Source organism: Anomaloglossus baeobatrachus, chromosome 3 (genome assembly GCF_048569485.1).
Source record: "Anomaloglossus baeobatrachus isolate aAnoBae1 chromosome 3, aAnoBae1.hap1, whole genome shotgun sequence".
NCBI classification, from domain to species: Eukaryota; Metazoa; Chordata; class Amphibia; order Anura; family Aromobatidae; genus Anomaloglossus; species Anomaloglossus baeobatrachus.
The window spans coordinates 475,088,381-475,665,096 of NC_134355.1; positions in this window are offsets into that span (position 1 = coordinate 475,088,381).

Sequence of the window (576,716 nt, forward strand, 5' to 3'; positions counted from 1 at the left end):
GGAATTGGCATCTGCACATGTTGCAGCGTGTGTGGCAGCACCGCAGAGCCCTGCTGAAATACGGTATGACGTATTCCCTGGGCTAACTTGATCCAGAGGTGGTGCAGATCACGCTGCTGGAGTGGTATCAGATCAAGGACCTATGCACCCTTCTACACAGTTTACAAATGTCGACGAAGATGTTTAGCACTGGTGATGCCATTCTCAGCGTGACAATTCTGGTCATCTACAAGATGGAGCACACTGTAAGCATTATTCGGAGTCAGGTATTGGTCCAAGAGGAAGGTGAGGAAGTACAGGGGGAGTCATATGCAGAAGGGATAATAAGATCTACAAGGTCCATACGGTGAGCGGCACCTAGGCGGCAGTTATGGTGGGGGATAGGGATTAACAAGGGCGCATAGTATCAGCAAAAATTGTTGAGGAAGGTGCAGGAGCCCATGAAGAAATGGAGGACGAACTTGCGATGGGCATGGAAGACTCAGCAGATGAGTGAGAGCTTGCTCACATTTCGGTTGTGTGAGGTTGGGGGGAGAGGGCAGAGGAAGGAGGCATGATTCTCAACCCTCTGCCACCAACACACCAAGGACTTGGTCCTCCTGGATGCACAAGACACATGAGCGCCTTCTTGCTGCACTATCTACAACATGACCCTCAGATTGTACGAATTCGAAGTAATGCTAACTACTGGGTTGCCACACTGTTAGATCCCCGGTACAAGACCAAAATTTGGCGAAATAATTCCTGCCATAGAAAGGGCCGCACGTATACAGGAGTATCTGCAGAAGGTGGTACGGATTCTTAGATCTGCTTTTCCAGTAAACACCAGTGCTACACAGAGTGAATCTCAACGCTTTGTCATGGATAGGAGGAAATTGTCTTTTACTTGTCCACATCTGAGGGACCGAGAGCTGGCTGCTGTGCTGAGATGGCATTGAGTACGGTGTCCCTGCAGAGTTGCACTTTTGGTAATATACCAAATTCTGGTGGAAAGGGGAACAGGTGTGTTGGAAAGGGGAAAAAAGTTTTTGTCCGTGGGTTTGTTGGTTATGCAAAAGTAACATTTGATGAAGAAACACCATCTGTTACGGTGAGACTGGCAGATTTGGATAAGGTTTTATATACTATGTTACCGCTATATAACGAAAATTAATAAGAAAAGAAAGAGAAAGGTATATATCCCCATCAGCAGTCAATGTCCACCGTGCTCCCAGATAGAAAAGGAGAGGTTGGCAACTGGAAGGTTAGGTGGAGGATACAGATCTGTGTGGCTATGAAACTAATAGTTGCCTGAACCGAGTTAGACGCCACTCGGATCTTGAGACTGGGAGCCCTGTTAGCGTCACAGGGTCCACACGCCCACCCAGCCCAGGAACTCCCTGTTAACATCACAGGGGCCATTCAGTACGCTGACCGTGTGCATTGGGGCCACACCTGTGGACAGCAGGCGCATCAGCAGCAGCAGGCCTGTTAATGCCACTGGGCTGCACAAGCAGGACTTGTAGGACAGGAGCTGGTCTTAACCGTTCTGCGTTACCAACTGTGGTGGCGGCCTGCATCGACGCCCTATCCCTGCCTACCTCTGGCCTAAAGCCGCAATGGGTTCAACACATGGAGGTGTGCTCTTTCGGAGCATAATAGAAGACTGCGCACCTCCTTATTGGCTCCAGCCCGTTTTATAACCTGGGTCCGCCCCAAACCAGGGTGGACCACAATGCACCTCCTGGAAACAAAAGCAGAGTGACACGTCATGAGTGGCATAACTAGCGTCCTATTTGGAACCGCAACTTCAATAATTACCTCATGGCTGCCACGACCCAAACACCTCACCAGTCATCGTCTGACCATCAATAATGAGGTGACAAGTCATAGGGGCGGGCCTCTGCAAGCCATTTTGGAGTGGCCTGGCCACATAGTCAGGACACCTGATGCCCTGTGGTCTATATACCAAATGAGTTGAAAAAGGACAAATTCTGGTGGAAAGGGGAACAGGTGTGTTGGAAAGGGGAAAAAAGTTTTTGTCCGTGGGTTTGTTGGTTATGCAAAAGTAACATTTGATGAAGAAACACCATCTGTTACGGTGAGACTGGCAGATTTGGATAAGGTTTTATATACTATGTTACCGCTATATAACGAAAATTAATAAGAAAAGAAAGAGAAAGGTATATATCCCCATCAGCAGTCAATGTCCACCGTGCTCCCAGATAGAAAAGGAGAGGTTGGCAACTGGAAGGTTAGGTGGAGGATACAGATCTGTGTGGCTATGAAACTAATAGTTGCCTGAACCGAGTTAGACGCCACTCGGATCTTGAGACTGGGAGCCCTGTTAGCGTCACAGGGTCCACACGCCCACCCAGCCCAGGAACTCCCTGTTAACATCACAGGGGCCATTCAGTACGCTGACCGTGTGCATTGGGGCCACACCTGTGGACAGCAGGCGCATCAGCAGCAGCAGGCCTGTTAATGCCACTGGGCTGCACAAGCAGGACTTGTAGGACAGGAGCTGGTCTTAACCGTTCTGCGTTACCAACTGTGGTGGCGGCCTGCATCGACGCCCTATCCCTGCCTACCTCTGGCCTAAAGCCGCAATGGGTTCAACACATGGAGGTGTGCTCTTTCGGAGCATAATAGAAGACTGCGCACCTCCTTGTTGGCTCCAGCCCGTTTTATAACCTGGGTCCGCCCCAAACCAGGGTGGACCACAATGCACCTCCTGGAAACAAAAGCAGAGTGACACGTCATGAGTGGCATAACTAGCGTCCTATTTGGAACCGCAACTTCAATAATTACCTCATGGCTGCCACGACCCAAACACCTCACCAGTCATCGTCTGACCATCAATAATGAGGTGACAAGTCATAGGGGCGGGCCTCTGCAAGCCATTTTGGAGTGGCCTGGCCACATAGTCAGGACACCTGATGCCCTGTGGTCTATAAGGGCCCCCCACATCAGGGGCAGGGCCAAAGAGTTCATTAACGGACCTAGTCTCTGATGCAGTAAGTGCCTGAGCATGGTCAGTTGCATGAAATAGAGTCTCTGAAAAAAGACTATCAGCTTTAGCATGGTGTCTAGGCACAAAACAGGACTTGTACAAAGAGGCTTTTCGCACTAAGTGTGGGAGCATGCGCTGTATCCCGAAATGAAGACTTAGCCTCAGGAATGGCACAGTCAGGCTGAGCATACTCACTAAGCGAAACACTGTAGTTAGGCTGCAGCTGGGGTAAATCTGCACACGCATGCGCACTAGCTGCCTCTCCACACTTACACGTGGAGGAGAAATTGCTCTTCGGGTGTGGACTTGGAGATACTGTCTATGAACAGAAGGAAAAGCTAAAGGAAGCCTCATTTTCTATCCCTCCGAATTATCAAATGCAGCAATGAATTCCCTGAGTTTGCTATAACATTAGCGTAGCAAAATGTGCATGAGGGTGTCCTGCACAGGTGCTAGAAATAGCTTGGCACCAGTGGGACAATAATGAAATACAACAGCCAGTTCTATGATGCCACTAAATGGCAGTATTTTTTGCTATCATTATAGCTTATTAAAAACAGAGCAGGAGGGTGTCATGCAGAGGTGCTGTAAATAGCTTGGCACCAGTGGGACAATAATGAAATACAACATCCAGTTTTATGATGCCACTAAATGGCAGGATTTTTTGCTATCATTATAGCTTATTAAAAACAGAGCAGGAGGGTGTCCTGCACAGGTGCTAGAAATAGCTTGGCACCAGTGGGACAATAATGAAATACAACAGCCAGTTCTATGATGCCTCTAAATGGCAGTATTTTTTGCTATCATTATAGCTTATTAAAAACAGAGCAGGAGGGTGTCATGCAGAGGTGCTAGAAATAGCTTGGCACCAGTGGAACAATAATGAAATACAACAGCCAGTTCTTGTATGCCACTAATTTTACTCAGTGTTTGGTATTATAATGGCTTAGTAACAATGAGTTTGAGTGTGCAATGCAGGCAGACGTGCTGCAAATATCTTTGCACTAGTGGGACAATAAAGAAGTCCAACAGCCACGTTTAGGATGCCACTAAGTTCACTCAGTGTTTGCTAGTATAATGGCTTAGTAACAATGAGTTTGAGTGTGCAATGCAGGCAGACGTGCTGCAAATATCTTTGAACTAGTGGGACAATACAGAAGTCCAACAGCCACGTTTAGGATGCCACTAAGTTCACTCAGTGTTTGCTAGTATAATGGTTTAGTAACAATGAGTTTGAGTGTGCAAAGGGCAGGAGGGTACAGTGCCAGGGTTGTGGGTCTCTGGGTAGAGGAAAGGAAGCCTGCCTTTCTATCCCTCTTAATGGGGAAATGCAGTGAGGAAATCCCTGACCTTAGCTACAGAGACGCTGTCATCTTGTGTAGCTGTTAAACTCTGTTTTCACGGACCTGTCACCTATGGCTCTGACCCTGCCGGTATTAGCCCTTAAAAGGACTGATAGAAAGTGCTATCCTTATGCTGTACAGCGCTGTGTATAGAGCGTACACAGCAGTATCGGAGCTAGGCGCTGCGCCAGCGCTGACTGACACCAAGGACGCAGTAGGCAGATAATGGCGTGCTGGAGGAAAATGTCCGTTTTTATAATGCTGGGACATGTGACATGAACATCCTATCACACATGCCGTTGCTTCTCTGGCTAAAAGTCCACTTAGCTGTGTGTGTGTGTCTGGGATTGGCTGACATGCTGGCCCGCCCCACTACACGCGCGCGCTTAGGGAAGGAAGACAAGGAAAAAAAAAAAAATTATCCATACAGCAGTGATCTGAATGCGCTGTTCCCGCACACTATACACTGAAATTTCATAATAGTGTGAGTCACAGAGTGACTTACACTATTACAGCGGAAAGCCAGCTCGTAATTAGCTGGTCTTTTTGCTGCTAGAACCGTTCTCGAACGTATCTAGAACTATCGAGCTTTAGCAAAAAGCTCGAGTTCTAGTTCTATCTAGGACAGCCCCCAAAATCACTCGAGCCGCGAACTGGAGAACCTCGAACCGCGCTCAACTCTAATCTTAAGATTAGCAAAGGATTTTGGGTCACACTGTACTGCCCAGTGTCAGAAAACTGGGTTTGTGTCCTGGGCCATGGGTTTTCCAGCAGGACAAAGACGCTAAACATATTTTAAAAAAAAAAAACAGAAATGGATGGAAATAAAGCGCTGGAGAGTTCTGAAGTGTATTCTCACAGAAAATGATAAGTTGGAGAAACCAAACAGAAAATAAATTACAGAAAAAGAAATTTACTCCTAAAATACAAAATTTATTGAGGTACAAAGTGAAAAGGTAAGGAATAAAAATAAAAAACAAAAAACTCCCAATAACACTAAGTGTGGAGAGAACGCCCGCTATCCAAAAAAGGAAGGGGTATGATGAAGAAAACCAGCTGGTTGAAAGTGAACCAGTGGGTGATCTATCCGAATAAGAATACCACAACACTGATTAACTTATGCTAATATCTTTATGACCAAATTAGACACAAGTTACCACTACCAGTGGGTGATTGTCTGATAGTGGTAACTTGTGTCTAATTTGGTCATAAAGATATTAGCATAAGTTAAACAGTGTTGTGGTATCTTTATTCGGATAGATCACCCACTGGTTCACTTTCAACCAGCTGGTTTTCTTCATCATACCCCCTTTCTTTTTTTGGATAGTGGGCGTTCTCTCCACACTTAGTGTTATTGGGAGTTTTTTGTTTTTTATTTATATTTAGAGTTATGAAGTGTCTATCAAAGAGTCTGAATTAAAATACTATTGAACACCTGTGGAGAGATCTTAAAGTGGTTGTCCACTATTAGGAAACCCCTTGTGATTCCACATCTTTCCCCCAGGTAAAATAAAAAAAGCCTATGCTCAGCTGCTGGCATGAATCAAGTGGTGTCCAAGCTCGCTTTCCGAGAGCCCACATCCTGTTGTAACGTCACATGAACCCCGCATCCAATCAGTGCCAGCTTCTGTCTCCCCGTTTTTGGTCAAATTAATTAATTACCAGGAAATAAATATTGGCGCTGCGGCTCACTTTCTTTTTATTGCTCCTGTGTCTGAAGGTGGGGAAACAGAATCTGGCGCTGAATAGAAGTGGCACTCGTGTGGGATCACAACATTACATTAGCCCCAGGAGCGGGAGCACTGACACCGGTGGAACCTAGTCAGTCGTGGCCATGAGCATTAGATCATTGATAAGGGCATGGAAAGTTGATATCAAATCCTGGGACGATGTAATAAATTAAAACAAAGTTTTAAAAGATTGTAAAAATCTAAAAGAAAATAAATCACAAAATAAAGAACAAAAAAGGAAAAACAAAAAGGAAAACTATTATTTCAATAAATACATATATTTATATAAAATCATGACTCAGATGGAGACCCTGATGGAAGAATCCCTATAATGAGGCTGATGGAATTACCTTGAACTCAGTCTCTCATTATAGTGAATGTATCCCTCAGGGGTGTTATCTGATTCACATCTTTCAGAAATTTAGATGGAAACCACAAAGTAAGTGTAAGCTCAATGTAGAGCAGAGAATAAATATGATGCAAAATGTACCCAGTTAAAGCTATAACTCAGTCCACAAAAAAACAAGTCACCACTCTGGTCCGTCATTTGTAAACAAAAAAACAGGGTTTCCACATTACTGATAGCACAAAGGCTCTGAAAGTTCTATGACTCCACTAAAAAAAAAAAAATCAGCAAAATTTGTGCTCCCGAATTCAAATGCCCCTCTTCATTTTGAGGCCCACAGTGCACCTAAACCGAACAGTTGAAACCAGAAGTTTACATAATCTAAAAAGACACATAGACATGTTTTTCTCACTATCTGACATTAAATCAGAATAAACCTTTCTTGTTTTAGGTCAATTAGAATTACCAAACTTATTTATACTTGCCAGAATTTTGAGAGAGAGAATGTTTTAAGGCATTTTTATTATTTTCTACAAAATCAAAATGTACATACATTTCATTAGTATTTGGTACCCTTGACGTTAAACAAAATGACTTGGGTCAAACGTTTTGGATATCCTTCCACAAGCTTCTCACAATAGTTACTAGGAATTTGGGCACATTTCTCTTGACAGAACTAGTGTAATTGAGCCATGTTTGTAGGTTGCCTTGCTTGCACCTGCCTTTTCAGCTTTGCCCATATATGTTCAATAGGATCGCGATCAGGGCTTTTTGATGTTCACTCCAAAACATTCACTTTGTTATCCTTAAGCCACTTTGTAACCAGTTTGGCAGTATGCTTCAGGTCATTGTCCATTTGGAAGACCCATTTCTGTCCAAGCTTTAAGTTCCCGGCTGATGTCTTAAGCTGTTGCTTCAGTATTGCCAAATAATCTTCTCTCATGTTTTGAGTTTGTAACTTTGACAGGTTTATGAAGCCTAAATAAATCAGCTAAAGTTTAAACAAAAAAATGTTATTGTGATTACTTTGAAATACAGCAAAGCAAGCTGAACTTCCATGATTAGTGCTAAAAGTGTGGGGATTCCCAGGGAGCACACGTGAAGTCTGGAAACGTGATCGGACAGTGTCACAAACCGCCCGTTCGGTGAAATGTCAATCTGTGATGAAACCGCATCTCGCAGCCCCATTCTGACATCTCTAATCTATTTTGTGAAGTGCACCAGTCCCTCCTGCAGCAAAACAACCCCACAACAGGATGCTGCCACCCCCGTGTTTCGCAATTAGGAAGGTGGTCTAAGGCTTCAAAGCATCTTCCTTTTTTTCTCCAAACATAACGATGGTCCTTATGGCCAAACGGTTCAATTTTAGTTTTGTCAGACCACAGGGTATGTCTCTAATAATTAAGGTCTTTGTTTCTTTGTTCATTTACAAACAGTAATCTGGCTTTTTTGTATGTTTCTTTTAGAGTAATGACTTCTTTTTGGTAGAATGGAATATCAGCCCATGTTGTTACTTTACCCATTTCACTGTGGATAATGACACAATCTTACCAGCTTACACCAGCATCTTCACATGGTCTTTTTCTTTTGTTCTTGGGTTGATATGCACATATCTGACCAAATCACATTCATCTCTAGTACACAGAACTCGTCTCCTTCCTGAGCAGTAAAATCACTGGACATTCCCATCTTCTTTGTGGAAAAAAGGCAACATAAAATGTATTGTCCATTTTCTCCTGAGTACGCAGATATCTCATATGTGGTGGAAATCAAATGTTTGGACACACGGCAGTGCTCGGAAGGCAAGGAGCGCCATTTGAATTTTTGAACGCAAAATTAGCTGCACTAATTAGCGGACGCCATGTCGGGTTTGAAGACTCCCTGAGGTGCCTAAACAATGGAGCTCCCCCACAAGTGACCCCATTTTGGAAACTAGAGCCCTCAAATATTTTTTCTAGATGTTTGATGAGCACTTTGAACACCTGGGGGCTTCACAGAAGTTTATAACGTTGAGCCGTGAAAAGAAAAAAAAAAATTTTTACCACAAAACTGTTGCTTCAACTAGGTAGCTTTTTTTTCACAAGGGTATCAGGAAAAAATGCAACATAAAATGTATTGTCCATTTTCTCCTGAGTACGCAGATACCTCATATGTGGTGGAAATCAAATGTTTGGACACACGGCAGTGCTCGGAAGGCAAGGAGCTCCATTTGAATGCTAAATTAGCTGCACTCATTAGCGGACGCCATGTCAGGTTTGAAGACCCCCTGAGGTGCCTAAACAATGGAGCTCCCCCACAAGTGACCCCATTTTGGAAACTAGAGCCCTCAAATAATTTTTCTAGATGTTTGGTGAGCACTTTGAACACCTGGGGGCTTCACAGAAGTTTATAACGTTGAGCCGTGAAAAGAAAAAAAATTGTTTTTACCACAAAACTGTTGCTTCAACTAGGTAGCTTTTTTTTCACAAGGGTATCTGGCAAAAAATGCACCATAAAACGTATTGTCCATTTTCTCCTGAGTACGCAGATACCTCACATGTGTTGGAAAGTAATTGTTGGGCGCATGGCGGGGCTCAGAAGAGAAGGGCACCATTTGACAGCAAAATTGATTGGAATCATTAGCGGACGCCATGTCACGTTTTTAGACCCCCCCATGGTGCCTAAACAGTGGAGCTCCCCCACAAATTACCCCATTTTGGAACTAGACCCCTCAAGGAATTTATCTAGATGTTTAGTGAGCCCCTTGTACCCCCAGGGGCTCCACTGAAAGTAGATAACGTTGAACCGTGAAAATTATTTATTTTTTTTAATTTTTTTTTTTAAATTTTTGCAGCAACAAGGTAGCTTTTTTTTTTTTCTTTTTACAACGGTATCAGGAAAAAATGCACCATAAAACGTATTGTGCAATTTTTCCCGAGTACGCAGATACCTCACATGTGGTGGAAATCAATTGTTTGGGCGCATGGCGGGGCTCAGAAGACAAGGAACGCCATTTGACTTTTCAAACGCACAGACGCAGTGCACTGATCGGCCGCTGCAGGAGGCACGGTCGGATGAGATACAAAAAGCGCTGGGGATACGGGAAAAAAAAAAAAGTCACGCCAAAAATTGAGCAGGGATGTTGATCCGCGCTCAGCGGGACGCACGGACAGATGCGATACTTTTTTTTCCGTATCCCCGACGCTTTTTGTATTGCATCAGTCCGTGCGTCCCGCCGAGCGCTGATCAGGGATGCACATAACGGATCGGCATCCCTGCTCAATTTTTGGCGTGACTTTTTCTTCCGTATCCCCGATGCTTTTTGTCACGCCAAAAATTGAGCAGGGATGCCGATCCGTTATGTGCATCCCTGATCAGCGCTCGGCGGGACACACGGACAGATGCGATACAAAAAGCGTCGGGAATACGGGAAAAAAAGTTCCACCGAAAACTGACCAAGAATGCAGATACGTTATCTGCATCCCTGATCAGCGCTCGGCGGGACGCACGGACGCATGAGGTGTAAAAATAGAAAGGGGATAGAGGAAAAAAAAGAAAAAAAAAAAAAAGTTATACTCACAGTACCCAGAGGATTAGCAGGAGGAACAGAAGGCAAGGAACAGCTTTACAGCAGCAGCCAGCAGGCAGGAAGTTGGACAGCTCAGCAGAAGACCCAGGAAGAAGGACCCAGCGATGGAGGCAGATGTGATCGGCCGGTGAAGACAGGTAAGAGGACGTCGGGGGGACAGCAGAGGGGGACGGGGACAGCAGAGGGGGATGGGGACAGCAGAGGGGGACAGCAGAGGGGGAGGGGGAAAGCAGAGGGGGAGAGCAGAGGAGGGAGATACCGGAGGAGCTGCAGAATAGAGATCACGGGGGAGGCCGGCAGATTGGGATGTCGGGTGGCAGACTGGGATGTCTGGGGGCAGATCGGGATGTCTGGGGGCAGATCGGGATGTCTGGGGGCAGATCGGGATGTGGGGGGGCAGATCGGGATGTCGGGGGGGCAGATCGGGATGTCGGGGGGCAGATCGCAGGGGGGCACGGGCAGGGGCCATTACGGGAGCGCGCAGGAGCAAATCACAAGAGCGTGCAGGGGCTGCAAGGAGATCAGGGGAGGAGGGATACCGGAGGAGCTGCAGAATAGAGATGGCGGGGGGCAGATCGGGATGTCGGGGGGGAAGATCGGGATGTCGGGGGGGCAGATCGCAGGGGGGCACGGGCAGGGGCCATTACGGGAGCGCGCAGGAGCAATCACAAGAGCGCGCAGGGGCTGCAAGGAGAGCAAAGGAGGAGGGAGATACCGGAGGAGCTGCAGAATAGAGATGGCGGGGGGCAGATCGGGATGTCGGGGGGGCAGATCGGGATGTCGGGGGGGCAGATCGGGATGTCGGGGGGGCAGATCGCAGGGGGGCACGAGCAGGGGCCATTACGGAAGCGCGCAGGGGCTGCAAGGTGAGCACAATACTCACCGCTCCTGCTCCGTGACGTGACAGCAGCGGCAGCAGCAGCGGTGGCGTGGTACCACTAGTACCAGCCAGTGCTGCACGCTGCAGACATGTTGGGGGAGGGTCCCCAGACTAGCACAGGCCTGGGGAGGGCGGCCACCGGCAGATCAGACCGCTCCACTGCACACTGATTGGAGCGATTGCGCGTCATAGCACGATCGCTCCAATCAGTGCTGCAGGGGGGTCCACGGTGTCTGCTTGCTTCCAGCCAATGATTGGAGCTGCTGCAGCCCCAGTCCTAGCTGGATTTTACAGGATCACACCATTTTTGGCATTTTTTTTTGCCGAAAACAGCGTGATCAATGTGATTGGTGGTTCCGATTTGAACAGCCAATCACATCGATCGCCTATGGGGGGTGGCGATGCCATCCCCCCTGGGGTCAAGCAAAGGTCCCCTGCTGTAAGAAACAGCAGGGGACATCATTTGAAAGCCGTTGCTATGGCCACGGCAATCAAATGAAGTTTAGGCAGTAAAATTACGTCCCTGGTCGTTAAGTCACGTTAAAATAGGACGTAATTTTACTGCCCGCGGTCGTGAAGGGGTTAAAAACCTAGTATTCTTAGTGTATGTAAAATTTTGACTTTTCAGAAAGTTATAAAAATGCCTTAAAACATTCTCTCTCTCATTATTCTGGCATTTGGCAAATATAAATAATTTTGGTTCCTAATTGACCTAAAACAGGAAAGGTTTATTCTGATTTCATGTCACATAGGGGGAAAAACATGCATATATCTTTTTAGATAGTGTATGTAAACGTGTGGTTTCAACTGCATATAGCATCCACAGGTTTGGCATTTCTGTAGTGAGGAAGGCGACTTAATTTACAAAGTGCATGTTTCCAGAAGCACAAGATGGGCTCAATGTGTGAGCACTTCAACATACTCGGCACTTTGGTTCTACTTTTCTGGCACCTCAGGGGCTAATGTGACATGGCATTCTCACCTCAAGCCATTCCAGCAAAATTTGAAATCATACACGGGGCTCCTTCATTTCTGAGCTTTGTACTGGGCTTCAAAAGTCATTGTCAACCACATAAGAGGTAAACACATACACAGGAGAATTTGCGCAACACATTTAATTATTAATTTTCTCCCATTCTCCATTTTGAAAAATAAAACTTGTTGCGAAAGCATCATTTTAGTGAAATGGTAATTTTAATTTACTCAGCCCAATGTTAAACAATTCTGTGAATCACCTGAGGGTTAAAAAATGTCACTAATTCCCTATATGAATTCATTGAAGGGTGTAGTTTCCAAAACTGTTAATTTAACATATCGGGGGCTCTTCAAATATGACATGGCATTCGCAATCTATATCAGCCAAAATAGCGCTCTTTCCCTTCTCAGCCATGCCTTGCACCCAAACAGTAGTTTAACTCCATATATGTGGTATTGGGGTACTCAAAAGAAATTGCACAACAAACTTTACAGTGCATTTTTTTACTATTACTCTTGTGAAATTAAAAAACGTGGGATGATTCAACATTTTTGAAGGAAAATGTATTTTATTATATTCACAGATCAACGTTATAAAATTCTAAGACGCACAAGGGGATTCAAAGTGCTCACCACACTTCTGGATAATTTCCTTAAGGAATCTAGTTTTCCAAATGGGATAACTTGTGGAGGGTTTCAACTGTTTAGGCACATTAGGGACTCTGCAAATGTAACATGGCATCTGCTATCAATTTTGCATTCGAAAAGTCAAATGGTGCTCCTTCCCTTACAAGCCCTGCTGTGCTACCAGATAGTTTTCTATAACATATTAGGTATCACTGTATGCTGGGAAAAAAAACCAACACAATTTGCAGAGCCTTTTCTCCTGTTACCCTTGTGAAAATAAAAAATGGGGGGCAACAGCAACATTTTTGTGAAAAAAAATATTATTTCACAGCTCTATATTATAAAATTCTGTCAAGCACATGGAGTTCAAGGTGTTCACTATACATCTAGATAAATTCCTTGAGAGGTTTGATTTCCAAAAAGGGTAACTTGTGGGGAATTTCTACTGTTTAGACACATCAGGGACTCTGTAAAATGGCATCCAATATCTATATCTATATCCTTCTATAACATTTCTATGGGAAAAATTTACATTTTAATTTTTTCCTTCCACATTTCTTTAATTCCTGTGAAGCACCTAAAGGGTTAATAAACTTCTTGAATATGGTTTTGAGCACTTTGCCGGGGCCATTTTTAAAATGGTAAATTGCATAAGGAGTCAAATGCCGATTTGCCAAAGTAAAGAACAATACAGAGGACTCTTTCAGAAACTTTTTTCTACGCAAAATATTTCTCATAATTTCTTATGCGATTTACTTGGTTGCACGAGGGGCTGCAGCAGCTAGTTTGACATGTGCGTCTAGTGGTTTTGACACTCACAGCCCCTCAAGAGGAGCGAAACCAGTGTTTTTCTTCCATAAAAACCCTCGGATAAGATCCTACTGGCGCTCCTCTTGTCTTCCGGTTTATTTATAAGATTTTAAATGGGGTCTCTTTTGGGTATATTCTGTCACATAGACCCCTCAAAGTCACTTCAAATGTGATATGGTCAATACAAAAATTGGTTTTCAAAATTTTCTTGGAAAATGATAAATTGCTAATAAACTTTTAATACTTCTAACTTTATATAAAAAAAGAATTTAAAAAAATAATGCTATTGTAAATTAGACATGTGGGAATTGTTATTTCTTAACTATTTTGCATGACATAACTCTGGTTTAAGGGCATACAAAATAAAATTTAAAAAAATTGCTACATTTTCAAAATTTATGCCCCATTTTTTTCACAAATAATTGAAAAAAAAAGTATCGTTCTATGTTTACCACTAACATGAAGTACAATATATCACAAAAAAAACATTCTCAGAATAACAGGGATTCATTGAAGCGTTAGCAGAGTCAGTACCACATGAACACTGACGGACTCACGGACACTGGTTAGAATTGTAAGTATTGGCCTGGTCAGGAAGGTGAAAACAGGCTAGTATGGGAAAGGGGCTAAAATTGCTTCAAATATGAGACATCTAGCACAGTTTGCGAAAGAAGAGGGAGCCAAAATTCCAACTGAGAGGTGTAAGAAGCTTGATGATGGTTATAGTAACTGATTGACTGCATTTATTTATTCCAAAAGGTGTGCAGCCAAATATAAGCTGAGGGCGACAACAGTTTTGTCTGGCCAGTCTTTTGAGTTTTGTATGAAATTATGTGCATCTTGCCTTTTTTTCTCTTTTTTTTGTGTTGTTCCAATACACACAAAGGAAATAAACGTGTATAACAAAACAGTGTAATTGCAATAATTTGCTGGGAGAAAAACTTCATTTTCTGAAACAATTTTAAGGGTGGAAACACTTTCTGCCATGACTTTAGATGTTTAGTAAGCATTATATTTGCAAAATAAAAATTCTGGAGTGCTTCTTTTACCTTTTCTCGACACATGATTTACTATTACTTCATATGTCATATGTACTCCATATGCTGAGCCTGCATTATTCCCAGCAGATGACTCTTAGGGTACCGTCACACTTTAGCGACGCAGCAGCGATCCCACCAGCGATCTGACCTGATCAGGATCGCTCCTGCATCGCTACATGGTTGCTGGTGAGCTGTCAAACAGGTGTGGCGCCCCTGAGGCTTCCGTCGCCACAGGACATTGCACCCCATCCAGCGGTGTGATGCCCCATTCTGGGTGAGGAAAGGAGTGAACACCAGTCCCCTGGTAAATCTACACAACACCCATTGTTAGGTACATACTGGGACCAGGGACAGTGGCAGTAACCCTCCCATGTTGCATGCTGGGAGGGGCCGTAAGACCCATCCCTGCTCCTATAGGGTACAGCTTAGCAACTGGGGAGGTGGGAGGAGCCACCAGAGAGCAGACAGAGAAAGGAAGGTCAAGTTAGTTTCAGTTTACCTCAGAGAGTGAGAGAGTGAGGAGACAGCATGTAGCTGTGAAAGAGAAAGGAGCTCTGCGAGCTCAGAGTGTCCGCACAGAGAAAGCAACAGAAGAAAGAGAGAGTGGGGAGGAGGAGGAGGTCTGCAGGAGGCAGACGAGAAGGAGAGAAGGAAAGAGAGCTCCAAGTCAGTCAGGAGCTGAGAAGAAGAAAGAGACGCTTCCTGGTGAAGATCCTGGGACTCAGAGGGTCCAGGTGACACCAAGCAGAGAAAAGAAGGGATTCCAGGGCCACGGATAGCTGTAGAGCTGTGGTGGCCTGCTCCACAGGAACATCGGTGGAGGGATCAAGCTGCAACAGGGGACGGTCCCTAGAAACCGGAGGAGTGCAAAATCATCTCCAAACAGTAAAAACCGAGGCCCAGGGAAAGTTGTAAACTCCCCGGGCCACAGCCCACAGCAGAACCTCTAGAAAAGGGAGAATCATCCGACAGGTGACTCCCCATCCTGGAGGCTGTAGTGGAGGCCGAGCAGGTTCATCCTAAAAGAGCTAGGCTTAGGAAGACAGCTGAAGACAGAGACACCTTAGAGAGAAGGGTACCGGTTTTTACTCCAAGAATCACCCAGAAACGACGGAGGTCCCTGACAGTGGGTTCCAGTCGTCTGAGGGCACCAATGTGCGCATACCAGGACGTGTGAGTAAAGAACTTGAAACTGCACCCTTGGAGTTGCCTCTGTTATTTTATCTGCTTAGCCTTCCATTACACCATAGACTCTCACAAGCACCAACAGTGCCCCGGGGCATTGCTCCACCTGTGGGGAGCAGTACCATCATTGCTGCCATATCCTCACCCCGGAGGCCTTACACAGCAGCGGCGGCTTAATAGCCGCATACCATAGGTGGCGTCACGAACACAAACTTTATTCAAACCCCAAGTCACCAGCCATATTTAAACTGACACCCACCAGGGCCACGGAGTCGGGCCCCGCCACCACTGACTACCCCCGGACTAGTCCGGCCCGGCACCGGGTGTCCCATAGCCCTGGGGTGGGCGAGTCACAGGCAGATCTCACCAGCGACCAGTGACCAGCCCCCAGCCAGCAGCGACGTGCAAGCGACGCTGCGCTTGCACGGAGCAGGCATCTGGAAGCTGCGGACACTGGTAACTAAGGTAAACATCGGGTATGGTTACCCGATGTTTACCTTAGTTACCAGCGCACACCGCTTAGCTTAGCGTGTGCAGGGAGCAGAAGCCGGCACTGGCAGCGTGAGAGCTGCGGAGGCTGGTAACGAAGGTAAATATCGGGTAACCACCTTGGTTACCCGATGTTTACCTTGGTTACAGCTTACCGCAGGCTGTCAGATGCCGGCTCCTGCTCCCTGCACATTCAGGATTGTTGCTCTCTCGCTGTCACACACAGCGATGTGTGCTTATCAGCGGGAGAGCGACAATAAAAAAACGAACCAGGGCTGTGTGTAACAAGCAGCGATCTCACAGCAGGGGCCAGATCGCTGCTCAGTGTCACACACAGCGAGATCGCTAATGAGGTCACTTCTGCGTCACAAAAACCGTGACTCCACAGCGATCTCAGTAGTGATCTCGCTGTGTGTGAAGTACCCCTTACTGAGGAAATTATCTTCAACAGGCAGATGACTCTAACCATGAGTCCAACAAGATCTATCATCTGACACCAATAGTAGTGAGTGGAGCCAAACTATGCCCCCACTGGTGTTAACTTCTCAAATCCTGTGGTCAGTCTCTTAGAGCAACAATTTCAGTGCTTGTCCAAGGGGGTGAATCGTTTCATACGACCAAGTGCCTCAATCATGGGAAGTCAATGGGTTGCCATGATAGCCAAGGGTCAGCGTTATGAAGGTACTCCTTTGAAAACCAGCCAGTGTCTAGAACATGTGATTTTGACACTTTACCGCAATACTGTGGTAATAGTAACCATAGTTTGAATTTTATTTAATGGTATAGCTGCTGACAGAAAGACAAGCATGGCAAGAAGAGGGGGGAGGACAACTTGAGGCTTGCTCTGATTGCTACCCAACTTGACTTTGCCACATGAGGTGATGTCCCTTCATAAGCTTTTTTCTTCTTACAGAGCCTGCAGAGTTTCAAAGAATCGTCAGGTAGCAATGTGTAAAAGAACTTACACAAACGAGAAGTCCACATATATGTCTCACCACCACTGTGACTAGAACTTTCAGGTGCTTCAGAACCTCTTTCAACAAGCACATACAGAATCATCTGCTCCGAAGCTGGCGATTTTGGAAGAGGTGCAAGATTAAGCGGCACTGTCTAGGAAATAGATCTGGAGTGACAGAGGCATCAGATATTCAATCACTCTTCAGCCTCATTAACATTTCAACTCTAAGGGCTCATGCGCACATTGCATACTTACATGCATTTACGCTGCGTATTGCACTGCAGCGTAAATGCATGCGTCCTGCTTCCCCTGCACAATCTATGAAGATCGTGCATGAAACGTGCGCACGTTTCTTTTATGAATGCAGCGATTTGGGTGCTAAAATTTTGACCCAAATCCATATGTTCATAAAATGAGCATGTCAATTATTCTGTGCGCTATGGATGCAGCTCCCACTCTGTCTATGGTGGGGGCAGCAGCCATAGTGCATGAAATCGGCTTTTATTGTTCATTCAATATGCATCCATTACGCAGTGTTTCCGCAGCGATTTGACGCACACATGTGCTGTAAAATTGCTGCAGAATATTCAGCAGTTATGTGCGCATGAGCCCTAATGCTGATTTCTCAGTAACAGAGGAATAGACAGGCCATGTAAAGGTACAAGAGTGGCATGCATATAAATAGTTTGAGAGATGATATCATGCTGACAGATTCCCTTTATGTGAGCAGAAAATGCTAGATTGCAAAATTGCTACATGTAGATTCACAACTGGAAAGAAACATGCAGCAACTGCTGGCAGTCTATGGCCTTACGGTGTACAGTATCTAAAGAGGTTTAATTAAAAAAGGTATTTTTCAGCTGGCATTCATAGGTGATGAGCAGGAGACGAGCTTGGAAAGTGCAGGCATAAAGTCCCTTAAGTGGACTAGCAAAATTAACAAAAAAAATGTAAAAAAAAAAGTTTTAAAAAGTTTGAAAAAATTAAAACTCACCCCCTTTTTGCCCCTTTGAAAACTAAACAACTAAAAAAATACACATTTGGTATCACCGAGTTCAGAAATGCCCGATCTGTCAAAATATCAATTAATCTGATCGGTAAAGGGCGCAGTGAGAAATAAAATAAAAAAGCCAGAATTATGTTTCATATCTACCAAATAATTATGTTTTATTTCTTCAAATAATGGAATGATTAAAAACGTCAGCTCAAGATGCAAAAAAAAATGCTGGTAAAAGATCGTTAGAAATACTTTTTCTAAAGATCTTTTTATCTATGCTAGTGTATACAGGGACGGTTAGTTAGGATTTGGCAATATGCACCCAGAACTGCTCGTGGTTCTGGGTGCATATTCCACCTGACAGTTTCACTTTAAAAATATACTGATACGAGATGAGCAGATTTTTTGACATTCAAATTCAAAGACTTTGCCGAATTTTCCCAAAAAAGTTGATTCCCAAATTTCAATACTGGAAAGGTTGTAATTGCTCAGAATATACAAATGAGGGAGAGGAGAGAGAGAATGTTGTTGACCATAAGAGCTTACACTCTATATGAGAAAGGAGAACCATGTAAACCATAAGAGATTGCACTCTACAGGAGAGACAAAATTACCCTCTGGAGATAGAAAATAATTCTACCAGGTACTGACGACTACTGGAGAAGGTAGGAAAATCCATGAGATGTCATAGCTACTGTCACGTCTATAAGGAGAGACTCAGGGTTAGCATTCTCATCCACCATGTGAGACCAGGGACACTTAGTTGCTTTTTCCTTTGGGCATTTAAGGGTTAATCCCTTCCCTGGTGAAGCAGCAGACTTGCTCAACTGTCTTTAGGTTAGCACTTCCAGGCTGTATTTAATCCCTCTGCCTCCTGGAGAGGTTGCTGGTTATTCTATTCAGTTAGGAGCTAGCCAGGGAGCAGAGAGGATGTGTTCTTACTGCTGCTGCTATAATCTGTGATTGTTGTGAGTTATTCTATTACCCCCTTTACTTTGTACCCTTACCCGTACACCTTTGGTTATCCCGTGGTGCAGGTTTTTGATGTGTATGAGTTTTGTTTTAACCCTGTTTTTCATTGCTTGTTGGTGAGTTCTTGTAATCTCTGTCCCAGTCTGTCCTCTGGGTGGTAGGGACATAGTCATCAAGGCCAGGACAGGAGAGGGCCATGTTTGAGGCTTAACCCTGACTACCTTTCAGTCTACAGTTGGGATAAGGGACAGCACAGGAACCTTTGTCTTAGGGTCAGCCAAGGAGCCACTGTACTCTCTTTATCTCCACAGTACAAAAGGAGCCCCTGTACCATCCTTATCTCCCGGTTACAGCTGCAGGGCATTATGCAGAGGCCCGTGCAGCATTGGAAAATGATGTTTGCCTGCTAGCTAATGCTTCAGCAGTATAGGAAATGGTGAGACACATGTTTTCATTTTGCGATCCACAATTAGAATTTCAAAAATGTTCAAATTTGTGTGAAAACAGGAGATTTAAGAAATTTGACTCAAACTCCGTGGATCGATCGTCTCATCTCCAATAATGATAAGTTATTTTTTTTAAGTGTGTGATAACTGTGAGCCCAAGAGATGAAAACAAATAATGTAAGTGATGGAAGTTTATATACTGTACTGCAGATGTAGAATATGTTGGAACTATTAACCCCTTAACGACCGCGGGCCGTAAAATTACGTCCTAAATGACATAATGTTACTGCCCGCGGTCCTCCGGCGGCAGCATGCCGCGATCGGCACACATCTCAGCTGATTTTCACAGCTGAGATGTGTGCCTGCTAGGCACGAGCAGAATCGTTATCTGCTCGTGCCGATTAACCCCTTATATGGCGCTGTCAATACATGACAGCGCCATTATAAGCGCGATTGCGGTAATATTTTCCTTACCGCCCGATACCGGAAGTCACGTGACGCAATCACGTGACTCCCGATAGTTGTCATGGTAGCACAGGGTCATGTGATGACTCCTGTACTACACCTGACTTGGTTTCACTTTCGCTGTGCCCGGGGCACAGCAAAAGAGAAAGACAGCGTATCTGCTGTTTACAGCCTTGCAGCTGTGATCAGCAGATACTGCAGAGCGATCGGAATGCTGATCGCAATAGCCCCCTAGGGGGACTAGTAAAATAAAAAAAAAAAGTTAAAAAATAAGTTTTAAAAAATTAAAAAAAAACAAAAAAACCTAAAAGTTCAAATCACCCCCCATTCGTCCCATTGAAAATTAAAGGGTTAAAAAAATAAAAAATATACACACATTTGGTATCGCCGCGTTCAGAAACGTCCGATCTATCAAAATATAAAATCAATTAATCTGATCAGTAAACGGCGTAGCGGCAAAAAAATTCCAAACGCCAAAACGACGTTTTTTTGTCGCCACAACTTTTGCGCAAAATGTAATAAGAGGCGATCAAAACGTAGCATCTGCGCAAAAATGGTACCGTTAAAAACGTCAGCTCGAGACGCAAAAAATAAGCTGTCATTGAGCCTAAGATCCCGAAAAATGAGAACGCTACGGGTCACGGAATATGGCGTAAAACGTGCGCCACTTTTTTCGGACAAACTTCCGATTTTTTTTTAACCCCTTATATAAAAGTAAACCTATACATGTTTGGTGTCTACGAACTCGCACTGACCTGAGGCATCACACCCACACATCAGTTTTACCATATAGTGAACACAGTGAATAAAATATCTCAAAAACCATAGTGCTATCGCACTTTTTTTGCAATTTTTCAGCATTTGGAATTTTTTTGCCATTTTCTAGTACACAATATGGTAAAACTGATGGTTTCATTTAAAAATACAGCTCGTTCCGCAAAAAATGAGCCCTCACATGACCATATTGACTGAAAAATAAAAAAGTTACGTCTCTCAGAAAAAGAATGGCGAAAAAAAAAAACGGAAAGCGAAAAATCGGCCGGTCGTGAAGGGGTTAAAGTAATACGTGTGACTATCTGGCATGGATAGCCTTTTATTTCATATAGAGTACTGTCACATTTTTACATAGTTACACTGCTATTTAGCTGAAAAAGAAACAGGTCCATAAAGCTCAATCTTTCTCTATGTGCTATGAACAGTACATTTTTTCTGCTAGTGCTGACTCAATCCAAAGTAATATGAAACCTACTGACTGTATTTCAGTAATATTACCGCAGTCAGAAAATGTGGAGAAAGAATCATTACTAGGAATTACAATTTTTTTTAAGTCAACACTGTGACATCTGAGCATTTTCTTAGTGTTCCCTACAATAATGCAGCATTAACCACTTTAGTTAATTGAACACAGCAAGGTATACAGTAAAGCGGGCTTTACACGCTATGATATATCATACGATATGTCGTCAGGGTCACGTTGTAAGTGACGCACATCCATTATCATTTGACATATCGTAGCGTGTGACAGCTACATGCGAGTGTGAACGAGCAAAAATACACACCTTATCGTTGTTCGTTGACACGTCGCTCATTTTCAAAATATCGAACGTCATTCTGCGCGCTGGTTGTTCGTCGTTCCCGAGGCAGCACACATCGCTCCGTGTGACACCCCAGGACCGATGAACTGCAGCTTACCTGCGTCCCGCCGGCAATGCGGAAGGAAGGAGGTGGGCGGGATGTTTACGTCCCCCTCATCTCCGCCTCTCCGCTTCTATTGGCCGGCCACTGTGTGACGTCGCTGTGATGCCGGACATCCCTCCCCCTTCAGGAAGTGGATGTTCGCCACCCACAGTGAGGTCGTTTGGAAGGTAAGTGTGTGTGACGAGGGGTTACAACCTTGTGTGACACGGGCAACAAATTGCCCGTGCCGCACAAACGATGGGGGCAGTGCGATCGCAAATGTGATCGCACGATTAATTGCAGCATGTAAAGCAGGCTTAAGAGCTGGGGGACTTTAAAAAGAAAGTAATTTTGTAATTTTACCATTTGAGGAGCTTGAGTCCTCTTAAAACCAGAGTAAGAGAAAACATTCAACTTTTGTGAATTACTCTATGTTTTAGTTTGTCAGTTTAGGAAAGTGGAAATCAGCCATACATGAGAAATGGTGTCTTCAGGGAGGCCTTAAAAGAAAGGACAGGAAAAGTCTGTAAGACTGTAAAATCCACAGAGGAAAAACTGAAGGGTAGACAGCAGAAAGAAACATTGGTAAAACCACATAAAGGTGCAGCTAGGATAAGAGTGTTATAGACAACTAAATGTGTCATTTTGCTATGTAAATTTCTGAAACACTCATTTCTCTTTTCCTCATGTCCATACATGATTCAGTAGAAAATAATTGTTTAAAAAAACTAATAATCCTCAATAGTTGATTTTACACACACCATTCACTGGCAGGGCTGTATATAGATTTTTGCAGTATGGCAATTCAAGATATGAGTTGTACAAACAATAAAACAAAATTAGGGTACAATAGTTTCACACTGTCTTCAGCATTGACTTACGGCTTTAATCCCTGAAAATTGTACTTCAATTCAGACTTGTCCTAACATGGCCATTGTAAATAATGAGACTTATTCTGGAGGTCTGTTGGGGTCCCAGCAGTATGACCCACAAAGATATGTAAGGCTATCTTACAAGCTTGGGCCAAACCCTTTAAAGGGTCCTAATGTTTATTGCATGGTGAGTAAATCGGAAACAAACTACAGTGACAAGCAAAAGGGTAACAATGTTTTGAACTTTTAAATTTCAGGCTCCATAGCTCACCATCCACTACATCTTTGATCTTGAGACTATCTTCATTTCATATCTCCATTATATCTATATGGACATTTGATCGCATCTTCTTTTTGTTCGCCTTCATTTTATAGACAATCATCTTGGCTATCTCATACAAAAATTTGATTTGCAACTATTTAGCATATGATTAGTTATGTAGATTCTTGTCATGTTACTGTATTATTACTGTTTTGCTCCTGGTGTTTGAATTTTTTATTTTTTTTTTTTCTACCTGTATACTGTGAATTATAACTTGTTGTCACGTTTCCTAATATCTCAGTTTTATTAGGTTGATCCCCAAGAAAAAAAATCAGTGGTTCGTATTGAGGAGCAGCCATGAATAAGAATTCTCAAGGATAGAGAAGTAGCAGCATGCAGTGAAATGATAATGGTTTCTCGGCCAAGAAAATTGCCAAACTGCATCATGTGAGTGTCATCACAGTTAGAAGAATACAAAATGAAGTCCATCCACCCATTCAAAAGCCAAGAGGTGGACATCCAGGCAAAATATTGGAATCAACAAGTTGGCTTACCACAAGGTCTATCAGTTCTGTTGGAACAGTGCAGGTGGTTTGTATGTTTTGTAATACTCAGATTATACAGGTGTACATGCAAGTAACTTGCAATGTACAATACACAGGTCTGGAATGGTGGCCAAAAAAATAAAAAAGGAAGTCTCGACTTCAATATCATCATAAGAAGCGTTGGCTTGAGTTTGCAAAGAAGTACAAAAAGTAGACAGTAGAAGATTGGAAACAGGGAATTTGGAGCAATGAAATGAAAGTCAATAGACTAGGCTTTGATGGGTTAAAATGAGTCTGGAAGAAACAAGGGAAAAGGGGGCTAACGGATCGAGAAATTGAAGGAATTATCAAGTTTGGTGGAGAAAGCCTGATGATATAGCTTTGTTTCACAGCCAAAGGCGTTGGATGCTAGATAATAATAATAATAGCAATAAATCTTTATTTCTATAGTGCTAAAATATTTTGCAGCGCTTTACAATTCAGGAGGTTCATATACAAACAAGTAACAGTTATAGAAAATACAATAATTAGAGAAAAAAAAAGAAGACAACCCTGAGCTTACAATCTACAATGACAGAAATGGGGGATAGATAAAGGCTGCCTGAACCAGTAAGCCAAAACTTTGAGATGCTTTTGAGTGCGGTGGAGTTTGATGGGGAGTTATGTTCTGAGAAATTGAGGTGGGACTATAAGGTTAGTTTGGCTAGGGAGTGTGATGGGCCACCCTACAAAGATGTGTTTTTAGGGAACGCCTGAAGCTGAGTAAGTTGTGATTCGTCCTAGCTTCTTCAGGTAGAGTATAACAAAGGATTGGTGCAGCTTGGGAGAAGTCTTCGATTCGGGAGTGGGAGGTTTGGATTAGTGTGGATGTTAGTCGAACGTCGTTTGCAGAGCGTAGAGAACGGGTAGGGTGAGAGACCAAGATGGGGTGGAGATGTAGGGGGTTGCTGCACTGTGGAGAGCTTAGTGCATGAGAAAAAGCAAATTTAATTGGATTCTGTGATATTTGGGCAGCCAGTGCAATGACTGGCAAAGACTGGAAGCATCCGAGTAATGGTAAGCCAGGTAAGTGAATCAAGATTGATGGTATTCTCAATGCTGAGCTATATGTGAGTATACTACAAGACGTTACTTTGTGCGCATCAAGATTTGGGAAAAAAGGTTCAATGATAATGAAGTAAAGGTGCTGAATTGTCCCCCACAGAACCCATTCAAACAATTGTGTTTAGAGTTTAAGAAAAAGCTATATACGTACCCATGCACAAACCTGCAGACAAGGGTGGTGCAATAGTGGTGCAAATGATGAACAAATCAGACTACATGAAGGAAGCAGACAACTGATGGACACACGCCACTATAAAAAAAATTGTGGTCTGACCCTACACAGGACTAATAGAAATAACTAAACAAGTTGGTCTCTTGTCTGTCTGACAAATCCTTAAAAGCTGATGAACATGCTTGCCGAAATTCACAAATGTGGAAATCCAGGCAGACCCATCATTTCATGTATGGGCACCCTCACTGAACAAGTTTCTGGATAGGTAGAGGGTATTCTAAAACCCCTGGTAAAGGATACACCCAGTTACATTCAAAACACAACTTATCTATATGTGTTTAGAGCATCATGAAGACTAAGGAACAACATGCAGGTACATGATACTGTTGTGGAGAAGTTTAAAACCGGATTTGGTTACAAAAAGATTTCCAAAACTTCAAACATCCCAAGAAGCACTGTGCAAGCGATCATATTGAAATGGAAGCAGTATCATACCCCTGCTAACCTAACAAGACTCGGCCGTCCCTCAAAACTTTCATCTCAAACAAGGAGAAGACTAATCAGAGATGCAGCCAAGAGGCCCATGATCACTCTGGATGAACTGCTGAGATATACAGCTGTGGTGGGAGAGTCTGTCCGTAGGACAACAATCAATCGTACACTGCACAAATCTGGCTTTTATGGAAGAGTGGCAAGAAGAAAGCCATTTCTCAAAGATATCCATAAAAAGTGTCATTTAAAGTTTACCACAAGCCACCTGGGAGACACACCAAACATGTGGAAGAAGGTGTTTTGGTCAGATGAAACCAAAATCTAACTTTTTGAGCACAATGCCAAACGATATGTTTGGCGTAAAAGCAACACAGCTCATTACTAGAGATGAGCGAACCGGTCCCGGTTCGGCTCGAGGTCGGTTCGCCGAACGGAGGTCCCGTTCGAGTTCGGCTCGTCGATCGTTCGACGAACCGAACTCGAACTGCATAGGAAACAATGGCAGGCAATCACAAACACATAAAAACACCTAGAAAACACCCTCAAAGGTGTCCAAAAGGTGACAAACAACTCACAACACAACACAAACACATGGGAAAGTGACAAGGACATATACTCATGCGAAAACAAAACAGCTGGACAAGGAAAAAGAGGAGGACACACAGATATAGGCATGGCACGCCCTTCTAAAATCATGTAAAACACCGCAAGGTGACTCCAAGCGTAGTCTCCCTTTTTTTCCAAAAATTGGGTCCCACACACACCCACCCATTCAGTGGCAGCACTTGTGCCCTAGTTGTACACTTCACAGCTAGATTTGCATCAAGCACATTCAAAAATACGCCATACTTAACCGTCCCCAGGATGACTCCGAGGTAGGTAGCAAAGTCTTTGCTCAACCATGACTTGTTCATCTTGGCTCCTTTTAAAAAACACAGCAAGCAAGGGTTACTCCAAGCGGAGTCTCCCTTTTTTTCCAAAAATTGTGCCCCACACACACCCACCCATTCAGTGGCAGCACTTGTGCCCTAGTTGTGCACTTCACAGCTAGATTTGCATCAAGCACATTCAAAAATACGGCCTAATTAACCGTCCCCAGGATGACACCAGGGTAGGTAGCAAAGTCTTTCCTGATCCCAGCTCTGTTCATCTTGGCTTCTTTTAAAAACACAGCAAGCAAGGGTTACTCAAAGCGGAGTCTCCCTTTTTTTCCAAAAATTGTGCCCCACACACACCCACCCATTCAGTGGCAGCACTTGTGCCCTAGTTGTACACTTCACAGCTAGATTTGCATCAAGCACATTCAAAAATACGCCATTCTTATCCGTCCCCAGGATGACACCGGGGTAGGTAGCAAAGTCTTTCCTGACCCCAGCTCTGTTCATCTTGGATCATTTTTAAAAAACACAGCAAGCAAGGGTTACTCCAAGCGGAGTCTCCCTTTTTTCCAAAAATTGGGCCCCACACACACCCACCCCTTCAGTGGCAGCAGTTGTGCCCCAGTTGTACACTTCACAGCTAGATTTGCATCAAGCACATTAAAAAATACGCCATTCTTATCCGTCCCCAGGATGACACCGGGGTAGGTAGCAAAGTCTTTCCTGACCCCAGCTCTGTTCATCTTGGATCATTTTTAAAAAACACAGCAAGCAAGGGTTACTCCAAGCGGAGTCTCCCTTTTTTCCAAAAATTGGGCCCCACACACACCCACCCCTTCAGTGGCAGCAGTTGTGCCCCAGTTGTACAATTCACAGCTAGATTTGCATCAAGCACATTCAAAAATACGCCATTCTTATCCGTCCCCAGGATGACACCGGGGTAGGTAGCAAAGTCTTTCCTGACCCCAGCTCTGTTCATCTTGGATCATTTTTAAAAAACACAGCAAGCAAGGGTTACTCCAAGCGGAGTCTCCCTTTTTTCCAAAAATTGGGCCCCACACACACCCACCCCTTCAGTGCCAGCAGTTGTGCCCCAGTTGTACACTTCACAGCTAGATTTGCATCAAGCACATTCAAAAATACGCCATTCTTATCCGTCCCCAGGATGACACCGGGGTAGGTAGCAAAGTCTTTCCTGACCCCAGCTCTGTTCATCTTGGATCATTTTTAAAAAACACAGCAAGCAAGGGTTACTCCAAGCGGAGTCTCCCTTTTTTCCAAAAATTGGGCCCCACACACACCCACCCCTTCAGTGGCAGCAGTTGTGCCCCAGTTGTACAATTCACAGCTAGATTTGCATCAAGCACATTCAAAAATACGCCATTCTTATCCGTCCCCAGGATGACACCGGGGTAGGTAGCAAAGTCTTTCCTGACCCCAGCTCTGTTCATCTTGGATCATTTTTAAAAAACACAGCAAGCAAGGGTTACTCCAAGCGGAGTCTCCCTTTTTTCCAAAAATTGGGCCCCACACACACCAACCCCTTCAGTGGCAGCAGTTGTGCCCCAGTTGTACAATTCACAGCTAGATTTGCATCAAGCACATTCAAAAATACGCCATTCTTATCCGTCCCCAGGATGACACCGGGGTAGGTAGCAAAGTCTTTCCTGACCCCAGCTCTGTTCATCTTGGATCATTTTTAAAAAACACAGCAAGCAAGGGTTACTCCAAGCGGAGTCTCCCTTTTTTCCAAAAATTGGGCCCCATACACACCCACCTTTTCAGTGGCAGCAGTTGTGCCCCAGTTGTACAATTCACAGCTAGATTTGTATCAAGCACATTCAAAAATACGCCATAATTAACCGTCCCCAGAATGACACCAGGGTAGGTAGCAAAGTCTTTCCTGATCCCAGCTCTGTTCATCTTGGCTTCTTTTAAAAACAATGTAAGCAAGGGTTACTCCAAGCGGAGTCTCCCTTTTTCCAAAAATTGGGCCACACAGACACCCCATCAGTGGCAGCACTTGTGCCCTAGTTGCAAACATGATGTTTTGCTTTGCATCAAGCACATTCAAAAATACGGCCTAATTAACCGTCCCCAGGATGACACCAGGGTAGGTAGCAAAGTCTTTCCTGATCCCAGCTCTGTTCATCTTGGTTTCTTTTAAAAACAATGTAAGCAAGGGTTACTCCAAGCGGAGTCTCCCTTTTTCCAAAAATTGGGCCACACAGACACCCCATCAGTGGCAGCACTTGTGCCCTAGTTGCAAACATGATGTTTTGATTTGCATCAAGCACATTCAAAAATACGGCCTAATTAACCGTCCCCAGGATGATACCAGGGTAGGTAGCAAAGTCTTTCCTGATCCCAGCTCTGTTCATCTTAGCTTCTTTTAAAAACACAGCAAGCAAGGGTTACTCCAAGCGGAGTCTCCCTTTTTTCCAAAAATTGGGCCCCACACACACCCACCCCTTCAGTGGCAGCAGTTGTGCCCCAGTTGTACACTTCACAGCTAGATTTGCATCAAGCACATTCAAAAATACGCCATTCTTATCCGTCCCCAGGATGACACCGGGGTAGGTAGCAAAGTCTTTCCTGACCCCAGCTCTGTTCATCTTGGATCATTTTTAAAAAACACAGCAAGCAAGGGTTACTCCAAGCGGAGTCTCCCTTTTTTCCAAAAATTGGGCCCCACACACACCCACCCCTTCAGTGGCAGCAGTTGTGCCCCAGTTGTACAATTCACAGCTAGATTTGCATCAAGCACATTCAAAAATACGCCATTCTTATCCGTCCCCAGGATGACACCGGGGTAGGTAGCAAAGTCTTTCCTGACCCCAGCTCTGTTCATCTTGGATCATTTTAAAAAAACACAGCAAGCAAGGGTTACTCCAAGCGGAGTCTCCCTTTTTTCCAAAAATTGGGCCCCACACACACCCACCCCTTCAGTGGCAGCAGTTGTACACTTCACAGCTAGATTTGCATCAAGCACATTAAAAAATACGCCATTCTTATCCGTCCCCAGGATGACACCGGGGTAGGTAGCAAAGTCTTTCCTGACCCCAGCTCTGTTCATCTTGGATCATTTTTAAAAAACACAGCAAGCAAGGGTTACTCCAAGCGGAGTCTCCCTTTTTTCCAAAAATTGGGCCCCACACACACCCACCCCTTCAGTGGCAGCAGTTGTGCCCCAGTTGTACAATTCACAGCTAGATTTGCATCAAGCACATTCAAAAATACGCCATTCTTATCCGTCCCCAGGATGACACCGGGGTAGGTAGCAAAGTCTTTCCTGACCCCAGCTCTGTTCATCTTGGATCATTTTTAAAAAACACAGCAAGCAAGGGTTACTCCAAGCGGAGTCTCCCTTTTTTCCAAAAATTGGGCCCCACACACACCCACCCCTTCAGTGGCAGCAGTTGTGCCCCAGTTGTACAATTCACAGCTAGATTTGCATCAAGCACATTCAAAAATACGCCATTCTTATCCGTCCCCAGGATGACACCGGGGTAGGTAGCAAAGTCTTTCCTGACCCCAGCTCTGTTCATCTTGGATCATTTTTAAAAAACACAGCAAGCAAGGGTTACTCCAAGCGGAGTCTCCCTTTTTTCCAAAAATTGGGCCCCATACACACCCACCCCTTCAGTGGCAGCAGTTGTGCCCCAGTTGTACAATTCACAGCTAGATTTGCATCAAGCACATTCAAAAATACGCCATTCTTATCCGTCCCCAGGATGACACCGGGGTAGGTAGCAAAGTCTTTCCTGACCCCAGCTCTGTTCATCTTGGATCATTTTTAAAAAACACAGCAAGCAAGGGTTACTCCAAGCGGAGTCTCCCTTTTTTCCAAAAATTGGGCCCCACACACACCCACCCCTTCAGTGGCAGCAGTTGTGCCCCAGTTGTACAATTCACAGCTAGATTTGCATCAAGCACATTCAAAAATACGCCATTCTTATCCGTCCCCAGGATGACACCGGGGTAGGTAGCAAAGTCTTTCCTGACCCCAGCTCTGTTCATCTTGGATCATTTTTAAAAAACACAGCAAGCAAGGGTTACTCCAAGCGGAGTCTCCCTTTTTTCCAAAAATTGGGCCCCACACACACCCACCCCTTCAGTGGCAGCAGTTGTGCCCCAGTTGTACAATTCACAGCTAGATTTGCATCAAGCACATTCAAAAATACGCCATTCTTATCCGTCCCCAGGATGACACCGGGGTAGGTAGCAAAGTCTTTCCTGACCCCAGCTCTGTTCATCTTGGATCATTTTTAAAAAACACAGCAAGCAAGGGTTACTCCAAGCGGAGTCTCCCTTTTTTCCAAAAATTGGGCCCCATACACACCCACCCCTTCAGTGGCAGCAGTTGTGCCCCAGTTGTACAATTCACAGCTAGATTTGTATCAAGCACATTCAAAAATACGCCATAATTAACCGTCCCCAGAATGACACCAGGGTAGGTAGCAAAGTCTTTCCTGATCCCAGCTCTGTTCATCTTGGCTTCTTTTAAAAACAATATTCAAATTGTCTCTCCAGTAAAGGAGACAGACTCTAGCACAGCGCCACCTATTGGAAGTAGCGATCCTAAAAGTCACAAGTGGATTTTTGACAATCCTTTGCAATATGACTCAGGATATATAAGCCAGATCAGAATCCCAATTTGCAGACACGGTGTTTCGGGGTGCTTGCCCCTCGTCAGTGCAAAGTATGGGGGTGTCTGATCTGGCTCATGAGAAAGCTATGTGGGGACCACGGGGGAACACTATTCTCCTTAAGGAGACTTTGCAAGCCAGTCTGGCTGCCAGGTAAGGGGACTTATAGCTGCAATGCCCCTCTGGGAAATAGGGAAATATTCAAATTGTCTCTCCAGTAAAGGAGACAGACTCTAGCACAGCGCCACCTATTGGAAGTAGCGATCCTAAAAGTCACAAGTGGATTTTTGACAATCCTTTGCAATATGACTCAGGATATATAAGCCAGATCAGAATCCCAATTTGCAGACACGGTGTTTCGGGGTGCTTGCCCCTCGTCAGTGCAAAGTATGGGGGTGTCTGATCTGGCTCATGAGAAAGCTATGTGGGGACCACGGGGGAACACTATTCTCCTTAAGGAGACTTTGCAAGCCAGTCTGGCTGCCAGGTAAGGGGACTTATAGCTGCAATGCCCCTCTGGGAAATAGGGAAATATTCAAATTGTCTCTCCAGTAAAGGAGACAGACTCTAGCACAGCGCCACCTATTGGAAGTAGCGATCCTAAAAGTCACAAGTGGATTTTTGACAATCCTTTGCAATATGACTCAGGATATATAAGCCAGATCAGAATCCCAATTTGCAGACACGGTGTTTCGGGGTGCTTGCCCCTCGTCAGTGCAAAGTATGGGGGTGTCTGATCTGGCTCATGAGAAAGCTATGTGGGGACCACGGGGGAACACTATTCTCCTTAAGGAGACTTTGCAAGCCAGTCTGGCTGCCAGGTAAGGGGACTTATAGCTGCAATGCCCCTCTGGGAAATAGGGAAATATTCAAATTGTCTCTCCAGTAAAGGAGACAGACTCTAGCACAGCGCCACCTATTGGAAGTAGCGATCCTAAAAGTCACAAGTGGATTTTTGACAATCCTTTGCAATATGACTCAGGATATATAAGCCAGATCAGAATCCCAATTTGCAGACACGGTGTTTCGGGGTGCTTGCCCCTCGTCAGTGCAAAGTATGGGGGTGTCTGATCTGGCTCATGAGAAAGCTATGTGGGGACCACGGGGGAACACTATTCTCCTTAAGGAGACTTTGCAAGCCAGTCTGGCTGCCAGGTAAGGGGACTTATAGCTGCAATGCCCCTCTGGGAAATAGGGAAATATTCAAATTGTCTCTCCAGTAAAGGAGACAGACTCTAGCACAGCGCCACCTATTGGAAGTAGCGATCCTAAAAGTCACAAGTGGATTTTTGACAATCCTTTGCAATATGACTCAGGATATATAAGCCAGATCAGAATCCCAATTTGCAGACACGGTGTTTCGGGGTGCTTGCCCCTCGTCAGTGCAAAGTATGGGGGTGTCTGATCTGGCTCATGAGAAAGCTATGTGGGGACCACGGGGGAACACTATTCTCCTTAAGGAAACTTTGCAAGCCAGTCTGGCTGCCAGGTAAGGGGACTTATAGCTGCAATGCCCCTCTGGGAAATAGGGAAATATTCAAATTGTCTCTCCAGTAAAGGAGACAGACTCTAGCACAGCGCCACCTATTGGAAGTAGCGATCCTAAAAGTCACAAGTGGATTTTTGACAATCCTTTGCAATATGACTCAGGATATATAAGCCAGATCAGAATCCCAATTTGCAGACACGGTGTTTCGGGGTGCTTGCCCCTCGTCAGTGCAAAGTATGGGGGTGTCTGATCTGGCTCATGAGAAAGCTATGTGGGGACCACGGGGGAACACTATTCTCCTTAAGGAGACTTTGCAAGCCAGTCTGGCTGCCAGGTAAGGGGACTTATAGCTGCAATGCCCCTCTGGGAAATATTCAAATTGTCTCTCCAGTAAAGGAGACAGACTCTAGCACAGCGCCACCTATTGGAAGTAGCGATCCTAAAAGTCACAAGTGGATTTTTGACAATCCTTTGCAATATGACTCAGGATATATAAGCCAGATCAGAATCCCAATTTGCAGACACGGTGTTTCGGGGTGCTTGCCCCTCGTCAGTGCAAAGTATGGGGGTGTCTGATCTGGCTCATGAGAAAGCTATGTGGGGACCACGGGGGAACACTATTCTCCTTAAGGAGACTTTGCAAGCCAGTCTGGCTGCCAGGTAAGGGGACTTATAGCTGCAATGCCCCTCTGGGAAATAGGGAAATATTCAAATTGTCTCTCCAGTAAAGGAGACAGACTCTAGCACAGCGCCACCTATTGGAAGTAGCGATCCTAAAAGTCACAAGTGGATTTTTGACAATCCTTTGCAATATGACTCAGGATATATAAGCCAGATCAGAATCCCAATTTGCAGACACGGTGTTTCGGGGTGCTTGCCCCTCGTCAGTGCAAAGTATGGGGGTGTCTGATCTGGCTCATGAGAAAGCTATGTGGGGACCACGGGGGAACACTATTCTCCTTAAGGAGACTTTGCAAGCCAGTCTGGCTGCCAGGTAAGGGGACTTATAGCTGCAATGCCCCTCTGGGAAATAGGGAAATATTCAAATTGTCTCTCCAGTAAAGGAGACAGACTCTAGCACAGCGCCACCTATTGGAAGTAGCGATCCTAAAAGTCACAAGTGGATTTTTGACAATCCTTTGCAATATGACTCAGGATATATAAGCCAGATCAGAATCCCAATTTGCAGACACGGTGTTTCGGGGTGCTTGCCCCTCGTCAGTGCAAAGTATGGGGGTGTCTGATCTGGCTCATGAGAAAGCTATGTGGGGACCACGGGGGAACACTATTCTCCTTAAGGAGACTTTGCAAGCCAGTCTGGCTGCCAGGTAAGGGGACTTATAGCTGCAATGCCCCTCTGGGAAATAGGGAAATATTCAAATTGTCTCTCCAGTAAAGGAGACAGACTCTAGCACAGCGCCACCTATTGGAAGTAGCGATCCTAAAAGTCACAAGTGGATTTTTGACAATCCTTTGCAATATGACTCAGGATATATAAGCCAGATCAGAATCCCAATTTGCAGACACGGTGTTTCGGGGTGCTTGCCCCTCGTCAGTGCAAAGTATGGGGGTGTCTGATCTGGCTCATGAGAAAGCTATGTGGGGACCACGGGGGAACACTATTCTCCTTAAGGAGACTTTGCAAGCCAGTCTGGCTGCCAGGTAAGGGGACTTATAGCTGCAATGCCCCTCTGGGAAATAGGGAAATATTCAAATTGTCTCTCCAGTAAAGGAGACAGACTCTAGCACAGCGCCACCTATTGGAAGTAGCGATCCTAAAAGTCACAAGTGGATTTTTGACAATCCTTTGCAATATGACTCAGGATATATAAGCCAGATCAGAATCCCAATTTGCAGACACGGTGTTTCGGGGTGCTTGCCCCTCGTCAGTGCAAAGTATGGGGGTGTCTGATCTGGCTCATGAGAAAGCTATGTGGGGACCACGGGGGAACACTATTCTCCTTAAGGAGACTTTGCAAGCCAGTCTGGCTGCCAGGTAAGGGGACTTATAGCTGCAATGCCCCTCTGGGAAATAGGGAAATATTCAAATTGTCTCTCCAGTAAAGGAGACAGACTCTAGCACAGCGCCACCTATTGGAAGTAGCGATCCTAAAAGTCACAAGTGGATTTTTGACAATCCTTTGCAATATGACTCAGGATATATAAGCCAGATCAGAATCCCAATTTGCAGACACGGTGTTTCGGGGTGCTTGCCCCTCGTCAGTGCAAAGTATGGGGGTGTCTGATCTGGCTCATGAGAAAGCTATGTGGGGACCACGGGGGAACACTATTCTCCTTAAGGAGACTTTGCAAGCCAGTCTGGCTGCCAGGTAAGGGGACTTATAGCTGCAATGCCCCTCTGGGAAATAGGGAAATATTCAAATTGTCTCTCCAGTAAAGGAGACAGACTCTAGCACAGCGCCACCTATTGGAAGTAGCGATCCTAAAAGTCACAAGTGGATTTTTGACAATCCTTTGCAATATGACTCAGGATATATAAGCCAGATCAGAATCCCAATTTGCAGACACGGTGTTTCGGGGTGCTTGCCCCTCGTCAGTGCAAAGTATGGGGGTGTCTGATCTGGCTCATGAGAAAGCTATGTGGGGACCACGGGGGAACACTATTCTCCTTAAGAAGACTTTGCAAGCCAGTCTGGCTGCCAGGTAAGGGGACTTATAGCTGCAATGCCCCTCTGGGAAATAGGGAAATATTCAAATTGTCTCTCCAGTAAAGGAGACAGACTCTAGCACAGCGCCACCTATTGGAAGTAGCGATCCTAAAAGTCACAAGTGGATTTTTGACAATCCTTTGCAATATGACTCAGGATATATAAGCCAGATCAGAATCCCAATTTGCAGACACGGTGTTTCGGGGTGCTTGCCCCTCGTCAGTGCAAAGTATGGGGGTGTCTGATCTGGCTCATGAGAAAGCTATGTGGGGACCACGGGGGAACACTATTCTCCTTAAGGAGACTTTGCAAGCCAGTCTGGCTGCCAGGTAAGGGGACTTATAGCTGCAATGCCCCTCTGGGAAATATTCAAATTGTCTCTCCAGTAAAGGAGACAGACTCTAGCACAGCGCCACCTATTGGAAGTAGCGATCCTAAAAGTCACAAGTGGATTTTTGACAATCCTTTGCAATATGACTCAGGATATATAAGCCAGATCAGAATCCCAATTTGCAGACACGGTGTTTCGGGGTGCTTGCCCCTCGTCAGTGCAAAGTATGGGGGTGTCTGATCTGGCTCATGAGAAAGCTATGTGGGGACCACGGGGGAACACTATTCTCCTTAAGGAGACTTTGCAAGCCAGTCTGGCTGCCAGGTAAGGGGACTTATAGCTGCAATGCCCCTCTGGGAAATAGGGAAATATTCAAATTGTCTCTCCAGTAAAGGAGACAGACTCTAGCACAGCGCCACCTATTGGAAGTAGCGATCCTAAAAGTCACAAGTGGATTTTTGACAATCCTTTGCAATATGACTCAGGATATATAAGCCAGATCAGAATCCCAATTTGCAGACACGGTGTTTCGGGGTGCTTGCCCCTCGTCAGTGCAAAGTATGGGGGTGTCTGATCTGGCTCATGAGAAAGCTATGTGGGGACCACGGGGGAACACTATTCTCCTTAAGGAGACTTTGCAAGCCAGTCTGGCTGCCAGGTAAGGGGACTTATAGCTGCAATGCCCCTCTGGGAAATAGGGAAATATTCAAATTGTCTCTCCAGTAAAGGAGACAGACTCTAGCACAGCGCCACCTATTGGAAGTAGCGATCCTAAAAGTCACAAGTGGATTTTTGACAATCCTTTGCAATATGACTCAGGATATATAAGCCAGATCAGAATCCCAATTTGCAGACACGGTGTTTCGGGGTGCTTGCCCCTCGTCAGTGCAAAGTATGGGGGTGTCTGATCTGGCTCATGAGAAAGCTATGTGGGGACCACGGGGGAACACTATTCTCCTTAAGGAGACTTTGCAAGCCAGTCTGGCTGCCAGGTAAGGGGACTTATAGCTGCAATGCCCCTCTGGGAAATAGGGAAATATTCAAATTGTCTCTCCAGTAAAGGAGACAGACTCTAGCACAGCGCCACCTATTGGAAGTAGCGATCCTAAAAGTCACAAGTGGATTTTTGACAATCCTTTGCAATATTACTCAGGATATATAAGCCAGATCAGAATCCCAATTTGCAGACACGGTGTTTCGGGGTGCTTGCCCCTCGTCAGTGCAAAGTATGGGGGTGTCTGATCTGGCTCATGAGAAAGCTATGTGGGGACCACGGGGGAACACTATTCTCCTTAAGGAGACTTTGCAAGCCAGTCTGGCTGCCAGGTAAGGGGACTTATAGCTGCAATGCCCCTCTGGGAAATAGGGAAATATTCAAATTGTCTCTCCAGTAAAGGAGACAGACTCTAGCACAGCGCCACCTATTGGAAGTAGCGATCCTAAAAGTCACAAGTGGATTTTTGACAATCCTTTGCAATATGACTCAGGATATATAAGCCAGATCAGAATCCCAATTTGCAGACACGGTGTTTCGGGGTGCTTGCCCCTCGTCAGTGCAAAGTATGGGGGTGTCTGATCTGGCTCATGAGAAAGCTATGTGGGGACCACGGGGGAACACTATTCTCCTTAAGGAGACTTTGCAAGCCAGTCTGGCTGCCAGGTAAGGGGACTTATAGCTGCAATGCCCCTCTGGGAAATAGGGAAATATTCAAATTGTCTCTCCAGTAAAGGAGACAGACTCTAGCACAGCGCCACCTATTGGAAGTAGCGATCCTAAAAGTCACAAGTGGATTTTTGACAATCCTTTGCAATATGACTCAGGATATATAAGCCAGATCAGAATCCCAATTTGCAGACACGGTGTTTCGGGGTGCTTGCCCCTCGTCAGTGCAAAGTATGGGGGTGTCTGATCTGGCTCATGAGAAAGCTATGTGGGGACCACGGGGGAACACTATTCTCCTTAAGGAGACTTTGCAAGCCAGTCTGGCTGCCAGGTAAGGGGACTTATAGCTGCAATGCCCCTCTGGGAAATAGGGAAATATTCAAATTGTCTCTCCAGTAAAGGAGACAGACTCTAGCACAGCGCCACCTATTGGAAGTAGCGATCCTAAAAGTCACAAGTGGATTTTTGACAATCCTTTGCAATATGACTCAGGATATATAAGCCAGATCAGAATCCCAATTTGCAGACACGGTGTTTCGGGGTGCTTGCCCCTCGTCAGTGCAAAGTATGGGGGTGTCTGATCTGGCTCATGAGAAAGCTATGTGGGGACCACGGGGGAACACTATTCTCCTTAAGGAGACTTTGCAAGCCAGTCTGGCTGCCAGGTAAGGGGACTTATAGCTGCAATGCCCCTCTGGGAAATAGGGAAATATTCAAATTGTCTCTCCAGTAAAGGAGACAGACTCTAGCACAGCGCCACCTATTGGAAGTAGCGATCCTAAAAGTCACAAGAGGATTTTTGACAATCCTTTGCAATATGACTCAGGATATATAAGCCAGATCAGAATCCCAATTTGCAGACACGGTGTTTCGGGGTGCTTGCCCCTCGTCAGTGCAAAGTATGGGGGTGTCTGATCTGGCTCATGAGAAAGCTATGTGGGGACCACGGGGGAACACTATTCTCCTTAAGGAGACTTTGCAAGCCAGTCTGGCTGCCAGGTAAGGGGACTTATAGCTGCAATGCCCCTCTGGGAAATAGGGAAATATTCAAATTGTCTCTCCAGCTTGCAAAGTCTCCTTAAGGAGAATAGTGTTCCCCCGTGGTCCCCACATAGCTTTCTCATGAGCCAGATCAGACACCCCCATACTTTGCACTGACGAGGGGCAAGCACCCCGAAACACCGTGTCTGCAAATTGGGATTCTGATCTGGCTTATATATCCTGAGTCATATTGCAAAGGATTGTCAAAAATCCACTTGTGACTTTTAGGATCGCTACTTCCAATAGGTGGCGCTGTGCTAGAGTCTGTCTCCTTTACTGGAGAGACAATTTGAATATTTCCCAGAGGGGCATTGCAGCTATAAGTCCCCTTACCTGGCAGCCAGACTGGCTTGCAAAGTCTCCTTAAGGAGAATAGTGTTCCCCCGTGGTCCCCACATAGCTTTCTCATGAGCCAGATCAGACACCCCCATACTTTGCACTGACGAGGGGCAAGCACCCCGAAACACCGTGTCTGCAAATTGGGATTCTGATCTGGCTTATATATCCTGAGTCATATTGCAAAGGATTGTCAAAAATCCACTTGTGACTTTTAGGATCGCTACTTCCAATAGGTGGCGCTGTGCTAGAGTCTGTCTCCTTTACTGGAGAGACAATTTGAATATTTCCCTATTTCCCAGAGGGGCATTGCAGCTATAAGTCCCCTTACCTGGCAGCCAGACTGGCTTGCAAAGTCTCCTTAAGGAGAATAGTGTTCCCCCGTGGTCCCCACATAGCTTTCTCATGAGCCAGATCAGACACCCCCATACTTTGCACTGACGAGGGGCAAGCACCCCGAAACACCGTGTCTGCAAATTGGGATTCTGATCTGGCTTATATATCCTGAGTCATATTGCAAAGGATTGTCAAAAATCCACTTGTGACTTTTAGGATCGCTACTTCCAATAGGTGGCGCTGTGCTAGAGTCTGTCTCCTTTACTGGAGAGACAATTTGAATATTTCCCTATTTCCCAGAGGGGCATTGCAGCTATAAGTCCCCTTACCTGGCAGCCAGACTGGCTTGCAAAGTCTCCTTAAGGAGAATAGTGTTCCCCCGTGGTCCCCACATAGCTTTCTCATGAGCCAGATCAGACACCCCCATACTTTGCACTGACGAGGGGCAAGCACCCCGAAACACCGTGTCTGCAAATTGGGATTCTGATCTGGCTTATATATCCTGAGTCATATTGCAAAGGATTGTCAAAAATCCACTTGTGACTTTTAGGATCGCTACTTCCAATAGGTGGCGCTGTGCTAGAGTCTGTCTCCTTTACTGGAGAGACAATTTGAATATTTCCCTATTTCCCAGAGGGGCATTGCAGCTATAAGTCCCCTTACCTGGCAGCCAGACTGGCTTGCAAAGTCTCCTTAAGGAGAATAGTGTTCCCCCGTGGTCCCCACATAGCTTTCTCATGAGCCAGATCAGACACCCCCATACTTTGCACTGACGAGGGGCAAGCACCCCGAAACACCGTGTCTGCAAATTGGGATTCTGATCTGGCTTATATATCCTGAGTCATATTGCAAAGGATTGTCAAAAATCCACTTGTGACTTTTAGGATCGCTACTTCCAATAGGTGGCGCTGTGCTAGAGTCTGTCTCCTTTACTGGAGAGACAATTTGAATATTTCCCTATTTCCCAGAGGGGCATTGCAGCTATAAGTCCCCTTACCTGGCAGCCAGACTGGCTTGCAAAGTCTCCTTAAGGAGAATAGTGTTCCCCCGTGGTCCCCACATAGCTTTAAAAACAATGTAAGCAAGGGTTACTCCAAGCGGAGTCTCCCTTTTTTCCAAAAATTGGGCCACACAGACACCCCATCAGTGGCAGCACTTGTGCCCTAGTTGCAAACATGATGTTTTGCTTTGCATCAAGCACATTCAAAAATACGGCCTAATTAACCGTCCCCAGGATGACACCAGGGTAGGTAGCAAAGTCTTTCCTGATCCCAGCTCTGTTCATCTTGGTTTCTTTTAAAAACAATGTAAGCAAGGGTTACTCCAAGCGGAGTCTCCCTTTTTTCCAAAAATTGGGCCCCACACACACCCACCCCTTCAGTGGCAGCAGTTGTGCCCCAGTTGTACACTTCACAGCTAGATTTGCATCAAGCACATTCAAAAATACGCCATTCTTATCCGTCCCCAGGATGACACCGGGGTAGGTAGCAAAGTCTTTCCTGATCCCAGCTCTGTTCATCTTGGCTTCTTTTAAAAACAATGTAAGCAAGGGTTACTCCAAGCGGAGTCTCCCTTTTTTCCAAAAATTGGGCCCCACACACACCCACCCATTCAGTGGCAGCACTTGTGCCCTAGTTGTGCACTTCACAGCTAGATTTGCATCAAGCACATTCCAAATCCACAAGCATTTATTCTCCCCAGGATGACACAGGGGTAGTAAATTCCTTCTGGATCCATGACTTGTTCATTTTGATGAACGTCAGTCTGTCCACATTGTCACTGGACAGACGCGTGCGCTTATCTGTCAGCACACACCCAGCAGCACTGAAGACACGTTCAGAGACAACGCTGGCAGCTGGACACGACAAAATCTCCAAGGCGTAACTGGATAGCTCTGGCCATTTTTCTAGATTTGAAGCCCAAACGGAGCAAGGCTCCATTTGCAAAGTCATGGCATCGATGTTCATTTGGAGATACTCCTGTATCATCCTCTCCAGCCGTTGACTATGTGTCAGACTTGTTGTCTCTGGTGGCCTTGCAAAGGAGGGTCTAAAAAAATTATGAAAAGATTCCATAAAATTGCTGTTACCAGCACCAGATACGGTCCTACTGGTACGGGTAGACTGTTGAAGATGACGAGACCGTCCCATGTTTGTTAAGTTACAACTGGGAGATTCACTCCCTGCACCTGCACGGTTGTTTGGTGGAAAAGCCGATCTAAGATCGAGTAACAGCTTCTGCTGATACTCCTGCATACGTGCGTCCCTTTCTATGGCTGGAATTATGTCACAAAATTTGGACTTGTACCGGGGATCTAATAGTGTGGCAAGCCAGTAGTCATCATCACTTCTAATTTTGACAATACGAGGGTCATGTTGGAGATAGTGCAACAAGAAGGCACTCATGTGTCTTGCGCAGCCATGCGGACGAAGTCCACGCTGTGTTTGTGGCATAGAGGTGCTAACCGTTCTTTCTTCCTCTGACATCTCCCTCAACCTCTTTCAACTGAAATTTGACCAAGGTCTTCCTCATCTGCTGAGTCTTCCATGTCCATGGACAATTCGTCCTCCATTTCTTCATGTTCTCCTGCACCTTCCTCAACATCTCGCCTGCTACCATGCGCCCTTGTTGATCCCTGTCCCCCATGGTCCCATGCCTGGCGCCTTGGTGATGATGAACGTCTGGACCTTGGTGATGTTGTTGTGTCTTGCGCATATGAATCCTCCTGTAGTTCATCCCCTTCCTGTTGTCCCACCCCCTGACTCCGAATAGTGTTTAGCGTGTGCTCCAGCATGTAAATGACTGGAATCGTCATGCTGATAATGGCAATGTCAGCGCTAAACATATTCGTCGCCATATCGAAACTGTGCAGAAGGGTGCATAGGTCCTTGATCTGAGACCACTCCATCAGGGTGATCTGCCCCACCTCTGCATCTCGTTGGCCCAGGCTATACGTCATGACGTATTGCACCAGGGCTCGGCGGTGCTGCCACAGTCGCTGTAACATGTGGAGAGTTGAATTCCAGCGTGTCGCCACATCGCATTTCAGGCGATGAACCAGCAGGCCGAAAGACTTCTGGAGCGATGCAAGTCGCTCAGCTGCGGCGCTTGAATGGCGGAAGTGAGCAGACAGTTTTCGTGCCCTGTTCAGAAGGCGATCTAGGCCGGGATAGTGTGTTAAAAATTGCTGGACGACAAGGTTCAACACGTGAGCCATACAAGGTACGTGTGTCACCTTGCCCAGGCGAAGGGCCGCACCCAGGTTTGCAGCATTGTCGCACACGGCCTTACCAGGCTGCAGGTTGAGTGGAAACAACCATTTATTAAACTCGGACCGCAGAGCTGACCACAACTCCTCAGCTGTGTGACTCTTATTCCCAAGACATGTCAAGCTAAAGACCGCCTGATGCCGTTGCACTCTGCTGCCAGCATAGTAATGAGGGGTGAGTGATTCCTTCTGCGCAGTGAGAACGCTGGTGGCCTGACCAGGCAGGCTTGGGGCGGAAGTGGAGGAGCCAGATGAGGTGGAGGATGCAGAAGCAGTGGCGGAACTTGGACAGACAGAGGATTGACACACAAGTCGTGGGGACGGCAAGACTTGTGCAGCAGACCCTTCACCATCTATCACCATAGTTACCCAGTGCCCAGTCAGCGACATGTAACGTCCCTGTCCATGCTTACTGGTCCAAGTATCGGTGGTGAAATGCACCCATTCACACACAGAGTTTCTCAAGGAAGCGGTGATGTTGTGTGCGACATGCTGGTGTAGCGCGGGCACACCTTTCTTAGAGAAGTAGTGGCGACTAAGCATCTGGTACTGGGGCACAGCGACAGACATAAGGTCTCTAAAATCCTGTGTGTCCACTAGGCGGAAAGGCAGCATTTCGGTAGCCAACAGCTTACAGAGGGATAGAGTCAACCTCTTAGCTTTGTCATGGGTCGCAGGAAGTGGCCTTTTATTTGACCACATCTGAGGGACAGAGATCTGGCTGCTGTGTGTAGACGGTGTTGAGTAGGGTGTCCCTGGAAAAATGCAGGTTTGTAAGGAAAGTACAGGCGGAGACATGATGTTGCCTTCATCCAACGTTGGTGCTATCGATGTCTGAGAGAGCTGTACACACTCACTTGTTTCCCCTTCCAAACCAACTGACGACCTACCAAGCAAACTGCCTGTTGCGGTTACAGTGGTGGAAGTTGTGGGTGGAAAAACAGGTGTGACAGCTGTCCCCACAGTCCTAGAAGATGACGAGCGCGCGGATGCACTGGAAAGGGGAGGCGGTGGATGGTTCGCTCCGCTAGGCCGCATTGCAGCACGGTGAGCTTCCCACCGGGCCATATGATATTTATTTATGTGACGATTCATGGAAGAAGTTGTCAAACTGCTGAGGTTTTGACCTCTACTAAGAGAACCATGACAAATTTTACAGATCACATAATTTGGGCGATCTTTTTCTATGTCAAAAAAGGACCAGGCTAGGCAAGGCTTAGAGGCCATGCGAACTGTTGATCCACCCCGAATAATGCTCAGAGGCAGAGTGGTGGCTGAGGATGCAGTTGTAGACGTGCTACCAGTACTCCGACTGTGTCCAGGAAGGCGCAACAGGAAGTCATCAGTTGCATCCTCCTCCACCACCTCTGTTGACCTCCTCGAGTGCCTGACTGTGGGTTGACAGTAGGTGGGATCTAGAACTTCATCATCAATTGTTGTGTTTGCACTCCCCTCCCCCTCAGACCGAGCCTCTTCTTGCCCTGACCGAATATTTAAGTTGTCATCCCAATCGGGTATCTGCGTCTCATCTTCATCAGTATGTTCCTCATTGTCTATAACCACAGGTGTTACAGTTTGTGACAAAGGGTCAACATTATGCAAACTTGGTCCTCACGGCTTGAATTAGAGTCACAAAGGTTCTGGGCATCACTGCAGACCATTTCCTGTTCTGTACTCACTGTAGCTTGGGAGCAGACCTCTGATTCCCAGGCTATAGTGTGACTGAACAGCTCTGCAGACTCAGCCATCTCAGTTCCACCATACTGTGCAGGGCTGATGGAGACTTCAGAGCTGGGAGAAAGCAAGTTTGATTGGGATGACAACTCAGAGGACTGGTGTTTTTTGGATGCGGTACTTGAAGTGGCTGAGAGGGCACTTGTTGGACCACTTGAGATCCATTCAAGCATTTTCCTTTTTTGGCCATCATCTACCTTTGTTCCTGTTGTTCGTGTCCGTAAAAAAGGGAGCACATCGGATTGTCCACGGTAAGTAGTAGACATCTTACTTTTGCTGGTAGATGGTCTATCTTCAGCAGATGATAATGGAGCTTTGCCACCTTCCCCACGGACAAAACCTTTTTTGCATTTTCTACCACGCCTCTTCCCCTTTCCACCAGCATCTGTCATTTTGCCACTAATGTTGATTGCGACAAGATTGTGCACTGAAAATGTGGTAGTAAAAATTGAGAGGTGGTGTAGATTGCAGTGGTGGTCTAGCTTTATTAACAGCAGAATATTAAAGAATAAATATCCCTGACAATGCAACTACGGCCCTTAAACTGGAAGCAAAAATTGCTAGTATAATGGCTTAGTTATAATGAGTTGGAGTGTGCAATGCAGGTAGAGGTGCTGCAAATGTCTTTGCACTAGTGTGACTAGACAAAAGTCCAATAGCCACGTTTAGGATGCCACTAGGTACACTGAGTGTTTGCTAGTATAATGGCTTAGTTATAATGAGTTGGAGTGTGCAATGCAGGTAGAGGTGCTGCAAATGTCTTTGCACTAGTGTGACTAGACAAAAGTCCAATAGCCACGTTTAGGATGCCACTAGGTACACTGAGTGTTTGCTAGTATAATGGCTTAGTTATAATGAGTTGCAGTGTGCAAAGCAGGTAGAGGTGCTGCAAATGTCTTTGCACTAGTGGGACTATAGCAAAGTCCAATAGCCACGTTTAGGATGCCACTAGGTACACTGAGTGTTTGCTAGTATAATGGCTTAGTTATAATGAGTTGGAGTGTGCAATGCAGGTAGAGGTGCTGCAAATGTCTTTGCACTAGTGGGACTATAGCAAAGTCCAATAGCCACGTTTAGGATGCCACTAGGTACACTGAGTGTTTGCTAGTATAATGGCTTAGTTATAATGAGTTGGAGTGTGCAATGCAGGTAGAGGTGCTGCAAATGTCTTTGCACTAGTGTGACTAGACAAAAGTCCAATAGCCACGTTTAGGATGCCACTAGGTACACTGAGTGTTTGCTAGTATAATGGCTTAGTTATAATGAGTTGGAGTGTGCAATGCAGGCAGAGGTGCTGCAAATGTCTTTCCACTAGTGGGACTATAGCAAAGTCCAATAGCCACGTTTAGGATGCCACTAGGTACACTGAGTGTTTGCTAGTATAATGGCTTAGTTATAATGAGTTGGAGTGTGCAATGCAGGTAGAGGTGCTGCAAATGTCTTTGCACTAGTGGGACTATAGCAAAGTCCAATAGCCACATTTAGGATGCCACTAGGTACACTGAGTGTTTGCTAGTATAATGGCTTAGTTATAATGAGTTGGAGTGTGCAATGCAGGTAGAGGTGCTGCAAATGTCTTTGCACTAGTGTGACTAGACAAAAGTTCAATAGCCACGTTTAGGATGCCACTAGGTACACTGAGTGTTTGCTAGTATAATGGCTTAGTTATAATGAGTTGGAGTGTGCAATGCAGGCAGAGGTGCTGCAAATGTCTTTGCACTAGTGGGACTATAGCAAAGTCCAATAGCCACGTTTAGGATGCCACTAGGTACACTGAGTGTTTGCTAGTATAATGGCTTAGTTATAATGAGTTGGAGTGTGCAATGCAGGTAGAGGTGCTGCAAATGTCTTTGCACTAGTGTGACTAGACAAAAGTCCAATAGCCACGTTTAGGATGCCACTAGGTACACTGAGTGTTTGCTAGTATAATGGCTTAGTTATAATGAGTTGGAGTGTGCAATGCAGGTAGAGGTGCTGCAAATGTCTTTGCACTAGTGTGACTAGACAAAAGTCCAATAGCCACGTTTAGGATGCCACTAGGTACACTGAGTGTTTGCTAGTATAATGGCTTAGTTATAATGAGTTGGAGTGTGCAATGCAGGTAGAGGTGCTGCAAATGTCTTTGCACTAGTGGGACTATAGCAAAGTCCAATAGCCACGTTTAGGATGCCACTAGGTACACTGAGTGTTTGCTAGTATAATGGCTTAGTTATAATGAGTTGGAGTGTGCAATGCAGGTAGAGGTGCTGCAAATGTCTTTGCACTAGTGGGACTATAGCAAAGTCCAATAGCCACGTTTAGGATGCCACTAGGTACACTGAGTGTTTGCTAGTATAATGGCTTAGTTATAATGAGTTGGAGTGTGCAATGCAGGTAGAGGTGCTGCAAATGTCTTTGCACTAGTGTGACTAGACAAAAGTCCAATAGCCACGTTTAGGATGCCACTAGGTACACTGAGTGTTTGCTAGTATAATGGCTTAGTTATAATGAGTTGGAGTGTGCAATGCAGGCAGAGGTGCTGCAAATGTCTTTGCACTAGTGGGACTATAGCAAAGTCCAATAGCCACGTTTAGGATGCCACTAGGTACACTGAGTGTTTGCTAGTATAATGGCTTAGTTATAATGAGTTGGAGTGTGCAATGCAGGTAGAGGTGCTGCAAATGTCTTTGCACTAGTGGGACTATAGCAAAGTCCAATAGCCACATTTAGGATGCCACTAGGTACACTGAGTGTTTGCTAGTATAATGGCTTAGTGATAATGAGTTGGAGTGTGCAATGCAGGTAGAGGTGCTGCAAATGTCTTTGCACTAGTGTGACTAGACAAAAGTCCAATAGCCACGTTTAGGATGCCACTAGGTACACTGAGTGTTTGCTAGTATAATGGCTTAGTTATAATGAGTTGGAGTGTGCAATGCAGGCAGAGGTGCTGCAAATGTCTTTGCACTAGTGGGACTATAGCAAAGTCCAATAGCCACGTTTAGGATGCCACTAGGTACACTGAGTGTTTGCTAGTATAATGGCTTAGTTATAATGAGTTGGAGTGTGCAATGCAGGTAGAGGTGCTGCAAATGTCTTTGCACTAGTGGGACTATAGCAAAGTCCAATAGCCACGTTTAGGATGCCACTAGGTACACTGAGTGTTTGCTAGTATAATGGCTTAGTTATAATGAGTTGGAGTGTGCAATGCAGGCAGAGGTGCTGCAAATGTCTTTGCACCAGTGGGACTATAGCAAAGTCCAATAGCCACGTTTAGGATGCCACTAGGTACACTGAGTGTTTGCTAGTATAATGGCTTAGTTATAATGAATTTGAGTGTGCAATGCAGGTAGAGGTGCTGCAAATGTCTTTGCACTAGTGGGACTATAGCAAAGTCCAATAGCCACGTTTAGGATGCCACTAGGTACACTGAGTGTTTGCTAGTATAATGGCTTAGTTATAATGAGTTGGAGTGTGCAATGCAGGTAGAGGTGCTGCAAATGTCTTTGCACTAGTGGGACTATAGCAAAGTCCAATAGCCACGTTTAGGATGCCACTAGGTACACTGAGTGTTTGCTAGTATAATGGCTTAGTTATAATGAGTTGAAGTGTGCAATGCAGGTAGAGGTGCTGCAAATGTCTTTGCACTAGTGGGACTATAGCAAAGTCCAATAGCCACGTTTAGGATGCCACTAGGTACACTGAGTGTTTGCTAGTATAATGGCTTAGTTATAATGAGTTGGAGTGTGCAATGCAGGTAGAGGTGCTGCAAATGTCTTTGCACTAGTGTGACTACACAAAAGTCCAATAGCCACGTTTAGGATGCCACTAGGTATACTGAGTGTTTGCTAGTATAATGGCTTAGTTATAATGAGTTGGAGTGTGCAATGCAGGTAGAGGTGCTGCAAATGTCTTTGCACTAGTGTGACTAGACAAAAGTCCAATAACCACGTTTAGGATGCCACTAGGTACACTGAGTGTTTGCTAGTATAATGGCTTAGTTATAATGAGTTGGAGTGTGCAATGCAGGCAGACGTGCTGCAAATATCTTTCCACTAGTGTGACTACACAAAAGTCCAATAGCCACGTTTAGGATGCCACTAGGTACACTGACTGTTTGCTAGTATAATGGCTTAGTTAAAAAGAGTTTGAGTGTGCAATGCAGGCAGACGTGCTGCAAATATCTTTCCACTAGTGTGACTACACAAAAGTCCAATAGCCACGTTTAGGATGCCACTAGGTACACTGACTGTTTGCTAGTATATTGGCTTAGTTAAAAAGAGTTTGAGTGTGCAATGCAGGCAGACGTGCTGCAAATATCTTTGCACTACTGGGACTAGACAAAAGTCCAATAGCCACGTTTAGGATGCCACTAGGTACACTGAGTGTTTGCTAGTATAATGGCTTAGTTATAAGGAGTTGGAGTGTGCAGAGGACAGGAGGGTACAGTGCCAGGATTGTGGGGCTCTGGGTAGAGGAAAGGAAGCCTGCCTTTCTTTTCCCTCCTAATGGGGAAATGCAGCGACGAAATCCCTGACCTTAGCTACACAGACGCTGTCGCTGTTTTCAGGACCTGTCACCTATGGCTCTGACCCTGCCGGTACGAGCCCTTAAAAGGACTGATGGAAAGTGCTATCCCTATGCTGTCCAGCGCGATGTATGGAGCGCAGACAGCTGTATCAGCGATAGGACTCAGGACGGAGCTGCGCCAGTGATGTCTGACACCAAAGACGCAGAAGAGATAATGGCGTCCTGGAGGAAAATGTCCGGTTTTATAATGCAGGGACATGTGACATGGACATCCTATCACACATGCCGTTGCTTCTCTGGCTAAAAGTCCACTTAGCTGTGTGTGTGTCTGGGATTGGCTGACATGCTGTCCCTCCCCACAAGACGCGCGCGCTTAGGGAAGGAAGACAAGGAAAAAAAAAAAAAATGGCGATCGCCATTATACAAACAGCAGTGATCTGAAGGCGCTGTTCACGCACACTATACACTGAAATGTCATAATAGTGTGAGTCACAGAGTGACTTACACTATTACAGCGGAAAGCCAGCTAGGAATTAGCTGTTTTTTTGCTGCTAGAACCGTTCTCGAACGTTTCTAGAACTATCGAGCTTTTGCAAAAAGCTCGAGTTCTAGTTCGATCTAGAACAGGCCCCAAAATCACTCGAGCCTAGAACTGGAGAACCTCGAACCGCGAACCGCGCTCAACTCTACTCATTACCCCAAACACACCATCACCACTGTTAAATATGGGGGTGGCAGCATCATGGTTTGGGCCTGCTTTTCTTCAGCAGGGACAGGGAAGATGGTTAAAATTGATGGGAAGATGGAAGGAGCCGAATATAGGACCATTCTTGAAAAAAACCTGTTGGAGTCTGCAAAAGATCTGAGACTGGGACGGAAATTTGTCTTCCAACAAAACTATGATCCAAAACATAAAGCAAAATCTACAATGGAATGGTTCACAAATAAATGTATCCAGGTGTTAGAATGGCCAAGTCAAAGTCCACAACGGTATCCATTCTGTATCTGTGGAAAGAGCTGAAAACTGCTGTTCACAAACGCTCTCCATCCAACCTCACTCAGCTCGAGCTGTTTACAAAGGAAGAATAGGCAAGAATTTCAGTCTCTCGATGTGCAAAACTGATAGACACACATCCCAAGCAACTTGCAGCTGTAAGCGCAGCAAAAGGTGGCACTACAAAGTATTAACGTAAAGGGGACGAATAATATTGCACGCCCCAATTTTCAGTTTTTATTTCTTAAAAAAGTTTAAAATAAGCAATAAATTTCATTCAACTTCACAATTGTGTCCCACTTGTTGATTCTTCACCATAAAATTTTAATTTTTATCTTTATATTTGAAGCCTGAAATTTGGGAAAAGGTTGAAAAAATCAATAGGGCTGTATACTTTCGCAAGGCACTGTATATATGTGATAAGGTATAAGGTGTAATGTTATGTAGTATATAATGTAGGATGCTTAGTAAGGCTGCTTTCACACTTCCGTCTTTTTCCATCAGTCACAATCCATTTTGTGAGTGATGTGACGGATGCGTTGGAGATTGTGGTACAACTAATGGGATGGATCTGTTAAAAAAACAGATTTGTTGTAACAGTTTGTACCTGGCAAAGAGAATCCAGCTGTGGCCGCGGGTAACCTGAGTGATATCACGGCTGACAGCGCAACTTACTTCAGTTGCTGCGTGGAGCTCTCAGAGAGCGGCAGTGTTCACGGCAGCTCCTGTCAGCTTCTGATGAAGCAGAGCTGAAAGCATCGTGGGACCTCGTGTAGATTACGTCAGACCTGGAGGGGTATTTGGGGAATAATAAAGTGGTGAAAGAGGGTGTTTTTTGTCTTTTATTTCAAATAAAAGATTTTTTGGTGTTTGTGTTTATTTACTTTCACTACAGTTTAGTGATGGGGGGATGTCTTATAGACACCTGCCATCACTAAGCTAGGACTTAGTGGCAGCTATGGGCTACCATTAACTCCTTATTACCCCGATTGCTACCACATCAGGTCAATCGGGATTAGCCGGGTAGAGTCCCGGGACTGTCGCATCTAATGGATGCAGCATTTCCGGCGGCTGTTGGCTGATATTTTTAGGCTGGGGGGCTCCCCATCCTGAGATTACCAGCCCTCAGCCGAGTGGCTTTACCTTGGCTGGTATCAAAATTTGGGGGGACTGCACAACGTTTATTTATTTTACTGCAAGATATAGACTCGCCCACTGGCGGCTGTAATTGGTTGCAGTAAGACAGCTGTCACTCAGCGTGGGGGCTCATCTGACTGCAACCAATCATAGGCGCTGGTGGGTGGGGGAAGCAGTGAATACGAGATGGAATAATGAGCGGCCGGCATTTTCAAAAGCAGGAGAAGCCTCCGGAGCAGTGTGACAGCTGTGCAGCACCGCGCCGGTGATCAGTGAGTATGAGACAGGGGGTGAGAGGCAGAGACCAACCGACCGACAGACTGACAGAGAGAGAGACCGACTTAGACAGAGAGAGAGAGAGACCAACAGAGAGAGAGAGACCAACATCAACAGAGAGAGAGAGACCAACAGACAGACAGAGACTGACAGAGAGAGAGAAATTTTCTAACCAGAAAGGAATTTACACATCGGAGCATGTTCTGTTGCTAAAAGACGGAACCGTCACTGGAATCCATCATTTGACGGATTGGACGGATTTAGGCGCTAATAGGCTTCCATTATAACCAATGACGGTCACCAACGGAATCCTGCGCACTGCATTTTTTTGACGCTACAAAAAACATTACATTCTGAGTTGCTTCCGCCCAGCGGTCAGTCATTCCATGATTGATCAGTCGCATAGCGGATGCAACGCAGGGCAATCAGTCACAATGCATCGATAAAACAAGTCTATTATATGTTATAATATATATTATATTAATAATAATAATTATAATAATATTATATTATATATCTATAATTATTTTGCAATTTTCAGTTGTTTCTCTAAGCGACGGATTGTGGCTGATGGAAAAAGATGGAAGTGTGAAAGCAGCCTAAGGTAATATTAGTATTATAGAGGTGTGTGGCCCCCACGCCAACAGCCGGGCTGCTCGGATCCGAATCCACAGTGTGGCTCGAGGGATCCTCCGACCCGGGGGTCGCGCGGACACTTCAAATAAAGGGGGACGTATATTTACGGGGAATGTCGTGAACACTTGGTGACGCCACCCACGGTGTGTGGTGAGAAGTAGCACCACCGCAGCTGTTGAGGAGCACCCGGGGGTGATGGGATAGCAGCTGGATATTAAGACCTCTGTGGGTAGGGATGGATGCCTCGGGGACCAGTGTCTCTGTGCTGAGGATGGTGGTTGCCCGGCCAGACCGGGGGATGCTGGTGTACTCACAGTCAAATGAATCACACAAGTCCAACGGTAAACCAAAGTGCCAGTGGCCGGTTGCCGCAGCTGGTTGTATTCTTATCCCTACCCGGGGTGATGGTTTGTGTCACTTTCCTCTGCACTGTTTTTAGTTCTCTTTGGACTTCTCGGTATTGAACATGGTAGTCCGCTCCCAGAATTACGGGTGGGAGCCTTGCCCACAGACGCTGACCTGTGGGATCTAAAGGGGCCCTGGCGGATGCCCGAGGTGGGCTGCTGCTCTGCTCTTTTGGGACTTTGGGTGGGACAGGACCTATAATCCTGTCCTCAACTGGTAAATTAACAAAGCCGGTGGCTCCAGTCCTTGCTTCAGGGTCCAGGTACCCCCTCTGTGCATGGTTTCTGGGTCGGTTCTCAGGTGTCGGTACCGGCGGGCTCCTACCCTGTCCCGGTCCACCTCGGATCTCCGTCAGCCGTCTTCCCGTCTCCTGACAGACACGGACTACAGTCTGCCACCTAGCCAGTATGCCAGGGCTCCAACCCCGACGCCTTTTCTCTCTGGCTTCCACTCCAACTCTCTTTTCTTTCTCCTCTCCTCCACTCACTACGAACTCCAACTCGAACTGAACTTAAACTCCTACTTTTCCCACCCTGGGTTCCCTAGACCCCTAGGTGGGCATTTTCCTTCCGCCTGGTCCCGCCCACTGGTGTGCCTTTCCTACCCTGGGGGGTGACTAAGGTTTTGTCGGCTCGGTGTAACCCTGTGAGGGATGGTGTTATGTGGGGGCCTATTTTGTGTGTGACCCCCTGGTGGTGCCAGGGCGTCACATGTCTGCAAAGTTTAACTGAAAAGTTAAATCTGCCTGGTGACAGACAGGTGACAGTTGGGATTTTAGGATTAGCCAATAGGAGAGGAGCTTCTGCTGAGGGAGAGAAATGGTTGCTGTGGGAATGTCAGTTAGGGCCCAGCATGTGACAGGAGCAGACCTTAGGTCTGAGGAGCAGCAGAGCCGCATGACATGGGTGTCATGAAGAGAGGAAGACCATTACACAGGCTAGCATGACTGAGGAAAAGAGAAGGAGATTACAGTGACACAGAAGGGCATAGTGGAGCTGGATCAGAGCACTGACCGAAGGAACTTGTTACGGGGGGCTGTCTGATAACCTAAAGGAGTATCAGACAGTCAGGGTCCACCGTGCAAAGACTCTGCTGCAGACTATGGCAGAGTGCAATACCTCTGTTAACTCACAGAAGGATATAATAAGTAAGTAAAGCAATTCCTCCCTTACTTGGAGGGTGTGTGGAATGATCTCTGTTAATAATCACAGAGACAAAGGCAATGTGTGCGAAATGGCACCTACCTAGGTCCGCTCTTCTAGTGGTGCAAAAGAGACGAACAGCAGCGTAAGCCGCACAAAGCTCCTACCTGCTACCTGCGTTCGCTCCACTAGTGTGCGAGGACACGAACCACTAGATATGGCACCTGCCTAGGTCCGCTCTTCTAGTGGTGCAAAAGAGACGAACAGCAGCGTAAGCCGCACAAAGCTCCTACCTCTGTTCGCTCCCCTAGTGTGCGAGGATATGAACAACTGCCAGACGCAGTATAAGGAACGTTACCCTAGCGGCAACGTCCACCTACGAGTCGAACCACAAGGCCCAGCCAGACCATGTGCCTCAGGCACCTGCCTATGTCCGCTCCCCTAAGAGGTAAGGATACGGACAGCAGCCGAAGCTGTAAGGTATAAGAACGCTACCCTGCCGGTAGCGCTCACCTAGCATAGACAGAGGAATGCCTAGAGGAACGCGCACAGAGCGTCTACTCTTATGCATGAACCAAGAGGACTGAGTGCCATGCGGCGTGTGTCAGGGTCTTATATAGACTCTGTGCCTCATCCAAGATGGAGGACACCAGAGCCAATCCGCTGCCAGAACGACAGGAGTGACGTCATGCTGGCCTATCACCGAGCAAGGCATCACAAGCACATGACCAGCGACCAATCGGCATAGAAGGTGTCAGAGACATGTGACCTCGTGTCAGCGATGATGTCACCCGCACATGTGCAATGGCTCCAAGATAGGACTTAGTCTCCGGCGCTCGCACATGTGCAGTAGCAAGAAATCTGGACTTAGTCTCCAGCGCTCGCACATGTGCAGTAGCAAGAAATCTGGACTTAGTCTCCAGCGCTCGCACATGTGCAGTAGTAAGAAATCTGGACTTAGTCTCCAGTGCTCGCAGCAACCGTAACAGTACCTCCCCCTCAAGGGCCCCCCTCCCGGCGACGCAGGTAATCGGCAACTAAGTCGGGAGCATGGACAGCCTCCTCAGGCTCCCAAGAGCGATGTTCCGGGCCGTAACCCTCCCAATCTATCAAGAAGAACCTGCGCCCTCTAACCATCTTAGAACCAACTATGGCTCGAACCTCATAGCTAGAGCGAGAGGAATCAGAGGCAGGAGAGTGCACTTCACGAGCGTGAGGTAAAATAGCCGGCTTTAGCAGTGAGACATGGAATTTGTCATGAATCTTAAGATGGACGGGTAACTTCAATTGGTAGACTACAGGATTTACCTGTCGAAGAACCTCATAAGGACCCAGGAAGCGAGGAGCAAATTTGACAGAGCTCACTCTAAGTCTCACGTGTTTTGCAGAGAGCCACACAAAGTCCCCTGGAGAAAAGACAGGAGCCGGGCGACGAAACCGATCGGACACCGTCTTCATACGGTCCTTAGCTGCTTGGATCGACTCTTGAGTCCGATCCCAAACCTCTCTGGCATTAGTTGCCCAGTCGGCCACAAGAGGAGGAGGTGCAGCAGCGGGAAACGGTACCGGTACCCTAGGGTGTTGCCCATTATTGAGTACGAACGGTGTCTGCCCAGTGGCCTCAGCCAGCGAATTGTTAAGGGCAAATTCTGCCCAGGGTAGGAGGGAGGACCAGTTATCGTGGTTCTCAGCAACAAAGTGTCGAAGGTATATAATCATAGATTGATTGGTACGCTCAACCAAACCTTTGGTCTCCGGATGGTATGCCGAAGAGAGATTCAACTCAATTTGCAGAAGGCTACAAAGATCTCGCCAGAAACGGGAAGTAAATTGCGGGCCTCTATCACAAATGATACGATCTGGCATCCCGTGAAGCCTAAAGACATGCTTGAGGAATAGTTTGGCTAGTACCCTGGAAGATGGGATTCTCGACAACGGTACGAGATGAACCATCCGGGAGAAATGGTCCGTAATGACCCACACAAATCTATGTCCCTGTGAACATGGAAGATCACCCACAAAGTCCATGCCTACCACCTCCCATGGTCTATCTGGCACTGGTAAAGGATGCAAGAGTCCAGCCGGTCTCTGCCGTAATGGACGGTTGCGAGCACACGAGTAGCAGGAACCGACATATCTCTTGACGTGGCTGGCTAAGTGTGGCCACCAATACCACCTCTCCAGTAACTCTCGTGTCCGCCTAATACCAAAATGCCCACCCACCTTTGAGGTGTGGGCCCATGACAGTATATCATTCTGTCGATCAGGCGGAACAAAGGTCTTGCCCGGTGGGATTTGGTCTAACGTCACAGGGGAGAGCGTATGAAAAACCCTGGAGGGAAGGATAAGACGAGGTTCGTCAATCTCCTCCTGGGTAGAAAGCATAGAGCGAGACAGGGCGTCTGCCTTGTTATTCTTACTCCCAGACAGATAGTTGATGGAGAAGTGAAAGCGGGAGAAAAACAAGGACCAGCGGGCTTGGCGAGGATTCAGACGCTGAGCGGTTTGTAAGTACGTCAGATTCTTATGGTCTGTATAGACCTGGAAAGGATGTTTCGCTTCTTCCAGCAAGTGACGCCACTCCTCCAAGGCTAATCTCAAGGCGAGCAGTTCCCTATCCCCAATGGTATAGTTTCTCTCTGCTGGTGAAAAGGTTTTCGCAAAGAAGAAACACGGCCTTTTTCTACCTGCACCGTTCTTTTGATACAAGACCGCACCAGCACCCACTGAAGAGGCATCAACCTCTAAGAGGAAGGGCTTACTCTCATCGGGTCTTTGAAGAACGGGAGCAGTTGAAAAGTGTCTTTTTACTGCCTCAAAAGCCTGAGATGTCTCAGTAGACCAGGCTTTGGGATTAGCACCTTTCTTAGTTAAGGCCACCAAAGGGGCCACCAAAGTAGAAAAATGGGGTATGAACTGCCTGTAATAATTTATGAATCCTAAGAAGCGTTGCACCGCCTTCAAGGAATGAGGTTCGGACCATTGCAGGACAGCAGAGAGCTTCGCAGGATCCATAGCCAGGCCCTCTTGTGAGATAATGTAACCCAAAAAAGGCAATGAGGACTGCTCGAATACACATTTCTCGAGTTCAGCAAACAATGAGTGCTCCCTTAAACGGGAAAGGACACGAACGACATCCTGACGATGAGTCTCCAGATCAGGAGAAAAAATCAGGATGTCGTCCAGATACACCACTACTGAGGATAACAGTAAATCCCTGAACACATCGTTTACGAAGTCCTGAAATACTGCGGGTGCATTACATAACCCAAAAGGCATGACGAGGTATTCATAGTGACCGTCTCGGGTGTTAAAAGCGGTCTTCCATTCGTCACCCTTTCGAATTCGTACCAAGTTATACGCACCCCGCAGATCCAACTTCGTAAAAACTTGAGCTCCTCTCAATCTGTCAAAGAGCTCCGAAATTAAAGGTAATGGGTATTTGTTCTTTATTGTGATTGCGTTGAGACCCCTGTAATCTATGCAGGGACGCAAATCACCCTCTTTCTTCCGAACAAAGAAAAACCCAGCTCCCGCGGGAGAGACAGACTTACGAATGAACCCCTTCTCTAAACTCTCTCTTATATAGGTCGACATGGCCTCCGACTCAGGTATCGACAGGGGGTAAACCCTGCCTTTAGGTGGAACCGAACCTGGGATAAGGTCTATGGCACAGTCATACGGCCTATGGGGTGGAAGAACCTCAGCACCCTGTTTGGAGAACACGTCAGCGAAATCCAGATAGGGTGTAGGTATGGGAGAGAGATCAGTAGATGCAACCGCAATGACCTTAGGTGGTAAGGGAAGACATCGGGACTGACATTTCGAACCCCAACTAATAATGCTGTCAGACTCCCAGTCAATGTGAGGAGCATGAGTCCGAAGCCATGGGAGACCCAGAAGGATGTCGTCTATACCCTCAGGCAAAACAAGAAAAGAAATCTCCTCTATGTGACCCTGAGACAGGGAAAGGCGCAAGGGAACTGTCCTCAATGTAATGGAGTCAGACAACATAGTTCCATTAACAACACGGACAGGAATAGGCGCCTCTAACATGATAGAGGGAATATTGTGTCCCTTTACAAATCCTGAGGACACAAAAGTCCCGTCAGCTCCGGAATCCACAAAAGCCATAATAGGCCATGTATTCTCAGATAACGAGAGCTGACCTGGGATACAACACTTAGAGGGTGCAGAAGACGTCTCTAGTAACCCCCCTCTAATGGTTACTAGGCCAGGGAGTTTCCCTGACGACTAGGACACTTGTTGGCATAGTGCCCAGCCTGACGACATACGTAACATATAGGAGGACCAGACTTGCGTAGTCTGGAAGACGTATGACCTAACTCCATAGGAGTGGGAGATGTTTCAGATGCTGAGGAAGATGGTAGTGGACCCTCAACAACTGGAATAGCCCGATGCTTAGGGCGTGAGGAAGAGACCTCGAGTCTACGTTCCTTATGGCGTACATCGATCCTCGTTGCTACTGTGATCAAGTCCTCCAGAGAAGCAGGGACCTCACGAGTAGCAAGAGCATCCTTGACATAGCCTGCCAACCCTCTCCAGAAGATAGGAATCAACACCTTCTCTGGCCAATCTAGTTCTGCCACCAGAGTTCTAAAAGCAATGGCATAAGAACTAGTGGATAACGAACCCTGAGATAGATCTAACAGTCTCAGGGCCGCATCATGGGTAACCTGCGGACCCATGAATACCGCCTTAAGAGCATCAAGAAAGTCTTGATGTCTCAGAGTAACCACATCAGAGCGCTCCCATAAGGGAGTCGCCCATTCTAAGGCTTTGTCCTGAAGTAAGGAGATGATAAAGCCTACTCTGGACCTCTCCGTAGAGAAGCGAGAAGAGTTGACCTCTAGGTGTATCTGACACTGACTAATGAAACCACGACATGATCTGGCATCGCCAGAATATCTGTTTGGCAGAGCAAGTCGAGGATCATGTGCAGATGTCACCATGGTCTGAGGTTTATCCTCTATACTCTTGAGCCGTGACTCAAGTACTTGTATGTAACGGTGTAACTGCTGATATTCTGCCATAACTGCCAGACCCTTGGCTCAGTCCTAATGTTACGGGGGGCTGTCTGATAACCTAAAGGAGTATCAGACAGTCAGGGTCCACCGTGCAAAGACTCTGCTGCAGACTATGGCAGAGTGCAATACCTCTGTTAACTCACAGAAGGATATAATAAGTAAGTAAAGCAATTCCTCCCTTACTTGGAGAGTGTGTGGAATGATCTCTGTTAATAATCACAGAGACAAAGGCAATGTGTGCGAAATGGCACCTACCTAGGTCCGCTCTTCTAGTGGTGCAAAAGAGACGAACAGCAGCGTAAGCCGCACAAAGCTCCTACCTGCGTTCGCTCCACTAGTGTGCGAGGACACGAACCACTAGATATGGCACCTGCCTAGGTCCGCTCTTCTAGTGGTGCAAAAGAGACGAACAGCAGCGTAAGCCGCACAAAGCTCCTACCTCTGTTCGCTCCCCTAGTGTGCGAGGATACGAACAACTGCCAGACGCAGTATAAGGAACGTTACCCTAGCGGCAACGTCCACCTACGAGTCGAACCACAAGGCCCAGCCAGACCATGTGCCTCAGGCACCTGCCTATGTCCGCTCCCCTAAGAGGTAAGGATACGGACAGCAGCCGAAGCTGTAAGGTATAAGAACGCTACCCTGCCGGTAGCGCTCACCTAGCATAGACAGAGGAATGCCTAGAGGAACGCGCACAGAGCGTCTACTCTTATGCATGAACCAAGAGGACTGAGCGCCATGCGGCGTGTGTCAGGGTCTTATATAGACTCTGTGCCTCATCCAAGATGGAGGACACCAGAGCCAATCCGCTGCCAGAACGACAGGAGTGACGTCATGCTGGCCTTTCACCGAGCAAGGCATCACAAGCACATGACCAGCGACCAATCGGCAAAGAAGGTGTCAGAGACATGTGACCTCGTGTCAGCGATGATGTCACCCGCACATGTGCAATGGCTCCAAGATAGGACTTAGTCTCCGGCGCTCGCACATGTGCAGTAGCAAGAAATCTGGACTTAGTCTCCAGCGCTCGCACATGTGCAGTAGCAAGAAATCTGGACTTAGTCTCCAGCGCTCGCACATGTGCAGTAGTAAGAAATCTGGACTTAGTCTCCAGTGCTCGCAGCAACCGTAACAGAACTAGTGACAGAGAGAGACAGGTCCTGGTGCAAGAAAGAGCAGGACAAGGAACAAAATGAGTGTCTTAAGCGAGTGTCCCTGAGGCATCTTATAGCTCAGTCCAGCCATATTTGCAATATCCCTCTAGGAGGGAAAAGAGGTGGAACTGCTTGAGGAGGAGAATGACTTCCAAGGACTGATATAGTACTAGGTGGGTAGTGTTGGGAAGAAAATGACTTACGGAGGTTGGAACAATTAAAGTGAAGAATTTGCTTAATGATCCTCTGTGATATTGAAATATGCATCCTGGTACGATACATGAAAATGGAGGTCCTAGTTGGGTGTGTGGTGTTTCACTCCAGAGGCTATATGCATTGGCAGGCCGCATGTTAACCGTTGTTTTGGCCGGCCAGGACTAGATGGTGCTTAGTTCATTGAGGGAGACCACAAGTTCATAAAAAACGTAGTTTTACTGAACATTAACTTGGTAACAACAACGTACATAAGATGGTGGAGACAAATCTTTTTGCACATTTCAATATCACAGAGGATCATGAAGCACACATTCTTCACTTTAGTTGTTCCAACCTCCGTAAGTCCTTTTCTTGCCAACACTACCTGCCTAGTACTACATCACAGTCCTTGGAAGACATTTTCCTCCTCAAGCAGTTCCACGTCTTCTCCCTCTTAAGAGATATTTTGCGAATATGGCTGGACTGAGCTATAAGCTACTGAAGACGCCTCAGAGACACTCACTTAAGACACTCACTTTTTTCCTTGTCCTGCTCGTTCTTTCACCAGGACCCGTCTCTCTCTGTCACTAGTTACTTCGGTCAGTGCGCTGACTCGGCTCCACTAGATCACTCCGTGCCATGGTAACCTCCTTCTCTTTCTCAGTTGTTCCCTCTTTTCCTTTGTCACACTAGTCTAGGTAATGGTCTCCCTCTCTTCATGACACCCATGTCATGCGGCTCTGCTGCTCCTCAGACCTAAGGTCTGTTCCTGTCACAGGCTGGGCTCTAACTGACGTTTCCACAGCAACAGTTTCTCTCCATCAGTAGTAGCTCCTCCCCTATTGGCTAATCCTAGAATCACAACGGTCACCTGTCTGTCACAGGGCAGATTTAACTTTTCACCTGCATACCTATAACACTAACAATACCTTATTATTAAGCATCCTACATTATATACTACCTAACGTTACCTACTACATTACACCTTATACCTTATCACATACACATACATATATATATATTTTTTATATATATATATATATATATATATATATATATATATGAACATATTTGATGTCTTTAGAGGTAGGAACTCGACCACCATCTTACACCACCAGAATATCAAGAAATCATCTCATACAATACAAAACTAAAGAAGAAAACAAACAGGTCCCTCTTGTGATCACCTACAATCCAACTCTAGAGGTGTTTAAGCCTGCTTTACACGTTGCAATTTCGCATACAATATCGTATGCGATTTGCAACGCCCCCATCGTATGTGTGGCATGTTCAATTTGTTGAATGTGCCGCACAAACGATTAACCCCCGTCACACATACTTACCTTCCATACGACCTCGATGTGGGTGGCGAACGTCCACTTCCTGGAGTGGGAGGGACGTTTGGTGTCACATCGACGTCACGCGGCAGCCGGCGAATAGAAGTGGAGGGGCGGAGCTGAGCAGAACGTAAACATCCTGCCCACCTCCTTCCTTCCGCATTGTGGGCCGGGAGCCGCAGGACGCAGGTGGGATCTGTTCAACGTTCCCGGGGTGTCACACACTGCGATGTGCGCTACCCCGGGTACGATGAACAATCTGACGTTCAATTCGTCAGGAATAAACGACGTGCATGCGATGAACGGTTTTTCATTCAATCGCAATTGCACGTCGCTGTCACATGCTACAACATACCTTACATTGCCGGATGTGCATCACTTACGATGTGACCCCGCCGACACATCGTAAGATATCTTGTAGCGTGTAAAGCGGGCTTAAGAGGAGCTGCATGGAAACTACAACCATTACTGCAAATGATGCCCGATTAAAATCTATTTTTCCAGACCCCCCACTTCTGTATTTTAGGCAGGCCCCAAATCTAAGACGCATCATTGTCAGAAGCTCCCTGTCCTCTCCTACAACAACAGGAACATATCCCTGCAACCAGAAAAAATGTAAAACCTGCTCATTTATATTGACAACAGACAAGATAAAGATTCACAGATCACATCAGGACTAGAAGATCCCAGGAACCTTTAGATGCATCACAACTAATGTGGTGTACTTAACCCCTTCAGCCCCCGGGCACTTTCTGTTTTTGCGTTTTTGTTTTTTGCTCCCCTTCTTCCGAGAGCCGTAACTTTTTTATTTTCCGTCAATCTTGCCATATGAGGGCTTGTTTTTTGTGGGACCAGTTGTACTTTTAAAAGAAACCATAAGTTTTACCATATAGTGCACTGGAAAAGGGCAACAAAATTCCAAGTGCGGAAAAATTGCAAAAAAAGAGTTAATGTACAATAGTTTTTGGGATATTTTATTCACCGTGTTCACTATATGGTAAAACTGATGTATGGGTATGATGTCTCAGGTCAGTGTGAGTTTGTAGACACCAAACATGTATAGGTTTACTTGTATCTAAAGGGTTAAAAAAAAATCACAAGTTTGTCCAATAAAAGTGGCGCACGTTTTACACCATTTTCTGAAACCCATAGCGTTCTCATTTTTCGGGATCTATGGCTCAGTGATGGCTTATTTTTTGCATCTCGAGCTGCCGTTTCTAATGATACCATTTTTGCGCAGATGCTACGTTTTGATTGCCTGTTATTGAATTTTGTGCAAAACTTGCGGCGACCAAAAACTTAATTTTGGCGTTTAGAATTTTTTTGCCGCTGTGCCGTTTACGGATCAGATTAATTTATTTTATATTTTGATAGAGCGGGCATTTCTGAATGTGGCGATTCCAAATATTTGTATATTTTTTTATTTTTTTAACCCTTTAATTTTCAATTGGTCGAAAGAGGGGCGATTTGAAGTTTTAGGTTTTGTTGTTTTTTTTAAACTTTTTTTTTTTTATTTTACTAGTCCCCCTAGGGGGCTTTAGCGATCAGCAATCCGATCGCTCTTCACTATCTGCAGATCTCAGCTACAGAGCTGAGAACTGCAGATACGGTGCTTTACTTTCAATGCCGGCTGTGTTCCGGCATTGAAAGGAAGTGAGTCATGTTAGCTACAGGCGTCATCACATGACCATGTGCTACCATGGCAACCACCGAAAGTCACGTGATCACGAACGTGAGTTCCGGTGGGGGCGGCGGTAAGTAAAAATCATAGCCGCGCGCATATACATCTCACTGCCAGACTTTGGCAGTGAGATGTAAGGGGTTAAATGTTCCGGGTGGAATGCGATTCCACTCGGAACATGCAGGCACACATGTCAGCTGTTAAAAACAGCTGATATGTGCGCGGATCGCCGCAACCTGCCAGCAGCAGGGGGCGGGGCTTAACCTCACATGCTCCATGACGGATAGATCCGTCAAAGGTCGTGAAGGGGTTAATTATATGTACCAGATGTCCAACTGGGGGTCTATATGTAGGGGAGACAGGACAACAGCTCAGGAAAAGGATGATTTCTCATCGCCACACAATTAGAGAAAAAAGGATAGATCTACCTGTGGTCAAACATTTTTGTAACCTATACCACAGTATCATTGACATGAAATTGCTGGTATTGAAAGGAAATTTCAAATCCAAAAGAGGCAGGAGAGTCTTGGAATACAATCTTACAATAACCTTTAACACATTCAATGCCGGAAAAAATGTGTCTCATGGATTTATGTCTATTTTTCAACAATTAAGAAATGTGCTCCTCAGAGCATATGGGGGCATGACTAGTGATGAGCGAGTACTAAAAAGCTCGGGTGCTCGAGGCTCGGGCCGAGCATCCCAAGATACTCGTGTACTCGGCCCGAGCCCCGAGCCCAATGTTATCCTATGGGAGACCCGAGTATTTTTCTGAAATGACCCCCGGCAGCATGTAGAAACCCTAAAAGTGTCTCAAAAGTCTCAGAAGAGTGCTCAAATGACATGGCAACAGCATGGGGAAGACCCCTTGAAGCATTTATCACTCAAAAGTCACAGCTGTGAACAATTTTGTCCGAGTTTTACGCCATTTTTACGGACTCACCAGAAAACCTTCCAAAATGACACCAAAATGAATTTTCATGGCGGAAATGTTAAGGGCACATACCCAATAGTGAGATAGAGCTGGTGTATGTTACTTTTTGAGATTAATACATGAAAGATTTTACGTAAAACATTGTGTGGCACTCCAATGTACAAAACGCACGTTTTGTGCTTTTTATTAGCGATGTCGGTCATTTTTTTTTTCATTCTATCTCCCGTCGGTGGTCTCGCTCTGTCTGTCTCTCTCTGTCTTGTCTGTCCCCCTCTCACAGTCTGTCGGTCATTCTCCCTCCTCTCTCTTACTTACCGTTCCCCGATCACTGCCGCGGCGCTGCACTGCTGTTCACTAAACTCCGGCGGCTTTTCCTCTTTTGAAAAAGCCGGCCGCTCATTAAACAATCTCGTATTCCCTGCTTTTCGGCGCCTATGATTGGTTGCAGTGAGACACGCCCCCACGCTGAGTGACAGGTGTCTCACTGCACCCAAACAGCAGTCGGTGGGTGTGTGTATACTGTGCAGTGAAATAAATAATTAAATAATTAAAAAAAACGGTGTGCGGTCCCCCCAATTTTAATACCAGCCAGATAAAGCCATACGGCTGAAGGCTGGCATTCTCAGGATGGGGAGCTCCACGTTATGGGGAGCCCCCCAGCCTAACAATATCAGTCAGCAGCTGCCCAGAATTTCCGCATACATTATATGCGACAGTTCTGGGACTGTACCCGGCTCTTCCCAATTTGCCCTGGTGCGTTGGCAAATCGGGGTAATAAGGAGTTATTGGCAGCCCATAGCTGCCACTAAATCCTAGATTAATCATGTCAGGCGTCTCCCCGAGGTTCCTTCCATGATTAATCTGTAAATTACAGTTAAAAAACACACACACCCGAAAAATCCTTTATTAGAAATAAAAAACACTAACAAAGTCCCTCATCACCAATTTATTAACCCCGACAAACCCTCCATGTCCGGCGTACTCCACAGTCCTCCAGCGTCGCATCCAGCTGTGCTGCATGAAGGTGACAGGAGCTGCAGAAGAAACCGCTGCTCCTGTCAGCTTCACACAGCAACTGAAGACAGCTGCGCGATCAGCTGAGCTGTCACTGAGGTTACCTGGATCCAGCGGTGGATGCAGCGGTGGCCGCGGGTAACCTCAGTGACAGCTCAGCTGATCGCACTACTCACCGCCGCTCCGGTCAGCTCCACACAGCAACTGAGGTGAGTATCGCGATCAGCTGAGCTGTCACTGAGGTTAATCGCGGCCACCGCTGGATCCAGCGGTGGCCGTGAGTTTATTCTGCAGCTCCTGTCACCTGCATGCAGCAGAGCTGGACGCGACGCTGGAGGTCCGTGGATTACGCCGGACATGGAGGGTTTGTCGGGGTTAATAAATTGGTATTGAAGGACTTTGTTATTGTTTTTTATTTCTAATAAAGGATTTTTCGGGTGTGTGTGTTTTTTAACTGTAATTTACAGATTAATCATGGAAGGTATCTCGGGGAGACGCCTGACATGATTAATCTAGGATTTAGTGGCAGCTATGGGCTGCCATTAACTCCTTATTACCCCGATTTGCCAACACACTAGGGTAAATCGGGAAGAGCCGGGTACAGTCCCAGAACTGTCGCATATAATGTATGCGGCAATTCTGGGTGGCTGCTGACTGATATTGTTAGGCTGGGGGGCGCTCCCCATAACGTGGGGCTCCCCATCCTGAGAATACCAGCCTTCAGCTGTATGGCTTTATCTGGCTGGTATTAAAATTGGGTGGCACCGCACGCTGGTTTTTTTTAATTATTTATTTATTTTACTGCACAGTATAGACACGCCCACCGGCTGCTGTGATTGGGTGCAGTGAGACACCTGTCACTCAGCGTGGGGGCGTGTCTCACTGCAACCAATCATAGGCGCCTGTGGGCGGGGAAAGCAGGGAATATGAGATGGCTGTGTGCAGAGCACAGCGCGCCCGCCAGTATAAAGGCTCGGTCACGCTGTGCAGGCCGGCCAATCACTGCAATTCCACAACTAACAGGGCTGTGGCATTGCAGTGGTCTGCCAGCCAATCCCTGCATGAGGGCTGGCTCTCAAAAGAGCGCCAACATGCAGGGATGAAGACCACGAGTACAGCACGAGTATCGCGAAATTACTCGGTACCCGCCGAGTAGCCCGAGTACAGTGATACTCGTGCGAGTACCGAGTAGTAACAAGCATACTCGCTCATCACTAGGCATGACAACTCTGGACCAGATCTCAATCAGATGACAATAAAACTTTCACACTCCTTATCTATGATCTGCACCAATATTTATTGACTCACATCACTTGTCTTATTTACTGCACTATTTTATGTCCTGTTGTGTATAAATATGTGACTCTTCAGATTTTGTTATACCATTTCTGATGAAGAGACCTGAGTAGCTGCTATTTATTATCATCTTTTCCGTTAACCATTAAAAGGTATCAACCACTGAGAACTCTCAGTTCTTTTAAACTATTTTTTCTATCTACTCGCTAATATGGCGCCACTGAGCATGTCAGGGTGCCACAGGGAACTGCACCCACTCCCAAGGCATGCAGGGCCTACCCTCCCTTGGTTCCTGGTTCCACGCTATGGTATTGCTAACAACCGCATTCAAATCCCAATCCACACGCACACCAGTACAGGACAGACAAGCCAGTGGGTAGGTCTAGCAGGAGAGTGCCTCCCACCTTGAGGGTCAGGCAGACTGGTGGGAGGTGACAAGTGAGTCGGCTCCAGGGGAGCAAAGGGAGAGGAAGTGTAGTAGAAACTCTTAAAGGGAGAGGGAACCAGGGGTTGGAGCCAGGGGCGGGCTGGCCCGGGGGGCAGGCAGGCAATTGCCCCCTGGACCACCCTCCCAACTGCTATACAGGGCCGGCTGACTGCTGCATAATGTCATTATAACACACACATGGCCGCGCACAGGGAACTGTGCGCGGCCGTGTCTCCTGTACTGTGGTGCCGCGGAGCCAGCACTGACACTTCTACAGGTTCAGACAGTGTCAGCCAACAGCATTATAGTACAGGAGACACGGCCGCGCACAGTGCGCGGCCATGTGTGTTATAATGATGTCATGTCATTGCCGCTATCAGGGCATTACTGCCCTTGCTGATGTATGGGGCACAGAAGCAAGGAGGGAGAACGGGCCGCTCACAGAAAGCTTCCCACCCCCCTCCTGCTCTAGGTGATCATTGTAGAGCACGGGAGGAAGCTACCCGGGAGATGAACGGAGGCTGTTGGAGCTCAGCAGGAGAAGCGAGTAAATCCAGAACCTTTCAGGTCATGTGCCTGATCACATGACTGGTGAAGTGACAGGTCCTGTCGTTCAGCTGCTGCTGCCTCCGTGCAGCTCCCAGTGTCTCCTCCCCTGCGCTGCATCTATCAGGAACTGCAAGATTTGGTAATGTATAGTGTGTGTGTGTGTGTGTGTGTGTGTGTATGTGTGTGTGTGTGTGTGTGCCTGTTGTGAGGCTGTGTGTGTATATGTGCAGTATTTAACAGATTTGTGTTTGTGCATGTAGTAGAGCTGTGAATGTAGATGTAGATGCATGCAGTAGGACAATGTGTTTGTATATGTGCATGTAGTAGAGCTGTGTGTGTTTATATTTGAATGAAGCAGAGCCATGTGCGCCTGTGGGCATGAAGAAGAGCCGTGTGCACCTGCGGGCATGGAGCAGAGCCGTGTGCGCCTGTGGGCATGGAGCAGAGCCGTGTGCGCCTGTGGGCATGGAGCAGAGCCGTGTGTGCCTGTGGGGATGAAGCAAAGCCGTGTGCGCCTGTGGGCATGGAGCAGAGCCATGGGTGCCTGTGGGCATGGAGCAAAGCCGTGTGCGCCTGTGGGCATGGAGCAGAGCCGTGTGCGTCTGTGGGGATGGACCAGAGACGCATGTGCCTGTGGGCATGGAATAAAGCCGTGTGCGCCTGTGGGCATGGAGCAGAGCCGTGTGCGCCTGTGAGCATGTGGCAGAGCCGTGTGCGCCTGTGGGCATGGAGCAGAGCCGTGTGCGCCTGTGGGCATGGAGCAGAGCCGTGGGCGTCTTTGGGCATGGAGCAGAGCCGTGTGCATCTGTGGGCATGGAGCAGAGCCGTGTGCGCCTGTGGGCATGGAGCAGAGCCGCGTGCGCCTGTGGACATGGAGCAGAACCGTGTGCATCTGTTGGCCTGTCTGTCTCTCAGCTCATACACAGCACCATACTGTATATATGGGAGCACACTACAGCCCGTATTACATCTGTATATACTATATGTATATAGTGTGGATGTGTGTACAGTATAGGGCTGTGTATACACTATATGCATCCCCTAGCCTCTATATTATATACAGTGAGTACGGAAAGTATTCAGACCCCTTTACATTTTTCCCTCTTTGTTTCATTGCAGCCATTTGGTAAATTCAAAAAAGTTCTTTTTTTTCTCATTAATGTACACTCTGCACCCCATCTTGATAGAAAAAAACCCCAGAAATTTAGAAAGTTTTGCAAATTTATTAAACAAGAATTATCCTCTTCTTGGGCTGATGTTGACCCTGTTGGATTTTTTAACATGACTTAAAAATAAAATTTATATTTCTTTATTTAAACAATTTTTGGACTGGATTGCTGGAATTTTCCTGGATTTCTGTACCCATTGTATATGCTACCAGCAGCCTCTATATTATATATACACACGGCCAGCAGCCTGCATCCTCCATTTATTAATATATTTTATGTATATATATATATATATATATATATATATATATATATATACATATACACTATATATATCTCCTCTTTATATATATATATATATATATATATATATATATCTATATATATCTATATATATATATATATATATATATATATATATATAAATCTGCATATAGCTGATTATTCCGTTTGGGGCTTGTCATTTTAATAACCCAAAAACACGATGCATGCAGCTTTTTTCAGACTGTCAAAATGATGACTGTGCTGCATAGCTGAGCCAAACAGCTGTTAATCTTTGATTTGTGAGGACAGTTTGCAATGGAGTATTGCAAAGAATGGAGGTGGTACTATGGAAGGTTTGAGGGGTGAAAGCGGAGCTGGTGTGGAGCCTGGGCGGAGTCTCAAGGGGCCTGAAAATGTTGCCAGTATGGGGCCCTGATATTCCTGGTGGCAGCCCTACGTCATGCAGCGCGCGCTGCCTCCCCACCGAAGAGGAGCCTCACACAAGTCTGTGGGCAACACAGGAGGCAGGAGAAGTGTTGTCCTCAGTCATCAAAAGTAAAAGCCCCACAGTATGTGTGCATGTCTGAGACTATAGGATTGTGTATGTCTATTTATGTATGTGTATGTTTATATGTTTGTTATTGTCTTCAAATATGTATAAGAAAGCCATGGATCCCCCCTTGGGGAGGAGGGGCGACATGACCAAGGGGGAGTTAGGGAGTGATGGGGTTAATAGGGACAGTTTGGTAGGCAGGCCTAATATGGCACTAAGGTGTGGTTTTAGCTTGGGAGGAAGAGGAGGGAAAGGGTTAGTCTGGGAGAGGAGGGGGTTACCTCCTCTTCTTCTTCCGGATGCCAAGAGATCAGCAGCACGAGGACCACCATGGCAGATCTGCAGGAACTCCAGCACCTGATACAAGCAGCATTTGCAGCGCACGGGCCCCTGGCAGTGCAGACCCACATCAGGGCTGCCGGGGTTAACCCGTCGGCGCTTGCCCCTCGCTCCCCCAGCCGCAGTGGGCGCCAGTCGTGGCCCCCCCGCAGCTATTCCCCGGGTGCGGGGGGGGCAAGGAGGACATGCCAGAGCCCCTCCAGGGACCCTCCGCAGCGGGCCGAGCAGCAGCGGAGTCTGACACCTGCTCCCAGCAGCAGCGGGAGGAATCTGCATTCCAGCCGCAGTCGTCGGGTAATGGGAGTGGCCAGCGCGGGGCCTACTTCCGGTCCCGGCCTCCGGGCTGGATTTACGGTGGCAGCAGCGGCTCCAGGTTGGGAGCGCGCTCGGCGAGGGAAGGAGGCTAACAGTTCCCCCTGCAGTCGGCGGGGGGACCGAGGGGCTGCAAGCGGCGGTAGGTCCAGCACCAGGGGGTGGTCTGTGGTGCCTGACCCTGGCGCGGCAGTGAGCAGGAGTGACGGCGTGAGCCCTGCGGCGATCGCCCAGTCACTCAGGACCACTGTGCAGCCCCCGGACGTGGCGGTCTCCCGTGGGAGCGGGAAGACCCGGCAGCAGGAGGCCTGCAGCGGCCCAGGAGGGCCAGAGGCGGCGATGGCTGGGATCCAGAGCCGGGCGTCTGTCTGTCCGCATCCAGGGTCCCCTGGCAGTCGGCGAGGGGGCGGGCGCAGGCGCAAGAGGTCGAGGCCCGGGGTGCCAGCGCGGGGGCCAGGATGGACTCCTGGGCTGTCGCCCCGGGGCAAGAGACGGAGCGGTGACGGCTTTGGCCACGCGGTGGCCTGATCTGGCGGCCGTGGTGGGGGGGGTGCCGCGGCGGCACCCCCCAGATGTTGGATGGAAGAAGAGGTCAGCGGCGAGGACGAGGAGGTCGTGCTATCAGATGAGTCGGATGGACGGCAGACGGAGGACAGCGAGGCGGCGGTCTCGGGGGACGCTGAGCCGCGGTTGGGTGAGACGGCCGCGGAGTCGGCAGGGGCTGCGCTAGCGGGGTGTTTCGGGGGAGGGGGGGCGGCTGTGGACATGGCAGCGCCCGGCGGAGCAGCAGCGTGGAGCCAGTTGTTGGGGCTGTTGCAGGGGTTGGCGGCGGTTGCCGGGGCTGCGGGGGGGGGCGCAGGCGCCGGCGGCGGCATGGGTGGGGACGACAGGTCGGGTGGCGGCGGCGGTGGGAGGGGGGGACGGAGCGGGCACGGCGGAAGGGGGGGTGAAGGGGTGAGTGTGGCGGAGGGGGCAAAGGAAAAAGAAAAGGAGAAGGAGGATGAGGTGGTGCGCCTAGATGATAGGGCTAAAAGCGAAGTTTATGTTTGTTTTGAGGGTCAGCTGGGGGCTCATTTAAAGGAGGAGGTGCGGGAAAAATTTGGACAGGGGAATATGGGGAGATTTTTTCTCTTCTTCCCCTGGAAAAATTTAATCTGGATAGGGTTAAGCCGAGCGACTCCAAAAAGAAGAAGGACGAGGAGGAAAAGCGCCGTTATAGGCTTATTCCTCGGATTTTGCAAACTGGTTGCAGGCGTTTGCAATTTTGGCGAGCGTGGTCGGGGAAAAGGAGCCAGAGCATTGTTTGGCCTTTTTCGTTTACATGGATGCGATAGGGGAGGCTTATCGGGTTTATGACGGGCTGGCGTGGCTACGTTACGACGAGCAATTCCGGCAGCGGAAGGCGTTGCGGCCGGATATGCGATGGGACCATAAGGATATTTCCTTATGGATGCGACTAATGTTGGCACCGACTTAGCCCTTTCTGGGGGGGGCGGGTCCCCGGCATGTCAGAAAAAAGATTTCCGTTGGCAATATAATGAAGGGCAGTGCAGGTTTGGAGCGGTTTGCCGCTTTAAGCATGAATTCTCAGGTTGTGGGGGAGGACATAGCCTGTCCAAGTGTTTTAAAAAGGGGAAAGGAAAGGCGGGTGATGGGGTTGGAAAAGGGATGACGCCGGTGAAGGTAGAAGCGATGGCCCCCTTTTTAAATAGGTATCCAGACGGCGTGGCAGCGGCGATGTTATGGTTTGGTTTTTCTGACGGTTTCCATATCCCGTCGGCTGTTAGTCCATCGCCCCCGCCGTACCGTAATTTACGTTCTGCTTGGGATCATGCGGACGTGGTGGATGAGAAGCTGAGAACGGAGGTGGTTTTGGGCAGAATGGGCGGTCCTTATGACGCCCCGCCGTGTTCGAAGTTGGTGGTTTCGCCGTTGGAGGTTGTGCCGAAGAAAGAGTTGAACATCATTTGTTTTACCCGGAGGGGTTATCGGTGAATGATGGCATTGCACCGGAGTTATCAGTGGTATATTATGTGTCGTTCGACAAGGCGTTGGACCTGGTCAGGGCAGCGGGTCGGGGTGCGTTGATGGCAAAGGCGGATGTGGAAGCGGCGTTTCGGTTGTTACCGGTTCAGCCAGATAGTCAGCATGTATTAGGTTGCTGGTGGGATGGCAGTTATGTTGATCGCTGTTTTCCAATGGGTTGTTCAATTTCGTGTTCATATTTTGAGGCGTTTAGTTCGTTTGTAGAGTGGGTGGTTCGGGATGTGTCTGGACTTACGTCCATTATTCACTATTTGGACGATTTTCTTTATGTTGGGCCAGCGGGTTCAATGGTTTGTGCGGGGTTGTTATTTGCATTGCAGAAAGTTCGTGGGCAGCTTCGGAATTCCCTTGGCTCCCGATAAGACGGAAGGCCCGGCGCCGGTGATGCGTTTTTTGGGGATTGAGATTGATTCCATTGCCATAGAATGTAGGTTGCCGGAGGAGAAGGTTCATGATTTGAGGGCCGCGGTGGCAGGGGTGAAAGCGGCAAAGAAGGTGCGGCTTAAGGTGGTGCAGTCCTTTCTTGGGAAATTGAATTTCGCTTGCAGGATTATGCCGATGGGGAAAGTTTTTGCGAGGCGTTTGGCAACGGCGACGGCAGGTGTGCGGTCGCCGACACATTTCGTGCGAATCACGAAGGCGATCAAGGACGATCTTTTGGTGTAGGATCAATTTTTGCAGTGTTTCAATTGCCGGGCCCTGGTGATGGAGAAGGTGGCGTCTAACGGGGCGTTACAGCTGTTCACCGATGCGGCTGGGTCGGCAGGGTTTGGGGACGTATTTCGAGGTCACTGGTGTGTGGGTCGGTGGCCACAGGCGTGGCAGGAGAGCGGTTTGGTCAGGAATTTGGCTCTGTTGGAGCTATTTCCTATCGTGGTAGCAGTGGAGCTGTGGGGGTCGCATTTTGCCGGGAGGAAGGTATGCTTCCATTGCGATAACCAGGCAGTGGTGTTTGCTATTAACAACTTGTCTGCTAAGTCAGAGCCAGTGGTGGTGTATTTGCGGAATTTAGTGTTGAGATGTCTGCAGCTGAATGTACAGGTAGTGGCAAGGCACGTTCCGGGAGTTGACAACGGGGTAGCTGACGCTTTCTCTCGCTTTCAGTTCAGCAGGTTTCGGGCGCTACTGCCTTGGACGGACGAAGTCGGAGTGGAGTGTCCCATGGATTTGTGGAATCTGGTGAGGCGGTGATCTCAGAATTGATTCGGAATTCGGTGACTGAGGTGACTTGGTGCCGATATGCTAAGGTGTGGGCTGAATGGGAGGAGTTGTTGGGTCGGATGTGGATTACTTGGTGGCATTACTGGCGTTGGTGAGTGTGGATTTCTCGGCCGGGCGATCGGCGTCGGCCGTGGCACATCGGGTGGCGGCAGTGGCGTTTTGGTTAAAAATGAGAGGGGAGCGCGATGTTTCGCAGGATTTTCGGGTTTGACAGGCCTTGCGGGGTTTTCGCCGCGGTGTGCGGGAGAGGGACAAGAGGTGTCCCGTATCGTTTGGTTTGTTGAGGCGGTTGGGGGGCGGCCTGAGTGGCATTTGTGAGTCGGTTTACGAGACTGTTTTGTTTACAACGGCTTTCGGTCTTGCTTTTTATGGGGCTTTCCGGATCGGTGAGTTGGTAAGCCCGTCCAGGGTGTCAGGCGGCGGGTTGCTGCTTGAGGATGTGCGAGTGGGCGGTGGTCAGGTGGAGTGCCGGATTAGTCGGTCAAAGACAGATCAGCTGGGCCGTGGTAGGTTGGTGGTGTTATACGCGGTCCCGGGGGAGGAGTTGTGCCCAGTACATTTGGTGGAGAGATTCATGGCCGTAAGGGGGTGTTTACCGGGCCCGTTTTTGCGGCACGTGGATGGGTCTTTTTTTATCAAGGTTTCAGTTTGTAGCGGTTCTGCGGCGAAGTTTGCGGAACGTGGGGGAGCGCCCGGAGGATTTCGGGTCGCATTCCTTCCGGATAGGGGCGGCTACGGAGGCCGCTCGTTGGGGGCTTGGAGATGAGGTGGTAAAGCGTATTGGTAGATGGGAATCTTCTTGTTTTCGACGGTACGTGAGACCGCAGCTGTTGTAGTATTATGGTAACTTTGGTCTAGGTACAGGTGGTCTGGCGGTTCGAAAGTGGTTTATATATATAAAAAAAAAAAAATAGGGTAACGTACGGTGTTAGAGGACGGAGATAGAATGGGATTTCTGAGATGCGTTGATGGTTGTGATGTTATTGGCTTTAATTTTTGTTGTTTTTCGTTTTATCTTTCTTTTTCTTTGTTGTAGGGATGTGCCTAATCTGGATTCTGGGGCATTCCTTCGTGTTTTGGGGTGCTCGGCGGGCGGAGGTTCGCCCGAATGGTCGGCAGCTAGGTCTGGATCGTGGGCAGGCGACTGTTCGGTGGATCGGTGTTCGGGGCATGGAGTGGGGCAGGGTGGTCCCAGAATTTAGTCGTCATTGTAAGGTTGACCGGCCTCCGGATGTGCTGGTATTACATTGTGGGAGGTGATGATCTGGTTGTCCGGGCATCGCGGGATCTGATCCGGGACATAAAGATCGACTTGCTGCGGTTGTGGAAGCAGTACCCGGGTTTGATCGTCGTGTGGTCAGACATAGTGTAGTCAGACATAGTGACTAGGTTGTCCTGAAGGGGGGCTCGGTCGGTGGAGAAGGTCAATAAGGCCAGGGCCCAGGTGAATCGGGTGGTTGCCAGGTTTGTGACCAGGAACGGTGGGATTGTGGTGAGGCACAGGGAGTTGGAGCCAGCAGATTGGCAGTTTCGGAGGGGTGACGGAGTGCACCTCAACGACATTGGACTAGATTTATGGGCATTGGGCCTGCAGGATGGTGTTGAGCGAGCTTTTGGTGTGTGGTGGGTCCAGGCCACGTAAGGTGTCACGTGGTCTGTCCTGTGGCGGGGGGGTAGGTCTGGTCCAGAGGTTGGAAGTGACTGGTAACTGGACCGGGAGTCATTGTCTTGGTATGGTGGCTCTCGGTTCCGGGATGCGGCAGACACGGGGTTCTGCCAAAGTGTGGGGGTGTCAATCCGTGGGTGATTGGCACCTCGTCTCTGGGTCGGTGTGTTGCGGCCAGGGACAAGGGGAGTAGTAGTTATGGACTGGGCCTGCCCCCGGGAGGGTCATGTAAATGGCATTGTCTATTGTTATCTGTATGTTGTTGTTCTGGGTCGCCCGTTGGATGGCGTACCTAAGGTGTTTAGTTTGTAAACAATAGGCAATAAAGGCTGCTGTGGCCTTTTTGAACCAAGTCGCATGCAGTCCGTGTGTTTATTTATAGGATAACAGTTTTGGTAATATAGACATCACGACCGGAGAATACTCCCTCAGCTGGTCATGCTTAATCTAAATAAATCTGTGTACGTGTCTGTACTGTATGTTTGTATGTGCGTGTTTGTGGGGTTCTATGTATGTGTGTATGATGTGTGTATGTAAGGGTACGTGACCATGATCAGGGTTCACAGCATTTTGGATGCAGAGTGTTTTCGCTTCATACTAAACACTGTGTTGTACAGTACAAGCTCAGTGGATGGATTTCCATAAATCCCATGCCCACTGCATGTACTGGCTGCAGCGAAAACTGACCTGTGGCGTGGATCCCCGAGTCAATTTATTGCTGCCGAGACGTGAGTGTTTTCCTCAGGGAGAACAGAGAGAAAGACTGCAGCGGCCTGAACCTTGACTGTGGGCACAAGAAGCTGCAGTCCCTTTGGAGAGCACTCGCGGCCCCACAGGAGATGATACGCTGCCTGCAGGACACAGCATATCTGGACCGTGGGCACATATGTATGATCTGTGTGCCATCAGTTTGCTGTATGTTTAATATTGAAGATATAAGAGAAGCAACAAGTAGTTAGCTGGGTTATGGTACTGTATCTATGTAGTAAGCATGGTTTTGCTCCCATCTCTATATAGTAAGCTCAGTTATGGTGCCATATTTAAGTAGTAAACTTAGTTCTGGTACTATGTGTATGCAGTAAGATTGTTCAGTTCCCGTATGTATGTAGAATAGTGATGAGCGAGTACTAAAAAGCTCGGGTGCTCGAGGCTCGGGCCGAGCATCCCAAGATACTCGTGTACTCGGCCCGAGCAACGAGCCCAATGTTATCCTATGGGAGACCCGAGTATTTTTGTGAAATGACCCCCCGGCAGCATGTAGAAACCCTAAAAATGTCACAAAAGTCTCAGAAGAGTGCTCAAATGACATGGCAACAGCATGGGGAAGACCCCTTGAAGCATTTATCACTCAAAAGTCACAGCTGTGAACAATTTTGTCCGCGTTTTACGCCATTTTTACGGACTCACCAGAAAACCTTGCAAAATGATTCCAAAATGATTTTTCATGGCGGAAATGTTAAGGGCACATACCCAATAGTGAGATAGAGCTGGTGTATGTTACTTTTTGAGATTAATACATGAAAGATTTTACATAAACATTGTGTGGCACTCCGATGTCCAAAACGCACGTTTTGTGCTTTTTACAAGCGATGTCGGTCATTTTTTTTTTCATTCTATCTCCCGTCGGTCGGTCTCGCTCTGTCGGTCTCTCTCTGTCTTGTCTGTCCCCCTCTCACAGTCTGTCGGTCATTCTCCCCCCTCTCTCTTACTCACCGTTCGCCGATCACTGCTGCGGCACTGCACGGCATTCACACTGCTCCTGCGGCTTTTCTTCTTTTGAAAAAGCCGGCCGCTCATTAATCAATCTCGTATTCTCTGCTTTCCTGCTTTTCGGCGCTTATGATTGGTTGCAGTGAGACACGCCCCCACTCTGAGTGACAGGTGTCACACTGCACCCAATCACAGCAGCCGGTGTGTGTGTGTATACTGTGCAGTGAAATAAATAATTAAATAATTAAAAAAAACGGCGTGCGGTCCCCCCCAATTTTAATACCAGCCAGATAAAGCCATACGGCTGAAGGCTGGTATTCTCAGGATGGGGAGCGCCACGTTATGGGGAGCCCCCCACCCTAACAATATCAGTCAACAGCCGCCCAGAATTGCCGCATACATTATATGCGACAGTTCTGGGGCTGTACCCGGCTCTTCCCGATTTACCCTGGTGCGTTGGCAAATCGGGGTAATAAGGAGTTATTGGCAGCCCATAGCTGCCAATAAGTCCTAGATTAATCATGTCAGGCGTCTATGAGACACCCTCCATGATTAATCTGTAAATTACAGTTAAAAAACACACACACACGAAAAATCCTTTATTAGAAATAAAAAACAATAACAAAGTCCCTCATTACCAATTTATTAACCCCGACAAACCCTCCATGTCCGGTGTAATCCACGGTCCTCCAGCGTCGCGTCCAGCTCTGCTGCATGGAAGTGACAGGAGCTGCAGAATACACCGCCGCTCCGGTCACCTCCACGCAGCTAATGAGGTGAGTATAGCGATCAGCTGAGCTGTCACTGAGGTTACCTGGATGCAGCGGTGGCCGCGGGTAACCTCAGTGACAGCAGCTGATCGCGCTACTCACTGCCGCTCCGGTCAGCTCCATGCACCAACTGAGGTGAGAAGCGCGATCAGCTGCTGTCACTGAGGTTAATCGCGGCCACCGCTGGATCCAGCGGTGGCCGGGAGTTACCTGACTGACAGCAGCTGATCGCGCTTCTCACCTCAGTTGCTGTGTGAAGCTGACCGGAGCGGCAGTGAGTAGCGTGATCAGCTGCTGTCACTGAGGTTACCCGCGGCCACCGCTGGATCCAGGTAACCTCAGTGACAGCTCAGCTGATCGCTATACTCACCTCATTAGCTGCGTGGAGGTGACCGGAGCAGCGGTGTATTCTGCAGCTCCTGTCACTTCCATGCAGCAGAGCTGGACGCGACGCTGGAGGACCGTGGATTACACCGGACATGGAGGGTTTTGTTGTGGGTAATAAATTGGTGATGAGGGACTTTGTTATTGTTTTTTATTTCTAATAAAGGATTTTTCGGGTGTGTGTGTTTATTTACTGTAATTTACAGATTAATCATGGAGGGTGTCTCATAGACGCCTGACATGATTAATCTAGGACTTATTGGCAGCTATGGGCTGCCAATAACTCCTTATTACCCCGATTTGCCAACGCACCAGGGTAAATCGGGAAGAGCCGGGTACAGTCCCAGAACTGTCGCATATAATGTATGCGGCAATTCTGGGCGGCTGCTGACTGTTATTGTTAGGGTGGGGGGCTCCCCATAACGTGGCGCTCCCCATCCTGAGAATACCAGCCTTCAGCCGTATGGCTTTATCTGGCTGGTATTAAAATTGGGGTGACCGCACGCCGGTTTTTTTAATTATTTATTTATTTATTTTACTGCACAGTATAGACACGCCCACCGGCTGCTGTGATTGGGTGCAGTGTGACACCTGTCACTCAGCGTGGGGGCGTGTCTCACTGCAACCAATCATAGGCGCCTGTGGGCGTGGAAAGCAGGGAATATGAGATGGCTGTGTACAGAGCACAGCGCGCCGGCCGGTATAAAGGCTCGGTCACGCTGTGCAGGCCGGCCAATCACTGCAATTCCACAACTAACAGGGCTGTGGCATTGCAGTGGTCTGCCAGCCAATCCCTGCATGAGGGCTGGCTCTCAAAAGAGCGCCAACATGCAGAAATGAAGACCACGAGTAAAGCACGAGTATCGCGAAATTACTCGGTACCCGCCGAGTAGCCCGAGTACAGTGATACTCGTGCGAGTACCGAGTAGTAACAAGCATACTCGCTCATCACTAATGTAGAAGGCTTGGTTCTGTTGCTGTTTCTATGTAGAAGACTGAGTAAGTACGATTGTCTTGCTGTATTGATACACTAAGCTCGGTTCTGTTCCCATATCTCTGTAGTAAGCGCAGTTCTGCTCCCTTATCTCTGTAGTAAGCTCGGTTCTGCTCCCATATCTCTGTAGTAAGCTCAGTTCTTCTCCCATATATCTGTAGTATGCTCGGTTCTGCTCCCATATCTCTGTAGTAAGCTCAGTTCTTCTCCCATATCTCTATAGTAAGCTCGGTTCTGCGTCCTTATTTCTGTAGTAAGCTCGGTTCTGCCCCCATATCTCTGCAGTAACCTTGGCTCTGCTCCCATATCTCGGTTCTGCTCCAATAAGCTCGCTTCAGTTCCCATATCTACTGTATGTAGTCATCTTGGTTCTGTTGCAGTATCTATGTACGCAGTAAGCTAGGCTCTGTTCCCATACATATGCACCAGCCTGTTCATAAAGCCTGCTACCACTGCTGCTTTAAAGCAGCGGCCAGAGATGAACAGTCCAATGGTGGACTGCTGCAACTTGAGGGCCACTGCTTTGTGATTGCCCCTCAGGCTAAATTGGGCCAGCCAGCCCCTGGTTGGAGCCCCCAGGAAAAGTGAAGTAGTAGCCCTCATAGTGTGAGAGGCTGAGGAGCCGAAGCTCCCGAGAGGTCAGATTAAATTGGGATTTAGCAAAAGCAATACTATTGGGAGCAGATACCTAGACGTGCTCTCCTTCCCAAGCAGCAGTGGTGCACTGGGACTTTTGGTTCACCTGCAGCATGTGCGTGTAATGACTTTACAAAACATCATCCAGCACCACGATAAACAGCCTGAGTGAGTACACAGTCATCCCCTGCTTCCAGCAAGCCTGCGCTCCCCTGCACCCCATCAGCCAGAATCCCGGGGCCTTACCTACCCGTGGAGGGAAAACGTCATCTAGCTGCCCCCATTCCATCCATCATCCCATTGGCAGCGCCGGTACTCTCCGTTACCGCACACCACGGGTGGCATCACAAACTATATTTCCCCTGTAAATAACCCCCTTTTACATTTAAGAGTGGCCCTAAGCCCCCGGGTCTGGAGACCCTCAAGCCACGAGTAATCCCCCCTGGATCCGAGCAGTTCGACCGCTGCTGGGGCGGCACACTAACACTGTACAAAGATATATTTTATCTGTATCATTTTGTCCATGTTAAGTTTTAGAAATTGAGCAGAGAAAAAGTATGAAATAGCAGACAGACATTGTGGGATTCTAGTTAGTAACAAGGTGATATCAGGTCCAGAGAGGTATATCTGCATATCATCAGTGTAGCGATGATATTGAAAGCCGTGGAACTCTATGAGTTGTCCAAACACATAATTGGAAATGAAGAGGGGTCCAAGAACGGAACCTTGGGGGACACCAACACATAGGGGACGAGAAGAGGAAGTTGGTGTGAGTGGGAGACACTAAAAGTTCAATCAGTTAGGTATGAGGAGATCCATGATAGGGCCAAATCTGTGATGCCCAGATATGAGAGAATCTATAATAGGATTGGTCCACTATGTCGAAGGCAGATGACAGGTCCAGGAAGAGGGGTAAAGAGTAGTGTTGCAAGGCTTTGGCAGTTAGTAGGTCATTGGTGACTTTAGTTAAGGCAGTTTTAGTGTAATGATGCGTCGGAAGTCAGACTGTAGCCATCAAAGAGGGAGCAGGAGGAGAGGTGGGAGGAAAGCTCAAGATGCACATGCTGTTCTAGTCTTGAAGCATAGGGGAGAAGTGATATGGGGAAATAGTAAAACACAGAAGATGGATTATGGGAGGGTTTTTGAGGATGGGTGTGATTGCGACATGTTAAAGGCATGAAGGAAATATACCAGTTGCTAGTGATAGGTTATAGAGATGGGTTAAGGTCGGGGCAAAGACTGAGTTGAAGTTAGGTATGAGGTGGGACAGGAGCAGGTCAAGTGCACAGGAGGTGAGATGTGATCTTGAGAGTAGAGCGCAAATATGATCTTCTGTCAAATTGGAAAAATTGGATTTGGAGGAAGAGGGCTGAGTAGTCATGAGGAGGGGCTGTGGGGACAGTGGGTGAAAGCTTAGGCTGGGTTCACACATAGCGACAGCGACAACAACGTCGCTGTTACGTCACCATTTTCTGTGACGCAACAGCGACCTTGTACAGTTAGGTCCAGAAATATTTGGACAGTGACACAAGTTTTGTTATTTTAGCTGTTTACAAAAACATGTTCAGAAATACAATTTTATATATATAATATGGGCTGAAAGTGCACACTCCCAGCTGCAATATGAGAGTTTTCACATCCAAATCGGAGAAAGGGTTTAGGAATCATAGCTCTGTAATGCATAGCCTCCTCTTTTTAAAGGGACCAAAAGTAATTGGACAAGGGACTCTAAGGGCTGCAATTAACTCTGAAGGCATCTCCCTCGTTAACCTGTAATCAATGAAGTAGTTAAAAGGTCTGGGGTTGATTACAGGTGTGTGGTTTTGCATTTGGAAGCTGTTGCTGTGACCAGACAACATGCGGTCTAAGGAACTCTCAATTGAGGTGAAGCAAAACATCCTGAGGCTGAAAAAATCCATCAGAGAGATAGCAGACATGCTTGGAGTAGCAAAATCAACAGTCGGGTACATTCTGAGAAAAAAGGAATTGACTGGTGAGCTTGGGAACTCAAAAAGGCCTGGGCGTCCACGGATGACAACAGTGGTGGATGATCGCCGCATACTTTCTTTGGTGAAGAAGAACCCGTTCACAACATCAACTGAAGTCCAGAACACTCTCAGTGAAGTAGGTGTATCTGTCTCTAAGTCAACAGTAAAGAGAAGACTCCATGAAAGTAAATACAAAGGGTTCACATCTAGATGCAAACCATTCATCAATTCCAAAAATAGACAGGCCAGAGTTAAATTTGCTGAAAAACACCTCATGAAGCCAGCTCAGTTCTGGAAAAGTATTCTATGGACAGATGAGACAAAGATCAACCTGTACCAGAATGATGGGAAGAAAAAAGTTTGGAGAAGAAAGGGAACGGCACATGATTCAAGGCACACCACATCCTCTGTAAAACATGGTGGAGGCAACGTGATGGCATGTGCATGCATGGCTTTCAATGGCACTGGGTCACTTGTGTTTATTGATGACATAACAGCAGACAAGAGTAGCCGGATGAATTCTGAAGTGTACCGGGATATACTTTCAGCCCGGATTCAGCCAAATGCCGCAAAGTTGATCGGACGGCGCTTCATAGTACAGATGGACAATGACCCCAAGCATACAGCCAAAGCTACCCATGAGTTCATGAGTGCAAAAAAGTGGAACATTCTGCAATGGCCAAGTCAATCACCAGATCTTAACCCAATTGAGCATGCATTTCACTTGCTCAAATCCAGACTTAAGACGGAAAGACCCCCAAACAAGCAAGACCTGAAGGCTGCGGCTGTAAAGGCCTGGCAAAGCATTAAGAAGGAGGAAACCCAGCGTTTGGTGATGTCCATGGGTTCCAGACTTAAGGCAGTGATTGCCTCCAAAGGATTCGCAACAAAATATTGAAAATAAAAATATTTTCTTTGGGTTTGGTTTATTTGTCCAATTACTTTTGACCTCCTAAAATGTGGAATGTTTGTAAAGAAATGTGTACAATTCCTACAATTTCTATCAGATATTTTTGTTCAAACCTTCAAATTAAACGTTACAATCTGCACTTGAATTATGTTGTAGAGGTTTCATTTCAAATCCAATGTGGTGGCATGCAGAGCCCAACTCGCGAAAATTGTGTCACTGTCCAAATATTTCTGGACCCAACTGTATGTCGCTGTTATGATCACTGCTTAGCTGTCAAACACAGCGACGCAGCAGCGATCATAACATCGCTACATGTGCAGAGAGCAGGGAGCTGCGCACACTGCTTAGCGCTGGCTCCCTGCTCTCCTAGCTACAGTACACATCGGGTTAATTAACCCGATGTGTACTGCAGCTACATGTGCAGAGAGCAGGGAGCCGCGCTCCCTGCTTAGCGCTGGCTCCCTGCTCTCCTAGCTACAGTACTCATCGGGTTAATTAACCCGATGTGTACTGCAGCTACATGTGCAGAGAGCAGGAGCCGGCAGCACAGGCAGCGTGAGAGCTGCGGAGACTGGTAACGATAGTAAATATCGGGTAACCACCTTGGTTACTCGATGTTTACCCTGGTTACAGCTTACCACGGCTGCCAGATGCTGGCTCCTGCTCCCTGCTCGCTTCATTTCGTCGCTCTCTCGCTGTCACACGCAGCGATCTGTGCGTCACAGCGGGAGAGCAACTATAAAAAAACGAACCAGGGCTGTGTGTAATGAGCAGCGATCTCACAGCAGGGGCCAGATCGCTGCTCAGTGTCACACACAGCGAGATCGCTAATGAGGTCACTGTTGCGTCACAAAAACCGTGACTCAGCAGCGATCTCAGTAGCGATCTCGCTGTGTGTGAAGCACCCCTTACTCTGATGTTGTCAATCTTCTGCTTGAAGAAAGAGGCAAATAATGACAATGGTCTGCATAACTGATCATATGCTAAATAGTTGGAAATAAAATGTATGTATGGGAAAGACAAGACTATTTTCTAGAAAATTAAGGTAGCTTTATGCTCAAAGCTGTAGTAAATGATGAGATATGAAGCCTGAAAGTCAATCAGAGTCCAATTGCAATGAATGGCTCAGTCAGGGGTATGTCTTAAGCCCATTTTTCTAATAGAAACCCAAAAGGAAGCTATGAAAGCACTGCTGAACAGTGTGAATCCAGCTTTAAACACACTGTACATGTATCTTTTAAAACAACTGTGAAATTGATCAATGATAGAGAAATAACATTAGAAGAGCAAATTTAGCTCAAAAGTGCCCAATCAATTACAAGCATGATAAATGTTCTGGATCTTATCACTAAACTTGCCCCAGGCCTTTCCTTTGGTTTTGGCTGACAGGTAAAGCAATTTATTTTTAGAATTTGTTTACTATTTACTCAACATACTACAAACATTAAAATACCTTCAAGAGTTTATTCCAACTATGTAACTTAGTCTCTAACCACAAGATAGGGCATAATAAAAAGATCATAGAGGGCCCAACCATTGGGACCCTCATCAACTTCGAAAAGTAGGCTGTGCACAGCCACGTCTGATTGGACTGGAAGCGGACCTCTTCTATATTGTCATTTATAGAGTTTTCAGAAATAGCTGATTAAAGTGCTCATTATAGTGCACATGCCAATGTCCTCGCACTCTCCTGTCCCCCTCCTCCAGCGAGAACGTTGGTTCCCTCACCTGTCCAGGTGTCCTGCGGCGGTGCTCCCGTCTTCGTCCCATGATGCAGCCTCACGGAGCATCTGTATTTCTGACAGGCTCTAGGCCACTGCTCGTAAGGCTCACCCAAGGCCACAAACCCCTTTCTTAAGGGGCCAGAATCCTCCTAACCCGGATGTGCCTTCCAGGTTAGCTGGGATGCTGCAGGTATTTAAGGCAACTCTGCCCTTTGAGAGTTGCCAGGCCAATGAGTTCGACTTAAGCAGGCTTTACATGCTACAATATATCTAACAATGTGTCGGCGGGGTCATGTCGTAAGTGACGCACATCCGGCATTGTTAGTGATATTGTAATGTGTGAAACCTACGTGCGATTGAACGAATAAACATTGATCACATACACATCGTTCAAAACCTAATAATTGAACGTCGTGTTGTTCATTGTTCCCGAGGCAGCACACATCGCAGTGTGTGACACCCTGGGAATGATGAGCTGCAGCTTACCTGAGTCCCGCGGCTCCCGCCGGCTATGCGGAAGGAAGGAGGTGGGCGGGATGTTTACGTCCCCCTCATCTCCGCCTCTCCGCTTCTATTGGCCGGCTGCCGAGTGACGTCGCTGTGACGCCGAACGTCCCTCCCACTCCAGGAAGTGGATGTTCGCCGCCCACATCGAGGTCGTATGGTAGGTAAGTACGTGTCACGGCAATTAATCGTTTGTGCGACACGGTCAACAAATTGAACGTGCCGCACATATCATGGGGGCGTGTCGTGTCGCAGGCGGAGGGGCCGCGCTCGCTACGCTCGGGTCCGGGGCTGCTGCTGCTGCTCGGTGGCTCGAGCGGTGGGCCGGACCCGGGGACTCGAGCCGCGCTCCTCGCCCACGAATGAAAAGGGGGATGGTTTGTTTAGGGAGATTGTTCGTGACACCACCCACGGTTCGTGGTGATAATGGGCACCACTGCTGCTGATGAACGGGGATCCCGGGAGCGATGGTAGGGAGCAGCTAGGATGTTGGTTCCCCCTCCGTGGGTAGGAGGGGTTGGTGATCCCGGGGCCCGGATGTGGGACGGGGAGGCTGGATGGCTGGGGTGCAGGGTTGCAGGGGCAGCGCGGAGTCTCTGGTAAACCAAACGGCTGGATGGACGGGTCCCGCAGCCAGCTGCAGTGTTTTGCTCTCCCCGGACAGGGTGATGGTGGCTGTCTTTCCCTGCACTTTGTTAGAATGTTCTGACTCCTGTGGTTGCCCACCGGTAGTCCGCTCCCCGGCGTATATGTACCGGAGGAGCCCGTATTGCCCGCAGGCGCTGGCCCTTGGATCTCTAGCCTATGGCGGTGGCTTTCTATTCTCACAGTGTGGACTGTTGCTTTCTGTCGGGTCTTGGTTGCTAGGAAACCCCTGGGGTTCCGGTCACACTCGGATTTGACCATTGTCGGCGGCTCCTAGTCTGGTCGGGGTCCAATAGCCCTGCCATGTTGTGCTTAGCTTCACTCCGCTCCGTGGTTCGGTACTGGCGGGCCACCGCCCGACCCTGGTCCTATGGTTCCGCAGAGATCCACTAACTCCTGCAGACGGCCACCACCGTCTGCCGACCTTGCTGTATGTGTCTGGGCTCCTACCCAGACACCGACAGTTTCTACTCCTCACACTTTAACCTTCAAACTCAATCTGTCACTTTTCCCGCCTCCAGACCTGTGAACTCCTCGGTGCGTGGGGCCAACCACCTGGCTCCGCTCCACCTGGTGTGGACATCAGGCCCTGGAGGGAGGCAACAAGGGTTTTGTTATGACTGGTGTTAAATATCCAGGGGAGGGGTTGTGTGGTGTTATGTCTGTGACTACCTGGCTAGTCCAGGGCGTCACTTTCCCCCTTGGTGAAATGCAGACCGTCTGCGGGCTGCCCGTCCATCACCGGTTTTATTTTTCTGAAAAATATAAACATAAACAACTGTACGCATATTTCAAATCTTCCCTTACAGGAGGCATGGTGCTTCAACATTACAAACATATTAATAAAACATTTTTATTAATAACAGACGGGTTCATGTACTTCCGCTCCCCCACCCAAACAACCTACACCTTGATGCTGCCCCTAAGAAACGGGCAGCACCCCTTTACCCCAGTCCTGGTCCAGGTTACCCGAGCGAGAACGGGTTTGGTGTCTCGCACCCGGCTGTCATTTCAGGGGACCCCACGCCCAGGGGGGACCCCTGACCCCCCGGAGGATGGTCACTGGTCCTGGTGGTGACCGGACCCCAGCCTACTCTGCTGCAGGTCCTCCCTCCAATCTGCCTCTCTGGAGGCGGCAACGGAATACAGCCCACAACTTATTTACAAGGCCACAAGTTCGTGGTTGGCCTGCAAGTTCTTGGCCTTGTTCATGAGTAGTTTCTCATGTGGGCTGTTTCGAAGTAAACTTACTGATGGTCCCAACGGGGAAAACCTTCTCCTTCCACGGATGGTAACCAGGTAAGTCTTCAGATTATTGATTAGTATTCATTCATTCAACTGAAACAAAGTGCTGCGGGCCCCAACGGGGACAACTGTAGTGCAACGGTGGACCGCTGCCTTTATTGCTCATTCCCGTACTCCTCGCCCGGCTCCAGGCGAAGAAATACAGGCTCCATCCCTTCCAGCACATGACATGCGCGACGGGGAAGGGCGGCTCGGCATCCATTGTTTCCGCTCCGAGGGATGTAGGTGGCCTCCATATCATACAAGCCGAAGACTCCTTCTTCCTCTGAGACAGGCTCTGTGTCAGCCCCTGAGCCGCTGTCATCTGACTCCATGGGGCTGATGGCGGGATCTGGCAGGACAGACACGGTTTCCAGCTGAGCCCAGACCTGTGGCTCCTCAGCGGCAGGCAATTCGTTGTCGGTCAGTGCACGGGGGGTCGCCATCAGTTCTTCTGAGTTAACCGCTCGGCATTTGGTTGGCCGGCGTCCTCTCGGGCCTCCGGGCCCTGGCGGGGCATCAGCGCGGACTCCGCCGTCCCCATCGGGGACGGTGGGCTGAGCGGGGCAGTAAGGGCGGCCAGTATGGGCGGTGGAACGGGCCCTGTAGGGGCCAGGGGTAGATCGGGTCCTTCAGCCGCAGCGGCCGGTCCCTCGGGGACATAAGGGCGGGGATCACTCACCAGCTCCTCCAGCATGGCCTCTATTTCATGCGCCCGCACAACCGCAGCCAGCTCCTCCATTTCAGCGGTCCAGCGATCCAGCAGGTCCCGCACCTGGGCCCGGTTACGACAGCACAGCAGCATCACTTGGGCTTTCAGCCACGCCGCCGTCCCGGGCGCAGGCTCCGGAGACTCAGGCCTCTCAGGTGGGGCAGACATGTTGCGAACTGCTTCCAGGAACCGGATGTATAGCAGAGTCCTGGCGTCCCTGCTCTTTATACCCTCGATTACATGAGGCAGGCCTTCACCCGCCCCCCCTTGGTTCTTTCTAGCACTTGCTCTTTTGGGGCGGGGCTTCACTTTTGCGCCTTCCCTACTCGGGGAAGACGCTCGAGCGGGAAATTTTCGCACCAAAAATTTTGGCTGGACGCCGCCTGCAGGGACTACAAGGCACACTTCTACCGGTAGGTAGATTGGTTCTAATCCTGTTCGTGATGCCAAGTTGTCGCGGGCGGAGGGGCCGCGCTCGCTACGCTCGGGTCCGGGGCTGCTGCTGCTGCTTGATGGCTTGAGTGGTGGGCCGGACCCGGGGACACGAGCCGCGCTCCTCGCCCACGAGTGAAAAGGGGGGTGGTTTGTTTAGGGAGATTGTTCGTGACACCACCCACGGTTCGTGGTGATAATGGGCACCACCACTACTGATGACGGGGATCCCGGGAGCGATGGTAGGGAGCAGCTAGGATGTTGGTTCCCCCTTTGTGGGTAGGGGGGGTGGTGATCCCAGGGCCCGAATGTGGAACGGGGAGGCTGGATGGCTGGGGTGCAGGGTTGAAGGGGCAGCGCAGTGTGGTGCCAGATGCCACTGTTGTACTCACTCAGAAACAGATGCACAGAGTCTCTGGTAAACCAAACGGCTGGATGGACGGGTCCCGCAGCCGGCTGCTGTGTTTTGCTCTCCCCGGACAGGTGATGGTGGCTGTCTTTCCCTGCACCTTGTTAGAATGTTTTGACTCCTGTGGTTGCCCACCGGTAGTCCGCTCCCTGGCGTATATGTACCGGAGGAGCCCGTGTTGCCCGCAGGTGCTGGCCCTTGGATCTCTAGCCTATGGTGGTGGCTTTCTATCCTCACGGTGTGGACTGTTGCCTTCTGTTGGGTCTTGGTTGTTATGAAATCCCTGGGGTTCCGGTTACACTCGAATTTGACCGTTGTCAGCGGCTCCTAGCCTGGTCAGAGTCCAATGGCCCTGCCATGTTGTGCTTAGCTTCACTCTGCTCCCTGGTTCGGTACCGGCGGGCCACCGCCAGACCCCGGTCCTACGGTTCCGCAGAGATCCACTAACTCCTGCAGACGGCCACCACCGTCTGCCGACCTTGCTGTATGTGTCTGGGCTCCTACCCAGACACCGACAGTTTCTACTCCTCACACTTTCACCTCCAAACTCAATCTGTCACTTTTCCCGCCTCCAGACCTGTGAACTCCTCGGTGGGTGGGGCCAACCGCCTGGCTCCGCCCCACCTGGTGTGGACATCAGGCCCTGGAGGGAGGCAACAAGGGTTTTGTTAGACTGGTGTTAACTATCCAGGGGAAGGGGTGTGTGTGGTGTTATGTCTGTGACTACCTGGCTAGTCCAGGGCGTCACAGTCACATCGCATACGATATCGTATGCTTAATTGTAAGGTGTAAAGCAGGCTTTAGACTCATTGCTGTAGTCAGGTTCACTAGCACAGTACTGATTCCGTTTAAACATAGCACTAGTTCAGCTGCTGATATCTGTTCGCATTACAGAGTGCTGCTGCTGTTGTATCCCTACCTGCTGCTGCTGCTACATGCCACCACACCAACCTTTTATCACGATACCTGCTGCCTTGCAGTATCGTCACCAGTTGCTGCCGTCCATCCATCCACCCATCCATCCATCTCGGAGGGAATTTCTACACCAGCTAGTGGCGTAACCCTATAAGAGAGACTGTCACTGGGGCCAGCCGACGCAACACCAGTCCTCCCGAGTGGCACCCAGACCAATACCTGCAGCGCAACACCTCCACCATCAGGAGCTCTGGAGAAGACCAGGGGCAGGTCCGCAGTCAAGCCCTTCTGGGTTTTCTGTGTGTTCTGGCCCAGTGTGTTCACTAACATCTCAGCTCGCGCGGCGAAAATAACACTCATCTATCTCCAACCATGCCATAAGCAATCAAGTAGCATCCTTGAGGTGAGGCCTTTTGTTGTTGTATTCCATATCACATAGGCTTCTTTAAAAGGACTTAAAAACACAAAGTGCCACTGGAAAAAAATATTTATATAAAAAAGCCACATACAATTCATGATGTATTCGAGAAGGAAACCTAGCGTGGTAACCTCTGCACTTTTGATGTGATCCATATTGATCTTAAGTGCATCTTGACAACTGGCCGCAGTGGCATACACATTGAAAATATTTATTTTCCATCCTCAGACAAGGAGCAGTAATAGTCATAACAGGATTCCGATCATGTGAGGCAAGCAAGGTGAAAATATTACTGATTCATCCATTCAGAACAGATTTTTTTCAGTAAACCCAGAGAATAAATACATTTATAACAAGACAAATCGCTGTTTGTATTCAGCACCACTTCTCTGCAGTGGATATAAAGTCTCCTGTCAGTCATATCTGCTGCTACTTTGGTAATTCATTGGAGTCTTAGAAATACTGTACAATTCATAGACAGGGTCACCATTAGAACTATACACCTTGTAATATACAGTATTCTGGTGCCCATCTAATGCGGGCGTCACACGAGACGATCTATCGTGTGATATGTCGTCGGGGTCACGGTTTTCGTGACGCACATCCGGCATCGTTTACGACGTCATCCCGTGTGACACCTACGAGCGACGCAGAACGTTCGCAAATCGTGTATCGTTGACACGTCGCTCATTTTTAAAAAATCATTTATTTTTCTTTGCGCCAGTTGTTTATCGTACTCGGGGAAGCACACATCGCTCCGTGTGACACCCCGGGAACGATGAACACAGCTTAACTGCATCCCGCGGCTCCCGCCGGCTATGCGGAAAGGAGGTGGGCGGGATGTTTATGCCCCACTCATCTCCGCCGCTCTGCTTCTATTGGCCGGCCGATGTGATGCTGAACGTCCCACCCCCTTCAGGAAGTGGATGTTCGCCGCCCACAGCGACGTCGCTCAGCAGGTAAGTACATGTGACGGCGGTTTAACGACTTTGTGCGCCACGGGCAACTAATTGCCCATGACGCACAAACGATAGGGGCGGGTACGTTCGCTCATGCGATCGCACGATAGATCGTATAGTGTGACGCCCGCATAAACCATGCAGAGGTCAGTTAGATATAGAGGCAAATTATTAAGTCATTCAGGATCGGGCAAATTTTCCTTTTTATTCCCTCCTCTTCTTCCAAAATCCATAAGTTTTTTTATTCTTCTGATGGTGTACCACCCTGCGGCCTCGGCTGCGGCCGCCGAGCCGATCGGATCCGTGCTCGCGTTCTACGAGGTCACGTCGCTCTGCAAGGGGGTTGGCGTTACACACAAGGGATGCGGGTATTTGGTTTTGGGATGATTGTTCGTGACGCCACCCACGGGTTGTGGTGATGGTGGACACCACCGCTGCGGTGAAGGTAGGGGACTCCCGGGAGCGGTGTAGTGGCGCAGCTAGATGTTGACCCCTCCGTGGATAGGGGATGTTGGTCCCGGGGCCTGGTTGGGCTGTGGGCAGGGGTGCAGGGCGCAGTGTTGCGGTGCAGCGCGGTGCGGTGCCTGATGGCACTGTTGTACTCACGATTAAAACATACAAAGTCACTGGTAAACCAAATGGAGGAATGAACAGGGCCCGCAGCCGGCTGCAGCTTCCTAGTTGTAAAAGAACAACCACTTCCAGATTTTCATTATTTTAAACTTGTCTTGCAGACTCAAAAAAACGTTTCTATAGACCAGATTAGCCTGTGCAGCATGTGGGATTATAAACAACAAACAGCACTGATAGATTGGATGTTATGCTAATATAAATAAACAGTTGTATTCTTGCATGTGCCTGTAATGTCTTAATAATGCTATGTGATTGCCAACCTGCATCCACAATTCATAAAGTATATATTTATTATCTGATATCATATATATGTACGCCTTAGTGGATAAATGATAATGGATGCACGTTGTTAAAGAACACTTGTTTAATACAGGCTGTAAATGTATCTTTAATACTATGTATCATTATACATCATTAATGTACTTGGGTTCACAACAAGGTGTTAATCATTATAGATCCTGGTGGTGCTGTGCGCGTGTCCGGCGCTCTCCCCTGCCTTCCGTGTATGCTGCTGTTGTCTGGCGGCGTTGCATGCGTTCTGTGCACACTATTTTTTGCAACATCAGGAGAGGAACGGTGGCCCACGGGGGTATGGGACATCACTGCACATGCGCCAATTAGTGCATCACTATTGGCTACAATGTTGAAGGTGGGCTATATGAATGCTGGCTGATCAACCAGCGCATGTGCCATTCCCTGATGAAGCTGTCAATGCGAAATGTGCATTGGAGGCAAATGAGGTCACATCCAAAGGCTGCATGATTAATATGGGTAAATATCGACCTATTCCATAAGATTAAACATGCTGTGGCCTAGGAAACTGGGCTTAATATGGACTGCTGATCCACAAGCCCTCATGTGATGAGCTCTATTGTACTTTTAGTAAGGCTGTTATAGTGGAGCACTTACATGTGTGAGATCTTTTGTATAAGAGTTTTCCCTGTGAATGATGACAGTCAAGCAAGGAGTAACCCTTTACTTTCCATTCATATTTAAATGGCAGTAAGGCTAAGTTCACATTTCCGCTAAAATCTATCAGTCACAATCCGCTGCTCTTGTAAACAACGGAATCCGTTTAGCGGATTCCGTTGTGTCCCATAGACTTGCATTAGTGGCGGATTGCGACTGATGACCCTGCGTTGCGTCCGCTGCGTCGCGGTCCGTCGTTTTTGACTGACCGCTGGGCGGGGAGCAACGCAAAATGTAACGTTTTTCTGGCCGCTGAAAACAACGCACCGCGCAGGAATCCGTCGCCATCCGCCAAGCTTGTAATGCATGTCTATGGTGCAGGATTCCGTCGTAATCAGTCTTACGACGGAATCCAGCGCTGGATTCCGTCATGCTCTACTGAGCATGCCCAGGAAGTTGCTAAATTTAGAAAGGTATATAAAGAAGCTGTTATCAACAATCAGACAATGCTACCTGACCAACAAACCAGCCAGAGCAGACCCAGAGCACATGCAGAGAAGACCTTCCAGAGACCAGCTAGATCCAAGGAGGAACAGCCATTGCCAGGGTGAGGTGTATTTCTGTGATCTGTTGTCCCCCTTTTTTTTGTATCTTTTTTTTTTTTTTATTTGTCATGGGGTTTTTTTCATTTTATTATTTTATTTGAGTTTTATTTTGTATTTTTTTTTTAGTATATTCCTTTTTTTTTTTTTGTTAGAGGTTTTATTCCATTTTTATTTTTCTGTTCTATATTTTTTGACTTTTTTGTATGTTTAATTAGTATATTTATTTTGTATTTTTTTTGTGGTTCCATTTTTTATTTATTTTTTTTTCTTCGTTCTGTATTTATTTGTACTGTTAAATTTTTCAATAAAGAGTTTATGCTCTTTTTTTTTTTTTTTTTTGGTTTAGAAAAATCGAAAAAAAGTAAAAAAAAAATTAAAAATAAAAATATTCCCAATCTGGTCATTTTGCCTATTTTTGCGCCTGTTTAGTGTTTTTATATGGTTTAAAATTTTGGTTATCATCGATATTTTTGGGGTTGTATTCCGCAATGGTCACACGAAAACATTAATGTACTTTGTTGTATAGGGATCTATGTTTTTACGGTTAAACGTGTGTGTGTGTGTGTGTGTGTAATTTTAATGGTGTTTTATTAGGTTTTAAAAATAGAATTGCAGAGGGAGGTAAAATTTTGGAAAAAAAATTGTGCTATGAGGGTATAGATTTCTTTAGTTTATGGGATTATTTTACCTTGGTGGATTGGGTTATTAATGGTATTATTGTGGGTGGGGATATTGATGTATTATCATATATATATATATATATATATATATATATATATATATATATATATATGTATTTGCAACACTGTCCCCATTGGGGCTCACAATCTATAGTAGAACGGAACGGAATCCTGTGAAAAACACATCAGTTGCATCAGTTGACATCTAAAAAACAACGGATCCGTTGCTGACGGACCTGACGGATTGAAAACAACTGAAGTGTGAACTTAGCCTAAGCAGTATGGATTAAAACTAATTTACAGAGGATACTATTGCTGTCTGCCAAACACACAGGTGCACATTCACCTACAGACTAGTCTGAGGAAAGCAAAACAAAATGGTGGATTAACCCTTGTGTGTGTGTGTGTGTGTGTGTGTGTGTGTGTGTGTGTGTGTGTGTGTGTAGGAGACAGCTTGCTGATTGTTAACACATGTTTGTGCATATATATATCCCCAGAACAGACTGAATAAACTAGAAAAAAAATGGTGGATTAACCCTTGCATGTGCAAGAGAGATTTAGAAAAATTAGACACACTGGTCAATATTTATTTTCTGCACATCTAATGTTTAAATAGCCCTAGACTTAAAATTTATATAGTTGAAAGCACGGCTTATGTTGAAAATGGCATGAGATTTATGATTTTCCCATAATTTGCAAGTTTTTTCTGCAGCATGGTGTGTGACCCTGTTATTCCCGGGTCATGACCTTTTGCTTGAGACCGTACCTGTGCTTTTAATGTTTGGAAAATATTCCTTCTATTTTAATAATAATAAAAACTTTTTTGATACATTTTTCAAAAAAATATGCGATTGCATTTGAGACTCGTTTTTTTCTTCTTGGTCTATATAAGCTTCCTAGTCCGGTTGGCAATGTCCGCCTTTCTCCTGCACCTGTGTTTGTAGTGTGACCACTGTGCATGGACACTGGTAGTCCGCTCCCCGGCGTGTATGTGTCGTAGGAGCCCCTGTTGCCCGCAGACGCTGGCCCTTGGATCTCTGGCCTCTGGCGGTGGCTACTATCCGGACGGGTTGGGCTGTTGCCTTCAAACGGGACTTTGGTGGGAATGAACCCCTGAGGTCCAGACCACAATCAGTTAATTCGACTATTGTGGTGGCATATAGCCTAGTTCGGAGTCTGAGTACCCTGTCTGGTGCTCCAGTATCCAGTTAGCTCCCCGGTTCGGTTCCGGCGGGCCACTACCCTGTCCCGGTCCCTTACTGTTCCACTGGTCATGTTCCCGGTCTCCTGCAGGCGGCCACTGCCGTCTGCCTGCCTGACTGTTTGAAACCGTCCGTCTGAACTGACTGTCTGAACTCAACTGTCTTCCTGCCTCAGGCCAGCAGACTCCTCAGGGGCGTGTCTTTCCGCATGACTCTGCCCACCTGGTGTGCCTGTCTAACACTGAGGGAGGCAATCAGGTCTTTGTGGTTGACTGGTGGTACCTTTCTAGTGTGGGGGTGTATGTGGTGAGTGTTGTGACCTGTGACCCCTGGGGTCCAGGGCGTCACAATGGCAAAGCATTATGATTGCTTCTTTTGTAGAGGACAAGGTATAGGTATGACCAACACTATTTATTTTTATCATAAAATGTACTGAAAAACTGGAAAAGAATATATAGGGGATGAAATAGTGACAAAAATGTAATTCTGCCATTTTTTTTGGGGGGGGGTTATTGAGCGTCTATTGTAAAGTAATACGAGGGGCTGCTGATAAGTCTTTAGCTTTACCCAGAAAGAAATAAGATTTATCCACATACTCTCCACTGATGTCATCACACGTCTTACATTGGTATTCCAAATTCTGTAAGCCTAGGAAAAAGAAGGATTTTGGTTGTGCCTCAAACCAGGTATCCGTAGTAGCCATGGCATTAGACATGGTGTGACATTTGGTACCCTTGAGGTGTTTCTTCAGGTTTAGAAACAGATGATAGTTCGATGGAGATAGATCTGGTGAATAAGCTAGGTGGTCAACCAGCTGGAAGCCCAACTCTGCCATTTTTGCCATGGTCACTTGTGCAGTGTGAGCGGAGGCATTGTCTTGCAGGAACAAGATTCCTTTGAACAGCTTGAGATGCCTTTTGGTCTTCAGAGCTGCCTTCAATTGGTCCAAAAGCTCAATGTAATACGAGCTGATAAGTTTTTGGCTTTGTGATCTTTGTTTGTTGCTATGGTAGCGAATGTTACATCCCATGAAAGCCTTATGTGTCTAATTTACACTACAGTTCAAAAGTTTAGGGTGACTTAGATATGTCCTTATTTTTGAAAGAAAAGCATATTTTTTATCAATGAAGCTAATATTAAATTAAACAGTAATACACTCTATACATTGTTAATGTGGTAAATGACTATTCTGGCTGCAAATGTCTGGATTTTAATGCAATATCTACATAGGTGTATAGAGGCACATTTCCAAAAACCACCACTCCAGTGTTCTAATGGTACATTGTGTTTGCTAACTGTTTTAGAAGGCTAATGGATGTTTAGACATACCTTCATAACCCTTGTGCAAGTATGTTAGCAGAGCTTAAATAGTTTTGCTGATTAGAAAAGCTATAAAACTGACCTTCCTTTGAGCTAGTTGAGAATCTGGAGCATTACATTTGTCGGTTCCATTAAACTCTCAAAATGGCCAGAAAAAGAGAACTTTCATGTGAAACTCGACAGTCTATTCTTGTTCTTAGAAATGAAGGATATTCCATGCGAGAAATTGCCAAGAAACTGAAGATTTCCTACAGAGAAGAGCACAAACAGGCTCTAACCAGAGTAGAAAAAGAAGTGGGAGGCCCCGTTGAACAAATGAGCAACAAGACAAGTACATTAGAGTCTCTAGTTTGAGAAATTGATACCTCACAGGACCTCAACTGGCAGTTTCTTTAAATGGTACCCGCAAAACGCCAGTGTCAACGTCTACAGTGAAGAGGCAACTCCAGGAGGCTGGCCTTCAGGGCAGAGTGCCAAAGAAAAAGCCATATCTGAGACTGGCTAATAAAAGCAAAATATTCATATGTGCAAAAGAACACAGACATTGGACAGAGGAAGATTGGGAAAAAGTTTTATGAACAGACAAATCGAAGTTTGAGGTGTTTGGATCACACAGAAGAACATTTGTGAGACGCAGAACTACTGAAAATATGCTGGAAGAGTGCCTGACGCCATCTGTCAAGCATGGTAGAGGTTATGTGATGGTATTGGGTTGCTTTGGTGCTGGTAAAGTGTAAATTTGTACATTGTACAAATGTAAAAATTTGTACAATGTAAAAGGGATTTTGAATAAGGAAGGTTATCGCTCCATTTTGCAACGCCATGCCATACCCTGTGGACAGCGCTTGACTGGAACCAATTTCATCCTACAACAGGACAATGACCCAAAGCACACCTCCAAATTATGCATGAATTATTTAGGGAAGTAGCAGGCAGATGGTATTCTGCGATGAGCACCTTGACCGTATGGTAAGCAAAAAGTGCCTATCAAGCCAATCCAACTTGTGGGAGGGGCTTCTGGAATCATGGGGTGAAATATCTCCAGATTACCGCAGCAAATTAACAGCTAGAATGCCAAAGGTCTCCAAAGCTGTTATTGCTACAAAGGGAGCATTATTTGATGAAAGCAAAGTTTGAAGGAGAAAAGTATTATTTCAAGTAAAAATCAATATTTCTAACCTAGTCAATGTCTGGACTATACTTTCTCTTCATTGTGCAACTCATTTGATAAATAAAAGTATGATTTTTCATGGAGAAGACAAAATTGTCTGGGTGACCCCAAACTTTTGAACTGTAGTGTTTGTTGCTTATAGCAACCATTTTCTACGCAAGCAGGAAAACAAAATGGCTGATTCTAATGCGATATTCACAGCAACTGAGAGCAGAGGAGTGATAAAATTCATGTTTCTGCAAGGAAAGTCCGCAAAGGATATTCATGGGAATATGTCGCAGACATTGGAAATCAATGCCCTTCATAGTCCAGAGTGAAGAACTGGGTTGCCAAATTTAAAATGGGCCACTTCAACACCAATGACGAGGAACATCCTGGATGACCGAGAGTGGTTGTCGTTCCGGAGATCATCGATGCTGTGCACAACCTCATACTGGAGAATTGAATTTTAGCTAAAGCAATAGCAGATATCATAGGAATTTCCCATGAATGGGTTTGTGTCATTATCCATGAACATTTGGACATGAGGAAGCTATCTGCAAAGTGGGTCCCCAAATGTTTGTCAACAGATCAGAGAAGCATGCGAGTGAAAACTTCCCGGTCCATTTGTCAGCGTTTCCGGACGATAAGAACTTCTTGGATCGACAGGTCACTATTTATTTTTATGACCCTGAAAACAAGGAGCAGTCTAAATAGTGGATGCACAATGGTTCTCGTCGTTCAAAGAAGTTCAGGGTGCAAAAATCTGCCACTATGGTGATGGCATCTGTGTTCTGGGATAAGGAGGGCGTGCTGCTAGAGGGCTACCTTCAAAATGGTTCCACAATCAATGCAAGGTATTACATTGATCTTTTGGACCAATTCAAGGCAACTCTGAAGGCCAAAAGGCGTGTCAATCAGTCCAAAGGAATCTTGTTCCTGCAAGACAATGCCTCTACTCACACTGCACAAGCGACCATGGCAAAACTGGCACAGCTGAGCTTCCAGCTGGTTTACCACCCATCTTATTCACCAGATCTAGCTCCCTCCGACTATCATCTGTTTCCAAACCTAAAGAAACACCTCAAGGGTACCAAATTGCACAGCATTTCTGATGCCATGGATGCCTGGTTTGAGGCACAACTGAAATCCTTCTTTTTGATAGGGTTACAGAACTTGGAATACCGATGTAAGAAGTGTGTTGCCATCAGTGGAGAGTATTTGGAGTAAATGTAAAGTTTTATCATCCTATCTCGTTTCTTTCTGAGTAAAGCCAAAGACTTATCAGCAGCCCCTCATACCTCTCTCACAGATTTGATAGTGAAATGACTAGATGAGTACTTGCTTACTGATAAGAACAGTGAAACCTCCATGGGATTAAGTACACAGGAAAACAAATACATTTTGCAGGCAGAAATAATTAGTAACCTGTTGAACAGTATAAAATGTTATTGGGTCATATTGACCCAAACAGTACAAGTGTAACAATCAGCGTGTAGCAAAAAGTAAACATTAAAAAAACCCACTCATAGTAAGAACCTTTCAAATGAGGAAAAGTCAATTAATCACAAGTTTCAGATCCACATAATAAATAATCTGCATTGTCTCAAATTTAATTTCGGGTCATATGCACCCAAACAGAACAGCAGGGTTAAACCATTTTGTGGTCCAGGTGATGTTTTGATTGATTTTTGAAAATTTTTAAGGAGATGTCTGGATCAGACATTTCGGGACACTTCAATACCAGCTGTATATTTTTTATTTTTGTAATGTGGATGATGGGTGTGATTCGGTAATTTATATTTTTAAATTTTATTTTTATTTGTTAAAAAAAATTAAGTAGTGAAAATCAACATCAGCTTCCTATGAAGCTCAACGTGTGCCTGCACTTCAAAAGAGAACAAGTACAGAAGCCTTCATCAGGCCCACAGCTGCTATGGTAATCCATCAGCATCCCGCCATTGTGTTGGTAATAGGTATGAGTGGACCCGTGGATGTTCACGTTCGCCGGGTTTGGACAGACTTTAGTTAAAAGTTTGGTTTGAGACCTGAACTTGATCCTGGAACCATGAACCCCATACAAGTCAATTGTATACTGTAAAATGGTCATGGTAAGGACTAGAGGATTGCAGATTGAAGCATAATGGGGGTAAGAGCAAAACAATTGCTTGGATTTACTTTGGCTGGTTATCAACCAAGTAACCTTACTACATATTTGTATGGAGTAACAAGATATGACAAATTCATATATTCTAACTATATAATAATTATCATTTTAAAACAGCTGGGGAAGTGTTGAAGATGTTGCCCCATGAATAAACATACATTTTAATAATAAGATCTTGGTATAAAAAGAAGTTCAGCATTTGAAAGTGTGGCGCCCCTGGGCTGCAGGCGCCACAGGGTACTGCACCTCCATTAAGGCGTGGTACTTATCCCGAGTCTAAGGAAGGTTGGTACCGGTTCCACCAACATCCACATACAGTTACAGTGGGTTGCCCTCCCCAATGGAGACTGGCCAGGGTCGGGTCACAGAAGGGGGTCACTACAGTGGTTGGGTTTACAGGACACCACTTCACCAAGGGCTCCCCAATCCACTGGAACCGGGACTCCGGGTCAGGGAAAGGCAACCACCAGGGGGAGTCAGGAGCACACAGAGTGGGAAGAGCAGGTTGACCTAGTGAGAGTAATGAACCAGCCGGTGGCAGCAGCGGGGGGCAACAGCTTGGAACACACAACACAACTACAACAAAAGGAGGGAGAACAGTTACAGACACAGAGCAGAGCGGATGTGCCGCGAGGCAGCTCTGTGGGCCAAGGCGTTGTTCAACATGGTCGCTGGGGAGAAGCAAGCGGCTGCTTCCACAGGACCAGCGCTGTTGGGGTACAGAACCCTAGGGCAGGCATACTTCATGTTGTCTACCAACTCTGCAAGGGTTGCGGGGAATAGCTAGAAAAGTCACCGGACCTGTCCCACCATTCCGGGAGCTAAATAGCATACAGGATCTGGGGCTGAGGTCTTTGACCAGCCCCACATCGAAACCGCGCTATCAGAATACAGGATGGGACACTTTAATGACACCAGGATCCCCAAGTGCTTCACGCCACAGGGATCCAATACTTCAAAGGAGGAAGGGTCCATAGGCTGACACACACCGGACTCGACCTTCCACGGATTCGAGATCGGCTGGAGCCCATCATGGTGGAGACTGGTACTCTGGGGCAGCGCCTGAACTAACAGTGAGTAAAAGATCTGGAACTGCAGCCCTTGTCTCTGCCTCTCCTTTGCTGGCGCCCAGCGCTACGACGCCAACAGGGACTACCACCACTCCCGTCCGTCCTCCATCATCTTCCCTGGGGTAACCCCACTCCGCCTGCCAGTAACCCCGGCTGCAATATTCACCATCAGCCCCGGAGATCAGCACCCGCAGCTGTGGCCCATCCCTGGCCGCATACCACAGGTGGCGTCACTATTATAAAAAGACTTTCCTAACCGTCACTACCCCCCCCCTCCCCCCATCATCCATCCTTCCTCCCATCCACCGCCTTCCCTCCCTCCTTTACGTCTAGGGGTCATGAAACTGGGCCAGGCCAGCCCGTGACGATGCAGAGGATCTGCACCCCCAGCCCGGCGACGTGTCGGGTGAAAACCCCTCGAACCCAGGGTGTTACAGAAGGGTTAAAAAAGTTCCTGTGCCGAGATAATCTTATAAATGTTCTCTTGCTATGTATTGTACGAGTATGTACTCATATAATGGCTGTGTGTGAATATGCAGGAACATGGTTGACATGTACCATAGCTTCTGCCAAGGGAGGAAACAAAAGAGATTATACAGACAGGACATCATGGGTTGCAGCTGATTCTTTCTGTTCAGTAAATTATTTTTTTTCTGAGGTAAAGCATTTTTGCTGTTTTATTTGCTGACCATGTTCCTACATGGTCAGACAAAACCATTATACAGTACAGGGGCACATTAACAAGATTATATCAGCAACAAGAATAATTTCTTTTAACACATCCAAATGTTGAATGATTTTTATTCCAAGATCTATTCATTAAGATGTACATTGTTCATTAGAAAACCCCATTAAACTTAAGGCTACTTTACACACTGCGATATCGGGCGCGATCTCGTCGTATGTGCGGCACACCCTGTTCGTTAGTGCGATGTGTGTTCATCGCTGTGGGTCCATGTTTTAGTCGTGTGCTTACGGTCACATGTCGCAATCTCTTTTATATTCACCTTCAAAGCTATCTCGTTTCCCGATGTAATGAGGAACATAATCATCGTTGTGTAGCGGTCTCACCGCATGGATTTCCAATTGTCATGGCGATATGGGCGTTGGTTCACCACACAAAGTGCATCTTGATGTATTAGAATTGTAAACTCGCTACGCCCCTTCTTGACTCGACTCATTTGTTTAATCAGTGCTATAGATTTTCATTGGATGTTGGTAGTATAAATGTGCGCAGATGCGTGTTCATTCTTCCAGCTTTTGTCTACCCATTAGCGTTTGTCCTCGCACAAGGGAATTTTGAAAAAAACTGTCATCTGGACTTGCGAATCTTTGCTGCAAGGTATGTGTTATAGTATTTACTCTATTTTTTTTTTTTTTCAATTTATTCTTAATAACTTTAAAAAACTTTTTTTTTTAAATCAGTGTTTGTACTGATTTATCTCCAATTTAATGTTTTTCAGATGTGTACAAATAAGGAGGAATTCCTACGTGAATTCATAGAGGTGTACCAGACGCAAACACCCTTATGGAAAATTAAATCCCCCGAGTACAGCAATAGGCAACTTAAAAAGGATGCGTACCTTAAAATGATAGTAATATATGACAAATACCATCCTAATCAAAAAGGGACTGAGGATCTCGTGAAAAGAAAAATACAGGCACAGTTTATAAAAAAGAACTGAACAAAATAGAGGAATCCAAACGTTCTGGTGCTGGCACTGGTGATGTCTACGTCCCAACGCTCTGGTATTTTGATTTATTGAATTTCACAAGGGACCAGGAGCTTCACAGGCCATCAACCAGTAGCCTCAATATTGGTGGTGATATTCCCCCAGATGCTAACAATGAAGTGATTATATCAGAGGTATAATTTTTATTATTGTCTTAATTTGTCACAAAAATTTTGTGTTGGTTTTAATTATAATGAAATGAACATTTGTATACTTTTCCATATATGTAAAAGTATTCAAATGTTTTACGAAATAAAAATTTTGAAATGCCAATTTAATTAAATTATGTTCTTTTTGTATTGCAGGAGCCAACAACAAGTCAACAATCATCATCTGAACACCTAATGGAAACTCCTGCTAGCCAAATAACCAATGTGGATTTGCTTGAGGCTGGCCCATCAAATGTGTTATACCCACAAAGTTGGCAAAGGAAAAAAAAAACAATCCCAGCAAACACTACTACAGCTGTAACCAAACTGATGGGAGTGGCACAAAACATCCTAGACCAGCACAACAGACCACCCCTTTCTGGTCTTGCTATTTTCGTGGATGATGAACTGCGTGAACTGACCCCAGAACAGAAATACATTGCCCAATGTTTAATCCAGGATGTCTTACGTTTGGCAAGAGCTAAAAAACTAACAGAGTCATCCTATGTTGCCATTGGCGAGGTGTCTCATCCTGTTGATCCTGTTGATCCTGTTGATCCTGTTGAGCCTGTAGATGCTGTTGATGCCCCGGAAAATCCTCAAGCTGCCGCAGAGGCATCAATACAACCACTTCCAAAGGGTGGTGTGCGTGGCCGTAGGTCACGCATGAGTTTGCTTAACAAACGCAAAAAGAAGTAGTTTCTAATGTAAAAAAATGGTTTTTTTTTGTTTTTTTTTAATTATTATTGAATTCCTTCTGTTGCATGATATTTAGTGCATATTTGTGACGATAAACAAATTTGTTACTATACCAATTTCCCTTGAGAATAAACATGGCATATGAAATAATGTGTGGTTTGAATAAATTACGCTACAATATTTTTTATTTTTTTTACATTTTTTATTTTTTAATTACATTCTTTTCTTAACTTGTATAAAATGTTGGTTATTTATATATTTTTGGGTTAACTATTAATTTAAAAACATTTCTACATACATGTAAAACATAGAAACATCACAAGAAAACATTATTTATTTATGACGTTGATTAATATATTTCAGGATTAGGGCATCATGGGCCGCAGAGGCTTCTTTCAGTCTGTTCGCAGACAGATAAATATCATATAGTGTTATTATATCTGAAAAGAATCAAAAACAAAATTAATTATTGTTTCAAACTTTTAGCGTTTGTTTTTTTTAAAACAAATATCAATTGTTTTCGAATCAAATAAAAAAACCACTTGAAGTGATCATTCCATTTTTCCATTGACCATAATGTTGTAAATTCATTAAACTTACCATTACTGACAACTTCTTCTTCAAGTTCATCTCCGGATGATGCGCTCATGTCCCAACCTGATCCTTTCCCACCTAATTTTAACATAAGTTTATATTGTTAGAGTTTAATCCATTTAGAAAATGATTTACAACTGTACTAAATTATTCAAACCACATCAGTACCATTGTCCTCCATATTCTCTTCAGACATTACATCTGCATCAGCATGTCCTGATGATGGTGAAATTACATCATAATCAAGGCTGTCTGCTTCCTCATTTAAAATGGGTAGGCTATTTTCATGGTTGGAATCCATGCTTGGAGACAGCTGCTGGACAACATTATCTTCATTATTGTTTGAGGGCTGGCTTGACTCATTAGTGAATGAATTTACATCTGTTAACATAAAATTTAAAAAAATAAATTTAAAAAAATAACCTCATATGATGTGATTATTTAATATTAAAAATAACACCACACCTTAAATTAATTTAAACACAACACCTCTAATGTTTTGATATTATAATTCAAAACAATTAACTTATGTAAGTATGAAAAATATCTTACCAGCTATCACTACCAGGTTACTTCGAATTTCTTCTATTCTCTCCTTATCCCTGTACTTTAAATCAGCCCATTTCTTCAGTACCTGCGTTGATGTGCGTCTGATATCAAATTTACGGTACAGGCCCCTGCATATTTTTTTAACCACACTTCTTTTATGTCCCATAGGACGTGGATATGTCTTTGCACATATATAGTCCAGTGCATCCATCCTTTTCACCAAGTATTGTACCTCCCCTTGGCCCCAGACCTTAGCACGTTTGTTTGGTGACATTTTCCCTTTCAGTTTCGCTTTAGATCAGCAGGTATGCAGTGTGGCGTGTCACATGGTCCTTTAGACGTTTGGACATCATGACGTTTCTTTATTTACATGTTAAAAAACTCAACAGTGTATTTCGCCGTAGTGTACAGTTATAATACATATGTGCGCATTTTTGTATGAGCAAATGCGTAATTTTTTCACCCTTTTTTGTTTAATTTAGAAAAAACATTTTTATGTGATTTATATTTTATTAACGGAAATGTGGCCTATATTTATGAAAACATAATGGTTTATGTCATGTAAAAATAAAACATAGTAATTAATTTAAATTATCATACGAGATAAATGATTGACAGAATGCTTGTAATGCTTAATTATATTTATATTTTATTCTTTTAGTTTTTAAATGAATATGTTTTTCAGAAGAAAGATTTAGTTTACAATCATACATAAAATTTTAATGAAAAACAATTTTTATAAAAAAAACAAATGACAATATTCCCAATTTAGGATTATTTAACAAATAAAACAAGTATAAAATTTATACCACAATAAACGTTTTTCCCTTCAAAATCAGGTACTTTACACACTTAAGGCAATTTTTATAAAACTAATAACATTTTAAAAAATTATACTGACATTATTTTAACACAAACATGCAATCTCATGTTTCATGATAACCTAAACTCATTAATTAATTAGAAACATGCTGCCATGACACAGCCCCTGGGCCATTAAAAAAATTGCAATAATTGGTTCTATTTTCCATTGCATCCATCATACTACGTGACAGGGGTGGCTGTGGCAATAGATTATCCAGTGGGTTAACTTGCTGACGCCATGCCCCAAGCTCAACAACACCATTACTTTGATTTTCTACATCAACAAAGCCAGGTGGAACATATTCAAGCCCATCTCTTTTTCTGAGAAAATTATGCAAATAACAGCATGCAAGCACAACATTGTCAATGGATTCAAGTTTTAAGTTGATTGGCATGGAAAAGATACGAAATCTACTGCTTAAGATGCCAAAAGCATTCTCGACAACTCTTCTAGCTCTGCATAGACGATAATTAAAAATGCGTCTTTCTAAATTCAAGCCTGTAAGTGGATATGGCCGTAACAAATGACGTTGTAATGGAAAGGCCTCGTCCGCCAAAAAAACAAAATTTAAATTTCCAATGGTATTTTGGTTTGTGGGTAATTGTAGTTGATTTTGTTTTAGCCGTAATGCAAACTCCGTATGTTCAAATACCCCACCATCCGAAACTCGCCCATTCATGCCGATATCAATGTACTGAAAATCATAAGTGGCGTTGACAACCGCCATAAGGATAATGCTGTGGTAGCCCTTGTAGTTGTAATAATATGAGCCAGAATTATGTGGCTGCATTATCCTTATGTGCTTCCCGTCAATTGCGCCACCACAATTAGGGAATTGCCATAATAGGTTGAATGTATTTGAAATATTTTCCCAATCACTTGGACAATTTGGCAAATGCATGTAGTCATGTAAAGCATGTGCTATTGCCAAACATGTCTCTGGAATTAATGAGCTAAGTAGAGAGCGTGACACTGCTGATGAATACTGTAGGTCAGTCAAACTGCGTCCTGTAGCCAAGAATCGAAGAGTCACCCCCAAACGCTCGTCTACAGGTACTGCCTGACGCATTACTGCATTATTGCGCATGATATAAGGGCGGACTTTCTCTAAAAGGTATGAGAAAGAGCTTTCAGACATGCGTAAGTAGTTTCGAAAGTCATGTGGGTTATGCTCTTGTAGGTCTCTTACAAGGTGCATGTGTGTATAGCATTGTCTCTCTAGTAGCCATTTGCGTGCCCAAATTCGTCTTTTTCTTGTTCTGCATCGCATGTTATGATCCTCGGCAAGGGCAAGTGCTCCTCCGGCTACAAGCATGGCAGCTATGACGGCATTTTCATGCTCACTACGCATATTTAGCCTGTATAACAGAGAATAATATTGTAATTTTTTATTTATTTTTTTTTTCCAAAACATTATATTTATTGTTTTGTCAAACAATAAATAACTTTTAGAAATATGAATCTTATTCTTATTGGTCACACTAATGTTTGACGGCTTTTAAAAAAACAAATTTGGATGGCTGCAATCTTGATTAAGATAAATTAATGGTTCATATTATATATATAACTGTAATGTAAAAAAAAACACGAATATATTCATAATATAGCCTTTTTACAAACTAATAATAAACCCAATTCTAAACAACAAACATATTTAAATTTTAAAATACAAAGGAACAAAAAAACCACAAACAAAGGAAGAAAAAAAAAAAAAAAAAAAATTTAACAAAAAAAAAATAATAACTCACATGCGAAGTTTATCTCACGGATGAATGATGACTAACTATACGCCGGACACGGAGCCAGCAGGACACGTCCAAAACCTAGGAAATGAACCCACCAAATGGAACAACGCTAAAAGGATGTTTGCGTATTACATATATTAAGGTCCAATCATGGAGCAGATGCGGTAGCAAATAGGAAACAAGTAGGCGTATTGAACATTTAAACCACCATACACGCCCGTATCGATGATGACGCATGAGGCAACAATTTTTAAAGTCACTTTAGTAGTGTCACACGTAACGAAAATTATGTTGAAAGGAACGAGCAACGATAGTTACAAAGAAAAAACAACGATTTTTGGGAATAAGGACCCGTGTCGCCGATTAGCGATAAATCACGCTTTTGCGACGATTTTACATCGCTGAACGCTGTTACACAAAGCAATCTCGCTAACGATTACGGAAGTGCGTCACCAAAACTGTGACCCCAACGACAACGCTCGGGCGATATCGCAGTGTGTAAAGCCCGCTTTAGAGTGTCTGTGTTGAGTAATGAGTCATCTGGAGCCTAGAAGTTCTAGAGGATAGTAAGATCGTAGAATAACTGATAGGCGCCATTATATAATTTTAATCTGATCAATGTTGTTTAATATAATTTTAATAGAATCAGCAAAGAAAATTAAAATTAAGATATTAATAAGTATAGATGTGAACAATCACCCATTGTTAAAGGTAACCTGTCACCTACTCACCTGCAGGTGGTCCAGTTTGATGGGCGACACTGGTCTTGACCTAACAACTCCTCTATCCTTGCGACCGCCATCCTCCTTCTTGCTCTTCCTCATGTGCTCTTCTCTGCCCTGCTGAAGGCCGATCAAAGTATTGCAGTGCGCATGCAGGGGCGATTTTTTTTTTTTTTTCCCCTCATCTGCACGTTGCGCTACTTGCTCTGCCCGCAGCAGGGCATAGAGAAGAGTGTGCATGCAGGAAAGCAATAGAAGACACTGTGTGGCTAAGATAGTATGCGTCATCCACAAGGAGCAAGAAGGAGGAAATCGATAGCAAGGATAGAGGAGGCGCTGGACTGAGACCAGTGAAGCCCATTAGATTGGACCATCCCACAGGTTAGTAGGAGACAGGTTCCCTTTAAATGTTCAGCTGAGCTCAGGCCGAAATGCAGCTGTCAGTCACTTTTTATAGAATCATGTTTTTTTCTTTACAGATTAAAGTTTTTCTCCATGTACTGGAATTGGTCCGGTATATACTGTATATAAAGAACCGAACATTATTTATTCATTTAGAATGCTAGAGTACTTACAGTACTTTCTAGTAATGGTGTCATTAAACTTGTAGACCTTATCAATTTCCTTCTGATTTCAATTATATTTCTGTTAGCTTGTTAACTTCAGGCCATAGGAAATCATCTGACATTCTCACCACTTTTATTCCTTTCTAATCTCCTATCACTGTATCAAGTCTTGAAGCGAAATGGAATAATTTTCAGATGATCCTGAGCCACAATGATTTGGAAACAAAATTATCTAGTTATAGTTCAAATCGCACATTGCAGCGATCCAAAAAATCTGTACTGCACAATGTAGTACATTACCAACCCAGCATGCCGCTAAAGATAATACAATATATACGTCTATTAAACTACCAGCTGTGTGCTCACACTGACAAATCAGAAATTTCCATCACATTGATCTTGGCGCGGTAGCTTCTTTACTTATTGAACCATACAACGCACGTGCTATTTTGATTAGCTGTAGGGGAAATTCAGACTCATATAGAATCTTTCACAATGATGAGTGGTGTTAAACTATTGAATGGCCTAGCACTGCTGATGAAATTAATCAATATGACTTTCTGGTCTTTTATTGTTCATTGGAGGATAAAGATCTGTTTCACAGAAAATCTATTAGAAAAACTCAGCCAGTGGTTTCAGTTCTAGATCAGCAACCTCTGTAGTGTCCCTGCATGATTATGTATGTCATGTTGTGGAATGAATAATGCATGCCGACATATCATTAGTTGATTCTTCACTTCACACGTTACTTTTAATTTATGTTACATACATTAATAAACATTGTATCTCAGTAAGGAAGCGTGCATGTAAGCATTCAATCTGAAAAAATCTATTGATATTAAAATTTTCGAGCTTCGACAAATTTTTCAAAAAAGTTTTATATTCAGAAAATATGTGTATAGCCCTCTGAGGTCTCCAAGGATTGTATCCAACCACTTTCAATGTCTAATGAAAACGCAACCTTAGAACTGTCAAAGTGACCTCCGTGTAAAATCAGATGGTACCCTTATAATACCCAACAGCCAATTTAATAATTCACAGCACTAGCAGATTTATCATGTTTTTTTAGGTAAAAAATATCTGTTTTAGTCATTTGTGATTAAGTAGATTGTTCTGTGCAAGATTCAAACTGATGTAAACTATTAGTGGTCACCGAACAGCTCAAAAAAGGAAACAGACATACTATATACTGGCCAATCCAAATATTAGGTACCAGGCGAGCCCTCTTTTCACCCTTCAACTAATGTATAGAGATATAATGTATAGACATATGAACTTACACAGAGACCCTGGTCTAAAGATTATGGACTAGCAAATAACTGGTGGTGCAGGCCGGCAGGAAGAAAGGTTCAGGTAGTTAGGGAAGATAGAACCACGAGGTACAGTTACCAATGAAAACATCAGGCAAGAGAACGGCTACTAAATGGTCCATGGTAGGAATCAGGAATATCCACTAGAAACACAGAATCTAAGACACTAAGGAATTCTCCAGAGCTAATCTAACTGTAACTGGCAGTGGATAGCAGGATTTCCCTAGCTTACATAGCTTGCAGCTGTCCCGATTCCTCTGTGCAGAGCATCTTGTAGACTTGAAGTTGCTCTGCTGCGTTTTCCTGGATTACATACGTAGCAGTGACATGATTCCTCTGTGCAGAGCATCTTGCCATTGGAGATGCTCTGCTGCACTTTCCTGACTTACTGAGCTAGCAGCTTAATTGACAGTGCAGGATTCCACATTGATGCTGATTACACAGCTGTTCCACCTTCCTGGTAATTGCTCAAGCTTCTTTACTAAACATGCTTGCCCAGAGCCTTGCCAGTTGTATTCTCTGGTTCTGCAGTTGTGCTGTTGGCTTGTGTCTCTGCTAGTGTTCTGATCTTTGTTTTCTGACCCTGGACTGTTATTTGATTCCTCTCTGCCCACTCCCTGTTCCTGTCATGGCCGCCTGCCTTTTGACCTCAGACTATTACCTGACCACGTTTCTGCTTTCTCCCTGACTTTATTTCGTGCTTTCCTGGATTTCTGACCCCCGGATATTGACCTGACTATGCCCCTGCTTTCATACATGTCCTCCCGTTACCATATCCCGGCTTTCCTGACTACTCTTCCATCCATGCTTCCCATAAATAGTGGCTAGCATCACATTACAACTGGCCTGACTTTTTTTTTTCTCCACCCATGGATCCAGTATGTACTCTGTGCGATCAGGTGGGGAACCTGACTCATGTAGTCTAGGATCTAGGCATGGAGCAGCAGAAGTTGGAGTCTTCTCAGACTCAGTTGCAGGGGCAATTTTCTAGTAGGGTGGGTACTTCCCAGAACCCCTCACTACCGACTGACATACAATTGAGGTCTTTTGAACCCATGGTGGCGCTCCCTGATAAGTTTTTAGAGGAGAAAGACAAGTTCAAAGTCTTCAGGGAGAGTTGCAAATTATGTTTTATGCTATGACCCTGATCGTCAGGGAATGAGTCCCAGTAGGTGGGAATAGTTATGTCCCTTTTAAGAGGGAGTCCTCAGACATGGGTTTTTCTCTATCTCTGATTGTAGTTTACTGATTTAGCAAACAAGCACACTTTGTTCCATTATGAAGGTTACCTAATGCCAAGACACTTTTCAGGTTATTCATCAGTCATGTGGTAAGATTACATCGTATTCCCTGAATATTGTGTCTGATAGGGGGTGCAAGTTTTGGAGGGCGTTCTGTAAAAGGTTGGGCATTGACTTGTCATTTTCATCTGCCTGAAATCAATGGGCAGACCAAAAGGACAAATCATCATTAGAACAAATGTTGAGGTGTTTTGTTGCATCTCAGCAGGAGGACTGGTGTTTGTTCTTACCACTTGCAGAGTTTGCCTTCAACAGTCGGCTCAATTAGTCTACTGGAACCTCGCCTTTCGTCTGTAATTATGGTTTTCATCCCCATTTTGGGGAATTTTCTAGGATGAGTTCTGGGTATCCTGGAGTGGACATAGCTGTACAAAAACTTGGAGATGTCTGGATCTGGTACACATTAATATTGGGGTGGCCCAATTTCATCATAAACTAAAGGCTGATAGGAAACGGTCTTCGGTTCCTGTCTTTAAGGTGGGAGATAAGGTGTAGCTATCTTCAAAGAATAGTAAGCTTAAGGTACCCTCGGCAACGTTGGGTCCTAAGTTTATTGGACCATATGATATCTTGGACATGGTCAATCCAGTTATCTTTAGACTGAGACTGCCTCAGTCTTTGCATATCCCGAATGTGTTTCATAAGTCCCTGTTGAAAAAATGTGTTCCCTCAGCCTTGTCTCCCTCATCCCTGCCTTCTCCTGTTGCCATTGATGGAGGTTAGGAGTTTGAGGTACAGAGTATCATTGACTCTCATAGGGTCATAGGGTCTCTTCAATAATTGATTCATATAAAGGTATAGGGATCCAAAGATAAATCCTAAAGAGGGTTCCGGCTCATTCGGTGAGAGCTAGTGGTTTGGTCAGGGCTTTCCATCGGTCCAGTGCCCCCCCCCCCTTGAAGAGGAGGTACTGTCATGAATCCTCTGTGCAGAGCATGTTGCAGACTTGAAGATGGTCTGCTGTGGTTTCCTGGATTACAGACCTGGCAGTGATGCAATTGCTCTGAGCAGAGCATTTTGCCTTTGGAGATGCTCTGCTGTGCTTTCCCCAGTTACTGAGCTAGCAGTTTGATTGACAGCGCAGGATTCCATGTTGGTGCTAATTACTCCAGTGTTCCAGCTTCCTGGTAATTGCTTAGGTTTCTTCACTGAGCATGCTCCCCCAGAATCTAGCCAGTTGTATTGTACATAGTTTTACCCGCATGTCGGCTAATCTGATCCTGTTAATCCCTGCCATCGCAGCTCTGGAAATGCGATCACGGGCCAGCAATGGGTTGCCATGGCAGCGTGGGGTCAGATGACCCCAGTTGCTGCCATTATGTGCTTCCTGTGATTGCCAGTAGATCACCAATGAAGCATCGCTGTGATGACCAGAAGCAATCTGATAGTACAGTCCCTAACGGAACTAGTAAAATCAAGAAAAAATATAAAAAAAGTTTTTAAAAATATGAAAAAAATAAAAGTTGAAATCACCCCCCTTTTGCACCATTTAACAATAATAATAAAAAAATACACATATTTGATATCTCAGAGATCAGAAATGCCCGATCAATCAAAATATAACATCAATTGATCTGAGCGGTAAATGCCGCAGCGAGAAAAAAAATCAAGAAAATGGAATTACTTTTTTTGATTGCCACAACATTGTATTAAAATACTGAAGATTGTATAAAGAAAGTGACATTCACTTCGGTAAAATCATACCTTCATAAAGACAGTTCCAGACTAACTGACATTGCAGGGGAGGGAGACAGGGGTGGCAGGTGCTGCGGTGTTCCCTGATGAAGAAACACTCAAACGTGAGTCAGAGTGGGCACGTGTGGTGGTTACCATATTTTTCACATCTATTCTAGTGAGTAGCATCTGTCTTATTTTGTAATGTACTTACTGTGCTAGGTCTGTGATTGATTATATGCACATCACTTCTTTATCTTTGTTGCATCTGCACTCTATATAAAAACTAAATAATGTACCTACTGCATCTGCATTTTGTATGCTGAATTTTATAATCATGGCTATATATGGCCAGTTTCACATTTGCGTCGTTTTGACGGAAACGGAATCCAGCACAGATGCAGAACAGTTCATTTATTTACAGTGGAAGTGCGACACCATGTGGACACATGCAGTTGTGTATGAAGCACACAACCGCTTTCGTGTCGCGCTTACACTGTAAATGAATGGAACTGTACTGCCTCTGTGCTTGATTCCGTTTCCGTCAAAACTGCGCAAATGTGAAACCGGCCTATCAAATTAATATATACTGTATATATAATTTTTGCATATTGACTTTTTATCTATTTAGTACTTGTCTACCTGAAAAATATTTTGTTGCATTTGCACGTTTTATATATATATTACTTTAGATTTAACACAATATTTAAATTTGCAAATGTATTATAGTATTCTTTCTTTATATATTTGATATTAGGTATCTATGTATGATCACTTAGAGGGATACTCTATAAATGTGTTAAACTGATATATACATGTAACTCAGTATTTATTATCAACATGGTAAATAAAACAAACTAAGAATTGTGGAATTGCATTTTTTTGCAATTTCACCACACTTGGAATTTTTATCCCGTTTTCAAGTACATTATGGGGCAGAATGAAAGGTTTAATGCAAAAAAGAAACCCTTATATGGCTATATTGATGGAAAAATTTGTAAAGTTATGGTTCTTGGAAGATGGGGAGAAAAAAACAAAAATAAAAAAGCAATAATCGCCGGGGGTTGAAGGGGTTAAATTACTGGATTTAAGGGCACTATCTTTTGTATTTTTAAAAACAATTATTTTCCTTCTCTTCACAAAAAGGATGCACAATGAATGCAAAAACTCAGTAAAGTCACTTCTGACAAGCAAACACACCGTCATACTCTGATTTCAGATTTTTTCTTAAAAATTACTGTCAGAAGTTACTGTAATGTCTTGCTTCTGCTTTTTAATACATTAAGAATTTAGAAAAAATATATGATTGTAATTTAAATGCAACAGAACAAATGCCATCTACACTGTATCACTGATCAAGCACACTAAAGGCTACTTTACACACTGCGATATCGGTCCCGATATCGCTAGTGTGGGTACCCGCCCCCATCTGTTGCGCGACACGGGCAAATCGCTGCCCGTGCCGCACAACATCGCCCAGAGCCGTTACACATACTTACCTGTCCGGCGACGTCGCTGTGACCGGCGAACCGCCTCCTTTCTAAGGGGGCGGTCCGTGCGGCGTCACAGCGATGTCACTGAAGCGTCACTGAACCGCCGCCCAATAGCAGCGGAGGGGCGGAGATGAGCGGGACGTAACATCCCGCCCACCTCCTTCCTTTTGCATAGCAGCCGAGAGGCAGGTAAGGGGAGCTTCCTCGTTCCTGCGGCGTCACACGGAGCGATGTGTGCTGCCGCAGGAACGAGGAACAACTTCGTTACTGCTGCAGTAACGATTTTTAAGAATGGACCCCCATGTCACCGATGCAACGATGCAAAATCGCTTATCGGTGTCACACGCAACGGCATCGCTAATGCAGCCGGATGTGCGTCACAAATTCCATGACCCCAACGACTCCGCATTAGCAATGTCGCAGCGTGTAAAGCCCCCTTAAGTCTAGATGGCTCTCGTATCTTTCTTTCCCCATCAATTGAATCTTAGGGGCACTTTGCACACTACGACATCGCAGGTGTGATTTCGGTGTGGTCATGTCGAAACTGACGCACTTCCGGCGTCGCTCTCGACATCGTAGTGTATAAATCCTAGATGATACGATTAACGAGCGCAAAATCGTCGTAATCGTATCATCGGTGTAGTGTCGGGGAATTTCATAATTACTCTGCTGCGATGGTACAATGTTGTTCCTCGCTCCTGTGGCAGCACACATCGCTGTGTGTGAAGCCGTTGGAGCGAGGAGCATCACCTTACTTGCTACCCGCAGCTCACGCCGGCTATGCTGAAGGAAGGAGGTGGGCAGGATGTTTAAGTACCGCTCTGCTCCGCCCCTCCGCTGCTATTTGCCGCCTGCCATGTGACGTCGCAGTGACACCGCACGACCCGCCCCCTTAATAAGGAGGCGGTTCGCCGGCTAGAGCGACGTCGCAGGGCAGGTAAGTGCGTGTGAAGCTGCCGTAGAGATAATGTTCGGTACAGCAGCGATCACAAGATATCGCAGCTGCGACGGGGACGGGGAATATTGCACTCGGCATCGCAAGCATCGGCTTGCGATGTCGTAGTGTGCAAAGTGCCCCTTAGTATCATTCACAGACTGCTACTCTCATCTTCTTTACTGCTGCAGTTATTCAAATATTTATTTATATATTATTTGTCCTGTGTTGGGGCTTTGTTTTCCTGTCTATCTTGCGTATCTGTTAAACGCTGACATACCCTCACTACCCTGAATCACCCTAAAATGGCTGCTGCTTTCCCTGCTTAGACTTTTAGACAATCTATGATAGACCCTCCATGATTGGCTGTGTGTTAATATGTGATTTGATTACCATAAGGTATTGCTGGAAAGTCCACGCTGTTGCGCTTGACATCATATCAGCCAGTCATCCAATATCAGCCATCTACTGCAAAGTGTGAAAAGCCTGCATGTTTTTTGGGTATATTTCGCCTGAATTCAATCACAAATTGCTTCAATTCTATGAGACCAGCAAATTTCATAAATTTCAACTCAAATTCAATTTGCATTAAATCGACTCAACGAGCCCTGGTAAGCACAGTTACGGGAAGAGAAACAAACCATTCAGTAGATGATTGCTTTTTCACTTCCATTTTTGTGATTATTTTTTATCATCTCCTCAGAAATTTATTTTTGTACACATGCTCCAAATGATGTTTTTGTCATTTTCAATGGTTCCAGGAAATTCTCAACTGGCCACAAAAAATGTTCCCTTTTGTGATGTTAATACTTATCTTTTCCAATATGTTCTGTCCTATTTGCTTGGCACTGTTATTTCTGATAGCATAAAACCTATTTACTATCTACTTTGGATTTTAGCTCATATTAACATTTTTTCAATATAACTGGTAAAACCTCTGTTGTTAAAATTAGCATATGAGGAGAATGTGTCCAGCTGTAATTGCATAACATTTTGTTTGGTTGTTTTTTTTCCCTCTATTTCTCTAGTTGAAAATTATTTATTTGGGAAAAATGTTTTTTAGGCCTCTTTAGACAATGGACTTAGAAGTCCATGAATTTATACCGTATTTGCATATATGTTGAAACAGTTTCCCATAGTTGTGCACATAGACTCAGACTATAATAGTCAAAATATGACAAATGGGTGTCTCAGAGCCCCAACTGTGTTCACAGGTATAGTAATCACTGAGTATTAATACAAGATATATTCCAAATGACATACAATTTTATAAAGGCAGACATTGGCAGATGTACCATATTTTTCGGATTATAAGACGCACTTTTCCTCCCAAAAATTTGGGCGGAAAATGAGTGTTGCATCTTATAATCTGAATATAGCTTAGCAGGGTGGTGGAGAGAGGTCGCAGGAAGCCATGGGAATGCTGCGGTGGCTGTGCAGGGGCTGCGGTGACTGGGCTGGTGCTACGACAGCTGTGTGGGGTCAATGGCGGCTGTGTGAGGTCTGCGGCAGCTGTGCAGGGTCTGCAGCGGTTTGGCTGGTACAGCGACGACTGTGCAGTGTCTGCGGCAGCTGGACTGGTCCTGTGGTGGCTGGTGCAAGGTCTGCGGTGGCTGGTCTGGGTTCGCCGGCGGCTGGCCTGACGCTGCAGTGTGGGCGGTGAGAACTTCAAATAATAGCACCCTGAATCACCACGTGCGTAGGTGGAGCTCTCGGCTCAAGATTTCATCTGCAAGTGCACCGCCTCTGGGCCATTTACTTCCCAGCAGTGGACTTAAGAAAAATAGTGACCAGAGGTTGCACTTGTGCACATGAGATCTAGGCTTCCATTGAGCCAAGAGCTCAATCTGTGCTGACTCCGGATGCCATTTTTTTGAAGCCCTCAAGCCCGCCACCACTGCAGCCCAAGCACCAGCACAGCTGCCCCAGCCATCGTTGTAGCCCCAGCACAGCTGCCCCAGCCTCCGCTGTCACAGCCCGAACACCAGCATAGCTACACCAGCACACCCGACAATTTCTGGGACACCCACCACCCCTGCTTCACCTTTTTTGCTCTGAATTTGGGGTGCGTCTTATAATCCGGCGCATATTATAAACCGCCCACAAAATATAGTATGTAAATTCATAGACATGTTTGTGGATCCAGCCTTAAACATGGACAAGCTTTCCTATGAATGCTCTTTTCCTGATAGTCAGACTGTATAAAAATGCTGTTAACCTAAAAATGGACATTTTGAGGGAGTTCCTCAATGTTACCAGGGTCAAGGTTTATATGTCCCAATTTTATGTGATGCCCCTAGACTATCGGGTCGTCACAGGGTATTGTACAATCTGCCCTCCCGTGCAATATCCACCTCCTCCTTGGTTTAGGGTCCCCAACTATATGGTGTTGCCTACAACAGCTAATAAAATCCTAGCTACACTCTGCACCACACCCACCAGACACACCAGTGGACGGCCTGAGTGGAATAGGGTCGCCCACTCGGGGGGTTGGATAAGGGGAGGTCAGGAGTGTCAGGAGAGCGAGTGAAGTGTTGGAAGTGAAGGAGAAAGGAGGTCAGGAGCCGAGCTCCTTGGTAGCAGACGGTGGTCTGGGCCTAGTAGGAGCTGGACCCCCAGTCGCAGGGGATCATGACAAGGAGCACGGAACTGTCGAGGAGGACAGCCGGCGGCCATATACCATCAACCGGGCTGGGACCAGGGCATGACAGGGTACGTGGACCCTAGGTCAGGGAGTAACTTCAGGCAACCTGACAATTTACCCGACGAGAACGGAGCCTTCAAGATCCGCTCTCCAACTGCTCCAAAATCGGGGTACTAGCGCAACGAGGGGGATAGCACTTTCCACAAAAACGGTCAAGGAAATCCCAAGCGTGAACCCTGAGAGCAAGCTCCCACAGTTAGCCACACTGGGGAGCGGGACCCGACTAGTTCTATACTACCGGGGCCAACAAAGAAGTGAACTCAGTGCCAGGAGGAAGGTCACAGATTACCAGGCAGCACCATCGGGGACGGGACCCAAACTAGCTCCCTTCAGCGGCAGCGGTGTCCAGAACTTTGGTTTATCCAGTTGTTAGTGTCAGCTTTTTGGACTGAGTGAGTATGCAAGTGACCCCCTGTGCTCCCCACGGCACTTCCCTAACACCATCACCGAGTCCCAGGGCATTCCCCTACCCGTGGAGGGTTCTAACATCCGGCTGCCCCACTCAATCGCCCCCGGGATTTCCCAACTGCAGCGGTGCTTCTCCCACATTACCACGCACCTCAGGTGGCATCACAAACTCTAAACACAATCCCTTGTAAATACCCCCTTCATTTGAGTGGCCGCACGGCCCCCGCGGCTGCTGACATGGGGGCGGCACATTTACACCATAAAAGTTGCTATATATTCTATGCTTTAATACTGACACAGCAGTTTGGGATCATCATCTTGTCATCCTACTGGTTGCTTATTCCTAAAGGTGCATAAAAAGTGTCCAATGTCCTGAATATAGTGACACTGTTCATTACAAATGTATATACTGATTGGACTCAAGGCATGCTGATGTGATAAGTGTCTTAGAAGCGCCCATTATAGTGTGACGCCCTGGCCGGGCCAGGTAGTCACAAATAGGACCCCGCATTACACCCTTCCCCCAAAGGTAACACACAGCCAACCTTAAAACCCTAGTCACCCCCCTAAGGGCTTGATAGACACACCAGGGGGGCGGAAGCAGGCAGTTGGAAGATGCCCACCTAGGAGTTTTAGATAGCTCGGGGCGGGAAAAAAGTCAGTTTGTGTTTAGAGTTAAAGTTGGAGAGAAGTGTGGGCTGGAGCTGTGTCCAGCTCCAGCAGAGGCGAATACCCCAAATTGGACAGGTACCAGGGTAGGAGCCCTGGTGCCTTTGGCTAGGAGGCAGACGGCGGTCTCCGTCTGCAGTAGCCAGGAAAACGGCTCGGTGGAACAGAGATGGACCAGGATTGGGTAGTGGCCCGCCGGTACCGACCCAGGGAACCGACTCGGAAACCGGAGCACAAAGTAGGGTACTCAGATCCTGAAGCTAGGCCCAGAAGCGACTGGAACTAGTTAATTAACTGATTGCGGCCAGGACTAGATGTCTTGTCCCACCCAAAGTCCCGATTGAAGGCAACAGCCCACCGAGGGGGATAACAGGCCAGCGCCACGGCTCAGAGATCCCACGGGCCAGCGTCTGTGGGCAATAGGCTACTTAGGCGACAACTAGCCGGGAGCGGACTCCTGAAGTTGCAAGCACAGGCAGTCCAGCGTTTTAAAAAGTGCAGGAGAAATACAGAGACCACCAGCCGGGTGGGGGACCAGAACGCAGCCGGCTGCAGGCACCGACCACCATCACCTTGGTTTACCAGAGACTCGTGTATTTTTCTAATAGTGAGTACATCAGCACCCTGCGGTTGCCCATCTCCCTGCACCACCAAACCCCAACGGGTCCTGGGGCCACTATCCCTGCCCACGGAGGGGTTAACAACTTTCTGCACAACATCTCCCCCGGGTGCCCCGTAAGTGCAGCGGTGGTGTCCAATATCACCACATACCGTGGGTGGCGTCACGAACTCCGTACGGCTCAGCCCGTACATATACATCCTACACCCACCATCCCATCACTCCCCTTTTCATTTGAAGTGACCGCGAGACCCCGGGTCCGGAGACCCTCGAGCCACCCACAGAAGGACTGGATCAGAGCAGCTCGGCTGCTGAGAGCGGGACGGTACAATAGCTTTTATTGGTTATTGTAGATTTTGTTCATGATGTAAGTGAGCATATTTGGTTGAGAAAGCGGTGAGCCATGGAGACAGAAAAGGAGTGAGGAAATGGTGACCAGATTAGTGAGAAGAGATACAAAAAAAAATAAAAGGGGGAGTAATTGTATGATCTTGTGCATTCAGAACCTAAGGTTTATTGATGTTTTAGACAGATGACTTCCCCCTTCCTATACTATGTCCTGACCATGGCGATTGGCCTGTTTACACAACCACCAATCTACTAAAATACAGCTGATCCATTTTTCCATTTTTTTTTTTTTTTTGTTTTCCTCCCCTTCTTCCGACAGCCGTAACTTTTATATTTTCCTTAAATTCTGCTATATAAGGTCTTATTTTGTGCAGGATGAGATGTATTGTTGAATTAAACCATTAGTTTTACCATATAGTGTACTGGAAAACGGCAAAAAAAATCCAAGTGCGAAAAAATTGAAAAAAAAGTGTGAGTGCCTGATTGTTTTGTGGATATTTTATTCACTGTTTTCTATATATGGTAAAACTAATGTGTCAGTGTGGTGCCTTAGGTTGGTATGAGTTCATAGACACCAAACATGTATAGGTTTACTTTTATCTAAAAGGTTAAAAAAATTCACAAATTTGTACAAAATATGCAAACTTTTTGCGCTATTTACCACGATCTGTAGCATTCTCATTTTTCGGGATCTATGGCTCAGTGATGGCTTATTTTTTGCGCCTCGAGTTGACATTTTTAATGGTACCATTTTGTGCAGATGCTACAATTTGGTCGCCTGTTATCGCATCTTGCGCAAAATATGTGGTGACCAAAAAACTTAATTTTGGCGTTTAGATTTTTTTTGCCGCTACACCGTTTCTTGATGAGATTAATTGATTTTATATTTTGATAGATCGGGCATTTCTGAACGTGGCAATACCAAATATGTGTATATTTTTTATTTGTTTAACGTTTTAATTTTCAATGGGGTGAATAAGGGGTGATTTGAATTTTTTTTTTAATTTTTTGAAACTTTTTTAGCTCTTTTTTATTTTACTAGTCCCCCTAGGGTCCTATAAGTATCAGCAGTCTTATCGCTCCTTCTTTTCTGTTGATTACAGCTACACAGCTGAGACTAGCAGAAAAGCAGCTCTCCTCTCACACTCGACGGTTTGATGGGTGTAAGAAGAAATGACTCATGATAGCTACAGCAATCATCACATGACCCTGTGCTACCATGACAATCATCACATCCACGTGATCACATCACGTAACTTCCGATGGCGCCAGGTAAGTGAATGCTTACCGCAGCTGTGATTGTACACCGCGCTGTCACATTTTGACAGCGCGGTGCAAGGGGATAACAGGCGTGTGTGGGTCCTGGACCCACCTGGATGTCAGCTGTTTAAACCACTGTCTGTCCCTGATGAAGCCTATTGGTGATACGCGTGTATGTTTTTAATTATATTTTAATTGTTTGTGCAATTCAATAAAATCCTATTTATTAATATGACAATTGGGTGTGCTTCCCGTTATATGCAGTACTTTTTTCTCTCTTTTGGTCAGCTGTTTAAATCAGCTGACATGTGTAGCGATCGGTGACTGCTTCCCATGGCAGCTGGCAGGGATTAACCTGAAGAGGTTAACAGCTCTTATCTAGTGATGGGTGGAACTGGACTTCAAAAGTCCAGATCTGGAAAGTTTCAAAAGTATCCAGATGCCAGTCTCAGGCCGGAGGTCTTGGGGAACTCCGGCTAATTATTTGGGTCCGGTAACTTGGAAAATAAAAAAATAAAGGCAAAATTAAAATAAAGCAAGCACACTATACTTACCATGTCTATAGCGTGGCTGTAACTGCTTTCAGGCTGTGCACTCTTCTTCCGGGGCTGCTCATTATGCTCATCCATATTCACTGCTTCCACAGCCCACTAGCAATCCTGGTGTCTGAGATTGGTTGCAGTCAGATGCATCCCCAGCATGTGTGACAGCATCTGACTGCTTGCAATCACAGACCCTGTCTACATGTCACTATCATGGTATAAAACAAACACGTTGGCACCCCCGTATTATGTTACCCAGCACAGATAAAGCATACAGTTACATGTTGCTGCCTCCAGCCATGTGCTTATTTTTGCTGAAATAAGAGAAACTATATGAGGCTTTTTATAAAATATTTTAAAAAAACAGCATGCGGATCCCTCAATTTTAATATCCAGCCAAGATAAAGCCCAACTGCTGGGCACTGGTATTCTCGGGCTGGGGAGACTCATGTTTATTGTGCCTTCCCAGTCTAAAAAATAGCAGCCTGCAGCCACCTAGGATTGTTGCATCCATTAGATGTGACAATCTCGGACCTTTATCTGGCTCTTCCTGATCGCCCTCGGGGTAATAAGGGGTTAATGACAGCTCACAGCCCTAGGTCTATGAGAAACCCCATTAATAATCTGTAAGTAAAAATAAATAAATACAAACATAGAAAAAATCCTTTATTTGAAATAAAATACAAAAATCACCCTCTTTCACCAATTTATTAACTCCTAAAACACCCAGGTCTGATGTAATCCACACGAGGTCCCCATGACGATTCCAGCTCTGCTACAGCTGAAGTGACAGCGGGCGGCCATAGAACAATGAACGCCCACTATGAGCTTGAGGCAGAAAATGAGTGGCGTGAAGAGCAGTGACGTCACTCAGGTTACTTGCAGTCCCAGCTGGAGGTTCCCACGATCCTTCACCTGTGACCTCAGGTAACCTGACCTCAGGTGACCTCAATAAAGTCAGTGACCTCACCTCATGTTCACTTTCAGAGTTCAAAGACCTTCATCTCCTGGCAGAGAATCACAAGGGTTTTTCCAAGAGATGCAGATTTGGTGCTGAAATTTGTGATGAGCACTTAGTCAGCCCCTCTAAGCTCTAAAGAAGACACAGGGAGTCCACACAGGGGAAAGCATATAACATATTTCCAGGAAGATTCAGGGAGAAATTTAGCAATGAACCACAAAGTTTCTTCAGATGGATACAAGTCAACTGCTTACATCTACAACCTGTGTAGGTTTCTAAGTCTATCATGAGTAAAGAGCAACGTGAAATGAGAATATTAAAAGACACAAGGGTAGAGCTGATAATTAACATATGAAAGGGGAGGAAATCAGCAGAGTGCTAAAGAGAAAGGGAAATACCCCAAGCAGAGAAACAAGGAAAGTTAGAGAGCAGCTTGTGTAGCCAAACACTATGACCTTCTACAGACGGACACCAAAGGACTGTCTGTCAAACGTGACTCACATGTAGGTTCCCAAATGAGGTCACTTGTGGCAGTTTCTGCTGTTTTTGAATGTCATGGGCTCTTTAAATGTGACATGATGTTCGCAATCTTTTCCAGCCAAAATTGCACTTATAATTTTCTGAGTTGATCTGTGTACCCAAACAATAATTTCCCGCCACATATAGGATATTGGTGTACTCAAGAAAAATTTAACAAGAAGTTGTATTGTGCATTTTTTTCATGTTACCTTTCTAGAAAAAAATTGGGGGCTAAAACAAAATTTTTGTTTGAAAAATGTTTTGTTTTTTTTTTATTTTCTCATCTCAATGCTATAAAATTCAATGAAGCACTTGAGGGTTCAACATGCTCACAACACATCTAGATAAATTTCTCGAGTGGTCTAGTTTCCAAAATTGGGTCACTTGTTGGGGATTTCTACTGTTTAGGCACATCAGGGTCACTGAAAATGCGACATGGCATCCTTTGACAATTACAGACAATTTTGTGTTACAAAAGTCAAATAATGCTCCTTCTCTTCAAAGCCCTGCCATGTAGTTTTCTTTTGAAACACCTAAAGGGTTAATACACCTTTTGAATGTGGTTTTGAGCAGTGTGAGAGGTGCATTTTTTTAGAATAGTGTCCTTTTTGGGTATTTGCTGTCACATAAGCCCCTCAAAATCACATCAACTGTGATGTCTAAAAAATTGTTTAGTAACTTTTGTTGGAAAAATTAGAAATTGCTGATAATCATTTAACCCTTGTAACTCCTAACAAAAAAAAATGTTTAAAAAATGACGCTGATGTGAAGTCAAAGTGGTAAATGTTATTTATTAACTATTTTTGTAACATAACTCTGGTTTAAGGGCATAAAAAATAAAAGTTTGGAAAATCCCAAATTTTAAAAATAAAAATGAAATATCGTCCTAAGTTTACCTCTAACATGGAGTGCAATATACCACAAAAAAGGAGCAAAGTCACTGGGATCCGTTGAAATGTTATTATGGGATTAAAAGGGTGGTTCACCCATATTTTTTTATTTTTCTAGATCGATATTATATTGAGAAACAATGTTTCTCTCAAATACCTTATGTTGGCAATAGTGCCTGTGAGAGGCGCTATTGCAGACCGCTGTTCCCCGCTCCGTGACCCCCGGGCTCTGTGACCTCGGGGATCCGGTGACGGTACGTCAAGTTCCGGACACGTCACATCCCTGCATCCGGCACCAGTCTTCCTGACTCACTGAGCTGTGGGCGGTGTTTCACCACTTGTTACAGCTCAGCATGTCTCCTGTTTGCAGCGCTTTGCTATGAGGGAGGAGGGAGGAGGGAGCTGATAAGCTGTGACGAGCAGTGAAACACCACCCACTGCCCATCACTCACGGACACTGCGACCGGCCGCGATGTCAGGAGCTTGACGTGACATCACCGGACCCCAAGGTCATGGAGCCCGGGGGTAATGGAGCGGGGAACAGTGGTCTGCAATAGTGCCTCTCACAGGCATTATTGCCAACATAAGATATTTGAGAGAAACATTGTTTCTCAATATAATATCGATCTAGAAATAAAAATTATGAGTGAACCACCCTTTTTCAGAGCAATGCATACAACTATAGAATTAGGTGTTTCACAAGAAAACTTTCAACTAATTCTATAGTTGTATGCATTGCTCTGACTCCGAAGCATCAGCCTGCAAACACAGACAATCCATTTCCTTTCAGTTTCACTTCTGCACGTATAAGTTCCTTTTTCTTCCTTCTGAGCATGCACGGGCTTCACTACGCTGTTTATGCTCATCTTCTTATTCTCCATGTGCCATACGTATGCAATGTTGCGTACGCATGCGCAGTACTATTACCTAACTTCTTATCTTCACGCAGGCGCTGTCACACACTGCCACGTTGCCTATACTGACGTGTATATCACTTCACACATACATTGTGCTATTGATTCAAACAAACCCACATGTTAATCCCTACATACTTTATATACCCCCCTTCCTTGACAAATGATCAGGCTATACCATATCACCAGCCACAGCGCTGCTGCGGCGGCTAAACCCAGGACCTTCATCCTCAAGGTATTTATTGAAATTCAGCCTCTGTCTATTTGTCTATGGATTTTAAGCACAGTTTTTCATTGATTTCAACTATCCTTTATACCATCAGGCTTTCTTTAACAACGCTTTAAGTCATTCAACTACCATATCCCAGGCACCCATCTTTAAGGTAACCTAGCCGATGTACTTTACTATTATTGATTATTGATTTTTTTAATTAGTCCTTATTTTTGCTTGATCTGTACTACCAATGTTCAAGTTGAGATTTTATATATATATATATATATATATATATATATATATATATATATATATATATATATATACAGTACAGACCAAAATTTCATTCACAGAGTTTTCTTTATTTACATGGCTCTAAAAATTGTAGATTCACATTGAAGGCATCAAAATTATGAATTAAAACATGTGGAATGAAATACTTGAAGTGTGAAACAACTGAAAATATGTCTTATATTCTAGGTTCTTCAAATTAGCCACCTTTTGCTTTGATTACTGCTTTGCACACTCTTGGCATTCGGCAGGGCCTACGGACCCCGACCAGGCTTGGAGTCGCCGTAAAACCGGTCAAATCCGTTAGCGAAGGGAACCTCCGGGTTTTCCCAGCAGTCAAGACCCGATTGAAGGCAACCGCTCAAACCGTGAAGGGAAATACCGTCACCGCCAAGGCTACAGTTCCCAGGGCCAGAGCCTGCGGGCAAAAGGGGCTCCCTCAGCCTCCATCCAAGCTGGGGAGCGGGTTACCGGTGGGAAGCCACCAGAACCGAGAACATAACACAGGTGCAGGGAAAGGCAGTCACCGCCAACCTACCGGGAGAAGAACCACCGCAGCCATCTGTGGGACCTGTCCATCCAGCCGTTTGTTTTACCGGAGACTTTGCATTCATCATTGGCTGAGTGAGTACCACCGTGCCGTGCGGCACCGCGCTGCCCCCGCGACCCTGCACCTCATCAGGCCCCGTAACCCGCCTGCCATTCCTCCCTCACCGGGCCCCTGGACAACCAACCCCCCTACCCACGGAGGGGAAAAACAACATCCAAGCTGCTCCCTGTCATCGCTCCCGGGATCCCCGTCCAGAGCAGCGGTGCTGTCACCACCTCACCACAACCGTGGGTGGCGTCACGGACAATAAATCCTCAAAACCATTCCCCTTTTCACTCACAGGCGAGGAGCGCCGCTTGAGTCCCCGGATCCGGCCCACCGCTCGAGCCACCGAGCAGCAAGCGAAGCAGCAGCAGCGCCGGACCCGAGCGTGGTGAGCGCAGCGTCTCCTCCCCGCCCGTGACAACTTGGCGTCACGAACAGGATCTTACCGCTCTGCCGTCTGGTAGAGGTGCGCCTTGTGGCCGCCGGAGGTGTACGGCCGAAAATTTTGAGAAGCCGCCATTTTGGGCGCGAAAAACCCCCGCTCGAGCGTCTCCTCGAGCAGTGGAAACCCCGCCCCTGTAGAGGAGAAGCCGGAAAAAGACTAAGGGGGACGGATGGCGTCTGGCCGCATGTAGCTCGCGGCTATAAAAGCAGGGACGCCAGGACCCTGTGGCCATCTTTTGGTTCCTGGAAGAGGCTGCTGCAGCGATGCATCAACCGTCCCGCAGCACCGTAGCCCCCGCGCCCGGGACCGCGGCGTGGGTGGAGGTCTGGACCGCTCAGCTACAACAACGGCTGCAGATCCGTGTGCAGCTCCTCTTGGAGGAGTGGGAAGCCGACATGGTGGAGGTGGTGGCGGCCATACGGAGACGCGAGGTGGAGGGAGTTCTGGAAGAGCGGGTAAGTGGCCCACGCCCCTGTTCCCCTAGCGGGTCGGTCATCGCGGCCGAGGGGCCCGGTCTACACCCGCTCGCCCTGCTACCTCCCCCGCTGCCCGTGTTGGCTGCTACTGTCCCGTCACTAGGCCCGCTACCACCACAATCGATAGCGGTACCCTGCCAATCCGCCCCGGCGGACCGGTCTGCAGCAGAAACCCGTGACCCCCCTGAACCACTTCCATGGAAGAAGCCGAAGGCTGAACCCGTCAGCAACAATCCACCGGAGGTACCTGTGACTGTGCCTGGCCCCGTACCGCCTCCGGCAGCCCATCTCATGCAGAGGGAGGCGGAGGCTCAGCGGGAGAGGACCCCTGTACCCGTTCCCCAGGCCTCGGCTGAGGCCGCGCCGGGTCGCCACTGTAAAGCAGCACCCCAGGCCATGACACCGCGAGACCTGCCGCCCAGAACACTGGCAGTGGGCAGTGTGAAGGAGGTCTCGCAGTGCCCGATCCGCGCACAGGGGCCCACTGTAGCCCCTTACTGGGACAGGGAACAGACCCCGCTGGGCCAGGAGATCGCGGAGAGGGAGAGGAGGAAGGCAGATCTGGTCGCCCGCACGATTAGAGAGAAAGAGAGCCTCCACAGGCCACCTTCCGCGTACGGGGCCCGATCTATGAGGGGCAGGTGAGGAGGTTTGACGTCCGTCGGGGGTACGGATTTATATATGAGCCGGGCATGAAGGCCGAAGTCTTTATAGCCCGACGGGACGTCAATGCCCACCTGCCGGAGGACCACCCGGGCTGCAACTTGATGCCGGGGGATTTGGTCTAGTACACCAGGCATTGCGGGGAGAGGGGTTGGTTTGCTCTGGACGCTAAACTGAGGGGCAGTCAAGAGGCCCGAGTACCAGCCCAACCCCCTCATCCGGCCGACACCGTGGATTTGAAGTGAGTCAGCGGTCCACCGTTGCCGGCAGTTGTCCCTGTTGGGACCATCAGTACCGAGATAAAAGTTTGAATGATAAGACTGAATCAACCAAAGAAGTTTATCTGATTGGAACCGTGATTGAACCGGCCGTTGCCGGCAACTAGTCCCCGTAGGGACTTTCTGCAACCGTTGCGTAAGGAACGGATTACGAACAAGCCCGAGAACTTGCAGGGCAGCCACGAACTTGTGGAATGTAGATAATTGTTGACTTAAACCATTACCGCCTCCGGAGAGGCAAATTTGGAGGATGGGCCTGGAGGAAAGGGATGGCCCAGGCCCGCCACTACCATAACCGGTGGCGATCCGCCGGGGGTTCAGGGGTCCCCATGGACGCGGGTCCCCTGAAAGAGACCGTACCCGCTCGGGCAACTTGGTTCTGGACTGGGGTCAAGGGGTGCTGCCCACTTCTTAGGGGCAGCATCAGGGCCAGGTTGTTTGGGTGGGAGAAGAGCGGAAGCCGTACCGTTGTAAAATGTTTGTGATCTTTACATGTTTTTACCGTTTTCTATCTTTGCAGTTAACAAAAATAAAACCGGTGATGGACGGGCAGCCTGTGGACGGTCTGTATTTTACTAAGGGGGAATGTGGCGCCCTGGACAAGCCAGGACGTCACAGGTACTGCAACAACACACCCCACACCCTGGCTAGGCACATCAAGGTCAGACAAAAAACCTTGTTGCCTCCCTCCAGGGGCTGATGTCCACACCAGGGGGTGGAGCCAGGCAGTTGGCCCCACCCACCGAGGAGTTCACAGTCCTGGAGGCGGGAAAAGGAAGGAGTTGAAGTGGAGAGTTTGAGGAGCTGAGGCGTGAAGTGGTAGCGGAGCAGACTGATGGTGTCCGGGTGCGTGGCCCGGGCACATACAGCAAGGTTGGCAGACGGTGGTAACTGTCTGCAGGAGGGGCTGATTGACGTGAACCATAAGGACCGGGGATGGGCGATGGCCCGCCAGTACCAGATCGGGGAGCGAAGAGAAGCCATCACCATTCGGCAGGGCCTACGGACCCTGACCAGGCTTGGAGTCGCCGTAAAACCGGTCAAATCCGTTAGCGAAGGGAACCTCTGGGGTTTCCCAGCAGTCAAGACCCGATTGAAGGCAACCGCTCAAACCGTGAAGGGAAATACAGTCACCGTCAAGGCTACAGTTCCCAGGGTTAGAGCCTGCGGGCAAAAGGGGCTCCCTCAGCCGCCATCCAAGCTGGGGAGCGGGTTACCGGTGGGAAGCCACCAGAACCGAGAACATAACACAGGTGCAGGGAAATGCAATCACCGACAACCTACCGGGAGAAGAACCACCGCAGCCGTCTGTGGGACCCGTCCATCCAGCCATTTGTTTTACCGGAGACTTTGCATTCATCATTGGTTGAGTGAGTACCACCGTGCCGTGCGGCACCGCGCTGCCCCCGCGACCCTGCACCTCACCAGGCCCCGTAACCCGCCTGCCATTCCTCCCTCACTGGGCCCCGGGACAACCAACCCCCCTACCCACGGAGGGGAAAAACAACATCCAAGCTGCTCCCTGTCATCGCTCCCGGGATCCCCGTCCAGAGCAGCGGTGGTGTCACAACCTCACCACAACCGTGGGTGGCGTCATGGACAATAAATCCCCAAAACCATTCCCCTTTTCACTCACGGGCGAGGAGCGCCACTCGAGTCCCCGGATCCGGCCCACCGCTCGAGCCACCAAGCAGCAAGCGAAGCAGCAGCAGCGCCGGACCCGAGTGTGGTGAGCGCAGCGTCCCCTCCCAACCCGTGACATAAACACGGAACGGAACCATAGGAAAACCTAGGTGAACGTGTGTACGTATCTCCGGTAAGTGAGAAAACTGCCAAACACGTACCGGAGGCACGTACGTGTGAAGGGGGCCTTAGACAAATCCTTTAAAGTTATTAAAGGTACAACACTTTACTAGTTCTCCCTTAAGATTGCCCTGCAAACTTCTTTAGAGGATTACGAGTATAAGTCATTTTCATGGTGTGTAAACACAAGTGAGCATTAACCAGCGGAATACAGTGTGCGTCTTGGATCTGATAAGACTGCAGGACACTTTTTCCTGTTGGGACAGGTGATTAAAAGACATGTTATGGGAAAGTCAATTAATCTTAATCGTCGCCTCCACTTCACTTACTTCAGTTATATTTCTAGCCATAGCCCACAAGTGGGAAAGTCTAATAACCTGTGCAAGGATGAATTGTGTGCATTGAACATATGGAGTATGCTGATAACAAATATGGACCTAAAAATGCAAATCTCCATGTTATTCCTGAGAGTTTTTATGCTGATTTATGTCATTAACCCTTAACATGATATTTGCTGTTGCCAATAAATAATGTTGTATTTTTTCTTTATTATTTTTTTGTAATAGGTCAAATGTTTGTGACCCAAAGATTTTGTCTAGTCATATGGGACAGTAACACGTATCACGAGCCTCCATTTTGAGTAATTATCTATCCCTTACTAACGTGCTGGAAATCTGCTACAGATGCTTAATGCTACATAAGAATGAACTCTACTCCTACATGCCTTTGGGAATCGTTTAATCCAATTATCATCTATAAACATTACTTTCAATTATATCCTGGTCAGCTTCATTTATATTGATGGTTTCTGCGATGTTATTTCTTATAAAACTCAGTGGCATGTTAATTTTGGAATGAAATAAGTATGTTTGTGTATATTGTATATATTTCCTTCAAAGACTATTTTCCTATGATGTAGATTTGGCACATATTGTAGAGTGTCAGGCTATAGCAAGATTCAGGGACTGGATATAGCATCTTTGATGCTCTTCAGGTGTATGCAAAAATTCCAATACTTTCTCTTTTAAACAATGCCAGAACTAAATTAGGTTTGAGAGAAGTTAATTTTCCAATCATCAGAACACTGGAAATATTGGGTTTATAATACATCTACACTGACAAGCAAAAGGGTAACAATGTTTTGAACTTTTGATTTCAGGCTCCATATCTCTTCATCCACTACCACTACAGGTTTGAGTGTGAGACAACCTTCATTTTATATACAATCATCTTGGCTATCTCATAAATAAATTTGACTTGAAACTATTTAGTATATGCTTAATTATGCAGATTATTTTCACTGCATTGTTGTTATTTTGCTCCTAAAAATTTAAATTAAAATGTTGTATTATGTTATTATTTTGTTAATCCACCTTTTGTTTTTCATTACTGTATGACTCTTTCTGGGCATGCTCTAGATTTAAGCATGTCACAGGTTCCTTTTAGACATTCCCAATTTTGGTGTATACTTGTCACGGTAGTCTCCTTATTTTTGGAAACTAGTGGCAGCTTGAGAATTGGAGACCATTATCTCTACCTGGGACTCTACATTTAAATGGTGTTTCATGTCCTTTGGTACTGAAGAAGTTTAAAGGGAACCAATCACCAGGATTTTCGCATATAACCTGAAGTCAGTGCTATACTGGCACTATCAGGCTGATTCTCTACATACTATACCTTTAATGGTCAACTTGGATGTTTAGATTTTTAAATCCAAGAAAGTGAAGTTTGTAAAATGAGCAGCTTCTTGAGTGACAGTTGCACTGCAGCAGATGATATATTCATAGTTATCCCCCCCCCCCCCTGTTAAAATTAGCAGAAGCATTATACAAATGACTCACTTTGCCTAGCAGGACCTGTGGTGAGGTCATACCCATGTGACCAGAATGGCCGGGGCCTCAGCCACCAAAGCTGGATACCAGGTCATATGGGTATGACCTCACACAGGTCCTGCTAGACAAAGTGAGTCATTTGTATAATGCTTATGCTAATTCTAACAGAGGGAGGGGATAACTATGAATACAGTTAGGTCCAGAAATATTTGGACAGTGACACAATTTTCGTGAGTTGGGCTCTGCATGCCACCACATTGGATTTGAAATTAAATCTCTACAACAGAATTCAAGTGCAGATTGTAACGTTTAATTTGAAGGTTTGAACAGAAATATCTGATAGAAATTGTAAGAATTGTACACATTTCTTTACAAACACTCCACATTTTAGGAGGTCAAAAGTAATTGGACAAATAAACCAAACCCAAACAAAATATTTTTATTTTCAATATTTTGTTGTGAATCCTTTGGAGGCAATCACTGCCTTAAGTCTGGAACCCATGGACATCACCAAACGCTGGGTTTCCTCCTTCTTAATGCTTTGCCAGGCCTTTACAGCCGCAGCCTTCAGATCTTGCTTGTTTGTGGGTCTTTCCGTCTTAAGTCTGGATTTGAGCAAGTGAAATGCATGCTCAATTGGGTTAAGATCTGGTGATTGACTTGGCCATTCCAGAATGATCCACTTTTTTGCACTCATGAACTCCTGGGTAGCTTTGGCTGTATGCTTGGGGTCATTGTCCATCTGTACTATGAAGCGCCGTCCGATCAACTTTGCGGCATTTGGCTGAATCTGGGCTGCAAGTATATCCCGGTACACTTCAGAATTCATCCGGCTACTCTTGTCTGCTGTTATGTCATCAATAAACACAAGTGACCCAGTGCCATTGAAAGCCATGCATGCCCATGCCATCACGTTGCCTCCACCATGTTTTACAGAGGATGTGGTGTGCCTTGGATCATGTGCCGTTCCCTTTCTTCTCCAAACTTTTTTCTTCCCATCATTCTGGTACAGGTTGATCTTTGTCTCATCTGTCCATAGAATACTTTTCCAGAACTGAGCTGGCTTCATGAGGTGTTTTTCAGCAAATTTAACTCTGGCCTGTCTATTTTTGGAATTGATGAATGGTTTGCATCTAGATGTGAACCCTTTGTATTTACTTTCATGGAGTCTTCTCTTTACTGTTGACTTACAGACAGATACACCTACTTCACTGAGAGTGTTCTGGACTTCAGTTGATGTTGTGAACGGGTTCTTCTTCACCAAAGAAAGTATGAGGTGATCATCCACCACTGTTGTCATCCGTGGACGCCCAGGCCTTTTTGAGTTCCCAAGCTCACCAGTCAATTCCTTTTTTCTCAGAATGTACCCAACTGTTGATTTTGCTACTCCAAGCATGTCTGCTATCTCTCTGATGGATTTTTTCTTTTCTTTTCAGCCTCAGGATCTTCTGCTTCACCTAAATTGAGAGTTCCTTAGACCGCATGTTGTCTGGTCACAGCAACAGCTTCCAAATGCAAAACCACACACCTGTAATCAACCCCAGACCTTTTAACTACTTCATTGATTACAGGTTAACGAGGGAGACGCCTTCAAAGTTAATTGCAGCCCTTAGAGTCCCTTGTCCAATTACTTTTGGTCCCTTGAAAAAGAGGAGGCTATGCATTACAGAGCTATGATTCCTAAACCCTTTCTCCGATTTGGATGTGAAAACTCTCATATTGCAGCTGGGAGTGTGCACTTTCAGCCCATATTATATATATAATTGTATTTCTGAACATGTTTTTGTAAACAGCTAAAATAACAAAACTTGTGTCACTGTCCAAATATTTCTGGACCTAACTGTATATCATCTGCTCCAGTGCAACTGTCACTGAAGAAGCTGCTCATTTTGCAATCCTCACTTTCTTGGATTTCAAAACCTAAACATCTGAGCTGACCACTAATGGTATGTAGATAATCAGCTTGGTAGTGCCAGTACTCCACTGGTTTTAGGTTATATACGAAAATCCTGGTGATTGGTTCCCTTTAATGTCAGTTTTTCTGCCAGCATCTCTCCTGCAGTTAAGGTCAGCTGCACCTGCTTTGTAGACACACCCCATTGTGCTTAAATAGCTAGGTCTCCCAGCAAGCTTTGTTGACTATACAAAGCCTTTTGTATTAAAGCTGCCTTGATGGAAGGAAGATGCTGTGGATTTTCCAGAAGTCGTATCCTATCCATTTGGTTGTTTACCCCCTGTTTGTCTCTCTTACCCTCTTGTCTCTTTATTGCAGCGGTGGGTTTAGTTAACCTCAGCCGCCTCTGAATAGTCAGGGCCTCTATAGGGTTTCTCAGGGTTTCAGGGCGCTGCTCGGTGACCCTTGTGGGGACTGTATAGGGACTGGCTAGGAGAGTAGGGACAGCTCAGGTGAGGTTAGGTGTCCATCTACTCTCTCATTAGTCCTAGGGCCCGCCATTGTTATTGTGTCCCTGGTGCTCTCCCTTGTCTGTGGTGTTTTTAGGTGTATTTTTTGTTGTGTGTCTGACCTGGTCAGAACGCATTCGCAACGTGCATTGTGTGACAATACAGTTGACTCATTTGGGTATGTATACAGCTTTTTCTTCAACTCTACCCACAGATTCAATTGGATTGTGGTCTGGATACTGTGGGGGGGTCAATCCATAATCTCTACTTAATTGTCACTGAACTATTTATTCACCAATCTCAACTTATGCTTCAAGTTGTTGTCCTCCTGGAATTCTATTCTGCCCTTTTCATAGCCATAATACTAGAGTCTACCAAGTATCACATCTTGTGGGATACTCACATATAGTTCAGCATTGAGACCACCATCGATCCTGGTCAAGTATTCTTTGGCTGTGAAACAACTCCATATCATTAGTCTTCCTCCACCAAACTTGACAGTTTCTTCAATTTCTCCATATGTTAGTACCTTTCTCCCTTGTTTCTTCTACACCCAGTGCACTAATCAGAGTTTTATCTATTGCCTTTTACCTTATCGCTTCAAATCACCCATTTTCAATCTTCTACTGTCCACTTTGTGTTATTTTTTTAAAACTTATGACAATATTGAAGTCGAGACTTCTTCACCTCTTTCAGGGTGACCAATCTGGACTTGTGAAATTTGCATCGCACGGTGCTTACATGGACCTCTGTGGTATCACTATTATGAAGCAGGAAAGCAATCTTCACTGCAGTGTTTATCATGTCAGAACTGATAGACCTTGTGATGAGCTGACTTATTGACTCCAATATTTTGTCTGGATGTCCACCTCATGGCTTTTGAAAGTATAGATAGACTTTATTTTGGATTTTTTCCAACTGTCATGGCACTTACATGATGCAATTTATCAATTTTCTTGGCCGAGACTCCACTATCAATGGGCTGGATGATGATGTTTCTCTTTTCTTTTGAAATCTTCATGGTTGATTCTCGATTCAAACCAGTGACCTTTCATTTGGGAATCAACCTAATAACACACTAAGCTATTAGTAAATGTTACAACAGGTTGTAATTTGTAGTATACAGATAGAAAAAGATTTTCCCACCACCAGGAGCAAAACAGTAACAAAGCAGTGACATGACAAGAATCTCCATAACTAATCATATGCTAAATAGTTGCAAGTCAAATTTATGTATGAGATAGCCAAGATAATTGTCTATAAAATGAAGGTAGTCTCACGCTCAAAGATGTAGCGAATGGTGAGATATGGAACCTGAAAATCAAAAGTTTAAAACATTGTTACTAAGTGTATATGTATTATATTTGTACCAACTTTTAAAGTAAACCTGTCAGGTGCAATATGCACCCAGAACCACAAGCAGTTCTGGGTACATATTGTTAATCCCTGCCTAATCATCCCTGTATATACTAGCATAGAAAAAGAGATCTTTAGAAACAGTATTTCTAAAGATTCTTTATAATATGCTAATGAGGCCTGGGAGTAGTCATGAGGGCATTATATCCCCCGACTAGCCGCCCTCTTAGCATGTTAGTACACCCATAGGGGTGTGCTAACATGCTATTCAATGCAGCATCACCAGTGGTGACACACATACCTGCATTCGCTGTGAATGCTGAGCTGAATGTCATGCGCACTAGACCTGTCTGATGCTGGGACACGTATACCCGGCTTCATACTGTGCATGACCGGAAATTCCCGGCATTCAGATGAGTGGACACAGGTACACGTGTCACCACTGGTGACGCTGCATTGAATAGCATGTTAGTATGTCCCTGTAGGCATTCTAACATACTAAGAGGGCGGCTAGTCGAGGGATATTACACCCTCACGCCTAGTTGCTGGCCTCATTAGCATATTATAAAGAATCTTTAGAAATACTTTTTCTAAAGATCTCTTTATGTGTGCTAGTGTATACAGGAACAGCTAGGCAGGGATTAGCAATATGCACCGAGAACTGCTCATGGTTCTGGGTGCATATTGCATCTGACAGGTTCCCTTTAAAAGCTCTGGAAAATTAATGTAGAAAACATCTAATAAAAACAAAACATTGTTAACTTACCATAAATTTCCAACTGCCCTTTTAAAATCTTGGTTACCAGCAAGATATCATACATCTGAGTCATAAATCCAATTTGCAGGCAGGCTATTTGTTTTATGACTATGAGATAAATGTTTGGAGTATATCTCAGCAATGCACCTATTAGAGTTATAGTGAGATAAGTTCTATAGAGTCTAAGAGTAATAACATCTTGATAATAACATACTGAGAGCCTGAGGACACCCCAGCCAGAAAAGCACTAGAATGTGTAATTGCTTAATCCCTCATATTGTGCAACATTACAGTGAAAGGAAATATCCTTTCAAATGCTTAGTTGAATTATGAAATTTTTATTATGTCGATAGGCAACTTGATAATGTAAAGATGGGGTGCTGTCTAGTGATGAGCGAGCATGCTTGTAACTACTCGGTACTCGCACGAGTATCACTGTACTCGGGCTGCTCGGCGGGTACCGAGTAATTTTGCAATACTCGTGCTTTACTCGTGGTCTTCATCCCTGCATGTTGGCGCTCTTTTGAGAGCCAGCCCTCATGCAGGGATTGGCTGGCAGACCACTGCAATGCCACAGCCCTGTTAGTTGTGGAATTGCAGTGATTGGCCGGCCTGCACAGCGTGACCGAGCCTTTATACCGGCCGGCGCGCTGTGCTCTGTACACAGCCATCTCATATTCCCTGCTTTCCACGCCCACAGGCGCCTATGATTGGTTGCAGTGAGACACGCCCCCACGCTGAGTGACAGGTGTCACACTGCACCCAATCACAGCAGCCGGTGGGCGTGTCTATACTGTGCAGTAAAATAAATAAATAAATAATTAAAAAAACGGCGTGCGGTTCCCCCCAATTTTAATACCAGCCAGATAAAGCCATACAGCTGAAGGCTGGTATTCTCAGGATGGGGAGCCCCACGTTATGGGGAGCCCCCCACCCTAACAATATCAGTCAGCAGCTGGCCAGAATTGCCGCATACATTATATGCGACAATTCTGGGGCTGTACCCGGCTCTTCCCGATTTACCCTGGTGCGTTGGCAAATCGGGGTAATAAGGAGTTATTGGAAGCCCATAGCTGCCAATAAGTCCTAGATTAATCATGTCATGCGTCTATGAGACACCCTCCATGATTAATCTGTAAGTTACAGTAAATAAACACACACACCAGAAAAAATCCTTTATTAGAAATAAAAAACACACACATATACCCTGGTTCACCACTTTAATCAGCCCAAAAAAGCCCTCCTTGTCCGGCGTAATCCAGGATGATCCAGCGTCGCATCCAGCGCTGCTGCATGGAGGTGACCGGAGCTGCAGCAGACACCGCCGCTCCGGTCACCTCCACACAGCAAATGAACACAGCCGCGCGATCAGCTGCTGTCACTGAGGTTACCCGCTGTCACCGCTGCATCCACCGGTGGCCGCGGGTAACCTCAGTGACAGCAGCTGATCGCGCGGCTGTGTTCATTTGCTGTGTGGAGGTAACCGGAGCGGCTGTGTGTGCTGCGGCTCCGGTCACCTCCATGCAGCAGCGCTGGATGCGACGCTGGATCATCCTGGATTACGCCGGACATGGAGGGCTTTTTCGGGCTGATTAAAGTGGTGAACCAGGGTATATGTGTGTGTTTTTATTTCTAATAAAGGATTTTTTCTGGTGTGTGTGTGTTTATTTACTGTAACTTACAGATTAATCATGGAGGGTGTCTCATAGACGCCTGACATGATTAATCTAGGACTTATTGGCAGCTATGGGCTGCCAATAACTCCTTATTACCCCGATTTGCCAACGCACCAGGGCAAATCGGGAAGAACCGGGTACAGTCCCAGAACTGTCGCATATAATGTATGCGGCAATTCTGGGCGGCTGTTGGCTGATATTGTTAGGGTGGGGGGCTCCCCATAACGTGGAGCTCCCCATCCTGAGAATACCAGCCTTCAGCCGTATGGCTTTATCTGGCTGGTTTTAAAAATGGGGGGAACCGCACGCCGTTTTTTTTAATTATTTATTAATTTTAATTATTAATTTTAATTATTTATTAAATAATTAAAAAAAACGGCGTGCGGTTCCCCCCATTTTTAAAACCAGCCAGATAAAGCCATACGGCTGAAGGCTGGTATTCTCAGGATGGGGAGCTCCACGTTATGGGGAGCCCCCCACCCTAACAATATCAGCCAACAGCTGCCCAGAATTGCCGCATACATTATATGCGACAGTTCTGGGACTGTACCCGGCTCTTCCCGATTTACCCTGGTGCGTTGGCAAATCGGGGTAATAAGGAGTTAATGGCAGCCCATAGCTGCCACTAAATCCTAGATTAATCATGTCAGGCGTCTCCCCGAGATTCCTTCCATGATTAATCTGTAAATTACAGTTAAAAAACACACACATCCGAAAAATCCTTTATTAGAAATAAAAAACACTAACAAAGTCCCTCATTACCAATTTATTAACCCCGACAAACCCTCCATGTCCGGCGTACTCCACGGACTCCGGCGTCGCGTCCAGCTCTGCTGCATGGAAGTGACAGGAGCTGCAGAAGACACCGCCGCTCCGGTCACCTCCACGCAGCTAATGAAGACAGCCGTGCGATCAGCTGAGCTGTCACTGAGGTTACCCGCTGTCACTGGATCCAGTGACGGCGGGTAACCTCAGTGACAGCTCAGCTGATCGCGCTACTCACCTCATTTGCTGCGTGGAAGTGACCGGAGCGGCGGTGTCTTCTGCAGCTCCGGTCACCTCTATGCAGCAGCGCAGGATGCGACGCTGGAACATCCTGGATGACGCCGGACATGGAGGGCTTTTTGGGGCTGATTAAAGTGGTGAACCAGGGAATGTGTGTGTGTTTTTTATTTCTAATAAAGGATTTTTCGGGTGTGTGTGTTTATTTACTGTAACTTACAGATTAATCATGGAGGGTGTCTCATAGACGCCTGACATGATTAATCTAGGATTTAGTGGCAGCTATGGGCTGCCATTAACTCCTTATTACCCCGATTTGCCAAAGCACCAGGGCAAATCGGGAAGAGCCGGGTACAGCCCCAGAACTGTCGCATATAATGTATGCGGCAATTCTGGGCGGCTGCTGACTGATATTGTTAGGCTGGGGGGCTCCCCATAACGTGGAGCTCCCCATCCTGAGAATACCAGCCTTCAGCCGTATGGCTTTATCTGGCTGGCATTAAAATGGGGGGGACCGCACGCCGTTTTTTTTTAATTATTTATTAATTTATTTTACTGCACAGTATAGACACGCCCACCGGCTGCTGTGATTGGGTGCAGTGTGACACCTGTCACTCAGCGTGGGGGCGTGTCTCACTGCAACCAATCATAGGCACCGGTGGGCGGGGAAAGCAGGGAATAGGAGATTGTTTAATGAGCGGCCGGCTTTTTCAAAATAGTAAAAGCCGCCGGTCACCTCCACGCAGCTAATGAAGGGAATAGCGCGATCAGCTGCTGTCAGTCAGGTAACTCCCGGCCACCGCTGGATCCAGCGGTGCCGCGATTAACCTCAGTGACAGCAGCTGATCGCTCTACTCACCTCAGTTGGTGCATGGAGCTGACTGGAGCGGCGGTGAGTAGCGCGATCAGCTGAGCTGTCACTGAGGTTACCCGCGGCCACCGCTGCATCCACCGCTGGATCCAGGTAACCTCAGTGACAGCTCAGCTGATCGCTATACTCATCTCATTAGCTGCGTGGAGGTGACCGGAGCGGCGGTGTCTTCTGCAGCTCCTGTCACTTCCATGCAGCAGAGCTGGACGCGACGCTGGAGGACTGTGGAGTACGCCGGACATGGAGGGTTTGTCGGGGTTAATAAATTGGTAATGAGGGACTTTGTTAGTGTTTTTTATTTCTAATAAAGGATTTTTCGGGTGTGTGTGTTTTTTAACTGTAATTTACAGATTAATCATGGAAGGAATCTCGGGGAGACGCCTGACATGATTAATCTAGGATTTAGTGGCAGCTATGGGCTGCCATTAACTCCTTATTACCCCGATTTGCCAACGCACCAGGGTAAATCGGGAAGAGCCGGGTACAGCCCCAGAACTGTCGCATCTAATGTATGCGGCAATTCTGGGCGGCTGCTGACTGATATTGTTAGGGTGGGGGGCTCCCCATAACGTGGAGCTCCCCATCCTGAGAATACCAGCCTTCAGCCGTATGGCTTTATCTGGCTGGTATTAAAATTGGGGGGACCGCATGCCGTTTTTTTTAATTATTTAATTATTTATTTCACTGCACAGTATACACACACCGGCTGCTGTGATTGGGTGCAGTGAGACAGCTGTCACTCAGTGTGGGAGCGTGTCTCACTGCAACCAATCATAGGCGCCGAAAAGCAGGACAGCAGGGAATAGGAGATTGATTAATGAGCGGCCGGCTTTTTCAAAAGAGGAAAAGCCACCGGAGTTTGAACAGCTGTGCAGCGCCGCGGCAGTGATCGGGGAACGGTAAGTAAGAGAGAGGGGGGGGAACTGACCGACAGACTGTGAGAGGGGGACAGACAAGACAGAGAGAGACAGACCGACGGACTGAGGGAGATAGAATAAAAAAAAAAAAATGACCGACATCGCTAGTAAAAAGCACAAAACGTGCGTTTTGGACATCGGAGTGCCACACAAGGTTTTCATGTAAAATCTTTCATGTATTAATCTCAAAAAGTAACATACACCAGCTCTATCTCACTATTGGGTATGTGCCCTTAACATTTCCGCCATGAAAATTCATTTTGGTGTCATTTTGGAAGGTTTTCTGGTGAGTCCGTAAAAATGGCGTAAAACTCGGACAAAATTGTTCACATCTGTGACTTTTGAGTGATAAATGCTTCAAGGGGTCTTCCCCATGCTGATGCCATGTCATTTGAGCACTCTTCTGAGACTTTTGTGACATTTTTAGGGTTTCTCCATGCTGCCGGGGGGTCATTTCACAAAAATACTCGGGTCTCCCATAGGATAACATTGGGCTCGGTGCTCGGGCCGAGTACACGAGTATCTTGGGAGGCTCGGCCCGAGCTTCGAGCACCCGAGCTTTTTAGTACTCGCTCATCACTAGTGCTGTCCAATCATCATTATATATTGTTGTCTACTATGAGAAACAATACAGTGTGTATATACGCTAAGCAATCTTTTTATATTTAGCTAGATTTGCTTTAAAAGGGCCATATTCTCTCCATAGCTGTTGGACAAGGACTCAGCGTCAGCCAGACACAACCGTAAATACTTTATCTTCCATTAGAACAGTGTTCCCCAACTCCAGTACTCAGGAGCCACCAACAGATCATTTTCTCAGGATTTCCTTAGTATTGCCAAGGTGATTGAATTATTACCTGCGCAGCTAATTAAATTATCACATGTGCAATACTAAGGAAGTACTAAAACCATGCACTATTAGTGGCTCCTGAGGAGTTGAGTTGGGCAACACTGCTTTAGAATAAATAGATTTGGAGTGGCAAAAGTCGCAGCCCAGTTCTTCTTTTTGCAATTATATGATGTCAGCGATATCATCAGAACACCTACATGAACATTTTGTTTGCATTGCTAGGTATTAGGGTACATGTGGGCTGGCATGTAATGTAAACTCAAAGGGCTTATATTGACAGACTTAATGCAAAAGGTGTCAGCAAGTCAGATCTGAAGCAGAAAGTTAAGAACAATGGCTGAGTCATACATCAGAGATGAAGTCAAGGGATACTTGGAGTCAGGTCCAGAGTCAGGGACAGACCTAAGTTTGAGGAGTAAACTAAAACTGTAGGGTAAAATTAAGGTCAAAGTTAAATCACCAATCTTAAATATAAAAAAAAAAGAGAATATCTCTGCATAATGTTTTAATCAGATGATAAAAAGCTAAAGGTTAGTGTGCTCAACTAATGGAATTGTGCAGAGTAGGCAGGGATAAGGGTTTGAGAACAATCGGTATACAGTCTACAGAACAGCAAATCCTCTGTGTCCATCATACCAATAGGAAAAATAATCTTTAATGATACTTATGGCTTCCAAATATTCTCCACCAATGCCTGTTCTACCTGCATCTTTGTTTATCTCTACTAAAATGAAATCAGAGTCAAATTCAAGAAATCAGTCAGGTAAAGAACCTCAATTTAATAATAATTTAATATTATTATTATTATTATTATTATTATTATTATTAATGCATCAGAAGCAGAGCAATGCATTAACTGGATAGTGACAGGGAGAAATAGGGAGATTTCATTAAACTGGCTTTGACGTCCATTGGATGCCTAATCTACCCTATCTGTCTACTATCTGGCCAGTATGACCTTTATTAATATCGTTACTATTCATGCTGGGTGGTGTTCATATCACTAAGAATGAAGGCAGAACATTCCTCTCTATGGTAGATGATGGCAAAACATGCTAGACAGTGAGCACACCATTTCCTTCCCACCATCATCTCCATTCACAAACCAATATGGCTATATGACCAATAAGAGTTCTTTCTTGCAATCGAACTAGATGAGAAGCTCTGGAATAGAATTGAATGGTTCCATGGAGGTTCAGTTCGCTGGCAGCAAACGAGTCGAGCCTTCACTGGTTCGAGATTGACCCAAACCATTGATTGGCAGTTTGAGTCTCCACCCACATACAGCCAGCGTTAAGCAGATCACTTCCAGGAGAGGTTGGGTGGGCTTTTTAAAAAAAAGATTTTGGGTTGCACGCTATATCTAATCGTGCTGATGATACTCCCCATTGCGAGCCATTCAAACACTGCCACTGCACGAGGCTCGCACAGGGCTGAGCATCAAGCATACCTGAGCACAGAGTTGCTCACGCGAGTGAAGTTCGCATGTAAAACATCTGAACTCTGAACCCAAACCTTGAATTTTTTTAAGTTGGTGGTCGGTTCGACAAGCAAGGTTCGCTCATCTCTACTCTGGAATATTAATGGTTGCCGAAACAAATCTGTAGAGAAACATTCATATTTTGCATTAAGGTATTTGCTTTCAAAGTTTTAAGATTCTTACAAGTGCCAAGTTAAAGAAATTGGGAAGTCTCATCTTTGTGTGTTCACCTGCCCTAAAATTGTTTTTTGTAAAGCAGAATAGATTTAAAAGTATGAGGTAAATGATGTATAGCTATAAATCTAATAGAGCACAATCTACTGTACTTTCTGGGTAAATTATTTCACTAGTTGACTGGCTCAAACATTGTTTGTGACAGGCATAGATGTACATTACATCAAGATGTATGCTGATGGAACATTGCCACTGTCAGATTGCAATGTGCTAGATATAAAGGAAACTTGTGATAGTGTAGCCACATTAGATAGGATAACAAAAATGCATTGAGCTTGTTGTCACAGATCATAAAGTCTAAATAATGTTACCTCTATGGAATACTGTATCAATTTAGAAATACAGTGTGTTGTGAAAGTATTCAGCCCCTTTGGCTTTTTACCTATTATGTTACATTACAACCTGAGTTTTAATAATTTTGTAATCTGATTTGTGTGTGATGCATCAGCTTGGAATAATCTAAGTTGGGGAAGTGACGTGAGAAAAATATTGGCAAAAATTTAATTTATGGGATGCAATAAATAAAAACTGCCATGTGCATATGTATTAACCCCTTTTGCTATGAAGCCCCTAAACATTTCTGGTGCAAATACCTTCATAAATCACTTGTTTAGTGAAAGGAAGTACACCTATGTGCAATCTAAGTGTCCCATGGTCTGTCTGTATATTCACATCTTTTCTGAAAGGCCCCAAAGGCTGCAACAGTGTAAAGCAATACACCACTACCCAAACAACTCCGTGAGGGCAAAAGAAAACTCCAAAAAAGTCAGACAAAGTTGTTGAGAAGTAGAATTCAGGGTTGGATTTTAAAAATAATATCCCAATCTCTGATGATCTCGGGAGCACCATCAAAACCACTATCATCAAATGGAAAGAACAAGGTACCACAACAAACGTGCCAAGAGAGGGCCACTTACTAAAACTTTCAGTCCAGGTCAGGAGATTATTCAGAGAGTCAGCACAGAGACCAAAGGAGCTGAATAGTTCCCAAGCAGAGACATAAATAAAGCTGACCTTTATGGAAGAGTGATAAGAAAAAAAGCCTTTACTTAAAGCCAAAAATGGGAAGTCTAATTTTTCATTTTGCCACAAGATATATGGGAGACTCTCCAAATGTATGGAAGAAGGTGATGTGGTCAGATGTGGTCAGATGAGACCAAAATTTCTTTTTGCCCCTAAGCTAAACACTATGTCTGGCACCAAACCATTGTAGTTGGCACAGGGCAGTCAGCAGTAGTCGCGTGTTCAAGGATCAACAGGCCACAACAAAGCCACTTGTTAACCCCATGCCTCCCCGTCGCCTCACCACTTAAAGAATAACTTCTGCATAGTCCACTCTTCACTGCATTCTCGCTCTGAGACAACAAATGGCGCAACACAGTATTCTCTATAAACAATGGAACTTCACTCCTTTTCTTTTCATTGTTTACAGCATCTATCCTCATCACTCTACGTCTCATCTTCACAGCATCTACAGCATTTACAGCATCATTTTCCATCTTCACTACAGGAGCACCATTCGTGGTCTTATATGGGTTCCCTCCAGACTCCATCTCACAATGTAGTTTAGCGGTTGACCGCTTTCTTGGCACCTGGGCTCCATAAGACACTGCTATGCCCCTCATTCCCCTGTCTGACATCACGTTAGCATGGACAGAATCAAATAGTCTCTTAGGCCGCTCCATCCCACCCACAGGGATTGCTTGCGCATTGGAAGAGCCACATATGCGTTACGAATCAGCGCCGCCATAGCCTCAAGCAGCCTGCTGCGGTTCCAGTTGCGCCCAGGCGCTGGCCGCCGTTTTTGGCTGTGCCTTAGGTTGTCTAGCTCGCTGCTTCCTCCTCTATGTCTAAGTGTGGAGAGGCAGCTAGTGCGCATGTGTGTGCCAATTTACCCCAGCCAGAGCCAAAGGGGTACTTTGCACACTACGACATCGCAAGCCAATTGTAGCAATGTCGAGCGCGATAGTCTCCGCCCCCGTCGCACATGCGATCTCTTGTGATAGCTGCCGTAGTGAACATTATCGCTACGGCTGCTTCACACGCACTTACCTATCCTGCGACGTCGCTCTGGCCGGCAAACCGCCTCCTTCCTAAGGGGGCGGGTCATGTGGCGTCACAGCAACGTCACATGGCAGGCCGCCAATAGAAGCAGAGGGGCGGAGATGAGTGGGACGTAAACATCCCGCCCACCTCCTTCCTTCCTCATTGCAGGCGGGACGCAAGTAAGGAGATGTTCCTCGCTCCTGCGGCTTCATACACAGCGATGTGTGCTGCCGCAGGAACGAGGAACAAAATCGTACCTGTCGCTGCAGCAACATTATGGAAATGCCCGATACTACACTGATCATACAATTTTGACACTTTTGCGCTCATTAATCGTAGTAAAAACGATTCACATACTCCGATGTCGACAACGATGCCGGATGTGCATCACTTTCGATTTGACCCCATCGACATCGCAGATGTGATGTCGTAGTGTGCAAAGTACCCCTAAGTCCAGTGTTTCGCCTAATGAGCATGCTCAGCCTGATTGTGCAATTTCTGATGCTAAGTCCTCAGTTTGGGCTACTGAGTATGCTCCTACACTTAGTGCGAAAAGTCTCTTTGCACAGGTACTTGGACTTCGTGTCGTATCTAATTACTGTGTTGTGCCCACTGAGCATGCTCATGCGTCTGATTTCTGAGATTTGTTGAGGCTACTGAGCATGCTCAGGCACTTGATGCATCAGAGGTTAGGGCCAGCAAGGACCTTACTGGGCATGTCCGTGAGGTGGCAGGCCCTGATAGGCCGGCACGCATCAGGTGTCCTGATGATGTGGCCACTCCGGACTGGCTCACGGAGGCCTGCCCCTATAACACAGCACCTCACCATTTGTTGTCAGAAGATGACTGGTGAGGTGTTTGAGGCATGGCAGCCATGAAGTCATCAGTAGTAGGTAATTGGATTATCGGTCTGGCGAGCGCTGACAATGCACAGGTTCCGTTAAGATTAAAGTTGTTTTATTGTTAAAATATTTCAGAATGCTCCTGTTATTCAGATAATACAACGCGTTTCAGCAATACATCAATGCTTTCCTCAGGTACCTGAGGAGAGCATTGATGTATTGCTGAAACGCGTTGTATTATCTGAATAACAGGAGCATTCTGAAATATTTTAACAATAAAACAACTTTAATCTTAACGGAACCTGTGCATTGTCAGCGCTCGCCAGACCGATAATCCAATTACCTACTACATGCACACTCCCTTCTGAGGGATTCGGTCAGAGCTGCAGCAAGACATAGGCACTCCATTTCGAAGTGAAACCCTCAGCTGGAGAACGGTGGATCGCTGTAACACTCCACAACCCAGAGTGCCGGGGATTTCAGGAGGAACCAGCGGTCCTGAATCCGGACATCTCCAACAAAGATCACGATCTAACAGGATCGCTACCAAGGCTTCAAACCCCCAATCCATATTAGATCGGAGGATCTATACAACCAACACCGGGGTTGTGCGAGGGCGCACAACCTCACCAGGTGAGCAAACTCTTATTCCTCTAAATTTAATCTTAGACCCGCGGGTACTTCTCATAGGCGCTAATTTCTCTTTTTTAATGAAGTCATCAGTGACATGGTGGTCCCGGTTAGGCCACTGGTGATGTCACTGAAGGCACTCCACTATTGGCTCCTGGAGGTGCCATTGTGGTCCACCCTGGGTTTGGGACGAATCATAGGTAATAAAAGGGTCTGAAAACAACATGGAGGTGCACAGTCTTCTCACAAGCTAGTTGATAGCACACCTGCTTGTGTAAAGCCCATTGCGGCACTCACCCAGTAGGATTGGAAGCAGTAGGGCAGAGCTTAATAAGGGTTAGGCGCCGGTGCAGGATACTCATATCTAAGCACACCTGTACCTTGGTACGGTGAGGGATGGACTCTGTCCTACCAGTCCTGCTGGTTTAGCCCAGTTGTGTTAACTGGGCTGCTGCACCACCTGCCCTCGGTGTGCCCCCTACGCACATAAGCAGCGTACCCCAGGACCTCTGTGGGGTTAACAGGGTGTTCCTGGGCTGATGTGTGGATCCTGTGATGCCAACAGGGTTCACAGTCTCCTGATCCGAGTGGCATTTAACTCATTTCAGTCTTCTATTAGTTTCAGAGCCACCCAGCTCTGTATCCTCCGCCTAACCTTTGGGTTACCAGCAGCTCTTTTGTCATCTGGAGCACAGTGGACCCCGACTGGTGATTGGGATATATACCACCTTATGCTAATCTGCCAGTCCCACTGTAACAGTATGACAGCACTCCTCTGCTCGTGCTTAGGCCAGCACCAAGACATACCCTACTCCTGACTGTGCAACTGACTTTCAGTCTCACGGGGGGCTTGTTAAAGTATTTGCTTCCAGAACAACGGATACCTCCCCGACTGAGCAGACTATACCCCGCTTCTGGAGATGCAGTTAGATAATCCTCTACGTGAAGGATCCCACATGTCAGTGATCCAGGGGTGACCCTTAGGGTCCAAAAATTAAAACGATAGATTTGGGCTTCCTTTCAATATCTCCTCCTGGGGACTCTCCTACCATTCTTCTTTTCTACTGTGCTTTTATAGCTACTCTCCTCCTTTTCCTTACCCTTAGTCTGCCTACCCATGTGCCATATAAATCAAATAGAAAACCGGTTTTAAATGCCGCGCTAAAAACCACAGATGCTGTAGATAAAGAGATTTACTTTATTTCACAATTTTACGCGTTTCAGAGACATCTCCGTCTCCTTCCTCAGGAAAAGAAATAATATTACAAACAACAGGCCACAGGACCTATATATAGGAATACAAGTAGCCACATATGCATCTGGGAAGTGAACAGCCCATATGACTCAGAGCCAATGACTCAGCGCCACATGGAGAAGAGAGAAAAAAAAAAAAGGGACCACAGTGAATCATCAAGAATGAACAAAGAGAAATTCCTCCATAAAAAACATGAATATTATAAGGGGAGAAACAATGAATCAGTGGATAAATAATAAAAAATATGAAATAAAAATAAAAACTATTTTTTGAGTGATATTTAATAAAGAAAAATGGGGAGACAAGAGAAAATGGAAAGCACAAAGCAGATGGTGTGCGAACCCAGAAAGGTGTAAGTGATAACACTGACGCCAAAACCCCTACAGTAAGCGGGAGTTTGGTTACCGTGAATATGTACTCAGAGAAAGTGAACATAAAGGAATGTGTAAAACAGGTAGTGAAATTTAAATACATCAGGGATGTCTTTTGCTAGAAATAAGTATCTTTTATGTGTCCTTGAACATGTAAAAAGGCATATTTTAATGTAAAAGGGCGAGATTAAAAAACATGTGCACCCATTGTACATAAGAATGAGATACATTTTTTAGATCTCACTATATTCCATCAAGATCATAAAATCCTCACAAAAACTTTCTTTAAGAGGGTGGACGCTAATACTTATATCCACAACCAGAGTGAACATTATGTTAAGTGGTTGCACAACATCCCCATAAATCAGTATAAGCGTATTAGGAGGAACTGCTCCCTGGATACTGATTTTAGAGAACAGGTTGGGATAGTGAGGGATCGTTTCATAGAGAAGGATTATCCTAAGTCGTTGATGAAGAAAGCCTATCATGAAACAGTTAAATTGAAACAAACAGATTTGTTGAAGCCTAAAAAAGCTTCACCCCCTTTGGATACTGATGGAAAAAACGACTTTTCTATCAATTTTATCACCACATATAGTAGTGATAACAATACCATCAGGAATATTTTCTCTAGACATTGGGGGATATTATTAAGTGACCCCGTGCTTAAGGGTATGTTACCTAGTCGCCCTGGGGTTACCTTCAGGAGGGCACTGTGACGACATGGACTCTCATGGGTTAAAGTTTCTTAAAATCCAGCCAGACAGCATGATAGATTGTCTATAGACGGGGGAGAAGTCCCTCATTGTTTTTACAAGACTCTTGTTGACTCAATGTAATTGTGTTGGCCACTGAAAGCCAGGCGTATTGTTCTCCAGACATTTCCAGTAACCATTGTATTGTAGTTGTGTATTGATAATGTAATTACCTTAGTAGCCATTGTCTAGTCGGTGACTTGCCGACTCCATGTAGATATACTGAGTCTTTCTATGCACATCATTTAAATGAACATTACCATGCAGCTTGAAATTCATCCAATGGGAGAAGCAATCTTGTCCAACCAATCGATGAGGACGCAGTGTATCCTAAGGGAAGGTTATGGCTATAAAAGGGACTTCTTTAAGCCACCAGGGTTGTTGAAGGTTTATGGATGCTGATGGATCCAGTCTAAGCTCTTTGGAGCTGACTAGAGGATCAGGATATCTTATGGCTTCAATCTAGGGACTCCGGATCCGGTTGGAGACCATATCCACAGCCTAGGGATTTTGACTCCGGCTGCCAGGATTTTAACATCAAACCAGGACTACCTAAGGAGGACACTCAGGTTGGGACAGTTCAGTCACCTGTTACAGACTTTGCAGACCTCAGACAGCTTGGAACCTGTGAGGCATGGACATTCTAAATCCCTGGTGAGCCAGCGGAAGGGTGAGACTCTGTTGCCTGTTACATTTGTGAGTTTTGCTGGTTATGTGTTATGTGCCGTTAATTGTTTGGGGATCCAATAAACTCTAATTATTGTGGTTCCCTCACCCTGTGTTGACTGAGTATTGTTACGCCCATGGTTAAGGAGGCCAGCGTTCAGTTGGGATGAGCCCTGAGCCACGCTGTCTTTCTAAAGGCGGCGGGTTTTAGTGGACGAGAGCACACACTGAGCCCTGTGTCTCCACAATTGGTGGCAGCAGTGGGATACTACTCAGCCTGGTTTACCCAGGGGAGCTGCAGTGGACTGGTGTTTTCGGACACTGTCCAGGGCTCAACAACCAGGGAGGCACATAAGCATACCCAGCAGGCCATAGGGGAGGCATTCAGGTTTCGGACGCTGCCATGTCCAACCCCACCAGCTCAGCCATGGGACAAGGACAAGAGAGGAGTTACGACCGCTGCAGTAAATGGATGCTACAGGATCTGCGCCAGAGGCGAAAGATTATCTACTAGAATGCTAAGACTCGGTCAGCCTTGATCCAGAAATTAGTCCGTTGGGATGCCCAGAATGATGCAGACGATGAGGATCCCGCCGATATTGACCCAGAGGATTTAAACTATGTGCCACATCATGGATCTAGTGACAATTGGGAATCAACTTTGTCCAAAATGGCCCAAGCCACAGCGTTGTTGGATGCATTGGGGCCTAGATCCTCAAGAGAAGAGAGGGCTTATGTTCTGGAATATGTTTATGGGATTCCAGCTGCAGTACTGCTAACACCAGCTGGTCGAGAAGGATGGTCCCGCTACCCAGCAGAAGCTGCGCCAAAACAAAGGACTACAAACAGGGCCTGTGACTCGCCCAATCTATGGCGCTGTTATACATGTGGGCGCAATGGACATATAGATAAAGATTGTCTCCAAAACCGAGGCCGCATGCTTGGAGCCCGTCTGCCACTCCAACCAGTCAACATATGCCGAGATGAACCAACGAGACCTGAGGAATGCTACTTCCAAGAAACACCAATAGCTGAGCAAGTGGTTTATCCAGTCCACACCCTACGGCAGGTCGGACACCGTACACCAGCCAACCTCCATCCCCACATCCAGACGGTCAAGGTCGGTGATATACAGGTTCAGGGACTTCGAGACATTGGCTCTTCCATCACTCTGGTAAGCCCAGTTATTGTTTCTCCAGAAGACCCTGTACCAGATTCCCAATTATCTATCTCCCTGGCTGAGGGCCAGCGCTCAGACGTCCCTCTGGCATGTGTGCAGTTGGACCTAAAAACCGACCAGGGAGAGGTCGAGGTGGAGCTTGTGGATAGCCTCCCCACACCTGGTATTTTGGGGACCATCCAGGAAGTGATCGATGTGGGGATTGTGAACAGCCTCCCCATACCTGACATTGTGGAGACTGACCAGAGCAAGGCTGATGTGGAGCTTATGGACACCGTCCCCACACCAGTTATTTCGGGAAAGGACCAGGGAGAGGTTGATGTGAGACTTGTGAACAGCCTCCCCACACCTGTCATTGTGGAGACTGACCAGAGCAAGGCTTATGTGGAGCTTATGGACACCGTCCCCACACCAGTTATTTCGGGAAAGGACCAGGGAGAGGTTGATGTGAGACTTGTGAACAGCCTCCCCACACCTGTCATTGTGGAGACTGACCAGAGCAAGGCTGATGTGGAGCTTATGGACACCATCCCCACACCAGTTACTTTGGGGTCTGACCAGGAAGAGGTCCATATGGAGTTTATGGACAGCCTCCCCACACCTGTTGTTTCGGGGACTAGCCAGGATGAAGTTGAAGTGGGGTTCATAGATGGCCCCACCAAGCCTGTTGTTTTGGATACCACTCAGAGGGAAGTGAAAGTGGGGCTTGTGAATTACCTGCTCACACCAGTCATTTTGGAGAATGACCTAGGACAAGGACTATCCAGTCAGTTTGAAGCAGCCATCACCCACCTCCAAGCCAAGCAGGACCCTGATGTGGATCTTTCTAACATCTTTCCCAGTGATGGTTTGCATTCCCGGTCTCCATCATCCACTTCTGAGCCAAGAACCGTGAGTAAGCCTAACCACACTGTGGCTATTGACTGGGGGAGGATTGATAGTGGGAGATTTGTGCAGGCCCAACTCATGGACCCCACCTTAGTGCTTGTCCACAATATGGCTGGTCAACTTGGGGGAGGTAATCAGGGGGAGGTGTATAGATGCAAGCCTCTGTTGCTGACCTCACCATTAAAAAGGACAATGCCGTCAAGAGGAGACGGATGATCGGAAGCCTATCATGTCTGGCTAATATTAAGAAGGGGGAGGAATGTGACGACATGGACTCTCATGGGTTAAAGTTTCTTAAAATCCAGCCAGACAGCATGATAGATTGTCTATAGATGGGGGAGAAGTCCCTCATTGTTTTTACAAGACTCTTGTTGACTCAATGTAATTGTGTTGGACACTGAAAGCCAGACGTATTGTTCTCCAGACATTTCCAGTAACCATTGTATTGTAGTTGTGTATTGATAATATAATTACCTTAGTAGCCATTGTCTAGTCGGTGACTTGCCGACTCCATGTAGATATACTGAGTCTTTCTATGCACATCATTTAAATGAACATTATCCATGCAGCTTGAAATTCATCCAATGGGAGAAGCAAGCTTGTCCAACCAATCGATGAGGACGCAGTGTATCCTAAGGGAAGGTTATGGGTATAAAAGGGACTTCTTTAAGCCACCAGGGTTGTTGAAGGTTTATGGATGCTGATGGATCCAGTCTAAGCTCTTTGGAGCTGACTAGAGGATCAGGATATCTTATGGCTTCAATCTAGGGACTCCGGATCCGGTTGGAGACCATATCCACAGCCTAGGGATTTCGACTCCGGCTGCCAGGATTTTAACATCAAACCAGGACTACCTAAGGAGCACACTCAGGTTGAGACAGTTCAGTCACCTGTTACAGACTTTGCAGACCTCAGACAGCTTGGAACCTGTGGGGCATGGACATTCTAAATTCCTGGTGAGCCAGCGGAAGGGTGAGACTCTGTTGCCTGTTTTATTTGTGTGTTTTGCTGGTTATGTGTTATGTGCCGTTAATTGTTTGGGGATCCAATAAAGTCTAATTATTGTGGTTCCCTCACCCTGTGTTGACTGAGTAGTGTTACGCCCATGGTTAAGGAGGCCGGCGTTCAGTTGGGATGAGCCCTGAGCCACGCTGTCTTTCTAAAGGTGGCGGGTTTTAGTGGACGAGAGCACCCACTGAGCCCCGTGTCTCCACAGGCACCAACTTTAAAAAATATTGTAGCCCCCAGTAGATTGAGGGCACTCCTTGCTAAGAAAAATAACATAAGTGATGCCACTGGCTCTTACAAATGTGGTTCTAAAAACTGTTTGTGCTGCAAGAGCATTTGTCACAAAAGGACCACTTTTTGCTCCCATGGGGGCTTGGAGAATTTCCCCATCAAAAGCCGGCTCACGTGCCAGTCAGATTTTGTGATTTATTTAGTGGACTGTGTGTGTGGTAAGCAATATATAGGGAGGACCAGCCAATCTCTTCACAACAGGTTGAATTCACACAGGCACAATGTAAAAATAGGTTATATGCTACACGGTCTCTCAAAACATTGTGCTTTGAAGCATAATAAAGAAATGGTTTTTAACATTACACCTATAGAACAGGTAGCCCCCGATGCCCCTAATAGAATGGAAACCCTGAGCAGAAAGGAAACTTTCTGGATCCACAAATTAAATACGTTGAAACCTCTGGGTCTAAATGAGGTCACTGATTTGTTTTATTGATTTGGCTTTTATCCCCTGTTGCCCTCAGTATACCAGTTCTAATTGTTTTTAGTTCTGAAAAATGGTGTTTGACCACTGCAAAATGTTTTATACATCTATGAATGTTTTTATATTTAAATTTTTCTATGAATATGTTTGCATATACTTTTATATATATTTTTTTGTGTTGTTACATTTATATTAATACTGACACTTTTTGTCATTTATACAATTTTTAATTTTTTATATGTTCTTCAAATTATGGTAGCCCTGTATATTTTCATGGGTTAGTGTTTTTAATAAGTTTCTACTATATGTTTCTATCGCGTTTTTTCCATCCATCCCCTGGTTTCCTCCAGCTCCCGTTTATTGTTCACACATACGTACTACCTTCACATTAATACAGATAACAGTTAATTTTTTGCGTTACAGCACTCTATTTCCACCTCTTGTAACTCTTGTGACTATAAGAAAGTAATTCTATTTCTCCGTTTGCTTAACGCAGGCACACTAAGTTTATTTCCCACGGGTATGAACTCCTGCTTCCTCTCAGTGTCTTGAACTCACATCACCCCATCACGCACGCACTCTAGTACCCTTTTCTCTTTCCAGGGGATCGCTCCTTCTCCCCACCCATCTAACGCATTTTTTCCCTGTCAATAGAACCACTCCATAGTAGTGTGTATCATTTGCGCTAATAAATTGTCAACTATTAATCCAGTGATTCTATACCACCAAGGACACCATTTAGTAATATTTATTTATTCATTCATTTTAAAGAAAGAAAGGGGAAAAGAAAAAAAGAAAGGGGAAAAAAAAAAGAGGAGAAGGGGAAGAAAAAAAAAACAATTTTTTTGGGATTGTTTTCTTTATTGTTTTTTTTTGTTTTTTTATTTTTATTTTTTTTTATTTTTGTTTTTTAATCTCGCCCTTTTACATTAAAATATGTCTTTTTACATGTTCAAGGACACATAAAAGATATTTATTTTAAAGGTTCACAGTTGTAGACATGTTCATTACATGAACTGATGCAAACTCTCCAAAAAACAATGAAATTCCAAGTTGTGAGGTAGCAAAACATGAAAAATACCACTACTTTTGCAAGGTACTGTATCTATGCTATGAATTATAGTGACATTTTTCGACGAATAATATATTCCAATGAATTCAAAAAAAGAAAAACTGTGTAATGAAACAAAAACATTGTGTTTTAGCTTTATGAATTAATTCTCTTATAGGTTAAGTTTCCTATAGACTCCACCGAATAGCCAACTATATTTCCAGTTTTCAGAATCATTTAAAATTATTCCATCCGTTCAGATATATGTTATGCCCATTTTCTTTAGTATTATATTAACCCCATAGCGACGGCCTAACGTCTCAAGACGTCGGAAAAACAGGGTACTTATTCTGTTCCGACGTCTTGAGACGTCAGGCCGGAAAAAGCTTGTAGCGCCCCCCAGTGACGAAAAATCTCGGGGGTTTCAGCTACCGGAGGTAGCTGAGACCCCCAAGATTATGAATCGGGGTGTTTTTTTTGGACCCCGTTAATGCGATCGCCGGTATACACCGTATACCGGCGACAACATTAAAAAAAAATAAATGGCCGGTAAAATTGATTTATTTCTCATCTGACATGATCAAACATGTCAGATGAGAAATAAATATGAGCCCTTAGTGCCCCCAAAGCCCCCGGTACCGGAGAGTCCCCCCACCACCCCTACCCCCCCTCCGGAAAATCCAAGATGGCGCCGACGCGTGCTGAAAACTCCCGCCGCCGCCGGCTCTGCATTCATTTCCCTCCGATCTGAAATGATCAAACATTTCAGATCGGAGGGAAATGTCCTCCCCCTGACCCCTCCTCCGGTACACCGGAGATCTCTGGTCCCCGGAGCCCCTCCGGTCTCCAGAGCCGCCTCCCCCCTACCCCCTCCGGAGCGTGATGGCGGCCGCATTCATGCTGCTCTTTCTGCCGCATGTGACACGTCACATGCGGCAGAAAGTTGTCCCCAGGTCACCCCCCGCCACCCCAGGTCACCCCCCCAGCCCCCGGTTATACGTTACCTGGCTGCTGCTGCTCCGGCCCCGCGATCACGCCGCCTCCTTCTTGAAAGCTGGCGGCGCATGCGCAGACAGCGGCTGTCAGCTGGATCCCTGCAAGCAGGGATGCTGACGTCGCTACTGCACAGGCTGCTCCACCGTGGACCGGGGGAGGGTGAGTGCGGTAATCTGCAGCCACACTCCTCACATGGAGAGACTGCTGTTCTAGAAAATGGGGGGTACGTTCTGTGAGCGTGCCCCTCATATTCTAGAATGAGGTTACTGCAGGTCACTCTGCCCTAGGTTGGACCGGGGCAGTGTGAGTGCAGTATTCTCAGATTACTGCACCCACACTGCTCATGGAGAGCTTGCTCTTCCAGAAAATGGGGGATACGTTCCCTGAACGTGCCCCCCATATTGTAGAAGATCCAGAGTCGGCGTGGGACCTCCAAAATGGATTACAGCGACCGAAATTTATTTATTTTCAATAAATTGGTAAAAGAGGAATGTTTCGGGGAGTTTTTTTTCAAATAATTTTTTTTTTGTCTTTATTTTTTTCTATTACTTGACTGGGTTAGTAATGTCGGGTATCTGTTCAGATGCCGTGACATCACTAACCCCAGGACTTGATGCCAGGTGACATTACAGCTGGTATCAACCCCATATATTACCCCGTCTGCCACCGCACCAGGGCGCGGGATGAGCTGGAGCGAAGCGCCAGGATTGGCGCATCTAATGGATGCGCCACTTCTGGGGCGGCTGCGGCCTGCTATTTTTAGGCTGGGAAGAGTCCAATAACCATGGCTCTTCCCACCCTGAGAATACCAGACCCCAGCTGTCTGCTTCACCTTGGCTGGTGATCTAATTTGGGGGGGACCCCACGTTTTTTTTTTTTTTTAAAAAAACGCCTGGGGAGCCCTCCAAATTGATCACCAGCCAAGGTGAAGCTGTCAGCTGTGGTTTGCAGGCTACAGCTGTCTGCTTTACCCTAGCTGGCTATCAAAAATAGGGGGGACCCCACGTCGTTTATTTTAATTATTAATTTTTTGGGGGGCTAAATACAAGGCTAGGCACCCTTTAGTGCCACATGAAAGGCACTAAAGGGCGCCAGCTTAGAATATGCAGGGGGTGGGACGTTATATTTGTTTGACATCTATCCATTCATCTATTGTAGCATTTTAGGCTGTGCGCCCACAATCGGGATTTGCAGCGTTTTGGGCGCAGAGTGTTTTCCCTGCATCCATAACGCTGCGTTGTGCAGTAGAAGCACAGTGGAAGGATTTTTAGAAATCCCGTGCCCACTGTGCTTCTCTTCTCCGCAGCATAAACTGACCTGTGGCGTGGCTTCCCGAGCCTCAGCATGTCAATTTATGCTGCGGAGATGAGTGTTCTCTGCAGGTAGCATAGAGCTCCACAGCGGCCTGAACCCAAATCATGGGCATGGGCAGCTGCGCTCTCCCGTGGACAACACTCACATCTCTGCAGGAAGGCTGACACTGTGTACTAGACGCTGTGTCGCTGGATCATGGCCACATAGCCTAAAAGTGAGACATTTGTTACATTTGTTGCTACAGCAACATTTTTGTGAAGTACCTGTGGATTCAAAATGCTTACTATACTCCTGAATAAAATCCAGTTTCCAAAATGGAGTCACTTGTGGGGGGTTTCTAATGTATAGGTACCCAAGGGGCCCTGCAAATGTGACATGGTGCCCGCAATTTATCTCAACTTTTCCAGAATTCAAATGGTACCCCTTCCATTCCAAGCCCTCCCATTTATCCAAACAGAGGTTTTTGGCCACATGTGGGGTATCCCTGTGCTCATAAGACATTGGATAACAACCTGTTGGGTCCACGGTTTGTTGTTGTCTCTTGAAAAAGTGAGAAATTTGATGCTGAAGCAACATTTTTGTGAAAAAAATGAAAATTTTCAATATGGCAACCTAAGCTTATCAAATTCTGTGAAGTATTCGTGGATTCAAACTGCTCACTATACACCTAGATAAAAGCCTTGAGGTGTCTTGTTTCCAGAATGGAGTCACTTGTGGGGGACAGCCACTGTTTAGGCACCTCAGGGGCTCTCCAAATGCAACCTGGCGTCCGCTATTGATTCCAGCCAATTTTGCAGTCAAATGGCACTCCTTCCCTTCCGAGCCCTGCTGTGCACCCAAACAGTTGATTTCCACCACATATAAGGTATCGCCAAACTCAGGAGAAATTGCACAATAAATGTTATGCTTAATTTTTTCCTTTTACTCTTGTAAAAAAAAAGCTACCTGGTTGAAATAACAATTTTGTGGTAAAATTTTTTTTTTTTTTTTTCATGGCTCAATATTATAAAATTCTGTGAAGCACCTGGGGGTTCAGGGTACTCACCAAACATCTAGATAAATTCCTTGAGGGGCCTAGTTTCCAAAATGGGGTCACTTGTGCGGGGTTTCTGCTGTTTAGGTACCTTAGGGGACCTCCAAATGTGACATGGTGCCCGCAATCTTTTTCAGCCAAATTTCCTTTCCAAAATTCAAATATTGCTCCTTTCGTTCCAAGCCCTCCCATTTTTCCAAACAAAGGTTTCAGACCACATGTGAGGTATCACCGCACTCATAAAAAAGTGGTTAACAAACCTTGAGGTCAAATTTTTGGAATTACCTCTTGAAAAAGTGAGAAAAGTGATGCTAAAGCAACATTTTTGAGAAAATTATTAAAATTTTCAATATGACAACGTAACGTTAACAAAATCTGTGAAGTACCTGTGGATCTATAATGCTCACTATACCCCTAGATAGAAGCCTTGAGGGGTCTAGTTTCCAAAATGGTGTCATTTGTGAGGGATTTCTTCTGTTTAGGTACCTTAGCGGACCTGTAAATGCAACATGGTGCCCGCAATCTATTTCAGCCAAATTTGCTTTCCAAAATTCAAATATTGCTCCTTCTGTTCCGAGCCCTCCCATTTGTCCAAACAGAGGTTTCTGACCACATGTGGGGTATCGGCGTGCTCATAAGAAAGTGGGGAACAAGTTTTGGGGTCCATTTTGTTGTGTTATTTCTTCTAAAAGTGAATAAATTTGGGTTAGAGCAACATTTTTAGGTAAAATTTAATTTTTCCTTTTTTTCATTCCACATTGCTTTTGTTCATGTGAAGCACCTGAAGGGTTAATAAACTTCTTGAATGTGGTTTTGAGTACTTTGGGGGGTGCAGTTTTTAGAATGGTGTCACTTTTGGGCATTTTCTGTCATCTAGGCCTCTCAAAGTCACTTCAAATGTGATGTGGTCCCTAAAAAAATGGTTTTGTAAATTTTGATGTAAAAATGAGAAATCGCTGATAAACTTTGAACCCCTCTAACTTCCTAACGAAAAAAAATTTTGTTTCCAAAATTGTGCTGATGTAAAGTTAATAAGTGGGAAATGTTATTTATTAACTATTTTGTGTCACAGAAATCTCTGGTTTAACGGTATAAAAATTCAAAAGTTGAAAATTGCAAAATTTTCAAAATTTTTGCCAATATTCAATTTTTTTCATAAATAAACGCAAAAAATATTGTCCTAAATTTGGTACTAACATGAAGTCCAATATGTGACGAAAAAACAATCTCAGAATCACCGGGATCCGTTGAAGCGTTCTAGAGTTATAACCTCATGAAGTGACACTGGTCAGAATTGCAAAATTTGGTCTGGTCATTAAGGTGAAAATTAGCTCCGTCACTAAAGGGTTAAGGAGGGGGTGACAAAATGCAAAAGATAACCTATCATTAAAAAAATCTTACATTTTCAGCAAAAAATATCCCGATGAATAATAGACAGTTAAATATTTTTATTTTAAATTTTTGGTATCAGCATCTCATAGATCTCAGTCTCCAATCATTCATCAAAAGGGAATGAAAATTGTGCCTTGATCATATAATGATCCCACATGTACTATATCCAACTGCTCTGATGTCAACAAATGATCAGGAATAATTTCAGAAAACTGCATATTATTGAAACCAGGCTTTATGTCTAAACATATAAAAATGATGCTTTATTTTTTGTAACTAAAGTGTCTGTTTGTCTGTATAGACTGGGCCTGAAAGAGCAGAGTCATTGTCACGATTCCTCTGTGCAAAGCATCTTGCATACTAGGAGATGCTTTGCTCTGTTTTCCTGGACTACTGAGCTGGCAGGTTGATTGATTGCTCAGGTGTTTTATCTTTCTGGTAATTGATCTGCATCTTTACTGAGCATGCTCCCACAGAACTATGCCAGTCATAGATTCTGGTTCTGTTGTTGTGTTGTTGGCCTGTGTTTCTGCTACTGTTCTGATCTTTGTTTTTGAACCCCGGACTGTTGTTTGACTTCTCTTTGCCTCTCACTGTTCCTGTCACACCCTCCTGGCTTTGGACCTCGGACTGTTACCTGAACACGTCTCAGTTTACACCCTGAATCTATTACTTGCCTTCCTGGAATTCTGACCTCCTGGATTGTGACATGACTGTGCCTCTGTGTACTCCTTGTATCCATACATGTCCTCCTGTTACCAGACCTTGGCTTTTCTGACTACTCTTCTGTTTGTACAACCCGTAAGTAGTGACTGTGCTACAGTCATTTTATTATCATTCGAGTGTGGGTGTTGTACTGTGATTGTCTTAGAAAGTAGAGAGGTCACGATATCAGCAATCAAAATCAGTCATCCTTTGTATGCAACAATACAGAAAAAAGTATGTCTGCAATATTACCTGCAGAGGTTTTTTATTTTTCTAAAAATAATATACAGTACTGTGTAAAAGGTTTAGGTAGGTCTGGAAAAAATTGTGCAAAGAATACTTTGAAAAATTGAAGTGTTAACTGTTTATTTTTTTTATTAATTAACAAAATGCAAGGTGAATTAACAAAAAAGAAATATATATGAAATCAATATTTGATGTGAGCACCATTTGCCTTCAAAATAGCATTAAAGCATTCTGATAAATACTCTTACACACAGTTTTTGAAGAAACACGGCAGACAAGTTGTTACAATAATCTTGGAGAACAAATCGAAGATCTTTTCAAGATGTAGGTTTGTGCAAATACTTCTGCCTTTTCATGTAATCATAGATAGATTTGATTGACATTGAGATCAGGGCTCTGTGGAAAATATATCATCATTTCCAGCACTTTTTCTTCTTTATGCTAAAAATAGTTTGTTTTTTTCTGACATTGGCTGTATGTTTTGGGTCGTTGTCCTGCTGCAGAATAAATTTGGAGCCAATTGGGTGCCTTACTTATGACATTGCATGAATAATACGTATCTGCCTGTACAGTATTGCTCAGCATTAATAACATCAAAAAACAGTCAACATTTAGGAACATAGGCAAAGTGGTTGTACAAGGAAACATTGTGCACCAGATGAAAGAGACAATATGCTTTTTTTCCCTTTGAAATCAAAGAAGGTCCACCAATAGACCAATAGAGCCATTAGCTCAGCACTCCATGCAACCAGTGAGATCCAGCTACACCCATATACTGATCGGAGAACTTTGGGTAGAAATTGTCTTCAAGGAAGAATTGCACCCAAAAAGCCATATCTTCACTAAGCAACTCTATAATGCAAAAATATTGGAACTTTTGTGCAAAAAATGACATCAGCTCTCTGGACTGATGAGGCAAAATGTGCAATATTTAGCTGTAGCAGAAGACCGTTTGTTTGCCAAAAGGCTCGGAGAATACTACAAAAATAAGTGCCTGCAGGCAACATTGAAGCAAGGTGGAATATCCCTATAAATTTGGGGGTGAATATGAGCAAATGGAGTTGGGACCTTGGTCAGGGTTAATGGTTTACTCATAGCTGACTATTATAGGCAGATACTGAGCAATCATACAATAACGCCAAGCTTCATAATTGCTCCAAATGTTTTCTCCTACAGGACATCAGCCCCAAACCTATTATTATTATTATTATTATTATTATTATTATTTATTTATTGAGCACTATTGATTCCATGGTGCTGTACATGAGAAGGGGGGTTACATACAGTATACATATACAAGTTACAGTAGACAGACTAGTACAGAGGGAAGAGGACCCTTCCCTTGCGGGCTTACATTCTATAAGATTTTGGGGAGGAGACAGAAGGTGGTGTGTAGGTTGGGCGGCAGCTCCGCACGGTGGTAAGGCTGCAGCGGTGGTGGTGGTGAAGCAGTGAGGTCATTGTAGATTATAGGCATTTCTGAACAGATGAGTTTTCAAGTTCCGTTTGAAGCTTACAAGTGTAGCAGATAGCCTGACGTGTTGAGGCAGCAAATTCCAGAAGACTGGGGATGCTCGGGAGAAGTCTTGGAGGCGGTTGCATGAGGAGCGAATGAGAGAGGAGGAGAGAAGGAGATCTAGGGAGGACCGGAGATAAGTGATGATAAGGCCCCTACAGAGCACTCATCTAAAATTCGGATGTCTGGAATTGCATGAAAGGACAGAAGGATTTGCATCATTCTATATCCATCAAATCTCAAAGTGTTTGAATTTGCATGAAATCGAGAATTTCAGAAAAGTCATCCCAAACTCAACCCTTTGAGGAATGATACGCTCACCTCTACTCAGGATGTCTTTTATGGAGTATGGTTGTGCCTGTTCCTTAAAAATAGTATAATGCATGCTTTAAACTGAGGAACTACCATAGTAATTCTTCTTAAAATAACCATAGCACTGGTTTCATGCCAAGAATTTTCAGTATGCTCATAGCACACAGAAATAAAGGCTATGAGTGAATGAGCATCCACTGAAGATTCTGCTTCTTAACCTTGTCCAAATCTCTTCAATTCTGCTAATCCCCACTTTGTTAAATGTGCACAGTGCTGATAATGGAAGTCTTGTTCTATAAGCCCTTCATAATTATATAGAGCAAGGCAGATAGCATGTAGTATACCTGTATGCAAAATCTCCTGTCTTTGTCACAATTATACGTAAGCATGAGATGCTAAATAGTCAGGCAGTCATGTTCCGGAGATCATATTTTTGTGTGAAAGTCCATTGTTTTTATATTGTGTGATTTAATTTGAACCAGTTCCAGTTGGATCATTATATGACTGATGTCTCTGGCAAATGTTGCTTAGAATGAAATCCAGTATCCTTTTATTTTGACGTAATTTAAATTTTTGCTTAAAAGCAGTCTGTTAGCACAAAATGATTTTTCAATCCAAAGAGGGGTGCTTTGTACATCCATGGCATAAGCAAGTAGTTTAGTGTATCTCCTAACATACTTGTTTTACATCTCCAGTGAAGGAAATAATTATTTGATCCCTTGCTGATTTTGTATGTTTGCCCACGGACAAAGACATGAAGAGTCTATAATATTAGTGGTAGATTCATTTTAAGAGTGAGAGATACGGTAGAATATCCAAAATAAAATCCAGAAAATCACATTGTATATATCATATAAATTTATTTGCATTTTGCAGAGAGTAATAAGTATTTGATCCCTTTGGCAAACAAGACAATATTTGGTGCCAAAACCCTTGTTAGCAAACACAGCAGTCAGACTTTTTGTTGTTGTTGATGATGAGGTTTGCGTACATATCAGGAGGAATTTTGGTTCACTCCTTGCAGATCATCTCTAAATCCATATGTTTTTGATGGGATTAAGGTCTAGAGACTGGCTAGGTCACTCCATGACCTTAATGTGCTTCTTTTTGAGCCACTCCTTTGTTATCTTCACTGTATGTTTGGATCTTTGTCATGCTGGAAGACCAAGCAATGACCCATTTTAAATGTCCTGGCGGAGGAAAGGAGGTTGTCACTTAAAATTTTACGGTACATGGATCCATCCATTATCTCATTGATGTGGTGAAGTAGTCCTGTTCCCTTAGCAGAGAAACACCCGCAAAACATGATGTTTCCACCTCCATGCTTGACAGTGGGGACAGTGTTCTTTGGGTCATAGGTAGCATTTCTCTTCCTCCAAACACGGTGAGTTGAGTTAAGGCCAAAGATATCAATTTTTGTCTCATCTGACCACAGCACCTTCTGCCAATCACTCTTAAAATTATCCAGGTGTTCATTGGCAAACTTCAGACGGGCCTACACATATGCCTTCTTGAGCAGTTGGGACTTTGCGGGCACTGCATGATTTTAATCCATTACGGCATAATTGCTACCAATGGTGTTCTTGGTGACAGTGGTTCCAGCTGCCTTGAAATCACTAACAAGTTCCCCTGTGTAGTTTTAGGCTGATCTCTCACCTTCCTCATGATCCTGGATACTCCACAAGGTGAGATTTTGTATGGTGACCCAGATCGATGTCGATTGACACTCATTTTGTATTTCTTCCATGTACTTACTATTGCACCAACAGTTGTATCCTTCTCACCCAGCGTCTTCCTTATGGTTTTGTAGCCCATACCAGCCTTGTGCAGATGGTATGATCTTGTCCCTGACATACTGTACTTTGAAAAGCTCTTTCATCTTGCCCATGTTGTAGAGGTTAGAGTCTGACTGAATAATTGAGTCTGTGGTCAGGAGTGTTTTACACAGGTGACAATTTAAGACAGCTGTCTTGAATGTAGGTAACAAGTTGATTAGGAGTGTCTAACTGTTCTGTAGGAGCCAGAACTCAATGGTTAATGGTTAACTTAAAGCTTGACAGAGGATCAAATACTTATTTCTCTCTGCAAAATGCAAATACATTTATATAATTTATGCAATCTGATTTTCTGGATTTTATGTCTTTGTCAGTGGGAAAACTTACCAAATCAGCAAGGGATCAAATAATTATTTCCTTCACTCCTTCACTGTATCTGCAACTATCTCAACAGCTCTTGTTTAAAAAGAGCCATAGAAGAACAGGAATCGATAGAAAATAAGTAAGGAGAAGGTACTGTTATTTATGTTCCACGCTTGGTTTGTACAGTCATTTTGTGCTGACAATCAAACTTCTAGTTAGCATTTGTAGCTGGAAGACAGTGGTTCTCTTTAGTTGAAGACATCCCTTCAAAAAATAATTCAAAACACCACAGCACTTACTTAAATACAGTCATGGACAAAAGTCTTGAGAATGACACCAAAATTATATTTTCACATGATCTGTTGCCCTCTGGTTTTTAATTGTGCTTGTCTGATGTTTACATCACATACAGAAATATAATTGCAACCATATTATGAGTGCCAAAAGGTTATATTGACAGTTAGAATGAGTTAATGCAGCAAGTCAATATTTGCAGTGTTGACCCTTCTTCTTCAGGACCTCTGCAATTCTCCCTGGCATGCTCTCAATCAACTTCTGGACCAAATCCTGACTGATAGCTGTCCATTCTTGCATAAGCAATGCTTGCATTTTGCCAGAATTTGTTGGTTTTTGCTTGTCCACCCGTCTCTTGATGATTGCCCACAAGTTCTCAATGGGATTAAGATCTGAGGAGTTTCCAGTGCTGTGGTGTTTTGAATTATTTTTTTGAAGGGAGTTTCCAGGCCATGGACCCAAAATCTCTATGTTTTGTTCCATGAGCCATTTAGTGATCACCTTTGCTTTATGGCAAGGTGCTCCATCATGCTGAAAAAGGCATTGTTGGGCGCCAAACTGCTCTTGGACAGTTGGGAGAAGTTGCTCTTGGAGGACATTCTGGTACCATTCTTTATTAATGGCTGTGTTTTTAGGCAAGACTGTGAGTGGTGTGATTCCCTTGGCTGAGAAACAACCCCACACATGAATCGTTTCAGGATGCTTAACAGTTGGTATGAGACAAGACTGGTGGTAGCGCTCACATCGTCTTCTCCTAATAAGCTGTTTTCCAGATGTCCCAAACAATCGAAAAGGGGATTCATCTGAGGAAATGACTTTACCCCAGTACTCAGCAGTCCACTCCCTATACCTTTTGCAGAATATCAGTCGGTCCCTGATGTTTTTTCTGGAGAAAAGTGGCTTCTTTGCTGCCCTCCTTGAAAACCAGGCCTTGCTCAAAGAGTCTCCGCCTCACAGTGCATGCAGAAGCACTCACACCAGCCTGCTGCCATTGCTCAGCTAGCTCGGCACTGCTGGTAGTCCGATTCCACAGCTGAAACAGTTTTAAGATACGGTCCTGGCATTTGCTAGTCCTTCTTGGGCGCCCAGGAGCCTTTTTGGCAACAATGGAAGTCTCTCCTTGAAGTTCTTGATGATGCAATAGATTGTTGACTGAGGTGCAATCTTTGTAGCTGCGATACTCTTCCCTGTTAGGCCAATTTTGTGCAGAGCAATGATGGCTGCACGTGTTTCTTTAGAGATAACCATGGTTAACTGAAGAGAAACAATGATACCAAGCACCAGCCTCCTTTTAAAGTGTCCAGTGGTGTCATTCTTACTTAATCATGACTGATTGATCACCAGCCCTGTCCTCATCAACACCCACACCTGTGTTAATGGATCAATCACTAAATCAATGTTAGCTGCTCCTTTTAAGGCAGGAATGCAATGATGTTGAAATGTGTTTTGGGGGTTAAAGTTCATTTTCTTAGCCAATATTGACTTTGCAAGTAATTGCTGTTAAGCTGATCACTCTTTATGACATTCTGGAGAATATGCAAATTGCCATTAGAAAAACTTAAGCAGTAGACTTTGTAAAAATTAATATTTGTAGCATTCTCAAAACTTTTGGCCATGACTGTACATAACTTAAAATGGTTGTCCAGTAGGCTAGACCCTTTTGATTCCATTTGTTTCCCACAGTTAAAATAAAAGACTACTTACTTCCACTTCTGGTGCTGTTCCAGTGCTGTCAGTAATCTCGGTTTGAGGCTCATGTGATATTGTGATGTTACGCAAGCCCCACATCCAATCATAGCTGAGTTCTCTTTTCCCGCCTTCAGACCAAATGAGTTATTTAATAGGAAGTGATGCTGGTGCCGCTACTCAAATCCTATTGATTGCTCATTTGGTCTGAATTCGTGGCGAGAGAAGCCAGCGGTAGTTAAACGTTGGGTTCTCATTATGTCACAATGTCACATGATCCCCCAATTATGATTACCGACATCGCTGGAACAGTGTCAAAATGGGAGATTAAGTACAGGGTCTTTTATTTTAACTGGGGGAAACAAGTGGAATCAGAAGGGGTTGTCTTAGTAATGGACAACCCTTTTTAGGCTGTGTGCGCATGTTGTGTTTTTTCATGCATTTACGCGTTTTAAACTGCAGTTTAAACGCAAGCGTTGTGCGTCCCCACCAAAGTCTATTACAATTAAGCAAATTCCATGCGTACATTGCGTTTTGAAACAGAGCATTTTGGATGCCAAATTTTTGACAAAATTGATGCATTCTAAAAAGCCACATGTCACTTCTCTTGTGCGTTGTGGATACTTTTCCCTCTCTGTCTGTGGGAGAGCAAGGATCCAGAATGCAACCAATCTGCATTCACAATGCATCCAAAATGCATCCAAAACTTAGCGTTTTGGATGCGTTTTGAAACACACATGCAGTGACAAATCGCTGCACTTTATTTGTCAAGCCAGAATGCAACGTGCGCACATACCCTTAAGTTTAAAGTCAGATAAGTTAGCATGTAAAAATAGAAGAGTGGCTAACATTTGGGTCTGTCCCCGATTTTGATCACAAACTATGCTCTGTGGTGCATAGTAGATGCAGGGTCTGACTATGAATCTGCTATGCATTGTGGGACTAAAACGCTGGCCGTAATTTCTATTTCCACATTTTGACTTATCAATAAAACTTAAATTGCACAGTTAAGTGTGCCATGATATTTCTGGCTATTATTTTGTGCTATTATAAATTATTACTGGTGTAAAAGTTATAAAAATTTGCATGACACATTTTGAATCAATTCTAACAGTTTTTCAACATTTCTGATTGCAGTAAGTAAAATAAGCCTACTTTGCGTACTTTCAGCAGATATAAAAAACAGTCATGTGATGGTCACACATATGTGGCGCCCCTGTGGCTACAGTCACCACAGAGTATTGCACTTTATTTTAAGGGGGATATTTGCATCGGGTAAGGAGGCAGTTGATCACCGCTGTTCCACATTCACACTTACCATAAAGCTTAGGAGCCTTCTCCCAGGGGAAGATGGCTCAGGGTAGGCAGGGGGGGTGGCCATCATGAGTCATGGGACTTCCCCAGTTACTGAAGCCAGCTACTTGGGGGGCGGGTTCCACTTGGGGTAAAAGTAGGAGCACACTCACATAATAGTCAGTCTACCTTGGACACCAGTTCTGGGACACGACACCACCACCTCTTTCTTCTTTCTTCTTTTCTCTTCACGGGGCCTGGGGCTTGAAGCGGAACTCACGACTGGAAGGGCAACTCCGAAAAAGGACTTTCTTCTTCTTTCAAACATTGGTGACTTCTCCTAACTTATCCGGGGTCGACGGAGCCCATCACAGTGGGTAACCAGTACTATCCCGGTGAGCGGCACAGCACAAAAAGTGAGCAAAGAAACCTGGAACCGCAACCACTGACTCTGAATCTTGATTACCGGCACCATCGCCCCGCGCCTCGGTACTCAAATGCTATCACTACTCCTGTCATCATCCTCCCTGGGGCCTGCTCCACTTGTGGGGAGCGATACCATCTCTAGCTGCTACTACCATCTACCCTGGAGGACAGTGACAGCAGCGATAGCTAAATACCTGGACGCATACGACAGGTGGCATCACGACATTTATCCCACTACTTTCCCCACCATCTTCCCCCCTTATTGGTGTACACCTTGGGGCATGAAGCTGGGCAGTCCACCGCGACATCCTGGATCATCACACCAGCCTGGTGACGAGTAACGCAGGTACGAGACACCCCGTGCTGGAAGACCCCTGCCTCCTGGGTGCTACACATATGCTCAGCTCATTACAATGGAGAGTTGTGATAATTACATGAACAGATTTCTATCTGTCTATACCTTTGAGGACTGCATGCAGAGATCTAAAAAGCCACAAAGAATTAATTTAGGAAGTGCACCATTATTTTGTAATTCACTCCACACACAAATGGTCAGAAAGTAACTTTGTATTGTTAGCACAAATCTGTCATTTTAATACATTAGTCATTCATATATTATATCTTATCATTTCATTACATTCATCAGTACGTTTTGTCTGCTATTCCTGTGTTATACTATTTCACTAGACTGGCAGTAGACCTTTAGTCAACTTCAGTTTAAAGTCTTAAATCTTTTTAATATGAGTCTTGGAAAGGAAATATATTTTCAGATACATTCGTTCCCTCTTTGCTCATTGTACAGTCCCAGAAGCCATGACTATTACTGAAAGAAGGCACAAGCTTGAGTCATATATACCTTAAAACCTTGAATTATTTCCTAGATTCCTGTTCATTAAAACCAAGGTCACTTTCCGCTGTTTGTTTTCTAGGACAATAGTTCTCAGCTCTTTCAAGCACATCATTATGCTTTATATTTTCGTCTGTAGATTACAATACAATATTTGACTTTGCAAAAGCTAATTAATTCTAGTTGGAACAGCAATAGTATATATACACGTGTGACTGTGTGTATATGTATATACATACATATATATATATATATATATATATATATATATATATACAGTGTGTATATATGTGTGTGTGTGTATATATATACACACACACGGTGAAAATTGTTGGTACCCCTACGTTTAATGAAAGAAAACCCCACAATTGTCACAAAAATAACTTGAATCTGACGAAAGTAATAAATAAAAAATCTATGAAAATGAACAAATGAAAGTCAGACATTGCTTTTCAACCATGCTTGTGTAACGGGAGCCCTAGGGCAGGCAATGGTAGTGGTAGTAGTACGTGCAGGGGATACCAGGCTACAGCACGGCTGATCAGTAACCCCTCGCCTCCCGATCACCACGTTACTACAAGGATGACTTCCACACAGTTCATTCTCACACTGAAGCAATAAATTGCACGCTGTAGTAGTCTTTTCACGCAACTGAATTTTACTGGAATTCTTCTCCATAACATACAGTATACAGGATTCATCTTCTGCACTTCACTTCTTGTCTGCTTAGCATTTACAACAGTTAACTTCTCAGTTTTCCTTCTCATCTGTTCAGTAGCTGCAAAATCTATCTTCTTTGCTATTCTGGCACAGTCACTGGTCCTGTTGGGTTTCCCTCCAAATTCAATTTGTTGTCCGACGGTTATCCTGGTACCTGAGCTCTTGACGACACCACTAGGCCCCTCATTCTCCTGGCTAACATGGCACTGTGCGACTGCCTCCACTAGTTCTGGGGTCCTTTTTTTTGTGGACAGGGGGCCACTGACCTGTAATTCCCGTTGGGGACATCACAGGCTATACGTATCCAGGAAACAGGCGCCTTGCCTGCCGTTTAATGAATTACAGAATACGGGTAAAAGAAAGGTTTGGACTTCTTCCCGGTAGCTACTCCTGAGGACTCTACTAACCCTTCTCCTTTACACTGTCCTTTTTACTGTATATGCTTTCTCCTCCTTTTCTCTACATCCTCACAGCATGTTACACTTTAAACAACCGTGTGCCAGCCACTTCTACAGGGGTGGCCGTAGCCCTGACCCCCTTACACTTGCGCAGAATTTAAAAAAAAAATAAAACTCATGAAATAGGCCTGAACAGAAATGATGGTACCCCTGAAAATAATGTTACAAAAGGGACATGTTAAATCAAGGCGGGTCGTACAGGGTCGTTACAGGGTATTAAATGTTACCCCATTTTTCCCGGGCAGGAGGAAGAAGAGTGCTCACAACATACACTCACATCACACTGGTAGGAAGGAGTTAATAGCTTTTGCAGCATGAAGTTTTGCGTCCATGACTTATCCTGTCTCGTTAATGAGCAGGTGGCTGGACACAGGCAGGTCCCCATGACAACCAAGGGGAGGGGGGCCTGAATAGGAGTAAGTTTAGTGCAGAACACACAGAAAGTTGGTCAGAACGTCAGAGGCTGCAGCAGAGTGCAGACTTACACAGGACAGCTCCCTGCTGAGGAGATGCCACGAGACCAGAGCTGATAACACCTAGAAGAAGGGAATGGAGCTGAGGACTGGGGTTCCCTGGAGAAAGTTGTACCCAGTGGCGGTTGTGCTAGATCCGCTAACGGGGATGAGAAAGACAGAGAGGCGGCGAGTTCCCAAGATGCTCTATGCCACGGGGACGGCAGTAACGCACCGAAAGGGAGAGACCCCCAGAACACCTCACCGGACACCCCTTCCTCCTACCTGCCCGTGACCGACCAAAGGCTACAGGCGGCAAGGACCAGCACCCGGGTGCGATGTGAAACGGACTTTAAATAAAGAACAACTGGAACTGCACACCGTGACTGCTGTGAGTAATGCCGCCGCACTGTGCCCCCGGTGTCCCTGAGGACTGTTGCCCTGGGTCTCATTAACCTCCCGGGGCTCCCCCGCTCCACCCGTGGGGAGCGATTCCATCCGGCTGCCCGTAACACGTGCACGAGCGAGAGACCATGCAGCGGCGGCTGAACACCTGGCCGCAAACCACGGGTCGCGCTACAAGCATCCCCCGACCCCGTCCCGTACCGTTTCCTAGGGGAGAGCGATGGCAAGCCCCCCCCAGGGACCCCGTTACACTCCTTCCATCCCCCTTGTAACACCAGACTGACGGTCGGACTTTACTTTTATTGAAACCCGCCGGGGGTCATGGAAGCCGGGTCGGGCCACTCACAGCCTGACCCCGAATACCACCGGCCCGGTGACCATGCGAGCCCTGAAAGCCCCGTCGTGGGCGTTTCATTTACACTGTGTAAAGCGTTTACATCAAATAAAACACAATTCAATTCATCAGGATAAATATATCTCCTGAAAGGAGTTCAGGACTATTAGGGTAAGTTCACACACTGCGTTTTTTGACGCTGTATTTTTGTGCGTTTTTTGACGCAAAAAACGCACATAAACGCACCTGCGGAAAAAAAACGCGGCAAAAAATGCATGCGTTTATACTGCGTTTTGGTGCGTTTTTTGCTGCGTTTTGCTGCATTTTTGCTCACTTCGTTTTTATGCGTTTTTTATCAGTGAACAATGCCGTTAAAGATTGTTGAAAAAAAAAAAAGGTCTGATGTCATTTCCTTCTTCAATATGTTCTTCATTCTCCACTAGTGTATGCAGGAGAGCAGACAGCTGCAGAACTACAAGGCTCAGCATGCTCCATCCAGGACTGTATGCTGGAGGGAGAGGCAGGGGGAGCAGAACTACAAGGCTCAGCATACTCCATCCACTAGTGTATGCAGGAGAGCAGACCGCAGCTGCAGAACTACAAGGCTCAGCATGCTCCATCCAGGACTGTATGCTGGAGGGAGAGGCAGGGGGAGCAGAACTACAAGGCTCAGCATACTCCATCCACTAGTGTATGCAGGAGAGCAGACCGCAGCTGCAGAACTACAAGGCTCAGCATGCTCCATCCAGGACTGTATGCAGGAGTTTTTTGCCCCCTCAAAAAATGCCGTGGGCTCGACATATTTTTGTATGCTAGCCAGGTACAGCAGGCAGGTACGGGCTGCCCCCAACCCCCAGCTGCCTATTTGTACCCAGCTGGGTACAGATTGGTTGCAGTGAGACACGCCCCCACGCTGAGTGACAGGTGTCACACTGCACCCAATCACAGCAGCCGGTGGGCGGGTCTATACTGTGCAGTAAAATAAATAAATAAATAATTAAAAAAAACGGCGTGCGGTCCCCCCAATTTTAATACCAGCCAGATAAAGCCATACAGCTGAAGGCTGGTATTCTCAGGATGGGGATCTCCACGTTATGGGGAGCCCCCCACCCTAACAATATCAGTCAGCAGCTGCCCAGAATTGCCGCATACATTATATGCGACAGTTCTGGGGCTGTACCCGGCTCTTCCCGATTTACCCTAGTGCGTTGGCAAATCGGGGTAATAAGGAGTTAATGGCAGCCCATAGCTGCCACTAAATCCTAGATTAATCATGTCAGGCGTCTCCCCGAGATTCCTTCCATGATTAATCTGTAAATTACAGTTAAAAAACACACACACCCGAAAAATCCTTTATTAGAAATAAAAAACACTAACAAAGTCCCTCATTACCAATTTATTAACCCCGACAAACCCTCCATGTCCGGCGTACTCCACGGACTCCGGCGTCGCGTCCAGCTCTGCTGCATGGAAGTGACAGGAGCTGCAGAAGACACCGCCGCTCCGGTCACCTCCACGCAGCTAATGAAGGGAATAGCGCGATCAGCTGCTGTCAGTCAGGTAACTCCCGGCCACCGCAGGATCCAGCGGTGGCCGCGATTAACCTCAGTGACAGCAGCTGATCGCTATACTCACCTCAGTTGGTGCATGGAGCTGACTGGAGCGGCGGTGAGTAGCGCGATCAGCTGAGCTGTCACTGAGGTTACCCGCGGCCACCGCTGCATCCACCGCTGGATCCAGGTAACCTCAGTGACAGCTCAGCTGATCGCTATACTCATCTCATTAGCTGCGTGGAGGTGACCGGAGCGGCGGTGTATTCTGCAGCTCCTGTCACTTCCATGCAGCAGAGCTGGACGCGACGCTGGAGGACTGTGGAGTACGCCGGACATGGAGGGTTTGTCGGGGTTAATAAATTGGTAATGAGGGACTTTGTTAGTGTTTTTTATTTCTAATAAAGGATTTTTCGGGTGTGTGTGTTTTTTAACTGTAATTTACAGATTAATCATAGAAGGAATCTCGGGGAGACACCTGACATGATTAATCTAGGATTTAGTGGCAGCTATGGGCTGCCATTAACTCCTTATTACCCCGATTTGCCAACGCACTAGGGTAAATCGGGAAGAGCCGGGTACAGCCCCAGAACTGTCGCATCTAATGTATGCGGCAATTCTGGGCGGCTGCTGACTGATATTGTTAGGGTGGGGGGCTCCCCATAACGTGGAGCTCCCCATCCTGAGAATACCAGCCTTCAGCCGTATGGCTTTATCTGGCTGGTATTAAAATTGGGGGGACCGCACGCCGTTTTTTTTAATTATTTAATTATTTATTTCACTGCACAGTATACACACACCGGCTGATGTGATTGGGTGCAGTGAGACAGCTGTCACTCAGTGTGGGAGCGTGTCTCACTGCAACCAATCATAGGCGCCGAAAAGCAGGAAAGCAGGGAATAGGAGATTCATTAATGAGCGGCCGGCTTTTTCAAAAGAGGAAAAGCCACCGGAGTTTGAACAGCTGTGCAGCGCCGCGGCAGTGATCGGGGAACGGTAAGTAAGAGAGAGGGGGGGGAACTGACCGACAGACTGTGAGAGGGGGACAGACAAGACAGAGAGAGACAGACCGACGGACTGAGGGAGATAGAATAAAAAAAAAAAATGACCGACATCGCTAGTAAAAAGCACAAAACGTGCGTTTTGGACATCGGAGTGCCACACAAGGTTTTCATGTAAAATCTTTCATGTATTAATCTCAAAAAGTAACATACACCAGCTCTATCTCACTATTGGGTATGTGCCCTTAACATTTCCGCCATGAAAATTCATTTTGGTGTCATTTTGGAAGGTTTTCTGGTGAGTCCGTAAAAATGGCGTAAAACTTGGACAAAATTGTTCACAGCTGTGACTTTTGAGTGATAAATGCTTCAAGGGGTCTTCCCCATGCTGATGCCATGTCATTTGAGCACTCTTCTGAGACTTTTGTGACATTTTTAGGGTTTCTACATGCTGCCGGGGGGTCATTTCACAAAAATACTCGGGTCTCCCATAGGATAACATTGGGCTCGGTGCTCGGGCCGAGTACACGAGTATCTTGGGAGGCTCGGCCCAAGCTTCGAGCACCCGAGCTTTTTAGTACTCGCTCATCACTATATAACAGCCGTTTATACAATCAGCTGATGCATCAGTGGAAAAAAAAAAAAAACTACACACATCCATGCTGACTCCCGTCCGATCACTCCAGGAGCTGCCGGTAATCAGCAGATGAAGTCTCCTGACGGCATCAGCTGATAGTTTAAGCGGGCGGTAAAAAGCCGGCGTCACCGTGAGACTTACGATCAGCTGATGCATCAGGTGACCGCATCAGGTGGTCACCGCCAGGTCCTGCAGCTGTCGCGGGCGGAGGAAGGGACGCTGCGCTCTCCCACTGCTCGGGTCCGGCTGCTGCGGCTTGCTGCTGCTCGGTGGCTCGAGCGATGGGCCGGATCCGGGGGACTCGAGCGGCGCTCCTCGCCCGTGAGTGAAAGGGGTTTGGTTTTGGGGATTTATTGTCCGTGACGCCACCCACAGTTGTGGTGATTTTTTTTATAGCACCACCGCTGCTCTGTATGGGGATCCCGGGAGCGGTGACAGGGAGCAGAAAAGTTGTTAGTTCTCCCCTACATGGGTAGGAGGTGGTTGTCCCGGGGCCCAGTGATGAGGTGGAGGATGAGGGATGGCAGGGCCGGTGCAGGGCTTGGTGAGGTGCAGGGTCGCGGGGGCAGCGCTGTGCCTCACGGCACGGTGGTACTCACTCAGCCTGAGATGATGACACAGTTCTCAGTAAAACACACGGCTGGAAAGACGGTTCCAACGGACGGCTGCTGTTGCTTTTCCCCGATAGTTAACGGTGACTGTCTCTTTCCCTGCACCTACGTTCACTGTTGGTAGCGATGGATTTCCACTGGTAACCCGCTCCCCGACTTGGATATGGGCCGGAGGAGCCCCTCTTTGCCCGCAGGCGCTGGCCCTGAGAAACTGGTGCCTTGGCGGTGGCGGTGTCTCTCTCATACGGTTGGACTGTTGCCTTCAATCGGGACTTAGTTGTTTGGAGACCCGGAGGTCCCCTTCACTGACGGATTTGGCAAATTCACGGCGACTCCTAGCCTTGCGGGATCCGAAAGGCCCCTGCCAATAGTGCTGGCTTATCCTTGTGTACCGGTCCGGTACCGCCGGGCCACCACCCGTCCGCGGTCCTTACAGTAACTCCGATAGGCCACTCCTGCAGACTGTCACTGCCGTCTGCTAACCTTGCTGTCTCGGTCCGGGGCACACACAACAAGGGTTTCAGGTTTAGCTCAGGTTTACCTAACCGGGGTGTAGGGTGTTGTGTCCCAGCATTCTGCACACAGCCGGAGCGGAGGTGGTGGTATCGGGAAGAGGAGATGGGAGCGGACATGGCAGCGGGAGTCTGCAGACAGGTGAGTATGACTTTTTTTTTCTACTGTTCAATTTTGAATTCGCAGCTGCTTCCACCTCCCGTCCGGACATGGCGCCGCACGGGAGCGGACATGGTGCCGGGACGGGAGGTGGAAGCAGCGGTGGCGGTACCGGGAGGATTCACGTTTCTGTGTTTACTAACAGAAGGAATCCTCTTCCTGTACATGTCACTTTACTACCCACCCCTTGCATTTATACAGTAGCTTTGTTTTTACTCATAGAAACGTACTAAAACGCAGCTATATTTGCAATTTGCATTTTTCATTGCTTTTTTGAACATCTCATTGAACTCAATGGGTGGAAAACGCAGTGAAAAAAAGCAAAAATAATTGACATGCTGCGTTTTTGTGGGCACCACAAAAATGCAGCTAAAAAAAGACACAAAAATGAAAACTCATAGACTTTGCTGGGGAAGCAAAGTCATGCAGTTTTCTGAGCAAAAACGCACCCGAAAAACGCACTGTGTGAACTTATCCTTACACTCACTATTCTATACCATTAGTGGTGAAAAAAATGCCCATATACATAATGTGTCAATTATAGGATCACAAATATGTAAATTAACTACTCAAAAGTGGAATGGTCTCCCCAAAATCCTTGTTTTTCGGGAACAATCAATTCTCTCCTGTAAGCTGTGGTCCGTACACCAGTGTACTAGGGCGGTAGTGGAGGTCCGGCCGCTCTCCCTGTATGGGACTATGCTGACCCTTTTTACCCCACAAACTCCCACCCTTACAAGGGCAGTCCACAACTGGCCCTGTTGCGACTAACCCTTACACTTCATCCAGGCTCTTGGTATAGAATAGTGGGTGTAACAGTCCTGAGCCCCTTATTCAGGAGATATTTTGATCCTGATGAATTGAATTGTGTGTTATTTGATGTAAACACTTTACACACACAGGTGGGGCATGTATGATCCATAATTGACACCTTTGTGCATACGGGAATTTGTTTGCCATTTAATGGTATAGAATAGTGGGTGTAACAGTCCTGAACCCTTATACAGGAGATATATCTATCATTTTGAATTGTGTGTTATTTGATGTAAAAGCCTTACACACATGGGTGGGGCATGTTACTTATACCGTTTGGATTATGGACAACTATTGAGTAGATACCTGCACGTATGTGACCGTGTTTTGAATTACCTTCTATGTGTGTAACTACTGTGAGGTAGCAACCACCAATGTTGTGGATGGTCGCAGTGGAGAAGGATCCCCCTGTGATTGCGGTGGATCGGCGGGTCCACGAAGGTCCGTGGGAGCTGAGTGACCATGACTGGAGCAGCTTGTGTGGATGAGATACTGTTAAAGTACCTGGTGCGGGTCGGTGAGCAACTGCAGGACACTGGCCGCCAGGAGGTAGAGCAGAATGGGCTGCAGCGGCGACGGGAGTCGCTGGCAGAGCGTCTGGACTTGGTAGCGTTGGACAAGTGGGTACAGTCCCTTGTGGGGCCAGTGCACACACAGGGTGCCCAGAAGGATACCTGGGGCACAGAGGTACTGTGTGGTTTGAGACATGCGTTTTCCATGGAAAGGCTATGGAATGTACCCTCTGGGGACTGGGTTGCCCAAAAGGGGGTGGAATCCCATGAAGGGGTGGTTGCCCAAAAGGGGATGGAGCATCCCATAGACAAGGGCGCAGTGGCGCAGATGGGACAGTAGTCAAGCACAAAGGTGTTCATGCTGCAAGTGTCCTGTCTGCAGTATAGACCACCCATCTGACAAGAAGCCACATCTGTGTACCGTGGAAGTGGATGGGGAATCTGTAACTGGACTTGTACACTCAAGGAGTTTGGTGACCCTGGTGAGGGCCACATCTGATGTCTACCTGATTCCTGGAAAGAAGTTCCACGCCAACTGCACCCACAATAATGATAAAGAATACCCAATGACCAGTGTGGTCATTAAGACAGAAACGGACATTGGTTCTCATGATGTTGGTGTAGTTTCAAATTTACAGCACCCAATTATTATAGGTTGGGACTCTAAATTATTTGTGGACTTGTGGAAGCAGGGGGAAGTGTCCGGGTGCTTTTGTAAGAGCCGTAACAGTCCAAAGGAAGCTCCACCACAGTGGGAGATTAAAAAGAGTCCTTGTGGGGTGGCTGTGTGTGGTAAGGTGAAGATAGCACCCCCTAAAGGTGACTGTCGTAAGTTAGTGGGGAGCAAAGAAAAAGGTGGACATGCCCAACTTAGTGACATGATGTGTAAAAAATAAATGACAATATGACCGTTAGTGACAGGGGAGCTCCAGAAAAGGGAGCCAACACCTGGTTAGGTGGGAACATGTTAGTCCAGGACACCAGGGCGAGTGACGATGACTCCAGTAAATACACTAACTCTACTAAAGTGACAAACGAGTACAGTGACGTACTGATGAGCGAACAGGGGAAAACCTCCTCCCGTCGCCGAAGGCGCAACAGGCGTAGAGAGGCGGAGCGAGCTACAACCTCTGAAAATATGGTCCAGGTAGAGACAGTGTCATGTAGTTCTGCCAAAAGGGTGGATTCCCTTCCAGAATCTGAGTGTGCAGAGAAGGTTGAGAAAGGCATGTTGCCAATAGCAACCGCTAATGTAGTGTTGGACAGCAAAATCATGCAAAAGAAAGATGAGTCTGAGCTGGAACTGACACATTGTAACGGCAGAAATCAGCAGAGTGAAAGTGCAGAAAAGGAGCCGACCAAAACAGTAGTGGTGATGTCCCCTATGATTTCCTGGTGTGAGGCTGATGGTCTGTTGAGTGAAAACCCTATAGGAGAAGAAATCTTGGAGGCTGTTGGTGGAGGAAAAATCCACAAAGGTCATGGTGAGCAGACCAGTGATCCAACCAGTGCTGGCGTGAATAATAGTGCAAACGGCACAAAAGCTGTTGTAGACCCCAGAGAATCTGAGGTTTAAGGTATGGAGTGCAAGAAAGCCTCTGAAGTTGCAGAGAATCAAGAGGAAATTGAGGGAGATTCTGCAGAGTCCCAAGAGATGGCTGAAGCTGCAGAAATTGAGAGAACCCTTAAAGTAGGGAAATTTAGCCCAGAAGTCCCATCAGCAGCTGAGAGCTTAACTGAACTAACTGGTAAGACCAAGATGGAGGCCATAAAGATGGACTTGGTACAGAAGATTGAGAATCTTGAGCACAAAGATGAGGAAAAATTCAAAGGCTCTGAGGCTATGGAAAAACCTGAGGAGAATGCAACTCCAAAGGTGGAGCCTATGATAAGAAAAGAGGATGGATATGGAAGACCCAAGGAACGGTCCGATGGCCTTACAGGTAAAGAAATTCGGCCAGTCTTTACGTGCATGGTAGAAGTCCCTGCAGACTTGAGAAAAGCCTGTGCCAGTGAGGCGGTACATGAAAAATTCAAGACGGCCGTAGGAGCCTATAAAGTGTACCTTGCCCCAGAGTCTTGTCGGTTGGTGGTGTGCTCTGTAAGTGATGTCACAAAGAAGCGGGTGGCTATCCTGAGTGGCATGCACCTACAGTGTCTTCGCACGAAGTGGCTCATCTCTACAAAGATGGAAGAAGACACCAGACGATTGGAGCATATGAAGCGGCTCGCCGCAGCGTTTCAGGAAGTGGTGGTTGTGAAGAAACCATTAATTGGGCTTGCAATAAGAGCGCTGAGAAGTAACATTCAGCAAGCAAGGAAGGTTCCAGGTATTACAGCTATTGAAGTGGAAAAAACCAGTGGAACATTCCGAATCTATGGGAAAACTGCAGGAGCAGTCAAGACAGCTCGAAGGTTGTTGGAGTTTGTGGAGGAGGTCACACAAGTGCCCAGAGAACTGGTTAAGAAGCTGATTGGAAGAAATGGAAGAGTCATGCAGGAGATGGTTGACAAGTCCGGTGTGACGAGAGTAAGAATTGATATTCATAATGAAGCCAAGATACTCTGTGAAGTCGGTATAGTCCCATGTGTCATTGTGGGAACAAAGGAGTGTGTTGGAAATGTACGAGTCCTACTAGAGTACCGCCTGGGTTACCTGGAAGAGCTAAGGCAGTTGAACCTAAAAAGGAAGAATATTGCAGAACAACTCCAAGTGGGTATGAGGTGGAGACCGCTTTCAGGCTGGGACCAGGAGAAGGGTTGCCCACCTGATAAAGGTGTTGCTTCAGTTGGCACAGAAAGTAGGTCCTATAATAAAAGGAACCAAGGTCATGGAAGACCTAACTACACTTTGGGCTATAGCATAGACTCTGAATGGTCCAAGTCCTCTACTCTAAACTCCAAAGGAATGGATGAAGGGAGTGATGTATCTACAGCGAAGGATGGTCTTGAGAGAACACACCAACAGAGCGATGACAACCGAAGACGCCATGGCAGAACAAGCCATAGTAAATCTGCAAAAAGAGAATGCAGACGGTCTAGATATAGCAGATCGTCTATCCGCTCAGTGCTGAGGTGCCCAGACAGTAGCCCTTCTAGTGGATTAGATAGCTCGGAGTCAGACCAGACAGTAGTTTCGACTGGAAGAGACTTTTGCTACTACACTAGCCGATCGAGACAGTCATGGAGAGATAGGTCTGACCGGGGGGCGTACCTGACAAGGAGGTTGACTGAGACGAGTCTGGTGGCAATGACCGACTTTCTGTCAGGAGCTAAAGCTCAAATTTATCAGAGAGGGCCCTCTCGACTTGTAGGGCAAGGTGACACTAATGCCCTGTCTCAGGGCCCCTGTGGGTTATCAAATGTTCAACCCTACAAGTGTGAACAGAGGGGGGATATGTGAGGTAGCGACCACCAATGTTGTGGATGGTCGCAGTGGAGAAGGATCCCCCTGTGATATTGAACTGAAGGTGTGACTGTGGGACTTGTAGTTCCACAGAACTTGGGTTGTAATTAAGGGTTAGGTTCCCTTTAAACTGTGACCAGTGTGATGGACAGAGCTGGAGAATCACATACCTCCACCTGTGGGTGTATCCGGTTGGGTTTTAAGAGACTGTTAGTTTTAGAAACAGGGAGGAGCCTGAGAGTGCTGCACATGGAGGATGTGTGCTGGAGGTCTCAGTCTGTGTCAAGACTGAAGAGAGACTCCTGGAAATCAGTCCAGGTGAGGGCTGGGAAAAATACTGCAGCCTGGCTGGAGAGGGCTGGAGGCTGCAGGAAGCACCACAGTGATTTGTGTTCGCTGGCTGGAGCCAGAGTGTGGAGAATCCACTATGGACATTTAATTGGACTGGAATCCCACGGTATGTGGATGTTATTTTCCTTTAAGCCAGGAGAGGCTTTGTTACATTTGGAAGGGCAGTTTATGTTGTACTAATAAACTGCTGCATTTTTGAGAGAGACTGTGTTGCCTGTGTATGCCTAAGCTACCCTGCATCGCTGCAAGCGAGTAAACCCCCCGGGTTGCGGTAAGCAACGTTCACACTACCTACAAGACATTGATAAGCGACTGTGTGGTTTTTTTATAGGAGCACACTAGTGATGAGCGAGTATGCTTGTTACTACTCGGTACTCGCACGAGTATCACTGTACTCGGGCTACTTGGCGGGGACCGAGTAATCTCGCGATACTCGTGCTGTACTCGTGGTCTTCATCCCTGCATGTTGGCGCTCTTTTGAGAGCCAGCCCTCATGCAGGGATTGGCTGGCAGACCACTGCAATGCCACAGCCCTGTTAGTTGTGGAATTGCAGTGATTGGCCGGCCTGCACAGCGTGACCGAGCCTTTATACCGGCGGGCGCGCTGTGCTCTGCACACAGCCATCCAGACAGTCAGTGCAGGGAGAGTGTTGCTGCTTCAGGGAAAGGTTTGCGGCCCTTTATAGTTATTTCCGTAGCAGGGCTGCAAACAGTGTGACCAGAAGTCCTTCTCAGGACTATTATAGTTGTATACAGGCAGGCAGGGTATAGCCAGGTCGGAGTACAGTAGCAGAGTCCTTCTCAGGACTATTGTTGCTGTATACAGGCAGGGTATAGCCAGGTCGGAATACAGGCTAGTGACCAGAAGAGTCCTTGTCAGGACTATTGTAGCAGTATACAGGCAGGCAGGCAGGGTATATAGCCATTCCTAGTGGTGACCGTATACCAGCCTTCATCATATCTGGGGCTGGTGTACACAGTCTAAAACAGTCCTGATAGTGTCAGACTTCTCAGTAATTGTCGCTCCTAAAAACCTGTTAGGTTCTTAGTGCGTCCGTGCTTGCATTTAAAAACCGCACGTGTGTGCCTGTCGGTGGACGCTGTGAGGTAGCGTGGTCGGCTGCGCAGCAGAAGACACGGGATCCAGGCACCAAGGGTCACAGCACACGGTTTAATATCCAAACAAAAGTCCACAACAGTACACATGTGCCTCTCCGGCAGAGAACTCAGGGAGTTGTGTTCACTCCCTCACACACGGCACACCCGCCCTTGCTCCTGTTTCCTTTTAACCCTTCCTTCAGCCTGTAGGGAAACAGCATTAACCCTGGAGTGGAGTTGCTTTCTATCATGGAGTGAGCACAACTGGGGCGAGACATACCGGCCGTCATAGATAACCCCGGTCACAGTCTCACAACGCATACAGGTGCACTTGTGTGCGTTTTGCACAAACTTGGATATAACGCCCAAGTCTAGTGAATACACGTCAGCACAGCATTGCAAAATGCGCAAGGGCGTTGGCAATGAACAAGGAAGTGGACGTGATGATGGTGCAGGCAGAGGCCGAGGTCGTGGGCAAGCTCTAATTTCGCCACAACAAAGGGCCACATCTACTCGCTCGCACGTCCTGTCCCAAATTCTTGGGGACCGCAGCAGTACACCGCTCTTGAACCAAGACCAGTGTCAACAGGTTGTTAGTTGGATAGCGGATAATGCTTCCAGTCAGATTGGCACCACCACAAACACTCTGTCTTCCACACGGTCAAGTGTCAGTAGCCGTGATACTGCACCTCACATTTCAGAACCTGATCCTCCTTCCTACCACAAGGCTGAGTACACGTCCTCGGACATTACTGATCCCACACTTGGACCCTCGGAAGAGCTGTTCACGTTTCCATTCGCACATTCTGGCTTCTCGTCAGCTCCTGTTGAAGTGGGTCATGAGGAGATCATATGTACAGATGCCCAAATATTTGAGCAGTGACGTTCTCACGAAGTTGGCAACGTGTCTCAACAAGGGGTGGACGATTATGAGACACAATTGTCAGGAAGTCAAGAGGAGGAGCAGGGTGCGGAAGAGGAAGACGACGTGGTGGATGATCCAGTAACTGACCCAACCTGGCAGGAGGATATGCATAGCAAGGACAGCAGTGCACAGGGGGAGGGAGGCATAGCATCCCAACAGGCAGTAAGAAGCAGGGTGGTGGCTCCAGGCAGAAGTCAGGCAACCGTTCCCCGGAACAACAACACGACACAAGGTGCCTGTACAAATGTTAGGTCTTCCCGAGTCTGGCAGTTTTTTAAGTTGGCTCCAGATGATTCTAAAAAGGCCATTTGCAACACCTGCCATGCCAGCATCAGCAGGGGTACCAAAACTAGCAGCCTGACAACCACCAGCATGATCAGGCACATGTCAGACAAGCACCCGACTTTGTGGGAAGTACAACAGAGTCGAGGAGCAGTGCTTGCTGATGTCACTGCTACGTCTTCGCTTGTTGTGCATGCGAGCCAATCCCCTGTCCATGCTGCCTGCGAACAAGCCTCCTCCGGTCCTGCACCTGCAGTTGCCTACGCATTAATAATACCATCATCAAGCACGTCCTTGTCCCAGCGCAGCGTTCAGTTATCCATTCAGCAAACCTTTGAACGCAGGCGCAAATACACTGCCAACGCCCCACATGCCACAGTTCTAAATGCTAACATTTCGCGACTGCTTGCGCTGGAAATGTTGCCTTTTAGGCTGGTGGAGACAGAAGCATTCCGCGACCTGATGGCGGCAGCTGTCCCACGTTACTCGGTCCCCAGCCGCCACTATTTCTCCCGGTGTGCTGTCCCCGCATTGCATAACCACGTGTCACAAAACATCACACGTGCCCTGAACAACGCTGTTTCACCCAAAGTCCACCTAACCACAGACACGTGGACAAGTGCTTGTGGGCAAGGCCGCTACATCTCGTTGACGGCACACTGGGTTAATATTGTGGAAGCTGGGACCCAGTCTGAGCGAGGGACGGAACACGTCCTTCCCACACCAAGGTTTGCAGGCCCTACCTCAGTCAGGGTTTCACCCACACTCTACAGCTCCAGAATGTCATGCTCTTCAGCCTCCTCCTCCTCCTGCGCATCCTCATCCACTTTACCCTCCACACCAGTCCCAAGCTGGAAGCACTGCAGCACTGCCTCGGCGAAGCGGCAACAGGCTGTGCTGAAGCTAATCTGCATAGGTGACAAACCCCACAATGCAGAAGAAGTGTTGACAGCTCTGAAACAGCAGGCAGATCACTGGCTCACACCTCTGAACCTAAAGCCAGGAAAGGTCGTGTGTGACAATGGCCGGAACCTGGTGGCGGCTTTGAGGCGAGGCCAGCTGACACATGTTCCATGCGTGGCCCATGTGCTCAACCTCGTGGTTCAGCGGTTTCTAAAGTCATACCCAGAGCTGTCTGATCTGCTGGTAAAAGTTCGCCGCCTGTCTGCACATTTTCGAAAGTCACCTACTGCTTCAGCCGGCCTTGCCGGCTTTCAGCGCCGTTTGCATCTTCCGGCTCACAGACTGGTGTGTGATGTCCCCACGCGTTGTAATTCAACTCTGCACATGTTGGTCAGGATATGTGAGCAGAAGAGGGCAGTTGAGTACCTGCATCACCTAAGCCGTCGGGAAATGGGTCAAACTCCACACATAACACCTGAGGAGTGGAGATGGATGTCCGACCTATGTACCATCCGCCAAAACTTTGAGGACTCCACCAAGATGGTGAGTGGTGATGACGCCATTATTAGCGTCACCACACCGCTTCTCTGCCTTCTAAAACGGTCTCTGCTCAAAAACAAACATGATGCATTGCAGGCGGAGCGCGATGAGTTGGAGCAAGAAACAGTAGTGGGTGTGGGTGATAACACACAGCCCAGCCTCGTCTAATCACAACGTGCAGTGGAGGACTATGACGAGGTGGAGGATGAGGACATGGAGCAACTCTCCGGCCAAATTGAGGATATGACATGCACACCAGTCATATCCTCGGTTCAGCGTGGCTGGCCAGAGGACAGGGTAGATGAGGAGGAGGACAGCATGTTCAGTCAACGTGTTGGTCAGGCTACTGAAGTCCTGGCTGTTAAGAGTCTGGCGCACATGGCTGACTTTATGGTAAGCTGCCTGTCTCGTGACCCTCGCGTTAAGAACATCTTGGCCGACAATCATTACTGGTTGGTAACACTGTTAGACCCACGCTACAAGGAGAACTTTATGTCTCTTATTCCCAAGGCGGAGAGGTCAGCCAAAATGCAGCAGTTCCGGAAGGCCATAGTCACGGAAGTAGGCAAAGCATTCCCCTCACAAAACGCTAGCGGCATAGGTCAGGAATCAGTGGACAACCAAGGCGTACAGCCAAGAGGGGCACAAGTCCAATCCGCCAGAGGTAGGGGAACAGTCTTTAAGATGTGGGACAGTTTTCTCAGCCCCTCACGTACCACAGCCCCTGAGGTGCGGGGTAGTGCCACAAGAAATCCTAAGTTTGCCCAGATGCTCAAGGAGTACCTTGCAGATCGAACAACTGTACTCCGACATTCCTCTGTGCCTTACAATTATTGGGTATACAAGGTGGACACGTGGCATGAATTGGCTCTCTACGCCTTGGAAGTCCTGGCCTGCCCTGCCGCTAGCGTTTTGTCAGAGTGTGTTTTTAGTGCCGCAGGTGGAATCATTACAGATAAACGCACCCGCCTGTCAACTGAAAATGCTGACAGGCGGACTCTGATCAAGATGAACAAGGGTTGGATTGGGCCAGACTTCACCACACCACCAGCAAATGAGAGCGGAATTTAAAGTTTGTAACGGGAATTTGCCATGTACCTCCACTCACCCATGGGTACACACTTCTGGACTTTGGATAATCGCTGAACTGCTCCTCCTTCTCCTCATGCGCCACCATGATGACCGTTACAATAGTTAGGCCTTTGTTTCAGGTATACCCCCAGTGGTAAATGTTTTTGCCGATTCTTTCAGAATGGACATTACAACGACAGGAGACCCGCTCCTTTGCAATGGGAACAATGTTTTGAGGCCCTCATGCACTTCTCTATCCAGGGAGAATGTGGAGCCTCCCAATTTTTGGCTGCCCTGCCAAAGGGCTATACTACAATAGACCCACGTCCTGACAATGGACACTTCAGGTTTACAGGCCCTCATGCACGTCTCTATCCAGGGACAACGTGGAGCCTCCCAATTTTTGGCTGCCCTGCCTAAGGGCTATACTACAATAGACCCACTTCCTGACAATGGACACTTCAGGTTTACAGGCCCTCATGCACGTCTCTATCCAGGGACAACGTGGAGCCTCCCAATTTTTGGCTGCCCTGCCAAAGGGCTATACTACAATAGTTTATAACCAAAACTACCATATACTGATAGGAGTAATTGTAGCACAAACCAAAAGAAAAAACTCCTAAAAACAATTATTTATTTAGATCAGTGTTAAAAGATTATAGGTATAAGCCACTGCTCATCTAAATTAACTACAGTGATATATTACAGTGAGTGTAATAGGGTGATAGACTCAATTGGTGGGGACAGTGCAAATGGTTTCCTGTTCCCAAGGTAGGGGCAACATTAGTAGTTGCACTAGTTTTTATTCAGATACAATAATACGTGGTTAAGGGGATGACCTATCTCTCCCTCCCTTACTCCTACCTACCAGCGGAGGTGTACCATAAATTATTGGGTACCCCCCGCTCCACGTCGTCTCTCCCTAATATCTCCCTTCAAGCCAGTCGCTAAGACCCGGGAGACCCACCACCAAAGAAATATGTGCAATTAGTCACAGTACTCAAGGATAAATAGTTATTAAAAACTTTTTTCTAGATATTAGATGAATCTCAGATCAAAAAGGAGATCTTATATATATACATGGATATGCAATCCCAGCAAGAATTAGCTTATCTGCCGAGATCATCCAATGTAAATCCCAAACTTAGTTTATCTGTACATATGGATATAAAGTCCCAGCAGGGAATGACTTATCTGCCGAGACCATCCAGTATTCTATCCCGACGCGTTTCCCCCCTATATTTTTTTTAGGGGTTCATCAGGGGACTGATCCGGATTAAATCTCTTATATCTTAATAACTGGTAGTCGCATCACCAGTGTGGCATCAATCATCATAGAGGCATTCACTCCGTCCTGGGACACTGCTCTCAGTAATCTGCAGGTCCCATAACGACAACTTGTAACTAAATGTGTGACTGACATTCTTTTAGTTACAAGTTGTCGTTATGGGACCTGCAGATTACTGAGAGCAGTGTCCCAGGACGGAGTGAATGCCTCTATGATGATTGATGCCACACTGGTGATGCGACTACCAGTTATTAAGATATAAGAGATTTAATCCGGATCAGTCCCCTGATGAACCCCTAAAAAAAATATAGGGGGGAAACGCGTCGGGATAGAATACTGGATGGTCTCGGCAGATAAGTCATTCCCTGCTGGGACTTTATATCCATATGTACAGATAAACTAAGTTTGGGATTTACATTGGATGATCTCGGCAGATAAGCTAATTCTTGCTGGGATTTCATATCCATGTATATATATAAGATCTCCTTTTTGATCTGAGATTCATCTAATATCTAGAAAAAAGTTTTTAATAACTATTTATCCTTGAGTACTGTGACTAATTGCACATATTTCTTTGGTGGTGGGTCTCCCGGGTCTTAGCGACTGGCTTGAAGGGAGATATTAGGGAGAGAAGACGTGGAGCGGGGGGTACCCAATAATTTATGGTACACCTCCGCTGGTAGGTAGGAGTAAGGGAGGGAGAGATAGGTCATCCCCTTAACCACGTATTATTGTATCTGAATAAAAACTAGTGCAACTACTAATGTTGCCCCTACCTTGGGAACAGGAAACCATTTGCACTGTCCCCACCAATTGAGTCTATCACCCTATTACACTCACTGTAATATATCACTGTAGTTAATTTAGATGAGCAGTGGCTTATACCTATAATCTTTTAACATTGATCTAAATAAATAATTGTTTTTAGGAGTTTTTTCTTTTGGTTTGTGCTATACTACAATAGACCCACTTCCTTACAATGGGCACTTCAGGTTTACAGGCCCTCATGCACGTCTCTATCCAGGGACAACGTGGAGCCTCCCAATTTTTGGCTGCCCTGCCAAAGGGCTATACTACAATAGACCCACTTCCTTACAATGGGCACTTCAGGTTTACAGGCCCTCATGCACGTCTCTATCCAGGGACAACGTGGAGCCTACCAATTTTTGGCTGCCCTGCCAAAGGGCTATACTACAATAGACCCACTTCCTCAAAATGGGCACATTAGACTCAAGAGGCCTTCATGTACGTCTCTTCTCAGGGACATCGAAGTGCCACACAATGTTTTCACGTAAAATCTTTCATGTAATCTCCAAAAGTAACATACACCAGCTCTATCTCACTATTGGGTATGTGCCCTTAACATTTCCGCCATGAAAATTCATTTTGGTGTCATTTTGGAAGGTTTTCTGCTGAGTCCGTAAAAATGGCGTAAAACGCGGACAAACTTGTTCACAGCTGTGACTTTTGAGTGATAAGTGCTTCAAGGGATCTTCCCCATGCTGTTGCCATGTCATTTGAGCACTCTGTTGAGACTTTTGTGACATTTTTAGGGTTTCTACATGCTGCCGGGGGTCATTTCATAAAAATACTCGGGTCTCCCATAGGATAACATTGGGCTCGGTGCTCGGGCCGAGTACACGAGTATCTTGGGATGCTCAGCCCGAGCCTCGAGCACCCGAGCTTTTTAGTACTCGCTCATCACTAGAGCACACATATGCTAACTATTTTATGTGCATATGTGCCGTGATAGATATAAACTTGTCCACATACTTGGGAACAATTTCATAACAATTAATCCATTGACAATATATACAGTATGTCCAGTAGAGATTGACAATTATCATATGTGGTATATATGTCACGGGCGGGGGCCAGTCCCCAGTCGCAGGGGCTGCCCGGGTAGATCACGCTCGGGTCTGGTACCTTCTCCTTGGTGGCTCGAGTGGGCCAGACCTGGGGGCTCGGGCAGCGCTCCTCACCCACGAGTGAAAATGGGGATTGGGTTGGTGATCGAGTGGGTGCGCGGCCGGGGCCGCTATGGAGATTGTTCGTGATGCCACCCACGGGTTGTGGTGATTGTTGGCACCACCGCTGCTGATGATGGTGGGAGCTCCCGGGTGGCAGTGTTGTGGCGCAGCTAGGTGTTGACCCCGCCGTGGGTAGGGGGTGTGAGTCCCGGGGCCCGCTGGGGTCATGATGACGGAGCTGCTGGAGGGGTGCAGGGCAGGGAGGCGTAGCGCGGCGCTGTGCCTGAGGGTACTGGTGTACTCACTATTCAGATTAAAGTCACACAGAGTCCTTATAGTGAACCAAGGCTGGATGCCGGTAGCCTCTGCAGGGGTGTGCTCGGGTCCTGCACACGGATGCACAGCCAGAGCCCTTACAGTCACCTAGTCCGGTAGTCCAGGGCCCGAACCCCGGCTACCACGTTCTCTGGGGAGCTCCAAGCCTCCCCTGTCAGCTTTTCACTGACCTCAGCACAGACTGACTAAACTCTGCTCTAACACTTCCTCAGTGCTTTCCAATCCCTCCCATTTTCCTGAGGAGGGGATGAGTAGGGCCTGATTGGTTGGTGTCCATCTGTGTGAGGACTGTGTTGGTGCCAAGGAGGAGATTGGCCTGCACTTTGCTGGATTTCTGCAGGCTCTGTGACACCCTGATTTTGCCAGGGCGTCACACACACCCTTGGTAAAACACAGCCCGTCCTCGGGCTGTCCGGCACCGACATTTATTGTAACTGGAAGTGAAAAAAAAGATAAAACAGGTTTACAAGTATACTAACAATAAGACAATTGTAATAACCGGGAACGGGTCTTTCCGCTCGCCCACCCAAGCAACCTGAACCTCGATGCTGCCCCTATGAAATGGGCAGCACCCATTTTCCTCAGTCCAGGAAGGGCCAGGTGGGTCGGGTACGGTGTTCCACACCCAGCAGTCTCTCAGGGGCCCCACGTCCAGGGAACTCCTGGCCCTGGAGGATTGCCACCAGTTACAGTAGTGGCGGGCCTCGGCCATCATTTTCCCGCAGGCCCATCCTCCAATCCACCTCTCCGGAGACTGCAGAATGGAAAGTTGTTCCTTTAAAACACGGTAACTCTGCTGCCAACGCAGCCTCCTCCAGCAACTTTCCCTCAGTCCACCACCGGGCAGCACGAGTCCCCAATGCCACTTCACTCATGGTGACACTGTCCACAAAGACTCCATCTTCAGCCGCTAGCAGTGCGGGTATGGTAGACTGGATTCTGTAAACTGGAGCTGTCCTCGCTCCTTTAACTCCCTGTCATCCTCCACCAGGGGCTCCGACCCCTGATGGCGCCCACCAAGGCTCCGGCCCCAGCGGCGTTCAACAAGTCAGGCAGGGTCCGGCTCCATCCACCCGGCATACCGGATGGCACCCCACGAGAACATGGGTGCGTTCAACAAAGGAAAACGGTGATGCAAGAACGGGTTCTTTAAAACTCTTTAACTTCAACTTCGGGGGTTAACTTACAGGGCATTGCTACCATTGCGGCCGGGCAGACTGCCGAAGCCGACGTCATCTGAGTTGATTGCCGCTCCCGTTGCGGCCGGGCGGACTGCCGGAGCAGACATCCTTTCTGTGTCAGTCGGGTCACCGCCAGCTGCTACACAGGGAGTCACCACTGGAACTTCGGGGTCCGCTGCTCCTGCGGCCAGAGCGGGGGCCGGCATCAGGCTTGGGAGCAGACACTCTCCATCTTCTCCCCCTTGGTCTTTTCACAGCACTCCTAGCAACTTTTTAAAGTTTTCCTTTCGCTTCCGGTCCTCCGGCGTATTCACTTGTGTCCGCGTTCCCAGGGGGAGGAGCCTCTTTTTCGCACCTTTTCTCTCGGGGAAGATGGTGAAGGCGGGAATTTTTCACGCCCAAGATGGCAGATCTTCAGATTTTTCAGCAGGACGCCTCTGATGGGAACAACAAGGCGCACGTCTACCGGTAAGTAGACTGGTTCTATCCTGTTCGTGATGCCAAGTTGTCGCGGGCGAGGGCCAGTCCCCAGTCGCAGGGGCTGCCCGAGGAGATCACGCTCAAGTCCGGTACCTTCTCCTTGGTGGCTCGAGTGGGCCAGACCTGGGGCTCGGGCAGCGCTCCTCACCCACGAGTGAAAATGGGGATTGGGTTGGTGATCGGGTGGGTGCGCGGCTGGGGCCGCTATGGAGATTGTTCGTGATGACACCCACGGGTCGTGGTGATTGTTGGCACCACCGCTGCTGATGATGGTGGGGGCTCCCGGGTGGCGGTGTTGTGGCGCAGCTGGTATTGACCCCTCCGTTGGTAGGGGGTGTGAGTCCCGGGGACCCGCTGGGGTGATGACGACGGAGCTGCTGGAGGGGTGCAGGGCAGGGCGGCGTAGCGCGGTGCTGTGCTTGAGGGTACTGGTGTACTCACTATTCAGATTAAAGTCACACAGAGTCCTTTTAGTGAACCAAGGCTGGATGCCGGTAGCCTCTGCAGGGTTGTGCTCGGGTCCCGCACATGGATGCACAGCAAGGGCCCTTACAGTCACCTAAACCGGTAGTCCAGGGCCCCAACCCCAGCTACCACTTTCTCTGGGGAGATGCAAGCCTCCCTGTCAGATTTTCACTGACCTCAGCACAGACTGACTAAACTCTGCTCTAACACTTCCTCAGTGCTTTCCAATCCCTCCCATTTTCCTGAGGAGGGGGTGAGTAGGGCCTGATTGGTTGGTGATGCATCTGTGTGAGGACTGTGTTGGTGCCAAGGAAGAGAATGGCCAGCACTTTGCTGGATTTCTGCAGGCTCTGTGACACCCTGGTTTTGCCAGAGCGTCACACATAGATGTGCGCCACATAATAATATTTCTCACCGGCTTAGGTCACAGACGGGAGTTAAATAGCCCCCCTCCTATTGAGATTGGCCCAGGCCCGATACATTTGTTAAGTTATCGGGTGGCTGGAACAATCTTGGTTTTAATAGGTGAAGGATCATTTTATGTCTAATGTCTCTTTTAGACAAATTATAGTAAAGGTTATGTTTTAATAACACAAGGTGCTATATTGAATTGGATTTACATGTGAGACCTAGATATCAGATACCTATTGTAATCAGCAATTGCTTTTTCCATTGCTTGATCTGTTTGCGATCAACATTGTGTACAGCAGCCACCACAGCCTCCCAGACACTATTCCGAGAGGTGTACTGTTTTCCCTCCCTGTAGATCTCACATTTTATGAGGGACCACAGGTTCTCTATGGAGTTCAGATCAGGTGAACAAGGGGGCCATGTCATTATTTTTTTATCTTTTAGACCTTTTACTGGCCAGCCACGCTGTAGAGTAGTAGGATGCATGTGATGGAGCATTGTCCTGCATGAAAATCATGTTTCTCTTGAACGATACCGACTTCTTCCTGTACCATTGCTTGAAGTTGTCTTCCAGAAACTGGCAGTAGGTCTGGGAGTTGAGCTTCACTCCATCCTCAACCCGAAAAGGTCCCACAAGTTCATCTTTGATGATACCAGCTCATACCAGTACCCCACCTCCACCTTGCTGGCGTCTGAGTTGGAGTGGAGCTCTCTGCCCTTTACTGATCCAGCTTCTAGCCCATCCATCTGGCCCATCAAGAGTCACTCTCATTTCATCAGTCCATAAAACGTTTGAAAAATCAGTCTTAAGAAATTTCTTGACCCAGTCTTGACGTTTTATCTTATGTTTCTTGTTCAAAAGTGGTGGGTTTTCAGCCTTCCTTACCTTGGCCATGTCCCTGAGTATGGCACATCTTGTGCTTTTGATACTTCCGTAATGTTGCAGCTCTGAAATATGGCCAAACTGGTGGAAAATGACATCTTGGCAGCTTCACGCTTGATTTTCCTCAATTCATGGGCAGTTATTTTGCGCCTTTTTTGCCCAACACGTTTCTTGCGACCCTATTGGCTATTTGCCATGAAACGCTTGATCGTTCGGTGATCATGCTTCAAAAGTTGGGCAATTTCAAGACTGCATCCCTCTGCAAGACATCTCACAATTTTGACTTTTCAGAGCCCGTCAAATCTCTCTTCTCACCCATTTTGCCAAAGGAAAGGAAGTTGCCTAATAATTAAGCACACCTTATATAGGGTGTTGATGTAATTACACCACACCCCTCCTCATTACTTACAGAGATGCACATTACCTGATTTACTTAATTGGTAGTTGGCTCTCAAGTAGAGTTGAGCGCGGTTCGTGGTTCTCCAGTTCGCGGCTCGAGTGATTTTGGGGGCTGTTCTAGATCGAACTAGAACTCGAGCTTTTTTGCAAAAGCTCGATAGTTCTAGATACGTTCGAGAACGGTTCTAGCAGCAAAAAACAGGGCTTTTTACAGCTACAGTGTGCAGGAGCCATCGCTGGCAGCCTGCCAGAAGCTGGTAACCAAGATAAACATCGGGTATCCAACCAAAGCGCTTTGGTTGGTAACCCGATGTTTATCCTAGTTACGTGCAGGAAGCCCAAACTTCCCCGCTCAGCTCGCTCCACCCCCTCCTGCCCGCGGCATGTACACACGTGTACACACACACACACACACACACACACACACACACACTCTGCACACATGGCCCCGCTCGGCTTACCTGCGGTGATGAAGTCCCGCCATCCCGACCTCAGCGCTGTCACTGTCCTTCATGACCGCCGCTTGTCACATCACCTTCTCTCGCTTCCAACCCGAGACTGACTAGCGGTGACGTCACGGGCCTCTCGCGATACTTGGCTGTGAGGGCGGCGGTCATTGAACTCAGTGACAGGGGCTGTCGGCAGTGCAGGAGATCAGCGCAGGTAATGTACCTTGCTGACAGAAGCACTTGTCATGCCCTGCAGTGACCTGGGCTGACCCATTGATGTTAGCTCAGGTCACTGCATTGCTCTCCCAGCCAATGGGGAACATTCTGCTCTTCATTGACTGGGACAGTGTGGATCATCATGGCAACCCCTTGGATTACACCAGACCTGGATTTGTTTATCTTTCTAATAAATTGGTTAAAGAGGGAATGTTTTGGGGAGTGTTTTTTCAAATAAAAATGTGTTTGTCGTTTATTTTTTTTTATTACTGACTGGGTTGGTGATGTCGGGTATCTGATAGACGCCTGACCTCACCAACCCCAGGGCTTGATGCCAGGTGACATTACACATGTGGTATTAACCCCATATATTACCCCGTTTGCCACCGTACCAGGGCGCGGGATGAGCTGGGGCGAAGCACCAGGATTGGCGCATCTAATGGATGCGCCACTTCTGGGGCGGCTGCGGCCTGCTATTTTTAGGCTGGGGAGAGTCCAATAACCATGGACCTCCCTAGTCTGAGAATATCAGGCTCCAGCTGTCTGCTTTACCTTGGCTGGTGATCCAATTTTGCGGGGACCCCTACATGTTTTTTTAATTATTTATTTAATTTAAAATAACAGCGTGGGGTGCCCTCAGTTTTGGATTACCAGCCAAGGTGAGGTTGCCAGCTGTGGTCTGTAGGCTGCAGCCGTCTGCTTTACCCTAGCTGGCTACAAAACTAGGGGGAACCCTCCATTTTTTTTTTCATTTTTTTGGCTAAATACAAAGCTAAGCACCCCTTAGTGCCACATGAAAGGCACCAAAGGGTGCAAAATTACAAAATGCAGGAGAGTGGGACATTATGTGTCTTTCTACCATTATAATGACAGAAAAGACTGATATGAAGTGCACAGGAAAATCACCAGAGCGCTCTACGCTGTGAAAACCAGTAGAAAATGGCACTGGAGGGAACATGTGACCGCCTCATGTAGGATGAAGCTATGGATCCTGGGTAAATTTATGCATTTACCCTCCTTCAGTTTTTTTGCAGTACACAAAAAAAACGGAAGGCACACGGATGACAAACAGATGACATACGGACCGTCTACGGAACGGAAACTGATGCCACACGGATGCACCCGTGAAAAAAAGCGGACTGTTTTTTGCAGACCGCAAAAATGGATCTGTCGTGTTAATGTAGCCTTATTCTGATCTGCCATTTATAAACAGCAGGCAGAAATAAGTGAATAACGCCCCCCAGCGTCAGAAAATCTCCGGGGTTTCAGGGCTAGCTGAGACCCTGGAAATCATGATTCAGGACGGTTTTTCCGGTCCCCACTCACGTGATCACAGGTATACACTGTACACCGATGATCACGGTAAAGTAAATGACAGCGCCGGTAAAAAATTATTTATCTCCCATCTGGCATGAACAAACACTTCTTCTCCACTTCTTCTCCACTTCTTCTCCACTTCTCCTCCACTTTTTCTCCACTTTTTCTCCACCTTTACTCCACCTTTACTCCACTTTTCCTCCACTTTTCCTCCACTTTTTCTCCGTTCTTTTTCTATCCATTAGCTCTGCCATGCATAGTGTAGCTCTACACCTACTGCACATGTTACTTTATGATTGACATCTCTTTCGTACCAGAGCTGTCTAAGGGGCACTTTGCACACTGCGACATCGCAGGTGCGATGTCGGTGGGGTCAAATTGAAAATGACGCACTTCCGGCATCGCATGCGACATCGCAGTGTGTAAAGGCTGGATGATACGATTAACGAGCGCAAAAGCGTCGTAATCGTATCATCGGTGCAGCGTCGGCGTAATCCATGATTACGCTGACGCGACGGTCCGATGTTGTTCCTCGCTCCTGCGGCAGCACACATCGCTGTGTGTGAAGTCGCAGGAGCGAGGAACCTCTCCTACCGGCCTCACTGCGGCTTCCGTAGGATATGCGGAAGGAAGGAGGTGGGCAGGATGTTTACATCCTGCTCATCTCCGCCCCTCCGCTCTGATTGGCCGCCTGCCGTGTGACGTCGCAGTGACGCCGCACGACCCGCCCCCTTAACAAGGAGGCGGGTAGCCGGCCACAGGGACGTCGCACGGCAGGTGAGTGTGTGTGTGTGAAGCTGGCGTAGCGATAACTTTCGCTACGCCAGCTATCACCACATATCGCTGCTGCGACGGGGGCGGGCACTGTTACACCTCGTGGCTCTCCTGTGGCAAGGAATGAGACAGTCTCCTTGCCTGCCACGAGTGCTCTTCCTCAGCAGCGCCGAAGGTCTGCCAGACTGCGCAGAGTGCAGGAGAAACCTCCTCAGAGAGGCAGCACAAGGGTGACACCTAGTGGTACTCCTGTTGCAAGAAATGAGACGGTCTCCCATTCCTTTCCTGCCGCAGCTCCTCCTGCTCAGCAGCCTCGAAGGTCTGTGAGGTTGCGCAATGTGCAGAGGTTTGCTGCTCAGGGAAGCAGTGAGACTCCCGTTATCTCTACACATTGTGAGACCGAGGATCCCGCCTCTATTTCCCAGAGGCAGGAGGGTGAGCATGTGCTATGCCTGGTGGGTCCTGATTCGCCCACTGACGTCACACGGCTTGATGACAAGGCTGGTGACGTGGTGAATCCTGACTGGCCAGGCTGGGATGTCGTGGATCCTGATTGGGTCAAGTCCGTCATCTCCGCCTCGCGCCCGCCCTTGGCTGGAGCTACACCTCCTTAAAAGCTCCTCCTGCCATCATGGTGGCGCGCGACCGTCCTTCTATGTTTGGATGTCTGGCAGCGTGCTGCCACGCCACTGCTCAGGCATTATCTTCCTCTGTGGGCTTGGCCCTTGCTGCTTAGGCAGTCCCTGGTTTGCAGGCCGTGTCCCTGCCTTGCTGCTCCGGCAGTAGCTCCTTCTACAGGCCGTGTTCCTGTCCCAGGTGAGCTCCTCGAGTCTCCACTGGACTCACCTGGTTATTGAAAGCACACGTGCGTGGGCACCTCTGTGCTACCCTCGTGCCATATTCTCGTGACTTCCACTGGCACACGTGCGTGGGCACCTCTGTGCATCCCCGTGCAACAGGTACACCGAGCCGTGTGATCCCTGCCATACAACCCACACGGGTTAGAGCAGACCGGTGTACATAGATCGTCTGTGACATTCCAGACGATCGCTAGCAGCAACCCGCTCACTCTTCACCCACCATAGCAGCGGTCCCTTACACCGCACAGTGGACCTTGACCGGCGGAAGCTGTCCATTCCCCATCTTGGCACGCTTCCCCGGGTCCCCCTCGTAACATTACGGTCGCGCCAAAGGTCTGGCTATGGCTGAAGAGCAGCAGCAGTTGCTGCGTTATGTGCAGCAGTTGGAATCACGTTTGGCAGCAGTGGAGCAGTCTTCCTCCGACAAGACTGCTCTGACGACAGTCGCCACCCAGGCGGCTACCCAGGCTGTGCTATTGGGCGGAAGGTCTCCTCGCCTTGTGCTTCCAGAGCGCTTTAGCGGGGACAGCTCCGAGTGCCGTGGGTTTATAAACCAAGTTACCACCTACTTAGAGCTGTCCGCGAATCTTTACGCTACCGAGAAGGCGAGGGTAGCCTTCGTCCAGTCCCTGCTCACAGGGAGAGCGCTGAAGTGGTCTACGCTGTTGTGGGAGCGCGGAGATCGGGTGGTGACTAACTTAGCATCTTATCTTGGGGCCATGAGAATGGTGTTCCTCGGGCCTCAAGTCACCCACGACTCCGCGCTGCGCCTCCTACGACTTCGGCAAGGGTCCACTTCAGTCGGGGACTTTGCCGTACACTTTAGGACACTTGCCGCAGAGCTGGACTGGCCCGATAAGGTCCTTGTCCCTGTGTTCTGGGAGGGCCTGGCAGGGTTCGTCAAAGACGCACTGGCCACGCGTGAGGTGCCTGCTACTTTAGAGTCCTTGATTGTGGTTGCCTCTCGCATAGACATCCGCCAGGCGGAGCGGAGGCTCGAGGTCTCTTCAGCACCCACATCCTCACAGCCTAAAAAGCGTCTGGCTCCCGTCTTCCACCAGACAGGTCTCCCAGCCAGCTCTGTAGGCGACTCCGTGGAGTCAATGGAGGTGTCCAAAGCGGTCTCCTCTACCCCAGGTTCTCGGTCTGGTGTCATCTGCTTTTCCTGTGGGCAGAGGGGACACATAGCTACCCGATGTCCCAAACCGTCGGGAAAAGACAGCGTCTAGTTTCCATCAGAGGGGGGTTCCTAGACGCTGCTTCTCCCTCTAGGTTGACTATCAGCGCCCAGTTGCAGTTTGGCACTACTCTCTTCTCTGCTCTGGCCTGCCTGGACTCAGGCGCTGATGGCAATTTCATTTCGACCTCCCTGGCAACCCGATACTCAGTTCCCCTGGTTCTCTTGCCCAAGCCACTCAGGGTTCGGGTAGTCAACGGGTCCCTACTAGTCGATCCCATCACCCAGATCACCATCCCTCTCAGGATGGAAGTATCACCAGGACACCATGAGCAGGTGTCCTTCCTGGTGCTTCCAGGGGGGACGGATGAGATCCTACTGGGCCTCCCCTGGTTGAGACAGCATGCTCCTATACTCAACTGGGCAACAGGGGAGATCTCATCATGGGCAGGATCCTGTAGGGAGCACCTCGTGACTACCAAACCACCCGCTACCATTAGGTCGGTTGGGTCCTCAGGGAATACAGGGGAGCCAGGTTTACCGACACCTTATGAGGCCTACAGGGACGTCTTCTCCAAGAGGGCCGCAGATACCCTTCCTCCCCACCAGCCATACGATTGCCGAATAGACCTGAAGCCAGGCTCCGAGCCCCCTAGGGGCAGAGTGTATCCCCTCTCTGCTCCAGAGACGGAGGCTATGTCCAAATATATTCAGGACAGCCTGGCAAAAGGGTTCATTCGCAAGTCTATTTCACCGGCCGGTGCGGGGTTCTTCTTCGTGCAAAAGAAGGAAGGGGATCTACGCCCCTGTATCGATTACAGGGGATTAAATGCAATCACGATCAAAAACAAATACCCTTTGCCCCTCATTACGGAGTTATTTGATCGATTCCGCGGGGCAAAGATCTTCACGAAGCTGGATCTACGCGGGGCGTATAATCTAGTGCGAGTCCGAGAGGGCGATGAGTGGAAGACCGCCTTCAACACCAGGGACGGTCACTACGAGTATCTCGTAATGCCCTTCGGACTCTGCAATGCCCCTGCCGTATTTCAAGACTTTGTGAATGATGTTTTCCGGGATTTGTATCTTTCCGTGGTTGCATACCTGGATGATATCCTTATCTTCTCCCCCGATCTTGCCACCCATCGGAGGGATGTCATCCGAGTACTTAAGAGGCTCCGCACTCATTCGTTATATGCTAAGCTAGAAAAGTGCGTTTTTGAACGTGAATCCTTGCCGTTCCTGGGGTATATCGTGTCCAGTCAGGGGTTAGCAATGGATCCGGGGAAGTTGGAGACAGTGATGAAATGGCCTGAGCCCCGCTCGCTGAAAGCGATCCAGCGATTCTTGGGGTTTATCAATTATTATCGCCAGTTCATTCCCAACTTCTCGACGGTGGCAGCACCCATCATTGCCCTTACCCGCAAGGGCGCTAATCCCAAAGCATGGACACGGGAAACGGTAGAGGCATTTCACACTCTCAAAACTTACTTCTCCAGAGCTCCCATCCTTCATCGTCCAGACATCTCCAAACCCTTTCTACTAGAGGTAGACGCCTCTTCGGTCGGTGCTGGTGCAGTCCTGTACCAGAAAGACGAACGAGGAAGGAAGCATCCATGTTTCTTTTTCTCCAAAACCTTTTCTCCGGCCGAGAGGAACTACTCCATAGGGGATAGGGAGTTACTGGCGATGAAATTAGCATTCCAGGAATGGCGGCATCTCCTGGAGGGTGCGAAGCATCCATTTGAAGTATTTTCCGACCATAACAATCTCACATACCTCCAGTCAGCACAACGCCTGAACCCAAGGCAGGCCCGTTGGTCCTTGTTCTTCTCCCGGTTCCGCTTTATTATCCGCCACCTGGCCGGTGAGAAGAACGTACGGGCCGATGCCTTGTCACGTTGTATGGTTGTGTTGGAGGAGGACGAGGAGGAGCCTCGTCTTATACTACCCCCAGACAGCTTGAGGATGGTCACTCCCACTTCTTTGGACCAGGTGCCACCTGGCAAGACCCTCGTTCCCCCTGAACTACGGAATGAGGTGCTATCGTGGGCCCATGCCTCCAAGGTCGGGGGTCACTTTTGGGTCAAAAGGACCAGAGACCTTGTGACTAGGCACTATTGGTGGCCGAGACTACCCCAGGACATACAGGAGTATGTGGGAGCCTGTATGTCGTGTGCACGGAATAAGCCGTCGCGGCAGAGACCGGCAGGTCTTCTTCACCCACTGCCAGTGCCGGATCGTCCCTGGGAAGTGGTGGGAATGGACTTCCTGGGAGATCTGCCCAAGTCAGCAGGTCACAAGGTCGTATGGGTCATCACGGATCACTTCTCTAAAATGGTCCACTTGGTGCCTCTCCCACGACTCCCGACGTCACGTGCTCTCGCCACCTTATTCATTAGGCATGTATTTAGGCTGCATGGCATGCCTGACAAGGTGGTGAGCGACCGGGGTCCCCAGTTCGCGTCTCGCTTCTGGAGAGAGCTCTGTAAGCTCCTGCAGATAGAGCTGAACATCTCCTCCGCATACCATCCCGAAACCAATGGACTGGTAGAGAGGACCAATCAGACCTTGGTAACTTACCTCCGCCATTTTATCTCCGCGCACCACGACAACTGGGCTAACCTCCTTCCTTGGGCCGAATTTGCCATTAATAATTCGGTCCATGAATCCTCTGGTCAGACTCCGTTCCTGCTCAATAACGGACAACATCCCAGAATCCCGGTTCCTATGCCCATAACGTCACCCGATCCTAGAGTGGAGGATTGGGCGACCGAGGCCCGGGAGATCTGGGATAACACCCAAGAGGCCCTTAAGAGGGCTAAAGACCGGATAGTGACAACGGCTGATGAGCGCCGCCGCCCTGCACCATCCTTCGCCCCTGGTGACCTAGTGTGGCTGTCCTCTAAGAATGTTAACCTACGGGTACAGGCAGCCAAGTTCGCCCCTAGGTACCTGGGTCCGTTTAAAGTGCTAGAGCAGGTGAACCCGGTGGCATACCGACTCCAGCTCCCTCCACGCTGGGCTATAGCCAACACCTTTCACGTGTCCCTCCTGAAACCCGTACGACTTAATAAGTTCTCGGGGTCCCTGACGCCTCAAACTGACCCCCCGCCCGATGACTCTGAGGTGGCGAAGCTTGTGGAGACAAAAGTTATACGGGGCAGGAGGTACTACCTTGTGGAGTGGGTCGGCCGTGGTCCGGAGCATAGATCCTGGGAATTGGAGGATCATATCCACGCCCCGGGTTTGATAGCGGCCTTTGAGCATGGGCAGGGGGGGGGGGCCTAGACGGGGGGGGTAATGTTACACCTCGTGGCTCTCCTGTGGCAAGGAATGAGACAGTCTCCTTGCCTGCCACGAGTGCTCTTCCTCAGCAGCGCCGAAGGTCTGCCAGACTGCGCAGAGTGCAGGAGAAACCTCCTCAGAGAGGCAGCACAAGGGTGACACCTAGTGGTACTCCTGTTGCAAGAAATGAGACGGTCTCCCATTCCTTTCCTGCCGCAGCTCCTCCTGCTCAGCAGCCTCGAAGGTCTGTGAGGTTGCGCAATGTGCAGAGGTTTGCTGCTCAGGGAAGCAGTGAGACTCCCGTTATCTCTACACATTGTGAGACCGAGGATCCCGCCTCTATTTCCCAGAGGCAGGAGGGTGAGCATGTGCTATGCTTGGTGGGTCCTGATTCGCCCACTGACGTCACACGGCTTGATGACAAGGCTGGTGACGTGGTGAATCCTGACTGGCCAGGCTGGGATGTCGTGGATCCTGATTGGGTCAAGTCCGTCATCTCCGCCTCGCGCCCGCCCTTGGCTGGAGCTACACCTCCTTAAAAGCTCCTCCTGCCATCATGGTGGCGCGCGACCGTCCTTCTATGTTTGGATGTCTGGCAGCGTGCTGCCACGCCACTGCTCAGGCATTATCTTCCTCTGTGGGCTTGGCCCTTGCTGCTTAGGCAGCCCCTGGTTTGCAGGCCGTGTCCCTGCCTTGCTGCTCCGGCAGTAGCTCCTTCTACAGGCCGTGTTCCTGTCCCAGGTGAGCTCCTCGAGTCTCCACTGGACTCACCTGGTTATTGAAAGCACACGTGCGTGGGCACCTCTGTGCTACCCTCGTGCCATATTCTCGTGACTTCCACTGGCACACGTGCGTGGGCACCTCTGTGCATCCCCGTGCAACAGGTACACCGAGCCGTGTGATCCCTGCCATACAACCCACACGGGTTAGAGCAGACCGGTGTACATAGATCGTCTGTGACATTCCAGACGATCGCTAGCAGCAACCCGCTCACTCTTCACCCACCATAGCAGCGGTCCCTTACACCGCACAGTGGACCTTGACCGGCGGAAGCTGTCCATTCCCCATCTTGGCACGCTTCCCCGGGTCCCCCTCGTAACAGGGCACTATCGCACTCGGCATCGCAGCATCGGCCTGCGATGTCGTAGTGTGCAAAGCCCGCCTAAGTCTACTCTGACCCCATATTTGTCATTACTATATTGTCCTTGTACTGTATTATGACATTTTGTATCATGTGTTTCATTTCTTGCTGTGTTGCAATTTTTTTGCTGCATCCCAATTGTACCTCTACATTGTTCGAGTTTATGTTATTGTTCTCTCACTCTTATGTGATACTGATTATTGTCATTTTTCATGATTACATGCAGATAAGTCCAATCTGACGAAGGCTCAGGCCGAAACGTCATTTGTAACTTGTTTTGGACAAAAACATATATGCTTATGAAAAAAAAAAAAAATTCTTAATACGGACCAATAAAGAGTGATTTTGCATTACTATCCATTGTGACTTACTGACTTAGTCTGGGAGATTTAGAGTGCCGAGGTTACTCACTAATTTTATCTATTATTACCTCTGAGCACCTATATACCAGTGAGCAGAGCTTCCTCTACAGTAGTTCTCCTGATTAGGCATGCCCTTACCTCATGAGTAGGGCATTGCAGCTTTGGTAGCAACCATTACGACATGGACTCTGCTGCTGTGGACCCGGGGAGAGTGAGTGCAGATTCATTGTACCCACACTCCTCACATGAAGGATCCGCACTCCTAGAAAATGGGGGATACGTTCCCTGAGTGTCTCCCCCCTTATATTCTAGATGGTCCAGAGTCGTTGTGGGACCCCTTTATTTTTTTCTTACAATAAATTGGTGAAAGAGGAAATGTTGGGGACTGTTTTTTTCAAATAAATTTCTTTTGTCAATTTTTTTTTTTTTTTTTTGTTAGCACTGACAGTTTATGATGTTGGGTATCTAGTGGATGCGCCACGTCTGGGGCGCCTGCGGCCTGCTATTTTTAGGCTGTGAAGGCCCAATAACTATAGACCTTCCCACCCTGAGAATACCAGACCACAGCTGTCCGCTTTACCTTGGCTGGTGATCCAATTTGGGGGGGACCCTACTTTTATTGTGTAATTATTATTTATAAAATAATTATAAAAAAAGAGCCTGAGGGGACCTCCACATTGGATCCCCAACCACGGTAAAGCTGCCAGCTGTGGTTTTCAGGCTACAGCCGTCTGCTTTACCCTAGCTGGCTATCAAAAATGGGGGGACCCAACGTCATTTTTTTTTTTAACTATTTTTTAAATAGAAAAAATTAATGGGCTTCCCTGTATTTTGATTGCCAACCAAGGTAACGGCAGGCAGATGGGGGTGGCCACCCATAGCTGTCTGCTTTATCTGCGCTGAGAATCAAAAATACCGCGGAGCGCTACGTCATTTTTTTAAAGATTTAGTTTTACAGCACTGTGATGTCCAGCAATCAAAATACAGGGAAGCCCATTTTATTTTTAGTTATTTAAATAAATAATTAAAAAAATAAATATGGGCTCCCGCTGCATTTTTTGTATTGCTAGCTAAGAGTAATCCAAGCAGCTACTGGCTGCTAACCCCCACTGCTTGGTGTTACCTTCACTGGCAATGGAAAATCCAGGGAAGCATTTTTTATTTTTTTGGGCCAAAAAACTACAAAAAAAGGACGTGAGCTTCGCCATATTTTTGTATGCTAGCCAGGTATAGCAGGCAGGTGCTGGAAGAGTTGGATACAGCGCCAGAAGATGGCGCTTCTATGAAAATGCCTTTTTCTGAGGCGGCTGCAGACTGCAATTCGCAGCAGTGGGGCCCAGAAAGCTCAGGCCAACCTGTGCTGCGGATTCCAATCCCCAGCTGCCTAGTTGTACCTGGCTGGACACAAAAATAGGGCGAAGCCTACGTCATTTGTTTTCTAATTATTTCATGAAATTCATGAAATAATAAAAAAAGGGCTTCCCTTTATTTTTGGTTCCCAGCCGGGTACAAATAGGCAACTGGGGGTTGGGGGCAGCCGTACCTGCCTGCTGTACCTGCATACAAAAATATGGCGAAGCCCACATAATTTTTTCAGGGGGCAAAAAACTTCTGCATACAGTCCTGGATGGAGTATGCTGAGCCTTGTAGTTCTGCAGCTGCTGTCTGTCTGTATGGAGAAGAGCAGACAGCAGCTGCAGAACTACAAGGCTCAGCATACTCCATCCAGGACTGTATGCAGAAGTTTTTTGCCCACCAAAAAAATGACGTGGGCTTTGCCATATTTTTGTATGCTAGCCAGGTACAGCAGGCAGCCACGGGCTGCCTCCAACCCCCAGTTGCCTATTTGTGCCCGGCTGGGAACCAAAAATATAGGAAAGCCCGTTTTTTTTTAATTATTTCACTTATTTCATGAAATAATTAAAAAACAAATGACGTGGGCTTCGCCCCATTTTTGTGTCCAGCCAGGTACAACTAGGCAGCTGGGGATTGGAATCCGCAGCACAGGTTAGCCCGAGGTTTCTGGGTGCCTCTGCTGCGAATTTCAGTCCGCAGCTGTCCCAGAAAATGGCGCTCTCATAGAAGCGCCATCATCTGGCGCTGTATCCAACTCTTCCAACAGCCCTGGAGCCGGGTGGCTTGTTGGGTAATCATGAGTTAATACTGGCTTTGTTTTACTAGCCAGTATTAAGCCAGAGATTCTTAATGTCAGGCACGTTTGACCCGGCCATTAAGAATCTCCAATAAAGGGTTAAAAAAAAGACACCACACAGAGAAAAAATACTTTAATAGAAATAAATACACAGACACATTAGAGACTCCATCTTTATTAACCCCTGTCAGCCCTCCACGATCCATGGTCTTCTGTCTTTCTCGTTCAACAAATGCAGCTCTGCTACATCACTACTGCATGGGGGAAGACGCTGCTTCCCGTGGAGCATTCACTCTGTGAAAGCTGCACGAGAAGCAGCGTGCAGCCTTCACTCCGTGAGTGATCAGTGCTGCTAGCGGTAACAGCGGTAACGCTGACAGACGCGTTACCATAGCAACGGTGCTCCTGGAGCCGTGGTTAGCGGTGACGTCACCGCTATCTGCGTTGCTATTGCAACGGTGATCTCCGTTAATGACCAGCTGTGTCAGCGAGTCCCTAACGGAGCGGGGAGTCGACTGTGTGCTAGAGCATGTCGCCGGTACACGGCGATACACAAATGTGCACCGTGTACCGGAGAGATGCACTCGCAGGTCCTACATGACGCGTCATAGTCATGTGACCAGTCTGTAGCCAATGAGATAATAGCCACGTGACTGGTCACATGGCTATTTTGACGTCACGATAGGTCCTGCATCTCTGCTGGCAGTGCCGGTCACCGGGAGGATTCAGCGATCATCGGATGGAATAGCGGCAGGAGACAGAGTGCAGGAGGGATCGTGGGGACCGGTAAGTGTTATGGCAATGTTTATTAACTGTATGTGTACATTTATAATGCATTTTTATGTGTTTGTGATTGCCTCCCATTATAGCCTATTGGTTCGAGTTCGATTCGTCGAACCGAACTCGAACGGGACCTCGGCTCGGCGAACCGACCTCGAGCCGAACCGCAACCGGTTCGCTCATCTCTACTCTCAAGCCTATACAGCTTGGAGTAGGGCAACATGTAAAAAAATAATGATGTGATCAAAATACTCATTTGCCTAATAATTCTGCACACAGTGTATATAAGTCTACAGATACTCACTGTGCTGTTTGGTGACATGGCGTAACGCGTGGGGCTGCATCATCTGTTACTCTCATTCTTTATAGCCCTTCTTTATTTTTCGGATGACTGTTCTAAGTAATCTGATTTGGTCACTTGGTAATTAAACCATGTATATTATATGTAGATATTTATCATTGTTATTGAATTAGTGTATTACCATGTTTTTCAGGATCTTATAACAAGATTGTTTTGGAGGTATGGGTTAAATTATAGTTCTATCACTACTTTAGTAGCTGAACCTTTTGAAATGTTTTTATATTGTATGTCAGTACATCATTTTTTTACTTACTAAAGCTATGCACTTTTTCAGACCTTTAGGTGATCCTGCTTGTATGCACATGTATGCGGGTTGTATGCAGCCATTACTTAGTTATATACACTATTGAGGTTTATTTAGAGACTGGTGCAGTATACAGAACTTTATCCTTTTGTTGTTTTCTGTTTAATTCTTGCAGTGCTTGGACGGTCTCTGCATTATAGTATATGCAGTGCCCTCCCCACCTTACTCTGGTGGGATAATGGCCTATTCAGCGCTAACCATCTTAGTAGACAGTTCAAAACTCTGCAGAAGGGTGGAGATGTTATTTATCAGTGCCCAATCTGTAAGCGTGATTTGGCCCATGACTGGACTGCGTTGGCCCAGGCTGTGCGTCATGACATACTGCAACAGGGCTCGTCGTTGCAGCGACAGTTGCTGCAACATGTGCAGAGTAGAACTCCACCATATTGGCCTATGGCATATTAACCGGTTAACCGGTAGGCAGCAAGACCTCTGTAGTGATGCAAGTCGATTTGCTGCCAGATACGAAAGGCAGAAATGAGCACATATCAACCATGTCTTCTACAGCAGTGTATCCAGGCTGGGATAATGGCCTAGAAATTGCTTTACAACTGGGTTGAGGATGTGAGGTATGCAAAGCACTTGTGTGAGGTTGCCCTGGCGTAGGGCCATTACAAGGTTTGCACCGTTATTGCACACGACTTTCTCTGGCTCCAGGTTAAGTGGAGAAAGCAATTGCTGAATCTCATCCTGGATAGCGGTCCACAACTCTTCAGCTGTGTGACTGATTCTGCAATGCATTTTAATTTCAACACTGTCTGATTGCGGTAAGCCCTGTCTGAGCTGCATAGGGGTGGGGAGGATTCTCTGCACTGTTGGAATGTGTCTTACATTAATGGAGAGGTTGAGGGTGCAGGTGGAGGCCCTAGAGAAGTTTGAGAATGCAAAAGCAGTGGAAGAAGTGGACATACAGAGGTTTGCCTTGGGACTTCAAAAATTGTGAGGCAGCCCTTTCCCCACCTGCTTCCGCAGCTACTAGAGTCACCCAGTGACCAGTCAGTGATATGTAATGCCCATGACCTTGCTTGGTCATCCAGGTGTCAGTGGTGAAATGTACAGACTGAGTATTTCAAGGAATGGGTGATGTTGTCTGCGACATGCAGGTGTAGTGCAGGCACAGCTTTATTAGAGATGTATTGGCAACTGGGCAACTAGTACTGGGTGACAGCCATGTCCATAAGATTTTGGAAACCATCTTTATCCATCAGGTGGAAAGGCAGCATTTCTGTGAATAAAAGTTTAGATATGGTGAAGTTCAAACTCTTAGCTTTGACATGTGTAGGAGGCAAAAATCTTTTACGTGACCAACTGCTTGACTAAGGGCTGGCGGCTGTGCTGAGAAAGGGTGGAGTAGATAATACACGACAAACTGATGGACAGTGAGGGAGGTGCAGGCAGAGATGTTATAGTGGATTAAGAAAGATGTGATGTGCTCCATGTCTGAGATTCTGCAAAAACAACAGGCATGTCCACTTCAGTAACAGCTGATGGGCTCTCACTCAGCCCAACTGTAGCATGAAAGCAAGTTGAGGTTATGCGGCTGGAAACCTGTAGGAAAACACTTTCCATGGTGACAGAGAAGGAAAAAGCAGCAGACATGTTCGTGAAGTGGCCGGTAGTTGGCGAAGCTCTCTAGGCCATGTTTTAGTGCAGTAAGATTGCCAGCATAACACATATTGCTTGCGCATGTGCTAGTTCATACATGTAGTACTCAAATTATTGGAATTTCTGCCTCTACTGAGTAATTTTTTACAAAGTTGGCAGGTAAGGTAAGTTGCGTCATCCATTGCGGTCTCAAATAATGCCTAGGCTAGGCAACCCTTGCCACCCATGTGGACTGCAGACATGGGACTCCTACTTGCACACAGACAGAGTTGTGGCTGAGGATGCAGTGCTTGTTGTGGTTGCATCACTACGTGTTTTTGCGGGAAGCAGCAAAATAACCTTCTTGTCATCCTCCGCCACCTCTTCTGCTGAGGTACTCAGCTGCGTGCCTCTGGTTTCATACCAAGTGGGATTTAGTCACCCTCTCTGCTGTCCCACTCCTTGCCCTGATAGTAAGCCTCCTCCTGTTCCTGCCCTGACAGCACAGTACACTACACGCGTACTTCAGGTATGTCTTATTATCATCACCTCCACCCCCTAACGTCTGATGACAAGGCTCTAGATTCTTCTCAGATCCTACTTCATCTGACGCCAGATCCAACTAACAAAGATTTTGGGCATCAGTGCAGATGCTTTCTTTCACTTGAGTCTGTGAAGCTTTAGATCAGATCTCTGATGTCCATGCAATAGAATGTGTGAAAAGCTCTGCAGACTCATCCATCTATGGTTCCTTAAAGTCAGTTGGTCAATTGGAGAGTTGTGACATGGGAGAAACAAGGGTAATTAAGATTCCACCTCTGAGGACTTTACTGTGTTTGATTTTGAGTTGGAAAAAGAGGAAGAGAGGCCACTTGATGCAGTGCTTGCCATCCACTGCAGCACATACTCTTTTTGGCTTTCATCTACAAGTTGTACCACTGTGCAACTGCCAAAGAATTGATTTTGCAATCTCTATTTAGGTGATGAAATGGAAATTTTTGACTGGACCATAGATTTTGCAATCTCTATTTAAATGATAAAATGGCATTTTTTGGCTGGACCATAGATTTTCCAATATCTATTTAGATGATGATATAGTAGTTTTTGCCTGGACCACAGATTTTGCAAACTCTATTTAAATGATGAAATGGCAATTTTTGTTGGGACCACAGATTTTAAAATCTCTATTTAGATGATGAAATGGAAATTTTTTACTGGACCGCAGATTTTCCAATCTCTAATTAGATGACAAAATGGTATTTTTTGGCTGAACCACAGATTTTGCAATATCTATTTAGATGATGAAATGGCAATTTTTGGCGGGACCACAGATTTTGAAATTGTTACAGACGTGTCAGAGTAACTGGGGCAGGGACCCATAAAGTTTCCCTCAGACTAGGGACCCTGTGCTGTCTCTTATCTTAGAGATAGGCTTGATGGTAGCCATGTCTGGACTGCCAGCATGACCCTAACTCCTGTCCCAACCCTGATGTAACACACACTTTTCCCCACTCAAGGAAAGGGATAAGAGTAAAGGAGCACAAGACCTGACAACTAGCTAGCAGGTGGAATACTGACTAATTAATTGCAATGCACAAGCACCTCCCTTAGTTGGAGGATGTCTTAGGTATCTATTGACTCTCAGCCAAAGGGTGAGAGGCACTTCTGGAAAATAGCGCATCAGCCCTTTCAGAGTAGAGCAAGGCAGGCACTCACATGCCCCTTAAGTACATTCCTAAGGGACATGTGTGGTGTACACAGGCCCTGAGAGGAGGAGGCAACCAAGAAGCACATGGATGGTTATGGGAATGTAGGGGAGGACAAAATCCAGCTGCGGTGGCAAGTGAGTGTGTATCCCTGCTGGGGAGAGGCAAAGTAGTGCATGGATGCCGGCACTACATCAAGCCTATGATAGCAGCTGTGGGAGCCTTCAGTAGGTCTTCAACTGCCATACTAATATAGTAACCCACTGGGAGCCCGTAATTGTGTTTCAGGCTACTAATTGGAGCCAGTGCACTGCCGACTGCTTCAATTAAATGCCTCTGTCAGTGAATTAAAGCAGCATCTAAAATGGGTATACAGCAGAGTACAGAGCTAGCTCTGGTCACTGCTGTAACAGATAGATAAATGCTGAGTAACACAGACAGCATCTACTCACCTAAAGAGAAGGTTTTAGCTCCTGAGCCTGCTCCATACATACTGCATGCAACATGTGATGAAAATGTATGTCACAAGTCATTAAGGGGTTCTAGAGTGAACTATCCGTCAAACAGCTAGACATCCACATGAAAAAAAAAGAAATATATTGGCATTGCCTAAAGATTAACACTACAAAATGGTTAGTAAGTTGATAAAAAAATGCTCAAAATATTCATTTAACCCCTTCACGACCGGCCGATTTTTCGCTTTCCGTTTTTTTTTTTCAACATTCTTTTTCTGAGAGACGTAACTTTTTTACTTTTCAGTCAATATGGTCAAGTGAGGGCTCATTTTTTGCGGAACGAGCTGTACTTTTAAATGAAACCATAAGTTTTACCATATAGTGTACTGGAAAACGGCAAAAAAATTCCAAATGCAGAAAAATTGCAAAAAAAGTGCGATAGCACTATTGTTTTTGAGATATTTTATTCACTGTGTTCACTATATGGTAAAACTGATGTAAGGGTGTGATGCCTCAGGTCAGTGCAAGTTCGTAGACACCAAACATGTATAGGTTTACTTTTATATAAGGGGTTAAAAAAAAATCGGAAGTTTGACCGAAAAAAGTGGCGCACGTTTTACGCCATATTCCGTGACCCGTAGCGTTCTCATTTTTCGGGGTCTATGGCTCAGTGACAGCTTATTTTTTGCGTCTCAAGCTGACATTTTTAACGGTACCATTTTTGCGCAGATGCTACGTTTTGATCGCCTCTTATAGCATTTTGCGCAAAAGTTGTGGCGACAAAAAAACGTCATTTTGGCGTTTGGAATTTTTTTGCCGCTACGCCGTATACTGATCAGATTAATTGATTTTATATTTTGATAGATCGGGCGTTTCTGAATGCGGCGATACCAAATGTGTGTATATTTTTTTAACCCTTTAATTTTCAATGGGGCGAATGGGGGGTGATTTGAACTTTTAGGTTTTTTTTAAATTTTTTAAAACTTTTTTTTTAACTTTTTTTTTATTTTTTATATATTTTACTAGTCCCCCTAGGGGGCTATTGCGATCAGCATTCCGATCGCTCTGCACTATCTGCTGATCACATCTAAATAGCTGTAAACAGCAGATACGCTCTCTTTCTCTTTTGCTGTGGCACTGGCACAGCGAAAGTGAAAGCAATTCATGTGTAGTACAGGAGTCATCACATGACCCTGTGCTACCATGACAACTATCGGAAGTCACGTGATCGTGTCACGTGACTTCCGGTATCAGGCGGTAAGTAAAAGTTTACCGCGATCACGCTTAGAATGGCGCTGTCACATATTGACAGCGCTATTTAAGGGGTTAAATGGCACGAGCAGATAACGATTCTGCTTGTGCCTAGCAGGCACACATCTCAGCTGTGAAAATCAGCTGAGATATGCGCCGATCGCGGGATGCTGCCACCGGCAGACCGCGGGCAGTAACATTATGACCGCTAGGACGTAATTTTACGGCCCGCGGTTGTTAAGGGGTTAAAGTGCTTCGGTTTTATTATATTGTTGGAAGATCAAAGCAAATTTTTAACAGACGAATACCTAATGGCTAACGATTACATACTTCCGAAGATATGCTTGACTTTCCTGGTTTAATAATGATAACTTTTCAAGGAGATATGAAGAGTTGACAGCTACAGAATTAGAATAGTCAACCAGGAGAGGAAACATTGTGTCCTACTTAGATTCTACATGGGAATATTCAGAGTGAAGTTCGAATTTGATAAGTGTTTACTGCCAATAAAGAATATTGGCCTGGGGTCTTTCTGGCACTAGTTTCAAATCTTTCCTTCTTTAATGAATCTATAAAAATTCTGTAAGTTCTGAATCTCACCAAGTTACTCTCAGTAAAGGCACAAATATTCAGTGGTGGAATTATTAATGTTGCAAGCCTATTTCCATTATGTAAATACTGGATGATGTATTATTTGCCTAGATCCACTCACCTTTCTTTTATTATTGTGAAGCTTTTAATCATTATTTCATATTCTTTCTATTCCAAAGTTCCTTAAAAACTTTATTGCCTGTAACTTAAACATAAAATACTTTTGGTTCAGTGTTTTAAAACAGAATATTCTTATGAGAGTCTATACAGGTAAGTTCTTGATTGCGCTTATATAGTACCGTATTTTGCAATAATTGTTTACCAATTTCATGTTCAATGTGAAAAAAAATATACTTTAATTTTCAGTAGTACGGCTATGATAATAATCTAAAGAATTACAATTTTGTAACACTATCCTACATATTTTCAAAGTTGTCAGGGTCAGTTATGAAATGAGTCATCTGTTAAAATTATTGACCTTAATTCAAATTGTTTCTATGATATCAAAGAGTTTTCCTTAAACTGCTGTATGTAACTAATGCATGAACAACTAAGTACTTTGAAACATTATTATTTTTGAAAATAAAAAGATGCTGAATATTTTGTTATTCCAATTTTCTGATATTTATTTAGAGAAAATGTAACAGTTCAAATAATTAAATCATGTCTAAATACTATTATGAATTATAGACAGTTACAGAAATTGCACTGCAAAATGGGGTCCTCATTCAGTGACAACTTTTTGCTTCTCTCTTGTACTCCTGCACGACATAATTTCTTATTATCTAACAGTAATCTGCAAGCATTGAGAGATTCCATTTTTCTTGATATATTTTCCCCATAGCCAAAAATATCTTGGTGAAATGTCTCACCATGCTCATCACTCACTGCTCTACAGTTTGGTGAAAAAAAAGTCTAGATGTGAATGCAAGAAATTAATCTTTAGGCCTAGGACACACGTCGTGTAAAATCGGATAAGTGGAATGTGTTAAAATTTTCCACTTGGACCATTGTTACTGTATGGGGCTGTGCTGATCTGCGATTTATTTCTAAGCCCTAATCAGACTGAGAAAATAATCCCAGCATGCTGCAGGTATTAGCGAGAGATATTTAACTCGCACCCATACAAGTCTATCGGGGTGAGTGAAACATCAGGCGGCACTTGGATTATTATTATTAATTATTATTATAGCGCCATCAATTCCATGGCGCTTTACATGTATAAGGGGTGTACATAATAGGGACAAGTACAATAATCATAAACAATACAGGACACAAACAGGTACAGGAGGAGAGAGGTCCCTGCCCGCGAGTGCTCACAGTCTACAAAGGATAGGTGAGGATACAGTTGGTTAGGGTAGAGCTGATTGTGCGGCGCTGTATCAGACTGAAGGTTATGGCAGGTTGTAGGCTTGTCGAAAGAGGTGGGTCTTCGGGTTCCTTTTGAAGCTTGCCAAGGTAGGCGAGAGTCTGATGTGTTGTGGCAGAGCATTCCAGAGTATGGGGGAAGCACGGGAGAAATCTTGGATGCGATGGTGGGAAGAGGAATTGAGAGGGGAGTAGAGAAGGAGATCTTGTGAGGATCGAAGGTTACGTGCAGGTAAGTACCGGGAGACTAGGTCACAGATGTAGGGAGGAAACAGGTCGTGGATGGCTTTGTATGTCATGGTTAGTGTTTTGAACTGGAGTCGTTGGGCAATGGGAAGCCAGTGAAGGGATTGGCAGAGAGGAGAGGTCGGGGAGTAGTGGGGGCACAGGTGGATTAGCCGGGCACCATAATTTAGAATAGATTGTAGGGGTGCGAGACTGTTAGAAGGGAGGCCACAGAGCAGGAGGTTGCAATAATCCAGACGGGAGATAATAAGGGCATGTACTAGGGTTTTTGAAGCTTCTTGGGAAAGGAATGTACGGATCCGGGAAATATTTTTGAGTTGGAGGCGACAGGAGGTGAAAAGGGCTTGGATGTGTGGCTTGAAAGAGAGATCAAAGTCTAGGGTTACTCCCAGGCAGTGAGCGCATGGCACTGAGGAAAGTGAGCAGCCATTGACATTGATGGATATGTCTGGTAAGGGGGTTGAGTGAGGAGGAGGAAAGACAATGAATTCTGTTTTGTCCATGTTCAGTTTTAGGAATCGAGCAGAGAAAAAGGATGAAATAGCAGACAGACATGGTGGGATTCTGGTTAGTAGGGAGGTGATGTCAGGTCCAGAGAGGTAGATCTGCGTATCATCAGCATAGAGATGATACTGAAAGCCATGGGACTCTATGAGCTGTCCCAGGCCAAAGGCGTAAATGGAGAACAGCAGGGATCCAAGAACTGAACCTTGGGGGACCCCAACAGATAGGGGGCGAGATGAGGAAATGGTGTGAGAGTGGGAGACGTTGAAAGTTCAGTTGTATAAGTATGAGGAGATCCAAGATAGTGCCAAGTCTGTGATGCCCAGAGATGAGAGAATCTGTAGTAGGAGGGAGTGATCTACTGTGTCGAAGGCAGAGGACAGGTCCAGGAGGAGGAGGATAGAGTAGTGTCGCTTGGCTTTGCCGGTTAGTAAGTCGTTGGTGACTTTGGTCGGTGCAGTTTCAGTGGAATGATGGGGTCAGAAGCCAGATTGTAACCGGTTAAAGAGAGAGCAGGAAGAGAGGTATGAGGACAGTTCAAGATGGTCATGTTGTTGCAGTAGTTTTGAGGCATAGGGGAGAAGTGATATGGGGTGATAGTTTGACACAGAGGAACGGTCAAGGGAGGGCTTTTTGAGGATGGTGTGATTGAGGCATGTTTAAAGCATGAAGGAAATACACCAGTTGTTAGTGATAGGTTGAAGAGATGGGTTAGGGTCGGGAGGAGGACTGTGGTGAGATTGGGGATGAGGTGGGATGGAAGTGGATCAAGCAGGCAGGTTGTGAGATGTGATCTTGATAGTAGAGTGGAAAGATGTTCTTCTGTCATGCTGGAGAAACTGGATTTGGAGGAAGAAGGCTGAGTAGTTGTGAGGAGTGGCTGTGGTGATTGTGGGCCAAAGCTTGCTCTGATGTTGTCAATCTTCTGCTTGAAGAAAGAGGCAAAGTCTTCAGCTGAGGTGAGAGGAGAGAGGGGTGGTGCTGGTGGACGGAGGAGAGAGTTGAAAGAGTTTAGGGTTGTGGGATAGAGAGGATATGAGGGATGAGAAGTAGGTTTGTTTTGCAGCAGTGAGTGCAGACTTGAAAGTGGTGAGAGCTTGTATGTATGTAACGAAGTGCTCAGTGGAATGAGACCTCTCCCATCTGCGCTCAGCAATTCTGGAAGCCCGTCTCAATTCTTTAGTCTGACTCGTGTGCTAGGGTTGCCTGTTAATTGTGCGGGTTTTGGTGTGTGTGAGGTGGGCAGCTGATTCGAGAGCTGCAGAGATGGTGGTGTTGTATAAAGTGGCAGCAGCATCTGCATTGTTTGAAAAAGCAATGTCTGCAAGAGAGAAAAGAGACTGAGAAAGTGCGTGTAAGTCAAGGTGATTGAGATTTCTGCGGGGGTGTGAAAGTTTGTGGAGGGGGGGTTGTGTACTTGGAGAAGAGAGGGATGAGAATGAGAGTAGGTTGTGGTTAGACAGGGGGAGAGACGCGTTAGAGAGGTTAGATAGGGAAGAGAGGCGAGTGAAGATGAGTTCCAGCGTGTGGCCATCTTTGTGAGTAGCTGCAGAGGACCATTGGGTGAGACCGAAGGAGGAAGTGAGTGTTAGAAGTTTGGAGACAGATGAGTGGGAAGTATCAATAGGGATGTTAAAGTCACCCATGATGATGGTTGGGATGTCGGTGGAAAGGAAATGTAGTAGTTAGGTGGTAAAATGGTCAAAAAAGGCAGTGGCTGGCCCTGGGGGGGTGATAAATGACAGCCAGTTGGAGGTTGGAAGGAGAGTAGATGCGTAGGGAGTGCACCTCAAAAGAGGGGAGAGTAGCCGAGGGTGGAAGTGGAATTAGTGTAAAGGAGCATTGGTCAGACAGGAGCAAACCAACTCCTCCACCATGCTTGTTACTGGGGCGGTGGGTGTGAGAGAGTTGGAGACCACCATAAGAAAGTGCAGCAGGAGAGGCTGTGTCAGAGGGGGTGAGCCAGGTTTCTGTGATGGCGAGGAAGGAAAGTTTATTAGTGATGAAATGATCATGAATGTAGGAAAGTTTATTGCACACAGAGCGAGCGTTCCACAAAGCTCCTGTTAGTGGGACTGGGGAAGCCGGAGCTGGGTGAATAAGGTGAGAAGGGTTGCGGAAATTAGCGTTGTGTGGATGGCAGTTAGATGTGACAATGGGGATGTGGTGAGTAGAGCCAGGATTTGGGGAGATATCCCCAGCAGTGAGGAGAAGCAGAGAGAATGTTAGTAGGTGGGAGCAGGAGAGGCCATGAGGTGGCTGTGTGTGTCTGGAGACACAGGGTGTAAAGTGGAGGAACAGATCTGAGGAGAGGGTGAGATGGGTGGGGAGGATGGAGAGAGAGATGAATAGCTCATTACTGGGTGTAGGGATCAGAGGGGAAAATAGAAAGTGAAGTATTATAGAGGTGAAAGTAAAAACACACACAAACATTGTTTACTGTGACTATGTATCCAGTTATCTTCTGGTCCCTTCCGGCCCAATTCTGGCCTAATTCATTTTCTGCACACTTATAGAGCCCCACTTAGTGATCCACATGCCAACAGTGTCTCAGCCGACAGTGTGAGACAGTGTGTTACAGATATATAGTGTTAACAAGGCACTCAGGTGTATCACAGAAGGGAGGGGCTGGTGCTCCTCTTAATTACTTAAATCAAAGCTGAACCTAGCTGTTGGATAGCATAGGCAGAGATAACAGGGAGTCATAAAGAAAAGTGAGAATGGGGGTTAATGGAGTGGTCACTTACAGACATACCAATTGCACAGAAAGAAGGGTACACAAGGTAAGGCTATTCATGGGAAAGATGAGTAGTTGGCAGACATACCAATTGCACAGAAAGCAGGGTACACAAGGAAAGGCTATTCATGGGAAAGATGAGTAGTTGGCCGATATACCAATTGCACAGAAAGCAGGGTACACAAGGAAAGGCTATTCATGGGAAAGATGAGTAGTTGGCAGACATACCAATTGCACAGAAAGCAGGGTACACAAGGAAAGGCTATTCATGGGAAAGATGAGTAGTTGGCAGACATACCAATTGCACAGAAAGCAGGGTACACAGGGAAAGGCTATTCATGGGAAAGATGAGTAGTTGGCAGACATACCAATTGCACAGAAAGCAGGGTACACAAGGAAAGGCTATTCATGGGAAAGATGAGTAGTTGGCCGATATACCAATTGCACAGAAAGCAGGGTACACAAGGAAAGGCTATTCATGGGAAAGATGAGTAGTTGGCAGACATACCAATTGCACAGAAAGCAGGGTACACAAGGAAAGGCTATTCATGGGAAAGATGAGTAGTTGGCAGACATACCAATTGCACAGAAAGCAGGGTACACAGGGAAAGGCTATTCATGGGAAAGATGAGTAGTTGGCAGACATACCAATTGCACAGAAAGCAGGGTACACAAGGAAAGGCTATTCATGGGAAAGATGAGTAGTTTGCAGACATACTAATTGCACAGAAAGCAGGGTACACAAGGAAAGGCTATTCATGGGAAAGATGAGTAGTTGGCCGATATACCAATTGCACAGAAAGCAGGGTACACAAGGAAAGGCTATTCATGGGAAAGATGAGTAGTTGGCAGACATACCAATTGCACAGAAAGCAGGGTACACAAGGAAAGGCTATTCATGGGAAAGATGAGTAGTTGGCAGACATACCAATTGCACAGAAAGCAGGGTTTCTGTACACTTATAGACTCACACTTAGTGATCCACACGCTGACAGTGTCTCAGCCGACAGTGGATGACATCCGAGTGCATTGCAATATATGCATCAGCTGAGAATCAAGGAGATGGAGATATTAATCCTTTCCTTTTCTCTGCAACTGTGATTCGATCGCAAGATTGGATCACAGACACATGACACTCTGCTCCTGTTTGCAAAAGAGCAGGAGCCGATGGTAATTAGCATATTGCATCCAATGCTCTCGCATCGGATTCTATACACTCGTGTGGCCCTAGCCTTTGGGCATGCTACAGCCAAGGTTCTCATGCTTGAAGATACTTTTCTTTAACTTTTTATAATTATCTGCTCTTGAGCTTCCCAAAAATTTGTTACCACTACTCTGAATGCTACCCATGCAGCCATTTCCTTGCCCTTTAACAAACTGAGAAAATCCTTATCTTGAAGAGGCTTACTAATCTAAGGTCCAATAAAGACTTATTCCTTATATTTGCTCTACTCTACCTTGGATATGTATCAATGTGATACTTGAGTGATTTTTAGTGATGAGCGAGTACTAAAAAGCTCGGGTGCTCGAGGCTCGGGCCGAGCATCCCAAGATACTCGTGTACTCGGCCCGAGCACCGAGCCCAATGTTATCCTATGGGAGACCCGAGTATTTTTGTGAAATGACCACCGGCAGCATGTAGAAACCCTAAAAATGGCACAAAAGTCTCAGAAGAGTGCTCAAATGACATGGCAACAGCATGGGGAAGACCCCTTGAAGCATTTATCACTCAAAAGTCACAGCTGTGAACAATTTTGTCCGCGTTTTACGCCATTTTTACGGACTCACCAGAAAACCTTCCAAAATGACACCAAAATGAATTTTCATGGCGGAAATGTTAAGGGCACATACCCAATAGTGAGATAGAGCTAATGTATGTTACTTTTTGAGATCAATACATGAAAGATTTTACGTAAAACATTGTGTGGCACTCCGATGTCCCTGAGAAGAGACGTACATAAAGGCCTCTGAGTCTAATGTGGCCATTTTGAGGAAGTGAGTCTTTGTAGTATTTTCCTTTGCCAGGGCAGTCCAAAATTTTGAGGTTCACCAATGCCCCTGCATACAGACGTGCATGATGGCCTGTAAACCTGAAGTGGCCATTGTAAGGAAGTGGGTCTATTGTAGTATAGCCCTTTGGCAGGGCAGCCAAAAATTGGGAGGCTCCACGTTGTCCCTGGATAGAGACGTGCATGATGGCCTGTAAACCTGAAGTGCCCATTGTAAGGAAGTGGGTCTATTGTAGTATAGCCCTTAGGCAGGGCAGCCAAAAATTGGGAGGCTCCACGTTGTCCCTGGATAGAGACGTGCATGATGGCCTGTAAACCTGAAGTGCCCATTGTCAGGAAGTGGGTCTATTGTAGTATAGCCCTTAGGCAGGGCAGCCAAAAATTGGGAGGCTCCACGTTGTCCCTGGATAGAGACGTGCATGATGGCCTGTAAACCTGAAGTGCCCATTGTCAGGAAGTGGGTCTATTGTAGTATAGCCCTTAGGCAGGGCAGCCAAAAATTGGGAGGCTCCACGTTGTCCCTGGATAGAGACGTGCATGATGGCCTGTAAACCTGAAGTGCCCATTGTCAGGAAGTGGGTCTATTGTAGTATAGCCCTTAGGCAGGGCAGCCAAAAATTGGGAGGCTCCACGTTGTCCCTGGATAGAGACGTGCATGAGGGCCTCAAAACATTAAGTGTCCATTGTCAGGAAGTGGGTGTATTATAGTATAGCCCTTTGGCAGGGCAGCCAAAAATTGGGAGGCTCCACGTTGTCCCTGGATAGAGACATGCATGAGGGCCTCAAAACATTAAGTGTCCATTGTCAGGAAGTGGGTGTATTATAGTATAGCCCTTTGGCAGGGCAGCCAAAAATTGGGAGGCTCCACGTTGTCCCTGGATAGAGACATGCATGAGGGCCTCAAAACATTAAGTGTCCATTGTCAGGAAGTGGGTGTATTATAGTATAGCCCTTTGGCAGGGCAGCCAAAAATTGGGAGGCTCCACGTTGTTCCTGGATAGAGACGTGCATGAGGGCCTCAAAACATTAAGTGTCCATTGTCAGGAAGTGGATGTATTATAGTATAGCCCTTTGGCAGGGCAGCCAAAAATTGGGAGGCTCCACGTTGTCCCTGGATAGAGACGTGCATGAGGGCCTCAAAACATTAAGTGTCCATTGTCAGGAAGTGGGTGTATTATAGTATAGCCCTTTTGCAGGGCAGCCAAAAATTGGGAGGCTCAACGTTGTCCCTGGATAGAGACGTGCATGAGGGCCTCAAAACATTAAGTGTCCATTGTCAGGAAGTGGGTGTATTATAGTATAGCCCTTAGGCAGGGCAGCCAAAAATTGGGAGGCTCCACGTTGTCCCTGGATAGAGACGTGCATGAGGGCCTCAAAACATTGTTCCCATTGCAAAGGAGCGGGTCTCCTGTCGTTGTAATGTCCATTCTGCAAAGAATGGGCGAAAAAATTTACCACTGGGGATATACCTGAAACAAAGGCCTAACTCTTGTAACGGTCATCATGGTGGCGCATGAGGAGAAGGAGGAGCAGTCCAGCGATTATCCAAAGTCCAGAAGTGTGTACCCATGGGTGACTGGAGGTACATGGCAAATTCCCGTTACAAACTTTAAATTCCGCTCTCATTTGCTGGTGGTGTGGTGAAGTCTGGCCCAATCCAACCCTTGTTCATCTTGATCAGAGTCAGCCTATCAGCATTTTCAGTTGACAGGCGGGTGCGTTTATCTGTAATGATTCCACCTGCGGCACTAAAAACACGCTCTGACAAAACGCTAGCGGCAGGGCAGGCCAGGACTTCCAAGGCGTAGAGAGCCAATTCATGCCACGTGTCCACCTTGGATACCCAATAATTGTAAGGCACAGAGGAATGTCGGAGTACAGTTGTTCGATCTGCAAGGTACTCCTTGAGCATCTGGGCAAACTTAGGATTTCTTGTGGCACTACCCCGCACCTCAGGGGCTGTGGTACGTGAGGGGCTGAGAAAACTGTCCCACATCTTAAAGACTGTTCCCCTACCTCTGGCGGATTGGACTTGTGCCTCTCTCGGCTGTACGCCTTGGTTGTCCACTGATTCCTGACCTATGCTGCTAGCGTTTTGTGAGGGGAATGCTTTGCCTACTTCCGTGACTATGGCCTTCCGGAACTGCTGCATTTTGGTTGACCTCTCCGCCTCGGGAATAAGAGACATAAAGTTCTCCTTGTAGCGTGGGTCTAACAGTGTTACCAACCAGTAATGATTGTCGGCCAAGATGTTCTTAACGCGAGGGTCACGAGACAGGCAGCTTACCATAAAGTCAGCCATGTGCGCCAGACTCTTAACAGCCAGGACTTCAGTAGCCTGACCAACACGATGACTGAACATGCTGTCCTCCTCCTCCTCCTCCTCCTCCTCATCTACCCTGTCCTCTGGCCAGCCACGCTGAACCGAGGATATGACTGGTGTGCATGTCATATCCTCAATTTGGCCGGAGATTTGCTCCATGTCTTCATCCTCCTCCTCGTCATAGTCCTCCACTGCACATTGTGATGAGACGAGGCTGGGCTGTGTGTTATCACCCACACCCACTACTGTTTCTTGCTGCAACTCATCGCGCTCCGCCTGCAATGCATCATGTTTGGTTTTGAGCAGAGACCGTTTTAGAAGCCAGAGTAGCGGTATGGTGACGCTAATAATGGCGTCATCACCACTCACCATCTTGGTGGAGTCCTCAAAGTTTTGGAGGATGGTACATAGGTCGGACATCCATCTCCAATCCTCAGGTGTTATGTGTGGAGTTTGACCCATTTCCCGACGGCTTAGGTGATGCAGGTACTCAACAACTGCCCTCTTCTGCTCACATATCCTGACCAACATGTGCAGAGTTGAATTCCAACGCGTGGGGACATCACACACTAGTCTGTAAGCCGGAAGATGCAAACGGCGCTGAAAGCCGGCAAGGCCGGCTGAAGCAGTAGGTGACTTTCGAAAATGTGCAGACAGGCGGCGAACTTTTACCAGCAGATCAGACAGCTCTGGGTATGACTTTAGAAACCGCTGAACCACGAGGTTGAGCACATGGGCCACGCATGGAACATGTGTCAGCTGGCCTCGCCTCAAAGCCGCCACCAGGTTCCGGCCATTGTCACACACGACCTTTCCTGGCTTTAGGTTCAGAGGTGTGAGCCAGTGATCTGCCTGCTGTTTCAGAGCTGTCCACAGCTCTTCTGCATTGTGGGGTTTGTCACCTATGCAGATTAGCTTCAGCACAGCCTGTTGCCGCTTCGCCGAGGCAGTGCTGCAGTGCTTCCAGCTTGGGACTGGTGTGGAGGGTACAGTGGATGAGGATGCGCAGGAGGAGGAGGAGGCTGAAGAGCATGACATTCCGGAGCTGTAGAGTGTGGGTGAAACACTGACTGAGGTAGGGCCTGCAAACCTTGGTGTGGGAAGGACGTGTTCCGTCCCTCGCTCAGACTGGGTCCCAGCTTCCACAATATTAACCCAGTGTGCCGTCAATGAGATGTAGCGGCCTTGCCCACAAGCACTTGTCCACGTGTCTGTGGTTAGGTGGACTTTGGGTGAAACAGCGTTGTTCAGGGCACGTGTGATGTTTTGTGACACGTGGTTATGCAACGCGGGGACGGCACACCGGGAGAAATAGTGGCGGCTGGGGACCGAGTAACGTGGGACAGCTGCCGCCATCAGGTCGCGGAATGCTTCTGTCACCACAGCCTAAAAGGCAACATTTCCAGCGCAAGCAGTCGCGAAATGTTAGCATTTAGAACTGTGGCATGTGGGGTGTTGGCAGTGTATTTGCGCCTGCGTTCAAAGGTTTGCTGAATGGATAACTGAACGCTGCGCTGGGACAAGGACGTGCTTGATGATGGTGTTATTTCTGTGTAGGCAACTGCAGATGCAGGACCGGAGGAGGCTTGTTCGCAGGCAGCATGGACAGGGGATTGGCTCGCATGCACAACCAGCGAAGACGTAGCAGTGACATCAGCAAGCACTGCTCCTCGACTCTGTTGTACTTCCCACAAAGTCGGGTGCTTGGCTGACATGTGCCTGATCATGCTGGTGGTGGTCAGGCTGCTAGTTTTGGTACCCCTGCTGATGCTGGCACGGCAGGTGTTGCAAATGGCCTTTTTAGAATCATCTGGAGCCAACTTAAAAAACTGCCAGACTCGGGAAGACCTAACATTTGTACAGGCACCTTGTGTCGTGTTGTTGTTCCGGGGAACGGTTGCCTGACTTCTGCCTGGAGCCACCACCCTGCTTCTTACTGCCTGTTGGGATGCTACGCCTCCCTCCCCCTGTGCACTGCTGTCCTCGCTCTGCATATCCTCCTGCCAGGTTGGGTCAGTTACTGGATCATCCACCACGTCGTCTTCCTCTTCCGCACCCTGCTCCTCCTCCTGACTTCCTGACAATTGTGTCTCATCATCGTCCACCCCTTGTTGAGACACGTTGCCAACTTCGTGAGAACGTGGCTGCTCAAATATTTGGCCATCTGTACATACGATCTCCTCATGACCCACTTCAACATGAGCTGGCGAGAGGCCAGAATGTGCGAATGGAAACGTGAACAGCTCTTCCGAGTGTCCAAGTGTGGGATCATTAATGTCCGAGGACGTGTACTCAGCCTTGTGGTAGGAAGGAGGATCAGGTTCTGACATGTGCGGTGCAGTATCACGGCTACTGACACTTGACCGTGTGGAAGACAGAGTGTTTGTGGTGGTGCCAATCTGACTGGAAGCATTATCCGCTATCCAACTAACAACCTGTTGACACTGGTCTTGGTTCAAGAGCAGTGTACTGCTGCGTTCCCCAAGAATTTGGGACAGGACGTGCGAGCGACTAGATGTGGCCCTTTGTTGTGGCGAAATTAGAGCTTGCCCACGACCTCAGCCTCTGCCTGCACCACCATCACGTCCACTTCCTTGTTCCTTGCCAACGCCCTTGCGCATTTTGCAGTGCTGTGCTGACGTGTATTCACTAGACTTGGGCGTTATATCCAAGTTTGTGCAAATCGTGCACCTGTACGCTGCCACCGACAGGCACACACGTGCGGTTTTTAAATGCAAGCACGGACGCACTAAGAACCTAAGAGGTTTTAGGAGCAAAATTTAATGAGAACTCTGACATTATCAGCCACTGCTGACTGACGTGTATTATACACTACACTTGTGCGTTATATAATAGTTTGGTAAAAACGCACACAAGTGCACCTGTACGCTGCCACCGACAGGCACACACGTGCGGTTTTTAAATGCAAGCACGGACGCACTAAGAACCTAACAGGTTTTTAGGAGCGACAATTAATGAGAAGTCTGACACTATCTGGACTGTTTTAGACTGTGTACACCAGCCCCAGATATGATGAAGGCTGGTATACGGTCACCACTAGGAATGGCTATATACCCTGCCTGCCTGCCTGTATACTGCAACAATAGTCCTGACAAGGACTCTTCTGGTCACTAGCCTGTATTCCGACCTGGCTATACCCTGCCTGTATACAGCAACAATAGTCCTGAGAAGGACTCTGCTACTGTACTCCGACCTGGCTATACCCTGCCTGCCTGTATACAACTAGAATAGTCCTGAGAAGGACTTTTGGTCACACTGTTTGCAGCCCTGCTACGGAAATAGCTATAAAGGGCCGCAAACCTTTCCCTGAAGCAGCGACACTCTCCCTGCACTGACTGTCTGGATGGCTGTGAGCAGAGCACAGCGCGCCGGCCGGTATAAAGGCTCGGTCACGCTGTGCGGGCCGGCCAATCACTGCAATTCCACAACTAACAGGGCTGTGGCATTGCAGTGGTCTGCCAGCCAATCCCTGCATGAGGGCTGGCTCTCAAAAGAGCGCCAACATGCAGAAATGAAGACCACGAGTACAGCACGAGTATCGCGAGATTACTCGGTCCCCGCCGAGTAGCCCGAGTACAGTGATACTCGTGCGAGTACCGAGTAGTAACAAGCATGCTCGCTCATCACTAGTGATTTTGCATTTTTATCCATTTTCTTTACAAAGTACTTAATTAGGCAACTTGATATGCAATGGTGGAAACAAAATGTTATGTGAGTTAACAAGTGATGGATGAAGGACATTTTTACTCACTGGCTTAAGTGAATGTCGGAGAGACCAGTCTTTTGTATTGTAGTGATATTCTCTTCCACAACTATCCCCTTAAGAAAGTAGCAGTACTTTGTGTATCCACCCTGGAGACCAAGTAAGAGAGCAACCACCTCTAAGTCACCACAAAGGGGCCACAAATGTCAGTCATAGTTCAGGCACAACAATAGATTATGACTTATCTTGAATGCTTCAATTAAGCGGGCTTTACATGCTACAGCGATATCGTTGGGGTCACGGATTTTGTGACGCACATCCGGCCACTGTAGCGATCTCGTTGTGTGTGATTCCTAGGAGTGATTTTGGATTGTTGCAAAAACATCCAAAATCGCTCCTCATTGACATGGGGGTCCTCTCCCAATTATCGCTGCTGTCGCTTGGGCGAAGTTGATCCTTGGCCCTGTGGCAGCACACATCGCTACGTGTGACGCCGCAGGAACGAGGAACCTCTCCTTACCTGCCAGACGCCAGCAATGAGGAAGGAAGAAGGTGGGTGGGATGTTCGTCCCGCTCATCTCCGCCCCTCCGCTTTGATTGGGCGGCCGCTTAGTGACGTCGCTGTGATGCCGAGCGAACCGCCCCCTTAGGAAGGAGGCGGTTCGCCGGTCACAGCGACGTCGCCAAGCAGGTAAGTATGTGTGAATCTGCCGTAGCGATAATGTTCGCTATGGCAGCAATCTTCACATATCGGCATAACGATAGGGGCGGGTGCTATCACGCTCGCCATCACTTACCTTACACTGTCGCTGTTGTAGCATGCCACAAGATCGCCCTCCATGAGGAAGTAATGGACAAGATCTTTATAACGGTTGTGGAACAAAGAGATCTTAACATCGGCCACTAAAAGATTCCACTTCTGTAACCTGGAACCTAAGAGCTTAGCCTTACTTTTGGGCAGATCCAAATCTACATAAGATCATTCAGTTCACTTTGTTTTATAAGGTGTGGTTCAGTTGAGGTTCCTGACAGAAACTTTTGGTCGTGAGAGGAACGTGCTTCATGACACCAAGCACCTTCGTCTTCCTCACTTGACTCGACTGAAAATGTTTCTTCTGTGTTTGGTAATGGGCATATTGCAGATGGAATATTTGGATACTGTACACTTCTTGAAACTTCATTCCTAATGGAGGGCATCATGCAGAATAGCAATTTGTAGCGTATTTGATTGGTTCTCTCCAGATCATTGGAACTGCAAAAAGCATAGATTTCCTCTTCTCATACTATTATTGGGTATGGGATGCAAATCTATTGAAGCATATGTGTGGAGCCCATCTCTTGTCCTGATATGTGATCTCCTATTCTGCAGCCAAAATACAGCTTGTAGGCTTTCCTTATCATGGTAGTTAAGTTTTGACTTTGTGATGCAAAAGTGACTTCACATATGTAGAAAAAAGTATCCGCATTATTAATGCAAGAATAAGGCATATCTGGGAAAAAAACATATAAAAACATCTCAATATGCTAACAAAACTAAGCTAAGAAATCCTAAAACTGTATACATTTATACAGAAGAGCATTTATAAAAGTTGGTGATGCAAGTGTAATTAGAATTACATCATCAGAGCTGAGTTGATATTTTTTGATTGGCTACCCTAAGATGATAGTCTATAGAACCTTCAGAATTCTAAATAGATGATGTAATAGACTTGCTACTAATGCAGTAATGATGATGAAATAATAACGATGCAATTTTTCTATAAGCCTGTATGAAAGGTGTCATAAGTAATTACAACCTCCTTTGGATCTTAAAAATTAAAGCCAACCAGCAAATGTAAGCATCATATTCTTCATCAGCACAACAAAATTAGTAAAGTTCAACTGTTTTTGTGTCCTAACCAATTTGGTTGTATAAAGGTATATGAATACGTAAACTAGTAATAGTACCAAATAACCATGAATAATGTCTAAGATGGCATATTAATAGTTGACATTGAGCGAGATTTTCATTTTAGGTGACTTACTTGGTGAGGGTTACAAGTAGAGTTGAGCGAGGTTCGAAGTTCGCCAATTTCATGTTCGAGTGATTTTGGGGGTGCTTGAGATCGAACGCGAGCTTTATGCTAAAAGCTCAATAACTCGAGTTACATTCGAGAACAGTTCGATCAGCAAAAAGCCTAGATATTTACTAGCTGGCTTTTCACTGTAATAGTGTGAGTCACTCTGTGATTCACACTATTATCTAATTTCAGCGTATAGTGTGCGGGGCGGCGCGTTTAGATCAGTGCTGCTGGGATAATGGCGATCGCCATTTTTTTTCCCCCCTAAGTGCGCGTGCAGTGGGGCGGGCCAGCATGTCAGCCAATCCCAGACACACACACACACACACAGCTAAGTGGTCTTTTTTGCCAGAAAAGCAAGGGCATGTGTCATAGGCTGTCTATGTCACATGTCCTTGCTTTTTAAATACGGCCATTTTCTCTCACGGCGCTATTATCTGCTTTCTGCGTCTGTGTGACAGTCACTGCTCACGCAGCTCCTGGTGCCGCTCCGGCTGTGTACGTTACACACACAGCGCTCTACAGATTAGGGACAGAAGTTTATTTCAGTCCTTTTCAGGGCTTATTTTCTCGGGCTCAGAGCCATAGGTGACAGTCAGGTCCGTGGAAATGCTGTATACAGCTTCAGATAACAGCGTCTGTGTACCTAAGGTCAGGGAATTCCTTGCTGCATTTCACCATTAGGAGGGATAGAAAGTGAGGCTTCCTTTCATGTCCACTGACCCAGAGAACCCGGCCACTGTACCCACCTGCCCACTTTTGCCATGCTTTTTTATAGCAAACAGTGCTGAACATAAGTGGCATCGAAAAAGTGGCTGCTATACTAATTTTGTGTCCCACCAGTGCCAAGCATTTTCCAGCACCACTGCATTAAACCCTCATGCACATTTTGCTATGCTATTTTTATAGCAAACAATGCTGAACATAAGTGGCATCCAAAAAGTGGCTGCTCTACTAATTTTGTGTCCCACCGGTGCCAAGCATTTTCCAGCACCTTTGCATTAAACCATCATGCACATTTTGCTACGCTATTTTTATAGCAAACAGTGCTGAACATAAGTGGCATCCAAAAAGTGGCTGCTCTACTAATTTTGTGTCCCACCGGTGCCAAGCATTTTCCAGCACCTTTGCATTAAACCATCATGCACATTTTGCTACGCTATTTTTATAGCAAACAGTGCTGAACATAAGTGGCATCCAAAAAGTGGCTGCTATGCTAATTTTGTGTCCCACCGGTGCCAAGCATTTTCCAGCACCTCTGCATTAAACCCTCATGCACATTTTGCTATGCTATTTTTATAGCAAACAATGCTGAACATAAGTGGCATCCAAAAAGTGGCTGCTCTACTAATTTTGTGTCCCACTGGTGCCAAGCATTTACCAGCACCTCTGCATTAAACCCTCATGCACGTTTTGCTACGCTTTTTTTTATAGCAAACAGTGCTGGACATAAGTGGCATCCAAAAAGTGGCTGCTCTATTAATTTTGTGTCCCACTGGTGCCAAGCATTTACCAGCACCTCTGCATTAAGCCCTCATGCACATTTTGCTACGCTATTTTTTATAGCAAACAGTGCTGGACATAAGTGGCATCAAAAAAGTGGCTGCTATACTAATTTTGTGTCCCACCAGTGCCAAGCATTTTCCAGCACCTCTGCATTAAACCCTCATGCACATTTTGCTATGCTATTTTTATAGCAAACAATGCTGAACATAAGTGGCATCCAAAAAGTGGCTGCTCTACTAATTTTGTGTCCTACCGGTGCCAAGCATTTTCCAGCACCTTTGCATTAAACCATCATGCACATTTTGCTACGCTATTTTTATAGCAAACAGTGCTGAACATAAGTGGCATCCAAAAAGTGGCTGCTCTACTAATTTTGTGTCCCACCGGTGCCAAGCATTTTCCAGCACCTTTGCATTAAACCATCATGCACATTTTGCTACGCTATTTTTATAGCAAACAGTGCTGAACATAAGTGGCATCCAAAAAGTGGCTGCTATGCTAATTTTGTGTCCCACCGGTGCCAAGCATTTTCCAGCACCTCTGCATTAAACCCTCATGCACATTTTGCTATGCTATTTTTACAGCAAAGTCTGGGAATTACTTGCTTTATTTCATCATTAGGAGGGATAGAAAGTGAGGCTTCCTTTACTGTCCTGGTACCCACAGAACATGGCCACTGTACCCACCTGGCCACTTTTGCCACGCTATTTAATTTGCCCAAAGAGCTGACTCTTTTTCTGCCATCCTAAAATTGGCTGGAATACTAAGTTAGTGTTCCTTTTCTGCCAAGCAAGGTACAACACATGTGCGTTCTACACTCCTTTCCATTTCTGGAACGCAATTATTAACTGCAGGTAGTCCAGTGAATCTGTGACGAAGATGCAGGCGTGGATATAATGTTGCCTTCATCCAATGGTGGTTCTCACGCTGTCTGACAGCTCAACAATACCATCTGTTTCTACTTCCAAAACAAGTGACGACCTGCCAATCACACTCCCGCTTACGGGTAAAGGGGTAGAAGTTCAGCGTGAAAAAGCATGTGTGACTGCTGTCCCCACAGTCACAGAGGATGAAGAGCACGCAGATGCACTTGATGGGGCAGGCAGTGGTTGCACAGGCACGCTAGGCCGCATTGTAGCACAGTGAAATTCCCATTGTGACTTATGCTTCACTTTAAGTCTTGTACTTGGTGGGCTCCCCAGTATGCAGCCAAACCACGCAACAGGAAAAGGACTCTAGGCAGTTGGGTTGAAAAAGGATTGTTTAACTTTCCGAAAACAAACAATAAGAACCATGCATAAAATTGAAATTATACAACAATCTATTCAGTTGCCTACTACCTGCTAATCCCTCTGCGTAGCAGCAGTAATTGTGTGTTTGTGCGTCTGTGTGCAAACACGACTTACCAGTGGCACATCACAAGAGCTTCAAAGTTATCTACCTAAACATAGACAAAACACATTACCCCCCTGAATACCCTTGTTAGTTGAAGCCTCACAGATAAGGCAGATGATAACAGTGTGAATGCAAACCACACAGCTCTGCAACACAGTCATGGAAATTTTGAAAAGCAGCAGTCAATGTAAACATGTGTCGCTGTCCCTCTATGATTTAAACTGTAAGTGACAATTTAACAGTGCAGAGGCAGCAAGTCTTATTGTCTATATAGTCGGCCAACCTAGAACAGATGTGTTTTGCTAATAAAACAAAGTGTTGCGTGCACGCATTACTGTCTGGGCACAGCCTACCATACCCGGGTACTGTGATGTCCAGTTGCCATAAATACAGACTTTACGCTCCTCTCATGGTAAACAGTATAGACAGCACCGGAAGAATGTTGGTCTGTGGCACAGGATGCTGCTCACTGGCGTTACGGTGCTCCTCACCAAACTCCAACATGACTCCCCTCACAATTGAATGAAATGTTTCCGAGGTGGCTCCTTGCTGTAACACACACCTTTAGCTTTTCCTTCTGTTCATAGACATCATCTCCAAGTGCACACCCGAAGACCAATTTGCTATTGCTACAGTGACCAAATAGACAAAGGCAGATCCCAAAAAAAGCAGCCCCTTGTGTGTAGTCTGCAACAATGCATGCAATGAACGGAAAATAAGCATGTTGCATTGACAGTGGCTAAAGCTGAGCAATACACCTTCACGCTATCAATTCATATCCATGTGACACTTCATGGAGGAAGTACTCAAAGTTGTGATCTTTTGCCTTCTACTTAGAGATTGTTGACAAATCTTACAGATTACATGACTTGGGTGATCCTTTGCGATGTCCAAAAAGTCCCAGGCTAGGCAAAGTTTACAGCCCATGCGACCTGCATAGCCAACATGACTTATGCTCAGAGGCAGAGTTGTGGCTGAGGATTCAGTTGTTGACGTGCTTCCAGTACTTTGTCTCTGTCCAGGAATACACAACGTAAACTCATCGTCAGTAGCATCCTCTTCCACCTCCTCTGCTGATGTCATTGACTGGCTGACTTTGGTTTGACAGTAAGTGGGGTCTCCAACCTCATCATCACCCTGTGTGTTTTCATTCCCCTCGTCCTGAGTCCTCCGTGACAACCTCTTCCTGCCCTGAATGAATAGCAAAGTTGTCGTTACAATCAGGTATCTGAGTCTCCTCATCATGTTCCCCATTGTCTCCACCAGGATGATGTACGGTTTGGAAATGAGGGTGTACATTACACTCAGCACCTTCTTCATTGGGCCCTGGATCCAACTCACAAAGCTTCTGGCCACCTGTGCAGATCATTTCCCCTGTCTCCTTGAACTCGCTGCTTCAACACGTCAGATTATCTTGTACGCCCGCAAGCTTCAAACGGAAACTGAAAACTCATCTGTTCAGAAATGACTATAACCTTCAATGACCCCACCACCATGCGTAGCTGCCGCCCAACCTACACCCCACCTACTGTCTCCTCCCCAAAATCCTTTAGAATGTAATCCCGCAAGGGCAAGGCTCTCTTCCCTCTGTACCAGTCTGTCTATTGTCACTTGTATATGTATTCTGTATGTAACCCCCTGTAATACTTATATATGTTCTGAGGATTTCGATAGCGTAGGGCAATGACAATCAGAGACGAGTTCTTGGTACAAGATATTTTATAATGTGTAACCACGGTAGATACACAACGGAAAACACAGCGGTACAAATACACACAATACCTTCCCGAAACGGAGCGAAGGGAATTCCCGGGGCCACGCACCGGACTCCCCCAGGGAGACCACCAGAGCGAACCCCTATACAGGGACTGTCCGGCAATCACCCCGGAAGGCCTAAATGCGCCGCAGCCGGGACACAAGGGGCAAGCGGTAAAAGTCCAGGAGTGTCCGTACGGGATGATTGTCCAGAGTGGTTACAAACCAGAGAGAACCGGGCAGAGTGCTGACCGAAGATGGCAGACGGAATCCGGGCACAGCTTTGAGAAACCGGGTAAGGTCCAGAGTCGGTCGGTCGGTAGTCTTTAGGAGGATCCAAAGGCAATCAGGATTAGCAGCAGCAAAGCAGGAGCACACAGCAAGCAGTATACTCAGGCACTGGACTAGGCTTAGAGGCGGCCTTTTAAGCAGTTGGACAGGAAGTAGGGCAACAGAACAGTAAACTCCATGTTAACCGAGGGCAAGCTCATTCAAAAGAGAACTGGAAAACCTGGAAACCTGACACCCCCTTCCCATATATAGCACCATGGAATCAATGGTGCTCTATAAATAAATAAAAATAATAATAATACTAATAATAATAACTTCTTTGTCTGTACTCACTGCAGCTTTGGAGCAGACCTCTGATTCCAAGGCTATAGTGTGACTGAACAGCTATGCAGACTCAACCATCTCTGTTAACCCATACTCAGCAGGGCTGGTGGAAACTTGAAAGCTGTTATGAAGCAAGTGCGATTGGGTTGACACCACAGTGGAATAGAGTATTTGTGATATTAAACTTGAGGTGGAGGAGAGGCCACTTTATGGCGCACGTGAGATCCATTGAAGCAGCTGCTGTTTTGGTGCCTCATCTACTTTTCTTAACGATGGTCGTGTCAGTGAAAAAAGGATCATATCAGATTATCCATGGGAAGAAGTACACCTGTTATTTTGGCTGTTATTTGTTGTTATGAATCGGTGCCGCTGTAAACGCAAGCAACCTGCTGTGGTTCCAGTTGCGCCCAGGCATCAGCTGCCATTTAGGGCTGTGCCTCAGGTTGTCCAGCTGGCTGCTTTCTCTTCCACGTCTAAGTGTGGAGAGGCAGCTAGTGCGCATGCGTGTGCCGATTTACCCCAGCCGCAGCCTAACTCCAGTGTTTTGCCTAGTGAGTATACTCAGCCTGACTGTGCCATTCCTGAGGCTAAGTCTTCATTTTGGGCTACAGCGCATGCTCCCGCACGTTGTGTGAAAAGCCTCTTTGCACAGGTAGTTGGAATTCTGGCCATATCTAAGTCCTGTGTTGGGCCTAGACAGCATGCTTAAGCTGATAGTCTTTTTTAGGAGACTGTATTTCATGTTACTGAGCATGCTCAGGCACTTACTGCATCAGAGGCTAGGTCCGGTAATGAACTCTTTGGCCCTGCCCCTGATTTGGGGGGCACATATAGACCACAGGGCATCAGGTGTCCTGACGATGTGGCCAGGCAACTCCCAACTGGCTTGCAGAGGCCCGCCCCTATGACTTGTCACCTCATTATTGTTGGTCAGACAATGACTGGTGAGGTGTTTGGGTCGTGGCTGCCATAAGGTCATCATTGAAGTGGCAGTACCAAATAGGACGCTAGTTATGCCACTCATGACGTGTCACTCTGCTTTTGTCTCCAGGAGGTGCATTGTGGTCCACCCTGGTTTGTGGCGGACCCAGGTTATAAAAGGGGCTGGAGCCAACAAGGAGGTGCGCAGTCTTCTATTATGCTCCGAATGAGCACACCTCCATGTGTTGAACCCATTGCAGCTTTAGGCCAAAGGTAGGCAGGGATAGGGCGTTGATGCAGGCCGCCACCGCAGTTGGTAACGCAGAACAATTAAGACCAGCTCCTGTCCTATCAGTCCTGTTACTGCAGCCCAGTGGCATTAACAGGCCTGCTGCTGCTGATGTGCCTGCTGTCCACAGGTGTGGCCCCTACGCACACGGACAGCATACCCAATGGCCCCTGTGTTGTTAACAGGGAGTTCCTGGGCTGGGTGGGCGTGTGGACCCTGTGACGCTAACAAGGCTCCCAGTCTCCAGATCCAAGTATCGTCTAACTCGGTTCAGGCTACTATTAGTTTCAGAGCCACCCAGCTCTGTATCCTCCACCTAACCTTCCAGTTGCCAACCTCTCCTTTTCCATCTGGAAGAACGGTGGACACCGACTGGTGATGGGGATATATACCTTTCTCTTTCTTTCCTTATTAATTGTTTTATATAGCGGTAACATAACAGGAATTATTTCGCCAAATTTTGTCTTGTACCGGGGATCTAACAGTGTGGCAACCCAGTAGTCAGCATTACTTCAAATTCGTACAATCCGAGAGTCATGTTGTAGGTACTGCAGCAAGAAGGCGCTCATGTGTCTTGTGCATCCAGGAGGACCAAGTCCTTGGTGTGGTGGTGGCGGAGAGGTGAGAATCATGCCTCCTTCCTCTGCCCTCTCCCCCCAACCTCGCACAACCGAAATGTGGGCAAGCTCTCACTCATCTGCTGAGTCTTCCATGCCTATCGCCAGTTCGTCCTCCATTTCTTCCTGGGCTCCTGCACCTTCCTCAACAGTTTTGCTGATACTATGCGCCCTTGTTAATCCCTCTCCCCCACCATGACTGCCGCCTAGGTGCCACTGACCATCTGGACCTTGTAGATCTTGTTATCCCTTCCGCATATTACTCCTCCTGTACTTCCTCCATTTCCTCTTGTCCCAACACCTGACTCCGAATAATGCTTACAGTGTGCTGCATCATGTAGATGACCAGCATTGTCACGCTGAGAATGGCATCGCCAGTGCTAAACATCTTCGTCGTCATTTGTGTAGAAGGGTGCATAGGTCCTTGATCAGACACCACTTCAGCAGCGTGATTTGCACCACCTCTGGATCAAGTTAGACCAGGGTATACGTCATAACGTATTTCAGCAGGGCTCGGCGGTGCTACCACAGACGCTGCAACATGTGCAGATTCAAATTCCTGCGTGTCGGGACATCACATTTCAGGCATTTAACCAGCAGACCTAAAGACTTCTGTAGCGATGAAAGTTGTTGAACTGCTGGGTACGAACGATGAAAGTGAGCACATAGCGAGCGTGCCCGCTGCACAAGGCCATGTAGGCCGGGATGGTGTTTTAAAAATTGCTGGAGAATCAGATTCAACACGTGAGCCATACAAGGCACATGTGTCACATTGCGCTGACGAAGGCCCGCAACCAGGTTTGCATCATTGCCGCACACGGCTGTTAAGTCACCACTGGAGTCCGCTCCGTCAATTTGTACTCCGGTCGCCAGGTGACAACGTGTTCCTTTCGTGCATAGTGCTGATGATGGGAGAGGAGTCGATGCCAGCGGCGCAGGTGGATGCAGGTTATGCTCACCCACTGGGCTGCGTTACCTTGATAGATGCAGAACCACTGGCTGAATGTAGGTGGTGGGTATCTCACAGATGAAGTACCATCATTCAGCTACAACCAATGGGAAGACACCACACCCTTTTTTATGCCCATCCTGTCTGCAGACCACTTCCAGACATTGCTATGAACCTCTGGTTACTGTTACCCCCAGTTCAGTTTTATGATTTTGGGTGCTTGTTACCTGACTACTTTTCCTGCTTGCTGTTTATGTACCTCATTGGCAGATCCGCATTTCACCTCTGCTTGTTTTCTGATTAAGTCCTGGCCGTCCCATTCTGTTCCTCTTCCTCAATTAATGTTTTGACCCTGCCTGACTACTATTCTCTGGAACTGCAGCCTTCCACAGGTATTGATCAACTTGGGCCCTGTGTAATTCCAAATCCCTGTATAGGGGTTAAAGGGTTTCAGGGTTCTGGGGGTCCTGCTTGGTGAGTGGCTTCCCTCTAGCCTATCCTTTACAGCCCAACTGAGTGTGTGGATCAAGGAAGGCGTTACACCGTGCTCTCTGCAGAAGGCCATGTAGGCTAGGATAGTGTTTTAAAAATTGCTGGACAACCAGGTTCAACACGTGAGCCACACAAGGCACATGTGTCACATTGTCACGGTGAAGGGCCGCACCCATGTTTGCATCAATGTCGCACCCGGCCTTCCCTGGCTGCTGGTTGAGTGGAGACAACCATTGATGAAACTCGGTCTCCAGAGCTAACCGTCCACAACTACTCAGCGGTGTGACTCACATTTCCCATACATTTCAAAGTAAACATTTGACCGCCTGATGGCATTGAGCTCTGCTGCCAGTATTGTAAGGAGGTGTGTGGGATTCCTTCTGCGCAGTTACAAGGAAGGGTGGCCTGACCACACAGGGTTTGGGCCGAGGTGGAGGACCCAGACGAGGTTGAGGAGGCAGAAGCAGTGTATTAACTTCTACATACAGAGGAAGGATTGACACAACTCGTAGGGACAGCAAGACTTGTACAGCAGATCCTTCTCCATCTCTCCCCATAGTAACCCATTGCCCAGTCAGCGACATGTAACACCCCTGTCCATGCTTACTGGGCCAAGTATCTGTGGTGAAATGCACCCTGTCACACAGAGTTTCTCAAAGAAGCGGTGATGTTTTGTGCGACATGCTGGTGTAGCGCGGGCACGCCTTTGTTGGAGAAGGAGTGGCGCCTGGGCATTGGCTCTTGGGGCACTGCGATGGGCATAAGATCTCGAAAATCCTCGGTTAAAAAGGTTGGAAAGGCAGCATTTCGGTAGCCAACAGTTTGCAGATGCTGAAAGTCAACCTCTAAGCCATGTCATGCCCTATTAAAAGCATGTAAAACACAGCAAGGGGACTTCAACCACAGTCTCCCTCGTTTCCACTAATTGGGCCACACACACACCACACTTGACTGGCATCAGTTGACTCCCATTTTCAAGCTTACAAAGATGCTTTGCATGAAGCACTCTCAAAAATGCATGTGCCTTTCACCTCCCCTGGATGACCCAGGGGAAGAAAAGTCCTCTAAGAGCCATGACTTCCTCATCTTGGTGAACGTTATTATGTCCACATTGTCAGTGGACAGACGCGTGTGTTTATCTGTCAGCACACCCCCAGCAGCACTGAGGACACGTTCCGAGAGAACGCTGGCTGCGGGACACGACAAGATCCCCAAGGCGTACGTGGCGAGCTCAGGCAATTTATCCAGATTGGAAGTCCAGCGGTTTAGTTTTCGCATGAGTATTTGTCCTTGTCACTTTCCTATGTGTTTGTGTTGTCTTGGGAGATGTTTGGCCCCTTTTGGACAACTTTGAGGGTGTTTTCCAGGTGTTTTTATGTGTTTGTGATTGCCTCCCATTGTTTCCAATGGGGTTTGAGAGTTCGACGAACGGTTCGACGAATGGCTCGTCGAACGGGGCACCGTTCGATGAACCGAACCGAACTCAAACTCTAGGGGGATGGGTCATCTATAGTTGCAAGGCAACAATGTACAGCAGGGCCTGACTAGGATTAAAAATCAGCCCTGGCACACAAACCATAGCACGGCACAAGCAAATTGGTGTTTTTTAAATTGGATTGTATCTTTCCTATGCTACCATTTCTGCACAGTTTGATAAATCAGAAATTAAAAGGGTTGTCCAGTCAGGAGATATTAATGGCCGTTCCATAGTATGTCATCAATTTGAGATCCATGGGAGTCCAATACTCAGCACCCCCAACAATCACCTGTTATTTTCTATGGTAGCTGATGAACGTAAACAAGCTGAATGGAACTGCTTAGCGCTACAGAAAATATTTTAATCCAGCACTCAGCAACAGCCAAAATACAGTACATTCAGGAAATTTACCTCCAGCAATTGCCATAATAAATAATTTCTGACTGCTGGGCATGCTCAGGGTCAGGCCCCCACGAATTATATTTTGATGACTTATCCTGTGGAGTGGTCATCAATATTTTATGACTGGATAACCCTTTTAACTTGGATTTTGCTTATATGAACTGCCATTCAGGACTAGATGACCACAAATTGGTAGTCTTTCAGCAATTGACGATGCTTTATTAGCCTGTGGGTGACTATGGTAAATGATGCGCACTGACCACACTGTTGTAACTTGCTTAGGTTGCATAAGTTGCCATGGTTCTTTGCAGAGCACTTCCGCTTTATGTAGGATGATGCATCTCTGAGAACAATGATACTTTCACCCATTATCAGAAGCATGTTTAAAGTACATACAGACATTTTTGTGAAATGAACGTTCTTAAAGGCATTTTCCAGTTGTATCATGAAAGTGTTCAGTTAGTCTATGTGACTTCAGACTGTGAATCCTCACATCATGCACAGAGCATGCTTTTATGATTCTCCAGTGTCTGCAGAGAGATCAAGCAGTCATATGACCACAAGTATGAAATATATATTATTATTATTAATATTTATTTTTATAGCGCCATTTATTCTATGGCACTTTACAGTGAAAGAGGGTATACGTACAACAATCATTAACAGTACAAAACAGACTGTTTCAGACAGCAAAGTTACGATACAGCATATCACTGCTGAAAAAAATTAAAATTTAACTTTTACTTCAATCACTAAAATCGTGGTCAGAATCACAAACAACATAAATTGAATTAAAATAATTTGGCCCCTCTTGACAGTGGCCCAAATAACACCGCACATAAATAATTGGATTTATCTCACCAACTTATTCTCTTCAATGGAGTTTTTAGGGTCCATTAATTAGCAAGACCTCAATACAGAAGGTCTGAAAAATGTCTCCCGACGCGTTTCAATCAACTCTTCAGGGGAGTATTCAAATGCCTCTTAGGTCCCATAAAGACACGGACCTTGCATTTATATAATATGCTGTAATAAATGCATATATAGAAAAGATCAGCATATCAGCAATACAAAAATTTGAACATCCCTGTGTGGGACAACTCACCATTTTATAACTCTGTTCAAGATAGAAATGCGGTAATTCCAAAAACAGGTACTAATTACAGAGGGCCTGTCACCTCTAAAAGCATGCTGCAATAAATACACAATAGATTCCTATCAGTAAAGTCAGCGGTTATCTTATCTTAATCCATTCAGCCAAATCACTGGGAACTCACCACATGGTATGGACGCCTGTGCCTCTCGCCCTATCAATCAGCTTTTGCCAACAATGGAGTTTAAATACTCCCTCCTCATCACAGCGTGTGACGTCATTTCCCTATTCTCAAGCATACAGCAGCAGTCAGGTGACCGGATATGACGAGCGCTGTTATATCGTCACTATAGCAACATGTCTCCATTCTCAAAGACCCGGCAGTCAGGTGACCGGATGTGACGAGCACTGTTATGCCGTCACTACGGTAACATGTCTCCACTCTCAAACACACGACAGTCAGGTGACCGGACGTGCCGAGTATTGTTATACTGTTGCTACGGCAACAACATGCCTTCTCTCTATTCTCCATATACAGCAATCATGTGGCCGGATGTGACGCGCGCTGTCACGTCGTCCATTTCAATCACCTAAGGTGCCGTACCAGAATAACCTGCGGTCATCATAGCAAGCAGATGACCGGAAATGGCGCATATTGTTTATGCAGTTGCCATAGCAATAAACACCATCCTTGCTCACAGATCGCCCAGCCGGTCACATGGCCCACAGTAACCTATCATTATATGCTTTAGTTCTTATAGCAATTTTCTCCTATTTGAACATGTGATTTTCAAAGGACGAGTGAATCACCACCCCCACAGTAATCACATGACAATGCATCACACTACCAAAGAGAATAGAATGACGTCATTATTTGTATGATTTATTGCAGCACTTCATAATAGTTTCTAAACTGATACCACAGTATAATGAAGGTAACAATATGTACACCTTCTTCATTGATTATGATCTGGAATTTATACCCGCAAAAAAACGGTTAATCCAATATCTTTCACAATCAAACAGACAGGGGGGAGGGTGAAGCCAAGCTGTATCACCACAATCTCACCACATCACCCATTTTATACATGCAGATGGAGGCCTACAGACTCCATTATTTCTTATACTACAGCATGTCATCCAGATAGAAACATGGAGGTTCCACTGCCCATTTTTACTACTCATCAGGGCCACCTTACAAAAGGTATCTCAAAAAAGACTTCTGTTTAAAATTATTTAATAATCCACACCTAAATTAAAAAGTGTAATACTAGTTTGTCATTACGTACCAAAACCATGGAAAAATTATATTGAAGAGACACATTGATCAATAAAGACCACCCCCCAATAATAATTAAGCATTTGGGGCGAAAATCATCAGGTTAGGTTATAGAGCTAGAAGGATAGAGGTGAAACCCATACAAGATTAATGCTAAACCTCCACTTGCTTGAAATTCTGGCCCTACTTATCATGTGGGGGTCGGCGCCATAGGACAGAACGGTGGGTGGGCGCCCCCACTCGGCCGTCGTCTTGCCCTCCTAACTACATAAAAGCTAACCACCGCTAAACAAAGGGTGCAAAAGAGAGTTCCTCATTCAACTTATTGGGATAGAGTGTCTTTAACCAAAATATCCATCTAGATTCTTGTTGTAATAATCTCCTATCCCAGTCACCCCCCCTGGGAGGTGGTCTAATGTGATCAATGCCCTGAAAACCAATAACCGAAGGATCCCCACCGTGCATATTGTTGATGTGTCTAGCTAACGGTGTGTCATTATTCAATCTGATGTCCCTGAGGTGTTCCCCAACCCTCCGTCTGAGTTCCCTGCGGGTTTTGCCCACATATTCAAGTTTACAAATGCATGTCGCCTTATATATCACTCCCTGTGTTTTACAATTAATGAATGATCTGATGTCATATTCCTTCCCAGTTACCTGGCTCTGGAATTTTTTACCAACAATGATTGAACCACAGGCGACGCAACCACTGCATTTGTAACATCCTTTTAGTGTAGAATTAGGAAAAAAGGTTTTTTGTGGTGCCAGAAAACTATGGACCAAACGGTCCTTTAACGATCTTGCTTTTTTGTATGTAATGGATGGTCGATCCGGAAGTAGACCTCCTATATCATTATCCATTTTTAATATGGGCCAATATTTTTCAAGGATCCTCCTAACCCCTGATGCTCCATTATCAAATGTCGTGATGAATCTTATTATCTCATTTTTATCCTCCTTCGTCTTTGTTTTTGGGGGGTACAGCAGATCTATCCTCTGTGCTTTCTCAATGTCTGCAGCCGCCTTACTTACTACTCCTCTCGGATACCCTCTCTCAAGAAATCTATTTTCCAAATCTTTTGATTGTTCAAGAAATTGTGCCTCCTCTGAACAATTTCTGCGGATCCTAGCAAATTGTCCCTTTGGGATACCCCTCTTCAAACTGAATGGATGATTGCTTTCCCACCTTAGCAGTGAATTTGTGGACGTGGGCTTGCGATAGGTACTCGTCATCAAATTACCCTGTGAATCCTTCTCTATCATCAAATCCAAGAAGGAAAGCTTATATTTATCAGTTTCATACGTGAAGAAGAGACCCAAATCATTGTTGTTCAGATCCTTCATAAATTCTTTCAATTCCTCCTCATTGCCTTTCCACACCATGAATACATCATCAATAAATCTGTACCAGATGCCAATCTTTTCATTGACAGATTCACGATCCTCTCTGAAGACCACCGTTTCCTCCCACCAACCCAGGAGCAGATTTGCGTACGATGGGGCACATGGACTCCCCATCGCTGTGCTCTGAGTTGGTGGAAGGTGTGGCCATCAAAGGAAAAAATGTTGTGTGTTAGACAAAATTTGAGAATATCCAAAACGAAGTTAGAGTGTTCCTCACACTGGACCCCCCTTCCCTTCAGAAAATATTTGGCAGCTGTTAAACCAAGATCATGACGAATGGATGAATATAAAGATTCAACATCGATCCCAACAAGGAGCGTTCCTTCCTCAAAAGAGAGTCCTTCCAATTTTTTAAGCAAGTCAGTTGTATCTGACAAATAGGAACCCAGACCAAGGACAAAAGGTTTCAGAATGACATCCAGATAGACCCCCAGATTCTGCGTTAGATTCTCAACCCCAGATATTATGGGTCTCCCCCTAAGGGGGTCAACTCCTTTATGCAACTTAGGCAGACTATAAAATGTGGCCATTACCGGATGCCTAGGGTAAAGAAATTCATATTCAGTTTTGCTTATCAAACCCCTATCCAGGGCATCCAGGAGTAGGGAATTCAGTTCCTTCGAATACCGTTGTAAAGGATTGGACCCCAATTTTTTATACCCATTCTGGTCCCCCAGAATGTCATAACACATCTTTACATATTTTTCCCGGTCCATCACAACGGTATTCCCCCCTTTATCCGATTGTTTGATAACAACATCTGTAGCTTTACCCAAGGCATCCAGACTCTTCATCTCTTCCCTAGTTAGGTTGAATTTAACATGATGATCTGGTTTCAGCCTTTCCAGTTCATGAGAGACAAGATTAGAAAAGACATCAATTGCACTCAGGTCACTCTGTGCAGGTGGCATTTTTTTGCTCTTCAATTTAAGATCTGTAAAGGGCCCTCGCCCAGTCAGATCTGGTCCCATCTTGTCCAAATTAAACAGGAGTCTTACATCTTCCAGGATGTCATCCAAAATCCCCAAGTCAGAACAAACTCTCTTATTATCTCTGATATAGAATTTCTTCCATTTTAGCTTCCTCACAAAAAGACTGAGATCCTTAATGCTGTCAAAATCATTATAATCCGTCGTAGGTACGAATGAAAGACCCTTACCTAATACACTTAAATCTGCAGTGGATAATGCCCTACTTGATAGGTTCACTACTTGGTTAGATCTTGGGGATTCTGGAATCCCCCTCGATTTGTTCTGTTCCTTAGGAAGTAATCTCTTTGTTCTAAAAAATGGCCATTCTGATAGGGTTGATTGAACCTTCCTCTACCATTTCCAAAGTTCTTTTTCTTTCTGCCTCTCCCTCCCATATTCCTACCTTCTGAGTCAGACACATCTGTATCTGTTGTTGAACACTCAGTTTCACTAGGTTTTATATAGCGTGGAGGGGCAAAATTATAGATTTTATTCTCTCTGAAATCCTGAAGATCTCTATTATAAAATTTATGCTTCTTATCCTTAAGATGGTATTGATATTTCTCAATTGTACTTTGTAATATCTTTTCTTTTCCTGAAAAATCTATTTCTTTTGAAAACGTATTAGTTATTTCAATCTGCTCTTTAAGCGCCACCTCAAGATCTGCAAGGTTCTTTCTCTCTTCTTCTAGAAGTAATGCCATCAACCTAAGAGAGCTTTCTGTAGCCTCTTTCTCCCATTTTGCAGCTAATTCCTGACTCCTATAACGAAAACCTGGCTGCAGGGAGATTCTCAAATGTCTAGAAACAATTTTATCACGCAAGTAGACTTCCAAAGATTGCACTTCCCACCATGAGGCTGTTCTATTCTTATAGATCTTAGTTAGTTCCCGAAATGCGCCGTTCAGGGTGGGAGTGTATTTTTTCTGCACATACGTCTTTTCTGAAAATACATCTTTCGCTTCGTTGGTCCAAGAGCCTATGTCCAAACCTGTGCTTAGGAAACCTGCCATGTTGAATAAATTCAATATAAGTATAGCCACTGGATAATTAATTACATAAATCAGTTTCAGACAGCAAAGTTACGATACAGCATATCACTGCTGAAAAAAATTAAAATTTAACTTTTACTTCAATCACTAAAATCGTGGTCAGAATCACAAACAACATAAATTGAATTAAAATAATTTGGCCCCTCTTGACAGTGGCCCAAATAACACCGCACATAAATAATTGGATTTATCTCACCAACTTATTCTCTTCAATGGAGTTTTTAGGGTCCATTAATTAGCAAGACCTCAATACAGAAGGTCTGAAAAATGTCTCCCGACGCGTTTCAATCAACTCTTCAGGGGAGTATTCAAATGCCTCTTAGGTCCCATAAAGACACGGACCTTGCATTTATATAATATGCTGTAATAAATGCATATATAGAAAAGATCAGCATATCAGCAATACAAAAATTTGAACATCCCTGTGTGGGACAACTCACCATTTTATAACTCTGTTCAAGATAGAAATGCGGTAATTCCAAAAACAGGTACTAATTACAGAGGGCCTGTCACCTCTAAAAGCATGCTGCAATAAATACACAATAGATTCCTATCAGTAAAGTCAGCGGTTATCTTATCTTAATCCATTCAGCCAAATCACTGGGAACTCACCACATGGTATGGACGCCTGTGCCTCTCGCCCTATCAATCAGCTGTTGCCAACAATGGAGTTTAAATACTCCCTCCTCATCACAGCGTGTGACGTCATTTCCCTATTCTCAAGCATACAGCAGCAGTCAGGTGACCGGATATGACGAGCGCTGTTATATCGTCACTATAGCAACATGTCTCCATTCTCAAAGACCCGGCAGTCAGGTGACCGGATGTGACGAGCACTGTTATGCCGTCACTACGGTAACATGTCTCCACTCTCAAACACACGACAGTCAGGTGACCGGACGTGCCGAGTATTGTTATACTGTTGCTACGGCAACAACATGCCTTCTCTCTATTCTCCATATACAGCAATCATGTGGCCGGATGTGACGCGCGCTGTCACGTCGTCCATTTCAATCACCTAAGGTGCCGTACCAGAATAACCTGCGGTCATCATAGCAAGCAGATGACCGGAAATGGCGCATATTGTTTATGCAGTTGCCATAGCAATAAACACCATCCTTGCTCACAGATCGCCCAGCCGGTCACATGGCCCACAGTAACCTATCATTATATGCTTTAGTTCTTATAGCAATTTTCTCCTATTTGAACATGTGATTTTCAAAGGACGAGTGAATCACCACCCCCACAGTAATCACATGACAATGCATCACACTACCAAAGAGAATAGAATGACGTCATTATTTGTATGATTTATTGCAGCACTTCATAATAGTTTCTAAACTGATACCACAGTATAATGAAGGTAACAATATGTACACCTTCTTCATTGATTATGATCTGGAATTTATACCCGCAAAAAAACGGTTAATCCAATATCTTTCACAATCAAACAGACAGGGGGGAGGGTGAAGCCAAGCTGTATCACCACAATCTCACCACATCACCCATTTTATACATGCAGATGGAGGCCTACAGACTCCATTATTTCTTATACTACAGCATGTCATCCAGATAGAAACATGGAGGTTCCACTGCCCATTTTTACTACTCATCAGGGCCACCTTACAAAAGGTATCTCAAAAAAGACTTCTGTTTAAAATTATTTACTGAAGGGAAGGGGGGTCCAGTGTGAGGAACACTCTAACTTCGTTTTGGATATTCTCAAATTTTGTCTAACACACAACATTTTTTCCTTTGATGGCCACACCTTCCACCAACTCAGGGGCACAGCGATGGGGAGTCCATGTGCCCCATCGTACGCAAATCTGCTCCTGGGTTGGTGGGAGGAAACGGTGGTCTTCAGAGAGGATCGTGAATCTGTCAATGAAAAGATTGTCATCTGGTACAGATTTATTGATGATGTATTCATGGTGTGGAAAGGCAATGAGGAGGAATTGAAAGAATTTATGAAGGATCTGAACAACAATGATTTGGGTCTCTTCTTCATGTATGAAACTGATAAATATAAGCTTTCCTTCTTGGATTTGATGATAGAGAAGGATTCACAGGGTAATTTGATGACGAGTACCTATCGCAAGCCCACGTCCACAAATTCACTGCTAAGGTGGGAAAGCAATCATCCATTCAGTTTGAAGAGGGGTATCCCAAAGGGACAATTTGCTAGGATCCGCAGAAATTGTTCAGAGGAGGCACAATTTCTTGAACAATCAAACAATCAAAAGATTTGGAAAATAGATTTCTTGAGAGAGGGTATCCGAGAGGAGTAGTAAGTAAGGCGGCTGCAGACATTGAGAAAGCACAGAGGATAGATCTGCTGTACCCCCCAAAAACAAAGACGAAGGAGGATAAAAATGAGATAATAAGATTCATCACGACATTTGATAATGGAGCATCAGGGGTTAGGAGGATCCTTGAAAAATATTGGCCCATATTAAAAATGGATAATGATATAGGAGGTCTACTTCCGGATCGACCATCCATTACATACAAAAAAGCAAGATCGTTAAAGGACCGTTTGGTCCATAGTTTTCTGGCACCACAAAAAACCTTTTTTCCTAATTCTACACTAAAAGGATGTTACAAATGCAGTGGTTGCGTCGCCTGTGGTTCAATCATTGTTGGTAAAAAATTCCAGAGCCAGGTAACTGGGAAGGAATATGACATCAGATCATTCATTAATTGTAAAACACAGGGAGTGATATATAAGGCGACATGCATTTGTAAACTTGAATATGTGGGCAAAACCCGCAGGGAACTCAGACGGAGGGTTGGGGAACACCTCAGGGACATCAGATTGAATAATGACACACCGTTAGCTAGACACATTAACAATATGCACGGTGGGGATCCTTCGGTTATTGGTTTTCAGGGCATTGATCACATTAGACCACCTCCCAGGGGGGGTGACTGGGATAGGAGATTATTACAACAAGAATCTAGATGGATATTTTGGTTAAAGACACTCTATCCCAATGGGTTGAATGAGGAACTCTCTTTTGCACCCTTTGTTTAGCGGTGGTTAGCTTTTATGTAGTTAGGAGGGCAAGACGACGGCCGAGTGGGGGCGCCCACCCACCGTTCTGTCCTATGGCGCCGACCCCCACATGATAAGTAGGGCCAGAATTTCAAGCAAGTGGAGGTTTAGCATTAATCTTGTATGGGTTTCACCTCTATCCTTCTAGCTCTATAACCTAACCTGATGATTTTCGCCCCAAATGCTTAATTATTATTGGGGGGTGGTCTTTATTGATCAATGTGTCTCTTCAATATAATTTTTCCATGGTTTTGGTACGTAATGACAAACTAGTATTACACTTTTTAATTTAGGTGTGGATTATTAAATAATTTTAAACAGAAGTCTTTTTTGAGATACCTTTTGTAAGGTGGCCCTGATCAGTAGTAAAAATGGGCAGTGGAACCTCCATGTTTCTATCTGGATGACATGCTGTAGTATAAGAAATAATGGAGTCTGTAGGCCTCCATCTGCATGTATAAAATGGGTGATGTGGTGAGATTGTGGTGATACAGCTTGGCTTCACCCTCCCCCCTGTCTGTTTGATTGTGAAAGATATTGGATTAACCGTTTTTTTGCGGGTATAAATTCCAGATCATAATCAATGAAGAAGGTGTACATATTGTTACCTTCATTATACTGTGGTATCAGTTTAGAAACTATTATGAAGTGCTGCAATAAATCATACAAATAATGACGTCATTCTATTCTCTTTGGTAGTGTGATGCATTGTCATGTGATTACTGTGGGGGTGGTGATTCACTCGTCCTTTGAAAATCACATGTTCAAATAGGAGAAAATTGCTATAAGAACTAAAGCATATAATGATAGGTTACTGTGGGCCATGTGACCGGCTGGGCGATCTGTGAGCAAGGATGGTGTTTATTGCTATGGCAACTGCATAAACAATATGCGCCATTTCCGGTCATCTGCTTGCTATGATGACCGCAGGTTATTCTGGTACGGCACCTTAGGTGATTGAAATGGACGACGTGACAGCGCGCGTCACATCCGGCCACATGATTGCTGTATATGGAGAATAGAGAGAAGGCATGTTGTTGCCGTAGCAACAGTATAACAATACTCGGCACGTCCGGTCACCTGACTGTCGTGTGTTTGAGAGTGGAGACATGTTACCGTAGTGACGGCATAACAGTGCTCGTCACATCCGATCACCTGACTGCCGGGTCTTTGAGAATGGAGACATGTTGCTATAGTGACGATATAACAGCGCTCGTCATATCCGGTCACCTGACTGCTGCTGTATGCTTGAGAATAGGGAAATGACGTCACAGGCTGTGATGAGGAGGGAGTATTTAAACTCCATTGTTGGCAACAGCTGATTGATAGGGCGAGAGGCACAGGCGTCCATACCATGTGGTGAGTTCCCAGTGATTTGGCTGAATGGATTAAGATAAGATAACCGCTGACTTTACTGATAGGAATCTATTGTGTATTTATTGCAGCATGCTTTTAGAGGTGACAGGCCCTCTATAATTAGTACCTGTTTTTGGAATTACCGCATTTCTATCTTGAACAGAGTTATAAAATGGTGAGTTGTCCCACACAGGGATGTTCAAATTTTTGTATTGCTGATATGCTGATCTTTTCTATATATGCATTTATTACAGCATATTATATAAATGCAAGGTCCGTGTCTTTATGGGACCTAAGAGGCATTTGAATACTCCCCTGAAGAGTTGATTGAAACGCGTCGGGAGACATTTTTCAGACCTTCTGTATTGAGGTCTTGCTAATTAATGGACCCTAAAAACTCCATTGAAGAGAATAAGTTGGTGAGATAAATCCAATTATTTATGTGCGGTGTTATTTGGGCCACTGTCAAGAGGGGCCAAATTATTTTAATTCAATTTATGTTGTTTGTGATTCTGACCACGATTTTAGTGATTGAAGTAAAAGTTAAATTTTAATTTTTTTCAGCAGTGATATGCTGTATCGTAACTTTGCTGTCTGAAACTGATTTATGTAATTAATTATCCAGTGGCTATACTTTTATACAAAACAGACTGGTATAGGAGGAGAGCGAACCCTGCCCGCGAGTGCTCACAGTCTATAGGGAATATATGTGCGGCATTGCTGAATTCACTTGTAACTAGAAATGAGCGAACCTAATCTGTAAAGTTCTAGGTTCCTACCGAATACATACTTTAAAAAAATGCAGTGTCCGAGTTCAAAGTTTGGGTTCTGCTCGTATGATAACCACTCGAGTGAGCATCAAGGCTCTCAGGTACGCTCGGTGCTCAACCCAGTCTCTGAATGGCTCACTTGGGGGAAAAACAATGTTTTCAGAATCTGTATTAAAAAAAAATGCCCTCCCTCCCTCCCCTGAAAATGTTTGGTTTATGGTTGGCTGTATGTGGGCAGAGAGCCGAACTACCCAATCATGGATTTCCAATAGGGTTCGGGCTCTGGAATCAAGTTTAGGTCAACTCAGGGTCTCGAACTGAAGTTTTTTAAAGTCTGAGTGAACCTAGCAAACCCAAACTTCCACGGGTCTGCACATCTCTACTTAGAACTGAGCAGTAACAGCTGCCACAGACACCATGAACAGCTGATCGTCAGGTGTATCGGTAGTCACACCCCCACTGACCAGACATTGATGACATATTAAGGATTGGCCATCAATATTAAAGTAGTGGATGACCCCTTTTAAATTGTATATTGTCTCAACAGCATGCAATGCAAATGTGTGTATTGCATATGAGAGCACGATTCAGTGCCTAATATGAATAGCCTGGTGTAAATTAAATTGAGTTACTGGATATAAATAAGATGAATACTAGGAGGATATATTCGATTAACTTTATGGTAATATTAAATAGTTCACGTAATAATAATAGTATATAAAGAAAGATTATGGCCACTACATGGGGCTCAGTGGCTTTACTATATGCTATCAATTAGAATAAAAGGAAAATAATAATAAAAAGAATAAACACAATGCTCTACTGTGCTAGCCAGAAATAAAGTGGTATAATATGGGGAGTAAGGTGCCTACCGTAGGATGGGCAAATCTACAAAAATACCGCAAAGCACCCAAACGTTTTGTGGACCAGACACCGCAACACCCATGTACTGGTCGGTTATACTGTAACTTACTTGTCAGTACTGCAGGATGCTAGGTAAAGGAACAGTGGAATTGCAGATAGCATAGGCATGGCTATAGGGCCCCTGAAAAGTGATGATGTATAAAACGTATCAGTATATTTCTTTGGAGGCTTATATCGCAATTGAAATATTAATGCAACAAAAGAGGGTAAAACCCAACTACAGGATTAGTAGCAATAATGCAAGCAGTACACTGTGTAAACCTAGGGAAAATTGAAGAAAAATTGTTCTAATATGCTATAACACTTGCCTCAATATTCAGCACTTGTACACAGTGAATTTCACACAGCTGTGTGTCTCCTAGGTGCTAGCAAGACGTAGAATGAAATTCTCACAGTTTGCAAATCTGTGGAAGGGGGCAAGAAGCCAGCTATAGGATGTGTAGACCTACAGGTAGAAGGACACAATGTGTTCAAAGTGCTGTGTCTTAGGCCTCTTTTAAACGTCAGTGATTCTAGTACATATGTTACTGTGTTTTCATGTACTAGAATCACGGACATATGCAGACCCATTAAAATCAATGGGTCTCCGCACATGTGCCGCCCCGTGGAAGCAGCCGAGCTGCTCGAATCCGGGTTCCTGGTGGCTCGAGGGTCTCCGGACCCGGGGGTCGTGCGGCCTCTCAAATGAAGGGAAATATTTACAAAGGATTATAGAGTTCGTGATGCCACCTGTGGTGCGCGGTAACTAGGGTGAGTACCGCCGCTGCTGTTGGGGAGTACCCGGGGTGATGACGGGGGCAGCCAGGTGTTGTAACCCTCCACGGATAGGGGGGAATGCCCCGGAACTCGGTGTGGGGGTAAGGCCGTGTGATGCAGGGGTCATTCTCGTACTCACTCAGTCCATTAAGCAGACACCGACAACTGGGTAAACCAAGTCTCTGGACACCGCTGCCGCTGAGGGGAGCTAGTTCAAGTCCCATCCCCAGTGGTGCTGCCTGGTGATCCGTGACCTACCTCCGGGCACTAAGTTAACTTCTCTGGTGGTCCCGGTAGTGTGAAACTTGCCGGATCCTGCTCCCCACTATGGCTAAGTGTGGGAGCTTGCTCTCAGGGCTCACGCTTAGGATTTTCTGGACCGTTTTGGATGGAAAGTCCTATCCCCCTCGTTGCGCTAATGCCCCAATTCTGGAGCGGTTGGGAACGAATCTTGAAGGCTCCATTCTCCACGGGTAAATTATCGGGTTGCCTGCAGCTACTCTCCGACCTAGGGTCCACGTACCCCGTCGTGCCTCGGTCCCGGCCCGGTGACGGTGCAAGGCCGCCGGCTGTCCTGCTCGACAGATCCGAGCCCCTTTCCACGATCCCCTGCGACCAGGGGTCCGACTCCTCTAGGCCCAGACCACCGTCTGCAACCTAGACAGCTTTTGTATGGGAGTCCCTGCTCCCGACCTCCTCAGAGCTCCTCACAGCTCGAGGGCTACTTTCTCTCTCCTATTCCACTGCTACACTCCACACTCTCTAACTACACTACTCACCTCCCCTCCCTGACCCCTCAGGTGGGCGACTCTATTCCACTCAAGCTGTCCACTGGTGTGACTGGTGGGTGTGGCGCAGGGTGTATCTGGTATTTGATTTGCTTTTGGAGGCAACACCATTTTGGTTAGGGACCCATAACCAAGAGGGAGGTGGATACTGCACAGATAGGTAGATTGTGCAATACCCTGTGACGACCTGATAGTCCAGGGGCATCACACACACACATCAATGATTTTTCACTGACGTTTCCATGCGGCGTACACGTGTGTCCGTGTGCTCCGCAAGGAGACAAGTCCAATTTTTTCTGGCATCACTGATGTCCCACAGACCACAATATGGTGTGATCCGCAAAACACATACCAGAAAATCATGTACATTTAAAATTAAAAGCTTTTTAAACTCACCCGTCTCCAGCAATGCTGTCTCTGGCCATTGCTTTCAGGCCGGCTAATTATTATCATGCATATGCAGTTATGGGCCTCTTTCACACGTTTTTGAAAAACCACGCACGTTTTTCACGGACGTGTCCGAGGTGCGTTTTGCCCTCTGTGAACCGTGTTTATAGCTTACGTGTGTTCTCCGTGTGTAATCCGTGATAACACACGGAGAATGAGAACTTTCTGCTCACCTGCCCCTGGCGTCGCTGTCCGTGGTGCTGTTCTTCGGTCTCCGGTCCTGCCGACTCGCCGCTGCTGCAGCTTCCGGCTGCAGTGAAGTGAATATTCAATGAGCATAATGAGTGGCGGTCGGAAGCAAGTGACAGCAGCGGCAGAGACAGGAGGGCTGGAGAAGGTGAGTAAAGTTTTTTTTTTTATTTTCTCAAACACGTGTGTTTTCTCTGGCACGTGTCACATGGAACACCTCCGTGTGGTCCGTTTGCGTTCCGTGTGACACCTGTGATGCCGGAGAAAAAAGGACATGTTGACGTGTGGAGCACACAGACAAACGTATGCTCCACACATGCACACGGTCCATGGCAGAACACGCATGTGAGTGCAGACCCATTGATTTTAAAGGGTCTACATGTGCCCGTGTCTCCGGTACGTGAGGAAAAGGTCCAAACACATACCGGAGACAAGGACGTGTGAAAGAGGCCATGCACTGCACAGCAGACCCGGAAGTAGCTGCAATGGTAAGACACATGGGAGAGCAGAAGATATCAGCACCAAGGACAGCAGGAGATTGCACAGGTGAGTAGATCTCCGTATATTATCACAGCTAGCACAGGAAGATCACACGTGTGTCAAAATCACAGCACATGGAGGGACATACATACCTTATACACGTCAGTGAAAAACGTCTGTGTTTTTCACTGACGTGTGAAAGAGGCCTTAAAAACACTCTACTGGTGGATAGGTTGTAATTTATTTGACAGCAGTGCAGAGTGCCGGATGGAGAGACAGTGGGAATGCTGGAGTGATATGGGTTACACAGATAGGGCTACAGTGGTCCATGGAAAAACGTATTATAGAGTAGGTTTGCATATTATATAAAAAACCTGGAATAATGCTTGATATGCTGTTTCAGCAAAAGAAAACAAAATCTAAGAGGAGGATGTACAACAGCATTGCGGGCAGTGAAACCTGTAAATAGACTGAAGGAAAAATGTATATGGACACTTGCCTCAATACTCAGTCAGTGTCAGTGCACCATGCTCCCATGTAGCTTTGAGCCTCCCAGGGATGAGAGGGATAAATTTTGGCAGAGAGTGCTGGTAACCACAAGTCGCAGCCACTGGCATCTGTGGATAGGAAGGTGCTTGCTCAGGTAAAGAGCCGGGGATGTCACTGGGTTCAGCACAGTGCAGGCTACAGAAGCCTATAAGAGAAAATAATTGTTCCTCTCGTTTTGAAGGCTGGCGTGCCTTCTGCCTTCGGGAGTGACCCTGTTGACCTGTTTTGAGTGCCAGTGTTTATCCTTCTTCTTTAATAACAAAATTAAATACAGTACTGACCAAAAGTTTGGACACACCTTCTCATTCAAAGAGTTTTCTTTATTTTCATGAATATTGTAGATTCACATTGAAGGCATCAAAACTATGAATTAACACATGTGGAATGAAATACTTAACAAAAAAGTGTGAAAGAACTGAAAATATGTCTTATATTCTAAGTTCTTCAAAGTAGCCACCTTTTGCTTTGATTACTGCTTTGTACACTCTTGGCATTGCTTTGATGAGCTTCAAGAGGTAGTCACCGGAAATGGTTTTCACTTCACAGGTGTGCCCTAACAGGTTTAATAAGTGGTATTTCTTGCCTTATCAGTTGTGTTGTGTTGTGTTGTGTTGTGCAGAAGTCTAGTGGATACACAGCTGATAGTCCTACTGAATAGACTGTTAGCTGCTTTTTTCTTGCCATAATACAAATTCTAAGTAAATAAAAACGAGTGGCCGTCATTACTTTAAAAAATGGTCAGTCAGTCCAAAAAATTAGGGAAACTTTGAAAGTGTCCCCAAGTGCAGTGGCAAAAACCATCAAACGCTACAAAGAAACTGGCTCACATGAAGACCACCCCAGGAAAGGAATACCTAGAGTCAACTCTGCTGAGGAGGATACGTTTATCCGAGTCACCAGCCTCAGAAATTGCAGGTTAACAACAGCTCAGATTAGAGATCAGGTCAATGCCACACAGAGTTCTAGCAGCAGACACATCTCTAAAACAACTATTAAAAGGAGACTTTGTGCAGCAGGCCTTCATGGTAACATAGCTGCTAGGAAACCACTGCTAAGGACAGGCAACAAGCAGAAGAGACGTGTTTGGGCTAAAGAACACAAAGAATGCACATTAGACCAGTGGAAATCTGTGCTTTGGTCTTATGAGTCCAAATTTGAGATCTTTGGATCCAACCACCGTGTCTTTGTGCGACGCAGAAAAGGTGAACGGATGGACTCTACATGGCTGGTTCCCACCGTGAAGCATGGAGGAGGGGGTGTGATGGTATGGGGGTGCTTTGCTGGTGACACTGTTGGGGATTTATTCAAAATTGAAGTCATACTGAACCAGCATAGCTACCACAGCATCTTGCAGTGGTATACTATTCCATCCGGTTTGCGTTTGGTTGGACCATCATTTATTTTTCTACAGGACAATGACCCCAAACACACCTCCAGGCGGTGTAAGGGCCATTTGACTAAGAAGGAGAGTGATGGGGTGCTACGCCAGATGACCTGGCCTCCACAGTCACCAGACCTAAACTCAATCGAGATGGTTTTGGGGTGAGCTGGACCGCAGAGTGAAGGCAAAAGGGCCAACAAGTGCTAAACATCTCTGGGAACTCCTTCAAGACTGTTGGAAGACCATTTCCGGTGACTACCTCTTGAAGCTCATCAAGAGAATGCCAAGAGTGTGCAAAGCAGTAATCAAAGCAAAAGGTGGTTACTTTGAAGAACCTAGAATATAAGACATATTTTCAGTTGTTTCAAACTTTTTTGTTAAGTATTTCATTCCACATGTGTTAATTCATAGTTCTGATGCCTTCAATGTGAATCTACAGTTTTCAGAGTCATGAAAATAAAGAAAACTCTTTAAATGAGGTGTGTCCAAACGTTTAGTCTGTACTGTACATACAAGAAGGCTGCACACAAGTGAAAGGGAACAAAATGTAAAAGTAATGGGGATAAAAAATAAAACCATATTAAACTAAAAATTTGATAAAGTGCATTTTTCAATAAAAAAAATCCAATTTATTAAAGTGCATTTAAATGTAGCCAAATTGCCTTATGGATAATTAACCATAATTAAAAGATTCTACAAAAGGAGATATATCATGTTTCCTGAAATTAAGACACTATATTAATACGATATTATATTATTGTTTTGCCTTGAAAAATGCGTTAGAGCTTATTAGCTTATTTTTGGAGAAGGGCTTATTCCTGTAGAAACACAGGTTGGGGGTACGTTTACCACTCAAAATATGCAGAACACCCCCCAGGAGAATCATACTTACCAGACCCTGGATGTCTGCCACACTCCCAGGTCCTCCTGTAATCCTCGGCGGGCACTCCCAACTGCAGGTCCTTGCGTTCCACTGCGTCCCAGGTCCCCGAAGCAGTGTGGTATCACTGGATGTGTATATGTGTGTCTGTGTGGATGTGAGGGCTGAAGTGTGTAGGTGCATGCATTCTATCATAGGTGCTCCTATTCAGGGTCTGTTGAGTATGATTGCAGGATCTTCTGTCTTCTCTCTTCTGTCTTTTGGGGGTGTCTGCTTTCTATAAAGAAGTGTCCTGCATTATTCTTTATATATAGTATCATATATATCAGTATACTTTTTAGCTGCATGGACACTTCATTATTTAACTGCAACTAGGGCTTATTTTCGGGGTAGGGCTAATATTTAAGCCTTACTCCAAAAAGGCCAAAAATTCCTGCTAGGGCTTATTTTTAGAGAAACATGGTAGCAAGAGGCAGGTGAAACGAGGTTTTAAAAATGCTAAACTTATGGCCAGAAATGACCTTCTATATAGTAATGAACAAAAGGAGGACCAGGTATGATTGATAATGATGTTCAGTAACCAGTGGCATAATCTACATACAATATTGGAAATACACTGAGGGACTCTACACACAGACCCTGTCCTTAGTAAATGCCTTCCATCAGCTCCTTTCACAGTGGATAGGAGATCTAGAAATCTACTAGATCCCCTTGTGCATAGCCACTATGAACCACCACAAGAAAAAAGAAAAGCAGTAGCACCTCTCACATCAGTCTTCTTTCCCTGCAGTCTATGCAAAGCCTGCCTGAATATGGTTAAATCTAAAGCTTACAGGAATTTTAACAGGTCTAAATATTTTACAATTAAGAAACATCTTAAGTGTTCTTCAAAGGGAGTAATTTACCATGCAACATGCCTGTGTGATAAAATTTACAACGGATTTACTACACGTGAACTAAAAATTTGAGTGAGAGAGCATAAAAGACATATTAAGAAATCTAAAATTATTGAAGATATTTTTCTCTTGAAGATTCTGCCGAGGCACTTCAAGGTCATCAAGGGTGCAATCTCCAGTGTCTGCAAACCATAAGCATTTATCTGGTGGACCTAGTAGGAACTAAAGGAGGGGATCTAGGTAGGATTCTGGCCAAAACTGAAAGTGAATGGATTTTTAGACTACGAACCATTAGTACACAATGATTGAATAAAAACTTTGGATTTGGTTCTGTCTTATAAGGGTAGAAGCTTTTTTTAGGGGTGGGTTTGTTTCAATTTCAGTTCAGGTATACATGTTTTAATATTTTGTTTCTTTTATTTTAGGATTCTCTCCGTGTTTTATGTCTAGGATTTATGTACAGTAACATGAAAAAATTGTTATTGAGGAGGATTCTGAGTATGCTGAACCGTGTAACCTTGAATAGTGGACCAGGAAGTCCATTTACACCTGCATTTACATAATTTATAGACTCGTAATTCTCTTGGGACTTCATGTATTCCATGAAGAACATTGGTCATTTACCTTGGAGCATTCGATTTCCTCTCCTTTTTCATATTAATTTTTAATTTTGGCTTTTGGGTTCAGGAATATTTTGTTATACCACTGATGTTTAGCATCATTTTTTTTATCCCCCTTGGTGGCACATAGTTTTTCACTTTTTTTTGTTTTTTCTAATCAAAATTTTACCATTGATCCCTTGTAGTTATAGGACAGTTATCTACATGTCTTAGAGGCTTTGTTTCATTCTTTGTTCCTTTCCAACCATGTTGTAATTAAATTCTCTAGAAGAGTGATCATCCTAATTTTATAGGCAGATTTTACCGTTTTTTGACATTTTAGTTTTGAGTTAGGGGATTCTCTGCTGAAACGATTTGCACTTTACAACTCATGCTTAGGATTCATTGATCTAAACTATAATTTTAATTTCTGCTAAAACCACTTGCACTTTAAAAACCCTCTTTAGCATCAACTTACAACAGTATTGCAATATGTACTTTATTTTATCCTATTGTTAATCAATAAAATATGTACCGTACTTACATATTTTATGATATCTAATGTATTTTAATTTTTTCACTATTTTGTACACTTGTCCACCTAATTCCTGTAATATCTGGTATTATTTACTAGCATTTTACACCCCACCTCCCCTTTTTTTTCGAAGGGTTAATTATCTATAAGTAAATTTTGCCACATTAAAATGCACTTTAATATATTGGATTTTTTATTAAAATATGCACTTATGCATGTGATCGTTTGTAAATTAATTTAGTTTTATTTTTTTATCCATTTACGTTTGCAGCCTTCTTATATGCATTTCTTTTCCTTAGCGTGTAGTATATGAACTGAGCCCCTTATAGTGCCCATAATTTTTCTTTATATACTATTATTATTAAGTGTTTTATATAATATTACCAATGTTGAATGACGTTGATAATAAAGCCAGCTTTATTATACCTCCTAAACAAAACACTAGGATAATTATAGCCAGAACATATCTGGTTGTACTTCTGTAGCGCCCCACGGGGAAGGTGGTTATCCTACTTGTTCCCAGGCAGTCGCGGGTCGGGTCAGGCGATGTCACGGGTGGCCTTGCCCGGTTCTATTGCCCCGAGGCGTACAGTAAATGGTGGGAGAAGCAGGGTGTTGGGGAAAGTTTGTCATGACGTCACCTGTGGTATGTGGCCAGGGAGTAGCCACCGCTGCAGGATTCCTCGCCGGGGCAGGTGTTACGGCAACCACAGGCAGAGCGGGCCCCGGGTGGAAAACACTTGGTTGGCAGTCCCTTGGGAGCGTCAGAGCGCGAGGCGACGACGTTTCTAATCAGAGCCTGAGTCGGCAACAGCGGTTCAAGGTTCTTTTAGTCACTGATTTCAAGCTGCACCCAGGTGCTGGTCTCTGCCGTCGTGGGCTCCTGTCAATCCTAGGCAAGTAAAGGAGCCACCACCGGTGTTTGAAGAGAGAAGTTAAGAGAGAGTCCTATATCTAGGGTGTCTCCCACAGCTTTTAAGTACCCTGGCTGAGCTCCTGCTCCAAGCCGGGCCTAGTAAAGTCCAAGTTTTCCAGAGATGTCTTGTCAGAACTATGGTCCCGACGGATCTGTTTTTGATGATTTGGTGTTATGAAATGGAACCCGCCCCCCAGGTGGCTTTCTTCAGTGACCGAGGAAGTCCCATGATCGTGATGGCCACTCTCCTGCCTACCCTGAGCCATCCTACCCTAGGTGAAGACTCCTAAGCTGTATGTAGTGTGTGAATGTGGAACACCGGTGTTTAACTTCCCCTTAGCTAAGATAGATACCGCCCTTTAATTGAGGTGCAGTACCCTGTGGCGACCAGAGCCTCAGGGGGGCCACACTTCTATCTATTGGCCTCAGGGATTATGTGGAATAATGTCTTGCACTCCCTGGGTGAGCCAGTGTCGACATCCGCTGGAATGGCGCCAGCAGCCAAGCTAAGTATTTCAAACAGGGATGGAAAAGGGGTTGTCAGAGAAGTGAAGAACCCCTTTAATATCTAAATAATTTGATGTATTTACTTTTTTCCATCACAATAGGTCAGTAGTAAAGTAATAGCATGGTGGTAATATTTGAAGCATCAGATATGCCTAAAATACCATTGGAAGCCACCTAATGCTTTGGATCTTAATACTTTATGAACTTTCGCTCTTTCAACCTCATTCTATAACTTCAGCTTACTTTTGTGAGTCATGTCCAAAAGAGAATTATGTCCTTAGAATAACTTGAAGGCGATGATATTCTAACTATGATTAATGCAATTAAGAATTTCTGCCACTATTTACACAAAGCAGTTTCTCATCCTTACTGTTCTGTTACCTGGATGTTCCCAAAGAACATCTCTAATCTCATCTCATTATCTTTTGATCTCACTCTTTCCCACAGTTTCTTACACACATAAAGTAAGGTCGTTCTTACAGAATAACACCGTACAATACCTGCTAAACAAAACACTAGGATAATTATAGCCAGAACATATCCGGTTGTACTTCTATCTTTTCATCTCCTTGTTTTCTTACAGGCAAAAGGGAATAGCATCAGCAGTCTAATCATTCCGATCTTCATAGCACCATTATTTATTGTAGTGATTTGCAATTCATGCCTTGTGCGTCCAAAACACAAAATGGCTATAAATCATCCCTTTAAGAAATTCTAATTTGAGGGATAATCTGATAGTGGGCAGCAACACACTTGACAACTGAATAGAAACATGTAATTGCAATGTCGATCACCTGAAAAGCTAGATGATAGAATAAAAGAGATATTTATAAACTCTCTTAGATTTAGCAATAAAAATTTACTTAAATCATTTAATTTAAGCCTCTGTGGATTTGTCTTCCTGAAGTAACTCATATAACCATATGGCTGGTTTAATAAAAGATGCACAAGAGAAACACAATATATAGTGGCAACTAAATCCCACTAAACTCATTTAAATACAAAACAGATTCCGATTCTTTTAGTCGCTTCATTATCATGAGCCGTTGGTGACATTTTCTGCTTGTAGCAAATGATTGGATGTTAAAAATCTTCATTATCCAAGCAACCAATTAAAATCTGTCACTAGGAAAACACAATTTAATTAATCAAAGCAGCCTCAGGAATGAGTGGAAAAAGTGATCACCTCATAAATAATAAAGGGGTTTTAGAAAAGAAAATACATATGTGACCTTCCTTAACTGGTCTCTAAATCTAACAAATAGGGTCAGACCTACCATTTGGCAATTCTCTCAAAAGGTGGATGGGTCAGTCCAGCAATGGCGTACATTGACCCACAACACATTTAGGCCCCCTTTGCATATCAGTGATTCTGTTACATCTGTTGCAGTTTTTATACATACCAGAATGACAGACATACGCAGACCCATTGAAATCAATGGGCCTGCGCACACATCATTTCTCACTGACGTGTTTCTGTGTGGCGCACACGCATGTCTGTTTGTTCCGCGCAGAGTCAACTCCGTTTTTCTCTGGCATCACTGGTGTCCCACGGAACACTCAGTGGTGTGATCCGTGTAACATGTACCAGAAAAACCACGTGCGTTTAAAATAAAAAGCTTTTTAAAATCACCCGTCTCCAACTATGCTGTCTTCAGCCGCTGTTATCTCCTGCTTGCAGGCCAGCTAATTATGCTCATGCATATTCACTGCACTGCAACCTGGAAGCAGCAGCAGGGAGACAGTGGTCAGACACAGCATCGCAGGAGACTTCAGCACCATGGACAGCAGCGGCATGGACAGGTGAGTATAGAAGTCCCTGATCTCTGTGTACTATCATGGATCACACGTATGCCAAAATCACGGCACACGGAGGGACATATGCATGTTTATCACATCAGTGAAAAACGTGTATGTTTTTCACTGACGTGTGAAGGGGGCCTCAAAGGGAATCTATCAGTTGATTTTGTAGTACAATACTAATGTTAATTTTAAATAGAACTTAACCATTTCCTGAAACAGGCAGCAGTTATTCTAAAACCCCGTCATTAGATGGCCAAATTACACACCTTGTATTCAAATTCCTACATTTCACATTTAAAAACAATATACAGTACATCATCATGTACATCATCATATACATTCAATACAAATGTCATCACTCTTATTCTCAGTAACCAGTGTTTTCAGGGTTGTCACTTAGCACCCCATTACACCTTCACGACATATTATGCACATGTAAGTCATATGTTGTGTTACTGCCTTTGAGGCAGCCTCACATGTCAAGTTCACAACATTCTCAGTAGATGATGGCAGTGTTATACAGCCACTATCTGCCTACCAGACTTGGATTGAGCTGTGCTCTGCCTGCAGCTGTTAATCTGTTAAATGCAGCTGTCAATCTCTGACAGCGGTATTTTACATTCGCTGGCAGAGGATGGACATCATTACAAAAGCTCATTGGGGCACAATTGTGTTGCTATGCAAGCCAGGGTCTGCTGATGAGTCAAGTGCCTGTCATTATGATTGAAAGCCAGCCTGTGGCCTTATGCCCCATTAAAACTAAAGACATTAAAAAATATACACATATTTGGTATGTCAGCATTTATAAAAGTCCAATCTATCAAATATAAAATAAATTTGTCTGATCAGTAAATGGCGTAACAAGAAAAAAACAATTCCAATTTTTTTTTTTGTCTGCTACAATATTAAAATAAATGCAATACAAGGCGATAAAAAATGTAATTACCCCAAAAAGGTATCAATAAAAATATCAGCTCATGGCGCAAAACACAAGCCCTCACACAGCCCCATATCCCAAATTATGAATACAGTACAGACCTAAAGTTTGGACACACCTCCTCATTCAAAGAGTTTTCTTTATTTTCATGACTCTAAAAATTGTAGATTCCCATTGAAAGCATCAAAACTATGAATTGAAAAATGTGGAATGAAATACTTAAAAAAGTGTGAAACAACTGAAAATATGTCTTATATTCTAGGTTCTTCAAAGTAGTCACCTTTTGCTTTCATTACTACTTTGCACACTCTTGGCATTCTCTTGATGATCTTCAAGAGGTAGTCACTAGAAATGGTTTTCCAACAGTATTGAAGGAGTTCCCAGAGATGCTTAGCACTTGTTGGCCCTTTTGCCTTCACTCTGTGGTCCAGCTCACCCCAAACCATCTGGATTGGGTTCAGGTCTGGTGACTGTGGAGACCTAGTCATCTGGCATAGCACCCCATCACTCTCCTTCTTAGTCAAATAGCCCTTACACAGCCTGGAGGTGTGTTTGGGGTCAATGTAGTGTTGAAAAATTATGGTCCAACTAAATGCAAACCGGATGGAATAGCACACCGCTGCAAGATGCTGTAGTAGGCATGCTGGTTCTGTATGCCTTCAATTTTGAATAAATCCCCAACAGTGTCAGCAGCAAAGCACCCCCACACCATCACACCTCAGCCTCCATGCTTCACGGTGGGAATCAGGCATGTAGAGTCCATCCGTTCACCTTTTCTACAAAGACACGGTGGTTGGATCCAAAGATCTCAAATTTGGACTCATCAGACCAAAGCACAGATTCCCACTGGTCTAATGTCCATTCCTTGTGTTCTTTAGCCCAAACAAGTCTCTTCTGCTTGTTGTCTATCCTTAGCAGTGGTTTCCTAGCAGCTATTTTACCATGAAGACCTGCTGCACAAAGTCTCATCTTAATAGTTGTTCTAGAGATGAGAAGGTGTGTCCAAATTTTTGTCTGTACTGTACATTACAGGTCTCGGAAAATGGCAACACAAAATTTTATTTTTTTACAAATTTCAATTTTTTTTTTCACCATTTAAAGAGAACCTGTCAGCAGAATTCAACACAACAAGGTAAATACATGGCCATAATGGCACATCCCAAGAAGCACTGTGCAGGCGATCATATTGAAATGGAAGGAGTATCATACCACTGCAAATCTATCAAGACCTGGCTGTTCATCCAAACTTTCATGTCAAACAAGGAGAAGACTGATCAGAGATGCAGCCAAGAGGCCCATGATCACTCTGGATGAAATGTAGACATCTACAGCTGAGGTGGGAGAGTCTGTCCAGAGAACAACAATCAATCGTGCACTGCACAAATCTGCCCTTTATGGAAGGGTGGCAAGAAGAAAGCACTTCTCAAAGATGTCCATAAAAAGTGTCTATCAAAGTTTGCCACAAGCCACCTGGGAGACACACCAAACATGTGGAAGAAGGTGCTCTGGTCAGATGAAACCAAAATCGAACTATTTGGGCACAATGGCAAATGATATGTTTGGCATAAAAGCAACACAGTTCATCACCCTGAACACACCATCCCCACTGTCAAAAATGATGGTGGCAGCATCATGGTTTGGGCCTGCTTTTTTTCAGTAGGGACAGGGAAGATGGTTAAAATTGATGGGAAGATGGATGGAGCCAAATACAGGACCATTCTTGAAGAAAACCTGTTGGAGTCTGCAAAAGACCTGAGACTGGGACGGAGATTTGTCTTCCAACAAGACAATGATGCCAAACATAAAGCAAAATCTACAATGGAATGGTTCACAAATAAATGTATCCAGGTATTAGAATGGCCAAGTCAAAGTCCAGACCTGAATCCAATCGAGAATCTGTGGAAAGAGCTGAAAACTGCTGTTCCAAATGCTCTCCATCAAACCTCACTCAGCTCCAGCTGTTTGCAAAGAAGAATGGGCAAGAATTTCAGTCTATCGATGTGCAAAACTGATAGACATACCCAAAGCGACTTCCAGCTGTAATCGCAACAAAAGGTGACGCTACAAAGGGGCCGAATAATATTGCAATCCCCAATTTTGAGTTTATTATTTTTTATAAAAGCTTAAAATAAGCAATAAATTTCGTTCATCTGTTGTTGATTCTTCACCATAACATTAAAATATTTATCTTTATGTTTGAAACCTGAAATGTGGGAAAAGGTTGAAAAATTCAAAGGGGCCGAGTATTTTCACAAGGTATTGTATATTTATCCATGTGTTTGTGCATAGATATAGAATTTATAAAGCTGAGTGTGTGTGTGTGTGTGTGTGTGTGTGTGTTTGTTTCTGTGTGTGTGTATGTCCGCTAAAGGAATACACACCGTCGCATGTATAATTTTGCACAGACACTCCAGCTGGGAGCCATAATGCAGCCACAACTTTAGAAGAATGTTTGGTGTCACAATATGCAGCCGTGCCCTTGAATGGAATGTTGGCATGTAACAATGCAGCCAGGGAAAGAGATAGACAGACAGAGACAGACAAAGAGACAGGCACAGGCAGATAGGGAAAGAGACTGACAGAGACATACAGGGAAAGAGACAGACAGAGAAAGAGACAAACAGACTGTTATGGTTGCTGTGGCTCTGGAGACTATGTCCGGATTTCTTGCTACTGCACATGTGCAAGCGCTGGAGACTAAGTCCTATCTTGGAGCCATTGCACATGTGCGGGTGACATCATCGCTGACACGTGGTCACATGTCTCTGACACCTTCTATGCCGATTGGTCGCTGGTCATGTGCTTATGACGCTTTGCTTGGTGATAGGCCAGCGTGACATCATTGCTGTCATTCTGGCAGTGGATTGGCTCTGGTGTCCTCCATCTTGGATGAGGCACAGAGTCTATATAAGACCCTGACGCACGCCGCCCGGCGCTCAGTCCTCTTGGTTCATGCATGAGGGTAGACGCCCTGTGCACGTCCCTCTAGGCATGTTACGAACCGGCACCGCCATAGCCGCAAGCAGCCTGCTGCGGTTCCTGTTGCGCCCAGGCACCGGCTGCCATTCTTGGCCGTGCCTCGGGTCGTCCAGTTGGCTGTTCCTTCCACCACATCTAAGTGTGGAGAGGCGGCTAGTGCGCATGCGTGCGCCGATTTACCCCAGCCAGAGTTTAAGCCCGGTGTTTTGCATAGTGAGCATGCTCAGCCTGTTTGTGTTATGTCTGAGACTAAGTCCTCAGTTCAGGCTACTGAGCATGCTCAAACTGATAGTCTGCTTTCTAAGCCTGTGGCTCAGGCTACTGAGCATTCTCAGGCACTTAGTGCATCAGACGCTAGGTCCGGTAAGGACCTCACTGAGCATGTCCGTGAGGTGGCAGGTCCTGATAGGGCAGAGGGTGTCAGGTGTCCTGATGACGTGGCAACTCCGGACTGGCTCGCAGAGGCCCGCCCCTATGATCTGGCACCTCAGTATTGGTCGTCAGACGATGACTGGTGAAGTGTTTGGGGCGTGGCTGCCATGAGGTCATCAATGACGTGGCGGTTCCGGATAGGTCGCATGTGACATCACTGATGACATGGCACTCTGCTATTGGACCTTGGTGGTTCCACCCTGGGTTTGAGGCGGACCCAGGTTATAAAAGAGGCTGGAGACAACATGGAGGGGCGCAGTCTTCACTTTTGCTCAGTCAGAGCACACCTCCATGTTAGAGCCTCATTGCGGCATAAGCTTATGTTGGGAAGCGGTAGGTAGGGTTAGGCGAACGGTGCCTGTCACGCCAAGATTCGTGGCTCGGCACATCAGGGTCAGGTGCCGTGCTTCCCTCCTGCCGTTCCAGTCTTGCTATAGCAGCCCAGTGGCGTAAACTGGGCTGCGGCTGCTGTGCTTCCTTTCCGATTGTGCTCCCTACGCACACGGACAACGCACCTGCTGCGCCACCTTTCCGATTGTGCTCCCTACGCACACGGACAACGCACCTGCTGCGCCACCTGTCCGATTGTGCCCCCTACGCACATGGACAATGCACCTGCTGCACCACCTGTCCAATTGTGCCCCCTACGCATACGGACAACGTACCTGCTGCGCCACCTGTCCGGTTGTGCCCCCTACGCGCACGGACAGCGTACCCCAGGACCCCTGTGGAGTTAACAGGGTGTTCCTTATCCTCCTCGGCTTCCCGGTCAATGCTACTGGTGTACCCATATGGCCTGACGTGTCCTACACACACGTGGCCAATCGAGAGGTGGCCAGAAATGCTAATCAGAGGACCACTCGGCCTGACGTGTCCTACACACGTGGCCGATAGGGCGCTTTCGTGGCGGTCTTCCGGTCAACGCTACCTGGTTACCACCCGGCCTGACGTGTTTCCTGCACACGTGGTTGGGTAGCGCTAGGTGCACCAAAACGCTAATCGGGTTGTCGTCCGGTCTGACGTGCCCCAACACACGTGACCGGTTCCCAGAGTTCCTGGGTTATCTCAGAGCCATCCAGCTCTATAGTCTCCGCTTAACCCTCAGGTGCCAGCAGCTCCTTTGTCATCTGGAGCACGGTGGGCCCCGACTGGCGATTAGGATATATACCCCCTGGTCCTAATCTGCCGGTCCCCCCGTAACAAGGCATCTCTCTGTCTATGTTAGGTGAGCGCTACCGGCAGGGTAGCGTTCTTATACCTTACAGCTTCGGCTGCAGTCCGTATCCTTACCTCTTAGTGGAGCGGACATAGGCAGGTGCCTGAGGCACATGGTCCGGCTGGGCCTTGTGATTCTACTCGTAAGTGGACGTTGCCGCTAGGGTAATGTTCCTTATACTGCGTCTGGCAGTTGTTCGTATCCTCGCACACTAGGGGAGCGAACAGAGGTATGAGCTTTGTGCGGCTTATGCTGCTGTCCGTCTCTTTTGCACCACTAGAAGAGCGGACCTAGGCAGGTGCCATATCTAGTGGTTCGTGTCCTTGCACACTAGTGGAGCGAACGCAGGTAGGGGCTTTGTGCGGCTTACGCTGCTGTCCGTCTCTTTTGCACCACTAGAAGAGCGGACCTAGGCAGGTGCCATATCTAGTGGTTCGTGTCCTCGCACACTAGTGGAACGAACGCAGGTAGGAGCTTTGTGCGGCTTACGCTGCTGTCTGTCTCCTGGCACCACTAGAGGAACGGACCTAGGTAGGTGCCATTTCCCACTCACTGCTTTTGTCTCTGTGATTTTTAACAGAGACCATTCCACACACCCTCCAAGTAAGGGAGGAATTGCTTTATTTTCTAATTATATTCCTCTGTGAGTTTAACAGAGGTATTGCACTCTGCACTTGTGCTATTATTTTTTACAGTGGCACACTTATATACCCCTTATCCTCTGCCATAGTCTGCAGCAGAGTCTTTGCACGGTGGACCCTGACTGTCTGACATTCCTTTAGGTTTTATTATCAGACAGCCCCCTGTAACATTGGGACTGAGCCAAGGGTCTGGCAGTTATGGCAGAATATCAGCAGTTACACCGTTACATGCAAGTACTTTAGTCGCGGCTCAAGAGTATAGAGGATAAACCTCAGACCATGGTGACATCTGCACATGATCCTCGACTTGCTCTGCCAAACAGATATTCTGGCGATGCCAGATCATGTCGAGGTTTCATTAGTCAGTGTCAGATACACCTAGAGGTCAACTCTTCTCGCTTCTCTACGGAGAGGTCCAGAGTGGACTTTATCATCTCCTTACTTCAGGACAAAGCCTTAGAATGGGCAACTCCCTTATGGGAGTACTCTGATGTGGTTACTCTGAGACATCAAGACTTTCTTGATGCTCTTAAAGCGGTATTCATGGGTCCGCAGGTTATCCATGATGCGGCCCTGAGACTCTTAGATCTATCTCAGGGTTCGTTATCCACTAGTTCTTATGCCATTGCTTTTAGAACTCTGGTGGCAGAACTAGATTGGCCAGAGAAGGTGTTGATTCCTATCTTCTGGAGAGGGTTGGCAGGCTATGTCAAGGATGCCCTTGCTAACCGTGAGGTCTCTGCTTCTCTGGAGGACTTGATCACAGTAGCAACGAGGATCGACGTACGCCATAGGGTACGTAGACTTGAGGTCTCTTCCTCACGCCCTAAGCATCGGGCTATTCCAGTTGTTGAGGGTCCACTACTATCTTCCTCAGCATCTGAAACATCTCCCACTCCTATGGAATTAGGTCATACGTCCTCCAGACTACGCAAGTCTGCTCCTCCTATATGTTACGTATGTCGTCAGGCTGGGCACTATGTCAACAAGTGTTCTAGTCGTCAGGGAAACTCCCAGGCCTAGTAACCATTAGAGGGGGGTTACTAGAGACGTCTTCTGCACCCTCTAAGTGTAGTATCCCAGGTCAGCTCTCATTCTCTGAGAATACATGGCCTATTATGGCTTTTGTGGATTCCGGAGCTGACGGGACTTTTGTGTCCACAGGATTTGTAAAAAGACACAATATTCCCTCTATCATGTTAGAGGCGCCTATTCATGTCCGTGTTGTTAATTGGACTATGTTGTCTGACTCCATTACATTGAGGACAGTTCCCTTGCGCCTTTCCCTGCCTCAGGGTCACATAGAGGAGATTTCTTTTCTTGTTTTGCCTGAGGGTATAGACGACGTCCTTCTGGGTCTCCCACGGCTTCGGCTTCGGACTCATGCTCCTCACATTGACTGGGAGTCCGACAGCATTATTAGTTGGGGTTCGAAATGTCAGCCCCGATGTCTTCCCTTACCACCTAAGGTCGTTGCAGGTGCATCAACTGATCTCTCTCCCATACCTACACCCTATTTGGATTTCACTGACGTGTTCTCCAAACAGGGTGCTGAGTAGAGATGAGCGAACCGGTCGGGGTTCGGCTCGAGGTCGGTTCGCCGAACGGAGCTCCCGTTTGAGTTCGGTTCGTCGAACGTTCGACGAACCGAACTCGAACCAATAGGCTATAATGGGAGGCAATCACAAACACATAAAAATGCATTATAAATGTACACATACAGTTAATAAACATTGCCATAACACTTACCGGTCCCCGCGATCCCTCCTGCACTCTGTCTCCTGCCGCTATTCCATCCGATGATCGTTGAATCCTCCCGGTGACCGGCACTGCCAGCAGAGATGCAGGACCTATCGTGACGTCAAAATAGCCATGTGACCAGTCATGTGGCTATTATCTCATTGGCTACAGACTGGTCACATGACTATGACGGGTCATGTAGGACCTGCGAGTGCATCTCTCCGGTACACGGTGCACATTTGTGTATCACCGTGTACCGGCGACATGCTGTAGCACACGGTCGACTCCCCGTTCCGTTAGGGACCGGCTGACTCAGCCGGTCATTAACGGAGATCACCGTTGCCATAGCAACGCAGTTAGCGGTGACGTCACAGCTAACCGCAGCTCCGGGAATCACATGTTCGGAGCCATGTTGCTATGGTAACGCGTCTGTCACCGCCAGCAGCCAGCAGCACTGATCTCTCACTCCGTGAAGGCTGCACGCTGCTTTCCGTGCACCCTTCACAGAGTGATTTCTGCACGGGAAGCAGCGTCTTCCCTCATGCAGCAGTGATGTAGCAGAGCTGCATTTGTTGAACGAGAAAGACAGAAGACCATGGATCGTGGAGGGCTGACAGGGGGTAATAAAGATGGAGTCTCTAATGTGTCTGTGTATTTATTTCTATTAAAGTATTTTTTCTCTGTGTGGTGTTTTTTTTTTAACCCTTTATTGGAGATTCTTAATGGCTGGGTCAAACATGCCTGACATTAAGAATCTCTGGCTTAATACTAGCTAGTAAAACAAAGCCAGTATTAACTCATGATTACCCAACAAGCCACCCGGCTCCAGGGCTGTTGGAAGAGTTGGATACAGCGCCAGATGATGGCGCTTCTATGAAAGCGCCATTTTCTGGGGCGGCTGCGGACTGCAATTCGCAGCAGAGGCGCCCAGAAACCTCGGGCTAACCTGTGCTGCGGATTCCAATCCCCAGCTGCCTGGTTGTACCCGGCTGGACACAAAAATAGAGCGAAGCTCACGTCGTTTTTTTTTTAATTATTTCATGAAATAAGTAAAATAATTAAAAAAAAACGGGCTTCACTATATTTTGAGTTCCCAGCCGGGTACAAATAGGCAACTGGGGGTTGGAGGCAGCCCGTGGCTGCCTGCTGTACCTGGCTAGCATACAAAAATATGGCGAAGCCCACGTCATTTTTTTGGTGGGCAAAAAACTTCTGCATACAGTCCTGGATGGAGTATGCTGAGCCTTGTAGTTCTGCAGCTGCTGTCTGCTCTTCTCCATACAGACAGACAGACAGCAGCTGCAGAACTACAAGGCTCAGCATACTCCATCCAGGACTGTATGCAGAAGTTTTTTGCCCCCTGAAAAAATTATGTGGGCTTCGCCATATTTTTGTATGCTAGCCAGGTACAGCAGGCAGGTACGGCTGCCCTCAACCCCCAGTTGCCTATTTGTACCCGGCTGGGAACCAAAAATAAAGGGAAGCCCTTTTTTTATTATTTCATGAATTTCATGAAATAATTAGAAAACAAATGACGTAGGCTTCGCCCCATTTTTGTGTCCAGCCAGGTACAACTAGGCAGCTGGGGATTGGAATCCGCAGCACAGGTTGGCCTGAGCTTTCTGGGCCCCACTGCTGCGAATTGCAGTCTGCAGCCGCCTCAGAAAATGGCACTTTCATAGAAGCGCCAACTTCTGGCGCTGTATCCAACTCTTCCAGCACCTGCCTGCTATACCTGGCTAGCATACAAAAATATGGCAAAGCTCACGTCCTTTTTTTGAGTTTTTTGGCAAAAAAAATAAAAAATGCTTCCCTGGATTTTCCATTGCCAGTGAAGGTAACACCAAGCAGTGGGGGTTAGCAGCCAGTAGCTGCTTGGATTACCCTTAGCTAGCAATACAAAAAATGCAGCGGGAGCCCATATATATTTTTTTTAATTATTTATTTAAATCACTAAAACAAAATGGGCTTCCCTGTATTTTGATTGCTGGACATCACAGTGCTGTAAAAATAAATCTTTAAAAAAAATGACGTAGCGCTCCGCGGTATTTTTGATTCTCAGCGCAGATAAAGCAGACAGCTATGGGTTGCCACCCCCATCTACCTGCCGTTACCTTGGTTGGCAATCAAAATACAGGGAAGCCCATTAATTTTTTCTATTTAAAAATTAGTTAAAAAAAAAATGACGTTGGGTCCCCCCATTTTTGATAGCCAGCTAGGGTAAAGCAGACGGCTGTAGCCTGAAAACCACAGCTGGCAGCTTTACCGTGGTTGGGGATCCAATGTGGAGGTCCCCCCAGGCTCTTTTTTTATAATTATTTTATAAATATTAATAATTACACAAAAAAAGTAGGGTCCCCCCCAAATTGGATCACCAGCCAAGGTAAAGCGGACAGCTGTGGTCTGGTAATCTCAGGGTGGGAAGGTCCATAGTTATTGGGCCTTCACAGCCTAAAAATAGCAGGCCGCAATCCTGGCGCTTCACCCCAGCTCATCCCGTGCCCTGGTGCAGTGGCAAACGGGGTAATAAATCGGGTTGATACTAGCTGTAAGGTCACCTGACATCAAGCCCAGCAGTTTGTGATGTCATGGCGTCTATTAGATACCCAACATCATAAACTGTCAGTACTAACAAAAAAAAATCGACAAAAGAAATTTATTTGAAAAAACAGTCCCCAAAACATTCCCTCTTTCACCAATTTATTGTAAGAAAAAAATAAAGGGGTCCAACGACGACTCTGGACCGTCTAGAATATGGGAGGGAGACACTCAGGGAACGTATCCCCCATTTTCTAGGAGTGCTGTCACGCTCCCCGGCTCCCCTGCCATGCTCCCCGGCTCCCCTGCCACGCTCCCCGGCTCCTTTGCCAGGCGTCCCCCGCTCCACGGCCCCCATGCTCCCTCACCTGCGTCCTCCAGGCAACCCGGTCCCCGGTCCCGGCGCCCATCTGCGATGCTGAGCGCTCCCGCCTCCTGTGCACCGCTCCCTGCTCTGGCTTCTGGCATCCGGGCCTCGCACATGCGCTTTAGGGCGCGCACGCGTTCATTGACCCTCTCTTAAAGGGCCAGCGTCCTCCAACAGGATATTGAAGATCAGGGTATATAGGGGGTTCCTTTCCAAGTGGGCGGGGCCTGTTCTTCGTGTTTGCTAAGCTAGGAGTCAGGTCTCCCTGTGCCATTATCTCGTACTTACCTATCTCTCTTGTAGAGCAGCTCCTGTCTCGCCAACCGGTCCTGACGGTTCCAGAACCCCGAACGGACTGTCTGCCATCTTCTCAGTTCCTACCGTCTCCGATCCCTGGTTTCGTGTGGTGACCAACCTCCCCGTTCCGCTGGTTTCAGACTCTGCCTGACATCATCTCGGCCTCCGAACCTGCGCTCCGTCACCCGGACTACCTTCAGAGACTCCGTGGTCCCAGGGACTTCTACACCCACTCCTCTGAACAGACTGTCCTGCTACCCGTAGTGCTTCGGCTACCGGGCACCTTGCCCTCGGTGGGGTGCTCAGTCCAGTGGATCCACCTCCTGGGCCTACCCGTCATCCTGGTCCTAACAAGTGCAGACCCTTCATGTGAGGAGTGTGGTTTCAATGAATCTGCACTCACTCTCCCCGGGTCCACAGCAGCAGAGTCCATGTCGTAATGGTTGCTACCAAAGCTGCAATGCCCTGCTCATGAGGTAAGGGCATGCCTAATCAGGAGAACTATTCTATATTTCCAAATATTGGTATTTGCTGATATTATTGCTATTCCACCTACTATATATTGGGGATAGGATCTTGGAGATGGAATACCCCTTTAAGTCCAGTTATCCAGCTGAATGAATACTTAACAACAGAGCTCGCTATTTAGATGTGTTTTCTTGTGGCGTATAACGGACTCTCATGTTTGGTAGTCATTCAGCAGGGCAACTGTAAAAGCAAATCCCTCCATTTGGAAATGTAGTATAGCTCTCCTGATCAATTATGTTCCTTACCTCATGAGCAGGGCATTGCAGTAATAATAATAATAATTTATTCATTTATATAGCGTTATTAATTCCATAGCGCTGTATGTCTTTTGAGTGTGGAAGGAAACCGGAGTACCCGGAGAAAACCCACGCAAACACTGGGAGAACATACAAACTCCTTGCAGATGATGTCCTTGGTGAGAATTGAACCCAGGACCTCAGCGCTGCAAGACTGCAGTGCTAACCACTGAGCCACCGTGCCGCCCATTTAGCTTACAGATGCATAACCACCACTCACTGTGTCTGAACACAGGAAGCTGAGCTGACAGCCGCTCTGTGCATGCGGCAGCGTCTATTGTGAAGGAGAGGGCCGCGGGGGATCAACGCTGCACAGGTACCGTGGGACACCGGGGAACACCGGTGGAGTTATAGGGGGTGACCTGGCAGGGCCTGGGGAGGAGTCTTCTGTCGCATGTGTCATGGCACATGCGACAGAAATCAGAGGAGTAGGGTGAATGCGGCCGGAGCGCTGCTGTGCACGCAGCCATCTTGGATTTCTGGGAGGGCATCAGGGGGGCACTTTGGCGACACCGGGGGACCGGAGGGGACCGGGGAGGAGATTTATCATGCTTGTTCATGCCAGATGGGAGATAAATAATTTTTTACCGGCGCTGTCATTTACTGTAATGTGATCATCGGTGTACGGTGTATACCTGTGATCACGTGAGCGGGGACCGGAAAAAACGTCCTGAATCATGATCTCCAGGGTCTCAGCTAGCCCTGAAACCCTGGAGATTTTCTGATGCTGGGGGGCGTATTCACTTATTTCTGCCTGCTGTTTATAAACGGCAGATCAGAATAAGGCTACATTAACACGACCGATCCATTTTTGCGGTCTGCAAAAAACAATCCGTTTTTTTTCACAGGTGCATCCGTGTGGCATCCGTTTCCGTTCCGTAGACGGTCTGTATGTCATCTGTTTGTCATCCGTGTGCTTTCCATTTTTTTGTGTACTGCAAAAAAACTGAAGGAGGGTAAATGCATAAATTTACCCAGGATCCATAGCTTCATCCTACATGAGGCGGTCACATGTTCACTCCAGTGCCATTTTCTACTGCTTTTCACAGCGTAGAGCGCTCTGGTGATTTTCTTGTGCTTGTGCACTTCATATCAGTCTTTTCTGTCATTATAATGGCAGAAAGACACATAATGTCCCACTCTCCTGCATTTTGTAATTTTGCACCCTTTGGTGCCTTTCATGTGGCACTAAGGGGTGCTTAGCTTTGTATTTAGCCAAAAAAATGAAAAAAAAATGACGTAGGGTTCCCCCTAGTTTTGTAGCCAGCTAGGGTAAAGCAGATGGCTACAGCCTGCAGACCACAGCTGGCAACCTCACCTTGGCTGGTAATCCAAAACTGAGGGCACCCCACGCTGTTATTTTAAATTAAATAAATAATTAAAAAAAAAAACACGTAGGGGTCCCCCCAAAATTGGATCACCAGCCAAGGTAAAGCAGAAAGCTGGGGTATGATATTCTCAGACTAGGGAGGTCCATGGTTATTGGACTCTCCCCAGCCTAAAAATAGCAGGCCGCAGCCGCCCCAGAAGTGGCGCATCCATTAGATGCGCCAATCCTGGTGCTTCGCCCCAGCTCATCCCGTGCCCTGGTGCGGTGGCAAACGGGGTAATATATGGGGTTAATACCAGATGTGTAATGTCACCTGGCATCAAGCCCTGGGGTTGGTGAGGTCAGGCGTCTATCAGATACCCGACATCACCAACCCAGTCAGTAATAAAGAAAAATAGACGACAAACACATTTTTATTTGAAAAAACACTCCCCATAACATTCCCTCTTTAACCAATTTATTAGAAAGAAAAACAAATCCAGGTCTGGTGTAATCCAAGGGGTTGCCATGACGATCCACACTGTCCCAGTCAATGAAGAGCAGAATGTTCCCCATTGGCTGGGAGAGCAATGCAGTGACCTGAGCTAACATCAATGGGTCAGCCCAGGTCACTGCAGGGCATGACAAGTGCTGCTGTCAGCGAGGTACATTACCTGCGCTGATCTCCAGCACACTGATAGCACCTGTCACTGAGTTCAATGACCGCCGCCTTCACAGCCAAGTATCGCGAGAGGCCCGTGACGTCACCGCTAGTCAGTCTCGGGTCGGAAGCGAGAGAAGGTGATGTGACAAGCGGCGGCCATGGAGAACAGTGACAGCGCTGAGGTCGGGATGGCGGGACTTCATCACCGCAGGTAAGCCTAGCGGGACCATGTGTGCAGAGTGTGTGTGTGTGTGTGTGTGTGTGTGTGTGTGTACGTGTGTACATGCCGCGGGCAGGAGGGGGCGGAGCGAGCTGAGCGGGGAAGTGTGGGCTTCCTGTACATAACTAGGATAAACATCGGGTTACTAACCAAAGCGCTTTGGTTGGATACCCGATGTTTATCTTGGTTACCAGCTTGTGGCAGGCTGCCAGCGAAGGCTCCTGCACACTGTAGCTGTAAAAAGCCCTGCTTTTTGCTGCTAGAACCGTTCTCGAACGTATCTAGAACTATCGAATTTTAGCAAAAAAGCTCGAGTTCTAGTTCGATCTAGAACAGCCCCAAAATCACTCGAACCGCGAACTGGAGAACCGGGAACCGCGAACCGCGCTCAACTCTAGTGCTGAGGTTCTTCCACCCCATAGGCCGTATGACTGTGCCATAGACCTTATCCCAAGTTCAGTTCCACCTAAGGGCAGGGTTTACCCCCTGTCGATACCTGAGTCGGAGGCCATGTCGACCTATATAAGAGAGAGTTTAGAGAAGGGGTTCATTCGTAAGTCTGTGTCTCCCGCGGGAGCTGGGTTTTTCTTTGTTCGGAAGAAAGAGGGTGATTTGCGTCCCTGCATAGATTACAGGGGTCTCAACACAATCACAATAAAGAACAAATACCCGTTACCTTTAATTTCGGAGCTCTTTGACAGACTGAGGGGAGCTCAGGTTTTTACGAAGTTGGATCTGCGGGGTGCGTATAACTTGGTACGAATTCGAGAGGGTGACGAATGGAAGACCGCTTTTAACACCCGAGACGGTCACTATGAATACCTCGCCATGCCTTTTGGTTTATGTAATGCACCCGCAGTATTTCAGGACTTCGTAAATGATGTGTTCAGGGATTTACTGTTATCCTCCGTCGTGGTGTATCTGGACGACATCCTGATTTTTTCTCTTGATCTGGAGACTCATCGTCAGGATGTCGTTCGTGTCCTTTCCCGTTTAAGGGAGCACTCTTTGTTTGTCATCCTTGCCTTTTTTGGGCTACATTATCTCACAAGAGGGTCTGGCTATGGATCCTGCGAAGCTCTCTGCTGTCCTGGAATGGTCCGAACCTCATTCCTTGAAGGCGGTGCAACGCTTCTTAGGATTCATAAATTATTACAGGCAGTTCATACCCCATTTCTCTACTTTGGTGGCCCCTTTGGTGGCCTTGACTAAGAAAGGTGCTAATCCAAAAGTCTGGTCTACTGAGACATCCCAGGCTTTTGAGGCAGTAAAAAGACACTTTTCAACTGCTCCCATTCTTCAAAGACCCGATGAGAATAAGCCCTTCCTCTTGGAGGTTGATGCCTCTTCAGTGGGTGCTGGTGCAGTCTTGTATCAAAAGAACGGTGCAGGTAGAAAAAGGCCGTGTTTCTTCTTTGCTAAAACCTTTTCACCGGCAGAGAGAAACTATACCATTGGGGATAGGGAACTGCTCGCCCTGAGATTAGCCTTGGAGGAGTGGTGTCACTTGCTGGAAGGAGCGAAACATCCTTTCCAGGTCTATACAGACCATAAGAATCTGACGTACTTACAAACCGCTCAGCGTCTGAATCCTCGCCAAGCCCGCTGGTCCTTGTTTTTCTCCCGCTTTCACTTCTCCATCAACTATCTGTCTGGGAGTAAGAATAACAAGGCAGACGCTCTGTCTCGCTCTATGGTTTCTACCCAGGAAGAGATTGACGAACCTCATCTTATCCTTCCCTACAGGGTTTTTCATACGCTCTCCCCTGTGACGTTAGACCAAATCCCACCGGGCAAGACCTTTGTGCCGCCTGATCGACAGAATGATATACTGTCGTGGGCCCACACCTCAAAGGTGGGTGGGCATTTTGGTATTAGGCGGACACAAGAGTTACTGGAGAGGTGGTATTGGTGGCCACACTTAGCCAGCCACGTCAAGAGATATGTCGGTTCCTGCTACTCGTGTGCTCGCAACCGTCCATTACGGCAGAGACCGGCTGGGCTCTAGCATCCTTTGCCAGTGCCAGATAGACCATGGGAGGTGGTAGGCATGGACTTTGTGGGTGATCTTCCGTGTTCACAGGGACATCGATTTGTGTGGGTCATTACGAACCATTTCTCCCAGATGGTTCATCTTGTACCGTTAGCAAAAATCCCATCTTCCAGGGTACTAGCCAAACTATTCCTCAAGCATGTCTTTAGGCTTCACGGGATGCCAGATCGTATCATTTGTGATAGAGGCCCGCAATTTGCTTCCCGTTTCTGGCGAGATCTTTGTAGCCTTCTGCAAATTGAGTTGAATCTCTCTTCGGCATACCATCTGGAGACCAATGGTTTGGTTGAGCGTACCAATCAATCCATGATTATATACCTTCGACACTTTGTTGCTGAGAACCACGATAACTGGTCCTCCCTCCTACCCTGGGCAGAATTTGCCCTTAACAATTCGCTGGCTGAGACCACTGGGCAGACACCATACGTACTCAATAATGGGCAACACCCTAGGGTACCGGTACCGTTTCCCGCTGCTGCACCTTCTCCTCTTGTGGCCGACTGGGCAACTAATGCCAGAGAGGTTTGGGATCGGACTCAAGAGTCGATCCAAGCAGCTAAGGACCGTATGAAGACGGTGTCCGATCGGTTTCGTCGCCCGGCTCCTGTCTTTTCTCCAGGGGATTTTGTGTGGCTCTCTGCAAAACACGTGAAACTTAGAGTGAGCTCTGTCAAATTTGTTCCTCGCTTCCTGGGTCCTTATGAGGTTCTTCGACAGGTAAATCCTGTAGTCTACCAATTGAAGTTACCCGTCCATCTTAGGATCCATGACAAATTCCATGTTGCACTTCTAAAGCCGGCAATTTTACCTCACGCTCATGAAGTGCACTCTCCTGCCTCTGATTCCTCTCGCTCTAGCTATGAGGTACGAGCCATAGTTGGTTCTAAGATGGTTAGAGGGCGCAGGTTCTTCTTGATAGATTGGGAGGGCTATGGCCCGGAACATCGCTCTTGGGAGCCTGAGGAGGCTGTCCATGCTCCCGACTTAGTTGCCGATTACCTGCGTCGCCGGGAGGGGGGCCCTTGAGGGGGGGGTACTGTTACGGTTGCTGTGGCTCTGGAGACTATGTCCGGATTTCTTGCTACTGCACATGTGCAAGCGCTGGAGACTAAGTCCTATCTTGGAGCCATTGCACATGTGCGGGTGACATCATCGCTGACACGAAGTCACATGTCTCTGACACTTTCTAAGCTGATTGGCCACTGGTCATGTGCTTGTGACACGTGGTCACATGTCTCTGACACCTTCTATGCCGATTGGTCGCTGGTCATGTGCTTATGACGCTTTGCTCGGTGATAGGCCAGCGTGACGTCATTGCTGTCATTCTGGCAGCGGATTGGCTCTGGTGTCCTCCATCTTGGATGAGGCACAGAGTCTATATAAGACCCTGACGCACGCCGCCCGGTGCTCAGTCCTCTTGGTTCAAGCATGAGGGTAGACGCCCTGTGCACGTCCCTCTAGGCATCTCTCTGTCTATGTTAGGTGAGAGCTACCGGCAGGGTAGCGTTCTTATACCTTACAGCTTTGGCTGCAGTCCGTATCCTTACCTCTTAGTGGAGCGGACATAGGCAGGTGCCTGAGGCACATGGTCCGGCTGGGCCTTGTGATTCTACTCGTAGGTGGACGTTGCCGCTAGGGTAACGTTCCTTATACTGCGTCTGGCAGTTGTTCGTATCCTCGCACACTAGGGGAGCGAACAGAGGTAGGAGCTTTGTGTGGCTTATGCTGCTGTCCGTCTCTTTTGCACCACTAGAAGAGCAGACCTAGGCAGGTGCCATATCTAGTGGTTCGTGTCCTTGCACACTAGTGGAGCGAACGCAGGTAGGAGCTTTGTGCGGCTTACGCTGCTGTCCGTCTCCTGGCACCACTAGAGGAACGGACCTAGGTAGGTGCCATTGCTTTTGTCTCTGTGATCTTTAACAGAGACCATTCCACACACCCTCCAAGTAAGGGAGGAATTTATTTTTTAATTATATTCCTCTGTGAGTTTAACAGAGGTATTGCACTCTGCACTTGTGCTATTATTTTTTACAGTGGCACACTTATATACCCCTTATCCTCTGCCATAGTCTGCAGCAGAGTCTTTGCACGGTGGACCCTGACTGTCTGACATTCCTTTAGGTTTTATTATCAGACAGCCCCCCATAGCACAGACAGGGAAAGAGACAGACTGACAGGGAAAGAGACAGACAGGGAAAGATATAAACAGACAGACAGGCAGAGACAGACAGACAGAAAGACAAAGAGACTGACAAAGATACAGATAGACAAAGAGACAGACAGACACAGATAGACACAGACAAAGAGACAGACACAGACAAAGACACAGACAGAGAAAGAAACAGAAAGGAAAAAACAGGGAAAGAGTCAGACAGAGGCAGACATGGAAATAGATAGAGAGGCAGACAGACAGAGAAAGAGATAGAGAGACAGATAGGGAAAGAAATAGAGAGACAGACAAAAACAGACAGGAAAAGAGATAAAAGAGACAGAGACACAGACAGAGACAGACAGGGAAAGAGACAGACAGACCGAGAGGGAGACAGACGGAGACTGGGAGAGAGACAGAGAGACAGTTACTATCCCGGGCAATGCTGGGTGATATAGCTAGTGTATAAATATATATATAAAATTATATATGCACACACACATATATATATATAAGTATATATATATATATATGTATATATATATATATATATATATATATATATATATATATATATAATGTCTCTGCCTCTAGCAGCAGAGATCAGCATACCCACCAATCACTGCTGTTAACTAGAGATGAGTGATTCTTGATGATTCCTTGAATGTCCTGACGAAGGAGATGGATATATCTCTGAAACGCGTAGACTTGTACTTCAAATAAAGTAATTTCTTTTACAAGACTGGATCCTGTCGCATAGCACGGCTAAAACCGGATTTCTTCTCTATTGGATATTTACACTGAACCGCTCGGGGCTGCAGCTGACCACCAACATTATAAGCTTCTCCAGGGGTTGTGACTTTCACAACCTGAATAGGTGTGTAATATTCCTTTATTCTCATTACCCCCCCACTGGGTAAAACCCTATTGCGCTTTTTGCTCCACAGTGTTACCGACTGCAATTATGCTAAATCAATGCAGCACACTGAAAAGTACACAATTGCCTAGTCTGCACAGTGTCTGACTGTGGTGAAAAAGTCATTGGAGATCCATGACTTGTTCATCCTGATGAAAGTTAGGTGGTCTACACTTTCGGGGGACAGCTGGATGTGCTTATCCATCAGTACACCACCAACAGTGCTGAAGACACATTCTGAGAGAACACTGGCTGCCGGGCATGGCAAAACCTCCAAAGCGTGACTCGCCAGCTCAGGCCACTATTTCATTTTTGAAGACCAAAAGCAAAAAGATCTAAACCCCTTCTGAGGGCATCGATATTGAGCTTGAGATACTCCTGAACCATCCTCTTCAGTCATTCATTATGTGTCAGACTTGTGCTCTCTTCTACTGGTGTATGGGATGGTGTAAAAAATTGCTGCTGCAGATAATGTTTCTGCGATGACAACTCAACGTTCCCAGGGTTGAAAGTCTAGAACAGCGATGCACACTGTGTGCCTCATTGCTATTGCTGTCTTGGAGAAAACTAATCTTAAGGCCTCTTTCACACGTACGTGCCTCCGGTACGTGTTTGGCAGTTTTATCACATACCGGAGACATGTACACACGTAGTCCTATGTATTTCTATGGTTTTGGACACACGTAAGTATTTGCGCTCGGAACGTGTGTCCGTTCCGTACTTACGTGTGTCCGTGTGTTTCTCACGCCGACATGTACGTTTTCTCTCCGGCATCACGGGTGTCACATGGAATGCAAACGAACCACACAGATGTGTTCCGTGTGACACGCACCGGAGTGAAGACATGTGTCTGTGAGAGAAAAAAACAAACCTTTACTCACCTTCTCCTGCCCTGCTTTCTCTGCCGCTGCTGTCACTTGCTTCCGACCGCCGTTCATTATGCTCATTGAATATTCACGTCACTGCGGCCAGAAGCAGTAGCAGCGGGGAGTCGGCAGGACCGGAGACTGAGGTTCAGCACCACGGACAGCGATGCCAGGGACAGGTGAGTTGAAAGTTCCCGTTTTACGTGTGTTATCACGGAGAACACACGTAGCCCATAAACACGGGTCACGGAGGGCAAAACACACCTCTGACACGTTCGTGAAAAACGTGCGTGGTTTTTCACGGATGTGTGAGAGAGGCCTTAGATTGTGTACAAGCTGGTTTTGATACTCCAAGATGTGCATCCCTTTCCAGTGGAGAAGCATCTGGCAAAATTTACTCTAGTACAATGGATTTAACAGAGTGGCAACCCAGTAGGCAGCACTATTTCTAATCCTTGTAATTTGTGAATCATGATGCAGCAAGAAGGCGCTCATGTTTCGTGTACTTCTGTGAGGTTCAAGTCCATGGCATGTTGGTGGCGGGGTAACACTCAAGCTTGCTTCCTCAATTCCTCCCACCAATCACAGACAACAGAGGGGGAATCAATATCTTCTTTATCTCCTAACTATTGCACACCCATCACCTCTTCCTCCTAAGCCTACTCTATTTGATCTTGGGCTGCTGCACCTTCACTAACAATTTGTCTGGTTCGAGAGCCCCCTAGATTGCTGTACTCCACCCTCCCATGCCACTTGCCTGTGTGACAACAGTCTAGATCTTAGTGATATTTATCTGCCTTCCACATCCTCCTCTGCTTCCTTCTCTTCCTATGGGACCACCACCTCCGCCCACAGACTATTCAAAGTCTGCTCCAGCATGAAGATGACTGGAAAAGTGTTGATGATGATGGCATCATCAGCGCTAACCATCTTACTAACCATTTTGAAATTTTGCAGAAGGGTTCAGAGGTCCGTCATCTTTGTCCACTCTGCAACCATGACTTGCCGAACGACTGCATTGCATTGGCCCAGTGTATACCTCTTGGTATACTGCAACATGGCTCATTGCTGCTGCCACTGTTGCTGCAACAGGTGCAGAATGGAATTCCAGCATGTTGGCACATTGCATATCAGCCAGTTAACCAGTAGGCCGAAAGACCTTTGTAGTGATGCAAGTCAACTAGCCGTGGTGTTTGAATGGTGGAAGTGAGCACACAGTGACCACACCATCTGCAGCAATACTTCCAGGCCAGGAAAATGACCTAGAAATTACTGTACAACCAGGTTGAAGATTTTAGACATGCGAGGCACCTATGTGAGGTTGCTCCAGCATAGGGCCACCACCACGTTCACACTGTTATCACACACGGCTTTCGCTGGCTTCAGGTTAAGTGGAGACAGTAATTGATAAAACTGGAGAGCTGTCCACATCTCTTCAGCTGTGTGACCGCTTTCTTCAACTCTCCAATGCATTTTAATTTCAACAGTGCCTGATTGCGGTGAGCCCTGACTGTGCAGGTGGATTGAGAAAGATGTGGTGTGCTCAGTGTGCACAGGTTTACTTAATTTTCGTAACAGCTGATGGGCTGTCACGCACTCCAACTGTAGCGGGTAAACAAGTGAAGTTTCTGCAGTCAGAGACCTGTGTAAGAACACTTTTAACAGTGATGGAGGAGGAAGAAGCAGCGGACACAGTTGATAAGGCGGCCAGTGGTTGGGGAGGCCTATAAGCCATATTTTATCAAAGTCAGCTTGCCAGAGTTCATGCATGTAATAGTCCCATTATTGGAATTTCTGTCTCTAGTGAGTCGTTTTTTACAAAGTTAGCAGATAATGTAAGTTGGGTCATCCTTTGTTGTCTCAAAAAATGCCCATTTTAGGCAACCCTTGCCACCCATGCAAATTGCAGAACCATGACCGCTGCTGTGTATAGCCAGAGTTGTGGCTGAGGATGCAGTGCTTGTTGTTGTTGCATCACTACATGTTTGTGCCGAAAGCAGCAAAGTAACCTCCTCATCTTCCTTCAGCTAGTCCACCTACTCCACTGAGGTACTCACCTGCGGGCCTCTGGTTCACACCAAGTGGTATCTAGAACCTCATTGTCATCCTCTGTGTTGTCCCACTCCTCACCCTGATAGTCACCTGCCTCCTCTTCCTGCCCTGACAGTGCAGTACAGAATGCATGCGCCTCAAGTATCTGATTCTCATCATCATCTCTCGCACCCTAGATGTTAATGTCTGGTGACAAGGGTCTGAATTCTTCTCGGACCCTACTTAGTGCTACCTCAGATCCAATTGACAAAGATTTTGGTCATTGGTGCAGATGCTTTGATCCTCTTGAGTCTGTGAAGTTTTGGAGTAGACTTTGGATGCCCATGGAATAGAATGTATGAAAAGCTCTGCAGACTCACCCATCTGTGGTTCCCCACAGTCAGTTGGCTGGTTGGAGATTTGTGACTCGGGAGGAAACAAATGTAATTGGAGTGCACACCTCTGACAACTGTACTTTACGTGATGTTGAGGTGGAGGAAGAGGATGAGAGGGCCCTTGATGCAGTGCTTGCCATCCACTGTTGCACATGCTCTTTCTGGCCCTCATCTGCAAGTCATACCACTGTGCGGCTGCAAAGAAAAGGGAGTCGAGTAGCCCGACCACTAACAGAAGTTGTCAATTGTCTTTGGATAGGATGAGCCAGTGTTTGTTCAGTAGAGCTTTCAGTAAAAAGCTCTCCCTTTGAGCCATATTTACCGCTAGGCTAGGAAGAACCAAATAACCATAGGCCTTGCCAGCGTGATAATACCAGGCTGCAACTGTCTGCAAAATAGGGGGATCCCACATTGTTTCTTTTAAATTATCTATTTATTTTCTTCCCAGAAGTGACCTGGGAGTCAGAAATGCATCTAGATGTATTTTCCCCATGCTGTTCCTATTCATGTTCAATATTGTGATATTGTATCCATTTCAGTGATTTTTCTGCTCATGTTTCTTACTGACTTCCATTATACTCATTATGCGAGCGTTGGACCGTTTCAATTCGAGTAACGAGCACATGAGCAGTTTAGTGCTGGCTCATCATTAGAAAAGACAAAAGGATATTCACAGGCTTATATCTACAGAACATTTGTGGTTAGTCTGAAACAAACCCCCTACCGATTTCCTTCAAAAATTGTCTGCTAGTGTACCTACAGTAATTGATGCTTTAATGCTATTTTGAATGCAAAGAGAGGTCACACCAAATATTAATTTGATTTTGATTTCTCTTTTGTTTATTCTCTTTGTATTTTTGTAATAAATAAATAATAAAGTGATGAGCGAACTCGTAGATGTCCAAGTCTCTAAAGAGATACCGAGTCTCCGACAAAGCTGTAAAGGCCCTGTTACATGCAACAACATCGCTAATGAGATGTCGTTAGGGTCACGGAATTTGTGACGCACATCCGGCCTCATTAGTGACGTCATTGCGTGTGACACGTATGAGCGACTGCTAACGATGTGACATACTCACCAAATCGTTGATTGTTTACACGTCGTCCATTTCCCAAATGTCGTTGCTGGTTCAGGAGTCAGGACGCAGGTTGTTCATCGTTCCTGAAGCAGCACATATCACTATGTGGGACACCCCAGGAATGACGAACAGCACCTGCGTCCCCTGGCAATGAGGTGGGCATGACTTCCATGCGGCTGCTCTCCGCCCCTCCGTTTCAATTGGACGCCTGCCGTGTGACGTCGCTGTGATGCTGCACGAACCGCCCCCTTAGAAAAGAGGCTGTTCGCCGGCCGGCGAACAGCCTCTTTTCTAAGGGGGGCGGTTTGTGCGGCGTCACAGCGATGTTGCTAGGATGGTAAGTACGTGTGACGGCTCCTAGCGACATTGTGCGCCACAGGCAGCAATTTGCCTGTGACGCACAAACAATGGGGGCAGGTGCTTTCACGAGCGACATCGCTAGCGATGTCGCTGTGTGTAAAGCCCCCTTAACTGTTTCTAGGCCGCTCACTGTTCTTCCGGGGCTGATCATTATTGCTCATCAATATTCATTGCTTCCCCCACCCACCGGCAGTCCTGGCGTCTGTGATTGGTTGCAGTCAGACATGCTCCCCAGGCTGTGTGACAGCGTCTGCCTGTAACCAATCACAGATTCTGTCTGCGTGTCCCTATGGTGGTATAAAAATAAATACATTTAAAAAATTGGCATAGGGTCCCCCGTATTATGATGCCCAGCACCGATAAAGCATATGGCTACAGGCTGCAGCCCCCAGCTGTGAGCTTATCTTAGCTGTGTATCAAAATAAGAGGAACAGAATGCAGCTTTATTTATTTTAAATAAATAATTTAAAAAAAGGTGTCCTGTCTCCACCAATTTGGATACCCAGCCATTATAAAGCCCGAAAGCCGGTAGCTGGTATTCTCATGCTGGGGAGACCCATGCTTATTGGTCTACCCCAGCATTAAAATAGCAGCCACCCACGATTGTCGCATCGATTAGATGCGTCAATCCCGGCATGTCACCTGACTCTTCCTGATTCCCCTGGTGTGGTAAAAATCGAGGTAATAAGGCATTAATGACAGCTCACAGCTGCCACTAAGCCTTAGATTTGTGATGGGAGGTATCTATGTGACCCCCCCATTACCAATCTGTAAGTAAAAGTAAATAAACAAAAACACTGAAAAAATCCTTTATTTGAAATAAAATACAAAAAAGACCCTCTTTCACCATTTTATTAACCCCCAAAACCCTCAGGTCCAACGTAGTCGTCACAAGGTCCCAAGACGATTCCGGCTCTGCTACGTCTGAAGACAGAATGTGCGGCCATTGAGCCATGACCACCCGCTGTGAGTTTCAGGCAGAGAATAAGCAGCACGATGAGCGTTGACGTCACTTGGGTTATTTGCAGTTACATAATGCCTCCCATCAGTAATCTAGAGCTTAGTAGCAGCTGTGAGCTGACATTAACTTCTTATTACCCCGATTGCCACTGCATCAAGGCAATCGGGAAGAGCCAAGTAAAGTTCCGAGATTGTCACATCTAATGGATGCAACAATCCTGGACAGCTGCAAGGCTGCTATTTTTAGTCTGGGGTGCCCAACAAGCATGGGTCTCCCAGCCTGAGAATACCAGCCCCCAGCTGTCGGGCTTTATCACAGCTGGAAGCTGGAGGGACTGCATGCCATTTATTAAAATTATTATTATTTTTTTTTTTTTAAAAGCCGCATATGGTTCCTCTTATTTTGATACCCAGCCAAGATAAGCGCACAGCCAGGAGCTGCAGCCTGCAGCCATATGCTTTATCTGTACTGGGTATCATAATGCAGGGGACACTATGAAAATGTTTTTATTTATTTATTCTTATTCCACCATATAGGTTTGCAGACAAGGTCTGTAGTTGGATGCGGTCAGATGCTGTCACACAGGTTAGGGGCACTTCTGACTGCAACCAGTCACAGATGCCAGTGGGTGGGGGAAGCAGTGAACATTGATGAGCAATAATGAGCGGCCCCAGAAGAAGAAGCAGTTACATCTGAACCAAAGACTCGTTAAGTATTTAAGTACAGTATTAAACTTTATTTTTCTTTTTCTTTTATTATTTTTTATTTCCTGAGTTACTGGATTTTGATCATTGGTCGGAGTTCCCTGAAAACTCTGGGCCCAGGACCGGCACCTAGATACTTTTAAAGCTGCGCAGGTCCAGACTTTTACAGTCTGGGTCTGCCCATCACTAATTAAGACTTCTGTTTTTAAAAGCATTCTTTTTTTTTGCTGCATTTGTACATTCTACCTACAACATTTGCATAGTACTGTATGTCTAAATGTTTGATATTTCTTCAAGAGTCAAATGAAATATTACGAAATGTACTGTATCTCCAGGTCTAATATCTGCAAAAACGATACCTTCCTATTTTTTTTTCAACGTGCTCAATTGCAGCTAGATAAAATAATGCAATAGGTTCTGAATTTATATTGACGTAAGGAAGTTATGAGTACAACTTTATAATAGGCTCAAATTATGTATTGATCTTTTCAGTTGTGTGTTGCCCTTTGTATGTCATTCTTTCAATCTTGGGGCAAGTGACCCTTTGCATGGATCACTGAAGCATAATTGGCCATTTCTGCGCCTCCGGACTGCAGTATTACGTTAACAGTGTTTTCCTTCCAGAGTCATTATGCCTTCCATTGTGCCATTTATACCCATGAAGCAGTCTATATAATAGACCAAGTAACCTTGTCCTTTACCTTCAAGCTCTGATGATCATCATGCTGTATAGCATTTCCGTTAGGTTGGTCATATGTGTAGTTAATTGTCCTTTTAATCTTTATTTCCAACAAAGACCAAAGCAGTATATTACAATATAACACTTCATAAGTATCACATATGCATCTCAAATGCTTCATTACCTTCAAACACAAGTGTGGTAATGCTTCAAACATTGATCTGTTTCTGATTAAAGGGGCAGATTTTATTGTTTTAAAACCACGGCCATTAAAAAAATCAATGGGATTCTACTGCTCTAGCATACTCTTCACATCTCTATTCTAAGACACTACAAGGAATTCCAACACCATGCCATGAGTCTGGTCATTGATTTTAACTTTTAATGAAATATGAGTCTACTGGTATAGCCTGTCCATGCCCTTTATACTATTTAACGATGATACTACAGTAGTATAAACTGATGACATACTGGTTGAGAAACACTGGACCAGTAGTGCTGGAGCAACAGAGTATGGTATTTAAAAAGTGAGTGTGAGGCTTTTTCCTTGTATTATCAAACATTGTACTGTAGTCTTGGAATGTTTTTATTTTTTACAAAAAAAAACCTTTTATAAAAATATATAATAATTGCACTCTACTATTGTAAAGAAGTTACATTTGAGATACAGTATTCACAGGTAGCTACCCCACCCTCAGCCCGAAGTGAAAGTATATTATTGCTAATTTAACGCATTTATTACTCCAGTACAAAAAATAAAAAATATTTTTTCAGTCACTAAATCTGGTATGTGACTGATTTGCATGTAACTCCGCATCAGAACAAAATACTTATGAACTCCATATAAATCGTTAGTAACCCTATTAGAACTCACTGATGACTGTTATATATCAAGAATACTTTTAGAAACAAAGACATGATGTACTATGGACAAAGCATCAAATTGGTTGTTCGCATTTTTTTTAACCCGTGCAAACGTGATTTTTTTAGTAATAATAATAATAGTAATAATAATAATGGTTGTTCATGAATGGTTGTTTCTCATACAGCTCCTTCACTGCTGCCCTATATCTCACAGTACTGTTCCACTTGCAATTTTCATGTGCGAGTGTGATCCGATAAAACATCGGATTGTACTTGCACTAGTGCTAAACTATGGGGCAGTGTCCTCTTGCTTTTTATTTTTCATCACGAATCGTGTTCTTGGTGAAATTGCAGCATGCTGCATTTGTCAGCGTATCTCGCCTATATAAGTCAATGGGCTTTTGCGGCTACGCATGTCATACGCATGCCATACGCATATAGCATTTCGGCAAACAATTTTAAAGTACATTCAGTATTCTAAGTAATCAAGTTAAAAACAAAACAAACAAACGAGAAGTTGACATTGTTGCCTGAAGCAGGAAACTGATATAATCACAGACTTAAAAGCAAGGACTATTGTACGCTTCCATGGAGTTTTTCATGATGTCACACTCCCTGAATGTGGAGTTGCTAATTGTCCATGTCCATGAGTGCTCTGAGCTTTGGGACACCCGGGACCCAAGATACACAGACAGGGCAAAAAAAGATGCTTCATGGCTCACCGTCTGTCGTAGTCTGTACCCAACGTATGACACAAGCACTACAGATCAACAAAAGGATCTTAGAAAAATCAAGTGTATTTCCATCTTGATTTTGACATTAGTGTTACATATGTAAGGGGTGGGCAGACCCCTTACAAGGAAGCAGAGTTTTCCCCCCTGAAAGTTGTTAATGCTGATGTTATTTAATAAAATGTTTTACTGTTTTAGTGGGTTCCCCTAGTGGCCGGGTGGGACGGCTGTCCCCATAGGAACAGGGTAGAGGAAAGGAGGAGCCGGCAGCAGAAAGGGGAGGGAGAAAAAGGGTTGTGCAGAAAAAGTTAGAGTCAGAGGCAGTTGAGTCCGGGACGGGAGAGAAGAAGCAGAAGGGGCAGAGTGTGGGAGCTGGGTGGACAGGAAAGCGAAGGAAAAGAAGAGAAGAAGTGTCCTCAAGTGTGAAGCAGTATTGGTGTGGGTCCAGTCTGTGTTAGCCGGAGTGGGAGCCAGGTGAAGTGGAGTAGCCGGGCACATCCCCACTAGAGGAGACATCCAGGAAAGGTTTTCACCCAGCCGAAGTTGTGACACCATTTGATTGTTTACCTCTGTGATGAAGAAGTGTACAATAAACATGCCTGCTGGTTCAACCGACCTACGTCTGCAAAGTGTTTGTACATCTGACGGCGTCATCTGCACCACCACACTCTGCCCCACCAAGTCATCTCCTGTCCCAAAAGTGACGGCGGAGCCAGGGGTAAGCCTGATAGAAAAAGGGGCCACGACTACAATCCCCGAGGCACCCATGGCACCCCGTTACATGTGGCGTAGTCGGCAGGATCCGGATTATATGCAAGGGGTCCCGATCCAAGAAGATGGAGACCAAGTAGTGCCTAGGGTACAGGATCCGGATTATTGGCGAAGGGTCCCGATCCCATGGTGGGAAGAAGAAGTGGTGCCTAAGGCGTTGGACCGGGCACAAGATGGCGGCAAGATGGCCGCCGTCTTCATGAACACAGTGAGCGCGCGAAGAATTAGCGCCAAAAGAAGAGCCTGGGGCTGGCCGGTGAAGAAAAAGAAGTGCGGAGTGCGCCGCTCAAAGAGGGGAGGTGCTGGCCCCAGGATGCTGATGAAGATATGTGAAGTGGGTGGCGTTACAGGGAAAAAGAAGAGCCGCCTTGGCCGGGTCGACTTGCTGTGCGAGACTGGGGGTGGAGTGTACCCAAGGGCGGGAAAAGAAGGCCCGCCTCCACCTTCTCCAGCATCTCCATTGTCCCCGGCGCCATTGCAAGAAGCGACAGTACAGAGACTGACTCCGAGCAAAATGGAGACTCCGAGAAGACAGCATGCTGCAGTGGGCGCTCTGGTAGCAACCAGCCTGGGCAGAGGACGCCCGAAGCAGATTGCGGCCGCGGAAGGACTTACCCTTGCCCTACCGGCTGTGCCAGAAGGACCGGAGCGGCCCACAAAAGTAACCTGGGTCACTACCTGGGACGCCGCGACCGGTGAGACCTCGACTGAAGTCCGGGCCACCTACACGGCACAGCTATATCCGGGAAACCAAGTCCTGGGAGCTCCAATCCACACAGCAGTTCCGGCCCCGGAAGAGCAACACGCTCGGGAGCTAGAAGAGGACGAGTGGGGATTCTTTTGGGAGCCGGTGAAGCCGACACCCCTGACTCAGGGAAAGTCCCCATCGCCTGAACCCGATCCGGTGCAGGAGAGGTTTACTGGCCGAGACCGTGGCCCGCGAGATGATGGCCGGTCCCCTTAGTGACGAGTTTGAACGGCAGTGTACCGTTGGCACCGTAGTCAAATTTAACAAGAAAGAGGGCTATGGATTCATTGAGGACGAGGAGACCGGTGACCATTTCTTCTACAACCGGGTAAATCTGGACACTGAGGGCTTACCACAACGCCTTCATACCTTGTACCCGGGAGAAAAAGTGAGATTCCGGAGAGAAGTGGGATGCCGGGGCCTATTTGCAGTAGGGGTGACCCGGATGCCCACTACACAAGAGGCCGTGCAGTGGCAGCAAGAAATCGAATGGGAAGAGTGCCAGTACCGGAGGCGTACCCAACAGAGACCGGTACTGGCTGAGATTTCCCGGCCGAGAAGCACACTAGCGGTATCGCCCGAAGTTATGACAGGACCGAGTGCTGACCCAGAGAAGGGGACCCCGGCGGTGTTGGCAATTCACCAGAGCCTGGTCACACACCCGGTGATCGTCATGGGCAGCCCACAGCCGTCCCGTTCAGCGACCCCGTCGCCCCCGTCGGGGGTTGAGGAGGCAAAACCGGAGGCAGAGGCGCCAGAACCACCCGTCAACTACGAACCATTCCGGAGGCTGCGCCGCTTGCCAGGTCAGTCCCTTTCTGATTATGTGAGGGCTCTGCGGGCCGAATGGCAGTGCGCATACCACCCCGAGTGACCCGTAATGACCGGAGGTAATGGACATGTTCATGTTGAAGACCGGCATTGTTCCAGAGCCGGAAAAGTTTCACAGTTTGTAACCAAAGTTTAAGCTACCGAGCCCGGAAGGAGCCTGATGCTGGACTGAGCCCAGGGCTCCCTCTGTGTTGTTAACGGAGACTTTACTATTTGTACTCCTACCTGCAAAGACCGGGATTGCTGTGAAAGCCTCCGGGCACACCGTCTACAAAGACCGGGAGTGCTGTGAAAGCCTCCGGGCGCACTATCTACTAAGACCGGGAGCTCCCAGGAGGGACTCCGGGCGCCGGACTTGTGCGCCCCTTGAGTGTGCCTTGATGTGAACATGTTTAGAGTTTTATAAAAATTATTTTGCTGCTAATATGTGTTTTTTAGGGTCGTGCCTTGCCGGGAGGCTTAGGCAGAAAGAGGGGAGGAATGTAAGGGGTGGGCAGACCCCTTACAAGGAAGCAGAGTTTTCCCCCCTGAAAGTTGTTAATGCTGATGTTATTTAATAAAATGTTTTACTGTTTTAGTGGGTTCCCCTAGTGGCCGGGTGGGACGGCTGTCCCCATAGGAACAGGGTAGAGGAAAGGAGGAGCCGGCAGCAGAAAGGGGAGGGAGAAAAAGGGTTGTGCAGAAAAAGTTAGAGTCAGAGGCAGTTGAGTCCGGGACGGGAGAGAAGAAGCAGAAGGGGCAGAGTGTGGGAGCTGGGTGGACAGGAAAGCGAAGGAAAAGAAGAGAAGAAGTGTCCTCAAGTGTGAAGCAGTATTGGTGTGGGTCCAGTCTGTGTTAGCCGGAGTGGGAGCCAGGTGAAGTGGAGTAGCCGGGCACATCCCCACTAGAGGAGACATCCAGGAAAGGTTTTCACCCAGCCGAAGTTGTGACACCATTTGATTGTTTACCTCTGTGATGAAGAAGTGTACAATAAACATGCCTGCTGGTTCAACCGACCTACGTCTGCAAAGTGTTTGTACATCTGACGGCGTCATCTGCACCACCACACTCTGCCCCACCAAGTCATCTCCTGTCCCAAAAGTGACGGCGGAGCGAGGGGTAAGCCTGATAGAAAAAGGGGCCACGACTACAATCCCCGAGGCACCCCTGGCACCCCGTTACACATATACCAGCTATAATAATATAATTATATATATATATATATATATATATATTACAGTGTGTCCACCCATATCCTGTCCACTACCACTAACTTGAGAACGGCGGCAGCTATAGGCATAGAAGTGGTGTCTAGGTATGGTAAAGTATCCATGCGCTACGCAATGAAACCACGTATAGCGCCACCTGGTGGAAAGCAATGTAGTTGGCATTTTTATCTCGAAAACGGAATGAGATAAAAGAAAAAAAGTGAATTACAAAGTTGTAAGGCATCATCAATTCAATACGAACTTACACCTTGCATACAGAAATGCTATGATTTAACATGTAAAACTCACAAGGCTGCGTATGTGAAGCGATACCTCATGGAGACCTTCTACAAGTCATTGGGTATGGTGGCTGCCTGGAGTGGCCTCCACGCTCACCTGACCTGACCCCATTGGACTTCTTTCTGTGAGGTTACATCAAACAGCAGGTGTATGCGACCCCTCCACCAACATTGCAAGACCTACGACGATGTATTACAGATGCTTGTGCAAATGTGTCATCTACCATATTGCACAAAGTGCAGCAAGATATAGTATGCTGTCCAGAGTCCAGATGTGCATTGCAGCTGACGGTGGCCACTTTCAGCATCAAAGTTAAATGAGCGCCTTATGCGTGACCAGCATTCAATGCTTTGGGGGGTCATGGGTTTAATATCATAGCATTTCTGTATGCAAGGTGTCGATTCGTATTGAATTGATGATGCCCTACAACTTTGTAATTCACTTTTTTCTCTATCTTGTTCCGTTTGTGAGATAAAAATGCTAACTCGGTTGTTTTCCACTAGTTGGTGCTATGGGTGGTTTCATTGCATGGCGCATGGATACTTTACTATACCTAGACACCACTTCTATGCCTATAGCTGCCGCCGTCCTCAAGGTAATGGCGGTGGACAGGATATGGTTGTACACACTGTATAGATAGATATAGATACATGCACTTACCAATGCATTACTAGAAGCAAAAAACAGAGTTAGAAACCAGCAGATGAGAGATAATTATATATACCATTGCATTACTATAGGCAACTCTATATGTTCCCCCCACCCCAGTACTGTATAACCCCCCAGAGCTCTATATCCCCCTTCCCCAGTGCTGTATAACCCCAGAGCTGTATCTGCCCCTCCACCTCAATGTGGTATGCCCCCCAGAGTTGTGTCCCCCCCACCGCAATACTGTATACTCCCCAGAGCTGTTTGCCCCCTACTCCAGTGCTCTATACCCCCCTCTAGAGCTATATTGTAAGCCATATACCGAGGTGGGCTCTTTAGGATACAGCGAAGTTACGAACAGGAAATAAACAGCCCCAAATCTAGATCAACTAACGAAAGTCCTTTACTACAATTTGGATATGAACGCAATCAAAACAGAGGAAGACACTCAGGGAAAATCCACAAACACTCAGCGAAGAAGCTGAGACCATTGTGCTATACAGCATGGCGCCTTAGAATATGAGTCAACTACAATATATACACTATGCGTTACCTACAGGCATGACTGGATATTCCAACCGCCAACTACCTATTAATACCCTTAAACATGAACAAAATTGGATGAGTGAAATACAAGCTGCCCGCAGTATAGCACAACAGTTTACAAACTTAAAATAAATTTACTCTAAACCCCAATTGACTATTTCCCTGCCCCAATATAAATATAATGCCCATTAATGGAGGAGTCTTCCCAAGATTCACCTTGAATGACCATACAAATTACTATATACAACGGCTGCTTAGTGAAGAGAATAAAAACTTAAATAAATAACACATATATTATTCAACACAAGCTTTCCCCTGGATGAGCTCAATTAAGTCCGTCATAGGCTTTAGCAACATCCAGGTGTAAGTGAGATCGTTGTGGTCCACACAGAAACCTCAATGGCGAAGAATTAGATGACGTAGTTGTGTAAACGATGATCCCAAATGGTGATTTTGCAGTAACTGCGGCCTGATAGGTTTACTATGCCTACCTAAACTAACTACAGGCCTTGACTCAGTCTCAAATATTCTGGCGCCAAACTGAAGTGAGGTGCATGCACAGTTACCCACTGTGATGGCGCAGTGGGCCTTAGTTATCTTACTGACCTGGGTCTGCTCTGGACAATATGTCTGAAGTACACAGTCAGATGAGAGACCTCTCCAACAGATGAGCAATATTGCTGGTTACTGTGGCTTGACTCCTCGGCAACATCCCATCAACTTCATGACAGTGTCCTTTCAGCAATCTTCTCCCATCTGGTAAGGATTTGTATACAATCACAGTGAGCTCTGCTCCGTCACAGATCTGGTCAAGATGATAAATTTCTACTCGCAAACATTATTGACTCTCTCTACTGCATGTCCTCTGTGTTCATTCACCGCCAACTGTGAACTGCTCCCAGGATGGCCGCCACTTTACTTCCTGTGTTGTACTTTTTTTATTAGCCTGTAGCTTCGCCCCCATCTGAGCTACCTACTGCAGTCCTTCATCTGTGCTAAGAAACAGCGGCCTCTTGTGGTTCAATAATGACGTTTTGGTCTCTTATAAAGTATTATCACATCATTACTGACAACAAGCAGGTAGTAAAGTTACATACAATAAATACAATGTTCACATTTATGAGACACAAATATATATGTCTAAACCATGCTTGTGAGGTGATACAGGGGCTTACCATGCACATCTTTAACTAGGTACATATTTCTGGCCATAAACAATGGGGGCTGTTTCACCATCTCACAATATGTCCCCCCACCCAGGTGCGGTATACCCCCCAGGGCTATATGTCCCCCACCCCAGTACTGTATAACCCCCAGAACACTTATATGCCGTACAGGCCTACTGTTGAGGCCTGGCAACTTGATCTATTCAATCCTGGTCCAGTTTTTGTAATCATGGGTCCAAACCAGACACAACAATATACACCTCATCCTGATCAAGAATATGGATCAAGTGAGGCTGGTGGCTTTGGGCCAACAGAAAATAATCCATTCTGCCAGAATACAAACCCCAAGTACATCTGCATCCCATATCAAAATACCACCTTCAGTTCCCCTACTCCCTCCACATCCGCTCACACATATTCAACTTTGTAGTTTTTTTTTTCGTGGTATGTAGGCCTGTTGCTTTTGTGACACAAAAACAAAAGTGTAAGAATTGCCCAGTGATGTTTTTTGTGGTTGACTAATACAATTTTTATTTTTCAAACTTATGTTTGTATATTGTTATTGTTTAATAAAGCAAAACAACAAACAGTTAAATGTGTTTTTTATTGTCTGCACACATATTGTTTTTTAAAGAAGTATAATAAACAAGAAAACATGCCAACAATTGCTAGACATGGTTCAACTAATATTAATTCACAATTAATGGCCATAACGTGTTGGGTCAGGTAACCCTCCCTCTGGTGACACAAAATAATTTTCATAATAGACCCTTACTCTAATGCCTGAAATTTCCCGACATCTCACATCCTGTCCCTGGGCAGGCACATTTGGCATGTGCACCTCATCAACAGGATTCCAGCACAGTGGTGTATCATGTCTGCTGAAATTATGGAGTATGACATATGCCTGCGTCACATAATTGACATTTTCTGAACTCAATTGTATTGGTGAGTGCAAAATCCTCCATTTGAAAGTTAAAATACCAAAGGCACACTCAACAAGCCTTCTTGCCCTGCTGAGTCAGTAATTAAATTCTAGACGCTGTTGATTGAGAGCTCGGCGGGGGTAAGGCCTCATTACATGTGTTGTTAGCTGGAATGCCTCGTTACCCATGAATACATATGGAACAGGTTGATCACTGGTTCCCAGAAAACTCATTGGGGGTAGGATGGCAAGTTGATTGTTGCTAAGCCTGCCGACCCATTAAGGAAGAATTGAAGATCCTAGCATCTCCAGTATTCCCAAAGGCCCCAACGTCTACAATTCTAAACAAGTAGTTACTATCTGCAATGGCCAGAAAAATTAATGAAAAGTATTGGTTATAATTGTAGAATTGGGACCCTGAGTTCGGCGACTTCTTTACATGAATGTATTTGCCATCCACAGCTCCCAAACAATTAGGGAAACCAGTGACCTCATATATTCCTTGGGATATGTCCAACCAATCATTGACTGTGGGCACGGGCATTACCTTCGGATGTAATTGCTCCCATATTTGTAGACATGTGGGTTTCCCAATCCTTGATATGGTTTCTTTGGCAATAAGGAATTCCAGATGCAATACATAATACGATAATACGGTTGTCAGGAATCTTAAAGTATACATTTCAAATATAATTTTAAAACCATGTGCTGGCCAAATTTATTAAAAACATTATGACATAGATTCATTCATGAATCCGATTTTTAACAATTTTGTGAGATCAGGAATCTTTTATCAAGTGAGAATTTATCATACGGTACGAAGGACACTTCATGAAAAGATTTCCGTAAATATCAACAGGGGTAACCGAAAGTCTAGGGCCATGACTACTGTAGTCAACTAGGGCCAGGATGACATGTTATCAATAGAAACAAAAAATAACCTGTTGAATCGTAACTGGCTTATCCTTGAATGTTGGCAACTGTTTCCTATGATTAGGGATCATTATATGTGGTATGTTGTTTTTGACAACAGATTGGTGTTTAACCACACTACAACAACCGTACGGAGATAAACAGTGGCAGAATAGGGAACTTATTCTGATCTGCCGTTTATAAACTGCAGGCAGAAAAAAAGTAAATAGCGCCCCCAGCGTCAGAAAATCTCCAGTGTTTCAGCTACCGGGGGTAGCTGAGACCCTGAAGATCACGACTGGGGATGGTTTTTCTGGTCCCCGCTTATGGAATCATCAGTATACACCATATAACGATGGTCACATTACAGTAAATGGCAGCGCCGGTAACAAAATGATTTATCTCCCACCTGGCATGCTCAAACATGTCAGAGGGGAGATAAATCTCCCCTCTGGTCCCCTCCGATCCCTCGGTGTCTCCAAAGTGTCCCCTCGAACCCCAACCCCTCTCCATAATCCAAGATGGCGGTGCACATGACCATCATGCTGGCCGCATTCATCCTCATTCTCTGATTTCTGTCACATGTTCCATGGCACATGCGACAGAAAACTCCTCCCCAGGTCCTGCTATGTCACTCCCTATAACCCCCCGGTGTTCCCCGGTGTCCCCGATACCTTGCGCAGCGTTGATCCCCCAAAATCCCTCCTCCTTCTGAATAGATGCTTTCCGCATGTGCATAGCGGCTGTCAGCCAGCTTCCTATGTTCAGTGACGTTGTGCTGGCTGCACTCACACTGCTGCTGTGGACCTGGGGAGAATGGGTGCAGTATCATTGCACCCACACTCCTCACATGGAGGGTCTTCACCTCCAGAAAACAGGGGAAACACTCCCTGAGCATACCCCTATATTTGAAAAGGTCCTGGGTCATCGTGGGACCTCCAAAATGGATTACAGTGGACCCGATTTTTTTTTTTTTTCTTGTCAGTAAATTGGTGAAAGAGGGAATATGTTGGGGAGTATTTTTTCAAATAATTTTTTTTTTTGTCATCTTTTTTTTACCACTGACAGTTAGAGATGTTGGGTATATGATAGCCACCGTGACATCACTAACCGCTGGGCTTCATGCCAGGTGACATTACACAGCTAGTATCAACCCCATTTATTACCCCATTTGCCATCGCACCAGGGCATCGGGATGAACTGGGGTGAAGCACCAGGAAATGGCGCATCTAATGGATGCGCCACTTCTGGGGCGGCTGCAGCCTGCTATTTTTAGGCTGGGAAGAGTGCAATAACCATGGCTCTTCCCACCTTGTGAATACCAGACCCCAGCTGTCAGCTTTACCTTGGCTGGTGATCCAATTTGAGGGGGCCCCAAGTTTTTTTTTTTAAATTATTTTTTTAAAATAATTGAAAAAAAATGGCCTTGGGTGCCCTCAATTTTGGACTACAGCAAACTTTTTGTGAAGTACCTGTGGATTCAAAATGCTCACTATACCCATGAATAAAATCCTTGAGGGGTCTAGTTTCCAAAATGGTGGCACTTGGGGGGGTGTTCTACTATATATGTACCTTTAGGGGCCCTGCAAATGGGACATGGTGACGGCAATTTATTTCAACTTATCCAAAATTCAAATGGTGCTCTTTCCATTCCAAGCCCTCCCATTTGTCCAAACAGAGGTTTTTGACCACATGTGGGGTATCCCTGCGCTCATAAGAAATTGGATAGCAAAATGTGTGGACCACTTTTTGGTGATGCCTTTTGAAAAAGTGAGAAATTTGGTGCTAAAGCAACATTTTTGTGAAAAAATATGAAAATTTTCAATATGGCGACCTAAGGTTATCAAATTCTGTGAAGAAATTGTGGATTAAAAATGCTCACTATACCCTTAGATAAAATCCTTGAGGTGTCTTGTTTCCAGAATGGGGTCACATGTGGGGGAGCTCCACTGTTTAAGTACCTTAGGTGCTCTCCGAACGCGACATAGCATCTGCTAATGATTCTAGCCAATTTTGCAGTCAAATGGCGCTCCTTCCTTTCCGAGCCCTGCTGTGTACCCAAACAGTTGATTTCCACAACACATGAGGTATCGGCGTATTCAGGAGAAATTGCACAATACATTTTATGCTGAACTTTTTCCTGTTACTTTTGTAAAAAAAAAAGCTATCTGGTTGAAGTAACAATTGTGTGATAATGAGGTTTTTTTATTTTAACAGCTCAAAATTATAAACCTCTGTGAAGCACCCAGGGGTTATAAATTCCTTGAGGGGGTCTAGTTTCCAAAATGGTGTCACTTGTGGGGGTGTTTTGCTGTTTAGGTACCTTAGGGGCCCTATAAATGCGACATGGTGCCTGCAATCTATTTCAGCCAAATTTGCTTTCCAAAATTCAAATATTGCTCCTTCCGTTTCGAGCCCTCCCATTTCTCCAAACAGAGGTTTCTGACCACATGTGGGGTATCAACACGCTCATAAGAAATGGGGTAAAACATTTTAGGGTCCATTTTGTTTTGTTATTTTTTCTAAAAGTGAATACATTGGGGCTAGAGCAAAAATTTTAGGTAAAATGATAATTTTTATTTTTTTTCATTCCACATTGATATAGTTCCTGTGAAGCACCTGAAGAGTTAACAAACTTCTTGAATGTGGTTTTGAGCACTTTGAGGGGTGCAGTCTTTATAATGGTGTGACTTTTGGGTATTTTCTCTCACCTAGGCCTCTGAAAGTCACTTCAAATGTGATGGGGTCTCTAAAAGGTGATTTTGTAAATTTTATACAAAAATGATGAACTTTGAACCTCTCTAACTTCCTAACCCCAAAAAATGTAGTTTCAAAAATTGCACTGATGTAAAGTAGACATGTGGGAAACGTAATTTATTAGCTATATTGCATGTTTAAGGGCATAAAAACTAAAAGTTTGAAAATTGCAAAATTTTCAAAATTTTCATCAAATTTCCGACTTTTGTTCACAAATAAAAGCAAAAAATATAGTCCTAAATTTACCACTATCTCAGACTCACCGAGATCCACTGAAGCGTTCCAGAGTTATAAATAGGGATGAGCGAGCATGCTCGCCGCTACTTGCTGCTCGCCCGAGCACCTCACTACTCGGAATACTTGGCGAGCTTCAAGTACCGGCAAGATGCTTGGGCAGATGCTCGGCTCCCACTTCATGCATGTTGGCTCTGTGTACAGAGTCAGCTCACATGCAGAGATTGGCTGCCATACACTGTAATGCCACAGCCATATTGGTTGTAGCATTACAGTGATTGGCTGGTCGCACAGCATCATCAGCTCTATATGACACCTGACGGCGCTGTGCTCGGCACTGTGATCCACAGTCAGCTAGTGTAGGGGGAGGTGCTGCTGAGCTAGGGACAGATTTAGTGTGTGTCTTGGGTAGTGTAGGTACTAGGTGACGTGACGTCACCGCTACACCGTTGCCATAGTAACCTACCAAGCAGGTTACTATAGCAACGGTGATCTCCGATCTCCTGATTACCGACCCCGCTATGCACTGGCTCCTGCAGGAGCTGTAGGAGTTAACTCCTTGTTTACTAGCACTGCTGCTGTGTAATCACTAAATGAGTGAGCACAGACTGCGGGTTGGTAGGCGGTGATGTCACTACTGCCACCATTGTCATAGTAACAGAATGAGCCTGTTACTATAGTAACGGTGATCTCCGATCACCTGATTCCCAGCACCTGCATGAGACGCTGAATAGCGGCATTGGGAATCAGGTGATTGGAGATCACTGTTGCTATCATAACCCGCTTGTTCTGTTACTATGGCAATGGTGGCAGCGGTGATGTCACTGCCTACCAACTAGCAGTCTGTTCTCACTCACTGATTGATTACACAGCACTGAGAGCAGCAGCGTTCTTTCTTCCCCCGTGTTTTGTAATATAGCAGAGCTGCATCGGTTGAAGAAAAAAGAAGACAGAAGACCAGGATCGTGGAGGGGTGATAGGGAGTAATAAAGATGGAGTCCCTAAGTGTGTCTGTGTATTTATTTCTAATTAAGTATTTTTTCTCTTTGTGGTGTCTTTTTTTAACCCTTTATTAGAGATTCTTAATGGCAGGGTCAAACTTGGCCTAACATTAAATACAGTCATATGAAAAAGTTTGGGCACCCCTATTAATGTTAACTAGAGTTGAGCGCGGTTCGCGGTTCGAGGTTCTCCAGTTCGCGGCTCGAGTGATTTTGGGGGCTGTTCTAGATCGAACTAGAACTCGAGCTTTTTGCTAAAGCTCGATAGTTCTAGATACGTTCGAGAACGGTTCTAGCAGCAAAAAGACCAGCTAATTATTAGCTGGCTTTCCGCTGTAATAGTGTAAGTCACTCTGTGTCTCACACTATTATGAAATTTCAGTGTATAGTGTGCGGGAGCAGCGCATTCAGATCACTGCTGTATGGATAATGGCGATCGCCATTTATTTATTTTTTTCTTTGTCTTCCTTCCCTAAGAGTGCGTGTGTAAAGGGGTGGGCCAGCATGTCAGCCAATCCCAGACACACACACAGCTAAGTGGACTTTTAGCCAGAGAAGCAACGGCATGTGTGATAGGATGTGCATGTCACATGTCCCTGCATTATAAAAACGGACATTTTCCTCCAGCACGCCATTATCTGCTTTCTGCTTCCTTGGTGTCAGTCACTGCTGGCACAGCTCCTATCTCCGATACTGCTGTGTACGCTTTATACACAGCGCTGTACAGAATAGGGATAGCACTTTCTATCAGTCCTTTTAAGGGCTAATACCGGCAGGGTCAGAGCCATAGGTGACAGGTCCGTGAAAACAGAGTTTAACAGCTACACAAGATGACAGCGTCTGTGTAGCTAAGGTCAGGGATTTCCTCGCTGCATTTCCCCATTAGGAGGGATAGAAAGGCAGGCTTCCTTTCCTCTACCCAGAGACCCGCAAACCTGCCACTGTACCCTCCTGCCATTTGCACACTCAAACTCATTGTTACTAAGCCATTATACTAGCAAACACTGAGTGAACTTAGTGGCATCCTAAACGTGGCTGTTGGACTTCTGTATTGTCCCACTAGTGCAAAGATATTTGCAGCACGTCTGCCTACATTACACACTCAAACTCATTGTTACTAAGCCATTATACTAGCAAACACTGAGTGAATTTAGTGGCATCCTAAAAGTGGCTGTTGGACTTCTGTATTGTCCCACTAGTGCAAAGATATTTGCAGCACGTCTGCCTGCATTGCACATTCAAACTCATAGTTACTAAGCCATTATACTAGCAAACACTGAGTGAACTTAGTGGCATCCTAAACGTGGCTGTTGGACTTCTGTATTGTCCCTCTAGTGCAAAGATATTTGCAGCACGTCTGCCTGCATTGCACACTGAAACTCATTGTTACTAAGCCATTATACTAGCAAACATTGAGTGAACTTAGTGGCATCCTAAACGTGGCTGTTGGACTTCTGTACTGTCCCACTAGTGCAAATATATTTGCAGCACGTGTGCCTGCATTGCACACTCAAACTCATTGTTACTAAGCCATTATACTAGCAAACACTGAGTGAACTTAGTGGCATCCTAAACGTGGCTGTTGGACTCCTGTATTGTCCCACTAGTGCAAAGATATTTGCAGCACGTCTGCCTGCATTGCACACTCAAACTCATTGTTACTAAGCCATTATACTAGCAAACACTGAGTGAACTTAGTGGCATCCTAAACGTGGCTGTTGGACTTCTGTATTGTCCCACTAGTGCAAAGATATTTGCAGCACATCTGCTTGCATTGCACACTGAAACTCATTCTTACTAAGCCATTATACTAGCAAACACTGAATGAACTTAGTGGCATCCTAAACGTGGCTGTTGGACTTCTGTATTGTCCCACTAGTGCAAAGATATTTGCAGCACGTCTGCCTGCATTGCACACTCAAACTCATTGTTACTAAGCCATTATACTAGCAAACACTGAGTGAACTTAGTGGCATCCTAAACGTGGCTGTTGGACTTCTGTACTGTCCCACTAGTGCAAATATATTTGCAGCACGTCTGCCTGCATTGCACACTCAAACTCATTGTTACTAAGCCATTATACTAGCAAACACTGAGTGAACTTAGTGGCATCCTAAACGTGGCTGTTGGACTTCTGTATTGTCCCACTAGTGCAAAGATATTTGCAGCACGTCTGCCTGCATTGCACACTCAAACTCATTGTTACTAAGCCATTATACTAGCAAACACTGAGTGAACTTAGTGGCATCCTAAACGTGGCTGTTGGACTTCTGTATTGTCCCACTAGTGCAAAGATATTTGCAGCACATCTGCCTGCATTGCACACTGAAACTCATTCTTACTAAGCCATTATACTAGCAAACACTGAGTGAACTTAGTGACATCCTAAACGTGGCTATTGGACTTCTGTATTGTCCCACTAGTGCAAAGATATTTGCAGCACGTCTGCCTGCATTGCACACTCAAACTCATTGTTGCTAAGCCATTATACTAGCAAACACTGAGTGAACTTAGTGGCATCCTAAACATGGCTGTTGGACTTCTGTATTGTCCCACTAGTGCAAAGATATTTGCAGCACGTCTGCCTGCATTGCACACTCAAACTCATTGTTGCTAAGCCATTATACTAGCAAACACTGAGTGAACTTAGTGGCATCCTAAACGTGGCTGTTGGACTTCTGTATTGTCCCACTAGTGCAAAGATATTTGCAGCACGTCTGCCTGCATTGCACACTCAAACTCATTGTTACTAAGCCATTATACTAGCAAACGCTGAGTGAACTTAGTGGCATCCTAAACATGGCTGTTGGACTTCTGTATTGTCCCACTAGTGCAAAGATATTTGCAGCACGTCTGCCTGCATTGCACACTCAAACTCATTCTTACTAAGCCATTATACTAGCAAACACTGAGTGAACTTAGTGGCATCCTAAACGTGGCTGTTAAACTTCCGTATTGTCTCACTAGTGCAAAGATATTTGCAGCATGTCTGCCTGCATTGCACACTGAACCTCATTGTTACTAAGCCATTATACTAGCAAACACTGAGTGAACTTAGTGGCATCCTAAACGTGGCTGTTGGACTTCTGTACTGTCCCACTAGTGCAAATATATTTGCAGCACGTCTGCCTGCATTGCACACTCAAACTCATTGTTACTAAGCCATTATACTAGCAAACACTGAGTGAACTTAGTGGCATCCTAAACGTGGCTGTTGGACTTCTGTATTGTCCCACTAGTGCAAAGATATTTGCAGCACGTCTGCCTGCATTGCACACTCAAACTCATTGTTACTAAGCCATTATACTAGCAAACACTGAGTGAACTTAGTGGCATCCTAAACGTGGCTGTTGGACTTCTGTATTGTCCCACTAGTGCAAAGATATTTGCAGCACATCTGCCTGCATTGCACACTGAAACTCATTCTTACTAAGCCATTATACTAGCAAACACTGAGTGAACTTAGTGGCATCCTAAACGTGGCTATTGGACTTCTGTATTGTCCCACTAGTGCAAAGATATTTGCAGCACGTCTGCCTGCATTGCACACTGAAACTTATTCTTACTAAGCCATTATACTAGCAAACACTGAGTGAACTTAGTGGCATCCTAAACGTGGCTGTTGGACTTCTGTATTGTCCCACTAGTGCAAAGATATTTGCAGCACGTCTGCCTGCATTGCACACTCAAACTCATTGTTGCTAAGCCATTATACTAGCAAACACTGAGTGAACTTAGTGGCATCCTAAACATGGCTGTTGGACTTCTGTATTGTCCCACTAGTGCAAAGATATTTGCAGCACGTCTGCCTGCATTGCACACTCAAACTCATTGTTGCTAAGCCATTATACTAGCAAACACTGAGTGAACTTAGTGGCATCCTAAACATGGCTGTTGGACTTCTGTATTGTCCCACTAGTGCAAAGATATTTGCAGCACATCTGCCTGCATTGCCCACTCAAGCTCATTGTTACTAAGCTATTATACTAGCAATTTATGCTGCCAGTTTAAGGGCCTTAGTTGCATTGTCAGGGATAATTATTGTTGTTTATTCTGCTGTTAATAAAGCTAGACCACGGCTGCAATCTACACTACCTCTCAATTTTTACTACCACATTTTCAGTGCACAATCTTGTCGCAATCAACATGAGTGGCAAAATGACAGATGCTGGTGGAAAGGGGAAGAGGCATGTTGGAAAAGGAAAAAAAGGGTTTGTCCGTGGGGAAGGTGGCAAAGCTCCATTAACATCTGCTGAAGATAGACCATCTTCCAGCAAAAGTAAGATGTCTACTACTTACCGTGGACAATCCGATGTGCTCCCTTGTATACGGACACGAACAACTGGAACAAAGGTAGATGATGGCCAAAAAAGGAAAATGCTTGAATGGATCTCAAGTGGTCCAACAAATGCCCTCTCCGCCACCTCAACTACCGTATCCAAAAAACACCAGTCCTCTGAGTTGTTATCCCAATCAAACTTGCTTTCTCCCAGCTCTGAAGTCTCCATCCGCCCTGCACAGTATGGTTGAACTGAGATGGGTAAGTCTGCAGAGCTGTTCAGTCACACTATAGCCTGGGAATCAGAGGTCTGCTCCCAAGCTACAGTGAGTGCAGACCAGGAAATGGTCTGCAGTGATGCCCAGAACCTTTGTGACTCCGATTCAGGCCGTGAGGACCAAGTTTCTGAGCATAATGTTGACCCTTTGTCACAAACTGTAACACCTGTTGTTATAGACAATGAGGAACATACTGATGAAGATGAGACGCAGATACCAGATTGGGATGACAACTTAAATATTCGGTCAGGGCAAGAAGAGGCTCGGTCTGAGGGTGAGGGGAGTGCAAATGTCGCGGGCGGAGGAGGGGACTCCCACTGCTCGGGTCCAGCTGCCGCTGCTGCTGCGGCCGCTGATGCTCGGTGGCTCGAGCGATGGGCCGGATCACGGGGACTCGAGCGGCGCTCCTCGCCCGTGAGTGAAAAGGGGAATGGTTTTGGGGATATTGTCCGTGACGCCACCCACAGTTGTGGTGATTGTGTGGACACCACCGCTGCTCTGGACGGGGATCCTGGGAGCGGTGACAGGGAGCAGCTTTGTTGTTATTTCTCCCCTCCGTGGGTAGGGGGTTGGTTGTCCTGGGGCCCGGTGATGGGGTAGGGATGGATGGCAGGCCGGGTGCGGGGCCTGGTGAGGTGCAGGGTCACGGGGGCAGCGCTGTGCCGCATGGCACGGTGGTACTCACTCAGCCTGAGACGATGATACAGTTCTCGGTAAAACACACGGCTGGAAAGACAGTTCCCACGGACGGCTGCTGTTGCTTTTCCCCGATAGTTAACGGTGACTGTCTCTTTCCCTGCACCTAGTACTTCTGTTGGTTCCAATGGGTTCCCACCGGTAACCCGCTCCCCAACTTGGATATGGGCCGGAGGAGCCCCTCTTTGCCCGCAGGCACTGGCCCTGAGAAACTGGTGCCTTGGCGGTGGCGGTGTCTCTCTCATACGGTTGGACTGTTGCCTTCAATCGGGACTTAGTTGTTTGGAAACCCGGAGGTCCCCTTCACTGACGGATTTGGCAAATTCACGGCGACTCCAATCCTTGCCGGGATCCGAAAGGCCCCTGCCAATGGTGCTGGCTTCTCCTTGTCTACCGATCCGGTACCGCCGGGCCACCGCCCGTCCATGGTCCTCACGGCAACTCCGATAGGCCACTCCTGCAGACGGTCACCGCCGTCTGCTAACCTTGCTGTCTCTGTCCGGGGCACACACCCGGACCAACTTCAGGCTCTGTTGCTGTCACTTTTCTCCTCTCACTTCCTCCTCCAAACTCTAACTCTGACTCTGACTGCCTGTGTTTTCTCTCCTCCAGGACTGTGAACTCCTTGGTGGGTGGAGACCAACCGCCTGGCTCCACCTCCTGGTGTGGACAACAGCCCCTGGGGAAGGCAACAAGGATTTTTGGGTCTAGCTTTGATGTGCCTAACCGGGGTGTAGGGTGTGGTGATGTCATTACCTGTGACCCCTGGCTTGTCCAGGGCGTCACACAAACACAACAATTGATGAGGAAGTTCTAGATCCCACCTACTGTCAACCCACAGTCAGGCACTTGAGGAGGTCAACAGAGGCGGTGGAGGAGGATGCAACCGACGACGAAGTTACCTTGCGCCTTCCTGGACAGAGTCGGAGCACTGGTAGCACGTCTACAACTGCATCCCCAGCCACCACTCTGCCTCTGAGCACTAGTCGGGGGGGCTCAGCAGGTCGCATGCCCTCTAAGCCTTGCCTAGCCTGGTCCTTTTTTGACATAGAAAAAGATCGCCCAAATTATATGATCTGTAAAATTTGTCGTGATTCTGTTAGTAGAGGGCAAAACCTCAGCAGTTTGACAACTTCTTCCATGAAATGTCACATGAATAAATATCATATGTCCCAGTGGGAAGCTCACCGTGCTGCAATGCGGCCTATCGGAGCGAACCATCCACCGCCTGCCCCTTCCAGTGCATCCGCGCGCTCTTCATCTTCTAGGACTGTGGGGACAGCTGTCACACCTGGTTTTCCACGCACAACTTCCACCACTGTAACCGCAACAGGCAGTTTGCTTGGTAGGTCGTCAGTTGGTTTGGAAGGGGAAACAAGTGTGTGTGTACAGCTCTCTCAGTCATCGATAGCACCAACGTTGGATGAAGGCAACATCATGTCTCCGCCTGCACTTTCCTCACAAAGCTGCATTTTTCCAGGGACACCCTACTCAACACCGTCTACACACAGCAGCCAGATCTCTGTCCCTCAGATGTGGACAAATAAAAGGCCATTTCCTGCGACCCATGACAAAGCTAAGAGGTTGACTTTATCCCTCTGTAAGCTCTTGGCCACCGAAATGCTGCCTTTCCGCCTGGTGGACACACAGGATTTTAGAGACCTTATGTCTGTCGCTGTGCCCCAGTAACAGATGCCCAGTCACCACTACTTCTCTAAGAAAGGTGTGCCCGCGCTACACCAGCATGTCGCACACAACATCACCGCTTCCTTGAGAAACTCTGTGTGTGAACAGGTGCATTTCACCACCGATACTTGGACCAATAAGCATGGACAGGGATGTTATATGACGCTGACTGGGCACTGGGTAACTATGGTGATAGATGGTGAAGGGTCTGCTGCACAAGTCTTGCCGTCCCCACGACTTGTGTGTTAATCCTCTGTCTGTCCAAGTTCCGCCACTGCTTCTGCCTCCGCCACCTCATCTGTGTCCTCCACCTCCGCCCCAAGACTACCTGGTCAGGCCACCAGCGTTCTCACTGCGCAGAAGGAAGCACGCACCCCTCATTACTATGCTGGCAGCAGAGCGCAACGGCATCAGGCGGTCTTTAGCTTGACATGTCTTGGTAATAGGAGTCACACAGCTGAGGAGTTGTGGTCAGCTCTGCGGTCCGAGTTTAATAAATGGTTGTCTCCACTCAACCTGCAGCCTGGTAAGGCCGTGTGCGACAATGCTGCAAACCTGGGCGCGGCCCTTCACCTGGGCAAGGTGACACACGTGCATTGTATGGCTACGTGTTGAACCTTGTTGTCCAGCAATTTTTAACACACTATCTCCGCCTAGATGGCCTTCTGACCAGGACACGAAAACTGTCTGCTCAATTCCGCCGTTCAACCGCCGCAGCTGAGTGACTTGCATCGCTCCAGAAGTCTTTCAGCCTGCCGGTTCATCGCCTGAAATGCGATGTGGCGACACGCTGGAATTCGACTCTCCACATGTTGGCAGCACCGCCGAGCCCTCGTGCAATACGTCATGACGTATAGCCTGGGCCAACGAGATGCAGAGGTGGGGCAGATCACCCTGATGGAGTGGTCTCAGATCAAGGACCTATGCACCCTTCTGCACAGTTTCGACATGGCGACGAATATGTTTAGCGCTGACAATGCCATTATCAGCATGACAATTCCAGTCATTTACATGCTGGAGCACACGCTAAACACTATTCGGAGTCAGGGGATGGGACAACAGGAAGGGGAGGAACTACAGGAGGATTCATATGCGCAACACACAACAACATCACCAAGGTCCAGACGTTCAACATCACCAACGCGGCAGGCATGGGACCATGGGGGACAGGGATCAACATGGGCGCATGGTAGCAGGCGAAATGTTGAGGAAGGTGCAGGAGAACATGAAGAAATGGATGACGAACTGTCCATGGACATGGAAGACTCAGCAGATGAGGGAGACCTTGGTCAAATTTCAGTTGAAAGAGGTTGGGGGGAGATGTCAGAGGAAGAAAGAATGGTTAGCACCTCTATGCCACAAACACAGCATGGACTTGGTCCACATGGCTGCGCAAGACACATGAGCGCCTTCTTGCTGCACTACCTCCAACATGACCCTCGTATTGTCAAAATTAGAAGTGATGATGACTACTGGCTTGCCACACTATTAAATCCCCGGTACAAGTCCAAATTATGTGACATAATTCCAGCCATAGAAAGGGACGCACACATGCAGGAGTATCAGCAGAAGCTGTTACTCGATCTTAGTTCGGCTTTTCCACCAAACAACCGTGCAGGTGCAGGGAGTGAATCTCCCAGTTGTAACTTGACAAACATGGGACGGTCTCGTCATCTTCAACAGTCTACCCGTACCAGTAGCACCGTATCTGGTGCTGGTAACAGCAATTTTATGGAATCTTTTCATAATTTTTTTAGACCGTCCTTTGCAAGGCCACCAGAGACAACAAGTCTGACACATAGTCAACGGCTGGAGAGGATGATACAGGAGTATCTCCAAATAAACATCGATGCCATGACTTTGCAAATGGAGCCTTGCTCATTTTGGGCTTCAAATCTTGAAAAATGGCCAGAGCTCTCCAGTTACGCCTTGGAGATTTTGTCGTGTCCAGCTGCCAGCGTTGTCTCTGAACGTGTCTTCAGTGCTGCTGGGTGTGTGCTGACAGATAAGCGCACGCGTCTGTCCAGTGACAATGTGGACAGACTAACGTTCATCAAAATGAACAAGTCATGGATCCACAAGGAATTTACTACCCCTGTGTCATCCTGGGGAGAGTAAATGCTTGTGGATTTGGAATGTGCTTGATGCAAATCAAAACATCCTGTTTGCAACTAGGGCACAAGTGCTGCCACTGAATGGGTGGGTGTGTGTGGGGCACAATTTTTGGAAAAAAAGGGAGACTCCGCTTGGAGTAACCCTTGCTTGCTGTGTTTTTTTAAAGGAGCCAAGATGAACAAGTCATGGTTCAGCAAAGACTTTGCTACCTACCCCGGAGTCATCCTGGGGACGGTTAAGTATGGCGTATTTTTCAATGTGCTAGATGCAAATCTAGCTGTGAAGTGTACAACTAGGGCACAAGTGCTGCCACTGAATGGGTGGGTGTGTGTGGGGCACAAGTTTTGGAAAAAAAGGGAGACTCCGCTTGGAGTAAACCTTGCTTGATGTGTTTTTTAAAAATGATCCAAGATGAACAGAGCTGGGATCAGGAAAGATTTTGCTACCTACCCAGGTGTCATCCTGGGGACGGTTAAGTATGGCGTATTTTTGAATGTGCTTGATGCAAATCTAGCTGTGAAGTGTACAACTAGGGCACAAGTGCTGCCACTGAATGGGTGGGTGTGTGTGGGGCACAATTTTTGTAAAAAAAAAAGGGAGACTCCGCTTGGAGTAACCCTTGCTTGCTGTGTTTTTTAAAAATGATCCAAGATGAACAGAGCTGGGATCAGGAAAAACTTTGCTACCTACCCCGGAGTCATCCTGGGGACGGTTAAGTATGGCGTATTTTTGAATGTGCTTGATGCAAATATAGCTGTGAAGTGTACAACTAGGGCACAAGTGCTGCCCCTGAATGGGTGGGTGTGTGTGGGGAACAATTTTTGGAAAAAAAAGGGAGACTCCGCTTGGAGTAACCTTTGCTTGCTGTGTTTTTTAAAAATGATCCAAGATGAACAGAGCTGGGATCAGGAAAGACTTTGCTACCTACCCCGGAGTCATCCTGGGGACGGTTAAGTATGGCGTATTTTTGAATGTGCTTGATGCAAATCTAGCTGTGAAGTGTACAACTAGGGCACAAGTGCTGCCACTGAATGGGTGGGTATGTGTGGGGCACAATTTTTGGAAAAAAGGGAGACTCCGCTTGGGGTAACCCTTGCTTGCTGTGTTTTTTAAAAGGAGCCAAGATGAACAAGTTATGGTTCAGCAAAGACTTTGCTACCTACCTCGGTGTCATCCTGGGGACGGTTAAGTATGGCGTATTTTTGAATGTGCTTGATGCAAATCTAGCTGTGAAGTGTACAACTAGGGCACAAGTGCTGCCACTGAATGGGTGGGTGTGTGTGGGGCACAATTTTTGGAAAAAAAGGGAGACTCCGCTTGGAGTAACCCTTGCTTGCTGTGTTTTTTAAAAGTGATCCAAGATGAACAGAGCTGGGATCAGGAAAGACTTTGCTACCTACCCCGGAGTTATCCTGGGGACGGTTAAGTGTTACGAGGGGGACCCGGGGAAGCGTGCCAAGATGGGAAATGGACTGCTTCCGCCGGTCAAGGTCCACTGTGCGGTGTAAGGGACCGCCGCTATGGTGGGTGAAGAGTGAGCGGGTTGCTGCTAGCGATCGTCTGGAATGTCACAGACGATCTATGTACACCGATCTGCCCTAACCCGTGAGGGTTATATGGCACAGATCTCACGGCTCGGTGTACCTGTTGCACGGGGAAGCACAGAGGTGCCCACGCACGTGTGCCAGTGGAAGTCACGAGAATATGGCACGAGGGTAGCACAGAGGTGCCCACGCACGTGTGCTTTCAATAACCAGGTGAGTCCAATGGAGACTTGAGGAGCTCACCTAGGACAGGAACACGGCCTGTTGACGGGGGTACTGCCGGAGCAGCAAGGCAGGAACACGGCCTGCAAACGAGGTACTGCCGGAGCAGCAAGGGCCAAGCCCACAAGAGACAGTAATGCCTGAGCAGTGGCGTGGCAGCACGCTGCCAGACATCCAAACATAGAAGGACGGTCGCGCGCCGCCATGATGGCAGGGGGAGCTTTTAAGGAGGTGCAGCTCCACCCGAGGGCGGGCGCGAGGCGGAGATGACGGACTTGACCCAATCAGGGTCCACGACGTCCCAGCCTGGCCAGTCAGGATTCACCACGTCACCAGCCTTGTCATCAAGCCGTGTGACGTCAGTGAGCGAATCAGGACCCACCACGCATTGCACATGCTCACCCTCCTGCCTCTGGTAAATAGAGGCAGGATCCTCGGTCTCACAATGTGGAGAGATAACGGGAATCTCACTGCTTCCCTGAGCAGTAAACCTCTGCACATTGCGCAGCCTCGCAGACCTTCGGGGCCGCTGAGCAGGAGAGTCTGCGGCAGGCCAGGAATGGGAGACCGCTTCACACCTTGTAACAGGAGAACCACTAGGTGTCACCCTTCTGCTGCCTCTCTGAGAAGGTATCTCCTGCACACTGCGCAGTCTGGCAGACCTTCGGCGCTGCTGAGCAGGAGTGCTCGTGGCAGGCAAGGAATGGGAGACTGCCTCAGTCCTTGCCTCAGGAGAGCCACGAGATGTAACATTACCCCCCATCTAGGCCCCCCCCCTGTCCGTGCTCGAAGGCCGCTATCAAACCCGGGGCGCGGATATGATCCTCCAACTCCCAGGATCTATGCTCCGGACCACGGCTGGCCCACTCCACGAGGTAGTACCTCTTGCCCTGTATGACTTTTGTCTCCACAAGTTTTGCCACCTCAGGGTCGTCGGACGGGGAGTCGGTTTGAGCCGGCAGGGACCCCGAGAATTTATTAAGTCGTACGGGTTTCAGGAGGGACACGTGAAAGGTGTTGGCTATAGCCCAGCGTGGAGGGAGCTGGAGTCGATATGCCACTGGGTTTACCTGCTGTAGTACTTTAAACGGACCCAGATACCTAGGGGCGAATTTGGCTGCCTGTACCCGTAGGTTAACATTCTTAGAGGACAGCCATACTAGGTCACCAGGGGCGAAGGATGGTGCAGGGCGGCGGCGAACATCAGCCATTGTCACCATCCGGTCTTTAGCCCTTTTAAGAGCCTCTTGGGTGTCATCCCAGATCTCCCGGGCCTTGGTCGCCCAATCCTGCACTCTAGTATCAGGTGACGTAATGGGCATCGGAACCGGGATTCTGGGATGTTGTCCGTTATTGAGTAGGAACGGAGTCTGGCCAGAGGATTCATGGACCGAATTGTTAATGGCAAATTCGGCCCAAGGAAGGAGGTTAGCCCAGTTGTCGTGGTGCGCGGATATAAAATGGCGGAGGTAAGTTACCAAGGTCTGATTAGTCCTCTCCACTAGTCCATTGGTCTCGGGATGGTATGCGGAGGAGATGTTCAGCTCTATCTGCAGCAGCTTACAGAGCTCTCTCCAGATGCGAGACGCGAACTGGGGACCCCGGTCGCTCACCACCTTGTCAGGCATGCCATGCAACCTAAATACATGCCGAATGAACAAGGTGGCGAGAGCACGTGACTTCGGGAGTCGTGGGAGAGGCACCAAGTGGACCATTTTAGAGAAGTGGTCCGTGATGACCCATACGACCCTGTGCCCTGCTGACTTGGGCAGATCTCCCAGGAAGTCCATCCCCACCACTTCCCAGGGACGATCCGGCACTGGCAGTGGGTGAAGAAGACCTGCCGGTCTCTGCCGGGACGGCTTATTCCGAGCACACGACATACAGGCTCCCACATATTCCTGTATGTCCTGGGGTAGTCTCGGCCACCAATAATGCCTGGTCACCAGGTCTCTGGTCCTTTTGACCCCGAAGTGACCCCCGACCTTGGAGGCATGGGCCCACGATAGCACCTCGTTCCGTAGTTCAGGGGGAACGAGGGTTTTGCCAGGTGGCACCTGGTCCAAAGAAGTGGGAGTGACCATCCTCAAGCTGTCCAGGGGTAGTATAAGACGAGGCTCCTCCTCGTCCTCCTCCAACACAACCATACAACGTGACAAGGCATCGGCCCGTACGTTCTTCTCACCGGCCAGGTGGCGGATAATAAAGCGGAACCGGGAGAAGAATAAAGACCAACGGGCCTGCCTTGGGTTCAGGCGTTGTGCTGTCTGGAGGTATGTGAGGTTTTTGTGGTCAGAAAAAACCTCAAATGGATGCTTTGCACCCTCCAGGAGATGCCGCCATTCCTGGAATGCTAGTTTCATTGCCAGTAACTCCCTATCCCCTATGGAGTAGTTCCTCTCGGCCGGAGAAAAGGTCTTGGAGAAAAAGAAACACGGATGTTTCCTTCCTCGTTCGTTTTTCTGGTACAGGACTGCACCTGCACCGACCGAAGAGGCGTCTACCTCCAGTAGGAAGGGTTTGGAGATGTCTGGACGATGAAGGATGGGAGCTCTGGAGAAGTGAGTTTTGAGAGTGTGAAATGCCTCTACCGTTTCCCGTGTCCATGCTTTGGGATTAGCGCCCTTGCGGGTAAGGGCAATGATGGGTGCTGCCACCGTCGAGAAGTTGGGAATGAACTGGCGATAATAATTGATAAACCCCAAGAATCGCTGGATCGCCTTCAGCGAGCGGGGCTCAGGCCAGTTCATCACTGTCTCCAACTTCCCCGGATCCATTGCTAACCCCTGACTGGACACTATGTACCCCAGGAACGGCAAGGATTCCTGTTCAAAAACGCACTTTTCCAGCTTAGCATATAACGAATGGGTGCGGAGCCTCTTAAGTACTCGGATGACATCCCTCCAATGGGTGGTAAGATCGGGGGAGAAGATAAGAATGTCATCCAGGTATGCAACCACGGAAAGATACAAATCCCGGAAAATGTCATTCACAAAGTCTTGAAATACGGCGGGGGCATTGCAGAGTCCGAAGGGCATTACTAGATACTCGTAGTGACCGTCCCTGGTGTTAAAGGCGGTCTTCCACTCATCGCCCTTTCGGACTCGCACTAGATTATACGCCCCGCGTAGATCCAGCTTTGTGAAGACCTTTGCCCCGCGGAATCGATCAAATAGCTCAGTAATGAGGGGCAAAGGGTATTTGTTCTTGATTGTGATTGCATTTAATCCCCTGTAATCGATACAGGGGCGCAGATCCCCTTCCTTCTTTTGCACAAAAAAGAACCCTGCACCAGCCGGTGAAATAGACTTGCGAATGAACCCCTTCGCCAGGCTGTCCTGAATATATTTGGACATAGCCTCCGTCTCTGGAGCAGAGAGTGGATACACTCTGCCCCTAGGGGGCTCGGAGCCTGGCTTCAGGTCTATTCGGCAATCATATGGCCGGTGGGGAGGAAGAGTATCTGCGGCCCTTTTGGAAAAGACATCCCTGTAGGCCTCATAAGGTGTCGGTAAACCCGGCCCCTCAGTATTCCCTGAGGACCCAACCGACCTAATGGTAGCGGGTGGTTCGGTAGTCACGAGGTGCTCTCTACAGGATCCTGCCCAGGATGAGATCTCCCCTGTTGCCCAGTTGAGTATAGGAGCATGCTGTCTCAACCAGGGAAGGCCCAGTAGGATCTCATCCGTCCCCCCTGGAAGCACCAGGAAGGACACCTGCTCATGGTGTCCCGGTGGTACATCCATCCTGAGAGGGATGGTGATCTGGGTGATAGGATCGAGTAGTATGGACCCGTCGACTACCCGGACCCTGAGTGGCTTGGGCAACAGAACCAGGGGAACTGAGTATCGGGTTGCCAGGGAGGTCGAGATGAAATTGCCTTCAGCGCCTGAGTCCAAGCAAGCCAGGGCAGAGAAGAGAGTAGTGCCGAACTGCAACTGGGCGCTGATAGTCAACCTAGAGGGAGAAGTAGCGTCTAGAGTCCCCCCTCTGATAGAAACTAGACGCTGTCTTTTCCCGACGGTTTGGGACATAGGGTAGCTATGTGTCCCCTCTGCCCACAGGAAAAGCAGATGACACAAGACCGAGAACCTGGGGCAGAGGAGACCACCTTGGACACCTCCATTGACTCCACGGAGTCGCCTACAGGACTGGCTGGGGGACCTGTCTGATGGAAGATGGGAGTCAGACGCTTTTTAGGCCGAGAAGACGTGGGTGCTGAAGAGACCTCGAGCCTTCGCTCCGCCTGGCGGATGTCTATGCGAGAGGCAACCTGAATTAAGGACTCTAAAGTGGCAGGCACCTCACGTGTGGCCAGTGCGTCTTTGACAAACCCTGCCAGGCCCTCCCAAAACACAGGGACAAGGACCTTATCCGGCCAGTCCAGCTCTGCGGCCAGTGTCCTAAAGTGTACAGCAAAGTCCCCGACTGAAGCAGACCCTTGCCGAAGTCGTAGGAGGCGCAGCGCGGAATCGTGGGTGACTTGAGGCCCGAGGAACACCATTCTCATGGCCCCAAGATAAGCTGCTAAGTTATTCACCACACGATCTCCGCGCTCCCACAACGGCGTGGACCACTTCAGCGCTCTCCCTGTGAGCAGGGACTGGACGAAGGCTACCTTCGCCTTCTCGGTAGCGTAAAGAGTCACGGACAGCTCTAAGTAGGTGGTAACCTGGTTTATAAAACCACGGCACTCAGAGCTGTTACCGCTAAAGCGCTCTGGAAGCGCAAGGCGAGGAGACCTTCCGCCCAATAGCACAGCCTGGGTAGCCGCCTGGGTGGCGACTGTCGTCAGAGTAGTCTTATCGGAGGAAGACTGCTCCACTGCTGCCAATCGTGACTCCAACTGCTGCACATAACGCAGCAACTGCTGCTGCTCTTCAGCCATAGCCAGACCTTTGGCGCGACCGTAATGTTACGAGGGGGACCCGGGGAAGCGTGCCAAGATGGGAAATGCACTGCTTCCGCCGGTCAAGGTCCACTGTGCGGTGTAAGGGACCGCCGCTATGGTGGGTGAAGAGTGAGCGGGTTGCTGCTAGCGATCGTCTGGAATGTCACAGACGATCTATGTACACCGATCTGCCCTAACCCGTGAGGGTTGTATGGCACAGATCTCACGGCTCGGTGTACCTGTTGCACGGGGAAGCACAGAGGTGCCCACGCACGTGTGTCAGTGGAAGTCACGAGAATATGGCACGAGGGTAGCACAGAGGTGCCCACGCACGTGTGCTTTCAATAACCAGGTGAGTCCAATGGAGACTTGAGGAGCTCACCTGGGACAGGAACACGGCCTGTTGACGGGGGTACTGCCGGAGCAGCAAGGCAGGAACACGGCCTGCAAACGAGGTACTGCCGGAGCAGCAAGGGCCAAGCCCACAAGAGACAGTAATGCCTGAGCAGTGGCGTGGCAGCACGCTGCCAGACATCCAAACATAGAAGGACGGTCGCGCGCCGCCATGATGGCAGGGGGAGGTATTAAGGAGGTGCAGCTCCACCCGAGGGCGGGCGCGAGGCGGAGATGACGGACTTGACCCAATCAGGGTCCACGACGTCCCAGCCTGGCCAGTCAGGATTCACCACGTCACCAGCCTTGTCATCAAGCCGTGTGACGTCAGTGAGCGAATCAGGACCCACCACGCATTGCACATGCTCACCCTCCTGCCTCTGGGAAATAGAGGCGGGATCCTCGGTCTCACAATGTGGAGAGATAACGGGAATCTCACTGCTTCCCTGAGCAGTAAACCTCTGCACATTGCGCAGCCTCGCAGACCTTCGGGGCCGCTGAGCAGGAGAGTCTGCGGCAGGCCAGGAATGGGAGACCGCTTCACTCCTTGTAACAGGAGAACCACTAGGTGTCACCCTTCTGCTGCCTCTCTGAGAAGGTATCTCCTGCACACTGCGCAGTCTGGCAGACCTTTGGCGCTGCTGAGCAGGAGTGCTCGTGGCAGGCAAGGAATGGGAGACTGCCTCAGTCCTTGCCTCAAGAGAGCCACGAGATGTAACAGTTAAGTATGGCGTATTTTTTAATGTGCTTGATGCAAATCTAGCTGTGAAGTGTACAACTAGGGCAAAAGTGCTGCCACTGAATGGGTGGGTGTGTGTGGGGCACAATTTTTGGAAAAAAAGGGAGACTCCGCTTGGAGTAACCCTTGCTTGCTGTGTTTTTTAAAAATGATTTAAGATGAACAGAGCTGGGATCAGGAAAGACTTTACTACCTACCCCGGTGTCATCCTGGGGATGGTTAAGTATGGCGTATTTTTGAATGTGCTTGATGCAAATCTAGCTGTGAAGTGTACAACTAGGGCACAAGTGCTGCCACTGAATGGGTGGGTGTGTGTGGGGCACAATTTTTGGAAAAAAAGGGAGACTCCGCTTGGAGTAACCCTTGCTTGCTGTGTTTTTTAAAAATGATCCAAGATGAACAGAGCTGGGATCAGGAAAGACTTTGCTACCTACCCCGGAGTCATCCTGGGGACGGTTAAGTATGGCGTATTTTTGAATGTGCTTGATGCAAATCTAGCTGTGAAGTGTACAACTAGGGCACAAGTGCTGCCACTGAATGGGTGGGTGTGTGTGGGGCACAATTTTTGGAAAAAAAGGGAGACTCCGCTTGGAGTAACCCTTGCTTGCTGTGTTTTTTAAAAATGATCCAAGATGAACAGAGCTGGGATCAGGAAAGACTTTGCTACCTACCTCGGAGTCATCCTGGGGACGGTTAAGTATGGCGTATTTTTGAATGTGCTTGATGCAAATCTAGCTGTGAAGTGTACAACTAGGGCACAAGTGCTGCCACGGAATGGGTGGGTGTGTGTGTGTGTGGCCCAATTTTTGGAAAAAAGGTTGAACTCCGCTTGGAGTCACTTTGTGGTGTTTTACATGATTTTAGAAGGGCGTGCTATTCTTATATCTGTGTCTCCTCCTCTTTTTCCCTGTCCAGCTCTTTTGTTTTCGCATGAGCATATATCTTTGTCACTTTCCCATGTGTTTGTGTTGTGTTGTGAGTTGTTTTTCACCTTTTGGACACCTTTGAGGGTGTTTTCTAGGTGTTTTTATGTGTTTGTGATTGCCTGCCATTGTTTCCTATGCGGTTCGAGTTCGGTTCGTCGAACGTTCGCCGAACCGAACTCGAACGAGACCTCCGTTCGGCGAACCTAACTCGAGCCGAACCGGGACCGGTTCGCTCATCTCTAATGTTAACCTTATTTCTTTATAACAAATTGGGTTTTTGCAACAGCTATTTCAGTTTCATATATCTAATAACTGATGGACTGAGTAATATTTCTGGATTGAAATGAGGTTTATTGTACTAACAGAAAATGTGCAATCCTCATTTAAAGAAAATTTGACCGGTGCAAAAGTATGGGCACCTCAACATAAAAGTGACATTAATATTTTGTAGATCCTCCTTTTGCAAAAATAACAGCCTCTAGTCGCTTCCTGTAGCTTTTAATGAGTTCCTGGATCCTGGATGAAGGTATATTTGACCATTCCTGTTTACAAAACAATTCCAGTTCAGTTAAGTTTGATGGTCGCCGAGCATGGACAGCATGCTTCAAATCATCCCACAGATATTCAGGTCTGGGGACTGGGATGGCCATTCCAGAACATTGTAATTGTTCCTCTGCATGAATGCCTGAGTAGATTTGGAGCGGTGTTTTGGATCATTGTCTTGCTGAAATATCCATCCCCTGCGTAACTTCAACTTCGTCACTGATTCTTGCACATTATTGTCAAGAATCTGCTGATACTGAGTTGAATCCAAGCGACCCTCAACTTTAACAAGATTCCCGGTGCCAGCATTGGCTACACAGCCCCAAAGCATGATGGAACCTCCACCAAATTTTACTGTGGGTAGCAAGTGCTTTTCTTGGAATGCAGTGTTTTTTTGCCTCTACGCATAACGCCTTTTTGTATGACCAAACAACTCAATCTTTGTTTCATCAGTCCACAGGACCTTCTTCCAATATGTAACTGGCTTTTCCAAATGTACATTTGCATACCTCAGGCGACTCTGTTTGTGGCGTGCTTGCAGAAACAGCTTCTTTCGCATCACTCTCCCATACAGCTTCTCCTTGTGCAACGTGCGCTGTATTGTTGACCGATGCACATTGACACCATCTGCAGCAAGATGATGCTGCAGGTCTTTGGAGGTGGTCTGTGGATTGTCCTTGACTGTTCTCACCATTCTTCTTCTCTGCCTTTCTGATATTTTTCTTGGCCTGCCACATCTGGGCTTAACAAGAACTGTACCTGTGTTCTTCCATTTCCTTACTATGTTCCTCACAGTGGCAACTGACAGTTTAAATCTCTGAGACAACTTTTTGTATCCTTCCCCTGAACAACTATGTTGAATAATCTTTGTTTTCAGATCATTTGAGAGTTGTTTTGAGGAGCCCATGATGCCACTCTTCATAGGAGATTCAAATAGGAGAACAACTTGCAAGTGGTTACCTTAAATACCTTTTCTTATGATTGGATACACCTGCCTATGAAGTTCAAAGCTCAATGAGGTTACAAAACCAATTTAGTGCTTTAGTAAGTCAGTAAAAAGTAGTTAGGAGTGTTCAAATCAAGAAATTGATAAGGGTGCCCATACTTTTGCACCGGTCAAATTTTGTTTAAATGCGGAATGCGGATTGCACATTTTCTGTTAGTACAATAAACCGCATTTCAATCCAGAAATATTACTCAGTCCATCAGTTATTAGATATATGAAACTCAAATAGCTGTTGCAAAAACCCCAACTGTTATAAAGAAAAAAGGTTAACATTAATAGGGGTGCCCAAACTTTTCATATGACTGTATCTCTGGCTTAATACCAACTGGTAAAACAAAGCTGGTATTAACGCCTTATTACACAGCATGCTACCCGGCACCAGGGCCGCTGGAAGAGTTGGATACAGCGCCAGAAGTTGGCGCTTCTATGAAAATGCCATTTTCTGGGGTGGCTGCGGACTGAAATTCGCAGCGGGGGGGCCCAGGAAGCTTGAACTACCCTTCACTCCATCTTTATTGACCTAAAGAACCCTCCCCTCCGTCATAGTCCAGGGTCGAGGGTCCTGCGATGTCCAATCTGGATCCAAAATCATCTGATCAGTTTGTTGGAAGGCAACGCAATCAGATGATGTGTCAGGTTCAAGGACCCGAATCACATGATACATCAGCTGATTGCATAAACGACTTTTAAATAATTAGCTGGTGCATCAGTAGAAAAAAAAACTATACACCTCTTTGCAGACTCTCATCTGATTGGCTCCAGGACCTGCCAGTAATCAGCTGATGCAGTCACCTGACAGCATTAGCTGATCGTTTAAAACGGCTGGGCATTAAAAAGCCGACTGTTCATTGCTGGACTTAAACGATCAGCTGATGCTGTCAAGTGACTGCATCAGCTCATTACCAGGAGGTCCTGGAGCCAATCGGACGTGTCCTGGGAGTCTGCAGGTGAATATGCTTTTTTTTTTTCTTCTGTTCACTTTTAATTTCGCTTAGCAGTGAATGTACAGGCAGAGAGAAACTGTCGCACATACGCTACTTAGCAAAAGTGCATGTTACATGTGGCGCCCTGGACTAGCCAGGTCATCACAGGTACTGCAACAACACACCCCACACCCCGGTTAGGCACATCAGTCACACACAAATCCTTGTTGCCTCCCTCCAGGGGCTCATGTCCACACCAGGTGGGGTGGAGCCAGGCGGTTGGCCCCACCCACTGAGGAGTTCACAGTCCTGGAGGCAGGAAAGGAAGAGAGAGTAGTTTTGGAGTAGTAAGAGTGAGGAGAAAAGTGGTAGTAGAGGAGTAGCCTGACCGTGTCCGGGTACGTGGCCCGGGCACATACAGCAAGTTTGGCAGACGGTGGTGACCGTCTGCAGGAAGGGCCAATCGACGCGGAACTGTAGGACCGGGGACAGGCGGTGGCCCGCCGTTACCGAACTGGGGAGCAAAGAGATGCCAGCACCATCCGGCAGGGCCTACGGACCCCGACCAGGCTTGGAGTCGCCATAAAACCGGTCAAATCCATTAGCGACGGGAACCTCCGGGGTTTCCCAGCAGCAAAGACCCGATTGAAGGCAACCGCTCAACCGTGAAGGGAAATAGTCACTGCCAAGGCTACAATTCACAGGGCCACAGCCTGCGGGCAAAAGGAGCTCCCTCGGCATCTATCCACGCTGGGGAGCGGGTTACCGATGGGAAGCCATCAGGGCCGAAAACATACTACAGGTGCAGGGAAAGGCAGTCACCGCCAACCTACCAGGAGTGACCACCGCAGCCGGCTGTGGGACCCGTCCATCCAGCCGTTTGTTTTACCAGAGACTCCGTGTACGTTATTGGCTGAGTGAGTACCACCGTGCTGTCTGGCACCGTGCTGCCCTTGTGACCCTGCACCTCACCAAACTCTGCCATCCACTTTCCAGTTACCCTCACCGGGCCCCGGGACCACCCAAAAAACCCCTACCAACGGAGGGGAGAGAAACATCTCGGCTGCTCCCTGTCATCGCTCCCGGGATCCCCGTCCAGAGCAGCGGTGGTGTCCCAACCTCACCACGAACCATGGGTGGTGTCACAAACTGACTTCCCCAACCCCAAAAACTATCCCCTTTCACTCACGGGCGAGGAGCACCACTCGAGTCCCTGGATCCGGCCCACCGCTCGAGCCACCGAGCAGCGAGCAGCAAGCAGCGGGCTGCAGCAGCGCTGGACCCAAGCGCCAGCGAGAGCGCAGCGGCTCCCTCCCCGCCCGCGACATTACACAGGAGGAGAAACACAGGATTTTTCCTCCCCCTAATACTCAGACAACATTGCTCACAGCAGTGACCTGGGAGTCAGAAATGCTTACAGGGGTCTTCCCCATGTTGTTCCCATGTCATTTGAGCACTGTTCTTATACATTTGTGACATTTTTGAGCTTTCTCCAGATCACCGGGGGTGCCGCCGGAAAAATGCTCGAGTTTGCCATAGGCTAACATTGGTCTTGGTGCTCGAGTCGAGCACCCGAGCATTTCAATATGCTCGACCCGAGCATCGAGCACCAGAGCATTTTACTGCTTGCTCATCTCTAGTTATAACCTGTGAAAGTGACACTGGTCAGAATTGCAAAAAATGGCCTGGGCATTAAGTAGAAAACTGGCTTCAACCTTAAGGATTTCTTCATCCACACAGCAGTGCGGGTTAACCCTTTCTACTGTTTTAAGTTTACCAGTTTATTAAGCATAAAAAGAGAGGTTCAATTACCAGCAAATAACGTCTCTGAGAATGGAATTTACCTGAAAACTCGGTGAAAACCTGATGCACTAATCTCTAGTAAATACTGGGGTTTTCTGTATAACTTTATGGACACTTGTATTTTTTATGCATGATGTAGAGCCGTTTTGTATAGTTACGTAGAACACTAACTGCAGCATCCAACATCTTACTCTATTTGTTTCTTTTGTTTGCTGATAACAAAAGAGCACAGCTTTAAATAGCACAAGCACCATTGTAAAAAAACTGTGTTCGAATCACTAACTCCATGTGACACTAATTTGTTTTAAGGCACCACAATGTCATATCCTATTAGCATGGAGCTGACATTGCAGTGCTGAGAAAATCTGTCCTTCTCATTCATTCCTATTCATTCTGTTTTTAACATATCAAGTTTACACGGACTTTGATATGATTGATTCTTCTGAGCAGTTTACAACTTTGGCGTCATGTAAAAAAAAAATATATTGTCTAAAAATGTAAAAAATTATAGAGATACCAGTTACTATTGATGAATGTGCTGAGTAACAGACTGGGGTGCCCAGAGTCAACAGCTAGAATTAAAACTGGGGGGCCACACTATAGCTATACGCATATACCTGTAAGGCAGATCAGTGGTAGAATAATTGTAAAATACTAATAGCTCCTGAACATCTATTAGGTATACACTATACAATGTGGCCCCGATCATTATTTGGATTCATTCTTCTTTTTTAGTCTTGAAGTATTCGCTAAAGTTTATTGTGTGAAATTCATAAAAATGATGCACGTGGTTAATTATTTGTATGCAATTTAAAAAAAGGGCTGCTTTCCTGTTATTAATCATTTTTTTAACTTTTTGAACAAAAAGTCTTTATATTTTTCAAAATATTGCAAAAAAAGAAGCGACTTTTTGCTAAATATTCATAAAGCTACCCAAACCATAGACTTTAAAAGGCACAAATCCAAAAATGAGTGCATATCAACAAAAGGTTCAAAACAGACATTAATAGAAAAAACAGGTGTAAAGGCAATCATGAAACCTGTATGCACAATTATTAGGCAATTTGTATATTTAATGACTCATTTTATTATTGAACAACTACAGGGCTGATGATGAAGCCAAAAGGCTAATAAAGTGGAAACCTGAATATTTAAGAAAGTAAAAATGAGATTTTGTCTTTCTTAGAAGAATATATTTGTGTGCAGAATTATTACGCAACTAAAGGAAAATGCAAATTTTCCCGTCTCAATTCTTTACTTTCATCAAAGTGAGAATAATAACCAAACAACTCAAATTGTACAAAACTACATTTCTGATATTAAAAAAAATATATCAGTTACCAATATAGGCACTTTTCTTTTCAATAAGAGTGATAATATAATAATAATATTTATTCATTTATATAGCGCTATTGATTCCACAGCGCTTTACATACATTGGCAACACTCCCCATTGGGATTACAATCTAATTTCCCTATCAGTATGTTTTTGGAGTGTGGGAGGAAACCGGAGGACCCAGAGGAAACCCACGCAAACACGGGGAGAGCATACAAGCTCCTTACAGATGTTGTCCTTGGTGGGATTTGAACCGAAGACCCCAGAGCTGCAAGACTGCAGTGCTAACCACTGAGCCACCGTGCTGCCCACGATAACCCTTCCATCCATGGAGTCTGTCAGTTTCCTTATCTGTTGACAATCAACCTTTTGGGCAACACCAACCACAGCCTCCCAGATATTTTTCAGAGAGGTGACTGTTTTCCTTCACCATAAATCTCTCATTTAAGAAGAGCTCACAAGTTCCCAATATGCTTTAGGTTAGGAAGAGGCCATGTCATTATTCTTTTATCATTATAGCGAACCTGTCAGGTTTGAAAATGCTATTAACCTGCAGATATAGCATGTATCTGCAGGTTAATAGTGCATGAAGAGGCCTAGTCAAAGTACTGAAAATGCAGCACCTGGGAGAAAATGAACTTTTATTTCTCCTGTAAACCTTTGGCTTTCAGTCATGCAAGTGTGCACAGAGCAAATATAGTCACCTCTCACAGCAGTAAAAGCATGGTTACAGCCGCCGTTCTCAGTGTTGTTTGCTGTGAATGTACCATATTATTCAGACTGTAATATGCACCTTACCATAAGACACACCCTAGGTTCAGACAGAAGAAAATAGGAAAAATCTTTTCCAATTAATGAAAATTTTACTGGTGGTGGAAAGTGGATGAGGCATTATCACTAATGTTAATGCACTAGGGTAGAATAGAGAACAGAGAATTAATAAATCTCTTGTTAGTGTTTCTCTGCAGTGTGTGTATTATACATATTAAGCACACAGTCTGCTTCATGCACACTACATGTACATTTGCAGAAACATACGTCTGCTACATGTTCATTTACAGACATACATAGCTCTGCAGCATATACATTTACAGACATGCACAGCTCTGCTACATGTACATTTACGGACATACACAGCTCTGCTACATGTACATTTACAGACATACACAGCTCTGCTGCATGTACATTTACAGACATGCACAGCTCTGCTTCATGTACATTTACAGACATACAGAGCTCTGCTACATGTACATTTACAGACATACACAGCTCTGCTTCATGTACATTTAGAGACATGCACAGCTCTGCTACATGTACGTTTAGAGACATGCACAGCTCTGCTACATGTACATTTACAGACATGCACAGCTCTGCTACATGTACATTTACAGACATACACAGCTCTGCTTCATGTACATTTAGAGACATGCACAGCTCTGCTGCATGTACGTTTAGAGACATGCACAGCTCTGCTACATGTACATTTACAAACATGCAGAGCTCTGCTACATGTACATTTACAGACATACGCTGCTCTGCTACACGTACATTTACAGACACACACAGCTCTGCTGCATGTACAATTAGAGACATACACAGCTCTGCTATAAGAACATTTAGAGACATGCACAGCTCTGCTACATGTACATTTACAGACATACCCTGCTCTGCCATATGTACTGTACATTTAGAGACAGACAGAGCTCTGCCACATGTACATTTAGAGACATACAGAGCTCTGCTACATGAACATTTACACACATGCAGAGCTATGCTATATGTAGATTTACAGACATGCACAGGTCTGCTACATGTACATTTACAGATATGCACAGCTGTGGTCCCTGTACATTTAAAGACCTGCACAGCTCTGCTACAGGTACATTGACAGGCATGCACAGCACTGTTATGTATAAATTTACACAGAAACACACTGTATAATACCACATCTTGAAGACCCTGATGGGATCTGGATTGAGGCTGCAGGAGAGCTGAGCAGCTGAAGAACTTAGTTCCTACCTTACTAACTTAAGGATCTTTCTACTTATGTGATCAGTCACATGACCTGAAAGGTCCTTATAATATTTGAGTCGAAGGACCTTCAGCTGCTCATCTCTTGCAGCCTCCCTTCAGAGCAGATCCCAGTAAGCACAGATCTCTGTGAGGCAGGAGGAGTGAGCAGTTCTCTCTGTAACTGAGAATATGCACACTTTTTAGCAGGAGTTTTTCTTGTTAAAAATACATCTTATAGTCTGGAAAATAAGGGATTTGCACTAGACATACCTGCATGACAAACAACATGGCTCCCAGGAGAAATTAAGTTAATTTTCTCCCAGGATGCCGCATTCAGTACAGCAGCTGGGCACCATCATAACGACATTAACCTGCAGATTGACCCTGTATCTTCAGCTAAATAAAATGATCGGACCTGACAGGTTCCCTTTAAAGCCTTCACTGGTTACCCAATCAGTGGAGACATCAATGCATGCGGTAGATCATTGACCTGTATAAAAATTTGGGGTTTTTTTGCAAAAACTGCTTGAAGAAAGTGTCTAAAATTGGCAGTAAGTTTGGGAGTTTGATTTTGATCTTTAGCCTGAAAATGTCCAACTAGTTAGTTTTTAATAATACCAGCCCATAGCAGTATTTCACCTCCACCTTGCTTGTATCTAAATCGAAGTGGAGGTTTGTGCATATTACTGATTCAGTCATGAGCCAATCCATCTGGTCTGTCAAGAATCAATCTCATCAGATCAGTCCAAAAAACATTTGAAAACTCTGTCTTCAGATATTTCTTGGCCATGTCTTGACGTTTTTCCTTACGTGTCTTGTTCAGTGGTGATTGGTTTTAGCCTTCCTTATATGTCTCAGAGAACCAAACACCTTGTATTTCTGCTGGTTGCAGTTCTAGAATAAGACAGCTCTGGAAGATAATGGGTTCCTGGTTCTTTCAAGGTTAATTCTTCTAAAATATTTTGCAATTCATAGTTTCATAGTTTTTAAGGTTGAAGGTAGACTTAAGTCCATCGAGTTCAACCCATAGCCTAACATGCTAATCCTGAACAAGGCAAAAACCCTATGGGACATACAGTAAGCTCCATAATAGAAGAAAAATTGCTTCCAAACTCCACACACAGCAATCAGACTAGTTCCCTGGATCAATGCGCAATCACAGAATCTACTGCACATAACTGGTAATATTATGTTTTTCAATAAAGGCATCCAGGCTTCTCTTAAATTTAGTAATTAATTAACCATTACAACTTTATGTGACATAGCGTGCCCAGCATCACTGCTCTTACATTAAAGAATCTGCGTCTGTGATTATCATTGAACCTTCTTCCCTCTAGGCATGGATGTCCCCTTGCACCCTCACAGGCCCCAAAATTAATCACACAAGTGTATGTGTTCGTGAAAAGTCACTGATAGCGCATAGATGGTGCACAATCCGCATGATGGCCGTTCCTATCATACCAGTGGGTAGAAGAAACTTTGGAAATGTATTTATTTTTTATACTTGAAAATCACTGATAAAACACTAATGATAAAAATGTACTGTAAACTCTGACCAAACATTGATACAAATCTGGTCAGAGACCTGGATAAAAATCAAATTAATTTTTTGCATAGCAGAAAAAACAATTATATCTGAATGAGGTCTAAAGGGGGCTTTACACGCAATGACATTGCTAACGAGATGTCGTTGGGGTCACGAAATTCGTGACGCACATCCGGCCTTGTTAGCGACGTTGTTGCATGTGAAACGTACGAACGACCTCTAACGATCAAAATTACTCACCTAATCATTGATGGTTGACACGTCGTTCTAATCCCAAGTATCGTTGCTGTTGCAGGACACAGGTTGTTCGTTGTTCCTGAAGCAGCACACATCGTTACGTGTGACACCCCAGGTACGACGAACAACACCTTACCTGCGTCCCCCGGCAACAAGGCTGGCGTCACTTTCTTTCGGCTGCTCTCCGCCCCTCCATTTCTATTGGACGGCTGCCGTGTGACATCGCTGTGACGCCGCACGAACTGCCCCCTTAGAAAGGAGGTGGTTCGCCAGCCACAGCGAAGTCACTAGGCTTGACTAGGGTCCTAGCGATGTTGTGAGCCACAGGCAGCGATTTGCCCGTTATGCACAACCGATGGGGGCGTGTGCTTTCACCAGTGACATCGCTAGTGATGTCGCTGCGTGTAAAGCAGCCTTAACAGTAGTTAGCATTAAGTAAATCTAGGCCACGGTGTAATAGTATTGTAGAGGACAGGAAAGGGTTAAACTTTCAAGCATTTAATCTGTAATGGAAATAAAGAATTTTTTTATTGATAGCAGAGAAAACAAGTTATCTCCACATACAACATAACAGCCATGCCAAGTGCTGATTATAGAATAATACAGTTTTATATGAATTGGCATAGTGAAGAAATGATATAAATATCAGTGCCATAAAACACATACATAAGTAATCTTCTGAGTATTTTCTGTAAAGTAATTTAAAAAGCTGTTTCCTGTATTCCTTATAGTATTGGACCATTATTGTTTTTTATGTATTCTCATGTTTCTAAATGAAATTGCGTCCTATATGTTTATAGTTTGTGATGCAGATACATAAAGCTTTGTTTAATAGTAAAATATTAGGAAAGGCAAATACAGAACAGCGTTGGGCATCTTTATTACATGTACTGTGTGCGTGTCTCTAAATGAATGACACAATTGTCATGTAGTTATAGAGTGATGGTGATTATTGTAAATTATTGCTATCTGTCACCTTGCTATCCTCTTTCATTCTGTACTATTATCAATTTCTATAAAATGAAATGTGCATTGATAAATATTTTTTAATTTGCATAAATATCTTTGTTCATCATCACACCAGTAGTAATTACACAAGCTAAGTCTCCCAACATCACTTGTTTCATCATCCTTTAGTGATCACTTCTCTATGTACTTTCTATCAAGTTGAACATCCAAATATTAGTCATCCGCAAATTCGGATTCAGCAGTTTGATCTAATTTGTCCAGGAATTTCCATTCATATTGAATGTATTTTAAAAGCAAATTAAATGGACGCATGCTAGCTCACAGTCAACTGTCAAGTCCAGCGTGTACGGAACCGAAGAGAGAGCGGTCAGGATTCGAAGATATAGCAAATGAGGTTGGTTCAAACCTCTGATAAAATCTTTCTGTATTAAAATAATGAGAAAGCTATACCGCAGAATATCGCTATTTATGTTACCTGGTGCTGCGTCTCCTTCGATACTTTTGGAACTACATGCCTGCATTGTTTGTGTATTCGACTTAACCCCGCCCCACCTGGTCACATGATCGGATCTCTTTCTGCCAGATTACTGACTTTCCCTTGGCTTCCTGGCCTGCCGCCCTCCAGTACGCGCCGGTTCGCCAGCCCCTCCCCTCTCTCTGACGCGACCGCTGTCTCATTGGACGGGAGCGCACATGTGGAATATGGGTGACGCGTCCCTGCTCCCACGTGCGCGCTCCAGGTCTGACGGCGCTCCTTTAGTGAGGAGGCATGGCGCTGGCTTCCGTGCGCATCATTCCGGTGGGCGTCACTTCAGGAAGCCACATACACAGCGGGCATTATAAATGAGTGAGGCCTCTTATCTCTACCATCCTCGCCTTTCCTCCCTGATGAAGCGGTACCCACAGGGGTAGTATTTATCCTGCGAAACGTACGTTGGAGGTTTTAGGGGGCTCTTTCCCATGGGGGGGTCCCCCTACCTGGGAATTTTGGCCCCTTTTTTGCAATTAGCACCTTGCAAGCAGCTCTTTGCACATCGCTATATATTGTATTATGTTGATGGCATGTGATAGAGTGGATTCCACACATATATTGTGCTCATAGCAGCTTTATGATTTCATGTTTTTACTTGGCACTTTACAATCTCTGTATGCTGCTATTTTTTGCACTGTATCCACTTATGCACTCACCACTTTATGACTATCTATTTATTACATGCTGTCATGTTGGTATTTTGTTTGTAATAGCTGCCAGTCAGGTTAATATACTGACATTTTTTGATTGTCTCCATACATGCTGCTGCCTTTTCCCTTGGGGTTACCATCTACTCCCATCCCCCCATTCTGTGTATTTTATGGTGTTTTATATGGCCATTCCCCTTTTTTGTGTCTTGTCTATTTCACACAATTGAATAAAATTTGTCATTGTTTTGCACTATTTATTACTCCATGTTCTCTCTGTTTTTTGTATTAAAATAATGAATAAAATGAATTGCAGGGCATGGGTGGAAAGAAATAGAATGAGGCTACGCGTTTCGAATGCTGTCATGCATTCTTTATCAAAGCATAATGGAAAAAAATTTCCAGAAGTCCTATATATCTCCAAAAACCAATATACAGAATTTTAACACAACAATATATTTAATTAATTAAGTCATATGTAAGATAAAACAATTACTGTAGATACTCGAGTATAAGCTGACCCGAGTATAAGCCAAGGCACCTAATTTTACCACAAAAAACTGGGAAAACTTATTGACTTGAGCATAAGCCTAGGGTGGAAAATGTAGCAGCTATTGGTAAATTTCAAAAATAAAAATAGATACCAATAAAATGTAATGTGCCCATCTTTGTCTCCTGTAGTAATGTGCCCTCTAGTAATGTGCCCATATTGTCCCATGTAGTAATGTCCACATCCTTGTCTCCTGTAGTAATGTGCCCATATTTTCCTCTGTAGTAATGTGCCCATATTGTCTGTCACCTCTAGTAATGTGCCCATCTTTTAATAATGTCCTCCTACTGGTCCCCTTCTTGTCCCTTCTTATGCAGCTGATCACATTCACACACAAAACATTATTCTCACTTGTCCCCTGTTCCCTCTGTTCTCAACCGGTACACACTCGGCCGCAGCTGTCATCATCGCTTTACTTTAGTTTAATGATTTGTGGTGCAATGCAAATGATTCAATTGAAATAAAGCACTGATGGCAGTGTCGTCCCGGCGTGTACCGGCTGACATCATCAAGGGGTCTATCTGTGTGCGGGCCACAAGAAGCAGGTAAAAAGACACCATGGGTAATGAAGGACAATGTCTCCTGTGATGTTTATACTGAAGCCCCAATGTCTCCTGTGATGTATATACCCCAGCCCCAGTGCATTATATATGAAGTATATACTCCAGCCTAAGTGTATCCTATGTGATGCATATACTTTAGCCCCAGTGTATACTATTTGATATATATATATATATATATATATATATATATATATATATATATTCCAGCTCCAGTGAATTCTATGCCATGTATATACTCCAGCTCTGGTGTCCTACGTGGTGTGTATGGTAATCTGTATGTTTCCTATGTTATCTATATACAATAGTCTTGGTGTCTCCTATTTGATGTACAGTGCAGACCAAAAGTTTGGACACACCTTCTCATTCAAAGAGTTTTCTTTATTTTCATGACTCTGAAAATTGTATATTCACATTGAAGGCATCAAAACTGTGAATTAACCCATGTGGAATGAAATACTTAACAAAAAAAGTGTGAAACAACTGAAAATATGTCTTATATTCTAGGTTCTTCAAAAGTAGCCACCTTTTGCTTTGATTACTGCTTTGCACACTCTTTGCATTCTCTTGATGAGCTTCAAGAGGTAGTCACCAGAAATGGTCTTCCAACAGTTTTGAAGGAGTTCCCAGAGATGATTAGCACTTGTTGGCCCTTTTGCCTTTACTCTGCGGTCGAGGTCACCCCAAACCATCTCGATTGGGTTCAGGTCTGGAGACTGTGGTGGCCAGGTCATCTGGCGTAGCACCCCATCACTCTCCTTCTTAGTCAAATAGCCCTTACACAGCCTGGAGGTGTGTATGGGGTCATTGTCCTGTTGAAAAATAAATGATGGTCCAACCAAACGCAAACCGGATGGAATAGCATGCCGCTGCAAGATGCTGTTATAGCCATGCTGGTTCAGTATGCCTTCAATTTTGAATAAATCCCCAACACTCACCAATAAAGCACCCTCACACAATCACACCTCCTCCTCCATGCTTCACGGTGGGAATCAGGCATGTAGAGTCCATCCGTTCACCTTTTCTGAGTCGCACAAAGACACAGTGGTTGGATCCAAAGATGTCAAATTTGGACTCATCAGACCAAAGCACAGATTTCCACTGGTCTAATGTCCATTCCTTGTATTCTTTAGCGTAAACAAGTTTCTTATGCTTGTTGCCTGTCCCTAGCAGTTGCTTCCTAGCAGCTATTTTATAATATATAAGGTGAAGGGTAATTTAAAGTGACAAATATATCTAGAAACCCTTAAAACATCATTTTATTATAAAATTTAAAAACATCCAAAATACACACTATAGAACCTAAAGTGCACAGGTGGAGAAGGGAGGAGGGTAAAGGATAAAGTAACCCCTAAATATAAACCTCCCTCCTGTCCACTACCTCACGCGGGGGTTGGCACCCTAAAAGCACGATATGGCGCCCCCACTCACCGCCGGCTATCCTTAGCCTGCCCTAGTTATCCCTAGCGGCAGGTATGAAAGGTGCTCAAAAACTCATAAAGTGCATAAGTGCGGATAGCTAATGAGGTATAAAAAGAGGATCATGTAAATCAATTGGCCTTAGAGGTTAGGCGAGGATGCGCCAGAAAACGTGGAGGGGACCTTAATAGCTGTCTCCTAACCACTCCCTACCTCAAGCGGGGGTCGGCACCCTGAATACACGATAACATATGGCGCCCCCACACCACGAAGGCTGCCCCTAAACAGTCCCTTATTGCATCCTATCAGACAATATGCATACAAATATAAAGTGCCTGTGCTGTGGGCCTAAAGTGCATAGTGATAAATAACGATAAGGAGGCACTTATACTAGGATGCAATAATAATTTTACAGCAGCATTTTAAACCATAAAGTGCATGTGCTTATTCAAAGATGCAGGGGACTAAGAAAGGGGTGTACTCATCACTGATACATGATCCAATTGTCGCCTTTGGTTGCCTCAACGCGTTTCTCCCTCCAGGGTCATCAGGAGGCCTGATATTCAACGTGACAGACAGATGTAAAGATGAGCAGATGAGAAAAGGGGCCTGATGCCAGCAGCTCCCTTTTAAACTGAACCAGGTACCTCTGGGCCCACCCCCTCCCAGCCCCACCCCCCCATCCAATCACCCCCCATAGATATAGATAATATACCCAAATGTCCATGATTCATCCATCAGCATGTTTATCAGCATTTGGTGCCACAAATGCGTTACTCACACGCCTCGTGGTGACCAATGTAATCCTCCCTCCGGCCAATTCAGGCATGTGGAGGCCGTTTGCGTTCCAGGGTGAACCGCATCACATGACCGGGACCGCATCACATGACCGGAAGTGACGCTACGATATCCAGCATCAAACCGGAAGTGATGCGGTAACATCCGCGATCATGTGACCGGTGCTTGCCTTCCAGTCTGGAACGCACCACCATGTTAATAACTGGTGCAATAGGGGCTGAGAACCCCCCTTCTCTCCTCCAAACCACTGCAGAGTTTATAAACCAGGGCATCAGTCATCCCTCATCCATATAGACGACCATACACGGACAATAGATAAACAAAGCATACAAATGTATACATAGATAGTTTCTGTCCCTTCATCAATTATTCCAATATTTCATTATGGTTTAATTATTTACTGATTAAGGTCTCAAAAAATGAGGCACTAATATTCTTGTGTTGGAGAAGATGTCATTTAGTCATGTGGACAAATAAAACAAAAAATACCCTTAATGTAACACAAGGCAAAAATATTGGTCGGGAGTAGGAAAAACAGGGTGGAGAGGGGGGGGGGGGGGAGGGGGGGATGGGGAAGGGGAGGGCTCGCCGTACCAGGCATCACATATATATATCAAAAATGCACAAAAATGTCATTTAATGCAAAGTATTTACCTCCCAGTTGCGGGATACAGACCAGTATGACCATCATAAACCAACAAAGTAGCACTCCTGGGCTTAAAGGAAAGAAACATACGATAATTGCTCATTAAGCCCCCCAGGGTGTACCGACTCCATCCTGAAGATCCACTCACACTCCTTTCTCAGGAGGATCCTGTCATGATCACCCCCCCTAGGGTTCTTTTTTACCACCTCTAGTACACGGAAGGATAACTGATGGATATCCCCTCCATGATGTCCATTCATGTGTCTCCCTAGCGGCGTGTCCCGCTGGTTGCGGACATCACCCAGGTGTTCCCCAACTCTCCTACGTAGTTCCCTCTTAGTCTTCCCTACGTAGTCTAGGGGGCATGAACAGGTGGCCACATATATCACCCCTGTGGTCTTGCAGTTACAGAAACTCCTCAGAAAAAATTCTTTGCCATTTTTGGCACTGATCACAGACTTTGAGGGTTTCATGGAGCCACAGTATATACAGTCACCGCATCTGAAAAAACCACAGAGACCTCTATTGAGCCAAGTGCCCACAGGTTGTGGTCTTGTATACCAACTGTGAACCAATCTGTCCCTGATCGATCTACCTCTCCTATATGTAACACTCGGTTTCTGGGATATCATCCCCCTCAAATCTGGATCCAGCGTGAGTACATCCCAGTGTTTTCTCAGGACTCCTAGCACCCGCTCATTCTGGCAATCAAAGGTGCCAATTAATCTGGTGATATCCTCATTGCATTTATCCCTATTGCCACATCTATGCAGGAGTGCTGCCCTGTCCTGTTTCTCTGCAAAATCACGGGCTGTATGTAGAATCTTGACAGGGTAGCCTCTATCCAGAAAGCGTCGGGTCATGTCCCTAGCCTGTGTCCTAAAGTTCGTCATGGTGGAGCAATTTCTCCTCAGGCGCAAATATTGGCCCTTCGGGATACCCATCTTTAAGGGAGTCGGGTGGTGGCTATCCCATCAAAGTAGATTATTTGTCGCAGTAGGTTTGCGATAAGTTCGAGTGGAAAGACCACCATCCCGCTCCTTCAGTATAGTAACGTCCAGAAATGGCAATTCATTAGCATTAATCTCAAATGTGAAATGGAGCCCCAAATCATTGACGTTAAGCTGTTCTACAAATTTTTCAAACAGAGCACTCGTCCCTGACCACAAAACAAAAACGTCGTCAATAAATCTAGTCCATAAAATAATATGTGTCTGCCACCAATGGTCCTCATCAGTAAATACGACGGTTTCTTCCCACCAGCCCAGGAAGAGGTTAGCATACGAGGGAGCACAAGGGCTCCCCATAGCTGTCCCCCTGAGCTGGTGGAAGTACTTACCGTCGAACTTAAAGACATTATGATACAGCAAAAATTTAAGGAGACTCAGAAGGAACCGAGTATGACTGGAGCATTCAATATTTCTGGTGTTTAGATAATACTCAACAGCTCTAAGCCCCAAGTCATGTGGTATATTACTATACAGTGCCTCCACATCAATGGAGGCCAAGAATACCTCCTCCCCTACAACAATGCCATCAATTTTGCCCAACAGGTCTGCAGTATCCCTTGTGTAGGAAGGGAGTGAGATGACAAATGGACGGAGAATCTCGTCAATATAGATACCACTGTTTTGTATATATGAATCGACTCCAGATATTATAGGACGCCCCTTAAGTACATCAAGACCCTTATGAACCTTGGGTAAGGCATAGAAAGTAGGTAGCATCGGGGAAACAGGCTTCAAGAAATCAAATTCACTGTTTGATAGTAAACCACCTTCCCTGGCCTCCTCAAGGATCGCTACAAGGGCTGACTCAAAATCATTCATGGGGTTAGAGGGGAGAACCGCATAGATGTTTCTATCCCCCAAAATGCGCTGACACATCCCCAGATATTTTTCATGGTCCATAATTACAAGGTTTCCACCTTTATCAGATGGTTTCAGTACGAGGTTATCATTTTTCTCCAGTTCCTCTAGTACTGACCATTCCTCACTAGAAAGATTACTCTCTGAATTGCTTCCCCCTTTACGTGGGATCCTTTTTAGGTCCCTTTCCACCAGTTCCAGAAAGATATCAATATTTAGGGTGTCACCTTGTGGAGGCATTTTCTTACTTTTCCCCCTAAGTCTGGTGAATGGACCAAGACCATTTTCTGAGGTGGTGCTCTGTTCTTGCAGAAGCCCCATCAATGATTGATAGCCCTCCAAGTCTTCCTCTGTCAGCCCCATCCGTTTGCAATCCTCCCTATCATTGTTCAAAAAGAACTTCCTCCACTTCAGCTTCCTTCCAAAGAGTTGTAGATCTTTCACCCAATGGAAGCAGTTGAAGTCATTTGTGGGGACAAACGATAGGCCCTTTTTCAAGACATCATATTGTTTCTCACTCAATGAGCAGCTAGATAGATTAATGATTTGATTCCTGTTGAGTCCACCCTGCACTATATCACTAGACACTAGTTCACTCGACTCCTCAATTGATAAACCTTGGATATCCCCTGTTCTAAAAAAGAGGGTGCCTTGGATGCATTGGATGAAGCCGAGGATGAGGAGAAATTTGATTCCTGTCCATAAGGTCTTGAGTTTCCTGGTCCCTTCCCAGAGTACCCCTTTTTTCCCCGCCATCTCTTATTATACTGCCCCCTTCTGTTACTCCAGCCCTCTGCTCCTGTTTTTTCGGTATCTGAATATTCCAAGTCTGATGAGGAGACGTCCGTCTCCCTCTGGGCTTGGCTGGCAAAGTGATAGGCCTGATTTGTGTTGAATTCCCTTAGATCCCTCTGAAACTGTAGATGTTTCCTCTCCTTCAAATAACCCTGATATTTTTCGATTGAGGTCTGTAGGGTACTTTCACGTTTATTAAAATCAGGATCCGATTTGCATTTAAGTATGCTTTCAATGTCTGTATTCAATTTGACCGTGGCTTGTTCTAGAAGAGCTTTTTCCTCCTGTAGGAGGATGGTCATTAGTCTAAGGGAAGATTCGACCGACTCTTTTTGCCAAGCCTCAAGGAGCTTTGGACTTGAGGTACGGGGGGATGGACGGATATTTATCCTGAGACCCTTAGGGACAATTTTGTTTTTTAGGTAATTTTCAAGCGCTTTAATTTCCCACCAGGACTTAGTGTACTCTTTGTAAGAGAGGTACAGATCATTAAATTTGGTTCTCAAGGAAGTAATTCCAATACCACCTTCCGGGGTTTCTTTAGTGCAGAACGCCTGGTTTGCGTCCTCCACCCAGGAATCACTATTTATTGGTCCTGACAAAAAACTGGCCATATTAAACAATATATAAGGTGAAGGGTAATTTAAAGTGACAAATATATCTAGAAACCCTTAAAACATCATTTTATTATAAAATTTAAAAACATCCAAAATACACACTATAGAACCTAAAGTGCACAGGTGGAGAAGGGAGGAGGGTAAAGGATAAAGTAACCCCTAAATATAAACCTCCCTCCTGTCCACTACCTCACGCGGGGGTTGGCACCCTAAAAGCACGATATGGCGCCCCCACTCACCGCCGGCTATCCTTAGCCTGGTGTGGGGGCGCCATATGTTATCGTGTATTCAGGGTGCCGACCCCCGCTTGAGGTAGGGAGTGGTTAGGAGACAGCTATTAAGGTCCCCTCCACGTTTTCTGGCGCATCCTCGCCTAACCTCTAAGGCCAATTGATTTACATGATCCTCTTTTTATACCTCATTAGCTATCCGCACTTATGCACTTTATGAGTTTTTGAGCACCTTTCATACCTGCCGCTAGGGATAACTAGGGCAGGCTAAGGATAGCCGGCGGTGAGTGGGGGCGCCATATCGTGCTTTTAGGGTGCCAACCCCCGCGTGAGGTAGTGGACAGGAGGGAGGTTTATATTTAGGGGTTACTTTATCCTTTACCCTCCTCCCTTCTCCACCTGTGCACTTTAGGTTCTATAGTGTGTATTTTGGATGTTTTTAAATTTTATAATAAAATGATGTTTTAAGGGTTTCTAGATATATTTGTCACTTTAAATTACCCTTCACCTTATATATTGTTTAATATGGCCAGTTTTTTGTCAGGACCAATAAATAGTGATTCCTGGGTGGAGGACGCAAACCAGGCGTTCTGCACTAAAGAAACCCCGGAAGGTGGTATTGGAATTACTTCCTTGAGAACCAAATTTAATGATCTGTACCTCTCTTACAAAGAGTACACTAAGTCCTGGTGGGAAATTAAAGCGCTTGAAAATTACCTAAAAAACAAAATTGTCCCTAAGGGTCTCAGGATAAATATCCGTCCATCCCCCCGTACCTCAAGTCCAAAGCTCCTTGAGGCTTGGCAAAAAGAGTCGGTCGAATCTTCCCTTAGACTAATGACCATCCTCCTACAGGAGGAAAAAGCTCTTCTAGAACAAGCCACGGTCAAATTGAATACAGACATTGAAAGCATACTTAAATGCAAATCGGATCCTGATTTTAATAAACGTGAAAGTACCCTACAGACCTCAATCGAAAAATATCAGGGTTATTTGAAGGAGAGGAAACATCTACAGTTTCAGAGGGATCTAAGGGAATTCAACACAAATCAGGCCTATCACTTTGCCAGCCAAGCCCAGAGGGAGACGGACGTCTCCTCATCAGACTTGGAATATTCAGATACCGAAAAAACAGGAGCAGAGGGCTGGAGTAACAGAAGGGGGCAGTATAATAAGAGATGGCGGGGAAAAAAGGGGTACTCTGGGAAGGGACCAGGAAACTCAAGACCTTATGGACAGGAATCAAATTTCTCCTCATCCTCGGCTTCATCCAATGCATCCAAGGCACCCTCTTTTTTAGAACAGGGGATATCCAAGGTTTATCAATTGAGGAGTCGAGTGAACTAGTGTCTAGTGATATAGTGCAGGGTGGACTCAACAGGAATCAAATCATTAATCTATCTAGCTGCTCATTGAGTGAGAAACAATATGATGTCTTGAAAAAGGGCCTATCGTTTGTCCCCACAAATGACTTCAACTGCTTCCATTGGGTGAAAGATCTACAACTCTTTGGAAGGAAGCTGAAGTGGAGGAAGTTCTTTTTGAACAATGATAGGGAGGATTGCAAACGGATGGGGCTGACAGAGGAAGACTTGGAGGGCTATCAATCATTGATGGGGCTTCTGCAAGAACAGAGCACCACCTCAGAAAATGGTCTTGGTCCATTCACCAGACTTAGGGGGAAAAGTAAGAAAATGCCTCCACAAGGTGACACCCTAAATATTGATATCTTTCTGGAACTGGTGGAAAGGGACCTAAAAAGGATCCCACGTAAAGGGGGAAGCAATTCAGAGAGTAATCTTTCTAGTGAGGAATGGTCAGTACTAGAGGAACTGGAGAAAAATGATAACCTCGTACTGAAACCATCTGATAAAGGTGGAAACCTTGTAATTATGGACCATGAAAAATATCTGGGGATGTGTCAGCGCATTTTGGGGGATAGAAACATCTATGCGGTTCTCCCCTCTAACCCCATGAATGATTTTGAGTCAGCCCTTGTAGCGATCCTTGAGGAGGCCAGGGAAGGTGGTTTACTATCAAACAGTGAATTTGATTTCTTGAAGCCTGTTTCCCCGATGCTACCTACTTTCTATGCCTTACCCAAGGTTCATAAGGGTCTTGATGTACTTAAGGGGCATCCTATAATATCTGGAGTCGATTCATATATACAAAACAGTGGTATCTATATTGACGAGATTCTCCGTCCATTTGTCATCTCACTCCCTTCCTACACAAGGGATACTGCAGACCTGTTGGGCAAAATTGATGGCATTGTTGTAGGGGAGGAGGTATTCTTGGCCTCCATTGATGTGGAGGCACTGTATAGTAATATACCACATGACTTGGGGCTTAGAGCTGTTGAGTATTATCTAAACACCAGAAATATTGAATGCTCCAGTCATACTCGGTTCCTTCTGAGTCTCCTTAAATTTTTGCTGTATCATAATGTCTTTAAGTTCGACGGTAAGTACTTCCACCAGCTCAGGGGGACAGCTATGGGGAGCCCTTGTGCTCCCTCGTATGCTAACCTCTTCCTGGGCTGGTGGGAAGAAACCGTCGTATTTACTGATGAGGACCATTGGTGGCAGACACATATTATTTTATGGACTAGATTTATTGACGACGTTTTTGTTTTGTGGTCAGGGACGAGTGCTCTGTTTGAAAAATTTGTAGAACAGCTTAACGTCAATGATTTGGGGCTCCATTTCACATTTGAGATTAATGCTAATGAATTGCCATTTCTGGACGTTACTATACTGAAGGAGCGGGATGGTGGTCTTTCCACTCGAACTTATCGCAAACCTACTGCGACAAATAATCTACTTCGATGGGATAGCCACCACCCGACTCCCTTAAAGATGGGTATCCCGAAGGGCCAATATTTGCGCCTGAGGAGAAATTGCTCCACCATGACGAACTTTAGGACACAGGCTAGGGACATGACCCGACGCTTTCTGGATAGAGGCTACCCTGTCAAGATTCTACATACAGCCCGTGATTTTGCAGAGAAACAGGACAGGGCAGCACTCCTGCATAGATGTGGCAATAGGGATAAATGCAATGAGGATATCACCAGATTAATTGGCACCTTTGATTGCCAGAATGAGCGGGTGCTAGGAGTCCTGAGAAAACACTGGGATGTACTCACGCTGGATCCAGATTTGAGGGGGATGATATCCCAGAAACCGAGTGTTACATATAGGAGAGGTAGATCGATCAGGGACAGATTGGTTCACAGTTGGTATACAAGACCACAACCTGTGGGCACTTGGCTCAATAGAGGTCTCTGTGGTTTTTTCAGATGCGGTGACTGTATATACTGTGGCTCCATGAAACCCTCAAAGTCTGTGATCAGTGCCAAAAATGGCAAAGAATTTTTTCTGAGGAGTTTCTGTAACTGCAAGACCACAGGGGTGATATATGTGGCCACCTGTTCATGCCCCCTAGACTACGTAGGGAAGACTAAGAGGGAACTACGTAGGAGAGTTGGGGAACACCTGGGTGATGTCCGCAACCAGCGGGACACGCCGCTAGGGAGACACATGAATGGACATCATGGAGGGGATATCCATCAGTTATCCTTCCGTGTACTAGAGGTGGTAAAAAAGAACCCTATGGGGGGTGATCATGACAGGATCCTCCTGAGAAAGGAGTGTGAGTGGATCTTCAGGATGGAGTCGGTACACCCTGGGGGGCTTAATGAGCAATTATCGTATGTTTCTTTCCTTTAAGCCCAGGAGTGCTACTTTGTTGGTTTATGATGGTCATACTGGTCTGTATCCCGCAACTGGGAGGTAAATACTTTGCATTAAATGACATTTTTGTGCATTTTTGATATATATATGTGATGCCTGGTACGGCGAGCCCTCCCCTTCCCCATCCCCCCCTCCCCCCCCCCCCCCCCCCCCCCTCTCCACCCTGTTTTTCCTACTCCCGACCAATATTTTTGCCTTGTGTTACATTAAGGGTATTTTTTGTTTTATTTGTCCACATGACTAAATGACATCTTCTCCAACACAAGAATATTAGTGCCTCATTTTTTGAGACCTTAATCAGTAAATAATTAAACCATAATGAAATATTGGAATAATTGATGAAGGGACAGAAACTATCTATGTATACATTTGTATGCTTTGTTTATCTATTGTCCGTGTATGGTCGTCTATATGGATGAGGGATGACTGATGCCCTGGTTTATAAACTCTGCAGTGGTTTGGAGGAGAGAAGGGGGGTTCTCAGCCCCTATTGCACCAGTTATTAACATGGTGGTGCGTTCCAGACTGGAAGGCAAGCACCGGTCACATGATCGCGGATGTTACCGCATCACTTCCGGTTTGATGCTGGATATCGTAGCGTCACTTCCGGTCATGTGATGCGGTCCCGGTCATGTGATGCGGTTCACCCTGGAACGCAAACGGCCTCCACATGCCTGAATTGGCCGGAGGGAGGATTACATTGGTCACCACGAGGCGTGTGAGTAACGCATTTGTGGCACCAAATGCTGATAAACATGCTGATGGATGAATCATGGACATTTGGGTATATTATCTATATCTATGGGGGGTGATTGGATGGGGGGGTGGGGCTGGGAGGGGGTGGGCCCAGAGGTACCTGGTTCAGTTTAAAAGGGAGCTGCTGGCATCAGGCCCCTTTTCTCATCTGCTCATCTTTACATCTGTCTGTCACGTTGAATATCAGGCCTCCTGATGACCCTGGAGGGAGAAACGCGTTGAGGCAACCAAAGGCGACAATTGGATCATGTATCAGTGATGAGTACACCCCTTTCTTAGTCCCCTGCATCTTTGAATAAGCACATGCACTTTATGGTTTAAAATGCTGCTGTAAAATTATTATTGCATCCTAGTATAAGTGCCTCCTTATCGTTATTTATCACTATGCACTTTAGGCCCACAGCACAGGCACTTTATATTTGTATGCATATTGTCTGATAGGATGCAATAAGGGACTGTTTAGGGGCAGCCTTCGTGGTGTGGGGGCGCCATATGTTATCGTGTATTCAGGGTGCCGACCCCCGCTTGAGGTAGGGAGTGGTTAGGAGACAGCTATTAAGGTCCCCTCCACGTTTTCTGGCGCATCCTCGCCTAACCTCTAAGGCCAATTGATTTACATGATCCTCTTTTTATACCTCATTAGCTATCCGCACTTATGCACTTTATGAGTTTTTGAGCACCTTTCATACCTGCCGCTAGGGATAACTAGGGCAGGCTAAGGATAGCCGGCGGTGAGTGGGGGCGCCATATCGTGCTTTTAGGGTGCCAACCCCCGCGTGAGGTAGTGGACAGGAGGGAGGTTTATATTTAGGGGTTACTTTATCCTTTACCCTCCTCCCTTCTCCACCTGTGCACTTTAGGTTCTATAGTGTGTATTTTGGATGTTTTTAAATTTTATAATAAAATGATGTTTTAAGGGTTTCTAGATATATTTGTCACTAGCAGCTATTTTACAATGAAGGCCTGCTGCACAGTCTCCTCTTAACAGTTGTTCTAGAGATGTGTCTGCTACTAGAACTCTGTGTGGCATAAACCTGGTTTCTAACCTGAGCTGCTGTTAACCTGCGATTTCAGAGGCTGGTGACTTGGATAAACTTATCCTCCGCAGCAGAGGTGACTCTTGGTCTTCCTTTCCTGGGGCGGTCCTCATGTGAGCCAGTTTCTTTGTAGCATTTGATGGTTTTTGCCACTCATTTTTCTTTACTTAGCTGCTTTTTTTTTGCCATAATATAAATTCTAACAGTCTATTCAGTAGGACTATCAGCTGTGTATCCACCAGACTTCTGCACAACACAACTGATGGTCCCAACCCCATTTATAAGGCAAGAAATCCCCCTTATTAAAGCTGACAGGGCACACCTGTGAAGTGAAAACCATTTCCGGTGACTACCTCTTGAAGCTCATCAAGAGAATGCCAAGAGTGTGCAAAGAAGTAATCAAAGCAAAAGGTGGCTACATTGAAGAACCTAGAATAAAAGACATATATTCAGTTGTTTCACACTTTTTTGTTAAGTATTTCACTCCACATGTGGTAATTCATAGTTTTGATGCCTTCGATGGGAATCTACAATTTTCAGAGTCATGAAAATAAAGAAAACTCTTTGAATGAGAAGGTGTGTCCAAACTATTCTTCTGTACTGTATATATAACTGCCTCAGTGTTGCCTATGTAAAGTATATGGCAAACTCAGTTTCTCCATATATATATATATATATATATATATATATAAAATCAGTTGCTGTCACTCCTGTGTGATGTATGTACAGCAGTCTCAGTGTCTCTTATTTGATGTATAAGGCAAACCTGGTGTCCCCTATGTGATGTATATACAACAGTCTTGGTGCCTCCTATGTGATGTATACCGCATTTTCAGTGTCTCCTATGTGATGACTACGACACTCTCAGTGTCTCCTTTGTGATATATATTGCATTCTCAGTGTCTTCTATGTGATGTTTTTAGCAGTCTTGGCATCTTCTACGTGATGCATATACAGGATAATTTTTTAACTTCAGCACACTATAGGAAAAATTGAAGAATTGACCTTATTGATATGTGAATTTTTATTCAGATGAACTCATGTGAAAAAAAACAGATGGAAACCCAAAGTTTCAGCTACATTTAGCCTTTTTTTTAAGGTACATCTGTAGATGGAGCAGTCGGAAACGTGCCTCATTCACTGCCGCTTTTCTTGCCACACATTTCCGACTACTCCATCTACAGATGTATCTTAAGAAAGGCTGTAAGCCAAAACATTGGGTTTCTGTCTTTTTCCACACAAGTTATTTTGAATAAAAATTCACATATGAAAGTCAATTCTTCCTTTTTTAATATAGTGTGCCGAATTTAAAAATTTTTGCTGACTGCATATTTTCTTCAGACCCCTACTACAAAAGATTAACAATAAAAGTCTGAACTTAGTATTCACTGTTGGCTAAAATCAAGACAACATTTGAGGAGCAAAGAATTCTCCACAAGAAAAACATTGATTTCAAAGAATTAATTTATTGAGTACTTATTAAAAATATGCATATCAAAAATAAAAGAAAGTAATAGTAATAGTAATGATGCTTCAACATGAGGGACGATATAAGCAATACAGTAACAATAATACGTGCACTGAAATATGTACAGAGCCAAACTGTTTATAGAATAGAAATCACATAGAGCCGTATATTCTATTAAAAGCCATTCAAGAAAATTACAATAAAAATATTTGCAGCGTTTTCCTAGTGATTTTCATGCGTTTAAAACATCTTAATGAGAGATAGAAATAGTATGGCCTTGTAAAAGAGTGAAAAAAGGTGACGTAGATATAGAACAATTCAAAATTGACAAACCGCAAGCCAAAAAATATATATATATGGTGGGTGACCAAAACTCAAAAATAATGTAGTAACAATAGTGATCAGAGCACATTAAAGTGCATAACCAGTGCAACAAATAAATCATAAATTGGCAAAGTGCAAAGTGCTAACTACTCTAAAATCACAAGGATTGCGGTGAAAAAAATATGCCTCTTGAGGAAAAATACATTGAAACGTACGTCGGGGTAGAGGGACGATACAGCACTTGCACTTTTGGTAATTATCATTGCTCTTTTGCACGTTAGCACCTTAATTTACCGGCTATTGATTTGGATATTTTTAGCTGAGTACTTTGCCGTCTGTTTTTATTGCACAGCACATAAGTGAGGCCTCTTGGTTTTTTATCCACCGCTATTTGCACACTGTATTTATACCATGTGGAAATCCTGCAGCACCTATTGTGCATACATCTAGAGTACTGGACCATTTTTACTTGCAGTAGATTGATTCAGTGATTTTTCTGCTTATTTTCATGTGCCTTTTTTAATAGCTAGCACTTTGCACCTTGTCTTGTTTTGATTTTTTTCACCGCAATCCTTGTGATTTTAGAGTAGTTAGCACTTTGCACTTTGCCAATTTATGATTAATATGATATTGATATGCATATTTTTAATAATTATTCAATAAATTAATTCTTTGAAATCACTGTTTTTCTTGTGGAGAATTATTTGCTCCTCAAATGTTGTCTTGCCCTACTACAAAAGGCAGTTAGATTGAGCTTATTCTCTAAAATGTATATACAAGAGTCTCACTGTCTCCAATATAATCCATACAGCAGTCTTGCTGTCTCATGTTATGTATGCAGCTCTCTCTCTATCTCTTATGTGATGTGTTTACAGCAAAGTCTTGGTGTCTCCGATGTGATGTATATACAGCAGTTTCTGTGTCTGTGAGGTATATGTCAGTTTCAATGTCTCTTATGTGATGTATTAACAGCAGTCTCAGTGTATACTATGTGATGAATCTAGCAGACCTCCCACTGTTTGAGTTCTACAGATGTAATTAAAAAAATAAAGCAGTAGAGGCCATCCCATATGGGGAATTTTAATTAAGTATCAGGCGGTAACCACAAAAATGCACCCTGTGGTCAAAAAAACACATGTTAATGGGTGAGAAATGCAGGGAAAACATAAACAGAATTAACATGCTGCATTTTTTGTGGTCACCACAAAAATGCAGCCAAAAAAAAGCAAGTGCAGACAGGAAATCTGAAATCTCATTGACTTTGCTGGGGAAGGAAAGCATGCACTTTGTGGTGACTAAAAGGTCATCACAAAATGCAGGAAAAAAGCATCAAAAACTGCAGTGTGCAAATGGGGCCTTAAGCCAGCTTTACACGGGATGACCGATAGTGCGATTTCACGATCGATCGTACCCGCCCCCGTCATTTGTGCGTCACAGGCAATTGATTGCCTGTGGCGCACAAACTCGTTAACCCCCCGTCACACGTACTTACCTCCCGTGCAACGTCGCTGAGGGTGGCGAACATCCTCTTCCTGAAGGGGGAGGGGTGTTCGGCGTCACAGCGACGTCACGCGGGGGCCGGCCAATAGAAGCAGAGGGGCGGAGATGAGCGGGGGATGTAAACATCCCGCCCACCTCCTTCTTCCGCATAGCCGGCGGGAGCCACGGGATGCAGGTAAGCTGATGTTCATCGTTCCCGTGGTCTCACACGGAGCAACGTGTGATGCCACGGAAACGATGAACAACCAGCGCCATGTTTCATAAATGATTTTATGAAACCTAGCGACGAGTACACGACTCACGATTTGTGAGCGATACTGCGTATCTAGGAGGTGTCACACAGGGTGACATCGCGATGCCGGATGTGCGTCACAAAAACCGTGACCCCGACGATCTATAGCACAATAGATCGTCTCCTGTAAAGCACCCTTTAGACCAAATATAGCAGGATCATTTTCTAGCTGCTAATTTTGTATGGTCCCTGAATGATGTTATCAATATCCAAATGGCATTTGGCAGAAAAAAAGTCCCCCACTCCTGCATTATAGGTATGAAATTTCCTTTTATAAAGTAATACTCTTATTAACCCCTTCTCCCCGGGCGATTTTTCATTTTTCGTTCTTTGCTCCCATTGTTTTAAGAGCCATAACTCTTTTTAATTTTCCGTCAATATAGCTATGCTTTTTTCAAGACGAGTTGTATTTTTGAATGACACCATTAAAGTGAACCTGTCAGGTCCAATATGCAACCAGAACAATGAGCAGTTCTGGGTGCATATTGCTAATCCCTGACTAGCTTTCCCTGTATCCAGGAGAATAGATAAAGAAATCTACTAGCTACTAGATACAGGGATGGTTAGGCAGGGATTAATAATATGCATCCAACGCAACAGCTCGTGGTTCTGGATGCATATTGCACCTGAAAGGTTCCTTTTAAAGCTGCCCTTTATTGTACTGGAAAATGGGAAAAAAAATCCAAGTGCGGTGAAATTGCAAAAAAAAGTTCAATTCCACAATAGTTTTTAGGGTTTTTGATTTACCATGTTCACTGTAAGGTAAAGGTCAGTACGAGTTTGTAGATACCAAACATGTATAGTTAATTTTATATAGGTGGTGAAAAAAAATCAGAAGTTTGTAAAAAAAAAAAAAATAATAATTGCACTTTTCGTGCCATTTCCTGAGACCCGTAGCGCTCTCATTTTTCAGGATCTGGGGCTCAATTATACAATTGTTGGATAGATGCAATATTTTGATCATATGTTATTGCATTTTAATGCAATGTTGAAGAGAACAAAAAACATAATTCTGGTGTTTTGATTTTCTTTCTTACTACGCCAATTACCAATCAGATTAATTGTTTCTATATTTTGGTATATTGGACATTTATGAACTCGGTGATATCAAATGTGTATTTTTTGTATTGTTTATTTTCAATGGGGCAAAAGGAGAGTGATTTGAACTTTTAGGTTTTTTTCATATTTTTAAAAACTTTTTTACATTTTTTTTTATTGATTTTACTAGTTCAATTAGGGGACTTTATGCCTGCACTGTCCAATCGCTTCTGCTGATCATAGTGATGCTTCAGCATCCCTCTGAACAGGAGAAGTGCTAATCTCCTGTGAATGCCTGCCCCTGCACTGTTACGACAACCCATTGGTGCCCCAAGATTGCTTCATGGGGCAGCTGATGGTGGCAGGGAAAAGCATGATCAGGGCCGGAGTGCGTTAGATCGCCCTGTCACAGTTTCATAGAACGATCAAAGGGGTTAATAGGCATGGGTGGATTTCCAATCCACCTGCACCTGTTAGCTGCATGTGTCTGCTGAATAGATCAGTAGACATGTTCAGGGAATAATGTGGGCTCATCGAGCGAGCCCACATTAAAGCACCAAGCACAACCAAGCATGTGTATATATATGTAACATTTTTTTTTTTTTTACATTTTTTTTTGTGGCCGCCGAGCACAGGGAGCTGATTGACCCCAGAACTGCCGGCGCCTGCACTTCCGGGGTCACAGGCGCGCGCCAATCAGCCCCTTCCTCTGTGCTGCGTCCACTGCTGTGTGGACGTCACATGCAGAGCTCGCAGCAGGACGCCGCGGAGGACGCCGTGATGGAAGCCGGTGTCAGAAGAGGATACTCACGTGAGCCAGGAAGATGGCGGCGGGCACTGGAGCAGGTAAGTGGATTCATAAGGAGCGTGGGAGTGTCTCTAATGCAGACCAGAGATCTGCGCATGCGGGGGGGGAGGCGGCAAAGGCAGATACTGGAGGGAGGCAGAGGCTGAGACTGGGGGGAGGCTGGAGGGAGGCAGAGGCTGAGACTGGGGGGAGGCTGGAGGGAGGCAGAGGCTGAGACTGGGGGGAGGCTGGAGGTAGGCAGAGGCTGAGACTGGAGGGAGGCAGTGGCTGAGACTGGGGGGAGGCTGGAGGGAGGCAGAGGCTGAGACTGGAGAGAGGCAGAGGCTGAGACTGGGGGGAGGCTGGAGGGAGGCAGAGGCTGAGACTGGAGGGAGGCAGAGGCAGAGGCTGAGACTGGAGGGAGGCAGAGGCTGAGACTGTGGGGAGGCTGGAGGGAGGCAGAGGCTGAGACTGGGGGAGGCTGGAGGGAGGCAGAGGCAGAGACTGGGGGGGAGGCTGGAGGGAGGCAGAGACTGGGGGGAGGCTGGAGGGAGGCAGAGACTGGGGGGAGGCTGGAGGGAGGCAGAGGCTGAGACTGGGGAGGCTGGAGAGAGGCAGAGGCTGAGACTGGGGGGAGGCTGGAGGGAGGCAGAGGCAGAGACTGGGGGGAGGCTGGAGGGAGGCAGAGGCTGAGACTGGGGGGAGACTGGAGGGAGGCAGAGGGAGAGACTGTGGGGAGGGTGGAGGGAGGCAGAGGCAGAGACTGGGGGGAGGCTGGAGGGAGGCAGAGGCAGAGACTGGGGGGAGGCTGGAGGGAGGCAGAGGCAGAGACTGGAGGGAGGCTGGAGGGAGGCAGAGGCTGAGACTGGGGGGAGGCTGGAGGGAGGCTGAGGCAGAGACTGGGGGGAGGCTGGAGGGAGGCAGAGACTGGAGGGAGGCAGAGGCTGAGACTGGAGGGAGGCAGAGGCTGAGACTGGGGGGAGGCTGGAGGGAGGCAGAGGCTGAGACTGGAGAGAGGCAGAGGCTGAGACTGGGGGGAGGTTGGAGGGAGGCAGAGGCTGAGACTGGAGGGAGGCAGAGGCTGAGACTGTGGGGAGGCTGGAGGGAGGCAGAGGCTGAGACTGGGGGAGGCTGGAGGGAGGCAGAGGCAGAGACTGGGGGGAGGCTGGAGGGAGGCAGAGGCAGAGACTGGGAAGAGGCTGGAGGGAGGCAAAGGCTGAGACTGGGGGGAGGCTGGAGGGAGGCAGAGGCTGAGACTGGAGAGAGGCAGAGGCTGAGACTGGGGGGAGGTTGGAGGGAGGCAGAGGCTGAGACTGGAGGGAGGCTGGAGGGAGGCAGAGGCAGAGACTGGAGGGAGGCTGGAGGGAGGCAGAGGCAGAGACTGGGGGGAGGCTGGAGGGAGGCTGAGGCAGAGACTGGGGGGAGGCTGGAGGGAGGCAGAGACTGGAGGGAGGCAGAGGCTGAGACTGGAGGGAGGCAGAGGCTGAGACTGGGGGGAGGCTGGAGGGAGGCAGAGGCTGAGACTGGAGAGAGGCAGAGGCTGAGACTGGGGGGAGGTTGGAGGGAGGCAGAGGCTGAGACTGGAGGGAGGCTGGAGGGAGGCAGAGGCAGAGACTGGGGGGAGGCTGGAGGGAGGCTGAGGCAGAGACTGGGGGGAGGCTGGAGGGAGGCAGAGACTGGAGGGAGGCAGAGGCTGAGACTGGAGGGAGGCAGAGGCTGAGACTGGGGGGAGGCTGGAGGGAGGCAGAGGCTGAGACTGGAGAGAGGCAGAGGCTGAGACTGGGGGGAGGTTGGAGGGAGGCAGAGGCTGAGACTGGAGGGAGGCAGAGGCTGAGACTGTGGGGAGGCTGGAGGGAGGCAGAGGCTGAGACTGGGGGAGGCTGGAGGGAGGCAGAGGCAGAGACTGGGGGGAGGCTGGAGGGAGGCAGAGGCAGAGACTGGGAAGAGGCTGGAGGGAGGCAAAGGCTGAGACTGGGGGGAGGCTGGAGGGAGGCAGAGGCAGAGACTGGGGGGAGGCTGGAGGGAGGCAGAGGCAGAGACTGCAGGGAGGCAGAGGCTGAGACTGGAGGGAGGCAGAGGCTGAGACTGGGGGGAGGTTGGAGGGAGGCAGAGGCTGAGACTGGAGGGAGGCAGAGGCTGAGACTGTGGGGAGGCTGGAGGGAGGCAGAGGCTGAGACTGGGGGAGGCTGGAGGGAGGCAGAGGCAGAGACTGGGGGGAGGCTGGAGGGAGGCAGAGGAAGAGACTGGGGGGAGGCTGGAGGGAGGCAGAGGCTGAGACTGGGGGGAGGTTGGAGGGAGGCAGAGGCTGAGACTGAGGGAGGCAGAGGCTGAGACTGTGGGGAGGCTGGAGGGAGGCAGAGGCTGAGACTGGGGGAGGCTGGAGGGAGGCAGAGGCAGAGACTGGGGGGAGGCTGGAGGGAGGCAGAGGCAGAGACTGGGGGGAGGCTGGAGGGAGGCAGAGGCTGAGACTGGGCGGAGGCTGGAGAGAGGCAGAGGCTGAGACTGGGGGGAGGCTGGAGGGAGGCAGAGGCTGAGACTGGGGGGAGGCTGGAGAGAGGCAGAGGCTGAGACTGGGGGGAGGCTGGAGGGAGGCAGAGGCAGAGACTGGGGGGAGGCTGGAGGGAGGCAGAGGCAGAGACTGGGGGGAGGCTGGAGGGAGGCAGAGGCAGAGACTGGGGGGAGGCTGGAGGGAGGCAGAGGCAGAGACTGGGGGGAGGCTGGAGGGAGGCAGAGTCTGAGACTGGGGGGAGGCTGGAGGGAGGCAGAGGCAGAGACTGGGGGAGGCTGGAGGGAGGCAGAGGCAGAGACTGGAGGGAGGCAGAGGCTGAGACTGGAGGGAGGCAGAGGCTGAGACTGGGGGGAGGCTGGAGGGAGGCAGAGGCTGAGACTGGAGAGAGGCAGAGGCTGAGACTGGGGGGGAGGCTGGAGGGAGGCAGAGTCAGAGACTGGGGGGAGGCTGGAGGGAGGCAGAGGCAGAGACTGGGGGGGAGGCTGGAGGGAGGCAGAGGCAGAGACTGGGGGGAGGCTGGAGGGAGGCAGAGTCAGAGACTGGGGGGAGGCTGGAGGGAGGCAGAGACTGGGGGGAGGCTGGAGGGAGGCAGAGGCTGAGACTGGAGGGAGGCTGAGACTGGGGGGAGGCTGGAGGGAGACTGAGGCTGAGACTGGGGGGAGGCTGGAGGGAGGCTGAGGCTGAGACTGGAGGGAGGCTGAGGCTGAGACTGGGGGGAGGCTGGAGGGAGGCAGAGGCAGAGACTGGGGGGAGGCTGGAGGGAGGCAGAGGCAGAGACTGGGGGGAGGCTGGAGGGAGGCTGAGGCTGAGACTGGAGGGAGGCTGAGGCTGAGACTTGAGGGAGGCTGAGGCTGAGACTGGAGGGAGGCTGGAGGGAGGCTGAGGCGGAGACTGGGGCAGGCTGAGGCTGGGGGGAGGCAAAGGCTGAGACTGGGGAAGAGAGGCTGATGCTGAGGGAAGATAGAGGCTGATGCTGGGGGAGAGAGGCTGATGCTGGGGGAGTGGGAGAGAGGGGCTAATGCTAGAGACAAAGGACAAGGGATGAGGGATAGTGCAATGACAAAATCGATTGGGTGGGGGGAGTGTAAGGACTCAGAATAAGAGGGGGCAGCATTGGGAGCTCATTGTGAAGAAGGGGCAGCATGTGTGGGATCAGTATGGAGTGGAGCAATGTAGGGGAGTCAATATCAAGAGTGGGGTAGTGTGTGTGTGGGGGGTCTCAGCATAAGCGTTAGTGTGGTGGTCTTAGCATGAGTGGGGCAACATGAAGGTCTCATTATGGAAAAGAGGAAGGCAGCATTAGGAGCTCATGGAGAGGGACAGCATGCATGGGACATTGTGAGAAGGGGGCAGCATGCATGGGACACTGAGGAGGGGGCAGCATGCATGAGACATTGTGAGGAGGGGGCAGCATGCATGGGACATTGTGAGAAGGGGGCAGCATGCATGGGACACTGAGGAGGGGGCAGCATGCATGAGACATTGTGAGGAGGGAGCAGCATGCATGGGACATTGTGAGGAAGGAGCAGCATGCATGGGACATTGTGAGGAGGGAGCATCAAGCATGAGACATTGTGCGGAGGGAGCAGCATGCATGGGACATTGTGAGGAGGGAGCAGCATGCATGGGACATTGTGAGGCGGGAGCAGCATACATGAGACATTGTGAGGAGGGGGCAGCATGCATGAGACATTGTGAGGAGGGAGCAGCATTCATGGGACATTGTGAGGAGGGAGCAGCATGCATGGGACATTGTGAGGAGGGGCAGCATGCATGGGACATTGTGAGGAGGGAGCAGCATGCATGGGACATTGTGAAGAGGGGGCAGCATGCATGGGACATTGTGAGGAGAGAGCAGCATGCATGGGACATTGTGAGGAGGGGGCAGCATGCATGGGACATTGTGAGGAGGGGGCAGCATGCATGGGACATTGTGAGGAGGGGGCAGCATGCATGGGACATTGTGAGGAGGGGGCAGCATGCAAGGGACATTGTGAGGAGGGGGCAGCATGCAAGGGACATTGTGAGGAGGGAGCAGCATGCATGGGACATTGTGAGGAGGGGGCAGCATGCATGGGACATTGTGAGGAGGGGGCAGCATGCAAGGGACATTGTGAGGAGGGGGCAGCATTCATGGGACATTGTGAGGAGGGGGCAGCATGCATGGGACATTGTGAGGAGGGGGCAGAAAGCATGGGACATTGTGAGGAGGGAGCAGCATGCATGGGACATTGTGAGGAGGGGGCAGCATGCATAGGACATTGTGAGGAGGGGGCAGCATGCATGGGACATTGTCCTCACATCATGCTGCTCCCTCCTCACAATGTACAGATCATATTTCATAATCGAGGAAGGTGTGGTGGATATACAGTAGTTTATAAGGGAGGGCAGTGTGTAGTTTATTAGGGGCAGTGTGACAGTCACAGTATATAAGTGGGGACGGTGTGGTGGGAATATTTTATACTCATGCTATGTTTTGATGTGCCTGTGGTGATTCCCATTGGGGGGGGTTCGTTTCTTATTGATACTTTTTAAAGTGTGCTACAGAGTAGATCTGCCTTAAACAGATGTCGTGTGCGAAAACTCAGTTTTACGTTGTCACTAAGGGGCGCGACCACTTAAAGTGCCTAGGGCAGCACGAAGGCAAAATACAGCCCTGGGTGTCACGATGCTCTTACCTGGTTCCTTGTGCTCCAAACCTGTTCCCAGGCTACATCCATATGAGGTAGTTAGGTAGCAATAAGGCAGACTGAACCTTGGTATGAACAGTTCAAATGCTTTACTGGATCATACTATGATGGTTCACATAATCTGAAGCATTTAGCTGCGACAATAGATTTTCATACAGACTTTGGTAAGTTGTCAACTAGACTAGTAATCTGCTATGGAAAATGTATAACTGCGGTTTGGCCTTGCCGCGATGGGCTCTGTTTTCATATATTTTTATTAAGATAAGGTTAACAGAATAACATATCAAATCCACACAATTAAGATATTATTATGTGTAGCATACCATTATTTGAATACATGTGGGGATCTATTGCATGAAAAAAACTTTTTTATCTGGGGGGGATAGGTATAGGAAAAGAGAAAGGAGAGCGGAGGGGGAGGTAAAGTAATTACTTTATTGGGGATGAAAAAGAGGGAGTGGGTAAAAGGAAGAACAATGAACATATACAAATCTCAACCATGTTAACAGGCTTCCATTCTAGGAATATAAGCATATTGTCAAGAAAGCATGACTGAAGGTTTGAATAAAAGGACTCATGTTATAAAAAAGGTTTTTAAGTAGTTATAAATATTTATTTATGTAATACCTTGTATAAAACTATTCCAGTGATCCCATCTTCGGTAATAGGAGGCAAAGGCATTGTTAATGGTAGCAAAGTACTTCTCGAAGTTGTTGTGAAGAGAAGTAGTCTCTACGACCTCAGAGATAGTGGGCACCGTAGGTTACTTCCATTTAGAATCTATAAGATTTCTAGTAACTAGAAGTAAATGAGTTAGGATAGGTTTATATATAGGGTCAACTTTTTCCAAATTAAGTGAAAGCAGGGCCATTTGGGGAGTTACCTGAATTGTGGAGTTAGTAATCTGATTAATCAGACTAGAAATATTTTCCCAGAGACTCTTCAATCTGGGACAACTCCAGAAAATGTGGAGTAGAGTACCTCTCTCGTCGCAATCCCTCCAACATAAAGGGGACGTCTCTCTATTAAATTTAGCAAGTCTGCATGGAGTAAGATACCAACGCGAGAGAATTTTGAAGTGAGATTGATGGAGAGAGGCACATGCATTTGAAGAATAGGTTAGTGAAATGGATTTCTGCCGTTCCTCATCCATAAAGCTCTTACCCAAATCTTTTTCCCAATCTATCATATATTTGCTTTTGTGGAATGTTAGATCGTTATTAAGGTTATTTCAGAAATGGGGTATGTAAATAATAATTTTGTCTTTAAAATTTCCCTAAATTTGATGAGGGCCTTAAAGTCAGAGTCTGGGAGCTTGTGTTTGATCTTTATATCCAGGAAGTTTATAAAGTCTTTTCCGTTAAAGATGTCTCCAACCATTTTTAGATTTGACTCCTGCCATGTTGAGGGAACTTCTGAGTTATCCAGAATCGCCAAAATTTTTAGGGGAGTATTTCTAAGAAGATGATTTTTATTAAGATTAGTCGGAGTTTTGGCCAAAGTTTTCCATGCTCTTATTGTAGCGTATAAAGTAGGGGAGTTTGGAGGTGGGATAGAAGGGTTGATTAGGTGAGTTAAAATTAAAGATTTTATGGGTTGGTAATTAACAGAGGACATCTCTAAATCCATCCAAGGAAATAAATTGCTTCCCTCTATTAGCCTCTGACTCTGTTTAATTAAGTTAGAAATATTATAGTTTTTAATATTGGGGAACCCTATACTTCCCATTTTTTTTTCTGTTTGAGTAAAATGTTTTTATTCACTTTTGGTCTTTCATAGTTCCAAAGAAAGTCACTAAGTACTTTTTGGAGTTTGTTTAATTGATTTGTTGGGATCATTAAAGGTATGGATCTAAGGATATATAAAATTTTTGGTAATGTCATCATCTTTAAAAATACCACTCTACCTAACCACGACAAATCCTTATTTGCGGTGCATGTCAAGTCTTTTTGAATATTTTCAAACAGAAGACTAATGTTATTGGCAACCATTTTTGTTAAATTTTTATTGAGGAGCACTCCAAGATAAGGCATAGATTAATTCTCCCATGAGAAAGAAGTGGAAGTACCTATCTGTTCAATAATATCATTGTTGAGGTGCCGCGATGGGCTCTGATAAGACTGGAGAGGTATAGGACATTAGCCGCTTTTGTAACCTGCTCATCACCTCCAACTCGGCTTGTCTAAACTGCCAACTGTCATCTCTCCCTGGTTACCATAGTGACCAGGCTATAGAGGATATTGATCAGACATCCTCCAATACAGTCCCTTGCTAACACTTATACCACCACCTGGTGGTCTCCAGTGGAATTACAGAGTAACAAATTGCAGTAAATTTGACAGAGTGAAACCAGGAAATACATTAAACCATTCATTATTTTACAGACTTCTATGAATGCAGAAACCTTTGTAAATGGCTCCTTCTGGTACATTACAAATATGTCCTTGGTCGTGAAGGTGTTAATGTTACAACACTTTGATCTCATTAACCATGTAACTACCCCATCAAATATACTTTTAGGCGGGCTTTGCATGTTGCGACATCGCAAGCTGATGCTGCGATGTCGCACGCGATAGTCCCCGCCCCCGTCGCAGGTACGATATCGTGTGATAGCTGGCGTAGCGAAAATTATCGCTACGCCAGCTTCACATGCACTCACCTGCCCTGCGATCGTCGCTCTGGCCGGCGACCCGCCTCCTTCCTAAGGGGGCGGGTCATGCGGCGTCATAGCGACGTCACACGGCAGGCGGCCAATAGCGGCGGAGGGGCGGAGATGAGCAGGATGTAAACATCCCGCCCACCTCCTTCCTTCCGCATATCCTATGGAAGCCGTGGTGACGCCGGTAGGAGATGTTCCTCGCTCCTGCGGCTTCACACACAGCGATGTGTGCTGCCGCAGGAGCGAGGAACAACATCGGACCGTCGCGTCAGCGTAATTATGGATTACGCCGACGCTGCACCGATGATATGATTACGACGATTTTGCTTAATCGTATCATCTAGGCTTTACACACTACGATGTCGCATGCAATGCCGGATGTGCGTCACTTTCAATTTGACCCCACCGACATCGCACCTGCGATGTCGTAGTGTGCAAAGCCCGCCTTAGTCAGTACCCAGGACCTAAGTATATCACTAACTACCACCTTTTGAAAGCAAAGTTGGCAAGACTGACTTTAGCATTATTAATATATGACGCTAGGTCCGGGAACCACTTATCTGGGGAAACGCGTCGAGGCAGAGACAGACCTCATCCATTGTAGATGGCTACTGTGTCACTAAATAAAGGGACTTGGACATCTACATGTTAATGACACAAGGATCTTAATGGACTGCAGCCTTTTCAACACTAATTACACAGTTATGCATCTTCTGTGATATCTATATCTGCATGGATATTTGTTGCGATTTAAAAGATAAGACCGTCTGCTTATATTGTGTCGTTTTGTCCCTATCTGTGCTACAGTGCTTCATCTAAATTGTATCAATTTGTTATATTTATCATCTTACCTTGCCCTTGGTATCTAGGGCCAAGGTGCACAGAACGTTTCATAGCATCCTGAAACAAATTGGTATTTGTATTGTTTACTAGTTCCACTAATTTAGTGTGACAGTCACCTATGTGTTTTATTCAATAAATATTTTGGAGGACTACAAACTGCATAAGGAAGTGGTCACTGACTGCTGTCTGCAGGGCGTCAGGCTTGGGCTTACACCTTCCTTTTACCTCCCTTAAGACTGGGACAGGAGTTGTGTGGTGAATTAAGAACAATTCAATACCCATTTCATTTAGTGGGGGTGCCTGGCTCAGGCTTTTCCCACAGTGCTTATCCAGGCCAGTGGCTGTGTCTTCCCCTCCCCTTATATGGTATATGGGACCTGGCTGGATTCCCCCACCCTTCCTTTTCCTGATGGTACATTCCTGATGTTTATAAGGCTTGGAGCAAGGGGGATCGGCCTCTTTTCCAGCATCGGCTGACAAGCGTGTCAGCTTTCCAGTGATGGCTGACAAAGGCAGAATAGCAAGTATGGCCGTGCGCCTAAAGACCGATGATGTTCAGCTTAAAGCGTGTCTGTCTGTTTTGCTGGGCGATGCAGCAGGTAGGGCTCCCATTCTCAGTCACGACGAGAGCGCTCGGTGCGCCTGACCCACCTCATAGGCTCTGCCTCAGCTCCTGCTGTACTCACCAATGACCTAGGGACACTGAGCGTCGGCCACCATAGGCCTCCGCTGGTCTCCGTGAGCGGCGGTGCGAGTGGTAGATAACCATGCCCCCTCTGTGTGAGTGGCGGGTACCACCCAACCCCCTCTTAGTTTTTCACATTATGCCCGTGCTCTCAAGAGTTGTCCTGTAGCTGTGCCCCTCCAATCCCTGCTGCGCCATTTTCAACGGACAAAGCTGCTAATGTAAACTGACACTGCAGCTCTTCAGTGCAGGCTCTGAGGGAGAACGATCAGTTCTTATCTTCAGCAGGTGAGCCATTGGCACCCTCCCCCCGTTTCCACCTGCCGCCGCAGCAGTCTCCAGCCCGCCGCTGATCCCGATTCCCGCCTAAAGGATTCGTTTGCTTCGGGTATGGTGCGCGGGTATTGCAGGACGTGGTTGAGGTCACGTGAATGCTGTGGCGGGATAGGTGGATGTGGAGGGAGTTCGGTCTCGGGCTGAAGGAGCTGTTGCAGGCATTCCTCCAGAGACAGTGGATGTTCATGTGCACGCTTGTCCCGACCATCGTTGTCGGCCGGTGGGCTGTCCCGCGAGGCAGTGTTGCCAGCGCGGTGCTGCTCTCCCTGCATGGGGTCCACTTATGTTTCAGCGAGTGGCCGCTGTCCCTGCATTGGGTACACTTACGTTGCAGCGCGGTGCCGCTGTCCCTGCATGGGTCTTCTGCTCCAGCAGCTCCAACAGACCAAGAATGAAGCAGCCTGGATCATCGTTGTCGGGTGGGCCATCCCGCGTGGCCGTGTTGCCAGCGCGGTGCCGCTGTTCCTGCATGGGGTCCTCTTCTGTTGCAGCACGGGGCCCCTGTATGGGGCTCTTGATGCTGCAGCGCAGTGCTGCTGTACCTGCATGGGTTCACTTCTGCTGCATTCGAACAGGATGGTAAGTTACCTTTGCTGGGGCATGGGGTTACGGTAGCAGTTTAGTATCAACCATTAAGCCCTTATGGCAAAGCTAGTGGAGAGAACCCTTAGCTAAGCCTTTACAGTGTTCAAGTAATATTAAAAAAAAAAAAAAAAAAAAAAAAAAATTGTTTTACCCCAAGCTGCGCCTTTTTCTGTCGGTTTAGTCCAATGTGCTCCTCAAAAAAAAAAAAAAAAACAGACCAAGAGAGAATTCTGTAATACATGAGAGTCTCTGGTTACATGAGAGTCTCTGGTTGAATCAGTAGGTTGATATTTGGATGCTTGTTTCCTGCATAAGGAAGTGGTCACTGACTGCTGTCTGCAGGGCGTCAGGCTTGGGCTTACACCTTCCTTTTACCTCCCTTAAGACTGGGACAGGAGTTGTGTGGTGAATTAAGAACAATTCAATACCCATTTCATTTAGTGGGGGTGCCTGGCTCAGGCTTTTCCCACAGTGCTTATCCAGGCCAGTGGCTGTGTCTTCCCCTCCCCTTATATTGTATATGGGACCTGGCTGGATTCCCCCACCCTTCCTTTTCCTGATGGTACATTCCTGATGTTTATAAGGCTTGGAGCAAGGGGGATCGGCCTCTTTTCCAGCATCGGCTGACAAGCGTCCCTCCCTCCCTCCCTTAAATGGTATTTTCCTTTCTGGTGTATGATATGGTTAAATGTGCGAACTTGGCCTCTGGGAGTCCGGAGGGCCACACCGTGTCGGAGTTAAAAAGATGGTGATATGGTCTTTCTTATTACAGAGTTGATGCTCAAGTCACAGCTGGCGGTAAATTCAATCAGTGTTAATGAGACCGAGTGTGAACTTGGCCTCTGGGAGTCCGGAGGGCCACACCGTGTCGGAGTTAAAAAAGATGGTGAAACAATCGTTTCAAGTATTCTGACAAGTTGAAGTTTTAAAGGAGACGTTTTATAAAGAGAAGTGAAAGGAAATATAATAAATAAAGCTGTGGCCGACCCCGTCCACTAAAGAGATCATGTGGTGTGTGTGCCTTTTTGCGTCGATTGGAAATAAGGGAGGGATTAATAGGTTAGGAGGTTTGGTGGTGGTCATGACAGCAGTCTTGTATGGGAAAAATAATTCTTCTTTAATACAAGACTGACTTTAGCCCCAATGATGTCATTTCTGTGCTATCCTCAAATATTATAGAGCTTTAAAGAAGAGGCATAACACCTGACCCTGGGTGCAATCACAACAGCTATCCAAAGTGTGCAGATTCCTTGATTTCCTCACATGCAGTGGTACCTTATAGGGATCCAAACATGATTTCTGACATCACTTTCTTATAACATCATCAGTGCAAATGCTCCAAGGCCATCATGAGATCAACTTGGTAATTAGTGATGAGCGAACCCATGGATATTTGAGTTCGCCAAACCAAAATTGACCCCCCCACAACCCCACAAAAAAAAAAAAAAGGGTTTGGCAGCCAAATTTGCCTCAAAACTTGACTGTGAATAACGAACCCCATAAAAGTCAATAGGGAGCCCAAGTCGGGGCTGGAAAATCATCATAGCAAGGGCTAGGGGTTGCAAAGGGAACCTAAATGGGGGTAAGAGCATGCGAATTGCCCAGGAAAAAAATGGATAGGTAAATAACTTAAATGACTTTGGTCACCATAGCAATTATGGTTATATAGCAACTAAATGAAAAAAATAAAAATTTTAACAGTGACTCCACATAAATGGATTTCAGAGATTCTCCACAGACCAACAACATAAAAAAGTTCCCAGTTCACCCACACAGACAAGATTGCCAGACTTCCCCTACTGAGCAGCAAGTTTAACAAATTTCCCCTATGTAGTCTGTATTTCCAGTTCATCCACACAGGCAAAACAGGCAAAGTTGCCCTACAGAGCAACAATTTTAAATACAGCGTCCATCCACAGCTCCAGCTCATTGGGGAATTTCAACCCCAAACAGCTGAGTCTCAGGACAGCTTGCTGTTGTTTCCCTCTGGCTATGCTGAGCTGAGGTATTACACTGACCGAATGAGGAGGAAGTGCACCAAGCAGAGTAGTAGTAGCAGGAAACACAGACAGAGAAATTTGCACCAATCATCGGTGGTGTTAGGACATTCGCTAAAACACTTTTCATCTAAGGTGCAGCCCACATTACATTACACCCTACCAACCCTGCTTTCACATTTTACCATTACAGATAAGATTGGAAAGGTAGCCTCACAGAACAACTTTAAAAAAATAAATAAAAAAGGTCCCAAGAGAGCCTGTTTTCCAGGTTTCCCCTACAGAGCCTAATTTTCAGCTCTTGTTGCATACAGTATAGCTGTTGCAGTTAGAAGTTCGTGGTTGGATTTAGAATCGAGCTGGAGGTACGCCAGCTAGACTTGCTTCTGTCAGTCCCAGCCATTTAGACTTGAAGGGGCTCACCCATGCTGCTCAGTGTCTATGACAGGAATCTGAAGCATTTATTTTGAAAAAAATATTGTTCAAAGCAGGCAGACATACAACATTGAATTTTAGAACAAAAAACTCTAAGAGAAACCGATTTGGTCAAAAAGTATAACAAATATTATTAATTAAAATGAATGTCGACTGGCAGAGTAACTAGAACAGGGGCATCACATGTATAAGTATTAAAAGGTCAGGAACAGGTATCGCTGCACAGGTATTAAGGAACTAAAACTAATAAATTATATTGCTATGAAGATGTCAAATACACAGTACCATAACAAATTAGACACAAGTGTTCACAAGTATAGTGTCTATAACAATCATGTAATAACAAAAGACTAACCATGTGGTGTCCAAACGATAATAAAGACAATAGTAGACACATATAGTGCTGACCATCGGTGATATCAAGGGTCAGAACTATATGCACTGTTATAAGCACTCACATGGGTATGTGCAGTGGTAATGGCTGTAATATACAATGTAAAAAATGATATAGAAAGTTGTACATTTACAGCACAAAATATTGCAAGCTTCTTGGGCGCGCGACGGCGCGTTCACGCTCCCTTGTGCCCTCCCTGGATGTCGTCACACTTGTGATTGCCTCTCCTGTGGAGGGCATTGGGGCAGTGTGCGGGCGCGCTTCCTTGAGGGATACTTCCTGTAACGCACTCTCCACCAATGACTGCCTCTACAAGTCTGTGAGGGACTCTCACATAAGTCACTCAAAGTACTTGCTTTTCAGACATGTGACATACACACATAAACACCGCGCTCTCCCATTGGACCACCACTCTGTCCCTCCAATATTTAACAGGACCCTGTCTATGATGACTCAACCTTCTAACGAAGGTGACGCCGAAACGTGCGCGTCGGGGCTGGCGTCACAAATGAGCACAGGTCTTCTCCTGCACAGGTAAAAGCCTTCTACCTTCTATCTATCATGTCTCCATTTAGGCGGTTTTCATATACAGCTGCACTAGATATTTTTGCATAACAGGCCATGCAAGCAATATTTTGTGGTGTAAATGTACACCTTTCTATAACAATTTTTTACAATGTATATTACAGCTATTACCACTGCACATACCCATGTGAGTGCTTATAATAGTGCATATGGTTCTGACCCTCAACACCACCAATAGTCAGCACTATATGGGTCTACTATTGTCTTTATTATCGTTTGGACACCACATGGTTAGGCTTTTGTGATTACATGAATGTTATAGACACTATACTTGTGAACACTTGTGTCTAATTTGTTATGGTACTGTGTATTTGACATGTGATGCCCCTGTTCTAGTTACTCTGCCAGTCGGCATTCATTTTAATTAATAAAATTTGTTATACTTTTTGACCAAATCGCTTTCTCTTAGAATTTTTTGTTCCAAAATTCGGTGCCTTGTCATTGTTCCCGCAGGTCAGCTACGTTCATATGACCCACTCACTATTTTAAACATATATATCAGTCATTTTACACTATATTTTATAGTGTTGTGTATGGTCGCATTTTCTCTGATGAATTTCTGTCTAGACATACAACATTGGCAAAGTTTACCCACAGAGCAAAAATATAGTCTGCATTTAAAGTTCACACACAGCCAAGATTGACAAAGTTCCCTCACAGACTACCAAAATTATAAAAAAGGCCCTGAAACAGCCTGTTTATCCAGTTGACCCTCACAACTCTCATTGCCTGAGATCCACCACACAGCATCCAATTAAAGTTGGTCTACAGAACCCCATACAACAGAGTGTTCAAAAAACAGAAGTGACAGGTTCCTGACTAATTAAGGTTGTCACTGCTTTGCTCAATTTCAAGGGGGTGACATTGACAAAAGATGCCCATACTCCTCAGGTGCCAACTCTGCTCTTTCAGCAGGGTACTGATTCTTAAGGGCACTTTACACACAGCGACATCGCTAGCAATGTCGCTGGTGAAAGCACCCGCCCCTGTTGGTTGTGCGTCACGGGCAAATCGCTGCCCGTGGCACACAACACTGCTAACAGCCGTCACACGTACTTACCTGCCTAGCGACGTCGCTGTTGCCGGCGAACTGCCTCCTTTCTAAGCGGCATCACTAAGCGGCCGCCCAATTGAAGCAGAGGGGCTGAGATGAGCGGCCGTAACATCCCGCCCACCTCTTTCCTTCCTCATTGCTAGTGGCCGCAGGGACACTGATGTTCCTCGTTCCTGCGGTGTCACACATAGCAATGTGTGCTGCTGCAGGAATGACGAACAACATCGTACCTGCAGCAGCAACGATATGTGAGATTAAACCGATGTGTTAACGATCAACAATATGGTGAGTATTTTTGATCGTTAACGGTCGTTCCTGTGTTTCACACGCAATGACGTCGCTAACAAGGCCGGATGTGCTTCACGAATTCCATGACCCCAACGACATCTCGTTAGCGATGTCATTGCGTTTAAAGTGGCTATTAGACTGCCTGTTTTAACAGTTCCCACACAGGAGTCAATTTTCTGCTTCAGTGCTGTACAGTCTAGTTGCTGCATTTAAAAAGCTCATAGTTGGATTTGAAATCGAGCCAGAGGTACACTAGCTAGACTTGTTACTGCCTGTCCCAGCCATTTCAACTTGAAGCGGCTTACCCATGATGATCAGTGTATATCCTGAGAATGCAAAGCATTTATTTTGAAAAAAATATTGTTCAAAGCAGGCAGTTATGTCTGAATAAGACAGCTTTGAATAATGGAATAAGATCATATGCAAGTTGGAGTTCCACCTTGTTGGTACGTTACTAAGGTGGGGACAGGAAGCCCAAAGTGACTTTGCACGCAGACATTCGAGCAGCATCAGAGGGAGAATGCCGAAAGTATGCACATACTAACCGCTCTTTCAGCAGAAGCTCTGACATATGTGGGTAATTTTTCAGGAAGCTCTGCACCACCAAATTCAGGCACACTTTTTGGTAGGTTGATATGATACATTACATTGCCTGTACACTGCTGGTTTTTTTTACTGCTATGCATAGCTGCATGATGCAATGCAGTACGAGGTTTCAGAGATTTTTACAAAGCAAGGCATGCTGGAAACACTGTTTTTGGTAGATTGAGCTAACAGGTTACACTGCTTTTTTGGAGCGCTATGTAAAGCTGCGTGATGCAGCTCTGTATTTGATTTTGAATTATATACACCTATCACTGTCCCTCACTGATACAGCATACTATTGCTATAATATGGTTTTTTTTTAGCAACTGCACATATCACTGTCCCTCATTCCAACAGTGTACTCTCTCTATTCTAGTCAAGGCAAAATGGCGATGTTGCCTTTGATCCGGCCTTTATACAAGCCTAGTCACGGGGTGCACTGGCCAATCACAGCCATGCAAATACTTGGACACAAGGTGTCGGGTATGGACCCTGAACTTTACAGTTTGGGTTCGCTCATTCCTATTAGTGATGTTATTGTTTCATATCACAGATCTTGATTAATATTTAGCAGATTGGCAATTTTATTCTATTACGCAGTTGTCTACTGCAACATTACACAAGCTTGTTACACTAGTGCAAACCTGTCTAAAAATATAAAAATTAAGGGGTAAACAAATTTCTTTGTGAAATATACATAGGTTTTGTGCCATATTCCACTGTATTTAGGTGTTTTTATATCCTGGATATATTAAGTTCTTTGAGTGAAAATTAAAATACCCATTTTGAATGGTACTGATGCAAAACATTACATTTGCATGCAAATGTGACTTTTACTAAATAAGACAAAGACATTCCTTAAGTTTAAAATACTGAGCATAAGCCATTGATTCATAAACTGTTTCTTTTACTTGCTGACAATACATTCAACTGCATCAAATCCTTGGATTTCCGTTATGCTATCACTTTGTAACTTTGTTGATAATTGAAAAACCTCTGAGAGGCTAAACACAAAGGAAATAATTCCTGACATTGCTCAGGTTCTTGTGTATTAGGGATTATTTTTTATAAAAAGAATTGTGCTAAACATGTAATCACATTGGTCATAATGGAAAATGCCACTGCCCTTTTATTCCTAGTTTTTCTAAATCCTTCCACTTGTTTCGGAAGGAGGTACCATATTTTTCATCTAATAAGAGGCATCGGATTTTAAGACGCACCACAAATTTAGAGAAAAAAAGGTAAAAAAAAAAGGGGTCCGTCTTATACTCCGGTGTTGTCTTACCAGAGGAGGGATGGCAGCGGTGGTGGAGCGTAGTCACAGAAGGCAAGGGCGGTGCTGGTCAGGTCTGTGCTGGCAGTGGTGGGGTCTGTGTTGATAGCAGTCAGGGAAACTGTGCTGGCAGCCGAAGCTTTGCTGGCTGTGTGGAGCGGGCCGGTGCGGCGGGTGTCCCACATGCTCTGTTGGCAGTGTGGGTGTTACAGTTGCTGTGGCTCTGGAGACTATGTCCGGATTTCTTGCTACTGCACATGTGCAAGCGCTGGAGACTAAGTCCTATCTTGGAGCCATTGCACATGTGCGGGTGACATCATCGCTGACACGAGGTCACATGTCTCTGACACCTTCTAAGCTGATTGGCCGCTGGTCATGTGCTTGTGACACGTGTTCACATGTCTCTGACACCTTCTATGCCGATTGGTCGCTGGTCATGTGCTTGTGACGCTTTGCTCGGTGATAGGCCAGCGTGACATCATTGCTGTCATTTTGGCAGCGGATTGGCTCTGGTGTCCTCCATTTTGGATGAGGCACAGAGTCTATATAAGACCCTGACGCACGCCGCCCGGCGCTCAGTCCTCTTGGTTCATGGATGAGAGTAGACGCTCTGTGCACGTTCCTCTAGGCATCTCTCTGTCTATGTTAGGTGAGCGCTACCGGCAGGGTAGCATTCTTATACCTTACAGCTTCGGCTGCAGTCTGTATCCTTACCTCTTAGTGGAGCGGACATAGGCAGGTGCCTGAGGCACATGGTCCGGCTGGGCCTTGTGATTCTACTCATAGGTGGACGTTGCCGCTAGGGTAACGTTCCTTATACTGCGTCTGGCAGTTGTTCGTATCCTCGCACTAGGGGAGCGAACAGAGGTAGGAGCTTTGTGCGGCTTATGCTGCTGTCCGTCTCTTTTGCACCACTAGAAGAGCGGACCTAGGCAGGTGCCATATCTAGTGGTTCGTGTCCTCGCACACTAGTGGAGCGAATGCAGGTAGGAGCTTTGTGCGGCTTACGCTGCTGTCCGTCTCTTTTGCACCACTAGAAGAGCGGACCTAGGCAGGTGCCATATCTAGTGGTTCGTGTCCTTGCACACTAGTGGAGCGAACGCAGGTAGGAGCTTTGTGCGGCTTACGCTGCTGTCCGTCTCCTGGCACCGCTAGAGGAACGGACCTAGGTAGGTGCCATTTCACACTCACTGCTTTTGTCTCTGTGATCTTTAACAGAGACCATTCCACACTCCCTCCAAGTAAGGGAGGAATTGCTTTATTTTCTAATTATATTCCTCTGTGAGTTTAACAGAGGTATTGCACTCTGCACTTGTGCTATTATTATTTACAGTGGCACACTTATATACCCCTTATCCTCTGCCATAGTCTGCAGCAGAGTCTCTGCATGGTGGACCCTGACTGTCTGATATTCCTTTAGATTTTTATATCAGACAGCCCCCAGTAACAGTGGGCTTCAATGAAATGGCGCCCAGAGTGGTCAGTGCGCAGAGTGAGCTCACAGCTCAATGACAAGATCTTGAGCCAAGAGCTCCATCTGTGCACTCAACTCCGGTCACCATCATTTGAAGCTAGAGCATCTGGGAGACCCACCGCACCATCCTGTTCCACGCACCCCTCACAACCCACACAGACTGACAGCCAGCACAGGAGGCCACCCGCACAGAAAGGCAGCTAGCCGGCTGCCTACACAGAAAGGCAGCCAGCTGGCTGTCCGCACAGAGAGGCAGCCAGCCGCCCATATTGACAGCCGGCTCCACAGAGAGGCAGCCATCCGTGGCACAGAGAGCTGTCAGCACAGAGAAGCAGCCGGCTGCCTGCACAGACAGTCGGCCACACAGACAGCCGTCCACACAGCCCTCGCGCCAATTCTCCACCTCGCGGTAAGTTATATTCGGATTTAAGATGTACTCCTCATTTTCCTCCCAAATTTCAGTTTCCCAAAAACGCAGAAAAACAAATTTGCACTTTAATATGTTAAATACAAAATCATTATATTAAAAAGAAGAATTATAAAATAAATCAATAAAGCCTGATAAAAATTTTTAAAATTACTAATATTTTTTATTTATTGCTGGACAGTTTTATGCCCAAGTTATTAGATTCATAATCACTAAATAAATATATTCACTCCTAATAATTGAAAATAACATATTTACAGTAGGTTATGTAACTTGCCCCTACATTAAATAACCATGTAATGAAAATAATACGGTATAAACCAATGCAATTTAGTTCTCACTGACTGCTTATGAAAATAAAACCTAATCCCATTACTAGATCTGCAGTTTACATGCAAATTAACTTTATTTAATTAAGTGAAACTATGCCAAATCAAAATCTCAGGAAGATTAAATTTAGCCTTATCTAGAATGTACTGTTAGGCTAAAACTGTGGGATTGAGATGTAGTTGGTATGATGCTGCCATCTTGTGTAAGTTTATGCTAATGTTATGTTTTCTAAGAGTGAAGTTCTTTTTTACTCTTATTATTATTTATTTTTAACGTATCATTATTTCCATGGTGCTGTACATGTGAATGTGGGTTATATACATATAACACGCACGAAATTAACATAACCAAGAATAAAGACACAACTGGCAGAGGAGAGAGTCTCTAATCACGGATTTTCAATCTACAAATTCCTTATGTGTATTTTTAATACGATGACATTTGTAATGTGATCGTGGCCATGCTCACGATAAGGTGTTTTGATGACTCATAGTCGAGTATGAATCTTAAAGCACAAGTTCAGCAGGTTTTCTGTTCAGAACTGGAGTGGCTCTTTAAATGTAAGCCCCCTTTCATATACACACCTTTCAGCGTCTTCACCTTTTACGCTTTAGTCCCGCGGGGACATCTTGTGAAAATAACGTTTGACTGGCCAGAAGTCAAAGTTATGTCACAAGCTCCCAATGCATCTCTATTAGTGATGAGCGAGCATGCTTGTCACTACTCGGTACTCGCACGAGTATCACTGTACTCGGGCTGCTCGGCGGGGACCGAGTAATCTCGCGATACTCGTGCTTTACTCGTGGTCTTCATTTCTGCATGTTGGCGCTCTTTTGAGAGCCAGCCCTCATGCAGGGATTGGCTGGCAGACCACTGCAATGCCACAGCCCTGTTAGTTGTGGAATTGCAGTGATTGGCCGGCCTGCACAGCGTCACCGAGCCTTTATATCGGCCGGCGCGCTGTGCTCTGCTCACAGCTATTCTGACAGTGAGTGTAGGGAGAGTGTCGCTGATTCAGGGAAAGCTTTGCGGCCCTTTATAGCTTTTTCAGTTGCAGGGCTGCAAACAGTGTGACCAAAAGTCCTTCTCAGGACTATTCTAGTTGTATACAGGCAGGCAGGGTATAGCCAGGTCGGCGTACAGTAGCAGAGTCCTTCTCAGGACTATTGTTGCTATATACAGGCAGGGTATAGCCAGGTCTGAATACAGGCTAGTGACCAAAAGAGTCCTTGTCAGGACTATTGTAGCAGTATACAGGCAGGCAGGCAGGCAGGGTAGTGGTGACCGTATACCAGCCTTCATATCTGGGGCTGGTGTACACAGTGTAAAACAGTCCAGATAGTGTCTGACTTGTCTGTACTGTAATTGTCGCTCCCCAAAAAAACCTGTTAGGTTATTATTGCGTCCGTGCTTGGTTTTTAAAACCGCACGTGTGTGCCTGTTGGTGGCAGCGTACAGGTGCACTGGTGTGCGTTTACCAAACTATTATATAACGCACAAGTGTAGTGTATAATACACGTCAGTCAGCAGTGGCTGATAGTGTCAGAGTTCTTAATTTTTGCTCCTAAAACCTGTGTTAGGTTATTATTGCGTCCGTGCTTGGTTTTTAAAACCGCACGTGTGTGCCTGTTGGTGGCAGCGTACAGGTGCACTGGTGTGCGTTTTTACCAAACTATTATATAACGCACAAGTGTAGTGTATAATACACGTCAGTCAGCAGTGGCTGATAGTGTCAGAGTTCTTAATTTTTGCTCCTAAAACCTGTGTTAGGTTATTATTGCGTCCGTGCTTGGTTTTTAAAACCGCACGTGTGTGCCTGTTGGTGGCAGCGTACAGGTGCACTGGTGTGCGTTTTTACCACACTATTATATAACGCACAAGTGTAGTGTATAATACACGTCAGTCAGCAGTGGCTGATAGTGTCAGAGTTCTTAATTTTTGCTCCTAAAACCTGTGTTAGGTTATTATTGCGTCCGTGCTTGGTTTTTAAAACCGCACGTGTGTGCCTGTTGGTGGCAGCGTACAGGTGCACTGGTGTGCGTTTTTACCAAACTATTATATAACGCACAAGTGTAGTGTATAATACACGTCAGTCAGCAGTGGCTGATAGTGTCAGAGTTCTTAATTTTTGCTCCTAAAACCTGTGTTAGGTTATTATTGCGTCCGTGCTTGGTTTTTAAAACCGCACGTGTGTGCCTGTTGGTGGCAGCGTACAGGTGCACTGGTGTGCGTTTTTACCAAACTATTATATAACGCACAAGTGTAGTGTATAATACACGTCAGTCAGCAGTGGCTGATAGTGTCAGAGTTCTTAATTTTTGCTCCTAAAACCTGTGTTAGGTTATTATTGCGTCCGTGCTTGGTTTTTAAAACCGCACGTGTGTGCCTGTTGGTGGCAGCGTACAGGTGCACTGGTGTGCGTTTTTACCAAACTATTATATAACGCACAAGTGTAGTGTATAATACACGTCAGTCAGCAGTGGCTGATAGTGTCAGAGTTCTTAATTTTTGCTCCTAAAACCTGTGTTAGGTTATTATTGCGTCCGTGCTTGGTTTTTAAAACCGCACGTGTGTGCCTGTTGGTGGCAGCGTACAGGTGCACTGGTGTGCGTTTTTACCAAACTATTATATAACGCACAAGTGTAGTGTATAATACACGTCAGTCAGCAGTGGCTGATAGTGTCAGAGTTCTTAATTTTTGCTCCTAAAACCTGTGTTAGGTTATTATTGCGTCCGTGCTTGGTTTTTAAAACCGCACGTGTGTGCCTGTTGGTGGCAGCGTACAGGTGCACTGGTGTGCGTTTTTACCAAACTATTATATAACGCACAAGTGTAGTGTATAATACACGTCAGTCAGCAGTGGCTGATAGTGTCAGAGTTCTTAATTTTTGCTCCTAAAACCTGTGTTAGGTTATTATTGCGTCCGTGCTTGGTTTTTAAAACCGCACGTGTGTGCCTGTTGGTGGCAGCGTACAGGTGCACTGGTGTGCGTTTTTACCAAACTATTATATAACGCACAAGTGTAGTGTATAATACACGTCAGTCAGCAGTGGCTGATAGTGTCAGAGTTCTTAATTTTTGCTCCTAAAACCTGTGTTAGGTTATTATTGCGTCCGTGCTTGGTTTTTAAAACCGCACGTGTGTGCCTGTTGGTGGCAGCGTACAGGTGCACTGGTGTGCGTTTTTACCAAACTATTATATAACGCACAAGTGTAGTGTATAATACACGTCAGTCAGCAGTGGCTGATAGTGTCAGAGTTCTTAATTTTTGCTCCTAAAACCTGTGTTAGGTTATTATTGCGTCCGTGCTTGGTTTTTAAAACCGCACGTGTGTGCCTGTTGGTGGCAGCGTACAGGTGCACTGGTGTGCGTTTTTACCAAACTATTATATAACGCACAAGTGTAGTGTATAATACACGTCAGTCAGCAGTGGCTGATAGTGTCAGAGTTCTTAATTTTTGCTCCTAAAACCTGTGTTAGGTTATTATTGCGTCCGTGCTTGGTTTTTAAAACCGCACGTGTGTGCCTGTTGGTGGCAGCGTACAGGTGCACTGGTGTGCGTTTTTACCAAACTATTATATAACGCACAAGTGTAGTGTATAATACACGTCAGTCAGCAGTGGCTGATAGTGTCAGAGTTCTTAATTTTTGCTCCTAAAACCTGTGTTAGGTTATTATTGCGTCCGTGCTTGGTTTTTAAAACCGCACGTGTGTGCCTGTTGGTGGCAGCGTACAGGTGCACTGGTGTGCGTTTTTACCAAACTATTATATAACGCACAAGTGTAGTGTATAATACACGTCAGTCAGCAGTGGCTGATAGTGTCAGAGTTCTTAATTTTTGCTCCTAAAACCTGTGTTAGGTTATTATTGCGTCCGTGCTTGCATTTAAAAACCGCACGTGTGTGCCTGTCGGTGGCAGCGTACAGGTGCACTTGTGTGCAATTTCCAGAAACTTTGATATAACGCACAAGTAGTGAATATACACGTCAGCAGTGCACAGCATTGCAAAATGCGCAAGGGCATTGGCAAGGAACAAGGAAGTGGACGTGATGGTGGTGCAGGCAGAGGCCGAGGTCGTGGGCAAGCTCTAATTTCGCCACAACAAAGGGCCACATCTAGTCGCTCGCACGTCCTGTCCCAAATTCTTGGGGACCGCAGCAGTACACCGCTCTTGAACCAAGACCAGTGTCAACAGGTTGTTAGTTGGATAGCGGATAATGCTTCCAGTCAGATTGGCACCACCACAAACACTCTGTCTTCCACACGGTCAAGTGTCAGTAGCCGTGATACTGCACCGCACATTTCTGAACCTGATCCTCCTTCCTACCACCAGGCTGAGTACACGTCCTCCTCGGACATTAATGATCCCACACTTGGACACTCGGAAGAGCTGTTCACGTTTCCATTCACACATTCTGGCCTCTCGCCAGCTCATATTGAAGTGGGTCATGAGGAGATCGTCTGTACAGATGGCCAAATATTTGAGCAGCCACGTTCTCACGAAGTTGGCAACGTGTCTCAACAAGTGGTGGACGATGATGAGACACAATTGTCAGCAAGTCAGGAGGAGGAGCAGGGTGCGGAAGAGGAAGACGACGTGGTGGATGATCCAGTAACTGACCCAACCTGGCAGGAGGATATGCAGAGCGAGGACAGCAGTGCACAGGGGGAGGGAGGCGTAGCATCACAACAGGCAGTAAGAAGCAGGGTGGTGGCCCCAGGCAGAAGTCAGGCAACCGTTCCCCGGAACAACACGACGACACAAGGTGCCTGTACAAATGTTAGGTCTTCACGAGTCTGGCAGTTTTTTAAGTTGGATCCAGATGATTCAAAAAAGGCCATTTGCAACACCTGCCGTGCCAGCATCAGCAGGGGTACCAAAACTAGCAGCCTGACCACCACCAGCATGATCAGGCACATGTCAGCCAAGCACCCGACTTTGTGGGAAGTACAACAGAGTCGAGGAGCAGTGCTTGCTGATGTCACTGCTACGTCTTCGCTGGTTGTGCATGCGAGCCAATCCTCTGTCCATGCTGCCTGCGAACAAGCCTCCTCCACTCCTGCACCTGCAGTTGCCTACGCAGAAAGAACACCATCATCAAGCACGTCCTTGTCCCAGCGCAGCGTTCAGTTATCCATTCAGCAAACCTTTGAACGCAGGCGCAAATACACTGCCAACACCCCACATGCCACAGTTCTAAATGCTAACATTTCGCGACTGCTTGCGCTGGAAATGTTGCCTTTTAGGCTGGTGGAGACAGAAGCATTCCGTGACCTGATGGCGGCAGCTGTCCCACGTTACTCGGTCCCCAGCCGCCACTATTTCTCCCGGTGTGCCGTCCCCGCGTTGCATAACCACGTGTCACAAAACATCACACGTGCCCTGAACAACGCTGTTTCACCCAAGGTCCACCTAACCACAGACACGTGGACAAGTGCTTGTGGGCAAGGCCGCTACATCTCGTTGACGGCACACTGGGTTAATATTGTGGAAGCTGGGACCCAGTCTGAGCGAGGGACGGAACACGTCCTTCCCACACCAAGGTTTGCAGGCCCTACCTCAGTCAGTGTTTCACCCACACTCTACAGCTCCGGAATGTCATGCTCTTCAGCCTCCTCCTCCTCCTGCGCATCCTCATCCACTGTGCCCTCCACACCAGTCACAAGCTGGAAGCACTGCAGCACTGCCTCGGCGAAGCGGCAACAGGCTGTGCTGAAGCTAATCTGCATAGGTGACAAACCCCACAATGCAGAAGAGCTGTGGACAGCTCTGAAACAGCAGGCAGATCACTGGCTCACACCTCTGAACCTAAAGCCAGGAAAGGTCGTTTGTGACAATGGCCGGAACCTGGTGGCGGCTTTGAGGCGAGGCCAGCTGACACATGTTCCATGCGTGGCCCATGTGCTCAACCTCGTGGTTCAGCGGTTTATAAAGTCATACCCAGAGCTGTCTGATCTGCTGGTAAAAGTTCGCCGCCTGTCTGCACATTTTCGAAAGTCACCTACTGCTTCAGCCGGCCTTGCCGGCTTTCAGCGCCGTTTGCATCTTCCGGCTCACAGACTGGTGTGTGATGTCCCCACGCGTTGGAATTCAACTCTGCACATGTTGGTCAGGATATGTGAGCAGAAGAGGGCAGTTGTTGAGTACGTGCATCACCTAAGCCGTCGGGAAATGGGTCAAACTCCACACATAACACCTGAGGAGTGGAGATGGATGTCAGACCTATGTACCATCCTCCAAAACTTTGAGGACTCCACCAAGATGGTGAGTGGTGATGACGCCATTATTAGCGTCACCATACCGCTACTCTGCCTTCTAAAACGGTCCCTGCTGAAAAACAAACATGATGCATTGCAGGCGGAGCGCGATGAGTTGCAGCAAGAAACAGTAGTGGGTGTGGGTGATAACACACAGCCCAGCCTCGTCTCATCACAACGTGCAGTGGAGGACTATGACGAGGAGGAGGATGAAGACATGGAGCAACTCTCCGGCCAAATTGAGGATATGACATGCACACCAGTCATATCCTCGATTCAGCGTGGCTGGCCAGAGGACAGGGTAGATGAGGAGGAGGAGGAGGAGGAGGAGGAGGAGGAGGACAGCATGTTCAGTCATCTTGTTGGTCAGGCTACTGAAGTCCTGGCTGTTAAGAGTCTGGCGCACATGGCTGACTTTATGGTAAGCTGCCTGTCTCGTGACCCTCGCGTTAAGAACATCTTGGCCGACAATCATTACTGGTTGGTAACACTGTTAGACCCACGCTACAAGGAGAACTTTTTGTCTCTTATTCCCGTGGAGGAGAGGTCAACCAAAATGCAGCAGTTTCGGAAGGCCATACTCACGGAAGTAGGCAAAGCATTCCCCTCACAAAACGCTAGCGGCATAGGTCAGGAATCAGTGGACAACCGAGGCGTACAGCCGAGAGAGGCACAAGTCCAATCCGCCAGAGGTAGGGGAACAGTCTTTAAGATGTGGGACAGTTTTCTCAGCCCCTCACGTACCACAGCCCCTGAGGTGCGGGGTAGTGCCACAAGAAATCCTAAGTTTGCCCAGATGCTGAAGGAGTACCTTGCAGATCGAACAACTGTACTCCGACATTCCTCTGTGCCTTACAATTATTGGGTATCCAAGCTGGACACGTGGCATGAATTGGCTCTCTACGCCTTGGAAGTCCTGGCCTGCCCTGCTGCTAGCGTTTTGTCAGAGCGTGTTTTTAGTGCCGCAGGTGGAATCATTACAGATAAACGCACCCGCCTGTCAACTGAAAATGCTGACAGGCTGACTCTGATAAAGATGAACAAGGGTTGGATTGGGCCAGACTTCACCACACCACCAGCAAATGAGAGCGGAATTTAAAGTTTGCCATGTACCTCCACTCACCCATGGGTACACTTCTCGACTTTGGATAATCGCTGGACTGCTCCTCCTTCTCCTCATGCGCCATCATGATGACCGTTACAATAGTTAGGTCTTTGTTTCAGGTATACCCCCAGTGGTAAATTTTTTCGCCCATTCTTTGCAGAATGGACATTACAACGACAGGAGACCCGCTCCTTTGCAATGGGAACAATGTTTTGAGGCCCTCATGCACGTCTCTACCCAGGGACAACGTGGAGCCTCCCAATTTTTGGCTGCCCTGCCTAAGGGCTATACTGAAATACACCCACTTCCTTAAAATGGACACTTAATGTTTTGAGGCCCTCATGCACGTCTCTACCCAGGGACAATGTGGAGCCTCCCAATTTTTGGCTGCCCTGCCTAAGGGCTATACTGAAATAGACCCACTTCCTTAAAATGGACACTTAATGTTTTGAGGCCCTCATGCACGTCTCTACCCAGGGACAATGTGGAGCCTCCCAATTTTTGGCTGCCCTGGCAAAGGGCTATACTGAAATACACCCACTTCCTTAAAATGGACACTTAATGTTTTGAGGCCCTCATGCACGTCTCTACCCAGGGACAATGTGGAGCCTCCCAATTTTTGGCTGCCCTGCCTAAGGGCTATACTGAAATACACCCACTTCCTTAAAATGGACACTTAATGTTTTGAGGCCCTCATGCACGTCTCTACCCAGGGACAATGTGGAGCCTCCCAATTTTTGGCTGCCCTGCCTAAGGGCTATACTGAAATACACCCACTTCCTTACAATGGGCACTTCAGGTTTACAGGCCATCATGCACGTCTCTATCCAGGGACAATGTGGAGCCTCCCAATTTTTGGCTGCCCTGGCAAAGGGCTATACTGAAATAGACCCACTTCCTTACAATGGGCACTTCAGGTTTACAGGCCATCATGCACGTCTCTATCCAGGGACAATGTGGAGCCTCCCAATTTTTGGCTGCCCTGGCAAAGGGCTATACTGAAATAGACCCACTTCCTTACAATGGGCACTTCAGGTTTACAGGCCATCATGCACGTCTCTATCCAGGGACAATGTGGAGCCTCCCAATTTTTGGCTGCCCTGGCAAAGGGCTATACTGAAATAGACCCACTTCCTTACAATGGGCACTTCAGGTTTACAGGCCATCATGCACGTCTCTATCCAGGGACAATGTGGAGCCTCCCAATTTTTGGCTGCCCTGGCAAAGGGCTATACTAAAATAGACCCACTTCCTTACAATGGGCACTTCAGGTTTACAGGCCATCATGCACGTCTCTATCCAGGGACAATGTGGAGCCTCCCAATTTTTGGCTGCCCTGGCAAAGGGCTATACTGAAATACACCCACTTCCTTAAAATGGACACTTAATGTTTTGAGGCCCTCATGCACGTCTCTACCCAGGGACAATGTGGAGCCTCCCAATTTTTGGCTGCCCTGCCTAAGGGCTATACTGAAATACACCCACTTCCTTAAAATGGACACTTAATGTTTTGAGGCCCTCATGCACGTCTCTACCCAGGGACAATGTGGAGCCTCCCAATTTTTGGCTGCCCTGCCTAAGGGCTATACTGAAATACACCCACTTCCTTACAATGGGCACTTCAGGTTTACAGGCCATCATGCACGTCTCTATCCAGGGACAATGTGGAGCCTCCCAATTTTTGGCTGCCCTGGCAAAGGGCTATACTGAAATAGACCCACTTCCTTACAATGGGCACTTCAGGTTTACAGGCCATCATGCACGTCTCTATCCAGGGACAATGTGGAGCCTCCCAATTTTTGGCTGCCCTGGCAAAGGGCTATACTGAAATAGACCCACTTCCTTACAATGGGCACTTCAGGTTTACAGGCCATCATGCACGTCTCTATCCAGGGACAATGTGGAGCCTCCCAATTTTTGGCTGCCCTGGCAAAGGGCTATACTAAAATAGACCCACTTCCTTACAATGGGCACTTCAGGTTTACAGGCCATCATGCACGTCTCTATCCAGGGACAATGTGGAGCCTCCCAATTTTTGGCTGCCCTGGCAAAGGGCTATACTGAAATAGACCCACTTCCTTACAATGGGCACTTCAGGTTTACAGGCCATCATGCACGTCTCTATCCAGGGACAATGTGGAGCCTCCCAATTTTTGGCTGCCCTGGCAAAGGGCTATACTGAAATAGACCCACTTCCTTACAATGGGCACTTCAGGTTTACAGGCCATCATGCACGTCTCTATCCAGGGACAATGTGGAGCCTCCCAATTTTTGGCTGCCCTGGCAAAGGGCTATACTAAAATAGACCCACTTCCTTACAATGGGCACTTCAAGTTTACAGGCCATCATGCACGTCTCTATCCAGGGACATTGGTGAACCTCACAATTTTGGACTGCCCTGGCAAAGGAAAATACTACAAAGACTCACTTCCTCAAAATGGGCACATTAGACTCAAGAGGCCTTCATGTACGTCTCTTCTCAGGGACATCGGAGTGCCACACAATGTTTTCACGTAAAATCTTTCATGTATTAATCTCAAAAAGTAACATACACCAGCTCTATCTCACTATTGGGTATGTGCCCTTAACATTTCTGCCATGAAAAATCATTTTGGGGTCATTTTGGAAGGTTTTCTGGTGAGTCCGTAAAAATGGCGTAAAACGCGGACAAAATTGTTCACAGCTGTGACTTTTGAGTGATAAATGCTTCAAGGGGTCTTCCCCATGCTGTTGCCATGTCATTTGAGCACTCTTCTGAGACTTTTGTGCCATTTTTAGGGTTTCTCCATGCTGCCGGGAGGTCATTTCACAAAAATACTCGGGTCTCCCATAGGATAACATTGGGCTCGTTGCTCGGGCCGAGTACACGAGTATCTTGGGAGGCTCGGCCCGAGCTTCGAGCACCCGAGCTTTTTAGTACTCGCTCATCACTAATCTCTATCAGACCCAGAACAAGGCTCTCATAGAGTTATAGTGAGTGGTGACCTCTGGCACGGTCAATGAAACATAGAAGCAGCCAGCAGGTCACAAATTTCCAGAGACTGATGGTGATAGAAAAAGAAGCCACCGAAAAGTGAGTATAAGAGAGGGGTCATGGGACTTTGATTTAAAGCACCACTCCAGCGATACAATAACAAAATATACTAGAGTAGTGCTTTAAGCAGATCATCATTATAGAAAAGTATTCTACAGAAAAATACAAAAGAAGTTTTCTATCTATATCATATTGAATAACCTTCATTATATTTAGTACTAGTTGTAGTATCCCGGCATTGCCCAGGATACTAACTGTCTCTATGTCTCTCTCCCAGTCTCTGTCTGTCTCTTCCCCAGTGTCTGTATCTGTCTGTCTCTCTCCCAGTGTCTGTCTCTGTCTCTCCCTGTCTCTGTATGTCTCTTTGTCTGTCTGTCCCTGTGTGTGTCTCTGTGTGTGTCTGTCTGTCTGTCTCTGTCTATATCCATGCCTGTCTGTGTCTCTCTCTGTCTCTCTATCTCTCTGTCTGTCTCTTTGTCTGTCTGTCTCTCTCTCTGTGTCTGTCTGTCTCTCTCTTTGTCTGTCTCTCTCTCTATGTTTGTCTGTCTCACTCTGTCTGTCTCTCTCTATGTCTGTCTTTCTCTCTATGTCTGTCTGTCTCTCTATCTCTGTGTCTGTCTCTCTCTAGCTCTGTGTATGTCTGTCAGTCTCTTTCCCCGTCTGTCTCTTTCCCCGTCTGTCTCTTTCTAGGTCTTCCTTGTGTGTCTTTCTGTCTGTCTTTCTGTTTGTCTGACTTTTTTTTTTCCTATTTGGCTCTGTCTGTTTGTCTCTGTTTGTCTGTGCCTGTCTGTCTCTGTCTGTCTGCCTCTGTCTGTCTCTCAGTATGTGTCTGTCTGTGTCCGTCTCTCCACTGACATCATATTACCTCACACATAAGCTTCTTATACTATGAATGTCCTTTGTTCCTATAGCAACCAACCACAGCTGCTATTAATAACTTGCAGCTCCCAGCTCCATTCAGTTTAATGGAGGCATGTTTTTTGAAGAGTAACTGTAAAGCGCGGGGTTAAATTTTCCTGTCAAAAGATAGTCTATGATGTTCCCTGGGTCACATGGGTCGTCTGTGCAAAATTTTGTGATTGTAAATGCGACGGTGTGGATTCCTTTAGCGGACACACACACACACACACACACACACTCAGCTTTATATATTAGACTAGAAGGTGGCCCGATTCTATGCATCCGGTATTCTAGAATTTACGTATTGTGTAGTTAATGTATGATTTTTGTTGTTGTGTTTGTGTGTTGCGTTGTTTGTGGAGCGCTGTGTGTCTGTAGCGTTGTGTGTGTGTTGTGCGGTTTGTGTGGGTGTGGGGTTTGTGTGTTTTGGGGGGAGGTATGTTTTGTGCAATGTGTGTGTTGTGCGGTATGTGCGTATATTTGTGTGTGCCGCGGTGTTTGCGTGTTGGGTGTTGTGTGTGTGCGGTGTTGTCTGTGTGTGTGGGTTTTTGTGTAGGGCAGTGTTTGTGGTTCCCAGTGTGTGTGTGGTGTGTTGTGCAGTGCGTGTGTGGCAGTGTGTGTGTGTTTTGGGGGGAGGTGTGCACCCCCCATCGTGCTCCATCCCCCATGCTGCGCACCCCCCATCGTGCTCCATCCCATATGCTGCGCAATCCCCATCGTGCTCCATCCCCCATGCTGCACACCCCCCATCGTGCTCCATCTCCCATGCTGCGCACTTCCCATCATGCCTGCGCACTCCCCATCGTGCTCCAGTCCCCCATGCTGCGCACTCCCCATCGTGCTCCATCCCCCATGCTGCGCACCCCCCATCGTGCTCCATCCCCCATGCTGCGCACCCCCCATCGTGCTCCATCCCCCATGCTGCGCACCCCCCATCGTGCTCCATCCCCCATGCTGCGCACTCCCCATCGTCGTGCTCCATCCCCCATGCTGCGCACTCCCCTTTGTGCTCCATCCCCCATGCTGCGCACTCCCCATCGTGCTCCATCCCCCATGCTGCGCATTCCCCATCGTGCTCCATCCCCCATGCTGCACACTCCCAAACGTGCTCCATCCCCCATGCTGCGCACTCCCCATCGTGCTCCATCCCCCATACTGCGCACTCCCCATCGTGCTCTATCCCCCATGCTGCGCACTCCCAAACGTGCTCCATCCCCAATGCTGCGCACCCCCCATCGTGCTCCATCCCCCATGCTGTGCACTCCCCATTGTGCTCCATCCCCCATGCTGCGCACTCCCCATTGTGCTCCATCCCCCATGCTGCGCACTCCCCATCGTGCTCCATCTTCCATGCTGCGCATTCCCGATCGTGCTCCATCCCCCATGCTGCGCACTCCCAAACGTGCTCCATCCCCCATGCTGCGCACTCCCCATCGTGCTCTATCCCCCATACTGCGCATTCCCAAACGTGCTCCATCCCCCATGCTGTGCACTCCCCATCGTGCTCCATCCCCATGCTGCGCACCCCACATCGTGCTCCATCACCCATGCTGCGCACTCCCCATCGTGCTCCATCCCCCATGCTGCGCACCCCCCATCGTGCTCCATCCCCCATGCTGCACACTCCCCATTGTGCTCCATACCCCATGCTGTGCACTCCCCATCGTGCTCCATCCCCCATTCTGCGCACTCCCCATCGTACTCCATCCCCCATGCTGTGCACTCCCCATCGTGCTCCAACCCCATGCTGTGCACCCCCCATCGTGCTCCACAGTCACACATCAGACAGTATACACGCACACATCTGATCGCATACACTCACACACACACCCTACTTCTCCCTGTTCCCACCGGTGGGCGGTCCCAGCAGCTGTGCTGCACGCCGTGCTCCTCTGCCGACACTCACAGATCCGATCGCATACACTCACACACACACACACTCACACATCAGAACACACTCACACACATCCGATTGCATACACTCACACACACACACTGACGATATCGTACATACACGCTCACACAATCACAACATCCGGAGATATCACATGCTTCCGGCCATGTGATCCTCCGGCAGGTCCTGGAAGGTCACTGCACAGTATCGCCGCCGAGAAGCAAGCGATATCACGGGATGTTGTGAGTATGTGGATGTGATCTGATGTGTGTGTGAGGTGTGTGTGAGAGTGAGTGTGATCTGATGTGTGTGTGTGTGTGTGTGTCTGTTCTTATGTGTGTGCGTGTGTTCCGCCGCTGCAGGACCTTGATGCGCTCACCTGGGAGCCGGTGTACGCTGGTAACCATGCTACAATATTACATAGTTACCAGCGTACCCCGCTCGCACGGGAGCCCACACCAGCGTTCACCGGCGTACGCTGATGTGGGCTCCCGGGGGTACAGCACTCACCTGGGAGTCGGTTCGGGGAATGCGTGCGGGGGGTGGGGCCAGAGCGAGCGTGCAATGCGTGAGGGGGGGCGGGGCGTGGCCGAGTTGCCAATGCGTGCAGGGGGCCGGGGCGAGAGGCCAATCCGTGCGAGGGGGCGGAGGCGAGGTGAGCGGCCAATCCGTGCGGGGGGCGGGGCCATGGCGAGCCCAGCGGCTAATCCGCTGTTTGTCACCGTAAGGACACAATTTTGGAGCAAGACAGACAGACAGAATAAGGCAATTATATATATAGATTGAGTCTCTACGTATTATTTGTAGACTCTGTTCTGAAGATACTTACACTTTAAAGTGGGTTTCTATTACTATTTGTGCCCCTTACATATGTGCTAAATTTTCAGAAGAATAGTTTTCTAAAATATTTTAAAGATCTGCACATCTTACAGTTACAAAGGTTGAAAAAAAGACACAGGTCCATGAAGTTCAACCTTCCTCCACCATTTATACTTTATCACTAGATTATTTATAACCAGCAATGTTATTGGTTGTGAGGAAAGTATCCAGCCTCTTTTAAGTGCTGTTATATAGTGATGAGCGAGCACTAAAATGTTCAAGTGTTCATTTCTCGAATCAAGCAGGTCGAAGGCTCGGAAAGATCAATTCGAGTAACAAGTATAGTGAAAGTCAATGGGAAACTCAAGCATTTTTCCAGCAGACCCCCCCCTCACCCCAGCCCCTTAGGTCTGGGGAGGCCCTAAAAATCGCTGAAGTGGATGGCAACAGTGCTCAAATGGAATGTGAACATCATGGGAAAGACACCTGGACACATCACTGACTCCTAGGTTGCTGCTAAGAACAATTTTGTTAGCGTATTATGCAACTTTTAGGGAGTAACAATAAAACATAAAAAATCAAAGTGAAAATGTATTTTAAAGGAAAAAATGTTAGAAAATATTCTTTGTATAATGACGTGTATATAAGGAAAATTAAAAAAGTGGATAAAAAAAAAACGCCTCCTCCACCCCTTAGGCTATGTTCACACATAGCATTTTTGCTTTCAATAGTGAAAAAATGCTGCAAAAACACTAAAAGTAATGTCATGCTATATCTTTAAAAAATGCAGCAGCTTTCCATTTCAGTCAGGAAAAGAAAATATTCGTGAGCATTACATTTATGAAATCTCCTAGATTTTGCTGTTACTATAGAAATCAGCTTTTAATTTCCACAAAAAAAATAAAAAACCCAGCAAAAATGCAGAGTGTGAACATAGCCTTGATAGCTGGGCCATCTATCACCGTATTTTTCCATATTTATTTAAAGGGGGATTGCAATATTCCCAGGAAGACACATAGAGGAGAGCCTCAGAATAAACTTTTGGAGAGTCTTAAAAAGAGTGGGACTCCTAGAGTTGTGAAGCCTATACACGAAGTGCAAGGTCTAGCAAAAAATTAAAGTAGGCACTCCAATACCCCATTTTTTTCCATATGGAAGGAGTGGAACTCCTGGACTGAGTGAATCATTCTTATGTCTGTTTCACATGTCAGTGAAAAACACAGACATTTTTCACTGACATGTTAAAAATGCATATGTCCCTCCATGTGCGGTGATTGACACGTGTGTTCTCCATGTGCTATCTGTGATCTGTGATAGCACATGGAGATAAACTCACCTGTCCCTGCTCCTGCTGTTCGTGGTGCAGAAGTCTCCCAGATGCTGTGTCCGGCCGCTGTCTCTCTCACCGCTGCAGTTACTTCCGGGTCGGCTGTGCAGTGCATAACTGCATATTCATAATAATTAGCTAGGCTGGGAAGCAACAGGCAGCAGCAGCAGCTGGAGACAAAGTCGCTGGAGATGGGTGAGTTTTAAAAAGCTTTTTAATTTCAATGTACCTGTTTTTCTGGTACATGTTTCACGGATCACACCATAGTGTGGTCCGTGGGACATCAATGATGCCAGAAAAAAACAGACATGTCTCTGCGTGGAAACACGGACACGCGTGTATGCCACACGGAGACACGGTCAGTGAACAAAATCAATGATGTGCGCTCAGACCCATTGATTATAATGGGTCTGCATATGTCTATGATTCTGGTACGTATAAAAACTGTCACATACGTACCTGAATCACTGACATGTGAAATAGGCCTTAAGCCCGCTTTACAGTCATGGCCAAAAGTTTTGAGAATGACACCAAAATTATATTTTCACATGATCTGTTGCCCTCTGGTTTTTAATTGTGTTTGTCTGATGTTTACATCACATGCAGAAATATAATTGCAATCATATTATGAGTACCAAAAGGTTATATTGACAGTTAGAATTTGTTAATGCAGCAAGTCAATATTTGCAGTGTTGACCCTTCTTCTTCAGGACCTCTGCAATTCTCCCTGGCATGCTCTCAATCAACTTCTGGACCAAATCCTGACTGTTAGCTGTCCATTCTTGCATAAGCAATGCTTGCATTTTGCCAGAATTTGTTGGTATTTGTTTGTCCACCCGTCTCTTGATGATTGCCCACAAGTTCTCAATGGGATTAAGATCTGGGGAGTTTCCAGGCCATGGACCTAAAATCTCTATTTTTTGCTCCATGAGCCATTTAGTGATCACCTTTACTTTTTGGCAAGGTGCTCCATCATGCTGGAAAAGGCATTGTTGGGTGCCAAACTGCTCTTGGACAGTTGGGAGAAGTTGCTCTTGGAGGACATTCTGGTACCATTCTTTATTCATGGCTGTGTTTTTAGGCAAGACTTTGAGTGAGACGATTCCCTTGTCTGAGAAGCAACCCCACACATGAATTGTTTCAGGATGCTTAACAGTTGGCAATGCATGAGACAAGACTGGTGGTAGCGCTCACCTCTTCTTCTCCTAATAAGCTGTTTTCCAGATGTCCCAAACAATCGAAAAGGGTATTCTTCTGAGAAAATGACTTTACCCCAGTCCTCAGCAGTCCACTCCCCTGTACTTTTTAGTTATAAATAAGGAGGACACACAGGAAAAAGAGTTGCATTTTCATCACAATATATATAATAGCAGGAGTAGAGATCCCTTATATAGTGCAACCCTTGACTACATATCCATACTGGACAAATCGTATAATAATACGTGGAGAAGAAGAGAAAGAACACGATCAACCGTCCATAAGGTGAAAAAGAATTCTTTATTGACCAGTGCTGAGTGGACACACAGATAAAATATATAAAACACCAACAAGAACCAACCGGCAAGAGAAGGTCACAGTAAATACCAAACGCCAGACCTTGGAAAAGCATTAGATGGCAGATGATAATAAATACATCGGCATACGTATAGATATGAGGAAAATGTAAACACATATGTATATCTCACACACCACATATATATCACAAATGTAACTTTATACCACTAGTCCATATTGAAAATATTAGTAACATCAAGGGGTCAAGCAGGCATGGAATGCTTGATCATATATATAATATATAATAGGGGTGCGTGCTACAATAATAGCCAATGTTACAATTATTACTGCCTTCCAAAGTCTGGTACAATACACGTGGTTAAGATTATAGTAGTGCACGCCACTATGTGCTGAGGGCCCACACTAGTGTATTATATCTTCACCACTACATAAATGGATACAAAGGGGATGATAACATGCATCCCATAGGAATAAATGGCTCAAATGAGCCCATCACAAGTGATACGGGTAGTGGTAAATCATATATACACACCTGTGTAAATCCAGAACGGCAAATAGTTTACTGCATATAGCAGGATGGAAAATAGTTGAACCAAATGGTGAGCCTACCCAAGGGCTGCAATAGTTAATGCTAATACATGCCCAAAGCGACGACAGAATTAACCACAAGTGTGCACAATTAACGTGATCAAGATTATAGTGATATACGCCACTATGTGCTAAGGGCAAATATTTGTGTGCAAGTCTTCATCACCACAGCAAGGAGTACAGGGGGGATGATGGCAACCTACCCTGGGTAGGCGGACCTTCCGGCTTGGTTTCTCCAGATCCTGTTACACACGTGGTAAGCCCTGTTGCCGCTCCGTGCACTATCAGCATTAGCCTCCGCCATTCTGGGTGAGCCTATCCTTTGGCTTAACTATCTCTTACCTTGCCATAGGCAGTTAATTATCTGCCGGTCTGGGCTTATATAGGTGTGTATATGTCGCTCATCACTACTTATTATATGGGACGGGCTTATTTGGGCCAATTATTATGTTATGGGATGGTTGCCATCATCCCCCCTGTACTCCTTGCTGTGGTGATGAAGACTTGCACACAAATATTTGCCCTTAGCACATAGTGGCGTATATCACTATAATCTTGATCACGTTAATTGTGCACACTTGTGGTTAATTCTGTCGTCGCTTTGGGCATGTATTAGCATTAACTATTGCAGCCCTTGGGTAGGCTCACCATTTGGTTCAACTATTTTCCATCCTGCTATATGCAGTAAACTATTTGCCGTTCTGGATTTACACAGGTGTGTATATATGATTTACCACTACCCGTATCACTTGTGATGGGCTCATTTGAGCCATTTATTCCTATGGGATGCATGTTATCATCCCCTTTGTATCCATTTATGTAGTGGTGAAGATATAATACACTAGTGTGGGCCCTCAGCACATAGTGGCGTGCACTACTATAATCTTAACCACGTGTATTGTACCAGACTTTGGAAGGCAGTAATAATTGTAACATTGGCTATTATTGTAGCACACACCCCTATTATATATTATATATATGATCAAGCATTCCATGCCTGCTTGACCCCTTGATGTTACTAATATTTTCAATATGGACTAGTGGTATAAAGTTACATTTGTGATATATATGTGGTGTGTGAGATATACATATGTGTTTACATTTTCCTCATATCTATACGTATGCCGATGTATTTATTATCATCTGCCATCTAATGCTTTTCCAAGGTCTGGCGTTTGGTATTTACTGTGACCTTCTCTTGCCGGTTGGTTCTTGTTGGTGTTTTATATATTTTATCTGTGTGTCCACTCAGCACTGGTCAATAAAGAATTCTTTTTCACCTTATGGACGGTTGATCGTGTTCTTTCTCTTCTTCCCCTGTACCTTTTGCAGAATATCAGTCGGTCCCTGATGTTTTTTCTGGAGAGAAGTGGCTTCTTTGCTGCCCTTCTTGAAACCAGGCCTTGCTCAAAGAGTCTCCACCTCACATTGCATGCAGAAGCACTCACACCAGCCTGCTGCCATTGCTAAGCTAGCTCAGCACTGCTGGTAGTCCGATCCCGCAGCTGAAACAGTTTTAAGATACGGTCCTGGCGTTTGCTGGTCCTTCTTGGGCACCCTGGAGCCTTTTTGGCAACAATGGAAGCTCTCTCCTTGAAGTTCTTGGTGATGTGATAGATTGTTGACTGAGGTGCAATCTTTGTAGCTGCGATACTCTTCCCTGTTAGGCCATTTTTGTGCAGAGCAATGATGGCTGCACGTGTTTCTTTAGAGATAACCATGGTTAACTGAAGAGAAAAAAAATGATACCAAGCACCAGCCTCCTTTTAAAGTGTCCAGTGGTGTCATTCTTACTTAATCATGACTGATCGCCAGCCCTGTCCTCATCAACACCCATACCTGTGTTAATGGAACAATCACTAAAACAATGTTAGCTGCTACTTTTAAGGCAGGAATGCAATGATGTTGAAATGTGTTTTGGGGGTTGAAGTTCATTTTCTTAGCCAATATTGACTTTGCAAGTAATTGCTGTTAAGCTGATCACTCTTTATGACATTCTGGAGTATATGCAAATTGCCATTAGAAAAACTTAAGCAGTAGACTTTGTAAAAATTAATATTTGTAGCATTCTCAAAACTTTTGGCCATGACTGTACACGCTGCAATGTATCTTACAATGTGTCGGCGGGGTAGCGTCGTAAGTGATGCACATCCGGCATCGTAAGGTACATTGCAGTGTGTGACAGGTACGCGCGATTGCGATTGAACGGTAAAACGTTCATCGCATGCACATCGTTCATTTCTCTAGAATTGAACGTCAGATTGTTCATCATACCCGGGGTAGCACACATTGCAGTGTGTGACACCCCGGGAACGATGAACAGATCTTACCTGCGTCCTGCGGCTCCCAGCCAGCAATGTGGAAGGAAGAAGGTGGGCGGAATGTTTACGTCCCGCTCAGCTCCGCCCCTCTGCTTCTATTGGCCGGCTGCCGCGTGACGTTGCTGTGACGCCGAACGTCCCCCCCCACTCCAGGAAGTGGATGTTCGCCGCCCACAGCGAGGTTGTATGGATGGGTAAGTACGTGTGACGGGGGGTTAATCATTTGTGCGGCACATTCAACAAATTGATTGTGCCGCACATACGATCAAGGCGGTTACAATCGCATACAATATCGTATGCTAAATTGTATGGTGTAAAGCAGACTTTAGAGTAAGGGTTGCATCATGACCCTGTTGATATGGTGGAGGAGGACACAAAAAAGAAGAAAATAAGAACCATAAACCCTTGTTTCGGTGAGAAGGTGTGCACATGAATACAAGACAAAAAAGGAACATTTTAGTTGACTTAATGATCTGTTGATATCCTCTGTTAGGATTGAGAAGCCTGGATCAATCCAGACATTGTTCATTATTATGAGTCAGCCTGTCAGCATTTTCACTTGACAGGTGGATGCTACTATCAGTTATTATGCCCCCAGCAGCACTGATAACTTGCTCTGACAAAATGCTAGTGACAGGGCAGGTCAGCACCTCCAAGATGTAACGGGTCAGTTCATGCCAGCAGTCCAGCTTGGATAACCAATTGTTGTACAATACAGAGGAATCATAGAGGATGCTGGTATGGTCGGCTTTTACTTCTTCACAAACTTTTCCCTCTTTGTCAAAGTACCCCACAAATTAGGGCCTAGGCGCTGGGAAGATCTTATGAAACTGTCCCAGATCTTGGATAGTGTTCCCCTGCCTCTGCTGGACTTGGTGTGCATCTCCCTCCAATCTTCTCGTTGGTAGTCCAAAAAACTATCGCCTCAAACCTGTAGAAGTGCAGTCGCTAGAGTTGAGCGGATCGGCTATAATCCGGGTCCAACGGATCCGGATCGGGTTGCCGCCAAAGTCCGGATCCGGTCCAGAATCTGCGGCTATGTAAATGAATGGGGAGTCGGATCCGGGACGAGAGAGAGAGAGAGAGAGAGAGAGAAAGAGAGAGAGAGAGAGAGAGAGAGAGAGAGAGTTTCATAATACACATGTCCTTTTTTTTCATATGTATTTATGTATATTTTTTTAAAATATTTATGTAACTTTTCACTGCATCACGTGTGTTGTACTAGTACCTTCACTTTGCACCTTTTTTCTTTTATATATTTCACTATATTTATATATATATTTTTTCACAATATTTTGATATATATTTTATATATATTATTATTAATTTATTATCATGGTTAGATATCTATTTTTTATATACAGGGTGGTCCAAACGTAGGTGGACAGAATATAATAACATTTATTTTGATTTATATATAAAATTATATTTACTAACACAAGCATAACATTAACAATTAAATTTTATTCTGAACAATAATACAAAAGCCCTTAAATTTTATCAACGCAGAAGCTCAAACTGTTTTCCATTACTATTTGCACAGCTTTGAAGTCTGCCTCTTATGCTTCGACAAACATTTTTGCACAAGTCTCTTTGGGTATTAATTTCTTGAAATGCATCTCTTATGTAATTTTTCAAATCCCTGATACTTTTTGGTTTTTGACTATAAACTTTTTCCTTGAGTATACCGCAAAAGAAAAAATCCATTGGGGTCAATTATGGTGAACATGGCGGCCAATCAAGTGGGCCTCTTCGGCTAATCCAGTTATTAGGAAATGTTTTATCAAGATACTCGCGGACTACTCTTGAATAATGTGGAGGGGCCCCATCTTGTTGGAAATAAAGGTCATTTGAATTAGGCTGTTGCTGTAACTGGGGAACAACTTGATTCATTACAATTTCGAGATACTTATCTCCTGTGACTGTTCCATCAAAAAATATTGGTTCTAAAACACCAAAACTTGAAATACCACCCCAAACATTGACACCAGGCTCATTTAGTTGTTGCTCTAATGTTAAATGCATGTTCTCATTATACCAGTAAATACAATTATGTCTGTTAATATGGCAGGATAATTTGAAAGAAGCTTCATCACTCCACATAATGTTATCTAATATTACTGGATTTTCTTCAATTTCGTTAAGCATAATCTCACTAAATTGCAGCCGCCTGTTTAATTCATGGTTTATTGGAGTATGATCTAGACGTGGGCGATAAGCTTTCCACCCAATAGATTTGAGGTGAAGCTCGTGAAAAGAGACTCTTCTGGTGGACTTTTTTGGACTCTGAGTAAATGTTTCAGTAACAAGTTGTTTATTATTTTCTGTACAGGCTGTTTTGGGTTGACCAATTTTTGGACCATTAAGGATTGAGCCAGTGGCATCGAATTTGTCTCAAATACGGTAAATGGTTTGTCTCTTTGGGGCTTGAGTACCAAATGTTTCAACCCAATTTGCTCTAAAAGTTTCAGCATTTTGAGATTTACAATACTTTTTTTAAAATCCATTTTCTTTGATCTGTATTTAAATTATTTGTCATTATGGGTTATCTGAATCATCTGAAAAGAAAATACATTTGGGGGAGATTTATCTGTGAAAACTGGATCTGTGAAACTGACTCAGTTGCCCTTAGAAACCAATCAGATTCCGCCTTTCTCATTTTCCAAAGAGTCTGTGAAGAAAGAAAAGTGGAATCTGGTTGCTAAGGGCAACTGAGTCGGTTTCACTTTACACCGTGTTTGATAATTCTCCCCCTTCACAACCCTATTACATATACTGTCCACCTACTTTTGGACCACCCTGTATATATATGGTCACATTTGTCTCACATTCCCATTTTATCCTGTATATTGTACATTTAATAATGCTGTGTCTGGGTAGAGTGCAATATCCTTCAGATTTTGTCCTCATTGCTCCGTTTCTATTTGTCTTTGGTTTAAGGGATTTTCCTTGCATGCTTCCCTTTTATAGTATTTACTGTATATTGTAGGAACGTTAGTATAGGCATAACACAGTATTCCATTTACAAATTTGTGGAATGCAATTCGTTCCATTAAGATATGTTCCACTACTATGTTATTTTCTTCTTGTGGAGCACAATTACGTTCCAGGGAAGCTATTTCGGGTGTCCTGTTACGCATGCGTGGTTCACCCAGAATGGACTTCTGTACTGCCCTCGCAACAGCGGCCGAGCCGCTCGGATTCAGAGCCACGGTGGCTCAAGGCGTCTCCGGACCCGGGGGGGCCGCGTGGACACTCGAATATCAAAAGAAAAGGGGGTAAATATGTACAGGGGGATTGAAAGGTCGTGACACCACCCACGGTGTGTGGTAAGGTGAGAGACCACCACTGCTGTTGCGGGGGGGACCCGGTGATGATGTTGAAGCAGCAAGATGTTTAACCCCTCCATGGGTAGGTAGTTTGGTGTCCCGGGGCCCGTTTGGGGAAGTTGGCGTTTGGGGTGCCATTGGGGATAAGAGAAGGGCTTTCAGTGTACTCACTCAGTCCAGAAATAACCACACCGACAACTTGTAAACCAGAGTTCTGAGCACCACTGCAGCTTGGAGGAAGCACGCTTGGGTCCGTGCCCTTGGTGTTGCGGTTAGCCTGTGGCCCTTTCCTTGGCACCTCTGTTTCTCTTTGGACCCTCGAGTCTGAAACTGTTCGGGTCCCCTCACCCATATGGCTAATGGAGTGAGCTTGCTCTCAGGGTTCATGCATAGGATTTCTGTGGACTGTATTAGGAAAGTCCTATCCCATCGGTGCGCTAGTACCCCAACTTTGGAGCGGGTTGGGGATGACACTTGAAGTCTTCACCCCCGTCGGGTAAATTACCAGGACGCATGAAGCTACTTCCCGGCCTAGGGTCCACGCACCACATTGTGCCCTGGCCCCTGCCCGGTGAAAGCTCAAGGCCGCCAGCTTCCTTCCTTGGCAGTCTGTGCCCCTTGACACTATCCCCTGCGACCGGGGTTCCAGCTCCTACCAGGCCCAGACCAACATCATCCACCTGGGACTACAGGACCCCTGCTCCCTGACCTCTCCTCATGGGGTCACCACTCTCCTATTTCCTCTCTGTCCACCGACACATTCTCTGTCACTTTCTAACTTTCCTCTCATCAAACCCCCAAGTGGGCGGCCCTATTCCCTTCAGGCCCCTAAATGGTGTGTCTGGTGGGTAAAGTGTAAAGTGTTCCCGAGATTTTGATTGGCTCAGCTGTTAGCAACACCAAAGGATCAGAACCCGTAAGCAAGCAGGGTGGATACTGTGCAGAAGGGCAGATTGAACAATACCCTGTGACGACCGGATAGGCCAGGGCGTCACGCTTCCATCTGCTTTGTGTTCCGGAGGAGGTTATATGAATTTGTTTCGCGCAGGCGCGGTTGACTCATTATTGATTTCCTCTTTCTGGACGCTGGTTGTGTAGCATGGATGCCGTCTTAATGATCACTAGGGTTATGTTTATGTTACTACGCCCCGCATTTTTCAAAAATACCTATGAATATGATGTTTGCATTATCCCCTGACTGTTTATTGGTTTAACTCTACATCATGTATTATGCGCATTAATTGATTAATTTGATCTTGGCTATACAAACCTACTCTGTTTCCATTATCAAACACAACCTTGGAGAAAGCCATGGCGAAACACGTCAGGGTGTTGCATTGGTAAGGATTTTCAACATATCTACCGATTTTCTATCAATTACAATGTATGTGGCTGACCTACTTTTGTAGAGAAAGTTTATCCTGGTATATTCATCGTCTCTTCCTTTTTCTATCACCGTTATATAGTTTGATTACTCTTTTGGGTACTATTTATTATTTAGGTTGATTGTGATATTATATTTTTATATTGTACACTATACATATATATATATATATATAAAACATAATCTTTATTATATCATATTAAAATTAATACAGCAATAGAGTCCTCAAGGGGTTTAACTAGACTGCTGGAGTAGGTCAATAACAGTGGTGGTGGATAATTTACAGTTTAATCACAATTGCAGACTGGAAAAATAGTGCAATGATTTATACAAAAGCACATATCATACTTCCCTATCAATACTGTTTGGTGATCATGTATCCCACAAACAGTTAATTAGTTGTAACCACTATTTCCAAGTCATATATTTATGGTCATTGTGATATAACCAAAGCTTCGCTCATGCGGCAAGGGGCACCTAATAATCAGCAGGCATTGCCATAGTATATAAATTTGTCCCCGACCGCCGCGACACTACTAGTACATCACAATAGATTCATACAACCATTGATCCCGTATTTGTTTGTTACTGTTGGAATCGAGTTAGCAATGGCAGCCCGTAAACCGTCTGCACCATATATCCTATACAGTTAGATCAATTCCAAGGCAACTAACAGGGATGCAATACAGCAAGTTTGTACAAAAAAAAAAAAAAAAACCAATTCATAATTTCCCGTTGATATTATTTTAAGGTGATGTACTCAATCTCACAATGACCAATTACAACTATGATATCAAGTGTCAGGACCATATAATAGTTACAAAGTAGCCCAAGTTTTCGCCCAAGTGGCAAAATGACAGGAAAATAGTCATGACACCATAATCACAGCTTGTTTTCTTATCCACAATTATAGTAAATAAAGCGTTACTGACCAATACACAGCAAGTCCAGGCAACCACCAGTCCCTACGCGCGTTTCACCTCTTCTTCAGGGGACGTGTGATGGACTGTGTGCAGGTTGGATATATATATAGTATGGTGTATTGGTCTTAATTGGGAAAAGAGGAACTTCCTGTAAATGGCTCGGCTACAACCGGGCCTGTTATTGGAGGAGCCAAGTGTCAGTCAGCAGCCCCATTGCATTCTGGCCCATATACAGCTGTAGGTACTCCATATGATTTCCATTCAATCTATCCACCAGTGATTGCATACCGTGCCACCCCTACCGAGATATGTATCCTAGCAACGCATAGCGTCACATCCGGTCGCGTTAATACGGGCCTAGTCAATCATTCTCTGCTGAACCTACGTCACTAGAACACGTTCCTTGGCAACAGAGAACACGCCCCACCCGATGACGCTAGTGGAAGGGCGGAGTCAACCACGTCATGACACGTGACGTTTGTTTATAACACCAAACGTCACATCCAGTGACGCTAAGAAAGGGGCTTGGTTAGTCATGCTCTGTTAAATCAACATCGCTAGAACAGGTTCCCCAGCAATAAAAAGCACGCCCCAATAGCATAGTCATGAAAAAAAAACAAAAAAAACTTATGTAGATTGTACAATGATAAAGGGGAAGGAGAGGGGAAGGAATGGGTTTTAAATTCATGTTATGCAGTGTGGGTGGTGTTGCCACATTGAGCGTCCCCAATTGGCAACAACAATCCACTATTGCTATAAGGTTTTAGTGGCGTGGTAGTCCCGGAGGAATCCAGAGCCAGCCTCCCCCAACCGGCCCTAAAGGGCCGGGTGAGGGAGGGGCATCTAGATCCCGCCGGGCGTCCACGCTCCACCTTATTACTTATGACCCCATCAATTAAATCAATTATTACACATATATTACCATGCCTACATATATCTCCAATTGTACAATACAATACAATACAGTGCAACAAGATGTTATTCTTGACATAGAGGTTTTCTCATGGGTTCTCCTGTTCAGATGTAGTTGTATTTTCGTATTCCAGATTTATTATCACAAATTCTCCTTGTTCAAGTGTAGTTACTTCTTCACAATCCCAATTTGTCATCAATTAGGTAAATGAACCGGTAGCTATAGAACTTTGAATAAAAGGGTAGAATATTAATACTGTTCCTCCAATTTCAATTACATAACTTAAAAGTTCACCTTAATGATTCCCAGCTCCATACCCAACCTGCACAAATTCTCAATTAAAATAATAAAAAATGGTTAAAAATTATGATTAAATCCCATGCAACCTACAAAAAGGAACTAAACCCAAAATGCTCATTCAATCCAGCGGGAGCAACCGTGCCCAATGTGTAAATCCACCTGAGGCCTCACAAGTAGAGAGCTTAAAATTCGGGTACGAGAACACGTCCGTGATATAGAGAAATCTAAAACAGCACAAGAGACAGAACATCTCAAAACTTTACCAAGACACTACAAAGCATATCACGATTCCAACCCCACCTCCCTGAAAATTAGAGCCATCGATCAAGTGAAAATGGACTTGAGAGGTGGTGATCTGGGCACTGTACTAAGTAAATTGGAAAGCAGGTGGATTTACACATTGGGCACGGTTGCTCCCGCTGGATTGAATGAGCATTTTGGGTTTAGTTCCTTTTTGTAGGTTGCATGGGATTTAATCATAATTTTTAACCATTTTTTATTATTTTAATTGAGAATTTGTGCAGGTTGGGTATGGAGCTGGGAATCATTAAGGTGAACTTTTAAGTTATGTAATTGAAATTGGAGGAACAGTATTAATATTCTACCCTTTTATTCAAAGTTCTATAGCTACCGGTTCATTTACCTAATTGATGACAAATTGGGATTGTGAAGAAGTAACTACACTTGAACAAGGAGAATTTGTGATAATAAATCTGGAATACGAAAATACAACTACATCTGAACAGGAGAACCCATGAGAAAACCTCTATGTCAAGAATAACATCTTGTTGCACTGTATTGTATTGTATTGTACAATTGGAGATATATGTAGGCATGGTAATATAAGTGTAATAATTGATTTAATTGTTGGGGTCATAAGTAATAAGGTGGAGCGTGGACGCCCGGCGGGATCTAGATGCCCCTCCCTCACCCGGCCCTTTAGGGCCGGTTGGGGGAGGCTGGCTCTGGATTCCTCCGGGACTACCACGCCACTAAAACCTTATAGCAATAGTGGATTGTTGTTGCCAATTGGGGACGCTCAATGTGGCAACACCACCCACACTGCATAACATGAATTTAAAACCCATTCCTTCCCCTCTCCTTCCCCTTTATCATTGTACAATCTACATAAGTTTTTTTTTTTTTTTTTTCATGACTATGCTACATGATATTGGACATAGGCATTGAAATTGATATATGGGGTTGTAATTGGTTTATTCAATTCGGGTAAAAAGGAGGAGTGAGGATGTTGACAATTATCTCATGGCTAAGCTGTATAGATGTTGTTGTTGTCATCAGAATTGGTTCAATTGGGGAGTCGGACTTATACGGCTATATGGTTGGGGCTGCTATAGCTGTGAATATTATTGCTGTGTCGACTGACCCGAGATATGTACCGGGTTGGTGGGAGCTGAATCAGGCGTGTGGCACTTGTGCCCTGTGGTTGGAGGTCTTCTGCCACCATGGGAACATGGGATAGGCGGATTGGCCTGGCACTGATTAGATGTCACCTCTTGATGTTAACTGTGACTATCCTGGTGATGTGCGTCCCATCTAATGCTGTGGAGGTGAGGGGCGGACCCTGCTGAGGCCGGACGCCACATCTAGTACTGTGAAGTATATGGATTGATTGACTCTGTCTTCCATAAGCATCTGCCGAAATGGGGCGGTATGATGCTAAAGCACGAACCAGCTGATGACGTGTATGGGCTGGGCGGATCTCACCATGGATAAACGTCACGATTCGTGACATAGGTGACTCCGCCCCCCTACTAGCGTCATCGATTGGGGCGTGCTTTTTATTGCTGGGGAACCTGTTCTAGCGATGTTGATTTAACAGAGCATGACTAACCAAGCCCCTTTCTTAGCGTCACTGGATGTGACGTTTGGTGTTATAAACAAACGTCACGTGTCATGACGTGGTTGACTCCGCCCTTCCACTAGCGTCATCGGGTGGGGCGTGTTCTCTGTTGCCAAGGAACGTGTTCTAGTGACGTAGGTTCAGCAGAGAATGATTGACTAGGCCCGTATTAACGCGACCGGATGTGACGCTATGCGTTGCTAGGATACATATCTCGGTGGGGGTGGCACGGTATGCAATCACTGGTGGATAGATTGAATGGAAATCATATGGAGTACCTACAGCTGTATATGGGCCAGAATGCAAGGGGCTGCTGACTGACACTTGGCTCCTCCAATAACAGGCCCGGTTGTAGCCGAGCCATTTACAGGAAGTTCCTCTTTTCCCAATTAAGACCAATACACCATACTATATATATATCCAACCTGCACACAGTCCATCACACGTCCCCTGAAGAAGAGGTGAAACGCGCGTAGGGACTGGTGGTTGCCTGGACTTGCTGTGTATTGGTCAGTAACGCTTTATTTACTATAATTGTGGATAAGAAAACAAGCTGTGATTATGGTGTCATGACTATTTTCCTGTCATTTTGCCACTTGGGCGAAAACTTGGGCTACTTTGTAACTATTATATGGTCCTGACACTTGATATCATAGTTGTAATTGGTCATTGTTAGTGATGAGCGAGCATGCTTGTTACTACTCGGTACTCGCACGAGTATCACTGTACTCGGGCTACTCGGCGGGTACCGAGTAATTTTGCAATACTCGTGCTTTACTCGTGGTCTTCATTTCTGCATGTTGGCGCTCTTTTGAGAGCCAGCCCTCATGCAGGGATTGGCTGGCAGACCACTGCAATGCCACAGCCCTGTTAGTTGTGGAATTGCAGTGATTGGCTGGCCTGCACAGCGTGACCGAGCCTTTATACCGGCCGGCGCGCTGTGCTCTGTACACAGCCATCTCATATTCCCTGCTTTCCACGCCCACAGGCGCCTATGATTGGTTGCAGTGAGACACGCCCCCACGCTGAGTGACAGGTGTCACACTGCACCCAATCACAGCAGCCGGTGGGCGGGTCTATACTGTGCAGTAAAATAAATAAATAAATAATTAAAAAAAACGGCGTGCGGTCCCCCCAATTTTAATACCAGCCAGATAAAGCCATACAGCTGAAGGCTGGTATTCTCAGGATGGGGAGCTCCACGTTATGGGGAGCCCCCCACCCTAACAATATCAGTCAGCAGCTGCCCAGAATTGCCGCATACATTATATGCGACAGTTCTGGGGCTGTACCCGGCTCTTCCCGATTTACCCTAGTGCGTTGGCAAATCGGGGTAATAAGGAGTTAATGGCAGCCCATAGCTGCCACTAAATCCTAGATTAATCATGTCAGGCGTCTCCCCGAGATTCCTTCCATGATTAATCTGTAAATTACAGTTAAAAAACACACACACCCGAAAAATCCTTTATTAGAAATAAAAAACACTAACAAAGTCCCTCATTACCAATTTATTAACCCCGACAAACCCTCCATGTCCGGCGTACTCCACGGACTCCGGCGTCGCGTCCAGCTCTGCTGCATGGAAGTGACAGGAGCTGCAGAAGACACCGCCGCTCCGGTCACCTCCACGCAGCTAATGAAGGGAATAGCGCGATCAGCTGCTGTCAGTCAGGTAACTCCCGGCCACCGCTGGATCCAGCGGTGGCCGCGATTAACCTCAGTGACAGCAGCTGATCGCTATACTCACCTCAGTTGGTGCATGGAGCTGACTGGAGCGGCGGTGAGTAGCGCGATCAGCTGAGCTGTCACTGAGGTTACCCGCGGCCACCGCTGCATCCACCGCTGGATCCAGGTAACCTCAGTGACAGCTCAGCTGATCGCTATACTCATCTCATTAGCTGCGTGGAGGTGACCGGAGCGGCGGTGTATTCTGCAGCTCCTGTCACTTCCATGCAGCAGAGCTGGACGCGACGCTGGAGGACTGTGGAGTACGCCGGACATGGAGGGTTTGTCGGGGTTAATAAATTGGTAATGAGGGACTTTGTTAGTGTTTTTTATTTCTAATAAAGGATTTTTCGGGTGTGTGTGTTTTTTAACTGTAATTTACAGATTAATCATGGAAGGAATCTCGGGGAGACACCTGACATGATTAATCTAGGATTTAGTGGCAGCTATGGGCTGCCATTAACTCCTTATTACCCCGATTTGCCAACGCACTAGGGTAAATCGGGAAGAGCCGGGTACAGCCCCAGAACTGTCGCATCTAATGTATGCGGCAATTCTGGGCGGCTGCTGACTGATATTGTTAGGGTGGGGTCTCCCCATAACGTGAAGCTCCCCATCCTGAGAATACCAGCCTTCAGCCGTATGGCTTTATCTGGCTGGTATTAAAATTGGGGGGACCGCACGCCGTTTTTTTTAATTATTTAATTATTTATTTCACTGCACAGTATACACACACCGGCTGCTGTGATTGGGTGCAGTGAGACAGCTGTCACTCAGTGTGGGAGCGTGTCTCACTGCAACCAATCATAGGCGCCGAAAAGCAGGACAGCAGGGAATAGGAGATTGATTAATGAGCGGCCGGCTTTTTCAAAAGAGGAAAAGCCACCGGAGTTTGAACAGCTGTGCAGCGCCGCGGCAGTGATCGGGGAACGGTAAGTAAGAGAGAGGGGGGGAACTGACCGACAGACTGTGAGAGGGGGACAGACAAGACAGAGAGAGACAGACCGACGGACTGAGGGAGATAGAATAAAAAAAAAAAAATGACCGACATCGCTAGTAAAAAGCACAAAACGTGCGTTTTGGACATCGGAGTGCCACACAAGGTTTTCATGTAAAATCTTTCATGTATTAATCTCAAAAAGTAACATACACCAGCTCTATCTCACTATTGGGTATGTGCCCTTAACATTTCCGCCATGAAAATTCATTTTGGTGTCATTTTGGAAGGTTTTCTGGTGAGTCCGTAAAAATGGCGTAAAACTTGGACAAAATTGTTCACAGCTGTGACTTTTGAGTGATAAATGCTTCAAGGGGTCTTCCCCATGCTGATGCCATGTCATTTGAGCACTCTTCTGAGACTTTTGTGACATTTTTAGGGTTTCTACATGCTGCCGGGGGGTCATTTCACAAAAATACTCGGGTCTCCCATAGGATAACATTGGGCTCGGTGCTCGGGCCGAGTACACGAGTATCTTGGGAGGCTCGGCCCGAGCTTCGAGCACCCGAGCTTTTTAGTACTCGCTCATCACTAGTCATTGTGAGATTGAGTACATCACCTTAAAATAATATCAACGGAAAATTATGAATTGTTTTTTTTTTTGTACAAACTTGCTGTATTGCATCCCTGTTAGTTGCCTTGGAATTGATCTAACTGTATAGGATATATGGTGCAGACGGTTTACGGGCTGCCATTGCTAACTCGATTCCAACAGTAACAAACAAATACGGGATCAATGGTTGTATGAATCTATTGTGATGTACTAGTAGTGTCGCGGCGGTCGGGGACAAATTTATATACTATGGCAATGCCTGCTGATTATTAGGTGCCCCTTGCCGCATGAGCGAAGCTTTGGTTATATCACAATGACCATAAATATATGACTTGGAAATAGTGGTTACAACTAATTAACTGTTTGTGGGATACATGATCACCAAACAGTATTGATAGGGAAGTATGATATGTGCTTTTGTATAAATCATTGCACTATTTTTCCAGTCTGCAATTGTGATTAAACTGTAAATTATCCACCACCACTGTTATTGACCTACTCCAGCAGTCTAGTTAAACCCCTTGAGGACTCTATTGCTGTATTAATTTTAATATGATATAATAAAGATTATGTTTTATTCAAAATTATACCACGGTTGTCTCTGTGTATAAATATTATGTAAGTGGTATTTTGATACTTCAAAGGAGGTTGAGGAGTGACCTTAAGTTAAATATATATATATATATATATATATATATATATATATATATATATATATATATATATATATTGGTAGGATGAGACTTTTAGTATACCTGTATATTCACTTTTTAACATTATTCTAGTCATGATTTTTGACACATCATTTTTTTATATTAATTATTTTACCGGTCCTGTTATTCCCTTTATGTCATTCCCCATCACTGTGCATTTTTTGTAGATTATTTGTATGAATTTTAAATTTTATATTTTTGGTATGTTCCAATAAAGATTATATTTTATTATGAATTTTTGAGTAGTTCTTGTAGGTTTATAGTAATTATAGTAATGGCCAAAATGAGTATAATGTGACGCACAGTGGGACATAAAGTCAGGCATATGTGCCAGACTCCCCACAGGCAATGCTTCCTTGTCCTTACCAAGAAGATGACTCTCCTTCTCCTCCTCCTTCCGCTACTCCTCTTCAAGCCATCCACGCCGAACAGACGAGAAGCTGGTGTTCATAGTAAAAATATAATAAGAATATTTATTAATTTATATAGTGCTATTAATTCAACAGCGCTTTACATACAATGGCAACACTGTCCCCATTGGGGCTCACAATCTAATGTCCCTTTCTGTATGTCTTTGGAGTGTGGGAGGAAACCCACACAAACACAGGGAGAACATGCAAACTCCTTGCAGATGTTGTCCTTGGTGGGAATTGAACCCAGGACCCCAGCACTGCAAGGCTGCAGTGCTAACCACTGAGCCACCGTGCTGCCCACTCTCTGTAGTGCAGGCAACTAGTGATGTGTCGGTCACGAACGATCCAACAAAAAGATCCGGCTCCCTGCTGTGACTGACAGGAGCTGGATCCCCAGTGAGAGCCACTAAAGTTTCTTAACAGCTCTTACCGCAGCTGAAACCCCGCCCACTCAACAATCTAATTGGTCCCTTGTAAGTGGGCGGAGGTTGAGCCTCAGGTGGGCGGGGATTCAGCGGTGTTACTATAATTTTAAATATGTGTTCACCTGGGGAGATCACATATTTAATAGGGAGCCAAGAACGATCCGAATGAACCGACTTTTTGGTGAGTGGAGCCATGGGAACCGGATCACCAAAAAAAGCCGTACTGCCCATCACTACAGGTAACCATCTCTTGTTCCTTCTCCTCTCCAGCCTCCTTATTTTCAGTTTCACGCAATCCACACTGAGAACATGAGATGAAGTGAGGCTATGAAGGTGCACCTTGTCCCTGACTCCCCTTTCAGACCCCAAAAATAACTTTATAAAACTTGGCCATTAAGTATGCTAATTACCTTGGTTGGCCAGATGGGCGGGCTCGTTTTCTGTTCCTTTATCCCCCTCCTGCCGCTGATCGCCGTCCTCCTTCCTTGATTGACAGGATGACGCCCTCCATCATCTTCCTCGTTGCATTTTCAAATCTCGCACCTGTGCAGTTAGGTCTGCTCGCGCAGGCGCAGTTTGCTCTGCCATATCGCGGGCAGAGCAGAAAACAGCTGCAACAACAGGTGCAACAACACTCGAGATGGGCAGGTACAAGTATGGAGCTTATGAGGTCATGCACCCGGTCTCTGCTACTCGCAGGGCAGAGACTGGGACTGTAGCAGCTGACCCCCAAGGCAAAAATGGATACAGGAACAGACAGGCTGAGTCTCAGGTGCAGACAGGGACCACCAGGATAGCTGAGAAAGACAGCGCAGGCAGGACTGACAGGCATATTTGTCGCGGGCGGGGGAGGACGCCGCTGCGCTGAGCTCGCTAACGCTCGGGTCCGGTGCTGCTGCGATAGCTGCTCGGTGGCTCAAGCGGTGGGCCGGATCTTGGGACTCGAGTGGCGCTCCTCGCCCGTGAGTGAAAGGGGGTAGTTTGGTTTGGGGGTTTGGTCCGTGACGCCACCCACGGGTTGTGGTGAAGATGGGCACCACCGCTGCTGGTGACGGGAGTGATGGCGGGGAGCAGCTGGGATGTTGTTTACCCCCTTCGTGGGTAGGGGTTGGTGATCCTGGGGCCCAGTGAGATGACGGGGAGGCAGGGTTGGATGGGTGCAGGGTTGCAGGGGCAGGGTCGCCTGGACTGCGCAGCGCGGTGCCGGACGGCACGGTTGTACTCACTCAGCCACAAATGTACGCAAAGTTTCTGGTAAACCAAACAGCTGGATGGACGGGTCCCGCAGCCGGCTGCTGTGGCTTCTCCTGGACGGTTAGTGGTGGCTGCCTTTCCCTGCACCTTTGTGTATGTTCGGTCCCGATAGATTCCCACTGGTAACCCGCTCCCCAGCATATATATGTGTCGGAGGAGCCCTTTTGCCCACAGGCTCTGGCCCTTGGAACTCTAGCTGTGGCTGTAGCTGTATTTCCTTCTGTTGGGTGGACGGTTGCCTTCAATCGGGTCTTGGCTGTTAGGAAACCCCTGGGGTTCCGGTCACTGACGGATTTGACCTCTAATGGCGGCTCCAAACCTGGTCGGGGTCTGTAGGCCCTGCCTGTGTGTGCTCGCTTCACTTCGCTCCCCAGTTCGGTACCAGCGGGCCACCGCCCGTCCCCGGTCCTCCGGTTCCACGTTGATCTGCCTCTCTTGCAGACGGCCACCACCGTCTGCCAACCTTGCTCTTGGTGCCCGGGCCACACACCCGGACACGGTCAGTTTACTCCTCCACTACTACTTCACTCCTCTCTCTTCTCTAACTGAACTCTTTCTCACCTCCCTTTCCCGCCTCCAGGACTGTGAACTCCTCAGTGGGTGGGGCCAACCGCCTGGCTCCACCCCACCTGGTGTGGACATCAGCCCCTGGAGGGAGGCAACAAGGATTTTGTGTCTGGCTGATGTGCCTGTCTCAGGGTGGGGGTGTGTGTTGTAGTACCTGTGACGGCCTGGCTCGTCCAGGGCGCCACATATTCACTTGTAAGGCTGAGTCCACTGGAGTGGCTGTTTAAAAAGGGACTGGAGCCAAGTACAGGAAGGACTCAACTGGAACCAGATGCCAACAGGGTAGGACAGGCTGGAAGCAAGTAAAGGCAGGGCAGGACAGGAACCAGGTGCCAACAGGGCATGACGGGCTGGTACCAGGAACAGGCAGGACAGGAAAGGACAGGAACCAAGTGCCAACAGGGCAGGAGGGGCTGGTACCATGGACAGGCAGGACAGACAAGGGGACCTGACAACTAGTTAGCTAGGGTACGGACCACTAACTAAACATAGGAATTGACCAGGCCCCTCCTCTAGTGGGAGACTGCTTTAAGTACCCACTGCATCTCAGTGATAGGCTAAGAGGCACTTTATGGGAGTGAAACACTGGCCCTTTAAGAGGCACATCCTAGGAGCACTCCTGGAGGACCTGTGCCATGCACACAAACCCCGGGAGGGGGAAGTAGGAAGCATGCACGTGGAGGAGTGCGAGAATTCCAGGTAGCGTGGAGAGAGCTAGCCGTGGTGGTAAATGTGCATCCATGCTGGGAGTAGAGCAAGGGGTGCGGGGAAGCCAGCGCTACACCCACCTTCTTACTCTAGCAACTCTAGCACCCCACTGCCTTTTCTGCCTTTTGTGGGGCTCCGAAACCCTCCCCTTCTGCGCTGCTGTTCTCTATTTGCATGGAACCTTGTGAGGTTTGGTCAATGACTTCATCATCCACCACCTCGTCTTCGACATACTCACTCTGGTCTTCCTAATGACTTGTTCACTTAAGAGCATGAATTGGTGGCAGCTGTGTCTCATATTCATCCACCTCTTGAGACAGTAATTGCCCTTTCTCACCGTCATCTTCTTTTCACTGTGGCAGCTCAAATATTAGGTCATCACAACACATGATCTCCTCATGTTCTTCTTGAAATGTACACAATGAGAGGCCAGAAGAGGCCATAAATGTAAAGATAAAAAGCTCCTTAGAGTGTCCAAGTGTGGGATCACTTGTCTCCTGGGACTCGCAATGTTCGAAGGAGGGAGGATCAGAGTGAGGATTATGTGTTTGTGGTCCAGAGACTGAGACTGGACAATGTCAGAGACAGGGTGGTGCTGGGAAACAGAGGGGAATCATTGTCTGCCATCCAGCCGACCACCTTTTCCCATTGTTCTGATGTCCTGTGCCCCCTTCAAGGAGGCACAGGAAAATAGGTCTAGATAATGACTGTTTTGTTGTTTACCCACACCAGACACAGTTTGGCCTGGCTCACAGCCACAGCATCTGAGTGCCCCACTATTAGCTTCACTTTTACTTCCCTGTCTCTTGCCACAAGTTTTGCACATTTTAAATTAGATTTGCATCTAAGGCCAGCATTATTAAAGAACAGCCTATCTTTGAATTAGCCTTGAAAAGGACTTTTGGTGAACGTCTCAGCAGCAAGGTCCGTAAGGCAAATACCTGTCTATTTGCCACTTATGCCAAACAGCTCCAGCAGCTCTCCCTACACTACATGTATCTAAGAGCAGTATGACTAGAGACTAGCACTTTTTAGTTAACATAGCAGCAGCAAGCATTTAAAGACAATAATCACTCTAATACATCTCCCTTCTCCATCTGAAGCTCTCACTACACTATTTCCGGTGTATAGTGAGCCGAGCAACACATCACTGGATTTTATATAGATATAATAATGCTATACGGCAGGCCAATCACTGTAATGACAGTATCCAACATGGCTACGGCATTACCGTGATTGGCAGGCAATCACCGCATGTTTAGTGACTGAAAAACAGCCGTGATATATGCGGGGTAGGGAGTTAAGCATGGCATCACAATACAAGGATACTTAATTGAGTGCCAAGCGTGCCATGCACCCCGATGCTCGAGCGAGTACCGAGCAATGCCGAGCAAGCTCTCTCATCGCTACTGTTTATAGTATCTGCCATTCCTACCTCTTGTGGGTGGGCATTCCACAGCTTGACTGCTTGAGCTATAAAGAAGCCTTTACTATTTAGCTGTCAGAATGACCTTTCCTCCACACATAATGAATTTCTCCTGGTCCTTTGGATGGAATAAGTCAAGTCATGTGCCAGTCCTTAGTATTGACTACACATGTATTTATAAATATAAATGCGATTACCTCTAAGGCTGCTTTCACACTTTCGTTGTTTTGCATCAGTGGCAATCCGTCGCCTTGAGGAAATACGCCTTGAGGAATTTGCAGGATTGCGCTTTTCCTCATAGACTTGTATTAAGGATGGATTTCGACTGATGGCCCTGCATTGCATCCGCTATGCGACTGATCAGTCATGGAATGACTGACCGCCGGGCGGAAGCAACGTAGACTGTAACGGGCTTTTTTGCGTGGAAGAAACGCAGTGCGCAGGATTTTGTCGGCATCCGTTGTTGGTTATAATGGAAGCCTATGGGCGTCTGAATCCGTCCAATCTGTTAAATGACGGATTCCGGCGATGGTTCCATCTTTTAGCAACAGAGCATGCTCAGATGTGTAAATTCCTTTCATGTTAGAAAATCTCTCTCTTTGTCGATGTCTGTCTCTCTCTCTCTCTCTGTCAGTCGGTCAATCTCTCTCTCAGTCGGTCTCTCTCTCTCTGTCTGTCAGTCGGTCTCTCTCTGTGTTGGTCTCTCTCTGACAGTCTATCTCTCCCTCTCACCCCCTCTTTCATACTCACCAATCACCGACACGGCGCTGCATGGCTGTCTCACTGCTCCGGCATCTTCTCCTGCTTTTGAAAATGTCAGCCGCTCATTATTCCATCTCATATTCAGTGCTTCCCCCACCCACTGACGCCTATGATTGGTTGCAGTGAGACAGCTGTCACTCAATGTGGGGGCGCATCTGACTGCAACTAATCACAGCCACCGGTGGGCGGGTCTATATCGTGCAGTACAATAAATAATTTAAAAAAAACAGCGAGCGGTCCGCCCTCATTTTTGATACCAGCCAAGGTAAAGCCACACATCTGAGGGCCGATATTCTCAGGATAGGGAGCCCCACGTTATGGTGAGCCCCCCAGCTTCAAAATATCAGCCAGCAGCCGCCCGGAATTGCCGCATCCATTTAATGCGACAGTCCCGGGACTCTACCCGGGTCATCCCGAATTGCCCTGGTGCGGTGGCAATCGGGGTAATAAGAAGTTAATGGCAGCCCATATATGCCACTAAGTCCTAGGTTAATCATCTTCGGTGGATTTTCCTGAGGAAGAAGAGGGGATATCTCTTTGAAACGCGTAAAATAAACCATCACCATTGCTTTTATTATTTGGAGTGATTTTTTTTTACAGCAAAGTGGAGTATACCACAATTATCCTGGTTTTTGTATTGCTTCTGCCTTTAGCACGTGGGATCGGCTGCAGCTGTTAAATGTCTCTATACTGGTTGTGAGTCTCACAACCTTTCCAGGTGAGTAATTTTCCTATTAAAAAGTCACCATATTTTACACTGGTAAGACCCTATTGTGCTCCTTATATCCACAGCTTTCTAGGTTAATCATGGCAGGCATCTATGAGACACCCCCCCATGATTAATCTGTAGGGAAAGTAAATAAACACAAACACCGAAAAATCCTTTACGTGAAATAAGACAAAAAAACTTCCTCTTTCACCACTTTATTAATCTCCAAATACCCCTCCAGGTCCGGTGTAATCCACACGAGGTCCCATGACGCTGTCAGCTCTGCTACGTCAGAAGCTGACAGGAGCGGCTGTAGAGCACCGCCGCTCGCTGTGAGCTCCACGGAGCAAATGAAGTGAGTCGCGCTGTCAGTGATGATGTCACTCAGATTAACTGCGGCCACAGCTAGATTCTGGTATAAACTGCTACAACGGATCAGTTTTTTTAACAGATCCATCCCATCAGTTGTACCACAATCTGCAACACATCTGTGACATCAGTCACAAAACCGATTGTGACTGATGTAAAATAACGTAAGTGTGAAAGCAGCCTAAGATGTCTTTTTTTTCTAAGCTAAACAAGCTCTTTTCCAATATCTCATCATAGGAAACACCTTCCATTCCTTGTAATAATCTAGTTGCCCTCTTTTGAAGGGACTCCAATTTTTAGAAATCTTCTACGAATGCATCTCAGTTTAGGTAATGTGATCCTTTACTGACATGCAAGAAGTACTTCTTGGTTTAGTACACCAGGTCCGCGCTTCTTCTGGGAACAGGATTAAGACATAGAGAAGAGCACGTCACTTTGCTCCTCATTGCGACAAAATTGCATTGAAATGATTCGTAATTTGTCTGAGCACAGAAGTTCTTCTGTCAGTCTTTACTGTTATCTGAACTAATCCTGCCAATACTTTATCAATCTCAATTCATAAGCCCTCTGGTGTGTGTCATTACAAAGCACATCACAATACTTGTCAATTTAAGGAGTGGGTGCCTGCTTTCTAAAGCATCAACAGGCTCAGTGCAGAGGACAGTGAAGATAGTGATCTGTGCTTGTACTTTTTTGTAGGAAGGTGGCAGAGGTGGTTTTGTGTTTCTACCCCTGAAGAAAATAACCACATCTATATCTTGTAGTATGATGCATCATGTATAGTGAAAGTTATAGGAATGTTATTTACGATCCTTCTCCTGTTCCTTTGTGCACTTGTTTGTATAGTGGTTTTTTTCTGTTATTTTGTGGTAATGTGTTACTAATTTTGTGGCATTTTTAAAGAATAATATTCAACGTGAATTTTTAATTTTCAAATAGGGTTTTATATGTTAAAATTTGCTTGTTGCCCTGGATATATATTGATCATTATTTAATAAATTGTTTTGTATTATAGCCAGCTTCCTATCAGGATCATATTAATACAAATCTTTGATTGGAATATGGCAGGCATTTTTCATGAAAATAACACCTGGTGACAGCACTAATTTTGTATCCCTCAAAACACGCTTTGGTGATTTATACACTCTATAAAGAATATACCAAGTTCTGGTGGGAAATAAAAACCTTAGAAAATTACTTGAAAAATAGGATTATCCCTAATGGCTTAAGGATCGCCTTATGTCCCTTGCCCCGTACCACGAGCCCACAATTGCTTGAAGCCTGATTGAGAAAATCAGCAGACTCCTCATTAAAGCGGGCTTTAAACGCTACGATATTTCTAGCAATTGCTAGCGATATCGTACGCAAAAGCACCCGCCCCCGTCGTGCATGCGATATCGTGTGATCGCTGCCGCAGCAAACATTATCGCTACGGCAGCGTCACACGCACTTACCTGGTCGGCGGCGTCGCTCTGGCTGCTGAACAATCCCTCCCTCAAGAAGGAGGTGCATTCGGCGTCACGGCGACGTCACTAAGCGGCCGGCCAATCAAAGCGGAGGGGCGGAGATGAGCGGGACGAACATCCCGCCCACCTCTTTCCTTCTTCATTGCGGGCGGGACGCAGGTAAGGTGAGGTTCCTCGCTCCTGCGGTGTCACACACAGTGATGTGTGCTGCCGCAGGAACGAGGAACAACATCTATAAACAACCATTAACAATTTTTGGTTTTAGGATGACCTCTCCATGGTGAACGATTTTCACCACTTTGGAGGACATTTAAGGTCGCTGGTAAGTGTTACATGCTGCGATACCGTTAATGACACCGAATGTGCGTCACTAACGACGGGACCCCGACGCTAAAACATTAACGATATCGTAGTGTGTAAAGCCCCTTTAGACCCGCAACACACATCCGTTTAATTTGTACGTGTGTGGTACGTATTTGCACGTACTGGAGACACGTACACACGGAGACCCATGTTATTCAATGGTAGATGGCACACACACGTAAAATCACACGGAACGTGTGTCCGTGTGGTAAGTACGTGTGTGCGCTTTTCTACCCAGACGACATGTCCGTTTTTGGCCAGCAGCACGCAGGCACGGACCCGCTTTAGTCTATGGGTCCGTGCCTGCACATACCGCACACGGAGTATGTCCGTGTTCAGCACGTTTCATGCGTGTGCGTTTTTACACTAGCGATCTTTTCTTTTGTTTTTTTTTTTTAAATTAAATTCAGTATACTTACCTTTTTTCTGCTGTTCTCAGTCATACTTACATTGGCGCTCGTTTTTTTTATTCACCCGGCTCATACCGCTCCCCGATCACCAGCGCTGCGAGGAACAGCTGTGCAGAGAATACGCGGCAGCAATTACTTTGAATATGCCGGCCGCTCATTAATTAATCTCGTATTCCCTGCTTTCTCCACCCACAGACGCCTGTGATTGGTTGCAGTCAGACATGCCCACCACGCTGAGTGACAGGTGTCTCACTGCACCCAATCACAGCAGCCGGTGGGCGTGTCTATACTGTGCAGTAAAAGAAATAAATAAATTTAAAAAAATGGCGTGCGGTCCCCCCAATTTTAATACCAGCCAGATAAAGCCATACGGCTGAAGGCTGGTATTCGTGATGGCGAGCCCCACGTTATGGGGAGCCCCCCAGCCTAATAATATCAGTCAGCAGCCACCCAGAATTGCCGCACACATTATATGCGACAGTTCTGGGACTGTACCCGGCTCTTCCCGATTTGCCCTGGTGCGTTGGCAAATCGGGGTAATAAAGAGTTATTGGCAGCCCATAGCTGCCAATAAGTCCTAGAAATAATCATGTCAGGTGTCTCCCCGAGATAACTTCCATGATTAATCTGTAAATTACAGTAAATAAACACACACACCCGAACAATCCTTTATTAGAAAAAAAAACACTAACAAATTGCTTTGTTCACCAATTTTATAAGCCCGAAAAAGCCCTCCATGTCCGACGTACTCCAGGATGGTCCAGCGTCGCATCCAGCTCTGCTGCATGAAGGTGACAGGAGTAGAGATGAGCGAACCGGTCGCGGTTCGGCTCGAGGTCGGTTCGCCGAACGGGGGTCCCATTCGAGTTCGGTTCGTCGAACGTTCGACGAACCGAACTAGAACCAATAGGCTATAATGGGAGGCAATCACAAACACATAAAAATGCATGATAAATGTACACAAACAGTTAATAAACATTGCCATAACACTTACCGGTCCCCACGATCCCTCCTGCACTCTGTCTCCTGCCGCTATTCCATCCGATTATCGCTGAATCCTCCCGGTGACCGGCACTGCCAGCAGAGAAGCAGGACCTATCGTGACGTCAAAATAGCCATGTGACCAGTCACGTGGCTATTATCTCATTGGCTACAGACTGGTCACATGACTATGACACGTCATGTAGGACCTGCGAGTGCATCTCTCCGGTACACGGTGCACATTTGTGTATCGCCGTGTACCGGCGATATGCTTTAGCACACAGTCGATCCCCGTTCCGTTAGGGACCGGCTGACACAGCCGGTCATTAACGGAGATCACCGTTGCCATAGCAACGCAGATAGCGGTGACGTCACCGCTAACCGCGGCTCCGGGAGCACCGTTGCTATGGTAACGCGTCTGTCAGCGTTACGGCTGTTACCGCTAGCAGCACTGATCACTCACGGAGTGAAGGCTGCACGCTACTTCCCGATTGTAGTGAGGATTGTAGTGAGGATGAGGTGCCCCAGCCCATGATGGGCTGGTGCACCTCATCCTCACTACAATCGTCACTACTACTACACTAGTGAGGATTGTAGTGACGATGAGGTGCCCCAGCCCATCAAGTAATGGGCTGGGGCACCTCATCCTCACGACAATCCTCACTACAATCCTGAAGTGCAGTTTCTTCAAATTCATTTAAAGGCACTTGGAATGCTGAAATTGCTGCTTATAATTTAAGCCTCTATTAAAAACCTCTTATCAGCGCTGGTTTATTGGGGATTTATTGGGCTGACAGGGGGTAATAAAGATGGAGTCTCTAATGTGTCTGTGTATTTATTTCTATTAAAGTATATTTTCTCTGTGTGGTGTCTTTTTTTTAACCCTTTATTGGAGATTCTTAATGGCCGGGTCAAACGTGCCTGACATTAAGAATCTCTGGCTTAATACTGGCTAGTAAAACAAAGCCAGTATTAACTCATGATTACCCAACAAGCCACCCGGCTCCAGGGCTGTTGGAAGAGTTGGATACAGCGCCAGATGATGGCGCTTCTATGAGAGCGCCATTTTCTGGGACGGCTGCGGACTGAAATCCGCAGCAGAGGCGCCCACAAACCTCGGGCTAACCTGTGCTGCGGATTCCAATCCCTAGCTGCCTAGTTGTACCCGGCTGGACACAAAAATGGGGCGAAGCCCACGTCATTTGTTTTTTAATTATTTCATGAAATAAGTGAAATAATTAAAAAAAAAAGGGCTTCCCTATATTTTTGGTTCCCAGCCGGGTACAAATAGGCAACTGGGGGTTGGAGGCAGCCCGTGGCTGCCTGCTGTACCTGGCTAGCATACAAAAATATGGCAAAGCCCACGTCATTTTTTTGGTGGGCAAAAAACTTCTGCATACAGTCCTGGATGGAGTATGCTGAGCCTTGTAGTTCTGCAGTTGCTGTCTGGTCTTCTCCATACAGACACACAGCAGCTGCAGAACTACAAGGCTCAGCATACTCAGCATACTCCATCCAGGACTGTATGCAGAAGTTTTTTGCTGAAAAAATTATGTGGGCTTCACCATATTTTTGTATGCTAGCCAGGTACAGCAGGCAGATACGGCTGCCCCCAACCCCCAGTTGCCTATTTGTACCCGGCTGGGAACCAAAAATAAAGGGAAGCCCTTTTTTTATTATTTCATTAATTTCATGAAATAATTAGAAAACAAATGACGTAGGCTTCGCTCCATTTTTGTGTCCAGCCAGGTACATCTAGGCAGCTGGGGATTGGAATACGCAGCACAGGTTGGCCTGAGCTTTCTGGGCCCCACTGCTGCGAATTGCAGTCTGCAGCCGCCTCAGAAAATGGCATTTTCATAGAAGCGCCATCTTCTGGCGCTGTATCCAACTCTTCCAGCACCTGCCTGCTATACCTGGCTAGCATACAAAAATATGGCGAAGCTCACGTCCTTTTTTTGTAGTTTTTTGGCCAAAAAATTAAAAAATGCTTCCCTGGATTTTCCATTGCCAGTGAAGGTAACACCAAGCAGTGGGGGTTAGCAGCCAGTAGCTGCTTGGATTACCCTTAGCTAGCAATACAAAAAATGCAGCGGGAGTCCATATATATTTGTTTTAATTATTTATTTAAATAACTAAAAACAAAAAGGGCTTCCCTGTATTTTGATTGCCTGACATGACAGTGCTGTAAAAATAAATCTTTAAAAAAAATGACGTAGCGCTCCGCGGTATTTTTGATTCTCAGTGCAGATAAAGCAGACAGCTATGGGTTGCCATCCCCATCTGCCTGGCGTTACCTTGGCTGGCAATCAAAATACAGGGAAGCCCATTAATTTTTTTTATTTAAAAAATAGTTACAAAAAAAATGATGTTGGGTCCCCCCATTTTTGATAGCCAGCTAGGGCAAAGCAGATGGCTGTAGCCTGAAAACCACAGCTGGCAGCTTTACCGTGGTTGGGGATCCAATGTGGAGGTCACCCCAGACTCTTTTTTTATAATTATTTTATAAACAATAATAATTACAAAAAAAAGTAGGGTCCCCCCAAATTGGATCACCAGCCAAGGTAAAGCGGACAGCTGTGGTCTGGTATTCTCAGGGTGGGAAGGTCCATAGTTATTGGGCCTTCACAGCCTAAAAATAGCAGGCCGCAGGCGCCCCAGAAGTAGCGCATGCACTAGATGCACCACTCCTGGCGCTTCACCCCAGCTCATCCCGTGCCCTGGTGCAGTGGCAAACGGGGTAATAAATTGGGTTGATACTAGCTGTAAAGTCACCTGAGATCAAGCCCAGCAGTTTGTGATGTCATGGCGTCTATTAGATACCCAACATCATAAACTGTCAGTACTAACAAAAACAAAAAATCGACAAAAGAAATTTATTTGAAAAAACAGTCCCCAAAACATTTCCTCTTTCACCAATTTATTGTAAGAAAAAAAATAAAGGGGTCCCACGACGACTCTGGACCGTCTAGAATATGGGGGGAGACACTCAGGGAACGTATCCCCCATTTTCTAGGAGTGCGGACCCTTCATGTGAGGAGTGTGGGTGCAATGAATCTGCACTCACTCTCCCCGGGTCCACAGCAGCAGAGTCCATGTCATAATGGTTGCTACCAAAGCTGCAATGCCCTGCTCATGAGGTAAGGGCATGCCTAATCAGGAGAACTACTGTAGAGGAAGCTCTGCTCACTGGTATATAGGTACTCAGAGGTAATAATAGATAAAATTAGTGAGTAACCTCGGCACTCTAAATCTCCCAGACTAAGTCAGTAAGTCACAACGGATAGTAATGCAAAATCACTCTTTATTGGTCCGTATTAAGAAATTTTTTTTTTCATAAAAATATATGTTTTTATCCAAAACAAGTTACAAATGACGTTTCGGCCTGAGCCTTCGTCAGATTGGACTTTTCTGCATGTAATCATGAAAAATGACAATAATCAGTATCACATAAGAGTGAGAGAACAATAACATAAACTCGAACAATGTAGAGGTACAATTGGGATGCAGCAAAAAAATTGCAACACAGCAAGAAATGAAACACATGATACAAATGTCATAATACAGTACAAGGACAATATAGTAATGACAAATATGGGGTCAGAGTAGGCTTAGACAGCTCTGGTACGAAAGACATGTCAATCATAAAGTAACATGTGCAGTAGGTGTAGAGCTACACTATGCATGGCAGAGCTAATGGGTAGACCGACCATAGAAAAAGAACGGAGAAAAAGTGGATAAAAAGTGGATAAAAAGTAGATAAAAAGTGGATAAAAAGTGGATAAAAAGTAGAGAAAAAAGTAGAGAAAAAAGTGGAGAAAAAATGTAGAAAAAGTGGAGAAAAAAGTGGAGGAAAAAGTGGAGAAAAAGTGTAGAAAAAGTGTAGAAAAAGTGTAGAAAAAGTGTAGAAAAAGTGTAGAAAAAATGGAGAAAAAGTGTAGAAAAAGTGTAGTAAAAGTGTAGAAAAAGTGGAGAAAAAGTGGAGAAAAAGTGGAGAAAAAGTGGAGAAAAAGTGGAGAAAAAGTGTAGAAGAAGTGGAGAAGTGTTTGTTCATGCCAGATGGGAGACAAATAATTTTTTACCGGCGCTGTCATTTACTGTAACGTGATCATCAGTGTACGGTGTATACCAGTGATCACGTGAGCGGGGACCGGAAAAACCGTCCTGAATCATGATCTCCAGGGTCTCAGCTAGCCCTGAAACCCCGGAGATTTTCTGACGCTGGGGGGCGTTATTCACTTATTTCTGCCTGCTGTTTATAAACGGCAGATCAGAATAAGGCTACATTAACACGACCGATCCATTCTTGTGGTATGCAAAAAACAGTCCGTTTTTTTTCACGGGTGCATCCGTGTGGCATCCATTTCCGTTCCGTAGATGGTCCGTATGTCATCTGTTTGTCATCCGTGTGCCTTCCGTTTTTTTTGTGTACTGCAAAAAAACTGAAGGAGGGTAAATGCATAAATTTACCCAGGATCCATAGCTTCATCCTACATGAGGAGGTCACATGTTCACTCTAGTGCCATTTTCTACTGCTTTTCACAGCGTAGAGCGCTCTGGTGATTTTCTTGTGCTTGTGCACTTCATATCAGTCTTTTCTGTCATTATAATGGCAGAAGGACACATAATGTCCCACTCTCCTGCATTTTGTAATTTTGCACCCTTTGGTGCCTTTCATGTGGCACTAAGGAGTGCTTAGCTTTGTATTTAGCCAAAAAAATGAAACAAAAAAAATGATGTAGGGTTCCCCCTATTTTTGTAGCCAGCTAGGGTAAAGCAGACGGCTGCAGCCTGCAGACCACAGCTGGCAACCTCACCTTGGCTAGTAATCCAAAACTGAGGGCACCCCACGCTGTTATTTTAAATTAAATAAATAATTAAAAAAAAAACACATAGGAGTCCCCCCAAAATTGGATCACCAGCCAAGGTAAAGCAGACAGCTGGGGTCTGATATTCTCAGACTAAGGAGGTCCATGGTTATTGGACTCTCCCCAGCCTAAAAATAACAGGCCGCAGCCGCCCCAGAAGTGGCGCATCCATTAGATGCGCCAATCCTGGTGCTTCGCCCCAGCTCATCCCGCGCCCTGGTGCGGTGGCAAACTGGGTAATATATGAGGTTAATACCAGATGTGTAATGTCACCTGGCATCAAGCCCTGGGGTTGGTGAGGTCAGGCGTCTATCAGATACCCGACATCACCAACCCAGTCAGTAATAAAAAAAAATAGACGACAAACACATTTTTATTTGAAAAAACACTCCCCAAAACATTCCCTCTTTAACCAATTTATTAGAAAGAAAAACAAATCCAGGTCTGGTGTAATCCAAGGGGTTGCCATGACGATCCACACTGTCCCAGTCAATGAAGAGCAGGATGTTCCCCATTGGCTGGGAGAGCAGTGCAGTGACCTGAGCTAACATCAATGGGCCAGCCCAGGTCACTGCAGGGGATGACAAGTGCTGCTGTCAGCGAGGTACATTACTTGCACTGATCTCCAGCACACTGACAGCCCCTGTCACTGAGTTCAATGACCGGCGCCTTCACATCAAGTATCGCGAGAGGCCCGTGACGTCACCGCTAGTCAGTCTCGGGTCGGAAGCGAGAGGTGATGTGACAAGCGGCGGCCATGGAGGACAGTGACAGCGCTGAGGTTGGGATGGCGGGACTTCATCACCACAGGTAAGCCGAGCGGGACCATGTGTGTGTGTGTGTGTATATATGTGTACATGCCACGGGCAGGAGGGGGCGGAGCGAGCTGAGCGGGGAAGTGTGGGCTTCCTGCACGTAACTAGGATAAACATCGGGTTACTAACCAAAGCGCTTTGGTTGGATACCCAATGTTTATCTTGGTTACCAGCTTCTGGCAGGCTGCCAGTGATGGCTCCTGCACACTGTAGCTGTAAAAAGCCCTGCTTTTTGCTGCTAGAACCGTTCTCGAACGTGTCTAGAACTATTGAGCTTTTGCAAAAAGCTTGAGTTCTAGTTCGATCTCGAACAGCCCCCAAAATCACTCGAGCCTAGAACTGGAGAACCTCGAACCGCGGACTGCAGCAGACACCGCCACTCCCGTCAGCTCCACGCAGCAACTGAGGTGAGTAGCGCGATCAGCTGAACTGTCACTGAGGTTGCCCGTTGGCCGCCACTGGATCCAGCGGTGGCTGCGATTAACCTCAGTGACAGGTCAGCTGATCGCGCTACTCCCAGAACTGTCGCATATAATGTATGGGGGGCGTGTCTGACTGCAACCAATCACAGGCATCTGTGGGTGGAGAAAGCAGGGAATACGAGATTGATTAATGAGCGGCCGGCATATTCAAAGTAATTGTTGCCGCGTATTCTCTGCACAGCTGTTCCTCGCCACGCTGGTGATCGGGGAGCGGTAAGTATGAGAGAGGGCTGCTCACTTCAGTCACTCGGGGGATTAGCGGTCACTGGTGAATCCGTCACAGGTGACCGCTAATCAGTACGCGGCACACAGACAGAGCCGCGGCATGACAATGAAGTCGGGTGAAGTTCACCCGAGTTCATTCTCATCGCGCAACTCTGTCTGCTGTCAGCCGACATGTATCAACGACATTGTGCAACACACAAATGGACATTCCACACGGACATTCCATGTACACATACACGGGCATTTTACACACAAACACGGACATTTTACACATACACACGGCTCGCATACGCCATCACACGGATGCCATACATACCGGAGAAACGCCCCAAAAAAACAAAACACGGACCCGAAAAACGGACCGTGAGACACGGAAGTTTTTTTTGCGGAAGTGTGTTTTAGGCCTTAAGAATTATGAACCTTCTTCTTATGGAGGAAAAGAGATTACCTGAACAGGCCACTCTAAAATTGAATTCTGGTATAGAGGATATTTTGAAATATAAGTCTGACCTGAACCTAAATCAAAGGGAAAGCGTATTACAGATATCAGTTGAGAGGTACCAGGGGAATTTTTTTTTCGAAGACATGATTTTTTTGCCACTACGCCGTTTACCAATCAGATTAATTTATTTTATATTTTGATAGATCGGCCATTTCTGAACACGGCGATACCAAATATGTGTATATTTATTTATTTTTTTAACCCTTTAATCTTCAATGGGGGGAAAGGGGGGTGATTTGAACTTTTAGGTTTTTTTTTTTTTATTTTTTAAAACTTTTTTTTACTTTTTTTTTTTTAGTTTACTAGTCCCCCTAGGGGGCTATAGCGATCAGCAATCCGATTGCTCTTATCTATCTGCTGATCACAGCTATACAGCTGTAAACAACAGATTCAGTCACTTTCTGTTTCTCTCTTCTCGCGGCCGAGGGAAAACACATTTTTCACGGACGTGTCAGAGGTGCATTTTGCTTTCTGTGAACCGTATTTATGGCCTATGTGTGTTCGCCGTGTGTTATCCGTGATAACACATAGAGAATGGGAACTTTCTACTCACCTGTCCCTGGCGTCGCTGTCCGTGGTGCTAATCTTCGGTCTCCGATCCTGCCTACTTCCCGCTGCTGCTGCTTCCGGCCGCAGTGAAGTGAATATTCATTTTGCATAATGAGCGGCGGTCGGCAGCAAGTGACAGCAGCGGCAGAGACTGCAGGGCTGAAAAAGGTGAGTAAAGTTTTTTTCTCATAGACACATGTCTTCTCTCTGGTGCGTGTCACACGGAACACATCCGTGTGGTCCATTTGCATAATGTGTGACACGTTTGCATTCCGTGTGACACCCGTGATGCCGGAGAGAAAACGGGCATGTCAGCGTGAGAAACACACGGACACACGTAAGTACGGAACGGACACACGTTCCGTGCGCAAATACTTACGTGTGTCCAAAACCACAGGAATACCTAAGTCTACGTCTGTACGTGTCTCCGGTACGTGAGAAAACTGCCAAACACACACCGGAGGCACGTACGTGTGAAAGAGGCCATAGACAGGCAATATATCCATTGTAACAGAAACTCTGTGATTTACCTAGCTCAAATACCTGATGTGTATTCTTGTGAGATTTGAATGCTGTGGGTTAATTGCCCCATTGTCTGATGTGTGGTGTATCTCTGATTCATCTAAGGCAGTGTTTCTCAACTCCAGTCCTCAAGACCCACCAATAGATCATGTTTACAGATTTTCCTCATTATTAGACAAGGAATAATTCCATCACCTGTGCAATGTTAAGGAAAACCTGAAAACATGATCTGTTGGTGGGTCTTGAGGACTGGAGTTGAGAAACACTGATCTAAGCCCAAAGACTGGCCATCGATGGGTATGGATCAACACGACTACAACACATTAACTCTAAAGCTTGTAATTTTTGTGCAAACCTCTATTTCAGATCAGATGAAATATAGCAAACACAGAAGCTCATGTACCTGCACCGTGAGACGTCCGGTGAGTGTGGAATTTCCAGGAGTTCTTTGTCTGTGTTGTGCTTCTCTGATTAATGTTCCAGGCAGATGATGTTGAAAAGCTCCTTGGTGATATAAGTATTTAATTGTACTTAACCTTTGTATGTTGAATATACAAAAGTGTACGCAATATCATACTTTTCCTTAAGTTTGTATTTCATATTAACCTTTATAATAAAATTATTTAATTGCCTTCTTTAAAGTCGTGTCTGAACCTTAGTGCTAAAAATTTAGCAAAACAACTGTTCACACTACCAGACGCACAGTCACAAACCCGCAGCCTATTAGGTGACGCCCATACTATCAGATCAGGCGGGCTGCCAAGCCATACCCCAAGTTTAAATGGAATTTTTTTCCAAGACATGATAGAATATAAAAAAGCAAAAAAGAGGAATAAATATCATTACTTACAGCAAAGATGGAACTGCAGCTGTATATTGCCCAGGCCAAAAGACTACTACTCCAGCATGATACAGCTAAACCCCCACTAAGTGGAAGCATCACAGGTGCAGGAGGAGCAAATCACACACACATCCAAACATTCAATATGGGCAATATACAACTGCAGTTCCATCTTTGCTGTAATTCAAGACATGATAGAGAACAATGCAAAAAATTGGGTGTTGAGGGGTATCAATCACTTATGGAACTTTCACAAGAACAGAATAGTTGTGAGGATAGAGGAGTAGGCCCCCTTACTAACCTAAGAGCCAAAAGTAGGAAGATGCCCCTGTCAGAAGATAGTAGTAGCATAGACATTTTCCTATTTTTAATTAAAAGGGATTTATGGAAAATCCCAAGGGTCAATCAGGAAATTGACAAAAATCTATCAGGAGTTGAAAAAACAGCTTTGTTGAGGTTAGAAAAAGATATAAATCTGATTATAAATCATCAGATAAGGGGGACAATTTGCTGATAATGGGACATAAGTAATTTGAAATGTGTAATTGCATCCTGAAGGACAATGAAACTTATGAATTTCTTTGTACTGACCCAACATCTCGATATCAGAGCACCTCTTGTGATATACTTGAGACTGTGAGAGATAAGGGTCTCATTTCACTAAGTGAATTTAGTTTTATGAAACAAACATTCCCTGTTCTACTCACTTTCCAAGCCCTGCCAAAAGTTCACAAAGGGCTGAAGGCCCTAAAAGTTAATTCTATTGTTTTGGGGAATTATTCCATTACCCAAAACAGTGGTATCTATGTTAATCTGATCCTGCGTTCCTTCGTTATCTCATTAGTATCTTATACTAGAGATTCGATGGACCTGCTAAGAAAACTGGATGGAGTCATCCTAAAGGAGGAGATGCTGCTAGCGGCTATTGCTGTAGAGGCATTGTAATGCAGCATCCCACATGAAGCAGGTATATGAGCTGTAAACCATTATTTGGGCACTAGAAGTAGTGGTTGTCAAGAGCACAATATCTGTGTTGGATCTGTTAGACTTTATTCTCAGACACAATTTTTTTCATTTTGATAGGAAATACTTCCATCAGCTCAGGGGCATGGAGATGGGGATCCCTCTTCCGCCTACATATGCCAATTTGTTCCTGGGCTGGTGGGAGATAACAGAGAGAGATTGTGGAGAGGGGCTTTTGGAAACCGCGCCAAAGATCCCAGATGTAATCTTGAATTAATGTATTTTTATTTTGGCATAGGTCTACGCGTTTCAGGAGGCTCAGCTCCCTTCCTCAGGACCAGCAAGCACAAGATACATCAAATCTGCAGAATCACATGTATACAGACTGTATATACCCAGTGGAACATCAAAGAACCGCCCTCAAAAAGAAAAAAATCGGCGGGAAAAACTTCACTACCTGCATAGTATGACGTAGTCCAGTGAAAAATCAAAGAAATTAAACTGTGTCCATAGAAACAGTATCTTTGTTAATAAAATTAAATAAACAATGCAATCAAAAAAAGTTAAAAATAAAATTCATGAACCAAATAATTGCGTCATTGATGAATAAAAAAATATACATATATATGTGTTTCCGTGTCAAAGATAGTCTCAGAAACCATACCGCGGTAAGAAGGTATAGAACCCACAACTGCCCATGGACATCAGTATCCATGAAGGACATGAAATGTAAAGCAGTCAGTCCACACAGCCAATACGATGTACGGTGGAACTTCGTGAAAAAGTAAGGAGAAATGAAGAAAAGCATAGTGGAAAAGAAAAATTGTTTGAAAAAAAAAATATATATATATATAGGAAGTAATGTGAAAATAATTCTTTCCACTATTAAAAAATAATAATAGGAGTGAAGAACCTTTTTTACCAAAAAAATCCGTGCAAATATTCCCTAAAACAACAATGTGTATTACCATAATAAAAATAGGACCAACTAATTCAGAGCGCAAGAAAAGCGCAATGTACAATACCAAAAAAACACACCATGCATAAATATATATATATACAAATATATATAAATATGCACCCTAAAAATTCATGGTAAAAAAACGTATAAATATTGTCCACCCATATATACAGGCTACATGGACAAGAAAAAAAGAAAAGGAGGTTCTAATGGCCCAAACAGTGAGCCATAAAGAAGTTCAGCTACCCGTGTGAAATAGCCATGATCAAGCTATAAGGAAAGTGTAGTGAAAGTGATGAACTTGCAAAGGAAACGAATAAGTGCAAGGGGAAACTAGGGGTGACGAGAGTTCAGAAGCGTGGGAAAAAAACAAGGTGCGCATGCGTACGATCAAAGGCAAGGAGCCGGTGCAATGAATGAGCCAATATACTAGAGATGGGGTGAAAAGAGTTCAGAGCGTGGGAAAAAAAGGGGGGAGATGGATTAATAATAGAACAGAACCACAAGTACGGAAAAAGAATTAAGATATAGAGTGAATATACACATATATATCTATATATGACGGAAATAAATAGAAACCCGTCTAAAATAAAAAATTGCTAAGCAAATGGAACACAGTCTTCCATATAATAATCAATATCCATCTAGATACATATATCGGCCTCTGGCTACAAACGAATACAGATACAAATTAAATTTATATATATAGATAAAACATATGTCAGAAAAAATTAAAAAATCACCTCATAAGCAATAAACTAAAACAATTACATAGCATAGACAGTGACAGAGTAAATATATAAATAAATATTAGACGTTAATAATGTATGATGATAAAATTCGATAAGAAACAAATTAAAACAAGTTCACCATAAAACCTATGATAAAAACTTATAGTGAGATAATAATACCTAAAAAAATTTTACTCATGAAATATATCCGTAATTTCGTTAAGACCTCTTGGCTTAAGAGTATCAAGCTTGTATATCCAAAAGGTTTCTTTCCTGTTGAGAACCTCCATGCGGTTATGGACATATGGAGGAATTTGCTCTATTGGGGTCACTCTAATCCTGGTATTGTTCTTATGTTGTAAATTAATATGCCTGGATAGACCATGCAACATGAAACCAATCTTAATGTTGTGTCTATGTGAATTAATACGATTGTGAAGTGACTGTATCGTCCTGCCCACATATCTCTTGTCACACTCGCATTCTATAAGATAAACAACGGGTTTCTATTAGACGGGTTTCTATTTATTTCCGTCATATATAGATATATATGTGTATATTCACTCTATATCTTAATTCTTTTTCCGTACTTGTGGTTCTGTTCTATTATTAATCCATCTCCCCCCTTTTTTTCCCACGCTCTGAACTCTTTTCACCCCATCTCTAGTATATTGGCTCATTCATTGCACCAGCTCCTTGCCTTTGATCGTACGCATGCGCACCTTGTTTTTTTCCCATGCTTCTGAACTCTCGTCACCCCTAGTTTCCCCTTGCACTTATTCGTTTCCTTTACAAGTTCATCACTTTCACTACACTTTCCTTATAGCTTGATCATGGCTATTTCACACGGGTAGCTGAACTTCTTTATGGCTCACTGTTTGGGCCATTGGAACCTCCTTTTCTTTTTTTTTTTGTCCATGTAGCCTGTATATATGGGTGGACAATATTTATACGTTTTTTTACCATGAATTTTTAGGGTGCATATTTATATATATTTGTATATATATATATTTATGCATGGTGTGTTTTTTTGGTATTGTACATTGCGCTTTTCTTGCGCTCTGAATTAGTTGGTCCTATTTTTATTATGGTAATACACATTGTTGTTTTAGGGAATATTTGCACGGATTTTTTTGGTAAAAAAGGTTCTTCACTCCTATTATTATTTTTTAATAGTGGAAAGAATTATTTTCACATTACTTCCTATATATATATATATTTTTTCAAACAATTTTTCTTTTCCACTATGCTTTTCTTCATTTCTTCTTACTTTTTCACGAAGTTCCACCGTACATCGTATTGGCTGTGTGGACTGACTGCTTTACATTTCATGTCCTTCATGGATACTGATGTCCATGGGCAGTTGTGGGTTCTATACCTTCTTACCGCGGTATGGTTTCTGAGACTATCTTTGACACGGAAACACATATATATGTATATTTTTTTATTCATCAATGACGCAATTATTTGGTTCATGAATTTTATTTTTAACTTTTTTTGATTGCATTGTTTATTTAATTTTATTAACAAAGATACTGTTTCTATGGACACAGTTTAATTTCTTTGATTTTTCACTGGACTACGTCATACTATGCAGGTAGTGAAGTTTTTCCCGCCGATTTTTTTCTTTTTGAGGGCGGTTCTTTGATGTTCCACTGGGTATATACAGTCTGTATACATGTGATTCTGCAGATTTGATGTATCTTGTGCTTGCTGGTCCTGAGGAAGGGAGCTGAGCCTCCTGAAACGCGTAGACCTATGCCAAAATAAAAATACATTAATTCAAGATTACATCTGGGATCTTTGGCGCGGTTTCCAAAAGCCCCTCTCCACTATCTCTCTCTGTTATCTGCCATTTGGGGTACTGCTGCCGTTGATCCATATACATGCGGTTACAGGAGTTGTGCCTGTCACAACCCTGATCGGTGAGTAGGATTACTCTCTTTTGCACCCCCTGTTTATCAGGGTAAGACCCTATGCGCTTTTTTTTCCACAGGTTCTTGCCTTTGTGATTTACCATTGAATCTGGATTACCGATTCACTTTTTCCTGTGGTACAGCAGCAGAGGGTCCTTCCTACTTCCATAAATGGAATATTTCAACAACCGGATATCCAATAGAGAAAAACTCATTCTACAAACAGTAGGTGCACCTAATGTTCATTATCCTGACTTGGACCTTATTTTGCCGAATGTTTATTCGGATGAGGACACTATGACTATGAAGAGTATGTTTCTGCGATTAGAAGATCTATTAAAGGAGGAATTACGCTTTGGGCTTGATGCCCGTTTTCTCACGATTTATATGGAGGAGAAACTATGCCCGAGAGGCTTGAGAATCAAACAGGACTCTCCTTTTCCTTTGGATCCTGTCTTTACATTAGAATGGAATGACAATCTATGGAAATGTATGCAGGGCATGTTACAGTGCCTATATAAGAAAAGGAACAATATTGCTAGTGAGGCTACGGCTCGTATCAATGAACTGTACATAGAATTGACTAAATATGACTTGCACCCGGAGTTTAAAATACTCAACTCTGATATCAATACCAAACTGACCCAGATTGAGCAGGATTCCATCTTCAGGAAGTCCAAAAAATTACAACGTGACAGACTAGACATGATTCCTGATAGCACCAAGGGTCCTGGTGACTCTGAGGGGCCTAAAAGAATTGTTGGTCGGAGATCTAGTTCTACTAACTACTCCAGGAATTTTGTGAACAGTAGATTTCACAGAAAAAAATCAGATTCCTTTCCTAAAAGGGCTAACGCTGAATCTTCTAGAGACGCCCTAAAAAAACCCTTGCCTTCTGATATAGTCCAAAACCCCCCTCCCCAAAACCTGGCCACTACCATGGCTCCTGGTGAGGTGTTCTTAGATAGTGAGGTTGTCATTGAGGATACTGCGGCTGTATCTCCCCCCATTATTTTGGCTACTGATCCCCAAAAGTCTGTGGTCAAACCCAGGGATTTTGAGGACACTAGGAGACAACTAGAGTCACTCAGGGTCCAAATAGAGAGAATTCGGAAGAACAGGGAAATCGTTTCTGAGCCTGTGGCTTTGGATTCCCCTCTTCCAGGCGATGCATCACCTGACAAAGCCTTTATTGACCTTTTAGATTTATCAACACATGAGGATTATATTCCTTTACCTTTCTCACAGGAATCTGTAATAGGTTCCACTTCTACGATTCCAGTAGAAAGTATGCCTGATTGTCCTAGGGAGGCCACCATTATAGTGGATAATACCTCTAAGAATGACTCCTGTGTGCCTTTTTTACCCGGGGCCAGGGGCACACAGCCCAGCATTGCTTGTTTTCTCACTCCAAGGGGGGAAAAAAGAAAAAATCCTATAGAGGAACCAGGGCTGGTACCAGGATCCAGCAAAAAAGAAAGGAAAAACATACAGTAAAAGATAACATGATGGGCATTTTTAATCTCTCTAGTTATACCTTGTCTAACATAGAAATCAGTGTACTCAGAAAAGGGTTGTCTTTTTGTCCTATGAAGTCCGCTAATGATTTTGAATTATATATTGATTTCCAAAGGTTTATCAGGAAACTGACATTGACTCGTCACTTCCAAATTAATAAATACAATCCCCATAATGGGAACATTGTGCAGGACAACTTCCAGCACACTGATCTCAGGCTAAAATCAAGTTTCTATCCTCTCCAAAGTAAGGGACACCACATTAAAACATTCAATGATCTTGTTTTAGAGGATTTCAAGAATCTGCAGAATAAGATATCTCCCCCAAAAATTAATCTCACTAGGGATGAGAGATGCGCTCTAAATAAACTAAAAAGTAACACATCTTTGATCATTAAAAATGCCGATAAGGGGGGAGGAATTGTAATACAGGACAGAGGTGCATATATCCAAGAGGCTCTAAGAAATCTCTCCAACCCTTCCCATTATGAGGTGATTGACACTGCTGCATACAACCGGTCTGTCCTAGAATATCGTGCCTTGATACAGAGGGCCACTGCTCTAGGGGTTCTAAATAAATACGAGAGCAAATTCCTGGAAGTAAAAAACCCGAGGGTAGCGTTCTATTACCATCTACCCAAAATACATAAATGCCTCCATAATCCCCCAGGCAGACCCATCATATCGGGGATCGGGTCCCTGACTGAGAATCTGGCTGCGTACATAGATCAGATCATGAGACCACATGTTATCAATCTCAGGAGTTACCTGAGGGATTCCACACATTTGATTAATACTATTAAAGATGTGAGATGGATGGACACATACTGTTTTGTTACACTTGATATTGCCACTCTTTATACTAACATCCTACATGAATTGGGGTTGGAATGCTTCAGGCAGTTCCTGGAAGTCGATGAAAGATTGCCTATTCCACAAAATTTTTTTTTGTTGGAGGGTATGAGGTTTGTTCTGATGAATAACTTCTTTACATTCCAAGATTTATTGTACCACCAACGCTGTGGCACAGCGATGGGCTCGAGGGCTGCACCTACTTTCGCTAATTTATTCATGGGTCTGTTTGAATTGTCACACATTTATTCCTCCAATCTCTTTAGACATGTTATCATGTGCAAAAGGTACATCGATGACCTGTTCTTTATATGGGATGATGCAGGTAACAACCTGCATGACTTCTTGAAATGCATAGTAAATAATGAATGGGGTTTGACATTTACACCCACTATAGAAAAAGGATCTATTGATTTCTTGGATCTTACCATTGCACATGATAAAGGGGCAATTTATACTAAAACCTATTTTAAAAAGGTCGACAGCAATGGGTACATCGATTTCACTAGTAGCCACTATAATAAATGGCTTACTAATGTTCCCAGGAATCAATTCCAGAGAGTCGGGAGGAATTGCACCCTTGATAAAGACTATAAAGAACAGGCTATGGTCCTTAAGGAGAGGTTTTTGGATAAAAAATACCCCTCGGCATTAATCAAGAAAGCATACCAGGTGAATAAGGACCTGAGTCAGATAGATCTAACTGTACAGAGCGTTGCTCCTGGGATGAGGGATGATCCCAATTCTGGGAACAACTTCTCCTCTCACTTTCTAACCACTTACAGCAGGGATGGTGATTACATTAAGAACATCATCCGAAGGCATTGGAATGTTCTCCGGAATGATCCTTATCTGAGAGGAGTATTGCCTACCACTCCGGGGATTATTTACCGTAGAGCATCCACATTAAAAAACATACTAGCCCCAAGCAGACTAAAGGAGGAACTACCTACCACTGTCTCCAACAAACCCAAAGGGGTATATAGATGTGGTACCAAGAAGTGCTTATGCTGTAATGACATACAACATAGTAGGTTACATTTTGGCCTTAACCCAGGAGGGGTGGAATTTACCATTAAAAGTCACCTCACTTGCCAGTCGGATTACGTTGTTTATCTTATAGAATGCGAGTGTGACAAGAGATATGTGGGCAGAACGATACAGTCGCTTCACAATCGTATTAATTCACATAGACACAACATTAAGATTGGTTTCATGTTGCATGGTCTATCCAGGCATATTAATTTACAACATAAGAAGAATACCAGGATTAGAGTGACCCCAATAGAGCAAATTCCTCCATATGTCCATAACCGCATGGAGGTTCTCAACAGGAAAGAAACCTTTTGGATATACAAGCTTGATACTCTTAAGCCAAGAGGTCTTAACGAAATTACGGATATATTTCATGAGTAAAATTTTTTTAGGTATTATTATCTCACTATAAGTTTTTATCATAGGTTTTATGGTGAACTTGTTTTAATTTGTTTCTTATCGAATTTTATCATCATACATTATTAACGTCTAATATTTATATATATATTTACTCTGTCACTGTCTATGCTATGTAATTGTTTTAGTTTATTGCTTATGAGGTGATTTTTTAATTTTTTCTGACATATGTTTTATCTATATATATAAATTTAAATCAAAAACAGGAGGAAATGAGTAGAGATGCTTCAAACAATATGTATTTTTCATACGTATTTATTAATAAATATTCCATATCAGAAACATGATGAAAAAATACATATACAATTATATAAGAAATGTAGACAAGGTAAGGCTAAGAGGAGAGATCTTAAGAGGTACATACATAACCTGCAAGAACTCATGCAGAGGGTCCGAAAAATCCCTGACGAAGCAACAATACACAAGTGGTTTTGTGAAACGTACGTTGGAGGTTTCCTTGGGGATTAACCCCTTCTCATCTGACTAACCTGCCAGTATCTTTCCTGCAGAGGATGGTATGTACGGGGTTCCTGTGCGCATTTGCCTTTACTGCTGTGATTTAACTTCCATATAATTGATGTAGTGTGTAACACAGAGGTGTTCAGCGGTATTGTGCAGTGTGGGGACAGGACCTCCTTGCAGCCATCATTAATACCGGGACTCATATAGTTCCTCCGTATGCGATCAGTGTTTGTGAGACACACAACCATTCACATGGTTTTTTGCGCGCAGATAGTGCCCATCCCTCCTATCTGCTAGCGCGACTCTCCTGTTGAATGTAATGTGCATGGGGCTCCTGCCGTGCATATGCCTTGATTGCCTTGATATAATTCCTCTTATTAAGCGGATTTTTTGAGTACAATTTATAGTGCCGGGCAATACTTGGCTGTGCAGGGACAGGGCCCCTTTATAATCACACTAAGATACTTAATGTGCCTGCTATGGATGTATAATGAGTCATGTAAGTTTTGTGGTTATGGATCTCGTTTAGATGCATACAATTGTGGTTGTTTTGAGATTGACTAGACAAATTATTGTGCCCTGGTGTCCGGGATCCTGCTGTGGTTAATTGGATACATAAATTGACAGTCATATAATACACGGCCTTTGCCTTATATAGCAGGATCAAGCGGACCTTGGGCATAGTTAGTTGTTGTGTAATCTCTGGGTATTTGTACACAGTTGTGGATGTCTGACATTTCCATATTAACCAAATAAATTTTGGCTCTCTGGATTAAGATAAGCCTTGGCTCCATATAGCAGGCATAAGTAGACCCTGAGTACAACCATTCATTGTGCAACTGCCGGGCTTTCATGTCAGCAGTTGACACACGGTGTATATATTTTTTGAGCATATTTGGAACTCTGTGACATGATATTCAGATTTTTCGGACCCTCTGCATGAGTTCTTGCAGGTTATGTATGTACCTCTTAAGATCTCTCCTCTTAGCCTTACCTTGTCTACATTTCTTATATAATTGTATATGTATTTTTTCATCATGTTTCTGATATGGAATATTTATTAATAAATACGTATGAAAAATACATATTGTTTGAAGCATCTCTACTCATTTCCTCCTGTTTTTGATTCATATTCTGAGTAGCTCAGTTCCACAATGCAGTGTCCCAATTAAGGGACCTATGCATTGTGGATTAAATATACTGTTGGAATATATGTATCTAATATATAAATTTAATTTGTATCTGTATTCGTTTGTAGCCAGAGGCCGATATATGTATCTAGATGGATAATGATTATTATATGGAAGACTGTGTTCCATTTGCTTAGCAATTTTTTATTTTAGACGGGTTTCTATTTATTTCCGTCATATATAGATATATATGTGTATATTCACTCTATATCTTAATTCTTTTTCCGTACTTGTGGTTCTGTTCTATTATTAATCCATCTCCCCCCTTTTTTTCCCACGCTCTGAACTCTTTTCAGCCCATCTCTAGTATATTGGCTCATTCATTGCACCGGCTCCTTGCCTTTGATCGTACGCATGCGCACCTTGTTTTTTTCCCACTCTTCTGAACTCTCGTCACCCCTAGTTTCCCCTTGCACTTATTCGTTTCCTTTACAAGTTCATCACTTTCACTACACTTTCCTTATAGCTTGATCATGGCTATTTCACACGGGTAGCTGAACTTCTTTATGGCTCACTGTTTGGGCCATTGGAACCTCCTTTTCTTTTTTTTTTGTCCATGTAGCCTGTATATATGGGTGGACAATATTTATACGTTTTTTTACCATGAATTTTTAGGGTGCATATTTATATATATTTGTATATATATATATTTATGCATGGTGTGTTTTTTTGGTATTGTACATTGCGCTTTTCTTGCGCTCTGAATTAGTTGGTCCTATTTTTATTATGGTAATACTCATTGTTGTTTTAGGGAATATTTGCACGGATTTTTTTGGTAAAAAAGGTTCTTCACTCCTATTATTATTTTTTAATAGTGGAAAGAATTATTTTCACATTACTTCCTATATATATATATATTTTTTCAAACAATTTTTCTTTTCCACTATGCTTTTCTTCATTTCTCCTTACTTTTTCACGAAGTTCCACCGTACATCGTATTGGCTGTGTGGACTGACTGCTTTACATTTTATGTCCTTCATGGATACTGATGTCCATGGGCAGTTGTGGGTTCTATACCTTCTTACCGCGGTATGGTTTCTGAGACTATTTTTGACACGGAAACACATATATATGTATATTTTTTTATTCATCAATGACGCAATTATTTGTTTCATGAATTTTATTTTTAACTTTTTTTGATTGCATTGTTTATTTAATTTTATTAACAAAGATACTGTTTCTATGGACACAGTTTAATTTCTTTGATTTTTCACTGGACTACGTCATACTATGCAGGTAGTGAAGTTTTTCCCGCCGATTTTTTTCTTTTTGAGGGCGGTTCTTTGATGTTCCACTGGGTATATACAGTCTGTATACATGTGATTCTGCAGATTTGATGTATCTTGTGCTTGCTGGTCCTGAGGAAGGGAGCTGAGCCTCCTGAAACGCGTAGACCTATGCCAAAATAAAAATACATTAATTCAAGATTACATCTGGGATCTTTGGCGCGGTTTCCAAAAGCCCCTCTCCACTATCTCTCTCTGTTATCTGCCGTTTGGGGTACTGCTGCCGTTGATCCATATACATGCGGTTACAGGAGTTGTGCCTGTCACAACCCTGATCGGTGAGTAGGATTACTCTCTTTTGCACCCCCTGTTTATCAGGGTAAGACCCTATGCGCTTTTTTTTCCACAGGTTCTTGCCTTTGGGCTGGTGGGAGGAAACCATCGTGATTGCAGATGGACATAGGTGATGGCATTCCCACTAGCGTTTTGGACAAAATATATAGATGATATTTTCATACTATGGTCCACTTCACAATTGGAATTCCAAGATTTTGGGTAATCGCTGAACAGTAACACTATAGGTTTGAGATTCACCTCTGAAATAAATGAAACAGAGCTCCTTGATATTATGAGCAGTAAAAAACAGGATGGTACCCTGGGAACATGCACTTATCAGAAGTTTACAGCTACCAACAACTTGTTGAAATGGGACAGCCATCACACCTACCCTTTGAGAAGAGGTATATCTAATATGTTCCCATATGTAGTGGACTTCAGGACTCAGGTGTCGGACATGACCCGCAAATTTCTGAATAGGGGTTATCCCAACAATGCTCTGTACCCAGCATGCGATTTTGCTGAGAAACAGAATCCCTTCTTAATACGCAAAATAGGAGGAGGGAGGGTGATGAACTAACAAGGCTGATCGGTACATATAATTGCCAGAATGGTCAGGTTTATGAGGTCCTTCAAAGACATTATGGGGTTCTGTTGACAGACCCGGACCTTAAGAACATGGTCACTCCAATGCCAAGTATCACTTTTAGGAAGGGTCGTTCCCTAAAAGACTACTTAGTACTCAGCTTCTATGGGAAGCCGACTCAACAACGAACATGGTTGGATAGAAAAGTAAGTGGCTTCTTTAGATGCATGGACTGTAGCTATTGTAGCTTAATAAAACTTGTTAAATCAGTGCGTAGTGCGGGGAATGGCAAACAATTCTTTATTAGGGACTTCTGTAACTGTAAGACCATGGGCATTGTATACAGTATGTGGCAACCTGTACCTGCCCCCTTGACTTAAGGGTGCTTTACACGCTGCGACATCGCTAGCGATTTCTAGTGATGTCGAGCGCGATAGCACCCGCCCCCGTCGTTCGTGCAACATTTGGTGCTCGCTGCCGTAGCGAACATTATCGCTACAGCAGCGTCACACGCACATACCTGGTCAGCGACGTCGCTGTGACCGCCGAACAAACGTTTGGCGTCATAACGTCGTTACTGCGGCGTCACTAAGTGGCCGGCCAATAGAAGCGGAGGGGCGGAGATAAGCGAGACGTAACATCCCACCCACCTTCTTCCTTCCGCATTGCCAGTGGACGCAGGTAAGGAGATGTTCGTCGTACCTGTGGTGTCACACATAGCGATGTGTGATGCCGCATGAACGACGAACAACATCGTACCTGTGGCAGGAGCGATATTAAGGAAAGGAGCAATGTGTCAACGATCACCGTTTTTTAACGGTTTTGCGATCGTTGATCATCACTCCTTGGTGTCACATGCTGCAATGTCGCTATCGGTGCCGGATGTGCGTCACTAATGACGTGACCCCGACGATATATCGGTAGCAATGTCGCAGCATGTAAAGCACCCTTTAGTCCAAAAGACATCAATGAGCAATTGTCCTTTGCGTGTTTTTTTATAGGATATCAGGATTTGAATGTATTTCTCTGATTGGAAGTTGTCAGGTTTATTCCTGGAATATCGGAACCATACTATCTATAATTAATGTACTGTCACTCAATTTTCCAATATACCAACTGCATTTGGTGTGATGTATTGGGTGTACCATAACACCTGATAGACCAGCCCATTAAATTACTATGGCCTCCAACTCTTTTCACTGTGCTTTCCTGGACAACAGCATGAATCAATCTATTGAATGCTGCATACTAGGTTGAAATCTACCTTGGGTGGGCATATGCGAGTGGGAGGAAGTACATGGTAAGTGTGGCGCCCTGGACTAGCCAGGTCGTCACAGGTAACACACATACATCCCCACCCCCAGTAGACAGTAACATTAGCCAAACACAAAACCCTTGTTGCCTCCCTCCATGGCCTGATGTCCACACCAGGTGGGGCGGAACCAAGCGGCTGGCCCCACCCACCGAGGAGTTCACAGGTCTGGAGGCAGGAAAAGTGTCAGTTAGAAGTTGGAGTTGAGTTGAGGAGGTTGAAGTGACAGGAGGGTGTCTGGGTTTGTGGCCCAGGCACTGACAGCAAGGTTGGCAGACGGTGGTGGCCGTCTGCAGGAGTGGTGAATCAACGCGGAACCGTAGGACCGGGGACGGGCGGTGGCCCGCCGGTACCGACCGGGGAGCGAAGTGAAGCCAGCAGACACAGGCAGGGCCATCAGACCCCGACTAGGCTTGGAGTTGCCGTTAACAGTCAAATCCGAGTGTGACAGGAACCCCAGGGGTTTCCTAACAGCCAAAGACCTGTTAGAAGGCAACCGTCTGCACTGTGAGGGTATACAGCTACCGCCTAAGGCTAGAGATCCAAGGGCCAGCGCCTGCGGGCAAACTGGCTCCTCCAGCATCCATACACCGGGGAGCGGACTACCATGGGGGATACATCATAGTCAAAAACAGTACACAAAGGTGTAGGGAAAGACAGCCGCCATCACCTGTTCGGGGAGAGACACTGCAGCCGGCTGCGGGACCCGTCCATCCAGCCCTTTGATTTACCGAGGACTTTGTGCATCTCTTACTGAGTGAGTACACCCGTACCATCCGGCACCGCGCCGCGCTGTCCCTGCAACCCTGCACCTCACCAACCCTGCCTCCCCGTCACACCACCAGGCCCCGGGACCACCGACCCCTACCCACAGAGGGAGAAAACAACATCCCAGCTGCTCCCTACCATCACTCCCGGGATCCCCATCACCAGCAGCGGTGGTGCTCATCTTCACCACAACCCGTGGGTGGCGTCATGGACTAAGTCTCCCAAAACCAACCACCCTTTTCACTCACGGGCGAGGAGCGCCGCTCAAGTCCCCGGATCCGGCCCACCGCTCGAGCCACCGAGCAGCAGCCGCAGCAGCGCCGGACCCGAGCGTTAGCGAGCGCAGCAGCAGCATCCTCCCCGCCCGCGACATAAGCGTATGCTGAAGGGTGACTTATCCTAATATGCAGGTTTGGACAGGATTAGAAATGGGTGAGACACATGCGATAGGGTATGTGTGGCTATGCATGTACTTCTGCCTCTGAGCTCTGTTGGAAGATATGCGTTCCAGCATGGAGTGCTCTCTATGGACATGCGCAGCGTGATTCACCATTTTAGGTCCCAATGGCTCCTTTTTGGTCCTGCTTTATATCTGGACATCATTCCAAACAACTAATTGATAAACCATAATGGAAAAACATGTGGAGGCGGGGGGGGGTAGTATTTTGTGGTAATGCACTACTGATGTTCAACAAACCAGAGAAAGGTGGGGAGGGCACTGCATATACTATAATGCAGAGACCATGCAAGCACTGCAAGAGTTAAGCAGGAAAAACAAAAGTGCTGTATACTGCACCGGTCTCTAAATAAACCTCAATAGTGTATATAACCAAGGGTACCTTCACACTTAGCGATGCAGCAGCGATCCGACCAGCGATCTGACCTGGTCAGGATCGCTGCTGCATCGCTACATGGTCGCTGGTGAGCTGTCAAACAGGCAGATCTCACCAGCGACCAGTGAACAGCCCCCAGCCAGCAGCGACCTGCAAGCGACGCTGCGCTTGCACGGAGCCGCCGTCTGGAAGCTGCGGAGACTGGTAACTAAGGTAAACATCGGGTATGGTTACCCGATGTTTACATTAGTTACCAGTGTGAGCAGGGAGCCGCGCACACTGAGCGCTGGCTCCTTGCTCTCCTAGCTACAGTACACATCGGGTTAATTAACCCGATGTGTAATGCACCTACATGTGCAGAGAGCAGGGAGCCGCGCACACTGCTTAGCGCTGGCTCCTTGCTCTCCTAGCTGCTGTACACATCGGGTTAATTAACCCGATGTGTACAGCAGCTACATGTGCAGAGAGCCGGAGCCGGCAGCACAGGCAGCGTGAGAGCTGCAGAGGCTGGTAACTAAGGTAAATATCGGGTAACCACCTTGGTTACCCGATGTTTATCTTGGTTACAGCTTACCTCAGCTGTCAGACGCCGGCTCCTGCTCCCTGCTCGCTTCATTTGTCGCTCTCTCGCTGTCACACACAGCGATCTGTGTGTCCCAGCGGGAGAGCGGCTTTGAAGAAAACGAACCAGGGCTGTGTGTAACGAGCAGCGATCTCGCAGCAGGGGCCAGATCGCTGCTCAGTGTCACACACAGCGAGATCGCTAATGAGGTCACTGCTGCGTCACAAAAAGCGTGACTCAGCAGCGATCTCGGCAGTGAGCTCGCTATGTGTGAAGCACCCCTAAGTAATGGCCACATACAATCTGCATACATGTGCATACAAGCAGGGTCACCTAAAGGTCTGAAAAAGTACAAAGCTTTATTAAGTCAAAAAATTATGTGCTGACATACAATATAAAAACATTTCAAAAGGTTCAGCCACTAAAGTAGTGATAGAAAAAAACAGAAATGTAGAATTTTTTGCAAATTTATTAAACAAGAAAAACTGAAATATCACATGGTCATAAGTATTCAGACCCTTTGCTCAGACACTCATATTTAAGACACATGCTGTTCATTTCCTTGTGATCTTCCTTGAGATGGTTCTGCTCCTTCATTGGAATCAAGCTGTTTAATTAATCTGATAGGACTTGATATGGAAAGGCACACACCTGTCTATATAAGAGCTCAAAGCTCACAGTGCATGTCAGACCAAATGAGAATCATGAGGTCAAAGGAACTGCCAAAGCAGCTCAGAGACAGAATTGTGGCAAGGCACAGATCTGGCCAAGGTTACAAAAGAATTTCTGCAGCACTCAAGGTTCCTAAGAGCACAGTGGCCTCCATAATTTTTAAATGGAAGATGTTTGGGACCACCAGAAGTCTTCCTAGACCTGGCTGTCCAGCCAAAGTGAGCAATCATGGGAGAAAAGCAGTATACAGCACTTTATCCTTTTGTTTTTCCTGCATTACTAATGTTGTGGCATTTTTAAAGAATAATGTTAAATGTCAATTTTTAATTTTCAAATAGGGTTCTTTATGTTAAAACTTGCTTGTTGCCCTGGACGGATATTGATAATTATTTAAAGAATTGTAATTTGTTTACATAGGAAGTTTTGAATAGCTACTGACTCTAGGGCAAGCAGGATTTAAGTATAGGACTAGCCCACAATGGATGGGGTTACTTCTTAGGGTAAGTGTCTGTGTTTCCTGGTAGAAGTTAGAAAGGGAATGAAGGGATTTGTCAGGTATTTGCCAGGGAATCGCCACCACCTGAGTTCGACCCAGAAGGTCACACAAAATTAAAGCTATTGGGATTTTTCCTTCACCACGTCTCTCACAGATACAATCTATTCCTCTCCCTCAGGGACTCTCCTCACACAAACTGACACCTTAACCAACCTTTTTCAAACTAAGCCCCTCTCCTTCACTAACTCCCTCTAGCCCGGGAGTACCAAGGAAGCAGCTTATATATGGTGGCCACCTAGTGGCCGCCTAAACACATTACACCATAAAAAACTTTAAACATTACATTTTACACACAGTGGACATGCAGGTCTGGGGCGGCCAAGCCATACACTCCCTTACACTCCTCCTTCCTTTAAGCTTGGCCTCCCGACAAAGAGTACTCCGGACCTGCAAAATACCAAAAGCAAAGATACAATCCACACAGCAATACAAATACACTTTCTTCAAAATACCTGCAATAAAACATTTTTTCAAAATCACACTTTTCATAAAACATTTTGTTTCTAAAAATGTTCTTTTCCCAACAGTCCAGCTGCTACTGTGACCCGAGGGTAGACTCGGCAGCACTTCAGACCCGCAGCCTTGAAAGGGCCTGGGTCTTCAGGGGCTCGAATCCGGGAGTCCATTTCCCATTTACCTGAGCATAATACATTAGAATAGAAACACTCACAGGAGGCTCAGGTACATTAAGTCCACTTCTTCCAGGTAGAGTTCTTGCAAAAATATAAATGGGGCTTCGTAATATGGAAAAATAAACTGCAACCAAAAGGGGGTAACTTTTCTCCTGAACAGGACCCGGCGGGTCCACAAGTTCACAGTCCATGAGTACAAGGCCCGACTAGCCCTCCCATCTTCCAAGTTCTTTTCCTCCCTCCTGTTCCTTAGCAGTCCCCTCATCAGCCCGGTAGTGCCCAGAGGGCAAAGTCACAGTTCTAGTGGGCGCTGGACAATGGGATACAGGTGACAGTCAGCCGATTTTTCAAGAGACAGTCCCTGTAATCCAGCAGGGGGGCGCAACATGTGCAGAACTTGGAAGGGGGAAACAATAACTTCAGACGCTTCTGGCCCAAAAACAAACCAGCACTATGTCCGCTTGCCTGGCCCAACCTCAACTATGGGACACGGAATAGTCCCTTCTCTTCAGGGAAACAAGGCAGATCATTCAGGGGGTTGTCCCGTTTCCTCCATTAAAGTGAACCACAACTACAGTGGAGCAATCACAGGGCTCCACTTTCACAACAGAGGGCGAGGTAGGGGGCCATTGACCTTCTGCAGGGACGCCCTGGAGTACTCTTGGGTACAGGACCGACCGTTGAAATTGCCTGCTCCCTTCCCCAGGGGTGATGCTGTCTCCCGGCCGCATACTACTTTAAGAGGGTGGTTGCAATCCCAGAGAGAGAAGATGCCCCCCTGAAGACATTGAATAGTTGTGAAGCATTTATTGAATGTGTTTGTATGGAGTTGTTAATGTATTGTTACAATAATTTGTAGTTTTATGGGGCCACCACTAGATGTCACCCAAGAGTACGACACTGACACTAGCAACAGGCATAGCTAAACAGTTGAAGGCTTAATCTGACTGGTAACAGACAGCTGGGATTTTGAAATTAGCCTATAGGAGAGAAGGTAGTGCATAGGTACAGAGACTGTTTCTGTGGAAACGTCAGTTAGGGCCCAGCCTGGGTCGGAGTCAGGCCTCAGGCCTGTGGAGCAGCAAAGTCGCTGGCTATGTGGAACTTGTAACAAGGAAAGTGGAGATAAAGTTACAGTGGTGTGCAGATAGAGATGGTTGACATTAGTTAAGTTTGGGACACAAGACAGAGAAGGAGCAGGGGACGAGAAAGAAACCAGCATGAAGGAAAGTGGGACACCGCTGATGATGGGGTAAAGAAGGAGACACAGGAGAGAGGGAGCTGCCAAGAGAGACACAATTTGGAACACACTACTGAGTCCTGAGGCTGGCACAGGTTCCTGCAGCTGGAGGCCTGAGAAAGTCTGAGGAAAGATTGTGGCTAGCTGGGGAGCAGTGCAGCAAATAGAGGTAAGACTTACGGGCACCTTTTTGGGACTGAGGTGTGGAGTAGTGTCCGAGGGCACTGTATTTTATTATTATTATTATTATTATTTATTATTATAGCGCCATTTATTCCATGGCGCTTTACAAGTGAAAGAGGGTATATGTACAATAATCATTAACAGTACAAAACAGACTGGTATAGGAGGAGAGAGGACCCTGCCCACGAGGTTTCACAGTCTACAGGGAATGGGTGATGGTACAATAGGTGAGGACAGAGCTGGTTGCGCAGTGGTCTACTGGACTGAGGGCTATTGTAGGTTAAAGGCTTGCTGGAAGAGGTGGGTCTTGAGGTTCCTCTTGAAGCTTTCCATGGTAGGTGAGAGTCTGATGTGCTGAGGTAGAGCATTCCAGAGTATGGGGGATGCACGGGAGAAATCTTGTACGTGATTGTGGGAAGAGGAGATAAGAGAGGAGCAGAGAAGGAGATCTTGTGAGGATCTGAGGTTCCGTGCAGGTAGGTACCGGGAGACTAGGTCACAGATGTAATATCTGTATCTAGTAGTTCATTTCAGTGGTGGCCCTGAACTACCTGTATGAGGTCACGGTGACTGGTCTCAAAGTCTGTAACAATATGCACCTACCAGAGGTGAGAAAGAGAGAAGGATGGAGCTAATGTACTGCTATAAGATAGACTTTAATAAAGAAAACCTGTTTAAGTTGCCTGGTTATCTTGGACGATTCCTTGTTGCTAAGGACGATGCCGGTAAACAGGAAAGGACCACTGTGCTGGAGAAACCAGGAATTTCCCCATGGGATGATCCCCAGCCCTCCATATTCCCCTTACTGCTTGCTCCACGTGCTCCCGTGTTTTTTGTGACAGCCGCGGCCAGGGTGCGCTTGGTGCCCTCCGGGCACGGGACCACGACTACTGCTGAGGCACCCCCTGCCCACTGTTACTCCACCACGACCGCAAACCACCCCCGGGGGTCATCTTTTATGAAGCAGACCCAGTCTCCCCAGGTCAAGGCCGAACCCTTCAGGACAAACCCCTGGTTGACGTACACACCTTATCCTTGGTCCCCTCTTCATGGATGTATGAAACCATACCCCTTTTCAAAATCGAGGTAGTGGATATCGTCATAGGTTACTTGGTCGGCCACAGCACTGGCCCACGACTGGGCCAGTCATTGCCTGACCCAGCGCTCCTACCTTTTCTTGCCCCCAATCACTTCTGCCTTCCATTGGGCCTGCTGTGGGGTAGGAGGAGGGACGGCTCATCTACACACATGACCGGATGCTTGGCCAGGGAGCCCTCTGCTTTCACTACTTCCTTTTCTCTGGGTCCCTGGGGGCAGGGACCATGCTCACAGTCAGCAAGCTGGAATCTGGGCTGGCGTTCTGGGCCAACTCCTCCGCCTGGCCACCTATCTCCAACTCCGAAGGGATTCCTTTTCCTCCCACGCCCGGGGGCTCATTAGGATTTTCCCTCACCAGTGCACGGATCTCTTGTCTGCAGGGCTCCTGGCCCCCTCATGTTCCTAGGCCATTGCGGCTGCCGGCTTGGCTGCTACAGGGGTCACAGTGGCCGCCGTACTAGGACGCATCAGTTCCACTGCTCCAACCTGGTGTCTCCATGTCTCGCTCAGGCATCCAGGCCCAGGTGCGAGGGTCAATGATTCTGCTCACTTGCACTCTTATCCTGCTCCATCTCCTTCTCCTTCTTCTCCCACAATGGCGCCGGCTTCCTGTTTCCCAGAAGGGGACTTCTGCCAAGCCACACTTTCAGGGGTGGGGCCTCTTCCGACCACTGCCCTCACTTCTCTTCAGCTTTCATCCGTCGCACTTCTCTGCAAAACGGCGGGCGGGTTCTCCTCTTCAGCCACTCCCCCGGTAGATACACAGTCTTCTCCTTCCATGCTGCAGTGGCCATCTTTATCCCCCCATATTGAATTTCTTTAGCAGCACTCGGGCAGCAGTACATCACTTAACCTTTGCCCTGCGAGCAGGGCCAGGACACAGAAGTCCATTCTGTCAACTACGCCAACTGTTAGATGGGTGGCAGGCTGTGGTGGTAGTCATGACATACTGCCAGTTTGCTGCAGCGCAACCCTGAAACAGTTCTCTGCACCGCGCCCGCCCCTCTAGTACAGGGGAAGGGTTGCTGGGACTTGTCGTGCGGGGCACTTACTTGCAGGCCAGAGGCCCTGGCTTGTTCCATCTTCAGTACTGTTTCCCAGCTGCCGGTTACAGCGGGTCCCAGTGCTCTCAAACACCACACACTGACACAGTCTTTGCTGATTAAAAACATCTGTTTACTTCTTGCCAGCAGTGGGAACATCACATTATAGTTACAGGGGACATCATTCTTCATAAATACTGTCCTTTGGACATGCGCTCCGGCTTTTCTCTTCGGTCATTGTGTGACGCCCTGGCCTATAAGGTCGTCACAGGGTGCCGTGCAATCTGCCCTTCTGCATGGTAACCGCTCCTCCTTGGTTACGGGTCCTGTCCCTTTGGTGTTGCTAAGAACAGGTATACAAAAATCCTGAAGAACACTCTGCACCACACCCACTAAACACCCATTGGGCAGCCTGAGGGGAATAGGGCCACCCAGATGGAAGGATGGTAGAAGGAGGGCCAGAAGTGTCAGGAGTAGGAGTAGTAGAGAGGAGAAGTGCCAGTGAGCAGTGACAGGAAGGTCACGCTGCTTAGCTGGGCTCCTGTACCCATCCCAGGTGCCAGACGTTGGCCTGGCCTGGAAGGAGCTGGAACCCCGGTCACAGGAGGTAGTAACAGGGGGCACGGTACTGCCACGGAGGGCAGATCGGTGGCCTTGTGCTACAACTGGGCAGGAGCCAGGGCACGACGGGGTACGCGGATCCTAGGCTCGTAAGTAGCTTCATGCAGCCCAGTAATTCACCCGACGAGGACGGAATCTTCATGAACCGCTCTCCACTCGCTCCAAAATCGGGGTACTAGTGCACTGAGAGGGATAGAACTTCCCAAAACCATCCAGAAAATCCAAAGCATGAACCCTGAGAGCAAGCTCACTCTGCTAGCCACGCAGGTGAGCGGAACCCGAGTAGTTTTAGGCGAAAGGGATCCACCAAGTGTAAACACAGTGCCAAGGGACAAGGCTTCAGACCAACCAGCAACGCCAAAAGGGCACGGACCCTACGTGTTCGGAATAAGGCTGCAGGCGTTCAAGACTTTGGTTTACCTGGTGTCAGTATCTCTGAACTGTGTGAGTACCTTTGCTTCCAACGGGTACCTAGCCTGCCGTCACCGAGCTCCAGGACACCTTCCCCTGCCCACGGAGGGGTTAAAATCACTAGCTGCCATTCCATTGCTCCCGGGCTCTCCCCCCTCTCTCCTAAACGCAGCAGCGGTGGTTACCCATTTTACCACGAACCGTGGGTGGCCTCACGAACACTATCCAATCCACCCTTCCTTTTCCCCCCTTTTATTTTTGAGAGGCTGCGCAACCCCACCTCGGGTCCGGAGACCCCTCGAGCCACTGCGGATCCGGATACGAGCAGCTCGTCGGCTGTCGCGGGGGCAGCACAATTGCCATTAGCGACTGGAGCGACTCTTAATTTGTACATTTTGCCGGTAGTCCACTTCCCTGGTACTCGGGCCCCCGTTAGGGTCCCTAAGCTCCTCATTCTCCTCTTCACCTTAACTATCCACAGCAGAATCAACAGTCTTTCCAGTTAGTCAAGTCCTACTATTCTCTCAAGAGCCCACCGACCTTCCTCTGATCGAAGGGATTCATCAGGTATGCACCAGGGAATGGCCACCACCTGCGTTTGACTCAGAAGGTCACACCAAATTAAAATTATTGGGGATTTTCCTCCACCACGTCTCTCACAAACGCAGACTGTTCCTCTCCCTCAGGGACTCTCCCTCTTGCCCAGGAGTACCAGGAGAGCAGCTTACATATGGTGGCCACCTAGTGCCAGCTCAAATACATTACACCATAACATAAACTTTAAGCATTACATTTTACACTCAGTGGACACGCAGGTCTGGGGCAGCCAAGCCATACACCCCCTTACACTCACACTCAGTTTGCTGCATTTTCAAGGTAGCAATAGGAACACACACAGCTTAATAAATGTTCAAATTGGTTTATTAATGCCACAAACTGCTTCTTCAAACAAAATCCGTAACACACAAATAACCCTGATACCAGTCTGTATAGATCGTGGCACGCCTGCTAAGGAATGGACACTACCAGTGTCAGAGTGGAGCTCCCACAGCCTCCACTCACCCAGCTCCAGATGGATAAGCCAACCCATGCTTCCTCAGGTGAGTTCCTTCCAGAAGCCAACCTCTGTGAGGATAGCAACCTCTTTACCTGCTAGAGGCTGCTCCTAATGCAATGCTATCCCACACACTGCTCCTCACACACTGATCTGCCATGTGCCAAACAACCTAATTAAGACATGTCAGACACACCCATAGCAGGGTTATGTGGATGGCCAGTCCCACCCATCTCTCAGCCATCCATAATTCTGGTCCACTCAATACTATAGGAAACCTCTGTGACACTACAAGTGCCAGCAAAAACTCCCACGATCACACTATTCTGTGATACATACCTGTCATTCACAATATAACCAGTTACAATATATAGATATATATTTTTTTTTTAATTTTACTCATTTATATAGCGCCACTCATGTCCAAAGCACTTTACAGATATCATCATTACTGTCCCCACAATCTAATTTTTATATAAGTATGGCGTTGGTAACATTTACGTTTTATATATTCATTCTTTCTCCATTGACAATTTTAGCCTTTTTGCACTGAACAATGTAACTGAGAAGTTAAAAATAGGCTGTTAGGTGTAGCTATTGGAGAATAGGTATTCACAAATTATTCAGAGTTTAGTGGTAACCATTTGTTGCTCATGGTTCTTTACTGATGGATTTTATGATCGTGAAATAACCATAGCTATATCTGTCTTATACTAAAAATGTTTCAGGTTATTAACTTTTTCAATATTATTGAAATTTATAAGAAATTATCTGACCATTTATGGATACTGACAGATCTAGGTTACAGGGACAATTGTCCTTATCAGGCAACTTTACGAGGGGCGATCCAAAAGTAATGATAATCGGTTATTTCTATTGCAAACAGAAATTAAAATAAAATGTTTTCTTCTCTCTTAGGTACCCACTAGTCCAGGAAAAAAAAATCACTTAAATAGGCCACGATTCGCGGGAGCGACATTCATTTGAATATGAACTACCGAGGAGTGAACATCAAAATGGAAAAAAACGAGCTCAGAGTTGTCATCAAATACCTCTGCTTGAAAAAATTGACTACCAAAAACATACACAGCGACTTGGTGGAAACATTGGGGGACTCTTCTCCTCCATATTCCACAGTTGCACGCTGGGCCAAGGAATTTAAGCTAGGAAGAACATCGACAGAAGATGAACATTGTGAAGGACGCCCATGCACGTCCCTCAATGAAGAAAATTTGAAAAAAGTTGAAGAAGTTGTATTGGCAGATCAAAGAGTGACTATCAGGCATGTAGCTGAGGTCACAGGGATCTCATATTGCAATATTCAAAGAATCCTTGCAAAAGAATTGTATATGAGAAAGGTCTCCGCGCGTTGGCTGCCAAAAAATGTTAACCGGTGAGCAAAAGAAGAAACAAGTTGACATTTCAATAGCAAATCTCGAAAAGTTCCAAGCAGACAAGGAGAATGTTTTGTCACGTTTTTTGACCATGGACGAGACCTGGATCCACCACTTTGATCCCGAAACTAAACAACAATCGATGACATGGAAACCAGCCGGCGAACCGACGCCGAAGAAATTCAAAGTGTCATGCTCAGCAGGAAAGGTTATGGCGTCCGTTTTTTGGGACGCTGAAGGAATTATTATGGTGGACTATTTGGAGAAGGGAGCCACTATTACGGGCTCCTACTACGAAGAACAAATAAGAAGATTGCGGGAGGCTATCAAGGAGAAAAGGTTTGGCAAACTGCGGGCTGGAGAGCTGTTTCAACAAGATAACACGCTGGCTCACAAAGCTGCAGTTGCCATGGCAACCATTCAAGAAGCAGGCTTTGAACTGGTGGAACACCCCCCTATTCGCCAGATCTAGCCTCCAGTGACTTCTTTCTCTTTACTCGCCTCAAGGAACACCTCCAGGGCAAGAAATTTGACGACAATAGCGACGTGATAACCGCTGTTGGGGATTTTTTTGAGGGTCAAGCTCAAGAATTTTTTTCGAAGGCAATTCTAAGTTTATAAAAGAGATGGAATAAATGTATAGACTTGTTAGGAGACTATGTAGAAAAATATATATATTTTTTAATATATTCATTGTGTTTATTATTGATTATCATTACTTTTGGATCGCCCCTCGTACATTGACAGCAGAGTATGAGGCTGCATTTACATGGTCAGGCTGATGAGAATAATTAATTTGGGTAGAAAATTGGTAAAACTGTGTAAAATTACTGTACTTTATCAAGCCCTGTATGTCTATAGCAAATAGAAAAACAATATTACTTACTACTTCATGGATTTCTATTAATAATCCTCATCCATTCGAAAATGCTAGAAAAAATCCTAGTCAGTTAATACATTATTTGTGTTCTTCTTTTAAGATGTTATAAGACAAAATGAGTCCCTGCAGAACTGATAAGAACAGCAGGATGAAAACTCCCATAAGAATTAATTAACCTTCCTACCTCAAAGGTGGTGCATTTATTTCTGCAAGGTTTGACTGATTTACTCAGGGCTTGGTCTATTACTAAGACTTGCAGGTTAGTAAAGATTCTCTCTTGCACTGAAGACTATGGCAAAGAATAAAATTCTTTGCTCTTTATAATAGCTAGAAAAAGTGTTTTTGAGCCTCATCTGTGCTACTTATACCTCTGCTTACCTAAAGGTTTACTTAATACTAGTTTTGATTTTCTTCTGGAGTTTTTTTCAGCATTTTTTCAGTTTGCATGTAGAAAATGTCAATACTTCAAAGCATTTTTTTAACATCCTTTTATGTGGTCTTTTAATATGCACATGTATTGTTTCATGCAGCTTTTCTATAGAGAAGTACAGTGGTTTGAAAAAGTATTCATACCCCACAATTTTTCACATTACACCCACAAACAAAATGTATTTAAGCTGAATTTTATGTGATATAAAAACACTAAGTAGCAAGTATGTGTGACATATAAAGGAAACAATACAAGGTTTTTTAAATTTTTGAAAATATAAATCTTAAATTTGTGATGTGCATTTGTATTCATGCCCCCCTGAGTCAATACTTTGTAGGACCACCTTTAGCTGGAATTACTGATGCAAGTCTTTTGGGGTATGTCTCCACCAGCTTTGAACATCTTTGGTGGTAGGATTACTTAGTTTTGACATCATACTGTCACATGTTACTGATATTCCCTTTTTTAGTACACTTGTCCATTGTCTTTATATGTATTTAAAGGGAACCTGTCAGGTGCAATATGCACTCAGAAAAACAAGCAGTTCTGGGTGCATATTGCTAATCCCTGCTTAACTGTCCCTGTATACACTAGCATACATAAAGAGATATTAAGAAAAAGTATTTCTAAAGATCTTTTATCGTATGCTAATGAAGGCAGCGACTAATCGCAAGGGCATGATTTCCCCTTGCAAGTCGGCCCCTTAGCATGTTAGTACACCCCTGTGGGTGTTCTAACATGCTAATGAATGCGCAGCGTCAGAGGATGGTTGCGCTCACCATTCTTCTGCCATTGCGTCCGAGTCCCGGATTTTGGCTCAATGTGCATGATCCCGGTCTTTCGGTCATGAGCACTAAATGGGCTTGAAGCCAAAACTCGTACACCCGGCCGTCATGTGCGCTATGAAGTCGGCAGACAGAAAAAAGTGAATAGCCCCGCAACATTGGAAAATCTCTGAGGTTTCAGCTACCGGGGGGGGTAGCTGAGACCATAGAGATCATGATTCTGGCAGTTTGTTCCGGTCCCTGGTCATGAGATCATCGGTATACACCGTATAATGATGGTCACGTTACAGTAAATGGCGGCGCAGGTAACAAATTATTTATCTCCCACCTGCCATGATCAAACATATCAGATGGGAGATAAATCTCCTCCCCTGTCCCATCTGGTCCCCTGGTGTTGCCAAAGTGTTCCCCCGACCTCCAACCCACTCTCCATAATCCAAGATGGTGGCGCGCACGACCAGCACGCCGGCCGCATTCATCCTCCTCCTCTGATTTTTATTGCATGTGTCATGGCAGGTCCCAGGTCCAGCTAGGTCACCCCCTATAAACCCACGGTGTTCCCCGGTATCTCTTGTACCTTGTGCACCATTGATCCCCCCCCGATTCCTCCTACTTCACAATAGATGCTGGCCGCAGGGAGAGTGAGTGCAGTATCATTGCACCCACACTCCTCACATGGAGGGTCTGCAATTTCAGAAAATGGGGGATGCATTCACTGAGCATATCACCATATTCTGAAAAGTCCAGAATCATCACAGAACCTCCAAAATGGATTTTGTCGGACCAGATTTTTTTTTCATTTAATAAATTGATGAAAGAGGGAATGTGTTGGGGAGTTTATTATTGACAGTTAGTGATGCCAAGTGAAATTACACAGCTGGTATCAACCCCATTTATTTCCCCATTTGCCACCACACCAGGGCAGTGAGATGAGCTGGAGCAAAGCACCAAGATTGGCGCATCTAATGGATGTGCCACTTCATGGGTGGCTGCGGCCTGCTATTTTTAGGCTGGGAAGAGTCCAATAACAATGGCTACACCCACCCTAAATATACAAGACCCTAGCTGTCACCTTCACCTTGGCTGGCAAGCCAATCCAATTTGGGGGGGACCCTATTTTTTTTTTTTAATTTTTTGTCTATAAATAATTAAAAAAAACAGTCTGGGGTGCCCTCCGTTTTGGATCACCAGCCAGGTTGCCGCTGTCTGCTTTACCCTAGCTGGCTATCAAAAATGGAGGGATCCCATGTCTTTTTTTATTATTTATTTATTGGCTAAATACAAGGCTAAGCAGCCTTTAGTGCCATATGAAAGGCACTAAAGAGTGCAAGCTTAGAATATGTAGGGGGTGGGACATTATATATGTGTTTGACATCCATCGATCCATCCTAGCTTTTTAGGCTATGTGCCCACGATCAGGGTTTGCAGCATTTTTGGCGCAGAGGGTTTTCGCTGCATCCATAATGCTGTATTGTGCAGTACAAGCACAGGGGAAGAATTTTTTTAAATCCCACGGTCACTGTGCTTCTTTTCTCTGCAGCATAAACTGACCTGCAGTGCAGCTTCCTGAGCCTTAGCATGTCAATTGATGCTGTGAAGACGAGAATGTTCTCTGTGGGGAGAATAGAGCTAAAGTCCACAGCACCCTGAACCTGAATTGTATGTATAGGCAACCACGTTCTCCTGTGAACAACACTTACATCTTTGCAGGAGGGCTGGCACTGCTTCCTAGACGCAGTGTCGCCAGATTGTTGGCACACAGACTAAAAGTGAGAAAATTGGCACTACAGCAACATTTTTGTGAATTACCTGTGGATTCAAAATGCTCATTATACCACTGTATAAAGTCCTGGAGGGGTCTAGTTTCCAAAATTGGGTCACTTGTGGGGGTTTCTGCTGTATAGGTACATTTTGGGGCCCTGCAAATGCGACATGGTGCCCGCAATTTATTTCAACTTTTCCAAAATTCAAATGGTGATCCTTCCATTCCAAGCCCTCCCATTTATACAAACAGAGGTTTTTGACCACATGTGGGGTATCCCTGCATTCATAAGAAATTGGATAACAAACTATGGGCTCCACGTTTTGGTGCTGCCTCTTGAAAAAGGGAGAACTTTGGTGCTAAAGCAGCATGTTCATGAAAAAAATGAAAATTTTCAATATGGCAACAAAAGGTTATCAAATTCTGTAAAGTACTTGTTTATCCAAAATGCTCCCTATACCCCTGAATAAAAGCCTTGAGATGTCTTAATTCCAGAATAGGGTCACTTGTGGCTAAGCTCTACTTTTTATACAACTTAGGGGCTCTCCAAAGACGATATGGCGTTAACTAATGATTCCAGCCAATTTTGCAGTCAAATGACGCTCCTTCTCTTCCGAACCTTGCCGTGCGGCGAAACAGTTGATTTCCACCACATATGAGGTATCAGTGTACTCAGGAGAAATTGCACAATACATTTTTTGGTACACTTTATTCCTGTTACACTTGTAAAAAAAAAAGCTATCTGGTTGAAGTAACAATTTTGTGGTAAAAATGTACTTTTCATTTTTACAGCTCAACATTATAAATTTCTGTGAAGCACCCAGGGTTTCAAGGTGCTCACCAAACACCCAGATAAATTCCTTGAGGGGTTTAGTTTCAAAAATGGGGTTACTTGTAGGGGCTTACTGAAGTATCTTTGGGGCTCTACAAATGCGACATGGTGCCTGCAATCTATTTCAGCCAAATTTGCTTTCCAAAATTCATATATTGCTCCTTCTGTTTCTGGCCCTGCCATTTGTCCAAACAGAGGTTTCTGACCACATGTGGGGTATCAGCGCACTCAGAAGAAACTGGGTACCCCATTTTGGGGTCTATTTTGTTGTGTTTTTTCTTCTAAAAGTGAATACATTGGGTCTAAAGCAACATTTTTAGGTGAAATGATAATTTTTAGTTTTTTCATTCCACATCGTTTTAATTCCTGTGAAGCACCTGAAGGGTTAACAAACTTTTTGGATGTGGTTTGAGCACTTTAACGGGTGCAATTTTTAGAATGGTGTCATTTTTGGGTATTTTCTGTCACCTAGATCTCTCAAAGTCCCTTCAAACACGATGTGGTGCCTAAAAAAATTATTTTGTAAATTTTGTTGAAAAAATGGGAAATTGCTGATGAACTTTGAACTTCCTAATGCCAAAAAATGTTTTAAAAATTGCACTGATGTAAAGTAGACATGTGGAAAATGTAATTTATTAACAATTTTGTGTGACATAACTCTGGTTTAAGGGCATAAAAATGAAAAGTTTGAAAATTGCAAACTTTTCATCAAATTTCCGATTTTTTTCACAAATGAATGCAAAAAATATCGTCCTAAATTTACCACTAGCATGAAGTAAATGTCACGAAAAATATTCTCAGAATGACTGGGATTGGCTGAAGCGTTCCAGAGTTATAACTTCATAAAGTGACACTGGTGAGAATTGCAAAAAATGGCCTGGGCAAGTACAAAACTGGCTTAGTCCTTAAGGGGTGAAGAGACATTTATGTTTATGTATCATTACTATTTTCATCCACTTTTTACAAGCATATTTGTGGTACCATATTTTGATTTATGCACACATGCATTTTCCATGCAAGTTTGTTCTTTAAGAGAAGCCTATTTGAAAATGCATAAAAATATGCAAAACTTAGAGCATTCTTTTGCACTTGGAAAAAATTTCATGGTCTACAAAGACAGTAGTGAAAGTGTGAAAAAGAATTCTTACACATGCATGAAAATCTTTACAATTTTTTACAAGGCCGAAAAAAATTGTAAAAACACATGTAAAGAAAGCTTGAGAAAGACTTGGGGAAAATAAACATGAGTACCCCCCAAAATTACACCAAATGCATCTAAACATGACACTTTGACCTAATGTATGCATCAAAAAGCCATTACAAATTGCATTAAATATTTTAATTCTCATATCTATTTTACTGCTATAGAGATAAGGAAAGGAAAACCCTAAGACATTGGATAAATACTCAAAAAAGTAATGTATTATACAAATGCAGCAGTGAAAAAGTTGAGTATACTACCGTGTTTTTCTAAAAATAAGACAGTCTTGTAATTTGTTTTGCCCCAAAAAAAGCACTAGGGCTTATTTTCGGGGTAGGTCTTATTCTTGGAGAAGCATGGTTGGGGGTAAGTTTCTCCCCCAAAAAGCAGAATCCCCCCCTCTCCAGGAGATTCATACTTTACAAGACCCCGGACGACTGCATGGCTCTCAGGTTCCTCCCTGTGATCTTCAGCGGGTGCTCCCAGGAGGTATGCTGCACACTGTCCTCCCCTGCTCTGGCCGACACTTACATACATCAGATTACACACTCATACAAACACTTCAGATCAGACACACAATCACTGATCAGATTGCATACACACACTCACTGGTCGCTCACCATATCCGGTGGTACAGAATGCCTCCGGCCACAGGGAAACATGGGTCGCAGTGCAGTGGAACGCATGGAGGACACAGCGTTGGAACACATCGCAGGTCCTGTATGCATTCCATCCGCAGATCCTTGCGCTTCACCACACTACCTCTCAGGATTCTGCCAGCTAGAAGAAATTGGTATTGCTGGATGGGGTGAGTGTGCGGGTGTGCAATCTGATGGGGGATTGTCTGTGTGATCTGATGTGTGCGGATGTGAGATCTTATGTATGTGGGTGTGCGATCTACTGCAGGGCCTCACGCTCAGTATCTGGTGAGTGTGATTGCGGGGTGTCTGCTTTCTATAATGAATTGTACTGCAGTATCTGTAACTTTCTTACCTGCACGGACACTTCATTATTGAACCGTGAGCAGGGCTTATTTTCAGGGTAGGGTTTATATTTAAGCCTTGCTCCAAAAATGCTGAAAATCCCTGCTAGAGCTTAATTTTGGGGGGCGTGTTATTTTTGGAAAAACACGGTAGTCTGAGAATTAGGTTTGTTCACATCTGCATATAACCACACTGAGTGCATTCCGATAAAAATCATATTGCACTTGCACCAATGTCAAACAATAAGGAAGTCCGTTGTTTTTGGCCTGTGGAAAAAAAAAATCACACCATGCTGTGAATGAAGATGTAAAACGGCCGAGACTTGCCAATGCAAGTCTATGGTTGTGAGAAGAAAAAAGTGAAAGGCACACGCTCCATCCGTATTCTGTCCGGTTTTTACAGATACATTACCATTCTGTAGCATAGAACACAGTAAATGGTCCTGTAAATGAGGGTCGATTATTAGCTGCTGAGAAAAAAATGTATGTCATGGCCACACGCAGGACCTCATCTTCACTTGCCTCTGTTCCCTAACCTCTCTAACTCACCTCTCCCCCTGTCTGACTACAACCTACTCACATTCTCTTCCCTCTCTTCTCAAAGTACGCAACCCCCCATCCACAAACTTTCACACCCTCGCAGAAATATCAAACACCTTGATTTACACGCACTTTCTCAGTTCCTTCTCCCTCTCACAGACATTGCATTTTTACACGATACAGATGCTGCTGCAACTTTATACAACACTTCAATCTCTGCAGCTCTCGAATCAGCTGCCCCCTCATACACATCAAAACCCGCACAATCAACACGCAACCCTGGCACACAAGTCAGACTAAAGAACTGAGACGGGCTTCCAGAATTGCTGAGCGCAGATGGAAGAAGTCTCATTCCACTGAGCACTTCATTGCATATAAAGAGTCCCTCACCACTTTCAAGTCCACACTCACTGCTGCAAAACAAACCTACTTCTCAACCCTAAACAGCTATTCAACACTTTCAATTCTCTCCTCCATCCTCCAGCACAACCTACCTCTCCTTTCATCTCAGCTGAAGACTTTGCCTCTTTCTTCAAGCAGAAGATTGACAACATCAAAGCAAGCTTTGGCCCACAATCACCAAGGCCCCTCATCATAGCTACTCAGCCTTCTTCCTCCAAATCCAGCTTCTCCACATGACAGAAAACAATCTTTCCACTCTACTCTCAAGATCACATCTAACCACCTGTGCATTGGACCCGCTCCCATCGCACCTCATCCCCAACATCACCGCAGTCCTCATCTCAGCCCTAACCCATCTCTTCAACCTATCACTAACAAGTGGTGTATTCCCCTCATGCTTTAAACATGCCTCCATTACACCCATTCTCAAAAAGCCCTCCCTTGACCCATCCTCTGTGTTAAACTATCGCTCCATATCTATTCTCCCCTATGCCTCAAAACTACTGGAACAGCATGTCCATCTTGAACTGTCCTCATACCTCTCCTCCTGCTCCCTCTTTGACCAGCTACAATCTGGCTTCCGACCACATCACTCTACTGAAACTGCCGTAACCAAAGTCACCAATGATCTACTAACCGCCAAAGCCAAGCGACACTACTCTATCCTCTTCCTCTTAGACCTGTCCTCTGCCTTCAACACAGGAGACCATTCCCTCCTACTACAGATTCTCTCATCTCTGGGCATCACAGACTTGGCCCTATCTTGGATCTCCTCATACCTAACCGACCGAACTTTCAGCGTCTCCTATTCTCACACCACTTTTTCGTCTCGCCCCCTATCTGTCGGTGTCCCCCAAGGCTCAGTTCTTAGACCCCTGCTGTTCTCCATCTACCCCTTTGGCCTGGGACAGCTCATAGAGTCCCATGGTTTTCAGTATCATCTCTATGCTGATGACACACAGATCTACCTCTCTGGACCTGACATTACCTCTCTACTAACCAAAATTCCACAATGTCTGTCTGCTATTTCATCCTTCTTCTCTGCGCGATTCCTAAAGCTTAACATGGACAAAACAGAGTTCATTGTCTTTCCTCCTCCTCACGCATCTCCTCTAACAACCCTTTCCATCAAACTTGATGGTTGCTCACTCTCCCCAGTCTCAGAAACTCGTTGCATTGGAGTAACCCTCGACTCTGCTCTATCCTTCAAGCCACATATCCAAGTCCTCTTCACCTCATGCAGACTACAACTCAAAAATATCTCCCGGGTCCGTGCTATCCTTAACCAAGAATCAGAAAAACATTAACGCATGCCCTCATCATCTCCCGCCTCGACTACTGCAACCTCCTGCTCTCTGGCCTCCCTTCATACACTCTTGCACCCCTCCAATCCAATAATCTATATTTAACACACATAAACTGCTAACACTCGGCAAAAATTGTACCACCTTTCCCAACAGAAATCACTACCTTTCCAGCTCTTACTCATCGGCTGCCACCTATCAAACACCTGTTCATCAACATTTCTTCACAACTAGAAATGAGAAAATCTCTTAAAATTTGTTTTGGACAGATTCACATGATTCAGCTAGTAGATTTGATTCAATTCCCTAGTTTTTGCAGCTTCTGGCTTTTAGGCCAGTGATTGGTGTAACACAGTTACAAGAGGGCGACACACAACAATGGTGTTAAAGACGTGTCACAACCCACTATTCCACATAGAGAAAAACAAAAGCTTCAGTACTGGAACGGTGCATGCTGGGAGCTCCAAAAATAAGTAAACAGAATCACATCTACCAGTCAAATCAAGTGAATCTGATCAAACATTTTGGGAGATTTGCTTATCTTTATGTAATGCATCTAGTTGTGAACCCTTGAGTCTCTGCTCTGTGGTCAGCTTCTTTGTCCCCTGGACCACAGTAGATTCATGTGTTCTTCCAGTGTTTAGTTTCTGTTATTCATGCTTCTATTAGGGTAACATGTATTTATTTACTTGATTGCCTGCCCAATCACCCTTTAGGTCGGCTTTAAATACATTCCTCCAGTTGGTATTTCCTGCTGATTAAATTCTTATTTTAAAGTCTAGGCATATTGCTGTTAGTTTCTACCAGTCAGTGGAAGACCAACTATGATATTTCTCTCTGCTGTTTTTGTTCTCCATTCTGCAACTATCTTATTTTTTTTTGTCAGTAAGTGGCATATACCGTATTTTTCGCTTTATAAGACGCACCTGATTATAAGACGCACGCCCAAATTTGGTGAAGGAAAAGAGATTTTTTTTTTTAATGTTAAATAGGGTCCATCTTATAATGCCAGTGTCCGTCTAACAAATCATATAGGGTATATGTCCTTCATAGCCCCCCATCCTAAAATTAGCCCCCTTAATCTGGATATGGCCCCCTTATATTGAATATAGCCCCCTTGTGATGGCACACGTTCCCTGTGCTGCCTATGGCCCCCTATGGATTGCACACATTCCCTGTGCTGCCTATGGCCCCCTATGGATTGCATACGTTCCCCTGTGCTGCCTATGGCCCCCTATGGATTGCATACGTTCCCCTGTGCTGCCTATGGCCCCCTATGGATTGCATACATTCCCCTGTGCTGCCTATGGCCCCCTATGGATTGCATACATTCCCCTGCGCTGCCTATGGCCCCCTATAAATTGCATACATTCCCCTGTGCTGCCTATGGCCCCCAATGGCTTGCACAAGTCCCCCTGTATTAGATATCACCCCCATGCTGCTACCCATAGTAAAATAAAACACTCTTTCCTTACCTCCTCCAGCGCTGATCTCCCTCCTGTCTCCCTCCGTGCTTCTGTTCCTCCACTTCCTGGTTCTTGATGCCGGTCATGTGATCGGCACAGCAGAGTGAGATCTCTGCGTGCCTGATCACAGTGGAAGCAAGGACACTGGGAGACACGCTGGAGGGGGTAAGTAAAGCTTTTTTATTTTAGAATGAGCAGCAGCATGGGGGCCATATCTAACACAGGGGGGGCATGTGCCGATGTGTGGGGCCCCGAGGCTCGGTGTCGGTGCAGCGGTGCATTACCTTCAGGGACTCCACTCGACTGGATCTCGTCACAGGTAGGAAATCCTCTATTTTGATTGTCGTGACGCCACTCTCAGAATTGCGGTCAGTGGGGACCGCCACTGCAGGTTAGGGGTGCCTGGGGCTGATGGTAGGTGCAGTCAGTTGTAATAGCCTCCTGAGAGTGAGGCATGCCCCAGGGTCCCGTGTAGGTGTGTGGAACTACAAGTCGCAGAATGACTCACACGCACAAGCAGGATGTCTTTCAGGGGTTTTACTCACTGATGGTGGCAGGGTGAGTAACCCGGGCGTAGCTGGGATGAACCAGGCTGGAACCAGGTGTCCTTCAGGCTGACTTATGAGGGTGGCTACCAACTCGCCTTCCTTAGCCCGTTGTGTTTTGGGGTAACCCCTGCTTGAAGCCCTGCTGGGGTCGCCCAGGGAAGTTGCTGGTGCCTCTCTCCCCTTCTTTTTGGCCCGTTTGCTTGTAGCCTGGACCAGGTCACTCCGGCTGCTTGCCTCCTGTGAGCTATGGGCCCTAACTTTGGCTACGTGGCTGCGGACTCTGTGGTGTTGTCTTGGGGGTGTAAAGTGCCCCCTCATGCAGGTTTGGCAAAGGAAAGGTGAATCTATCCCTGCACTGGGACCTGCTACCCGTTTGGGCCTGGTTCTCCCTGACAGTCTCCTTACTTTCCACTCCGTTGCTCTCTCTTTAGCTGTGTGTGGATTTCGGGCAGCACTCCCAGGTGACCGTTCTCCCCCGTCGGTAGTCACTGCGCGTACGTTGTCAGAATTGTGTAGAGCTACAGGGTCTGCTTCTGCCCTCCCTGAACTTCACCACTCAACTGTCCTCGGCTCACTCTTCCCTCCTCTCCTGTTCTTGCCTACGTCACCTAGCAACCAGGCTCTCTACCACACCCCTCGAGTGGAGATGGAGGCTTCGCCCCCTCCACCCCTCGAGTGGAGATGGAGGCTTCGCCCCCTCCTGGGATCTCCAGGGGTCCTCTCAAAGGTAAATGTGTGAGACCTGATCACTATGCGCCTGTGTAGTCACACCTCGGTCAGCCTTCTGGATTACCTGTTTTGTACTGTCCCCAGCATGGGTGCAGTACTCAGTGGTGCCTGACCAGGTCAGGGGCGCCACACCAACACAGGGGGGCACAGGGACATACAATATGTACCGCTTCCCTAGCCCGTCACTGCGGTGCAGTTTCAGCACCACAGAGTTGGACAGTCGCCGTGCATATTATATGAGCGGGAGCAGGAGATCAAAGGCTGCAGCCCGCAGCGTTCACCTGCGTTCTAGAGCTGCCCCCACCTCCCCTGGACCCTGCAGTGTATATATATATATATTATATATTATATATATATATATATATATATATATATATACCCCCCCTCTATATTCGGCTTATAAGATGCACCCCCTACTTTCCCCCAAAATTTGGGGGAACAAAAGTGTGTCTTATAAAGCAAAAAATACGGTACTTTAGAAATATTTACCTTCTTTGGTATTTTGTATTTTGTTGCTTGTCTTGCTCACTCTGGGATAAGTTTATACTTCAGCACACCTTCTCTATTGTAGCTAATTTGCAGTCATCTCTGCTCTATTGTTCCTTAGCAGGAATGTGAAGTGCTCGATGGCCAACCAGGCAGCATTAGCCCAAGTTCCCATCGTTTAGTTTGTGGTCAGGGCTATTCCAACTCTAGCAGGAATCACTGGGATCTCTAGACTGTACAGGAACTTGTAGGGTCAGCAGCAGTTTTTAATGTGTTATCTTCATCCCTTTGTGAGTTGCTGTAATATTATCATGAGCCAACTGAATTTTTGTGTGCTGACAAACCATCATGAACCCTGTGGATGCCTTGGCCATGCAATTATGGTCCTTGTCCTTGGAGGTGGCAGACATTAAGCAGCAACAACAGCATGTCTCATCTGCCACTACAGAGGTTTTACTTCACCCAAAACCATGTTCTGAGACTAAGGTAAGTTTACCGGAGTGTTTTGATGTTGACTGAAGTAAGTTTTCCATCTTTATTTCTTCACATAAGTAGTATTGTTGTCTCCATTGTAAGCTTATCCGAGGGAATGAGTCAATGTGTGGGTATTTCTCTAGTTGCACCGTGGAGACCCTCAGGCCTGGACATTTTCTCTGCCTGAGGATTCTCCCATTTTTTCTACAGTTGAACCTTTTTTCTCTACTTTGGGGCTTATCTATATGATGATCCTGATAAATTTGCAATCGTATCAATGATTCGCGGGTTGATTTAAGGAAATTATAAATTGGAGGACTACTCTGCTCTCAGTTCAGACACTTGGCAGTGGAAACCTCCAAGAATGACCTAGCTCTCTGCAGTTAGTTCTGCTTGGTCTTTCTACTCAGATACGAGATATGATGCTTTATAGTCCCTCCCAGTTGTCTTTGGAAGAAGAAATATCACTGGCAGTGCATTTGGACAGACGTCTTAGTGATGACTGTACATTTGAGGGTGTTTCAGTGAATTCTCCCTCTCATCCTACTGATGCAGGAGAACCCATGCAAATCAGACCTGCAGAGAGTCCAAGAAGGGAGTTGAACCTCAAACACCTGGTTGTTTCTGTCTATACTGTGGCTGAACATGCCACGTTATGATTCAGTGTTTCAGCTACAATAATACACTAATACATTTCTTAAGGGTAAAGAGAAAAAAAAAACATTAATACTCAAGATCACTGATTCTAAAGGTTTGAAGTTATCTCTCATTCATGCTACTGGTTTCCTTTTACAAATATCTTTGGCAACTAGATCTGGTGTTAAATCTACCTCTGAATTTAATGATTCATGCTCCGACTTGGATCTTAAGCCCGCTTTACACGCTGCATTATATCTTACAATGTGTCGGTGGGGTCACGTTGTAAGTGACACACATCCGGCATTGTAAGGTACATTGCAGTGTGTGACAGGTACGTGCGATTGCGATTGAACGAAAATCCGTTCATCGCATACACATCGTACCTTTCTCTAAAATTGAATGGCAGGTTGTTCAATGTTCCCGAGGTAGCGCACATCGCAGTGTGTGACACGCCGGGAACGATGAACAGATCATACCTGCGTCCTGCAGCTCCCGGCTGACAATGCGGAAGGAAGGAGATGGGCAGGATGTTTACGTCTTGCTCATCTCCGCCCCTCCGCTTCTATTGGCCAGCTGCCGCGTGACACCAAATGTCCCTCCCACTCCAGGAAGTGGATGTTCGCCGCCCACAGTGAGGTCGTATGGTCGGGTAAGTACTTGTGACGGGGGTTAATCGTTTGTGCGGCACGTTCAACAAATTGAACGTGCCACACATACGATGGGGGCGTTGCAAATCGCATACGCTATCGTATGCGAAATTGCAATGTGTAAAGCAGGCTTTAGTGACAGCAATTTTACTAGCGAGTGTAGGTACATGGTTTCTATCCTTGGTCATCCTAATTGAGTTTCCGCAATTGATAATTCTCTCTTTACCAAAAGCTATGTTACAAATACAGTTGAGAATTTATGTATGAGAGTAGGAGCGTTACACACAGAATTTATTTCATTCATAGTGTTCCTTCCTTGCTATTATGTAGGGCATGCCCTGGTTGGTGAAACACAATACCACCATTAAATGGGTGACTTACTAGGCTGTCTTTCTGGAGTTTTTGTTTTTCCAATTGTTTATCTAAATCACTGGCATCTATGAGATCTCTTCTTCCAGATTTTATTCAGGATTTTGAAGATGTTTTTTCTGAGACAGCCTCACCAGGGGAAATGACAGCAGGCTGTTCAGAAACTCATCTGTTTGGGGGAAAAATCCCACATGGCATTGGGGCTGGGGATGTAAAAAGTTGGTGCTGCTAAATCTCAAGCCCTGCCTGGTGGTGTGCAATAATAGGCAAAATCTCGTAGCTGCTCTGCACATACTCAGTTGATGGACAACACTTGCCTGGCATGTGGGCTGAATTTGGTGGTGCAGAGGTTCCTGAAAAATTACCCCGAGATGTTAAAGATGCTGCAGAAAGTGAAGTCAGTCTGTGCATGTGTGACGCCCTGGCAAAACCAGGTTGTCACAGGAGAGTGCATCCATCTTCAAGATGCAGGATCCCCTCCTCCTTGTCCTACCAAGGACACAACCCCACACACAGGTACAAACACCAGCCACAAAGCCTAGTCACCCCCCCCCAAAGGGCATTAGGGACACACCAATGGACGGGGCCAAGCAGATGGTGATGCCCACCTAGGGATTCTGAGGTGTCAGGAGAGGGAACACAGAGATTAGTCTGGACAGAGGAAGTGAGAGGAGTGAAGTGGTAGTCAGGGGTTGTAGCTCCCGGACTACCGGACTACCTGAGCTGACTAGGTGGCAGATGGCAGAGCAGGGCCACAGGCAACGGAGATCCAGTCGTGGGAGACCTTAAGTGGACCTGGGAAGGGTTGTAAACCGCTGGTGCCGACAGTGGGAATACGGTCCGAAGGCCATGCACAGTTGGGGTACCTGGACCCCAGGGCGAGGACAGCTTCAAGCACCTTGTCAATTAGCCAGCAGGGGACAAGGTTCCAGATCTTGCCCCCACGAGCAGCCCAGATAGAGCGAGACGGAAGCCCAACGCGGGGGACAAGTGCCTGCTAAGATCCCAAAGGTCAGATCTCACGGACAACATCTCCCACAGCAAAAACACCGGGAGTGGACTTTTCCCGTTCCATGCAGACTAGTCAACACACAAGACACAAAACTAGAAGTGCAGGAGGAAGTTCCACTGATCTGTTCACCGGTGTGCGGGACCCGAGCACACCCCTCCGGAGGCTACCGGTATCCGGCACTTGGTTTACTGCTTGGACTTTGTGTGGTTTATTCAACAACAGTGAGTACACCAGTGTCATCCGGTCCAGCCTGCAGATGGCGCTCCAGCACTGCACTCCACTTACACCTGGGCCCCGGGACTACACCTCCCCTACCTGTGGAGGGGATACTATCCTGCTGCCCAGCTCCATCAGCCCCAGGCGCCCCATGTCAAGGCAGCGGCGGTGTCACCAACCCTCACCGCCACCCACGGGTGGCGTCACTGACAAATTCTCCCCTGTAAATAACCCCTATATTAAGTTGTTGGCGATGGGCTACTGCACGAGCCCCGGATCCGGCTGCCGCTCGAGCTACAGCCACGATCCCGGATCTGAGCGCCTCGAGTAGCCTCCCTGACGTGGTCTGCGCCCCCACCCGCGACATGTGCTTTCAACGTTCTGACTCTGCTGCTGCTCACCTGTTTGCACTGCAGCGTAACTTCTGCCTTCCTGTTCCCTGCGTCATATATGATGTACCCATGTGGCGGAACTAAACGTTGCATATGCTGGAGAGACTGTGCAAACAGCAGCAGGTGATAGTGGAGTTTTAGCTGCTGCACACACGGGTGAGTCGCTCTGCAAAACAACACTACTTTACGGCCAACTAGTGGGTCTCCATGCTAGACTTGTGTGCCATGTTGTGCTGCTTTGAGGACTCCACAAACATCATCAGCATTACTATCTCACTTATGTCTTCTTGAAAATAACACTTCAGGCAATGCTGGATGAGGTGGTGGCACAGGAGTAGGAAGAGGAATAGGGACCATTCACAAGATTATCTGGACAGTCTTCCACACATGGCTCAGAGGGTGGGTTCCTGTATCAACAATGGCTAGGTACACAACTCTCAACACAAAAGGACAGTTTTTGAGGATAAGGAGGAGGCAGATTGGCACCAAAAGCAGCTCATAGGCATCACTGCAGCATGGCTGAGGGGATATAGAAGACACAGATGATAAACCTCCCACTGAGGACAGCTTGTCGTTGCCTCTGGGCTGTATGGTACAAGAGTGAATAAATGCTTCAGTACCTACGTAATGACTGCCAAGTTTCCCAGATTGTTAACAATAATGATTACTGGGTGTCCACCTTGCTGCATCCAAGCTACAATGACAACATACCTTTTCTTACTTCCATAACTGGAGTGTGATTGGAAAATGTGGAAATACAAGTGCAAGCTGGTAGACACACTACTTATGGCGTTTCCACCTGACAGCGGGGGATCAGTTAAAGCTCAAGGCAAAGGCGGAGGAGGATGTCATCAGAGTAGCTGGGACACTGGCAGCACCTCTGAAGGAAGTGTTAATCTGGCCGAAATGTGGAAAAACTTCCTCAGCATGCCACAACATCCAGCGCCCTCATCTGATATGGTCTGTATTAGCAGGAGGCAGTGTTTCAACAATATAGTGAAAGAGTATATATTCACGTCCTGAATGATGGGCCTGCTCCATTTATCTTCTGGGTCTCCAAATTGGACACATGGCCTGAGCTTGCCTTTTATGCCTTTGTGGCCTAAATAAATAATTTATTTATTAAATTAAACCAGGTAAAAAACACCCTCTAGTGCCACAAGAAAGGCACTAAAGGGAGCAAATAAAAAATGCTGCCTATATGCCTGTTCTAATCTAAGCTGTCACTCTTATATCAACTCTCCCTGAACTGCACTGTACTGAGCATCACACCCCCAGGTCTCATATAGGACCTGATGATGCAATGCATCTGGCCAATCACAGTAATACTAGTAGCCAAAATGTCATTACTGTAATTGGCAGCAATCCCAGTATGTTTCATGGCTAAAAACAATCGCATAAAATGTGGGGTGGGGACTCGAGCATGGCGCTAAAGCACACCTGACACTCGGCCGAGTATCGACCGTGCCGAGCACCCCTATGCTCAATCGAGTAATGAGCAGTGCCAAACACACCCACTTCACTACTCACCATCTCTTGCTGTTTTATTCCAGCAGAGCTAATCAAGGGACCTAACTGGCCCCCTCTGGGCTTCATCAAGTATCGACCATGCCGAGCCCCCCGATGCTCGATCGAGTAATGAGCAGTGATGAACACGCCTGCTGCACTGCTGAACATCTCTTCCTGTTTTATTCCAGTAGGACTAATCAAAGGTCCTAACTGGGCTTCATTAACAATTCTGGTTGACCTAACACACAGGCTTTTGACACTATTTTCTAGCCTCTAACTCACTGTTCTTTAGCCTACCAACACCCCTGCCTTGTCAACAGCCCAAGTTTGGCACCCGGTTCACTAATACCCACTTAATGGACAAGTCCAGTGTCGGACTGGCTACCGGAGGAATCTCCTGTAATGCCAGGCCTGGATTCAGTTACCAGCTTTGCACTCCGGAGCTCTCACCTGCAGCCTGGACTGATCTCAGAGTTTGCAGGACTGAACCACGAGCACTGAGTGATTGATTCCAAGGTGAATGCGGTTCAGTTCATGACAGCTGCGGACAGGCCAGACTGTTCTCCGGAGTTCAGGTGAGAGCACCGGAGATCAGCCCGGGATATCTGCAGCTGTCATGAACTGAACCGCAATCGCCGGGGAATCAATCACTCGGCGATCGCGGTTCAGTCGCGGCTGCACGCCGGAGCTCAGGTGAGAGCTCCGGAGTGCAATGCAGGTAACTGAATCCATGCCTGGCATTATTGGAGATTCCTCTGGTAGCCAGTCCGTCGCTGGACAAGTCCCAGTCTTTACAATCTAGGCATTACATTTCTTGCTGCCATCTCGTACACCCTTGGTGTAAAAGCACTCTTTTGAATATACTCCTATGTACAAGGAACAATAATAGCAAAAAAAGGAAAGCACGTGAAAGGGCAGCAAACTGAAAATCAAATGGAATGCCACTCAACTTAATGGGTTCTGTAAATAGCAGTGACAACAATGGAAAAATCCTACAATTAGGATTAACCAAACCTACTCTGGAGTAAACTAAAAAGTGTTTTTTGGGGAGACAAATAGTTTTCTTAGTTTTGTCATGAGAATTAAAACGAATTCTTGGAGAAAGTTTAAATATGTTTCATTTAATCTACTGTACACTTTCATCAAACCAAACTATTTGACAAATGAAGCTAAATAAAAGACTGCATTGTATTACTTTTCAATTTCATAAAAAAAAATTCACAGATGTAGTTTAGCATAAGCTGTGTATTAAATTAACTATTAAGCTTTATAGGGAAAGTTTTCTTGTATTTACTGTATGTACAGGTTTGTAGTGGCATTTTTCCAACATACTACCTCTTACAACACTAGATGTCTCCATTCCCTTTCATATGAACATTACAAAAAATGTTCTAAATATCGCTTTCTTTGCTTTTTTTTTTCCTTGTATAATTAAAATTATTTCTTCAGAGGATTCTCTAATCTCAGTATTATCTTTACTTAGGTTTTATGGTATTTTAAACAAAATTTGTTTCAAAATATTTTTTTTATCATTTCTATTTTAATATTGCTATCATTATTGTTTATTTCAGACATAACATTTCAGTGTTTCTTTCATACACCTACTTCCATGAAAATACCCATCTGCACATAAATACATGATGGACACTATATCCTGTCTTTATGCCAGAGGTGACCACTGCTTTACTGGGCTCATAGAAACCCTGCATCCTATTTTGGTTGTAAATGTGTATTGAATAGTATTGTACTTGAAAGATTATTTTAGAATTTTAATGTAAAATATATTTTAAAAACTGACTGTAAGCATTAAAAAATAACAAAAATAAATCATTTTTAAAAAATCGTAATTTGGAAAAATTGCAAACGAAACTAACAAAAAGGCTCTCACCCATTAAAGGAAAAAAAACAAAAATGCACCACGGCAAAAATACATAAAAACGCAATGCGTTTTTACAGCGTTTTTACAGCATTTTTACCACATTTTGCCCAATGCGTTTTTTAAATCAAATCTATTGAATGGAAGGGCTCAAAAGCAATGGAAAAACACTAAAAGAGTTGACATGCTGGGTGCATCTTCAAAAACGCAGCCATGATGCAGCCAACAAAAGATGCCCAGTGTCGACAGCAAAATCAAAATCTCATAGACTTTGCTAGGAGAAGGAAATGCATGCATTTTGGTGCATCTTTGTGACCTCAAAAATGCACCAAAAATGCAACAAAAGATGCCCTGTGTGAACTTAGCCTAACTCTGACTCCAGATTGCTAAATAGTGACAGCATAAGGTTTGGAAATTGTCATGTTGCCCCAGTATTACTGGTGCAAGCGGTCCGTCATGTGACCACATGCATGCGACTTTCCAATTCGTGGTCAAGTGCCAACTATAAGTGTTTGGCTTCTTTCACAATAAGTGAAATTAGAGAAGCTGGACACTTATAGATGGCATATGACCGCAAGTAGGCAAATTGTATACATGCATTCACATGACTTACTTCTCATACTGGGAATACTAGGAAAGTGACAGCATGAACAACACACTTTGTTGCAATTCAACAATCACAGAATATTTCTGTTCCTAGTGTAGACAACCTTTTTAAGACCGGGGTCACAAAAGCGTTGATTCTCCCATGAATCATATCAATTATGTTAATGACACTCTGATCAAACTCTAGCACACTGTCAGGAAAAGATGGAGAACAACATTTCTCCATCTTCTCCATTCTGTGAGTTTGCAGAAATTGGACTGAACGTCTATGTCATCCAAATGCAGTCTGATGATTTCAAAGCACCGATATACTTGAATGGGCATGCCCCATCCGATTTGTGCTGAAAATAGCAGCATGCTGTCTTTTTTCTCTCAAGCTGAAATCCGCATGAAAAAAAATGCTTACTGGAACTGACTTACATAATAACATTAGTCCGAGTGTTGACTGATAAAACATTGGGTAGCACTCATCCGAGATGTACAGATGTAGAGCGAGCCTTTAGTCTGGACATTTTGTACTCCAGTATTAGTGGAGGCAAGGCTGGAGTTAGAAGTGCCTTATTCATTAATGGGGTTGTCCATTAATCGAAAAAACATTTCTCAATTATTACAATCCCCATTAGAAAATCAGTCATAAGCTTTTTGCTACTCCTTCTGAGAGCAGCATGATGTAGGTGCAGAGACCCTTTTTGCAGTGATGCATCATTTATTTGGCTGCATGAGTGGTGGGGTGGTTAGAGCTCCACATTCAAATGTATGCGAAATCTGCAGCAGAAAAACAGTGATTTGATAACAATGACAGCAATCAGCCCAAAAAGCCAATCAGTAGTGGGGTAGTCATTTTCAAGGTAGTTGTCTGTTATGCCCCAGCACATTACATGATGATGAGGGCCCAGTTTGGGTGCTTGAACTTGTACTACAGGGCGTTACAACCTTGCAACCCACATGATGTCGATGGCTTTTGGCTGGCAAAGACCATATGTTGTACAACTCATTGAGGGAATCCACTGCAAACAATATATTACTGTGTGCCGCCCCCGTGCCAGCAGCCGAGCTGCTCGGAGCCGGGTCCTCGGTGGCTCGAGGGGTCTCTGGACCCGGGGGTCATGCGGCCACTTAAATAAAAGGGGTATTTACAGGGGATTGTGTTAGAGTTTGTGACGCCACCCGTGGTATGTAGTAATTGGAGTACCACCGCTGCAGTTGAGAGTACCCAGGGATGATGGAATGGGGCAGCCAGGTGTTGTAACCCTCCACGGGTAGGGGGACTACCCCGGGGCTCGGTGATGGTGAGGCGGAGTGCCGTTGGGTACGAAGGGGGTCACTTGCGTACTCACTCAGTCCATTAAGCTAACACCGACAACTGGATAAACCAAAGTTCTGGATACCGCTGCCACTGAGTGGAGCTCGTTCGGATCCCGTCCCCAATGGTGCTGCCTGGTGATCTGTGACATGCCTCCTGGCACTAAGTTTACTTCTCTGTTGGTCCAGGTAGTATGAAACCTGCCAGGTCACGCTCCCCACTATGGCTAAGTGTGGGAGCTTGCTTTCAGGGTTCACGCTTGGAATTTTCTGGACCGTTTGAGTGGAAAGTCCTATCCCCCTCGTTGCGCTAGTACCCTGATTATGGAGCGGGTGGAGAGCGGATCTTGAAGGCTCGATTCTCGTCAGGTAAATTGTCAAGTTGCCTGAAGATACTTCCTGACCTAGGGTCCACGTACCCTGTCGTGTCCTGGTCCCAGCCCGGTGATGGTGCAAGGCCACCGGCTGTCCTGCTCGACAGTTCCGTGCCCCTTGCCACGATCCCCTGTGACCGGGGGTCCAGCTCCTCTAAGCTCAGAACACTGTCTGCCACCTAGATAGCTTCCTAGGAGCCCTGCTCCTGACCTCCTCTCTCCTTCCCTTCCAAACTACTCTCTTACTCCTGACACTTCTGACCTCCCCTAATCAACCCCCCAAGTGAGCAACCCTATTCCACTCAGGCCGTCCACTGGTGTGTCTGGTGGGTGTGGTGCAGAGTGTACCTAGGATTTTGATTACCTGATGTAGGCAACACCATGTAGTTGGGGACCCATAACCAAGAAGGAAGTGGGTATTGCACGGGAGGGCAGATTTTGCAATACCCTGTGACGACCTGATAGTCTAGGGGCATCAACTGAACAGCCACTTGACGAAAACTATGTATAGTAGATTGCGGGTACATAATTTTACTTACAATTCCTCTGCCACACAGAGTATTTCTATAGAGCCATTTACATCCCCAACTTCACTTTGTCCTGCCTCCACCAGCCTCGCTTCAGTCACCACAACTCAGCTTAGTGCAACAGTCCAGTTAGTGAAAGTCATATGTTCAACCTGCGTTTCTGCATCCTATCTTTCTTTCTAAGGAGCTGAGTTGCCAATATGGCCGAACTTACCTTCTAGCTTGCTGACACTTAAAGGGGTTATCCGGCTTATTTTACTTAATTTTTGTCATTTCACTATTGGGCTACATTTGAGCAGGTAAGTAAATAGCAACTACCTACCTGCCCTGCTGTCAGACTCTCTCCTCTGGCTCAGAGTGGTCATGTGACCGCTCCTGCCATGATTTTGCTGCTTCCTGTGATGATACATAAACAGGGGATGAACCTTGTTGATGGGCATCACAGCCGACGTCATGTTGCCGCCCTGCAGCTGACCAGGTACAGTGTGATGAGCCCCCATCCCCTCTCATCCTCCCCCACCCCCTCCCCACATTCGGTACTATCCCCCACTCCCTGTGTGCTGCTATCTGTACCATGTATGTGCCCAGGTCCTGGACAAACAGGGTTGCCCTCTCTGTCTAGGACACCATCAGGGCTGTTTGCCACAGCTCATTGTGATGTATGGAGCCTGAGTAACTGTGTCCCCCCTCTCCTGTGCGCTGTCTCTCTTTTCCCACTGTGATGAATGCAGCCTCTGGCACTCCTGGCTTTTGAAAACAGCCAGGAGCAGAGAGCAGGGACATCACCTGACACCAGCAAACAACAGCACTGAGCTCTGCATCACCCAGCTGTAAGCAGGCTGCACTCATCACAGCACGGAGGAGAAGATAATGCATGGGTGAGAGAGGGGGGGCAGAGAAGAGAGTGCAGGGGGAAAAAGAGTGCATGGGTGAGAGACAGAGCGGGGGGATGCTGGGGGGGCAGAGGAGACAGTGCATGAGGGGGTATTATACATATTATATAACTCTAGGTTTGTGTAGGTGGGTGTATGTGTGTGTGAGTATATGTGTGTGTGTGTATTATATCCTATAGACTCACATTAGGGGCTATATATAGTCTTCATTACATACTATTCATTTATCTATCAGGTGCTGGGGCATAATACTGACAGGGAATGTGTGTGCAGTAGGCGGGGCTGGACAGTGAGGCCGGGCAGTGCCAGCTCTGACTGTGAAGTTTGGCATGCGAAGATGTCATGTTTGGTTGAGCTGCATGTAAACAAAGTGTGTGCAGAGAATAAAGGGATAATTCAAAAGGAACAAAAGTTAGAAAGCAAGGCACTCAAGTCATCTCACATTTTCTGGTCAATACTGGCCTGTCATCTTTCTGAGTTGTTACCTCAGGGCCGTACCGCTAGGCATCCTGTCTCCAGACCTCTCCAAAGTAGCTTGCTCTGTACTTCTCTCAATTATCTCTTCCAGTACTCTGGATCACATAATCTATTTTTTCACTTGGTCATAAATTATATCTCATTGCAGCTGCATCTGCACCCAACTGGTTCCTGTGCAGACTAGTATTCTTTGGATGCTGTTCAGTTGCTGAATAGAGTTTGGGGCACTTTGCACACTATGACATCGCAGGTGCGATGTCGGTGGGGTCAAATTGAAAGTGACGGACATCCGGCGTTGCAGGCAATATCGTAGTGCGTAAAGTCTTTTTGATATGCTTAATGAGCGCAAAATCATCGTAATCGTATCATCGGTGTAGCGTTGGTCATTTCCATAATTTGGAAATGACCGATGTTACGATGTTGTTCCTCATTCCAGCGGCATCACTCATCGCTGTGTGTGAAGCAGCAGGAGCGAGGAACATCTCTAACCTGCATCCTGCGGCTCACGCCAGCTATGTGGAAGGAAGGAGGTGGGCGGGATGTTAACGTCCCGCTCATCTCCGCCCCTCCGCTTCTATTGGCCGCCTGCTGTGTGACGTCGCTATGACGCCGCACGACCCGCCCCCTTAATAAGGAGGCAGGTCGCCGGCCAGCGCAATGTCGCAGGGCAGGTGAGTGCATGTGAAGCTGGCGTAGTGATAATGTTCACTACGGCAGCTATCACCATGATATCGCAGCTGTGACGGGGGCGGGGACTATCGCGCTCGGCATCGCAAGCATCGGCCTGCGATGTCGTAGTGTGCAAAGTGCCCTTTAGTTTAAAGACTGGAGCGCAGCCAATCAACAAGCCTTTTGACATGATGAAGATATTTGGACACTGCTGGGAACAAAATTAATAAAAAATAAAAAAAAAGGGTCTAGATGATGTCTAAGACCTCATCATCCCCCACATTAACTTCTACCCACTCCTCACCCCTGCCCTCCTTGTTGGTCTGCAAACTGCAAAAAACCGCAGTAGTTGGGATTTGTGCATCATCATCATCATCATGATTATTATCATCATCATCATCATCATGTTACAATGGTCAGCTGACCATGTGCACTAGCCCTCTGATGTTCTCATCCTTAAAATAAAATGAACAAGTGGTTGGCCATCAGTGCACTCATTCTTTGCCAGTTCTAGGGCAGTGCCATTTGGATGACCCAAGGAACCCCAGCCAGCGAAGTCATCAAAAAGTATAAGTGACTGCTGCATGACTTGGGCCTCAGACTGCTTTACTGATTTGTTAGGGGTTTAGTGCAAGACAGATGCCCATGGGTCGCAGATGCAAGCTCTGTGCTTTCAGCAGGGGGCTGAGTGGAAGACAGAGCAAAGGAAATGGAGGCACTCTAAGCTATCCACTCTAAAACCGCTTCTACTTCTCCTGGCTTCACTACATGCAGCCGTATTCTCGTCTAATAAATTTAACAGAATCTTCCTGTTGCATGTGTACACCACAGGAAGGTGTTTCATTGGGGCAAGTAGGAGGCATAGATTGACCACATCCTCTCCGTGCAGCAGCTTCACCACCACCAGCATCAACACCATTGACATGTCCCCTATTTGATGTTCTCCTCATTCTTTGCACCCCAAAGTACAGAGTATTACACGGTTTGTATAGAGAGAGAGAGTGCCCAAGAGATTATTACACTGCCTGTATGCCAAGTGGCCACACAAAGCCTTTCTAAAGAGTACCCCCTCAGACACTTTTTTAATAGTATCTGCATAAAGCCTTGTGCAGAGTGGCCAAACAGAGCCTTTTATAAGAGTACCACAACAGACCCTTTTATAAGAGTACCTCCACAGAGCCTAATGCAGAGAGACCACACAGAGCCTGTTGTAAGAGTATCCACACAAACCCTTTTTAATGAGTACCCCAGAGAGCCTTTATTAAAAATAACTCCCTCAGACCCTTTTTTAAGAGTTCCCCCACAGATCTTTTATTAGAAGTCCCCACACAAACACTTTTTTCAGAGTACCAACACAGAGCCTGGTACAGATTAGCTACAAAGACTCCTTCATGAACAGGTGATTTTTTTTTATTTTCTCCTCCTCTTCTCCCAAGAGCCATAACTTTTTTTTTCCATCCATATAGCCATATTAGATCTTGTTATTTTGTAGGAAAACTTGTACTTTTGAATGACTCCATTGATTTTATCATGTGATGCACTGAAAAGCATTAAAATAAGTCCAAGTGTGTTGAAATTGCAAAAAGAGTGCAATTTCACAATTGTTTTTGTTAGCAGCGGGTTAATCAGCGTGATGTCCACAGCGAGCAACAGAGAATGTTCATTTATTGAGAATTAAGAACATCCAGCTTACAACATGAGAATAGGATCAGTCTGGTTTCTGGGAGAGGGAGAGAGAAATCTGCTGTGACCTTCAGCTTCCAGCTCCACACTAGAAAACACACACTGGGAGAAGGAGGAGGAACATCCTGTCTGTGAATGAGGACCTTTTTTTTTTTTTTTTTAACTTTGTTAACATCTGAACAATATGCATGCAGACATAAAATCACATCATATTAAACAAACAATAGTTGTTGCAATACATACAGATCAATATGCATTAGGCCAACACCCCCACTCAACAACTACTTATTCTGTTAGTCCCATAGTGGTTCTCAATCCTTGGAACCTAAGTCATGGCAATGGCTTGGTCAAAATGTCAGCTATCATTTTATCAGTTTCACAATAAACAAACTGAATTATGCCACGATCTATCAAATCACGTAGATGATGATATCTGACGTCGATGTGCTTAGTTCTAGCACTGATCTTTTCACTGCATGCAAGTTGAATGCATCCTTGGTTCTCCTCATATATCACCGTTGGCTGGGTAAACGGTTTACCAAGATCATCCATCAGTTGTCTTAGCCAAATGATCTCCTGACTTGCATAGGCTGCGGACACATACTCAGCTTCTGTAGATGACAAAGCAACAGATACTTGTTTTCTACTAGACCAGGAGACTGAACTTTCTCCAAGTTTAAATACGTATCCGCTTGTGGATTTACGATCATGCGAATCACCAGCCCAATCTGCGTCAGCATAGCCGGTGAGTTTTAGATTTCCTGCTACAGATAATTTTAAATTTACACCTTGTGTCTCTTTTAAGTATCGGAGAACTCTTTTAACGGCATTCCAGTCTTTTTGGCGCGGTTTCTCCACATATCTGCACAATATTCCAACTGCTGTTGTAATATCTGGTCGAATCATAGTAGATATGTATAGAAGTGCCCCCACTGCCTGTCGATATTTCTCATTGTTAGGCAACAGGTCATCTTCTTCCAGTTTCAGGTAGGATGATTCCATTGGCGTTGATACACCTTTGGCTTCTGTCATTCCAAACTGATTCAAAATTGAATTAATTTTTGCACTTTGATTTAGAAGAAAACTTCCATCTTCCTCTCTCTGGATATGGATTCCTAGATAATATGTCACATTTCCAAGGTCTTTTGTTTCAAAATGCTGGTTCAAAATTTCAGTAATTTTCCCAATTTCGGCTTCTTCTTGATGAACTACAATTACATCGTCCACATATAAGAGAATATACATCCACTTTCCATCTGTATATCTCGTATATAAGCATGGATCCGCTTGACTTCTTTTAAATCCTTCTTCTAACAAGAATCCATGCTCTTGCCGATTGCTTAAGACCATAAAGAGATTTTTGTAGTTTGCAAACAAGATTCTGTTCACCTTCCTTTATATAACCTTTAGGATGAGCCATGTATAAGTCCTCCTCAATGTCACCATTTAAAAATGCAGTTTTGATATCCAAATGTCTGACAAACATCTTTTGTACAGCATCTACGGCCATCAAGGCTCTAAATGTTGTCTGCTTGGCGACTGGGGAAAAAGTAGCATCATAGTCTTCGCCGTACTTTTGAGAATATCCTTTTGTGACCAACCTCGCTTGAAATCTGTGTACTTTACCTTCAGAGTCATATTTAGTTTTAAATACCCACTTGCACTTGATTGCCTTTTTACCCTATGGTAACTGACAATGTAGGATAGACGTTTAGCTGGTATTCCTTTGTTTGATCTTGATGATCGTCTGATTTCAGGTTCACTTAGGCTTTTTGTTGTTCCTTCAGTGGTTGAAGAATCTATCCAGACTTCTATATTCTCCCTATCGTTGTCTTGTAATTGTGACTGAGATTGTTGTTGTTGCTTCATCTGGACTACTGGCATAATGTCATAAGTTTTCATCAATCACTACATCTTTGCTTATTGTGACCTTGTTTGTCACTGGGTGTAGAATTCTATAACCTTTCTGGGTTTCACTGTAGCCTACCAGGATGCCTTCCTTAGCGTGAGATTCCCACTTAGTTCGTTTTTCTTTGGGAATGTGTGCAAATGCTCTACTTCCGAAAATCCTTATGTGTTGTAGTTTTGGCTTTGTACTATTCCATTGCTCAAATGGAGTTTACTCTGTCGCTTTACCTGGTAGTCTGTTTTGAAGATAGCAAGCTGTCGTAATAGCTTCGCCCCAATATACTATAGGCAGATTTGCATCAAATAACATACTCCTTCCGCTTTCACAGAGTGTTCGGTTCCTTCTTTCTGCTACACCATTTTGCTCAGGGTTGTATGGTACAGTAGTCTGAAATATGATTCCATTATTCTTTAAAATGCTCTGTGTCTCATTACTTGTATATTCAGTCCCATTATCTGCACGTAGAATTTTTGGCATTCTCCCAAACTTGTTATATACTTCAGCTAGATATACTTCAAGTTTCTCTGGAACTTCATTTTTGCTGTGAAGTAGATGGACAACTGTATATCTTGAATTGTCATCAATAAATGTAAGAAAATATCTCTTCTTTCCAGGGGTCTGAGTACGCATTGGACCACACATATCCGTGTGTATAAAATCTAGTGGTTGTTCTGTTCTTGTAGTACTTTTCTTAAGAAAGGCCTTTCTGGACATTTTCCCTTTGATACAGCTGGTACACCTCATTGTCTGGTTACATTGATCAATTGTAATATCATCAGCTAATTGTTCTTGAAATAACTTTCTTATTGCTTGTGGGTCTCTATGCGCAAGCCGCCTGTGCCATACATGAATACAGTTCTTGTGCAGTTCTTGCTTAGCTGTGTATACACTCTTTACATTTCAACTGATACAGTTCATCTCTGATTTTTCCTTTTGCTAGTGTGTGACCCTCCTTTGAGATGATGCAGCTATCGTCCTTAAATGTAACTTCATTCCTTTGTTTTGTGAGCTTTTTCACAGATAATAGATTACTTTAAAGACTAGGCACATATAGCACATCCTTTACATGGATCCTTCTGCTTTGTGTTGCAGAGATGTTACAATCAATATAACCATCTCCTATGCCTTCTGAGTTCATACACTGACCATTCGCCATTATCACTTTCTCTGACTTGCTTTGGTTAAGCTTAGTAAAGAAGTCTCTGTCATTGGTCATGTGACTGGTTGCACCAGAATCTATACACCACGCATGCTTTAATTTAAATGCATTGACTGATGTGAATGCAGCCTCAGTATTTACAGGATCATTATTTTCAGATACAGCGCTCTTAACTCTTTGTTGACTGTTTTGCTTCTTCAGCTGATTCATTTTAGCTTTCCAGACTCTGCATTCAGCTTTTAAATGACCTGGCTTCTTGCATACAAAACATTCACGTGTTTCTTTAGGGTGGTTTCTGCTGGTGGGCACATCCTGTGTTTGTAAAGCAGTTTCCTTGTTGCATATCTTGCTGCTCACACTTTCTGCCTTTCTCTTATATTCATCTACAAGCTTTCCTCTGACATACTCTAATGTAAGCTCATCATCTGGGCGTGCATCTAGTGCAGTTACAAGCGTGTCATAGCTTTCTGGGAGACCACTAAGTAGTAATGCTGCTACATGGAAGTCCTTCATATCTTCCCCAATGCCCCGCAGGCGCTCTACGGTCTCTAGAGTGTTTCAAATGTAGTCCTGCATGTCCTGGTCATTGTGCAGCTTAGACTGATACAGCTTTCTCATTAGATAGAGTTTATTACTTAGATTTATCCTCTCATGTACTTTCTGCAGCTGCTCCCACATTTCCTTTGCAGATTCACACTTACACATATGCACAATCTGATCATCCTCTATGCTGAGTGATATGGTGCTCTGTGCTTTCCGATCAATCTCTAGCCAGTCCTGTGGTACTGGGTCAGGCTTAGGCTCATGAGTGTATTTCCACGTACCTTCTTTTATCAGCAGCATCTTCACCTTGAATTTCCAGGATTGGTAGCTCTGGTTATTCAGGCTTGGCACTGTAAACTTTCCTGAGTTGCTGCTGGTGGCCATCTTTACTTCTTCTCAGTTCGCTGTTGTCTTTCTCTCTGTGCTCTGGAGGTCTGGGACTGCTGTGACTCTGGGCCCATAACCTGTTAGCAGCGGGTTAATCAGCGTGATGTCCACAGCGAGCAACAGAGAATGTTCATTTATTGAGAATTAAGAACATTCAGCTTACAACATGAGAATAGGATCAGTCTGGTTTCTGGGAGAGGGAGAGAGAAATCTGCTGTGACCTTCAGCTTCCAGCTCCACACTAGAAAATACACACTGGGAGAAGGAGGAGGAACATCCTGTCTGTGAATGAGGACCTTTTTTTTTTTTAACTTTGTTAACATCTGAACAATATGCATGCAGACATAAAATATGCATTAGGCCAACAGTTTGTTTTTTTTTTTTGTTGTTTTGGGGTTTTTTTACTTTTACTTACCGTGGTCACTTTATGCTGAAACTGAGCTGGAAATATTATTCTTAAGGTTAGTATGATTACATAAGTTTCACTAGTAATAGGGTATTCAACACTTTAACATAAATCCCCTTAAAACTTAACATTTAATATTGATGTTTAAAATATATATATATAATATACCACACTATATGATCAAAGTGAAATGGTGCACAGGAGAGAGAGGGAAAAATATCCCTACAATATCCACTCCCTCCTGTACTCTACCTAACCGTGGAGGTTGGCACCCTAAAGATACGTAGTGGCGCCCCCACTCCTCGACGGCTGTCCCTACTGATAACCCTATGAGCCCCTAGCCAAAGGATAATGTGCAGTGCAAGCAATTAAAGTGCAGTGCCAACATATATATAAAGTGACTTGTGCAAAAACTGGAGCTCATAAAAAGCCTCAATTGATAAGAGGCCACAATCCTATCTCAAATGAGACCCTCGATAGTAGCAGGGACAGCCAGACTTAGCTTTTTATGCCTCAACGCGTTTCACCATCTCATGGTTCATCAGGAGGCCGATGTCCATATACAGTGGTATGATAGACCAGTGGCAGTAACCGTGCTGCCAGATTCACCTGATACTTAATATAATAATATCAGGTGAATCTGGCAGCACGGTTACTGCCACTGGTCATTTAACAGGTTAACAGGTTAACAGCTGCGGGTGGAGCACTGCTGTTAGAGGCACATGTCAGCTGATTAAATCAGCCGACATGTGCAGGGAAAGATGCAGGCTCTGCATGCGAGACCACATCAAAGGCAGAGAGATGATGGACATAGTACGATATATCATTAGTTGTGAAGGGGTTAGAAGGATTGTTCTCTATTTGTTTTTCAATGAATTAGCCTCTGTTACAAAGTAAAATTAACATGTACTCACTTCCTATGTCGACACTGTTACAGAGATGTTGGTATCAGGTCTCCTGGCACTCGCATCTGTCACATCTTCACCAGAGCCTACTACTGCAATGTCTCCTTCTGTCACCAAGTGCCGCCATATTCACTCTGCAGGCGGCGCTGGGAAAGAGAAATGTCACATCCAGAAGCTCTGGAAAATGCAAGCTCTGTCTATCCACTGACGTTTGAGTGGCTGGGACTTGCAGTGCTGTCCAGTCTCACAGTATGGGTTTGTGTGCTGTTCAGCTGATGGTATCTGCTCCCAGCTTACTGCTGTAAGCTGCCAAATACAGATTTGTGCTTTCCTGATTAGGCCTGTGTTTGCTGCCTCTGTTTAGGATTGTTTTTTTTCCTGTGTTAACCTCTGCTTGTTTATTGACGCTTCTCCTGCCTGATGATTTTGTATCTTGCTGCCTTCTTGGTTATGGCCCAGCTACTTGACTATCCTTCTGGCCAGCTTGCACCACCAAACAGAAAATGACTCTTTGTCATTTGCCCAGGGTTTCTCGTGTAAGTCCACACCCTTTATAGGGGATAAAGGGTGAATGCCAGGTCAATCTCAGGGATTTGGGAAACAGAGTAACTTGCACCAAGCCTATTCGTGGTAGCCATTTTAGAGCTAAGTGGTCACCACTGAGCGCGCCGTAACATTATAGCTGACCCAACAAATTATGGATTCCCTCCAAACATTGATGGATAAAATGACCTGGCCAATTTAGTCCATAACCATTTTTTTCAGGTGACCATAGAGGGTTTTTTTTTCCAATTAAAGAAAGCCATCGTCCGTATTTTAGGGTCTGCCCAGATATGTCTGTTCTGAAACACAGCTTATGGTACTCATCATTCTAATGCTCCAAAACTCTCCACTGTAGACACATTTTTTTGAGGCCTTAGGATTCCTGTATGATGACCATGATTTTGTAGCTTTCACTGAAAGAATATTAACTGCGCTACAGGGGCGACATCCTGCTGAGGATTATTGTGCATAGTTTCGACACTGGGCCTCAGACTTCTAGTGCAATGACCAACCCTTCTGCTATTGGATTTGCTCAGAAGTCTCTGATTAAGTTTTATAAAAAAAAAAATAATTTTCATTTATTAAATTTTAAAATTAACAAAAAAAGGAAAATGGGCAGATGTAAAGGCTTGGGCACCCTGCATGGTTAGTACCTAGCAGCACTCCATTTGGCAAGTATCACAATAAGTTAACATTTTTTGTAACCAGACAAAGGTCTTTCAATTCTTGTTGAAATTTCATTAAATCCATTCGTAGCCTCTACCCATAAATGTTCCGCTTGCCATTAGCTCCAACACAACCCGAAAGCATGATTGATCCACTCCCATGCTTAATGGTTAGTGAGATGTTCTCTTCCTTAAATTCTTCTCCACAAATACTTTTCAGCATTGCTGCCAAAGAGTTCAATTTTAAACTCATTGGTTCACAGGACTTGTTTCCAAAATGCATCAGACTTGTTTAGATGTTCTTTTGCATACTTCTGAAGCTGAATTTTATGGTGAGGACGAAGTAGAGGTTTTCTTCTGATGTCTTTGAACAGTAGAAAAATATACCCCAACTGCAGAGTCAGCTAAATCTTCCTAAATGTCTTTTGCAGTCCAGCAGGCATCCTGATTTGCCTCTCTAGCAATCCTAGGAGCAGCTCTCACATATATTTTGCTTGGTCTTCCAGACATTATTGTTACCTCCACTGTTCCTGTTAACTGCCATTTCTTAATTAAATTTTTAACTGAGGAAAGGCAATTTGAAAATGTTGTGCTATCTTCTTATGCAGTTCTGCTTTGTGGGTCTCCAATACTTTCATTTTCAGAGTGCTAAGCAGGTGCTTAGAAGAACCCATGGCTTCTGATTTTTGGCACAAGGTTAGAGGCGGCTGGGTTTTAATAAAGCTATAAAATTTCCATCACCTGGCCTTTCTTAACGATGATATTGAACTAGCCATAAAACTAACAGGCTAATTAAAGGCATTCTGTCAGCATGTTTTTGCTATGTAATCTGAAAACAGCATGCTGTAAGAGTTAAAATAGAGAATTCAGCTCTGCGTCTCTTATCACAAAGTCTGTTTTTGTTTACCTGCAATGTTCGTTTACACCTCTTAGCTTTATCATTAGTGGGTCTGCTCATATGCATTACAGTACAGTAGGCATGTGCATCAGGTATCAGAGTCTCACCATCATCACCTCCAACCCCAGGGGTTAACGTCAGTTGACAAGGATCGGGATCCTGCTCAGACCCTACATAATTTGGGCCAGGATTGCAACTGACAAAGATTTTGGGCATCAGTGCAGATGCTTTCCTCCTCTTGAGTATGGAAATCTTTGGAGCAGACTTCTGATGCCCATGGGATAGAATGTGTGAACAGTTCTGCAGACCTGCCTATGTGTGGTTCTCCACAGTCAGTTTTCCAGTTGGAGATTTGTGACATGGATGGAAACAAGTGTAATTTGGGTGGTACCTCTGAGGAATGACCTGGAGGAGGAGAGGCCACTTGATGCAAAGCTTGCCATCCACTCGCCGTTTATCAGCCTCATTTTGAAGTTGAAGCAATGTGTGGTTACCAACAAAATGTAGTGGAGTAGGCTATCCAGTAACAAAAGTTCTTCTCATTTCTCTTAGAATAGGATGAGCCGGTGTTTGCTCACTAAATCTTTGACGAACAGAATTTCCCACATGTACAGGTCATACACCCCACCCTTCCAACACAACGTTGTCATGATTTACTACTCATGGTTGACATACCCCTCCCCTTTCAAACAGATGTTTCACAAGCCTATGCCCAAACCTTTCAGACACCTAACACAAAAGATAAAGGATTTCTTTCCTGCCTGAGTTGGCAATATTGTGAAGGCAATAAAAAGTACCAATAACTCGAAATGTTGTTCACTGCGTAATATAGACCAGACACTGAAAAGTGCAAATAGCTTTTTAGCTAGTTCACTGGCAAATTTACAGCAGGCAGTACTAACTAACAATATCTAGAAATGTGGATGACTGCATAATTTTGAGCAGGCAATGAAAACTACCAAGACCTTTTTAGCTAGTTCACTAGCAGATTTACAAGCAGGCACTACTAACTAATAATACCTAGAAAAGTGGTTGGATGTGTAATTTTGAGCAGACTATAAAAAGTGCCAATACCTTTTTAGCTAGTTCACTATCAAATTTACAACAGGCAGTACTAACTAACAATACCTTGAAATGTGGTTGATTTCCAAATTTTGAGCAGGCACTGAAAAGTGCCAAGCCCTTTTTAGCTAGTTCACTAGCAAATTTACAGCAGGCACTACTAACAAAAAATAACTTGTAATGTGTTGTATGCATAATTTTCAGCAGGCAATGAAAAGTGCCAAGACCTTTTTAGCTACTTCACTAGTAAATTTATAGCAGGTAGTACTAATTAACAATACCTTGAAATGTGGTTGACTGTATAATTTTGAGCAGGCAGTGAAAAGTGCCAACACTTTTTTATGCTAGTTCACTAGCAAATTTACAGCAGGCAGTACTAAAAATACCTAGAAACGTGGTACACTGGCAAATTTGGAGCAAGGAATAGCCATACCTATTTAGTTCCTTCACTGGCAACTCTTTCGTAGGCACAAGTAGCAATCCCTATTTCTATAATTAAATGACGATTTGTGACACACACCTTTTCCTACACTGCACGTCCCTATTCTACACTATCGCTCTCCTATCTATCTCAACTACCTATCATTAAACTCCTAGCTCAGCTAAATGTCTAGCAGCATCAGCGGCAGCACCTTCCTTAATGCTTTGCATTCACAAAATGGTGCCAACGCTGCATGACCGCATTTTCTATGCAGATGGACAAGTGACTTAGGCAGTCAATGACACAGGCTCTTGTGTCTGAACCTTGTAAATGTTTGCTGCACCGTGATTGACTGTAGGAACATCTGCAAGTAAAGTTAAGAATAAAATGGCGCCACATGCCTCTGGCTTCTCCCAAGACCTCACCCATTCAACTCATTAAACACATCCCCCATTCATCATAAAGCACCACAATCCAATCCAAAAGCATGACACGTTATTAGAAAAGCATTTTATTAAAACGATATCATTGATCGAACAAAACCGAACATTGCCGACTTTTGGGGAAAGTGCTCGGTTTACTGAGCCCAAGCCGAACAGTCTAAGGCTCATACCAAATTGGAAATTGGTGAACCTTTATCGTAGAGGTTCCCTCATCTCTAACTATGACATAATGTTTGCCAGAGTTTTAAGACATACAAGAAGAGGTTGTATTTAAGTGTCATGGTTGCCTATCTACATTTATCCACTCTCAAGTGAAGGAATAGAGCAGGCAATCATACTTTGGGCTAATTAAGAAGGCTTTTGTGAGGCATATGGCTGTCATTATTGTCAGCACTGCATCGGAGCACTTAGACTGGTTATATACAGTATGTCCAAACTGACTGAGTAAAAATGTCAAGAAGGTGATAGGTGATATCTTTAATTTACAAAGTTATGGAGATACTGCCAGAAGCTGGCAAATGTGTACAGTATTTACATATTCAGTAAGTGTAGCAACAAAGCAAGTATAATGTCAAGGGATTTAGAGTTACACTTTGCTGGATAGCTCTGTCTGATGTCTACCATTTGTTAATTTTGCATTTGTTAATTTACCTTAACAAGCACCAACAATCCCTCTTACCTATTCCTCTAGTCTGCCCTATATATTTGTGTGCTCCTTAAGGGGTGCACGCGTGTGGGGTGCCTGCATGCGTGCCATCTTATGCAAAGTGCCATCATTGCTAAGTGCTGGGCAGTTACTTCAATGGCAGTTAGTCAGGGCAGGAGTCAGGTATACTACTCTTTGATACCTTCTGTTTCAACCATGATTATTATTTCTCTCTCTTGCATCCTATTTGCTTTTACTGTCCACTTTCACCGCCCTGTCTGCCCTCCATCACCACTCATCCACATCAGTTCCTCTCTCCTCCCCTCTCCTATGTACAGCTCCCAGGCTCTTTTCACCTATCTGAATAATCTCACTCCTTTATGCTCCAGGGTCTTGCAGAAAAAGCCATGCCACAAGTCCACAAACCATCTGACCTTTCTCTTGTTACTGTTACTTCTCTCAGGCAATATCTCTCCTAATCCTGGTCCACCACATGCCTACTTTACACCCTCCTCCACCTCTTTCTTAATAACTCTCTTAATCTTCTAGACCTCACTGAAAACTGGATTCAGGATTCTGACACTACTTCCCTTGCTGCCATTTCTCATGGTTTACACTTTTACCATTCACCAAGACCAGAAAACAGACATGATGGTGGAGTTGGTTTACTCCTGTACCCACAATACACTTTCCAGGTCATCCCCCCAGCTCCATCACTCTCATTCACATCTTTCGAGGTCCACACCATCAGGCTCTTCCATCCCCTCTCCCTCAGAATCGCTGTCATATACCATCCACCAGGCTCACCCACCCAGTTCCTTGACCACTTTTCAGCCTGGCTGGTGCATTTCATGTCCTCTGAATTACCAACCCTCATCCAAGGAGACGTCAACATCCCTATGAACAGCCCCTCCTCCCCATCTGCATCCCAGCTTCTATCTCTAACCACCTCCCTTGGCCTCTCACATCTCTCATCCTCTGAGACACATGAAGATGGTAACACCCTTGACCTGGTCTTTTTCCGCCTCTGCTCAATCTCTCACTTTGACAACTCACCTCTTCCCCTCACAACATCCTCTCCTTCAAGCTCACAAACCGTCGTCCGCCCCAGCACATTCCCACCAGTCACACATTCAGAAACCTACAGGCAATTGACTCTCAGACACTTACAGACTCTCTACACTCATTACTGTCCCCTATCTCCTCCCTTTCCTGTCCTGATCTTGCTGTAAACCACTACAATAAAACACTCAGAAGCACCCTGGACCAAGTAGCACCCCTCACCCTGAGAACCTCCAAACACAGAGTAAAAAAGCCTTGGCTCACATCCCAAACTCGATTTCTCCAGCGATGGTCTAGGAGTGCCGAACACCTATGGAGGAAAACCCACACACCAGAAAACTTCATCCACTACAAGTTCATGTTAAGGACCTACAACTCTTTCCTTCACCTCGCCAAACAGACCTAATTCACCACCTTTATCTCCTCACTATCCAACAATCCAAAAAAGCTCTTTGACACTTTCCCTCCCTCCTCAGTCCCAAAGTAAAGACCCCTATCACAGACCTTAATGCTGATGACATGGCCTCGTATTTCACAGAGAAAATAGAAAACATCTGCCAAGAGATCAGCTCCCAGCCACCAAGAGCTGTGAATCCCATCTCTCTCCATATCCCATCCAGCTCACTTTCCACATTTGACCCAGTCATAGAGGAGGAAGTCTCCAGGCTCCTCTCTTCTTCTCGTCCTACCACTTGCCCCACTGATCCCCTTCCCTCACACCTTCTCCAGTCCCTCTCTCCGGTTGTCACTACTCACCTAATTAAAATCTTCAATCTCTCTCTCTCTTCTGGTACCTTCCCCTAGTCCCTCAAACACTCTATCATCGCTCCATTATTAAAAAAAAAACATCTCTTGATCCGTCCTGCACAAGCAACAACAGATCAGTCTCTAATCTCCCCTTCATCTCCAAACTCTTGGAGCGCCTGGTCTACTCTCGTCTCACCCGCTACCTTTCCACTCACTCTCTTCTAGATCCTTTACAGTCTGGCTTCCGCCCTTTACACTCAAGAGAAACTGCCCTTGTCAAAGTGACCAATGACCTATTGACAGCAAAACGTAATGGTGACCACTCTCTGCTTATTCTTCTTGACCTCTCTGCCACCTTCGACACTGTTGACCACCATCTCCTTCTCTCTATGCTCTATTCTATCGGCTTAAAGGACACTGTTTTTTCCTGGTTCTCTTCCTATCTTTCTGGCTGCTCCTTCAGCATATTATTTGCTGGCTCAACATCTTCTCCTCTTCCTCTCACTGTTGGGTTACCTCAAGGTTCAGTCCTTGGCCCTCTTCTTTTCTCCCTCTACACTGTCCCATTTGGAATGACCATCAGCAGATTTGGCTTTCAGTACCATCTTTATGCTGATGATACACAGCTATACACCTCATCCCCTGAGCTCACCCCCGCTGTACTACAGAACACTAGGGACTGCCTGACTGCAGTTTGTAACATCATGTCTGCTCTCTATCTGAAACTTAACCTTTCCAGAACTGAACTTCTTCTTTTCCCTCAGTCTTCCAATCATATTATATGAGCAGGAGCAGGAGCAGGAGATCTAACGCTGCCGCTCCCAGCTTTCCTTGCCCCCGGCAGTGCTCCAGAGCAGACCCTGCAGTATATATATATATATATATATATATATATATATATATATATACTGCAGGGTCTGCTCTGGAGCACTGCTGGGAGCAGGGAAAGCTGGAATCGGCAGCGTTAGATCTTCTGCTCCCGCTCATATAATATGCACAGCCGCTGTCCATCAGTGTGGTGCTAAAACTGCATCATGCTGAGGGGCTGGGGCAGCGGGGCATATTATATCTGCCTGCGCCCTCCTTTGATCGCACATGATCCCCTCTGTGTTAGATACGGCCCCCATGCTGCTTCCCATAGTAAAATAAAAAACCTTTAACCCCTTCAGCCCCGGGGCACTTTCCGTTTTTGCGTTTTTGTTTTTTGCTCCCCTTCTTCCGAGAGCCGTAACTTTTTTATTTTTCCGTCAATCTTGCCATATGAGGGCTTGTTTTTTGCGGGACAAGTTATACTTTTAAATGAAACCATAAGTTTTACCATATGGTGTACTGGAAAGCAGCAAAAAAATTCCAAGTGTGGAAAAATTGCAAAAAAAGTGTGATGGCACAATAGTTTTTGGGATGTTTTATTCACGGTGTTCACTATATGGTAAAACTGATGTGTGGGTATGATGCCTGAGGTCGGTGCGAGTTTGTAGACACCAAACATGTATAGGTTTACTTGTATCTAAGGGGTTAAAAAAAATTCACAAGTTTGTCCAATAAAAGTGGCGCACGTTTTGCGCCATTTTCCGAAACACGTAGCGTTTTTATTTTTTGGGATCTGTGGCTCAGTGACGGCTTATTTTTTGCGTCTCGAGCTGATGTTTCTAATGGTAGCATTTTTGCGCAGATGCTACGTTTTGATCGCCTGTTATTGCATTTTGCGTAAAACTTGCGGCGACCAAAAAACGTAATTTTGGCGTTTGGAATTTTATTGCCACTACGCCGTTTACCAATCCGATTAATTGATTTTATATTTTGATAGATCGGGCATTTCTGAACGCGGCGATACCAAATATGTGTATATTTATTTATTTTTTAACCCTTTAATTTTCAATGGGGGGAAAGGGGGGTGATTTGAACTTTTAGGTTTTTTTATTTTTTTTTAATTTTTTAAAACTTTTTTTTTACTTTTTTTATTTTATTTTACTAGTCCCCCTAGGGGGCTATAGCGATCAGCAATCCGATTGCTGATCGCTATCTGCTGATCACAGCTATTCCGCTGTAAACAGCAGAAATAGTCACTTTCTTTCTTCCTCTGCTCCGTGCCGAGGAAGAATGAAAGTGAAACTTCTTAGCACCAGGCGTCATCACATGACCCTGTGCTACGATGGCAACCACCGAACGTCACGTGATCACTCACGTGACGTCCGGAGGGGGCGGAGGTAAGAAAAAAAGATGGCCGCGCGCATATAGATCTCGCTGCCAGACTTTGGCAGCGAGATCTAAGGGGTTAATGTTCCGGGTGGAATGCGATTCCACTCGGAACATGTAGGCACACATGTCAGCTGTTGAAAACAGCTGATATGTGTGCCGATCCACGCCGCCTGCCCGCGGCAGGGGGCGGGGATTACCGGGACACGATCCATGACGGAAAGATCCGTCCATGGTCGTGAAGGGGTTAATTACCTCCAGCGCTGATCTCTGGTCTCCTGCTGCTGCTGTCTGTGATAAGGCACACAGAGATGATATCACTCTGCCATGACGATCACATGACCGGCAGCAAGAAACAGGAAGTAAGGAAGCCGGAGCTCAACTGCGAGGAGGGACAGCGCTGAGAAGGTAAGGAAAGAGTGTTTTATTTTATTATGGGCAGCAGCATGGGGGCATATCTAACACAGGGGAGATGTGCCATCTATAGGGGCCATGGGCAGCTGTATGGGGGCCATATCTAACAGGGGAGATGTGCCATCTATAGGGGCCATGGGCAGCTGTGGGGGCCATATCTAACAGGGGAGATGTGCCATCTATAGGGGCCATGGGCAGCTGTATGGGGGCCATATCAAACACAGGGGAGATGTCCCATCTATAGAGGCCATGGACAGCTGTATGGGGGCCATATCAAACGAAGGGGAGATGTCCCATCTATAGGGGCCATGGGCAGCTGTATGGGGGCCATATCAAACACAGGGGAGATGTGCCATCTATAGTGGCCATGGGCAGCTGTATGGGGGCCATATCAAACACAGGGGAGGTGTGCCATCTATAGGAGCCATGGGCAGCACAGGGGGACGTGTCCCAGCACAGGGGGGCTATATTCAATATAAGGGGGCCATATCCAGATTAAGGGGGGCTAATTTTAGGATGGGGGGCTATGAGGGACATATACCCTATATGATTTGTTAGACGGACACTGGCATTATAAGATGGACCCCATTTAACATTAAAACAAAAAAATCTCTTTTCCTTCACCAAATTTGGGGGTGCGTCTTATAATCAGGTGCGTCTTATAAAGCGAAAAATACGGTATATACAATTTTTCTCCCACGCGTGAATGTGGGATTCATGTTTTATAGATTACATATGGTCTACATGATTTAGATGTTGCATTTTAGGTACCTATATTTCTATACATATATTGATCTATATATTGCTACATAATTTTGTGATGATGGGTTCCATGTGAATGTCAGGTTTGCTACCGGTTCTCCCCTATCAATATCACCTGTTACTTGGGTTGTTCCATTTTTGTGTTTTGAGATTGATTTTTAAATTATTGTGTAGGTTATGTACATTTTAACATATTGTACTGGAAAACAATTCCAAGTGCGGGGTTTTTTTTTACCATGTTCAATATATGGTAAAACTGATCTGGCAATATGAATTCCAAGATCAGTACGAGTTCATAGATATCAAACATGCATAGTTTTTTTTTTATTTAAGTGGTGAAAACAAGTTCAGATATTTATGAAAAAGAATATTCTTGCTGTTGTCGCCATTTTTCGAGATCCGTGATGTTCTTATTTTTTGTCATCCTGAGCTCTGTGTGATCTTATTTTTTGTGCCCTGAGGACATGTTTTTACAGATACCATTTTGAGGTAGATGCGATGTTTTGATCATCTTTTATTACCTTTTATTGCAATGTTGCAGCAACCATAAAAAACGTAACTCTTTGATTTTTTTTTTCTCATAATGTCATTTACCTATCAGATTCATTTATTTTATAGTCTCATAAGTCAGAGATTTCTGAATGTGGCCAAATGTGTAATTATTTTTTAAATTTTATTTTTAATGGGGTAAAACGGGGGTGATTTGAACTTGTGTTTTTTTTTTGTTTTTTTTTAACCTTTTTTTAACTATTTACATTGCCCCTTAGGGTATTTGAAGCTGGGATCCGCTGAATGCTAGTGCTATACAGAGCAGTGCATCAGCACTGCTCTGTACAGCAGATATCATAATCTCCTATGACTGCTGGCTTGCAGTGTGCTTTCACAGGAGAAAAGGGATGACAGGCATGGGGGTCATCAGCTGACCCCAGCTGTCATGACCACCGAAAAGCACCTGCATCACGTGACAGGAGTGTCAATTGGTGGGATCAATGAAGCACTTCATATATGAGCCCCTTAGATGCTGCTGTCACTGATTGACAGCAGTATTTAACTGATTAACAGTTGCAGGAGGATCTCCCATCCACCTATGGCTGTTAGAGGCACTTGATGGTTGATTAAATTAGCTGTCAAGTGGCAACAAAGATGCGGGCTCAGTCTGTAAGGCCTCATTAAAGGTAGAGACATGTCCGATTACTTAATTATACGTCACCGGTCGTGAAGGGGTTAAAAAGAATCTGTCATCAAGTTTTTGCTACCACCTCTGAATACAGCATAATATGGGAGACGAGATCCTGATTCCAATGATGTGTCACTTACTGGGCTCCTTGCTGTCATTTTTTATAAAATCACTGTTTTCTCTGCTGCAGATTTAACAGTTATCTAAATGCTGAACTTTGTATAACCCCTCCTTATCACCCATCACTGATTTTTAGCTTTAGGCTATGTGCCCACGCTGCGGATTTTGCGCGGATTTTGCCGCGGATTTACCGCGGATTTTCCGAAAATCTGCAGCAGCGGCACTTCCAAGCCATTTCAATGGCATTTTGGAAATGCTGTGTCCATGCTGCGGATTTTTCCGCGGCGGATTTGCAGCGGATTTTGATCCGGAATAATCTGCAGCATGTCAATTATTGTTGCAGATTTTGGTGCGGATTTTGGGTATAGAATGGGGGAAAAAAAAAAAAATCCGCATCAAAATCCGCGGCAAATTCGCGGTAAATCCGCGGCAAAAATAAGGTGCGGATTTGCCGCGAAAGTCGCGGATTTTCATGCAGAAAAATCCGCAGGTACATTCTACCGTGGACACATAGCCTTATGTGTGCACTCTACATGGGCAGAAAGTTGCCAATTAAGGGTCTGGGTTGGGTTATACAAAGCTCATGAATATGGAAAATTACCTGGCATCAGATTTACTAGTCCTTTATTTTTAATCTCCTGCTGATACAGTATATCAGGGATTTTATGAAAACTACTGTAGCTGTACTGCAGCCCAGTAAGTAACACAACAATGGAATCAGAGTTTTTGTTTCCACATTATGTTGCTTTCCGATTAGGTGCCAAAAACCTGGTGGCACATTCCCTTTTAGTCAGAAATGTGGCATGATGATGTGGTCACCAACTGCTTGGTGGTATACTTCACCACAGACTCAATAATAGCCACAGAAGCTGTCCTTATTTTTATATATACATCTGTTTTCCTGTTTTGTTTTTTTTTTAATTTAGCATTGCCTATATTTTATAAACTAAAGAATGGAGTATGGCAAGAGAGTGAACGCAACTAAGTACAGTTCGCATATGAGAGCAAGTGGATTGGGGCACTCAGGGTTCCTATAAATTGCAGTATTTAAAATGAACATGTTGAACTATTAGGCTATGTGCCCACGGGAGCTTGCATCTGCGGATTTATCCACAGGTACGTCCACAGTTTTCCCGCAGCAGCTCCCCTGATTCCACAGCTATCTATTGCTGCGGGATTCCAGCAAAATATCTGCGGTAAACCTGCGGACATTCGTAGGACTTACCTGCGGAAATCCCGGCCTCTATCTCCATACTGGAGAGGGGAGACATCCGCAGGTATTTCCACAGGAGTAATTGACATGCAGTTACATGCGGCTGCGGGACATCCGCAGCATATTTTGCAGCTACACGTACCGCAACATGGACACAGACACTCCCCATGTCCCATAGGATAACATGGGAAGTGTCTGTACTTGCTAAAACCTGCAGATTTATCTAGAAAATCCAGTTAAATATGCAGTTTTTCGCAGGAAAATCTGCGGGTACATTGTCCCATGGGCACGTAGCCTTAGGCCCAGTGCTCACGCTGTGTATTTTTGACGCGTATTTTCAGAAATCTGCAGCAAAATGGGCATGTCCATTGTTAAGCCAGCAAAGTCTATGAGAATTCAAAAGTGCTGTGACCACGTTGCTTATTTTTCCCTTGCGTATTTGGTGCAGATTTGGTGCAGGAAAAAAGAAATCTGCACCAAATACGCAAGGGAAAATACTCAACGTGGGTACAGCACTTCTGAATTCTCATAGACTTTGCTGGCTTCACAATGGACATGCAGATTTTGCTGAAGATTTCTGAAAATCTGCGTCAAAATCCATGTCAAAATACTCAGCGTGGGCACAGGGCCTTGAAGGAAGGTTAAACTTGATGGATGTGATTTTTTTTTCATATAAAGAATCTATTTACCGACTGCAACTTTAAGTGTAAGGAAATTTTTTTTGTGTTTTACGCACTTTGATTTCAACCAAGAAGGTGGCCCTATTTATCGCTTTAAACATATAGTTCCCAATTCATCATTACTTTTGTGCCTGTTTTTATCTAGTTTTGTGTGTTATGCACCCAGTTCATTATTCCATGTATGTTTTCTTTCATGGACCCAATTTATTTTTCTATTCTTACCTTTTCTGAAGCTTATTTTATATCTGCTCATCTGCTTTTTGTTTTGTTTTTTGCTTTGTGGGTGCATTTTGGTGATTCCAGAAGTTTTTTGCCTGTTTCTTCAATTACGACTTTTTAAATAGTCATAAAACTTAATGTGACTCCACTCCAGTTGCTACCATTGATGTAGTTTTCAGTATTCTAGTATTTTGGTATACTTTTTGTGCCATTTTGCGAAAAGTGAAACCTTTGATGCCAAATGTGACTATTTTAAAGACCTACAGCTTGTTCTCTGACTTTTTTCCTCCACTAGTTTATGTGGCAATAGGAATAGAATGTACATGTCACTGTTTAGGTCAAAAAGCAATTTATTATTTGCAGTACACTCCTAACTTTTAGGCCTGAAGTTCTTCCACAACGTATGTTGAGCACACTATGACTTTGTACATAGCCCATACCTCGCCAACCAAATACATCAGTCCTGAAGTCCCAATAAAATCCAGAAAGTATTTTATTGTTTGTGCCTTTCAGGTTTCAGGGCTGATGTCTCATATAACCCAAACGATGTACAAGATATTTCTCTCGGTGAACTCGTTGACTTCTATGAAACCACTCCGGCATTTGATTGGACCTTCACTCTGGTACTTCTTTTTCTATGGGTATCTATCAAAATCCCCAGTCATACTTGCCATACTAAATTTGGCCTCTAGCTCCCCAAGCGGCATATTTAAGCTACTGTCATCTTACAGGTCAACACAGGTGTCTTAGGCTGCTCATGAAAATGCAGGAAAGAGAAATATCAAGCTTTATAAAAATTCCAAAATTTATTGAAGAAAATTAAAAAACTCAGATCCATAGTGTGGGTAAAAGCAACGTGTGTCAAACACCACACACATTCTTTCTCAAAGCGTCAACAAATTTTGGAATTTTTATGGAGCTGGATATTTCTTTTTCCTGCATTTTCATCAACCTCTTCTTGGTCATATGGTTCCTTACTCCGAATACACACCCTGAGCTAATCTAAACAGGTGAGCTGGTTTTCTTCTTTTTTTGAACAGGTTGCTCATACAATGTGCTGAAAATACATTGAAAACTCATCAAAACGTGATCTCTTTGAAGAACCACCACTAGTCCATAACGAATCCACCACCTCCTTTCACGAAAGGGGGCTTTACACGCAATGACATTGCTAACGAGATGTCGTTGTTGTCACGGAATTCGTGACACACATCCGGCCTCGTTAGCAATGTCGTTGCGTGTGAAACGTACGAACGACCGTTAGCGATCAAAATTAGTCACCTAATCGTTGATCGTTGACACATCATTCTAATTCCAAATATCATTGCTATTGCAGGATGCAGGTTGTTCTTCGTTCCTGAGGCAGCACACATCGCTACGTGTGACACCCCAGGAACGAGGAACAACACCGTGCCTGCATCCTCCAGCAACGAGGTGGGCGTCACATTCTTTCGGCTGCTCTCCGCCCCTCCGCTTCTATTGGATGGCTGCTGTGTGACGTCGCTGTGACGCCGCACAAACCGCCCCCTTAGACATCGCTAGGCAGGTAAGTCCGTGTAATGGGTCCTAGCGATGTTGTGTGCCACGGGCAGCGATTTGCCAGTGACGCACAACCGACGGGGCCGGGTGCTTTCACCAGCGACATTGCTAGCGATGTCGCTGCATGTACAGTGCCCTTTATATCCTATGTATATTGGTCTTTTAGAAAACCACATTCTCAATTTTGTTACATGAAGTAGATCTGGATAATCACTGTATAAGCTTTTGCCTTGTAGACAAAGTCTATGTCTATTTATACAATAAATGAATAGGATAACTGAAGTGAGCACTAATATATATATATGAGTGCAAGCCAAAAATACATACTATATATAAGAATGAGGCTGCACATCAAACTTAGATAATGGTATAATGCCTCAAGCATATGGAAAAATATTGGAATATACAATGAAAAATGCTACTTGCTAATTTGAACATGTGAATAATAAATTGCATACCTGCTATGAATATTAGGAAAAAGGAGATATTTAGCAATCGCATTGATCAATGTAACTGAGCCCCAAAACCTCGTCAAGGTATATCTCTATATTGGGGTCCCTAGCTCTGTGACCCTAACTGTGTGTCATCTCATTGCAATTAAAAACTGCTATGGGTGGAGAGGGGTAACTAAGGACTTTCTTATATAGGAGATGGAAAAAACATGGCCGAAAGGGGCGGAGCTGTGTTCACATTCAGAAAAAAAAAAAAAACTACATATAACTGAATAGGATAACTGAAGTGAGCACTAATATATATATATGAGTGCAAGCCAAAAATACATACTATATATAAGAATAAGGCTGCACATCAAACTTAGATAATGGTATAATGCCTCAAGCATATGGAAAAATATTGGAATATACAATGAAAAATGCTACTTGCTAATTTGAACATGTGAATAATGAATTGCATACCTGCTATGAATATTAGGAAAAAGGAGATATTTAGCAATCGCATTGATCAATGTAACTGAGCCCCAAAACCTCGTCAAGGTATATCTCTATATTGGGGTCCCTAGCTCTGTGACCCTAACTGTGTGTCATCTCATTGCAATTAAAAACTGCTATGGGTGGAGAGGGGTAACTAAGGACTTTCTTATATAGGAGATGGAAAAAACATGGCCGAAAGGGGCGGAGCTGTGTTCACATTCAGAAAAAAAAAAAAAAACTACATATAACTGAATAGGATAACTGAAGTGAGCACTAATATATATATATGAGTGCAAGCCAAAAATACATACTATATATAAGAATAAGGCTGCACATCACACTTAGATAATGGTATAATGCCTCAAGCATATGGAAAAATATTGGAATATACAATGAAAAATGCTACTTGCTAATTTGAACATGTGAATAATGAATTGCATACCTGCTATGAATATTAGGAAAAAGGAGATATTTAGCAATCGCATTGATCAATGTAACTGAGCCCCAAAACCTCGTCAAGGTATATCTCTATATTGGGGTCCCTAGCTCTGTGACCCTAACTGTGTGTCATCTCATTGCAATTAAAAACTGCTATGGGTGGAGAGGGGTAACTAAGGACTTTCTTATATAGGAGATGGAAAAAACATGGCCGAAAGGGGCGGAGCTGTGTTCACATTCAGAAAAAAAAAAACTACATATAACTGAATAGGATAACTGAAGTGAGCACTAATATATATATATGAGTGCAAGCCAAAAATACATACTATATATAAGAATAAGGCTGCACATCAAACTTAGATAATGGTATAATGCCTCAAGCATATGGAAAAATATTGGAATATACAATGAAAAATGCTACTTGCTAATTTGAACATGTGAATAATGAATTGCATACCTGCTATGAATATTAGGAAAAAGGAGATATTTAGCAATCGCATTGATCAATGTAACTGAGCCCCAAAACCTCGTCAAGGTATATCTCTATATTGGGGTCCCTAGCTCTGTGACCCTAACTGTGTGTCATCTCATTGCAATTAAAAACTGCTATGGGTGGAGAGGGGTAACTAAGGACTTTCTTATATAGGAGATGGAAAAAACATGGCCGAAAGGGGCGGAGCTGTGTTCACATTCAGAAAAAAAAAAAAAACTACATATAACTGAATAGGATAACTGAAGTGAGCACTAATATATATATATGAGTGCAAGCCAAAAATACATACTATATATAAGAATAAGGCTGCACATCAAACTTAGATAATGGTATAATGCCTCAAGCATATGGAAAAATATTGGAATATACAATGAAAAATGCTACTTGCTAATTTGAACATGTGAATAATGAATTGCATACCTGCTATGAATATTAGGAAAAAGGAGATATTTAGCAATCGCATTGATCAATGTAACTGAGCCCCAAAACCTCGTCAAGGTATATCTCTATATTGGGGTCCCTAGCTCTGTGACCCTAACTGTGTGTCATCTCATTGCAATTAAAAACTGCTATGGGTGGAGAGGGGTAACTAAGGACTTTCTTATATAGGAGATGGAAAAAACATGGCCGAAAGGGGCGGAGCTGTGTTCACATTCAGAAAAAAAAAACAAAAAACTACATATAACTGAATAGGATAACTGAAGTGAGCACTAATATATATATGAGTGCAAGCCAAAAATACATACTATATATAAGAATAAGGCTGCACATCAAACTTAGATAATGGTATAATGCCTCAAGCATATGGAAAAATATTGGAATATACAATGAAAAATGCTACAGAGCTAGCGACCCCAATATAGAGATATACCTTGACGAGGTTTTGGGGCTCAGTTACATTGATCAATGCGATTGCTAAATATCTCCTTTTTCCTAATATTCATAGCAGGTATGCAATTCATTATTCACATGTTCAAATTAGCAAGTAGCATTTTTCATTGTATATTCCAATATTTTTCCATATGCTTGAGGCATTATACCATTATCTAAGTTTGATGTGCAGCCTTATTCTTATATATAGTATGTATTTTTGGCTTGCACTCATATATATATATTAGTGCTCACTTCAGTTATCCTATTCAGTTATATGTAGTTTTTTTTTTTTTTCTGAATGTGAACACAGCTCCGCCCCTTTCGGCCATGTTTTTTCCATCTCCTATATAAGAAAGTCCTTAGTTACCCCTCTCCACCCATAGCAGTTTTTAATTGCAATGAGATGACACACAGTTAGGGTCACAGAGCTAGGGACCCCAATATAGAGATATACCTTGACGAGGTTTTGGGGCTCAGTTACATTGATCAATGCGATTGCTAAATATCTCCTTTTTCCTAATATTCATAGCAGGTATGCAATTCATTATTCACATGTTCAAATTAGCAAGTAGCATTTTTCATTGTATATTCCAATATTTTTCCATATGCTTGAGGCATTATACCATTATCTAAGTTTGATGTGCAGCCTTATTCTTATTTATACAATAAAGGCAGGTATTGTATTCTTCCTATTGTTTAAAGCTAACCCATAAACAGGCATTTATTTCACTAGTCAGTAAGAAGTAATATATAAAGTACATCTATACAATGTCTCTTTAATATTATGCTTCTATTGTTATTTGTGACTGCGAGGAATGAAATAACTTTTCAGCAGGCAGTTTTGTAGTTTATAAAGCAAGATGGCTCCATTGCGGCAGCTCTTAGTGTTCCATGTATATCCAAGTTCAGCTAGATAAATCTCTGATTGTTAGAAGGTTCCAGTGTGGTTTTATGTGGATAAGACAGATATACTTTAATGTAGGAGACTGAAAACTGCAATTTAAGAAGGAATTGCTTCTTTGCAGCACTACCTCTGCTGTCTGTTTGATGGAAAATATTTATTGCAAACTTTGCCGTCTGTTTTATTTAGGGATATTAAAAGATGGTTAGATATAAAGTTTGGTTCATAAAGAGGTACTTTTGACATTCTAATCTTACTACAATTGGGTAAAGTTCTCATTTTCTTCCATTCTATTCCCCCCACATTTTTTAATGTTTTTTTTCTACGTAGTGTCATTTTTCTATATATTGTCTCAAGTCTACAGTTAATTCAAAGCAGTACGAAGAAAAGATGGCTGCGTACAGAAAGGTTGTGAAATTGCTTAATGAATTTGCAGCACCTAGAAAAAAAAATATGAATACATAGAAAATAGGATGCCAATAACACCTTCTGGCAAGGTTTCAAACCACATTTTAGGAAAACATTACATACAAGGCCTTCTATATTTTCACTTAAACCATATTGTGCACCATATTGCAGTAAGCATTTTTCTGTATTGAATCCAAATTTACTTCCAGAATAAATTAAAACAACTTTTCTATAGGAAGTATCCCACATTAACCCCTTAAATTGGTTTTCCCACTAACAAAGTTGATTTTAATGAATAGATCTTGGAATAATTAATAATTTCACAACTAGAAGTGTTTAAAAAAATGTTCCAGTGATGAGATGATCTTATAATTTTGCCTCTGCTATGTACTGTGTAATGGCCGAGTCTAACTGTACAGGGACATTATCTGATCATACCACATCTCCTGGAAATGGAATAGCAAGTTAGTCTTTCTGTGAGCTAAAACATTTTTTAAAAATAGGCAGGTAAATGTTTTACCTCACAATAAGAATCTTCTATGATCCTGTGATGTAATCTTTTTTATATATAACATAGTAATTGTCATCTACTACAGTATTTTTTTTTTACTGAATATAGTCAAGGTTAGTGTCAGTTATGGGCGCTCAGCACTTTATTTTTTTACTGACGTCCATTTCGTAGGTTCCTTTTTATTACCGAATTTTAACCCCTTTCCAACCTTGGACATACTGGTATGTATTATTTTAACGTCACTTAACGACCAGGGACGTACCAGTACGTCCAAGCAATCATGGGGTCACAGGGGGCTGTGCAACCGTGATCACGGCTGGGTACTCAGCTCACCTGACAGCCGAGCCCTAGCCCTCACATACAGGGATTGTGCCTGCACCGTACTTGGCTGTTTAACTCCCTAATTGTCGCAATCAATACCGATTGCAGCACTTAGGAGATTGGGAGAGAGATTGCTCTCCTTCTCTCTTCCGATCAGGAATCCCATGATGTAATCGCAAGGGCCCAATCGTTGTCATGGTGACCTGAGGTCATCATGATGACCTCCGGGTCAACTTGACTGCGAAAAGCCTTTGGGATCATGCCTGCAGCAGAATCACACAGGCTTTCTTAGTGCAGCCCTGACAGCTGCGATGTTCTGCAGTGATCGAGCACTGCAGAACATTGCAGCTGTGCTCAGAGTCCTGTTAGGTAATGTCCCATAAAGGGACTAAGTGAAAAAGTTACAAAAAAGTTAAAAGAAGAAAAAATGTTTTTTAAATATCTGAAAAAAAGAATAAAAAATTATTTTAATAAATTGTTATATATGTGTAAACTGTACATATATTTGTTATCGCCGCATCTGTAACAACCTAGCAAGAAAACAGTCACACTAGTTAACCCCTTCAGTGAACACTGTAGAAAAATAAATAAAAAATGTAGCAAAAACCATTTCTGTTCAACATACAACTGACATAAAAAGTGGAATAAAATGTGATCAAAAAGTCATATATGAATAAAAATGGAACAGCTGAAAATGTCATCTTGTCCCACAAAAAAAAGCTGCCATATAGCTCCATCAGCCAAAAAATATAAATTTTATAGCTCTCAAAATACAGCAATGCAAAAACTGTTTACTTTTCCTATAAAATAGTTTTATGTTGTAAAAGCAGCAAAACATAAAAAAACTATATAAATGTGGTATCTCTTTAATCTTACTGACCCAAAGAATAAAACTGTTATCACTTTTGTGGCACAGTGAACAGCATAAAAACAAACAAACAAAAAAAATCAATTCCTGAATTGCTGTTTTGTCACATTGTGCTCTAAGATGTAAAATAGCAGTACAGCTCAGTAATGTGGGACAGAGCGGATGATTCCTGAAACCACCTGAGAAGGTAGTTAGCTGGTAAACCACTAGATGGCGTTAGAGTGGAGAAAACGTATGAGCAGAGAATTCCCTAGCAGGGGTAATACTAGTCAAGCCCACCAAATGGCAGTAGAATCGTCAGAAAGCCGTGTCATAACAGGAGGTATTGTAAATACACAGGGGCAAAGTCTAAACGTAGTCAGAGGCAATCAAACAGTCAGTAGCCGGGAAATCAGAACTCAGAAGCGAGGGAGAATGGGAAAACAAGAACAGAATCAAGGTAAACATAAGAAACGAACAGGGAGACAGCGGGAGAGACACTGACAAGACGGAAACAGAGAACAGAGGTTAACAACAGGTCAGGTGAACACGGAGGTTAGGAGTGGGGCAGGGCAGGCAACAGGTCACTCATGAGCAGAGCACAGCAGAGCCAGAAATATCACTGGCGTAGTCCCAGAGAAACAGTGCCCTAATAAAGCAGCCTGACCTCCAGAACGAGGCAGGAAGGATAAACCCCTAATGTGACATGTATCAGAAGTGAAACTAAAAAAAGGCTTAGCTGCAGCTGAGCCAGAAGTAAATCATGACTTGTTTCTTTTTGATTCTGCCTAACAAAAGGTGGAATTGAAAGCGATCAAAAAATTTTATCTGGCCAAAAATGGTACAAATAAAAACTCCAACTCATCCCACAAAAAAACAAGCCCTCACATGACTCTGTCGGCAGAAAAATAAAAAACCTATAGCCTTCAAAATTTGGTGACGCAGAACACCTTTATTTTCTAAAGAATGTTTTTTAGTGTGATAGTCGACAACCTAAAGTAAAAAGATATAAATCTGGTATCGCTGTAATTGTACTGACTTGTGGAATAAAGCCTCCCGATCACTTATACTACAAGGTGAATGGCGTAAAAAATAAATAAATAAAGCCAATTTTTCAACCACTATTGATTTGTTCATTCTGCCTCTAAAAAATCTGTCATCTCCCCGCTGAGGAAGCAAACGCAATACACAAGTCTGGGACTTAGAAGCTGTGTAGCCCCTCAACCGCTGGTAGCTGGGAATTTAAATCTATTCATGGGTGAGCAGTTGTTATATCTTCATAAGATTGATAGGTGATTGCGCCATTGATTTACTATGTTTACATAGATTCATGTTGTTCTGCATTACCTCTGAATTGTTTATGTAGATAACTTCCATTCTGTGAATAAGTATGACTCATGCTATTTCGCATGTATTTATAAACACATCAAGACATTGTTTTGCTATCATTGGTCTTAGGGGACACTTATTTGGAGCCCTCCATATATACCATATACATTATTGATGATCAAAAAATTTTTTTATATCTTGTTTGTTTTTTCTATCAATAAAGTTTACATTTTATGAATATGGTACTCCGTGTGTGTTCTATACACAATTTAAATCTGCCTCTATAAGATCGCAGTATGGTGCTTGCACCGAGATTACGTGTAAGGGTTCGTGCCAGCAATCAGGAATAGCAGCATTTTTGATGCAGCGTGTTTTTGCTGTGTCCAAACCACTGTGTTGTGCAGTGCAAGCAAGTGGATGGAATTTATAGAAGTCTCATGCCCACGGTGCTTCAGTGTTAACTGATAAGCGTTACAGCTTCCTTAGATGCAGCATGTCAATTTATCCTGCAGAGACACAAGTGTTCTCATCTGGGAAAACAGTGTGAAAGTCCACAGTACCCCTGATAGTGGGCACGGGCAACTGCGGTCTCCTGCTGAAAACACTTGCGTTTCTGCAGGAGAAGACAAGCTGCATCCAAGATGTAGCAGTGCAAATCATGGGCACATACCATAAATCTCTGAAAAATGTAATTCATAAAAAAATCCCAATGGAAAATGCACTGTAACAAGAGAGAGAGCGTTACTTTGACCTCACATTTGGCCTGGTGTCTATCTTTTTACGCCTCTTTTTAGGCGTGCACAAAAGTGCGATCATCAACACTTTTGTTCACTTTTGAAAAGACAGACACCGCTGAACAGAGACCAAAATGAGTCCAGAGTAACTCTGCAGCCTCATTAGTGAATGAATCCGTCGCGGGTTTCACTTCAATCACATATTTTGAAGATGTAGATGGAAATCCTAATGTAGGTGCTCAGCGTAGAGCACAAGATAAATGTGACCTGATCCAAAATTTTCTGTACCAAAATGGCCACCAAATAGCATTCAACTATACTAACAAAAACACAAATCCCCACTCAGGTCTCTCATTGGTTAATAGAAATATATGGGCTTTCTACGATACTGGTAGCACAAAGGCTCTTGAAAAACGCTATAGCTACCCCCCTCAAAATGAAATCCAGCAAAATATGCACTCCAAAATCAAAATGACCCCCTCTCTTCTAAGTCCCACAATGTGCCAAAACCACAGTTAGCATCTACATGTTTGTCATTGTTGTAGTGAGCAGAACCCGCAAAAATGTACGGGTGCAGGTTTACAGAAGCACGAGCTGGGCACAATATACGGGCACTAACAGGTACTGGACACTACAAGGGCTTATATGCAATTTTTAATTCTGAAAAAAACACTGTGTTTGACACTGTGGGTGTTTTACAGATTAAATTAATCTAAACTGTCACTACACCCAAAGATGAATTCTCAGAGGGGCGTAATTTCCATAATTTGGCCACTTCAGGGGAATTTCTTCTGTTCTGGCAAATCTGTGCTCCAAAAATCAAATGATATTCCTTCCCTCATGAGCCCTGTGGTGCAGCCAGACAGTCACATGTGGGGTATTGCCACAATAAGGAGAAATTGTGTAACACATTATGGGGCCTTTTTTATAAATTCCTATATATTTCTTATAAAAATTGGAAATCTGGGGTGAAAACAACATTTAGTGGTAAAAATGTAATTAATTTTTGCTCACTGCCCAATTGTATAAAATTTTGTGACCCACCTGTAGTGTCAATATGCTCACTGCACCCCTGGATGAATTCATTATGGGTTGCAGTTTGTAAAATGGGGTCCCTTGTGATGGGTTTCTGCTGTTCTGGCTCTGCCAACCTGACATGGCACCCGCAAAACATTTTAAGTAAATCTACACTCCAATATGGCGCTCCTTCCTTTATTCACTTTGTACTGTGCCTCAAAAGTAGTTTTCGACCACATATAGGGGTATTGACATACTCAAGAGAAATTGCACAAAAAATTGTATGATTAATTATCTCCTGTTACCCTAGTAAATATGAAAAAAATTGGCTTTGATGCAACATTTTTGAGGTTAAAAATGTATTTTTTCATTTTCATAGCTCAACTTTATAAAATTCTGTGAAGCCTCCGGGTGTTACAGGTGCACATCAACCATCTAGATAAACTCCTTGAGGTGTCTAGTTTGCAAAATGGGGTTTCTTGTGGGGAAGCTCCACTGTTTAAGCACATCAGGGGCTCTAAAAATGTGACATGGCATCCACAAATGATTCTAGTCAATTTTGAAGGCAAATCACGCTCCTTCCCTTACGAGTCCTGCCATGCGCCCAAACAGTTAATTTCAACCACATACTGTATAAGGTATCAGTGTACTCAGGAGAAATTTTACAATAAATTTAATGGTGCATTTTTACTGATACCCTTGTGAAAAAAAGCTGTTTGGTTGAAGTAACAATGTTGTGGTAAAAATGTATTTTTTTTATTTTTAACGCTCAACGTTATAAACTTCTGGTAAGCCCCTGGGAATTCAATCTGCTCACCAAACATCTAGATAAATTTCATGAGGGGTCTGGTTTCCAAAATGGGGTCACTTGTGGGGAAGCTCCATTGTTTAGTCACCTTAGGGGGCTTCCAAACGTGACATCTGCTAATGATTCTAGCTAATTTTGCTTTTAGATCCCAAAATTTTGCTTTCAGAACCCACAAATAAGGTATCATTGTACTTAGGAGAGATTGCACAATAAATGTTATGGTGCATTTTTCCTGATACCGTTGTGAAAATGCAAGGTTTCACAAGAGTTTCACAAAGTTTGAATAGGAAGGAACATACAGATTAAAACAGGAGAATTATAGTTATCGAGTCTCCCACACAGCATCCACACTGATTCGGGGTCCATTCATTAAACCTGATGCATATTCACAGCTTTATACGTCTACCCTCTATGACAGCATCTGTGATTGGTTGCAGTCAGACTACTGGCATCTGTGATTCGCTATGGAGTGTAAAAATAAATAAATAATTGAAAAAATGGCCTAGGGTCCCCCGTATACCTATACCCAGAGCAGATAAAGTAGAAAGCTACAGGCTGCATACCTCAGCTGTGCCAATAATCTTGGATGTGTATCAAAATATGAGGGACTCCGTGAGCCTTTTTAAATTATTTAATTAAATATTTATTTTTTTAAAAGTGTGGTCCCCTCCAATTTTGATTCCCAGCCAAAATAAAGTGGACAGCTGGGGATTGTATTATCAGACTGGGGAGGCCCATGGTTATTTGGCCCTCCAGCATAAAAATAGCCGCAGCTGCCTTGAAATCGTCACATCCATTAGATGCGATAATTCCAGTGCTTTACCAGGCTCATCCTGATTGCTATGTAAATAAAAGCAATATCTTGCATCTGCTTACAATACCTATCGTATTATCCATATTTTGATCAATAATGTAAAAAATGGCTAAAATACATGATTTGCTAGATCATACAATTTTTACTGTATGTGTATAGTGTTCTTTTTTCCCAGCTGATGACCTTATTGCATCATTACAGAACAAGTAAGGCAGTAAATCACTAGAAATAACACACCGATCGATAACCACTGCTGATTTTTTTCTTGAGATGTAGAGCATGGCCTGAAACTGTCATTTTGAATTAGAGCAAATGAAGTGTCATTGACTTCCTTCACAAATAGACCTGCCTGAAAGTCCATTGACAAAAACCTAAAATTGCATTTTTGTTATTAATACTACTGAAAATTAGCTTTTTGTGCTGTATCTTATATATATTTGAATGTTCAGAGCTATTTACATTCTTTCTTATAGTAAGCAAGCAGATGTATTTGATGCAGTAATTAAAGAAGATGGACACTGTTAACATTTTCAACAATTAAAAACTTCCCTGAGAAGTTAAGGCATAGACAGAAAAAATGGAAGACACCATTATTGATCTGGAAGCCTCATTATATACAATTTTAATTATCACAATGATTAAATTATCTATCCAAAACAATTTTAATCTATATATACTAGTTGTTCCAACAATTACATACATTGATCAAAATCAATATTATGTAAATACTTTATTAGAGAACACATATAAATAACAAACCTACAAAAAAACTTTAAAAAACTCCTTATTCAAAAAAGTAAATAATGTGCACATGTCTGTTATTACTAAACTTTAATAAAAATGTATAGTTAAATTTTTTTTTAAAAAAATGTAAGAAACCAAACATGTACATAAGACGTAGCAGCAACTGTAATAAGTATAATTAATCATTACCACAGAGAGACCATTTGGGTAAAGTATGACTATGGGACAATGCCAATAGTCAATTAAGTACTATGTAAAATAAGTTAAGACCTATACCTACCAAATATCACATGTCACAGTATAACCACACTGTACAGTACTGCTATGTGCATTTCCGCATTTCACATCCCACTTCACTTGGCACGTACAGCAGGTGAAATAAGTATTGAACATGTCACCAATTTTCTTAGGAACATTTTTTCTAAAGGTGCTTTTGACATGAAATTGTCACCACATGTTGGTAGCAACCTGTCCAATTTACATAGGCAAATAAATCAAACCATAGATGTTCATAAATAAACCTATACAAATTAATGAGAAATGACACAGGGATAAAGTATTTAACACATGCCAAAAAAGGTGAAAAAAGCCACGAAAAGTCATGACAGCAGCTGAAATCTATCAGTAATTATGAAAAAATTCCTGACAATAATTGAAAAATAATATGAGCTGGTTCAAGTGATCATCTATAAAAAGGTGTCTCATTACCAAGGTGCCACACAAGAAATATCTAACGATGGGTAAAACCAGTGAGATATCTCAAGATCTTTGCAATCTTATTGTTGCAACACATACTGATGGCATTGGTTACAGAATTTCTAAACTACTGAAGGTTCCAGTGAGCATTGTTGGGGCCATAATCCAAAAGTGGAAAGAACATAATTTCATCATAAACCGGACATGACCCGGTCGGTGCTTTCCGCAAGATTTCAGACAGAAGAGTGAAAAGAATTATCAGAAGAGTTGTCCAAGAGCCAAGGACCATCTTTAGCATACATCCATCAAGACCTAGAATCTGCAGGTACAATTGTTTTTAAAAAAAAAACAAAACAATAAGTAATGCGTTCAAACTCCATGGTCTGTATGCACGCATGACTCCACTGCTGAACAAAAAGCATGTTCAAGTGTGTTTAAAGTTTGCTCAACAATATTTAAACAAGCTTGTGAAATACTCGGAGAACATAGTATGGCTAGATAAGACCAAATTTGAATTCTTTGAATGCCATGTTTGGAGGCATTTAACACCATACTAAGAGAGAAGTTTGGAGGTAGGAATATCATGTTGTGTAGCTGTTTTTCAGCATATCATACAATCATTGAATGTTACAGTTGGAAGGAACCTCGAGGGTCATTGTGTCCAACCCCCTGCTTAATGCAGGATTTACTAAACCATCTCAGACAGATGTCATTCCAGCCTCTGTTTAAAGACTTCCATTGAAGGAGAACCTATCACCTCTCATGCAGCCTGTTTCCTGCATTGATCAACCTCAAAAAATGTTTTTTGTTTTTTTTTGTTTTAAATCTAATCTTTATCTTCTTCCTTTCAGTTTTAGTTCATGCTTCTTGTGTTTCCATATGCAAATGAGAATAAGGATGATCCCTCTACACTGTAAGATCCCTTCAGATATTTGTAGACAGGTATAAAGTTTCCTCTTAGCTTTCTTTTTGCAAGCTAAACATTCCTAGATCCTTTTTCCATTCCTCATAAGACCTAGTCTGCAGTTCGTTCACCATCCTACTAGCTCTTATCTGAACTTGATCCAGTTCTTTTTTTAAAATGTTGCGCATATGGCACTGACAAACATCATATAATTGAAGGAAGTATGAATGGACAAATATACCAAGACATTCTTGATGAAAATCTGTTGCCTTTTACCAGTATGTTGAAAATGAAACAAGGGTGCACATTTCAGCAAGACAAAGATCCCAAAACACACAGCCATGGAAACTCTCACTTGGTTTCAGAAAAACAAAATAAAGCTAGAATGGCCCAGCCAAACACCTGACCAGAATGTAATTGAAAAGGTATGGAAGGAGCTAAAGTTCAGAGTTCACAGAAGGATCCAACAAAAACTTTTAGGATTTAAAGAGTGTTTGTTTGTAGGAAAGGATAGCCAAAATCACACCTGAGCAATGCATGCAGCTAGTTTCTCCCTACAGGGGGCATCTTGAAGTTGTCATCTCCAACAAAGGCTTATGTATGAAGTATTAAATACATTTCAGTAAGCATGTTCAATACTTTTTCCCTTTGTCATTTCTCATCATTTCTTATAGCTTAATTTATGGACATCTATGGTTTGATTTCTTTGCCTCTGTGGATTGGATGAGCTGTTACTGACATCTGGTGAGAAATGCATGTCCATAGCACTTTTAGAAATACATCTACTTAGAAAATTGGTGATGTGTTCAATACTTATTTCACCCACTGTACATTTCTTGTTTTAGTCTCTCAATGTTAGCCACCCACTCTATACTTGAATATTGCATCACAGCATACTACTTCTATCAGGAACACAGTGAGAAATGACCTTCAGCTCCAAGGCCTCTGTATAATCACCTGGCCAATTCTGGTCCTCCGTTCACCTGTGGCTGCTATTACACTGGAATGTAAGGCCTTGTCACTTGTTTTTCAGCCATCTCTTATTGAGATGAAACTTCTTCCACTTATTCAGTCTTCCAAATCAGTCTCTCGCTATCAGTATTTCTTCTAAGTTGATCAACGTGTAAAAAAGATGGTGTTAAAACAACACAAGGAAGGCAGCAAGCCAATTAAAGGGGTGAACCATGGTTTGATGTGTACAGAGTTTGATGGTTTAATTATTACTTGTCACAGTGGTGGGGGATAGGTTCGGTTCAGAGGCTAGTTTAGTGGCATTTGTTCTGGTGGTAGAAGGTCACTGTTGCAGAATGGTGGCTTCCAGGACAGGCTGTGGTAATTTGTAGGCATAGGTCCAGCACGTTTGATGTATTAACAAAGGGGAGGTTAATACCTCACCCCTGGGCTGGTGCACATGGCCAGGGGATAGGAGAAAGAGTCTAGGTTTATCCTCTGGGACGGACCTATCAGATGTTATGTATATATGTATGTTATTTATGTTTTGATGTTATGATGGTTAAAAGGGGATGGCAATGTTAGGCCACCTGGATTTGTTACATAATTTTACAAGATTATTTAGTAAAGGGCTGCTGTGACCATTTAAGTTAAGTCTCTGCAGTGAGTGCATGTCTTTATTGGGCCGGAGTTACACTTGTGAGGGACTCGCGCAAGTCTTGCATCGCATCACCCAGTATGGCCTGACGCTCTCCAGACAGGAGCATCTCAGCTGCATAGAAATAGATGCTGCTGACCGCTCCTATCAGGAGAGTGTGCAGCCATGCCGGGTGATGTGATGCAAGACTTGAGTGAGTTACGCCCGAGTCACTTGCAAGTGTGACTCTAGCCTTAAAGGAGGCAAAAGGTTACAATTTGGGTAGCAGCTGAAGTGAACGGGAAACCCCCTCCTAGATTGTCAAGTAAATATCCCCCAGAGAAGAATCTTTGCTAATGATGACCCTTTGGTGATAATTGAAAATCACTGCTGTTTACCATATTAAAAAAATAAATATGTAGTATCACTATGTTTGTAAACATCCGATCAATCAAAATATAAAACTAACTAACTTGATCAGTAAACAACATGAACAGGAAGAAACTGAAATGCCAGAAGATTTGGTCACTACAACAACGCTGCAGAAAATCGTCAGGGATCCATGCACATGTCAGAAGATTTGTACAGCTGGCATATGTGCCTTGCAGGCATGAGTGTAATAGTTATCCACCCGTACCTGTTAATTCCTTAAATGGCTCTGTCAAAATGTGACAACGCCATTTTAATAGCGATCGTGGTAAAGGTTTGCTCACCGCATACCACCGGAAGTCACAGGACATAATCACGTGGATCCGATGGTTGTCATGGTAGCACAGGGTCATATGATTACCCCTGTAGCTCACATGACTCAGGTCCTGTAACCAGCAGCCGAGTACTTACAGGTTACAAGAGATTATTATTTCTCCTGATCTGAGCGGTGCTGTTCTGACTGGGAGAAATGAATGAGCGATCAGACTGCTGATCCTTATAGCCCCCTAGGAGGACTAGTAAAATAAAAATAAAAAAAGAAAAAAAGGTTTAAAAAATAAAAAAAAGAAAAAAATCTAAATGCTCAAATCACCCGCCTTTTGCCCCATTGAAATTTAAAGGTTTAAAAAATTAAAAACATACACACATTTAGTATCGCCGCGTTCAGAAATGCTCGATCTATCAAAATATAAAATGAATTAATCTGATTAGTACACGGCGTAGCGGCACAAAAATTCCAAATGCCAAAATTACGTGCTTTTGGTCACTGCAAATTTTGCGCAAAATGCAATAACAGACTATCTAAATGTAGCATGTGCACAAAAAGGGTACCATTAAAAACATCAGCTCGAGATGCAAAAAATAAGCTGTCACTGAAGTATACATTCCAAAAAATGAGATCGCTACAGGTCGCAGAAATGGCGCAAAACCTGAGCCACTTTTTTTGGACAAACTTCTGTTTTTTTTAAACTCCTTAGATAAAAGTAAACCTATAAATGTTTGGTGTCGACAAACTCGCACCAACCTGAGGCATCACACCAACAAATCAGTTTTACCATATAGGGAACACAGTGAATAATATATCTCAAACACCATCGTGCAGTTGCACTTTTTTTTGCAATTTTTCCACATTTGGAAATTTTTTTCCCATTTTTCAGTACATTATATGGTAAAACGCATGGTTCTATTTAAAAGTACAACTTGTTCCCCAAAAAACAAGCTCTCACTTGGCTATATTGACGGAAAAATAAAAAAGTTACGATTCTCAGAAGAAGGGTGGTGAAAACCCCCCCCAGAAAGCGCATAATTGGCTAATCATGAAGGGATTAATTTGGGGAATTGCGTTTTTTTGCCAAAACTAACTGTACTTTGAATTTTTTTTCTCCTTTCCAGTACATTGAATTGTAAAATGGATGGTGTCATTAAAAAATACAACTTGCTTGCAAAATAAGCCTTAATATGTAAAAGTATAAAAAAAAATTAAAACAAAGTTATGTTTTTAGGAAGAAAGGAGAAAAAATTAAAAGCATCAGCATGGGTTCAAAAGGACACTCAGTTTATTTGAGCTTTAAGCAAAGTGTTGGGTGGTAGGTTTTGCAGAGAAAAGGGAACTTACACAGCTAACCACAGCGCTTTTTATTTTTATTACTATTTCACTGCTGGCATTGTATCTCGTATTTCTTTGTTTTTAGCACTTTTTATATAATATTTATCAAACATTTTATCCTTTTATATCACGGTGGTGATAGCTGAAGCATGCACACAGCAGTGTCTGGTGTAATAATTTTATATAGTGGAACATGGATTGCCTACTGCTGGGAGGATGACAACTCTATAATACAAAATACAAGAATTGCCACCACTTCAGTTTGCACCAGTTCAAACTATAAGATTTAGGAAGTGCCGTCAGTTCTTCTAGTTTTTATTATGGAGTCATGTCCTTTGTCTGCGCACTAGAGATGAGCGAACCGGTCGCGGTTCGGCTCGAGGTCGGTTCGCCGAACGGAGCTCCCGTTTGAGTTCGGTTCGTCGAACGTTCGACGAACCGAACTCGAACCAATAGGCTATAATGGGAGGCAATCACAAACACATAAAAATGCATTATAAATGTACACATACAGTTAATAAACATTGCCATAACACTTACCGGTCCCCGCGATCCCTCCTGCACTCTGTCTCCTGCCGCTATTCCATCCGATGATCGCTGAATCCTCCCGGTGACCGGCACTGCCAGCAGAGATGCAGGACCTATCGTGACGTCAAAATAGCCATGTGACCAGTCACGTGGCTATTATCTCATTGGCTACAGACTGGTCACATGACTATGACGCGTCATGTAGGACCTGCGAGTGCATCTCTCCGGTACACGGTGCGCATTTGTGTATCGCCGTGTACCGGTCACATGCTCTAGCACACGGTCGACTCCCCGTTCCGTTAGGGACCGGCTGACACAGCCGGTCATTAACGGAGATCACCGTTGCCATAGCAACGCAGTTAGCGGTGACGTCACCGCTAACCGCGGCTCCGGGAGCACCGTTGCTATGGTAACGCATCTGTCAGCGTTACCGCTGTTACCGCTAGCAGCACTGATCACTCACGGAGTGAAGGCTGCACGCTGCTTCTCGTGCAGCTTTCACGGAGTGAATGCTCCACGGAAAGCAGCATCTTCCCCCATGCAGCAGTGATGGAGCAGAGCTGCATTTGTTGAACGAGAAAGACAGAAGACCATGGATCGTGGAGGCCTGACAGGGGGTAATAAAGATGGAGTCTCTAATGTGTCTGTGTATTTATTTCTATTAAAGTATTTTTTCTCTGTGTGGTGTCTTTTTTTTAACCCTTTATTGGAGATTCTTAATGGCCGGGTCAAACGTGCCTGACATTAAGAATCTCTGGCTTCATACTGGCTAGTTAAACAAAGCCAGTATTAACTCATGATTACCCAACAAGCCACCCGGCTCCAGGGCTGTTGGAAGAGTTGGATACAGCGCCAGATGATGGCGCTTCTATGAGAGCGCCATTTTCTGGGACGGCTGCGGACTGAAATTCGCAGCAGAGGCGCCCAGAAACCTCGGGCTAACCTGTGCTGCGGATTCCAATCCCCAGCTGCCTACTTGTACCTGGCTGGACACAAAAATGGGGCAAAGCCCACGTCATTTGTTTTTTAATTATTTCATGAAATAAGTGAAATAATTAAAAAAAACGGGCTTCCCTATATTTTTGGTTCCCAGCCGGGCACAAATAGGCAACTGGGGTTTGGAGGTAGCCCGTGGCTGCCTGCTGTACCTGGCTAGCATACAAAAATATGGCGAAGCCCACGTCATTTTTTTGGTGGGCAAAAAACTTCTGCATACAGTCCTGGATGGAGTATGCTGAGCCTTGTAGTTCTGCAGCTGCTGTCTGCTCTTCTCCATACAGACAGACAGCAGCTGCAGAACTACAAGGCTCAGCATACTCCATCCAGGACTGTATGCAGAAGTTTTTTGCCCCCTGAAAAAATTATGTGGGCTTCGCCATATTTTTGTATGCTAGCCAGATACAGCAAGCAGGTACGGCTGCCCCCAACCCCCAGTTGCCTATTTGTACCCGGCTGGGAACCAAAAATAAAGGGAAGCCCTTTTTTTATTATTTCATGAATTTCATGAAATAATTAGAAAACAAATGACGTAGGCTTCGCCCCATTTTTGTGTCCAGCCAGGTACAACTAGGCAGCTGGGGATTGGAATCCTCAGCACAGGTTGGCCTGAGCTTTCTGGGCCCCACTGCTGCGAATTGCAGATGGCAGCCGCCTCAGAAAATGGCATTTTCATAGAAGCGCCATCTTCTGGCGCTGTATCCAACTCTTCCAGCACCTGCCTGCTATACCTGGCTAGCATCCAAAAATATGGCGAAGCTCACGTCCTTTTTTTGTAGTTTTTTGGCAAAAAAAATAAAAAATGCTTCCCTGGATTTTCCATTGCCAGTGAAGGTAACACCAAGCAGTGGGGGTTAGCAGCCAGTAGCTGCTTGGATTACCCTTAGCTAGCAATACAAAAAATGCAGCGGGAGCCCATATATATATTTTTTAATTATTTATTTAAATAACTAAAAACAAAATGGGCTTCCCTGTATTTTGATTGCTGGACATCACAGTGCTGTAAAAATAAATCTTTAAAAAAATGACGTAGCGCTCCGCAGTATTTTTGATTCTCAGCGCAGATAAAGCAGACAGCTTTGGGTTGCCACCCCCATCTGCCTGCCGTTACCTTGGTTGGCAATCAAAATACAGGGAAGCCCATTAATTTTTTCTATTTAAAAAATAGTTAAAAAAAAAAATGACGTTGGGTCCCCCCATTTTTGATAGCCAGCTAGGGTAAAGCAGACGGCTGTAGCCTGAAAACCACAGCTGGCAGCTTTACCGTGGTTGGGGATCCAATGGGGAGGTCCCCTCAGGCTCTTTTTTATAATTATTTTATAAATATTAATAATTACACAATAAAAGTAGGGTCCCCCCCAAATTGGATCACCAGCCAAGGTAAAGCGGACAGCTGTGGTCTGGTATTCTCAGGGTGAGAAGGTCCATAGTTATTGGGCCTTCACAGCCTAAAAATAGCAGGCCGCAGGCACCCCAGACGTGGCGCATCGACTAGATGCGCCAATCTTGGCGCTTCACCCCAGCTCATCCCGTGCCCTGGTGCAGTGGCAAACGGGGTAATAAATCGGGTTGATACTAGTTGTAAAGTCACCTGAGATCAAGCCCAGCAGTTTGTGATGTCATGGTGTCTATTAGATACCCAACATCATAAACTCTCAGTACTAACAAAAAAAAAAATCGACAAAAGAAATTTATTTGAAAAAACAGTCCCCAAAACATTTCCTCTTTCACCAATTTATTGTAAGAAAAAAAATAAAGGGGTCCCACGACGACTCTGGACCGTCTAGAATATGGGGGGGAGACACTCAGGGAACGTATCCCCCATTTTCTAGGAGTGCGGACCCTTCATGTGAGGAGTGTGGGTGTAATGAATCTGCACTCACTCTCCCCGGGTCCACAGCAGCAGAGTCCATGTCGTAATGGTTGCTACCAAAGCTGCAATACCCTGCTCATGAGGTAAGGGCATGCCTAATCAGGAGAACTACTGTAGAGGAAGCTCTGCTCACTGGTATATAGGTGCTCAGAGGTAATAATAGATAAAATTAGTGAGTAACCTCGGCACTCTAAATCTCCCATACTATCTCAGTAAGTCACAACGGATAGTAATGCAAAATCACTCTTTATTGGTCCGTATTAAGAAAAAAAATATTTTCATAAGCATATATGTTTTTGTCCAAAACAAGTTACAAATGACGTTTCGGCCTGAGCCTTCGTCAGATTGGACTTATCTGCATGTAATCATGAAAAAAGAGTGAGAGAACAATAACATAAACTCGAACAATGTAGAGGTACAATTGGGATGCAGCAAAAAAATTGCAACACAGCAAGAAATGAAACACATGATACAAATGTCATAATACAGTACAAGGACAATATAGTAATGACAAAAATGGGGTCAGAGTAGGCTTAGACAGCTCTGGTACGAAAGAGATGTCAATCATAAAGTAACATGTGCAGTAGGTGTAGAGCTACACTATGCATGGCAGAGCTAATGGGTAGACCGACCATAGAAAAAGAACGGAGAAAAAGTGGAGAAAAAGTGGAGAAAAAGTGGAGAAGAAGTGGAGAAGAAGTGGAGAAGAAGTGTTTGTTCATGCCAGATGGGAGATAAATAATTTTTTACCGGCGCTGTCATTTACTGTAACGTGATCATCGGTGTACGGTGTATACCTGTGATCACGTGAGCGGGGACTGGAAAAACCGTCCTGAATCATGATCTCCAGGGTCTCAGCTAGCCCTGAAACCCCGGAGATTTTCTGACGCCGGGGGGCGCTATTCACTTATTTCTGCCTGCTGTTTATAAACGGCAGATCAGAATAAGGCTACATTAACACGACCGATCCATTTTTGCGGTCTGCAAAAAACACTCCGTTTTTTTCACGGATGCATCCGTGTGGCATCCGTTTCCGTTCCGTAGACGGTCCGTATGTCATCTGTTTGTCATCCGTGTGCCTTCCGTTTTTTTTGTGTACTGCAAAAAAATTGAAGGAGGGTAAATGCATAAATTTACCCAGGATCCATAGCTTCATCCTACATGAGGCGGTCACATGTTCACTCCAGTGCCATTTTGTACTGCTTTTCACAGCGTAGAGCGCTCTGGTGATTTTCTTGTGCTTGTACACTTCATATCAGTCTTTTCTGTCATTATAATGGCAGAAAGACACATAATGTCCCACTCTCCTGCATTTTGTAATTTTGCACCCTTTGGTGCCTTTCATGTGGCACTAAGGGGTGCTTAGCTTTGTATTTGGCCAAAAAAATGAAAAAAAAAAATGACGTAGGGTTCCCCCTAGTTTTGTAGCCAGCTAGGGTAAAGCAGACGGCTGCAGCCTGCAGACCACAGCTGGCAACTTCACCTTGGCTGGTAATCCAAAACTGAGGGCACCCCACGCTGTTATTTTAAATTAAATAAATACTTAAAAAAAAAAAACCACGTAGGGGTCCCCCCAAAATTGGATCACCAGCCAAGGTAAAGCAGACAGCTGGGGTCTGATATTCTCAGACTAGGGAGGTCCATGGTTATTGGACTCTCCCCAGCCTAAAAATAGCAGGCCGCAGCTGCCCCAGAAGTGGCGAATCCATTAGATGCGCCAATCCTGGTGCTTCGCCCCAGCTCATCCCGCGCCCTGGTGCGGTGGCAAACGGGGTAATATATGGGGTTAATACCAGATGTGTAATGTCACCTGGCATCAAGCCCTGGGGTTGGTGAGGTCAGGTGTCTATCAGATACCCGACATCACCAACCCAGTCAGTAATAAAAAAAAATAGACGACAAACACATTTTTATTTGAAAAAACACTCCCCAAAACATTCCCTCTTTAACCAATTTATTAGAAAGAAAAACAAATCCAGGTCTGGTGTAATCCAAGGGGTTGCCATGACGATCCACACTGTCCCAGTCAATGAAGAGCAGGATGTTCCCCATTGGCTGGGAGAGCAATGCAGTGACCTGAGCTAACATCAATGGGTCAGCCCAGGTCACTGCAGGGGATGACAAGTGCTGCTGTCAGCGAGGTACATTACCTGCGCTGATCTCCAGCACACTGACAGCACCTGTCACTGAGTTCAATGACCGCCGCCTTCACAGCCAAGTATCGCGAGAGGCCCGTGACGTCACCGCTAGTCAGTCTCGGGTCGGAAGCGAGAGAAGGTGATGTGACAAGCGGCGGCCATGGAGGACAGTGACAGCGCTGAGGTCGGGATGGCGGGACTTCATCACCGCAGGTAAGCCTAGCGGGACCATGTGTGCAGAGTATGTGTGCAGAGTGTGTGTGCAGAGTGTGTGTGTGTGTGTGTGTGTGTGTGTGTGTGTGTGTACATGCCGCGGGCAGGAGGGGGCGGAGCGAGCTGAGCGGGGAAGTGTGGGCTTCCTGCACGTAACTAGGATAAACATCGGGTTACTAACCAAAGCGCTTTGCTTGGATACCCGATGTTTATCTTGGTTACCAGCTTCTGGCAGGCTGCCAGCAATGGCTCCTGCACACTGTAGCTGTAAAAAGCCCTGCTTTTTGCTGCTAGAACCGTTCTCGAACGTATCTAGAACTATCGAGCTTTTAGCAAAAAGCTCGAGTTCTAGTTCGATCTAGAACAGCCCCCAAAATCACTCGAACCGCGAACTGGAGAGCCGCGAACCACGAACCGCGCTCAACTCTACTGCGCACTCCTCCCAGTGACCTCAGGTGTTTTAATTTTTCTTTTGCAGGTTGTTCTCTAGCCCACATGAAAAGGTCAGGAATGACACGAAAAGAGGCAGAAATTTAGATTAGGACCCAGTGGAGAGTTATACCTTGGCGTGGTAACTGGGATCAATTAAACATGGCCAATTTTATTTGAAAAATAACTTATTTTTTTCCACACATTTTTTTTTACAGTTTTCATGTTTTCTTTGCGGTAATGCATTTTCACATTCCAGTGTTCACCATATACATCTTTGTTTTTTTTCCTCCCTCTACTTGAGTGCAGCTGCTATTTTGATAAGGTGAACAAAAATAGGCGAGAGCCCATGTCATTTATTTATTTATTTTTTCTTTATTGTTCACAGCAGCATACAGGCATCTTTCCCATGACAAATAGCTTGTTGATTGGCTGCGCTGCAGCCTTTCAACTAACTTTATTAGCATACGAATGTAACAGGGGGAAAATGTACATAAGATAATCTTGCATGTTTGTTAATGTATATATATATGTTTATGCTATAACTTAAATGGCCACTAGGTGTCCCTTGAGGGCAGGTACACTGCTAGACAGAAGGGGTTACATTAGGTTTCCCTGGTAACGTAGACACAGAGAGACAGATGAAAATTTCAGTCAGGATCTGAGGGACTGCGCAAGAGAAAGATGGCTGTTGTTTTTCCGTATTTGGATTTATAGGATTGCCTGGTTTTTTTGTTCCTTTTGTGGACTGCTTACTCGTTTTTTTTTTCCTTGGAGCTCCTACTGCCCCTGATGAGGGGAATTCATCTGAGTGAATTTTTCTCCAGAAACTGTTTGGATAAAATCAAAATCATCTAAGAGTGAATAAGAAGCAGTCTGAGGGGACGGACGCCATCTTGGGTGAAGACTTCAGTGAGTAACAATTGACCTGAGACCGATCGGTGTATAATAGTCAGTCAGGGACAGATAGATAGGATAAAGAAAAGCAAGATTATTCTTCAACAGATTATTCACTGAGAAGGAGCTGTGTTTCTTGTTTATCCTGAGGCATTTGCTCTGAACCAGAAGTTATTAGAGATTAAGCTGTGTGGTGCTGATAATAACAGACTATTCTGCCTTTGCTTCATCACACTGTCTGGGGGTAGTGAGGTACAGAATATTGAGTAGAGGTACATGTACATATATTTACTTGGTGCTGACTGTATATGGGAAGGTAGATGGGTACCCTGATTGAATTGTAAACATAAGGGGAGTGGTTGTAATATTATATCCTTGGAGGGATCACGTAACATTATCTGTAGTAGTGCACCCGGGTAAGCCCCATTAATAGATAAGGGAGGGTGCGGTATAGTGGGGGGAAATATAGTCCACTTCATCCCTACAGGCCGACACTTGAAGTCCTCCAATTTGCATAAACTGTTATTGTTTGTTTATTCCGGGCTTATGTGGCCCATTAGTTGTAAGAGAACTGTTTTTTTGTAAAAACATTTTTTGAGACTTATAAAGAAAACTGTTATTCACCATCTTTGTGTCCCTGGGTTTTCCATACTGCCATCGTATCTTAATAATCATACCGACTGGCATTCAGTCGTTACACGAACAGCCCCCGACTCCGAACTTGGACAGAGACTTTTTTAAAGTTTATGTTGGAGTTTGAGCCCCAGAAATCTGGTGTCCAGTGTGAACCCCAAACTTTACAGTTCGAGTTTGCTGATCTCTACCCAAAAAATAAATTTTAAACACTCTGGAGTCATTCATTCAGCCATATACCCCAATATCCGCAGGAACAAAGCAAAGCTTGACATCGGTTATGGCTATCAGAATGACTTAAAAATATTTTAATTGAAAACTTCTGTTCCATTCTTTAGGGGATTCTGCATCTGGATGTACTTTCTATCAACTGTACCAACACAATTTTGAAATTATGTCACCTCCAAAAACTTGCCTGGAATTTCAGTCCAATGCTGCATTCAGGGATGTGAAATAAAGTCCTCATGAAGCACATCCCACAGAGCCCAGCAAAATCCTTGCACAATGGTCAAAATCGTAGACTTTCCAGGTCTGTGTTGGTAATAGAGCAAGGAGTAACTTTCTCTTGTTGCCAGTTATCTGTAATAAAAATGTACTAAAATATTACAGTTTAGCAAAAACATACATTTGTATGAAACATAGTTGAATTACTTGGCATTACGTTCCTTAAAGTACCTGTCATGTAGAATGACTATAGCACCTTGGCAGAGGTTGGCAATACCTCCTGCTGTCGGTCTGCATGGACAAAGCTGTTATCACAGGGTTGGCTGTTGCTAGTAGCCTGGAGCAGGCCACATACCTTAATCTGTGACGTACTGTCCCGAAAGGCAGAGGGAGCATTGATTAGCAGATCTGCCATCACATTCAAGAGCATGTACAGTACAGTCAGGATTAGAAACAAAACTATGGATGTTAGCTTTATAGTTTATGAAGATATATCTATTAGAATACTTCATATTTCCAGAATACCCCTTTTAAACATCAAAGAAACCTTTAAATTCTATTTTTCATCACAAATCTCATACTGACATGCCAGAAACAATTGGACAAGATCACCCAAATAGTAGAAGGTAAGTTGTTGGTGTATTAAATGCACCTTTCTAAATGCACAATAACTATCTTTATAACAACGAAATTATAGTACTTCGTAAATTTCCTAACTAGACATCAAACTAAGAAATTCAGCCATACACAATTGGGGATGCTGAGCCAGTGGAGTAAGTTGTCATTTACGGGTAAGGAGTGCAAATGAAAAAATAGTCTAATTACAATTCATTTTTTTTCATCAAGCTTTCCTAAATGAAATAACTTCTTGTTGCTAGGGCAAGGTGTGCTCTTATCCAAATTAAATTAATAGTTTTTCATTCCAATAGTTATCATGCTAAAATGTTGGCACCAAATGCAGTCAAAATTCACAACCTTGGGTGCCTCCCACGTCTGAGCAATATTAAACCTTACAGAGGTCAGGGCCATCGTATTCCATATTAATAGGCTTATAACTTTTTTTCTATAAGTATATAACTTTTTTAAGTCTTAGTTCACATTATTTTTTAACATTCTTATGTTGTTTATCGTTATAACATTTCACAAATGACCCAGGCAGCCACTGACATCAGGCATGAAAAGCAGATACCCACTGTGGGTCAGTGGTCACATAGATCTCAGTGACCAGGATACATCATTTCAATGTGACATCATCAGAGGGTTTTCCAGACATGAGAAAATGCCTTGTTATTTAGGCTTTGAGAAATTTTCAACCCCAGCTAAAGCCTCAAAAATGATTTGCCTTTAGATTGGTGTTAACAAAAATGCTCTTCGCTTCTTTTTAAATATCCAAGGGTTCCTGCTTGTCATTCATTATTTGTAATTGTCAAAATCTAAAAACTGTCCGGTCTCAGCATCATTATGTGAGTTGTTGTGTAACTGAAGTTTTTGTAGTCTATTTACTGTACATCTGCTGTTTGTTGATCCCAGAAGAATTAGCCTTTGAAGCAGCGAGGCGGTGGAGTCTGAGTTTATCGTACAAAGTGAATCAGTAAATAGTCAATTAAATGAATTATCCCTTGAATCAAATGTTTTGCTAATAACGGAACGTGCATTTGTGGGCTTAGGTGGTAAATCAAAAATCGGTATTTGGAACTAGTATATTATACCTGAGTTGTTGGGGCTTCTTATCACATTTGCAGGCAACTTGTTCAGGTAGAAAATCTCTACAGGTATGAGGATTGTTTATGTCTTTGGGTACTGATATACCTACAAATCTCCAAGTGTGATTTTTTTTCTTTTTCGAAAAAACCCTTGTTGGAGAATGTCATAAATTAGCTGTACAAGTTTATACAATGCACCACTGAGAATGTCAGAAAACTGAAGATGACAGAATACAATTTGTCATTTTTCAATTACTTAATTTAACATATCTAGCAATGTATTTATTTAAAAAGCGTGACTGTCAATCAATTAGAAGCATAACTGGGAAAATGAAAACTGTGCAACTGTAGGTGACAGTACGGTAGTAGTCACATATGGATTTTGTTGCCGAACTGCTGTGGCTCTGCTCTGCAAAGGGAGACCATTCTCAGCATAAATTGACATATTATGGATTTCAAGTCCGTACTGCCGGTCTATTTATACTTGTATATTTTTTGCAATATGTGCATTATATTTCATACACAATGCTGCTACTGTTTTATGCAGTCGCTTTTCCATCCTGAACCTCTGCATGGAAAATCTGTTGTGCTCTCTGATCACCATACTGGAAAAAATCATGATAACTTGAATCAGTACTTAAATTAAAGACTTTAATAAATTTATAAATTTACAAATAAAATGTGTGGTGTAGGTATCCATTTAGAGTGGGAACAGTATTTGAATATCATGACTGTTATTAAATGCTAATTACTGTACAAATTGAGTTATTCCCAATCTCTTAAATTTGTTAATACAATCTCCAGTGGTTCAAAAGAAGAAAAACTTCGAGTTTACGTCAATTAAATGTATTCTTCTAATTAGGGCTCATCCATTAAATTCCTAAATACGTCACTTCAGACTTGGCAGACTATTTATTGTCAGTTTTCAAGTGCATATTTTTCATCTCATTCTAACATTTTCCATTTTTATTTTATACTTGATAAGATACAAGTATCTTGACATTAAAAGGGAAAAGGGTTATTTAGGACTTTTCTTATATTTTTTTTCTATGGGACTAAGAACTCACAGGGAAGTAGTTGCAAACTACTTGTCTTTTCTGCCTGGTGCCGAGCTCTGTCTACTAAAGATAGTCACATAACGTTACTGCCGGTGATCCTTGTTATGCTCACTGGTGCAAGCAAGAGTGGACAATTCCCATAGGGGGAGGTTGCCTTAAACACCCTGTCCCTCTCAGCCAAAGGCTAAGAGGCACTTTAGGGTTAGGGCACGCTGGCCCTCTAAGAGTTAAGATGCATGCGCATCCTAAGTGTGCTCCCGGGAGACCATGTGTGGTGTGCGCAGACACCAGGAGCAGGCAGGGAAGACAGACACCGACATCACCACTGAGCAGCCAGGATGGTGGGCTTGCTGGCTTCCCTGCTGGGAAAAGAAAATGAGACATAGCAGCGACATTAGCGGAAGCATTACAGTACCCCCTACCCCCTACACCGCTACTTTTCCTGGCCTGAAAGGAATCTTTTCAGAAGTAGAGTTGCATTAACCTTCTCATTGGGCACCCATGACCTCTACGTAGAACCAAAACCTTTCCAATCAACCAAAAATAGGGTTTTGCCTTTGATCTTTTTCATTGCAAGGATGTTTTTCCATCAAAGATGTCTTCCACACCAACCAGTGACGGCAAGGTACCAGGATTCCTGAAGTAGTGGCTCAGGATGACAGGCTTGAGGAGAGACACCTGAAAAGAGTTGGGGATATGAAAAGAAGCTGGAAGCTTCAGCTTATAGGACACAGCATTGTTCAGCTGGAGCACATTGAAGGGATCAATAAAATGGGACCTAACTTGTAGGAAGGTATCTTGAGACAGATATAATTAGAAGACAGCTGTACCTTGACTCTGGACCAGAATGAGAGAGGATCCAGACATCTCTTATCTGCATGCCTTGTCATCCAAATGGAGGACTGCTCCAGAGAGGCCCTGGTTTCCACCCAGATCTCAGAAAAACTGTTGATGAGAGCATCGGCCACTTAACTCCCAAGTGTCCGGCATCCAACAAGAATATGAGATGAAGAGAACTGTTCACGCCATAGGGATATTTTTTGTATTTTTTTTTTACATTAAAAGCATCGCTGGCACATTTCAAGCTGGCAGTAGCTCTTAGTCGTAGCTACGACTAAGAGCTACTGCCAGCTCGAAACACGTCAGCAATGCTTTTAATGTGAATACAAGCGTCAAAAAATATCCCTATGGTGTGAACAGTCCTCTTCATCTCATATTCATGTTGGATGCCGGACACGTGGGAGTTAAGTATACTAGTCTGGCCTACGATAATACTTCCCTGGTGTAGTCTGAGAAGCAAAGGTGACGTTTTGGAGACTCAACATGGCTCATCAAATACCTTGTGAAACCCCTCTTAGAAGGCTTGAAGGTCCGAGATGACAGAATCACTTCTCTACTATTATAGATTGATAAAGGCTACATCATTTCAATGTGACTTAATTAGAGAGTTATTCAGACATGAGAAAGTGCCTTGTTATTTAGGCTCTAAGAAATTTTCAACCCCAGCTAAAGCCTCAAAAATGAATTGCCTTTTGATTGGTTTTAACAAAAAAGTCCTTCGATTCTTTTTAAATATCCAAGGGTTCCCGTTTGTCATTCATTATTTGTAATTATCAAAATATAAAAGCTGTCCAGTCTCGGCGATATTATGGGAGTTGTGTAACTGAAGTTTTTGTAGTCTATTTACCGTTTATCAGCTGTTTGTTGATCTCAGAAAAATTAGCCTTTGAAGCAGCAAGGCAGTGGAGCCTCTTTAGTATGTCGTACAAAGTGAATCAGTAAATAGTAAATTGAATTATCCCTTGAATAAAATGCTTTGCTAATAAAGGAACGTGCATTTGGGGGCTTAGGTGGTAAATGATTAATCAGTATTTGGAACTGGTATACTATACCTGAGTTGTTGGGGCTTCTAATTGTGCCACCCCCGTGGAAGCAGCCTAGCTGCTCGGATGCGGGTTCGCTGTGGCTCGAGGGTCTCCGGACCCGAGTGTTGTGTGGCCACTCGAGTGAAAGGTAGTATTTACAGGGGAGTTGATGTATAGTTCGTGACGCTACTCGTGGTGTGCGGTAATTTGGGGAGTACCGCCGCTGCCGCTGGGAGTACCCAGGGCGATAAAGTGGGGCAGCTTGGTGTTGTAACCCTCCACGGGTAGGAGGGATGCCCCGGGGCTCGGTGAGGAGTGCTGTGGAGTGTAAGGGTCACTCTCGTACTCACTCAGTTCATAAGCAGACACTGACAACCGGGTAAACCAAGTCTCTGGGTACCGCTGCCGCTGAGGGGAGCTCGTCCCAGTCCCATCCCCAAGTGGTGCTGCCTGGTGATCCGTGACCTGCCTCCTGGCACTTAGTTTGCCTTCAACTTGATGGCCCGGTAGCATGGAACTAGCCAGGCCCCGCTCCCTACTATGGCTAAGTATGGGAGCTTACTCTCAGGGCTCACGCTTGGGATTTTCTGGACCGTTTTGGGTTGGAAAGTCCTATCCCCCTCGTTGCGCTAGTGCCCTGATTCTGGAACGGATGATAAAGGCTCTGTTTTCCTCAGGTGAATTGTCAGGTTGCCTGAAGCTACTCCCCAACCTAGGGTCCGTGTACCCCGTCGTGCTTTCAATCCCGGACCAGTGATAGTGCTAGGCTGCCGGCTGTCCTTCTCGACAGGTCTGAGCACCTCGCCACAATCCCCTGCGACCGGGGTCCGACTCATCTAGGCCCAGACCACTACCTGCAACCTAGGCAGTTACTTCAGGAGTCACCACTCCCGGCTTCCTCTGAGCTCCTCTCAGCTGGAGGGCTACTTCCCAACCTTCCTCCTTCAGCTCTTATATGCCACTCCTCACTCTACACTCCTCACCTCCCCTCCCTGACCCCCCAGGTGGGCGACTCGATTCTACTCAAGCCATCCACTGGTGTGTCTGGTGGGTGCGGTGCAGGGTGTCTCTAGGATTTGATTTGCTGTTGGAGGCAACACCACTTAAGTAGGGACCCAGAACCAAGAGGGAGGCAGAATACTGCACGGAAGGGCAGCTTGTGCAGTACCCTGTGATGACCTTATAATCCAGGCGCATCACATTATCACATTTGCAGGCAACTTGTTCAGGTAGAAAATCTCTACACCTATTATGAGGATTGTTTATGTCTTCAGGTACTGACATGCCTGAAATATTCCAACTGTGATTTTTTTTTCTTATTCGATAAAACCCTTGTTTGAGAATGTCATAAATTTGCTGTACAAGTTTATAAAATGCACCACTGAGAATGTCAGAAAACTGAAGACAACAGAATACAATCTTCTATGCATTCCAGAGGATAATTGGGAATGGTGAACCTTAGCACGATGGATGTCTGGGAGGTGGAGCCAAGATGCAATGATCAGCTCTCTCGGTTCACTTCTCCAGAGCGTTCCTGGAACCTGAGATCGATGCAGATAGCCAGAGAAACCATGTCTTCCTGGGAAGAAGGAACATCTTGACTGTCCAGTTCATCCTTGATTCCTCTAAACAGACCCCTAGAATGTTGCCACTAGCTCCTCATTATTACAGGCAAGTTCTGAGGACAGGGTGCAGAAATGGATGGTATACTGGCCTACAATAAGACTTCCCTGGTGTAGTCTCAGAAGCCAAGGTGTCGCTGTGGAGACTCAACATGGCTCATCAAATACCTTGTGAAACCCCTCTTAGAAGGTTTGCAGGTCCGAGATGACAGGATCACCTCTTTACTATTCTAGATTGATAAAGGCAAGTGCTTCACTTGTCAGGTGGAACATCAGAAAGGTCACTTTGGCTCGATTCGAGATGAACAGATGAGACAAAAATTTTAAGTGCAATAAGCACTGGTTGATGAATCTCCTGCATTGTTTAGGCTCATCGTCAAACTTTGAAGGAGTAGTTAAGTGAGGACCAGGACCATGGGCTGTATATGCTGTCGGGGTAGGTACAGTAGTCGGAACACAATCAGGTTGAGCGGTTGATGTAAAGTTGTACAGACGGGTGTTCACTGTCTGTAAATAGGTAAAGATTTAATCTTGATCCAGTTAACAGATCATCTATTGTTGCAGATCTGCAAGTTGAGTAGCACTGGAGACAGCGGAATTCATTGCCTGGGCAAACTGCTTTGCTCGCAGGTGCAAGTGGAAGTGGACCCACTGGGCCACAGTACTGTCTGAACCTGAAAGGATGTGACTAAGCATTTATGACTACTCTTTATTTCCTATCTTTTAGCTAATTCCTTACCTATCTGCATATAGTTTCCCCTAGTCCCTGTTTTTGGAGCTGCAGTATAAGGCTATTATGTGGTACGGTATCAAATGCCTTTGCAAAGTCCAAATAAATCACATCAGCTGCATTACCAATATCCAGATTGCGCTTACCTCCTCATAGAAACCCCAAGATGTTGGTTAGACACAGCTTATCTTTCATAAATTCATGCTCTGTCAGTTGTTATGTTATTCTCTGCAATATATTTTTGTATGTCATCTCTTAAAATGCCTTCAAAAACTTTGCACACTATTAATGTTAGACTTACTGGACGGTAGTTGTCTGGATCCACCCTCTTACCTTTCTTAAACATCGGTACCATGTCAGTAAAACAAAATAAACACAAAACACAAAGAAAAATCCTTTATTTAAAAAAAACACACTTTCTCCGATTTATTATCCCCAAAACACTGCTGCAAGTCTGACATAATCCACACAAGGTCCCATGATGATCCAGACCATGCTACATAGTGAAGTCGCAGCGCGCAGGCACAGAACATGACCGCCTGCTGCAACTTCAGGCAGAGACTTACTGAGCTGCAGCTGTCAGTGGTAACATCACTGAGTTTATGTGTGGTCATAGGTGGAGATGTCAGTTGTACTTTGAAAAGTGTTGAGAATAAACCACACATGCTATAATATCCTGAAATTCTTGATTATCTTCCTTGAATATCTAAAAGCAGTGCATCATGTCCACATCTTGATTACCTGATTTGTGTGTTATATTCTCCGTTGGAGTAGCAGCAGTTGGAACTATACATTGAGCCTTCAAAAGAGTTGTACTTCCTCACAACTCAACCAGGTGAGCAGTGCCTTCTACAACTAACTTCTTTAGGAGAGCTAAAGAAAACAAAGTTTTCCGTGATTCTCCTAAAGAAGAAATCAGTTGAATTTTGAAATGAGCTGAGAATAAACCACACTTATGCTATAACATCCTGAGCTCCCTGGATATCTTAACTGAATATCTTCCAGCCATGCAGCATATCCACATCTCCATTACCTGATGTCTATTGCACTTTCCAACCAGTGGAGCAGCAGCAGTGGAGCTATACCTTGAGCCAACAAAGGAGTTGTGCTTTCACGACACAACCAGGTGAGCAGTGTTGCATCACCATAAAACACTGTTGTCTAGCTAACGGCCTACACTGTGTGTAGAATTATTAGGCAAATTAGTATTTTGATCACATGATACTTTTTATACATGTTGTCCTACTCCAAGCTGTATAGGCTTGAGAGCCAACTACCAATTAAGTAAATCAGGTGATGTGCATCTCTGTAATGAGGAGGGGTGTGGTGTAATGACATCAACACCCTATTTAAGGTGTGTTTAATTATTAGGCAACTTCCTTTCCTTTGGCAAAATGGGTCAGAAGAGAGATTTGACGGGCTCTGAAAAGTCCAAAATTGTGAGATCTCTTGCAGAGGGATGCAGCAGTCTTGAAGTTGCCAAACTTTTGAAGCGTGATCACCGACAAATCAAGCGTTTCATGGCAAATAGCCAACAGGGTCGCAAGAAGCGTGTTGGGAAAAAAAGGCGCAAAATAACTGCTCATGAATTAAGGAAAATCAAGCGTGAGCTGCCAAAGATGCCATTTGCCACCATTTCGGCCATATTTCCGAGCTGTAATGTTACTGGAGTATCAAAAAGAACAAGGTGTGCCATACTCAGGGACATGGCCAAGGTAAAGAAGGCTGAAAAACGACCACCTTAGAACAAGTAACATAAGATAAAACGTCAAGACTAGGCCAAGAAATATCTTAAGACTGATTTTTCAAAGGTTTTATGGACTGATGAAATGAGAGGGACTCTTGATGGGCCAGATGGATTGGCCAGAGGCTGGACCAGTAAAGGGCAGAGACCTCCACTCCGACTCAGATGCCAGCAAGTTGGAGGTGGGGTACTGGTATGGGCTGGTATCATCAAAGATGAACTTGTGGGACCTTTTCAAGTTGAGGATGGAGTGAAGCTCAACTCCTAGACCTACTGCCAGTGTCTGGAAGACAACTTCTTCAAGCAATGGAAAAGAAAGAAGTCTGTATCGTTCAAGAAAAACATGATTTTCATGCAGGACAATGCTTTATCACATGCATCCAACTACTCCACAGCATGGCTGGCCAGTAAAGGTCTAAAAGATGAAAAAATAATGACATGGCCCCCTTGTTCACCTGATCTGACCCCCATAGAGGACCTGTAGTCCCTCATAAAATGTAAGATCTACAGGGAGGGAAAACAGTACACTTCTCGGAAAAGTGTCTGGGAGGCTGTGGTGGCTGCTGCACGCAATGTTGATCGTAAACAGATCAAGCAACTGACAGAATCTATGGATGGTAGGCTGATGAGTGTCATCATAAAGAAAGGTGGCTATATTGATCACGAATTTTTTTAGGGTTTGTTTTTGCATGTCAGAAATGTTTATTTGTAAATTTTGTGCAGTTATATTGGTTTACCTGGTGAAAATAAACAAGTAAGATGGGAATATATTTGGTTTTTATTAGGTTGCCTAAAAATTCTGCACAGTAATAGTTACCTGCACAAACAGATATATCCTCCTAAGATAGCCAAATCTATAAAAACCCCACTCCAACTTCCAAAAATATTAAGCTTTGATATTTATGAGTCTTTTGGGTTGATTGAGAACATAGTTGTTGATCAATAATAAAAAAAATCCTCTAAAATATAACTTGCCTAATAATTCTGCACACAGTCTATTGTGCTTTTTCTGTCCCCCAAGCTTCCTCATAAATGTTACTTTAGAAGGCCCTTATACGGCCTGTTTTCTGCTATTTACCATATTTTTCGGACTTTAAGACGCACTTTTTTCCCCCAAATGTTGGGGGAAAGTGGGGGGTGCGTCTTATAGTCTGAATGTAGAGCTGCGGGGAATTAGGTTGCTGCGGTAGAACGGGTCATCGGCGGCACGAGCAGGCTGTAGCAGCGCCAGCCGTGACCACGTGGGCCCGCTCATTTTATATGCAAGCCCATCATACCGCCCATCATCTCTCAGCGCTGAAGCTGACGCTGACAGGTGGGCGGGATGATGGGCGTGGGATGCGCGCATACTAAACAGCCGGCCCGCATGATCCCCCCTGGCAACTACAGCCTGGAGTGATCATGTGTGGCTGTATTCACTGCCCCCCATGCATCATCATCATCACGGGGTACAGTGAATCAGTATACTCACCGGCCATGATCTGTGCAGCACTGCAATGTCCTCCTGTCTGCCAGCCACAGCTGTGTTTGGAGACTAGAGGTGTGCACAGCGATGACGTCATCGCTGTGCGCACGTGTCCACGCGCAGCTGCGGCCGGCATAGACAGGTGCATGGGAACGGCTCCACACAGGTCAGCGGCGCTGCTGCTAGCACAGATGGGAAGAGGAGCGATACTGTATGGAGCGAGGAAAGGTGAGTATGAACTGTTTTTTTTGTGTGCCACAGGATGCGGCCATACACCAGGATGGTGGTATATAGCAGGATGAGGGCATATACCAGGATGGGGGTATATAGCAGGATGCGGCCATATGCCAAGATGGGGTATATAGCAGGATGGGGCCATATGCAAGGATGGGGTATATAGCAGGATGGGGCCATTTGCCAGGATGGGGTATATAGCAGGATGTGGCCATATGCCAGGATGGGATATATAGCAGGATGGGAGCACATACCAGGAAGGCGGTATATAGCAGGATGTGGGCTATACCAGGATAAGGGACATATATATACAAGGCAGGAGGATCATTACCAGGATGGGGTACCTTAGTAGAGAATTTGGGGATATTACCCCCATAACAGTGTCAGCAGGAGATCCTCGCCCCATAACTGTGTGTCATGACCACATTTTTGCTTAAAATTTTATTTTCCTCCTCTAAAACCAGGCTGCGACTTATGGTCCGGTGCGTCTTATAGTCTGAAAAATACGGTAATGACAAAGAAATCACCACTTAATACAAATTGTCTTTTATAAGAAATTATAGTATGGTTTTGCCAATGAATAATTTCAATAAACTTTTCTTTCAGTATAAAATCTCTTTTAAACTGTTAGAGCTTTCTTAAGCTAGTTATCCAAAAATTGAGATAATCAGATTATTAAAGAGTTTCTAGTCTTTACTTTTATCTGTCTGAATAAGGCTGAGTGATGTAAAGCCAACCTTGATACTTATATATAACTCTCTATGTAAAGAGACATAAATGAAAGCTCTATTCCGCCTACTGTGAACTTAATAGGCAAACAATGTTTTAGTGCCAAATTGAACAATCATATAAAAACAGTACAGGATAAGACATACTTCATATAGTGTGGTAGAAAACTGCTACTGCTGAGCCTTGTCTTTACAGTTCCCAATTCTGAAATGTCTAATACGTCTTTACATTTCTTAGTAATGAGGTCTAATTGTGCAACTGATATTCACTTGGTCTAAGGGTCATTTCATCCACTTGCATTTTAAATTTTTCTTTATTCAGAACTCAGAATCCCAAGCGAGCACCTAACAGTGATGAAAAATAAATTCCGGTCCTTTTGAATACTTTACATGAAAGTGAAAAGATTAAAGAATGTCTCTATAAAGTATTTTATAGTTGTACTATGGAATGCTAAATCTCTCACTGCGAAAAGGAACACATTAGTGTAGGTTTTCAGAATCGTTTATGTGGACTCTAAAAGATATACGGTACATCGTCTGTTATGTGTGTACGTAGATAGCTGGAGGCTCTGAAAACTTAAGTACAAAAAATGTAAGATAAGCTAATATGATTTATATATATGCTTTTTAGAGATTATTTAATCGATCTGCAGAAAATTGCTTCTAATTTAAAGAAATTATTAGGACCTTGCAAATTTTAAACAATTTGAGATTTAATTCACATAAATGGCTAAAAAAAAGCCTGACATGATTTAACACATTCCCGAAGAGAGAATCTGAGCCAAAGAGCAGGCTCACATGATGCCAGACTTGCCCATAGTGGACTATAGCTATTACATTACATAATCTAGGGCAGCCAATGGGGGGTGACAAACTCAGCCTCTATAGAAGATGAGGGCAGGGAAACAAGTGGCAATTTTAGAGTTTTGCAGCCCATGGATAGGTTTTCAAAGCACAGTTTCTCATTAGAAATAAGATTTAAAAGTATAGAAAAGTAGAAAAGCCAAAAGGAGAGTGAAAATGTTGGTAGTGGTCTCAGTCTGTGAATAATAATAATAATAATAATAATTAATAATAATAAATAGATTTAAGTCATAGGGAGGTGCAGGATCTGCAGAGTCTGTTAGACTGTCACATTATTGATCTGTGATGTACTACAGTACTGATATAGGGGACTCGGGGGAAGTATCTGTTGACCAAATCATTTTTTTCCTGACAGCCACCTTATAGGTATGGTAGTCTTAAATCCTCATCAAGTTTAATGACATCTGAACATAGCCTAAACTAACAGGTGAAAATAAAGTTTGCAGATAAGTTTGCATGAAGCACAGTGGGTGTGATTAGCTGTAATCCATGCAACAATACTATTATAGAGTTACAAAGAAGAGACCTTAAATGGCTTTCAATGACTAATTCAGATCAATCTTCTCATAAGGTTTTCTTATATGGTTATACAACCCAGAACATGGTATTTAACAATTAGATAGCAGCAAGTCACAATGCCAGCAACTACATTATAAGAGTTTAAAAAATTATAGGCTATCTGGAAGATTGACCTTATTGCAAATTATTAAAGATGTTTTAAGAAATGTATGAACACCAAAAAGATGTTACAATGTTATGTATAAAGGCTTTGGCGTTACTACAGCTCACTGGGATACAGTTCTTTATGAAGTTTTGAACACCAGCTTCAAAGAAGACTCAGACAGTATGGCTTATTATAATCATCTTGTTAGAATAATCACCAGTGGTTCTCTTGTATACATACTGAATACTTAGTCTTGGCTGCCTGAAATTACAGAATTTCTTTAGAATCGCACACAGCATGCACAATATGAATTCCTTTTCAAAATAGCTTGCATTTAAAATATTAATTTAGTTAATTCTATCTAGAGAATATAAAAACTAAACTTTGAGTATTTGAGTCTTAAAGTTTTTAGACTTTTTAGAAAACAAAGATAAAAATATGTTACTAGGGGGACCCAGGGAAGCGTGCCAAGATGGGGAATGGACAGCTTCCGCCGGTCAAGGTCCACTGTGCGGTGTAAGGGACCGCTGCTATGGTGGGTGAAGAGTGAGCGGGTTGCTGCTAGCGATCGTCTGGAATGTCACAGACGATCTATGTACACCGGTCTGCTCTAACCCGTGTGGGTTGTATGGCAGGGATCACACGGCTCGGTGTACCTGTTGCACGGGGAAGCAACAGGAGTACCACTAGGTGTCACCCTTGTGCTGCCTCTCTGAGGAGGTTTCTCCTGCACTCTGCGCAGTCTGGCAGACCTTCGGCGCTGCTGAGGAGGAGCACTCGTGGCAGGCAAGGAGACTGTCTCATTCCTTGCCACAGGAGAGCCACGAGGTGTAACATTACCCCCCCGTCTAGGCCCCCCCCCTGCCCATGCTCAAAGGCCGCTATCAAACCTGGGGCGTGGATATGATCCTCCAATTCCCAGGATCAATGCTCCGGACCACGGCCGACCCACTCCACAAGGTAGTACCTCCTGCCCCGTATAACTTTTGTCTCCACAAGCTTCGCCACCTCAGAGTCGTCGGGCGGGGGGTCAGTTTGAGGCGTCAGGGACCCCGAGAACTTATTAAGTCGTACGGGTTTCAGGAGGGACACGTGAAAGGTGTTGGCTATAGCCCAGCGTGGAGGGAGCTGGAGTCGGTATGCCACCGGGTTCACCTGCTCTAGCACTTTAAACGGACCCAGGTACCTAGGGGCGAACTTGGCTGCCTGTACCCGTAGGTTAACATTCTTAGAGGACAGCCACACTAGGTCACCAGGGGCGAAGGATGGTGCAGGGCGGCGGCGCTCATCAGCCGTTGTCACCATCCGTTCTTTAGCCCTCTTAAGGGCCTCTTGGGTGTTATCCCAGATCTCACGGGCCTCGGTCGCCCAATCCTCCACTCTAGGATCGGGTGACGTTATGGGCATAGGAACCGGGATTCTGGGATGTTGTCCGTTATTGAGCAGGAACGGAGTCTGACCAGAGGATTCATGGACCGAATTATTAATGGCAAATTCGGCCCAAGGAAGGAGGTTAGCCCAGTTGTCGTGGTGCGCGGAGATAAAATGGCGGAGGTAAGTTACCAAGGTCTGATTGGTCCTCTCTACCAGTCCATTGGTTTCGGGATGGTATGCGGAGGAGATGTTCAGCTCTATCTGCAGGAGCTTACAGAGCTCTCTCCAGAAGCGAGACGCGAACTGGGGACCCCGGTCGCTCACCACCTTGTCAGGCATGCCATGCAGCCTAAATACATGCCTAATGAATAAGGTGGCGAGAGCACGTGACGTCGGGAGTCGTGGGAGAGGCACCAAGTGGACCATTTTAGAGAAGTGATCCGTGATGACCCATACGACCTTGTGACCTGCTGACTTGGGCAGATCTCCCAGGAAGTCCATTCCCACCACTTCCCAGGGACGATCCGGCACTGGCAGTGGGTGAAGAAGACCTGCCGGTCTCTGCCGGGACGGCTTATTCCGTGCACACGACATACAGGCTCCCACATACTCCTGTATGTCCTGGGGTAGTCTCGGCCACCAATAGTGCCTAGTCACAAGGTCTCTGGTCCTTTTGACCCCAAAGTGACCCCCGACCTTGGAGGCATGGGCCCACGATAGCACCTCATTCCGTAGTTCAGGGGGAACGAGGGTCTTGCCAGGTGGCACCTGGTCCAAAGAAGTGGGAGTGACCATCCTCAAGCTGTCCGGGGGTAGTATAAGACGAGGCTCCTCCTCGTCCTCCTCCAACACAACCATACAACGTGACAAGGCATCGGCCCGTACGTTCTTCTCACCGGCCAGGTGGCGGATAATAAAGCGGAACCGGGAGAAGAACAAGGACCAACGGGCCTGCCTTGGGTTCAGGCGTTGTGCTGTCTGGAGGTATGTGAGATTTTTATGGTCGGAAAATACTTCAAATGGATGCTTCGCACCCTCCAGGAGATGCCGCCATTCCTGGAATGCTAGTTTCATCGCCAGTAACTCCCTATCCCCTATGGAGTAGTTCCTCTCGGCCGGAGAAAAGGTTTTGGAGAAAAAGAAACATGGATGCTTCCTTCCTCGTTCGTCTTTCTGGTACAGGACTGCACCAGCACCGACCGAAGAGGCGTCTACCTCTAGTAGAAAGGGTTTGGAGATGTCTGGACGATGAAGGATGGGAGCTCTGGAGAAGTAAGTTTTGAGAGTGTGAAATGCCTCTACCGTTTCCCGTGTCCATGCTTTGGGATTAGCGCCCTTGCGGGTAAGGGCAATGATGGGTGCTGCCACCGTCGAGAAGTTGGGAATGAACTGGCGATAATAATTGATAAACCCCAAGAATCGCTGGATCGCTTTCAGCGAGCGGGGCTCAGGCCATTTCATCACTGTCTCCAACTTCCCCGGATCCATTGCTAACCCCTGACTGGACACGGTATACCCCAGGAACGGCAAGGATTCACGTTCAAAAACGCACTTTTCTAGCTTAGCATATAACGAATGAGTGCGGAGCCTCTTAAGTACTCGGATGACATCCCTCCGATGGGTGGCAAGATCGGGGGAGAAGATAAGGATATCATCCAGGTATGCAACCACGGAAAGATACAAATCCCGGAAAACATCATTCACAAAGTCTTGAAATACGGCGGGGGCATTGCAGAGTCCGAAGGGCATTACGAGATACTCGTAGTGACCGTCCCTGGTGTTGAAGGCGGTCTTCCACTCATCGCCCTCTCGGACTCGCACTAGATTATACGCCCCGCGTAGATCCAGCTTCGTGAAGATCTTTGCCCCGCGGAATCGATCAAATAACTCCGTAATGAGGGGCAAAGGGTATTTGTTTTTGATCGTGATTGCATTTAATCCCCTGTAATCGATACAGGGGCGTAGATCCCCTTCCTTCTTTTGCACGAAGAAGAACCCCGCACCGGCCGGTGAAATAGACTTGCGAATGAACCCTTTTTCCAGGCTGTCCTGAATATATTTGGACATAGCCTCCGTCTCTGGAGCAGAGAGGGGATACACTCTGCCCCTAGGGGGCTCGGAGCCTGGCTTCAGGTCTATTCGGAAATCGTATGGCCGGTGGGGAGGAAGGGTATCTGCGGCCCTCTTGGAGAAGACGTCCCTGTAGGCCTCATAAGGTGTCGGTAAACCTGGCTCCCCTGTATTCCCTGAGGACCCAACCGACCTAATGGTAGCGGGTGGTTCGGTAGTCACGAGGTGCTCCCTACAGGATCCTGCCCATGATGAGATCTCCCCTGTTGCCCAGTTGAGTATAGGAGCATGCTGTCTCAACCAGGGGAGGCCCAGTAGGATCTCATCCGTCCCCCCTGGAAGCACCAGGAAGGACACCTGCTCATGGTGTCCTGGTGATACTTTCATCCTGAGAGGGATGGTGATCTGGGTGATGGGATCGACTAGTAGGGACCCGTTGACTACCCGAACCCTGAGTGGCTTGGGCAAGAGAACCAGGGGAACTGAGTATCGGGTTGCCAGGGAGGTCGAAATGAAATTGCCATCAGCGCCTGAGTCCAGGCAGGCCAGAGCAGAGAAGAGAGTAGTGCCAAACTGCAACTGGGCGCTGATAGTCAACCTAGAGGGAGAAGCAGCGTCTAGGAACCCCCCTCTGATGGAAACTAGACGCTGTCTTTTCCCGACGGTTTGGGACATCGGGTAGCTATGTGTCCCCTCTGCCCACAGGAAAAGCAGATGACACCAGACCGAGAACCTGGGGTAGAGGAGACCGCTTTGGACACCTCCATTGACTCCACGGAGTCGCCTACAGAGCTGGCTGGGAGACCTGTCTGGTGGAAGACGGGAGCCAGACGCTTTTTAGGCCGTGAGGACGTGGGTGCTGAAGAGACCTCGAGCCTCCGCTCCGCCTGGCGGATGTCTATGCGAGAGGCAACCACAATCAAGGACTCTAAAGTAGCAGGCACCTCACGCGTGGCCAGTGCGTCTTTGACGAACCCTGCCAGGCCCTCCCAGAACACAGGGACAAGGACCTTATCGTCTTTAGTGTCCTAAAGTGTACGGCAAAGTCCCCGACTGAAGTGGACCCTTGCCGAAGTCGTAGGAGGCGCAGCGCGGAGTCGTGGGTGACTTGAGGCCCGAGGAACACCATTCTCATGGCCCCAAGATAAGATGCTAAGTTAGTCACCACCCGATCTCCGCGCTCCCACAACGGCGTAGACCACTTCAGCGCTCTCACTGTGAGCAGGGACTGGACGAAGGCTACCTTCGCCTTCTCGGTAGCGTAAAGATTCGCGGACAGCTCTAAGTAGGTGGTAACTTGGTTTATAAACCCACGGCACTCGGAGCTGTCCCCGCTAAAGCGCTCTGGAAGCGCAAGGCGAGGAGACCTTCCGCCCAATAGCACAGCCTGGGTAGCCGCCTGGGTGGCGACTGTCGTCAGAGCAGTCTTGTCGGAGGAAGACTGCTCCACTGCTGCCAAACGTGATTCCAACTGCTGCACATAACGCAGCAACTGCTGCTGCTCTTCAGCCATAGCCAGACCTTTGGCGCGACCGTAATGTTACGAGGGGGACCCAGGGAAGCGTGCCAAGATGGGGAATGGACAGCTTCCGCCGGTCAAGGTCCACTGTGCGGTGTAAGGGACCGCTGCTATGGTGGGTGAAGAGTGAGCGGGTTGCTGCTAGCGATCGTCTGGAATGTCACAGACGATCTATGTACACCGGTCTGCTCTAACCCGTGTGGGTTGTATGGCAGGGATCACACGGCTCGGTGTACCTGTTGCACGGGGAAGCACAGAGGTGCCCACGCACGTGTGCCAGTGGAAGTCACGAGAATATGGCACGAGGGTAGCACAGAGGTGCCCACGCACGTGTGCTTTCAATAACCAGGTGAGTCCAGTGGAGACTCGAGGAGCTCACCTGGGACAGGAACACGGCCTGTAGAAGGAGCTACTGCCGGAGCAGCAAGGCAGGGACATGGCCTGCAAACCAGGGGCTGCCTAAGCAGCAAGGGCCAAGCCCACAGAGGAAGATAATGCCTGAGCAGTGGCGTGGCAGCACGCTGCCAGACATCCAAACATAGAAGGACGGTCGCGCGCCGCCATGATGGCAGGAGGAGCTTTTAAGGAGGTGTAGCTCCAGCCAAGGGCGGGCGCGAGGCGGAGATGACGGACTTGACCCAATCAGGATCCACGACATCCCAGCCTGGCCAGTCAGGATTCACCACGTCACCAGCCTTGTCATCAAGCCGTGTGACGTCAGTGGGCGAATCAGGATCCACCAAGCATAGCACATGCTCACCCTCCTGCCTCTGGGAAATAGAGGCGGGATCCTCGGTCTCACAATGTGTAGAGATAACGGGAGTCTCACTGCTTCCCTGAGCAGCAAACCTCTGCACATTGCGCAACCTCACAGACCTTCGAGGCTGCTGAGCAGGAGGAGCTGTGGCAGGAAAGGAATGGGAGACCGTCTCATTTCTTGCAACAGGAGTACCACTAGGTGTCACCCTTGTGCTGCCTCTCTGAGGAGGTTTCTCCTGCACTCTGCGCAGTCTGGCAGACCTTCGGCGCTGCTGAGGAGGAGCACTCGTGGCAGGCAAGGAGACTGTCTCATTCCTTGCCACAGGAGAGCCACGAGGTGTAACAAAAATAACTTGTATATTTTATTAGAAAAATATATTGTTTATTTGTTTACAGTAGTGTGATGGAGGTATCCATATTAGAATATAACACCAGCTTCCATTTTGTCTTCTGCATGCTGCTTTTAAACACAATAGATTTCTGTTGGTGTTAGCCCCTAGTCTCCCCACTGATGTATATACTGTAGCCCCCCAGCCTCTCCTGTGGTATACATACTGTAGCCCCCAGCCTCCCCTGTGATGTATATACTGTAGCCTCCAGTCTCCCCTGTGATATATACACTGTAGACTCCAGCCTCCCCTGTGATGTGTATATACTGCAGTCTCAGTGTGCACTGTGCGCGACCATGTCTGATGTCCATCAAGCAGTGTACCATACACAGCCACATGCCCGGGAAGAGCTGGATGGGAGACAAGCGAGGGAGGTGAGAGAAGCTTGCTGCTAGCTTCCCCATATTAAAAATATCTCTAATGTGTCTATGTGTGTGCATGTACAATGTGTGTATCTATGTATGACTGTGTATATATTTTTGTCTGTTTATATGTATTTTTATTAATGTCTTCATATACTAGTATCTACGCATGACTGTATGTGTATGTATCTGTGTATGTGCGTGTCTGCGTCTGCATGAAACCTACTGAGACTCTTTCGCCTAGGTCCCATGAAAACCTAGAGCTGGCCCTGCTGATGTCCACCAGTGATTTTAAATTATGATGTGAGCAGTATAATAGGTTACATCCAATAAAAAGTACATAATGCATTTAGACATAATCAACAGAACTATATGACCCCAATTTATCAATTAATTTGTGTGTGCCTCTAAATCTTACTTGAGTTCCTGGTGCAGTAAGACTTGTGGAGTAACTATTGCCACTGCTCATCATGATTTTGCTGAGTGGTGGTTTCATGGCCAGCCCTTCCTTCTTTGGTATGAGAAGGCCAAATGTTGCAAAATTTTAGCGCACTCTCAAGTTGCACCACAATTTAGCAACTTTTCAACTTTTTAGGACATAATTTTAGAGTAAAATCTTTGATTACTCACTCAAAATCTGAAGATTTAGCATATATGCTGGAAATTCTCTCATTGCTGACGCTAACAAATGCTTTAAGACTGTTTCAGCATCTACCTGACATACATAAATATGATTTTGTTTATTACATGTAAAAGCTTAAGACAAGCTAAGAGAGATCTAGTCATTTTCCTTATACCTTTACCCCTCAACCAATCTTATATAACATCTAAGTACCCATAAATCAAGACACTTGACTGCTTGCAACTTGGATAAAATGGCCACATCAGTCTTTTGTTAATTATTACTAGTGATGGGCAAACCCGAACTGTTTGAGGTCCGTACCAGAAACCTAGAGTCCGTGCACGGAACCTCAACATGGATTTCTCAGGGAAGTCAATGTTACTGTTCGTTTTCGGCCACCCGGATAAAAAAAAAAGGCAAAATGGGGACTAAGGGAAGACAATTATAATTACCAAATCTCCTGCATGGCTTTCACCCTGCTTCCGGGTCTGCTCATTAGATCTCATGAATATTCACTGCTTCCCCTTCCCAACCTCTGTGACAATGTCTGTGATTGGTTGCATTCAAACTGCTGGCATTTCTGATTGGTTGTCCTCACAGTAGCTGTCTGGGCCCAAAACATGGAGTGTAAAAATATAAAAATAATTGGAAAACATGGTGTAAGGTTCCCCATATTTTGACTCCCAGCACAGATAAACCAGGTGGCTGGAGGCTGGAGCTCCCAACAGTGTGCATTATCTTGGCTGTGTATCAAAATAAGAAACAGCCTATGTAGTTTTTTTAAATTATTTAAATGAATAATTTAACCCCTTAAGCCTCTGGGCGTTTTGCATTTACCCGGGTTTTTTTTTCCTCTCTTTCTTCCGAGAGCTGTAACTTTTTATTTTTCAGTCAATCTTGCCATATAAGAGCTTTTGTTTTGCGGGACAAGTTGTAGTTTTAAATTAAACCATAAGTTTTATCATATGGTGTACTGGAAAACAGCAAAACAAAATTTCAAATATGGAAAAGCTGCAAAAAAAGTGTGATCGCACAATAGTTTTTGGGATATTTTATTCACCATGTTCACTATATGGTAAAACTGATGTGTCACTGTAATGCCTGAGGTCAGTGCAAGTTTGGAGACACCAAACATGAATAGGTTTACTTGTATCTAAGGGGTTTAAAAAATTCACAAGTTTGTCCAAAACAAGTGGCCCACATTTTGCGCCATTTTCCGAAACCCGTAGTATTCTCATTTTTCTGGATCTATGGCTCAGTAACAGCTTAATTTTTACGCTTCAAGCTGACATTTTTAACAGTACAATTTTTGCAGAGATGCTACATTTTGATCGCCTGTTATTGCATTTTGCGCAAAATTTGCTGCGACCAAAAAACTTTTAATTTTTAATTTTGGCGTTTGGAATTTTTTTGCTGCTATGCCGTTTACCAATCAGATTAATTGATTTTATATTTTGATAGATCGGGCATTTCTGAACGTGGTGATACCAAATATGTGTATATTTTTTATTTTTTTAACCCTTTAATTTTTCAATGGGGCAAAAGGGGAGTGATTTGAAATTTTATTTTTTTTAATTTTTTAAAACTTTTTTTTAACTTTTTTTTACTTTACTAGGTCCCTTAGGGGCCTCAATGAATCAGCTGTCTGATCACTCTTCCATATCTCCAGATCACAGCTACAGAGCTGAGATCTGTAGATATGCTGCTTTACTTTCAATGTCGGCACTATTCCGGCATTGAAAGCAAGTGACTCATGTTAGCTACAGGCGTCATCACATGACCCTGTGCTACCATGGCAACCACCGGAAGTCACGTGATTACGTCACGTGATTTCCGATGGGGGCGGGTAAGTCACGGCCTACTCATGGCAAAGGGCGGGGATTAACCTCACAAGATCCATGACATACCCAGTATGTCATGGGTCGCTAAGGGGTTAAAAACACGTAGTGGGGTCCCCCTCAATTTTAATACCTAGCCAAGAAAATCAGACAGCTGGGGCCTGGCATTGTCAGGCTGGGAAGGTCCATGGTTATTGGGGCCTCCCCAGCCTACAAATAGCCTGCTGCCATACCAGAATTGGTGCATTCATTAGACGGACCAATCCTGGCGTTTACCCAGCTCATTCCGATTGCCCTGGAATGGTGCCAATTGGTGTAAAATAAAGGGTTAATGACATCAGACATCAGATAGCACAACCCATGGGTAAACAACAATCCACATAAAACTCACCATCCCACATACAACCTAAGGGTACGGTTCCATTAGTGTATAGCTTCCGATGCGAGAGTATCAGAAACAATATGGTAATGACCCTCTGCTGCGACCGTCAGCCGAGGGCAATGTGACTGTGATGTGATCTTGCGATCACACCACAGGTGCGGAGAAGAAGGAGAGAGCACTTTCTCTCAATCTTCTCCGCTGCCTGTCTCTGCATATCTGCACTCGGATTAAATGCTAGTGCAGTGCGATGTTTCACATGCTCCCATAGATTTGTTTGGGAGTGAGTGAGCCAAGACTCATTGCCAAGCGCAGCATGCTGCGATTCGTTCCACAAGCCGCTATGGTATGAGAAATCAATCGCAGATTGACATTACCCCATAGTTTTTCACTGGTGTGAGTGCAGTCCCATGTTTTATCAGATTGCACTCGTCAGTGCAAAACGCAAGTGGAACTGAACCCTAAGAAGTAAAATCTGTCAGGGTGCACTGGAAGCAAACAATATGCTGCTTCGATATCAGACTTTGCCATCAAAGCCCCACTAACATTAGATCTCACTAAATTAACCGCTTTAGCAAATGACACATATGATACAGAAGACCACTCTGGATCAATGTCATCATTAACTGACTCAACCACCGGATAAGACAAATGGTGGATAAGCCTAAATTTATTAGGATCAACCTTTCGAATCACGCCCAAAGGTGATACCTTCAGATTGGGCCTTGGTAGGGGGGGTGTCCGAAAATGGACCCACCATACACCCAAGTTCTACCTGCTTAGTAATCTTTTCTTTTGCTACCTCCAGAAAGTTCCTAGCTGATTCCAAATTACCTGTCCTGAAAAATGGCACCTAAGGATCAAATGGGATCCTAAAGCCCTCCTAAAGCCTTGCTGCTTCTACATTCAGGGTTAATGCTAGAGACTTGGAATGAGAGGGGAGAGAGAGTCTAATGCTACAGACTGGGGATGAGGGGGGGGAGACTAATAGTAGATACTGGGGATGAAGGGGGAAAGGCTAATGGTATAGACTGGGGATGGGGGGAAGGGGAGGCTATTACTAGAGACTGGGGATGAGGGGGAAGGGGTCTAATACTAGAGACTGGGGATGAGGGAGGAGAGAGAGGCTAATGCTACAAACTGGGATGAAGGGGAGGGGGCTAATACTAGAGACTGGGGATGAGGAGGGAGAAAGAGGCTAATGCTGCAGACTAGTGATGAGGGGAAGGGGGGCTAATACTAAAGACGGGGGATGAGGGAGATGGTAGAGGCTAATGCTACTGACTGGGGATGGGGAGGCTAATACTAGAGAGTGGGAATGAGGAGGAGAGCGAGGCTAAAGCTATAGACTGGGGATGGAAGGAGGGGGAGGATAGTGCTATAGACTGGGGATAGGGATGAGGCTAATGCTACAGACTGTGGATGAGTGCAAGAGGGGGAGGCTAATGCTAAAGACTGGGGATTAGGGGGAGGGGGAGGATAATAATATAGACTGAGGATAAAGAGGCCTATTATTGTAGTCTGAGGGTTAGGGGGCCTATTACTCTGGACAGCGGTTAGGGGGCCTATTATAATAGGCTGAGGTTTATATGGGGCTATTATGAAGTCTTACAGTTAAAGGGCCTATTAAAGTAGACATGGGTTTAGGGTGCCACTGCCTAGTAAAGAAGAGGAGGTTTTATGGGGCCTATTACTGTAGACAGGGGTTTGGGGGGCCTTACAGAGTGAGGGACAAGGGACAAAATTGATGGGGGAAGAGTAAGGACTCTGTATGAGAAAGGGGCAGCATTGAGAGCTCATTATGGTGAAAGGGCAGCATGGAAGTTGAGTATGGATAGGGTAGTGGGGGAGGTCGCAGCATTAGGTGTGAGGTAGCCTGGTAGTCTCAATATGATGAGTGGGGCAGCATGGAGGTCTCATTATGGAAAAGGTGCAGGCAGCATTGAGAGCTCAGTGGCAGTGTGATGGTCATAGTACACAAGGGTGGATATCGTGGCGTTCTTAGTATATAAGGGCGAACAGTGTGGTGGTCATAGTATATATGGGAGAGCAGTGTGACGTTTTGGTTTATTAGGGGGCAATGTGACCGTCGTAGTACACAAGGCCAGACAGTGTGGGGTCATAGTATATAAGGGGGACAGTATGGCTTTTTAACTTATTGGGGCAGTGTGATGGTCATAGTACACAAAGACAAATAGTGTGGCGGTCATAGTATATAAGTGCGGACAGTATGGTGGGATTATTTTTTAGGAGAGGAAGCCATGTATGCTAAGAAGGACAGTGTGGAGTAATATTTTTTTGCAGGGAGCACAGTGAGGAGCAATAATTTTTTCAGGTGCACAGTATAGGGCTTATTTAGGGCACAGTATTGGTTGTTATTTTTATTCAGGAACATTGTGCTGGCAATGTTATTTTTTAGGGCACCATGTTGAGATGTGCTGCAGATGACCGGAGAAGAGGGAAGTCTACAGAGATGAACTGTGGATGTGAAGTCATTATGGAATTGTGCACATGAGAAAATAGCAATCTCAGACATTACACTACATTAACATTTACATACTGTAGGTTAAGGGGAAAGGGAAAAACTTACCAGAGTACTTCTTTAATATTTGCAGAAAAATCTACTTTTGTTTAATATGCAAATGAGAGCACTTTGATGCACTGTTGGTGTGGTCTTTACTTTAGTGCACCAATGGTGTGGTCTTTGGTGCACCGTCACACCCTCGTCTTTGTATTTTAAAGTCTTTATTTTTATTGATAGCTCTCCATTGGTAAAATTGAGTGCTGTCTAAAATCAGCTTGGAAGTCTGATTTTACCACTCTTACTAAATGAGTACTGTCAATCAAGACAAGGGACTGGCTTTCATATGCAAATATAAGGGCAAAATGATGCACCAAGGCTTAGGCCATGGAAAGGGTGCACTGAAGCACCCTCATTTCCATATTAAAAATTAGCTTTTTAAGCAAAAATTAAAGGGGTTGTCCAGTCTAGAATGACAAGTCTGCAGTCACTCTGTGTCAGGCCTCCAACACACATCCGTGAAACACGTGCGTGTTTGGTCCATTTCCGTATATACCGGAGACACGGACAAACGTGCACCAATGTTAATCTATGTTTGAGGTCACACTTACGTTTTTCATAATGTCCGTGTGTCCGTTTCCATGATCCGTATGTGTTTCCGTTTTTCACGGCAGCATGTCCGTTTTCTGCACGGAACACGCACACACGGACACCATGAAAGTCAATGGTTATGTGCGCACAAGTACGTGACATGGATGCATCTCAGTATGCTCCGTGTACGTTTTGTGCTTTTTTCTAGCGATGCCGGTCATTCTTTCTTTTCCTGTGTATGTCGGTCAATCTCCCTCAGTCTGTCTGTCTGTCTCTCTCTGTCTGTCTGTCTCTCTCTCTCTGTCTTGTCTGTCCGTCTCTCTGTCTGTCGATCAGTCTCCCCCTTCTCTCATACTTACCGATCCCCGATCACCGGCGTGGCTTTGCACGGCATTCACACTGCTCCGGCGGCTTTTACTATTTTGAAAAAGCCGCTGCTTATTAATCAATCTCGTATTCCCTGCTTTCCCCACCCACCGGCGCCTATGATTGGTTGCAGTGAGACACGCCCCCACATTGAGTGACAGCTGTCTCACTACAACCAATCACAGCCGCCAATGGGCGGGTCTATAATGTGCAGTAAAAACATAAATAATTAAAAAAAACGACATGTGGTCCCCCCCCATTTTGATACCAGCCAGGGTAAAGTCACACGGCTGAAGGCTGGTATTCTCAGGATGGGGTGCTCCACGTTATGGGGAGCCCCCCAGCCTAACAATATCAGCCAGCAGCCGCCCAGAAATGCCGCATCCATTAGATGCGACAGTTCTGGGACTCTACCCGGCTCTTCCCGAATTGCCCTGGTGCATTGGCAATCAGGGTAATAAGGAGTTAATGGCAGCCCATAGCTGCCAATAAGTCCTAGATTAATCATCTATTGCAGGCGTCTCTGTTGTGAATGTTAGTTATGTTTTGGCTGCTGGGAGGCTTCCTCTGGTGGCCAGGAATGGTTTGGACTTGGACCAGGTGTGTTGTGCAATGGGCATTTCCTTTGCTAACTCTTTGCTTATTTAAATCCTGGTCTGATAGCTGGCTATTACGGATGTCAGTTGTTTTTTGTATCACCAGCCTGCTTCATTCTGCTCCACACCACATCTACCCCAGATAAGTGCTTGCTCTTTATTTATTGTTTTGGTTCTTTTGCTCTAATCTGGGTCTCTCATTTGCTGTGGTTGTTTTTAGTTTATTTGCATGCAGGGATGTTCCCCTCAGTTGCTTGGCTGGGGAACTCCCTGCAGTTCTGATTAAAGTATAGCTCCTTTGGGTCTATGTGTTTGTGGCTCGTTGAATTTGTTATGATTCTTGTTTTCTGTTCATTGGTATGACAAAAGCACCTGGTATAGGTCGGAGTTCAGATCGTGCGATCTGAGGACCTTTTTGTACTATCAGGAATTTGGAATTTTGCAGGGTTTTTCTCTGGCCACCATCAGTCCCTTTCCTGTCCTTTCCTATTTTAGTCAGGGGGGCCTCATGTTTTGCTAATCATGTCATCTACCTGTGTATTGTGTTTTTCCTATATCACCACAGTCTTTGAATGTGGGGGGCTTGCTATTCTTGTCTATTTTCTGAGGCAGAGAGTTATTCTTCTTTCCTTCCTTTAGAATAGTTCTCCGGCTGGGTTCGCGGTGCACAGGATGTTAGTTCACCCCTCGGCTACTTCTAGTTGTGATGGTTAGTAAGGGGATTGCGGTCAGATTAGTTGCCAATGCTCTTGTCACCTTTTACCAATGATTTGTGGTGGTCTTCCATGGTTCCGGATCATAACAGTACATCCGGCCAACAAATTTAAAGGGTACTCTTAAGAAGGAAAAAAAAAAGAGAAAAAAAGGCTGCTGAGAAAATTTTTTTTTTTGGTGTTTTTCCTCTTCTTCTTTGGGTTCCGTGGAAGATTTCTTTTTCTAGCATGGATGAATTGGATGAGCGTGTTGCTCATCTTGATGCTAAGGTTCGTCGTATAGAGTCTTTTCTTGCACAGACTCCCCTTGCAGAGCCTAAGGTTTTGTGCCTATGGAACAGCCTTTGGAGCCTATGGAGTGTGATAGGGTCCTTTCTAATGCTAGTCGGCAGGGGTTCAGATGGAAGAATAGACTGTGCTTCTATTGTGGAGATGCTTCTCATAACATCTCTGTCTGCCCTAAACGTGAAAGGAGATTGGCTACTTCTGTTACTGTGGGTTCTTTGCAACCAAAGTTTCTTTTGTCTGTCACATTGATTTGCTCATTGTCCTCCTTTTCTGCCTTTGCCTTTGTGGACTCAGGGGCAGCGCTCAATTTGATGGATTTTGGGTTTGCTAGGGATTGTGGTTTCCCCATGGTTGTTTTGCGAACTCCTATTCTTTTACAGGGCATTGATGCTACCCCTTTGGCAGAACATAAACCCCAATTTTGGACCCAGGTGCCTATGAGAGTTGCACCAGCGCATCAGGAAACTTGTACATTTTTAGTATTGCATAATCTACAGGATACCTTGGTACTGGGATTTCCGTGGTTGCAGACCCATAATCCAGTTCTTGACTGGAGATCCTTGTCAGTAGCTAGTTGGGGTTGTCAAGGTTTGCATCAGGACCTTTCCGTGTCGTCCACGTCTGCTCATGCAGTTGATGTTCCGGCCTTCTTGTCTGATTTCCGTGATGTATTTAATGACCAGGAATCTGATTCTCTGCCTCCACACCGGGACTGTGACTTTGCCATTGCGTTGGTGCCGGGTTGTAAATTTCCCAAGGGGCGGATTTTCAACTTGTCTGTGCCCGAACATGATGTCATGCGGTCATACATCAGGGAATCATTGGAGAAGGGACACATTCAGCACTCATCTTCTCCTTTGGGTGCTGGCTTCTTCTTTGTTGCTAAGAAAGATGGGTCGTTGAGGCCTTGTATTGATTACCGTCTTCTTAATAAAATTACGGTCAAATATCAGTACCCTTTGCCTTTGATGTCTGATCTTTTCTCTAGAGTGAAGGACGCCAAATGGTTTACGAAACTGGATCTCAAGGGTGCGTATAATCTCATCCGTATTAAGGAGGGTGATGAATGGAAGACGGCTTTTAATACTCCTGAGGGGCATTTTGAGTACCTAGTGATGCCTTTTGGGCTCACTAATGCACCCTCCGTCTTCCAGGCCTTCATGAGTGATATTTTTCGGGACCTTATTGGTAAATTTTTGATAGTGTATTTGGATGACATCTTGATTTTTTCTGATGATTGGGACTCTCATGTTGGGCAAGTACGGGCTGTTTTTCAGATACTTAGGGATCATGCACTGTACGTTAAGGGGTCAAAGTGCCTCTTTGGGGTGCAAAGGATTTCTTTTTTGGGCTTCATCTTGTCTCCCTCCGCTATCGAAATGGACCCAGTTAAGGTTCATTCTATTTTTGACTGGGTGCAACCGACTTCTCTAAAATCCCTGCAGCGGTTTTTGGGGTTTGCTAATTTTTACCGTAAATTTATAGCCAATTTTTCTGCCATTCTCAAACCTCTGACAGATTTGACAAAGAAGGGAGCTGATGCTGAGCATTGGACCACAGAGGCAATTGTGGCCTTCCAGGAGCTTAAAAGGCGATTCACTTCTGCCCCAGTCCTGCAGCAACCTGATGTGTCTCGCCCATTTCAAGTTGAGATCGATGCCTCAGAGATCAGAGCAGGTGCTGTTCTGTCTCAACGAGACGCTACTTCGGGTAAACTTAAGCCCTGTGCCTTTTTCTCTCGGAAGTTTGCTCCTTCTGAACAGAATTATGATGTGGGGAACCGGGAATTATTGACTATGAAGTGGACCTCAAAAAATCAAACCCCACCATAAAATTCAATACTTTATTCCATTAAACCAACAAAGTGCAAATTAAAAACAGAGTGGTTTGATGCATTAAGTTACGGTCACAGGGAGGATCCCGGGCAGATTCCCTATTCTTTCCCATCCTGGCCGAAGGGGTCGGCACCCTACAAGGGTAGACGCAGTGGTGCCCCCGCTCGACGTGGACTGACCCTTCAAACCCTGTACTGACAATCTTATTTGTGCTGCTGATCTCTGTGAGAGCCTTATATGATATCTATGAGGTTCTCATGCACCCACACAGGCACTCTAGGAAAATATGTATTTAGTGTGACATTTATGATTTTTCTTTTTAAACTAGATAAACATCTTTTCTTTACTCAGCATTTTGTAAATAATGTAGTCAGCTTCTCAAGTTGAAGACATTACCCTTGCACTACCGGCGTGCGGCCGGCCTCTAGACCCATGCAGTGGGACATCTGACTGACAACAATACCTCACTGAGGAATTGAGTACTCATGGCACAAATAGAACGTGCAGTCCCAGGCAGTGGTACATTTGACTAAAACAACAGTACCTCATTGAAGGATTGAATTACCATATATGGCACTAATATAATTCTGTCATCTGCGTGACTGAGCCTTGAACAGCCCCTGATGAACCTCCGTTCAATTGTTGGTCCAGGAGGAGAAGCGCGTCGGGAAGTGAGTTACGCCTAATGGCGAAGTAGTAGCTATTAGCTACATCATCTACTGGTGATATCCAGAAGTTTGTTGCTTCAAAATATGGACTGTGTCTTCTACTTGAGAAGCTGACTACGTTATTTTCAAAATGCTGAGTAAAGAAAAGATGTTTATCTAATTTTAAAAGAAAAATCATAAATGTCACACTAAATACATATTTTCCTAGAGTGCCTGTGTGGGTGCATGAGAACCTCATAGATATCATATAAGGCTCTCACAGAGATCAGCAGCACGAATAAGATTGTCAGTACAGGGTTTGAAGGGTCAGTCCACGTCGAGCGGGGGCACCACTGCGTCTACCCTTGTAGGGTGCCGACCCCTGCGGCCAGGAAGGGAAAGAATAGGGAATCTGCCCGGGATCCTCCCTGTGACCGTAACTTAATGCATCAAACCACTCTGTTTTTAATTTGCACTTTGTTGGTTTAATGGAATAAAATATTGAATTTTATGGTGGGGTTTGATTTTTTGAGGTGTACTTTGTCTAAAGACCCCCCTGAACATTTTTCTAAGGTTTCTAGTTGGCTATGAAGTGGGCATTTGAAGAGTGGAGGCATTGGTTGGAGGGTGCTAGGCATCAAGTTGTGGTGCTTACGGACCACAAGAATCTCATCTATCTGGAATCGGCCAAGAGGTTGAATCCTCGGCAGGCTAGGTGGGCTTTGTTTTTTACCCGGTTTACTTTTGTGGTCTCTTTTTTGCCGGGCACCAAGAATGGAAAGGCCGATGCCCTTTCCAGGAGTTTCTGCGCTGACTCTTTGGAGGTTGTCGAACCGTCTACTATCCTGAATGATGGTGTTGTTTTCTCGGCTATTTCGCCTGATCTGCGATTGGCACTGGTGGAATTTCAGGGGGATAAACCTGAGAGATGTCCTACAGGGAAACTGTCTGTCCCGGACCAATGGAGAGACCGAGTTGTCTCTGAGGTTCATTGCTCTGTTTTGGCGGGTCATCCTGGCATTTTTGGTACTCTGGATCTTGTGAGACGCTCTTTTTGGTGGCGTTCCCTGTCCCGGGATGTTCGTCGTTTTGTGCAGTCGTGTGGAGTTTGTTCTAGGTCCAAGCCCTGTTGTTCACGTTCTAGTGGGCTATTATTGCCTTTGCCGGTACCTAAGAAATCTTGGACGCACATCTCTATGGATTTTATTTCAGAGCTTCCCGTCTCTCAAAAAATGACTGTGATTTGGGTGATCTGTGACAGATTCTCCAAGATGGTCCACTTGGTTCCCCTATCTAAGTTGCCGTCTTTATCAGAGTTGGTGCCTTTGTTTTTCCAACATGTTGTTCGTTTGCATGGTATTCCCGAAAACATTGTTTCTGACAGAGGGGTGCAGTTTGTATCCAGGTTTTGGAGGATTTTTTGCTCCAAATTGGGTGTTCAGCTGTCTTTCTCCTCGGCGTTTCATCCTCAGACCAACGGTCAGGCTGAAAGGGCAAACTAGACCCTGGAGACCTATTTACGGTGTTTTGTTTCTGGGGATCAGGATGACTGGGTTTCGTTTTTGCCTTTGGCTGAATTTGCCCTTAACAATAGAGCTAGCTCTACCACATTGGTGTCCCCCTTTTTCTGCAATTTTGGGTATCGCCCTAGGTTCCTCTCAGGGCAGCTTGAGGCGTCTGACTGTCCAGGGGTGGATTCGGTGGTCAACAGAATGCAGCAGATTTGGGGGCAGGTAGTGGATAAATTGTTTCAGTCCCAAGAAACTGCCCAAAAGTTTGCCAACCGGCGTCGGACTGTTGGTCCCCGGTTTAAAGTAGGGGACATGGTGTGGTTGTCCTCTAAAAATATTCCTATGAGAGTTCCATCTCCTAAATTTAAGCCCAGAGTTATTGGACCTTATAAGATTTCGGAGATTATCAACCCTGTATCTTTCCGTTTGACTCTGCCTGCATCATTTAAGATTCACAATGTCTTCCATAAGTCCTTGTTGAAGAAACATGTAGAGCCAAAAGTTCCTGCAGCAGTGCCTCCTGACCCTGTTTTGGTACAAGGGGATCTGGAGTATGAGGTTGAGAAAATTCTGGATTCCCGTCACAGTAGGCGTCAGCTTCAGTACCTTGTGAAATGGAAGGGTTATGGGCAGGAGGATAACTCTTGGGTTGTGACTTCTGACATTCATGCGGACAGGTTGGTTCACGCTTTCCATCATGCTCATCCCGAGTGACCCGGTAGCATTGGTGAGGGTTCGGTGACCCCTCCTCAAGGGGAGGGTACTGTTGTGAATGTTAGTTATGTTTTAGCTGCTGGGAGGCTCCCTCTGGTGGCCAGGAATGGTTTAGACTTGGACCAGGTATGTTGTGCAATGGGCGTTTCCTTTGCTAACTCTCTGCTTATTTAAATCCTGGTCTGATAGCTGACTATGCCGGATGTCAGTTGTTCTTTGTATCACCAGCCTGCTTCATTCTGCTCCACACCACATCTACCCCAGATACGTGCTTGCTCTTTATTTATTGTTTGGTTCTTTTGCTCTAATCTGGGTCTGTCATTTGCTGTGGTTGTTTTCAGTTTATTTGCATGCAGGGATGTTCCCCTCAGTTGCTTGGCTGGGGAACTCCCTGCAGTTCTGTTTGGAGTATAGCTCCTTTGGGTCCATGTGTTTGTGGCTCGTTGAATTTGTTATGATTCTTGTTTTCTGTTCATTGGTATGACAAAAGCACCTGGTATAGGTCGGAGTTCAGATCGTGCGATCTGAGGACCTTTTTGTACTATCAGGAATTTGGAATTTTGCAGGGTTTTACTCTGGCCACCATCAGTCCCTTTCCTGTCCTTTCCTATTTTAGTCAGGGGGGCCTCATGTTTTGCTAATCCTGTCATCTACCTATGTATTGTGTTTTTCCTATTTCACCACAGTCTTTGAATGTGGGGGGTTTGCTATTCTTGTCTATTTTCTGAGACAGAGAGTTATTCATCTTTCCTTCCTTTAGAATAGTTCTCCGGCTGGGTTCGTGGTGCACAGGATGTTAGTTCACCCCTCGGCTGCTTCTAGTTGTGATGGTTAGTAAGAGGATGGCGGCCAGATTAGTTGCCAATGCTCTTGTCACCTTTTACCAATTATTTGTGGTGGTCTTCATAACACGTCTCCCCGAGATACCTTCCATGATTAATCTGTATGTTACAGTAAATAAACACACACAACGAAAAATCCTTTATTTTCAATAAAAAACAATAACAAATACCCTTGTTCACCAATTTATTAAGCCCCAAATACCGATCCATGTCCGGCATAATCCACAGAGGTCTCGTGTCGCTTCCAGCTCTGCTACATGATGGTTACAGGAGCTGCAGAAGAACACCGCCGCTCCTGACAGCTCTACGCAGCAACTGAGGTGAGTATCGCGATCAGCGATGATGTCACTCAGGTTACTTGCGGCCACCGCTGGATCCTCCAACCGTGACAGCAAGTTGCCCGAGTGACAGCGATGAAGTCACAGGTGAGTTGCGGTCACGGGGGGTGGACTCCAGCTAGCCGCGGGTAACCTGAGTGACGGCAGCGCTAATCGCGTTGCTCACTGCAGTCACTCACGGGATTGGCGGTCACCGGTGAGTCCTTTACAGGTGACCGCTAATCAGGACGCGACACAGACAGAGCCGCGGGATGACAATGAAGTCGGGTGAAGTTCACCCGAGTTCATTCTCAGCACGCGACTCTGTCTGCTGTCTGCGAGTATTCATCAACGACATTTTACGCACACATGGGCATTACACACACACACACGCGCGGTTAGCATACGCCGTTCACACAAATGCCACACGGACCATAAAAACGGACATAAAAAAGGATCACGGACCTGAAAAACGGCCCGTATTACACGTGCGTGGTTTTCAATGGATGTGTGTTGGAGGCCTCACTCTGTGTGACTGCAGATTTGTGAATTCTCCCAGTGCACTCGCTGTGCACTACAAGGATTCTCCAGTGTCTGCATCGGGAACGATGGTCAAGTATGCGATATGCAGACTCTCAGCTAGAACCCTTGTAGGGGGCATGGCCTCGCTCAATACTAGTGCATTAAGCAAGGCTGTACCCACTAGACAAGTTCTGACTGGGAGTATGAATATTGCATACTTGATCGCCGTGAGTGTGCTGGTAGGATTCACAAGTCTGCAGTCATAGAGTGACACATAGACGGACTGCAGACTTCTCATTCTAGACCAGACATCCCCTTTAAGCTAAAATGTGTATGATTTTTGTAGGAGAACTGTCCCCTATATAAATGTTTATCTAGGATAACTGAAAAATAATTTCACCCAACAAACAAACATTTTGCTTGTGCATCGGGTGATTTGAAAGCCTGCTTAGCTAGACCAATAATAATTTAATATAATCTGTTTCTGATTATTAGCAGCATTGTAAATGCACCTCAAAGAGTAACTGAAGTTTTGGGAGATTTTTTTAATGGTTTATGTCCAATAATTCTGGGAAGATTTGTCGGGAATCTGTTCCTGAAACCCCCAACCACAGCTGAAAAGTTCCTTTAGAACAGCACAGAGCTGATGCAGTTGAAAGTCATAGTCCTATCTCTTAGGCCCCCTTCACACGCACGTGCCTCCGGTACATGCTAGGTCCGTTCCCGCATGTACCGGAGACATGGGCACACGTATACCCATTAAAATCAATGGGTTTATGTGCATGCACGTGTTCAGCCATTGTCCCATACCTCCGTGTGGAGCAGACGTGAGCCTGTGTGCTCCATACGGCATCATGTCCGTTTTTCTCCGGCAGCATGGTGTGTCACGCGGCCCGCACCCGTACCACACGGATGTAGTGTGGATGCGGTCCCACGTGACATGCACCGGAGAAACACACGTGTCATTGTAAAAATAAAAAAAAACACATATTCACGTCCACCAACCCTGCAGTCTCTGCTGCGGCTGTCACCTGCATCCGACCCCCAGTGAATTTGAACAACGCTTCTTCTTCACTGGGGGCTGGAACCAGCGTAAGTGGGGCATGGCCTGTGCCGGACACTGTCATTCAGCACCACAGACAGCTCCGGAAGAAACAGGTAAGGCGGGGCTTTCCGTTCTCCATGTGTTATTACGTATAACACACGGAGAACAAGCATGTGCCACAAACACAGCACATGAGGAGCACACCACCACTTTTATACGTCCGTGAAAAAACATTTTCTTTTTTTTCATGTACGTGTGAAGTGGGCCTTAAGCTGTGCACTTCTAAGAGGTCTCTTGTGTAATTTATGGGGTCTAAGGATCCAGATCCACACCAATGTGTTCAGAGTTAGTGGACTTAAAACATCTCCCAAATGTAAATATTTTCCAAATGTAAGGTATTTTTTAAATGTTTAATAGTGCTATTGCCTGAACCTCATCAGTACTGTGGTTCCTGTATGGTCCGCAGTCTGATGATGGCTGGTACCTGGTACCTTCTCTTAGGGGTACTTTGCACGCTGCGACATCGCTAGCATCGGCTAGTGATGCCGAGCGCGATAGCACCCGCCCCCGTCGCACATGCGATATCTTGTGATAGCTGCCGTAGCAAACATTATCGCTATGGCAGCTTCACACGCACTTACCTGCCCTGCAACGTCGCTCTGGTCAGCAACCCGCCTCCTTCCTAAGGGGGTGGGTCGTGCGGCATCACAGCGACGTCACACGGCAGGCGGCCAATAGAAGCGGAGGGATGGAGATGAGCGGGACGAAAACATCCCGCCCACCTCCTTCCTTCCGCATAGCCGGTGAAGGCAGGTAAGGAGATGTTCCTCGCTCCTGCGGCTTCACACACAGCGATGTGTGCTGCCACAGGAACGAGGAACAACATCGTATCTCCTATTGGTGCACATTATGAAAATGACCGACGCTACACAGATCATCGATTTTCGACACTTTTGCGATCAATTATCGGCGCATCTAGGCTTTACACGTTGCGACGTCATTACCGGCGCCGGATGTGCGTCACTTTCGATTTGACCCCGACAATATCGCAGCAGCGATGTCGCAGCGTGCAAAGTACCCCTTAGTATCTCCTTATTGTTAAAGACACACTAGGAGCCTTTCCATACAATTATATGTTGGGCTGCCTTTGGTTCTGGTGATTTAATCTTGAATTCAGGTTGGTTCTGGTGATGTAATTCATGTACCAATGGTGGTTCTGGTTATGTAAAAGTAATTTGAGGTTGGTTCTGGTGATATTGTGTATAGATGGTGGTTCTGGTGATGTAGTCGTGATTTGAGGTTGGTTCTGTAGTCGTGTAGATGAGAGCATTATAGGGTCAGTGTTTCAGACTAAAAATATGGTTGTCTCAATGAGTCCATATGTCAGCTGAACAAATATTGAATAAGTATTGAACAAGCCCCCTTACACAATAGACAGCTGACCCATCATTCATCTGGCAGCTATCTCCCTGACTCTCCCATACACTATAGGCAGGTGTCCCATCATTCGGCTGGCAGCTATCTCCCTGCCTCTCCCATACACTATAGACAGCTGTCCCATCATTCGTCTGGCAGCTATCTCCCTGACTCTCCCATACACTATAGACAACTGTCCCATCATTTGTCTGGCAGTCATCTTCCTGACTCTCCCATACACAGGAAGGCTCACTTGATAGAGTTCTCATGTTCTCTATGAGGCAGACACTACTAGACATCTTTGGTGGTGTGCTCATCTCTTAGAGAAAAAAAAGGATCCATGGTCCGAAATTGGACATACTGGGTCCTCATCTCCTTGACGATCAGACTGTCGGCTGAACCTGTCCGGGTTCGGTCAACTGTAGCCTGTGTATGAGACCTTACCTACTGTCTAAAGGATACGTCAACTGTTAGGGTATGTGCACACCATGGCTTTTAGACATCTACAAATCTTTTGAGTTTCTCAGGTGGAGGACACGTTAGGAAAAACTGTCATTTTTTTTTTGTTTCTTTTCTAATGCGATGCATATGGACAGGCTATGACAGCTTCCACACCCATAGAAAAGAGAGAGAGCACGATCTGAGAGTGGCATGCATCATATAAAAAGTGCAAATACACGGATTTATTACAACTGTACTATAATACTAAATGAGATTTTTAGCAAATACTTGATCAATTCTTTGAGCCGCCCCTGCCACGTCACGGCAATTCTTGATAGGGCAGTCCTACTCTATATTATGTATTTCATGTGCCCTGTGGCATCCTATATAAATAGATTAAAAGGAAAACCATATTACAGCACAGATACCTGTAACCTGTGTATAGCCGCTTCCATGTTGCAAAAGGAGGCAGCTGTGAATAAATGGCAGCCCAGGTCCCAACGTGCGCAGCAGATGCCACACATGCCAGGACTAATTCAGAACTAACCTTCACAGTGCCAGAACAGCAACTATAAATCAAGGCGGATCAGATCCAAGTATGGTGCTTAATTAGCATTGCCTGTGGAAAAAGGGTGAGGCAGCTGAATGTGAACAGCTACCTACAGGAGGAATATATTGCAAACCAAGGTCAGGCGTGCATGGAATGGGTGGTGGTCAGCCACCAGACCATGTAGCATAACTACAACCAAACAGAGAAAAGAGAGAGAGAGCACGATCTGAGAGTGGCATGCATCATATAAAAAAATGCAAATTTTTATTCCAACTGTACTATAACACAAAATGAGATTTTTAGCAAATATTTGATCAATTCTTTGAGCCGCCTCTGCCACGTCATGGCAGATCTCGATAGGGGGGTCCTACTCTATATTATATATATTTGTTTGAACTTACACAAGACCCCGAACTTGCATTGTTTTTTGTTAAATTGCCAACACGTACCTTTTTTTGTGTGATGCCTAGGATCCGCCCACTGAGCCAGCATCCTCGGCTCCTCCACGAAAAAGCTAACAGGCAAGAGCCATCATCAGGTGCATCCATAAAGATATACCCTTATGGTCCCACCTCATACCCAACCTCATAGATTTACGCTATCTAAACTGCTCATCATATTTGAGCCACCACATGCCCCTGTACACTCTGTAAGCCTTACAATGCACAGGCTCTTTTTTCCGTATAACACTTGCTAAAATAATGAACGCCTGCCACTAGTTAGAGAATGTCCGCCGTATTAACTGATAAATTTGTTTTTATTCTGCCTCCTCTTTTTTAGAATCACCAAGCTTCATCTTATCCAGATAAAATTTTTCGAAAGGGGGTAGTGAAAATATCTTCACCTACTCCCCCTTCCAAATTTTAACCCTAAACTCCTGCTCCTCCCTAAGGAGCCCTCAAAACAAATATAGACTTTGCTCCTGGTCCAATCAGCTAACTGCACAACCTTGTCCTCTTTCTCCTTCTCCTTAGAACCCTTTTTTATATTCAACCCTGAAGCCCTCTTTGCTGTCCAGCACTGGGAGCTTCCTAAACAACAACTTTGGCCTGCTCAGCCGACACACCCACATGCATCAGAGGCACCCATGCCCCTAGCGGAGATTGTGACATGCCAGACCCTACATGCTCAGCCAACAAATCCTGCAACACACCAAATAACTGACCACATAAATCTGGAGACCCAATACAAGAACTCTGACTATCCCCTACTGTAACCACTATATTTCTAACCCCACTACCACTAGCAATATCCCCCAAAACAGGCAAATCTTTAACATTTATATTCTGCTCCCAAGGCTGCCCCAGAGGTATCCTCCGATCAGCCGCAACGTTGTACGCTTGCGCTTCCTTGTCTCCTGATTCTCCAAAGAAGATCTTGCCATCCTCTTCACTAGATTCTGGGGTCCTGGAATCGCTGTCAAACTCAGGGGAAACCACAGGAGGGACTGACGTCATCTACGGTCAACCTCTCCTGGCTTCTAAAGTCCTTCAGGAGGACCCACGAGGAAGGAGAACCCTGCAGGCCAGGACTGTGCTCACAGCTTCTGCTTCTATGGAAACCACTCTTCGACCTGACGTGTCTTCTGACCTCCAGCCCTCTCGCTGACTGCTCCTCTATTCTGCACCGCAGCGACACTGCAGAGGATTCCTCCTGGGGACTGGTGGGAAAGAAGGACGCTTGGTTGACTCCTCCTGCCCCAGAAAGTTCCAAAAGTGACTACTGGATTGCCGCCGGATATCGTGTGTTCCCTCGGGTGTAAAGTGCTCCAACGGCATTTACTGTCGAGCACATGATGAAGGGACAGAGTGCGCAGGTCACATGCATCTGCTCCTGGATGATGCTGGACCTGTGGACCACAGAAGCCACCCTCACCATCTCCAATAAGGCCACAATGTCTGTCATGGCTCCTGGATTGTTGCTGCTTCTGCTGTCATCACTTCAGTACAGATCCAAGAGGTGGTAAGTTGCTCACCCCTCACCTTATATTGATCTATAATCTGGCCCCCCTTTCCTCTGAACATTAACATCCCTTGCATGTCCACCATCACACATTGTAACTTATCATATCCCTTAACTAACCCTTTTAGCCCTTTAACTCCCCATCTTCTGCCTTGTCATGCTGCCCGTACAATCTATTTTAGGGATCCCTGGCAGTACTTTCTCCTGAGCTTTTCTATATAGTCAGCTACTGAAAAACATTGTATTATGAAACGGAAACTCTGTATTTGAAACAAAGTTTCATACTTCCATTGATTTGCTATAACATTATAAACACTGACAGCTGAAGTGAATTGATTATCTCATTGGCACTTGTCAAGGGAATAGATACATTAGGCAGCAAAGGAACAATCAGTTCTTGAAGTTACCGAGTTGAAACATTGACAGCAATAAAAATGGCAACTGTAGAATCTAAGCATTTTGAAAAGAGCCAAATTACTATATGCTATTGGCTGAGGTCACAAAAGTGTATGTTCTCTCATGCAACATAATCGGATGGATTGTGGTAATGACATTCAGCTCAAACTCTGATTAGAGTTTGAGCCGAGCGACAGATACTGTGCTCCGATTCTCTTACATACGAGAATCGGAGCAGGTGAGGGGAAGACGAAGATCTTATTTTCTCCATTTTCTATTTCGGCATAAATTGGACTGCACTCAGATAACATCCAAGTGCAGTTCAAGGTTTTGCAAGCACTCATAGACTTAAATTTGTGCGCAACATCCAATATACACTGCCAATCATAGCATGCTTCAATTTATTTCTCATGCCATATCGGCATAAGAAAGAAAGCGCTGGCTGGCACTGCCCATATTATAACATTGGTCTGGGGGCTATCTGATAAAACATTGGATAACCCTTGTCCATGTTATATGCTCTTGTGAATGAGCCCTTTGTAAAAGCACCTCTAAAACAGTTGGTGTAATTGGGCATTTTGGGAATGAAGTGGGTAGTCTCCATCCAAAATTCGAACATAAAAATAGAACCAGTGAACTGATGGCAGAGTAATGTGTGCTCATTGATGCGCATGGTGACTAAAGTCTAACCTGTCTAGACTAAAGGCCACTTTACACACAGAGATACATCTTTGGCAGATCTGTGGTTGCAGTGAAATCATGGAAATATTGTTCCATTTGTACACAGCCACAAACCTGGCACTGATTGTCCACAATTTCACTGCAACCACAGATCTGCCGCAGATTTATCTCTGTGTGTAAAGTGGCCTTAATTCCACAAATGAACTACTGTAACACGAACTGATTAGTTAGATAAATACAGTATTTTGGTCAGTTTAATTTTTCTTTTATTACATTTGCTTCTTGTACTTAAAAGTAACAAATACAGTCGTACTTATCCACTGTCACTCCAGCAACAGGTGACTCAATCCGTTGACCTCTGGTTGCATGGTTGTTTTTACCTCTCCATTGGACCACAACATGTTTTGAATCGGTGCAGTTGCTGTTGGTTCTCTTGTCTTTCCTTTGAATTACCTTTTGTTTTATTTCCACTAAAGTATTTTTCCTTTCCTTGTTTTGTTTGCCTTATAACATCTTGGTAGTGGCTATTTTTTGCTGGCTATATTCCAACATTGATGAATATTTGAAGTCCCAGCTCCTCAGTTCAGAATAATCTTGCCGAGTTATCACTTCTGCTTTTCCCAGTGGTTTGTTTGTGTGTTTCGCTTCCCAGCATTCTCTCATTTTGTATCTTTTGGGATTTGGAGGGGTTCCACATAATCTGTAAGTCTTTTTGGGTTTCTTTCAGTTTATTTAATTTTCCATGTATGACTGTGATGTTAAGTGGGTGCACCATTGCTTAACTTTAGGGTGCCAACCTCCGAGGTCAGGCAGGGGCAAAATAGGGTCAGGTTTAGGGTACTCCTAGTCTGTATAGGGACTTGTGGTTAACATCTCCACTGGTTTGTACATCTCCGTGTGACTGGATGTGCTCAGTCGTAACATTAACTTTTGCCTCTTATCTTTGTTGATATGGTTTCAGTGATGGTCATGTTGAGTTCATAAGACCGCTGCAGCTAAACACTGAGTACTGATCGCTGCCAAAGTAAACATCAGATCATTGAGCCCAATTAATGCCTGTAGCCTTCACATGTTGCTGTCGCTGCAGCCATATCTGCAGAGACCAAAGGCAACAATGGTGATTTTAGGTTGCAGCGGCAGTGGGAAAATTACACCATGTTCCAAATTATTATGCAAATGATATTTTTCTCTGATTTTCCTAAATGGTCGGTGCAAATGAGAGTCAGTCTAATAAAAGTCATCACCCGTTAGAGTATACATCGACTTTTATTGAAGAAACCTCCCAATGATAACAGTATAATCTTCAAAATTAAAAAAAAATCAAAATGCACTGTTCCCAATTATTAGGCACAGTAGAGTTTCTAAACATTTTACATGTTTTAAAGAACTGAAAATGCTCATTTGTGGAATTTGCAGCATTAGGAGGTCATATTCACTGAAATTAAAAGCTATTTAAATCCAAAAGATCCTAACAGGCCAAGTTACATGTTAACATAGGAACCCTTCTTTGATATCACCTTCACAATTCTTGCATCCATTGATCTTGTGAGTTTTTGGAGAGTTTCTGCTTGACTTTCTTTGCACAATGTCAGAACAGCCTCCCAGAGCTGCTGTTTTGAGGTGAACTGCCTCCCACCCTCATAGATCTTTTTCTTGATGATACTCCAAAGGTTCTCTATAGGATTGAAGTCAGGGGAAGATGGTTGCCACACCATGAGTTTATCTCCTTTTATGCCGAAGCAGCCAATGACACAGAGGTATTCTGTGCAGCATGAGATGGTGCATTGTCATGTATGAAGATGATTTTTCTGCTGAAGGCACGTTTCTGCTTTTTGTACCATGGAAGAAAGTTGTCAGTCAGAAACTCTATATACTTTGCAGAGGTAATTTTAACACCTTCAGGAATCCTAAAGGGGCATACCAGATGTCTCCCCATGATTCCAGCCCAAAGCATGACTCCTCCACCTCTTTGCTGACGTCGCAGCCTTGTTGGGACATGATGGCCATCCACTAACCATCCACTACTACTGGACCATCCAGGGTTGCTCGACATTCATCAGTAAACAAGACTGTTTGAAAATTAGTTGTCATATATGTCTGCGCCCACTGCAACTGTTTCTGCTTATGAGCACTGGTTAGGGGTGGCCGAATAGTAGGTTTATGCACCACAGCAAGCCTTTGAAGGATCCTACACCTTGAGGTTCGAGGTTCTCCAGAGGCACCAGCAGCTTCAAATATCTGTTTGCTGGTTTGAAATGGCTTTTTAGCAGCTGTTCTCTTAATCCGATGAACTTGCCTGGTAGAAACCTTCCTCATTCTGCCTTTATCAGCACGAACACATGTGTGCTCAGAATCAGTCACAAATCTCTTCACAGTGCAATGATCACACTTAAGTTTTCGTGAAATATCTAATTTTTTCATCCTTTGTCCAAGGCATTGCACTATTTTTCGGCAGCAGAGAGATCCTTTTTCTTTCCCATTTTACTTAAAAACTGTGGCCGGCTTAATATTGTGGAACATCCAGTTTTCCTTTTATTGGGCTCACCTGGCAAACTACTTATCACAGGTATCTGAAATTGATCTCAGTGATCCAAAGAACCCTGAGACACAATACCATCAATGAGTTTCATTTAAAAAAAAAAATAATAATAATTGCTATGATACTTAAATCCAATTTGCATAATAATTTGGAACATGGTGTAAGCTGTATTAATGGTTTGTATAAACAACAAGCCGATTGAAGAATGAAAAATCTAAAGAGGTCAACTATTTAACTGATGGTTAAAACAGAAATGTGTCAAAACACAAAATGTGTGACAAAGTCCTTTATGTATGTATGTATGTATGTATGTATGTAGGTAGGTATGTGGATGTGAAGTTATAAACTTGTCTGAATGCCCATGTTTATTCCTTTGTCATCTCAGAAATCTCAAATGGTTATGGCATAATAACAAGACCACTTAGCAATGAAAATAGGTAACCAATCTAAAAATGAAGGGACCCCATTTAATCAAGACTAACATAATGCATTCTCACACTATGCAAGTCTTGTTGGCGTTGAAAGTGCCTAATTCACAAAGAACTGCACAACATTTTATGAATTTGGTACCTCCTTTGAGTGGCAACTAGAGTAACATTTCTGGCGTACAAAATGCTGGAACATTGAATAAATGAATGATGAATTTGACAGGTGGCCATGGACACACCCTCATCACTTACCAGCTCTTTCATAACTTTGCCCATTTCCACATAGCTGATTCATATAGGCATAAAAATGCCAAAAGTTACAAAGTTTTGCGCAACTCTTCTTTGCACCAAAAATTTGCAACATTTCAAAGTTTAACTCTGCTTTTCTAGAATAAACGCTTTACAGAATTGGACTCTATGTTTTCTTCAATGTTATGGTCACTTGGGTGAACATGTATTTTTTACTTGAGAATGAGGCATCACCAAAAATGCTCTGGACATTGTTCTACTGATAAATTTTGGGTCCTAGCATTACTATGAATGGTATTTTGACATGTATGTTCCATCTAAACAAGGTTTCAGACCATGCTTCTAATCTAGGTCTTAGTGGCAGCTGTGGGCTGCCATTAACCTCTTATATTACCCTGATTGCCACCGCACCATGGCAATCTGGATGAGCCAGGTAAAGTGCTGGGATTTTTTCATTTAATGGAAGTGTGATGCCCTGACAAAATCAGGGTGTCATTGAAGACTGCATCCCTTTTCCAGGTACAGGATTCTCTCCTCTTTGGTCCTCCATCACAATCCCCATACTGGTACACCACACCAGCCATCCAAATCCTAGTCACCCCCCCATGACAATAGGGACACACCAGTGGGTGGGGTCCAGCGGATGGTGACACCCACCTAGGGGTTCTGAGGTGTTATGGGAGGGGACGGTTGATAGTTGAAAGAAGTGAGTTGACAGTTGAGTGAGAGACGGTGAACAGGGTAGGCAGGAGTTGGAGCTCCTGGGCTACCGGACGACTTGACAACTGACTAGGTGGCAGTCGGTAGACAGGGCCACAGGTGACGGAGATCCGGTCGTGGGAAACCTTAAGTGGACCGGGGCAGGGTCGTAGCCCACCGGTACCGACAGCGGGGATCCGGTCCGGAGGCTGTGCACAGACAGGGTACCTGGACCCTAGGGCGAGGAGCAGCTTTAAGCCCCTTTCTAATTAACCAGTGGGGGACAGGATTTCTGGTCTTGACCCCCAGGAGGCCCAGATAGAGCGAGACAGAAGCCCACCGAGGGGGATAGGGCTCCACAATTGCCTGCTAAGATCCCACGGATCAGTTCTCGCGGGCCACAGCTCCCATGGACAAACAAACCGGGAGTGGACTTCCCCATTTCAAGTGGAGTAGTCAAAATCAAGGACACAAACCTAAAGTGCAGGAGGAAGGGCCCCTGTTCTGCTGTACCAGGGTGTGGGACCCGAGCACACCCCTCCGGAGGCTACCGGTTGCCGGCAGTTTGGTTTACCATCTGGAATCCGTGTCAAGTTATTTTAGAACTGGAGTACACCAACACCACCCGGTCCAACCCTGCAGACTGCACTCCGTCACACCATTCCACCTGTATTGGGGCCCCGGGACAACACCACCCCTACCCGTGGAGAGGATAACATCCAGCTCCCCACTCCATCGGTCCAGGGCATCACCTCCAGCGGCAGCGGCGGTGTCACCAACAATCACCGCACACCACGGGTGGTGTCATTGACAAACTTCCCCTAATAAATCCCCTTTTTCATTTGTGGGTGACAGACGGGTGCTCAGGCCCGGGTCTGGCTTCCCCTTGAGCCACCGCAACGACCCCGGATCCAAGCGTCTCGAACAGCCCCCCTCTGCCGCGGTCTGTCCCCCTGCCCGCAACAGATGCGGAAATCCTAGGCGGGTACAGAATGCTATTTTTAGGCTGCGGGGCACCCAATAACCATGTGTCTCCCCAGCCTGAGAATACTAGCCCCCAGCTGTCGGGCTTTATCATGACTGGGTATCAAAATTGGGGAGGTGGGGGAAAACGCATGCTGCTTTGTTTAATTATTTATTTAAATAATTAAAGAAAAAAAAAAAAAGCTGCATGCAGTTCCTCTTATTCTGATACACAGCGAAGATAAGCACATGGCTGGGGATGCCGCCTGTAGCCGTATGATTTATCTGTTATGGGTATCATAATACGGGGCACCCTACCCCAATTTTTTCATTTATTTATTTTTAAACAACGATAGACTCACAGGGGAGGGGAAAGCAGTGCATGAGCCTAATGCACAGCCCCTGAAGTGAATGGACGGCCATGGGAGTAATGTATAGCTGAGCCATAGCTTTGGTAAGTACAGTCTGCTTGCTCCTATCCCCCTATCCTTTTTACCCCCATTTTAATCGCTGGATTCAGGTCCTCATAGACCTATATGGGGATTGGTGTCTGGCTAGATATCCGGGATCAATTCCAGGCCTGAACCAATTTCGAATATCTCTAAGTTCGCTTATCACTAGTTCTGATACACTTAAAAAAAGTTCAAGAATAGTTTGATTTACATGACAAGAAAGTTCCGTGTTGACCTACCAATGGCACAGATGTCTATCCAATCAAGTACCTGTGCGATATGCTAAAAAAAAAAAATCAGATCTATGGATACATTAGAACTTATAGGATCTACTGCTAATGTTTTTGTGCTAGCTACTACAATATACATTAAGAGGTCTTGTGGAGTCCACCATCACAAACAGGTTTTTGGTAAGTGCTTTTCTCAGCAAACGCTTTAATAAAACTAAAGGAATATCACCATCGAGTTCAGAAACATTTTTGATGCAATTATTGGCGTCTGCATTACATCCTTTGACAAGTAGGTGGAGCCCTAGCGCAGCAACTGCATTTTGTCTACTTAGTTTATTTCTAATTACATCTATATCCCCTCCCCCACAGCCACTATTGGAAAAGATACGGTACATTATATCCGATTACAGTATTTGTCATAATATATTTTCATTACTTGTACCTGACTTTAGATAGCGTGCAGGCTCCTATTCTCCTGTCACACAACATCTGATGATATGTTTATTTGTAAAAATATACATTCGAGAAAAACTATATTTACTTCATTATTTGAAACACACATTCTAACACCCAGAACTTTTGGGGTGCATATCGTGCATAGAATTTTAAAAAAAAATCAAGAAAACTTTTATTAAATTTAGTCAGAATGGTTAACTAAATAACAAAAATGTTTTTTGTTTTTTTGAAGATTGATTTGCAGAGAAGTGTGCATTTTTAATCTGCATTTACACATCCATGCCTATTTTTATATCCATGTAAGGCCTCCGACACACTCACGTGCCGCCGGTCCGTGTGTACCATTTTTTACACGGACCGGAGACACGTGCACACGGGGACCTAGGTTATCCCTATGGTTAGGAGACACATATGTATTTTGGAACGGAACGTGTGTCCGTTCCGTACTTACGTGTCTCCGTGTGTTAAAAACGCTGACATGTCCGTGTTGCTCCGGCAGCACGGGTGTCACACAGCCCGCACCTGTGCCACACGGAAGTAGTGTGGATGCGGTCCCATGTGACACGTGCCGGAGAAAACTCACATGTCAGAATAAAAAAAAAAAAATCGTTACTTACCTTCTCCAGCCCTTCTGTCTCAGCCGCTGCTGACACTTGCTGCTGACCGCCGCTCATTATACTCATTTAATATTCACTTCACTGCGGCCGGCAGCATCGGGGAGACGGCAGGGCTGTAGCCAAAGATCAGCACCATGGACAGCAGGAAGGACCACGTGAGTATGCAAATTACCGGTTCTCCGTGTGTTATCGTGGATAGCACATGGAGAACACACGTGGTCCGCACGTATCAGAGACACGTACTTACTAACACGCAACATGCTGGGTAAATACGTGCCTCGTGGCACGTGCGTGATTTTCACGTGAGTGTGTCGGAGGCCTAAAACACAGTTTTGCATTCATTTTCATTTGGTTTTTTTTCTCAGCCATTTTAAAAAACTGAAGCATAAAGATTGTATAAACTTATAGTTATCCATTGTAGAAAGAAGCTGTGGGGAAAAGCACCATAAGGCTGGTTTCACACTACGTTTATTTAACATCCGTCCATAACGTTTTTTTAGCGGAAAAGCGGATCCTGCTTTTACAGCAAAAAACATATGCAAACGCATCTGTTATTTTGCAGGATCCTGTCACTGGATGTTTAGGGGCGGGCATTGGAGTCATGTGATCGGGAGTGAGGGGAACTAGACTGGGAGCCGGCTTCTGACAGCTGCAGACGCTGGTAACCAAGGTAAACATCGGGCTTGGATACCCGATATTTATCTTGGTTACGAGTGTCTGTAGCTGCTAGGAGCAGGGCTGCCTGCACACGTAACCAACGTAAACATCGGGTAACTAAGAGAAGTGGTTACCCGATATTTACCTTGGTTACGAGTGTCCGCAGCTCTCAGGTGGGAGAGAGAGGGAGGGGAGGAAGGGGGAAAGACAGAGATAGAGAGAGAGAGAGGGTGAGGGAGGGAGGAGGAGAGAGAGACAGATCACGCGAGACTGGTTTCTGGGCATGCTCAGTAGAGCAAGCAGGATCCTGTCTATCAGCATGCCAGCGTTCACCTGCGTTTGTGTGCTGTTTAGTCAGGATCCGGTGACATGCAGTATTTGGACGCAGCTCAAAAACGCTACAAGTAGCGTTTTTGAAAGATGTTAAAAAACTGCAAGTCGCTGGATCCTCACTATAACGCACGCAAACGCAGGTGAACACATGTTAACGCGAGTCCATTGCAAATGCATTGAAGTGAAAACGCATTTGCACTGGATCCATTTTTCCGCTAAAAAAACGTTATGGACGGATGTTAAATAAACGTAGTGTGAAACCAGCCTAATAGGGAGACCCTATTTAAGGAGGAGAGAAGAAAAACTAAAAAGGTGTTACTCACCTAAGGGATTGTACGGTGCCCTTGCTTAAAATTCTACCTGCTGCTGCTTTATGGCTGATGGAGCCCCCAAGGTAAAAATTCACCATATAGGGAACAAAAGCACTTATAAGATAGGCTGCATGGATGGAAAAGAGTCTCTTGCTCCGAGGTAGTACGGGAGGCTGCTCACAAGTATTTAGCTTTGTGATCTTTTTTTGTTTCTACGGCAACGAATGTTACATCACATAAAAGCCTTGTGTGTCTAATATATATTTTCAAAATTTTGTGTTTGCTACTTATGGCAACAGTGTTCTACGCACGCAGGAAAACAAAATGGCGGTGTCTAATTTGATATTTACAGCAACTAAGAGCAGAGGATTGATAAAATTCTTGTTTCTGCATGTAAAATCTGCAAAGGATATTCATGGTGATATGTCGCAGACATTGGGCGATCAATGCCCTTTATTTTCTACAGTTAAGAAATGGGTTGCCAAATTTAAAACAGGCCACTTCAGCACCAATGATGAGGAACGTCCTGGACGACCGAGAGTGGTTGTTATTCCGGAAATTGTCGATGCTGTGCAAAACCTCATACTGGAGCATTGAAACATTTCAGCTAAAACAATAGCAGACATTATGGGGAATTCCCATGAATGTGTTGGTGTCATTGTCGCGGGCGGAGGAGGGGACGCCGCGCTCTCCCACTGCTGCTCGGGTCCGGCTTCCGCGGCTGCTGCGGCCTGCTGCTGCTCGGTGGCTCGAGCGATGGGCCGGATCCCGGGGACTCTAGCGGCGCTCCTCGCCCGTGAGTGAAAAGGGGGGTTTTGGGTGTGGGGATTGGTTATTGTCCGTGATGCCACCCACGGTTGTGGCGATTTGTTGACACCACCGCTGCTCTGTATAGGGATCCCGGGAAGGATGGTATGGAGCAGCCAGTTGTTATGTTGCCCCTCCGTGGGTAGGGGTTTTTGATCCCGGGGCCCAGTGATGGGGTTGTTGGATGGTGGACAGGCGGGCTATGGGCCTGTGGAGGTGCAGGGGCGCAGGGGCAGCGCTTTGCCGCACGGCACGGTGGTACTCACTCAGCCAGAAATCAGGACACAGTTCTTAGTAAAACACTCGGCTGGATGGATGGGTCCCACAGACGCTGCGGTATTTTCCCCTGACCCAGTTTGGTGGTGTAAGTCCCTTTCCTGCATCTTCCGTACACTCCTCCTGCGCTCCGGCTTCCAGCTGGCTCCCCGGTTCAGTACCGGTGGGCCACTGCCCAGCCCCGGCTACCTACGGTTCCACCAGCTGTCTCCCCGGCTCCCTGCAGACGGCCACTCACGTCTGCCGGACTCTCTCTACGAGGCCCTAGGCTCCAACCTAGGCCCCTCGCTATGTCTGCCTCTCTGCAGACCTTCTCTCTTCCTCTGCCTGAACTAGACTGGGCTTGTTTCCTGCCTCAGGCCAGCTCACTCCTGGGTGGGCGTCTCCATCTCCTGACTCCGCCCACCTGGTGTGTCAGTCTGAGCCCAAGGCAGAAAGCAGGTCACTTTGGGGATGTCTACTGTGAACTGCTGGGGGTGGGGGTGTGTGTGTTGTTACCTGTGTCCCCTGGCTTGTCCAGGGCGACACATCATTATCCATGAACATTTGGACATGACCAAGCTATCTGCAAAGTGGGTTCCCAAACGTATGACAACTTATCAAAGAAGCATGCGAGTGAAAACTTCCTGGTCCATTTGTCAGCATTTCCGGACTGATAAGAACTTCCTGCATTGACTGGTCACTGGAGGCACAGTGGTTCTGCTCATCCAAAGAAGTTCAGGGTGCAAAAATCAGCCACTAAGCTAATGGCGTCTGTGTTCTGGGATAAGGAGAGTGTGCTGCTAGTGGACTATCTTTAAAAGGGTTCCACCATCAATGCAAGGTATTAAATTGAACTTTTTGACCAACTGGAGGCAGCTCTGAAGGCCAAAAGGTGTGGCAAGCTGTCCAATGGAATCTTGTTCCTGCAAGACAACAGTTCCACTCGCACTGCACAAGTGACTACAGCAAAACTGGCTGAGCTGGGCTTTTAGCTGGCTGCCCACCACCTTCTTCACCAGATCTAACTCCCTCCGACTATCATGTTTTCAAACCTGAAGACATACCTCAAAGGTACCAAATTTCACATCATTTCTGATGCTATGGTTGATACGGATGCCTGTTTTGAGGCACAACCGAAATCTTTCTTTTTGCTAGGCTTACAGAACTTGGAATACAGATGTAAGACGTGTGTTGACATCAGTGGAGAGTATGTGGAATAAATGTAAAAGTTCATCATCCTATCTCGTTTCTTTCTGGGTAAAGCCAAAGACTTAGCAGCAGCCCCTCATAAAATGACATCGCAGAGACCACACCCATCACACTGGACCATCCTCATTACATATAGCACATGAGCAAGTATTTTTGAGAGAATTTAGGAGGGGCAGAAGGCAATATACATATTTGTAGAATGTAGTACAGGAGCAAATAAAGGTTTTGTCATTTGTTCAGAGACTAAAAAAAAGGTTACACATTACCTATAAACATGGTAGGGGTTGATTATTTATATATGGCTTTATGGATTCTGTTAATGTTGGGGAGCTACATTTAATTGATGGTATCATGAATTTACAGATGTTCTGCTCTATATTGAAAGAGAAGATGCTACCATCACTCCGTGCACTTGGTAGACGTGCACTTTTCAAACATGACACCCACACATCTAAGGATATAATAGCCAGTCTAAAAGAAGAAGAACAGGCTGAAAGTATTTGACTGGCCAAGTATGTCTTCTGTTCTGATCTAAATCAAATTGAACACGTATGGAGAATTCTAAAGAGACAAGCTTGTGAAGAATGGAAAAAGATGTTGTAGTATGTCACAAACATGTTCATTCCATTCCTGGAAGACTTGATGCTGTCCTTAAAAATCACAGAGGCCGTACAAAATACAAGATGCAGTAGTTTATAATGTGGGGTGTATTCATTTTAGCATCAACTAATTTGAGTAAAACTTAACCTTTTGTAATGAAACTTATATTATTAATCTTACTTTCATATTATGGGCTAAAAATTTTCTATGAAACTCCATCTTCTCAAATTTTGGAAATTGTTATTGTGTTCAGTGAGATATTGACAAAAATTACGTCTTAAGCCCCCGTCACATTTAACGACTTTCCAGTGATCCCGACAACGATACGACCTGATAAGAAATGCTGGTAAGTCGCTATGTCGTCGCTGGTGAGATGTCAGATCTTCCCAATGACGCAGCAACGTTACAGCGACCATAGCGACCTGTACAACGATCTCGGTGGTACGTGTCTGAGCTTTGAGTCGTCATCAAGGTCATTGGTAAGGCATCAAACACACTGATGCATCTTGCCCAGCAGGACCTCAACCAGGGGCGTAACGACCACTGTCGCAGCGGTCGCCACTGCGACCGGGCCCGCAGGGTTATAGGGGCCCGGCAGCCGCTCTGCAGAGCAGGCTCCTCTTTGTAAGAGAGGAGATGCGCTCTTCAGTGGCTGACCACGTGACCGCCAGGGGGCCGGCCTTTGAGTAAAGGGGGCCCGGTGTCAGCAGGGGGCAGAGAGGCCCCTGAGCCCCACCAGGCTTTTCTGCGCTGCGGCAGAGCAGAAGTGCTCCTGCACAGAATATGGAAGCCATCCTGACAGGACCTGCGATGATGTCATGCCCATGTGACTGTGTGGGAGGAGACACCGGATTGCCGGGCAGAAAGCAAAGATACGGATTCCTGAAGAATTGGACACATGACTGGTAATGAGAAAAAAGGGGACATGAGTGGGAGGGGGTGCAGAGTGAGTGGCATATGAGGGGTGCACACTGTGACAGAGGATGTGAAGGGGTGCAGAGTGTTTGAGAAGGGTAAGTTGGGGTACAAGCTGTGTGGGATATGGGGGTGTAATGTGTGTGATATGGGGGTGCAGGCTGTATGGGGAGCAGGGTGTGTGAGATATGGGGGTGTAATGTGTGTGATATGGGGGTGCAGGCTGTATGGGGAGCAGGGTGTGTGAGATATGGGGGTGTAGTGTGTGTGATATGGGGGGTGAAGGCTGTATGGGGAGCAGGGTGTGTGATATATGGGGTGTAGTGTGAGTGATATGGGGGGTGGAAGCTGTATGGGGAGCAGGGTGTGTGACATATGGGGGTGTAGTGTGAGTGATATGGGGGGTGCAGACTGTATGGGGAGCAGGGTGTGTGATATATGGGGGTGTAGTGTGTGTGATATGGGGGTGGAGGCTGTATGGGGAGCAGGGTGTGTGATATATGGGGGTGTAGTGTGAGTAATATGGGGGGTGCAGGCTGTATGGGGAGCAGGGTGTGTGGTATATTGGGGGTGCAGGCTGTATGGGGAGCAGGGTGTGTGACATATGGGGGTGTAGGGTGTGTGATATGGGGGGTGCAGGCTGGTTGGGGAGCAGGGTGTGTGAGATATGGGAGTGTAGTGTGTGTGATATGGGGGTGGAGGCTGTATGGGGAGCAGGGTGTGTGAGATATGGGAGTGTAGTGTGTGTGATATGGGGGTGGAGGCTGTATGGGGAGCGGGGTGTGTGACATATGGGGGTGTAGTGTGAGTGATATGGGGGGTGCAGGCTGTATGGGGAGCAGGGTGTGTGAGATATGTGAGTGTAGTGTGTGTGATATGGGGGTGGAGGCTGTATGGGGAGCGGAGTGTGTGATATATGAGGGTGTAGTGTGTGTGATATGGAGGGTGGAGGCTGTATGGGGAGCAGGGTCTGTGATACATGGGGGTGTAGTGTGTGTGATATGGGGGTGCAGGCTGTTTTGGGAACAGGGTGTGTGACATATGGGGGTTTAGTGTGTGTGATATGGGGGGTGCAGGCTGTGTGGAGAGCAGGGTGTGTTACATATGGGGGTGTAGTGTGTGTGATATGGGGGGTGTAGGCTGTATGGGGAGCAGGATGTGTTACATATAGGGGTGTAGTGTGTGTGATATGGGGGGTGCAGGCTGTATGGGGAGCAGGGTGTGTGACATATGGGGGTGTAGTGTGTGTGATATGGGGAGTGCAGGCTGTATGGGGAGCAGGGTGTGTGACATATGGGGGTGTAGTGTGTGTGATATGGGGGTGCAGGCTGTATGGGGAGCAGGGTATGTAACATATGGGGGTGTAGTGTGTGTGATATGAGGGGTGCAGGCTGTATGGGGAGCAGGGTGTGTGACATATGGGGGTGTAGTGTGTGTGATATGGGGCGTGCAGGCTTAATGGGGAGCAGGGTGTGTGACATATGGGGGTGTAGTGTGTGTGATATGGGGGTGCAGGCTGTATGGGGAGCAGGGTATGTAACATATGGGGGTGTAGTGTGTGTGATATGAGGGGTGCAGGCTGTATGGGGAGCAGGGTGTGTGACATATGGGGGTGTAGTGTGTGTGATATGGGGCGTGCAGGCTTAATGGGGAGCAGGGTGTGTGACATATGGGGGTGTAGTGTGTGTGATATGGGGGGTGCAGGCTGTATGGGGAGCAGGGTGTGTGACATATGGGGGTGTAGTGTGTGTGATATGGGGCGTGCAGGCTTAATGGGGAGCAGGGTGTGTGACATATGGGGGTGTAGTGTGTGTGATACGGGGGTGTGGGCTGTATTGGGAGCAGGGTGTGTGGGATAGAGCACCACAAAGGAGGTGAAGATGAGGGATAACGTGGAGCTGGAGATGTAAGGGACTTTTACTGTAGAGTGGGAGGGGGAATAGGGGTGTTCACGCCATATACAAAGTGATGGAACATTATGGGAGGCAGTAAAGACAGTGTGAGGCCACAGTATGAGGGGAACAGTATATGAAGGACAATGTGAGGGCACATTGAGAAGGCTGTACGATGTGAAAAGGGGGCACAATATGGAGAGGTGGCTGTGTGGTGACGGGCATCAAAGATGTGAACAGTGTGGAGGCCATTGCTTATATCACAGGTCTTGCCTCATATCGGTATACTCACTGGCGGCTGCTGCGGGCAGACAGCGGTGAGTTCCGCAAATGTCAGGTGATTTGAAAAGCTGACATGTGCGGCTATCAGGCATGAGTGGATCCGCTCTCTACCCGTACCTGTTAACTCCTTACACCGTGCTGTCAATATCACAGCGCGCTGTACATCCCAGCCGCGGTAAGCTCTCACTTACCCGGCAGAATCGGAAGTCATGTGACATGATCACATAGAGCCGATGGTTGCCATGGTAGCACAGAATCATGTGATGACTCCTGTAGCTATCATGAGTCAGTTCCTCTTACACCTGGCAGGCCGCCGTGTGTAAGAGGAGAAGGGGACTAGTAAAATATATATAAAACAAAAAAGTAAAAAAAGTAAAAAAAAAATAAAAAAACTAACACTTCAAATCACCTCCTATTCGCCCCATTAAAAATTAAAGGGTTAAAAAAATCTACACAGATTTGGTATTGCCGCGTTCAGAAACGCCTGATCTATCAAGTTTTGTCATTGGAACTAAACTGTCTCCTTGTTAGCATGATTCATCATCCGGTTCAGACATGCATGGGCCTCTCAGCTGCAAGAATAGAATAGCAGAGTGTAACACGATCTTCACAAAGATGGCGCCGGACATAAGTGCTATGCACAGGCGCCAGCTCTGACGCCATCTTAGTGAAGAAATTAATGAATAATAAAATTAGCATAGAGAACAGAGAGAGGGAGGAACAACAGGCGGGGGGGGGGGGGGGAATCCATATGAATACCCACCCAGAGATTATCTGCTCCATTGCAGCTGACTCCCAAGCAGCTGCCAATTTTTTAAACTTTACTTTTTGGGTTCTGAAAGCCTAAACATCCGAGCTGACCATTAATGGTATGTAGAGAATCAGCATGATAGCGCGAGTATAGCGCTTTAGCTTATATACAAAAATTCTGATGATTGGTTACCTTTAAAGGGAATCTTTCACACCCTTTGACCGTTTTAAGCCATTATGAACCTCTACTGTGAGCATACAGGTAATAGGATGGTGAAAGTAGTCTTACCTGTATGACTAAAGCGGGCTTTACACGCTGCGACATTGCTAATGCGGAGTCGTTGGGGTCACGGATTTTGTGACGCACATCCGGCCGCATTAGCGATGCCGTTGCGTGTGACACCGATAAGCGATTTTGCATCGTTGCAAAAACGTGCAAAATCGCTAATCGGCGACATGGGGGTCCATTCTTAAAAATCGTTACTGCAGCAGTAATGAAGTTGTTCCTCGTTCCTGCGGCAGCACACATCGCTGCGTGTGACGCCGCAGGAACGAGGAAGCTCCCCTTACCTGCCTCCCGGCCGCTATGAGGAAGGAAGGAGGTGGGTGGGATGTTACGTCCCGCTCATCTCCGCCCCTCCACTGCTATTGGGCGGCGGTTCAGTGACGCTTCAGTGACGTCGCTGTGACGCCGCACGGACCGCCCCCTTAGAAAGGAGGCGGTTCGCCCGTCACAGCGACGTCGCCGGACAGGTAAGTATGTGTGACGGCTGTTGTGCGGCACGGGCAGCGATTTGCCCGTGTCGCGCAACAGATGGGGCGGGTACCCACACTAGCGATATCTGGACCGATATCGCAGTGTGTAAAGTAGCCTTAAGGGCGGCTTTGCACACTACGACATCGCATGTGCGATGTCGGTGGGGTCAAATCGAAAGTGGCGCACATCCGGCGTCATTTGTGATGTCGTAGTGTGTAAATCCTAGATGATATGATGAATGAGCGCAAAAGCGTCGTTATCGTATCATCAGTGCAGGCTCCGACATTTCCATAATGCCGGTGCCGCGACAGGTACGATGTAGTTCCTCGTTCCTGCGGCAGCACACATCGCTGTGTGTGAAGCCGCAGGAACGAGAAACATCTCCTTACCTGCCGCCAGCGGCTATACGGAAGGAAGGAGGTGGGCGGGATGTTTACATCCTGCTCATCTCCGCCCCTCCGCCGCCATTGGCCGACTGCTGTGTGACGTCGCTGTGACGCCGCACGACCCGTCCCATAGGAAGGAGGCCAGAGCGACGGTCGCAGGGCAGGTGAGTGCATGTGAAGCTGGCGTAGCGATAATTATCGCTACGCCAGCTATCACAAGATATCGTACCTGCGACAGGGGCGGGGACTATCGCGTGCGACATCGCAGCATCGGCTTGCGATGTCGCAACGTGCAAAGCCCGCCTAAAAGTAGATGCCTTGTTCCACAAAAATTACTTTAGATCGTTATATGCAAATTAGCTTCCTAGGCTACTGGGTGTTGTGCTTTGACTACTGAGCTGTTTCTTCTCTGTAAGAAATCCATTCCTCCTTGTTTCATTATCCTTCCTGTCACCTCCTCAGGATCACAGTCACAGCGTCACAGCTGGCTAATCCGTGTGCGTAGTAGTGTTTTTCAGCCTGCGTTCATTTACTCCCTTTGAATCTACTGCGCATGCAATGGTGAGTCAGGTCCACTTCTGTTATTGCTGCACTGTTCTAAGTTGTCCTCCCGACTTCCTACCTGCACAATCGTGCAGGTATTTTTGTGTGTGTATGTCTGTCTAGCCACCTGCCTGCAGGCAGGAAGTTAGGACTACTTTCAACATACTATTACCTGTATGCCCATAGTAATAGCTTAAAACTGTCAAAAGTAGTGACAGATTCCCTTTAATAAAGGTTACGTTTTATTGTGTAAAAAAAAAAAATAAAAATTGTCCACCTAAGCAAGTGAAATTAACATGGACAATCATATTGCCAGGTCAATTTAATAATAAGATGAATGCTGTAAGCAAAAAAAGTAAATTGTAGAATTTGCTATGTCGCCACACAGCTGTGCGCGTTATCTTCAAAACATAAAAATAGTAAAGAAAGTTGCACTCATCATCCGTAAAAAGAGCCTCTATTAGGTACACATTAAAAGTCCAGACAGGGTTGCATATCGAGGACTCAGGGTGCACAGATTACAACTGTTTTGTGTATCAAGCATTCGTCTACAGTCTCCCAGCTTGACAAATAAAACGGCCCTAGAGCAGTGGCAATTGGAATAATACAAAGAGGTTAATGATACCTATGATTTGTAAAAAAATCACAGCTGTCATCAAGCCTGGATTAGTAATGAGCCTCTGAAATACTAGTCATGTAAGTAAAAATAAATCCTTTTCTAAAAAAAACCTTTTCTCCAATTTATTAACCCCCAAAACACCTGACTGAAGTAATCCATATGAGGTCTCACTATGCTCCCGATTTTTCTACATCCTGAGGTCACAGTGAGCTGTCACATTAGAAATCTGACTAATCACTGCGAAGTCAATGATCCACTGACAGAGCTGCAGCTGTGAGCTGTGATGTCAGTTCCATTGAGGTCATAGCTGGCCGTTCCCGCGGTACCCCAGCTGTGACTCCAAGTGAACTGACCTAAGGTGAACTCATTTAACTCAGTGACCTCACCACAGATAGTCATTGAACTCAATGCTAGGTTATCGAAATAGTCTATGTTTACATGTTCAGTATTTGGTTGCTGACATTTCTGCTCCAAATCTGCATGTCCTGGCAAAAAACACACCTTTTGATTGAGTTCTGTTAGATTTTTGCCAGGAGGTGAATATTTGGTGCAGAATGTCTGCAACCAAATACTCAACATGTGCATATAGCCTTGTCTGGTAATTCAGCATTGAGTTGAATGACTTCACCTGAGGTCACAGCTGGGGTTCCCCTGGTACCCCATCTGTGACCTCACAGGAACTGACCTGAGGTGAACTCATTGAACTCTGTGACCTCACCTCTGGATAAGCCATTGAGCTCAATACCGGATTACTAGATTAGGCTATGTGCACACATTCAGTATTTTGTTGTATTTCTGCACCAAATCTGCATCTCCTGGCAAAAAAAACAATGCAGCAAATCCAAGTGTTTTTGTGCATTTTTCTGCCAGGAGATGCAGTGAACTCATTGAACTCATCTCAGGTGAGCTCAATAAAATCAGCTGAGATGAGTTTACTGACTTCATTGAGTTCCCCTGATGTCAATTCACCTGAGGTCACAGCTGGGGTACCGTGAGAACTCCAACTGTGATTTCTGGTGAACTTAGTGATGTCACTGCTCACAGATGAGGCTCTGTCAGTGTCCCTTGGCCCACAGTAATCGGTCAGAGGGTGGGGAAAGTAGGACTGCAACCAATGACAGACACTGTTAGAAGGTGGCTGGGGGAAGCAGTGAATATTTATAAGGGTTAATGATCGGACCCAGAAGCAATGTGACAACCGTGAAGTAACTAGGTAAATTTAATTTTCTTGCTTTAATGACCGACCGTAATTTTTTTTTTCTATGAAGCCTGCCAATCACAGTAATAGAGGCAGTAAAGATGGCTACAGCACTACTGTGATGGGCAAGCAATCCCTGCATGTTTAGTGGCTAAAAATCAGGCGGAAAACACACGGGGAGGGTACTTGAAACTCACGAGGTGAATACCAAAATACTCATCGAGTAATGAATGTTCCGAATACCTTAATATTCATCAGAGTAACGAATAGTGGCAAGTATATTCACTCATCACTTATAATAGTCTATCATCTCCCATGATATTAAGACCACAGCAGTGCTTTATTTATTATACAATTATTGAAGTGCTGCAGACTTATGTACAAAAGCAAATCATGTTCGGATCACAAAAGTAATAAAATACATGAAGAAAAAAAAGATCTTTCTCACATCTGTTAATATTAAATCTCCTGGAACCATTCCTTGTGTTCCAGTTTTCATTTCAATATTCCCCAATCATATGAACGGTGTGTTCTTCCAGAACTGTAAAACATTGCATAATTAGGCCATCACTATGGAAACCAAATGATTAATATAAAGTAATAAAGCACAACACTTTCAACTTTGTAAAACTGGGAACATACAACATACGGTCTATGAATGTAAGACTAGATAGCAGAAGGTAATAAATAGAAATTCTGAATCCTTAGGCTGTCATAGAAATTGTAATCTAATCTCTTCAGGAGAACAAAAACCATTCCTGCAGATTGCGAAATGAGGCAGTCTCCATTTTGCTGTCCATGTATATTATTTCAGTATCTTCTGTAAATTCTATACATTATTTAATTCAAATGTAAACTTTTTAATAACAATTCAATTAAGAATCTTGTTACATATTGCTATGGTCGCCAAGGGTGGCAAGCACCCGGGAGTGGACCTACCGGGCCATACACCGGACTCTCCTGGAGGAGCTAACCAGGAGCTAACCCAAAAACAGGGATTGTCTGGCGCAGTCCCAGGGGGCCTAAATGCATGACAGTCAGGACCAGTGGAGTTGACTCTGATGGACTAGTGAGTTTCTCATGTCTGGTATGGGTGTGCTCAGACGTGGCAGTATGAATATGAACTTAGAAGTGGTGGCCTAGAGGTGCTAACTTGGACATGGCAGCACGAAGGTGGTAACTCGGATGTGGCAGCATGTAGGTGGTAAATTGGACGTGGCAGCACGGAGTTGGTAACTTGGACATCGCAGCATGGAGGTGGTAACTCGGACATGGCAGAACAGAAGTGGTGGCAGCAAACAGGCTCTAAGAAGAGATACAGGTTAGCGGAACAAGACACTAGTACTAGGACATGAAACACTGTATTAAATACAGTAGCGGGTATGGGACCTGAGCACTAGCAGGATAGGCAATGTTGCTCAGGCGCTTCCCGTAAGAGGAGGCACGCTTGAGTACATTCAGAGTAAGAGCTGACCTCAAAGATCACTTCTGAGTAATGGGACACCAGCCCATTAAGACAGGAGATGTGGCCATGAAAGCCAGAAGTTGTCAGGGCAGACCCAGGGGCAGGAACAATGTGCATGGAACCGGCAGGCAGGTGAGGAGAAGGGCGCACCCACCGCAGCCACCGCAGCCTGGGAGCGGCAGTGTGTGGAGGTGCCCAACTGGGACCGGGTGCTACACATATATTGAGGGATATTCTCATATGAATATCAATAAAATACCGCTGCAATATTTAAAGCATTGGTCCTCAACTTTTCTACCCTTGAAAGCCATATTCAGCTCTGAGAGAGGGTCTTGAATAGAGATGAGCGAACCGGTCCCGGTTCGGCTCGAGGCGGTTCGCCGAACGGGGGGTCTGGCTCGAGTTCGGCTCGTCGAACGTTCGACGAACCGAACTCGAGCCCATAGGAAACAATGGCAGGCAATCACAAACACAGTAAAACACCTAGAAAACACCCTGAAAGGTGTCCAAAAGGTGACAAACAACTCACAACATAACACAAACACATGGGAAAGTGACAAGGACATATACTCATGTGAAAACAAAACAGCTGGACAAGGAAAAAGAGGGAGACACACAGATATATGAGTATATGCAAAGAAACATCGATTCCATTATTGTGCAACTTGAGCCCTGCTCATTTTAGGCTTCCAATCTGGATAAATTGCCTGAGCTCGCCACGTACGCCTTGAGGATCTTGTCGTGTCCTGCAGCCAGCGTTCTCTCGGAACCTGTCTTCAGTGCTGCTGGGGGTCTGCTGGCAGATAAGCACACGTGTCTGTCCACTGACAATGTGGACCTGGCTCTCAGAGGACTTTTCTTCCCCTGGGTCAGCCAGGGGAGGCGAAAGGCACGCGTATTTTTGAGAGTGCTTCATGCAAAGCATCTTTTTCTTTGTCAAAAGGGGGGCTCAACCGATGCCAGTCAAGTGGGGTGTGTGTGGCCCAGTTAGTGGCAACGAGGGAGACTGTGGTTGGAGTCCCCTCGCTGTGTCTCTAAAAGAACCAAGATGAACAAGTCATGGCTCTCAGAGGACTTTTCTTCCCCTGGGTCAGCCAGGGGACGGGAAAGGCACGCGTATTTTTGAGAGTGCTTCATGCAAAGCATCTTTTTCTTTGTCAAAAGGGGGGCTCAACCGATGCCAGTCAAGTGGGGTGTGTGTGGCCCAGTTAGTGGCAACGAGGGAGACTGTGGTTGGAGTCCCCTCGCTGTGTCTCTAAAAGAACCAAGATGAACAAGTCATGGCTCTCAGAGGACTTTTCTTCCCCTGGGTCAGCCAGGGGACGGGAAAGGCACGCGTATTTTTGAGAGTGCTTCATGCAAAGCATCTTTTTCTTTTTCAAAAGGGGGCTCAACCGATGCCAGTCAAGTGGGGTGTGTGTGGCCCAGTTAGTGGCAACGAGGGAGACTGTGGTTGGAGTCCCCTCGCTGTGTCTCTAAAAGAACCAAGATGAACAAGTCATGGCTCTCAGAGGACTTTTCTTCCCCTGGGTCAGCCAGGGGACGGGAAAGGCACGCGTATTTTTGAGAGTGCTTCATGCAAAGCATCTTTTTCTTTGTCAAAAGGGGGGGTCAACCGATGCCAGTCAAGTGGGGTGTGTGTGGCCCAGTTAGTGGCAACGAGGGAGACTGTGGTTGGAGTCCCCTCGCTGTGTCTCTAAAAGAACCAAGATGAACAAGTCATGGCTCTCAGAGGACTTTTCTTCCCCTGGGTCAGCCAGGGGACGGGAAAGGCACGCGTATTTTTGAGAGTGCTTCATGCAAAGCATCTTTTTATTTTTCAAAAGGGGGCTCAACCGATGCCAGTCAAGTGGGGTGTGTGTGGCCCAGTTAGTGGCAACGAGGGAGACTGTGGTTGGAGTCCCCTCGCTGTGTCTCTAAAAGAACCAAGATGAACAAGTCATGGCTCTCAGAGGACTTTTCTTCCCCTGGGTCAGCCAGGGGACGGGAAAGGCACGCGTATTTTTGAGAGTGCTTCATGCAAAGCATCTTTTTCTTTGTCAAAAGGGGGGGTCAACCGATGCCAGTCAAGTGGGGTGTGTGTGGCCCAGTTAGTGGCAACGAGGGAGACTGTGGTTGGAGTCCCCTCGCTGTGTCTCTAAAAGAACCAAGATGAACAAGTCATGGCTCTCAGAGGACTTTTCTTCCCCTGGGTCAGCCAGGGGACGGGAAAGGCACGCGTATTTTTGAGAGTGCTTCATGCAAAGCATCTTTTTCTTTGTCAAAAGGGGGGGTCAACCGATGCCAGTCAAGTGGGGTGTGTGTGGCCCAGTTAGTGGCAACGAGGGAGACTGTGGTTGGAGTCCCCTCGCTGTGTCTCTAAAAGAACCAAGATGAACAAGTCATGGCTCTCAGAGGACTTTTCTTCCCCTGGGTCAGCCAGGGGACGGGAAAGGCACGCGTATTTTTGAGAGTGCTTCATGCAAAGCATCTTTTTCTTTTTCAAAAGGGGGCTCAACCGATGCCAGTCAAGTGGGGTGTGTGTGGCCCAGTTAGTGGCAACGAGGGAGACTGTGGTTGGAGTCCCCTCGCTGTGTCTCTAAAAGAACCAAGATGAACAAGTCATGGCTCTCAGAGGACTTTTCTTCCCCTGGGTCAGCCAGGGGACGGGAAAGGCACGCGTATTTTTGAGAGTGCTTCATGCAAAGCATCTTTTTCTTTGTCAAAAGGGGGGGTCAACCGATGCCAGTCAAGTGGGGTGTGTGTGGCCCAGTTAGTGGCAACGAGGGAGACTGTGGTTGGAGTCCCCTCGCTGTGTCTCTAAAAGAACCAAGATGAACAAGTCATGGCTCTCAGAGGACTTTTCTTCCCCTGGGTCAGCCAGGGGACGGGAAAGGCACGCGTATTTTTGAGAGTGCTTCATGCAAAGCATCTTTTTCTTTTTCAAAAGGGGGCTCAACCGATGCCAGTCAAGTGGGGTGTGTGTGGCCCAGTTAGTGGCAACGAGGGAGACTGTGGTTGGAGTCCCCTCGCTGTGTTTTACATGCTTTTAGAAGGGCATGAAATGGCTTGGAGGTTGACTTTCATCATATGCAAACTGTTGGCTACCAAAATGCTGCCTTTCCAACAACTGTGGTTATAGGCAATGAGGAACATACTGATGAAGATGAGACGCAGATACCCGATTGGGATGACAACTTAAATATTCGGTCAGGGCAAGAAGAAACTCGGTCTGAGGGGTAGGGGAGTGCAAACACAACAATTGATGATTAAGTTCTAGATCACACCTACTGTCAACCCACAGTCAGACACTCGAGGAGGTCAACAGAGGCGGTGGAGGAGGATGCAACCGACGTCGAAGTAACCTGGCGCCTTCCTGGACACAGTCGGAGCACTGGTAGCACGTCTACAACTGCATCCTCAGCCACCACTCTGCCTCTGAGCATTATTCGGGGTGGATCAACAGGTCGCATGGCCTCTAAGCCTTGCCTAGCCAGGTCCTTTTTTGACATAGAAAAAGATCGCCCAAATTATGTGATCTGTAAAATTTGTCATGGTTCTCTTAGTAGAGGTCAAAACCTCAGCAGTTTGACAACTTCTTCCATGAATCGTCACATGAATAAATATCATATGGCCCGATGGGAAGCTCACCGTGCTGCAATGCGGCCTAGCGGAGCGAACCATCCACCGCCTGCCCCTTCCAGTGCATCCGCGCGCTCGTCATCTTCTAGGACTGTGGGGACAGCTGTCACACCTGTTTTTCCACCCACAACTTCCACCACTGTAACCGCAACAGGCAGTTTGCTTGGTAGGTCGTCAGTTGGTTTGGAAGGGGAAACAAGTGAGTGTGTACAGCTCTCTCAGACATCGATAGCACCAACTTTGGATGAAGGCAACATCATGTCTCCGCCTGCACTTTCCTCACAAAGCTGCATTTTTCCAGGGACACCCGACTCAACACCGTCTACACACAGCAGCCAGATCTCTGTCCCTCAGATGTGGTCAAATAAAAGGCCACTTCCTGCGACCCATGACAAAGCGAAGAGGTTGACTCTATCCCTCTGTAAGCTGTTGACTACAGAAATGCTGCCTTTCCGCCTAGTGGACACACAGGATTTTAGAGACCTTATGTCTGTCGCTGTGCCCCAGTACCAGATGCCTAGTCGCCACTACTTCTCTAAGAAAGGTGTGCCCGCGCTACACCAGCATGTCGCACACAACATCACCGCTTCCTTGAGAAACTCTGTGTGTGAACGGGTGCATTTCACCACCGATACTTGGACCAGTAAGCATGGACAGGGACGTTACATGTCGCTGACTGGCCACTGGGTAACTATGGTGATAGATGGTGAAGGGTCTGCTGCACAAGTCTTGCCGTCCCCACGACTTGTGTGTCAATCCTCTGTCTGTCCAAGTTCCGCCACTGCTTCTGCATCCTCCACCTCATCTGGGTCCTCCATCTCCGCCCCAAGCCTGCCTGGTCAGGCCACCAGCGTTCTCACTGCGCAGAAGGAATCACGCACCCCTCATTACTATGCTGGTAGCAGAGCGCAACGGCATCAGGCGGTCTTTAGCTTGACATGTCTTTGAAATAGGAGTCACACAGCGACTGAGTTGTGGGCAGCTCTGGAGACTGATTTTGATAAATGGTTGTCTCCACTCAACCTGCAGCCTGGTAAGGCCGTGTGCGACAATGCTGCAAACCTGGGTGCGGCCCTTCGCCTGGGCAAGGTGACACACGTGCCTTGTATGGCTCACGTGTTTAACCTTGTTGTCCAGCAATTTTTAACACACTATCCCGGCCTAGATGGCCTTCTGACCAGGGCACGGAAACTGTCTGCAGTGCTCACTTCCGCCGTTCAACCGCCGCACCTGAGCGACTTGCATCGCTCCAGAAGTCTTTCGGCCTGCCGGTTCATCGCCTGAAATGCGATGTGGCGACACGCTGGAATTCAACTCTCCACATGTTACAGCGACTGTGGCAGCACCGGCGAGCCCTGGTGCAATACGTCATGATGTATAGCCTGGGCCAACGAGATGCAGAAGTGGGGCAGATCACCCTGATGGAGTGATCTCAGATCAAGGACCTATGCACCCTTCTGCACAGTTTCGACATGGCGACGAATATGTTTAGCGCTGACAATGCCATTATCAGCATGACGATTACAGTCATTTACATGCTGGAGCACACGCTAAACACTATTCGTAGTCAGGGGGTGGGACAACAGGAAGGGGAGGAACTACAGGAGGATTCATATGCGCAAGACACAACAACATCACCAAGGTCCAGACGTTCATCATCACCAACGCGGCAGGCATGGGACCATGGGGGACAGGGATCAACAAGGGCGCATGGTAGCAGGTGAGATGTTGAGGAAGGTGCAGGAGGACATGAAGATATGGAGGACGAACTGTCCATGGACATGGAAGACTCAGCAGATGAGGGGGACCTTGGTCAAATTTCATTTGAAAGAGGTTGGGGGGAGATGACAGAGGAAGAAAGAACGGTTAGCACCTCTATGCCACAAACACAGCGTGGACTTGGTGCGCATGGCTGCGCAAGACACATGAGTGCCTTCTTGTTGCACTACCTCCAACATGACCCTCGTATTGTCAAAATTAGAAGTGATGATGACTACTGGCTTGCCACACTATTAGATCCCCGGGACAAGTCCAAATTTTGTGACATAATTCCACCCATAGAAAGGGACGCACGTATGCAGGAGTATCAGCAGAAGCTGTTACTCGATCTTAGCTCGGCTTTTCAACCAAACAACCGTGCAGGTGAAGGGAGTGATTCTCCCAGTTGTAACTTGACAAACATGGGACGGCCTCGTCATCTTCAACAGTCTACCCGTACCAGTAGGACCGTATCTGGTGCTGGTAACAGCAATTTTATGGAATCTTTTCATAATTTTTTTAGACCCTCCTTTGCAAGGCCACCAGAGACAACAAGTCTGACACATAGTCAACGGATGGAGAGGATGATACAGGAGTATCTCCAAATGAACATCGATGCAATGACTTTGCAAATGGAGCCTTGCTCCTTTTGTGCTTCAAATCTAGAAAAATGTCAAGAGCTCTCCAGTTACGCCTCGAAGATTTTGTCGTGTCCAGCTGCCAGCGTTGTCTCTGAACGTGTCTTCAGTGCTGCTGGGTGTGTGCTGACAGATAAGCGCACGCGTCTGTCCAGTGACAATGTGGACAGACTGACGTTCATCAAAATGAACAAGTCATGGATCCAGAAGGAATTTACTACCCCTGTGTCATCCTGGGGAGAGTAAATGCTTGTGGATTTGGAAT